The sequence below is a fragment of the Chaetodon trifascialis genome, chromosome 9 (assembly GCF_039877785.1).
Source record: "Chaetodon trifascialis isolate fChaTrf1 chromosome 9, fChaTrf1.hap1, whole genome shotgun sequence".
NCBI lineage: Eukaryota > Metazoa > Chordata > Actinopteri > Chaetodontiformes > Chaetodontidae > Chaetodon > Chaetodon trifascialis.
Genome location: NC_092064.1, coordinates 8,241,532 through 8,731,245, shown reverse-complemented (window position 1 = coordinate 8,731,245; position 489,714 = coordinate 8,241,532). Strand labels below are relative to the sequence as shown.

Genomic DNA, 489,714 nt, shown 5'->3' with positions numbered 1-489,714 from the left:
TCTGTCAGAGGCAAACTGTTATCAAACCAAAGTCTTTAGGGGATCTTTCAGACGTTTGCGTGCCAGCTGAGAGCTGCAGCGCTGCAGCAGAGAGCTCCGGTATAATCAGAGAAAAACAGTCATAAATCAACGCTCTCTGCAGAGCCACAGGTAATCAGCTGGGGTCTGCTGTGATGGAAAGCACTGGGATGGAGTCACCAGAAATAGACAGAGGAGCTCTTTATTCAGGACAGAGACCAACAGCAGAGGAAACTAGAGCTCCAAGAGTCATTAGCATCAGAGTACAAGTACCACAGAGTATCTGCAGCTTTACTGTAAATGATCCACTTCTGGAGGTCACAGCTCAGAGAGCAGAGAGTGCTGTGTAATGTGGGGTCACATTTAGAAGTTCGATCAATGCAGATCTGTTGTGAGCTGCATCCTGATACTTGATGGATGGAAAGTCAAGCAGTGAACTTCCACTTTCAGACTTGTTCCATCTTACAGTAACTGGTCAGAGTCGGGCTGCTGGTGCTGGTGTCTGGTGCAGCTCCTCTCTGGCAGGCGAGAAGAAGCAGCTGGAACAGATCATGTGTACTGAGGAAGAAATCGATTTGTCTCCAGCATCCCAGAGCCAACAGTGGAGTTTAGCTGTGAGCAGACTGCAGTGCAGAGAACTGGACATTACAGAGTGAACAGAGAAAACAGGAGAAGTGAACAAACTTTGTTAAGAAAGCAAACAGGAAAAAGAAGAGCAGAAATATGTGGGAACACAGATCACTGCTGATGCACTGAGCAACAGTGTCTCCATCAGTTTGAAACTGAAGGAAAGGTTTTCTCTGACACTGATCGTTGTTCATTGATGCAGTGAGATCAGCAGTCTTCTCTGCAGAGCTCTGTCTCCACAGTGAACCAAGCTCTGTGCTCTGCTGCTGCTCTGTCTCTGTCCATGGTGCTGACTGGGAGGACGGATCAACTCACTGGACTCCAGTTTGATGCTGCTGTTTGAAGAGGAACTGAACACCGCCTGAAAATCTTGTCTCTGCTGACCTCTGTGGGGCTTTTTTCCTGTCTTTATTCAAGAGTGAGGTCTTTCATTTTGAGAGCGTGACTTATTGATTCCACGTTCAGATTTTGTCAAACCCTGCCCTCACTATCACTTCTCTTTGCTGCTGCTGCTGCTTAAACTGTATGATTGCACACAGATGCTTGCACAGATTTCTTGCGGTTCAGCTTCAGCCTGTTTCTGTGCACAAATCTAAGCAGAAGGAAGGGCTCTTTGAGTGTGAGGGCAGCATTTTATAAAATCTGAATGTGAAATCAATAAGCCATGCTCTCAAACTGAAAGATCTTGCTCTTGAATAAAGATCAGAAAAAGTCCCACAGACCTCCTTGCAGGAGATGGATGGACGCTCTTTGTCCAGAAGCCCCTGGCAGCCCCTCCAGGACGCCTGTGAGGAGCTGTAGTGAGATGAAATGGAGCAGAGTGGAGGGAGAGTTTTGTTCATGGACTGTTCATCAAGAGTCTCCAGGGAAGAAGAATCACAGCTGAGAGTCTCTGGTGGGAGATGATGTCATCTCTCCTCCTCACAGTGCAGCGGCACGTTCACCAACGTTCGCTGGAGGCTTTCACACTGACAGCCAAAGCTTTGCTGGAGGACAGAAACACTGTGGGCTGCAAATGAATTATGAATGGAGACACTTAGAGGTCAGCAGCTTTGAACTCAGGCCTCCGTATGATAATACATGAGTGGACGGCACGCTGTATAATGAATCAGGATTTTCTGTCTAATGAGGGAATGAAGTGAGGAGGACGTGTTTTCCCCTTCAGTGGTTCTGTCTGTGATTGCAGAACTGTGAAAGCTGCAGAGACTGTCTGACTTTACACACTGAAATAAACTGCTGCGTTTGCCTCCTTTCTTGCATCATGTGACGTTAATGTGTCCTTCCAACATTGGTAAGATTTTAGTATTTTGCAAATAAATTAATGACACAAGCTAATGTGAAATCATTTTCCACCATCTGCCCACAAACAGTGACTCATTCCAAACAGTCGTCTGCTGGAAGCTTTGCATATTCATGCAGTTTGTTGCATGGAGCCATCATTCAAACAGATTCTGTTTTCTTTCTGCCCACTTTTCAGTCTGAATCTAAATGATGTGTGTGAGTTCACAGTGTGTATATAATTCACACAGCGGGCTGTGAGATGGTCTGTGATTACAGTGTGTTAACTGATGTGACTCACACTGAAGACTGGCATCATGATTCTGTTACTCGACTTTGAAGAACCTGGAAAATGTAAAGATAACTATTAACACACACACACACACACACACACACACACACACACACACACACACACACACACACACACACACACACACACACACACACACACACACAGAGATCATGTGGTCATGAATCATGTGTGACAGCATGCAGTGTGTCTGCAGAAATCATTTACATTTCATCCACCTGACTGATGACTCCAACGTGAAACCGACTTCTCTCTGAGAACCAACAGTCTCACTTCACTGACTGTGACAGTAAACTATATTTTTCATCAGATTGTTTTGGTGGGATTCAATCTAACCTTTGCTTTGTTTCTCTTGTTGCCGGCATATTAGAATGAAAACAGTATTCTTCTCCTCTGTGCCTGAAATACAAATGAACAGTGTGAAGCAGGTGAGGAATGTGAATAAACCCTCCAAACGCAGTCACCTGTGCCATAAGGTCTCGTTTGTGGAAGTGAAACACAGATGGAAACTAAAAGGAAACAAAACTGACAACACAATAAAATACAAATATAACAGTAAATGTAGCTCCGAGCAGCTTGTTCCTTCTGTGTGAGGGCAAAGATCCAAAAACAAGTCAAGTCCACTTCATGTAGTGACATCACAGAAAACACCTGGTGGACAAACTTTCTTATTAGTAGAATTAAATCATCAGTTTTTCTCCCTGAGGATCAACTGCTTTCATATTAACATGTGAGGATATTTCTGACTGTGATCATGACTAAAGCTTTAATGTTGCCGCATTTGGAGATCAAATCTGACCATCAGGTCTGAGTCGAAGTATATTTCTGTGACATGAGTTTGGTCTTCTGTAGATGCTCTCACTGCAGCTGGAGTTCAACAGAAAAACTAAAGCTGCAGCTTGTGTGTCTCTGTGAGAACCGGAAGAAATCTGCTGTGAGGATTTCTTTGGGGTGAAACGCCACACGTGTCTGCACACAGATAACTGGATCTCTGCAGAGAGACCAACTAGACTCTCTTCACTCTGAGCTCTAACAGATATTGGTCCATACGGGACCAAGCAGCTCCTGTAGAAACACTAGGAGGACCTTTTTGTGTTTTAATTACGTGTGAAAAGTAGAAACTGCGGCACTAATATTATCCACACGCAGAGGACTGCCGCTCTCACACACTCTCCTCTGTGGATGAGTGTCGGTAGGGGTCGCTATTGTCCGTATGAAAGCAGCAGATGGAGCAGCGACAGAGTCTCCAGCTCTTGTGTTGAGCAGCATCGTTCAGACTGGGATTTCTTCCTCCGCTCGGCTTCGTTTGCAGCGCTTTCTCTTCTGGAAATTAACCGCTGGAGACGGAGCTTCGTCGGGAAGAGCGCGGAGCTTTTGCAGCTGGTTAAAGGACACCATGCTTTCCTTCTGGATACACACCGTGTGGATCCCCGGCGTCGCTTTCCTCTTTGGATTTCAAGGCAAGGGATCGTTTCATTCTTTTCATTTCATGTCCTGACGTTTTCCACTAGGAAACACCGGAGTTGAGAGGGAATTGACAGCTACCGTGGATGTTTATTGTGCTTCTGTCCGTCTGCCGCTGACTCGAGTTCTGAAGGTATGTGAAGTGACTTCCCTTCCTGAAAACAGCTGACATGACAGAGAGAGCTCCTCATGGAGAAGCCTGACACTTTACAGTCGAGCTGTGTTTGCTCTCAGTCAAGTTAGTGATGAGTGGAGCTGAGCTGATCTGACATCAGTCTTCATGTCCAGCAGCAGTGTGTGACACAGAGAAGAGAGCAGCCTCAGAGGCTGATGGTCCAGCTGCCAGCTTCAGCAGAGGAGTAGAGGAGAGCACCAACATGTGGAGGCTGTTCCACTGTCAGCTCCACTCACACACTGCATTCATTCCTCTCTGATGGAGTGTGTGTGTGTGTGTGTGTGTGTGTGTGTGTGTGTGTGTGTGTGTGTGTGTGTGTGTGTGTGTGTGCGCTTGTGTAAATTGTCAGATAAATTCATTTCTATCTCACTTTTGGTTCTCAGCCTGCTTGAAATACCTTCATGTCTTCACACACGTCTCTTCTCTTTGACTCATGATGTCTGCATCGTAGATTGGATCAGTCAGTCTTCCTCTGGTGCTGCTCTTGTGCTGGCAGAGACTCTTATTAGTGAGGAGTGTGTGTGAGGTGGATGAGACAGAGTGTGTGTGATACACTTGAGTGAAGGGAGGAGGAGGAAACAGTGTGTGGTGTGAAACAGGAGGAAGAGGCAACTCTTGTGAGCAGGAGAGATGATGGCAGCAGGATGAAGAGGAGAAAGGGTGGATGGAGGATGAGGAAGATTTAGTTTTCTCGTCTTCTCTTGTCTGCTTTTGTAATTAAATGTCAGCGATGATGCTCTCCACACTGGAAGTCCAGCGGCTCTGAAATGTGAACGTTTGGTAAAATGATCGATCGGCTGCTCAGTTTGACGTCATGAGGAAATCAGTTTGGGTGAGAAAACACTGTCAGGTCTTCAGGGTCAGTGTTTGAACCAGCAGTGAGCAGTTGGTCAGTTCAGGAGTTAAAGCGTTTCTGTGCTCAGTGGAAATGAAAACACTGATGTTTCAGACCAACATAAAGACCTTCACCTCACGCTGATGTTCCTTTAAATGATAGAAATCACTGGATTAACATCACACTCATCTGTTCATGAGTTTTGTGTTTGTGTGTTTATAAAAGTTGTTTGGATTCAGAACAGGAAGCGAGTCTCTCTGTTGAGGTTATTTTCATGTCCAATGAGCCTGAAGTGCTTTTCCTCCCTGTCATGTCTTTAAACGTGGAGCACTCAGCCCCTGTAGGCCTGAAAAGTGTCTGTAAAAGGTTTTTCTTCTTCACATCCAGCAGAAGCTGGACAGTGTGTTTGCAGCAGCAGTGGTTTGAGACATTTCAGTTCATGTTTTCATGTCTTTTGATTTGCTCTGTGAATCAGTCCGCTGCTGAGCAGGAGCCTTTTTACTGGGAGAAGCTCCCACCTGATCCTCCATGTTTGCTGATTGTTTGTTTTCCAGGATGCTTTTTGGAACAACAGACTGAAGCTCTTGAATCTGATGTTGTTCAGCAGCTTTTCACAGCTTCACACCAGCACAGGAGCTCAGCACATAAACACACATGAAGCACACAGACACACAGCAGTCAGAGTGGACAGAGGGTTGATATGAAGGAGGACATCATGTAAGTTGATGAGTCAGAGACACCAGGACCAGGACAGACCTGAAGTCCAGGTGCTGACTGGACTCACTCGGCTTCTCTTTGTGTGTTTTTCTCTCTCAGTAGTAAATAATGTCCTTTTATGCTCATCTGCTGTTCAGAAGAGAGGCAATGTGATAAGAGTTGAATCAAAGATCCATAGTTTCCCCATAGACCCTGTTTGCTGCTGGCTTTTCAAAGTGCAACCAATGAGCAGGAGAGAGACGGAGGAGAAAATGCTGGAAGAAGTGAACATTACAGAAACAGTTTGTGATCATCAGTGAGATCAACATGAGCAGCGACTGTCAGTGATATTCATGTTTGCCAGTTTCTTTCACTCCACAGTGGATAAAAACATCCTCATCTTCCTCTCGGCTGCAGCTTTAAACAGATCATTTGCTGTAAAAGTTGTGCTTCAGTGATTCTGACATCTTTTGGTGATTCAGTGTTGGTGGGTTCACAGTAGGGCTGGGCGATATGGCTGAAAACTCTATTGTGATATAAGTGTTTTATATTGGTCGATATCGATAATTATTGATATTTTTATGACCTATTTAAAATAAGGATCAGGAGAAAAATACATTCAATTTAAACATTTTTATTTTAAATTTAACCTTCCTCTGATTATAATCCCCTCAGCTATCAAGGCAGAAAGGAAAGGAAATGTCAACACAACCATGGAAAACACTCAAATAAAAAATGTAAAAAAAGTGTAAAAATGTAAACAGAGAGACCTGAGAACTTTTTTTCTGCAGGTTTAGTGCAGGAAGTTCACAAGCTGATTCACCTTCTGCTGAATAAAATGTTTTTAAATATGTGCAGTGTTTTGGAAACATAGCAGAAACTGAGGTAGACTTGACATCTGTAACATACAAACAAACAAACAAACATGATAGACAGCACAGTAACACTGACTGAACTATAAAACCAGCCTAGACATATGAACAACTTTAGTCACTCTTCTTACTCTAAACATACATGAACTATTCAATTATATTTTTATTGCAAGTGTGTTTAAGAAAAAAAAAAAAAAAGTACGTGTAAGAGATGTTTGTAACCTGGCTTCTCCTCAGTGCTCAGTGAAGCATGTCTTTAGCTATATGATATGCCGCTGCCTCCGTTACGTCTTCATGCCTTTTAGATGATTTGTCATCAGGCACTGAAGCAGATACCTCTACCTCAGCTGCTTGTGTGTTGGTGCTGCGGTTGGCGGACGTTGGCGAATACGGCTGCGCTCCAAAGAGTGAGCGCGGCTAAGGTGGTTAAATAAGTTTGTGGTGTTACTGGTCTTGGTGGGGACGACAGTCTTGCATAAGTTACAGACCACATTGGTCTGAATACGGTCCGACTTATAAAATCCAAAAAACTCCATACTGAGCTGACTTTCCCTGTTCTATCAGGGGTTTTATCCTCTGCATCTTTCCTGTGAAGTTCCTCACCTCGGACTCTCTGGAAGATTCATAGTTAGAATCTGGACACTTTTGTCCTTTTAATGGAACTTGTTTCCTCCTGAAGAGAAAGGGGGTTCGTCGTCAGTGAGGTCTCTGTTTGTGTTGCTTCATGTTGTTTTAACTTCTTACAAAGACACTTTACTCTGTCCTGGAGCACCAATGGGACCTGAGAGTACATTTAGCCTTTGATGGCTGTAATTATGTGTGTGTTCTGAATGCCTCCAGGTGTGTGTGCAGCAGCGAGGATGAAGCACTTTCTGCCAAACTGGATGGTTTAGACGATTGGATGAATAGTAATAATAAGTATTATTATTATTATGGCCTGGACCATAAGGCTGCTGTATATTGGAGCTCTTTCAGAGGAAGAGATGGCAGCTGAAAGGCTCGTGCTGCTGAAGGTTTGTTAGGTTAAAGGATTTGTCACCAGAGGTGAACAAAGCACAGGTGAAAGAGCACGAGAGCTCTGTTCTTCATGACTGTGTGTGGTCACATATCCACTGTGATCAAACCAAAAGCTTGTGTGCATTTGGACATCGCTGTGTCTGCAGCTGGAGGACGCTCCCCCAGTCTGTCTGTGCCTCACTCCTCAGGTGAGTTCGCATGTTTCCAGAGACAGAACATCACCTGACCTGAGCTGAACGATGTCAATACACAGTTGACCCTCTAATATTTGACTGATGATGCTGTGATTCGACATTTCTTCCAAACAGAGGACCAGGACTAAAAGGCTGAGGATGAATACATGTAGTTTTATACATGTAGTGTATGATGTTACACAGGGATGGACTCAGGATTTTACTGATACCAGTATTGGTCCTGTGCTCTTATTGATGCTCCTCTGTGATGCTGTCAGTGAAAGAGGAGCCTTTCAGCCATTCAGTCACCGACATGCGGCTCTCTAATGACCTCAGTATGTTTCATTTTTCTCCACATTTTAATAAAATGGCCTTTAACACCTGCAGCAGTAAAGTGTTTGTTTCTGTCAATGAAACAGAAACAGGTTATGGTGAAGCATCCCATAATAAGTGAGGCTGTGAGTAGACGGTGGTGCAGTAAATGAATCCTGACACTATGTGTGACAGTTGGACTGACAGCAGAAGGAGAGGCGTCCTCCCTTCAGCTGTGGTTGTTGTCAGGTGCTTCCAACAAATCCCTGCTGCCTGTGAACACAACAACAACAACAACAACAACAACAACAACAACAACAACAACAACAACAACAACAACAAAAGAAGTTCTCAGTATTATTGGATCAGAGATAATTCATAAAATGACTAAATTTTAGGGAGCACACACGGTGGACAGTGAATTACTTTTGCCTCAAAAATCAGTTCATTTGATTTGCTGACGTCACGTCATCAGAGCGTCTTTGTCAGCAAACAGCAGAGTGCTGAAAGTGTTCGCTTTCTGTCACACTGAGCAAATAAATGACGAGATGTTTGTTTCTGTAGTTTAGAGCCAATAACAATCAGAGGTGAGAGTGTATTATGGGATTACAGGATTAAAGCCTTTTGCTTGGTTTAAGTGTTCACCCATTAAATACATCCACACATGTGCTTTCTATGAATCCTTCATTCAAACAGGTAATCCTGTTGAAGAAAACACCTCTGATACTGCGTCATGCTGCTCATCCACATTTCAGTGACTTTCCCAGAATGAAGATTCTGTCATTTCTCTGGCTGATCAGTGGATTCAGATGTTTACAAAAGAGAGCAGAGGCCTGAAGCCAGCAGTATATTTCCAGTCTGTTGAGCTGTTATTGAATATGTGCCACTATAATAACTGGAGGCCTGTTCATTTCATGACGTCCAGCCGCTGATGAAGGAAGTATCCACATAAATTAGTCACATGATCGAGAACAAAGCTGAGTGAGAAATGCTGCAAATTCAGGCGGACAGCCTGCACTCATTGCACTGATCAAACCAAATAGTCTCAATTCTTCCTTTTTGCCTCTGCAAACAAGCCAGATCTGATTTTGTTTGGAGGACACTGTCGTCCATATGGACCGGACAGACAGCTGAGTCTGGATCTCCAGTTCCACCTGCGTCTCCTCTGACAGGACGTCAGTCCTGTTTCAGTCACATCATGTAGAAATTGACGTGTTGGGACACACATGAATTTGACATGTAGACAGTGTTTGTCCATGTCCCCCCTGCAGTGTGGACACAGTCCTCCAGTGTTCAGGTCATAAATCCAGACTGAGGACAGGAATGGTTGTGTGTTGACTCGTTCAGTCTGTTTCTAGCTGGAAGTCAATGGGCTCTCTGACTGAAGGCAGTGGATAAACAGCTTTGTTCCAATCTGTGTGTGGGAGTCAAAGTGTGTGTGGAGGCCTGTGTTTCATGTTTTTACTCTCACTTTACTCTCTTGTTGTTCAGTGTCACAAACTTTGAGTTTGTCTCCGTGTGTGTGTGTTGGTCCTCTGTGTGTGTGTTTCTTCTCTTTCACTGTGTGATGCCGTTTCTTGACTCATTGTGGTCTTTTCTGTCAGAACGTTGACTTCAGCTTTGGATCTGTTCATTTTTCTGTCCGTGGAGGTGAACTGAGCGTCCTGCAGTCTGTCCGTCCTGCTGGACTTTCACTGCTCATGTCCTCTGCTCGCCTCCTGGCAGTGGGATCAGACTACGCTCTGGTAGATAAACTCCTGCAGGGTCAGAGAAAAGACTTTGTCTGTGTAACGCGCCTCACTGCATTTAGTTGACGGTACTTTGACACATTATCAGGATATTTTGTTCCTGATGCCAAAAACCTTTGGAGCAGAATCCTGCCTCTGGTTCACCGTCATTTGTCTTTTCTTTCTTTCTTCTTTCTTTTCTCTGAACCTCTTCAACCTCTCCTGACCTGCTGTTCTCTGCTCTCTGCACCACATGTAAACTCAGAGAAGAACACATCCATGATGTCCACCAGGGACAGTCCATCATCTGAAGTTGGACCAGTTTTGACTTGCTGTCAGTTCGTTAATTCTGCCTGACTCATTGGCTGGAAGCTGTGTGTGGGTTTGTGAGCCGCTGATCTTCATCACTGCCTCTGAACACAACATCAGGTTTATTGTGTGATTCCTTTGGTTTGTACCAGACTGAAGCTCTGATTTGAAACATCTTTACTTCAGAGTCACACAGCAGCTCAGCTGTGCTGAACAGCCTCATGTGATGCTGTCTCTACCCTCAGAGGGAGGGGGACAATGTCTTTGTCTCAGCCAGAGTCTGCAGGGCTTGTTGTCTCTGCACTGGTTGGTTGGAGGGTTGAACATCCCACATATTCTAAAAGCAGAGGGATGAAATAATGGGGAATTAAGGGGGGTGGACAGAGTTAGACAGCAGACAGACGCTCTGTTGTCTTGTCTCTCATTTCCTCGTGAAAAGCAGCAGCTGAAAAGCAACAGAGGAGCCTGAAGGCATCATCCAGCCTGTGCAGCCACACAGCCTCAGGGAGGATTTAGTGAAAACCAGGGAATGACCTCTTCTTCATTCACCTGTGTAGCTGTGTGCTGTCACAGTTTGAGGATGTTTTCTTCCTCTAAAATCTACACATTTTCCAGCCGTTTCATTTGAGTTTGTAGCAGCTCTATAATTGATGCTGTCATGAATAATTGCTGCTTTTTCCCTTCAGGCTTCTTGGTTAGTCACTTGGTTGTGTTCATGATGATGATCAGCGTGTGTTTGCTTGACGTCTGAAGAAGTTCTAGCTGCTGAGCTGCTGTTGACAGTATTTATGAACGAGTCAGCCTTTAACAGTAATTACCGCTGTTGGAGATTATTGCATTTATCCCATTTTGTTCATTTCATGTCATCACTGGAAATGTGATGGAGCGACTTTTCCAGTCAAGAGGTGAATCAGCGTCATGTCTGCCTCTTCTCTCTCTACCTGTAGATGAGCATTTTTGAGAGGTGAAACGTTGAATGAGCCTGATTCCTGCCAGGTGGACGTCACAGTCACCACAGGAGGCTCCTCATCACTGTGTGGACTCACTGTCAGTGATGTTTGCACGTTCTAGTTTGCTGCTCAGAGCTTCATCTTCACAGAGAAGCTGTTTCTCCTCATATTATCGACTGAAAGATGAAACCCTGACGTGACTTATTTTCCATCATTCTGTCATCACTCACGAGGAGTTCCACGCCTCCTCACCTCTGTCCTCTCATGAGTCACAGCTGGAGTTTACGATGATGTCCTGAAATAGTGCTACTTATATTCTCTGCCTGCAGACCATCAGATGTGTGAGAACAGACAGATTGTTGGTCAGAGGAAGCCAGAAGTGTTATTTCACATTATCTCCTGTGATGTGAAGGACTCACTAAGGAGACACAAAGCAACAGCGAGAAGCTGTTATCAAGTGAAATGCAGCCATGAATCCAGCAGAGAAGAGGAACACTTGGCTGATTTCGCCTTCATGGTCTCATTTGTTGGAGTCTCATTTTCATCTCATGTGGTGTTCACATCACTGTTCACAAGGACTCCTCTGAGAGGACAAACATGTCTCTGAAACGGTCAGCTTCATTTGTTCTTTCTGGAGGCGCCTTAAAGTCACAGTTCAGCTGGATGTAAAGTGCTCACAGTGAAAGTGTTTCATGGCTGACAAACAAATGACAGAAGGTGGATCTTTGTGGGAAACATGATGTGAAGAGAAAGAACACCTGAAACCTGAGAGTGAAATCTTCACAGTCTGCCTCCTCTTTTTCTGTCTTTCAGGTAAGAGAGGCCAGTTTGACCCTGCACTCTGTGTGTGTGTGTGTGTGTGTGTGTGTGTGTGTGTGTGTGTGTGTGTGTGTGTGTGTGTGTGTGTGTGTGTGTGTGTGTGTGCGTGCGTGCGTGCGTGCGTGCGTGCGTGCGTGTGCAGTGATGAGGACACCACCTCCTGACCTCCACACTGGACCTCAGCAGAGACAGTAAGACTCTACATTCAGAGTGTGTGTCAGTGTCAAAGCTTGTTGAAGACTGTTTTGTGTGTTGAGTCAGATCACTGAGAACTGACCTCCATCATTTCCATCTGCAGTCCAGAGCTGAGTGACACCAGTGTGTCACATGAAGCTCTATAATCTCTCAGCTGTTGTCACAGTGCTTTGAATTGCTGTGTGCTGGACTGATTTAACACACGCTCTGTTCAGAGGTAGAAGTCGGCGTCTTGCCTCAACTTACGTTCCTGAATGTGCTGATGTGTGTAAAAATGATCAAATCCTAATTCCTGCTCTGCGCTCTTCAGCCAAACACTTTACATTTCTGTCTCTGACACAGCTGTTGCCTTTCCTGAGGTGATCACACACCATGGAGACACAAAGATGGAGCTTCAGAGAATCTCTCTCTCACTGCGTTTTCTTTCTTTGTCTCTTTGGCTTTCCACCATCCACCATCACATCGACCTCCTCATGCAGCTCAGTGACAAACAGGCTTCAGAGTTAGATTGGGGCTCCACTGACTGCTGTCTAAGTAGACAGTGGTGGGAGCTGCTGTGCAGTGATGGTTCTGGTCTTTTCTCTGTGTTGGATGAAGAAACCTGGTTGGGTCAGAGCTGCTGTCTCTGTCGTCTGTGAGGGAACAGCCGGTTCCTAAATGTGCTCTGAAGCGTCACATTCGCTAAAGATGCAGAAAGTTCTGAGCAGCTGGACGCCATGTGGATGCAACAACTTCACACTGGATGCTGAAATGTCTTGTTGTTCCTCTCCCAAATTATTTTCTTTATATTTATTCTAATGATGAGAACTGATGAGAGACAGGAAAACAACAAACAATGACTGCATCCCATTCTTTGTCAATGATTTACTGCTCCACAAACCACTGGAGGTGCTGACAAAAGACAGCGTTTCATTCATGGAACAAAGTGTGACGGTAGCTTATCTGAAGCCAAATTGCTTTTGCCGCTGGACAAATAAACATGGTGTTGGACCAGTCTGCTCCATCTGCCCTCTTATTACTCCACCTGTATGTTATTACCCAGTCTGGGCCTCGTGTTTGTCTCGTTAATCTGAAGCAGCAGCAACATCTCAAACTCATGTATATTTAATGAAATGGCCGAGTGTTTAACAGTCACAGATTCTCCACAGAGCAGTTGAGATTTACAGCAGTGGAACTAAATAACAAGATATTTTTGCTTCATTGATTTATCAGCTTTGTGTTTCCACGATCAGACATGACCGAGCTGATAATATTCTGATTCTTCGTCACATGGTGTCACTTCTGTTGCATTGATCCGCTGCAGGTGGTCATAACTGGAGCTTCTCTTCTTTAATGAGACTCAGTGCTGCTGCAGCCGTGTGAGCTGTTTTCTCATCAAATATTTGACGTTTTAACTGTGACTTTATTCTAACGCTGAAACGTCTCCAGAAGAAAACCTTGTTGAAGATGAAGAAGATGATTCTTTGATCACTTTTATTTTTGCAGCGTTGCTCACATCAAACAGGGAGAGTGTGTGTGAAGAGGAGCACAGTAACACTCTGTCCCAGTCATTGCAGCATCAGATCAGTGTTGTGACTTTTTATGGCTTTCAGACGTTAAATAAAGCAAATTAAAGGGAAATTAAGCTCCAACAAGCTGCTGTGTTCCACTATTAGAATGATTTCATCAACAGAAACACAACATCAAGATTACAACATCAGTTTATTCACATGTTCATCAGCACTGCCTTCTGTGTGTGTGTGTGTGTGTGTGTGTGTGTGTGTGTGTGTGTGTGTGTGTGTGTGTGTGTGTGTGTGTGTGTGTGTGTGTGTGCGTGTGCGTGTGTGAGAGAGACATCTGCTCTACAGTTCAAGTGTTGCAGCACCTGCTGGATGATTTTAATGGCATCCTGCCAGGCACACTGTGTGTGTGTGTGTGTGTGTGTGTGTGTGTGTGTGTGTGTGTGTGTGTGTGTGTGTGTGTGTGTGTGTGTGTGTGTGTGTGTGTGTGTGTGTGTGTGTGTGTGTGTGTGTGTGTGTGTGTGTGTGTGTTGCAGATTTCTACCTGCTTCATTCTGTAGTTTCTGCTTGTGTTTTCTCTCGAGCTCACAGTCCTCCTCACATTCTGCTTTATTGGTAATTATGTTGTGATGGCGTCCCTCGCTGTGTGCGTCATGTTGATGTCGTGTCTCAGTGACATGTGTGTGCTGTGTTTTGTTGTGTACAGCTGTAGTGGAGAGTCGTTGCCTCTGGCAGCATCTCTTCTCTGCTGCTTGGATTCATTCAGAGATTCCCAGAGAGCAGAGCATCATCAGTCAAACACAACTGTGTCACCTTGTGTTCCTCACAATGGTTCAGTCTCCTCTGACACGTTTCTCTGACTGTCATTTATTTACTTTCACACAAGGTGAACCTTCACTGATGACAAACAGCTGAACATTTCACTGAGCAGCTCATTGTTCTGTCTGGATGTTGAACACTGAAATGACCAACAGAGACATTGTTTAGACTGACGGCATCATTAATGTGGCCTTCACTGAGTCAAGTTACAGTTTCACTCTCAGACTTGAACAGTGTTTTTTGAGGTCAGTGGGGTCAAACAGTGGAGATTATTGTGGGTTTGTTCCCTGAACCAAAGCACCACACTGATGACTGACTGTCAGCAGTGACACATTCATCACAGTTTATCTAATGTGTTGTGAAAGTCATCAGTGTGATATTAGAGCAAAGTCAATGATGGTCAAAGCAGCTATTTGCTAGCATGATGCATCTCTGCTAACTGCAGTGATGTTGTTGTTTCACAGTAATGGATTCACTGTGTCACATCATGAACAGAGCAACTCTTCAGTATCAGCTGAATGACGACCATGTTTCTGCTGCTCGCTGTGACTGTGGGTCATTAGTCGGTCTGGTTCACGGGTCGTGAAACGTTCAGGTGCAGCTCAGTAGACTGATGTCGTCTCTTCTTGGACAGGTCTTGAGACGAGCTGTCAGTCCATAACCTGACTGTCCTCAGTCCATATCTGCAGCCTCCGTGCTGTCGATCCTCTCACACACACTTTCATCCATGAGGGGATTCAGCTGTCTAATACACAGTCAGTGAGTGACAGTTAGGAAATATAGTGTAATAATAATATTAGCAGTCAGTCCACAGCCTGACACTCACCTGTTCACTTCTGCACTCCAAACCATTACATCCATTACACACAGAGTCCAGTGAACACACAGCTTGTTGATACGCACACACATTTCACATCACACCCCCTCACTCGGGCTTTAGCTGTGTGAGTACAGCAGCTAAATTAGCATAATAAATTGATCTCACACTCTTCATCCAGCCTGTACAGCCTCATAGCTCCAAAGCTCCAACCAACTCTTCATCTTTAATGTGTCCCCTGCTGTCAGCATTGTTAGCATGGCTGACCACTCTGAGCACAACATGAATCAACTTGGCATTGTTTTCAACCCTGAGGACGTTAATAGCTGCAGATGGTGACCCTAAACACCAGCAAGCAGCACTGAGAGTTGAAATCTTCCAGCGGTATTGTTCGGAAACATGATTTTGTCATAAAATAATGTCCGCGTCATGTTTTGTTTAACGCTCTGATCGGCCTGCTGCTGGTGTTCAGTTGTAGCAGATGGTTAACACACAGTGGGTGGATGGAGGACTCTGGAGGTTCAGCTCAGCTCCTCCACTTCCATAAAGCCAACTAACCTGAAACTGAAACCAAAGCACAGACCGACCACTGATTTAAAGTCCTACTTTCCTCTCCTGCTAATGATATTGACTTGGATTTTATTATTCACAGTGTGAACTGCATCCCCTGCTCACACAAATAACTGTTATTTGGATTCATTGGAAATCACAACACAGCAGAGATTTAGGGAGGTTTCATTTGCTGTTAGTGTATTAAGAAGATTTTCATGTTCGTGAGGAAATCAACAGCTGGAACAAACACAGGATCAGCATCTGTGTTTAAGAGCAAACTGAACTCATCAGAGATCATCTCTCTCCTTTGCTGAGCTTCATGCTCCTTTACAATAAAAACATCACCTGACAAGCTCTTGTATAGCATCGTAGTTTTCTCTGAAGAGCTGACTTTCTTTGTTTGTCTGTGAGATCAGACTGAAAACATTTACTGTCCAAAACACACACAATCCAACTCCAGGCGTAAACTGTCGGTTCACCCAGAACGAGCTGGAAGTTTATTTTAAGCATTAAATATGTGGACACATTCAAAGGAAACATGAGGAAATAAAATATATGATCTGGTGATTAATATGAAGGAGAATTGATGAAATGAAAACAACATTTGGACAAAAGTTTCTCTTCTAACGCAGCTCGTAGCTGAAGTGTTGTCAGAGAGCTCAACACATACAGATCCCAGACAACAAAAGGTCACGTTCACTGTGAAAGGAGCCTTTTATGAGTCTGTAAGTTTCTCAGAAATGTTGCTGATCAATATCAGAGCACATTTCTGCTCCCACTTGTTTTTTTCAAGATCAAATCAGAGAATTGCTCCTTGTACTCTGGATCTCAGTAACTGGGCTTGCACAGCCTTTGTTGACCCTTTGATTGGATGGAGTATAACTGAGAGGACCATTAGGTCTCAACTCTTTGTGCTTCTCTGTGTTTCATTGCCATAAAGACGCTGACTCATGACACAGACTGAGACAGGCGTCCACACATCTGCCAGTGAACTGATGCTGTCCTTGGCTTCTGTGGATCATCCACTCCACAACTTCACTGACATACTGTAAATGTGACGTGTTCTGGGTGGATAGATAAGCAGGTTTGGGAGGTCAGTGAGTGTGATTTGAGCCACAGCTGCATACAGTTTCATTGTTCTGTCAGTCAGCATGACAGCATTTCAGCAAAAGAAAAGCAAACATGTGGCTGCATGAGTTTGTTTCTTGAGCGCTGCTGACTTGCAAGAACCAAACTTTGGCTAGAAACTATTTCCAAATGCAAACTGAGAGCAGCTCGTATTGACATAAATGTCTTTGCTGAAGACACTCTGGAGTGAAAGGTGTGTCTTGTGTGACCTGGTCGGTCTGACATTTCTGTCCTGCTCATAGCTGAGACCCTCCAAACAATCAGAGAGGAATGAGAAATGATTTATGTTGACACTAGTTCCAGTGTGTGATCGTGCATGTGTGGACAGTGTGATGCACTGTGCTGCATTTTCTGCTTCTCTTTTAATGTGTTGAGTGAAATGCTTTGGTGTGGCTCTTGGCTGTGGTAATGAGCTCTGTCACTGGGAAAACGACGCTCAAAGACAGACTTGAAAAATGGTAAAGGTTGGAAGGGAATGATGCAAACCTGCAGAGACACAGAGAAGAGGCTGAGAGACGTCGGCAGGGAGAGAAACATTCAGGGTATTTATCAGTCTGCTCATATAGCAGTCTGTCATCAGCCTCTCTTCTGGTTTTCACCAGGGTTATTCACTGCTCTAGAATCAAGGCCAGATCAGGGCACATAGGAGGTAATCCAGTTGCATTAGTGATCAGGGTTTCTCACAGCTTCTCACCAGTCGCCCTTTAACAGCCGCCTTTCTCCCCACTGACTGAATGCTTTGGCTCAAATATGAAACCAGCAGGTGTGATTTCCTGTAGTTGTTCATCTCAGAGCTGCTTTGGAAGAAAAAATGGTGTTCTGTCACTCTTCCACATAAAGAAGGAACTTTCTCAGCCTGAGCTATCAGAACATGACCAGTGTGTACCATGCTTTCTGTGTGCAGTGCATGCTGGGAGAGGCTGCAGCCCCCTGTAACCCTGAAATAGAGCTTTAGAGCATGAACAGATGGATGGACTGAATCAGGAAGTGTCTCTCTCTGGTCTTTGTGCTACTGTGTCCCACAGCAAGCTCATGAAATACTTGTTGTGCATGTTTGGGGTCAGTGTTGTGGTTGGGATCAGAGTGTGTGCAGTCTCAGAGGAAGGCTTGCTCAGCAGAGTTCAGTTTAACGTTGTGTTGAAACTGGAGACAACAAAAGGAGACAGGAGACAGACAAAGAGACATTGAGAGGAGACGCAAGAAGGAAGAAAAGACAGACCTTTGTGAAGTTGAGTATGAACAACTTCAGTTTTATGGTTGTTGCTAAATGTTGCTTTGTCCAACTGTCAGTATCTCTTAGAATTTGAAAAGAAATCTTGATTTGTTGATTTACTTTATCTTCTGATTTGTTGTTTAACAGGAAATAAAGGATCATTAGTGATTTTAATGTTGTCTTTAATGAGTTTTCAGGAGCTTATTTCCAGTAGCTGTTGTTAAAATGTGATTTTTCATTGAGGTTTAGAGCTGATAGGGAAGGTTAAATGTCTGTGTACCAATTTGTGTTGTGAGGTGTGTTATTCAGGAAAGCAGCTGGACTGAAGGCTTTCTGTGAGAGATGTTTTTTAACCTGCCTGCTCTCTAAAATAGCAACGGTCGTCTACAGAAACAGTATTCAGGTTGCGTTAGTAATGGTTGATTTAAAAAGAAAGGTCTTTAATGGGCATAGTCTTTAAAAAATATACAGCAAAGCTGCTTCAGTTATAAAAGATTAAGTGAAATTGAAAGTTTGTCCCTCACGTTCCACCATACTTAAGTAAATCTGATGCTTGGATTGTTGCTGTGTGACTTCCTGCCATCCAAATACCTTCACCTCCATCAGCACAGGACACAGAAAACACAGCAATAAGTCCTCAGTGAAGGAGGACAGAAGTGTGTTTGTCTTAGGAACAGACATGAGCCTTTAAATGGACCAATGAAAATGTTGCATGTGGTTCTGGCGTCCTTTAAGTCTGCAGATTAAGTGTTAATTAACAGGACAAATGAAGCGTGGTGGAGATATTAGAAGGATCCTGCTGCAGGTTATCAACAGCTGCACACACACACACACACACACACACACACACACACACACACACACACACACACACTAATCTCTGCATTTTGAACTTTGCTGTTTAATATTATGTTGAATAATACACAAAGACCTTGTTATACTTTGTTAATTTGCCCATTTAAAATTCTGTTTCTTTTTCAGAGTATTAGTTACTCTTTACCTGATACTTTGAATAACTAAATGTTGAGTATTGAGCAGCAACAGACTGCATGACGATCATGAAAGCATGGTGACAGCTGGACAGACAGTTGGCTGCTCTGAAGGACGAGCGCACGGGGAGTTCAGGCCTGGCAAGCAGAGCCGTGCTCTCACAAGAGTTCCCCTTACCATGAGTACAGACTGATTTATGGAGGGGACCTGGAGCCAACTGACAGGGGGGCTCATTATCCAAACATGGATGATAAGTTCATCTGAACAAATGATGATAAGAGAGAAATCTAGAGCATGAAGCTGAAGAAGAGGCCTGTGCACAAGAGCACAGACGTGTGTGAGGTTGAAGCTTCCCTGTTAGACGTCTGCAGGGAGTCAGTCAGCTGAAAGGGAAGGTCTTCATACAGACAACAAGCAGTTGTGGAAGACAGCTGGAAGCATCACCTGCCTTGTTAGAGCTGTTGCCATAATTAGTTTAAAATGTATTTTTGCTGTGCATCATAAAGTTTGTGTAACCAAGCAGAGCAGACAACACACACTGAGGAGTTTTGAGGGATGTGTGGGCTTCAGGTGCACCTCTGCCAAGTCATATCTGTAAAGTGAAGAGAAGAGCTCAGAACAAAGGTGTGAAATCCACTGACGTCACATGAATACTGACATGTTTTGTCAGTTGTCATTCAGTCTTTTTCTGACATTAATCAAAAAAGAATATGATTGGATGACAGCCAATGTGAGTGGGTTGATGAGAATATTGTAGGATAGACCCATTGTGCTTCCATGAATGAAAAAGAATCATTTACAGACGTTACAATACGTGCTCTGCCACTGACTCCAACATGACACTTGTCTTGTTGATGGATCACTACGAGTCTTATAGAGACTCCACAGAGAGGCCGTTCACTGAAACTGTGCTACACACACATGAATATTCATGATGAGCACACACAGCATGAACGATGACGATGGAAACCACGACTCATATCTGCAGAAATAAAGTGGAGAGAACAGACAACATGACTTCAGGTCAACATATGTTCTGCTAGATACTAAATAGAAATTGTGTTTGAATCTCAGTCTTCTACAAACTGAGTAAAGGCTGCAGGTTACAGCAGTTCAGCCTCACAATTCAAATGCAGCAACAACAACGTCTGCTCTTTTTTCAGTGACTCCTTTTCTCCATCACACCTTAAAGCCATGTATGTTTGTGTGACTTCAGTTTTAAAAGAATCCAGGCCGTCGTTCTCTGTACTTCATGGCCTTTAATTGAGACCGTTGCTGCTTTCATATTGTCTCTGGGAAGCAGCTGTGTCTTCAGGTCTGCAGAATGATAATAAAATATGGATGCATTGCTTGCTCCCCTTGTGTAGCCTCCTGCACAGCCCCTAAAATACTCCATTATTAATATCAATGCAGAATCTCCCACTTGGTGGGATCATGTCTCATCTATATGTCAGGTCCTTCTGCTCTCAGCCAGGCGGGACTAAGCTGCTTCTCTGTGCTAAACCTCATTCAACCTCTGACATTTCACCATTTTCACTGGAGATGAGATCTGCAGCAAAATGTTATCAGCATTTAGTAAATATTTCACACTTCAATTTCAACATTTAAAGGCTCACATTCCAGTTTATACAGTGATAATTTCAACCCCTTCGGAAAGAGAGACATTGATCAAACTCAGTGCTTGTTGTTGTGCTCAAGTGAGATCAGATGTGAGAGCTGTGGCGTGACAGCAGAAGGTAAAGCAGATAAGACCCAGCTGTTCTGTAGCTGCACGCCTGTAGATGAGGAACAAACCATTTCAGCAGCCCTGACTCTCAGAAATGATGTTTGTATTTTACTAAATTGTTGACTGAAGTGACTGAAACAGTAAATTTATGTAGAGCGGGAGCTGCAGGGATGTTTTTCAGGTGGATGGTGGTTATACAAAGTGCAGGACTGTGACAGCAGAATCCAGGGTTCAGGTCCAGACTCCTGATTGTGGTTAGATTCAGGCAACAAAAGTGCTTTGGTTAAGGTTGGAGAAATATTGTGATTTCAGTTAAATACCAATAAAAAATTGAAGTCTCCTCTCTCTGCTGACGTTTTCTGTCTTAAATAGACCTTTCTCTTTCTCTGACACATTTATATCCATCCAATAGTTGAACTCTGGTCTGTTGAAGCTTTAGACAAAATATGAAGAAATATCAGCAGAAAGTCGGCTGAACTAGAGAGGAGCAGTGCTGAAAACAGTCTGTCAGGAACAAATGAGGAGGTCTTACCCAGTTTCTTGAGCTGGATCTTGTGTCCATTTTGGCTCAGTGAAGATAGAGGAGTGACAGTGAAGACAGTTGTTGTCTTTCACAAGTGGAGTTCAACTTGAAACTGTACTGTAGTCTCAGAGTTGTAATACTTTCTGATATAGATCTTGTTGTTGTTACAGAAGATAAATCTGTAAATGTAGGGATATGTTGTATTTTGTAACAGCTGAGAGTTTGTTTCCACCAAATACAGAGACATAGTCCTCAGTTCAGGTTGTCAGATGGGAATGAGGTTTTTCTGAAGAGACATCTTATAGAGCCAAGATGTTCACGATGATGTCACATTCTAGAATGATGGTCATAGCTGAGCGTTCTCATCATGTGTTCTAGCTCCTCCAAATTCAAACAATAGGGGGCGCTGGGGCTCTGCCCCACCAGCTGTGGAGGGGAAAAATATCTTTGCGTTTATTTAATCAATGTCAGTTTTACTTAATAGTGTTTGTGTGTGTGTGTGTGTGTGTGTGTGTGTGTGTGTGTGTGTGTGTGCCTACATGCAATTTAAATAATTTAAACAACATTTCCACCAACTGACACTTCTTAAACAGTGAATTTCCACTGACAGACAGCGTATCATTCTCTCATGGGGTGCTCGTCAAAGCGCACCTAACTTTCAGCTAAATAGCCAATCCGGTTATGGTTGCTAGGGAAAAGTGATGAATAATTTGCCTATCAACGTCGCCAAATTTAACACCTGTGGGGCGCTGGAAATGTAGCCCCAACAGCTGCGTAAAATGCGTGAAGGTTTAGGATTGCTAGACCAACATGAGGAGCCAGCGTTTTTTTTTTGTAGTGCGACTCCCAGACTCTGTCCCACGGGGGGGAAAAAAAATACGGCAACAAGGAAGAGAGATGATGGCGATGGCAGTAACTACTGGAGTTCAAGAGCAGCTTCCACCAAATTCGATGAAATCATTATTAACGTACCCTTTTGCGAGACGGATGATGGAGGAAAAACTTCTCGTTAAGGAGCTGGGACCCGACAAGCCTGAAATGACATTTCCAGCAAACCAAGGAGAAAGATAAACTGTACGAACAGAGATTTTGTCGGAGCTGGTTCAACCGTAAGACGTGGCTGACAGGTTGTGGTGCAGCCCATGCACTTTTCCGTTTCCCCTGTGTCCTCTTCTGAAGTGACAAATGTGATTCGACTTGGACAAAGACTGGACTAACTGACTTAAAGCACCTCTCTGAACGGATCAAGAAGCATGAGAGATCCAAAGTTCACATGGAAAACTGCGTAAAGCTAGCTGTGTTCGGAAGGATTAGCATAGCAGTGTAGCTAGATGATGGGCACCGCATTGCTGTAAGAAGGCACGACGAAGAGGTAGATAAAAACCGTAATATTTTATCTATTTGATAGCATAAAGTCTATTATAGCTGTAAATTGTTACTTTTTCTGTGAAACTGTAAACTGTGAAATTAAATTATTGTGGAACTGTATTCATTTTCCGGCTGTTCATTTGAATGCTTATGCTAGATTAGGCAGGGAAATCTGTCGGCACACCAGCCCCACCAAGAATTTTTTTCACCAGCTGCCACTGACCCACAGTGTCAAAAGTTGCAACAGAAAATCAAAATAAGGACTCGAAAGCTCTGTAGAGCTGAGGGGAACTGAGCTGATAATAAATCTCTCTGGGTTTGTCTCTAAAAAATAAAAACAACGTACACAGAAAGTGCAGGATAATAAATTATTCTTCATGAATTCTTATGTCAAAACAATTAGTATTTTAACATTGTACTGTTGCATTTTATGCACCATTTTAATATGCTGTTAATTTAATCATGATAAGGAATTAAATGATCCTTTATGATTCACTTAACATGTGCATTTAGCAACCAAAATCATTTAAATTACCATTTAATGGCATCACAAACATTAAAGTGGATAAACTCATTAAAACATAACAAGTTTAACGTTAAAAACGATGTAATGGTCCTGGACACAGTCACGCCATTAGCCAGAGCTAGCGTTTAGCTTAGCCATTAGACATTAGCAGTTAGCGATTAGCCGCTAGCGATCTTTTCAGATTATACAAACAATGCTACAGTTGCACCAAAGCATGTAATGAACATTAGAGCACATTTTCACAATCACCGGTTGGTTTTTATGAAACTATCTCGACTCAGCAATAAGTTTAAAGCAGCCTTCCTTCACCGCAGCTAACAGCGACATAATAGCAGACATCAGGGTCGCTCACCAGAGCCGTTTATTCCATGTGGGTTACACCTATATTATCTGATAATGGAACATATTTTCCCATGTCAAGTGACTAATGGAGACAACAGTTTTTTAAATTTTTTTTTCAGTGTTGAAGGAGAGCGCGACAGCCGGCAGCCACGAAATGCACTGCCATTTAATCCCTGAAGATGTTTGCGCACTGTCAGTGTCCGTCAACCAAAAGCGCTTGTTTTTGTCACTGACAGGCTCGGGTTGTTAGAATAAATGTCTGATGATTATAGAAAGGATCCAGACAAAGTACTCCCTTGTTAAAGAGGAAGGTCTATTTTTGTTTGTCCAGAAACAGCTGTTTAATCGTTCTAACAAAAGCCACCAGAATCATCTAAATCTGGAATAATTTTCACTGGACATCATGACTCGAGATGCTAAACTATATCGGACTTCAGCAGATTTTCCTGGTAACAAAAACAAACAAACAAAGGAAAAAGAATAATAACTGAACAACTGAAGCACTGGAAACAATTCTGAAGTGAAGACAGGTGATGATGGACTCAGAGGTCATGACCTTAAGTCTTTGAGTTTGTGTGTAAGACAGGATAATAATAGTATTTGTCACAAACACATAGGCTATTGTACTGACTGTATTTTGTGAAAATGGGTGAGTTCAGCATGTGGAAAGCTTGAAGTGACTGTTCACAGCAGAGGTGAAGTCCTTGAACTGAGCAGAAGTGATTAAAGAAAAAAAAATGAGTGATTTACATAATGTTTGGTCGACTCCTGAAATGCTGCAGAGTTCATGGTTGGATGTCTGAACAGTTCTGCATGTCCTGTTCTGAAGAAGCTGAAGAAACATGCTGTGAATGCTAAGATTAGTCTTTGCATTCTGCTGCTTTTACAGTCATTTTAAACCAGATATCAGTTTGAAAAGTGAAGTCCTCTGACCACACCGAGCCATTCTACTGTCTGTGAGAGTCTTCAGAGCTTTGGTGAATAAATGGAGTGAAGAATAAAGTGGAAAAGACAGACAGACTGCTTCTGACCAAACAGAAGATGCTGACAGGGCAGAACTTCTCTACTTTCATTTATTGGAGTTGATAACGAGATCAGTCTTCAGAAGCAGTTGATGATCTCAGCTGGACCTCTATTCAGTAACAATCAGCACTGATTCATGTTCACTCAGAGGGTTATAGATTCAGGGTCAACTGCAGTTCATTTCCTGAGTGCACAATCAATCGTGGTTGTGATGTCTCTGATATTTTGATATGAATCAATAAGTGACACAGGCGGCGTGAAAGGTTCTGAAGAGGAACCTTTAGAGATTCCTCATCCTGAACCTCACGAGGCTCAGAGACTCGACCAGTGTTGTTACCATCATCTTCTACAGTCCACCTTTATCTCTGAATGTTAAACACACTCCATGGTTCATTTCACACCAGGACTCTGAGGTCGAAACCTGATTGTATGATTTTATGAAGTCATTTTCAGCCTGATGTTGGTGTCACATCAAAATCCATATTTAGTGTGGAGGCTACAGTCTGGGGTGTAATTGGAAGGAAAGGTGACGCTGAGTCACCCTTTCAGCCAATGAATGAATGAATGAATGAATGCTGACCTGCAGCCTGTCAGGGTTCACTGTGTCCTCCCTCCAGTAACCAGATTAAACAGAGAGCAACAACAAGCTTTTTTGATGCTGTGCAATGCTGTTCACTGTGTTTTAACCCAGTCCCTCTCCTGACCCCTGTCAGCCTCACGGAGCGCAACCTTGGACCTCTTGAGTCTTTATGACATTTAATTAGGTAGTGGCAGTTTAAGGCTTTCTCCTGCAGACGTTTGATGTTAAAGAGTTGCAGTAACAGATGATGGTTTACAATTTTGGATAATCAGCACCTTCACAGCAGATTTTGGGGAAACAGAGAGAGGTGCTTCAGGAGAGAGAGCAGACTTGTAGATCAGAGGAAAGATTTAAAAGTTGACCAGACAAGAAACATGACGTGGATCAGACTGATGAAGGAGAGTTTTCTCCTCTGTTATCGTTCCTGTTTCTCATCTTGCTCTCCCTCTGTTCTACTTTGACCTCCTCTGTCCCTCTTTTTCTCATCTATCTATTTGTGTTGCAGAGGTGTGTGAAGGTTGTCTGTCTGTGGTGACACACTCTTGACTTGATCAGACTGCAGAGGAATGTGGATGATGTTTTCTTTTGAGAGATTTAGTGCCAATTTTTAAATATCTGTGACATAAACTTTAGAGTGAGTTCATACTAATGGACCTGAGCACAGTTAACATTTGGTTCTGTCCAAGGACAAAATCTGGACTTGTTTTGAAATCACTGCAGTGTCCTTCTGTCTTTAGAAACAGTTCAGGTCACATCCATCCATCCATCCATCCATCCATCCATCCATCCATCCATCCATCCATCCATCCATCCATCCTGCAGCAGTTTCTCTGTCTCTCAGTGTGAGGAGAGTGCTGTTGTTTGGTGTTTGATCTTGGTTCCTCATCTTCCTCCTCTTGGCTTGTCTGCATATCAAAGCCTCCAGCTGGAGCCCTGCCTGCTCTCCCAGACCTCAGTCAGCGTGTTGAACGTGTTCTTTGCCCTTCATGTATTCTGCTGTTCATCTTTGTTTCTGAATGGGAGGATGGTGGTGTTGAATGTTGGGGTTTTGAGAATATTTAGACACTCTCACCAAAGGATGTGATCACCCAGCAGGCTTTCTAATTTTTGTTCAGCTACTCTTCCTCCTTTTTTTCTAAAGGAGATTGTGGGAAACAGATGGAGGAGTTTGTGGTGAAAAGCAGTTGTTTAATCATTTTTCCTTTCATGTAACAGAGTGAAGAGTTAACTAAGGCTGTGTTTTAACTTGACAACAAGCAGAAAAGTGTTGAGGAGCAGCAGGAACAAGACAAGAAAATAAACCTTCAGTGGTGAACTGAGACCCGTTAGACACAATGATGAATGCTCAAATGATGAGTAACCCCACCTGAAACTCAGTTTGTGCAAACTGATAGTGGCAAAAGTAGAACTTCTCTGAAAGACTGAAATGAGTTTGATTTCTAGTATAATGCTCAGAGGCTGCTGCACAGCAAAGGCACAAAACTGGGAAAGACTCAGCTTCTCGTCTAGTTTGTTCTGTTGAGTCCAGAAGCTGTTTGTCACCAGAGGTGGACATTGTCCATGTTTGTCTGTCTTGCCGCAAGTGTTTTCACCAGGAGGGACGTCCACGCTCACTGACTTTGTGTCTGATGTTGCCCTGAGTCAGCACACTCTGGCCCCGCCCCCGAGCCCCACGAAAGCCATTAGCTTCCAACATTTGATTAAACATGGCCATCGATTCCTACAGGAAATGAGTCAAGTTCAGCATCACCTGATCAGAGCGTTCAGCTCCCTAATGGAGAGAGAGAGAGAGAGAGAGAGAGAGAGAGAGAGAGAGAGAGAGAGAGAGCAGGGGTGGAGAGAGGGATTGTGGGAGTAGGAGTTCACAGTAACAATGGAGGGATGAGAGGTGGGAGAAGATGAAACAGCTTAATGTCAAATACAAACAGACACAGTCAGAAACATCCAGCAGCCTATTGTTCCTGAGTCATTGCAGCTTCCAGCAGCCTGAGGGCTTCACATATTGTTGCTTCAGCAATGAGGAGTGAAAATGTTTAAACATAAAGGCTGCTCATTTTATATCTGCTCTCTCGACAGAGGATGCTGAAAATTCATGAACCTCATTTATTTCTGCTGTACTTCATATTCTGCAGATGCCTTTTGCTCCTGCTTTTACAGTTTGAAATGTCCCATTATGTCCCTTTATTGTCAAATTTAGATGGAAATTGTCTGATATATCCCTCAACATGATGTCTTCCAATGATGTTGAAAGAAAAAGGTGTATATTATGTTGTTGACTGTGTTTTTAGGTTTGATGAACTGCATTTCAGTGGCTGTCCCTGCAGTGAGTTGCTGAGAGCTAAAATCTGACTGGACACAGTGACAGGTGAAGACACACTATGTGTCCCACCCAAGGTCCACTCTCCACTGATTGTTCAGCATCAGGGTCTGTTGTTTTAATGTTTGTGTCGTGCTGGCAGCGTCAGGAGAGGCTCCAGGAGTGGATGTGACCCACAAAGAGGTGAAGGGAGACACAGCAGGCAGGAGGCCAGGAGAGAGAAACACAACACAATCCTCTGCCAAGGTTACACACCTACACAACTGCACACACAGACACACTGCCAGAGGTTACTCAGCTGGCTGCCATAAAGATTCCCACTATTAAAGCAAGTGAATGGCATTAGCAGCCTCTAGCCATGGCAAAGGACCAGGAGCAGCCTGTCACAGCAGGAGAGGCCATGATAGGAACAGTGAGGGAGCAAAGAGTCATAATCTGTCCCAAAGGTAAGATTCAAGACTGGCACCGACAGAGATGGAGGTTTAAACATGACATCCTGCCACTGTGGACGCATATTGGCAGATTTTGGCTTGTTAGTAAGCAAATGTCAGAGTGAGTATTTAAAATCCTCAATCCTCATGTAGTTTTCTTCTTCAGAGAAATGTGTTAAGAGTAAGAAGGTCAGCTGTGACAGCCAGTCAGTGATGATGAATCACAGATTACATCTGAGTCCTCAGCAGCTGTTGAGTGTAGCTTCATGTCCAGCATGAAACAGCAGAGAGCAGAAGCATTTGATTGGCTCGTAAAGAAAGTCCCACATCAACTGTGAACGCTGACTTGTAATCGTCAGGTGACCAGAAACATGTTGCTGTGTGTCTGCTGGATGGCCTCTCAGTGAATAACTTTAACATGGCAGCATAAATATCACCTCAAGCTGTTCTATTAGCAGCATCACAATGTTTCCTCTCGTGTGTTTAGATGATGGATATGTGATGAAGTCCGGAGGCCTCGTCCTCTCTGCTGGACCTGAAATGTAAATGCTCATCGAGCAGCTCTAAATACATGTAATCCAGCAGAGCCCTGGGGGGGCAGCATTAGAGAGGGAGATGAAACAGACCCTCAGTAAAGAGGCCACACAAGGCTGACTGCACTTCACAAACATGACGCTCATTGAGTTCACACCAACTGTATCGTCATGTCTTTTGTAGAGGATGGACGACTGTCAGCTGTTTAAAGCACAACGATGAACAAGAAGCAGGATTATTGTGGACATATTTAAATGTAACATAATGTGTGACTGCTGAAATGAAAGACTGTTAAAAAGTCATTTATTTAGCTTTTAGCTCCAGAAGTTGGAGAATAAAGAAACAGATCCAGAGTAGGGATCGACCAATTATCGGCCTGGCCGATAATATCGGCCGATATTTGCCATTTTTTTGATCATCGGCATCGGCTGTTTTTTCCACCGATAAACGATAAAATTAATTAATGTATTTTAAAATGTGCTCCGTTGGCTCCTATACAGCCGTCTCTCCGCTTGAAGTCACCATTCTTGCCTGTGTCCCGCCCACAGCCCTCACTGATTGGCTACATGGCACAAGTGAGTCAGTGACAGCCAATCGACACTGAAGCCTCTACATTCAGCACCACAGACAAGGAGAAGCAGACAACTGCTCCGGTGATCCAGCGGAGATAAGGCAATAGAGTCAGTCGAAGTTGCAATAAAAACCCTCTATGATGAAGTTTTAAAAATACTACAACCTCGTGATAACATGCAAGCCCAGAGCTGACATTTCACTGACCTACTTGTCTAATCACATCAAGCATACGACGAAAAAAAAAAAAAAGACGTAACCAAGTGAACATGACCTGAAGTTACTTCCTTCATAAAAAAAAAGACATAAGGACATAGCGGTAGGTGGACTATAGCAAGTATAAGGGAGGAAAACCTGCTGAATTCCGCTGTTTGGCTCTGGAGATGAAACTGTTCACAACTTCAACAAGGCTTATACCATGGTCTGAGTGAATACTCGATTCTAAATGGCTGCAGGGTGTCCGTTAAAAAGTGTTGTAGGACACCTATAAAAAAGTTCTGATCAAATAGCCTGATTGTTCTAAATTACTGAGGCGTGAACCGTCCGATGCACGCCTCAGCGTCGTCCATCATTTCTGATAATGGACACCTTGTACCTACCTGCCGCAACCGCTGTATAGCTGTGGCCAGACGCACAATAATAATATAGGCCCTTTCGGTTACCGTTACTTTGGGGGAATAATAAATCTCCTAACGTGTCTCAGCCCGTGGGGCGGCTCCTGGTTTATCAATAAACAACACCGGAGGTGATGAAGTTGAACAGTACTCCATGCTTACGTGTCCTTCTTTGTTTACAGTCGCCTTTCCCTCAGCGCTCGTGCTCTATGATGGAGCAACGTAACTACTGGTGTTAAATGATCATTTTTTTGCCCGTCACTCGGAGATATGAAAACTGTGGTGCTGGCATGTCTCCTGCTACTGAATTGGGAGTACTCACTCAGACCCAAATTTCAGAACAGTTCAGTTTATTTTGTTGATGTTTCAAAAATTCAGGGAGCTATTTTATTTATTTATTTATTTATTTATTTATTTATTTATTTATTTATTCATTCATTCATTTGAGTGAGTTTTAAGAAATGTTGCTGGACGGCCCCTGCACTTTTTTTTATTGATAATTAAACTTAAAGGCATTTCAATGAAGATTTTGTGTTATTTTACAAAATGTTAAGGTCTTTTTTAGTGTACACAAAACAAACAGTATACTGTATTCATTCTAATCCCAGGTGTGTTTTTGACACCAAAATTTTAATTTTTGCTGCAAACGAATATCGGTTCTAAATATCAGCTATCGGTTTCACTTGATTATTAATAATCGGTATCGGCATCGGCCCTGAAAAATCCATATCGGTCGATCTCTAATCCAGAGTTGCTGCTTTTCTCTGATCGTCCCTGTTTGAGTCCTGTTGATAAAAGTTATTTCTGAATTCTCAGTGATTCAGATGAAGGGAGTGATGGAGGAGCTTTCCCAGCTTTAAAGACACTGTGACATTATTTTACTGCTCATTATTGGACTTTTCTGCATCATTGATGTGTTCATTGGACAGAAAGAGTTTTGCATTAATGAGTGGGACATGAAATATCAGCTGCTTGTCTGTCCTGGTCTCTCTCAGTTAAATATTGGATCATGTTTCTGCTTCTCAGATGAACTCATCAGGTCATTAGTGGAGTCTCATTTCATCAGATCAGGATGGTGATGTCATCTGATGGATGTTGTTCTTACTGTTCTTGAGTTAGTTTTCACAAGTCTTAAAATTAGTTCAAATAGACATTTACATGAAATATAAGTCAACTGACTCAACTGTTAATCATCTGTTTGCAGAAAGTTTATCTCCTCTGAATCCAGTTCAAAGTGAAGACTTGTTCTGACATCTGTTGATGTTGGTTTGCATTCGATCCTTCGGTTCTCTGAACTCACAATCACCACTTTTGTCACTTTGTGAGGCAAATGAAAATCTTAAAATGATTGTGATTGGTTGAAATCCTGCCAATTCAAATTCATTGTGTAGATGAAAACTCTGTGCAACACTGCCCATATTTTCCAAAGTGCACACTTACATTCTGTGAGGACCCTCAACCTTTCTCTTCACTCTTCATTTGAGTTGATGACCTCTTCATTTCTACATGCTGAAAGCTGCTTTGTTAATGACGTCTAATTATACTGTAGCGTGAGGTGAAAGCTGATTCTTCCATGTCTCCATTGTTGAGAGGCTTTAGATCTGATTGTCAGTCCACGGCTGACCATCTGATGTCCCACTGAAACCCTCTGGACAGACTCCAGATCTGTGTGAGAACCTGCAGCAACAGAGTTCAGGAGGAGGAATGATGTTCACTGAGTGAGATTCACTGACTGAACACTCACCAGTGATCAGATCAAAACATCCTGCACACAGTGTGAGAGACATGAGGGGTTGACTGCTTCTGAAATGTAGTTTCTGCTGTGAATGTATCTTCTCATGTTGTACCTCAATCAACGCTGGCACTGACCCTGCCCTCTGAGCACAGTGGATGTCCATTCAAGAAGAATGTGCAGAAAAAGAAAGAGCATGTTGCTGTAACCAGGTCACTTTTGATCAGATCAGCAGGAACTCAGTTCTCATGTGATGCTTTAGGTTTACAACAGTGCAGAGAAATACATTTCCAGGAAGTGAACAGTTTCCCTTTGCTTCTTTCTCTGTGAGATCATTGAAATGTCATTTTGAACCTCTCCAGTGAAGACCGCTCTGACGGCTTCATGAAGATCCAGCAGAGACTCGGCTAGAATCGATCCCTGTAGCTCAGCCAGGCACAACCTGAAGAAACAAACTTGTGGGATCATCACCTGAGATTGTGTGTGAGTCCACTGGACAAAGAGCAGGGACTGATCTGATAGACGCTTTTTGACCTTGACCATGACTAAAGAAACTGAAACATGGGAAGTCTTCTCTGTGGTGAGGAGCATATGAGAAGAAGTGGAGGTTCAGCTCAATGCTCTGTGCACTGCTTTCAGTACAGTGTTACTGCTCTTCAGGTCGTCATTGGGTCACTGGATACATGTCACTGGGTGTTATTTGCTCTGCTGTCTCAGCTAATAAGTTCATTTCTGCTGATACACTGATGAGTGTTGGACCTCTTCCACCTGGAGGGCTGCAGTGTGGAAAAAAGTCAAGTCATACCAAACAATGTGTGATGAATTCAGCTATTGAGGTTGTGTGTAGTGCAGTGTGTGGGACTGGTCCTCCTTTGGCAGCTGTTGGGCGGGGCTGGGGAGCCGGCCCGGACACAGCTGGCTCCTATCACAATCCTGTACTGCATATATGTGGGGCACAGTGGAGGGCTCGGTGCCAGATTATTGTTCTGCCTCGCTGTGGTATCATCGGCTCATCCTTGTGTTCTCCAGTGACTTAGTTATCACGTTGTGTTTGATCTTTGGACAATCACTTGGTTATCTCACCTGCTCTGTTGCGAACTCACCTTCGCAGAGGGTTCGCCTGCTCCCGCCATCAGTTTCCAGGCTCCTGCACCTGCTTCCCAGCAGCCTCATCACTCAACCTCACTCAGCCACCAGCCTCCAGCTTGCTACTGCCACCAGTGTCTCTCCCCGGCGTCTCCTCACCACGTGTCTTCTTGCCTTCTGGAGATTTCCTCACCACTAGATTCTCCCTCGTCGTCAGCGGGACCGAGGGCACGCCATGCACAATAAACTGTTGAACTGTATCTCCGAAAGTCTCCAAGTCTGCATCTGAGTCCAAATCACAACCTAGCTCACAACGCACGACTTTACGGTCCCACTCAAGCTCAAGCTCAGTGCAAGTTTTCTACAAATCGGGGAAAAAACTCTGCTATAAGAAGTTTTTTTTATTATTTATACACGTTTGTTTTATATTTTCATTTTTTTTCTGCAGGATGATTGTCAGACAGATTTATAAACACACACATGGCCTCACACTCGGAGACATTTTGATGTCCTTATGGGTGCAGTTCCTTCCTTAAAGTGTTCTGCATCAGTAAAATCACTAACTGTTTATGACAGAAATTGGTTTGAGCTTTGCAGAACGACAAATCTGCTCCAACGCTGGAAGTTTAGTAAATGGATTTCACTTTGTGATGCAACTCTTTCTGAACGTTAAAGAGCGGGAAGTGACAAGCACATTGTGTTGGTGTTCAGGTGGTCAAGAGGAAGCACAGAGCAGCTGTTGGCCTCATGTTGTGTGTTTGTTGTCAGGCTGCAGGAGATGCTGGATGCTCTTATTTTACACAGAAACCCTCAGACTGAAACTCTGGAGCAGGTTGGACTTTGGAGAGAGAAACGTGATTAATGAGAGCTGCTGGCAATAGAGTACACACATGAGGTGCTTTGTGTGTGTGTGTGTGTGTGTGTGTGTGTGTGTGTGTGTGTGTGTGTGCACCAGGTGTACTTGTATTTCTACTTGCAAACAATGGAATACCCCCTAAAGGCATTGTAGTCTGCAGAGACAGAACAGGAAACACTATCATTGCAAAAGCAAAACCAACCAAACATTCACAATTCTGTCACAGTGACCACATCTTTTTCTGTCCGAATGTATACATACATGCAGGAATGTGAGTGTCGTTTCACACCATTTAACTGGAGACCTGTATCATTTTCTTCTTTACTATACAAGTGGGGAGTATCTTTTTTGTTCAGTTCCAAAAAAATGTTTGACACACTTGAAGACTGATAATGTACATGTCCATTTTGATAGATTAGAGTGGATAATTACAAATAATAATTCCTAAACTAGACAATGACATTTACTCTGATCTAATTTACACCTCACATTACAACTGTTGTCCTCACCAGTGTAGTCCACCAACCCATTTCTTCTATTTTGTGGGAGGAGCTTTTCGATAGTATTTGCATAGCTGTATTAGGAGCCGTTAGCAAAAGATACCTTATCCAAAAGGAAGGATCACTTTATCTTCTTCAGAATCTTCACAAGTGTCTTTGGTGCCTTTCGGAACCGTTGCACTTGAAATCTTTGAGACAGGTTCTTTTTTCTACAAGATTAGGTAAGTTTCAAATGGCAAATGCCTGTTTTTCTTAATAAAAATGAATTTTACATTGATTTGCACCAATAGAAAGCCAGTTAAAAAATCTGCACTTCATAAATATATACTCTAATGTGTAAATATTAGGTGATTTTCAGTCATCAGTTATTCTCCAAGTGAGTGCTCCAGATGTACTAGTCATTCATTGTGGGGGCAATGACCTTGGATGTGTGAATAGTGTGCTGCTTCTCAGAGCAATGAAGGGGGATCTGCGTGACCTCCATCAACAGTTTCCTCAGATGAAAATTTTGTTTTCTTCCATCAACCAGAGACGGCACTGGAGGCATGCACACCCAGTGAAAATTAACAAAGCACGGAAGTTTCTTAACAGTGTGATGGCTGCCTTTGTTTTGTGTGGTAATGGGAGGATTGTGCATCATTCAAAGCTAGTGTTTGATAAGCCTGCACTATTCTTAAGTGATGATGTTCATTTAAGCTCTACAGGCAACTCTTTATTTTTAAATGATATTGCCCAGGGTCTGAAAGACCATGTTTTGTGAAGCTGATACTGGATTGAGTATTCACAACTGCAAAAAATAGAAAGGCTTTTCTTATCCTATATGATGTTTGCTTTTCTACCATTGTCTTCAGAGCCGAGAGATATGCAAAGAGGCATTATGCTGCAAATGACATTTGACATCTCTGTTTTTACTGTAGACAAATGTAATTGTGGAATGGGAAATAGTCCTGATGATGTCTTGTTTATTTAAGACATTTTGAAACTGAGGCGTAAATTGCGAGTCAGACTCAGATTTAGATGCTGGTACATGGAATAAATAAAGTGAGAACACACACATAGGTAGATTATCAGAGTTTAGTCTGTGAATCCACCTGGATAGTCTCAGTTTCAGAGACATTTCAGGCTGTCTGTGGAGGTTTGACTGATCTTAGTGTCTGATAGGCTTGCATGACGTGGGGTTTTTTCCCGGAACGCCTGATCCTGTGTGAATCCGTGCTTACTTTATATACTGACACCGAATAGGCCTTCATATCTGCAGTGTCATGGCCGTTGAAATAGCAGGTAGCGGTTGCCATCCCACCTGAAGTACGCATCTAGCACTTGTTGCCGACATCATTCCTATGACCAAGTTGGACTCTACTATATTCACGAATAACTCACTGCACTCTGGGTGGCCCTTATTATAAATACGTTGTCAAGCTTGAAAATGGTTAAGCCATTTCCCCTTAAGCCTTTATATTTTGTTACAAATAATTAATAAGAAAAAATCACATTTGAAAAATAATTATTAGATTATTTTGTAGAGATGATTTATTTCAATGGAATATAATGAAATATATTGGATATATTGGGATAAATTTAGCTTATTTCTTGTTTTTATACATGGATGAGTTTGAATGTCAGTCCATCCTATTCAAGAGGGAACTTGTGTGTCATTACATGAAGGGACTAGAGAATTCTTTTGTGATGTTGTTTTGAACTTTGTTCTGTAAAACAAAATTGCTGGTATATTTGCAAATCTAACTTGATCTTTAGACCGTCAGTGACTATTTTAAAATGTACATTTTGAAAGAAAAAAAGAAAGTCTTTGCAGTAAACCAATACTCATTAAGTGAATGAATGGATACAGACAGTCACACTGTAGTATACAGATGGAGCGGCCTCGAAATTCCCCTCCAGGCCAGAGGCCATCCAGCTCCCAGCTGGCTCCCAGCCGGCTGCCAGCCAGCTACCAGTCCCCCCCTCCTCTTGGGGGTGTGCCCAGAATCCACTATAAACACGCCTCTTCATTCAATTGCAGGGTGTCACCAAGAGATGGCGTGTCCCTCACAGGAACACATCTCAAGGGCAAAGACTTTTACTCCACTACATTCATCTGCTTTAGTAGGCTTATTTGTAGTTAGGCAATCACAGTTACTCAACTATTTTACGTTGATTATTTAGATCAACTTAGAAAAATATTTCTCGCACAAAGTCTTAAAAAAGTCTTAAATGTGTGTTTCCATCAGCCTGTTTTAATGCATATTTTCGATTTGCAAACAGAAAATTCCTAAGTTTTTCTCTTACAATATACTGTATGAATGTTTTTGTGATTGTTGCGATCAAAAAAAACCAAACTCATGTAAAAAAGTTGTATATAATCACTTCCTATATGACAATAACCATACTTCACATTACAGAAACAGTCGAAAAGATTCAGTTCCCATCTTAAAAAAAAACTGTTTTAACTTGAGAATGAGAAGCATCAGCTCAAAATTACGAAATCATGTGGCGGAGATTTGGCGCAGTTGGTAGAGCCTCCGCCCCATGTATGAAGCTCTCTGCAGCGGCTACGGGTTCGATTCCGTCATTCAGCCTTTTGCTGCATGTTATCTTCTTCGAAAAAAAAAAAAAAGTTACAAAATCATTCCTGAGTCATAAAAGTGATGTAGCTTTACAAAACAGCCTGTGACTCCAAGAATAAACAGGCTCCATCTGTTTACATAGAGTTTGCTTTTGATAATTATCAACAAAAATGATGACCTAATTTTACTTTACATGCGCTGGAACAGAGACAGAGCTGCAGGAGCAGAGCGCGTCATCTGGAGATTCGCCTATGTTTTCCGCAACAGGCGCGCGGCTCTCGGCAAAAATAGACCAGGAAGCGGCCAGTAGACAGTCATATTAGTATTGGTTGAATATGCGCTAATTTTTGCGATCACAAGATTTCCTGGTCGGACTGATAATATACATTTTGATGCATGAGGGAGGTGGGAAAGTTGGCTTATCCATAAATGTAATTAAGTGTAATGGAAACATTTAGTGAAGTCTATAAAGTAGCCAGCGACACAATATTAATATCTGTGGCACAAATTGACTTTTTAATTACTGGAGGAACGCGCTCCCCTCAGCCCTCCACCTATTTTACTGGCCATAGCTAGTCTGTGGGACAGTGGGGGCTGGGAGCCTGTTTGGCTGGCGACCATCCATTGAGTTAGAACAAAGGATACACTGTAATGCAAATAATGACTTTTCAGCCAACAACGCGGCCGGCTCGACACTACACATGCCTGACAGAGTGACAGACGGGAGAACATCATGACGCCTGTGGTGATGATGCGCGATGTGTCAGTGAAACTACAGGTTTACTCAGCTCTGAAATGTGCCGGGAGTTAATCGCTTCAAATGCACAAATGCAGTGAAGTTCACAAACCACCAACAGTTTATAGAATAGGATGGACTGTCTATCAGTGGCCATTAGAGCAGCTCTCTAATAATTAAAATAGATGTCACACTGTGCGGAAGAGCTTAATAAGTTAACAAGAGATTTGGCCACAACAGCTGAAACAATGAAACAATTGGATTTATACTTTATCCAAAATCGGGGTGCAATATTGCATGCCACGGATTAGATAGATACAGAAATCATCATCTGAGAAATACTCATGATACTGATTTCACTGTTTCTTGGCCGTTTTCATGTGTGTGTGTTAACTGATTGGCCAATAAAAACAAGTAGATTGGCCCATCTACATCGGCCCATTGGCCCTTTATGCCCCACAGCATTGTTTTTTTTCATGGGTCTGATTGGCCCATTAGGATTATTCATGATTGAATGTAGGTGTCGTGCGGGGGATGAGGCTTGCTGGCTGCGGAGGGAGAGTTGATGGTTGTAGTAAGAACCCGTCTGCCTGGTCTAACATGATGAAGTCATGTTGAACATTTCTGTTTCCCAAAAAAACATTTATTTGAGGTGCAGCGGCACAATATTAATATCAAACACGCGTGCACAACACCTGACGTAAAAAATGCATTCTTGGTGCGCTTCTGAGCACTATGTTTACCCGCGACTATAACTTTTTTAATAGTTACTGTTTATATTCATCGCGTGAACAGTCTGAAAAAAGAGACAGAGACACAGAGAGGAGGACACAGACAGTCACACAGACAGAGTGATGAAAAAGATCAGTGATAATTAACTACAGTTTATTAAGCCTATGATGTTAAACATCGCAGTGCGCAGTGCGAGCCGTCTGCTGCGCTCCGCAGCCGCCTGTGAAGGCGAACGAAATCTGGAACCTTTCAGCTCAATGACATGACTTTGAAAGCACCAAGTGACTTGTTTTAACGAATTTCGTTAGATTAAAATATGTAGAACTGTAAAATATCACTTCCATGAGGCTGTTCAGTCAGACATTAACAGATCACAGGCTGAAATTGGCATTTCATCCTCCCGTCCCTCCCTCTTCAGCGCACTGTAAATGATTTCTGTCCAGTAATATACTGTACACACACATACAGAAACTGCGTATTGCTGGTCACCGCATCAAATAGCGACCCGCAAATCTAAAATGCGCTACAAACAGGAAACCCACCAACTGAAAAGCAGAGTGGCTCCGCGAATCAGGCAGAGTATTAAACATTTAACTGTTTAGCAGTTCAGAATGCTAGAAAAACGCGACGCACAACTTCTGTTATTCACGATTAATTTTCTGGGCACAAATCACTCGGCACGTGGAGATGCGCTGGGAGCTTCTCCAAAGGTGGAGAGAGATGTGGAGGAAAAGGCAGGATGGGCAGATGAGCAGATCCAAGAAGTTAGTGAACGAGCACTACAATAATGTGGATGATTAAGCATAATTATATTTAAAAAACTGCACAGGGTGCTCTACTAGACAAGCAGTTTTTCTTACAGCAGTGGAGGCTATGTGCAGATCTAATGAACGACTCAGCAAAGCTGACACGGTAATAATGACTGCTCCTCCTGGTGGACTGATCGAGCAAGTGCAGGTAGTTTCCGCAAATGGAGCTTAGGGGCGTTACGAGTTGGCCCCGCGCCGATGACGTCATCGCGGGGGATCTCATTACAGTCACGAACCCGCCTACTGCAGAGCAGGGACCGGTCACGGACCCGCCAGGGCCCCAGCATGAAATTGGGGGAATTTCGAGGCCGCTCCATCTGTATGGAGGTCCACTCTTTGATAGGTAGACATCACCAAGTCCCCTCTTAACCTCTTCTTTACAAAAAAAACAAAAAACAAAACACATTTGAAGTAATATTATGGTAAAAGACCTTAAAACTAAGTGTAGCATTTTAGTTTTGTATTTTTAAAATGACCAGAAACACCAGTCACCATTTCCCAGGTGTTCTGTGACAGTCCCCTGTTCACAAGGTACACATGTGTGTGTGTGTGTGTGTGTGTGTGTGTGTGTGCGTGCGTGCGTGCGTGCGTGGGTGTGTGTGTGTGTGGGTGTGTGTGGGTGTTTGTCTGTATGTGTGTGTGTGTCTGGTGGGATAAAGTGGGATGCGTCATGGCTGACTAACACAGATCAGCCGTCGCTCTTCTCTCCACCTCAGAGGATTCTGTTCATCTTCTCTTTTAAACTCTCGCTCTGTTCTTCTTCTCTCTCCTCTCCAGCGTCGGAGCTTTCTCCCCACAGAGCGCCTCCCTCTTTTTGTGTCTTCATGTCGTTCTCCATGAGAAAATGAGCCAAGGAGGTTGTTTTTTTATACCACCACGACAGTGTTTGTCTGTTTGTCAATTTGCATGATGCTAAATCCTGAACAACACATTCCAGTGAAATGTGGAGGGAAGTCAGAGCAGCAAACAGCTCAACAACCCAGTTGTCCATTTCTAAAATACCTCATGATTTTGTCTCAGAACTCCTTAACTGTGAGGTGGAGAGCAAAACCTTGAATTCACTGTTTCAAGTTCATCTTTTAATGTGCGGTAGGTCCATTTCTGCCTGAAGTCATTCACCATGATTTACTTTTTGTATTATTTTCACAGAGCAGTGGATCAGCCTGACCTCGCTCTGTGCAATTCCAATCAAAGTCTGATTAAAGATGCACACATCTGCTCTTAGTGGTCATGCAAATCAAGAATGTAAATTCTAACCATTTTCTTCAAAAACGACAAATTTCAATGATTGTGCAGCCTTGTTAAAGGACGATCTCTGTTATTTCTAGTTTTATGTGCAGTCGATGATAAATGACTTGTTCACTTGACGCAGTGCAGCACCTGGATGGTTCCCTACCTGTCTGTCAAAGACATCTATTGGTTAACTAGCTGTTCATTGTTCTGCATCATGACGTCCTGCTGGGAGCTCTGGGGAGTTTAACAAGACCGTTTAACAGCAGCAAACAGGACGAGTGAAGACAAGGACGAAGCTGCAGAGGCTGTTCAGTGTGTATGAGTGGAAAGATGACAATAATGATAAAGAGGTGATAACAGAGTGAGTGGCAGTGAAACTCTGTGGTTCTTAGTTCAAATGTTCACTTTAAAAACTTCATCATTCAGAACTGCAGAGGAACGAGAAATAACTGAGACACACAGAGACAGACAGGTGGGACAATAAAGACAGAAACAGACAAGTAAATGCAGAGAGACAGTGTTCAGTTATTGTGTGAATCAACTGAACTCAGATCAGTGCTGCTGGGTGATTTGAATGTTGGAGGAAGAGCTTTGGAAGAACAGACAGAGTGACAGCAGTGGTGTTACTCTGAGAGCCAATCACACACTGTTTATCCTCTCATCTCACTCTGTCATTGGTTCAGTCGTCTGCTGAGAGAAAACCCCTTCTGTTTTGATTGATACTGACAGGAGATCAGATCCAAACTCTGAGCAGAGAAAATTCTACAAACATCATCTGCAAACTTGATGTGTCTCTCCTCAGACAGACAGCAAGCAGAGTGAAGAAGGTTAGTCAGGATGGTGTTTGGTGTTCTGAGAAATCAGCTTACTGATCCGTCATCTGAAGATAAAATCTGCTGGACTGTATTCACAAGAATCTGCATTATGTTTAAAGTGAACGACACTACAAAGGCTCCATGAACGTCTTTACAACAACCAGATTAACATTTAGCCTTTCAGCAAGGTTCAGTGGGAGTTGGATTTTACACAGTCACTCACATTTATTGAGCTTCAACCCACTATGAACAAACTGTGTGTGTATATAAGTGTGATTCCTGGAAACCTTAAAGCAGAAAGTAGCTCTGCAGTGAAGTGGACCATTATAATGAAATTCTGGAGAATAAATTCTAATGTTCTTCTTGGTTTTCACTTCCAAATGAGAGGGTTAGACTGGGCCAAACTGCACCTTGTTAAAATCAGTCTGAGGCTTGTTTTTATTTATTTATTTATTTAATGGTCAGAGCAGATTCATTGTGAACGTCAGTCTCTTTTTGTGCTCTGATTGTTTCAGTATCCACTCTATAATACACACACACGTTACCTTCAAAGACATCATGGCCTTGATTATTTCTTCACATACATGGATGTATTCAGTCAGCAGACCCTGTACTGTAGATGGGAGCCGGTCTTAGGCTGCGTTCCCACCAAACGAAGATGAAAATAATTTAATCGCGCCTCAAATGAAATCGCGTCGCGCCAGACGCTCCAGTTTTGACGCTGGTACAAAAACCCCTTGACGCGGCATCTCGTCGCGCGACGAGCCCGCCCAACAACAACATTTTTTGCCATTTCATTCTCTCGTCGACCGGAATGTGGTTTTAAGATTATTTTATGCGAGAAAGTGGATGTTAAAACTTAAAATCTGTGGTCGATTCATCACGATAGCGCGTAGTCTAAAATTTGCTCCAAAGTTTTCGGAGATGTGTCGTCCTGCTAACGGACGAGCTGAGATGGTGACGTCATCAAGTACGCTGCCGTCCCAATTACATGCAATGACAGTCCTGCGCTCTCCCGTCCTGGAGAGACTGTACTCCCAAGTCGAACTTGCTCAGTCTGAACTGCAAAGTTCGTAAGTCCGAACTTGGCGTACTTGGTATTGAGAAACGGCTCATGGCTGAAATAACCACCATCGCTGCACTGTACCTGTACTGCACGGAGTAGTGCAGCTATTGTTGAACGAACCAGACAAGTATGCTAGTAAAGCAAGCTATGCTAACTGGGGCTATGCGACGCTGAACTGTCATAAAGCTCTGGGTGAGCAGTGACGGCAACGATGAGCAGCTCCTCCATTGTTTCTGGCACTTTCATTTTGCGAGGGAACATCAGGACGTCCGTACGTCAGCACGTCGATGACGATCTTAACTCTGCTGTCGCGGCGCGTCTTCACGCGAATCCGCCGCAAAAGTTCAATTATTTCAACTCGAGCGATGACGCGATGGGGCGACGCGATGAGAGCGATTTTCGCGGCCAACGCGTCCATCGTGCCGCGCAATCGCGTCCATCGCGTCGCCCGGCAAAATGACGCTTCAAAACGCGTCTTTGCAATGACTTTGTATGTAATCTTGCGGCACAATCTTGTTTCATCGCGTTTGGTGGGAACGCAGCCTAACAGCGTCTGAAATGCCACTTCCTTGGAAAGAGAGGGAAGGAAATAGATGCAATAGAGACGAGGAGACAGAAAAAGGAGAAGCTTCATGTCCATCCTGATCTTTTTCTAACGACTGACTGTGATCATGATGTTTGATTAGGATGTTACTGTGGCTCAATGGCCCATGAGACTCTGTAATGTAGTGAGAAAATGGAAAGGAAATTGTCTTTTCTCCACAATATTCCTCTGGAGCTCTTTCACCCTCCCTCCAAATATCAGTCTGTGGATTCTCTCAGTCTGGACCGTGGATGAATGTTGACATGAAGTTATGTTTAGAAGCTTCACATTCACATTGAGTGGATGCATGATGTGGATTGACTGAACCAAGCAGCCCAAAGCTCAGATTATCAGACTGATGAGCAGAAGGTTTGTTCGATGAGACGATGAAGAAGTTCAGCACTTAGAAAAAGTGTTTTTCAGCCTGTCTGACAATTCAAGACAATAAAAACTTTCAGCACTCACAAATGTCCACACAGCTTTAGTACTGGGGCTGAAAAACTCATTTCCTGATCAGCTTTGACATTTTCTGGGAGCTTCATTTGTCATCATTGAGTTTAGGCTGTTTATTGTGTTTCTGTTCTCATCTTCACCAGCTTCACTTTCCTCCTGAAAACAGTGAAACACATGACACAACACACTGATGTGATCTGAGGAATAAGGAGCTGATGAATCGCTCATCTCGTACATCAACGAGTGTCAGTCGGAGCAGCGTTTGGACAGAGCTGTGTTGGAACCTGAGTTAAAAAATATGAAGGACACTCAGGGCTGAATGTGAAGGAGGACGAAGAGACAGAAACAACAGGAGACTCTTTGCTGTGCTCTCTCACACACACATGAACAAAAGTCATGTGGAACTCCATTACAGCCATTGCACCACGCAGACCTCCACATGTGGTGAGAAAGCAAAGAAGAGAGAGGAGAAAGCTGAAGAGACAATCATTTATTTCACTCACTGTTTGTCTGCTGAGGCCGTTTTCAAAGATCTGCCCTTTCATTCTGACTCACTGTGGCGTTCAGAGTCGTACAGTCGTTTCCTCTTAATCACTGTCTCGTGGGTCTTTATCTGCTTCTCGCTGCTGCATTTAAAACTTTCAGAGGTTTTTCATACTGAGCCACCTGTGAGTGTTTGGAAATACAAGCGAAGCCCACTCTGCCCGATCACACATTTGTTTTCTGTGTGAAGTATTCAGCTTCTCTCTGTTAGAAGAACCATCTTCAATATCTGAACCACCCACACAAGCTTTTCTTCCTGCTGCCAGAATGTATGAGGGGTCACAGTTCAGCACGGAGGAATATGCATTTTTTCCCAGAAATAAAACATCATGTGAGATGTGAGACAACAATGAAATATTTTTATTTGAAGAATTAAATTGTAATTCTCATTTAACTTATTTCAATTCACATACTCACTTCTTGACATGGTTAATGTGCTGTAGACTGTGAGATCACTGCGGCCCACATAACAGATCTGGACTATTTACCCTGAGCGTCCTGAAAGGCAGATCAAATCTCAAGAAACATATCCTTTTAAATCTAATGCATGGGTAAAAGTGTGTTTGTTCCGTTCAACAGAGTCTTTGTTTTGGTCTCTTCTGGCCTCCCACTTGTTGTCAAGCATCGAGCTGTTCAAACTGTATCTGCTTGTATGACCCAGAGCTCTTAACCTCGTCTCAGGCCTGGCCGTGTTGACTTGGCAGCAGGGCAGGCGCACACAACCTGGTGCAGGGTTATCAGTCAGATAGAGAGGACAATAGTTGAACTGGCTGGGCTGAAGTTTAAACTCCTCTCTGTCGAGTCAGTCATGACTGATCGTGCTCAGATAACTAAAAAAAGTAAAAGATTTGACTGTTTATAAGCTGAATTGCTGTTTATTTCTGTGTGCTGGCTTTAAGATGATTCTGTTCTTATCGGGTGTTTGGTTGATAATTATTTGTCTTTCTCTCTCTCTTCTTTTTTTGGGGGGATGATGCTTCCTGATCTGCTCCATCCTGAACCTTCAACTGTGGATCTTGAAATGCAGGTAAAACACAACTAGTTCTTGTGAAAATGATATTTGAGGTTGTGTGTTCAAAGCGATCAGGGCAGCTTCTTGCTAAATGCAGCGTTGGCCCCTCTGCTCCTCACAGGACTGTCTGTTCTCAGTGCTGTTTTGAAGGGAGGACAATGAATTAAAAAGGGTTGTTTTCTGCTGCTGAATCGTTCCAGTCCTCAGCTTCCTCCTTCAATGGACTGTGTTGAGTTTGACCAGTTGCTGCTTGTTTGTGTGATTTCACCCCATGCAGTGACAGCCATATGGTTAGTTTGTGTTTGTGTGATCAGTTGCATTCATCAGGTTCAGCTGCTTTTGGTGGCAGAGCTGCTGACAGCCTCAACCCAAAGATCATCGTAATAACTGCACAGCAGACCTCATGTTCAGAATGCTAAAAAGGTCTGTGTGAGGGGTCCTGTGTTTCCTGCTGTAGGTGGTCTAATGTCAAAGGAGATGCAGGCAGCAGCACAGGTTGTCATTATTCATTAGAGGAGGTCAGATTTGGCCCTGCTGCGACTCTTTAAATTTTGGTCAAGCGGCCTCTTTATTTCTGCTCATGCAGAACAAGCTGCTGTATGAATGCAGAGCAGTCTGTGGTGGGAGAGTTCTCACATAGAAAAAGACTGATGTGTGTTTCACATTTCCTTCTCTGTCTTCAGAATATATATTGAGCATTGTGTGTTTGCAATTCTCAGGTGTAAAACAAGCATTGCTTCATGGGTTTACTGGAAATGATCATTGCCTAAAGAAATATTGAACTCTATATATGGAGCCATCTGATGTTACAGCGTTTGCATTTGCTTCAGGCTTCAAAACAGTCGTCCACAAACCAGTGGGTGAGGTCACAGTGGCTGCATCCACTTATTTATGGTTTAATCCCAGAGTCTACCAATCGTATGGTTGCACATGTTGAGTGTGGATGCTGTTGCTTCATGTTTCTGTGGTTTCAGGCCTCCTGAATTTTTACTTGGACTTTAACGTCATTCTAAATCAGTGAGAAAGAAGTGTGATCACACAGAGCAGAGACTGGACATTGTCCACAACTTGATGGTCTTCTCCCGCATGCACACAGAACATGTTCTGTTGTTCTTTTAAGAGGATGCTGTGGACAGATGGAGTCCAGGACTGTTTCCCATGATGGAATTAAAAAAGAAAACTTTGAGAGTTGAGGTGATGTTAGTGTTTGACAGTTTTCAGATAAAGAAACACAGTTTGACATGGCCAACAGGGTCAGTGGTCTTAATGTGGAGGGAGGGCTTGTTTGCCAGGAAATGTGGAAGTGAACGAGCTAACAAGTCTGCAGAGACTCAACTGGAGAATCGTCAGGAGACCAGCTGAGGTCTCTACTTTCTGTTCACTCAGTTCAGGAAATTCAGCTGAATCCAGCAGCTGGATGCAGGAGAGAGAAAGCCAAGACTGACCTGGTGTGTAGGTGGGGGGGAACATTAGAAAAGGTTGAACTGTGACTCAGTGTTGGGAAAGACGGTGAAGAAACAGCTGAGGAACAGAATGAGGGATCATCAGTTTGTCAGTTTGCTCACTAACAGGAAAGTTACAAATCTGCAGGTCAGCTTCTGCACCACATTTCTTTTCTGTGGAGGCTTCAGTGACTCCAACCTGACTGATCCACATTCACAGCATGCAGGACACAGCAGTGAGCCTGTACAGCTCATTGACAGATACACTCAATAACTCACAAACAGATGTGTCAAAAGTCAGATGATCTCAGCAGAAGTTGGCAGTTTGAATTCAATCCAGTGTCAGAAGTTATTTTGAGACTCAGGTACCTGTGTGTGTTTTCTGCCTCAGAGAACCAGGAGCCTTTCATGTTGGGTAGCCCAGGGATGTTGTCCTCTGTGCCATTCCAAACAGCCTTATCAAAGGTTTGCATCCATGTTGCAGGAAAACACACAAATATACTGTATACACACACCCTCTCCCACCACCCTTTTTTCCTTTATTTCTAGTGATCCAGTTGGTCTTTTGTTTGTCCTCTCAGATCATGTCCGCAAAATCAGGTCTAGACATTGTCCAGAGTTACCCTTACACACATTTAGCACATTTGTCCGTGTCAAACGAGTTCTCGCTCACAAGAAATAGGAGGCGGAGGAGGACTCATTGCATTTATATCAATACTACATTTAGTTGGACACATCTGCAATGTCAATGAAAGCATGGAAAACAATATACAGGCAAGCAGAAAAGAGGAGGAAGCAGCTACACTCTGTGCAGTGTCATCAGCACACCCACTCACTCGCTGTAGCAGTGCAGACATTGTGAATGACAGTGTGGAAATATGGCTTAAGGGATAGCTCTCACGATGAAAACAATATTGCCAAATCGGGACTGGTGGACATATTTCTACTGTGGCAAGGAATGTCATACCACCCAACCCTAATTGAAAGTCTCAAAAATTAAAAAGTGTCCAATTGCAAGGGAACCTTTATCTCAATAAAATACGGTCAAATTGTCATGATTTAAGCCAGAACATTTTGTTTGATGCTCACCCTTAATTTTCAATACACAGTACTCACCACGACAGACTTTTGGTAATTTACCAAAAAAATATTAATGCTTGATACCAATTCCAGCCCTACATTTGTGATAGGGTTTGTGTGTCAAAGTGAATTCAGGGGCTGGAGCCTATCCCAGCTGTCAACGGGCGAGAGGCGGGGTACACCCTGAACTGGTCGCCAGTCGATCACAGGGCAACACACGTGACAAACAACCATTCACACTCTTTGGTCTGTGGGAGGAAGCCAGAGTACCCGGAGAGAACCCACGCATGCACAGGAAGAACATGCAAACTTCGCACTGAAGGGCCCCGCCCGGGGATTGAACCGGCAACCTTCTTGCTGTGAGGCACGCGCACTACCTGCTGCGCCACTGTGCTGCGATCAGTTTGTTAGATTTTTTCAAATGAGGTGGAGAAATATTGACAACCATGCCAAAGCTCTTTCTCTGCACACAGCGGTCTACATTACTTGGATTTTGCACTCAAACGACTACACTGCCTCCTCCCAGTCGCCTCCAAACAGGGCTTTTCTGAGCCTGGACGACTGGTTCAGCAAAGTCTGGCATCATCTATCGGAGTACACCTGATTCTGGTGGACTCTCCCTCAGTGCCTCTGCATTTGAAGGCACTGTGCTCTTCATAGGAGCGTCCTCTTTTGGCCCTCTGGTGGACTCCTCAGTGGCAAAGTCTGCTGGATTATGATGAATTCTCCTTCAGTGGGCCTGGAGTGAGCAGTTCTGAGGCTCTTCATCTGGGCATCCTCCTGCTCTTTGGTCTCTTTGGTGAAATTGTTGGTTTCTTTGTAGATAAAAGAGCTTGGTCTGTACCAGCTCTATATGGAAAGTGTCCTGAGACAACTTCTGTTGTGATTTGGCGCTATACAAATAAAATTGAATTGAAATTGAATTGAATTTGGTGTGTTTCTCAACAACTGATATTACACAACTCTGTTCAACCAGAGCCTGGCATCTTCTATCAGAGCTTGCTGTTTGCACCCATACCAACAGATGTTCTGCTCAAGAAAGATTCCAGTATATAGGACTTTCAACAGATTTTCCCAATAAAAAAAATCTTGGAACTGTAATTACCAGATAATGGAGACTCTGGTGTGAGCCTTGTTCATAATGCAATACATTCAGTACAGCAGCCCAGGCCTTTGCAAGAACGGCCACCCCAATAGTGCTGTTTTTTTTCCCCTCAAAATCAAATATTCATTTTAACAATCAAATGTTTGATTTTCTTTTCTAATTTGATTATATATTCAATTTTGAATGTTTGTTGACAGCCTGAGTGAGTAGTCACCAGTCAACGGCAGTATAAAACAGAGCAGACAATAAAAAAGGTTTTTCACTGCAACCACAAACGGTCCTTGAGTACACAGTCATGAATCAGCACAGGAAATACAACCTTGATTCCAAAAAAAGTTAGGCTGCTGTGTAAAACATAAATGAAGCAGAACGTGATACTTTGTTAATCCTTTTAACACATGTTCAATTAAAAGCTGTCCAAAGACAATATATTAATGTTTGACCTCATCAGCTTATTCTGAATTTGATGCCCGCTACAGCTTTCAAACAAGTTTGGACAGGAGGAATAAAAGACTGGGAAAGTCTTTTGGAATGCTCCAAAAACACCTGTTTTCATTTCACAGGTAGACAGCTTCATTGGAAACAGGTATCATGATTGGGTATGAAAGGGGCATCCTCGAAAGGCTTAGTCGTTCACAAGCAGGGATGGAGCGAGGTTCACCACTTTTTGGACACATGATTTTTCAAAGAGACTGAGATCGTTATGTCCTATCACACACTGGAATTGTGAGTAAAGGACTTTTATCATCCAGTCCTAGTCCAGTTGTGTAATACACGTGAGCTTTTGTCACATTGTAAGTTATTATAATGATTTGCCTTAAGGCTGGTTATTGTAACCAGTAATGTAAGGAAACCATATGAATAAGAATGATTGTGAATTGAAATGAAATCAACTACAAGGTTTGTAAGCTGAGCTGATTTAATGGAAAACAGATTATGATCTTGAGTGTGCAAATGAGTCATGTCATTTCCAATGGAGATAAACAACAAGAATGAGGAAGTCATGTAGACTGTGAGCTGTGGCCTGCACCAAATGCTGCCAGGAGCCAAAAACTTGGTCAAAAAATACCAAAAAAGGATATACAACCATGAGATTGCACACACGCCAATATGGCAGTTTGATGTGCAAAAAGACATGTGCAACAGAGAGGAGGGATTCAGAGAAAAATATATAAAATGGACAGAGAAGAGAACATTGTTCTTCTTCCTTCGCCTCTACAACCTCAAGCCAACATAAGAGAAGGAGTATGTGAGGAGACTGACATCGCAAAGAAGGACTTAGGAAAATCTACAGTCATCTCAAGAGGACAGAGCGCAGGAGGAATAACCATTTTCCAACTGACTATGGATTTCAAGTTAGAATTTAAATTCTTCTTAACTCACTTCAACAAACCACCATCTTGAATAGTTTTCAGTTATAACCTATTTGGGTAAGACTTTGTAGGACTGAGGATCGGACCCTTTCAGTGGAGAGCTGGTCCAGTACTGCCTATACTGCCTGTTTTTTTAATGTTTTACACAATATCCCAACTTTTTTGGAATTAGTGTTTGTGTCAGGCAGATGGGCCCCTGCTGTGCAAGAATAGACACACACACACACACACACACACACACACACACACACACACACACACACACACACACACACACCAAATTTATGATCCCCTCCAGGCTTATGCTGGAGATGAAAGGCATCAAAATCACCAACAATTGATCCCTGATTACCAAGCACCCACTGGCTGCAGAACCTCTGAGCATACAGTACAAGGAGCAGCAGTAAATGTTCTGTTTTCTGGTGCATTCCCATGACCTTTCATTTGTACTGGCATGAAAAAATAAGCTTGTTCTTATTATTAAATATCAGCAGAGTGCATACGATAAACTTACCGTATTGTAGGCAGCACATAGCATGGTAGCAAGGGTTTCTAAAAATATTTAAATTGTTCTGTCAAAGAATCATGACAGATGTGTGAAACTTGTAATACTTGCGGATGCTGGACTAAGCCCATGTGTAGCCATCTGTGTCAACAGTATTTGACCACAATTACTAAATATTAATAGATTTTTACTTTACTTTTACTTGAAATAGACTAAAAAGCTCCAAGAGTCAATGGTCTCAGAATGCATAAATGATACAGGATCTGTCTAAAACAAAATCCAAACACAAACCAGCATGGAAAATACTTGTTGACATCCTGAAAATTGCCAACATTGCAACAGGTTACAGATGTTTATGTTCATTATCATATCTGCAAGGGGCTGTTGGTTCTTCATATTTGATTTTAGACTGAAAATTCTAAATAGACAGAGGGTGTATGGAGCATATTTTGGCACAGGAGCTGCAGCATTGCATAGACACACACACACATACACACACACACACACACACACACACACACACACAGACACACACACACACAGACACACACACACACACACACACACACACACACGCACCCGCACACACACACTTTTCTTTGGTTTCACGCCAGTCACCCAGCTGCCAAAAGACCGTTAATTAGCACTGTGGTGCCTGTTTATTCAGCACTGTGTGTGTGGAGTATATTGTTAATATAAAGTGCATTAATTCAAATTTTCTCAGTCCTGCATTGAGACCGTAGTTGGCCAACAGAGCATTGGTGTCACATAACCATTGCTTCTCTACCACACACTTAGACACTCGCAGGATTGGCTGCAGTTGTTCAGCGTTTTCAGGAGAAAGTAAACACATGCACTTTAAAATTCAACTGTAATCCCCCAAGTCTGTTTCATCTAAACATTGTTTTTCTTCAGATAAAATCCTTGCTTTACCCTGGCACACAGGGCCCCACAGCGAATCTGTATTTCATGAACATCAAGCACTGACAACACTGCCGATTTATGGATGAACATGCGCTAATCTCTTACATGTCAGATTGATATGCAAGAGCCATGTTCATGAAGTTGTGGAGGATTTCTGCCATGAAACCATCAGAAATCATGAGAAACTGTCTGATCTCTGGAGCAAATTATAGTCACATCATGTCTGTGTGCTGATGTTGGCATTTAGCTTAAAGCACCATTCATAGACTTTCACAATGTTCCAAGGAGACAAACCTAAGATGTAGTTACTCTTTTGATGGTTAAGCTCCTGCCAGAAATGAACATTTAAAAGGCCATTTTGACTGAAACATACATCTCTCTCAGGCATCTCTCGAGTCTTTTTATTACCACACTACAGTGTATTGATGAATGGAACTGATGCTAGTGACAGGACATTATTCTGAGTTTCTACTATCTTGTCTTGTTTTGTTTTTTTTTCCCCTACTCCCTTTCTCTGACAAAATCAGGGCATCCTTGTTACTGTTGCATCTGGATAGCCATTTTTTCAAGTGTCTGTTTGCTGTGACCAGAAAGGTCACATGCAGTAGTTAACACAGAATAGTAAGTATTATGAAAAAGAATACTTAACAAACTCACAAATCAAAAGTTTTTGCATCTGTTGTTGTGGAAGAGAAGACTGTGTCTGCAATAACAGCTGTTTTAATGGAGTCCATTTTCGGAAACCGTTGTCTCATCTCGATTAGTGTATGTGTGTGTTTCCTCAAGGAAGATAGCTTCAGAGTTCCTCCAATTATCCAGAGCAGGAAGAGAAAATGGTAATTGTGGGCAAGGGAGGATGTGGGAAATGATTTAGTAAGTTGTGGCTCTTATTTCTGCCATCTGATCAGTCTTATGCTTGCATTGTTTCACACACTAATAATGTCCTCCATTTATACTCACAGCATGAATATACATTAGTGCAAATACAGCAATATATTATAAAAGTCCATTCATTGTTACCATTTTTTAATGATGAAGATTTTTGGTATCAAAGCTGTGCAAAAGTTTAACTGTAGAATACACAAAGGAGCACAGATGGTGATGGAATGTATTGTACCCTGAAGTTATAATGAACTTTCCAGAACATCTCTAACAATGGACCTTGAACTCTGGACACATAGTGCTCTTTATTAATTTGTTAGCGACCTCTCTCTGCCTAGCTTGTTACTTTAAAAGTGAATTTTTAGATGTTTTCCTGCCACACCGGTCAGGATGGATTAGATAGGGGTATGGAGAAATCTCGGGAGGGAACAGAACTTGAGAAACATAATTACCTCATGAAGCAAAGCTTAAAAAATCAAAATACACAGTAGGGCAGAATAGATGGCAGCATTGTTGGTGTACTCCAGTAGAGCAGAGCAGAGAGTAGTAAAGGAGTCTTCTCTGAGTTTTCTCTTAATAGCAGTGAACAAAGTTCAGTGTTGTACTACTGGACTGTCTCTGTCCTGGGTGCTACATAGGTTGTTAAGCATAAATGGAGTCATGGAAGCCATGGTCAGTTGCAATTTCAAAGTTAATTGTGAGTCTGACCAATGCTGTCTCAGTTCAGCGGGCAGAAGGGGAACCAGTGTTATTTCCCAAAGAGATCTGTGCTAGGACTGTGTAGATGGCAGCATTTTGTGTCTGTAAGATGGTATTCATAAAAACTGAGTTTTGAGGGAAGCTGGGACACAAAGAAAAAGTGTTAGGGTAATTAACAAGTAACCATTTAGATTCCCAGTATGTGGCCACTTTGCTGCATTGTTTTTGGAGATGACTGCCATTCATGAATGCACTTCAGTCTGAACAATCTGCTAGTGATACTTTATTATTAACGTTATTAATAGGCAGTATGTATATACTCATCGAGTATACAGCAGGCAGCATGTTAGTATGCAATTCTGAACACCGCCTGACTTTGAAGCCACGCTAGCGGCTTTATGAGGCTACAGCTGGGTACAGGAGTGCTCTCAGCTAAATTCTAATGTCTGCATGCCAACATCCTCACAGTGACAATGCTAACAGGCTAATGTTTAGTGGGTATAATATGTACCATGTGCACCATTCAATTTAGAGCTTTGTTAATATTTTGTAATTAGCACTAAGCACAAAGCGCAGCTGAGGCTCATGAGTATGTGATTAGTTTCGCAGGCATTCGGTTGTTAACTAAAGTACTAGACAAACTGAGAAGGTTTTGTGGCTTGAGATTAAAAATGAAAATATCACATAACCTCATCCTCTGGGTGTCTGTATCAAATTTCAAGGCAGTCCATCCAATATTTGTTGAGACATTTCACTGAATAAACATATAGTGTAGTCCAGTGCAAAAGTCAGAGAATCACCAGCAGATCTTAAGGATTAATTCTCTGGGAAAAGCTGTATCTCATTACATTTTCTGCCAATCCATCTAACAGTTGGACCAAAGTGGTGGACCACCTAACTGACAACCCATCTTTGCCATCCCAAAAGCCATGATGCTCGTGTGGCTATAAACAAGGTTGAAGTCACCCTAAGTAATATCAGGTCTCAGGACACAGATCTCTGTTCAGATGATCATCCAACATGCATTTTTTAATGAGGGATCAGTAATTATCAGGCTGGGCGTGTGCCCTGTAATGCGTGCAGCACCACCAACAGCTTGTTTTTCAAGTGCAGTCATTCCAGGAGACTCAAACTCATCTGCAACTTGTTATGAAAGAGAGTCAATGTGGAGGGGTGGATCAGGCTCAGGCAGCCGGTATATACTGTATACTTTAAGAAGCAGCTTCATGGAGTATAGGAGTATACATCTCAGAGCAAGTTGGAAGAACATGAAATGAGCTGATAGGCATTTGAAGCAGCAGCATACATGGAATCACAGCCAGCACACCCGCTGCCACTTGGCTATTCTGACTGCACTTGGCTGTTTTCTTCAGTTTTGCAGCCAAACTTGAAGACTGGCTGACAATCAAATCTGGGCCTTCTGCAAGTCAGGCAAAAAATGTACCGCACGGAAAAATCAGTGTTATGTTGTAATTAAATGGACAGGTGGCTTTATTCTCCTGTGGTTTGACTGGAATTGAAAGTCCACAATCAAGAATGAAACCTACAGTATAGGGTTCGTGTGTTGCAGGCAAGGACTGTGTAGCTGAAGCAAACAGGCTGTGCTATGGTTGAGGAGACAGGCTGTGTTAATAAGTCCACAGGAGGCTTATGGCCTATAGTGCACATGCAGCTACCGTCTTATGCCGGTGGAGTCTTTGTCATCAGGGCCCTGGGGCTCTGAAACAAACAGCTTGAGGAAACCAGGCAAACTCAGTCAGTACTGTGTCTTAAAGCACATCTTACACTCTAGCATGCTTTTATTGAGAATGGAGTCGGCTGGTGGCAGCTGTAGTGGGTGGAGGTGAGATAAAATGTCTTCAGCAGTTTCGTCCTGAGGGTTTCCATCAAGTCATTCCGAGGAAGAGGAGTCTATATACATAATCATGAAGGTGTGGGTATTGATTATGTTGCTTCTTTATACACTTATTTATTTCTGTCTTTTCCCCCTGCCTTCTCTAGATTATCTTAAGGAGAGTATTTCCTTTTGTTGAATATTAGTCGCTATTAATGCTGTAAGGTTAACATAGAGGGTAAGGTTAATCCTATGATGGTGGCATTACAAAAGTGTCGCTCACAAAAAAGACATTATTTTAGATTTCTAAAAGCCTGAATGTGTAAAACCAGCCATGAATGCAGCCTTGAAAGGCCCACGTGTCAATGTAGTGTCATGCATAATGTATGACAGCATCTACTCTGCATGCCAAGATAGGAAGCATTTACATTTAATCCTCTTGACTGATGGCCATCGCAGGTTTGACTCCAACATGAAGCAAGACTTGCCTTGTCTCCAGTAATCAGCAGTCTCATCTTCTCTGACTTTGACAGCAAAACATGCTGTTGGCACATTATAATGAACACTTTGTTCTTTTGCTTTGGGCCAAAAATACAAATGAGCAGTGTGATGGAAACAGACGGAGGATGTGAATTAACTTTCCAAACACCGTCTACCTTCAAGATCAAGAGAAGCTAAAAGGAAAACAAAATTGAGAAGAACACAAATGAACCAAAATACAAATTGAATTAGCAAGACAGATCCTTCTCAAAGTGGTTTCTGTGTTTGGTTTGGAGTAGACTGGAAAAGGCCTTTCGCTCTCCTTCAGTTGAGGAACTGAGTCATGCTGTTGGTTGTTTCTACTTTTAAAGCATAATGCATGAGATGGCCTTGACCTTGCACATCATGTGTGACCACTGTCTGTTGTTATATTACAATGGCTTTATTTGGTCGTGGCCACAAACTGAGTCACCCAGTTAACCCAGGTTGTGTTTGTGACGTGTGCTGTACTGACTGCATTGGCAAGCACTTAATAAACTATCACTCAAATGAATTGAAAGTTATGTTTTGTTTTGTTTTTTTTTTCATGACGACAACCTTCCAGCCAGTACAGTCACTGGCCCTGACCCCTGACCCATCTTTCAGATGGAAGGCAGTAATCTCGCCAGATCTTTCTTCCTTTTTTAATTTTTCTTTCTTTGCCCTGACTTTATAATCTTTTTTTCTTGGCAATAAGGAAAAATCACATCCAGTGATCTCTTTTCACATTTTGGTCATGACATTGTTGTCAGTCTGGCAAAGATTGCTTTCCCTTTTTTTTCCACAGAGAGTAGTTTTTCATTAGACTCCATGTGCTATTTTAGAGAAAGAGTGGCAAGAGATGGCCATTCAAGGGTCAGGAATCTCTGGAGACTTACATGTAGATGCCATGGATTTTCTTTTACTGGACAGTGTTTTAAGCATCAAAGTGTTTGGTTGACTTGTGGTAATTGTATTGATGCTGAGTGTGTATTATTTTTACAGCAAGTAAGCAAACTCTGCTAAACTTGTATGCATATTGTATATGCCATTAGCAGAAATACTGACAGAAATGCAATACAAGTATTTAATCAATATGAAAAACAATTCTTAACACTAACAGTGCCCTATCATCCAAAACTGCAGCAGTGAGTCTCACAAAAGTCTGCAGGCAGCAAGGAATAGTATTCACAGGCTAACAAGAGGTACTGTCTACTGTCAAACTCTGGTACATGAGTGAATCTAGTGAGGCCTGAAACGTCTAAACCGGTCTCTTAAGTATTTTTTTGGCATACAGGCTGCAGTTGGGCATGAACAGGAAGTGTCAGGGGCAGCAAGTATGTACAACAGCTGACATCAGCAGCAGCCGAGTCTGGTGGAATCAAGTAAGGGTTGGAATTACTGCCCGATCTCAGCAGTGAGCTAAGCCCAGCATGCGTCTGTCAGTCACCACCAGCACTACTTGGATCTATACGCTGCCACTGATTGAGGTCTTGTCTGTGGTTGTAACGCTACCTTTTCAATCGCTGGCAGCTGAGTAGGCAAAGAGGGTGAGAGGCTAAAAACCTCACAGTGTTGAAGTGTTCTGCAAAACATCCATAAAGTTGTTCCCAGTCTTGTATGAAACTGTCAAAATGTGTTTCAAGACACAACCCAGCTCCAAAATATTCAATTCCCCAAAGAATGTGAAAAATGAATCAATAAGCACTGCGGTAGAAGAGCACTTATTACAGTGAGAGATATCGCTCAGTACATTGCTTTTCCTCTCAGACATTATCTGTGTCAATCAGCGTCTCCACACAACCCACGCGGATATGGATAACATACACATTTTCCTCACAATGACCAGACTAAAGTAAATAATAAAAAGTAGAGCAACAGCTTCTCTAGCTCTCTCAGCAGTGTAATAAATCTGCTGTCAGGATTACTTGGGGAAAACACCACATTTGCATGCACAGAGATAACTGGCTTTCTCCAGCGAGACCAGCCAACCTCCTTTTTCACTTTGAATTGTTACAGATATAGTTACACCATATACCAGGCAAAGGAGCCCCTCTAAATCCCCTAATAAAGCAGCATATCGCTTTAACGTTCAAGCATCCATTCATCATATTTTAATAACATGTCACGTGGCATGAAATGAGTAAAGAGATATGCCAGTTGTGTTATTCGCGGCATGATTACAGACAATAATACACACATAAGCTGTCCTCAGTTGTAAAGAACAAAGAGTTATTCAAGCCAGATTCTGAAAAAACCTGGAGCACTGTGTAAAACGTAACAGAATGTGATCACTTGCTAATGCTTTTATGACATATACTCAATTGAAAACAGTATAAATACAATATATTTAATGTTTTACTGCATCAAAATGTTGGAGCAGGAGCAAAAGACTGGGAAAGTTGTGGAATGCTCCAAAAACACCTGTTTGAAACATTCAAGGATGGAGGATGGAGCGAGGTTCACCACTTTGTAAACACATGATTGGATAAAGGATATAGCTACATGGGCTCAGGAACATGTCATAAAACCCAACTGGGCCTGTGTATGGACATATTCAGGTATAGTTTTGCAAAAGAAGCAACTTTTGCTGATAATTTCTCACTCACTCTGTAGAAAGCACACTTATGCCATAAACATAAGCATGCTATCAGCGACGCCTACAGACAGAACAGTCCCTGGAGCGAAGTCCCAGGCAGTGAGACAAGATAGGAAGCATTTCTTAACAAAGAAATAGGGATAAAGGCAAAACGTAGTCAGGAAACTGGTATACTGCTACAAAGAGTGCTCATGACAGTATGTAGAATGTTCCCTTTTCTAGTGTTTAAGTAATGTTGCGTGTACCTTGAACATTCAATCTCCAGGTGGAGTTGACTCTGACCACTTTATATTCAGCTCCTTCAGGTAGTTGTATTGATATCAACATCTCATATTTATAAGTGCTTAAATTTTATGCATGCAAAATCATTATCTGCCAGCAACTGCAGCTGCGATGTAAATGAGATGACATGTTTCACTGAAATGTTGTGCAATGAAAGTTGCACAAAATGACAATATTCCAGTAACAAAGGAAGTATAAAGGCTTTAAAACTGTGCTGAGTACAGTACTTTTAAGCAAATGTAGTCAACGGTGCTTTCCTCCCATGCAATACAAATGTGATCTCTGTAATATTTTATCTGCTCTGCATTCATTTGGTTAATATTGAGAAGTAATTACCAAAGCAGAATTACAGTTGTGCCAAAAACATAATAAGTGGATTGGGCATTTTTAAACACAACCGGGAATTAAAATGTGGAGAGCAGGAACATGAGCTCATGTGCACTGAGCCATAGTTTTGGACCAAGAGACACTGGAGCGTAACAGAAGTGTTTGCCTCCATCCTCCCTCTCCTCTCCCTCACCAGTGACCTTGTTAACCCAGCTCCACTTCACTACCCTCAGCGCAGGCCAGAAAAATTACAGTTAGTTGCTGCTTTAACCCTCATATCAACAGGGATGGTTCCCTGACTTGTGTGGATGTCTGAGACCAGCCTCAGTTCAACTTTGGCCACGAACAATATGGAAATAGATTGTTGGTTAATGATATCATCAGAAACGTTTGCTATGCTAGAAAGATTGATTTGCACCCAGGCTGTTTTAGATTTGATCCTCAAGAGCACCTTAAGGTTCCCTGGATCCACGCCATATGAAGGATGTTTATAATTCTGTACTGATTCCTGGTTCAGAGGCAGACTCAGACTTCAGAATAATCTTCTCCCCGCAGATTTTGACTTGATTGTGATTCTGTCAGCTCGCGAACACAGATTCATCAGACTGCGGGTGACTGCAGATAAATTACACACAACAGCCCCGACCGATGAATTTCACTTTGACAGAGATGCAAGTTAACGCTGAGAGATCCATTCAAGACCATGAGAGCACCATAGCAAGCTGGGGATTTTCTCCCCTCACCGTGCTGCTGCCTCTCTCTCTAAATGACTGGGATTGTCACTGTCTTCCACCCTCTGCAGTCATGCAGACTGCGGATGTCTCTGTGTCAGATGAATATTTATCAGGACAGTGTGTGATATCAGAAGAGGATAAATCAGATTATCAGTGAGCCTAAGGCTTGCTGATACTTAAATCGTGCTTTCATGTATCAGGATATCAGGGTGTCCTGATAATAATGGACAAGGTGCAAGTTGATTTTTCCCTGCCAGGACCATTGAAGAATGACGGCATCAGTTCATGACTTTTGATAGAGGTAATGTTTACATTCAAGTGACATAGCCTAGCAGCCATATACATATGGTGTCATTTTTGCTCAAAAACAATGGCTCCCTAAACCTAACCTAAGTTGTTTTTGTGCCTAAGCGTTAGCCATATTGTGTTTCTGTCATAAAACATTGTCAACAGTCACTTAAAGGCATTGGGAGGGATAGGCAAATGATGCCTTAGTACTGATACTTCGTCAGATCACGAAACCTCTCTCTGTGTCGTTCTCGAGGGCATGGACAAATGACAAATTCTGTTGTGTCGTTTGTTATTTTCCTATATCAGGATGTGTCAGAGTATATTTTGGCAATTAAATCATGGCCACATGGTGCAATAACAACCTCCAGTGCTGTTTAGCATCTTCATTTCTAGATAATTAGTAGAACACCATTGGCCTTGACCACAGTCTGTCCTAGAAATGAGGGGGCCTCTGGAGAGTGCAGCGGGGGCCTATCCATATGGGCTGAGTGGGCTCATTCTGACGTAAAGTGCAGTGTGCATGTAAAGTACAACTTTCAGAGGCGCTGCGTGAGCGGTTAGACCGACTCAAACTGGAGTTACCATGCGTAAACTATCCATGCATTTTCCATTGCATGGAGTGGTGTGAGAACGTTTAATTCATTTTGAGTATTTAGATAGATGACATGTTTATTTAAAGCAACCTGCAGCAAGGCTGCTGCTTTGAAGAGAGCGGAATCAATTTCATATGGAACCCTGCTGCTTAGAAGTGATCTGTTGGTCATTTATCAGACAGAGGTGTGACTTTACTTGGATCTGTTAAGGTGGTTTACAGTCTCAGTTCATCTTAAAGATGTATTGTCAGAATGAAAACTTTGATTGATTGAAAGACTATAGATTTTATTTGAGGAGGAAAAAAAGGAAAAAAAAAACAGCTACATTTGTTTAAACCACAAATACTGTGTTCAGAGGTAAAACTGCGGTTTAGGCCTATTCACAGATATAACCGACGGTGCCAGGCTGCAGTTATATCTTTTCTTTCTTTTTGCTTTTTTCATTAAAGTGGATATCATCCAGTTAGGCCTTTCATTCAGTAAGTGGTTATTTTTCATCGAGCATCATTGCAATCACGTAGGTAGCAGCTCCACCTACTCTGTCATCCTCTAACAAGGCCAACTGCTAAGTCATCATCGCTGCTGTGTTTGGAAGAGCTTTTTAAGAGCAAACCAATTAGGTGGAATAAATGAGAACCCAATTTGTCTTCATAAGTAACACAGGGGTTTTGTGAATAAAGTCTCTCTATGAGGAAACTAAGATAAATGAAGAGATGATGTATTAGAGTGCATTTGTAAACACATATTTTTCTTCTGCCACTGCCCGTTTCACACTGCAGGCAATTGGGAAGGCAAGTTGCTCAGAATGCAGCTTGTTATTAAAAAAACAACAACAACAAAAAAACGCACCTGCTGGGCTTCTGTGGCTGAGTAAAGTGCCAAAAGTTGAGAGAGGTTCAAAGCCCCAAGTGGTGTCAGCTGCTTTATTTCTCATCCAGGCAGTCACAGCAAGAGGCTAAAATAATAATAATAAAAAAAAAGTTAATTATTTTAAAAAATGCAAACGTAGAGAACGTGCTGCTGGTCATTTTAATAAGTGAATGTTTACCAAATTAGAATTGGCAGGAATCTCCTGTAGGTAGTGTGATCATTATACAGCATTTCAGCTGAAAAGAAAAAGCAATTATGAAGCGTTAGATGCATCTCAAGGCTGTTTAAATAAATGATAATCCATACAATATTTGTATCAAGCGTGATATATGAGTCATTCAAGATTTTATATTTTCTGTCTGTAACGTTTTCTTGGAATAACCCAGCTGGATTGAGACCTTTGACCTCGTGTTACATTTGTGGCAGATGAATATTTCATAGCTCATACTTCAGCTGGCAGATTGTCTAGAGGGGATAACACACACACACTATCCCAAACCTCACTGAGGCAGCATAAATGTGCCAGCTTGTACTTTTAGCATTTAGCTCCTCTCTGAGGAGATAAGTGATCGGTATTCACAGTCATAGTTCATAGTTTTACTACATAAAGGTGGGAGGAAACCCGGCTACATGATATAAAAGTTGTGCTTTATGGATTGCTGCCCAGAAATCAGCCTCATATTCTGCCATTTCATCATAAAGACTAAAACAATGTACATGCCAACACTTTTTTCTAAGTATCCCACTCTGAAAATGCATCAAATTACAATTCAATAAGAGTATGAATGATTTTAGTATTTTATAGGCTTAGCTCTACTTGGCACTTGCCTAGAGCACCACCAGGGGTGAAGAGGTTGCCAATTAGAGTTGGAGTAGGGGAGGTATTGATCACTCCAATCTAACTTAAATTGCCCCTTAAAGTGGCAGTACATTCGAACCCATTTGATTTATAAATAAACCGATGGTGGTTTTACAGGCCGTGCAGAGTCTGACCTGCATATGGCGCCTGTCCAGTCTGGCTGACTGCCTATGAAAGCAGTCAGATAGTGACGGCAGAGAGAGCTTGGGGAATGATACTGGGCATGTAGGTGAACTTAAGCTCTGACTGTTGTGAAATGACAAGAGGGAACTTGTGGTCATTGAGCGCGACAGTGTTATGATGTTAACAATACACACACTCAATACTGTGAGTCAGGGCCATTTGAACTGTTAGCTTATTGTTAGTTGTGTGGTGTAAATGTGCCGTTGCCTTGTACAGTATTTTGGTGGCTGTTGGTGTCAGAGAATTTCGAGAGGACATCATGTCTGGAGTTTCTCTGGAAAAAGGAAAATGGCTTTGATCACTAAAGATCAATAGATAGTGTGATGAAGTGCCTGCACATGGAACTCTGCAAAGTGAATTTAGGCATTTAGCAACCAGAACTTTCATTTCAAATATTAATTGAATGTCATTGCGCCCAATTTGAGAGCCCAGATGTTTCACTGTGGGATAATGACGTGATGATAATGACTTTAGATTTTTCCTGGGCCTGTCCTCTCTCACGCTTGATTTATGGTTTTGACTTGCGAGCTGGCAATAGGGGAAAGTGGGCAATTTCCATGATTATCAGGTTTCTACACAGCATATATGGTCAAGGTTTAATCAATTCAGTTAGGAGTAATAATCTGTTATATAACAGGCATGCTGGCTGTGGTTCCGTTCACATGGGATTATTCTATTACTGGAACACAATCAATCCAAGTGACAACCAATGAAGAGTTTACATGAACACTGTATAAAATGATTGGAAAAGGTGCCCTACTTACATGCTCAGTAGTTATGAATAACAATAATAATAGTTATAACAATAATAACAATGGGGGAAAAAAAGTGTCGTTTACCAGGAGAGCATCTTCCAATAAGGTCAAATGGACAAGAGTGCAAAGTTTATACATTCCAAAAATAGAGAGTGATCAAAAATAACCTTTCCCTGATCCATTCCCTTTCCCCCAAAGGCTTTTTTAAAGGTTTGAAGGTTGAGACAAATCCAGATTCCTGAATGAGCCTGTTAACTTTAATAGTGGTGTTTGCATGCTCTCATTGGGCTCTTATTCAGAATATTGGTGGGTAAAAAGACTCCTTATGGGCACACGGCTACGGAGAAAACAGTCATCAGAAGGCTGATTTCAGTAAGCTTGTAATTTTCCTGAAAAACACTATCGTGTTAGATGTGTTATAATCACAGTCCCAAAGCACTAATGATTTGACTGCTGTGTTTTAGTAAAGTAGGACACATCCTTTCTTAGACTTGTACAGCCCAGAGCCATGCGAAAGAATGAAGCAATCACAATCTGCGTTTGCCTTTTGATGAATGCAATTATGCGTCTGCTCCAAATGCCTTCAGGTCTGTGTGGAGCTGCTGGTGTGATGCATTTTGTTTATCACTGTTTACTTTGAAACTGTGAATGTTTTCAGCTGATTCGATGAATGAGATATGCAAAGCTGTACAAGCCAGTTTGTTCATGCAGATTAGAATTGTATTAGTGTAAGCTGCCGTATCTTAAGGCGCGCACACACAATTAGTTATTTACAGCAATGGAGCGCACTAGAGAAAATTATTTGAGCATGTTATTTAATGCTACATTGTTTTATGAGGGGATGGGTGCTGTTTTATTAAATGTCATGAGGTAATTCACCACATTTACGAGCCTGGCTGTGGTCTCAGTGGCTGGTGATAAATAACTAACATTGGTGATAAGGGGAGAGTACAGATAATAGGCAGTCCATTAGGGAGATATACAGAGCTCAGACCTCCATGTGCATAAATACAATCGTGGAGGGACAAACACATAGAGAGGCAAACAGAAGCCAAAGTCAGATTCTGCCTCGGCTCGATAGGCTTTAAGCTTGTTCCAGTGAAGGATCCAGGCAGAGTTCACGCTGCAACGGCTGTGGCATGGTAGATTATAATATCTACAGTTACATCATTACAGCTAGATCTGTATCATCCTTCACTTCATCTGCATTTCCAATCTTAGACTGATACTGATGCTTTTAAAGGCACAGTCTGTAGTTCGAATGGAGACAGTGGGACTGCCCCACTACCATAATTTGACACCAAGGATCTAAACCAGCCCAGTATTCTAGGAATTATATCTGTAGTAGACATCTGTATGCCCGGTCAATGCAAGATGTAGTGTATCTTTTATGTGCTGCAGCAAAGCCCAGAGTAATGTCATGTAGCCTAAACCATCCCCTCTTTACTATCTGTCAAAGCATAGCTCTGATGTGATGACACGCGCTGACAGCTGTGCTATAAACATCTGATTCTGTTTCAGGTCCTGTAATAACACCACTGACACTTCTGCCTTTGTTAGCTTTTGTCTGCTGATGTCTAGTGACAGTACTTGAAGCTCTGCAGGGTGAGATTCACCCTGTTTTTTTTATACTTTTTGGTGACATTTTTTCTGAATGAAACCTGCCTGCACACAGAGTAACACACAGAGCCGTATATTCTAATGGAACATGGGACTGTTAACTATGAGTGGATATATTCATGCACCGTCACCATTTTTTTGCATTGTTAATCGTACATCAGTTCAATTTTACCGTCCTGTTGGTTGTTGTGATGACTCACTGCTGCACTCGCCGTCCTTTGTGTCTCCATATCACAGCTAAGACTAAACGTCAGCACGATTTCAATGAGGACAGATCAATTGGAGGCGCACAATAAGATTTATTGAGATGGGTAGCGAGGGGAAAAGATCTTCCTTCATAACTTGTCTGTACATGATGTACTGTACATCTCCTTAGCTGACCAAATCACTTGTGCCTTCATCTTTTCTCCCCCCTTTTTTTATCCTCATAAACCAAAAGCGACACCAGCTCCTGAGTAGTAATACAATGTATCTAAATTCCTCCTTTCTCATTGATTGCTAAGCCCATGCAGGAAGTGGTAAGTAGCAGCAGTAGCTTAGCACATCAAAATCAGCTCACCGCAGCCAGCGTTTGATGTGCATTGTGGCGTCTGTTTTGTGATGCTGGGTTGTTTCAAACATGCATTTATTTGGAATAATTGTCAGTCTACATACATACAAAATGCATAGTTCTCATCCGAGGGCAACACTTCAAATTAATTTCTAGATTTAAAAATTAATGATTAAGCCTTTGATGTCTTTATGGCATCCATTATGACTTGACCAGTAACTCCTTAGAACAATCTTTTAGATCTAAGGCTGCACTGATTAATGAGCAACATTCGGCTTCGGCTCTGAGCGAGAGAGTGATTGATTTACTAATTTCAGCAAAGAAGAAAAACTCCTATTGTGAGTTTAAATTAGATGATCACAGAACCTAATCTACTCCGTCTGCCTGTCTTTCAATTCGTCTTATGTACAGAAAAAATCATTTCAGAGTTTCCACGGGGTGTTTTTTTTTTTTTTTTTTTTCTTTTTCTTTTCATGAGCTTGTGGCTGGATGCTGAATAATTTATGGAGAGAGAAACAATGATGGTTTTGTGGCTGTGACACCAGGACTGTCAGACATTAAAATAAGACTCAGAGAAAGTGAGTGAATTAAAGCAACTCTTTCATGCTCTTTGATCAACAGCTTGTTTTCTCTAAATACACTAATTGGCAGCAAGGCTCTGTTTCAGTTATTTGATATCCTTTGGTATAAGGCAACAAAGATTTTGCAACACCTTAAAGGTTTTTCTTGTAGTTATTGTAAGATTGCGTCACATTTCTGACCATCTTTGCATTGTATGCAGTTATATTTCAATGCTTTTGTACTCTTCCGCCCGATATTTTAGCAACAAATCCATCCTCTTCTATTTATTTAAGGCAGCACAGATTTAGACAGCCTGTTTGTCTGAAGACAGAGCATTCTTAACTATGGGCTTCAAATTCAAATAGGATTATTCCTTCTTTTGAGTCATTCTTTCTCCCCCTCTCTGTCTCTCTCAAACACACACACACACACACACACATGCACTCACCACAGTACGGTCCCCCCTGGGGACATAACACGATTGGGACATGCATGTTCCATGGCGCCAAATGAGCTCTCAGAAGCAGAAAGTGTGTCAGTCGTTGCCTGGCTCTGGAGGCTGTGGGCCCTGTAGAGCTCATATTCCATCAAAGTAGAGCTGAGATCAGAAATCCCTTTCATTTAGAGCAGACACGTTCACACAAACATAGAGAGCTACAAATTTAGTGTGGTGAGATGGCCTGTTCTGTGTTTGATATGGAGTTGTATTGAATTAGTTTGGTGCCAAAAATAAAAGCGCTTCACAACAAAAAAAGTAGATTTTCTTCAGTAAAGTTGTAAAAGATTAAAAAAAAAAAAAAAAAAACAAGCAACACGCAGTCAGTCACGTCTGCTTGCACCTTGCAGCACAAAGCAAGGCATGCCACCAATGAAAAAGGCGTACAGATTTAGACAATTAAATTTTGATATAAAGCATGGCTGAGGCAACTTTTGAGGCTGCAGGAACTTCACCCGTGGACCAAGAACCATTTGAGGGAATAAGAACTTCCACCCGAGTTTCAACAGAGGCAGCAGGGACCAACTTTAGTTCGAGTTTGTAATGACTTTAGAACTATCAGGGCAGAGTTTGCAGGGCTGACCTTTGCTGATCGGTCAAACAAAAATGTCACAGCAGCGTCACGATGAGGGATGGCCATTTCTTGAGGTTTATTTACTTTAAAAACAGAGTTAGGCTTTTTTGCCGACATCCCGACTGCTTTAAAGGAGAGCGAGGTGAAGACAGAGAGAATGTCTGCCTGCTGTTTTTCATTCATTATTATGCCACTCAAGCATCAGGATCATAGTAAATGCAAATGACTTAATGACTCTTCGCTGTTGTTTTCTCCTGTGTGAGAATTGAATTTCAAACACTGATGTCGTCCTCAAATCCATCATCAGACTCATTTGCCTAATCAGTCATGGTTCTCTCCAAAAGTTGTATGAGTCTGAAAGCGATTGCATTCATTTTAGTAGTAGTATTAAACACTAAACAAATTCCATATTTGATCAAATTGATGTATTCGGTAATGATGGCGTAGTTAAGCTTTTTAATGTCTTAGTTTTTCACCCTAACGACTGAAGAGAAGATCAAGAGAGAGAGACAAAGCTAACAGCCTGAGAGAATAAATACCAAACAATGCCAAGATGGAAAGCAGGAGCCGAAAACAAGGAGAGAAGTGACAGATGGACACACTCACGGCTCACAGCATGTCTCCGCCCTCTGGAGATGGAGCGAGATCTGTCCTCATTGACCTTGTCATGACAGCCCTGGCTCATTGTTGCTGGTCTGTAGTTTGCATAAGTGCAATCAGTCACTTTGGTTTCAGCGTGCTGTGTCACTGTGCATGCAGGAGTGTCTGTGTTAGCTCTGTTTGTGCTATTTGCTTAATTTCTGAGATGAAAAATTAATTAATACACACACATGTATATCATGTATATATTCATATTTAATCAAACCTGTTAGATCCAGTTGATTATGAAAACACTTGAGCTTTTAGTGATGCGCAGTCGGCCCCTTTGCAGACCTATTTTTAACGTATTTTTACTTTCATAAAGTAAGTCTGTTGTATAGAAAGAGTAAGTAATCGTGTTCACAGCAATGACCATGATGCAATGCAATGACAGGATCTGTTATTGTGGTAAGAGAAGCACCCCCTCACCCTCTCTTTTCTTCTCTCTCCACTTGTGTTCTGTGCAGCTTTCTGTTCTCCATTCTCAATTAGTACTCAGGTAATGAGTTCATGACCTAATATTCATCGTAGCAGATACCAATCTGCAGGTTATTACTGGACTGTGATGTTAGTGTTGAGCTTTGGTTTTAGCATAATCACATGATGCACATTGGGAATACAGTATAGTATCTTGCAGAAAAATGACATTGTCATTGTTTTTAATGGATAAAAGTGCAGCTGCTTAACTCTCCTCTCTATGAAAATACATCCCAGAATGGAACTAAATTGCTAAATTGAATCACATCTACACAGCAGCCTTCCCTCTTGATGCTGTGACCAGCACAATTGTATTATTTACAGTAAATTTGCAGATGCTGGGCCACAGTTGCACTCTGCTGCTAATGACTTTTGGAGCTCCAGTTCCCTTTGCTGTTAGTCACTGTCCTGATTGAATGAAGTGCTTTTTATATCCATTTCGAATGACTCCATCCCAGTGGCTTCCGTCACACTGGACTCACAGCCAGTTATTGGTGCCTCTGCAGAGAGCATTTGATTTATGACTATTTTGTTCTTTTTGTACTTGGACTATGCCCCATGTCTCCAGTGTCCACAGTTGCAAACAACATCTGATTGTCAGCTCCAGTGATTCTGAGGTGCAAGAATTGTCTCCTCAGTTGCTATTCTTGTCTACACCAATTTTAACCACTTTAAAAGAGCACCCACTGATTTACAAGAACAACAACAAAAAAAATCCTCAGTTTGCCTCAGCTTTGTCCTGTAACACTTGACAGCTATATAAATAAACACATGAACTTCAATTGATAGAAGTGCTTAACAGAGGTTACAAAAAACAAGACTGAGAGTCTACAGTCATGCTCTATGTGCGGCTCTGCTTCGGCACAGTGGTGCTTTGAGCTGACGGCTGTCAGCATTTTCACCATCTTAGTGTAGTGTGTCAGCATGCTATCATTGCTCACCAGCACTGAACACAAATTTCACCTGAGGCTGATGGAATATTTTTAGTTTTGCACATATTCCTTATAAGTTAATGGAAAAAATCAAATGTTGATCTGATCAGGACTCTAGACAATAAATCAGGAGTTCACTGAAGTCATTGTAGACCGGCATTGCCATCTCTTTAGCCACACTGCTTGCCACGCTAACACGCTGTTAGTGTCACTATTGGTAAAACCTCTATTCTCTTCTGTGTTCTTATGGAGAAAAAAATTGCTCACTAAAGTATGTCTGCCAGGTGGTTTCCAAGGTCCATACATCTTTAATTCAGTCTACTGATTATCTCACACTCATGCTGCCTCTATGCTATGCTATGTTTTGTTCTTTTTGTACTTGGGCTATGCTCCATGTCTCCAGTTAACCAAGCCGCAGTTGCAAAAAGCATCTGATCGTCAGCTCCAGTGATTGTGATTCTGAGTCACAAGAATTGTCTCCTCAGTTGCTATTCTTGGCTACAACAATTTTAACAACTGTAAAAGAGCACCCACTGATTTGGAAGAGCAACAACAACAAAAAACAATCTCACTTTGTCTCAGCTTTATCCTGTAACACTTGACAGCTGCAGTATATAAATACACACATGAACTTCAGAAGCCCATGACTACTGATCTCCACCTCTCAATTGGGGGAAAATGTTTGAGATTTGCTCAGAGTTCAGTGGACCAGAGTCAGATAGCAGGCCTGTGTGGTCCTGGGGTGGAGGACCTCCACTGGGACACAAGGCCATCTATTAGGTCAGCCTCTCTGGAAGACAGAGAGGATGGAGAGAGAAAAGTCAAAGCTGCCAGACTGGCTGTCAGTAAAATGAGGGAAGGATTTCATTAAATTTGTCTGCTCCCTGTTTCCTTGTGTTAGCTTATGTTTGTCTCGTTTGGTTCCCTTGAGGTGAGCGATTTTAAGATTTCGAGACAGCGGGATATTGAGGCGACACACCACTGTGTTGTGTGTGCCAGGGAGCAGATGTTTTTTTTAGCACTTTTCCACCCTGTCATGGTGTCCCATCACCCCAGACGGATGCTGTCAAGCAGCTTAATGATGCCTGTTTTCCCTCATGAGCTCTGGCGAAAGCAGCAGTTTACATGCAGAGCAACAGGCAGGCAAGCTGTAGCACTCACCCACACAGCCACACTCCCACCTTTATGTATGTTGGAGTGCTGTGTAATTATACAAACATAGCACTCTTGATGGCACAAATGAAGGTTTCTTTAACTCTAATGAGAGGTGGGTGCTATCTATCTATCTATCTATCTATCTATCTATCTATCTATCTATCTATCTATCTATCTATCTATCTATCTATCTATCTATCTATCTATCTGTAGAATCTGATAATGTTTTCTACGGCATAATTATGGAGAGACTGTTAACAACATCACTCTCACCTATTTTCAGCAGACAATTGAAAAGTAAAGCAAAGTGTCATCCTGCAACACATGTGAATACATTCCAGGACCTATTTCATGCCATGGCATTGACATTTACTGTTTTGTTGTGTAACTTTCCCTAGTGCCACTTAGGCCACTTCCTTGCTTAATGACTTATATAATTGGATGGCATCTTCTTTATTTCCCATGAGCATTCTGCCTCAGATAAAACTCACTGTCAAATACAGTCTTCCATGTTACTGTATGCTCTCTGTATGTGAAATAGTGTTGGAGCCTTGTCACCAAATTACACCAAAAGGAAGCAACCACAATGCATGTCTTAACTACTTCACTAGCTGCACATCTTGCCTTTCTTAATACAATGATTGCACAATTAAAATCATATCTTAATATAATTTTAATATGACTTCCCCACTTACTGCAGCCTGCACACCACTAAAATCTACTACAGAGTTGAATCAATACCTTCTCAACACAGTGTCAGCAAAAACTGAACACTATACCATAAGCTTCACAGTCATTGAATTTATTGCAGTGCTGTTTTATTGAATTGCATCTAATAAACTGGTGACTCAGTGAATCCACCGCGTATGGTTTTTGCTCATGATTTATTAACGCTCCGACCTGACTTTCTATGTCTTTATATAACGCGTACGTCAGTGTGTGTGTGTGTGTGTGTGTGTGTGTGTGTGTGTGTGTGTGTGTGTGTGTGTGTGTGTGTGTGTGTGTGTGTGTGTGTGTGTGTGTGTTTGTTTTGCTCAGCAGAGCACTGGATTTCATGATTAATGACAGTGTCAGCTCATGGCCCTGCTTCCTGTCATAGACTGTTTTCATGAGTATTTGCCGCGGTTGTATGTCTTTGTATATCCATATTTGCACTATTTAGGATTTTTGTATCTAAAGTAGTGCCCTTTTGTACTTTCTTAATAGACTTTTTCACTTATTGTCACAAAAGCACATGTGTAATCCATAACATTAATGGTGCCTGTGCTCCATTAAAATGTGCCCATGAGCCAGTGTGCACAATCCCAGGCCCCTGGAACTGGCACACCTAAATAGAGTGCAGGCATTATTAATGTTATTAGTTACATGTGTGTTTCACAAGTCAAAGTGTCCTCTGAGCAAATGCTCTGTTTCCAAGTTCACAGTCCATACAGGTGCACTGCATTCTAGAGATCGACCGATATGGATTTTTCAGGGCTGATACCGATACTGATTATTAATAATCAAGTAAAACCGATAGTCGATATTTAGAACCGATATTCTTTTGCGGCAAAAATTAAAATTTTGGTTTCAAAATTTAGAGTAACACACCTGGGATTAGAATGAATACAGTATAGTGTTTGTTTGTTTTGTGTACACTAAAAAAAGACCTTTTTGTAAAATAACACAAACACAAAATCTTCATTGAAATGCCCTTAAGTTTAATTATTAATAAAAAGTGCAGGGGCCTTCCAGCAACATTTCTTAAAACTCACTCAAATGAATAAATAGATAAATAAAATTGCTCCCAATTTTTGAAACATCAACAAAATAACCTGAACTGAACTATTCTGAAATTTGGGTCTGAGTGAGTACTCCCAATTCAGTAGCAGGAGACATGCCAGCACCACAGTTTTCATATCTCCGAGCTTGGAAAAACGTTTCATTACACACGTGAGTTGTAGACGCGACGGTAAATTTATTGATTGAAAATAAAACACACTAAGAATAATCTCCTCGATGTGTGCTCTCTGCCTCACTCATATCCCTGGACTTTACGAGTGACGGGCAAAAAGACGATCATTTAACACCAGTAGTTACGTTGCTGCATCACTTGAGAGGCGACTGTAAACAAACAAGGACACGTTAGCGTGTAGTTGTTTATTGATAAACCAGGAGCCGCCCCACGGACTGAGACACGTTAGATTTATTATTCCCACAAAGTAACGGTAACCGAAAGGGCGTATATTATTATTGTGCGTCTGGTCACAGCTACAAAGCGGTTGCGGCAGTTATAACGCAGCGGTGGGTCATCATGAAATACGTAATGGATAATGCCCGACGAGGTGTCCCTTATCAGAAATGAATGGACGACGCTGAGGTGTGAACCGGCCGACGCGAAGCCTGATTGCCAATAATTTAGAGCAATCAGGCTATTTGACCGGAACTTTTTTATAGGTGTCCTACAACACTTTTTAACGGACACCCTGCAGCCATTTAGAATTGAGTATTCACTCAGACCATGGTATAAGCCTTGTTGAAGTTGTGAACAGTTTCATTTCCAGAGCCAAACAGCGGAATTCAGCAGGTTTTCCTCCCTTATACTTGCTATAGTCTACCTATCGCTATGTCGTTATGTCTTTTTTTATTAAGTAAGGAATTTCAGGTCATGTTCACTTGGTTATGTCTTTTTTTTATATATATATATATACATCTTTGTATGCTTATGTGATTAGACAAGTAGGTCGGTGAAATGTCAGCTCTGGGCTTGCATGTTATCACGAGGTTGTAGTATTTTTAAAACTTCATCACAGAGGGTTTTTATTGCAACTTCGACTGACTCTGTTGCCTTATCTCTGCTGGATCACCGGAGCAGTTGTCTGCTTCTCCTTGTTTGTGGCGCTGCATGTAGAGGCTTCAGTGTCGATTGGCTGTCACTGACTCACTTGTGCCATGTAGCCAATCAGTGAGGGCTGTGGGCGGGACATTGTTACACAGCCAAGAATGGTGACTTCAAGCGAAGAGACGGCTGCATCGGAGCCAACGGAGCGCGTTTTAAAATACATTAATTAATTTTATCGGTTATCGGTGGAAAAAAACGGCCGATGCCGATGATCGAAATGATGCTGAATACCGGCCGATAATATCGGCCAGGCATTGGTCGATCCCTGCTGCATACAGCTGAATAAGAGGACAAAAATGAAGCTATACCTCTCCTGGCTTTCTATTATTAGTGTTACATCGTCTAATAAGAGGTTGGCCAAAGCCATTATCAACTACACGACAGACAGAATGTGTCAATATCGTTTAGCTCTAGAGACTCACACCATCTGATATCTGTAAAGTACTTTAGAGATTCTTTATTTTCTTGGAACAAAACATTAAATGTTACATGTACAGTACGTTGCATATTTCGTTCATCTTCTGGTGGATGTTTTACAGGAGTTCACTTTTGCTTGGGTTGTTAACTGTTGCCAGATGTCCTCCTCCGCCTGACAACCAATCAGCATCCTGTAAATATTTGTGTCTGTCGTTTGTGGTGGTGGGGACTGCGAAACAGTCGTGAGTCCTCAGTGGCGAGTAAAAGCCCAAAAGCTGCAACAACATCAGCAGAAACCCAAGGATCCGAGATGGTATTGTTTCAAGTGTTAAATACAAGCAGAACACGTTTGTTTTGCAGCCGGGATTTAGAGGTGAGACTGAATAAACTATGGAGGGAGAATCAGTTACTGTTGGACATTTCAAGCACAAGCTATTACAAACACAGAGCTGTGTAGTGTGAAATTGCCAGATGATGTAGTATTAACTCAACAGTGACTTTGAGAATAGTATCCATGGTGACTCAATCATCTATGCAAGCAGTAGCACCTGGGAGGCAGTGTTTGTTGCCTTGTTGAATGCTCCTTAACACACACTCAGTTATTGGGTTTTGCCAGCGGATAATTTGTCCCATGGTTAAACTGGGAGATTGTCAGCGATCAGATAGTTCTTCTAATCGGCAGGCTCAAAAGGCTGGCTGGCCATCTGCATGCTGGGTTACTGTGTTACTGTCAGTGAGTTAATGCAGAATGTGTTGAATAGCAAGTAGGCAGCGCAGCCAGCAAGGATGGATCCAAGCGAGGCGTGGAAGCTTTTTCTGTGGCAAAGCTGAGGGTCCTATTAGTGTCTGTAAGTACTGAAATTTAAGGTGTCAGCCATTTCTTAGCAGTGGACGTTAGTTGTAGCAAAAAATATTACAGCATGCACTTTACCAGATCCCTTGAACTGGATTACCAAAATGGAATGCAGCCATAATTAATCATATTAGTTATGCCTGTGCGACTGCATACAGTATTGGTGCATTACGACTGCAGTTGCAGATATTAAGGTCAATGAAGAGGATGCTGGGTAGATGCCACATTCACATCATATGTGTTCACACTGTGATTTTGAGCAGCCAAGTGGGAAAAACCATGCATCAGCCTCCGAGTTACAGTTTTGAGAAGGAGATATCAGGAATTTCTGACAGCTATGACATCTGACACTTAGCAAAGAACCCCAGAGCTGTCCATGAACCACTGGAGACAAGACTGCAAAGCCACTATCGCTGGCAGCTACATCCAAATAAAATCCAGTATTAACATGAACAGAATCAATTCAAAAGTTTAAAAGGAGCGAAAGGAGCTTGCTTGTATCTGCTTTTACTTCTTGCTATTGTTGTTACCACCAATACTGTCACCGGGCATTTCACTACAATCTAATATGATCCAATACAACATCTCTGCCATAACTTCTGTCTTGACAAAGATAATAACGGTCAGTTTTGATAGACATTGTCATTAAGGTTGTAGTTTGCAGTGGTGTTGCAATGCATTTTGTGAAAGGTGTTGTGAGGGAAATTTTAAATACAATATCACATGAATATCTTTTTTGATCATGTATCATGTAATCATGTCTAAATTCTCATTATGTTTTATTTATTCTGAATCCTGCTCTGTGTGGCACTCCCTTGATGTGAGCCTTGCCCTGGTTCAGATACCAGAGAGCATTGTACCTCTGTTGTGTTTATTTTTGGGCGTTTGGGCTGGAGTTCACTTGAGTGAGAGTTACATGGAGTATACATGATTAAAAGTCTGGTCAGTGCAGAGAAATATGGTATGATTACACTACAAATCTCTGAGAGAGATTGTTCTTCGTGTGGAAATATAAGTGAAGGTGGCAGATGTGTGACAGAAAACTGAAGACAGAAAGTGAGACAGGACTGGCGACAGAAAGCATCCACAGGACAGAGGGATGAAATAGGAACCTTTACAGTATAAAAAGAGTGAACAAAATCTCTGTGTGCACACTATGAACTATACTGTAACAGATTTTGACCTCATTCCTCTTTGTTTGAAATGGAATTGCACAATTGGCACACCAGTGTTCCTTATATTTTGTCCACCCCATTTACATTTTTCAATATAATGCACTCCAGTACAACTCCAGTGCCCACAGTGACCTCAGTAATAAACCTGAGGTGGAATTAAACCTTTACCTCATGATATATAAAATACAGTTCATTTACCATTCACCATAACAAAAGTGGCTATTCATCAGGTGTGACTACAAGGCTGTGCTAATAGAACATAAAAGGTCCCAAGTCAGAATAAAGAGAATAATGGTAGCCTTCTGTGTTCTCCCCATTCTGCTAACAACGCATTAATGCGATATGGGGGACTTTAGGGTTACTTGATTAGAATGTACAAGAACAAGGAGAGACTTAATTCTCTTGATTGAATTTTTCCCCTCAATATTGCTAAATCCAATCCCTGGATGGGTGCCCTTTGTTGAGCATGATTTAAAGTGGTTTAAAGTTCCTCTCCTGGCATTGATTAAACCCCTAAACACTCATCTTTGTTCAACCAAAGTACTGATTTTTTTTATTTATTTTTTTTTTTAAATAAAACAAGTCTGCAGTCATGAAAAGCTGGTATATTCTGTCATCAGACAGGACACTGAGGAACAGTTTCCTCCTTTATGTAGTAACAAGAGGTTAAGAAGTCTGACAGGTTGCTCAGTAAAGGTGGATTCATATGCAAGTAGCCCTAAAGCATTCATCATGTGAAGTTACCCCTGCTGATCACGCACATGAGCAATACACACGCTGGAAAGGATTGAATAAGATCCCTGATTATGTGCAACACAACCCATGTGATTTACCTACTATTTTGTCAAGGCAATAAATCCTGTGTAGGTTAAAGACGTTCCAAATTTGGATTAGTGAGTGCAGAAGTATCATTAGATGGGCAGGTAACGGTAATGTTATCACCTGTAGCACGGTATTTCAGTGAACTGAGCATCTAAGATGTATTGGAGTTGAAGAAGTGTGGCTCAATCTCAAAGGTGGCAATCTTGAAAGATTACTTTTACAACTGGAGTGCTGTTGGATCCATCACTTAAAAAACCTTCTGTCCTACTGGCATGAATGAGTATTTTTCTTTTTCAAGAAACTGATTTTTACATCTTTTTAACTGCAATAAAATATTTGCAAGGAATTAAGAAAATTGAAAGAAAAATAAAAAGCATCTCTCCCAAAATGGTCCCCTGTGTGTTACCATGGTTGCTTTGTCCATTGTATGTTTTTTTTTTTTTTTTCTAAATCTTATTCGAAATGTCTGAATGAACATGTTGGCTCATGCTCACTGTGTCCTCAGGATAAATAGATTGAACAGCACCAATTGTGTGACAAAATCCATCTGCAACATTTACAAAACAGTGCTCTGGAAAATGGCTACTACAAACCCATGTTTTCTCAGAGGTTTGGCTCTTGGATTTTAATATCGTTTGTTAAAACACAAAGGCTCACTATTTCTTCTTTTGCAGCGTCATTTGAAAATAATGAAATTTAGCTTGGAAAGTATCAATATCCAGCTACACCTGCCTTCTCCTCTGTGTGATGGGAGGAAACCAAATGATATTAATACCCTATATGATCATGTAAACACTGATCATCTGTTGCATAGAAATACATGAGCACCCGAACAAACTTTCTCTAAAGCAAAGAAAACGAGCAGGACTCTCGATGTTCAATTACTGCTACATTGGAGTACACTTATTCATCTTCATCTCCTCTCTTCCACTTGTCCTTTTTGTCTCTTTAAGTATAGCTGGCTTTTGTTTGGTGGTGCTTGGGGAGTCCAATCCTGCTTTCTACCTCTCTACATCCAATCATCCATCCTGACCTTGTTCTTTCCTCCCTCATTCTGTTAAGATGTATTTGTTTCTCGGTGAGGACAATCTCTCTTTGTTAAGGATAGCGTGTATGTGAGAGGATTTTGCTCATTTTCCAAGATGGGACGTGTTAAGAATCATCGAAGAACCAAGGTGAGGCATCTCATCCTGATGCTCACTGGCAGCATTTAAATCAGTTATGGTCAGAGCCCTGAAGAGTGTTAACAATTGGGATACAGGTGAGGAATACTGGAAACACCTGATCTCACAGCTCCATGTGTTCAATAGGCAGTGTCTGCTGATGGACATGAATATAGCGGCAATTTTGGGACTTGCATGGTACCTGGCGGCAGCTGCCAGATAGAAGTAATTATGTTTTTTAAGGATGCTGCAGATGTACATGTTTGGACATAAAATGAAACATTTTGGCTTAATTTATCAGGGAAGAAAATACAGATTGATTGAGTGGTGAGTGCACATGTTGTTCTCTTGCAGCAGGTGCATAATTGTATGAAGAGATCTTCATTATGAATGACATTATGGTTATACACAGCTTTATAGAGCTTTATACTGCGTGTTTGTCATCTACACATCTGGCACGGGCGTGTGATCGCATATGAATTTGCTCTTGTCCCTGCTTTGAAAAATGCAGTTTTGGAGAGAAGTGCTGGTCGGTCATATCTATGGCAACATGGACAATGGATACTCAGGTGTTCGGATTCTGTAGTCACGGAAGCTAAAAACACACAGTTGTCTCCACTTTCAGTGCCCTGCTGCTAGAATGGTGCTGAAGGCCTTTCTTTAATTCAACACTGGAGCACATTAGAGTGCAACGTGTGCTGTGATACGAGGAAGTCATCCTCTGTCCCCCACCACACACTTTTCTTATGCAACACTAAGAAATCCGCTGATTAGCAATCTGTCAGCTGCATGCTTTTCTTTTATGGCAAAGTCATCATTTGACAACAACCTCTATCTATCTATCTATCTATCTATCTATCTATCTATCTATCTATCTATCTATCTATCTATCTATCTATCTATCTATCTATCTATCTTTTGTCCTTTCTCCCCTCTCTTCCATGTGTTAAGATTGCTCTGCCCTTGAGTGTGTTTCCAGCATAGAAGCAGAAGCTACTTTCTTATTCAGAGTGTGTGTGCTGCAGTAATGTCTGTCACAGTCCATTTCCCACTAGAATAGAAAATGCAGGCTGACACACAGCTCGGGATTAACCACGCTGTGTGTCCATGTGTGTTGACTGTGTGTGTGCGTACTCTCCTCAGCATACCCACCAGTCCAGTTTGTTTCTTTTTTTTTTTTTTTTTTAGCATTATTTTTGCCATACCATGGGCATTTTCCAGTCAGTTCAGCTATATTGCTCAGCTTGCTAAGGCCATATTGTAATGGCTTGTATCAGATATGAGATACAATTCTAATACAAAGAGCCCTGCAATGAATCCTTGTTGTAATTATCAGTATGCATTGTATTTTCTAAATGTATGTAAACTTTTAATCTGACCATAGCTGTCGAATAATGTAGTGGAGTAAACAGTGCAATATTTAAATATATAGTGGAGCAGAAGTATAAAGTAGGATGAAATGGGAATATTCAAATTAAGTACAAGTACCTCAAAACTGTCCTTGAAAACAGTACTTGAGTAAATGCACTTGCTTCCCACCACTGTCTGTTGAATGGCACTGTATTATACAGAGTGGTGTTTAGAGTGTTGTGTCCACTCCATTTATATGACAGAAGACTGGATAAGACTTCACTTTGGTAGATAATATCCTGCAGGTACATAGCAGCTATGTAAATTTCCATACATGCAGCATAACCTGTCTGCAGTGAGTAGGGTGGTGGTTTGATAAGGTATTTACACAGTGTGCAGTAACTCAAACAGATGTAGACAATTCACATCACTCAGTCAAGCTATTCTTACCATGATTCAACTATGATGTCGTGACACAATCATTTACTTTAACTGCACTGACATAAACATACTTATAAATCCAGAATGTGTGTGTATCCTTAACCATGCCACCCTTTCTCATACTAATGCTGTACAAGACTAACATGTTGCATATATTTTCAGTGAAGAGAAGACATTCTTGTGTCTGTTCATTTCTTGATTCATGCTAAGGTAGATATTTTGTAATTGGGAAAAACAAATGTCCACTTTATATGTATATAAAGCCTGTTGGGTATCAATCCTCCCGTACATTCATATGAAGTTAAGACTTCAATTTATTGTATTGACAAAAATAGATTCAACCTCTGAGGTGCAGATGTAACAGAATCATTCCACCTCATTCCTCACTTCATTGTACCTAATGTGTACTTTAGCTGAGACCTCTAAAATGCCATTTCATAGGTCCGGTGGACTGTATTAGGCTTATAAGTCAGGTCCATTAGGAACAGTATGTGAGAGGAGAGGATATGAAATCTCTCTGCAGCACCACATCTGACACCTTGAATGTCATTTTAATCAGTCAGTCACAGTCCGAGCCTCCCCTCTTTAACCTCACCTCACCTCCTTTTCTCTTCTCCTTTATTCACGTATCATTCACTTTAAATGCAAAACCAATTTAAAGATATATTGCTTTGCCAGACACCATATTAAATTGTCTTCATATTGGCCAGTTTTAGCCTAAAGTAATTTAGTCAGTCTAACTTGTGTGCAGTGTTGTGCGGGCCTGATAAGCAGGTCCTCTTTATAACTTTTGAACATATAATACATTTTCTCTTAGTTTGTGTGAAAAATGTGAAGCTACACTACCCTATCAAAAGAAAAGAAAAAGCTGAATTGTTCTTGGTATTGGAGTGAAGTAAAAATTTGGGGGCAAGCGATGAATGTGTGCTGGTGCTCCAACATCATAAACACAACATAAAGAATTGTGTTGTCAGTCATGTGGCTAGGCAACATCTATTACTATATTATCATATCATTACTTAGTAGGTCCTGATTCATTTCACTTCTTTTACGTTTGTTAAAATATCCTCAGGTTCCAGTGAGTTGTGGCTCTGTATGACCAGAATATGCTTCCAGTTGTATCATTTGCTTAACAAATAACATTAAGAATATTTCTTGTTATCATATATATTTCCAATTCCAAACGTGAACAGGTATACCACGTACCAGCCTACTGTTTGTTTCAAGTAGGGTAAACATCAGGTTCCTGAATATGATCAAATCATGACAAACAACCAGAACACTTCTGTGAACAAGTGTGCTCACTGTAACAGAAGAGGTCTGGTCTACAGAGGTGAAGAGAATGCCCAGTCAGCCATGACATAACAGTGCTGGCACCCAGCAGAGCAAAAGCCCAGCCTGGCCAAAGAAGTTCAGGGTAATGAAACACCCAGCATGCCCTGTCATTACCTGCTGTGGTTCGATACCCTGGGGAAGCCGTGGAGAGTCTACAGAATGCCCCAAGCTCCCACGTATGCCCCCTAGCAAGGTAAATGCAGCACATAACATTGGCAGGCACATTAAGTCAGTGTGCTTATCTTTTTTTTTCCTTCTTTTTTTTTTTTTTTTTGTTTGTGTGTGTGTGTTTGTTTTGCAGTTAAAGCGGCCGATATTTCTGAAGAGAACTTCAAGGTCAGTTGTTTAAACAAACAACTAGGGTTGGGCGGTAATCCGGTAATAAGGTATCCCGCGGTATCTAAAAATAGCAACGGTATCAGTTTCATTACCGTCATTAAAAAAAATGCTGGTCTATAGGGGTCTAACATAATTGTAGCATCGTCGTAAGAAAAATGAAGTCCACTCCCTTCAATGTATCTGGTTGAATTTTTACTTGAGGAAAAGGTGACAAAGGTGTGCAAAAGTACGTGTTAAGAATGAACCCGAGCAGTCGTACAGATGTTTATGAGACGGAGCGGTGAAACTAACTGCATGGTGACGTCGTTCAGTAGCTCATCGACCCGCCCACATTCACCGTAGTAACACCAATGACGATCCAGAAGGAAGTAAGCCCAGAGATAGGTTATTGCGTGAAGAGCGCTCCCTCCACTCTAGAAACCCCCTCCTTTTTATGTAAACAAGCAGGACCTTGATCTCAAACTAACACAGAGTCATAGGAGGAGACATTAGCAGCGTTTTTTTCGGGCTGGAATATAACTTTTGACCACAAAAAAGCAAAGGTAAGACATACTTTATGATTTAGCGAAGTTTTTTTTTTTTTTGTTATTCTTTGGCTGCTAGCTCACCGAGATTCGTCGCACAGTGAGGAGGCAGACATCTTCGTGATCATCAGACTGTCTGCTTTCATATGATACCAGGCCTTTGGGGTTTGCGTGAAGTGGTAAAATCAACAGATGCCGTACCTTTGACGTGCGCTATTTTCGCGTTTTCGTTAAATGCGCACATAATTTCCTGGGGTATGAATTATGTTTCGTTTGGGTGACAATGCTTGGCAGAGGATTTTAACTGAGTTTCTCCCTGTCAGTCTGGTATGCTACAAGTTAGGACTGGTGCTTCTTAGCGTGAGCATTGACCATCTGAACTGCGCGCATGTCACGCTGCCCTGCAAAGTGATTTTTAATTAGTCACGGTAATACCGTATACTCCGGGAAAATGTGGGGAAAGTTTGACGGTAACAAAATTTGGATACCGCCCAACTCTACAAACAACCCAACTTAAAGAAAAAGCTTTAGAGAAAGATGTCTGTGGAAAGAAGACACCTTGTCTACCCTTAGATTACATGTTTCCTCCAAATAAATAAATCTATTTTCTGGCCAACAATGGCCCAATCAATATTTTGATGGGTACAGTTTTGTCATTGGTCAAATAACAAAGCAGAGACTTTTCTATCCTGACATCCGGTGATGGACTGGTGTTATTAATGAAATCAAGGGGGGACCCAGAGAGGCCAATATAAATTTAAATAGGGAATGAAAAATGACTTTATGCATTTAAAATAAAAGGAAAATTAAAGTTAAAAAGTAAGTTAACATGTTTTAAATATTAACTTGGTTTTTAAATAATTCATGCACATTTTTTACTATATTCAGTGACTGTGATTGCATTTTCCGTTCGATTAACAATCAACATTTTATTGCAACAACTGAGCAGACCCTCAGTATATGCCAGGTCCTTATTGGCTAAATTACAATGAATCATATATGTACGCAAACTAATTCCAAAATGCATTTGTTGAATAAAGGCCAGACACTGAGAGTGAGCCAGAGAGTGTTGCCAAGTCTTTCACATATACCCAGACAAGCACAGGAGTGTGAGCCTAGCTACATGGGAGCAAAGCACCGCTCACAGTGTCCACAGTGTCATAGGCAGCATCCGTCTGTCACATGCTGCATCCACCTGTAGTACTGCATGTCCAAACATTTAGAGTCTGAGGAGTCTGACCTTCAGCAGATTGTAATGCATAATGTATGAACAACGAAAATCTGCACAGTTTGAGCTGAATGCCCCCCGTATGCGCACAAACACACACACACACACACACACACACACACACACACACACACACACACACACACACACAGAAGGGCAAAGAATTAAAGAGTGATACATTTTAAAAACGTATGTATAATATAGAATCATTTTATTCACTGTGCAGTGACCTTTTGGAAACAGGGATAGACAGAACCTGTAACAACTCACTATAATGAACATTAAAATGTACATTTTGCAGATCTGAATAGTAGTACAGTCAGCAATGAATGAACAGTATGCTGAGCACATGAAAACATATGTGAACTGGAATATGTGGACTACTACTAATGTCAACCTAATCTCATACCGTACATACTAAAACATTTTCTTTTACACTTTCAAGTTTTCTGCGTTTTTAGAAACAAACAGGCACTGTGTTTATAAGGTCTCACAGTTGATGGTCTGAGTGAAAAGCAAGCCGGGAGGTAAAGGGAGCTGTTCGTAGATCAGATATGCAAAAGATGGGTACTTTAATTACATGCATGCCAGGTTAACGGTATCATCATTAACACCTCTGCCACTTCAGCGGTTTGTGTGGTGTTTCCGTTGCCTTAGTTGGAAGTTAAAGATTACCTATCATTGCCATGCATATGTGTGTGTGCAGTTAAGGAAGTTAATTGTTACAGATTTGAAAGTTTTGGCCTCCATCATTCTCAAGGTTTCTTTGTCAAATGGAAGCATTTGGAACCATCAACAGTCTACCTAGATCTGGCCACCCAGCCAAACTGGGATTACGGGCCCTAGTCAGACAGGTAACCAAGAAGTCAAAGGTCACAATGAATTAGATCCAGAGTTCCTTTGTGGAAATGTGTTAACCTTACTGTACGGTTTTATTAAACCAACTTGGTTAGTCTAATAACCCCCACTGCACAGGGTGCGTCTTGATTGGTGAAACAGTGTCATACTCAGCTCCGACAATCCGACAATCTCCGTCCTTTTCCACGTGTTTATTTTCTTCAACAGCAACTCCACACATGCTATGAAGTGGTATAAACATTGAACGTGCCGTAGGTAGCAGTAATAGGCTACAGAAGCAGGTAATCAACTGAAAACACAAATGTAAACAAAATCACTACATTAATGCCACGGATACATTATCCATTCCGTAATCATTATACACAAACATTTTTATACATATGAACTCACCAGCTCGGCTTCACCGGTCAAAACGTGGCACAACAAGTTATAATATTAACCACCAACTGAACCAATACACAGTGGACCGCCGTCGCTAGGGGGCGTTACAAACTCGGACCAGTATAAAACAGTTTTAACCACCTAACACGCTTGGGATAAAGAGAAACCCATACACTTACAGAAGGACAATCATCAGGACTGCACTCCGACAGTCAGGCCTGTATGGTAGATGGAAGCCATTCTTCACTAAAAGTCACATGACAGCCTGGTGGGAGTTTCCCAAAAGGCACCTGAACAACTTTCAGACCATAAGAAGCACAATCCTCTGGTCTGATGAAGCGACGATTTAACTATTTGGCCACAATTCCAATGGCATGTAGGGAGCAAACCAGGCACTGAGCATCACCTCATCAATACCATCAGTGCAGTCCAACACAGAGGTGGCAGCATCATGCTGTGGGTATGTTTTTCTTTGACAGGGACTAGAGGACTAGTCTGGATAGAGGGGAAGAAATTTATAGAGCAATCCTGAGTGAAATCATTTACCAGAGTTCTCAGGATCTCAGGCTGGGGCGAAGGTTTCATTTCAACAAGACAACAACCTGAAGCATACTGCCAAGAACACAGGAGTGTGTTGGCTCTATGAAAGGCCTGGAGTGGCCCAGCCAGATTCTGGACCTGAATCCAACAGAGTATCCCTGGTGAGATCTGAAAATGGCTGTGTATAGATGTTCCCCATCCAATGCAGTTGAGCTTGAATGATTCTGCCAAGAAGAATGGGAGAAACTTCCAAAAGAAAGGTGTGCCAAGCTTGTCACATCATTTCCAAGAACACTTGAGGCTGTCATTGTTGCCAAAGGTGCTTTAACCAAGTAGTACTTGAAGAGTCTGAATACTGTAAATAGGATATTTCAGTAATTTTTCAAGTAAATTTACAAAATACTCAAAAACCTGTGTTTGCTTTGTCATTGTGGAGTATTGTGTGTAAATTGATGAGAAAAAAAAGAATCAATTTTAAGATGAGTCTGAGTCTGAACAAATTCAAATTATGATGAAGTGTAAGTTTATCCTTGGAAAATATATATTTAAACCTTAATTGCCAATGGGATGCATCTCATTGCATGACAGTGTCGTTTTAGGTGAAGTCAAAAACAAACTTGCACTTTTGTTTATATACTCTCAAAACCCATCTAGAAAATGTGGTTGAAACAAAAATCTTGGCCCATCGGTGTTTCCTTTAGAGATGATGAAGTGTAATGGCCAGGTGGATCCCTGCCAGGTAGCATTCATAGCCAACACAGGCAGACAACTAATCACTGTTTAGTGACTCATCCCTTATGATGTATGGAGATGATTCAGCAGAGTGTATGGGTAGCTGATTATGGCCTCGGAATCAAAATGCATCAGAAAAACACCATTCCTTACTGGAAAATATAGGGCTTATGTGGGAACATAGTGGGCGTGGTGCTAAGTATACTGTAGTATGTAGTCCGAGTTCTGGTGTTTGCTTTTTTTTTTTTTTTTTGTCTCAGTAGGAAGTACGCGTATTCGCTCTCTTGCCAAGAGTAGCATATTGGTGCTACTCTCCTGCCTGTACACTTAATATGAAACTAGCTTAGCAGAGAGACTGAAAACAGGGTGAGACAGCATTACAACATTAAAAAAACTCTGGGTAATGATTTCCTCCTCCCCTAGAGCCATTAGAGTTTGTGTCAAAATCAAATATTTAACCTGCAAATACCTGAAACCTTCTTGAGATAGATAATCCATTGCAGTTGCCATTTTGACTCGTATTTATTTAGGCTGCACTAGCTGTTATTTGTCAGCATTACATTATTGCAGGCAGGGAATGTTTTGACACTTGTGATGCATGAGAGTTGTCTTGGGGTTTCCAAAGCAATATCAAGGAGGCAATGTAAATATAATGCATATAACGCATGCATTCAAAATGTTGCTCATTGACATCCAAGTGTCTCAAGTATATACTGTAATTCAATGCTGATAGTAACATGTGACACACACACACAAACACTCAGGTCTTGAAGGAGTTCCCATATACGATAAGCAGTTGTTTGCAACCAACTCATCTCAAACCATCTCAGTTTGGTTTGCGGTGGGTGATTGTGGCGACCAGGTAATTTGATGCAGCACTCCATCACACTCCTCCTTGGTTATATAGCCCAGTGTCACCAGTAAAGCACATCCACACCATCGCACCTCCTCTTCTAAGCTTCACAGTGGGAACCACACATGCAGATACCATCCATTCATCTTCTCTGTGTCTCATAAGTACACAATGGTTGGAGCCAAAAATCTCATATTTGGACTAATCAAACCAAATTACAGATTTCCACTGGTCTAATGTTCATTCCTTGTGTCTCTTGACCAAAGCAATTATCTTCTTCTTGTTGGTCTCCCTCAATGGTGGTTTCCTTGCAGCAATTCAACCATGAAGGCCAGATTCGCACAGTCTCCTCCCAACACTTTAAGCTGAGATGTGACTGCTACTTGAACTCTGTGAAGCATTTATGTTGACTCTAATCTCAGGCGCTGTTAATTGGTTATTTCTGAGGCTGGTAACTGTAATGAACTCATCCTCTGCAGCAGAGGTAACTCAGCCTTCCTTTCCTGGGGCGTCCTCATGAGAGTCAGTTTCATCAAAGCGTTGGATGTGTTTTGCGACTGCACTTGAAGAGACATTTGACGTTATTGAAATTTTCCAGACTGACTGATCTTCATGTCTTAAAGTAATGATGGACTGTCATTTCTCTTTACTTTTTACTTTCACTTCTCTTGCCATAATATGGATCATCACATATGTACTTGACAGGGGCGGCTGGCCCATAGTGGGCGAAAGTGCACTGCCCTCCTGAAGCCACACAAGAAAAAGAGAGAGAAAAGAGTTTATTTTGCTGGTCTATGTTGTGATTTTTTTTTTTTCAATTTTTGGACCCTACGACTCATTTCTATGGGCTCCGGAAGGGCTTGCCCCAACGTGATTTCGTCATACGCACTGATGCGTGCTTGGACGATACGCACAGCGCACACACATGTCGGGACTCAGGAGACGTGGCTAGCAACTGTAACATTGGCCTCGCTTTCCATGGAGAGAAAACTTGTCAGGAACATGCCTGATTTCAATGAGAGGGTAATTGATCACTGCCCTGCGATCGGCTGGCGTCCAGTTCAGGGTGTACCCTGCCTTTCGCCCGTTGACAGCTGGGATAGGCTCCAGCCCCCACAACCCCAAAAAGGGATAGTCGGGTATAGACAATGGATGGAGGGTAATTGATCACTTTGCCTTTTTGAAAGAGAGGCGAGCAAAATTTCAGTACAAGTGATGAGTGAGTGTGTTATTAAATGGGTTGAATTGTAAATAGTTGTATTGATTGCATATTGCCAGCCAAATACTGTATACTGAATATGTTCTGGAAAGATTTGATTAATAACAGTTTTGATGATAGTATAATTTGATTTGATTATTGCTATGGCATCCATGGTGCCTATAAATTGTAGACTGTGCTAAACAGTGATTTCATGGGCAAACTAGTAGATGGCAATGTATCTGTTGATGCCACGGTGGAAGTGTTTTATTGTGGAACCTAATTTATTGTATTTGAGACATTTAACTTGATATAGCTATACAAAAATACTGTACAGTATGTACAGTTCATGTCTCGTGTTGCCATCTAGTGGTTGAACAGGAAAACCAAATTAAACAATGCAATGTAACACTGTAAAGTTAGCTATCTGACTTTTATGTAATATTATTTTACTCATTGAATGGGTCATCTTAGCCATCATCGCAACAGTTGCCCCCCTTGAGAAATTTGTCAGGAGCCGCCACTGGTACTTGATATATCATATGGTATTTTTAACCATCAGTAAAACATGTTGACTTATTTTATGCAGTGATGTTGTTCTTTCAGTTTATCTCAAAAGTGCACTGCTTTGTGAGTTGCTGGATATTGGCTCTATTGTTCGTACTGATCAGCAAGCATTCTTGAGCCACTTGAACACACAGCTCAGCAAAATGCTGAATACTATGACTGAAAGGCTTTGGTCTCGGAGACACACAAAAAAGTGTGAGAAGGAAAGGAAACACATTGCTCAAAGTATAATATGTCATAATCACAGGATGATGCTGTCGATGCTCTAAAAACTAATGATTCATTCACTCTCTGTCAACTGGGTTTCCTTATTTCCAAGGACTATGTTTGTGTTTTTCTCAGCCAGAAGGATAATAATGACACTAGTGCTTTGCATTGACTCAACTATGCCTTTAGTAACAGGTATGTCCAACAGATAACCAAATTCCTGTTACAAATCCAACTTTTTGGGGGGTATTTTGTCTTTAGCTTACCAATATATATACATTCCTACATAGGTAACCCAATGCAACAAAAATCTGCCATAATCCGCCTCTTCTTCCGAGAAATACTTCAAATTCAAGAGACGTTGGCACCTTGCTGCAGTGTAGGTCATCTAATATACCTATGTGTGTGAAAATATGAAATACAAAGTCCTGCTCTCCAAAGCCAAATGCTTCAACTTACTATTGCTGACACCAACACTGCCTTTCCTGAGGCAATAACACACCATATCGACACATAGATGGAGCCCTGAGGTCTAAAGAGTCTCTCCCTCAATTTCACTATTTTTTTTTCTTTTTGTCACACTCTACCTTCACTCATTCCTACCTCACAGTAAATGTCCCCTCTGGTGCAATTATTTTCTTCTGGGATTGTGGGTTTTTTCAGGCAATATCACATCCACCTTCTAATGCAGACCGATGAGGAAGAATGAGATTAGGGGTCCACTGATTGCTCTCTAATTAGACAGTAATGGGAGGATGATGTATTTGATGGAGGGAAATTAGATGAGTTGGGTTTTATCTCTATTTATTCATGTTTCCTGATGTGCTATTTTCTTTCAGTCCAACTTCCTGCGTGTTGCTCCTTGACAGTGCCGACACTCAATCCAGCAGTGAATCCGGCTCAGTCAGACATTGCTCTTTGACGTCTTGATTGTGTTTCGACTGCAGCATATTTAGACAGTGATCATTCGCTCACAGGTGCTGAGAGGCCGCTAATACATCCAAAGATGTTTGACTGGGGTGCCAGAGTGAGTGGTTAAGTGTGTGGGAGTGTGCGGCTTACAGAGTATTTAGCTTTCATACCTTCCACACCCCTCTATCTCACTAAAAGCTAGGGTGTACCTACTGTAGGTAAACCAGGCATGCAGATTCACTCATAACATTTTAGTAATGACACTTCACTCATTAATAAGCAGCAAGCTTCACATAAGGGCAAACAGTAACTGCTCTGTAATTTTGGTAGTGAGTGTATTCATGCGCTGTTTTCCTTTCGACTCTTCCTCCACCGACTTGAAAAATGAAAGAATTATTATTCAGTCCACAGCCACACATTGCTCTACCAGTTCTGAATTGCTCAAGGCTTCTGTGTTCTGAAGCTGGCAGGATTTCACCAAAATACAAATTACAACGTGGGATTGCTAGCAGCATCCACTATAGGTTAGAAAAAAACCCCTCTATCTATTGTAAATACCTGTCTGTCCATCTTTCTGTCTGTGCCCTGGCTGCAATGATGGCTCTCACTTAAAACATCCCACTTCTTATTTTCTAAAAATGTAATCCCACGTTTACAAAAAAATAATTTCTCTTCTTGATCTATGTAAGTCTCCAGGTTTTGAACACTAAATGTCAGTGGCACCAGAGAGCATGGCAGGCAGGCTGTCCTTGCCGAGCTGATGAAATATATCAAAAATACACTTTTAAATTGTGTTGCAGCCGGCACCAAAACAAGGTCTCTGTTCCAGCTCGCTGCTTGTGAGTTGAAACACAGCTGTGCATGAAAAATGGGACTGTGAGGTAAATGATGGGGAAGGGCACGGGTGTAACAGAGGAGGAACGGGACGCCTTACACAGCGTGAGTCTACAGTATGACCAGTTCAACGGACAATTGGGTTACCCGCTGTTACAAAAATGTTCAGTTTTGTTGCCAACTTTGTCATTTCTCTTTTAATCTGTTTGTTCATTTTGTCTTCAAGGGCTTGCTTGACTCTTGTACCCTTGTTCCCCTCTGTGTGGAAAGTACCCTCAACCTTTTATTGTATGAAGTGGCCATTTTATTTCTATCAGCATTTGCTTTAAATGTTATTACGTGACAGCACACTTGTTTTTAAGACTCAGGGGACACCAGAAGTCATGTAGATGTGAAAGTGTATGACAAAAAAGCATAAGCATACCTAATCAACCTACTTTGTGTAATTTCATCAGTGCCACTGATGCATAGGTTCACATAAATATTTTAAACAATACTTCAGTATTACTTCCTTTTCAGGCAGTTGTTTCAATCTCAATTAACCATAACAATTGAGGATTTCTGGTCTGCTTTGCAACACATAAGAATCTTCATTTAATACACAGTAAAACAAACTGCAGCCTATTTTCAGTATCTTCAAGGTCATGGACATCTTTTCTTTTTTCTTTTTGTCTGTAACGTCCTTAAACCTGCCCACGTCTGGAAGCAGGGGTAAGGTGTTATTTCTCAGCTGGGCACTCAGTCTTCGAGTAGAAGCAGCATAGGGAGCCACTCCAAAGGCTGCATTTATTACGGTATAGGTTCCAGGCTTTGCTTTAGTCGTGCTTAACTCAATCACTTTACTTAGGAAACGCTACTCAGTAAGCCTGCAGTCTGGCATATTAATCAGGCAGCTCTGCAGTGGAACCATTTCTTCTCTAAATCTAATCTCCAAAGGATCCCAGTCTATATCCTTTGGAATGAAGAGCCTTGGAACAAATATATGCAGCCTTAAAAAGCACATTATTCGAACAGAATCAGCCTTCAGATGCTCGTTGTGACCCTAATGCTGCAGGCCTGATATCTGTGTACACCCAGTGTGCGATGGTTGAACTGATTGGGACATTAGCAGAAAAGCTGTGTGTGGGAGCAGATTATACTTCAATAACAGGTGGGTGTTAAAACTGTATTATTGTCCCCTGAGTGAAAACAAGAGGAGAACCACCCCAAACACAATATTGGTGACATTAAGCAATAATTTAGCGGCCACAGCACAGTGAGTGCACAGTGTACTCTAGCTGCGTTACTAAGGCAGATGCTATGTGCTTTGACTGATCATCACATATGGCCACCTTTGTGCTTTCCTGAAAGGTCGAGGACTTATTTTATGATGTAAGAATTGTGACTCACGAGCAAGTCAAGTATGTGAGAACTAAAGGCTTTGAATTCCCCAGCTTGTGGTTGGACGCAGGCATAAGCCACATTCGGAGCCAGCAGCATGCTCCTTCCTTTAGAGCTGTGGGAAGGATGGTGTCACAGGGGTTAGGGAACAATAATACACACATGGAAAAGTGCAGAGAGCTTGCAGAGAGCTGAATGGGACAAATTTCACACTTTTACAGATCAGTAGATTAGAAGACATGTTTCATAAGGTTAGATTCTTAGTGCTAACTTGTTATTCCAAGTGTGCAATATACTAATGTGAAAAGGAATGTAACAAGTTCAAATGGAGGGGTTAATGATTTATTTTAGGATCTGTTTTGGACCTTTAGCTTCTCATTCAGTGATCCGCTAAAGCACAGGCCAGAGTAGCCTGATAAGCTGCAGACATAGACTGGCTGAAACTCTTGGGAGTGTGCATATACTCAGAGGGTTCAGCCTAGAAGAGCTGTGAAGTTTGATACGCTCTATTGACTCCACTCGGGCTAAATGGAAGAAATTGATCTCCAAGGTGTCATTCAGAGATTGTGTCTGAACAACCCGATAGCACTGCCACACTGGAACCATCTGGCCTTTGAGAACCCAGCAGGTAGCTGCTTTCAGAGCCTGCAGTAGAGCTGCTGAGATTTACACGGCGGTAATCCTTTGGATGAAGCTTTAATGTCATGAAATTACCAACAATGACTTGACGGGGCTCTCATTTGGAATTTTATCCATCAGCCAAAGCTGACAAAATGGTAGTTAAATCATTGTTGTTCTGTGTAAACAGGCTCAGATACTGTAATTATACCAACAAGGGTTAAACATACAGTTTTTGAACTCAGATTTCGCTTGTTTTTTTTGTCTCTGGTACACGCACGCACCCACAAACAAAAGTGTTATAGCACTACATCAGTACAGTCTGTTATTTCAGACCTGTGTCAGTGCACTTTATAACCAGGTGTGCACACAACTTTTTCATCAGGTCCTCAGGTGAGCACCAGAACACGGCCTATGGTGCTCACCCCATACACAGTGTGGCCTTAATAAACACTTAATAGTCCTCCTCGGTGGCTCCCTCACTGTCAACATGTTTTATGACAGGGTGTCCTCCCCTCATCTTCAACCCCTTGTATGGTAGATGATGAAGATGTACCTCCCAGTCCCTGGTTCAGCATGAGATTAGCTGTCTACATCCACAGGTCAACAGCCGGCTTTGGATCACATGTTTCTGTGGTCGTCTTTGCCAGGTGAATGTGCATCAGGGCTGAGAGACGAATACGTGACAGACGAGATCTGTACCTGGTTTTCTTTGTGTTGAGATGTCTGAGAATCTCCTCTCACATGCTGCACTGTTCAAAGGCAGTGTGAAAGACAATTTAACCACCATGTTGATGTTGGAGTAACAATCTGGATTGCTTGTATGTCCTTATCTTTGGACCAAATTAAACACAGAGAATCCTGCCAAGTGTTTTCCTGTGTACTTTAAGTGCATCCAGTCTCTCTTAGTGGAGTCTCTGTCAAGTGGGAAGGTGGTTTTTGATGATATCCTCCGATCCATCAAAGAGCAGTCACCACAGTTCTGCAGATTGCACTTTTGCTGTTAAATCTGATGTGCAATGCTTTTCAGGTGAATAGCGCAACTCTGACATTCAGGACATGCATGTTTAGCTTTATGAAATGCCAAGAGAAAAACATTGCACAGAGCTTGGCGACTGGACTTTCAGCTTTGACGAGGCCGTTTGTTAGCAATAGCTTGTGCCACATTTGTGTGCTCCTTACTGTTTTAGTGTTTATCAGATTATGGATAATTGAAATAGCCTGAGCCTGTACAAAGTGCGCCTGTATTACCTGCTAGACTTGGACGTGAACAATGTATCTCGCACCACATGTCAATGTGCTCATCATTAGCTTCAAGCCACGGCACATCTTGGAGGCACGAGTTACGTAATTGTAACCACAGGCCACAACTCAATAATTCGTAATTATGACAATTTCATACAAATGTCTCATAGAATAAAATCATGAAGTGATGACATTCCAAATCCAAAAGGTCAAAGGTCAACTTCACTGTGACGTCCTCATGTTCTGCAAAGACACTTTTTTCTGGTCATTATTCAACACCCCAACTCAGGAACAGAAATGGAGATTGTGACCATGTTTCACATTTGGTCAGATACGGAATTGGTGGCACTAAACATGGGTGTCCACCTTGAATCTGTGGAGATCTTCTTGTGTTGGATCTGACTTGTTCTGTAGGTTGCTAACAAACAAAAGCATTTGGAGGGAATCCAGAATATTGTGTTTCTGTTCATTGCAGACAGATTATGTTGTTTACCATATTCACCATCTTAGTTCGCTAATTAGCAACAAATTAGCTAAAACTTTCTTTGACCTGCTGGCAAGATGAAAGTCAGAGGATCAATGAAGTCACTGATTGTCTAGGGACCATGAATGTCTGGACTATGTGACATTTTATAGTATTTTTTATAGATATCTTGTGGTGGTGGACCAACCAACTGAAGTTTCCATCCCTAAAGCCAAATTGCTACAGTAGCATTCACATCAAAATGGCAAATGACACTGTGATGACCCAGCTCATGTATGGGTACTATAGCTTAGCTTTTCAGTCACAAAGAGATGGAAATCTTTTTATTGCTTTTGCTATTATTGCAAAGCTCATAACCTCAGTGGTCGTGCAGTTCTGTTTTTCTCTCTGTGCCCCACCCTCTCTGTTTAACTCTGTTACTTGAGTACAGATACTTGCTCTGGACTGATCGCTGCTTCTCGTTTATGAAATGGGCCCTCTGTGGCAGAGTCCCAGTGCATTAGTAACTCACAAAGGACGATGGCTCAGTCAACTCAAGCAGCATTATGTGGCCAAATTTGCATTTTTAAGTAAGGGAAGAATGGCAGTTTCAGCTAATGTTCTTTCAATGATTGCCGCTCAAAAATCAAATTAGTGCTCATTATTGTCCTCTTGAAATGAGTGTCCTTATGAGAATGAGCTTATGTGATTAAAGTGCTGGGGGCTTGGCTGGGCCTGGACTCCTTGTGTGTGTGTGTGTGTGTGTGTGTGTGTGTGTGTGTGTGTGTGTGTGTGTGTGTGTGTGTGTGTGTGTGTGTGTGTGTGTGTGTGTGTGTGTGTGTGTGTGTGTGTGTGTGTGTGTGTGTGTCTTTTATTTCCAGAAGCCTATTACGGTTTTTCCCTGGTTCAGGATCATGTATCATTGTGTGTTTGTTTAAGATCATATTGCTCTACCACAGGAAAACAAACACTAGTGATGACTCCACAATAAATACTGCAATATTAATGAGACATAATTAATTCCTCATTGTACATACTTCAAGAGCACCCTGTTTTCTCTCCAAAGAGAGTGAAATAAAAAAGAAACAACAGTATAATCAGTGTCTCCTTTGTCAGAATGTAATCTAAATGGTAATTGTTTACCCTATCTCAAACAAAAGCAACATCTCAAACTCAATGCAAGTGTAGTGTTTCATTCAGTCACACATTATCCACAGAGGGCTCCGGCTCTGGAGATATGCAGCGCTGTCACTGAATAACAAGATGTTTTTGCTCAGTGGATCTCAAGCTGTGTACTTCCACTGTGAGAGACGGCTGTGTTCAGCTTTCTGTTCAAAGCCACTGCGCTGCTGACTTCAGCCTGCATTGACTTCAGTGAAATGCAATGCAATCAAAAACACATCCAGCTTTGTTAAAGATCAACACCAACAGTAGTTCAAAACCAAACGAAACCCATGAGAAATAATCCTCCCACTGCTGATTATCATGACATATTGTTGTATATTTTCAAGCTACTCTGCTTTATATCATTAATAATTTGAATTACCTCCACATAACTTAAAATTTGGGAACTTATAATTGTACAAAAATGTCACAATACTCCATGCACTGTATCTTATCTACTGTATTTGCATGTTTTTTTGTTTTTTTCCCCCTATTGCTTGCCTATTGAAAATGTTATATCTTAAATCAATATTCTCAATGTTACTTAACATAAAAACACAGGACTCATCATCATATACAGTATGTGTATGTACATTTAAAGAACACAGGATTTCTACCTCTGGAACCAAGGGAGCCCAAAATAAATCTTCCCACTTTGCAGCTCTATAAGCGAAATACCATATCTCTGGATAAGTATTTGTCCCAACAGTATGTAATCAATACATAGTGATCATGATGCATTAAGAAGGAAGCTGTTCCACTAAGAACATAAACAGTGTCCTCTAATACAAAAGTCACCTGAGCCTGAAGTGATCAGATTTTTCCTGGGGGTCTGACAGAAGTCCACACTGCTGTTGATACAATAATTAAATAGTGCTTCACTGACTAACAGCTCCATTCTGCAGCTTTATTCTTACTGTTAACAGTCCTTCCCCTCTGTGAACATTTACAGGGCTCTGACACGGTCATATCGTCTTCTCTACAAACCAAAACGTGGAGACTAATTACACCAAAGCTCTTGTCTGTAATGACACATTCATCAGGGTTTAATGTGTTGTGAAAGTCATCAGTGTAATATTAGAGCAAAGTCAGTGGCGGTCAAAGCAGATGTTTGTTAACATGATGCATCTCTGCTAACTGCAGTGATGTTGTTGTTTCACAGTAATGGATTCACTGTGTCACATAATGAACAGAACAACTCTTCAATATCAGCCGAATGACGACCATGTTTCTGCTGCTCGCTGTGACTGTGGGTCATTAGTTGGTCTGCTGGGTGGTGGCACACTGAAGTAGAGCAAGAGGATTGATGTAGTCTCTATGCTCTCTTCCAAAGCAGGGTTTCATATGAGCTGTCAGTCCGCACCCTGACTTTCATATGTCCATTTCTGCAGCCTCCATGCTCTCGGTCCTCTCTCTCACACACACAGTACACGCTCACCCTCGAGGTCAGCGGCCTGATACATACTGAGTGTGAGTGACAGGTTGGAAATATATAATAATAACCCAAGCACTGCTTTCATCCCAAAAGGAGCTTTATCTCTGATGAACAGTTTTACTGATACCATCAGGTACATTTTCTGAATAACCACGTTTTTTTTAACACATTGTGAAGCCTGAACCTATATGGCCTAGAATCCTTTTCAAGTTTTCCTCTTTCATGTATTCTTATCTGTCCTTCCACCTGTGTGCATACTAATCACCATGACACAGTAACGGAAACAGTAATGTGAAATATAAAATGTTGCACTTCCAGATGCATTGTTTAATCCTTAATGAAAGTTTTTCCCTCTGAAGATTTTACATCCTCATTAAAACCGCAATGAGAAATATCATTGAGGTCATTAGACACTGAGCCAAACACACACACAGGCAGACCTTGCACACACACGGACACACTCATATGCATGCACATACAGTACATGCACACACTTGACATCAAACTCCCCCACTTGGGCGTCATCTATGGGAATACAGCAGCTAAATTAGCATAATGAATTAATATCAAACACAGCTTCATCCAGCCTGTACAGCCTCATAGCTCCAAAGCTCCAACCAACTCTTTATCTTTAATGTGTCCCCTGCTATCAGCATTATCACGGCTGACCACTCTTAGCACAACATGATTCATCTTCTCGTTGTTTTCAAGCGTGATTAACTGGGTTAAGGTCCTCGTAACTGTACACAGGAATCACACAAAAACCCTGAGAAGAAATGATTAATGAGGACTTTCTTATCTTTAAGTAACTAAATCACCACGGCAAGTACCGTTGCAAAGATTGGTCACATGCTACATAGCAGTATGCATTTATGTTTTAGTGTCAGCTTGTGACCACCTGCATGTGTGCATGTGTAGGGGATTTTTTTTTTTTTTTTTCATGCAATTGCATTTATATTATTTTCTCCACATCTTGTAGACTGTTTCTAGGCTGTGTTGGGAGTTCTAAAGAGACATAAGGTGTACAGTGTATGATCTCTGTAGTGAGAGCACAGACACATTTGACATGGTTGAAAATGCTCTCCATGCAATATACCTGTTGGTTAATGGTAGATATCTCCAATAACTTCATCCAACCTTGTTTCCTTTCCTTTCCTTTCCTTGAGAAATGACTTTTATGCATTCATTGAATTTAACATACTAAATTGTTTTCCAATTATGCTGTGTTGCCAAACGTAATTAGAGTTTTCCAAGGCCACTTAGTCTGCAGAGTATTTTGTTTTCACTTGTGTTCCGCTGGATTAAATTCAACCTTGAAAACCCATTGTACCCATGATTCGAGGAGGCAGGGAAATTTGAATGGGGGTTTACTTGAACATTAGCCTCACAGCAGGTGACCGATTGCCAACTTGATGCCCTGTTCATACTTCTGGTGCTAATATGCTTCTGGTGCTATCACACGATGTAAACCTTGGCTAGCTTCTGGGTCTTGGATCCTGGAGTCCCATCTGTGGTTAGGCTAAGACAATAAAATCACTCTGGTTTAGGTTTGGAATAGATAGTTATTTTGATGAAAAGTTCATAATCTTGTCACGTTTCATGATTTATAATCACTGTGGACCATGATATTTCATTTTACCTCAACCAAATGCTGTGAGCGGCTGAACATAACCATGAAAAGTTTGATGATTACAAGCAGAAATTGTTTTGCTGGATCGGATGGTTTGGCAGAAATTAGTTTGCATCGGACCTATCTGGCAAAATTATTATGTTTGCACACAATGTACATAATGTTCCATCACACAGAACCTTACTTCCCCTTGAATTTATTTGTATGTATAGTTTTTGTGTATTGGTATACTTGCATATTATTGTTGAATGCCTAAATGCATTTAGTTGCTTTTCTTTGCTTTTTTTAAATCTCTGTCAGATACATCATATTATTCTATACTATCTTATGTCTTAATTTTGCTCTTCTGATATCTGCACAAAAACAAATTCCTTGTACACGCACACACTTGGTCTATAAAGCCCATTTCTGTAGTTTTAGCATGTCAAAAGTTACACATTGCATCTTGAAATTACAATGTCCTGAACATTATTCCATGTATCTATTTAGTTTTTGATTGTCACCTGCATTTTAATGCTGTATTTCCACTTTTCTTTGAAGTTATGAATCGTCTGTCATTGATATTCCATTCAGGCAGATGGTAAAATCACACACTGGGTGTATGGAAAGCCCCCTTGAGGTTCAGTCGAGCTCCTCCACCTACACAGAGCAATCCAAATGAAGGGCTAACAGCTGCTGAATGTTTGCCAAAGCAAAGACCCACATTGTTTTTGTGCTCTTTAATCTCATATTGACATTGACTGTAGCTGCCTGGTAAACTCAGAGCATGTTCACACCTAGTCTGTTTGAATGCCCTCCATTTGCTTAATTTATTCTGGTAGGTGAGAACAGTACCATTCTAGCTGCACAGAAAACAACTTTACTGAGACACCTTGCAATTATAGGTCTCTGCACTGTTCTGAGCCATCGGCAGGCGCAGCTTGTTTATGGTGTGAATTCAGCACAATGGGCTCAGTACTTGGTGTCAAGGGGTGCTCCACTCCCACCTTCCCCATTCTTCTTGTATATAAGGAAAAGTCTTTGTGCAATAGCTTACATAGAAAACTTCTTCTTGGTTATTCTTGAACATGGTTCCAGGCTGTTTGTTATATGGATCTGTGCATGCACGGTTATATTACTGTTATGGTATAAAAAACATAATTAAGCACACGTAGAGCATGAAATATTAGAGTTTAAAATGCAAGCATATATATATTCACAGCTCCTAGTTGTGTCCTTTAACACTGTGCTCTCAGAAAGATACATCTGTAACAAGCATACTGACAGCAGGGGACACCTTTTGGAACAAGAAATTGGGACAACTGTCATTATGGCAGGTAGGAATCGCAGGAAAGAATAGGAAAAAAAATATATTATAAAATACAATACACACAACACAGGTATATATTTCTTTTCTTTCTTTGTGCTGTTTCATTCCAGCACTTCAAACACTGTGGATTTCAGTGTTTCGCACTCTTTAAATCAGGGGGGAGAAACGAATTAGTGAAATCACCTGCTGCTGTGCTTGACGAGAATAAAAATTCTATTGAATGGCACAAGGTGGGGAAGCACAGGCTGAAAGCTTTGTTTAAAATCTTTTGCCTGAGCTGGGATGGTGATTAATTTGTTGTCTTCCTTCGTCCCCCCCCCTTCTCCCCTCGTAGAGTCTGCTGTATAAACATGTTCGTGAGAGCTTTCAGGGAAATTCATTGGTGTTATCATGAAACGCTTTTCTCTTACAAACACATTTTCTCTGCTAATGTTTTTCTCTCCTTAAAAAAGAGGGGATGGAGAGAAAAGGTCAGGAGAGAAACACACCATTATGCTGCACAAGGCTGCAACTTCATTTCTGTGAGTCAGTGAATGCTGATCTTGTTCTTGGTGCTATTGTCTGCATCTTCTCTTGAAGCCACAATGCATCTAGTGTATCGATGCTCAGAGAAACACATAGAAAGGGACAAAAGGAGAGAGAGGAGAATGAGGGTTTGAAAATGAGACACGATGAGGAGAGAAATCACAAACTGAGGCCGGTTTTCTCCTCCTCTATCCAAGTTGTCAAATTCGACAAGCGCATAAATTACCAAACAGAAGGGACTTTGATTTTGGAAACTGGAGAATAGTATTATGCTAATTTTATCACAGTGCACTTTGTCGCATTATCTTACACTTGAATATTAATGCAATTTCCCTCCTCTTTCCTCTCCCCTCACCACCTGTTGATCGTTAATAACAAGCACAGTGAGGCAGCAGTGAGGCTCCTTAATTTATGCTGCTCAGAAGTAAACCTCGTCTCCTCTGAGGATAGAGGTCATCATAACGACTATTTAGTTTATATAATGTGTATGGATGCATGTGTGTGTGTGTGTGTGTGTGTGTGTGTGTGTGTGTGTGTGTGTGTGTGTGTGTGTGTGTGTGTGTGACATAACTCTAGAACTGCTGCATTTGCAGATTGTAAAATGTGCTGTACACCCCAGCGTACAACAGCTATAGGGCAGTAGGTTTATACGGTCTTTGCACCTGTGCATGTACCTCTGTGGGATTCTCCTCATTAGTTTTTGCTCTGTGCAGTCCAGATTAAAATAGGATATGAAGTCTACACACTCTAAGCCAAGTGAAGCTCTCAGGTTCATTTGTGTCTCGTGTGTTATGAGGACCCTGTATTTTCAGTGGGTCCATATTAATCACCAGGGATGAGCTCTTTCTGTCCTAACAAATACAGTAATAAGACAGATGTCCAGAGGGCATACAAACTAAACTGCACTTACTGTATTTCTGCAGTTAGCACAATCCTATTTGATGCTTTGGGACCCAATTTTGGCTGAGTCTAATCAGATTACCATTTGCTTAAAATGGTCACTTCCTTCACTGATGTGTGTCTGATTGAAGTTGAGCCGATTGTGCTTCTAGGGAAATGTGACGGTGACAGAATGATTACTGTAGCTGTGTTGAGGTATCAAGGGGCGTGAAGAATCCAGAGTTTCATTACAGACAAGGATTTGAAATCCTGAGGACAGTTATAATGATTCTGTTTGAATGAATATAAAGTGTCAAGAAGTGGTAGATCTAAAACAGCTCTACAAGTGCCTTTTCAGTCTCACTGGGGCATTTGAATCACTTCACTGGTTTGATAAGATGAAAGGAATAAATAGGAGCCCACCAGCCAGGCCAATATATAGGCCAATCTTAGCTTATCAGTGTTGACATATACATCGGCGCTAAAAAAACTGGCAGCAGTGAAACAAGTGAGTCCTGACAAGCTTCTGTTTCAACTGTGAAATGTCTGTCATGGATCAGACTGCAGAGTAAACAACACTCAACATGTTGATCAAAATGAAGTAATATTTCAGCTGCGCTGCAGCTGTATGCCTGATTCATGTGAATTCTTTAGAAGAACAAGGAGTTTCATGGCACTGGAGGCATGTGCGGTATCACGTTGTTCACTGACTTTAGTTCCTCTGATGATATAAGATAAGATTAAAAAATCATATACGCCCTGCAGGCTAGTTATCCCTTTTGTGCTGAAACCTTCAGCCGGCTACAATTCTTTATTTCAGTAATGGAGTGTGAAGCTGTTTAAGTTATGGCACAGTAAATATAGATGATTTTGTGTCCATGCTCTGCTGACACCGCTGGGACTGCTGATGATGCTCTTTTGACCACAGTGCAGTGATTTGAGCAAAAATCAAGATGAAAGCCGAGAAATTCCGTGCAGTTCTGATTATGCTATTATTGTCCCTGTGTCTGAAAATGGAAGATAAGCAGTAAGATAGACACAGCCAGAAATTCAGCTTTAGAAATAACCAATTAAAATAGAAAAGCTCTAGGTCTTGTGTGCCAAACTTTTGGGAAATTAAAGTGAATTGCTCCTACAGTTGCGTCTCATGAATGAGGTAAACCACCTTAGGTAATCTGCCCCTTCCAGTCAGCCTCCGTGTGAAAGCCTCCACATTCAACACAGGCTGTGCTGAGCTCAATAGGCCTTACCTACAGCCTCACTGATATGGACCTGGTATTTACAGAGAGAGAAAAAAGTCCTGCCTTTTGATTCTGCAGCTTTGTCACTGAGCCTCCTGCAAGATAGTAATGGAGGAGATTGACTGCTCTCTATTTGCTGAATTTATTTATTCACAGTTCTTTGCCCTTTTTTCATTATGTATCATTAGTGGCGGGCTAATGGAGACTTGAGAGAAATGTGACTGCAAGTGAAAAGCTTAAAAAGCTTCTTTTACCTAAGCACAATTTGCCTTAAAGTTTGGCACGCTAACAAATTCCCTAATCACAATTCTGTGTTTTATAATAATTCAGCCCCCCCCCCCCCCCCCCCCCCAAAATAGAACAGACGAGCGTACAGCCCTCTGAACACATCGTCTGTGTGCTCACGTAGCTGCTGCTGCTGTGTTTTCATGAGCACCATTGCCTCCCTTCATGGTGGTTGACTAAAAGAAAGACATGTCTGATGTTGTTTACAAAAACATCTTCTAAGAGAGCAGAGGGAAGGAGCGACACTGGTTCTTCCTTCCAGAGATCAATTTCTTGCCCTCAGTGGGTCAAATTCAGAATTGATTTCCCTCAGTCCATTTTCCCACAGTGAAAGCTCTCTGAAGCAGTAAATCATTTCCTCAAGTACAATGGCCAGAACAAATACCTCCACGAGGACGGCTGCTGGAGCACTGCCTGCCTCCCTTGTGCACATAATTTCCATTACAACTCTCTCAAACCTCTTCATGCTCAAGGAAATGTATCTCCCTCTGTAGCTCTCAAATAGTTTTTGGGATTATTATGGCAGCAGCACTGTAAACAGGTTTTTGCTGTGCGAATGTGAGGATGGAGGTTTTCCTTCTAATATTCTGCCTTCCTGCACTGTTGTGCTGAAGTCCATTAAATGGTGCAGGTGTTTTTAGCAGCATATCCTCATACCTAAACTACAGTGACTCCTAAATTATATATATCACCATTGGAGAGTGGTCAGTCCGACAAGGCGGACCTTTGTTGTACTGGACCTTAATGTTGTGAAAGATTTAGCTATCAAAACCACTTGGTTTGGTTTAAGATCATGGGTACTAATAAATACATCACTGTTAAAACGGTGTCAGTGTTGGCTTTCAGCTTCATATGAGACATTAACGGTGGTCTTCAGGTTGAAAGTCCTGTGTTTGTTTGACCCATCCATCCATCCCACCTCCCTCCATCTGCAGACCTGCCTCCTCCTATGGCCCTGTAATAATTACAGAGAGCACCTCTGTTTTTTGGGAAGGATAGGCTGTTTAGTGAGTGCTATTGCGCTAAATTGTGCAATTTGTCTGCTCTTGCACACTTTCACAGACAATAAATATATATAAAAAAATGTTTTGTAGATGTGTTTTTTAATAGCTACAAATTCCATATAATTGCAAAGAGTAGTCTTTTTAGTCATTTTTCATTTTAGTTACAGTGTAATTCAGAGTGTGTGCATGTGTGTGTGCACCATTTACAAGCTGGCAACCTTTGGATGACAGCTGTACTTTGGTATGTGTGAATGTGGGACATCACTTTGGACCTTTTTTGTCTCTAAAAACTGAAGCAGAGCACTGTCAAGAAATAGCTCTGACCGCAGTGATCTGTTGTGAATGTGCAGCGTCCCGGGTTCAAAGAACAATTCCAGCCTGAATTATTATCCCAGTTGGGCCCTGATTACATGGGGATTTGCGGCGGTTGTGTGCAGAGCCATGTTATTACAACTCTTTCATCATAACAAGGACTTACACAACTGCCAGCCCCGCGGTCTGCACTGTAGGAGGCGGGTTTTGCCACCTTATGATGACAAATCAGCCTCAAAGACAGCAAAAAATTCTTCAAGGCTGAAACTCTAGATTGCACCGCCAGTCCGCCATGAAAGGGCCCTTTGAAAACTTCACTCTGTCAGGGATGATGAATATAACTATGTTTCGAGAATGTCACTAATAGAAAGAGTAATTTCTGGCAAATACCGCAAACAGACTAGTGGCTTACCTGGATCCCTATACTGGGGTTTTTTCTGTGTAGCCTCACAAATAGTAACACCCATGAGAACCTGATCCATGGGTATGCTCTCAAGTGTACAATAAAGAAAAAAAAGCCTCTTCTTGTCGGCCTGTCTGAATTATTCTGTATTTATTTTAGTGATGATGTTCTTACTGTGTAAATTCCTTCCTAAGCAGCAGTGCAAGTTTAATATTGTTATTTTCACACTGTTACTTTTGTGTTGCTGTCAAATATTTTCTTGTTAATAAACTACATTGTTCAGTTTTAACTATGCAATGGTTTATGGTAAATGTGATGGATAACCCTGCTATTACTGCTTAGTGACTTCAGAATTGCATTTTTTATGCTTGATAAGATGACCCTTTCCCCATTGTTTAACGCTTATATTTACTACTGTACATTGTCAAATGCTTTTGCATCTTGTGCTTGTTCATTTACAGTTTGATCTGCTCTTGTGTTTTTCTAGGTAAGAGGGAAGTCTTTGAGCCTGTGCCTGCTGTGTGTGAGTCTGTGTGTGTCTGTGTGCGTGCATGCGTGTGTGTCTGCTTTGCGTGTTTCTGTCTACCAGAGGGTTAACACTCAGCAAGGAAGAGAAAGTAAGCCTTCACCAGAAACACACACACACACACACACACACACACACACACACACACACACACACACACACACACACACACACACACACACACACACACACACACACACACACACACACACACACACACACGGCTTGTTAAAGCTGCTTCCCACTCATCTTTCTAACAAGACTTCCATCCTGATGGCTGTTTGATTTGATTTCAGCTTCAGTGTGTGCCATTCCAAGCTGTTTGATTAGGACTTTGAATTAAATCAGCAGGATGCGAAGTGAATCAAAGCTGTCGTAAACATTTTGGGTTGAAATAGAACTTTTGAGAATAAATCTCAATCAGGAGCTCCAGGAATGGTGTAGAACAAGCAATTGGTGGAGGAGCACCTGTGCACCGTTTTCATAGAGCAGATGTGCCTTAAATACTTACTGACTTCAGTACAGATATGGATTAGATAAGGCTTGATTCCAGTCTGATGACTTTCATGACCACATTTTGCGCTGCTTTTCTTTTGGATTGCATTGAGCAAAGGGTACCAGAAACAGAGCAATTACAGCAAACTCTTATACAATGCCCCAAAGAAAATTACAACAGAAGAAGCCCTCAGATTGATATTTATTGAGAAGGACGGTTTCTGTAGAGAAGCACAGTCTGTGCAAAATAATGAATCAAGATGGAATTGAAGACAGAAGCACTGACATTTGAAGAATTTCAAAACTGCACTTTGTGGTATCTCTATGTGGCAGTATATCTCCTCCAGCTCAATAAAACTGGACAATTCACCCTCTGGCAAGATCACTGTAGAGTTAGAAGTGGAGCATTAATACACTAACAAAGACGAGTACTGGTCTTGCATATTTAGCAGGACTCACCACCATTAACTATATTATTCATGGAATACATGGCCACAGCTCATGTTGTGCCTGTGAATGTTTCAAAAGAGCGAGCACTCACTTTTAATCTCGAGCTGCAGTTGCTCATAATGTATGCTGTATTCAGGGCTCAGTCTTGTTACTGATACTCATCTACAGCTGTGATCTGCCTCACGGAAGGGGGAATGTCTGAGGGTCGGCCACTCTCTGTACTGTGATCGAGACATGCTGTGAGGCTGTGAGTGTTTCCATCTGTCACTTTGTCACTGTCTTGGCTCCTCATTTTCATCCCTCCCTTTCCATCTGCTCTTCGTTCTCTGTGTTAGTTACTTTCATTTATTCCCCCAACTTTTTCTTCTCCGCGTCTTCCTCTTCCCTTCCTCCTGTCTGTTTCTGAGCCTAATTTGCTACAATCTGCCACTACCTAAATTGGCAGCTGAGAATTCTCTGCCCCAATACATCTTTACTACATGGGGACAGAATTCTCCCCACTTTTGACAATTCATCTCTATTTTTGTGTCACAAAACATGACATTCACGTCCTTTCAAGGCCTGTGTGATGGTCACATGAGAGTCTAGGCTCTCCCACTTTGAAAGCATTCCCAGTTCTTCCCTTCTGCCTATTTTTTGCTCCGACTCTGCAGCTTCACTGCTCTGACTCTATAGCCTCATGTCTTAGCTTGGCACCTCATCCCTGATCCACTAAGGACTTGTTTGATTGGCTGTCCAAAACCATTTTTACATTAGAATTAGCAGCAGCGGGGAAAAGTGGGCAAAGGACACACAAGTATTTAATATTGCTCTTGTATTTGGAATATATTAAGAGAGTGTTGCAGTGATTATGGAACCCAAAGAGAGACCCCGGTCAGACCTCTGAGGATATGCTGGGCAGTGGACACTTTTTAATTCTCCTTGAACGAATGTATCAAGTGGTGCAGAAATCAAATCAGAGCCTGGGAAATTCAATAACAAACTTTCAGCAGGATCATCAGTGCAATTAACTGGAAATTGTTGATTAGAATTTCCCTTTAAGGATCTCATTTAGTGTCTCACCTTTTTGGTTTCAAGAAGTATCACTGAATCATTAAAGATATCTCAAAAAAAGACTTTATGAGTGCAGAGCTTTTAAATCCCAAGCTAATCCCTAACCATCAATTTGTTCTGCTGACATACTGTATTTAAATGATATTTTGCCCATTTAAACTCTCTGAAATGCCTCCTGTCACTCCAAACGTATGTGTACAAAGGGTTGTAGTCGTAGCTGTTATTCAAATACTAATTTGTAATTTTAAGTGGGAAGCCTCTCTCATTGAGTAGTTACTAATAATATTATAAGATATACTTCTTTAACTTCTTTTAACATGAATATTCATGATGGGTAAAAGGCAGATGGCATGAAATATGCTGATGGGAAAATAGTGTCCGTATCAGCCAGAACAGTTACATTATTTCGAAACGACAGATAATTTAATCCTTTAATTAAAATGGCGCGTCCCTGCCATCCCTCTTAGGTATTTTGAATTATTCTAGCAGAACAGACCTCTTCCTTGGCTGACACTTTTTGAAGCAATGCTGGGAGTTCGGTACATGTAGAACTGAATACCACAGTCAAAGATGACCGCCCATTTATTCCTTCCTCACTGGGTGCACACACCAGAACAGCCTTTGTGGGGTTCTTCACGCTTCTGCATTTTGGGCTCATAGTGCATGCACACTAGAGTCTCTGGCCGAGGTGGATGACAGCATTCCCCTCTGAGAGTTTGGCTGGCTGAGCCGGCTGACCTTCTGTTGGCTCTGCGCACCCACTGAATGGGATATGACAATTTATTCATATGGCTCTCATTAGACTTTCCAAATGCTACTGGACTGACTAACAAAGACATCCATCATTTTTACTGCATGTTTTACAGTTGTGTTAATTTTTAATGCCATCATGTAAGAGAAGAAGAAGACCTGTGTTGCGAATAAAAGCTTTGCTGTGTAAGTGCGGCACCCCAACAGAGGCAGTGAAACTAACAGAAGGATCGCAGAGATGTAAATCATACACTGTCTTAAAACAAACAGGCTGATCTAAGAAGAGCTCTAATCAGGCAAAAACATATGGTATCATGCGAATATAGGGACTTTAAAGCACTTATTATGGAAGTTGAATGTTCCTCTTGATATTAAAACGAAGAAAAAGAAATGGGGGCTTAGAATAGGGAACAATGTCAAAACACTTCAAACCTATACAACCCATGTAAGCAGCATGCCCATTGACCTCTGTGAGGTGCATTCAAATGTACTCTCCGTTACTTCCACACATTATTTATCTTTTAAATGACAAATACTGTCATTTTGGCACTTTCTATATTAGCGAGCCTCCTAATGCAACAGTAGTATGTTACCCTTCTACCATCATCATCAAACATGAATGCAGCCTCGGTTTGGCTTACCTAAGTAAAATGCTCCCCATGCTCCAGTCTTAAAGGCCAGCGAGAGTTAATGTCATGCTTGTGGCTCTCTGCTTTCGTCTGCATTTTTTTTCCTGTCTCCTCTTCCATCCGTCTCATCTCTCCTCTCACCTTCAAACCGTCTCATGTGAAGAAATGCTGTTTGAAGTCTGTTTTTTTAATCTCACTCTGGACATTGTTGCTTTTCACAGTCTGTGTTATGATCCTATGGCTTACATCTGAAGCTGGCGTGTGGTCAAAGTAAAAGATAGAATTACTGCCTTCAAAACGGACACATCTTTGGATTGACATTCATATGGAGGTGGAGATGATATAAAGAGGAATAAAAGAAGAAACAGTTCAATGAAAAGGGACTTATGGGAGGAGGTGGTGTAAAGGGACAAACAGGATACAAACATTGTGACAGAACAACAGATTTAAAGTATGAATGTTAAACGGTGGCTTGTATCACAGGCTGAATACTGAGTGCCGCCTAAAAGACAGAATGAATCACTAAGTCCATCATGTTCTTTGCTTTCATAAGATATTTTACTGACTGTTGCATTGTATCACTTGAATTGTGGATTACTTTCCGGGCTTCTTCTCGGGCTGTCAGCTCGATGCTGTTGGCTACTCATGACCCCAGAATTCTGTATTTCTGCCAGAGTGTCCTGTCTGCACAGAAAAGAAAACAGCTACAGCACTCATCACACAAAAGACAAAGAGCTCGGACTGTCAGGTGTGCCAAAATCCTTTGCAAACAGAAGAATTTCTTTTTTCCTTTCAGACTTAGTTTGTCTTTTCTGGGTTAGTCTTTGTAATGCTGGCAGAAATCTAATCTGTGAAATGTATGGATCATGTACTGTACACACAAGGTGGACTAGTTACACTGTACAGTCCAGCATTCTTTAGTAAGCAGGCAAAAAGCAGTCACACTGAATATTTCCCTTTGCATTTTCACGATGGACATTATCTTGTCAAACTGATGAAACTAGTAGCATCAATAATACCGTAGCTGCATTCAGTTATGATGTGACTCTTCCACAGGTGGTTCAGGGTAACCTGATAGCATGTGAACTGCCAGCTGACCATTTGCACCTGGACTGTGCAAATTATTCTATCAATTTTATTGAATGGACCATACCGACACTGGGTTTAATTAAAAAAGTGTTACTGTGAACATTTGTTATCATTTTACTCCAGTGGCATTGAGTTGTGTCCTCTTCATTGTCTGAATTTTTCCAGCTAGCAATTCTCAACAGATCTGATGGAGGCCTTTTTTGTGGCGACAGATCTGACTTATAGGGAAATGCTTGGAAAAAATGAAAAGTAAGTTCCCTAAATGTGTTTTTCAAGCTGTGATTAACCAGAGGTTGTGCTTGCATAAATATTCATGAAGAGTTTAATGTTTCAGAGGGAGGTTATACAATTAGAATATTCACATTTGAACCATTTTGTATTGTTCTAGTCAAAATTAGGTTTTATCCAACAATGTCGGGGATGATCTTCAGCAAACTTAGTCAGGGAGTTACTCATACCAAGAGGAGAATAAAATTGACGCAGTCTGGTCATGGCCTTTCCTGCCCACTTGATCTCAGTGCATTTCAATTGTCAACAATATTGTCCTTATTGTTCCAGAGTAAATAGTGGTGAAGCCAGTTAAATATACAAAGTGCAGGAACAGAGTTCTGTCTGGGGAAAATTGCAGCGAAAGGCTGAAGCTAAGCAAATATGCTAGAAAGCAAAAACACTGGAAGCACAAATAAAGGCAGTGGAAGAAAGGACTACCAGGTCAGGTTAGCCAGAGGCTCATCAAAGATTTCTCTTACTCTACTTGCTTAGAGGACAATATAATGAGCAATCGGCATGGAAGGCAAAGGCCAGCCTTCTGTGACTCAAACAAACATTCTGTGATCAGGGGGAAACACCTGGGATGGTGTTTGTGTACTGCATCGAGCAGTTACAGAGTGAGGGGCTTATCACCTCACTACAGAATAACCAGGGCGAGACCATTGCACACCCAACTGAAGTAAATGAAACTTTTTGGAAATTTTGAAGAGCTTTAATGTTCAGAAATAACCTACAACAAATTAGAATGATTTCTTGGATGGAATTTATATACCAGCTGTACCAGATGTGCTAGGACTTGTCTAGAGGAAGACATACTGTAATTAGGAAATATCTACAAGGATTAAAAGTATAAAAATGTGGAACCCTACAGCCCACTCAGTGTAATCTAAAAATGAAGAAATAGATTGCAGATACCGCTTGAAGAAATGTTTAAAAAATCCTTTCAGATTGGAATCCTGGTGCTCTTCTTAAGAGGAGCCCTTATTACGCTGTTGCCAAAAGCTCGTAAACCACATAATAAATGTGAGAATCCAATCAATCTTCTAAATGCAGAATTACTCTGTAAGAATTTAGCGAGGAATACTACCAAAGATAATTGGAAAAGATCAGAATGGTTTTAGTTGTGGCAGATGAGGCATTGTCACAGTGTCAGACTTCACTGGATGCTGAAAGAGTCTTAGAGATGAATGGCCCTTCTCATTGGAAATTCGTATGCACTTTGACCCTGGAGGGAATTTTGCCAATGGATAAAATTGCTTTGTAAGGAACCATACACAGAAATACTGACTCATGGTAATATCTCAAAAACTATGATGAAAAATGAGGCTGTATTCAATTCAATTCAGTATTCCTTTATTCGTCCCACGAGGGGAAATTCCAATTCACAGCAGCACCAATAAAGCGGATAGAATAGTACAACAAGTGCGTGCAGTTAAACACAACAAGTATATACAAAAGGGTGGGATAAAAAGAAAACATCATCCTAAAAATAATTGTAAATAGTATTTACAGACTGTTATTAAGGGATCGCTTGTCTCCATTGTTATTTGTCATGATAACTGAACCACTAGCAATTGCAGTAAGAAACCACAGTAACATTTCAGGAATAACCATAGGACAGCAGGAGCACCGTCTGCTCCTATATACGGATGATATATGCAGGTCATTAACTTTTTAGATCTAAATTATGACATTTGGAAAGATCTCATTCTAGAAAACAAACAAATCTCAAACCTGAATTATGTTTTTAATCCATGCAGAAAGTAAACAATCCACCTGAAGAAGCTGCTCAGTTCAAAGTTGTTGATTATTTCGCATAATCTGGCATTCATATTGTACCAGGTCTTGAGAATATTGTAGAAACTAGATACTAATGATGGTAGAGACCAGTGATGCATGAGTTCTCAAATTCATTAGATAGATGGACTTCTATACCAATGTTGTAAATAAAGAAAATAAATATCCAGGGGAAACTTCCTCTCTCTCACTCTTTAGTCCAAAATGGGGAGGGGTATAATCTCCAAGAGAAATGATTGTGAATCCTCAGGATCATCTGTAAAGAGAGTAGAGGCATGAAGAGAGGACCTACATGGAGACATGACTGCTGAGGATAGGAAGAGGACATGTATCAAAGCAATTAACACATGCTGAAAATTGCTGCAGTATAATTTGCTGATAGAATTGCATATAACCCCAGAAAAGCTCAATACAATCGTGCTATACCTGATACGTGTCAAGTCAGAAAAGTCTGGTATAAAAAGAAATTGTGTTTCTAAACCATTTTATCCATACAAATGCCACCACTAGACCAAAAGCTTTTCATGCTAGATTTAGAAGGAGAAAACTAATTTTTTTAGAAATAGCTCTGTTATATGGCTAAATGGATTTCTGAGCTATCTACAACTCTGCCCTGAGAAAAATAATACACATGCGTCTTGGGTGCTGCACTGCAGGTTTTGTTCAGGTGTCAGGAGATTAGCTTTTATGTTTTTTTATGTAACACGTGGACATTTTTGACACACATTCTGCATTAATAATAACAGGACACAGAGCAGATGAAAGATCATAACATTCCCATGTTATTCCTCGTCATGGTCCGTAGTACGTTTGAGTAGAGCAGAGTGTCGGTGCAAACTGAGCCACAGAGGTGATAGTATAAAATTCTGCAGTGTAGTGGATTGCCATTATGCTTGTTTCTGATTTCTTCTGGCTACCAGGTGTCCTTTAAAACTATGAAAGGGCATTACAAACAAAGAAACAGCAATCAGTGCAAAAATATGCAGCTGCAGGTAACCACAGCATCCTTTTCAACTGAGCCAAATTATGAAGACCCTCTGAACATATTCAGGACTTTTGTGTCACATTTATTTTATATTTAAAATAATGAACAGAGTTTGTGGAAAGGGATGTTAAATATGCATGCATAGAAATTAAATTATGGGGACACTTAAAGATATGCAGGTGCACTAAATACACAAAATAATGTCCTAAAAAACTTAGATTAAAGTAAGTAGTTGAATACACTGTTCGGGGTTTTACCAGCAGCCTCATGAAAATGTGTGAACTGCAAGTACAGCGTCAAAAGTTAATTTGGAATACTTTTATTGTTGGTGAAGTCTCCATCTCTTATCAGATTATTAGCTTCTGTCAAAAGAGTCTGAAACCCAGCACCTTTGTTGCCTTTGTTGAACTATCTCTTCAAGCACTCCCAGATAATATGATTCTTATTCAAAGCAGCTGAATTGATAATCCCATTAGATTATAGGAGGGTAAAGCTGTGCATCTTCAGCGGGGTGTCATCCCAGCTCGCTGCAGGGTTATCTCTGTCTCTGAAGACGACTGCTGAGCCCGAGCTGTGTGGCGCCCTGCTTCATATTGAATTCTGAGATGTGAGCAGCACTCTTTTCCCACCATCTTCAACAGTGTTACATCACGCCAGGAAGCTCTCTTTGCGCTTTATGCAGTGCGAGCAGGCTCCACTCAGGATGGTGATACGTGTCACAGGATCCTTATCTCTTTGATCCACAGCATGGTTTTGAGCATTTCAATGATGAAATGCTGTGGGATATGAACGATCAAGATAAATCGTGTGGTTTCGGTGACCTCTCTTCTAATTACAAGTCTCGCTCATACACAAGAATAGGCAGATACATTCCTGATTCAAGACCAAATGTTGCAACTTTTTGTTCCCAAGGGAATAAACCTATTTAATTTCTGTGTCACATCCACCTCCAAGACTTCACATTTTTAGCTCCACTTCTTGTAAGGGTCTGAAAAATAATAAAATCACTATATTTCCCACTCTGACATTAGCAGATGTGGGCCATAATGAACAGCAGGCTCTGGGGCCTGCTACAGAAGGACTATAAACACTTGTCTTTATCCTGTGATTGTGTTCAACTTTAAGAAAAGTGTCAAACAGATTAGAAACTTTGACAGTGATCAAAAATTACAGGTCTACTTAAGAACTGTCCAATTTTATGCAGTAACAATGCCATCTCAAATCCCTCCCCCGATCGCTCTCCACGCTCTCCTCCTCTACCTTATTACTTCTTTTAATCACCTGTCTGGTAATGATATATATATCATCTTTCACCAAGGCCAGATTTAAAAAAAGAAAAAAAAAATCACCTTGGGTATGTGTTGAGAAATGTGTCACGGCTTGATGGAGCTCGAAGCTGCTCAGTTACAATGATCCACTCCGCCGGGCTGGAGGAAGCAATTGTGAACTTCAGATCAAAAACAGTGACACCGACATGCCCTTCAGCCCCCCCGCAGATCTCATCAAGTCTACATTCAGTTACTCAGTAGAGGGGAGTGAAGACATTTTGCTTTAAGGTGAGAATGCGGCAGTGTGATTGCAGGGGAGTGAGTGCATACTGAGTGAGGCTGCATTGAAGCTCATTTGTGTGTCTGCATCGGCCCGTATATTCATGCTTGGTGGCATAAAATAATTTCCCTGTTCTCCTCAGTGATGTTTATCTGCTCTGAGAATTAGCATCAGGGGACATGGATTTAGTGCTCACGTCTTTCCAGCCGAGACGTGAGATTTAAAGCTCATTGTGAGTCACGTATAAAAAGAGCTGCATGGACTGTTTACTCCAGTCTGCTCACCTCAACTTTAATTCAGATATTCATGAATCTTTCCTGAGCTGAGGCCGTGTATACTGTTGTGATTATGCATGTTATATCCCGCACAAAAGGCTGGAGATTTAATCACACACAAAAAGAGGATCATACTTCAAAGACAGCGAGAGCAGCAGGGAGAGAAAGAGACTGTGAAAAATGTTCTGTCTTTTGATCTTAATGCAGCAATGTTACATGTGTGTGCATCTAATCAATAATTCCCATGTCTTTGTTTTGAACATAAAGGCTCTGCACTGCTTGATAGCTGCTAATGCACACCCACAAAAGATTCTACAAAGGCACATTGTGTTGATAAGGAAGAGAATTAGATAACATTGGTGGGCATCTGCTGGCACATAGGGTAAGTAACTTGCCCTGAGTCACCGATGCTGATAAACATGTGTGTGTTTCCATTAGGTACACTGTTGTTGATTGATGTGTCCACTCCATGAATGAAATGATTGCAGGAAAGGGTTGCACACTTCATCATTGGTGTGTGTCAGGACATTAGCCAGGATGAATGCGTGCTTCTGTAGTGACATTGCAGTTGCATTGAAGCAGCACAAACACATTGCATCATATAGGCGATATACTGTATGTGTCCGCTTGTTTTTAGCCATGCTAGTAGCACTGCTCTGGGTGTGGCAATGTCTGGCTGCTGACTGCTGTGGCCCAGGCTGATGTAATGCAATGATGTAAGCACAATACCTATTAAACATTGCCATGCATGCATTGTCATTGTGCGCATATTAGAATGCTGAAACAGGATGGCATTGTTTGTCAGTGCCCTCTAAGATAAATTATAATCACAGTTGGAAAAATGAAAAAAATTCATGATCTGGCATTAGACCCCAGGAAGACGAGAGAGCACTCTGTTGAAGCTAATGGAAATGTGGTTAAGGTTTTGTTAGGTTTAGGTACAAAAATAGTTTGGTTAGATTTAGGGAAACATTGGTGAAATTTAAAAAAATTACTTTGTTACATTTAGGGGACCTTTTTTGTCATGGTTATAACAGTAATAGCAAGGTTAAGGTAAGGAGATGACCACGGTAAAATGAGCCATTGACCATACCTCACGTGCCGCTAAAAGCAGGAAAACAGACAGTGATGTCTTGTGTAATGATGACAAGCATTTACACACCACATTACTCATATTAATCAGAAACAAAAGTGTTCTTTTACCAAACTGTGCAACCTCTGAATTTTCCAGTTTTATTTGGGGAGATCTAAAACAAAAAGACATGCAGTTCAAAAACGATCACTCTTTCAAATACACACTCAAGACTTCAGGGAAAGCTGCTAACCTCAACACGGGCAAAGTGCATTTATTTCTTGACGTTTTGTGGATAAGCATGAGATCTAAGACATGATGTTTGACTCTTTCTGCAGAGGTTAAAGCAGATAGGAAGCTATAAAACACTCTGACCATTGTGCTCTGTAGCTGTAAACCTTAGGAGAGAGTTTCAGTCACATGTTACGGGGCAGTGGAGGGAGACTGCAGTAGCAAAAATTGTCAAAAGACCTGAAGACGGTGTTGTCGTTTGTTGTCACTGTAGTGAAGTCTGCATATCAGCAGTGACTTGCGCTATTCCAATTACTCCATACTGTAGCCATCACTTCCCCCGATTCACTTAAATGCTGAACTAAATTCGACTTTTTGTGTCTCTCTTCACTCTAAAATGTAAACCATCCCAATGGAAGAACAAATTGCAGAATAAGAAAAGAGCCTATCGTTATAAGTGTAGAGTTAACATGAAGTGTGTGTGCTTATGCTCTTGCATGTGTCTTGGTACGTAATGAGGCTTCGAACCCAATAAGTGTAGCAAATTCTTCACACAGCCTGCTTTCCCACTCTTCTGTGGTTTCAGCTTCAAAACCAAAGTCTGCAAACAGTATTTCATGGAGATTTCAAACATGCATTACTTTAATCCTTGTGCAGTCCAGAATATATGACTCATTTGCCCTTGGCATCATTTCTTATGAAGTTTAGATTCAAAGCAATCTCAGTACATGGATTCTTGACCTGACTGACTCAACAGCGAGCCCTTTGCCTCCTTCATGTGAATGCACTGGAGGAACGAGGCTTTTTTTTTTTGTTTGTTTTTTTCACTCCCATGGACAATTTCCCTGTAATGGTTCTTCACACCAAAAAGCAAAGTGAAGAGGCATGCATGATAACTAGGTATCTGTTTCTTCAAATGTAAGAGTCAGAGTGGAATATTGAGATTTAGCCCTTATTTGAAGTTGCCAGCAGATTTTCAGTGGCTAACAGGATGCAGCTATTGCACCACTATTGATTCTGCAGAAACAGACAGTCCATCCTGGGTTGATGAAATGCTTGCAAAATGCTTAAAGCTAAAAAAAAAAAACCAGCAGCTACGGAGAGCAAGCTTGATATGACACACTGCATGTCCAATTCTGAAAATACCATAGACCTCTTCTTCACAATAAAATCTCATGTAACAGGTTTATCTCTCACATGTCGACACAACTAAAGCACAGTGTGATTATATAGCAGTATCACTGATGCACATGTTAAACACGTATTAACAGTGGGTTACTGCTTCTTGTCAATTAACACATCTGCTCTGGTGTTTTTTTTATATTGTAGGCAGGAGGATGATTCACTCACCCGCTTGTGAAAACATAGTCTGTAGCTGATTTTATCATTGTGTTGATGGTCAAAATGCACACATGCTCAAATTCATTTGAAACTTGTTAATTACTTCCTCAGCTAGATCTTCCTCCTCCCGTCTGTCTTCTGAGGTATATAATTCTGTGTTGATGCTGTATGCTTTGTTTTTATGCTTTAAATATTTGCCTGTATGTGGTTTGAAACACTGTAAAGCTGCTTGGAACTGGTTAATGCTGCTATCTTGGCAAGGGCTCCCTTGAAAAAGAGATTTGTGATCTCAAAGGAATTATCATGGCTAAATAAAGGTTGAATAATAATGATAATAATAGCAATAATAAAAAAGGATATTTCCAGATTATATAAGGTTATCTACAGAGAGAGTCAGGCTGAACTGCTAATGCTGGTACGACAGAATATTTCCTTAATTTCCCAGATCAACAACATTCAGTCGCTAATCTGAATTCCCTTATGGTTGTTCCCTGTTTTAAGCTTATGTAATTGTGAATAATTTAAGTTATATCACACACATACGCACACATGTACTCCTACACTTGTAAGGACATAATGCTTAAGTGCTTAACCCAAACCTTTCCCCTACCCACATCCCAACCTAAAACTAATTCTAAACCAACCCTTAAAACCATGTCTGAACCTTCAAACAGTTCTGTGCCAGGGTCTGTGCCAAAGTGAGGACCAGCCGAAATCCTCACTTTCCAAAAATGTCCTCACTCCCAAGGTCTAAAACTCAAATTGGTTCTCACAAATATAGTTGTACGGGCATGCAAATACGCACATGCCACATTGCACAGATAAAGAGAAGAGCCCTGTTTCAGTGGTACAGTACGTACCAACCAAGGTGTCCTCTCTTGGGGTTTAAACATTTAGGTCAGTAGGGTTCACTTACCATTAGGTACCTTCATATTCCCACTGCGAACAGGCCAAAGTCACTCATGTAAAGACTGCTTTCCCTTCATGCATTGAAGCTTGGAGCTATGATAAAAATAGATAGGTATCACTGATTATTCAAATAATGCTTCATTGATGTTTAGAAATTAGTAACCAAAATAAAGATACTAAAGATAAACATGCAACATTTTTCAGGGTCATCACTGCACAAGAGTTCAGGCCAATGTTAATCTAGAACATTCAGTTAAAAAGCACATCTCCTGATTCCTTAAACCTTTCTACTAGACAAGATGCTTTCCTTATTCAATGAAATTAAATAATATTATGGCCTAATTTCTACAAATGGATTTTAAAGGGTTTCTAGAGGATTGTAATTATGGGAGTAGTTTTTTGTGTAACCCCGTGCAGGCTGTTCCATAGTTCCTCTAATTAGATCATAATGTGCTGTGGAGTCCCATGGGGCTTAAGTGATCCAAAGAGGCATCTATGCTTTGGTTTAAGATGTGATTTTTCTTTAAAGGGTCAGGAGGGAAAAACCAGCCTGGTCTCTAATTCAATAATTTAGTCCCTAATTGTTACAAGCCCGAGCAACAATGAGATTCCTGGTCACAGAATTCCTTTGTACCCTTGCCGTTTCTTTTCCTTCTTTTCTTTTCTTTTTTTTTTCTTTAAACGAGGGAAGCCCTGATGTATGAGGGTATGTTATGTCCTGTGTAAACCTGTTTCCAACATGATGGTATCATTGCCATTGCGGAATGAAATATTAGCACAGACACACACTATTTATTTAAAAGATAAGGCTCATGTAGCAGTCCAATCCATCTCCAGTATCTTTCCCCACTTAACCTTTTCAGTGGTAGATATTATTTTTTGCCTCTGTAGTGCCGTTTTTGAGGGAAATATCAACTGTTGGATGAATGTCCGCTGCAGTTGATGCAGGCATTCATGTCCCTCGTTGGTGGTTCCCATGACTTTCCCTCCAACCATCAGTTCGATATTTTTGAATTTTCCTGAAATGTCTTGGCAGTTGTTACATGGATTACAATAAAATCAGATACATATATCAATTGTGCCTAAGTGTTAAACCTTGATGACTTTGATGTTCCCCAACTTTTCCTCTGGTGGGTTCACAGTTGTGGCTTTGAGTGACATGGTTCATTATGGGTTTCTATGAAATTTGGTACACAGAGTCATGTTCCCATTTGGGATGAATTTCAACATGTTTGGTGACTGTCTGACTTTTCCTGAAGAGGTTCCATACCTCTTCAGGAAAAGAGGTATGGAATGTAGATATTTGCAAAACTAATGACATTCCCCTCATCCTCAGACATGTTTAGTGATAATTTAGCAAATTGACATGCTAACACACTAAATTGAAATGTGCATATTGATTATAAACATTATACCTGCTAAGCATCAACATGTTAGCAGTGCCACTGTGAACAGGTTAGCAGGCTGCTGTTAACATTTACCTCCAACCATTGCTGTGTGGAGTTTGCATGTTCTCCCCTTGTTCACCCGAGGTATCCTCCTTAAATAACCCCCACTAAAAACATGCAAGAGGAATCACCACCTGACCAATGGTGACGACAGAGAGTTGGGTCCCGGGGCACCGCTGGCAGCCCACCGCTCCTGGTCTGCTGCAGAGGAAGGACGGACCAAGGATGGGTTAAATGCGGGGAATAATAATTTCACGGAAGCATGGCGTGTGGTGTGCAACTAAACTCTGTGTGTGATAATAAAAAGTACGTTTCTTCTTCTTTCTTCTTCTTGCTGTGCCTCACAGCCTTAGAGAGCTGTAGACTCTCTTATTTCTGCTTCGTCTAGTCTTTAACTCAACCATTCCAAGACAATAGAAAGAGATACAGTAACAGGAAAAGGCAGCCAGAGAGCTGAGATGTTGTGACCTCATTTTTGAAGACATCTCCAGCAGGATGGTAGTCCACCAAGTTTACTTCATGGCGATTGCTCTCACCTTGGTATGGTTTCTGTTTGTCTGCTTGATTGAGTAGTGTGATGGAGATTGAGAGTCCTCCAACAGAAGGGAGATGTCTCTACCAAGTGTAGCTGTTATTGAAAAGATTTTATGCCTAACAGAAATATCTCCACGTCATGTTGTAGTCTTTGTCCATACAAGTGATACCAAGTCTTGATAAACGGTATGTTATAAGAGGTTGTGTCTGCAGGTCCCCTAGCTGTGTTCTTTTATTCAGTATAGTGGGTTTGGTGAATGAAGTGCAGCACTAGCATCCTCCTGATGGCTTCTGGAATGACTACCGAGATGAGACATGGTCTATTATCATCTTTTCTTAGCGAAAAAAAATGAAAATTACCCGGAAAAATAGCTCAGTCATTTGATTACTTTAAATGGCTTTTATGTAGGGGAGTAAGATTGAGTATGTACCATTATCTCTCTGAAGCAAATAAACAAGGCTGGTCTGAGAGCAGTGTACAATTTTCCAACAGCAGATTCAGGGCTGCCTGTGTTCTCATGATACTGTCTTGTCCTTTCAGATGGAAGTGCTGCTGATTGTTAATGCATTTGGATGTCGGATCAGTCGTACTGTGCACCAAATAAAACTTTCATATGGTGAACAGAGGCACACTAAAGCATAATGCTGTGGCATGGATGTGGACAGGCTCTGCTGCTGTGATGATAATGGTCGTGCTGGCTGTGTTGTAGATTTGGCCACAGAGTCAGGAGAGGCTTCAGGAGTGGATGTGATGCTTAGAGAGGTGAAGAGAGAAAGCAGGCAGGAGGCCAGGAGAGAGAGGAGGCTTTTGGACTTAGTTTAGTTTGTTTTACAACCAGTGTTTTTAGACTAAACTATATGAGTAAGGCAAACGTGTCACCGGCAGACAATGTTGGATGAATGGTCACAGTAGTAGGTTACATACAGTATATAAAAGGGTGATCTTGTTCCTCTGAATTGCGGTTGAGAAGAAATATAAGTTCATCTCATGATAATTTGATCATTGAAGCTATCGCTATAAAGTTCTTCTTTTTAGCTTATCCCTTTTGGGGTCGCGGGGGGGGGGGGGGGGCGGAGCCTATCTCGGCTGTCAACGGGCGAGAGGCAGGGTGCACCCTGGACCGGTCGCCAGCCGATCGCAGGGCACATACACACGCCATTCACACTCACACTCACACTCACACCTAGGGGAAATTTAGAGTCACCAATCAACCTAATGAGCATGTTTTTGGTCTGTGGGAGGAAGCCGGAGTGCCCGGAGAGAACCCACGCATGCACGGGAAGAACATGCAAACTTCACACAGAAAGGCCCGACCCGGGAATCAAACCTGCAACCTTCTTGCTGTGAGGCACGCGCACTACCTGCTGCACCACCGTGCAGCCCAACACAAACATCCATGGATCTTTTTAGTTTGCTATGTCGGTTGCCTCCAGTCTGTTTGTGGCTTTGCTGCCGTGTATCGCTTCTCCTCTGAGCTTCAGTGGCTTTCAGTGAAGTCGATTGATGTATGTCTTATAGGTAACCACAGGCTAGTTTGTTTACTGTCAGGCTGCTGCTCTGTGCAAACATGCTCATAGAAGAGGAGCAGCAGACTAATTCTGTGCCTGTTTTATGTCATACCGTTTGCAGCATTGCAATGTTAAGCAGTAGACAAACAGTAAACCATTATTACATCATAACACCTCATGGAAAATGATAAATACTACAAGGATGGTTCATTATATATTGAATTCTTGTTAGCAGAGCTATATATAAAATACATATTTTGTCAGCACTATGATACCTCGCCTTTCAAAACAACATACTGCAAGAAACCCAACACACTGTAACTTCAAAGAGGCCAAATCATCTGTTTCCAAGCAAGCCTTGTTATAAAATTCTAACTGGATTTAGACATGTCATAGCAGGGAAAGCGCAGGTGTAATTAAAAACGTGTCCATTTAGGCGCGCCAGTCCCAAGGCTCTGATATGGTGTTTTCTGGCTTACTGACAGCACTGCTTAACAAGTCACTTGAGAGAAAGACAGCCATTGTTAAGGTTATTTTCCACACTTGCACTTGCCATGAAAAGTCAAAATATGTGCTGTGATACCAAAGTAGAAAAGAAAACAACTAAGTATCATTGATGTGATAAAAATGATAATTAGCATGCGAGTGAGAGTAACCTACTCAGTATAGCAGGTGATTGAGTTAAATGAAAACCTTTTATCCTTAGAATATTCATATTATTTTCTGCATTCTCTCATATTAATATCATATTTCATTTCTGATACAAGTTTGATTCATAAATAAGAAGTAGTCTTGCATTTTAATCATTCAAAATGATGTTATCTCTATAATTAAATACAAAGTGAAAGCAGACTCGATTCTTTTTCTCAAGGAAATTTGTTGTTGCCTCAATTCAGGGACACATATTGCAGATGCATAGCTAATCAGATTAGGATTCAGGATTACAGCGTTTAAATAGACAGTGTCTTTTGCATCTCAACCCACACGCTTCAACCACAAATAAGAGTATTTCATTTTTTTTGTATGTGGTGACACATGGACCTTTATGCAGAGGAAAAGGACGTCGCTCTCTCTGTGAACCATCTGCTCATTCTAAATATTGGTTGCCTTTGGTAGGACGGCAGAAAGTCACACTCATCCATGGGGAACAAAGAGCGACACACAGCAGCATGTGAGTAATCGAAGAGACAAAAAGCCCCTCCACACATGGAACCCGCACATTTCTGGGTTCAGTTATCCCTGCAAGATGGTGGGCTTTTTGACACGCATCTTATCTTCACACATTTCCTGTAAGGACGCATTCAGCATTGAGTCTGTTCCCTCGTGACATGACAGCGCTGGATGGATTTCCTTTTCCATTCACTATGGGTGGCAGCTCTGCTGGAGAACAGCAGCCAGTTGAAAATAAGGACACCACAGGAAAGGCATTAGGATGAAGATGAAGAGCGTTTTCAATCCTCGGGCAGGCCACATAAATGATGGATTTTGAAAACTTGTTTTGCATGTGAATGCTTTTGCAACCCCAATAGTTTTCAAAGCAACGCAGCCTTGTCTCATTTCTAATGACATATGATGGGGCATAATATTTAGGAAATCTGTGGCTTCTCCACTGTTACTCAGTCCAGTACCCCCAGTTAAAAAGACACAGAGAGAAAGAAAAAACAGGACTTTTGAGAATAAAGACTTCAGAGGTACATTTTGGCTGTTGTTTTGCTCTTGTAACTTATGACTGGAGCTAATACCTGTAATGACAAAAGTCTGGCAACAGACAGTTGGACTGACAGTCTCAGAGCAGAGAATTGTGAAAACACAGCTCCAACTAAAATTACTAGACATTTCTCATTACACATCAACACTCTTCCCATCTCTTTCTATCTGCTGTGTTTGTATGAAGCAGTGTTATTACAGTCATAAAGGCAAAATGCTGGTGTTGGATGGCTTTAACTTCACTGGTCCCTTACAACAACTGAGGGGTTGTCTTCAGCATTGTCTTAATATGAAATTTGATACTTCGTCTTAACTGGCTGATAGTCCCAAATGTGGTTTTTATTAATGTCATTACTTCCGTTAAGAAACTTTCCCAGAGAGTTCTTGTGAGTGTTTCTTTGGTTGTTGAAGAAGAATGACAAAATATTTTATGACAGGTCATAGGTTTGCAAAGTCCTCAAGTAAAATGGAGAATCAGTTCATGTAAAATTGACTCCTGTTCTTGTTTGCAGATGACTTTGACTTGTACTCATTTACAACCCTGGTACATTGCATAAAACGTACACACACAAAAAAAGAAAAGAAATCTAATAACTTCTTTTTTGACATATACTCAATAGAAAAGGATGAAGGGTCTGGGGGAAAAAAAATCTGAAGACAATGAAAAGACAGGTGGAGGACATCCATGGTACAAGACATAAAAGCTGTTATGTTCTTTGACGGTTCAGTGCAGATTTGAAGACCTTTTTACCAAACAGGAAAGTACAGAGAGGTGTACAGACAACTAGCTCACCCTGCATTTATCTGACATCTATTAAATATATGGCTGAAGAGACTTTTGTATCATCTTAAATTCCAGGAGAACATGATTGTCTGGTATCCTAAAGTATTGTCTGCACTCTGAGAAATGGTGGACAGAAAGCTAACTAGATAAAACAGATAGATCACCACTCTACTATGTAATTGATTGGGTATTGAATGCCCCTCCTGTTTTAAAGCGCGGCAGAGTTCACGGTTGAATGATTCTCTGCATTTCCCGTTCTGAAGAGAAAATCAGGCAGCTTGAGGTATAGAGTCCTCTGGGGAAACAGAAGAGGTTCCTTATCTAAAATGGATCTGGCTATAATGGGAGGGATGAAGGAGCATTTTCCTCCTTGCCGTTGCAGAGGCATGCCAAGGACCTTTTGATGTTTTATGAAGAATAAAAGGGGATATTACTTACTTTTGGCAGATAGACTCAAAGCATCTCATAAGCTAACTTAGTTGAACAGAGAATAAAGCATTGAAGAAAGGGCTGTTTCTGAACAGAGGGATGATGCAGACAGGGTTGCACTTTTCACTTTGATTCACTGGAGTCAAAAACAACTGGATCTCGGCTTTCTTTCAACAACTGTGAACTCAATGATGTTCATGCCGTGGAAAAGGAAATCAAGGGTTCATTGTGAACTGCAGTTTATTTCTGAAGAGGTTAATAGTTTAGTCAGAATCTTGTTCTGGCAAAGGCAGATTGTGCACACACAATATTTGTGTGGAAGAAATGCTTCTGGCAGAATAAAACCAAAGTCTGCCCTCCAGTATGCTGTATACTGTATGTAGAATAGATAAGAAATAGTGGATTAGGATGCAGGGAGGTAATTTTCTAATTGATAGTGATGCTTGAGTTACAGCTGTTTCTTTCAGTTTTTAAAGTCATGTTTTCTACTACACTCACTTGCCCTTATTGAAAGTGCATATGTGTACTCTCCAGTTGTCTATTCGTTCATAGGTCCCTTCCCAACACTACATTCAGTAAGGGTGCACATACTTTGCTCCGAGCTAAGCCATGAGCTACTGCAAGCATTCAAACCATGCTGGCCTTGTGCAAATGCTTTTCCACAGTGCAGCACACCAAGGTAGATTAATTAGTTTACCTTAATGATGCTTTGAAGGTCAGCCGGTTGGCACGTTGTAGAGCCTGTCATCTGCATCTTTTCATCAAACAGCTGAACTTTAGAATGCATTTTTGCACACAAAGTGGACTGTGTATGTTGCCCTCTATTTCCTCCATTGGAGTCACATTGTGAGCGATTCCTCTTCATGGCCAGTTTGGACTCTTAATTTCAGTGGTATAATCATGTGCTGTCACGCAGCATTTATCATCTTAAACATGGTGGCTTCAGATCATAATCATTGTGTATTATAGTGTACATTACATTAAATAAGCATTCCTTTGACTGTCTTGTTGACTCATTTCTCTCATTTCTGCAGAGAAGAGTCTGTTACAGAGGAAAAAATGATCCTACTCACTGTGAGTACACATAAACCCGGCCAGTGAGCATTTTGTGTAGCTGTCCGTCGTTATAAGCAGTGATTGAACGTGATGCTGGCTGTGTGGAGCACTTTCCTCGGTAACTTATTGAGTGTTTTATGAACCAAAACAAAGTCAATCACTGTACCCTCAGGGATCCCTTTGTCTTCCTCTCTTTCTGCCTCTCTCGGGTTAAAAAAGCAAAGAAAACCCTATTAGACTGTCTACACAGAAGTCGAGGCCCGGCAGCACCACAGATAATCAATACTGTATGTTGATTCAACCCACTTAACTAAATGAGTGGTCTACCATAGATGGACATTATAATTAGGCTAGTTAAAAGCTTGGGACGATGTATACTGGATGGATTTTCTGCAGAGATGTTTTTTTTTGTTTTTTTTTTTAACTGCTTTCACTCATGCAGTTGTTTTTATCCTGTGGCTATTATCTCATCAGAGTGTCTTGAGAAAAACTTAGGGTTTAGATTGTCTGTCATGATGGGCCATGGGGAATTCAATAACTCATATAAATTAGTATGCTCTTAACTAATTAAGTTTGGTCTCTGTGTGAAAGTGACTGCTTGGCCTTTGAGAGGACGTGAGGTCAGTGATTTACTGTGTGCAGTTTAAAAAGGACATCAAATCACCTCAGATCCCGGTCAGACGAGTGAAGCCCAACCTCAGAGCACTTACATTCTTCATGCAATTCAATTAGGCTGCCCAGCGGTTGATTAGCACTCGAAGTCATTTTCCTACCAGCATTGCTCCATTTGCGATAGATAGATCAGCGGAGAGTTCAATCTTGTGACACTCGCTTGCAGTACCACAAAATGAACAACAAATTATGGTTTTAATGCTCACGGATGTTATGAAAGTCATGTATTGTTGCCTAGTGGTGGGGGGGCTGTGTGTTGCCTTCAGGGAGAGACAACAGTATTCTAGGTCAGATGAAACATTTGTTGCTTGCTATTTCATTTTAAACTGAAGCTCAGTGTGAGCAAGGACACTTTTCTCATTTGTTATCCACCTTTCCACCTGCTACCTTTCTTTTCCTTATTTCTTTTTGACATCAGTGTCAAAGATATTGCTGGCATGATTTAGCCATGAATTTGTTGACTGGCAGAAAATAAAAGATGAATGAATATATACCAAACTATATGAATATATATTTATTATATGTTGGTCAGACTAATTTCAAGATATCTGTCTATCTTCCTATCTATCTAATATGTATTTGTATATGTATATATACTCACCAGCTACTTGAAAGATTGTATTTTTTTCAGATTTTGTTTACTTTGTCAGAAAGGTAATAGTCCTACCTTGAAGGTCATAGTATGTGGTGGTGTTGTTGTACTGTCATGTATGTAAATAAAATGGCCAAAATATTAGAAATGCCTCTGAATGCAATGCATTTCATTTCAACAGCACGTCAAACTACAACCTCAATAGTTAAATTAATACCTCTCTGACAGTGCCAATCAAAACTGAACATTATTATTTTTATAAAGGCACATTAGATTGCATGGGTGTACCTAATGAAGTGGCCATTGACTGTATATACTTGACAGATAGCCTTGTGCAGGTATAAAAAGAACTTTTACTGCCCTGGTGCATATCTACATTCGTAGCCATGTCTCCTATTTGTTTGAACAAGGGAAAGTGAAGGATTATGGGATGGTAAGTGTCAGAATTGCACAACTACAGCAACATGGTAGTCTGGTTAGGTCTGACTGTTATCTTTGTTCAGGTGAGCCTTATTAGATCTTGTTGTCTTACCATGCAGACATAAAAAAAAAGAGGTTGGATATCTTTATTTTGAATTTGACACATTGCCTAATTAAGCACTGCATCATTAATCCACTGCATCCATGTGTCGGTCACCAATCCCTGTTTACATTGAAACTAATTGGTAGACAAGGGATATTCAAGTGTAGAAAGTCTTGCACAGTGGCTGAGTGCTTAATAAATAAATACTTCCCACTCAAGTGGCTACAGCTCACTATGCTGTGCAGATGGCATTAGCGAGACAAAAGAGAAAGAAAGAAACGGTGCAGGCAGCGCGTGTTCAGTGCAGCTGAAGCCAACTGTATGCTGATTTTATTTGTCTGCGGCAGACCCACAGCCTGACAGCATTCCATAAAGCTGATCATTAAAGAGCGAGGGGGTGGGGGGGGGGTAAAGACAGAGAGAAAGCCCCACTGTTTGGAAAAGAAAGCCATCTTGTGATCAACAACATGCCACCCCCCTTAGCTAAGCAGTCTTATGAAAGAGCAGTAGTGGCCTTAACAAGTCCAACATTTTGGGCTGGATCCAAAAAACAGATTAGTACCCAAACTGAATAGAACAAGGATAATTAGAGCAGATTACAAATTCTGTCGATTCACAGTTTACAAGCAGTTGTGTTTGAAGAGTAGCAATGCATGACATTTACCCTGCACTTCACAGGAAGTCAGGCGATGGTGTTATAGAGCAATGAGGTCTACATCTGTGACCATGATGATATGTGACCATGATACCTAAACCATAGGGATGGTACATGAAAAAAAGCACTTTTACTGTTTGAGTTAGGATCTGATCAATAGCACCACTTTGTCTTCAAAATATTAGGACTCTGTGAACGGTAAGTTGTTCCGTGATCACTGTCGTCCAGTGTGCTTTGCTGCTCTGATAGGGAGCTGGCATTGTGCCTAGAAGTGGAACACACACAAAGCAGCGAGCTGTTAGAGGAATATGGATCTTGTCAGAGGCAATGCCACAGAAGTCAGATGGATGATTCAAAAGCCACAGTATGTGGGCAAAGCAGTCTATAATGTGACTGATGATACTGTTGTGGTCAGGCAGTTACTGTAGCTGTATTGTGATTGTACATTTAGAATACGAGACACTTTTGTTGTGTTAGAAAAGACACAAACACCACTTTAAGGTGAAACACAAAGCAGTCAGTGCTTAGGGACACCGATCATTAATGTATGGTTGAATTACTCTGATCGGAAATTAAAAAACATTTATTTTACATGACACAGGTGATCAGGAAACATGATGCATTTTCCTTAGATCTTTGGCCTAGAGAAGCTAAAGTCTTCACTGTCATTTTCACAGCAGGCTTATGAATATTTAATGAGGTTAAAATGGAACAAAACAGCCAAACCTCCTGCAGGTTTCTGCCTCTAGTGACTTCATTCTCTATTAGTTTTAGTCTTCCCTGCTGAGATACACCAGCAACACAGGGATATTTTTCCACCGTCATCTCTGAATCAGTATATCAAGCACGGTTTGTTTTTACACATAAGTGTTGGCCTCTCACTTAATGCATTTCCATCTCCAAACCTTTCTGGAGGTTAGTCCTGGCAAATGGTCTGATTCATTGGTTCCACTCTGGCTAATTTCATGCTGCATTTCTGTTGAGAAACAAACATCAAGGAAATGGAGAAATAGTCAGAAAGCAGCACATACTTGCTGCGTGTCTTAGGGTTGTGGAAAGCGTTCATGGTGATCCACTTAGATCACAGCCACACACACACACACACACACACACACACACACACACACACACACACACACACACACACACACACCCATCCATTCCTCTCATTAACATGGTTGCAGCTGTGCCTGGGAATCTGCTCAGGGAGAGGAATGGGGGATTTGACGTAATAGAACTATTTGTCCCCAACATAATTATTATCATTATTTAATCAACTGTGATTGCATTAATCACAAATGGAATAATGACCAATGAACTGCAATCCATTTCACTTTGATTTAAATGGTTATCTTTTGCCCTCTGGTGACTCACTCTGAATTCTGATGGACTGGGCTTCTGCTGCAAAATCACCCAGTGTTATAAAAACAGTTTTTTTTGTTTTGTTTGTGTTTGCTTGTTTTTTACCAAGATTACAGAATCTAACATGTGAATAACCTTGGAGCTTCCTCAGGGTAGAAAATGTGACCTTTTTCTTTGAACAAGATACTCCCTTGCAGCAGCCAGAACAAAAGTTATATACAGTAGGTCTTGGGAACATGGACTGTGTGGGCGACTCTGAACACAGCGAAAAGGTGGGATGAAGCGTAATATACATTGGACAGTGCGATGATTAATAAATACACTGTCAGTCAGTTACATCACTTGTCATTGCTTTGAAGCTGGTTCTCCAATCACATGTGCCTTGCTGTGAACACAGCTCCATAAATCTGCAATTATTCGCTACATGATGGTAGAAATAAATATTAGAAAAAAGTTACTGAAGCCCGTTAGTCTATGTGGTCATATCAGTCTGATGCGTCTCAGAAAAGGAGGCCATAATGCCCATGACATATGAGCTGTAGTAACCCAACATCATGATTAACTATCTTAACACCAAGTGCTAAAAGATGCATCTGGTGTGTGTGGTTATGATGGAGCAGCCAGTTGTCATTAAGTTAAGGGTAAACATGGTGGATGGCTGTGTGTAATTTCACTGCCCTCTGGTGCCATGCTTTTAATAAGGTATTGCACATAAGGTTTAAATGCACGTACTGTTCAGAGAATGTTTAAATAAAACTGCTTATTCACATTTTCAGCATCATTCTATTGCACAGCACATTTCATCCAAGTATTGTGTTTGCTTTGTGGTAGCTGAGTGACCGAGTGAGTCTCAGCACAACATCTAAGACCTGTAAGTTTTCCACCAAAAACAACAACAAGCTTTGCACTGCCTCATTTGAATAAACCTCCCACTTGGTTTAGCCTCTCCTGCCAACTGTGCACCATGTGCTCTGCGCTGGGCATCGAAATGCCACACAGACGGGTAAATAGAATTTCAAGGTCAAAAAAGCCTGTGACTCTGGAGAAAGTTTCCTTAAGTCTGAGAAATTAACCTGGATTATATGAACATAGGTTTATGGTTGTTTAGATCAGTATGGATAAGAAAAATGGCAATAAATACAGAAGAAGCAAGTTAAGTTCAAAAGTGAAGAGACAATTCACTCAAATCACAAAAAACCACAGTGTTGTTGAGTACTTTAAAGTTCCATTCAGTTCCATTGCATTGAGATGGTGGCAGAAACAGCAGAGGGAAATACATCTAAAGCTATCTGCAGGATTCAGTACTGCCAGTGGGTAGTGGTTCTTCTTGTATACAGTCACTTCATTTCCAGGTTAGCCCCTGATCATTGACTCAGTTTAGTTCACTGATGTAAATGAAAAGTACAGATGTGGAAGGTTCCACAGTGAAAAAAATTCTCCACCCAAAGATTAGCAGCTCTTCCTGAGAGATAATTTCACCCATATTTTTGCAATGCAAACACAACTTAACCTGTTAAGACCCCACGGAGCTCGATGTGGTAATGTTTAATGTGACCACTGCTAAATATGCACGTGAGATTTAGGCATTCAAATGTCAGCATGTCTCTATATTAGACTGAACTTTAGATGTGTTCACAAATGGGTGAAACTTTTTTACATCTGCTCAAAAAGAAAGATTCATGTCAGTGATAACTGGAAGGGAGCACAGATGAGTAGGAGAAAATGACCCATTAAGGGCATGGAACAACAATCTATCAGCAAGAACATGCTTCTGTTATTAAAACAGTTTCTATTCTCTACTTGTCATGATATCCTGAGATATAATCTGATAGAAATTCTTTCAGGAGGAGCTGTGTTACTCTCTTGCATTGAATATAAAGTCTTAGCATCATGTGCTACAGTACCTGTCTCCTTGCAGCATTCTCCAATAATGTGCACACAAGCATATTGTTTAGAGAATTTGAACTGACTGCAACCAATTTTTGTGGAGAATTTGGTTCGCAAATGTGGGCGACTGCCAATTAAAACTCTCACTGCTTCTGTCTCTCCCACTGTCTCTATTGCTCTCTCTCTCATTTGCACCATAAAAATTGCTATTCAGACATTGCATTGAATAATTTCCATGACCAGGGATGTGGGAGTAGAAAGCCTCCACTGGCCTCCCTCACACTATCTCAGAGCTTGGCATAAATATTTATGAAGGTATTTGAATAATGGGAATTGAAATGACAAAACATCATTTTGAGAGCAGACACGTAGAAATAGCAGGAAGGTGAGGAATGGGGAAACAGCAGCGGTGGAGGAATCTTCCGGACTTGAAATGTGAGTCCTCTCGGGGTCGAGTCTTTGAGACAAGTGAGATGTGGACCCCACAATGGAGGTGCAAATAAATAATGACAGTGTTCATCATAATTTGTACTCTCAGAGAGGTTGTGGGTATTATGTGAATATATTATCCCTATGACATGGATATACAGATATGAGGGTTATCTACAGTAATTAGACTGATGTCACACAGTCCATCTGCAGAGTGGTGTGTCATAACGCTCTCTGAAGTATGTCACTGCAACAAAAGAGGCTGTAGCATATGAAACAACTGTTGACAAAGGAGAAAAAAAGCTATTGGTAAAAGGGAGTATAAAAGTGACAGTCTCATGGGAATAGAGAAGAAAAAATGAGATTAGGTGCAAGTAGAAAGGTGAGTGTTGCTCTCAGGGCGAAGACAACACAGTAGATGAAAAAAAAAGACAAGCACTGAGGGAGTGAGGTGCGGACGGCAGCTCTCAAGAGGGAAAATGTGAGAGGAGAGAGATGCCTGTGGTCTTGCCATGTGTCACTGCTGTCTTCTGTAGCTGTGCAGGTGACAAGGCTGCCTTGATGCCTCCCACAGGGAAAGACACCTCATGCTCCAGGAACAAGACATACAATCTTTCAGCTGGGATAATAGTTCCAAGCTTTCAGGCGTATGAAACTGCCTGAACTCTGCCTCACAAAAATACGGTAGATTTAATGATAAAATCTCCTAATAAAGTAATAGTACATTTGAATGTTTTAGTGCATGTTTGCTGAGTAAGTAGCAAATGAACACTGACTTATAGATAATGCTCAATGTTGTTTTAAAGTTGTTGTAGGTAGCTTATTGAAAGGATTCATTTAAAGTAGTTCTACAAATGATTATTATATTGTCCACATATAACTGACAAGAATACTGTGAGCAGGACAGCAGGGATAGGACCCAAATGCAGGTGATGGAGGTAAAGCTGGTGCAGATCTATGATTTCTTGCCTGCAGACCCATGAGACAGCCAGGTATAGGCAACAGGGAGCAAGAGACTTCAGGTAGGCGGCCTGGGGCCTGGACAGGAGCGGGGCATGAGACTTCAGGTGGGTGACCTGGCGGCACGGCAGAGGTCAAGCAGGGATGGCAGGGCTGAATGCTGGAGCAGCACTGGAAGACCCCCTGCATACTGGTGACGTAGGCAGAGCAGCTTTGGAGGACAGGCAGCAAAACAAACTGACGGATGGAGCTGCTCTAGAGGACAGATAGGAGGATGGCCAGACAGGTGAAACCTCACTGGAGGATAACCTGTAGGCTGGTGATGTAGAGGGGACCATCCTAGAGGCTGTTGACGTAGGCACAACTGCTATGGTGGGCCAGCAACCTAGGTGGGACAGCTCTGAAGGCCAGCAACCAGGTTGGAGATCAGGACATAAGTCCAGGAGCAGGAGTGTGGGACCGGAGACCAGCGGCTGGACATCTGAGGGGGAAAGACAGTAACAGGGGAGCAGGACTGGATGCTGGAGAAAGGGCTCCAGGACAGGAGGGTGGTGGACGGGAGACTAGCAGATGAGCCAGTGGTGCAAGGGAAGCAGGAAGCTATCAAAATACAGCCACAAGAGACTGTAACACAAACTGAGGATCTTTATAACACAGGGACTGTTGACTGCCACCGCTCAGGAACTGAAGTTCAGGCTCAGTGGATCGCTGCAGCACAGGAACAGGAGGCAGGTGTTAGAATCTCTTCTCAGGATATGACCACAGGCTATATGACTGATTTTCCCCATGTATGCCAACTCCATGATAACTCACTAGCTGAGCCCTGTCATTCATTTCTGATGTGCTTGATACATTTTTGTTTCGTTTTGTGTGTGCGCAGATTAAATGCAAATTGTTTGCATGTGAGATGTTGTATCAGACTTGCAGTTGGAGTTGAAGCACTAAAAGGGACTAATGTATCTGTGGGTGTGTAAGAGACCAAAAAAGAATAAAAAAAACCCATAAAAATAAAAAAAAGTTTTAGCAGTTAGCGTGTAATCGCTGAAACCATTCGAAAAGTTAGTTTTCGGTTTTTGCCCCGTAGGCAGACTTCTCAGTTATGTTTTAGTTTTTTGCCGAGCACTAAAAATATAAAAATTGTAGTGAAGAATAACAGGTGAAAACTGCTGAACTGTCAGTGGGTGTCTAAGTCATGGGAGCATTTGAAGTGTCAGCTGATGAGTAAGCACTGAAAACTGAAACGCTAGTTGAAAACAATGATAGCAGCCTGAAGCTGAAGTGCCAGAGGTACTTGAAGTGTTTGCACAATAAATGCTTGAATTGTCAGTACGTAAGCAGTGACTGCAGTTCAAGTGGACCTTGCGTTAAGATTTTTTAACTGAGAAAATAGTGTCAGTCATATTTTGTTGTACCAATACTTTATAGTCATATAGTTTCGCTGATATGATATTATTTTTCTCTGTTTTGCGTATCTCTATGGATCATTGTTTTGGTACCAAGGCTTACTCCTTAGCTCCATTCTGTAATTGTAAACCTATAGTAAATGATAGCAGCATTGCTGGAGCTGTAAAATGAATGAAGTATTTTCCTATTTGGAACAGAATAAGCAGGAGCAGACTGTAAAGAGGACCAAAGCTCCCCCAGAGCAACTTAATAAGTAAGGATTCAGTTTAGCATTCTGTCACCTCAACAGGAATCAGTCACGCTTCATCTTTTTGATGGTAAAAAAAAAAAAACACAAAACCAAAACAAAACATACACTTAGAACTCAATGCGATGTGCATAATGAGTTATTTACATCCCATCAGATTGACCGCAGTGTTATTCATGGAAACTATGTCCTTGTGCCAATCTTCTGAAAAGAGCTTAATCTATTTTCCTTATCACTCAGAGCAGAAAACAATGAGTCAAGAGGAAGAAAAGAGCTGAGTGAATGGAGGATGGGGGCGAAAAAAAAACATAACAGATAGTAGTGGAAATTGATTTTGAACAAGTGCTTTTATTCGACAAAAGCCCGGCATCTGAGGAGAAAATGGTCTGCCTGAATAAGTACTGTGGCGGAAATGTGGTTTAAACCCAACGAAAGAATGCCGGGGGGAGGTAAACAGAGACAATGGGTTGGGAGAGGTAGATAAAGAGTGATTAAAGAAAATGAGAAAAGAGGCAAAAGAGAAGCAGAAAAAACAACCTGAAAAGGGAGAGTGAAAAGGGGGAGAGGAAAGGAGATGTCTGAGTGAAAATGTGGCTGGGACAAGAAGGGGAACAATGAGTCGCTGTGCTCTGACTTTAAATCACCAACAAAGAACAGGCTCACTGATAAATTCAAGATGACTCTCTTCTATTCTTAACATCCTTAGTCATCACAGCAAAGTGCTATTAAGTGATGGTGGGTGAAGCAGAGGTTCAGAAGCACGGGCTGATTCTCTGACTCTCATTTGGTGATCAGCATTTTTAACAGTTAAACGCTCCGAGGCAAGACAATTCACTGCCATGTGTCTGAATTCAGAATATTTGTTTACTGAATTATTGTTTAAGAGTGCAGTGCATTATAATGTATTACACACCTGCGTGTTCTTAATGGAAGTTCTAAAATACTGCAAGGCCAGCTTACTGATGCATTTTTTTTGCAGAGCATTACAGTTTTAATCAATAGCTGTAGACCATCTTTGATAGAGCTGAGGAAGGCAATGGTCCCCTCAGTCGACAAAAGCTACCCCTCTCACTTTGTCCGAGTTATCTAATGGTATTCACAATGAAAATTAGATCCATTATTGCGTGCAGATAATTCACAGACTGAAGTGTAAATATAATATTAAGGAATACATTTATGATAGCTTACGAACCATATATTCCCAATATGAAAAGAGCAGGTTTTATCAAAATGGCTCATAAAGCAAGAAAAGGCTGTCTCTATTGGAAGGGCTGATACTGGTCCAGCAACATTGATAGCAGAGGACGGCGAGGTCCCATGCTCTTAGTAAGTACATGAGTCTGACAGCTGGATGTTATCAGTTTTATTTGGAGGTTAATTATCTGTGCGTTTGTCACTTTGAGTGAATCATTTGATCCATTGTAATATGGAAATATTGATTGCCAGCCACTACTGCATATACCACTAGTTACGACAGCTTTAACCTCTAAGGTAATGTAATTCTGCCACTTGAATGGTCCTACTGTATAGTTCTTCTTTTGCCAAGCAAAGCATTATGGGAACAGCTAAAAGCGTCTACAGTTAGCATGGCACAGTCGTGAATACATCTCATCTCATTAGTCCATCTTTCTTCCCCTGCCAACTTTATTTTTGTACATGCTACCTTTTATATGGTGAGCTGACAATGACAGACTGACTGGGCTATGTATAGCCTACTGCAAACTGCGACTGAGTCCCATTAAATTAATGAAGATGTTCTTTTCCAATTCTTCCTCTGTACCTTACTCTCAAAGAATTTATACCACAAAACCTTTTACAGACTGGCACTTGAGGCCACCGATCTTCATCATCTATGGCACATGGACTCACCAGATCTGCATTAAAATATTATGTTCGCTGTCACTTTGCCATTTTAAGGTTTTCAGAGACAGGCGGCTTGGAGGTGGACGTTGTTCAGAGCAGTGACTCACGCCACTTTTAACAATGGCTCTGTACATTTGTGTAACTGTGTAACATACATAAAGGAAGTACCATGTTAAGACGTGACCAATGATGTAACATCTTTTCCTGAATTTTTTATGAACTTCTTGCAAATTGCCTATCACTCAGTGTCTATAAGTGGGAGGGAAGCACTGTGACATTGTGGTCAGGGTATTAAATGAGGGTGGAGAGCGATGGAGAAGGGAACCATGCATCAGGTTATTGTCTTTCTCTGCAGGCTGGCAAAGGGCCTTGTTAGCCATTCCTCTTCTGCTTTAGTTGTCATCTTCCATTTGGCTTTCACCTTGGAAGACCGACATCTTTTTTCAGTCTGCCAACATTTTCTACATTGGCTCACTAAAGAGGCCTCACTTGAATATCAATTTTCTATGTCCTTTATCTCCCTCTCTCTCCCTTTCTCTCTCTCTCTCTGTCTCTCTGTCTCTCTTTCTCTGTCCGTCCATCTGTCTGTCTCTCTCCTCCCTTTTCTGGTTTCAAGGAGATAATAATACCAGCAATTACTCGTCTTATTGCAATTTATTAAAACGGCAGTAAATCACAGGAGGATTTTATGTCTCTCTGTTGTTCACATAATTTGCTTTGCCACTTAATGTATCCTTGAGGAGAGGGTGTACAATATGCATGGCCATGCACTTCACCTAATGTGTGTGCATTGTCCTATAATTATTTACCAAATTACTCTTTGAGAAGGGCCAATCCTTGAACCAGTTCTATGAACTCCGTTTACCCGCAAAGAGCACAAAGAGAACTAATTATTCTTCTTTCTTTTTTCCACACAGGAAGTTATTAACTGCAGATGCACAAATTTACAGTATGTGTTCACTGTTAGGATGATATCTCTCTGTTTAGACAGCGGTGGTAATGGAAGTATTTGAGTAGTAGTTATGGTCACAATCAGCAACAACAAAGCTGCATCCACACTGACTAGCAATCCACTCAAATAACATGGAGCCCTTTGAATTGCTGTTAATGTTAAAAACATTGCATAATGGAGCGCATTAACATTCCTAAGAAGTCTGAAGGGTGTGTTTTATTGTTAGTCAGATTATTTTCAAGTCACAGTTGCAGCTAAATATATATAAAGAGCAATATTGCTGATATTTTCTGATCATATAAAGTTGGACATGTATCTGTGGGTCGCACAGAAAAAGCTCTGATATGAATAGCGCTTTATAATCTCAATGCTACATCTACTTGCCTCCATGTCAAAGGACATTTGATTAAAATGTGGCGGACACATTTTTAACTCACGCTGTGACTCAACTGCGGGATATTCTTTCAGATGGTTTTCAGTTAACCATCAACGATTATGTAAAAAGTCACATATTTATTCTTTTGAAGGAGCCATATTTTCGCTCCCCCTTTCATTGTTTTCTGACCAGTTTCCTTGGAAACCACACATTTCCAAGTCAACACATTGTTTAATAACCAAATACAGCAGCGCAAATGCCAGCAAAGGCGAGCAAACTATGAGCAGCTAATACAATAAAACCCCATGGAAACGAAACATCGTCTGATAAATGTATACAGTATGTAGATTTCTTGTGAAGGATAATGTGTTTGCTCATTAATCGTAGATTAGCAGCTTTGCACTATGTTTGAGGTCTCACCAGGAAAACCATTTGGTGCTAATTTGTATGAGTAATAAAAAGAAATGCCAGGCAGTGTACAGTGCGCGCAACACAGACCTGCCAAGAATACTGTAGATCGATTTAAAATACACCATATAAATTATTTCAAAATGTGAACATGCATATTAACATGCTTCAATGCAGAAAGGCATGGCACTGTTTCAATTTGAAGCTGCCAGCCAAGGCAGCCACATTATTCCCAGTGGGTTGCATCAGATCAAGCATCAAACAGAGAGACATGGGCCTCTTGTGTTACTTCATGGTGAAATGCAGCTCTGTCTGGCTCTATACCTGCAGGCTGATGAAACAGCCGCACCTCAAATCCCTCTGATCTGCCGGATATGTAACATTATATAGCAGGTATTTGTCACAAGCATGTGTCATTCACAGGTCACTATATAAAACCTGTCTAGGCAGCAATAAATCACAAAGGTATCACTCAGAGAGCAACTGTATGTGCCCTTTTTAATCAAGCATGTGGTTATATATTAGAAATCCTTGATCAGATTGATTTGGCAGGGTGTCGGTACAGAGGTACAGTAACTCATTAGTGGAACGTAAGGAAAAGACGGTTTCAATGGAAAGTTGTCACGTGTATCTCATCATTAGTGGAGATTGTCATTTGAGTTCACAGCTGGTTCACACTCAGCAGTTGTATAACACTGGGGCCAGTGAAGCTTATATAAGGTGGCTTACAGTAAGTTAATAATTTAGTCACAGCTCCTTCTACATTCTGGTGAGCTTCTAAAAACCAATTTCCCATTAAATGTCAAGTCGTCCAGGTCCAAAGAGATTTTTCAAGATCAGGTCCAGTCGCAGCACATGTTTACTGTAGTCGGATAATCACTGCTACTGCTAATGTGCTATGCTACTACAATTCACAAATGTGCTAGATTTCACAGCAACCCATCTAAAAGTCCTTGAGATATCTCCGTCTGGACCAGCACGCTGGACTGACCGAATAACAGGCCGACATTGCCTTCCCTAAAGCCGTGCATCTAGCATGGCTGAAAATCACCATTACAGCTCGCATGGGCCATGTCAGCTTACTATGAAGTCTTTCCAAAATTTAAGTCAATCACAAGGCCTGCTATTATCTACTTTAACCTTGTCTTGCAATTTCATGCTTCAGCTAAATCTAAATTAAAGTCCAGACTTCGGTTACTTTGTGAGGCTAATATACTTTTTGTAATTGTCGGTTAAAGGTTGGAATCGTGCCAAATTCAAAAGGAGTGTACATCTTTCTCTATAAAAGTCCCCCTGCTTTACCAAGTACAACTTACTGCAGCGTACTTATCTTCCATGACCCTTAACCTTTATCTCAACTCCCTCCTGCTTTGGCTGGCAGCCTCCTTTCATTTCGACACATTGAAAGCCCTCTACCTCGTTAATGATGTGTAATTATCTTGGAGTGTGTGTGAGGTGAAAGCTGATTTCTCTGTGTCAGGGCTGTTGACAGGCTTGACATAAGTTTAGCAGTCCAGGGCCGACCGTCTGTCATCCCAGCGAAAGCCTCGGGGTCAACATTCGGTCCATGGGGGACACTCAGTGACAGAGTTCAGGAGGTAAAATGACTTTGTGGCTTTTTCCCTCCTTCCATTCTAAAAAGGAAATTGGCCACAACGCTCTCTAAATGCAAATTGGAGGCTGGCTTTTATGCGCTGCACTGACCGAACATTGGCACTCCACTGTGAGGCTGGCTGGGTGGGTGGACACTGTTGAAAGTGCAGGTTCTGGGTGAATGTCACCAACTCTTGTAGGTCCTCAATCATCCTCTGCATTGAACAGCTCTTACAGCAGAATGGATGTCCTTGTCTTAAGTACAAGACTGGAATCAGTATTTCTTAGGAGATATACACTGATGACTACATTTCCAAAGAGAAATGTTCTCTCTGTACTCCTGTTTTATACAGAAAGACTGTTGGCTTGTTAGAGTAATTGGTGCCACTATTGATCAGCTCCACAATAAATCGTCGATTAAACATCATAGAAAGGTGCTTTTTTTTTTTTTTCACGTTTTTTCTTTGGTTTCTGTCTCTTTGAATTAAAAACTGACATCCCTCACCTTTCCTTATTTATTGGCTACACTGCTGTGATTAACTGAATACAAAGCAGAGAATGAATAAATGGCTCTGAAGTGAGCTGATGAGCAGATCAAAGTATCTCTGCCAGTCTAACAGCTCTGTCTGTGTCAGATGAACCATTGCCTGGAAGTGATAAAAGAATATATGGAGTATGAACTGTGAAATGAATGCTTTGTCTGCCATTTTCCCTGTGCACTGAGCTAAAAAATTATATAAAATTACTCATATATCAGGCTCAGTTCAGATTATTGAGATTCACCAATTTCCTCACTGTGCCAGTGTCATTATATGAACTTAGGTGGAGCTAAATTATATCCTTATCTTTTCCTTATTACTTTACAATGCTCTTAGATACAGATCAGTAGCCATGATGAGATTAGATTTTTCTCCATCTCCTGAAGGATTCTCAGGCGTTTGAAAACCCACCGCCTCTCTCGCTTCCTTTAGGTGTCTACCTGTGGACTGTCAAGATGAAACATAAACACACAGACATGGCTTTAGACTACAATGCCATAAGATGTCCCAGGGAACAGGCTCTTTACTGATTAAAGAGAGCCATTATTATATATATGTATATATTGGTTAGCGTTCAGTGTTTAAACTGAGTAGAGTGGGAAAGGTTTCTGTGGCAGCTCTTTACACTCTATTTTGTGTTTGAATGTTGAAGTGTGACGTGCGACAATCAGTGTTGGAGCTCACACTTTACAAAAGTAAAATGTTACAGTAATATATTACTTCAAGTCATACTCCTCTCACTGCAGCACGTACCCAACACACACTTTTAATCATGGCAATGTATTTCTCTGCTGCTACTCTGTTCATTTCTTTCACTGCCGCACGACAAACGTCAATCATTAATGCTGCATATTCTACATTTACCTAATTGTGTATTCCATGTGAGCTGGCTGATCGAACTACAGATAATTTACAGCATCTACAGTAACTCTAAATAGACTGCGTAATCTTGGTCTCATGTTTCTTTCATTCTTTTCTCTTTTCTCTCTTATAGGTAAGTGCCGCCAGTGACCTCCACCAGGACAGAGAGAAAGAAAACAAGGAAGAGAGAATGAGTAAACAGCCACTATCTCCAGTGCCATTCATATCTCTGTGGGTTTGCTGCTCTTCCTCCATATTCAGTGGAAAGAAACAGAAGGGCCATTGGGTCATGATAAACAGCTAATGGGAATCTGATTGCAAAGAAAAAAGAATGGACACTTCAATGTCAAAATTTCTAACTCTGAGAATGTGTGTGTGTGTGTGTGTGTGTGTGTGTGTGTGTGTGTGTGTGTGTGTGTGTGTGTGTGTGTGTGAAACCAGCAGAGCTTGTGTTGCAGTATAGAGTGTGTAGATGACATCACATATGTCTATGTAAGACCCTCTGGTTGTTTAATTGGCTTCAAATGAAGCTTAGTGTTCACACAGTTTCCCTGTCTAACATGCCTCATCACCTGAACTTGATGCATCTTTGGACTGCATTATGTTTTACAGCAGTCAAGGAACCTGAAGCCAAGCCAGTCAGAGGCGGTTCCTGTGTCAAGGTTTACCTTCAAATACACATGGTGGTCCTTTGTATGTTTTGCTCCGTGCACGAATGACAAACCAAAACTGAGCTGCACAGACTTTTGAAAATAAAATAAGAATATTTTCGAGTGAAGAACAGTTTCTAGTTCCTAGTTGTTATGTTGCTGCAGTCAGATTTGAACCAGATGTCCCTCGCTGTTGAGACCGAGAAAAATGAACCTGGTCATCTATCAGTGCCTGAAATCTGTCATATTTTGCCCAATAAGTCCACGAATGTAAAGCTTAATGTCATTTTGTCTTTTCATTGTGAGGACATATCTTGAAATTGTTTTTCATTTCTGGAACCACGTGATGATGCACATTACTATTCAAGTTGAAAACTACAGTTAAGTGCAGTCAGTTGTTGCTCCAAAACACACCAGACTGCAAATCATCCAAAGTGAAAGGATCATTGAACACGTGTGTGTAGGTGTACTCGATGTGTGTGAACCTTGTAAAAGCTTGAGACGTATCAAAGGCAGGGAGATGAACAGAAACGTCTCTTTGCCTTTTAACTATCATGTACACGACCAAATCCGTCTTATGTCCTTGAGTTTGTATTTAGCTCTGTGATTGATTTTACATACGTTTGTACTTTGGAGCATAAACAGAAAACATAATTTCAGTTCTTTTGAAGTCCCCAAATGGATTCACCATCATTTCGTCCAGTATGTGAGTGATTTTTAATGCCATTGTGTCCTCTTCCATCGCACAAGGTAATTGGTTCCTCAGGATTGTTAACTGTCACAATTGACGCTCGATTGGACTGCATCTCTTTGTCAGAGCGAGGTGAAGAGGCCTGTGAAGTGCCTCTGCGTTCCCATCAGCCCATAATAAGTCCTCTCACATTCACTAAAATCTCCACATGGAACTTTTTCAAGGACCCACATGCGAGTGGACTCGAGCACTCAGCCTGTTGACTTGTTAAGTTCAGAGGGGTTTCAGACCTTTATCTCGATTGTTGACACTCATCTTCACCTGTTGTGCAGTTATCACTGTCTGTTATGAAAAGCTCCAGCTTCAGTAAATAGATCCCTAACCTCCAGTGACAGGTAAGCAGCGAGGAGAAGTCAATCATTGGCATGGTTGCTTTCGCAGCTATGTAACCATTAATATGTTATGCCTGACACTTGGCTTTTCAGCAAGGTGATGAAAATAGCGGAAAGTGCTGATATTGAATCCTTTGAAGTGCAACCATGCTGCCTTTAAAAGACACTTATCTCTCAGACTGCTTGGTACACCTGTGACCTTGCATGAATATTTACTGCAGCCTGTGCTTTTAGTGTAATTTTCATGCACGAGAGAAGTCTAAAGGAGCTGAAGCACTGGGCACTGAAACCCTGAACACTAAAATAAGATACAACTGCTGTTTGCATTTCATAAATTATTCTTTGCATTACACACTTTTTATCACATCCATGTGCATTATTAGTCTCATTTTACACCACATCTGTGCGACATGGCGTGACTTTGTCCTCAAGATTGAGTTCATTATTTTATTCCGAAGCGTCGTCATACATTCAAAAGTCTATTTTTAATACTGTCAATTGGATGACAGGTAATATTCTAATGCTCTTCTATGATCCTCAGATCTTGATATGCAAATGAACAATCAGATACAATTATGAAAACTGACTTTCAAATGACATTTAATATGTTTTGATGAAAGGGGTGCATTTCAAATTTCTGACAGCAGTAAATTAAGACTGAGGGATGCAAGGACAAACATCCCGTTTCCAAAGTTTCTGTGTCATGTTTTTTTTTTTTTTTTTTTTTTTTCAGTTTATTAATACAGATACTGACTTTCTGTTTTGATTTCAATGAAAGTTATTTATCTGACAAATGATGATGAGCAGCCGCCATCAGCAGTGACTCTTAATACCCATCTAGACAGCACAGTTGGTTGATTATTGACAGCAGCTTGTCAGATAATATACACATCAGTGAATCATATTAAATAGCAAACCAGTCAAATGCGGCAAATCACCACATCGTTAGAAATTAAATGGAATATGTTTATCAAGATGGAAGTCACTCATAATTTCCTCAAACAGCTTATTATTTTCTGCATCTAATAGCAGGTTGCATATCAGTCTTCCCAAATTCACCACGAATATTAATAATACTGTCAGTAGTTCCAAATCTCTGCCCCGGTCCTTAATACCTGTATGTGTTTCTTTGACGATGTCTTACCTGTCGTAGAACAGTGACCGCACCTCCTGGTTCTCTGTTTTTTGCCCACTACATGATGGGACAGGCGTCAGTGTGAACAGATGCCCCCCTGTAAGCTTTATTAGGGGTGAGTCAGGCTGCCCAGTAACTCATAGTTTGCAGGTTGTATTCACAGTGCTGACTGCAGCACCTCTGTTCATTTGAGGGCCTTGTCACGGTCATTGTTTCATCAACATGAAACAATCTACATGATCTACTGTGTGTGTGTATATACTGTAAATGAATCACAACTTATTTGTCTGTTTCCACTCCATCAACTTCACTTTTGTACACTCTCCCTTTGATACTCTGAGCTGAGACTGGCAGGTAGCCACTGTGTGTGTGCTGTGCTTAAGCTCTGACTTTATTGGGCTGGGAAACCAAATACAATAATTAGTAGATCAATTGATGAGTCAATCAACCAGAAATGAATCAGTTGTTTGTTTTTGGTTTTTTTTGGATAATGGATTTATTTTGTCATCTTTCAGGTAGAATTGTTTTAAATCAAATACCTTTCAGTTTTGCACTGTTGAGTAGACAGGACAAGGTATTCCAAGGCCTCACAGTTGGCTCTGAGAAATAGGTATTTTTCTATTTCATCAAAAAAAAAAAAAAAAAAATGTTAGTTTCATCTTGAATATTAACATTGGGATAAATACTGTATGATAGAGCTGTGATGTATTGATCTGCCTGTGTTAATGTTGGTGGATTCTGTATCTGTGATTCAGTTGTAAAAGGCCAAGACTGTGTATTTATCCAATTAACTTGATAGTGTGAAGCAAACCACTTGACCTTAAATAGTGTATTCTTGTTTCTTATGCACGATACTCAAGCTATTAAGCAGCACTGCATAAAAATATACGTAGTGTGACCCGACTGCGGTTATGCTTGTTGTTGACGAACATTCAGCCGTGGCACTCAGAGGCCCCACAGCCCAGCTCTTTTCATCTGGTTTGAGAAGACAAGTTTTTGCTCTGTTCATTCTTTTCTGAAGATCATATAATGCACCTTCAAAGGAAATCTACAAGAGTAACAGCTGTGACGTGCTGCCAATAAGAAATAAGTAAAAGTTAAGATACTACTCACTGCATTAAAGACACATCTTTGTGGTGAACTTTGTCTTGTCAAAATAGCCCTTAGGTTTTGCTTTCAACGTTTTCATCAAACATATGCAGAGGTTCTGTTTTTTATGTAGCTTTGATTGATTTCAGTTTCATTCAGGACACTGACTCGGAGCAGCTTATTTTGTTGCTTTGGGTCGCAAGTGCAGGGAAGCTGATGTTCCAATTATCTGATGTGGTCAGTTATTCAACTGGCACAGTCCTCCATTTTTTTTTCTTTTCAATTCAATACAGTTCAAAGATGGGGTGAGTCAGTCTGGAGAAAGATTGATGATATTCACTGAATTTGAATTTCAAATCTCCTTACGGACCATTAGTTGTCTGTTTTGTGCACACACTGAAAAAGGAATACAGTTTTTACACACAGCCCTGGCTCTATAAATTGGAAACAAAGTTGCTTGGACCAAACCACAAAACACTATTCCAGATAGTGGGCAAGAGGGACGGTAAATGTTGCTGAATGTGTAATCGCATTGTAAAGATGGAGCAATAGAAATATCCATCATTCTCTAGAATGACTCACCCCACCTTTAATTGTTAATGGTCTTTCCAGTCAGGATGGATGAACTATAATGGACATAGAACTCATTTCCAATTGTACATACACAGTAGAATATGTCAAACTCATAAGAGGCTTGGAGTTACTGTCTATTATAGTAATGATTTACTATTTATTGTAGATCAAAGATGATCCAGACTGGGATATCACATCATAGCACAAGGTATAGCTACATCAGACCCTGTGTGCCTTACTTTTAAAGAGGAAGACAAATATACAGGAAATATAAGCCTAGCGCTTTCACTCCATTTTGCATATACAGTATGTGTCATTTGCATACCACATCATGTGGATTTTTAAAGCTTGGCTAAGATCTCCTCCTAAGTGCCTGTGACAGCTGAAATGAGATTTACAGTACATTAGACTTCAAAGCTAGCTAGCTTGAGTTCTCCTCAAATGTTGCAGGAGACATAAAGCATCTCAAGAGAGAAAGTGATCTCTCTGAGGCTTTCATAACTCCCCCCAAAAATATTCACCTTACAACTTACAAAGTAGTGTCCTGCTTTAAAACTTCCTCAGCATGTGCAATCTAAAGTACTTGAATCAGTGCCTTACGAACAATTAAAGCTTAGTGTAATAATCGTAGTATTATTAGCATAGAAACATGATATATTGTTTGCTTATGGCTGCACACCTGTCAGTCATATCTGCCTCATGTTCTAGTTTTCACCAGTGAGAAGTATTTCTTTTTTCCCACTGTGTTCCTCCATCATGGCGTTGTTGACTTCAATCCAGCTACCTCCACTGGAGCAGAGCTGTTTGTCTCCTGTGTCTCACACCTGTCTGATCCTATTAGATCACAACACGTTGGCTGAGCTGATCAGCACTGTAATCCAGCAGATGGTGAGCTGATGACCGTTCATAATGGAGAAAATGAACATTAAATCACCTGATAATAGGAACTTGATGGGGTTTTGCTTCTATCAGGAGAACCTAGTCTGCGAGTCTGGACGTATGTGCTTTTCCTTGAATGTAGCAGATTCAGATTAATGTCTTGTCGGCCAGAACCCTGCAGTCCTCAGTCTAAATGAAGACCACATCCTCACATGATGTGAACTCTGTGACTCTGTGAAGTCAGTGTTTGTCCTCTTGGTGAACTAGAGGGATGATGTGTGTCCCCTCAGTGTCCAGTCCTTGGTCCTGTCCTCTCATATCTTTCCATGTTTTCTATAACTGATCCAAAGCTGGACAGCTGTCCTCCCTCTCAGCCTGTCTTCTGTCAGAGCCAGAGGGCTGGAGCTGCTCCCTTGTGTCCTGTCAGTGGTTGGACCTCAGCTCTGTCTGTCTCTTCCTCCAGACTCCACAGACAGAGCAGCCACACAGAGACTGACCTCCATCTTCTGTCCTTGAAACCAGGACAAAACTTCACATCTTTGTCTCTGTCCTGCTGTCTGCTTTGACTGATTACAGAGCTTTAAATAGGATCCATCACAGCAGTTATCATAACTGTGATCAGTTTAAAACATTTCATGTGTATAATGCTTACAGATTTTGATTGTGTTTCCACATCCTAATCAAAACAATGCATCATTATTACTTCATTATTACTCTGTGTGCAGATGGTTTATTATGTTTAATCAAATTGCTTAAATTAATGCTTTTTGTCACACTGCCTGGTAATTTATCTTGAGGACAACCTTCTTTCCTAATCTCCCTTATTTTCTTCTACCACCTGCTCTTTATTCCCTAATTGCACTGAATAGTGGTAGCCGTGTTCCTCCGGATACTGTAGTAATTAAACCACTAGAAACTTTGAAATCTCTGTCTGTCTGATGCTGGAAAAGCATTTCAACTCAACTAGTTCATCTAGATGCTGATGTGACTGTATAGCTGGGTGTAAAGAAAAGCAACAAAGAGGAAAAGGTGAGGGGAGGAGAAGAGGAGAGACTCTGTCAGTTCAGGCTTTGTCTGCTGTTGAGTGAGCGTGAGTCAGATTCAGCACAGACTGCGTCGCCACGAATGAGCCAGCCACTGCATTCGAGCCGAGATGTATGGGGCAGTGTTTGAGATGAGAGTGCAAAATGCTGCTCATCCACTATCAGTGTGATGTTGAGTATGAAAAACAAAAGAGCAGAGAAAGGATGGATAGAGGACACAGCAGAGAAACAGAGGGTTAAACGGGCATAGACTGAAAAACAAGGCTCAGAGAGATAAAAACAGATTAGAGACAAACAGCAGGAGAGATGCCATGCTGCGCTGTCCCACCAGACAGAGGAGAGCGCTGACTGTTAATCACATTGTGTTGTATTTTTCATGGGGACAGTGTGTTTGTGAGGGACTTCTGACCTGACTTCTGGAGGACACAGGACGCGTTCCTCGCTGCGTTTGTTTGCATGCTGGGATATGGACTGGCCTCGCTGAAGAATCGTCCGCCTCCGCTTTTTAGAGTCTTCATAAACCAAGATTGCGAAAACAATTCTTTGGCCATCAGTTGATAACAGATTTTCACTCTGAGCCGCCAAGAAGTGTGTAAATTTCCAGCTTAAATGCACAGCAGAGAAAGACCCCCTACAGCCTTAAATAGTCCCACACTTCCAAAAAACAAAAAGATCCGCAATCACATCCATGCACTGGTATTGCATGCTACACATCGACTACCACCTGCCATGAGGTGAAGTAAAGAGGAGGAATTAAAGGCTTTCAGGCGAGAGTAGCTCCTCTGCTCTTGACAGGTTTCAAAGGCAAAATGTTTGCTATGCATGCTGATCTGCCAGTGGGTGTTTATAGTTGTGCTCTTTCTTCTCCTCTGCTCCAGTTTGTCTCTCACAGTTTTCAGTTTGTACGGCAGCCTCCGTGAATGCAAAGTCACCAGTGGGTTCAGTTGTGTTGCTCTCGCTTTTCTCTCCTTGTCCTTCCTCTCCCGCATTCTGTCTTTTCCATTTCAACACAAAGTCGTTCAGTCTCTGGAGTTTGCATTGACCTTCACTCTGAAAGATGTGCTCTGAATTTTGTGCATTTTTTTTTTCCCAGTTGATTTTTTTCACCTCTCACGAGAGATGGAGGCATTCCAGTTTAGAGTTTGACTTTCATTACTCATCCTACGCTCACACACACACACACACACACAGATAGACACAAGCAGCTGTTAACCATAAACAGCTCATTGACAAAATTGGCAGTACTTCAGTTCATCTTGCTCGTTTCTTGCTTTTAACCGCTCCTCAGTTTCACATTAAATTCATATGGTCTAAAACAATAAGCTCTATAGTTCCCTGGTCGCCACGCATGAAGGTGTTCACACTCTCTCTGCCAATGCACCCGCGAGCCCTTCACCTCATGTCAGGCCTGACTACAGAGCCTCTCCCTGCTGCTCTGCCAGACTGAGCTGGCACACACAATCTCTCACCCTGGCATGGACCATTCCCTGTCAGCCTCTGTTCCTACAGGAAGAATCAGCTAATTAGTCTGAAACTGAAGAGACAAAGAGCTGGATGGCTAAACTGTTTCTCTGTCATCCCATCATCCATACTTAGTATTCCCAGGTTTATGCCTTTAACCTAATGATGTGTAATCTTAGTTACATTTTATTATCCTGCTGGAGTGATTTGGACTTGCTGTTAAGGTACTAATTGTCTCTTTTCTCTCTGTCTTTTTGGGATGCTGTCCTCTGAACTGCTCCACCCTGGGCCTGCTGCGGATCTTTAAATGCAGGTAAAACTAGTGGTAGTTCATACTCTACTGATAGGGCTGAGGGGAGTAAAAATGTGTACATGAGCATATATACAGACTGGTGGAGGGTTGGTCTCCGTTACTTGATCAACTTGAAGAAAAAATAATTTGAGCATTTCTTGTCAAAATCAAAATTAAGGACATATCTGCATATTAAAAAATAGTTTTGAATCATGCAGATGCGGATGCCACAGTTGCCCAGCTTTTAAAACGATCTTTTGTCATGGGACTAATTCCCATGGTGGAGATACACACTCCTTCTGTGTAGTCCTGTGTTGGATGAAGCTTAGATGTCCCACCTGCGAGTGGAACACCATTTTTCTGACCACAGCATTGTAGCTTGGAGGGATGATCAACTTAATCAACTTTACCATGTATCCGTCCAAGAGTAGACATGGCTGACTGGCTCGAACTTCTCCAACAGCCCTTCCAAAATCTCCCATTCACAGCAGCAAAAACACTATTGTGAATACTTTGTCACCAGCTGCCATCTGTTGGTTCTGGAGGCTTCCTCCTCTGTGTACTCGGGCTCGATGCAACAGTCACTCAACATTTTCTTGGCAACTTCTGTTACTTTACCAACTAGAATGCTGTTCTTTCAGATCAACCACTCTGAAGTGAACAAAATAATTTTCATCAACTATTTAGTACAACTAATTGTCACATTTATGAATATGTCTTACAGCATGTTAGACATTTTTTTGTGTTCCCTGTTGACTTTCCAAACATCATAGCTCATGAATGCAGCGCTGTGTGGCAGCTGAATGCCAAACCTTAATGAAAGCCAGTGCATACATGTGTTTCTTTGTGATGCATTAGATGTTTGAACAAGTTTCAAGTCGCTGTGAGTTGATTTTAATAGCGTACTTGAATAAAACCGACAGGCCTGGAAGGTAGGAAAAACACATTTAAAAGTGCGTTAACTGGGAACCAGTTTGTGCGTACACAGCATTCTGAATGAGGTTTATATCAATATGTGGTGTCTTGTAAACCATGTGTGGGCTCAGTATGAACATATCCATGGCACAATAATAAAAACTCCTTTCATTTATTCATCCCTGATCATTTAGTCCAATCTTTCCCAAAGCAATGTCAGCTGTGAAATACACTATCATTGCACTTTGCTATGAACTATACTCCTTTTCTCAATGATGATTAGAAAAAGGAGGAGGCCAGCTCCTTTTTATTAATCATCAGAAAATTGAGGGATATTGATATGTCAGACATTTGGATACATATACTGATAAACAGGATGGATCAGAGTGAGAAATAAAGTCCAAGGTTTAGTGTTCTTTTACCTTGTAGTTGTGATGGGGCTGATTGTGTGATCAGTACTGAAATAGCCTGCAGATGGAAGTGCATCAGCATCATGCCTCATCAATTTAACCTTTTCTTTTCTCGCATTTTGACTTCGATGTTTCAAGCACAGCCATGTGAATAACGTTCCGTACTGTGACGTCAGTAAAAATGCAGGCTATGGGACATCTTTCATAACTGACTTAATCTAATTTGACCACATCCGTCTGACAGTGAATTGTGCTGGTCTTGTTTCCAGTTTGTGTGGTTGCCAGTGTTTTTTCCACCCCATGCAGTGACAGCCATATGGTTGGAGTGTTTGTGTGACGAATACTGTTTCACTTTCACCTACACTGGAATTGAGAAAATCCTCCTCCGTCCTAGTCATCCAGTCCAAGCTGTAATGTCAGATTTACTCTCTTCATCCAGTGAATAGTTTAGCTCTGCTGGTTTTCCACATGAACTAAGCTATATGAGTTCATAGCTGGTTCCTAATTATAATCTACCCTGCTCTGTCCTGCGCCTTTGTAGAAACAGGTAAACATGATGTAGAGTGGATGTGCTTGTGTTTGTCGGTGTATGCATGCTTCACATACACAAATATGAAGAGTTAACCATTCATTATGTTCACCACCCACAGCAGCATTCTGACGCGTCATAACAGGAAAACCACAGGTGCACCTAATAACATTAGTAATGGCTCAGCATGCAGAGTATCAGGGCCATGACACAAGAGCACCTAAACCCAATTAGTAGTCACTCCGCTTTTCATTACTCTCCACTGGCTCCATGTTGCCGCTCACATTGAGTTCAAGTCATCATTACTCGCTTACGGAGCGGCCTCAAGCGCAGCACCCACCCACCTGAACCCTCTCACTCAGGTTTATGGGCCCTCTGATTCACTACGATCTGCACACAAGTGACAACACTGCGGGGCAGGAAATCTCAAATTAAACTCCTCTCATGTGTGTTTAGTCAGCAGCATCCATGCTGGTCGCTCAAGACAGACCTCTCCTGAGTACTTGCTCACTTAATGTTCTCTTCCTATGGTCGTTTTTTGCACTCATGAGCACACCTGGGCTAAAGACTGAACTCAGCTGTAAAGAATTTACACTGACTAGTTGTGTTAGAAAAAGTGGATGATATGCAGAATACTATAGCAGAAGAAGATTATTTCTGATATTACCTACTCGACGAAAACACTGAAAATCATGATCATCATGGAATATGATACGTTTACAATGGTGGTGTTTCAGTAACATTGTATGTCCTTTGTCTTGTTATTTTGCTAAAACCAATACCTGTTTCTGTGTTTTGTGTCTTGTGACTTTTTGTAGTTGATTAAATGCTTAAAGGGATGCTTTGTCACAAGCAGTCTGCATGTCTGCTTTCAGCTTTTAGCTGCTTTAGCCACCTTCAGTTCATTGTTTTAGCCACTTACTATTGAATGGTCGAGCATTACCGCAATTATCAACAGACACATAACAATTGTTGGCAGTTCAGCAGACACTCTTTGTGAAACCACAAAACAGCAGACAGAGAGAGAGTAAACCTGCAGTGCAGTGGAGCTGTTAAGGACTTTTAGGGACGAAAGCCAATATGCCTTCCACTTTTCCCAGATGACTACTGGCCATAGGGGCAATTATGGATGTCATTTCTGCTAGAGCGTTTTGTATGTGCATGTAAATGTTTCCTAGCTATTAACCATAGTTATTTTGCCGTAAAAACATACCAATAGATGTTGACAGGGGGGGAGGAAAGGTCAGACTAATTGGAAGCAAAGCACTCAGAGGACTAATGAAGCCTCCAAACTGTCCACATGGTCTAGTAATAATCCTTCTTCTACTGCCAAACTTAGTGCCAGACCACTAAAGTTTTCTGGCATCCGCTGTCTGGCTTTCTTAGTTAATCTGTCCGATGCTCTCACATCACATGCTTCTGTTCACACTGTTAATTTGAATTTGACTCTTCCGTTTTGTTTTTCCTCCTGGCTAAGATTACAAGAGCCAGTTTCTTTCCCTCCCATGAAACCAATTTATTCACACAGCGGTATTTGTCCAAGAGGGTAAAATGAAACTATGGGATAAGGTATCTTGTGTGCATTCTCCACACTATCAATCCATGAACCTGCATTAAAGGCATGGCACCATTATTAGTTTGTAGTTTTGCTTTGTATTGAAGCAATGCTTTTATCAGACTAGACTACTACTGCTGTAGTTCATGGAGCGGAGGAGCCTTCCACTGCACCCACCGTGATTCAGACTCTCTATGAAAGTAGTAAACTTTGTGTGGGAGAGTGTTATCAGAAAAGGAGTTGGTATTTCAAAAAAACAGAATAGGTATGAGAATTTAAACATTTCTTCTGTTAAAAGGATAAAAGTTTTATATCACCTCTCTCGATGGGAGTGAAATGGAGTCCTATTCATGATGATTACATAAGGAGTTTTGCTTTTAGAGTTTCCATGGCTGAAGGTTCAGATTTCTAGCTAAATAAAAGGCTACTGCAAATGTCTCTCGTGCTGTTGTGTTTTAGCCTGCTTTGAAACAGATATTTTAAATATATTTTATATCTGAGACTATAACTAATGAATATAAAAAAAGATCATCAAACAGATCATGTTTCTCCATCTAAACCAGCTGAAATACACCTTCAAACGTCTGTAAATCTGCTTTCTTTCAGTCTGCTGATGAGGGCTACATAAGCTCCATAAGTTCCCTGCAGTCAGTTAATAAAATGGTGCTTTATGACAGAGCGACAACAAAGACGTCTCACTATGACATCACAGCTCACCTGAGAGCCTGCAGCTCACCTGTCTGTGTGCCTGTGCTGCTCAGACTGCAGCTACCAGGATTTTACTGTTACTAAAATGATGAATGACATCCACCAACAAACGAATCAGGCATGATGTGGCTAATTGACCATCCACTCTAATTGTCCTTATTTTTCCAATATAATAACCCCCACAAAAATAATAGCTCCTGATAGACTTGTGAAAAAGATGAGCAGACATTAGTTCCATGAATATGAATCCCACAATCCTAATGTCAAAGATGATAAATGTTTGGACTTATTACAGCTAATTCGTTCCCTTGATTCTCCTCATAAAGTAGGACCTACTGTCCTAAATTATCTCTCTTTTTTTGGCCGTGTAATAAAGCTGTTTGAGGAAATGTCACTTCAGACCATTGAACACTAATTAGCCATCAGTTATTATCATTACTATCTTAACATCAGTTGGCTGATGAAGCGAAGATGTTTTAAGTTCAGTTCTGTTTGAAACAGATATAATGTAACTGCTTCGAATGGCCCATCATTCATCTCAGCTCACACTTCTGTGCCGCAGCCAGCCGACCCTGCATAGTACAGCAAGTTACCATTTCAACAGGTGATATATTTCCCAAATCCTCATTCACACAACAATACCCCCTCTCTGCAGGAAACATACAAGCCTGACAACTCTGCATAGATCTTACCAGCAGAACCCCTTAGCAGTAAAAATCATCCTAAAATGCCTATTCAAGACATACGTGAAGTAAATCAGTAGCTGTTCTTGAACCATATGGACTCTTTTGAAGGGTGACACTCTGAACCTTTATCCCCAGCAGTCAGAATCACTGTAATTGCTGCTGCCATTGAGTAGTAGAAGTTTGAAAACACTGAAATAGAAGTTTTTCTTCCTGCCTGAATATATTTTTTTGCAAATAGATTCTTGCAAATGACTATATCTGAGACCGATTAGCCGGAAAACATAATGGAACCTGAGCATGAAGCCTTTCACCATCTGCCATTGTTTGGTTTTTTGCAATACATACACTGCTTGAATGTGTCCAATTTTATCAAAAGTCTACTTTTGTTCCATCCTCTTCTGACTTTCCAGTGTAACTGTACCCTGCTGAGTCAGTACTACGTAATTGTATGATTCTGTATGTCCCCAGTAGGCTGTTTCTTAGTCATTCTTGCACTTTTACTGTATACGCCAGCTTGAGTTGGGTTTTCTGGAAATGACCAGCTGTGTCTAGTTTCGGTTCTGCCAATGTTATTGCAGTTCTCTCAGTGACAGCCATATGGTCAGTGTATTCATCACATTGTCACCTCTGTCACATAATAACCTTTAGTTGGGTTATTTTCGGAATTTCTGAGCTGTGAATAATAAATACTTGTGGATGTAAAAGACGAATGTGAGACAGAGAAAGTCAGCGTGTCAGTTCGTTCACTCACAGAAGGTTACAAACAGGCAGATCTGCTGCTGCATCTTGTTTCATTTCAGTTGATTCACTGTATGTGCACTACACAGTTTATAGCATATACTCCAGTGCCCCTTCCATCATTAAGGACACAACATAAACCTTTCCGTCACATGAGCAGTCCACTGAAAAGACGTCTTGACAGAAGCATTTTTAAGAGTGGATTTGTTTGGATACCTGTCTGTTTTCACTGCCCTGGAGAAATGCTTGTTATGCTGAGGACCTGAGAGAGATTGAAGTGCACAGTGCATTGCGTTATTGTCATTGCGTTCAGTCTCCAGTCTCTCTCCATGCACACATCAGGGAATGTCAAGACTGCACTCTGCTCGCAGCATTACTTAGAGATACACACAATACGATGACACTCTTCCCATATGTTCACCCTCCTCCAGTATTCTGCCTACTAGTCCTTGAACCAAAGTAGCTTGCTTCAGTCTGTCTATTCCTATGTCATTGCAATGTGTGTTGTATGAATCTAAGCTGTGTTCAGCCATGACAGCAAACGCAGCCTCATCTGCCAGCATGTCAGCGAGGTGCTGATGCAACACAGTGGTTAGAATCCTCGTATTCAAACTCCCCTCTGCAATGTGGCTTCTCCAAGGCGTGACAGAGGCTCCTGAGGAAGCTCATTCGCAATGCAAAAGCGCTCCTTGGGTGCTAGGACATGTGTGTCTGCCAGCATGTGTGTGTGTGTGTGTGTGTGTCAGAGAGCGGGAGGGAAGCGATGGAAATAAAAACATGCTTGATGGGTGCACAGTGTGTGGCCTGTTTGCAGACATGCGTTTGTGCGTTTACAGTGTGTCTGCGTATTATGCGTGTCTCTTTCCATAAAACCTTTTAGTGTGTCTCCTCCCCTCTAACTGTAGATGAAAGGTCATGCAGAACAGGACTGTATGTGATACATTGTCTGTGTGTGTGTGTGTGCACGCGCATGTGTGTCCATGTAGTGGGGACATAAATCTGTTTACACAGTCACATTGTGGGGAAAGGGTTAGGTTTAGCCAAGTAGTGGTTGTGGTCATGGTCAGGGTGAGTCTCCAGGAAATGAACGGAAGTCTATGCAATGTCCCCAAAAGTGATGAAAACCAAAGATTGTGTGTGTTCATGTGTGTGTGTCAAGTACAGCTTGTTGACCACACTCAGTGTCTAACCATATGTTGTTTATCTGTTTGATTTTTGTTTGAATTAATGCCTACCTGACTGTTATGGATGTTGCCGCTTCCTTCGCGCCATATGTTATGGACGGCAGTTGAGGCATTTAAAGCTGTGGCGTGTAACATAAACAGACCAGAAAGATGCATATCTGTCCACATCATCTAGTTATCTATTATGCGCATTTTTCTGTCTGACAAATGTTCTTGGGTGTCATTTGGCAGACATTTAGTCACACCAATGTACACCTGCAAACCTGCACACCTGCTCATGCATATAATGTTCTCTCTGTTCACTTATAGGGATGGGAGTAAATGAAGTTGCTGCCCATATAATTAAAGAGCCTGTCAGTACGATGGTTACACCTGCATAGAGTATGCATGCACACACATAAATGTCCTCTAACACAGATGCATGCAAGTGCATAAATCCAGCAGTGTATTGTTGGTGTTGTTCCAGTGAAGATGTGACAAAGCCAAGATGCTAAGCTAAGTTGGTGACCAGGTTGAACATTTTACCTGCTAAACGTCAGCATGTTAGCATGCTGACATTAGCATTCAATGGCTCAGCCTCAAAGAGCCACCAGCATGGCTGTAGCCTCTTAGCCTTGTTACATTAACATTGCATGAAGCAAAATTTATAATGTTTAGTTTTAATGTGTGTCTTTATAGCAGTTGATTTAACATCTGCCTTTGATTTATTTTTGAATCCACATCACTTTTCTAAAGAAGAATTTGTTAGTAAGCACCCAGCATTGTTAAAAATAAAGCTGCCAGCTTAAGGAAAGATAAGAACATCAAAATGCTCTTTAGAGATACGATGCACACCAAATGTCTGCAACAGTAACATACCTTTTTTTTTTTTTTCTTATGATGCACAAGCATCATTTTGATCACTGGATCTTCATCTTCATCAGCTTCAATCAGTCATCAAAATATTTTTGACAATCCTTTAACTTCAATAATGCATTAGGAGCCCCTCAGTTTTGCAGGCATTCCTCACCTTGCAGCTAGTTTTCTTCTGACCATCTGATTTTGAGTGTGTGGCCGATGTGACAGTTCCCCTCTAATCAACCTTGAGCTTAAGGTTAAAGGTGATCGACTCACAGCTTTGTTGGTTGTAAAGATATTAGTTTGAGATGCATTCATGTGCATGTGTAGGGTGAAAGCATGCACATATACGCATGCACATTGATTCGATCAAACTCACCTTAGTTATCAGCGGATCTGAGAGGTGCACTTTGTTTAATTTGCCCTTATCACAGCAGTATTGTAGACGAGGCTCTGGGCCATAGATTAAATGTCATTGTTTAATGAGAGGAAAGCAGGATGGATGCAGCATGTAATTAGAATGACACATACACTGCTCTGATGTATCCATCACCATAAAACTGTGTGTGTGTGTGTGTGTGTGTGTGTGTGTGTGTGTGTGTGTGTGTGTGTGTGTGTGTGTGTGTGTGTGTGTCTGCTGTGTGCTTTCTCATTCAACGCTCAGATGAGTGTGTGAGTATGCAAACAGTCATCACATTAGGTGCTGCTCATCAGTCTTCCGTTAAATCTGTTTTTGTCACACATGACAGACAGACAGACAGACAGACAGACAGACAGACAGACAGACACACACACACACACACACACACACACACACACACACACACACTCACATGATCTGAATCTAATTTGGAATATCCTTGGGGCAACATGTTGAGCATCTGAGAGGTAGAAATCATGTGGCAGTGCACAGATTGGACATGTGAGCTCGGGGGTGTTGCTGGTAGGATATGTTAATGTCCCTGATGTTTTGCCATGAGGGTGTCTTACATGACTAATGAAAGGTGTCACCATCTATCTCTCCCTGTCTCTCCATCTCTGTTTTTTCCTCATGTTTCTTTTACTCACATAGACAAACACCCACATGCTTATCGAAAAAGGTCTGTTTGGATCTGATTCATGACAATAAAATGTGACATATTCGTCATAAAAATACCACGCAAACATGAACACCTAACACAGTGCAAAAATGAATAGTGGACCAATACTGTAAGTTACAGTAACAGGCATGGTAAGGAATACACATTAATCATAAGGATCTGCTGACATCTAGTGGTATTTATATCACACTGCATAGTCTAATAGTGGGTTCATGCAAAGGTGTTTTTACAGACATATTAATGCCAGTGAGCAGTTCATGCCACAATGCTAAGCATTAGCCAAAATGTATAAAAGATATGAGATATATGCTAACAAATACATTTCTCAAAGGCTTTCATACTCCACACTTTTTCCTATTTGCAATGTTTAATAAAGATGTGCTCCACAATACCTCAAAGTGATACACTGATAGATTTAAGTCTGTAAACTTTAAACTGTTCAAAAGTGCTTTTTTTTTGCAGAGACAATAATGCGAAGGCTGTAAAAAGAGTAGATACAGAATAGCTAGAGGATGAAAGTGAGCAAAGGAACTGAGACCAGGTATTACAAGGTGATGGGCACATTTTAGGCCGTAACTTGTATTGATCCTTTATTGGGACATTCAGACTTGTTCTCCTCAGCTTCCTGTCAGTGGTCAGCTCACTGTCTGCTGAACTCTTTGCACTATGTTTCAGATAACTTTAAAGATTACATGAGGCAGCTCAAACGTTTTGATCAGACTGCCTTCGCCATTGCTGGTTCTCTGAGGGCAGCTTGTTTGTGTCAGATGTTATGGTTTTACAGAGATTTTAAAGATGCAATGCTATTTCAAACGTTTACTACAAATGCATGTATGCAAATTACATATAAATAATTTATAAATTCAGTTGTTTCAAATTTGAGTCTGCAGGAAAAGAAAGGAGGAGTTTGGAAAGTTTGACTATAAGGTAGTCTGGAAGGCTTCAGATCATAGAGTCAAAAGTTTGAATAAATAATGGAAAGAAAAACACCACTCGGTGACCTTGCAGCCTTCATTAAAAAGTAAACATTTCAGCTGCAGACAAGCACAAAGTCAGAGGAAACGCTTCTCTGGCACATTTAACAGGTTTTATATCTTTAACTTTGCCGTGCCCTTTATCAGATCTTTAACTTTCTGAAAATGGGCATACGCCAGGAGCATTCAGCATGCTTTAAGGGGTTTGAATGCAACTTTTTTGGAATATGATTTGAGGCTAAATATGTTGATGTGGAAGCACACACACATTGATTTATGTCTCCACAATGATGCATACCAACTTTGTGAGGACATCTTTGAATAACCGTAATTATGAGGACAGTGCTTATAAGTCTAGCAGAAACGCTTAGCAGTGTGTAATTAACTACCTCCCGCCTTTTCTCCATATGCCCCCATAAGTCCGTTGCACCAGATTTTGTTTGTGTGTGTATGCAAACATACACCAAATCAGCTTGGATCAACCCCCTTAAGTCCTTGACAGCCTAATAGCTTTGTAGCCTTGGTGTTGAGTGGATGTAAGACAACAACTCTGAGACCACTTTATTAGCAAACCACTGTCATTAGACATCAGGCTGAAAAACACAGCGGGCCTACCTGTTGTTTCTGCATCCAAAGAGCCCACTGCTACTGACACTAATAAAGGTGTGTGTTGGGACTGCAAGACTCCATAACTCTTCTAAATCAGCTTAGTACACACACCTGGATCTGTGAAAGCTTTGCCTGAGGTAAACTCATTTCCCACAAGGCCAAGGCAAAACCACCTCCCTGGAGTGAGTCATGAGCACTTGTTAATGAAAATGGCTAAGAAGCATCTGCGTGAAAAGAAGATCCTCAAGCACTTCAGAAGCTGTAATTTAATGTAAAGAACCATGTCTTTTTTCTTTTAAAGTATGCATTATATATTGTGTGAAGAAGTAATTCCTTTACACTTGAGAGAGATCTGCCTTTTTCTCACGTCAACACATGAATGAAACTGCTCCTCTGTACAAACAACATCCAGAATACTTCCCTGGACACCTTTGGACTTGTCAGAGCTGTCCTTTTGAGCCCAAGGAGATGTAAAGTTCTCACACAGCAGTCACTGTCACACACCTTTTTCGCCTTCTGTAATTACTGCTCCTCCTGGCAGATAGAAAAAGCATCAAATGTAATGTTCACACGCCATTTCATCCAGAGCGATCATGCAAAGGCAAATCAGGCCAGGCCCTCAGCCATTAAAAATGCTCCAGTAAGTACTAGAAAAACTGAGCACTTTGTTGTAATTTGTCATTTACCACAATTTTCTTTCCAATGAAAAATTGGACTACAGATTTACACGACGACACTTTGCCGGAATGGAACGACCAAGTAATTGTATTTTCATTATAAATATGTCAGGTTGTGCTTTATGTGTGAGGACTTTCATCCTTCCACGGTGGCCCACTGTCAGTGCGTCAGAGACACTGTGTGTGTGTGTGTGTGTGTGTGTGTGTGTGTGCGCGCAGAGGCAGAGGCCACTGGCTCTCAGTCAGATGTGGCCTGCTGCAGGCTTCCACACTCAGCGTACAGATGACAGTGTGAGTACACACTTCACTCATTAGACACAGCTCAACGGTCTTCTTTGAAAGCTCGCTCTGTCGCAGTTGCACACACGAGCCACGCGCACACACCTCCACTGCAGTCAGTACTGCTCTTTCTCTCTCTCGCTCTCTCTCTCTCTGATGTTTCTATAGCAACGACAGGCAGGCCCAGAACTGGGAAGAGGGAAGCAGTTGTATCCAGAACCCACAGCGAATTAAATACCCAGTCAAAATATGTACACAATACCAGTCGGACGCTCGCTTTCATTTATCACCGTTTCGCTGCAGGCACATCATGGGCTTATAAGAAATAGTAGCTCATTAAAGTACATGCAATAATCACGTAGCATCAGTCACAGTAACATGAAATATGAATTCAGTGGACACTATTAGGAACACCTGCTCATTAATACACAAAGCCAGTTCATCCACACTGCAAAACTTGAGGCTGCAACTATAGAAAGTATGCAGAATAAACTCTACGATACTATAACTCATACGATTTGACACTTTTAAGTGTTGACTGACCAGGTAGCATGACATAAATGATGTCCTGTGTTCGGAGGATAAGCTTTTGTGCCCGCACACACACTCTTGCATGAGAAGAGTACATCCAGTGACTTGGTTAATTAGCACATTGAACAACAACCTAAATATGGACGGGTGTTGTAAATTAATGAAAGAGCTGCACCTCATGAATTACACATCACAGTGCTGTTACACAACTCCAGACTTTGTCCTACTTGTCCACCAAACAGTACTGGAAGCGAAACAGTGGTACCAGTCCAGCCTGTGGTTGGCTCTGTGGTTTATTAATTGGCTGATTTCAAGTGTTGGATTGTGCTGTCAGATACAATAAACCACATCTGGAAATGCTCAGCCTTGACCATATTGAGCGCCTGTCCACATCTACTGTATGTGCTCACTTTGTGTGTCTCTAAATTGTGAATAGTAGCTCCAAGACTCTCTGCCTGCTGCCCCCCCTGCGATCCCCCACTCTCACCCTGGAACATAGCTTTCTCCACCATCCTCCCATAAAGATGATCTTTTTTTTTTAACTTCCCCTCCACTTGTTCCCCAAAAGTGTACAACATTGGGGTTGCCAACATGTGCAGGGCAGATGGAAGAGTATAGTACTTTTTAATTAATTCCACTCAGAGCAGACTTGGCAGCCACAGCACACATTCATTTTAAACATGGACCTCTCTCAAGAATTAGGTTGGAAGCATATGGCTGTGAATTGGAGATTGCTTCCCATATAACTGCAGCATCAAAACAACAGAGAGCAGCTGGAGAAAAATATGGCTGTGTTGATTGAACGTGGATATGAGCTAAATTGCTAAATAATGAGAAATGTTGCTCCGTACGTTTCGTGGATCTGTCTGTGCAAATATAACGAGAAACTCAGCCCATTTTTGTGCAGACACACACAATGGCACAGTGTGTGTGTGAACACGGACACACGCGTGTGCACAGGCATGTGACACAGATGAGCACAGTTGGGGTCTGCCAAAATTTTTTGTGGTCCTTAATTCAGTAATTTGCCAGGTTGCTCTCTCTCCCTGTTGAAAACAGTTATCTCTGCAGGGTAACATTTTCTTTTGGAGACAGTAAACAAGTCCTCACAAGCTTCCTGTTCTGTTAAGTCCTCCTAGGATACTTTGCGAATCATGTCCCAGTTCACTGCATCACATTAAAAAAAGACCCTGTTGTCTATAGCCAGGTGTCATTTGAGTTTGTGCCATCTAATTGAACTGATTGGACAGACCCGTTGAATAAGATTCAGCATGAGTGAACAAATTTGGGACTTAGAAATCACTCTCCTGGAACAGTGGTTTACCTTCATTGTGCAGGAGAAGTAAGTAGCAAATTATGGCCATTGCAGAGAGGAAGACTGCAACATTGTTGGAGGTGAAATCAGGTCTGACATGAATATGTTTGCATCGAAGCTCCTTATAGTTTTATCTCGTGGTGATTAATTACCATTTTATGGTCAAAAGTAGCAGCGGTGTAATGAAAAGGCACAAAATTCCATTCTTTTCTATTGTCTATACTATCATCACATCTGCCAGTCAAGTTGCAACATTTTTTCACCTTTCTGTTTGTGTTTTGAAAAAAAAAAAAAAGATGTCAATGCAGTTGGCTAAAATTTGATGGCCACTCCACACTTGGCAAATTTACCAGATTTTGGTGATTCTTGGATTCCCGCCATTGGACGATTATCATTTTGTAGCAACGGTGTTGCTGCGTACATGCGGTGGTGGAGAAATTCGACATCTGGGATGTCTGCTTGGGCTGCCAAACAGCAATGCATTTGCATATTTATTTTTTGGGGGGGATTTTTTTTTTTCTTTTTAGTTCATAAATCACACCTGCCGACAAACAAACAAATAAATCATTTATGGAAGCTGCAGAGGAAACGGCTGTTCCTGACTCTGCCATATTTCTGCAGACCTGTGTCATATTCTAAAGTTTTCTTCAGCAAAATACAAGGATCAGTATCAGCAGACGTCTCTATCTTAACAATTCCCTGTTAAAACCATTCAACCGCGGAAAAGCTAAAAGGAAGTCAGAGGCGAAGATGAACATGAAACAGCCTCCTGTCCGTCACATCACATAAGCTTCCCCTGCTGACATACAGGAGAAGCCTATACAGAGCTGTAAGGCAGCTGGTAGCCAGTAGATGTCTCTCCTATACTGGTTAACCCACACTCCACAAAGACTTCCATGTCTAATTTCAACTTCTCTCCTATGTCGTCAGAGCATATAGGCTTATCTGCAAGAGTGCTGATAAACAGATAGGCTCGCTTTTCCCATCACTTTGAATGAGGCAGTCAGGTTTGATGGATGGGGCTTATCACAGATCTTCTCATGAAGGAGGGTGGCAGCAGAATCACTAATCAGGTCCTCCATGTCCCTATCTGATCCATTATGATCCACCAAGTAAAAGAGGAAAAAATCAGTCTCCCTCGTCTTTCCCTCGCCTTTGTTGGCCAGAGTGAAGTTAATTATGGAAGCACATTTGGGATTTGACCCCCTCCGTTGTATCCCCAACTTGAAAATGTGTGTTCATTTTAGATTGTACACCATCTGTTTCTGCAGTTTACCGGTGTGGCTTGGTATCTTTATTAAGGATACTTTATCAAGGCAGGCTTTCACGATCCAAAATAGCTTTACGAGAAGATGGGACCACAACAAGTTCAGTGTAGGTTTGACACAACACTACCGGCAGAAGTTTATAAGAACCTAAATGGAAGAAAAGGTTAATACCTCTGTTCCAGAGCATAATGATGAATCCTGCAAAACTTAAAATTTGTATGTCTGGATGGCAGTTCTGTTAGTTTAACTGGATGTATAAAATTGCCCATATTTGTGTGGATGTGTCATCTCCGGACTATAGTGATAACCTATAGTGATAATAGCGCCCGTTTTCCCTCTTCTTCTTCACAAGGCTCATGTGGACGTCACACTTTGTGAAACTAACCTCCTTTCAAGCATGTTGCTTCGGTTAAACAGTCACGTTGTTCATCACCGCTGCTAGTTTGCTTTCTAGTCTGTATCACAGAGCTTACTGTCCACATATTGCCTTCTTACTTGCTCTGCTCAAAATAGAGCCCATAAGCTGCACAGCTGCTCAGTGGCACCAAACAGAGCCTGATGAATGCCGAAAACAGAATCAAATGCCAGGCGTATTTCTTCTGTGGGTGAGCATTGTGGAACGGTGGAGACCTTGTGTTTATTATCATGTGAGTATTGTAAGTGTTGGAAATCCTTTCTTTTTTTTCACATATTTACCACACGAGCTGGCCATCATGCACCAACACTGAGGGTTTTGTTTATCAGATTTCCATTCACCACCTGACAAAGTACAGTATACTTGTTATGGGCTGATCAATAACTCCCAAATTGGCTGAACACCTGAAATAAACTGCTGGATTTAGGTCTGGTGAATGTTATGACAGCAAAACTAGCTGATGTTAATGCTCACATTTCCATTCCTTTGTAGATCTCTGTGTATGTTTGGCTTAACAAATTTTTTATCTGATGCTGAAGAGGGATTTATTTTGGACCATGACTGGGACTCATAGCAGGGGTTGAGTACACATTTCTCTCTCTTAAAATTCAGAATTTTTAGCAACCACAACAAGGACATGAAAGCCGTTAAAGCATGGTAAACAAACCACAGCGCCATACAGTATCTCCAGCTTGAGTGAGCTGTTTGTTTCTTCTTCATAATTATCAGCCCCATCCACAGTGAAAGAGGCTCATGTGAGCTCAGGAGATATTCTGCAGTGTCATGACCACAGTCACACACAGCTACACACATGCATGGAAACAGGCATGTGTCCTTGTGCGCACACACATGCAGAAGTTTCTCAATACTGTACTTTCAAGTTGAAATTATACAGCCACACTTCTTTTTCAAACATCTTGTAAAACAATTTTGAACTCTTCTTCGAGTTCAATTATAAGTTCTGAGGAGATCTCGACTCAAGACTCCAGACTTTTTAGTCTCTTTTCAAACTCATGCCATTTTGGCCGAATATAAGTACAATGTTTCTGGCCCCCAGCGTTTGTTTGAATCCTACAATTCGATATTGTTAGAAAAACATTTGAGATGTAAGTCATACGTTCTGGCTGGGTGCACAAAGTAAGATAAATAAATAAATAAATGAAAAGATTTTTCATGTCTGTTTTTGGCTCTGGAATAAAGACTTTGCACAATCCCATCAGCAGAACTGCTGAAGGCAATTTTAGCGGAACCAAAAGTTGCAGTCTCTCACTTCTTTGCACTTTGATTTTTATTTTTGGACAAACTGCTTTAGAGCAAGGAGAGACCATGAGTGGTTTTTCATGGGCCGAAGAGGTCAAAGAGAAAAAAACACCCTCTTCAAGCAGAACATACTATTCAGTTGTCATATGCCCTCCGCTGAATTCAGCTCACGCACAGGCAGCTCAGGAAGATTTGGAAAGCAGACAAGTTCTTGACTTAACCTTACACTAACGCACTGAGACCCTTAATCCATCCATCAACCCTTTTTTTTTTCTCCCCGTTTTCCTCACCTCGAACCAAAATAAGGGTGGAAAGCACTTCCTGTGGGTCAATGTCACCCAACACACGAAATCAGACGGCGTTTGGATTAGTGAAATATCCTTCAGCAATGACGTGACGAAAAGCTCGATTCGACCCGAGTCAAATAATTCACCATTTTTATGAGCGTCCTTGTCAACCGGTGAAGTGATGATTAGGTGGAATGTGGAGGACAGGAGTTGGTCATGCCTGAATGGCTCTGTGTGAGGAAAACAAAGGCTTGGCAGCTGACAGCGAGGGGGGTGAAATCCTGGCCCTGTTCCCCTCATTTGAAACAAAATGGACACAACATATCTACATATTGTGTAGATAGATAGATGGATAGATCACTTTGAATCAGAAAGCCTAGTGCATGGTGAACCTCTTGTTTATTCACTGTGATGTAGGGTGTGAATAACAATAAGCTGTAAAAGTTTAAACATATAAATATTCTATTCAGACCTCTTGTCTGCAACCTTATACTTTGCAAGCTATAAAGACTTTTCATGAGTAGCAGAAGTTGGTGGGCAAACTGACTGGGGGCATAATTTGCTTGCATTTCTAGCTCAGCATAATTCAATAATAAATCTTACAGATAGAGTTCATTTTCTCACTCTCTTTGTCATGACTGTTGGTTAAATGTTTCATTAAGATTAGCTTATGGAATATGGATACAATACAATTAACTGTTGCACAGCGACAAGGCTCACTGTGCTTTAAGTAGCTAATTAGCATTATCATTCACTTGTTGAGCCATTCTGTATTATACAAACAGTTGCAGCACTCATTAACTTTAATGTGATTTGTCTGACAGACATTTCAGTGATTACCAATACCTTATGCTGGAGGAAGTGTTGAATATATTCAGTGGTTGTATAATCAGTTTTAAATCTATGTCTTGGATGCAAGGTGCTGTGCCTCCGATCCAGTTATATTTCCCCTTGAGAAACATTATCCACAAAACAGATCTTCCAACTCTGAGCAACAAAAAGATGGGGCTTTGCAAGTAAACCATGATTACCACATTCTTGCACTCTTTTGGGGAGAATTGCATTTGATTTGCATCAGCTCCTCTTTCTTTTTTCCTTCGATTATTTGCATATATTAGTGAGTCAATTTGCATTATCAAAAAAAGAATAAAAAATAAAAGATGCCTTAGAATTTATTTTGTATTTGGCCTCGCTGTCACCTGCTGGTTCCCAGAAGGAGAGGTGTCACTCAGCGAGTTAAACACTGGCACGGGGTTGCTGCATTTCACCATTTGCATAATTTATTGCATTTTTTTTTGTGTGTGTGTGTGTGTGTGTGTGTGTGTGTGTGTGTGTGTGTGTGTGTGTGTGTGTGTGTGTGTGCGTGTTTTGATGCTTACCTGCCAAATTTAGGTGCTCCTGTCAAAAGTTTATACACAGTGAAACATCGTCAACGTTTAGACACAATCCCACTCATTTTTAACAAATCATTGAGAGTATAACCACAGCAACATTATGACACTCGTCTTTTTACCATGTTACCCCGTCAATATGTAAAAAAGAAAATCAAACAAAATCATATTTTTACAGCAGTGTTGCACTGTTGTTTTTTTTTTAGGTAATGATAAAGAAAAACCCAATGCTGAAATTCATCTGTGATTGAGACTTTATTGGAAACTGGTCTACTCAGCAACAACAACAACACTGTTTGGGTTTTTTTTGTTTTTTTTTCCTGGTGACTGTCACAGTGTCTTTCCATTTCCATTCATTAAGCGTCTGTTGAAATTGCCATGGGATATTAAACATCTCTCAAACCATGCCCCGCGAGCGCCTTATCAAAGAGAGCGATTGAACACAGGAAGAAGCTGTAAATAAATTGTTCTCCAATTAAAGCTGTGGACTGTGTAATCTGATTAGCACCTACTGAGTCACTGTAGGTTATTCTAAAGGATTTGTGTTGATGACTTACATCACTACAGCTACAACAATCCCTTTTCTCTGCAGCTGACCTGTTCTCTCCTCCTGTATCTCACAGTGTGTGAATACCCTAACAGCTCTAAGCAGTGAATTTGTAGAATGCTCAGATATTAGAGCATAAATAGTTAAAAAGCATAAAATTCAAGGAGTAGGCCATGTTTTTTTGAACTGCTGCACTTGCCCATGAAGTAAAGTAAAAAGATACAGATGTGCTTGTGTGCTGTATTTTCATTGTTATATTGCAGACAAAGGCTCAGTTGGATGCATTGCAGGCCTGAAGGTCTCTTGAGAGGATCCACTCCATTGCTTTTAAAAGGCTCTCTCTACAGGCTGACAGATATGTGTTGGATGCAGGAGGCACAAACAACACGCCAGTAGGTTATGCGCTTTTGCCGGATGTCTTGTTCCTGATACAAATGTTGTGTTTTTGAATCTTTTATGAACCAAACCTAAAAGCATTTTCCTTTTTGGTTGGCCATTATATCAACGATGCCAGTTTTTGATGTTGCAGGGGGTTCACAAAGGATGCTAAAAACTTCCCATGATGCTATTTCAGTTCTACCCTGTAAGTGCACAGGTGCCCTGTGTGTCTATACTTCCTTTAAGGCACAAACACATAATATAGTGTCCTGTTATCCATCACAACTTGCTGACATAGCCTCAGAGAAAGAGTGTTTTCAAAGTTGACAAGCCAGAGAAGGCATTCTCACCGCTGCCTCAGCTTAACTTCAGGGGGTAAATGGAGCCTCGCAGAGAATGTGATTTTGTGTGTGTGCATCTTTGTGTGTGTGAGTGTGTGCCTATTTGTGACTGTGACTGTGTGTTCAACTTGTGTGTATATACAACAAACTGAGGAGTGCATCGATAGATTGACTCATTCACTGGACAATCAGCAACAGCGTCTGTGCTTCAGGCAACGCCCTCCCACTGTTTATCCGCTTTCCCCTGAAACATCTTCTCCTCTCCAGGTGCCGCTTCTCAGAATCTTCTCTGGGCTTTAAACAGACTCTGCCCTCCAGTGCACTTGTTGGTATTAGGTGAAGTCTTGCCTCTGGGCAAAGCTTTGGAGGAGAAAGTGGCTGCATGATGTTCGAAGGTTGTCTGTAAAAGATGCAGGAATAGGTTTGCTCATGTTTCTCAGAGGAGAATGTCTAAATCTGTTCTGATGTTGTCTGAAACTGAAAGAAAGAAAAGAAAAAAAGGAATTGGGGATTTGTTTGGAAACCACATTTTAGAGAGCAAGATCTAGAACATTGGGGACAGAGATCTTGTTTTGCTGTCTTACTGAGAAACCAAATCACAGTAGTGAAGTATTAGGTGTTAGTGTACAGTACGGTGAGGGACAGACACAGGAATGCATCAGTGCTTTTAGTTGTGACATTTCGGCTACATGGACGCACTTGGCTGGTCCTCTCATTTCATTGTGTGTTACGGGTTATGGTAGACATTGACCTGTCAGGCTGTAAGAGTCCACAGTGTTCCACCTCAGTGCTGTTCCTGCTGCCCCTGAGGAATCCTCCAGGGCCTCAGTCTCTGTGCTCCATCATGTACAAGCTCTCAGCTGTACTCCCTTCGCTGTGTTGGCGCAGAACAACGGTGACTTTATTTTGTCAGAACTGTGAGCGTAGCCTGCAAGGTTTGGGGTCAGCAGTCAGGTCAGAGTGTTGTGTTTATAGTGCCTGTATGCCAGGATAAATGCTATCTTTCAGACTTAATGTATGTCTAAGCAAGGTGGTAATTCCCACTGGGGATTGATTGCACAGATAACCCTTCACTTACTAATATAATCTTACTGTCCAGCCACAATAGTCCTGACAAAGACAGGAGTTGGCAAAAACGTTGATATGCTTGTCAGAGTTGTTTTCAGTTATTATTGTGCACTTGAGTGAAACACCCAGAGCTTTGTTTGCTTTGGGTCTTGGCTGTCAGGCTACATACAGTCTGACCTCCCTTACTGGTGAAGGTTATTGGGGCTGTTTGCATCTTGAAATGAATACCTTCAAGACACTATTCAGGGCTGAAAAAGGTACTCCAAATTTTATTGTCAGGTTTAATAAAACATTAAATTAATCTATTCACCCATAATATTCCCCTATAAGATGCTAAAATTGAAAAGATGAGTGTGTAAAGCACAGTGCTCCTTATAGTTAAGACACAAATTCAACAATATCTGTCAGAGCATTTCAATTTTTTAACCACCACAGTAACCCCTTTATCATAACTGTATCTTGTAATATGATTCATTCAATAGTATGATAATGCAGCCATGTGTCGAACTATGGTTGCAGAGTGGAGTCTAGACAAACACTGATGAAATGAGAGTAACCTGTGGCAGAAGTCTTATTGTGGTCGAATATGTGTTTAAACGTGCACAACATGCAGTGGATCTGGGTCATGTCCACATCTCTTGTATGAAAGGGGCCAGGGCCTCACCTGCAATTGGACTGACCCTGTCAACCTCAGGTGCAAAGAGAGCTGCAGAGTGTAGCTGTTGGCAAACAACAGGCGCTGATTGAAGTCAAGGAGCAGGGCTGTCTTTGTCTCCCCGTCTCCTCCACTCTGCCTATGTTTTCCCTCTTCCTCACTCTTTAGCTCTTTTACTGACATGCCACTTTCCATTCACAGCTTGAAGTTCGACATTTCCAGGTCCACTTTCCTGTTGGGTTATCTGTTTGGATTACCTCCCTGTGTTTTACTCGTCCTGTTTAAAAAAGGAGCACAGGCGAAACATACAGTATGAAATCTTGTCTTTCCTAATGGACAGTAATGTACTCAGTGTGATAGCTGGTGTCGCATGAATAATATTGGCCAGTGCTGAATTTCAGGAGCATTAATTGGAACATTACAGTTCTAATATACATACAGACGGCTGACACATTACATAAGAACGCCACTGATTTTGCACATCAAAGTCTTTTTACAGGTGTTGTGGAGTACTTCTGCTGATGTGACAAGTGAGATAACACCTGTGGCTAAAGAGGGACTGACATGAAATCTGATTATGCTTCAAGTGATGTCGTCAAGTGATTGAGGCATCAGATTTTACACATCACACAATGGTGGGGGAACTGATGTCAAAGCAGAATCCAAAAACAATTTCAACCCAAAATTTTGTCTGATAAAGTATCTGGATGCAACACCTCTGATTTACACACACAGTGTCATTAGTAACTCTGGTGTTGTCACAAGTTATTTAACCGTTGGGAAAATGTCCTCATCGTCACATCCATACCCTATAGATTATGTAATCTTAAAAGTTATTGCATGTCACAAATGTGTGAGATGTGTCTCATAAAGTCTTGGTTGTAGCGTGATTCAGACTCTAAGATATCAGTTTTGAGGCGTGACAGGATGTAACAGTACCATGTAGGCAGAAAGAATAAAGAAACAGTGTCACATTATCAGCTTGCATCATCCATTGGCTCCACTCTCATGTTTTCAAATGGGATCAAAACAATAATCGGGCTTTTGCCATGCAGCTTCATGCAGCTTTGAAACAGGAAGAAGGTCGGGGCCAGAGAAAAGAAAGCAACACGAGATGTTGATTTTGTGTCTCTAGCGGACAAAGCTCAAAATTGGCCGCCAGTGAAGTTGTCTCACAGTGCATTACAGTCTTTGGACAGCTCTCCCCACCACCATGAACACACCATTTGAGCCAACGTCCTTTAGAAGAATGTTGTTGGAGAATCTGTGACCAGCTGCGTCGAGGCTGATCTGGAGCTTGCTCACCTCACTAAGACACAATTTGTTGCTTTTTTCCCTTTATTTTCCCTTCTGTTGAAGTGTTTAGGATTGCATATCAGTGCATTCTGATGCATTTTGATCACTAAAAAAAAAACAAAAAAACATGGTATTATGAGCTGCATTTTGCAGAGCAGATAGTTGGAATCCTCCATTGTCTGACACCACTGGAAACCTTTCCCTCTCTATCTTATATATAGTTTTGCTTGCAAACTGTTTAGTTTACTCTTTTCGCATGCTATACACTTTCTTACCCACCGTGTATTACATATCTGTCTTTCTGTCTGTCTCTGCTATGATATTGTTCTGTCATTCTCTCATTTCTTTTGTTTATTCATCTCAGGCTGCAGTTTGATAGGAGCAGGAACGACATGTACAGTAACTCAGCCTGACCCTTCATGCAGCTCCGGTATCTGTTCTCTGCCACTCATATCACAGCCCCACTACAACAAAACTGAAAAAAGAAATAGCTCAACTCCCAAGCGAGGAACAATCTCACGTTTTCTCTCCAGCCCATCTCCTGTTCACCTGCTCTTCTTTTTTTATGTTTTTGTCTCTCCTCTTCCTGCTTTGCCATCCCCTCTCACCACCTCCACTCCCCCAGCTTCCTTTTTTTGACATTTTTATTTTGAAGCTCTAATAGGAGCAAAATAATCAGGCTGCCAAGTTGGCTGGATGTGGACAGCATGGGGCACTTTGATCTGGACTTTCTTTTCCAGGCATGCACACACATATGGTCACACAAGTGTATGTACACACACAGACACACACACACACACACACACATATGGCACAAACAGAGGACCAGATCTGTTGAAATAGTTTCTGGGTTTGAGATTTCTGTTATGACTGTTGCCAGCCACACAGATAAAAGGCATGCGAGGGTTAGAGAGAGCTAATATGTATGCCAGTCATGAAAATGATTTTTTTATGTGTGTGTCCGTGCTGCTTTACCACTTGGTTAAGCGGCAGTGCTAATAAAGTGCACCCTTGCTAGTCTGCTGGCCCCACTGATGCACGCCACCCTTTATGCATTGACAACAATACTTAACATGTAGTTATGGATATAAAGACTGCAATAACACGGTCAGGTAATTGACTTTATGCATGACCATGAGAAGCAATGGTTGGCTGAAGGTTAGAAGAGGGACCTTTGCATGTGCCTGGATATGTGCGATTGTTAAATGTGTGTGTATGTAATCCTACAGTACGGACAATCCCAGGAGCTGTTGTGTATAGGGATACTCTGGGTCAACTTGCCTGTTTAAATAAAGGTTTCAAGGTCTGAAAATTCAGCTCTTTTTAAATTCAAGGCCTTTGTGAGGGTTTGTGTCGGACAGATTAATTGCATAACTGATATGCAAATCCAGATAATCCTAAGAGTCAACTCAGTTAATATGGTCCTTGTTTGCCTTTTATGTAACCTGGTTGTTGTTTATGTAAGCGTGACAGCTGCGTATGTGTTAAGTCATGAGTGAACCCAGCCTCTGTGCAGATGGTGCATTCAGTTGTTTTCAGGTGCTCGATGTTCAAGCTGTTCTGAGTCTGCACTATGACAAATTTCCATAGATTGCATGGCCTGGTTGTGAGCACTGAAAGCCTGCCTTAATTTTATAGAAATGCAGTGGATGATACCTTGAGTAGCTATTGAATGATTTAACATTGATGACATTTTGGGTAATAGAGAAGGTTAAAGTGCATGCCAAGTAATTAACACAAGGATTAATGCTTTTTTTGAAGGCTTGTCTTCCATCAATGACTTCATTTATAAATTTTTAAATATTCTTGTGTCACCAGCCCTTGAAGATTGACTATTCCTGGTTGTTTTCCTTGTATGCACAAGTATCTGTCAGCCAGAATCTCATGAAAACTGATTTTTCTTATGTCACGGTGCCAGCACAGGCAGAAATGCGCTCTTGTTCTGTTAAATACCACTGAATAACAACCATCAATTCGATCCTTATAGATAAACATAAATATGGTTTTACAGTTCACCATAAACATCCCTGAAATACCTAGTGGGGGTGCCGATTAACCTATGACTCCTAGCCAAATAGCTTTACCAATAGTACAGCCATAACAGAGAGCCATTGAAATGACAAATGTCCAGTGCTGGGTAATTGATGTATGGGTGACAGCATCATCCCGCCAGGCCCTTTCCTCTGCATCATCTCCCCAATGCCTTGGCTCTGGGCTCATTTGGTATTTATTCACCTGACCTGGCTCTTTATGGTCTTGCTCTGCTTAATGGGCTGCAGCTCATAGTTTACCCCCTGCATAAGATGATGCATATTATGATTCTGCTAAGATAAGGTTAACTTCAAACTGAATATTTGACAAACCAGGATTAGTGAATTAGCAAGATAAGAATTAGAGGCCATCCTGGCTCGTGACCCACCCACGTGTTCACTGATCTCTGCTTTCTTTCACTTGTTATTGCAGGACTACTTGCATCTAATCATTTTCATTACTGCATGGACTTTGATGATCTCACATGCTTCTCAGCATAGCAGAGGTGTAATTAGCCAGAATAGCTGAAAACACTTGCTTGGGTTTTCAGGGCCTCTAGAAAGTGTAGTCATCCACCCCGTATACAGCAGTGTAATAAGCAGCATTACATGAGCCGGTTAATGCTAGTGTTAAATGCCACATCACTAACTCAGCCAGCATTTATAACTCAAACATATTTAACCATAAAAAGGTTTCATTTATTTGTGCATAGCAGACGCCGTATTTGGGGAAACTGAACACAGGTTCAACAGTATATAAATGTAACAACATCCAAATATGTTTTTGATGAAAATTGCAAATTTTAATTTTTTTTAATTACAAACGCTTGAGGATTTCTACTACATTTATCAAAAACAAGAAATACTAATGTGTGCATCAGTAATAGATTTGTGAACCTTATGGGGGTTTTTTTTATGTAGAATTGTTTTACATTTACATACAACATACTATTTTGTGTGCGTTGAAAAATATTTACATGGAGAGACTGACTCATATATGAATCTATCTCAATATCTGTCCGTGTGCATTCATTAATAGTGAGACTGATCTGATTCAGATGTTATATTAGAGTGCCTGAGTTTGAGTAAATCGTAGAAACTGCTTACAGAGTTGAAATTATTCATAAAGATAATCACTATTAATGGCTGTAACATAGAAGTCTAATATTCAGGTTATGTTTTAGAGATTTAAATCACTATTTTGTACACCTGTTTCCTATCATCCACTTTTTTTTAAGTTGTATCCACTGTCACTATGCTTTCTGGTTGGAGGGGAGTCTGACATAAAGAAATATGAATGTATGAATTCTGCTGTGTTTAGAAGGTGCCTATTGTCCTGTCTGACCACTGTGGGGCAGAAATGCTCCTACAACCTGTTAGCAAACAGCTGCCTATTACATGAGCTTCCCACTCCATAGCATGTTCTGCCTGCAGTTCAACTTTCTTCATTAGCCACTAGTTTAAGAATCTCACCACAGTGCATAATGTGTCCAGGTGAAAAAGCAGAATAACAAGCTGTAAGAGATGATGTGATTGTGAAGAGGGTTAAGCACTATGTAAACATACCTTTTCACATAATATGAAGTCAGTGGATTTGGTGCTTTTGCAGTGACAATTGATCACATGACTACTTGTATATACTCTGAGTTGCTGGTAGTGATGAACCCACGGATAAAAATCACTTGACTCCACAGAGCGTTTCAGCTGGTTATTTGGTTTTATGGCCCACAGCTTTAAAGATCCCTCCTAGACATGTTTTAAGATGTGCATAAAATATTCCACTTTGAATAAAAATTTGTCTGATTTGGCTTACCCACAAGAGAAGTTCAATTATCTTGTTAAAATCCTTAAAATGACATGTAGCCCTTCTCCGTCATTTATGATTCCACAATCTATTAATCTGTAATCATTTTTCATTTTCAAACTTTGCGTAAGTTGAACATTGGACCGGAATTGGCTTCCAAAGTAGCCGTGATGTCACCAATCATGCTTGTAGAACTGGGTTTTCAGTGAGCGCAGAGAAACTTTCCACTTATAGGAGACGAACGTGAAAACAGCCTTCTCGTGTCAAGCTCTACACGGTGAAACTCGAACATTCAACTGCAGGAAGAGGAAGAAAAATCCATTCATTAATTAATATAGATTTAAAAAAGAATAAAAGAACACTGCATCATTTGTGATGTTGCCACTTCATTTCACCGTCTGGCTCTGCATGGAGTTCTCTTTCTTTGTAGACTGCAATCTGTAAAAACATCCAGCTCCAAAAGTCATTAAATGCTGAGATATTCAACAGCCACATCAACATAGGCCTTTTTTAACAGAGCATATTCCACTCAAAACATTTTAAAATCAAATACAAAACTGCTTAATGACTAAAAGCATGCTGCTGCTGACTAAAGATTTAGGCATGTGGTTAGAATTAGTCGGTGCTGGCCACAGTGACTAACACACCCCCACCCCATCCATCGTCCTCCTCTGACTCCTGGAGAAAGTGTTGCCTCCAGTCACCATGATGTATTTATCTCTGGCTCTCTGCTCATGACTGATACTTTCTATTAGCATGGTGGGGGGGTTTAAATCTCCGGTGCTGGCTTGCATGGCCAACACTTGAATAAATTCACCCTCCACTTCCCGCTCACCACTTCCTCCCTATATCTCTGTTACTATCCACTGATCATGTCTCATCCATCCCTTCAATCTCATGACTATCCTCTCTGCTATCTCTCTATCAAGCCTGTTGCAGCCATCACTCGCTCTCCACACCTCCCCCACTCCTCCATCCCTCCCTCTGTCTGCCTAAACAGTGTCTGTTCAGTGCTCTGATAATCCCCTAAGTTCTTTTCTAAATGGCTGACTAGTCCAGCAGTGTCCCCTGAAAGACTTGGCATTATTGAATGAATTGTGGTAAATGCTGCCGCTGGGGAAAATTAATGCCACATCGTATCACTCTCACCCTTTATCTCCTCCCATGCGTTCGGCCTGACTATTGTCTTTATTGAAGGATTGAAGCTGAAGACTGATATTCCCTATTTCTGTTCGCCTGCCGGTGGGGCTGGCCGAGTGTAGTCAAACGCAATACAGAGCTGTCACTTTTGATCAATATAATAGAGATGTTTTTTTTTGTTTTGTTTTTTTTAAATCTTGTGCTTGCTCTTTCTTCAAATGACACTTTATGGAAAATCATTTCCATTCATTTTGTGTTTTCCAGGCATTTAAGACAGGGAGTGAGACTTCACAGGAGAGCTTAAAACAAACAAAAAGAACAACAGCATCCATTTTAAAGAACCTAGGTAGGGGGATGCTAAATAAAAATTAATCATCACCTCATGCAAGGTGCAGCAATACAGTCCTTTTATGATTTACCCTGAAAGAATATGCGTCACGCACTGTCAGCCTTTCTTTTTATGATGCATCCTGCCTGCACATAAGCATTTGAACTAATTTGATAGCCGCATTAGCTATCCCAATGAAAAAGATTTTCATTTTTAAGTCATTTAAGGGGTCTTTGGCTTCTTTGGTGTATGTATACTTGTGTTGAAAGGTGATGTTTTATGCCAGAGACCAAGAAAGTACAAGATGTATTTCCTCCAGCTATGTTTTCCTCCAGAAAGATGCACTTCATGTACATCTACCAGGAGTAAGTTAGTAAGTCCAGAGCAAATGAGAAATGCATATAGAAAAAGTGCAGTGAAATACAAAACTTTTTTTTTTTTTTAACCAATCAGTTACTTCCCAGGTCAGAACAGGCAGCTGAAAATTAAACACCTTTGTCAATGGTACATAGCAACAGTGCCAGTTAAATGGAAACTGAGAAGATTTGAGATCTACCTACTCGGCTTGCGTCTGCTTTCAATATCTATGCTAATTTATCTCCCATTGAAAAATCCTGTCGAATTGTTCAAGTTTGGTCTTGTTAGTGAAATAAGTGAAGCTCCAATCACCAGTAACTATGGGAACAAGTCCACATGTACAGCAGGCAGCACCCAGCAGAGTCTACGCAGCTCATCGATGAGAAGAGGGAAGGACCTGGAAGACTTTGGGATTGATTAAGCATCAAGATATATCATCTGGCAGAGATTAGCATTTTCTCTATGTGTCACCTCAGGTCAGATTTATTCATTAGTCATTTTCAGTGGTGCCATGTTTTTTGAAAAAACTACCATTAGTGATTTATTCTGTTGCCAGATTCAGACAGCTTGTGTTCGATCCTGTGCACACTGTGAGTATATGCCAGTGTATATAATCAGCTGTACATCTGTAAAAATGAAAACTGTTAAGATCGTATTAGTTGTTTAATCAATTTAATCTAATCACTGAGAATCAAGATTCGGTATCTGCACAAATTCTTACGTTTACATTTTCATAAACACTCACTTACATATTTAGTTTTTCGCCCATTGGTGCCAGCAGCATACACAGGACTGATCCTTTCCCTGATTCACCATGCTGTTTCACCAGCATTATTACTGCTGCCTTATGAAACAGCTACATTACAGTCAGTAATTTAGTTTTGTGCTATTAGCCCGCTGGTACTACACGATAGCCAGCATGTGGCCTGTTTAGAACTAAAGCTCATCAGAGCCAAATGACGTTGTATTATTATGAATAACCGCTTCATAAGCATAAATAAACAAGGAAATACTTAAAACACTGACGCTAACTACTGATATCAGGCATCGGGTGTTTCATTTCTTCCTTTCTTTCTTTCAGCTGCACAAATGTGCAGTAATTGCTTTTGTGTGGATTCCCTTGAATTATTTGTGTGAAGACTCATTCAACATTAAATGTGGACTCATCAGTGCACGCAGGCTGACTTGAATCAGTGCATTCAGGTGGATGCCTGAGCTGTATATATATTGTTCCTTAATTTCCCACCACGTTTGATTAACATTTCATCCGCACAGCTGGTAAACTCTTCAATTTCAGGTGATCACTGTTTAAACAGTCACATTGTATTTCCATCCTGCAGCAAAGCCACCTTAATGTAATAATAATCAGGTGAAAAACAACGACAGTGTATGGTTTCTTATGATATCATCCTGGAATGATCTCTTTAGATAGATGACTCTTTTTTGTTGAGGTGGGTTTTTTTCTTTCTATACATACACTTTGATTGCGGCGTGAGTAACGCGAGATCTTGAGCAAGAAATGGCTCATGGTGCTGATCAGTGCTGTTTCTGCATGTCTGCTTGTTTTGCGTCTGACTCTGTCTCCATGTACAGAAGCAGAGTTCAACAAGAGATAAATTAATGAAGCCAAGTAAGAAGAAGAAGAACAGAGACAGACAGAAATCAGCATCAACAACGTTTCTCAGTTACTCAGACTCTACATTTAAGATGTACTGTTGTTGGGCTGTGTGACAAGAAATCTTTTTGACCCTGCACTGTAGAAGACACTCTTTTGATCATTTTTTAGAGAGATTAGTGAGAATGTCACGTCCAATATGAGACTTGGAAGAGACAGCATGCATCACATTTCACGAGTAAGACTCCCACTCACCTCAGACAACCACCCTCCTTTTTTTTCTGAATTGATGTACATAAATACACTGTACTGCATGTGCTGAATCCTGCTGGTTTCAAATAGGGCCATGTGTTACATTCTATCCATAAGAATGGGAAAAAAAAACACATCTGTGACGACAAAGTAATTCTAAGTCGCATTTCTTTTCTGGAAGACAGTGCAGTTAATTCCCCTTCAGCTGCACCCTGCAAACATCCATATGAGATGAGCTGTGAAAATGTCCCCATTTGAGCTGTATTCAGAAATCTCTTTGTTCCTCTCCATTGGGTTCCAGCCTACCCCAGCATTCCTATGAATAGAAAATCTGATGGTGATCTAAAGTACCACTGTGCATGTATGCATGTTTGAGAGTGTGTTCGTGCACAGTGTTAGTGCACATGTGTCATGTGTGAGGTGTCTATCAAGGTTTTTTTCTTCTTTATTACAAGCTTAGACGATCAAAACAAAATCTGTCCTACATAAACAAGGTAAGGAACAGCAACAGGAACATTTCCATGGAAAACAGAATAGAAGAGAAATGGCCCACATTAAGACAATTCGTATGGGTTGTGCAGTTTGTGGAGTTACATTAAATACTGCAAGCTAATTTAGTATGTGATTTAATCAATCAAATTTCGAGTCCACCTTCTCAGTTGGGGGTATCATCTGCTTCTGCTGATGCTCAGGCAAAACAACCCAACACACCTTGGCCTCTAGGAAGTTGTAATTGGCGATGTTCTTTTTTTTTTTTTTTTTTTTTCCCCATAAACTAAATTTATTAAGGAATGAAAACAACAGTCATTACCTAAAGCCCTAAAATAATTTGTGCTGTACTCTGGCCACACAGGCCACTTATGCCACATTTCCACCAGCGCGGCTCGACTCGACTCAACTCGACTCTACTCTACTCGGTTGTTTTGTGTTTCCATTAGGGATAGTACCTGGTACCCGATACTATTTTTAGTACCCACTCTGGCGAGGTTCCAAGCGAGTAGAAGCGATACTATATGTGTGATGTCAACAGCATGTCAATGTCGGCCACTGATTGGCCGGTGAGTGTCGTCACTGGTCTGCGACGTCCAACACCGGAAAAACAATCCCGCCCCCTCCATTGTAATGCCAGGCAACAGCAACCGCTGACTTTTCTGACCCAAAGCCTTTTCTGGGTTTCTTCTCTTGCTTTGTGTATGACAAAAAGCCACAAACCGAGCAGCAAATACAACATCGCCTCCATGTCCTCCATTGTTTGCCGGCTCTGTTTGCGTCCCATACAAATTGACGTCATGGCAGTTTCGCGCAGCCGTGGTATGACGACCCCGCCTACGTTGAGGAGGTACTATGAAGTACTCAATTGTAATGGAAACTCAACCAAACCAAGTAGAGTAGAGTAGAACTGAGTCGAATAGAGCTGGAACTGTGTAATGAAAATGCGCCATTAGTTAACCACTTACTTCTCAGATGGGTGTGACCTCCTCACAAGCAAACCATATCTTTGTCTATCAATTTGCATCTGTGCCCCAGTGCCCCATATGGATAATAAAAAAGTGTATGTTTGCATCCAGGTGAGAACAGTCACACGGCAGCAATTTGGCTATTTACACCCATCAGCAGGTGGTGTAGTGGAAAGAGCACCAACGTCTACATGGGAAGGAGGTTGTAATGGATGAAGGGGTCAAACACAGGACTTTAACGCAGTCAGACCTGACTGGTTTGGTTGGTACCAAAGCTACTTGGTTAGGTTCAGGAAACGATCGTGGTTCATGTACTGTGTGCTAATCAAGATATCGGTGTTTCTTGCCCTTCTGTCTTTGTTCTGCGTCTGCTGTCGCCATTATGGATTCATTATGTGCTACCTGGCTTGGTTGGGCTTGTGAGGGTTGTAAGGTTCACTAATCTAATGACACAGGAGTACACGCTCCTGACTGCTGTGCCGATAGAGGTCATGTACCTACATAGATCAAGATAAGGAGGCTCTGATTGTGCGTATGTGTGTCCCTGTAGCTATCCTCTTTTGTGTGTATATGGGTGTGTGCATCTTCTATTGATGTGCCCTGATCTTTGTGCAGAGAAGGAGGTGTAGAAGCTACTGTTAAATCATTATGCTCCTGTAATCACTTTGTAAGACCATTGGGCTGCTACCTCTTTTAATTGGGGAGCTTAAAGATTAGGGCAATTGTAAATTTTTCTTCATGCAAGCTTGGGCAGTAAAATAGTAATGGGCTGCTTTTGCTATTGGCTTTTCCACATGAGCTATTTAATAGTAGTTAATTTAGTGAACTTGGTAATGTGTTGTCATTACCATATATATATAATTTTTTTTTTCTTTTCCGCCAGAAGAGGGATCATACATAACGCTGACACACAGTGTCACTCCATCAGAAGTGAAGTCGTGCAGCAACAAGCAAATACTTCACCTCAAAGATCACTGAATCAGTTGAACCCCGTCCACAGTGCATCTACATCCACATTCAATTACAGCTCTTGGCGACACTACAAAAACCACTCTCACTGGATGATAAGGCCAAATCCAGTGTCTTTGAAAGGCCAAGATAAGACCTGAATAGAGATTAGAGGTGGCCAAGGTTAATGTGAAGAGCCAGGATCTGCTCATGCTAGGCAAGAGGATAATTGAGCTCCCGTGGACTGGCGATAAAGCAACTTTTAATCTCTCCCAACTCTTTTTTAATGCGATCCGGAAATCCCTGTGTTGTTAAGAGAAGTTGAGCCCTCTGAAATGAAAGGAAAATTTTAGGAGCAGCTTCAACCAGGACCAACTCTTCACAGCCACCACTCTCTCAAGGTCAAGGTTATAACAGCTTCTGCAAGGGCAAGAGGAGGATATGTGGCCAGCAAAGTATGCATGATTTGCTATTTAAAATTTTACGATGCAATTTGGGAATCGTTGCACAGGACTTGCAACAGCCACTTGGTGCAAGTCGGCCCCCATCTTAATTGAGAATAAATTCATCCACTCTGACATTCACAGTGAAGTTTGAGATTAAAGATTAATGATAAACTAATGCTTCTATCAGATTAATCAAGTGATAGGAGATTAAATTTGGATGCTTCTTGGTTTTGGTTTTGATGATATAATTACTTTTTTCCGCTAGTGGAGAGCATCAAAGAGACAGCATCCACTTTTTACCCCTTCAAAAAATAAGGACAGAGCTGAAGCCCAGATAGAGGTCACACTGCTGTTTAATTAATCCTGAGCACATGTTTTAATAAAACTTGTATAAAATGTGACTTGTATGGGTGAAGCTTTTCATATAAAACAAAACAATGGGTAGTCACAGACATGCTGATCACAAAGAAAAAAAAACAACATATTCTTTATGTGTATGAGACATATTGTATCATTTACGATAAGTGTCTGCATGTTTTCTGCTGTAAAAGGTTGGACTGTGTGAATATAAAGACCTGTATTCAAGACGCTGCCATGCTTAAGCATACTTATTTACCATAATTCAGCTGCTGTTCAATAATTTTCCACGTATGTTTTCTAGAAAGAATGCCTCCTGATATATGATGTTGTCACAGCTCTTGCTGAACCAAATTACAAAATATATCACAGGTTTATAATTATGTAGTTATTGTAGCGTTTTCATCACAGTACTGTAATTTATCAGTAATGCAACAAAATAAGCCATACTGAGGCAACAACTAAAGTAAAAACTACACAACAGACAGACTCTATTGCCCCTTTGAGACCACATTAGTACCTTTTGTCCTTTCTGACTCACTGTAGTTTTTCTCTCCACCAGATCCGTCAATCCCTCCCCATTCCCTTGTATTTTACACTTTTTCCTGTTGTCTTCCCTTGTGAATATTTTCCTGTAAATGTCATAATTTTTGACAGGTGGCAGGTTGACAAGTGGAGTAGCTGCTTTTTGATGTGTTTGCTACAGCAGGTGACAGTATGTAGAACTTTAGCTGTAATGATAACAACAGCAACAATAATGATAATGATAAGAAGAAGAATGAATGCGAGAGGGATGGAGTAAAATGGAGCCGGGATGAGTATGATGGAGCGTGACACGCTATGTTTTTGGGTTGTTAGTCCATCTGTCCATCCTATCCTCGTGAAGGCAACATCTCAGGAAAATTATAGGGAGATTTGGCACAAATGTTCACCCAAGAATGAACTGATTACAATTTGGTGGTCAAAGGTCAAATGTCAAGATCAGTGTGACATCACAAAACACATTCCTGACCATAACTCAAGAATTCATAAACTGTCTCATATAGAATGATGAAATGATGTCATTGTATATCCAAAAGGTCACTGTGACATCGTAATGTTCTGCAAAAACATAATTGTTTAACACCATAACTCAAGAACAGAAGAAGAGATTGTGATACTAATCATGGGTGTCTGCCTTCAAACTGCCAGGATGTAGATGTGTGTAAAGCGTCTACATTTTACAGTTTGTAGCTTTGTTTGTAGCAATATCCATATTTGAAGCATTGTAGTTCATCACAAACTCATTGGTTCTGCTGAAATTGAGCTTCAGGTGATGGTTGTTGCACCATGTGATGAAGCTCTCTATCAGTCCTCAAGACTCCTCTTTAAAAATTATTCACTAGAAGATAGTGATGACCTCCATTTCTTTAAAAAAATACATTTCTTTAATTCATTCAAGGTCTTCACAGTATTTAATGCATCTTGACTTGGATGTAAACTTCGACTTGACTGGTTTGTGGAGGCAAACAACTGCAAGATGGTATTTCTAGTTTCAGCATCAAAAACTCAAGGGCCTGCTTCGTGACTGTTTATTGGAGGAATTTCTTAGCTATCTGTCAAGCTAGAAGCCACACACCACACTCGCAAGGGCAAAATATGTAGATTTTGCATTTTTCAAATCCCTCGGGAAGGCTGCAGTTAAATGAACGTGAATAGGAGTCATTAGAAGCAAGTTAAGTGTAAGCTTCTGAATCAGAGCTACCTGGAAAGTGTTTTCAGAGCGAGTCTTTATTGCTGTTGAATATTACGTGTAACACAATGCAACCTTAATGGAATCCGATGACATGCACCGTGCCGGCTAAATGGATTACTCTCCTCATGTCTCGCCCACCAGCACTCACTGCTGGCATCCCTTGCAACAAGCCGCTGACTGAAGATCGCTCCAGTTTTGAACTTCCCACAGGGACTTCAATTACTGCAATTTATTATGTGGCAGTAAGAAACAGGACAGTTTTTTCTTCTTTTTTTTCCCCTGTTTCTCTTTCCTCCTCATTTTTCTTAGCTCCTCTCTTGTAGTGTCCTTACTCTGTTGTCACGCTCGTTCCTATCAGCTTCCCACTCGCCACACCCTACCCTCTCGCTCTCTCTCTTTTTTTTTCCTTCCCTCCTCTTCCATCTCCAGCTCGGGTAGTCCTTCTGAGTCTTTCTCTCTGGGTGTATGATTAGTAAGATTGAGAGCAGGTCTGCAGCTCTCTGATAGCATCCGTCTTCTCCACATGTTCCCGCCTGGAACAAAATAACTTTGGAGGTAAAGAGCTGGAACTGTGAGTGGGTGGTGCTGCGTGTGTGTGTGTGTGTGTGTGTGTGTGTGTGTGTGTGTGCATGTTCCTATTTTTCTGCACTAAATAGGACCACTGGATACAGAGTGCGGATGAAGCTTGACTTTAGAGTGCATGCTGCATGCTAGTTAACTGTTTACTCAGGTTATAAATCAAGTGAGGGATCAGGTCATCTTCTCATAAGCTTGGATACAATCTGACTTGTTTTTGCAACCAGTGGAGACATGGGCAGAAACTCCATCTACTATTTATACAATTTATGTTTTTTACACTGAAGCTTCATTTAAACAAACAAGATACAACATGTTAATCAGTGAGCATTAGAGGTTTTGATAGTGAGACTTTGTTGCTTTTGGACAGAGCCAGCCCCTTGTTTCCCCCTGCTCCCAGTCTTCATGCCAATCGAAACTCCTCCTGAGTCGTACAAATGTTCTCATTGAAAATCTCTGCAAGAAAGCGAATTCCCAGCATTTTTCACTATCCCTTTAAAGGTTATGAAATGACACCAATCACTGAAGGTTGTGAAGGTTCTCCTCATTCTATAAATACATGTGTGATTCATGTGTGTACATGTCTGTGTAAGTGTGAGCTCAGCAGCTCAGCTTAAGGTTCTAATCACAAAGGCAACTTTCTCCTTTGTCGGGCACTGCCCTCATGATGGAAAGAGGGGAAAATAAAAGATTTACACCCCCAGACATCAAAATGCTATCTCTCCCTAGAACCACCATCAGAATAAGCAACAGTCTATCTTCTTTGTCTGCGGTTCTCTGTCTTTATCTTTGGGGGCCTGTGAAGCATACATGCAGGGATGAGTCTTGACTGCACAGACTGATGTGACAAGCAGGAGAGCTCGCAATGTGACCTTCCAACCTTTAAGCAGCCACAGCCAATGTTCATTTAAATGAATTAGAAAACGTCTGATTGGTATTTTGAGGGAAATAAGATGCAGCTCATCGAGGGCAGCTGTCTGCCGTAATCACACATTCAAGCGATCAGTAAAGCCGAGTTACAAAAGGTGCTTTAGGGCAGGAGCTGTGTCCCAGTGGCAGAACTGTAATAAACTGTACCTGGCTGCAATATATCAAGTGAATTTCAAGCCAGACTGGCTAGAAAGCTGTGAGATCTCAGAACAATAACGATGAATACCTTTTCATAAACTTATATGGAATACAGATTTGATAGATCTATTATTGTAAGTGTTATACTTGCAAGGCTGTTTTGGTTTTGAAAATGCGTTTCTAAAGAAGAAGCAAGTCCCATGAATAAATAGGAGGGCCCACAGCACCTCTGCCTCCTCTTTATTCCTCTTCTGATATGCGCAAAAAAAATGTGAGGTAGCAAAATGACAGAAGCTTAATGATGACCTTTAAGCGGGTACATTCAACAAGTCATCTGGATAGTGTCGAGACAAAGCTTTCCCTCTAGGAATATCTTAATCACAGCCTGTACCTTAAAACCACGTCTCATCAAAGTCGTTCAGTGTTAAAGATATGTGAGATTATGCACAACATAGTGAAAACATGAATAAAAAAAGGAGCAGCTTAAGTGTGCTCATGCATGAGTCAGTGTGTGTGTTGATGGGAGGGGGTCTGGAGTTCAACCTTTCCTCTTCCTTCCTTTTCCTCCCTCTGCACTTTCTCTTTGGTGCCTTGAGGAAAGAGCTCCATGGTCTTGTTCTTTTGTACTCTCCTGCTTTTCTTTTCAGGCTCATTCTCTTTCATCTTCTCCTGGACCCTTTCCCTCCTCCCTCTTCCTACACCTTCTTTGCTCTCTCTACCTCGCAAGTCAGAATGAACACACACACACATACACACACACACACACACACACACACACACACACTTAGGATGCAAATATCCATCCAACATTATGTCTTTGTTTGAGGAAGCGTAGCTGGCCAGCATACCAAAGTGCGGAAGCTACCTGCGAGGCCCAATCCCAGCTGCAGGAAGGAACTGATTGCTTCTGAGCCCTCCTCGACAAAAGATGGACCTCGCTCACAAATGCATGTGCAAGTGACCTTGCTGAAGCTTCCACATGCCCTCCATTATGTTTTCATGGGACATATTTTCACAATATGTCACTCGCACACAGAAAGACACATTGTTCACACTCCACACATTTTCAATATGTATGTTTGGATATATTATATATGTGGTTTAGAGAAGCGTCATGTCACCTGAGCCTACATTTAACATGTTGTCATGTTGTTTCTGTTAAATTTGAATGAAGTGTGTTTTACCGTAATAAAATTGTTTGTGTCTGGTGGCTTTGGAGAGAGAAATATTGTGGATTTTTCTGGCAAGTCTTCTGGAAGAAGAAGCTCTCTCAGTGTCACGGCCGCTGCGCTCTCGCTCACTACTGGACACATTTCTGAAATTGTTGTCCCCATTTGTCACATCAGCACAAAATAGGGTCCACAAACAGATAACATTTGACTGTAATTTCTCCCATTTGTCTGAGACATTGAAATCTTCCAGGACAAATGGACTGGCATCATGAAAACCCTGGCTGGAGATCATTCACAGTGATTCTGTCTCCAGATGAATGAGGTTTTAATGTGGCTTATTTCACTATTGTTGACAGCATTGTCATGTGTTGTGTGTTGTCACTGCCAAGTTCACGTATTAACGTTACGCCGGAGAATTATGCTATCAGCTCCTGCATCACAGAAACAGAATGTGGCTTGTTTTCTCTTAGTATAAATTCAGAAATGAATATGGAGAATTGTCTGAGCCTCGTCTCCCTCAGTTTTGTATTGGCCTACTCACAAGAGACAAGATTTTTAATGAATCGTTTTGGCTGAATGTTATTATCACCAGTCATTCTGGACCTCTGACCTTGAATTTAAATCTGATGCAAACCTTTGAGTAATAAGTTTGAGAACCTCTGCTCTACACTGTATATTGTGTCAAATAACCACAAAGATGAGAACATCTTTGACTTAACAGTGTTTTGTTTATTCATTATCATTAAATCTATCAGATATGGAGAAGTCATAAAAACATCACCGTCACAGCTATATAACAACCTTAACTCTAACTGAGCCAGCACTGCAGTATATACACACAAAAAGCAAAAGGAAAAAATAGTTACCTGCATCAAACCTACTCCTCGTTGGTTTCAAAGCAGGTATAACATTCACACAGTTTCTTTTGACTGTCCCTCAGTATTTCAGAATTAGTCCAGCATCGCCCCAGCCTGAAGGAGAACAGTATCAAGCCACATCAGCTGCACACGTGCTCGCCACATGTTAAACAGGCAACCAACAGAATAAACACCAAACCAACATACAGTAATACATGGCAAAACTTACCACTTTCAAGTTCGAATTCAAATCATGGACAGCCAGTATTGATCCATCCTTGATCTGTACCTTTTACTGGCCATAGTTGATTAAACAGGCCGGTGGAGTTTTGTTGAAATGCACACACAATTTTCCAGTTTTTGCAGGAAAATTTCTGTCACATTTCCATCAAAAATAAAGTGAATGCGCAGCGTCTATCCTCAGATGGTGGGAGTAAATGAAGGCTTGTGTTCAGGAGCAGTGCTGGTTGGCACATAAAGTTTCCTTCCACGTCTTCTTATAGCAATGATGCACAGTGAGGAGGATGGGATGGTCACCAAGCTGGAGGTGGTGCTGTGTTACATAGTGATGCAGATGAGTAACGGAAGAAAAGACTTGACTACTGACAAAGCTTTTGGGCAGTTCAGGAGCAGTGCTTTCTGTAGTCCATAACTGCCTTTGACATGGACTCTGGGCTTTGTAATTTTGCAGAAGTGATACATACAGGAAAAAGCTGCGTAAGACACTAAAGGTGGACTGCCACCTGAATAAATGCACAGTCTATCCTCCTGATAGTGGCTGCAGCTGTTGCACATGAAGTGCATTTCTCGACAGTATTTAGAGAACACAGAACTGCTTTCACACATCCCGGCTACTTAGCAGCTTCCCACCAGGAACCTTTCAGGCGCAATCCACCATGTTGCAACCGTTTGGTCGCTTGCGGTTTTAATCACAGCTTTCCAGCGAGTCAGCTGGTCACTTTTTGCACGTATTAAAGGTGATCCCTTGTTAGACCTTGATCACAGCAGTGATGAAATGACTGAAGCTGCTTAACACAGCAGCAATGTAGTTTGTCTTTGTCTCACACCAAACACACGGCGTTAAAAGAGGCCTCACAAGTCTGTCGCTGGCAAACTGCTCTCACCAGATGGGCTCATAATGCTGATAATGTGTGTGTGTGTGTGTGTGTGTGTGTGTGTGTGTGTGTGTGTGTGTGTGTGTGTGTGTGTGTGTGTGTGTGTGTGTGTGTGAGAGAGAGAGAGAGAGAAAGAGATAGTCTCTCTTGCCCCCGTGTCAATGTGTCTGCCTATCTCAGTCTCACAAAGACTCGCACTCTCACGCGGACACATACACTCAGCAGTGTTATACAATCAGCAGGAGCAGCAAACACAAGCAGAGAACATCTGTGGAGCAACAGAAAGCCAAATCCTCTCCGCTGGGGGACAGTGACCATGGGCACAACGGCATATGGATGGGCCAGAGCTTTCCAACGAGGCCAAATAATGATTGATGCTAGCAGTCGCTCGCCACGCAACAGCCTGTGCATACCGAATTCACCAGGGAGGCTCTGCTGCAGCCAAATGAGCAAATAAACCATAATTTCATTGTCATTGATGATCAAATTATCCTACTAGTTGAAGTTGGACCAGGATGCACATACTTAGTCTCTATTTTGCTGTATCTGCCATTGGGATGGAAAAGAACAATAATAAGAATGATGATATGACGTGTGTGTCATTGAAACTTTTGAGCCGAGAAATGCAATGCATCCTTTTTTGGCAGAGTGCTGAGCAAGAGGATGACGAAAAGTTCTGTAACAGCAGCTGCCATCTTCAACTTGCAAAACCCAGAATATATCCAATCTAGCACTGAATTCAGCTCAAATCACCTTACAGTAATGTTGCCAGGCATAAATCCCACATTGTTACCTTAAGAAAAACACTTCGTCTGTGGTTTAGCTGAAATAAGCCAGCTGAGTTCCTATAAAGAAGATGCAAAAATCTCCATTGCTTTAGATAGTTAATTATTTATATATATTGATGGTTATGAGCCTTGTGGTGATCATTAATTGTACATGGTTTCTAATTAATATAATTTCCAAAATCACTTGTATCAATCAAATCTAGACAATTCTTCCAACAATACAGTTCCAACATATTGGAGTGCTGTTGTGTTATGACTCCTGCAGTACTTACATACTAACACAATACCCATCACGATACACTTGTACAAGCTGGGCCCTATTCTTGTGTTCTGCCAACAAAGCAGTGACCTTGCAGCAGCGAACTGACAGTAAAGTGTTACTGGAGGCAAGCAGATGTTCTCTCACCTGCATCTGTTCTGTAATTGTCTGTGGCATATATGATGCTAAATGGGTCGAGGGCACAGCTAATAGAGATGCAAACTGTTGACACGCTGCAATTTTAATATCAATGCTCAAGTCTCCCCCCTTTCACCGCATCCTTGTGCACACAAAATAAACCTGACTGATTAAACCGCATCATGTGGGGAGAGCAGGTCTGCTGTGTGTGTGCGTTCTGTCTGCAACTTCTAGTTTGCAGAATGTGACGTGCATTTTCAAAGAACTGCTCGAGAGTCATTTAATGTGGCTGCATGAGTTCAATGTTTTTCACCACGCTCTTTTAAAAGAAGAAAAAAAACAGGTTGACTTGATATTTTGCGCAGGGTCATCACAAGGATTTCAGAAGATGGACCTAAGTGGAAACAGACAATTCTATTTAAACACTGGATATGATTGCTCATACGGCGCTATTCCTAAATTCAGAAAGTTGAAACTGTGATCAGCATCTATACAACTGGCTGCACCACCAAGGTTTACAGAGACAGCAGCATTGTTTTTACCTGCAGAGAGCTTGGGGTGTGTCCATGTACTGTGTATTGAACACGGAATATACAGAGAAATACTTGCTTGACAGACTTTGTGCAAGGTGTGTGTACATTTGGATACAAATTAAAGCCTGACTGACCAGTGAGGTGACTGGTTGCTTCCAGATTGCACCAGATTGACTGTCAACACAAGGAGCCAAGCTGACCCGCTGATACCGCTGTGACAGAATACAGCTGTGATTGCTACCAGCTCTTTATACACCTACTGATATTGCCCCCCCCCCACCCCCCCCCACCCCAAACTTAACCCTCCCAACAAATTATACAACTGTGTCACCAGTGTGCCAGAACCTTTGGTCACAGCCAAGTGAGGCCGCACTGGGAACATGTGCCACCACCTGTGCACTCACCTTGATTCCTTAAATAGGGCACCATGTGCCGAAGGGGAACAAGCCCGACTTTAAAAGTTGCCTGCACACTTGATAAGAAAAACAGGATAAACAAACTTTCTTGTTCGCAGCAACTCTTTGCTCCACCTCTCTGCAGTACTTTACTAATGACAGACTAGTATATTTTATTTCTCAGTGTCCATTTTGTTGTCCAGCTGCTGTAAAGAGATAGATGTCTATTTTGACAAATGCATAGATTTTCTGTTTATTTTTGCTATATGTCTGTGGAACAGCTGTGTCCATTGACCTTACATCTACCTCCATGGTGTGGTTTTGTGAAGAAAAACAATCAGGCTGTGCTTTACATGCACTCTGCATACTGCTGCTTTTTGCAACTTCATCTGTACACTTTACACTGTATAAGTATTCCCACACACCTCCATTGTCAGATATATTTCCAGAGGTGACAGCAGCTCTGAAGGGGAAATTACTGTTTAGCATCTGCAGAGTTTTATTGTAATGTGTCCGTGTTAGTGTGTGACCTCTCTACCGTGAAACAAAAAGACTTCTTTGTCAACCGCAGGACAAGGATATCCCACAAGGCCTGCTTGAAGCTGACATGTTTGTTTTAGTGGCTTGTGCACATGCACATCTTCACCAGCGTACAAACACACAACTGCACTGTCAGTTCTGCACGGTCCCATTAACCGCAGCTGATTTGACGGTGTGTACATATGTAAGCCTGTTTAATACAATTAGACTTCCAGGCTTCCTGAGTGGATGTGTAATGAACCTCTTTTGTGGGAGCTACAGCATGAGATTCAATAAGAAGAGCATCTCGTTATCCTGTTAATATTGATAGAAATAGTGTGAAGTGCGTCAGTGTGTTAATTAGTGCTGTCCTTGTTGGAATTAAGAGTACCTGATGTAATAATGTATAGTCGTTGAAAGTGATAATCTTCTGTGTGTCTGTGCTAAAGTGTTGACAGTCTTTTTGGCCGTTTATGACAATTTTCTTCAGATGATTTTGCACTTTTTTCTTGAACATCCTGTTGCGGAAACTCCACCCAACTCTATATCATTCATCCATCCATCATCAACAGATCCGTCTCGCTCTCTCTAAAGGTTCTTGGCTCTCAGCTCTCTCCATAGATCCACCGCCACCCTGACATGTCGTTTCTCATAATTTATCATCAACTTAGTCTGCAGCATGGCCGGCTGAACTACACTGTATAGAGTATGGCTTGATAGATGGCCATAAAAACACACACACACACACACACACACACACACACACACACACACACACACACACACACACACACACACACACACACACACACACACAAGCTCATGGACAGAAGCAGGAAAGGACATAGTGTCAACAACCTATGAATGATCTTTAGAGAGATAACAAAGATTGGTCGACTGTTTAGTATTCTCAGAAAAGAGCATACTGAGTTTTAAATGTGTCCTTTTAGATATCAGGTGCGATCATATTATCCACTGATGAAGGATGGCAATGTGTGTCATGACTCCCAGAGAATGACGTCTACTGGTTTTCTCCTAGCAGTGCCACAAATTTGACATTTTTTTGAACAGAGGTGTGAGGGTCAAATGAGTGTGCTGCATGAGGCTTGGCCTTGTGGCTACATAATGTTTGATGACACGGGTGGACACAGAGACTTTCCAGTAGGGCTGTACCAAATGTTTTTTTTTTTGTTGTTTTTTTTTTACATTCAAAGCTTCTATTGAGGTCTTCAAATGAAGCTTTGAATGTCTGTCATCATTTTTTTTTTTTTTTTTTTTACATCATCCACCAGAAAAAACTAAACATTGAATTTTCCCTCTTGCATGAGTTTGTCTAGTGGGATCTTTTATGTTTTTTTGTGTTTCTCACATCAGTTTGACTGCTGGATCATATGAATACTGTACAGCAGCAGCAGGCAGTGCGTGTGAGTGCATATGTGTCTGTCTCTGAATGAACTCAGCACTCACCAGACTCCGGTTATTTCACTTATTTCCTTCCGGTTTGTTCTCTCTTTTCCCTCTCCTCTCTGTATGTTCATTAAGTAAACTACATTTACTGAGGCTTCAGAAATGATGCCATTTCGAAATACGGAAATCTAAAACAAATACAACAATGGAAATGTGCTGCAAATAAAAAAAGAAAACATGCTGCAAAATGTCACAAATATAGGAATGATTCAAAGTTTAAAACACTTAAAGTCCAAGAATGCCTCACATCCAGTAAACACAACAGAAACTCTCCAGGCCTCCAGGGCATGCTCTCTTGTCTGGCCTCTCACTCTCTCTCAGGTCACAAATCAAGCTGTTTCACTTAGTGCTCCTCCTAGGGGCCTGGAGAACTTCCGTTGTGCTGACAGGATGTGCAGTGTGGGGAAATACATTTCCCCTTCAGCGAGCAGTCAATGAAGAGAGACTTACAGTAATGTTAAAGGTCAGCACCTCCACAGCTTGCTGCTTCGGACAAGTTGATGTGAAGATAAATCCACTTTTTAATCCCAAAAGTTTCAAAAATACACTCTCCTCCCACCTGTAAACAGATCTGGATCAGAGCAGAATTTAGTGGGACTCTGGGTGTTTATTCCTCCTGAAGCTCCAGTCTGCCCCGGGCGCCTTCCTCTGGAGCTCCCCAGCTCTCAGCAGCTGTCTGTCAGAGCCTCTCCCTCCACTCTGCCCGGTCCTCCCCACACAACACTGTAAAGCTGCACATTCTAATGCTGATTTAGAATTCAAATGTCAACATTGTGAATGAAGCTTTTGAGCTTTGAACTGTTTGGTCCTACTTTCTAACCACCGCACGGTGAAGCATGGATAGCGATGCAGCGGTACAGCAAAACCAGGCATGTGCAGCTGCTGTGCCTGTCTCCACCGGAAATACTGCTGTGTCTTTCCTCAAATTGAACAAAGGAAGTGAAAGTGCAGTAAAGAAACCAGTCAATCAAAGGCTCAGGAGAACCGCAGATCTTCCAATGTACATTTGAAAGTGGCTAAAACTGGGACGCATTTGAGATCAACGACAAGTTCTGATAGTGAGGAGAGTCGTAGCTAAAAGCAGCTTCACCCAGTTCGGTTCTGACTTGAGGTAGGGCCTAGCAAGAATGGTGAGCGATTTATAAACACTCAACAAGCAGCATTTTAAAATATATTCTACAAGCAGCTAGAAGGCAGTGTAAAGATTTAACAACAGCGGTAATGTGCTCAGTTCTCTTGGTTCTTGTCAGAACTCTGGCAGCAGCTGCTGCCTGACAGTCTTTTTGGGAAGACCAAACAAGAGACTATTACAATTGTCCACCATGCTGGAAATTAAGGCATGAATGAGTTTCTTTAAATCTCGTGTGGCCATGAGAGCTCTAATTAGTTTGAGAGGATAAAATACAGATTTTAATATTGCTTCAATGTGGCTGCTGAAGCTCAGGTCTGAATTAATTAAGGCAAAGATTTTGAACTTGGGTTTGCTTTGGCAAGTTTTTTGCAACAACTTTGTTGCAAAAAACAATGAATTCCAGCTTCTCTATGTTCAATCGAAGGAAATTTTATTTGTATCCAGCTGTTGCTCACTCTAAGCATTGATAGAGTCAGGGACCACAGTCACTTGGTTAAAGTCAGATCAAGATCAAGCAGCACAAAAACTGATGTTTTACCTGAATCACTATTCAGATGAATGTTGTTTAACACCTCATCAGTGCAGCCTCAGTGCTGTAATGTGGTCTGAAGCCAGACTGAAATCTGTCCAAAAGACCTTTTACATTTAGAAAGTTGTTGAATTGAATCAAAACAACCTTCTTAATATTTTTGCCATTAAAGGCAAGATTAGAGATCAGTCTGTAATTATTCTATTTCAGGGGATCCTGGTTGCTCTTCTTTACAAACAGCTACAGTGATTTTTGAAAAATGCCTGCTGGGACTCAGCTATTGACAATTTTCAGCACATCCATTTCCAATCAAGTGGAAATGTTTTGGAAAAAAAAAAATAAAAGTTTGTTGGCAGAGTGTCAAAAAAGCAGGTGGGTGAATTAAGATGCTTCACTCCAGAGTTTTAGTATTGATGGTATTGGATGTTGCCGAATTGTTTCCAGGAGCCTGCAGCAACGATCTGAGTCCATACTGTAGTTTTAGTGCAAACTCTTGTGTTGGGGAAGTAGTTCACTCAAAAGTGGTAAATAAGGCATGACAGTTGTTGATATCCCTGTTGATGTTAGACTAAAAAGAATTTGTAGCCTTATTTATGGCAAAATTGTGAATTCAATCTCTTTAAAGATGTTGTGAATCTGAAGCAGTCAAGATTAGTTTTTTCTCCGTTTGAGAAACTTTCCTGTAAACTGACAGATGACAGATGTGGTGTTTCTCCAGCGGTGCTTCCTACCAGTGATATTTTTTTTTAGCTTTACAGGTGCTATAATGTCAATAACTTTAATCATAATAAAAATGGCGTTGCCAAAATTATCAAAGAACAAATTAGCAGATTTTGATATTAAGTTTATTGACAGACATGGTTAGTATGCTCAATTATATACCTTTTTTTTTCTTTTTTGGACAGAAACTGGTCTGGTTTGGTCATCAGGAGAAAACGACCACTAATATCCAAATCAAGTGTGCGCCCTTGATCATGCGAGGTCCCTTTCACAAGCTGCAACAGTTTTGTCTTGTGGATTAACAATGTGAATGTTAGATTTGCTATGAGTTCAAAAAAGTCTATTGAGACAACAGAAAGCAGCTTAGTGACGTTCTCAAGAAAAATTGCAGAGGACTTCGGAGGTCTGTCAATTATTAACAACAGAATTTTTGCTGTGACTTTCAAATCTCATGCCAGCCCTTGGAAACTTGTTAAGCTCTGAATATTGCACAGCTTTTGGTGCATACACGTTTTGCATGTACTGCCACAGAGGAAGATTAAGTGTGCATGTACAACATTGTCACAAACTTGCACTATGGTCAGCCATTGTTCTGTTTTTTTTATACTTGGCACATCAATTGCTACCACAGTTGGGGTGGCCAAGCAGACGCATACGCTGCCTTTGAGCAGAAATAGCACGCAAGATGTTTATTGGACAAATAGTGTATTAACACAGTGTGCCCACAAGAATCTGTGGAATTCTAAAAATAAATCATTTAGTGCTGAGGTCCTCAAACGTTTCATTAGGCAACACTGTCTATTCAAATGTTACCAGCATTTGTGCAATAATCAAGTTCATGACCTGCAGAACTAATGATATTTAACCTTCAGCTGTTTAATGCTAATGAACAAATGCTAACATGCTAACAAGCCTAACTGAGCACAGCCTTGCAGAGTCACCGGCAGCAGATTCGTAGTTTTTTTTTTTTAACACTACGTGTATTCTGCTTCATCAAAAAGCACTAAACTGCAAAAACGAAGGAAGAGTCTCACATTGCTTTCATGTTTTCTTTTCAAATCACAGTTCCACATCAATATTTAGCATCTTTTGGAGTAAAACCCATGGTATTGGTGATTTAGACCAGGAACAGTCATTTTTACGTCTGAAATCGCTGCAGGAATCCCAGCTCAGATTTGAATGCTTTGTCATATTATTCCCAAGCAGTAAATAAAGTGACTCACGGCAGATTTATTACTACCATGGTAATGTGCTTATAGTTTCATCTTCCTTTGATGTCAGCCATTAGTAATCATTCCACCGTGTGTATGTGTTTGACAAAACAGCCAAGGCCAAGTGTTTTCTAATTAGCCCCTATTATCTTGAAGTTTATTGCAGTCACTCACTACACGACTTCACCGCAGTAATCCTTCAAACAATACCTCTGCATCAGCATTTTGCAATGTCTGCTTAACAAGGTTCGAATGCTTTGTATTCCTCTTTGCCACTCGCGAGGGAGCCGCAACAGACCAGAACAGGACTCCCCATGACCAAGACTTAGCTAATGATGAGTGAAAGGGCCTCGGTGTGCTCAGGCTCATAAATATCTGTCTCTGTTTGTCAGTGTCTGTCTGTCTGTCTGTTTTAACGCACTGCAGGCAGAGCAGCATCTGCCAAGCAGCGATTATGCCGATGGTAGCTGCTAGCTGTCGTGTAATTATGAACGCCTTATTGTTGCCTCTCTTTAAAGACACACTTTCATTGTTGCTAAGAAGAGTGATAAAACTAGAAAGAAAGATAAAAGGCATGCAGACAGAGAGATGGAGTCCACCAGGGATGCTGGAGGGAGCGCTTGTTCTAAATGATGCCTTATGGTTTTGCGGGGAAAAAAAAAAAAAGTTTAATTGTTTTTTCTCCTGTTTTCTTTTTCACCAAATGACTCATCCGCTTCCCCTCTTTCCACTGTGACCCCCACCCCAGCAGCTCTCTTCCCACATTTCCTCTCCCTTACATCACATGCAGAAAATCAAAACATGGGAAGAATGAAGGTAAAATGAGGAGTGTTAGTGGAGTGGCTTACAAGCAACTCATCTCCCAGAGTTTTTTTTTTCTTTGCCTCTCGTTCTTCTCCATTGGTGTAAAAGTACAAGGCTGACAGAATGTTCAAAGTCTTCAGGATCAAAGAAGAGCACTCTGCTTTTCTGAGTGATGGGGGTGGGAATGGATCCAGAGGGTGAGCTCGTGTCAGCCTGCATCATGTCTCCCTTTTCTCCCTATCGCCCACTCTGTCTGTCTTTCTCTTTCCCCTTGTTCTTCCTCTCGTCTGCTGTCCCTCTCTACATGTTTAGTGTATCTTATTTTATCTCTCTCCCCCGCCTCTGTTTTTTTGTCAATTTGCTCAATCTTTTGCTCTTCCTTCACCGCCTCTCGCTCTCTCTCTTCCCTCCTGTCATCCATCCATCTCCTCCACCCCTCACAGTCATTATCCATCCAGTTTTATCATTTATGCAGCTCTATCTTCTATCTTCCTCCTCCTTCTCTCCCTCCATCCAACTGTGCCTCTAACTCTCCCTCGTCTCTTTCATTTCCCGTGGAGGCCCATGTGGCTGATGGCTATTCTAATCAGCTGTAGCAGTTTCAAACGTGGCATGACTTAATTTTCAAATTGATGGTAAATGATAAATCAAAGGCACCGTAATATTAAAGCGCCAGAAGGAATCCAAGTCCTTGCGGATCCATGCTTACACTGGAGGCCTATTTCTGGGTGGGTACAATGGAGGAGTCGAGTATTCAATTAGTTTACTGCCTTGCACCTGCAAGCAAAAATCCTAGGTCTAAATCACACGTTAAAGCACCCGAATGAGGTTTACTACACAGGTTTGCGTCATGTGCACAGCAGCTACTCACAATGTGAGTCAACCTTTTGGTTTACCGTGCAGTCCATATTACTTTCTCCACTGTGTCTCATTACTGAGCACAGAACGTTGCCAATAAAGCAGAAAGGAATGAAAATTGTTTCCAAAGCAGTGATACTCTCCCTCTGCATGGTTTCTTCTTTTGACAGAACACTGTCACAGCCTTGGCTTGTCATATGATTTGGCTTGTTACAGTCAGGACATTTAATGAGGCATTTAATCCACACGATGCATTTAGTGACCAATTATCTTTTTGCTCTGTTTTGGCCTTCTGTCAACACTGAGCTGATGTGTCCACCAGTGCATCATTTTGAAAATGTTGGTCTGACATTGTAGTGCGGTACAAATAGTATAAATAACTCCCATAAATGTAAGTCAGATAAATGATAAAATGCATTGTTTGCGTTGCAAATACGACCATTTTCTGACCTGACAAGCCTACTGGCAAGATGACATTGTTTGTGAATGTGTTCCAAAATCGTTACCTATTTGTCACAGAGCGGGTTTCGCAGAACCACCACAACACGGGTAAAGGTTTTATCCACTTTTTAATCTTGAATAGGCAGGATTCACAGCCACAATCACAGTCTCAAACACTACGGCAAACAATGTCCAGTAAACAAAAGGCTAAAGCAGGGGAACCGGGAACAGGAGAACAGGCGTGGTCAGAGACAGGCAACAGGAGATCAGTGCAAGATTCTGCTGGAGAGTCTTTCATGAGGACAATGACAATCCGGCAACGAGTGAGTGTGGCAGAGCAGCTTATATAGTGCACTGACTGCAATGAGTGTCAGGTGTGTGATCAGGTGAGCAGACCGGTGGGTGTGGCTGAGAGTGGAAAAGTACTGAGGCAAGGCAAGGCAAGGCAAGGCAAATTTATTTGTATAGTACAATTCATACACTAGGCAATTCAAAGTGCTTTACAGAAGCATAAAAATCATACATTTTGATTAGAAGAGAACAAAAAAATAAAAATAAAATACAATTAAAGGAAAATGAAAAACAGACACCAGTAAAAGACAATAATTTAGCATTTAAAATGATTAAAACCATTGAGCAAATACATTTACTTTAAGTAAAAGCTGTAGCAAATAATAATGTTTTCAACCCTGATTTAAATGAGCTGACACTTGGTGCAGACCTCAGGTGTGCAGGGAGAATGTTCCACAGGTGAGGAGCATAATAACTGAAAGCTGCTTCACTTTGTTTGGTTCGGATTCTGGGAACACACAATAGACCTGTCCCTGATGACCTGAGAGGTCTGGATACTTCATATGGAGTCAATAAATTTAGAATATATTTTGGTCCTAGACCATTTAATGCTTTATAGACCAACAGTAAGATTTTAAAGTCTATTCTTTGACTCACAGGAAGCCAATGTAGTGATCTGAGGACTGGTGTGATATGGTCCATTTTTCTGGTGTTTGTAAGGACTCGTGCAGCCGCATTTTGGATCAGCTGTAGTTGCCTAATTGATTTTTTGTTTAGGCCAGTAAAGACTCCATTGCAATAGTCCAACCTACTGAAAATGAATGCATGAACAAGTTTTTCCATGTCTTCTTTGGACAGACAACCCTTGATTCTGGTTATATTTTTCAGGTGGTAGTAGGCTGATTTGGTAATCAGCTTTAAATGGTTGTTAAAATTCAGGTCCGAATCAATAATTACACCAAGATTTCTGGCTTTATCTGTTGTTGTCAGTGACATGGAGTTAAGTTGAGCACTGATCTTTGACCTTTCATTTTTGGGGCCAAAAACAATCACTTCTGTCTTATCTGCATTAAGCTGAAGAAGATTCTGGCACATCCACTCATTGATTTGATTAATACACTCACTCAGTGAAAGTAAGGGACTGTAGTCATGTGATGACACAGAAATATAAAGTTGTGTATCATCTGCATAAGTATGATTAGAAATATTATGATGCTCCATAATCTGAGCTAGGGGCAACATGTAGATATTGAAAAGAAGTGGTCCGAGAATGGACCCTTGTGGCACCCCACACATCATCTTTTTTCGTTCAGACACATGTTCACCAATTGACACAAAGTAGTCTCTATCTTGTAAATAGGATTTGAACCAGTGTAGTACAGTGCCAGTAAGTCCCACCCACTTTTCCAGTCTGTCAAGAAGTATGTCATGATCAACCGTATCAAAGGCAGCACTGAGATCTAATAATACTAAGACTGAGGTTTTGGAAGCATCATTATTCAGATGTATGTCATTTAAAACTTTGATAAGTACAGTCTCAGTGCTGTGGTGTGGACGAAATCCAGACTGAAATGCATTAAAACGATTGTGGATACTGGTGAGCAGATGAGGAAACAATGGCAGCAGGTAAGAACTGACACCTATTGACATGACAAAAATGTTTTTCTGCTGATCTGCTACTGCCGATTACAGTCTTTGTTAAAGGGTAGCGAGAAATCAACTTTTTTTCCATCCATCCATCCATCCATCCATCCATCCATCCATCCATCCGTTGTCTATACCCGACCATCCCTTTCAGGGTTGCGGGGGGGCTGGAGCCTATTAAATTATATCTGCAGTTACTTTTTTGTTGAGAAAATAAAGTTATTTTGCACAACCCCCCCCCCCCCCCCCCCCCCCCCCCACACACACACACACATTTCCTGGTACTCCACACCTTTTATATTTAAGTACAGAAATCTACTGTCAAGCAGTGTGGAGAGTTTGGATACCTCAGGAAAGCCTTGCAGGGATTTCTTCAAATTTGGCACAAAAGTTCAGTTGTACTCAGGGATGAATTGATTAGAATTTGGTGGTCAAAGGTCAACTTCACTGTGACATCACAATGTTCTGCAAAAACACTTTTCTGGCCATTATTCAACACAACATAAGATTATGACCATATTTCACATTTGGTCTGATACTATCTTGGTGACACTAATCCTGGGTGACCACCATCAAATTGTGGTGATTGTATAGATCATCTGTGCTGAGCATCTACATTTTACAGTTACAGTTGCATCAACACCCATATTTGAAGCATAGTGGTTCACCACAAGCTCATTAGTTCTGCTGATATCGAGCTTCAGGTGATTACCGTTGCACCATGTGATGAAGCTCTCCATCAGTCCTCTGGACTCCTCTGGAAAAATATTCTCCAAGTGAAGACAGCATGTTTCTGACTGGAAATTATTCACTGGAATCATAAATGTCAATATAGTGAGAGAGGCTCGTGAGCTAGAGCAGTCGTCCACCAATCAGGAGGTCAGTGGTTTGATCCCTGGCCTTGGCAGTGCACATGCTGAAGTATCCTTGGGCAAGATACTGAACCCCAAAATACTGCCCCTGATGCTGCGCCATCAGTGTGTGAATTCATATGTACGTCGCTTTGGATAAAAGCGTCTGCCAAATGACTAATTGTAATTGTAATCTGTGTGACAGCAACTCACAAAGCCAACTTTACGTTGCATCGATCATCTTTCTATTGTGACTCTATTACATCTAATACTTGCAGCTGTTTCTTCAATGCAAGGGTTAAATTTGGCATGATTAACAGGTATTAGCCAAGTTCTAATTTTATATCTTGCACTCCTGCTTGCTGTCATATAACAGGAGAAACACCTGCAACATACTTAGATAAATTGAAACCCCAAAATAAGAGGAGACTGAATATTTTAAGCTTCGATTTACCGCTTTATTTTGTTAAAAAAAAAATGTGTATCATATTTCAACCTCACATCCTTAACATATAATAAAAATGGTATTGATTGCCAGTGTATTTGACAAACTCTGCTGTGGATTGGACGTTTTCGGAACATTTTAAAAATTATATGTATGACTGCGAACCCTTTTTTTAAGGCAGAAAAGAAGAATAGTGTGAATTCTGAGTCTTTCAGGGTTTGACACGTAAAAGCCTTCTTCTCACACAAGAAACTAAAAGCTTTATTTGAAAAAGAGTGCATCTCTCTGCATTGTAAAGATCACAAATCCATGGTGAATAATGCACGACAAACAGGCAATAATTCTCCGAAAAAATGGATGAGTCTGCCAACAGGATGTCACTCGACTTCATGGTCTTTCGAAATGTCTCACAAATGTGCAACCTGTAATAGTTTTGTCAGATATGTGCAATTATGGGCACAGAAGAAAGGTTCAACACACACCCACAGGCACACACAACGCGTACATGTTATTCTCTCTACCTGCTGTGAAAAACGGGTTGCCAGTCTTTATCTGACTCTGACATTAGGAGAACTCCAGCTGTTCTGAGCATTAGTTCTTCCTTCTTAATGTGTCCCCTTGAAGTGTGTTGTTGTACGACTGTGTGTGTGCTTTGGTGTGTGTGTGTGTGTGTGTGTGTGTGTGTGTGTGTGTGTGTGTGTGTGTGTGTGTGTGTGTGTGTGTGTGTGTGTGTCTGAAATAGGTGGAGGGGCAACAAGCTTATGGAACCGTTCCCAGGCCAGTAGTATATCTCTGCACTGTGGCATTACGGCTTCTCGGTTAATGTTGGTACAATACAGGTCAGGCTAATCTAGCCGAGAGGGGTGTGTGTCCATCTGTGTGTCTGTGCGTGTCTTGTATATATGTTTATCTGCGGGCTTTGTGTGCCTGTGCATTGCACCAGTTTGCGTAGAGGAATACATCAGCCACCTTTTGTGTGGAGAATTCCCAAAGGCACCCTCTCTGTCGCTCTCCCTCTTCCCGTCTCTGTGTCTCTCACCCTCTCTCTCTCTCTGCATCGAGGCTCAACCAACCACTTTGAAATGCAGAGAGCGTCTGCGAGGACTGTGGCTAAGCCAGGGCTTGATGCTGTCTTTCAGATAGGGTGAACTTTTTAAGAGCTGGGGAAATAGCCGAGCTCTGACGGCCGAGGAGAGAAGGGGAGGTGGCAAGCAGCTGGGATCAGACCAGAGCAGAGCCGGATCTCAGGGACGAGCCATAAATAAATGAGGCCAGGCCACTCAACTGGCTGTGGTCCGGCTGTTTGGCTGCTGGGAGGGAGGAATTGAAAGGGTGGCTGTGGAGTAGAAGTGAAGGTATAGAGCTCTTAGGCTGACAGGAAGTAGAATGAAAGGACAGTTTAAGATTTGTGGAAGTGGAGATAAGACAAACTCCTTTAGTGTCTGGATGGTGGAGTTTGTTGCTCTCAGCAGTCTCTTGGCTCTTTAACATTTGTGGGTGAATGTGAGCATTGATTGTTCTTTCAGTATTCAAATCACTATGATCTGATGTGTCCACTGCTAATGATGTGTCTCACTTTGGGAGAACATAGATTTGGTTTGTAAACAAGGCGGCATGCCTGCCTTCCTCTCAACTTCCTCTCCCTCCCAATGCGATTAGGAGTGTAATGGGGACATAATAGCACAGCAGACAGAAATGGTTCTCGAACGTACCCATCCATACAGCCTCCCCCCCAGCCTTTTCCCAACCCCTCCACCCTGCTATTGCTCTGACTCCAATTCCGTCTGTCTCCGCTTCTGCTCAGGGAAATACAATCAGAGCATAAGCCATTGACAAATTCCCATTATATGCAATTTCATGGACGATAAACCCATTTGAAATCTGAATGATCCCCTGAATGCATGCATGCAGCTCCCCCAATGAACTAATTATGATTTTTTTTTTTTTTTTATTATTTACTCTCATGGAACCCAGGAGACAGATTTTGTTTCCTGCAATGAAGCTGGGCAGAGAAATGACAGAAAAATGTCACTGTATGACAAAGCAACAATGGAAGAAGAAGAAGAAGAAGAAGAAGAAGAAGAAGAAGAAAACGCCTTTGTGGCAAAATACATCTTATCCTGTGGCACAAATTTGCCCAAACATCCAGTGTGTTTCCAACTGTTGGCTAAGCTGTAATTTACCTTTCAACCCAATGCCATTTTTGGTCATGCTCGGGACAGTATGGAAACAAGAGCTTCTGGTCTAAATGCAATATCTGGAATTTTGTTGAAGACAGATTATGCCGTAGGTGTCAGTTAACTGTTTCAGTCATCCTGAAGTAACTTCATATCCCCTCTAAAGTAACAGAACTTTCCACAACTCTTAAGTACAGTGCCGTTCAGTGTTCTATAGACATGAAAAGTCCCATGTGACCAGAGCCTCTAAGACTTTTCGCTGCTGTGATCAGTAGATTAAAGCAGCAAAGCCCCTTAAACACTTACATGAGCGTGCACTTACTCAGACACACACACACTCACTCCACAGCAGAAGTAGTCATTCAAGCATCACAGGAAGCTTGTGTTTCTTCTGCCATTTTCAACAGTACAAGCAGATGATCCATCACCACATCTGTGAATGTACATCCCATGTTGTTACACATTTGTAGCTACAGCAACAAGTGTGTCTCTCCTGCTCAAAGTAGTGCAGAATGTCACAGTGACAGGGTGTCTGATATCTAAGATTTGAGGTGTCAAGTGTAAAAGTGTCAAGATTGTAAAGATGATTCAAATGCAGCATCCCTCTGTGGTTTATCTTGTTTCTTTTCTCAGCAGCTTGCTCACACAAACACCATCACAACCATAAAGGTCTCACAGTCTCATTCTTTATGCTAGGATTTTGTGGGATGATGTCTTTTTGCAATTTGCCCCCTTAATGTGCAACATACATCACTTTACCTTCCTTGTAAACACTATAAATTTTCTCATACGAAGTTGCTTTCTCTCCAAGTTCACAATCTGTAATGTGTAACACTTTGAAAATGTTTTCACTTAAACAAATACATGGCACAGTGCATGCATATGTTTCTATTTTGATGTACATTTCCATTAGAAATATGAACCAGTTACATCTTTGCACTGACGATAAATAAATCCTTATGTTTGTTGCAGTATGACTTTGAATCAGACTAGAGAGCATTTGGATTCAAAACAATTCCATAATTCATATAGTTCTAGAGGTTGAGGCCCCCTGCATGAAACACATACTGGCCCATAGATTATTTACAGCTTTTTTTGCATCCATTGCTTTTGTTTGCTATGCAACACTTCACTTAAGTTAATGAAATTTCTGCAGAAGATTAGCGGCAGCTCTAAATGGCCCCCAGCTTCTTCAGCAATGGGTTTAAGCCGGTCATTATGCTCGTCATTCTTCATCCAGTCTTAGACTTTAAACTCCGGCCTTCCACTCAAAAGTACTGTGATTGTGGCATCATCAATCGTTACTGCTATAAACTAATTATACATCCAGATACAATTATGCTTCTGCGCATCATGACAGTAAGGGCCACTTTTAACGTAATGGTTCATCTCCCCAAAGAACAGTCTGATGATATTGGCTTTCTGATCTATAACTTAGCTCGATTACAGCATCATTCCAATGAGATGTCTAATGTCCCCAGGCAGTTTCCAGGCCTGTCTGATTCGGTGCAACAGTTGAGGTTCAGAAGACGGAAAGTCACACTCCCAGCGGATTAGCACTCACTTTTATTGAGAAGGGAGAGATGGTGATTTCATGTGAGTCATTTTAGAGAGACCTTTACCAAATTGACACTGACATTTCTGGTAAGAGCAGCTACAGTTGGAAATGAATCTTTAACCGCTGAGTGTGCTGGACAGCGCCATATGCCACGGTCTTTCAACTCACTTCTTCACATGCCTTTCATTTCACATCATGTCTGGACTTGAGCTGATACAAACAAGACTAATGGACTGTTTGTTTGGCTTAGTCAGATTATTTTCTGTATTGTAAACTGTGGAGACCATACTCCTGTAACAGTTTTTATGACCAAATTAAAACTATAATTTTAACTGCACACAAATTTAAGAGGCTTGTCTGACAAATGTATTGTATTTGTGCCTGTTGCTAAAACTCTGATGACAAGAAATCCCCCTCTCTTGCATTCTTGCCATAAATTGGCACTGTTGATAATTATCGTTTCTTTACTGCACTCACAAATTTAGTGTCAGATCTCATATAAGAGAATTTCGACCTTGTTGCACAACATTGCCTCTTTTTTCTTTCCTTCATTTTATTTTCAATCTGCAACATTGTCTAAAATGTCAGCATTTTGCATCCTTCAGTCCAAATCTCCAAAGATGCTTAAAAAAGGAAGAACTTGAGAAATATAAGTGGGGATCTGCACCACGCAGGGCATGTAAAATATTTGAAAAACATGGTTTGATACCAGAACAGTTTCTTCTCCTCGAGTAACAGCCTCTTAACATTTGGTAATCTTGCACATAGAGAGAGTCACATAAATATTCAAGTTAGCTCATTTCTGCACCTGCAAATTATATGAAAGCTTAATTACTGAGGGTGCAATGCAAAAACGTGTAGCTGTATACACGAGTAGAAACAAACCGTCGCTTTGAAAATGGTCATAGGCTAAACCAGGACGTCTCAAAATCTGGACCAGATGGCCATGAATTAAGGGAGTTGGTGGTGAACAATGGAAATACAAATGAAGAAGGTTTGAGAGAGTTATATTTTATTTCTGTTGAGTTTGAGAGAAATCTGTTTACATTTCCGTAAATGTAATCTGGTTGCATTATTGAGAGCGATATAGTGGCTGTTTCTGGTTAAAATAATAATTATTAAAGGATCTTACTCTTTAAGAAGAAGGTGTCTCTATAGGGATTCTTTCCATAACAACACTTAGAATAGCAATCTGAGCCTGTCCGTGACAAAAACAAGCACTTAAAGTGGTTTTAATGTGGCCTATTTCCCTATTGTTGACATCATGGTGGTGATGTTCATTGCTGAAGAGTGTTATGTGTTGTTGCTGCTAAGGTCATAAACTTGACACCAGAGAATTTTCTACCAGCTCCTAAATCGCAAATACAGAATGTCATTCTGTCTGACCCTTGTTGGCTTCGTTTCATGCCAGCCCAGTCACAAGAGATGTGATGTTAATTAATTGATTAGGCTAAATGTTAGTATCACCAATTGAATTAAAATCAGATGCGGACCTCTGGGCACTGTCACTTCTGAATAATCACCCAGAGAACCACAGATTCAGGTTTCTATAAAATGTTTCCCTGACTGCCTACATGGGTGGTTGTTGACAGTTATGTCCCTGCAGAGGCCTATGCCACAGCAGGATTTGAGAACACCAAGGTAACGTCATGTTTGATCTGGGTTTCCAGGGTTACAGCAGTGGTTAAGTTCTTAATTGGGTATAACACCATGGCAACTTGTGCTGCACACCTAACCTGCTCTAGAACAGGTTATGTTTGAGATATCTCATTAAAAGCACTGCAGACCGACCACTCAGTTCTTTTGGAAAATGGCATCATAGAAGATCCCATGGCATTCGTTGTGTAGGAGGGCCACATTCTGTCTCTTCATTTAATTTTACTTTCTGTTGGCTGCAAGCAATGTCAAAGTAATTTCATTGTGCTTTTGTATACCGAAATCATCCTGAAACAGAAACTCATTGAAACACCAAACCCTTGTACTTTTTGTGCTTAATAAGATATGAAAGTAAGCCTATTTACTGCTTTGTAACCAGGTGTTTTGTAGCAGCACTTTCTCCTCTACAGGCCAGTGGCATGTGGGTTCTTCCTTACTTGGATGATTGGTTGATATTTGCTCCCACTCAGGAGCAGGTAATCTGTGGCGTGACTCTTTTGTCCCATGTGACCCAGCTGGGTCTTACTGTGAATGTTCTTAATTTCTAAGTCAGCAAGTTATGCTCATCAGTGTTGCCCTCGATTCGGTGTTAATGAGTGCCTCTCCCTCTCCCTAGAGGTTGGACAACATTCTTTGTCTCTCATTTTCAGAAAGGTACAAGGCTACTGTGTGACCTGTTCCTCTGGTTGCTGGACAAATTAACAGTAGCAATGCCGGTCATCCCTCTAGGCCACCCTTCATTGCGCCCCTTGCAGACCTGCATCAGCAATTTGGGCCTCAAGCCCAAGAGGCACCTTAGACCATGGGTCTCTGGAACACTCAAGAAACAAGGCTTATCTGTGCTGCAGTGTTCTCTTGGGCTCACTTCCCTCCCACCACGAGATAGTGGTGACGGATTTGGCTCTCTCAGACTTGGGGGTTGTGTGGAAATGCAAGGCAGTCCAGGAGACCTGGAGTTTTCAGCACAGACTCCAGCAGCATAATGCAAATGCCGGTGTGCAGAACAAGGCTGTGGACATGCCGCTCCAGCAAACCTGTTGTAGAGGAATCAAGTCACTAAACCTGTGGGTCTAATGTTTGCACTCGTTAATGTGTTGACCTGTTTGCTATGGCAATGTTGACACACTGTCCGCTATGAGGCAGTCCATTGGGGCAGGATGCTCAGACTGCTCCCTGTATGCCTACCCTCCACTTAATCTACTTATGCTGACACGTCACAGACAGACAAAACCGCACAGTGCTACTGGTGGCTCCATATGGATTGGGGAGGATATGTTTTTCTGTGATCTGTCGGCTTCTCCATGTTGTGCCTTGACCTCACCCACTTGGAAAGGGCCAGGCCCACTTCTGAGTTCTTGCAATCAGGCTGTGGTCCAGACTATACTTAATGCTCAAGCATCCTCATCTAGGGCACTGTATGCCAACAGATGGAAACTCTTTTCCAGTTGGTGCACGGATCAACACTTGGACCCTGAGTATTCCTCTGTGCTGTGCCTATATTGCTCAATGTTTTGCAGATGTTTCTCAATAAGGGGCTGTCGGTCTCTACCATTAAGATGGATGTTGCTGACTTTTCAGCTCACCATGTTTTGATGGACATTCAAATGAGTGCAGCAAGTTTGTAGTGGCGGAACATTTTATGTTTCACAATGCTCACTGTCACAATGTTATGAACTCGTTCAAATCCTGATAATAAGGTGTAATTACTCTGATTTTATGAGCAGTGGATGCTGCAGTGAATACTTTTAGTTCAAGTTGATTGACAGCCTTTGTAAATGTTTTGGAATCTCATTACCTAACAGATTTGTGCCTTGTTTAATTCATCATCATTACAGCATGTGTTGAGTTGTGTGGCTTTGTGACAAATCTCTTTTCAGTCACATTGCGCCACTGAACTGCATCTTTTGGGCAACTTCAGTCACAGAATGGGCCAAGAAGCAATAACAGAGGCTCTGTATGTAATCAGCTTTCATTTTATTAAACTAGACTTATACAAATTAAGACGAAGAGCAGAAAAATGAAATACTGTCGTGTACTTACATATATATCTATCCCTGTGTGTATTTTTAGTAATACAGCAACATCAGAGGCAGAGTAGCTATATAGACATGTGAAATCATTCAGTACTTAGCTCTTCACCACTAAAAATGTCCCCACTTTGGAGGATGTCCCTCAACTTTCAAACGTGAATTGAAGGCATCAGATTTTCACGAGAGCAGAAATGAGAGAACAAACACACACACACACACACACACACACACACACACAAACCGACACAGGCTTGTAAATCCTTTTGTGTTCGACAGGAGGCTCTTGTCTCCATCTGTTCCAACAAGGAGGGTCACTAGTTAGGGTAATGATGATGAGACAAAGACAATGAAGCACATTGACAGGCAAGCAAGAAATCTTGACTGTTCAGTTTCACTAACTATACCAGCATGGGGGCAGTCAACTGTTATCAAATGCAGTGTGCAGGAGTACAATTACACAGAGTACAGAGTAAAAGATTTGTCTGTAAAATAGACAAAGACATACAGGGTGCAGAAAGAAAAATGTAAAGAAGCTCAAAAATCAAAGTGAGTGCCAGTCCTCACAAGAAATACGACTGTACTGGTTGACTTTGCAAGTAGGTTATTGCAATGCAAGTTTAGGGTTGTTGTTAGGTGACAACCTCTACTGGTTGTAGTAATTGTGATGGCAGCAAAGGAGGAAGTGAGGGGAAGTCATATAAAGAACAAGAAAGTCCACATTTTTGAGGATGATGGTGGATGGAGGGGTCAAATAAATGAGGACTTTCACCCAGGAAACCACTGCACGTGTCCTGTGTCAAACTGTGTGAGACCCATTTGAAGTTACATAATGTACTTTTCTTATATCATGTATGAAACAATGACATATTTATTTTAAATTTATGGTCTTTTTATAAACCTAACCAAATGCTTTTGTTACCTGAACTTAACCAAGTAGTTTTGGGGCCTATACCTAAGCAAACTGCAACTTCACACTGTCAACAACATGAGGACGAAGGTCTGCCTCTGTTGCACTGGCTTGTCTCTACTACTCTCTCTACTCTCCAACGTGTATATATGTATGCCAATTTGGGAGTCATTGACTAGCAGCCTATTCAGTCCTGAGTTATGAGGATGTGTTGAAAACTGACAAACTGACTGTACATGTGGGTGAAAAAAGCTGCTAATTTGCATAAACTGAATGCAGCGCTAATGTATTTATTTTAAACTTGAGGGACTTTTCATTGTTTAGCAGTTCAAGAACTCAAACTGTCCAAGAAGCACTTTCCACACTTTCCTTTTTAAAAGGAAGTACAACTTTTATGAAATATCAGCCCTGCTTGAGCAAAATTCAGCTTCATGTACATTTAAAAACTGTTCATATGAGCAGCTCAGTAAATTTCAATGATATTATTTTTGGACCAGCAAGTGCCTTTGTTCTCTTTTGCTCCCTTTTGTCTTCTCTCTCCAGAATAGTTAGGAGGACAGTAACAAAGAGAATTAAAGATGAGTGACATGTTGGCCAAATATGAAGAGAACAAAGTGGGACAAAGAATTGCCATACAAACCATTAATTAAATTTCCAGGAAGCTTGTTTGATTCATACTGTATTTAGTTGGAACATTTTCTCTTCATTTTACCAATTTAATAATAGAGCTCCCTTTGTGAATTTGACCATGTTTGCTATAGGGGGGATAAAAACTAAAAACAGCATTTCTTCAGTACATACTTTTGAGCATTCTGAACTATGTTCATTTTGGATGCTCCTCAAAGTGTTTCACTCTGTTTGAAAATAAGTGGATTCATTAACTTGTGAGGGGATTAAGTTTCTTTTTGCTCTGAGTAGATTGGCAATCTGGTGAGGAAGTCAAGCTTGAGGAGGAAATAGTTTCACTTTCTAAAATCAAAGCTGTACAAAAACATTTGTAGATGGACATACTGTATACTGTATACTCATGTATTTCCCCCATAACACCAGGTATTATTCTCTATATCCTATTTGTCCGAATCATTAATCAGTACTTCTTGAGTTCAGACATGGGTTTCTCAGCTCCAAACACAATACTTTTGTACAGCCCTATCTAAAGTATTGCCCAGGGTAAGAAATAACGATAATGGAGTTAGAAGATCATTTCATTTAATGACAGATTAAGTTTAAAGACATGCTTTTTAGCTGTTTCAACTGACCTGAAGATTCTTGTTTTCGGCCATATAATGATTATTAAAGCAATAGTTAGGGGGGAATAATGGGATATATGCTCATTTGCTTTCTCGGCAGAGACTTAAATGACAAGATGGAAAGCACTCATATGGCTGGATGGTAATTATTATGTTACCATCATCAACCACTTAGTTTAGCTTCATACAAAGACTGGAAGCAGTGGGAAATGGCTAGCCTGGCTCAGTTCAACAATAACAAAACCCAACTACCAGCACATCTGAAGCTACATCTGAAACATATATATATTAAAATGTCTTTCTAATTTAAAGATCTACAGGTGGAATATTTATGTGTTTAACTTTGCTCTGTTTGTTGCATTCCCATTCAGTATTTGGTAACTAGTGGAGGGAATTAATTGGTGAGTCATTGAATGAAATATTTGGAGCTTACTGCTAAATGCAGCATTGACTCTGTTCAGTCCCTCATAATTGCAAAGTCCTTGTACTGTGCTGTGCTTATATGGGATGAAATTAGTTATTTTCAAGTGCTTCACCGCAGTCATTATTACCACAAATCCCTCAGTAATGTGAAACTATTGCTCACCAGTCTTTGGGATTTGATTATTATTATTATTATAACTTTTTCTTCTTTTTTTTTACACTTGCAAAGTGAGACAACTCACAGCTCTGTGGAGGAAAAGCAATCAATCAGCCAAGCATCAAAAGAGCACATATCCAGCATCTAATGAATGGCCACACTGGAGGATTTCCTCATCGCAGTGTAGCAGAAGACTGCAATAATGATAGACGGCTATACTCTTCTACAGCAAGGATATTTTTTGGATTCAGAATCTGTAAATATTGTCAATAAGTGCCCTGAATTGTGATGCAATGAGAATGATTTCAACAACAGAGCAGTGTATAGTGGTTGTATCCTATATTTCATCACGTTACTATCACTGTACAATATTTCCATATGAACCATCACTATGTCTCGGTTAGACTTCTTTGCAGTGCAGTGGATGGATGGATCTTTTTTTTTTTTTAAATCTGAAGACCTTGTTTTGACTTGGGAGCTTGACAGTTCTGTGTCATGCTTTTAAAAATGCTTCTCTGTTTCTGAGCAACGTGTCATAATTTGTCTTATCTGAAGAAAGAATCTGCTTCACAAGACTACCAGCACCCCTGACAAGAAAAAAAAAAAAAAAAAAAAGACTTAAGAGGACTCATGACAATGCTTTAAAATGTCATTGATATAAAAATAGATAGAAAGATTTAGCTTGTTTTCAGACCTTTTGCGACATATTGATGCTAATCCTTTTAGAATATCAAAGTTTACGTCTTTCATATCATTACAGCATCATTCTTCTTACACAAACCAATACCAATCTTTAAAATCTAGAGCAGTCTGTTTCATGGTGTTAGAATAGTCGAAGTTTGATGCAATCATTTTGATTTAACATGCGTTTCAGCACATTGCTTAAACCCCCTCGTTTTGATGAGAGGCAGCCACATCATAATTAGAATAATGACACAAGGAACAAGGCTGATCTGGTAAAGAGCAGGGGCAGCATGCCAACATGAGCTACTGGAGACTTTTTATTTATTTTTTTGAAACAGAACCAATATGAAACAATGTGAAGGCTCTCGCTTCAGCTGCCGTCTCTGCTGTCTCAAAGCTTTTTTCTGACAAAATTAAAAATTCTTGGCTTGTCCTACAGAGGGCTAGCTTTTCTAAAGTTTCCATTTTGGGATCAATTATTGTAGCATAAAATAAAATAAGACGGGCTGTACGGTGTTTTTTTTTTGTTTTTTTTTTTATGTCGCCTACATGAAACCAAGCCACAAGAGATTAGAGAGAAGCTGTTCAGTCTTGTAATAGATGTTAGAAACCTGAATAATTAGGGCATTTTATCCTAAGGAAATTTAAATCATTTTCTTTGAACAAAAAAAGTGGCTTAAAGAAGAAAAATCATTTTGGAGTAGTCATCCACTGTGTTTCTTTATTTGCATTGAGAAGTAAAGGAATCCTCTCCAGCTCTCAGCGTGTGGGCTGTTTTCTGCATAATGGCTGTTGAAAATGATCCCCATGACATTTTTAAGAACTCATTTTTTACACTTCCAACTGGGCTGATGATGACATGTGGAATCTGAATGACTTTCAGACATTGCTGGTTTTGAGTTTTTGATCTATTCCTTTTGTCATCAAAGTGGGTTTTTGAAGAGCTGCCTATCTGTCCCTCTGTGCAGCTGACAGACAGTCAGCACTGAACAATCAAGTCTGCCTATTCAGCCAGCCTTATAATTAGTCCTCCATGAATAGGGGCGAAACATGAAATATCTACCTCTATGTCTATCTCTACAGTTTCACACTTTGTGCATTTGAAAACTGGCTTAATTGGGGCCAGACTCTGCTGCGATGAGATCTAATAGAAGGACATAAAGAAACAGACATTTCCACATAAAAGCAAAGTTTTGCTTTGATTCTCAGACGAGATACAGTAGCTAACAAGGGAACCTTGTGAAAACACTGTTTAAACAATGTTTGATATGAAGACATTTGATCTCTGTTCTGCTGTCCTTCATATTGAGTTTGCCCCATTTTAAAACAAACCAAAGTGTATTTTCAAAAATCTGTAAATAAGGTCCTCAGATGATGCAAAGCTCCATTGTGTGGAGCAGTGTACCGTGCATGTGTGGATTTTTTTGTAAACTGGTGGCATTTTATGATGCATGATCAAGAGAGATGGTAAATCTGGGATGTTAATGCCGTGCAATTGCACTGTGAAAAAGGAGACATGGCAATATCTAGTCTTTCTTCAGAATGTCTCACCCCACCTTCAACATTGTGACAGTGTCTGCTGCAGTCAATGAAACCACTGAACAAGTAAACACCTTCAAAGTTCAGGGTTGTCAGTGTCTGTTAGAATCACTCCCCTACTAGCACAATTACTGTAATCCAGTTGAACCTTTCGTTTAAACATTAAAGCCAGTCGCTTACTGTACAGTCGGTGATAGGCAGTCGCTTACTGTATGTAGGTTGGCAGCTGGCCAGGCTTGATGGACCACTACTTATATATTATTCATTTTAAGGTTGTTACAGTCCATCAGATATGCTGTCCTCCTCCTCCTCCCACCGTGCTCAGTTGCAGTACACGCTACACCCCAGAAGCACAGCTCTGACTTTTCTCCTGTCCCCTCAGGACGACTTCGATGTCATCCTCAGTCTGTCAAACAGCCGAGCGCAGAGGAAAATGACGTGTCTGAGAAGAGTTAACCCGCACTAATGCTGAAGTCTTTTCTTCAGGAGACTTAGAAATTAAATTACTGACAGCATAATTTGCAGATTGCCATTTACTGCTGTGTGTTAGCTGTGCTAGCTTGGACCTATTTTCATTTGAATCATCTTTTCTTGCAGCAGTATGTGACTAATCTACAACAATGTTTTTTGAATTTTATTCATTTGTTAACAATGTGTGCAACAGACAAAGTAAAGCAATGACTCCAATAAGCAGCCAGATGCATTCACAATAGCTACATTGCATTTTGATGGTGACCAAAATTAAGTATATGATACTTAAAATCAGGGCTGCCCAGGCGACTACCCAGGGCGCAATCTATGCGCCCTCAAATAAATAAATAAATAAATAAATAAATAAATAAATAACTCGCCAGTTTTCTAGACTGCCTGCTGCTGAGAGTCATACAGGTTGTGTATGTCAGAAGAGGCAAGGGGTGGGTGGGGGGGGGATCAACTTGTGACTGCAGAGGTTGGATCAAAGCGAGGGGGAGGGGGGCGGGAGATAGACTGATGATCCCAGGCCACACAACACAAACTGCTTCCAAATAAATTGTATTTCATTCATAAAATGGGCAAAATGGGCAAAAGATGAAGGTATGCAGGTTTCTATGAGTGATGTGAGTGACAGTAGCCTATAGGCTATTTATTAGCCTCTTGCTAATATGTTGCTTCTTAGCCACAGAAGACGACTGCATTTGGTTTTTAGTTTTGCTGAACTACTGTAGCAACTATTAGAATTGAGGCATTATGTCATGCAACTACTTTCACCCATAGGTGACCAACCTAGGCTAGTTTGTGTTTGCAACACAAGTGCAAGTTCACACAGACGTCCTGACTGTGGAATTTTTAATATGTGGGTCTGTGCCAACTTAAAAATCTTCTAATATACACTGACATGGTATTTTGTAAGCTACATGTGCTATAGTGTGAGCCTGGTCGTTTTTGCAGAAAGAGGTCAGGAGATATTCTGTCTTCAGTTAAGGATATTTATTAACACACTGATAAAATAAAGAACATGTACATGGATCTCAGTCTTTTGGGAAATCGCAGTTTGCAAGCAATTAGCTGCAACCACCCGCCAGAATGAGAATGCCTGACTTACGATTATACAGAGGTTTAAAAAGAAATGTGCGGCTATCTGATTGGTCAAAACAGGACGGGGAGGCCGTGGTTTAGATTTTAGTGCTCCCTCCTTGGTCCACAGTCTGGTCCCAGTCTGTGGGCACACGACCCATCCAATCCATAGGAGACAGCGCCCTGAAAGAGAAGATGGCTAGACCCCCCCTCTATATGTAAATTATGTGTTACCTGACACGAGATATGTTAAGTTTCGTTTTCTGTGTTTTCTGAGGTTACTAAAAGCTACATATTGCCTGTGTGGCTATGTGTGTGCAGCTTATAGTTACTGGAGGACATGTTGGTTGTGTTACCATGTGTATGTAGCTTATAAAGAGATGAGAGTAAATATGTAACTCTAACAATAGCTTTTTGAATAATTTGTAGTGTGTTGTGCTTAGTTAATAGAATGTCAACAAATGTTAATAAATTGTGCCTTATGGGTATTTTAATTGGGTAACTGATGCGTGATGTAAGTGTGATCTAACTTACATATTGCATCTCAATTGTAAATTCAGGGGCACTATTTTGGAGCTGGAGCACCCACTGGCCAAAATGAGGAGTGAGATACCTCCACAGCAGCCACAGACATGGTCCTGGAGTCTGATGAAGGATTTGTGCAATTTACATTGGTGTTTACATACTGTGTTCCATTTATTTATCTTGTTTTTCTTGTTACCTTTTTGTATTTAAGATTATATATAATAAAATAATGCACGGGATGGTTCGCCCAGGGCGTAAAACTAGCCAGGACCGCCTCTGCTTAAAATATCAGTTTTCCGGGAGGTATTCCACTACTTTTAAGAGTTGGTGTTGTGGACAGAATCCTGTGAAAACCTAATTGTGATGCTTGTGATGCATCTTTCAGCAAGAACATTTTGCTAAAGTTTACTTCCAACAAATCAGATGTTCTTATTATGAAAAGAGGGCATTTCTGCATCAGAAATGTGTTTATGTCAATAAAAGTCAGAACTCTGTTTGCCTGACCTTAGGTGACCCTGATTGAATCATGAAATATTAATTGCATCAGTCTCAGACAGAAACAACAGAATCAGGGGCCAGTTGTATAGTGTGTGTGTGTGTGTGTGTGTGTGTGTGTGTGTGTGTGTGTGTGTGTGTGTGTGTGTGTGTGTGTGCGCGCAGGATGTTCTTCATTTATGGATGCTGAAACTTTTGTTTCATACGATACATCTATTGAAAGTGCAAAGATTGAGTCTCAATTTCCGGTCGTGAAAGTGCTGAACAGACCAGGGGCTTCTGTGATTTGAGGTCATAAGGAACAAATTCTTAATTAATTGTTCTCTTCCGTAAATTCTGCAAATATAATACATGAAATTATTCCTTTGTTTGTACATTTTTTTTTTAAAAGAACACATCGTGTCACTTTGTCCTGGTGTGTTGCAGTAATGTTAACGGCTTGTCAGCAGCTTTGTTGCTGAATTGGTCATAAAACTTGACTTATTATGAATGTAGGACTACAAGACCGATAAATACATATAACCTTTGGCTAACACGCAGAGAATAGACTAGTTTGCTGTTGCTAGCCAAGGGTTGGCACAAGTGCAATGCAAAGTATAATAGCTCTGTACAATTATGCTTTGCTAATATCATGTTCATGTGAATTAGAACTCATAGACCTAAACACCTTGTTTTCCTGGCTCAGCATGTGAGGATGTTTGTGCCACTGCTTCCCTTTTACCGTAAAAAAAGGTCTTCTTATATCCATGACTGTCTGACTGTGTGAGGTAGCTAGCATTCCCCCATCAATTGAAGAATGGACAGAGACTTGTCAGCCAATCAGACCATGTATCTGTCCCATTGTACATGCAGAGTACAGGGAAACAGGATAGGACCCAAATGGAGACTATGGAGGCAGAGCCGGTGCAGTTCAAATGATTTATCACAAAAAGCAAAGAACAAAAGGACTGTAACTGTACGGTGAGACAGGCAAAGGTCAAAGCCAGAGATGACAACCCTAACAGGCAAACAAATCCAACAGGAAGCAAGAATCCAAATATCCAAAAGCAGGCAAGGTTCAGGAAAAACAAGACAAATGTCCTAAAGCACTTGGATGCCTCTGCAAAGGGAACGCTTGGATACACACAAGGTACTAAGACAAACTGGCAAGGACAGAGGGAAAAACACAGAGTTAACTACACAAGAGAGGGAAAGCTAATAAGGGACAACTGAAATTAAGGCGGGGAAGCACACAAACACACGAAGCAAACCAAAACATGACACAATAACTTTCAAAATAAAACATCCCCAAAAGCTACAACTCTGGATGCCCAGGCCAGATAATGCCCATGGAGCAGACTGTGAATGAAAGAATATTACAGGATAAAAATTATGTTTTTCATAAGATAAGATAAGATAAGATAAGATAAGATAAGATAAGATAAGATAAGATGCATACTTTATTAATCACCACACAACATGCCATGCGTCGGTGAACACACTGTGCCACCCATGTAAAGACCATGTAAAGACCAAAAATACACAAACAAAACCTGATAGAACTAAACCCACATTTAACCTAATGGACAGTTCAGGATGATTACATTTTTACTTTCCTCTGATTTCCTTTCCATTTAAGAATTACAATGCACAACAATTTACAATGACAATAGTCCCATTTACAGTATTGTAAGCTGATTTGGGCTGAGCACCATGTGGTTCAGGGCTCTTAAATAACTAAATCAATCAATCAAAACGTGCATGAATCACAACTGAATGCAGTGTCAGTTTTGCAAATGTCTTATTCATTCCCATTAAATTTCTTGCTGCACTCTCTTTGTGCTTCGCTTAATTTCTGTCTTCAAAGAGTGAACATTTTGCAGTTATGTTAGGACCATCTGTCAATTACAACCCAAGAGATAAACCAAAGCAATATGCTCGCACCATCTTCAGTACCTAAAATGAAAACATAAAAATAAGCTTGATTTTACAGAGCTGCAGCTTTGAAAACAAATTTGAATACCAAATTTCCATGTAGAGCGATGTACAACAGAGACATAATGAACAAAGCCGTCAGTGTAATTGTCTTTTAAACATCATAATTCATCAGATTTGTACTTACACTGCAGTTATTGTAATGGCTGTGTAACCCCAGCAATAATGAGCACCATAGTTATAATCTAAAACAAAATTTACAATAATTGACAGGCACTGTCCACAAAAACATCCCCCTATGGCTTTAAAAACATATACTGTGAAGCTGCCACCTTCTTAACACCTGTCTTACACAGCCCTCACAACTCAGAGATTACAGTGCAGTGTGTAAGTCTGAGGAAAGTTTTGTTTTTTGTACTCGAGGAAATTGGAATTGCAACAAAACAATAACTATGAGATTAAAGTGCTGACTCGGAGGTTTAATGTGTGGGTGTTTGCATCCACATCCGATGAACCGTGTAAAATGGTAGCCCTTTTTATGCATGGCCCCCAAGGCTGAGAATGAAGGCTGAGTCCTACGCTGTTCACCCAAATGGATGCAAACACCTTCAAACATCCTTAAAGCTGAAAGTCAGCACTTAAACCGTCGAGTGATTCATCCTTTGTGCTGGACTAAAGCCAAAACAATGAAAAACATATTGTTGCTCTCATACTCACCAACTACTGTACAGTGTATATGATGTCATACCAGTAACACCTCTTGGTGAGGGCTAGGGAGCACAGCATTTCCAGTTTGATTTAGCCAAACAGGGCAGCTGTGCATTTTTTCAGTTTGGGATAACGGCAACCTGCATCACCACTTTGTGATTTCAACTAATAAGATGAGTGTATAATGATATAAAATTCTGCCAACAGCAAGAAGGCCTACAGTTTTCCTGGAATTGTCATTGACAGGTGGTGTCAAAAACAGCCTCGACCTAGCAGGTCCAGTTGACACAGGCTGTATTGATGCAAGCCAGACTAGCACACAAATGAATGAAATCTGGCACACTTGAATCAGTACGACACGTGAAAAGGGCTCATGAATACATTTCTTAAGTTTTTTACATTTTATCTCATCTTTTCCTGAAGCAGCTGAAGCAGCGGGTGATCTTCACTGGAGTCATGGGTGCAGATTGGTTGGAAATAACGTTTATGGTGGTCTCGAGTGAAAACCTGTAATCATCGGGCAGGGCATGCTGTCCATGCCCTTTGCTGGCCTCCTAACTGGAGCTAGTGCAGCAGCAGATGGACCTGCAGTGCTGCTCTGCACCACAAGGATTTGCACGTGTGTGTGTCTGTGTGTGTGTGTGTGTGTGTGTGTGTGTGTGTGTGTGTGTGTGTGTGTGTGTGTGTGTGTGTGTGTGTGTGTGTGTGTGCATTACTATCCAAGAACTCACCTCTGGCTTCTACCATAACAGACGGCTCTGGGTCATTATGGCAGGTCCAGGAATGATGAGTAATGCAGTGATAGATTATGGTCAGTGTGAATGCTTGTGTGTGTGTGTGTGTGTGTGTGTGTGTGTGTGTGTGTGTGTGTGTCTGTGTGAATCAGGTCACCTCCACTCCCTCCTGACCTTCCCCAGTTTCCTCTATACCTCCTCTCTCCTATCTGTCTGTCCTTCCCTCCTTCTCGGCAGTCGCTCTCTGCAAAGGTTGTTAACTCAGTGAGAGAAGGCACAACTCTTTTAAAGTCAGGGCTGAACACACACGACACCCATGAACATTTGTGTTGAATGATTGTGAAGCATTAAGCACGCTCCCTATCTTGTGCCTCACTATTTTAGTCAATAATAGAAAAATACATTTAAAAGTTACCTCAACAGAATAAGGTACTGCACCGCCCTGTCATTTATTTTTTTCAATTACAATGTACCTGACAAAACCATTGTGCATTGTAATAGCACATGGGAGCTACACTGCAGTCCACTGTTATCTCTTCAGTTTATTTTCCTGGCTTCATTGATAAGCAGTGTGTACCAAAGCTGTGCGCATGATTTATATATATTTTTCTTTTCTTTTCTTTTCTTTTTTCTTTTTTCTTTTCCACACTTCTGATCTAAATCTGCCTTTATTTCCATTTGTTGTTGGAAATGTCAGCAGACAATGGGTCACTGTGGTCAGGCTTATGAGTTGAACTGAGGGCAATGTGTGAGCAGACCACAGCTTGGATGACAGTAGATGATGTTATTTGCATATTATGTATTTTGCTGACATTTCTATTTTGAGTGATTCACTTAACAATAGCTATGAAGGCCCCTGGTATGCCTCCAGTACATTACTTTGCATTTCTTGTGGGTTCTCCCAAGGCTTTGTACTTGGTCCAACCCTTTCTTCATCTATATGTTCCCATTAGGAAACATTATCCAAAAACCCAACATCTTGTTTCACTGCTGACAACAATCAGGTCAACCCCCCCAGAGACTGAGTACTACATCCAAAGGTGTAGGGTTCGCTTCAGAAGTGGGGTGGACACAATAAACTCAGATTAATTATTAGCAATATCTTTCTTCACTTATATACATTTATTTTATCTATCAAATAATTAATTATGATTAAACTAGTTACCAAACTTTGCATAAATACATAAATTGCTGCGTTATAATGCATTAACTCATGTCAGCAATGATCCTTGATACTCCATAAATAATGTTTTATTCTGTCTTTATTAAAAAGAGCACTATATTTTACCTTTTACTGCATTATCTTTGATTCATGATCAGTTGTAGTTTCTTTTAGGAGAATTATTTGTAAATAAGTAAGTAAAGTGATTTTATTTATATAGCACATTTCATACGCCAGGCGCAGACTCAATGTGCTTTTCATGATACAGGAAGACAAAAACACAATAAAACACATACAACACTGGATCCTGACACAGTAAAAAGACAAATAGAATTATAATAAATAATAAAAATAATAGGAGACAAACAATATTTGATAGGAGACAGACGAGATACAGTTTCTCAATTTGGCAAACCAACTGTAAGTGCTCTCACATGGGAACCTTAATAACAGTTTTTCTCAAATGCTAAAACACATTTCACAAACGTTTCCTCTATGTTCCCCAATGTCTAAACACAACACACTTTTCTAAAGCTACATAAACACAACCACACTTTCTCACTGCAAAACTCAAACTTTCACACCAAAAGAGCAACTCGAAGCTTTCAAAAATGTAAACACTATACACATCATTACACACTACAGCAAAACAATTGAAAACACAATGCTCAATTTGTGAGAAGGTTCTTTGTTTCATAACTGCCAATGCATATTTTTAGAAACTTTACAGTAACGGATCTTCTTAGATCTCTGTAGAGGATTAGGCATTTAGATTTGTGAGTTTCATATGAAGAGTATAAATCTATAGAAAATAGTGCATGTACACTACTGTACATGTTGGTTTTCTGTAGATAAAAGAGCTTGGTCTGTACCAGCTCTATATGGAAAGTGTCCTGAGACAACTTCTGCTGTGATTTGGCGCTATACAAATAAAATTGAATTGAATTGAATTAACACAACTCAATGCAAAAACAGAATCTATTGCACACAACAGTACTCTTGAAAACATGTTCAGGGTGTGAAGTTTTTTTATTTACTTTATTCACACCACAATCACTGTGCGGCATCATGTCGCTGAGCTGCATCGGGCCACATCACCTCATCCACATCGCAGGCTATATTCTCTCTTGCCAGGCACCGTGGGAAAAACCCCCTGGAATGGCGAATCCATCCTTGGAAGGCCTCCACTGGGATGTCAACACAGGCCAGCTCCATTGCCCTTAGGAGGTTCTCCCTAGTGTATGGTTGTCTGTCATAAACCTTCCATCTCCACGATGAGAAGAACTCCTCTATAGGGTTCAGGAAAGGGGAGTAGGGTGGCAGACAGATGTTTAAAAACTGGTTACTGTTGGTGGTGAACCACTCTCTGATTTGGTTTGTTCTGTGGAAGCGGACATTGTCCCAAATGATCACATAAATGGGATGTGCGGGCCCAGGATGGTGTTGTTGGCGGTCCAGGAGGATGTCTCTTAGCTCCTCTAGGAAGGTGAGGAGACGTTGGGTGGACAGCATGCCGGTGGACAAGCCCCTCCGAACCCATGGCCGCACAAAGAGTAATATTACCCCCCCGTTGGCCAGGATCCTCAGTGATGGCTCTTTGGCCAATGATGTTACGGCCTCTTTGCCTTTGTTTCTGCAAGTTGAAGCCAGCCTCATCCAGGAAGAGGTACTCATGAGGTCTGGCCATCGCGTCCCACTGTAATATCCTCTGTGAAAATGTGAAAGTGCACAGGTGTTCAGAACAACATTCAATCAGGTAGCACAGTATTGTCCAGAAGTAATGTAGGCCACTGAGCAACACAGTATGTCCACTAACTGTACTGTGAACATGGATGTATACTTACACATACTCGTAACGTAGGTCTTTGTGTCGCGCAGAGTTGCGCTCAAAGGGAACCCTATAGACCTGTTTCATCCGCATCTTTTGGCGCCGGAGAACTCGGTCTACTGTGACCAAGCTGACATCATCAATGCTCTCAAAGTTGACATTATCGGCAATGACTCTCTGATCTCCCGGAGTCTGATGAGGTTGTTCTCACGAACCATATCCACAATGAGGGTTTCTTGTGCCGCTGTAAATATGGCAACCCTCCTACCTCTATATGGTATTCTTTCAACTCTAAAGACAGAAACATGTGTTGTCAATTGACATGTTTTACAATAACAACTGATTTGAAACCAATAGACTACTTTCACAGGCTTGTAAAACTGTATTGTGACAAAGAAAGCAATAGAGTACAATACCTGTTGTGTTGTCTGAATGCCCTGATAATGTTGGCAACGGTGAACCTACTCAGGTTCGGACGGACTCTTAGTCCTGCTTCAGCCATTGTCATGCCATGGACAATGACATGGTCAATGACTGTTGCTCGCATCTCGTCCATAATGATGGTGCGAGGTTGCCTTGCTCTTCCTCCTGGACCTTCTCCTGTCCCTCCTGGACCTTCTCCTCTCCCTCCTGGGCCTTCTCCTCTTCCTCATTGGCCTGCTCCTCTTCCTCCTCTGATTTGAACTCCTCTTCCTCGTTGGCCTGCTCCTCTTCTTCCATGGCCAGCTCCTCTCCCTCCTCTGACTCGAATTCCTCTTCCCCTGACTCTGCCTTCATCCATTGTGTTTGTTTGGAATCTTCAGCAAACTGTGCACTCTGAACTTGCTTTTATACATGTGGTCACAGCATTAACAACAGGTGTCTTCAATTTTGAGTCGTTGTGTGTACTGAATGACGCCAGGTGTGTTCATTGTGTTCAAATATTGCTGACTGTGGCAAGCATTTTGCATCACATGAGCTTTCATTTGAGAATATGGGCAGAGTTCCTTTGCAACTTGTGTTTTAGCAAGGAAAAATTTGTTTAGATTTATGAGAACGGAGGATTGTGTTTTGTGAATTGTGTCTTCATGTGAAATATGTTTATGATATTGGCAAATGATGGCTAGATTTAGTAAATGTGTTTAGACAACTGGTCATTTGGTTTAGAGGATTGGCTTTTGTGTTTTAGCATTTGAGAAAAACTGTAATGACTCAGAGCTGCTTCAGTACTATGGTTTGGTCTGAAACTGGATTGATTATGTATCAAGCAAATTATTATAAGACAGGTATTGGTGCAGTTGTTTATAAACGACCTTTTCAAGGATTCTCCCTAGGAAAGGAAGGTTTGATATCAGTCTGTAGTTTTCAAAGACCAGTGGATCGTTTTACCATAGCATGTTTTAAATGGATGACATGTCGCAGAGCTGAGATGCTGCACCACATTTAAAAGCTCACTAGACTGAGTCTGAGAAAAATTAGACAGAGTGCTAGCAGTATAGTGGTGAGTGGACACAGAGTGCAGACATTCATCAATAGAGGAAGCAACAATGTTGTCTCTGATATGTGAAATCTTGTTCACGAAATAGGTGGCAAATTCATTACATTTCTCCAGGGAGTGGAGCTCGGCAGGAATTTGTCTAAGTGGGTTGACCAGCCTATTGATGGTGTTGAACAGCACTTTTAAATTGTTAGGGTTTTTATTAATAATGTGAGAAAAATAATGGTGTGCCTCCAAGGTGCTTTATTTCTTCCACATATTACTTTGGTTTTTACGGGTGCAATAATGTCCATAATTTGGGTCACTGACAAATTAAAACTGTTGACCAAATTGTCACAGGTGGACAGGTAAGACACATGGCTGCCAACAAAAATGTCAGAGGTCTCTGCATGGATAGCCCATCTTTTAACTGTTAGGCCAGGTACAAATTTGGTCATTAAGGTGACATTGAAAAATATACAAAAGTGATCAGAAATGCCCACATCCAATACATATTCTGGGGATACATTGAGACCTTTGGAAATGACCAAGTCAAGGGTGTGGCCCTGATTATGTGTTGGTTCCGCAATGTGTTGAACGAGTTCAAACAATGATAAGATGTCTGAGAATTGGTTTGCAAAGCTGTCATAAGCGACGTTAATGTGAATGTTAAAATCACCAGAGATAAGAACTGAGTTGTATTCGACAGTGATTTTGGATAAAAGCTCACCAAACTCGGTTAGGAAACCTTTTTTGAGTCGTGGCGGATGATACACTGTGAGAACTAGGCAGGACTGCAGGGATCTCATTATAAAAGCAAGATATTCAAATGTGGAATAACAACCAAAAGAGATATGTTTCCATGATAAGGAATCTGAAAAAACTGCTGCAACACCACCTCCTCTCCTGATATTCCTGGTAGAGTGTAGAAATGAGAAGTTGGATGGTGAGGCCTCAATCAACTCTTTGCTTCCAGTTTCATCAAGCCAGGTGTCAGTGAGGAGAAAACAGTCAAGTGATGAGATGTTATGATATCATTAACAATAAAGGTTTTATTAGAAAGGGGTCTGACATTAAGGAGAGCTATCTTCAGGCGGTTTGCCCAGAAACTAGAAAATGCAGATTTTGGCTCTGAGTCAACACATAGCTTGGCAGGACTCATAATAGTAGGATTACATGTATTGGGGGAAGGTGTAGGAACCGTGTCGTGCCGTGGCTTGTATCAGAGAGAAAAGGCTATGAACTGGATAAAATTTGTGGTTAACTGCTTTGTTCCCTTTTTGTTGGGATGCACACCATCCATTCTATACAGACTCGAGTTTGTCCAGAAGTAGTCAAAGTTAGAAATAAAGTTACATCCTGTAGCAGAACAGAAGTTTTTGAGCCAGTGGTGGAGACTGAGAAGCCGGCTAAAGCGTTCAGAGATTTTAGAGAGAGTTGGAATGGGGCCAGACATCACACAGCGTTTCCCCAGACTCTCAATTGTGTTACACAAAGATTCAAGATCTGCGTGTAGTTTGCTGGAGTTTCTGTCCATTTCGTCATTTGTTCCAACGTGTGTCAAAACAAAGTTGACAGTGGGATGTAGATCAACGAGAGTCGGGACGAGTTCGATTAGTTCGACTACTTTGGCACCGGAGAGACACTAGGTAACAGCACCTGTGAGAGTCAAATACCTGATGACGGAGTCACCGATTATCAAGATCTCTGGATTGCTGCTTACCACACTGGAATTGTAGACAGAGAGTTTTGGTGGAAGCCCACCGGCCGTGGGGCAAAAGCAATAAATCATCTGCTACTCAAATGAGCATTTTAACATTTTTCATCCAGAGTTTCTCCCATTTGGACTGTGGTGTTTGGACAGTAAGAGGACGTGGTTTAGTGGCCTTTTAGAGAATGAATCAAACTGTAAAAGTGAATTGGGAAAAACTGAGGGAGACATGGAAACATTCAGCATCATGCTGTTTGGATTAAAACGTTAATGACAGAACTCCTGCCTACATACCGCGTTGCCAGAGACGTAGGATATGCCATGTGTTTCTCCTATTTATTGAACAATCAATTTAAAATGCACTTTGTTCTACTATTTGTAGGAAACTAACCGCCTCACATATTTCCTCTATAGCCTCTGAAGGCGTTTGATGTCTTTGAGTAATTTGTCTAAGCATGTGATTTTATTTATTTATTTATCCATTTATTTACTTTAGTTTTTTCCTGTATGTGTACTTTGGTTCTGTTTCTGGATCGATCCTGTTGCATGTAATAGTGCTGTAATAAGAGCAATTTAAGGGCATGGGGTTAACACTAGATATCAGCAAAAGGTGTCGAGTTGCTTTTGATATGTCAAAAACGGTTTTGTGAGAAATAGTTATAAATGGCTGGACATCATGTGATCATTTTCACCTTTACCTGTTTGGGCTGCAAACAGTTATTTAAATGGAAACCACTGGTTTAATCTTACACAATACATTTTATTTTATAAGCAGTTTTTCATTTTGTATTTTAACTTCTTTTGTTTATTGTAAAATCTTCAGAGTCAACCCCAGTTCCAAAAAAGCTGGGACGCTGTGTGAAACATAAATATGACAAAATGTGATAATTTGCACAATAATCTGACAATCCTTTTTGACATATCTTCATGAAAACAGTAGAAAGTTCGCACTTACCTGGTGCAAGGGAAGTGCAGTGTAGCAGATGGGATGATAATCACAGCCGTGCAGGTCAGGACTAAGCAGAGAGCCAAGATGTGTCTTGGTGGTCCTACATTTTGTGACAAGTATTGGGAGTTGAGACAGCGGATAGAAGAATCCACCATAGGAAGGGTTGTTTTTTGTCATTTATATTTATGAAAAAACAGCAGTAATGTATGCATGCAAAAATCAGGCACCAGGGGCAGACTGGCCAACTGGAACGGTGGGCTGGTCAGCATTGATATGAAAAGTCAAAAACAACTCCACGCTGCTTTGTATTTCTGCTGTACATTGGTTGGCTCTTTAATAGGTGTGTGTGTGTGTGTGTGTGTGTGTGTGTGTGTGTGTGTGTGTGTGTGTGTGCATGTGGGGTCATAAATTTGTCACATGTCATCTCTCTTCTCCCCTCACCACTTTTTGCTGTGGTACATGCTGCTTTTCACACTGAATGCTGAGCCGACAGTGTTCTGTATAAATTTGTGAAAATGTGAACCTAACAAGTGAGCAGATGCCTTCAAGGCTCTGGTTGAAGAATTACACTTTTGAGTTGAGCACACATGCAGTTTGAAAAAAGAAGGTCAATATTGGAGGATTTCAAGTTTGACATTGAAACATGTCACTGTGTTTTTTTATTTAAAATATACTGTATATGTACACATTTATGGATTGAGACTATTTTCACTTGATTGGTAAATAATAAATAATATGTGAGCCTAATTTTGGCACTCTGCAGGAGTGGTTTCCACGGCTTCTTTAGATGTTTATGACACTATGAAAACTTACTGTTACAGTTCACAGTAACGAACATAAATTCAAGTAGATCAGGGCTGGGATACATAGACAAATCACTTGTGCCATCTAGATACTGGCTAAAGGTACAAGGTACAAGACTCATTTATGTGTTATTCCTATGATGACCAGATGCCTGTTTGTTTGCGATTGTTCAGGTTTGTCCAGGTTTGTCCTGATGTCTGTAAAACATTAAAATGTCCTGACTTTCTCCACAATTAAAACAATAATTATAATATTATGTTTGTTTTTACTACTTACTTAGACATATCATGTTCTGTCCCACTCACTGTTATCTAACGCCATAAAAAAGCATTCAGAAGGTGGAACATGGCTTATTTAACACTGATTTGTCTGTATGTGTGTCAGTCAATCACTGTGTCAAAGCTGTTGGTAGTTACAAGCAAGTGTCATGTCATCATCTGTCAGTCTGCCAACAGTCACGGCAAAGTCAAAGTTGGTCTTTTCGAAAGACCACCAGGAGGCTTACTCCTTCCTTTATAAAGTACTGCTTATGGTGCATGCATAACCGTGTGTACACTTCAGGGTCCATGTGGGAGTTTGAAAATATCGTCACCCTAATCATTCTGCAACTCAGGGCTGTAGAACAAAATGCTAGTTGCAGTCCATTTAAGCTACACAGAAAACATTATATAAATGGATAAATAAATAATAAGGGAAAAAAAGTAGTCTGTAGTCTGGTTGTCCAGTAGCAGATACTTCTGTGTCACTTGCCAGACGGCAGCATGGTGAACATTACTTTGCTGCACTGGGTCAAGCCTCCAGTGGCAACTGCCTTGTCAACCAATTAAAAATTATATAGTCTTGAAATGTGAACTTTGAAAGAGGTGGACAGAAGTGGGACAGAACTCTGGGTCTATTGAAGGAGACAGAACACAACGTCCCAAGGCCAACAGATGAAGGTAGCAGTAACATAAGTTAAATGTGATTTAATGCTGTTTAATGGAAAATACGCCAATTTTCTGTCCATTCAGTAATAATGTGATAAGCAAGACGTTAGTTTGGAGTGAAGGAGGTTTACAATGATAAAATGATTGTTTCTGTAAATGGAGGCTGGTGGCTTTGTCGAGAGCGATGCAGCGGCTGTGTCTGGTTAAACAAAAAAGACCTTGCTCTTTAACAAAAAGGTTTGTCTCTGTAGGGATCCTTCCCATAATGCTGTCAGACACTTAGAATAACAATCTGAGCCTGTCAGAGGCAAAAACAAAACAAAAACACTTTCAGTGGACATACTTTGAAAGCCCATTTCACAACTTCTGACTGCAGCGCTCTCACTCAATCCTGGACCAGTTTCAAAAATTGCTGTCCCTGTTAACCACTTAGATGGAAAAAAAACATGGAAAAACAAGGTCCATGAACACAGATAATATTTGACCAGAATGTCTCCCATTTGTCCAGGATGTTGAAATCCCCCAGAACACGTCGACTATCACCAACTCCTTCTGAAATCCCTGTGAGCTTAATGGAATGACTCTGAAAACCTCAAATTGCTCGCTTTAATACATTTTATTTGTTTTGTTTACATAATGAAGGAGTGTCAGATATCTTGCCATTTCATATTCCTTGCAGCAATAGCAAAGTTCAAGCTGCATGCAAGTTTGTATATTCAATCTATTGGTTAAGATAAATGGCATTTATTTGCCTTAATACTCATCAAAACCACCAAATGATACACTAAGGCAATCTCCCATAGGTTTGTACATACTTGTTGCCTTTTGTGTTGAAATATGACCAATGTGTTTTGGCTGCAGCTGAAGATGCCTTAAGAACAAGCACAGCTCCCTGGATAGCGCCCTTCTGTTCTGGTTCAACACACAGGTCTCATTGAAATGAATGAGGGCTCCGCTTTGTTTTGTTTTTTTTTCCTCTCTCTCACAGCACTGTTGACTGACCAAACACAGCCAAAGGGGTACAAGGAGGCTCCGATAGTACAGTGAGTTGGTTTCTGTGATTGATGATGATTACCCTAATGAGGCCTGAAGCCTGAATGTGAACAGACAGCACAGTACTGTGTCACCCTCTTGGATTATAAAGCAGTTTATCTGTTATATGAAGGAGGTGAATATCCACCGGATGCTCCACCCAGAGACCCTTGGGTTGTCATTCCTTTGCTGTACACATTTACCCTGTAATTCACCAGAGACAGAGATATTAATTTCTGGCAGGGGAGGTTTAGAGAGCAGATTCTAGTTTAGTCTGCATTACTGGATATGAAATAAGGCTATTATCTCAAGAAATGAAGCTTCTGCAGTTTCCCTCTAACACCTAATAAGCAATGAGTCATTCAAGGTTTTATGTTGGGTTTTTATGGACTTTTGTGGCTTATGGCATTTCTTTCTCCCTTAATTATTTACTCTGCCCCTTAGCCTCCCTCCTTTGCCTCTGTTGCTGAAAACATAGATAAAAACATATGTTTATGATGATGAAAAGGACGGTGAGTGAAGAAAAAAAAATGAGGAAGATGAGGAAGATGAAAAGATAAAAAGATAAAAAGAAATAGGACTCGGGGTGAAGAAATGTTGGAATGAAGAAGATAAGGATGTGTCACATGGGAGGAATAAAATGAGAAATCTGCAACAACTGACTGCAATTACTGTGTCCATGGCCCCTAATTAAGAGAACAGAAGGAGAATGCAGATTAGAGGGGAGGGCCTGGAGATAGGCCTGTGGCTCTCCAGTCCTCAGAGAGAATCTCATCCAGGGAATTGCTCTGTTCATACAAAACAATGAGGGGGTCTACATTATTCATCTTAGGGAGTTAGACACATAGAGGCAACAGGGAGAAAAGGATGGAGTAAGACTTAGGGTGGGGGGGTGGAGAGATAAGATGTGGAGGCACACTGGACTGTTTGGGAAAAGAACTATTTAGATTTCTGTGTGTGTGTGTGTGTGTGTGTGTGTGTGTGTGTGTGTGTGTGTGTGTGTGTGTGTGTGTGTGTGTGTGTGTGTGTGTGTGTGTGTGTGTGTGTTCAGTCTCTTCCTAAGGGTCGTTTTACATTTGTGGTTTCGGTAAAGCTTATTGAGAAGTTCTTGTGTGGGTTTTCAAGCTACTTATTCATGGGTTAAATCCTTCTTAGCACAGACTCAGCCTTTCCAACTACCAATCACATGCATTTTACCAAAATATGACTGGCAGGCTTTGAGCCTGCTACTGCGCTGTAACTTCTTCAGCAACAGGACTGTAAGAAAAAGATGCTTGCTGTGTTTTCTTCCACAAGGTGTTGTCTTGTTAAAAATAGGGTTGTGTTTGTATTTCCTCACACCAGATGTTCATCGTTGCCAAGTAGCATTATTTTATTTTTTTCTGTATCCAGCCATAGACATCATTATCAGTGGATGGCTGCAGTGCACGAGCTAAATAAAGACAACAATCAGACGTTTCCCCATTCCTGTAAAAATAGCCTAAAATGTCTATCCAGGGCACACCTAAAGTAAACTGAGAGCTGTACTCGAACCATTTGGAGTACATGCATGGCTTTGAAATTTAAAAAAAAAGAAAGAAAAACTGAAATGTAACCTTCTGAATTTTTATCCCCAACAGTCAGATTCACATTGATTAACAAGTTTGGACACACTGAAGAAGAAAGTTTTTATTTCTGCCTGAGTGTTTTTGTTGCAAATAGATGCCTGCAGATGACTACATCTTGGCCTTATTAGCTGGAAAACACTGGGTCGCATGGGGCCACAGCACAAGTTTAATCGATATTGATAACAATAGCACAGAAAATGAATGTTTTCAAACATTATTTCTAGACATTCTCCAAAAATAACCCATTTACTATGTTTATCTTGATAAATAGCTACATTGATATTGAGGTAATCTATATCTAGGCCAAGTGTATTCATATTTAGGGTAATTATACTCATTTACTCTTTTTACCATTTCAAGCCCTGTCTAATATCCCTCTTTACTCTGAATTCTTTGATTTGGCGAAGCAGAATATCCTTGTTTTCAGAATTTCATATATTATTTCATATTCTATAGGAATCACTTCATCTGCACAACCAATTACATCTGGTTCATCTTTACACAGACGAAGAGAACAAGGCCCTTCCTTTTATTATGTACTCTTGTTGGCTGTGAAGATGAAATTATAGATCTTATTGGTCAAGTGGAGTGGAGTGGAGTTATAACAGAGAAAACATGGAAGATTTGCAAATCGCAGACCCATTTGAAATGATAGAACAGCTTTGTGTGGATTATTATTATTATAATTACTATTTTACTAGATCTGATCATCTTTACCATTGCTAATATAACCACATTGCTTCTGTCAGAGTGTTTTTGATTGGTGGATTGCTGTGAGACTTCATAAGTGACTTGCCTCTATTTTATAAATATAAATAGTTGTTTGCTTGTTGTTGACAATGACCGTACCTGTTCTTGTGATTGTATGTTGAAATGGTTTGTGTCAATTTAATAAGAACCCTAGCTTTCCAACAGTATATAACATGAGTACAAACTTAACAGTTGTTTACATAGACGGACTAAGAACTGAACATTTAGACGGCCCAAAGACGTGCCGTCAGAATGTTAAGAGCAGGCCTGGCAGGTATTTCACCTACTCGTTAGTTGTTCCTCCTACTTTCAAAGGAACTTCTAAGCTATAACAATCACATCAATTGCAACATCTCTGGCTACTGTGGGATCGATACATGCATCCATCTCAGCAGGGGGTTCACCAAGTGCAATTTTCAGATATTAGCACCATGAACGATTTCACATGGCCTTTTCAGGGAATGTTTGACGGGGCAACGCTTTATCTGAAGAGGTGTGTGTAAGACTGACATGACACTATCATAAGAAGAAGACAAATTATCCTGTCATAAACATACCATAGCAGGCCTAATTATCAAGTTGCATGGAGGTGGTTTTGACAGTGGATGTCATGAGACCATTGGAACCGTGGGATGAATATTTCTCTAAAAGTAGTGCAATTTGTCAATACATTTTATTGCACAGTCAAATGCTTTTGCAACTGTGTTATCAATGATTTTCTTGACCTCAACTACAGTGGCACAATTTAGACTTCTCATTAAGATGTCATTAAATGTGTGTATATGAGTTTCCTGATGGATAGAATGGACAGATAGATTTACTTGTTGCTTAGGTAAGCTAACCACTAACTACTGCTAACTTAAGCTGCCTTTATCTAGTTAACTTCGTTAGCTGTGCAGATAGCGCTCCTATTACCGTTTGTGTGCCAGGAGCCAAAGTTGGCAAGAAAACCACCTTGGTACTGCATTCCCTTCATCAAACTGACTTCTGTTGGTCTTGGAAGATGTGTCTCAACTTTGCATTTAAAATGACATGATTGACAGAATGACAGTGAAAGACAACAGTCATACAGATTCATAATGACTCTGTCGTGTTCATGGTTTTCAGGTTTTGTATCATGGTTATGACAGCCTTATGCACACCCCTTTAAATAATGTGTTACCGTTTGAGGGTGCACATTCTGCCAAGGAACATCTGTGGAGGACACAACAGGTCTGGGTTCTTGAGATTATTTGCAGCCTTTTGTTTCACACGTTCGTCTGTATTTGATTTAGACTCTAAGTAAATAAAGCTGTATGATAGCATCTGTTGGGAATATGCAAAAATTCTTATGTAAATAAAAAAAAAGTACTTGGCTGCTTGCTTGACACCAAGGGTTGCACAATATACTGCAATTAAGGATGGAAGAATAAATATGTTTATCACCATCTGAAACTGCAGTGTTTTGTTTGTTAAATTATGTTTCATGGTGCAGTGAGGCCTGAGAAAAGATTCAGGTTTTATCAGTACAATAAAAAGTTTCATCATTTTTACCCAACCAAGGAGGTCAAAATTTCACCTTTGCTTGAAGTAACAAAATTCCAAGGATTTACTGTAAGTACTCTCCACAAATAACTACATCTATCATGGTGAAGGGTGTAATCATTTTCTGTTACAAGAAAACCACATTTAACGGTTTGTGCAGCTTTGATGGAGCTCTGCTTGCGGAGTGCTTTCTAGGTTGAGTATGTTTATGCTGCACTCTAATGGAAACATTTTTGTTCACTGGCATCATCTAGTCCTGTTCAGCAGTCATCTCAGTGGGATAACTGTCCAAACAATCTTTAGTTTATATCAATTTCATAATCAGCAAGTAACAGAAAATATCTGAAACCTTTAAGTTTATAAACTTTTATTAAAAAGAATAAATATATGCATGAATGAGGCAATCTCCCAAACTCTACAAAAAAATAAAGCACTGTTTTTAATTTATGTAGAGATTATGTAGACACTCCTCAGAGTCATTTGGTGTCTGCACATAACTCTGAAAGTCTTAATTAGTCATGCATCACTTCTTGAAATGCATCCCACAGTTTAGCAGTTGAGAGAAATAACAGCTTAGCGGTTACGTGACGGTTTGCATGGACTGAGTCCTCCATCAAGTCATACAATTGCTCTGTGTTCACAAGGTCCAGCTCCTTCGATCTGTCACACTGTACATCCTTGTGCCTTTGCAAGGAATTCATCTCGTCCCCCCGTAGGTTTTCACCTTGAACATTCGAGCCACAGCCTTGGCCTCTCTGTGCCTTCACTATCTCATGGAACTGAATAGAAAGAGGAGGGATGACCCTCAGGGGCCAACTCGCAGCAATTCTTTTGCAAGAATATGGAGGAGATGTTATGTGGGGAGGGGGGCGTGTGAATATCTCCACTAGAGGAGATGGATAATGGACAGGTGCTGAAAGCTGAGGTCAGATTTTGTCCATGTAGAGATGTGGTGTGGCCCTGGTATGATTGGCTTTCCTAACCATGGGGCGCTGTGGCATTTGCATTGCGAACTGTCTCATAGTAGATGAAACTGCTCTCCTATTTATCATGGATAAATTGTGAGTGCAAAGGCATGATGAAACAATCTGAGGCTGAGATAGTAGATAAAAATACCTTCCACATCAAAGGATGATGCTGTTTTGCCGCTAATCCTTAACTCACCATGCTTAGTATTCATACAGTTTCTAACCGCTGTAAATTTATAGCACGTGTCTATATGCAATGCGACCTCATCTGGGAACGTTATTCAGGGATTTTTGCTGACCACAGCTTTTGTATTTCAACTCTGAATGAAATGAGCCAAGTCAGAGGCTATTGCTGGGTGCGAATGAGCTGGGAAAAAGAAACAGAAATGAAAGTTGCACCATGGTGCTTAATACAGATACCTCAGGATAATGTGTTTGGGAAGCTGTGTGCAATTACACCTTGGCCAGGTCATTTATGGGCTAAACACATACTAACACCAGCCAAGCCAAAAAAAATGTCCCATTCTTACACAACCAAAAAAAAAAAAACAAAAAAAAAAAACATGGTCATTAAGGAAATATTTGTGCTTTTACCTCCGTGGATCCAAGTCTGTGGTTTGTGAGGCAGCATGAAGTATGTGAAATGTGGCTTGGGACAATAACAGCTTTTGACAAAGCACATATTGGAAGTTTGAGGCGAAGAGTAACACCAAATAGAAAACAGAAAACGCATTCCTGTTTGTGAGATAATCCAAACAGAGGCACACACACTGACACACCGGCCAGTATGTGAGATGTTTATCTGACAGAACATTCAAGCAGAAGAGAAAACAGCCGTTTAGATATGATCACATTACACAGCACAACGTATAGAAGCTGGCCGATAGATTTCAGGAACATGTGAAGCACACCATCCAACGTCTGGGGAATTAAATTGCTCTTCAACAGCCGACACTGTTCAGTTCACATATAAACCAGCTCGCAGCTCCGCACAAAGAAAATAATATCAGAACTGCAGTTCAATTAGACATCTGCTCACGAACAAAACCACTCTCGTGCCAGCTTCAACTTTGTCAAGGTTATGCTTTTATGCAAGGGAGAACTTGGAGTGCTTTTTTTCTGCCTAATGAGTCTTTTGAAGTGTATTTCATGTGTGTTGTCTTATGCAAGTAGGTGTTGGCAGCCTCCTCAGGTCGGCCCTATGCCAGTATAAACCAGCGTCTTTGGGAATGCAGAACACATTACTCAGATGTTAATCTAACCAAAAGCAAGGGGGGGCGTGGGGGGACTTCGAAAACTCAGGCGATCATTTGTCACCCTCATCTCTTGCCACAACAAGCTATTATAAATGCAGCATGCACCTGCCGTGCTGAATAAATGTGCAGCTAGCGACTGGTCATTCACTTATGAGGCGGCGTGCTGGAAAGTTGGTGCTTTGACTGAAAAAAAAAAAAATTCTCAGTTGAATGAAATGAATAGAAGCAAAATTTCACAATGCCAGTTTCCCTCTAAACTTTGATCACTTTAACACGTTGTCCACAATGTACCGAGCTTTGAGCCAAAGTTTTGCCTCATTTTATATTTCTGCTGACAGAGAGAAAGACAGATGAGAGCAAGGCTTCAGGCCAAGGTGCGTTATGTTGCGTGTGTGTGTGTGTGTGTGTGTGTGTGTGTGTGTGTGTGTGTGTGTGTGTGTGTGTGTGTGTGTGTGTTGGTGGTGATACAGCATACTGCTGAGTATGTTGCTGGGTATCCTTTTTCCTGCGTATCATGCATTTTGCTGCCAAGACCCAGGGTTTGATAGGAATGGCAGGGCAAATTATGCGTGCACTTCTGTTTTATAAAGAGAAGAAAAGCTTCTCTTTTTATCTCTCGTGTCAGTGTTTTTTTCTCTTTCACACATGTACATGTACTTACTGTAGGTGTATGCGTGGGCATGTTTTGCTGATGCAGTCCACTCTACCTTGACAGGGAGTGTATTTGTCTTGAAAAACCAAAATAATAAAAAAGAGGGATTGGAGGGGCAACTTGGCTCACTGATCTTCTATAGCTCATGGCAGAACTGAGTGCCATTTGTTTTCATGCAGAGGTTAGATAGTGCACAATGGAGGTGGATGAAGAATCCAGATCCCATTGTAGAGCCTCCTCTTGTTGCAACTTTTTCCGGTGTTTGTTTTTCATAGGCCGGTATTGATTTGGGACCCAAAGACGGAGAATACATCTTGAAATGAAAATCACCTACAAGGCGGTTTATCCCAAAATGACATTGGGAAACACAAAACACCGAACACCTATTCAATCCAAATGATACATATTTCTGGAACGTCTTTTGAATGAATGACTTATTAGGAATATGTACTCATTTCCAGCTACAGCAGTTTATGTTCATCATCCGCTGACTTCGATGGAAGGTGGAGGAACTACAGAGAGAATTTCGATAAACAAAATTTTTGAGCCTCCAAGGGACTGCAGTTAAGCTAATGGAGCTGAAAACTTTATTTCAGTCAGCTAGAATTACTTCTCAATATACTGCATACCCACAAAGGACTTTATTGATTACTTCACTTTTTATTACATGTTGTCAGAGAGGAAGTATATTGCATATGCCTCAGTGGCCATCAGGGAGCAAATGCACCGCAGTGAGGCAGGGACGTTGCGGTTGCTGTGGCCGGCCAGCGGAAAGTTAGAGCTGCTCTTTCCTTTAGAGGTTTGCGGTTGACCTTTACACTGGCACACTTGGAAATCAAAGTCTGCGTGTTTGCACTGGCAAAATGTTGCGTTTGCTGCCAAAATGAAGTGAAACATTTGGCTTTGACGCAGCAGAGTGCATATGCTGAGCAGCCATCATTTGAGAGTGCAACATTTGGAGTTTCATGTGACTGTGTTTTTTTGTGTGTGTGTGTGTGTGTGTGTGTGTGTGTGTGTGTGTGTGTGTGTGTGTGTGTGTGCGCACATGTGCATGCATTAGACTGTGTGTTCAGATTTTACTCTGTCTTCTCCACTTTGGTTCCTTCCACTGTGTCTTCCATTTGGGGACATTATTAAGTGAACAGACTTTGAGTTCATTGCAGTTTGCACTCAGCGTGATATTTGCTTCTGTGCGCAAGGTCAAGACAAAAATGTAGTGTTACTAAAAGCTAATGCTTTGGTTTTACTTGGCCAGTCATCCTAATAGATCACAATGTGCCACTTTATGTGGCTACAGTTCCTAAAAGTGACAAGTGTTGGTGCTAACAAGACACAAGTTCACCCAAATTGCACAGAAGAAGCTGTTTGTTTGTTTACGTGTAACTGCACACATATTTTCATATCTTGCTTTCACATTTGTCAAACAACAAGAATAAATGCTTGCTTTTAGACTGCATATGTGGTATGGAGCTTAGGCTAACGACCAGTTACACAAGCCAGGCCTCAACAGAGCCTGACCTTTGCTATTGTGAGCCATAATGTGGACAGCGTGCAGGTGTCGTAGGTGTAGGCGGAATTGACCAGTCACGGTGAGAATTTCAAAGCCAATTTATCTGACATTGTGAATGTGGCAATGTTATTCTTGAACTTAGTGCTCTAGTATTTTATTCTTACACTCCTATAAAGCTGCAGGGGATTTGTGAGGGGATTTAAAAAGAATGGTCAAAATTGAGGAAACTGAGGCTGAGATATCCTCCCTTTTACATCTTAGAATGGGTCAAGCTCCAAAAACACTGTATCCCATGCTTCCCATAATGCAACAAGATAGTAAACATGATAGATAGTCTTTCCTTAGACCCTTCCTGCCTTGTAAAAGCCCATGACTTTCAAACGGGAAGCACCCAGTTTGTAACTCAGGCTGCCTGTTAAGAATTGGTAGTCTCCAAGTCTAGGCAGAGATAACCCTGTTGACATCGCTATGGCATCGTCAGGGCTGTTTTCAGAAGCTTGACAAAGCTCCTCGAGAGCCACAGAAGATATTATACAACTCTTTTCACAGGCTATATAAAGTGTGAAGTGTAAAATCAGTGGAGTGACCCTTTAAACGGACCACATAATCCAAGAAGAAAGCCTTGACATGAGCAAACCTTATATTTTTGTCTGTAAGAGCATTTGAAATTGGAATATGTAACTTATAGTAAAGTGTTACAGAGAGAAACAGCAAGTGATGAAATCTAGGAAGCGATGATGAATCCAGGTAATGCTGATGAAATCCAGGCCATCGGAAGGTGTTATAAAATAATGTGCAGCCACTGTCACACTGATACTGCATGGTTATATGTGCTATATTGAACAAGACTCCGAAAGGGAGAAGCAAAACTGCAGTAAGCTTTACCGATGTCATGCTGCTACATCACATTGTTGTATTCTTAATTGTAAAGCACTGAAAAGAGCCAGCATGACTTGAAATACACAATAGGAAATCATGTAATGCACTAGAACAATGCATTTAAAACCTGCATCATATGCTGGCTGTAGCTTACTTGAATTAGACTGTTGAGCACATTACAGTATTAACCAGTTACTATGTTCTAGTTTTATACTGTAATCACATCAAAAAGCATGCACTTTAACAGTGCATGAAATTGGACAGTCTATTTCATTAGTTACAATTATTTGCTGTGCAGATGCCCCAGAAAGAAAGTGGTTTGGCCCAATCCTCCATGATCGTGTATAATACCAAATTAGATTATTCTTGTAATGATAGTGGGATAATGTAAAATCCCAAAATTTGCCCCAATATGTTGCTGTTTCTCCAGTTCAAATAAAGGGTTATTCAAAAAAGTACAAACTTCATCAGTCGACACAGCAGGTGCCATTTGATTTTCGTGCCACAGACCAAAGCTGTGTTTCTCTGATGTCTTCATGCTAATATTTGCATGTGTTGAATGAACTGACATCATAGGACCAGTATGAGTCAATTCAGTTTTAAGAGTGGATTTTCTGTCTTTACATCAGAGTCATACCTCCTTCTCTCTGCTGTTCTGAGCCCTTCCTCTTTGATCAGCAGGCCCGAGCAGAGTCACTCTGCCAGAGTCATTATGACTAATGAGATGGGGAAAAAGTCAGGGCACCTCATAATGTGTCTTAATAAAATCACTCTGTAGTGGCTGCCCTTTGATGCAAACCTTCTGTCAATAAATTACAAAAGGCCAAGTCACGTTTTGCTAACAAATGTCCAGAACACTTGCAGCCTTGAATTCAGCCTCCAAGCAAGCACCTCCTTCAGTATAATTTAAGATGCAGTGTGATAGCCCTGTTGCCAAGCGTGAAGAAGCAGAGACATGATTTCTAGTTACATTGCATTAGTCTCTGGTGTGTTTCAATAAAATTGCTTCCTGGGGCGTTCCTTGCTAGCAACTTAAGTTGAACTGCACAGAGTTGAATAATAGATCATGTTCTGCTTTCCCCTCAAAGAAGTTAATTCCCCTCATACCGTCGTTGTTTCATCATTTATCTGTCACAGACTGCAGTGCTTGTCATAGAAGATACCAATTACAGTGTCTCTCTCTCTGTGTCTCTCTCTCACCGTATCATGTGTTAACTATTGTCCTCAAAAATCACATTTTGCTCTGCGGTGCATTACTGCAGCGTTTGCAGCCGATGCAAAGAAAAGTTGACGTGTATTTTGTTTTATATATGCGCAACAATTAACTTGTCCTCATTCCTGAATTATAGAGACAAAAAGAGCAGGCAGCTCAAAGAAGGAGCGTGCTGTATAAATCAGCAGTTAACTAAATTCAGTTATGTCGGAATTTTACCTTTCTGTTTCGTCTGTGTCATATTTGTCAACTGTTGCTGACTGCCAACTGGTGACTTTTCCCTGAATGGGCCACATGTTTATACACATCTATTGTTGTATTTACTTACAGTATTTTATGTACCGTTTCTGCTGTGTACACCACAGCAGAATGTATGGCCGCCTCTGCTGTCTAAACCACACCACCACCAAACCAAGAGCACGCCACAAGCATGATAATCACCACTATATCTTCCAGCACAGTGTGCGTGAGCGTGCACATGCATGTGTACGTGTGTGTTTTCTCTCAGAGGCAGAGCAAGGGATCACTGGCCTTTTGTGAGGAATTGGTTAAAGCTGCTATGTCCCTGGCCACTGACAGACCTTTGAGAATTTCTAACCGAAAATGTAGATAAAAGCCACACGGGAGCCATTCTTGTATATATCTGCATGTGATGGACTGCCTTGTCTCTCCTCTTCAAAGCACATAGTCCCATTTTAAGTGGTCTTAATGCATGTGCTCTTTCATAAACTGCAGAATCTCCAAGATTGCTAAAACCTCCAGAAGCTTTAAGGAAATCATAACAGGCAGTGGTTATTAAGGGCCAAGCAGGGAGCATCCCACGTTGAAAGCATTTTAGTCCTCCTTAACTAATGCACTAACATTAGCACCTCCATACACTCCCCATTATCAATTACCTCACAGTAATTGCTTTTCAGCTGTGTGTACATCTGCACTTCCATTTTCTCTAATCTAGCTGTAAAGCCTACATGTCACAGTAGGCTGCAGCTGCTGAACGCGTGACTGTAAACCTGCGGTTTGTGTCTGATCTGGTGCTTAAAATCTGCTGATGCTGGAAATAAGGCTTAGCCACACGGCCTTGCACTGGTTCAATCAGGCTGCTGGTGATCAGAACAGGATTACTCCTCATTGTATGTGTGCTAGAACAATTTATTATATTTAGAGATAAGTAGGCGTGATCACGCAAGGACGTGCGATGTTAACATCGTCATTCTACATTCAAGTCATACCTTCACCAAGTCCTGTGTTTTCATCCATGTGCAGAGTTTGAGAATTAGAGTGAAGGACTTCATGTGTCTGATTCGAAATTATTTTCCAAATACCCCCAGAGACAAAACAAAAATGCATGCGCAGTGAATGACGATGATTCACATTAGTATTAATATATTTTCTGAATCAAATAAAATGCTAAATGCACTGCCTAAATTTTTACTCTGCACTTCATTAAGCACATCACCAAATGAGCATTAGATCATGGCCTATTAAGCCGCTGCTTGATTGGCAAGTGGTGAAATTAGAAGCACTTTCTGCATTCACGTTTCTGTTGAATTGGGAGGCGCACACCTTCAAAACTTGTGTCCTTGCTTTGGTTTGAAGTGGATGTAATTACCTACCAAGCTACAGCCTCATGGCAGTCATGACAGTCTAGACAAGAGGTGATTACGTCTGGTTAAGCTATTCACTGCTGGGCTTCGGCGCTGTTCACGGTCAACAGAGTGTTTGTGCTTCTCTTCTCTTTTTCCACTTCATTCATTTTGCTCCTTTGTGAGAGGATAGAATGCAACATGGTTAGATTATGCCGAAGAGTAGATTCATTTCGATAAGAATAGTTCAGAGTCTTTGGTGGTGGTTTAAATGGGACGATTTAAACAAGAGTTTTTAATTTTCAAACAGAAGTTTAAAACCACACACTTGCTCACAACTACACAAAGTCTTAGCCACCGGAGGGTTCATGGTCCAATGCAGTCTGCTTGGCATGAAAATGATTGGGAGCGAGCCACTGCTCGAGATAACCGGATACATGTGACCCTACAGTTTGTTTGAAGACTAATGATAACATGATACTGTAGTGATCCCTGCTGAGACTGTGTCTTTCTGCTTGGCTTCACCTCCAGGAAGGTTAGCACACATTGCTGTGTACAGATTACCACCTGTGGTCCTGGTCAGGGTGGGTGCTTTTCAGCATTATTTTCCCTCTTTCTTGCCCCCACTCCATTAAACAAACAAACAAACAAACAAACAAACAAAAAACTTCTTTCGCCCATATTCCTGTCCTCACTCAGTTGTGTCTTACTGAAAGGGACCTCAGGTGGTGCTGTTGTCCTGACAACCAATGAGGGGAGCATCACAGCCAGACGGCTGAATAATCTGAGAGAGAGAGAGAGAGAGAGAGAGAGAGAGAGAGAGAGAGAGAGAGAGAGAGAGAGAGAGAGAGAGAGAGTCAGGCGGTGGTGGGGGGTGATTTCCCCAGAGTCTGAACATCGCCGTTGCTGGCTGTGCCGTTCCTTTACGCGGAGAGCATTACGCATCAGTGGACTATAGAGCGAAGACCCCGCACAACACAGCACCTAAAAAGTCTTTAAGGAAAACCGTCTCAGCCATACCCTCCGGACTGCTTTGGACTTAAAGGCATTCCCGTTTTCCGAGAAGTCTGGACAACTACTCTGCTCCCTCCCTCCCCTTTTACCCTTGGATCTATAGCTGCCGAAAAGCACGCTCCTGTGCTTTAAAATGCAAGTCGGACGCAAAACGTGTTGGAGGCAATTGCAGGCTTCTTTTTTCAGACTGCTGTGTCTTATCCCCACAGGATTCCCCGTCCGGAGTGTGGATATGCAGCGGGCCACCGACAACATCACCATCCGCCAGGGAGACACGGCTATTATAAGGTAAGACTCATCCTCCAACTTTCCTCTCGCGCCCGCTTGCCTGCCTCCGGCTGCACGGCAGCATCCTGTCTGCTCGCGGGCAGGTGCACGCCACAGATCGCGGTACCAAAAGGCGATCGTGTCATGGACTGTGTGAATGTGGTCATTTTTGTTCAACCCTGACGAATTTGTCTCGATTCCTCCTGCCATAAACTTCTATTTACCGCAAGATTACAAAGAAGTAAACGGGGATGAGGAGTGTTTGGGTGAAAGTTTATTCGCTTAGCGATCCAACTTTTATCTCACCAGGCAGTCCTGTCAAAATATGATATTTCTATAATACACATCACATCCCTGTCGGCACTAGTCTTGTAGCAATGACTTTATAGTGCACGATAAATCCTACCCCCGTGCCGTATTCCGACATGGAACCACGTACAGTTTTGCAGTGCATGCCATCGGTGTTCTGGAGGGATTTGCACGGCTGGAGCAAAAACAAAACAAACAAAAAAAATGACATGACGCTCAGAGCATCGGAGCTGTGGTCACCGAGGCTCCTCTCCCTAGTTAATCCAAGAACCTTTTGGTCGGGCGAAGTGCGTCACGGTGTCCGGAGATGCTGCTCGCCTGTGGATTAATGGCAGAGACGGGATTCGAGACACAGATAAGAGGATGATGAGAGAGCTGTGCATCCTTGTTTACAGTTTGCCAATTACTGTTTCGAAAATATTAATTGCAGCCTGCAGGGGACAAGCAGAGGGAATACCATTAGTGTCAAATAGACGTGAATTAAATTCGAACTCTATTGATTTGCGTCCCATGTTTGCAGCCCTGTGCACACGGCGCTCAAGTCTCCGCGTCCAGTTTTGTCTGTGACATGGAGTATTTATGAGCATAATAGCCTCACATCCCACTTAATCACTTCCTAGACAATGCAAGCTGTCAACTGTGTGGTTTTGTGACAGTGCTGGGCAGATGTCAGTGACCACGTGATCCGAGCCATGTGTTTGTGGCAGGCAGGGGATTTAGATTTGGTTGGTTTTTGTAAACAAGGCGCTTTTCTCCTCCTCCAAAAAGGAAGTCCAGGTATGTGATAGGCTGCGCACAGAGCACTCGATCACATTGATTTCTACGTGCATGCTGTATTTACAGTACCACCACCCATTCTTTGCCTAATGAGCGTGAGGATATAGAAGGCAATTATGGGATAGACCTTTAACACACACATCCCCCTCGAAAAGCCTGCAGACACACAAACACGTTTCCTCACCTGTGCCCCGAGGTGCACGCACACACACACAAATCTCCACACACACGCAAAACAAACAAATCCCTTTAATGGATTCCTCCTTGCAACCAGGTGTCATCCATTCAGGGATCCACTGATCAAATTAGTCAATTGACTCAGTTACTGTTGAACTCATCAGGGGTCAAAGCTATTTGTTTCACTTTCTAAATCCAATTGATTGTATCTTTGCTATATTCAGCTGTTTACTCACCCAGTCAGTCTGTTTCCTTTAAAGGTAATGGCAGGCTTCGCACTCAGCAAAAGCCAAATGAGATCCTCCTTTCCAGGAGAACACTTGCATCCCAAGTCCACTATTTCACCATTATCTCCAACAAATGATCTTTGAATGATTACCTGTGGTAATCACTCAGCAAGTGTCATAATTAATTAGATGTTTATGATGTATCTCGTTGGCATTACTGATCAGTCTTATTTATAGTTAGTCACACAGCGATAAACTGCAACTCAGACCCCTGTGGCTCCATTGAAAAACACAACCATTTTTCACACCCAGTTTCCACCTGACAAATTGGATATGGAGGAGGGGAGGGGGAAAAAAAACATGAGGGCTAAAATGCGAGAACTTTGAGCTGGGGTGGGAGGCCGTCGGCTAGTAATTTGTCGAGCTACACAGTGTATCTGATTCTATAAGCGGGGTTTTGTGAAGGCTGAGGGGATATTGGTGACCTGGGGGCGTAATAAGGCCTGTGCTCCTTTAGTGGAGCCTGTGGCTGCAGTCGTGACATTCATGGCACAAGCAAAGAGATGCTGGAGTGGAAAAGCAGTATGTGGTCGAGCAACCGCTGTGACAGAACACACAGCAGCAGGCCTCGCTGCAGAAATGAGAAAGGAAATTTATTTTTACCAGGGGCCCAGAACTGTGTCATGCTGAATAAATAAGCAAACTAAGTATTTTCTCTTCATGTTTAAAACTTACAGATTTGCAGCATTATTTATAGCTCACAGTGAAAGCCCGTGTCAGAGGTATATATTTAAGCTTTATGATGCTATAGCTTAATTTATATCATGAGAACATTTATGTATTACTTCGGCTTTGCGTGGTACATTATAAAAAGCATTTTTAATGGAGGAAGATGCATTAAAGATGACAGTGTAAATACTCTTGATTTATGCAGCCTAGACTAAATTAATAATAAAATATATGAATTTAAAGATACATTCAAATATAGGCCAGCACTTTGTTTTGACCGGCACACCATAGCTGATTTTTTTCAGCATGTTGTGACACAATGCCTTGCCCACAGAATTTCATTTTCCCTGAAAAGTGACCATGAACTAAACATTAACAGACACCTCCACCAACTATTGATGCCCATAAAGAACAGCAATGAACCATAATTGATCTCCTTCAGCTCATCTTCTGTCTTACAGTAATCAAATTCAGTCGTGGTCTGTTCTCCTTTAAGTCAGCGTCATATGTAAAGATATAGCTGCTCTTAACCTTTGAGCCCCTTTGCCTAAGACGGCCATCCAGGAGTTAATCTGAAAGGGATTATTCTTTTGAAGACTGTCACCATGTTGAGCTGGTTTCTGTCAACATTTTCACACCAGCTTTTGTAATGTGCAGTGAGTTACAGCTCATCTGATGTGCGCGAGGCTGTGGGATTAAACTCTAGTAACCACAAACGTATCAGTGGTAAGGTTTTGTAATATAGTTTCTTTGGATCTCCCGTTGGACTTGTGTAACATGCTTTACTCAGAAGTAACCATGTAAGCATCGCACATCCCAAGATTTTGTTCTGTTTAAATGATCTGTTGGCTCTGTATTGAGTTCAGATATTACAGAGGGTCTTACATTGGTCCCCAAGCTGTCTTCTTGCTCTAAAGGGGGCTTTTTTGAAGAATTTGTATCTGCTTGAAGTGACATTTGCCAGTGGAAAGCATGAGCATAATTTTTTTTAGCATATTGAATCTATGCCTGTGCCCCAGCACTCATGTTTCAGACTTGTAAGTTTAAGTCACAGACAAACACCCCCTATTTCAGAGCCCGTTCTATGGTGACTTAGCCTGTTTTTTGTGTTTTTTTATTAGGATGATGCCAACAAGTGAAACTCTTTTCATCCACAGCAAGCCACAGTGTGAATCTGAGAAAAAAAAGAAAAGTTTCTCCACGTTTCTTCAAGCCATTTCTGTTTCACAATAGTTTACTTTTTAATTGCTTTTTTTTTAGTCCCTCACCATGCAGGCGCCTTAAGGAGGAAGTTGCAATGTCAGGCAAAGCCCTGATAATTGACAATTACTTATTAAAGCATTAATGACACAGTCTGTGTGATTGCTCTCCTCTGGGTCAATTATCTATCTGCATTGTGACAATACACCCTGCCTGACTTGTTGCTTTCAGTTAAAATGATGTTGCTCTTGTGCTTTGCCCCAGAGGATCTTTGTCAAAACTTACCCCAGAACCCAGCCTTTAATTTGAGTCAGACACATATTATGTTTGTGAAATCTGCTGGCTGTTCAAACACTACATAAAACACGATGTTAGTCTAATGTTCCAGTTCCAGTACAACTGACTACCCAATGGTAGTGAATACAGTTATTTTCATTTGCATTATTAAAACCTCAACTATTGAACTCTCTGGCTGATGCGTCTCAGCGTGCTGTGATGTGCATCAGCCACTCCAACAAATTGCACTTGGAACATGGAAACAAAGACTTTCTGGATGTTGGAAATGAGTTCACATTCTCAGCATATCACACTGTGAGAAAAGCTTCTGGTTTATTTCCACCATTCACCATCCATTTTCTTAATGTAATACAGAATGTCTAAAAGCAAAACAGTATATATTTCAACTTGAATCACACACATCACTATTTCAGGATGACAGTAAACCAAACAGAGCCGTATTATTTCATTTTGATAAAAAGTGTGTTTTCCAATTGTGGTTACAGGATCGGTAATAGGATGTGTGTTCAAGCACATTTTATTTTTCTTGTGTCAAAAACTATCATAGCACATGGCTTGACAAATACATTGTTACTGTTGTTGGCCAGTGTACCGTAGCCAGTCCTGCTCAGATCTAAAACCCAAACTCAGCCAGTAATCATACGTTTCAGACTTGAACTGACTGAACCCGTCTGGTACTGCCGAATTCGAGTCCCAAACCCAAACCACACAAATGCAATGCAGTCAACTGCCAACATGTAACAATATGTTTTGCATCTTGAAATAAAAATATTCTTCCTTAACGGATAGTAGATCAACTTTGCCTTTTCCCAACATTGTCACAACAACATATAACATGTCACACCAACATCATGCCATTCCATGTTACTACAATGCGATGACCTTCCCTGAATCTCTGGCTGTTCTGAGAAGCTCCCTCTGCGAAATTTTGATTTATGTCATCCATTACTGACTGTTAGCTTGCCGGGCTAAAGCACCACTTTGGCTACCCTTTCTGTCTTCCTGCTTCCCGGGGAGCATTGTGTATTGAATTGGAACTACTTGCGAGAGACACGGAGAGAGAGAATTGTCTCATTAAGTTGCATTTGAGACCTGACCTTGCTGAACTCCACCAGTGTAAGGCCCAAATGTCTCTTTATGCATTCGATTTGCATTGAAGAATTTCAGAACTTTTAAGTTTTCTGGAAGTTTTTCAAGAACTTGGAAATGTCACCCACTTTGCAACTGGATGAACCAAGGTCTTTGCCCTATTGCAGATAGTTTGCAGCCCAAAAAAGGTTTCTGCTGTTAAATTTATGCTTTTTAATTGGCTGTTATCTATTACATTTTTCTTTTTACAGATTTTCCAGTACAGAACAATACATTATCCCCAGGAATTAGTTGGTGGACTTTTTGGCAGTGCACAACTTAAGTTCAGTGCAGCATTTTGTAACAAAGCAGGAGCTAGTTTGGCCTAAATGTAGTGAGGGCAAGAGTGTCAAGATCAAGTGGATGAGACTCCAGCATGTCTGACTTCAGGCTGCTTTTTTCACAGATCAACAAATAATGATGACTGTTTTTAACTGCAAAGGTGATGCATCCCAAACCTTAACTATAGTTTATCCATACTGTAATTGTAACTGTAAATACCCCAGTTAAAAAGGGGGAAAAAAGGTCATTAAGTGTCATTCAATTAGTTGAGTCATTTTGGGGTTTAAGGGTAATTGACCAAATGACATTTAATGACAACAGTCATAAACACCTCATGGTCACGACAGGTGTCATGTCATGGTTATGACAGTATGTAATGTCAGTCTGTTACCAGATAGTTTGATTGAGGTGGCAGCTGGAGCCACAGTCTTTGTTTACTTGACTCAGTGAGGCTTCATGAGAGCTAACCTGTACTCTAAAACTCTAATAGGCATCACTGTAATAAAAAATTTAAAACGCAGTTATGCCTATGCCCACATGTGGTATATTGTTTACCATCATTCTTTAGAACTGACCCGTAAGCAACATTTCTTCCTGTCACATTAAGTAATGATGGAGACAGAATGCAGATATTCATTTTCACAGACAGTACAAAGCTTTGGTAACTTGATATTGTGAGCAATACAGTCCAGGCTGTATTCCAAGTGGACAGAGCCAACTGAGGAAACACAGATCAATTTCTGGATTTCCGGGCAGAGGGCAACAGTGCAACATAATTTGGGATGTCTAGCCCCCAGGGGGCCTCTATATTTCCCTCTGCAGCTCATCAGATCAGAGGGCTGCTTTTTTATATATACAGTTTAGAGCCTCCCTAGGCATCTCTCAGTCCCTCTATCTCTTCATCATCCTCTCTCCCTCTTTTTTCTCTTGGCCAGCATTTGATTGTCCGTTCCTGCTGTCAACCTGATTCAGTGACCATGGAGTCAGATGAGAAAAAGAGGAAATTCAACGAGGGGGTTTCTTTATGAGGATGATAAAGGGGAAAAAAAAATGTAAAAGGGAAAGATGATGGCCAAAGAGCCCTCACAAAGAAAGAGAGACACAAACAGAGGGAAGAGACAAGAGTATGATGGGTAGAATTAGAGTGGGAGGGGGGATGGGAGGGGGGAGGGCAGGGACACAGTATTAGTACAATCAGCACAGTAATCCCTTCTGTTCCAGCCTGGGCCGACGCAGGATTTTCAAATCAATTTCATTTTCACTCATGATGCTGCAGTGGGGGAGCTGAGTGGCTGCCAGTTGGGTCATTATCGTCTTGTCCCCATTTTGGCTTGGGACAGAGCAGAGGTGAGGGGGGAAGCTTCAGGGGCACAGGGACTTGGTTTTTGGTTGATATTTTGCCACTTCTGCAAAGTTTTGTGAAGTCTTTTGGAACAGCTCTTAGTCATCATAAGTACCAGAGGCTTTCATCATGGTCAGTAGGATCTGAATAATGGTCTGCAGAGACAATGTGAAGCTTTTTGACATGGCAGATGAACAAAGTTCTGACGTTTTCATCTGAAACCCACAGTCCATTGCAGTTCAGTGGGCCGTCTGGGCCTCTTTCAAGGGCTCCCAACCAGATATGCTTTTAGTCTGTAGTTTGATGTTTGCTCGTTCATCCTCAGAAAACATATCAGGACACCCTGAGCTCTTCATTATGTGGCTTCAACGTGTTTTTGCAAATAATTCAACCAGCAAAAATACACCTGAAATGTTTTTTGATACAACTGAATATTAAAGTGGAGCTTCTCTGTAAAAGCAATCCCACTCCATTTTCCTCTTTACCCAGGCTTTTGTTGTGGAGGCCAGACTGTCTCTTAGTGCATATTTAGGCAACTCAGCAATTTCTCACAGCCTGTGGCTACCTAAAGGCAATGGCAGTAGAAGTGGAGTGGAGGACTATTCTTATTTCTCTCAGGGAACCTCAGAGCTGCAGTAGATGTAGTGTAAAAAATGGCACAGACTCAAAGCATATGTTTCAAGTAATTACTGCCCGTACCCTAATGTGCTGCACCGTGTGGTATATAGCAGCCCCTTCCATACATCTTTCAAACACATCCTTATACCTAAACTACTGAATAGGTCAATCGCCAATGTCTCACAAAAAGACATGTATCACCATGGGATAGTACTCATGACAGGTCGGTACTGGAACTTCGTCCTCACCCTGTTAACATGGTTTCAATTAAAATAAGTATGTATGTGACATTAGAATAGGTCAGTGTTGACTTTCAGTGTCACATGGACAAGAACAGCAGTCTCCCGGGTGAAAGTCCTGTTTGATTAATCCATCCATCCATCCACCCCACCTCCCTCCAAATGCAGACTTTCATGCTCTTTATACAACGTCACCTGATTTACTCCTTTACTCCTGTCATAATTACATCCACTAGAGGTCAGAGCCTAATAATACATGTAAGAAAAGGTCATAATAACCTTCTTGGAATGTCGACTTACATGGTTATTTTTCTGGTGAGGGCGGCTTCTGTTTTTCCCACTATACTTTGCCTGTGTACGTGTCTTCTGTGCACTCATCATAATGGAGCTGCCGAGTTGGTGCAGTTGCTTTAAAACCACAAGCTTTTTCCATGGAATTGTCCATCTTGACTGCCATTACCAACCAACCAATTTGCTGCAATTCAGCTGTGATGTAAAATGTAAAAGAACAAAGCAGGAAATTGAATTAAAACTTAACATTTTCACAAGTACCTGTGTCACCCCTGACATGAAATGGGAGAAATGAATAGAGTGATTGAAGCCAGCTTGAGCTCAGTGCTGGAAGCTGGGAGTGTGGAAGCAGGTTAAATAATTTTAAATCTATCAGTCAGGATGAATTCAAATTAAAGCTGAAACATGTGGCTTTGAGCTGTGATGACTCCTGTCCCTGCAGCTGTAAATCCACATGGCTTTAAAGAAGATTAGAGGCTCGCAGTAAGCGTAGTCCTGGCTGAGCACACTCATTGTTTACCTCCCATTTCTTCTGAGATCAGCAAAAATCTGCTTACTGACCCACTGACACACACGATGAAAGATGGCACCACACTGTGATTATACTGTTGATGTGGTTTCAGGGCAGTGAAGATGTCATCAGTAAAGTATAAGGTTTATTTAAATTGTACGTTCATTCATCGTACATTACCAGATGAAGGTGTTTGCTTTGGCAAACCTGCAGCATAACTAGCCACCACTACTGTCGGTGTACATGGTTAAACTGTGCTCAACATAGTCAGCAGTTTTTACCAGATTTGCTTACAAAGCAATAAAAAGCCACAAGGAAGGACAAAGATAAAACTATCCACCTGTTACTTACAAGTGTCACATGAGTCAAGGTTATGTGATCGATCTCATAATTTGAAAGTAGGTAGAAATCTGTATAAATGAAATGACATTTTGGCTTTTTCAGGTTTTTGAAATTGATATTTGTGAATGTGTTTACAGTCTTCACAAATCAATGTATGTATATAAGAGCTCAAATTAGAAATGAATAGAAACACTGGAAACGGTCATTGTTGGTCTGCATGGTCAGCTCTCGAATATAAAACCTGATCTTGTGTTTTTGTTCTACTCAGGCTGCTGATTTCAACAACACTGTTACGAGGCAGTCTATATTTATAGAGTTCTTGTATTTGAACGAATTACAGGACCATGGCCAAGCTTAGGAGGCAGGTGCTGGTAATTAGCACCATCACCACAATGATGGAATGGAAAATGTTCTCTTCTCACTATTGTTTGCTTTGCCATAAACAATTGTGTGTACGGAATGTACAATGATTGGATATGAAAAGACCATTAATTGCTCAACAATACAGTAAGCCTAGAAATGAGCTCTATTTTGTAAGTGGAATCCAGTAAACAGACTGGCATGTAGCACTCAAATGCACCAACACAATGCACTGTGTTTGTGTGACTGTAGCATCAAAAGATAGCTACGATTTGTTGCAGTAGCTTGTACTACAATATAATGTAATGTAACTAGAGAGCAATGTAATACTTCCACTGCTATCACTTGAAGTTTTTAGTTGAGTAGTCAGTGTGTTACTGGAAGCAGTACATACCGCAATAGACCAGCTTCTTGAGGCTTAACTTGTACGTCATACTTCATACACATAGAAATGTGTCTACCGGTACAGATTTGGTAATACCGTTTCAGAGCAGGAGCTATCCCTTAAAGCGTATTTCCACGCTGTCATTCCCGGTGTCTGCACTGCTACACTGCTACACAGTGAGCCAGTTTCGATGACATTGCAGATACATCCAGATACATGTGGTAGTGATATCACAACAAAAAAACAGTTATTATTACGCACAAGTCCTCCTCCTGCTCCTCCTGCGCACTCTACCCAGGTGCCACCCCTCGCCTAAACCAAGTGGAGCATTTCCAGTAAGTTTGTCTGACGCGGAAATATGTGCTACATGTGTGAAGGAGCAACTCTGGACAATGCCAGACCTGACTCTGCTGACATTGTTTGGAGTTATGAGAAAACAGATTTAGTGTCTCTGCTATGTATTCAGGGCGGGCAGCACAAATCCAGCTGCCTCGCAAGGTCATGAGATTTGGGCGGCAGAGCTCCTTACCATGTGCTTACGTGACCTGAGAGCCACAGATGGTGGCGATAATGCACCTCTGTTGCATCACTGTCATTCCCATTTGGAACCTTAAAGCTTGCATTTCGAAAGTTAGTTTTACTGTTTGGAGTGTTTGTCTCGTGAGCCAGCTGTTTTTGTTTGTGTAGATGTTCAACATAAAAAGAAGAAAATCGAATGTGATTGAATTATGGGACAGTATGGTTACTTCAAAGCATTTCTTAATTGAATTTACAGATTAATTACTGGAAATCACTGTAATATCACATAATTTATCTAAAATGCCACATATTAGCAGAGTTACCGATGAAAGTAATTCACTTAATATGATTTGATGGCTCAAAACTGAAAAATCTCCCATTCCTGCAAGGTTGGTCTAATGTGATATGATAATAAGGTATTTGTTATCCCCATGAAGATATATTCCTATGATCTAGTTTCATACAGAATAGAGATTGCCATTTGCTTTCAGAGAAAAGCAGCTGAGAGTGGTCTTTGAATGTTTTGATTCCATAGCATGGTGAAGGGTACATCTGCAAAGTGAATGCTGTGGAATTTATTTTTAAATATCTTTATCTGAAGGATTTGCGAAGCATTTAATATGAACAAAAACGAAGAGGAGCAACACAAGAGCCGATGGTATTTATGGTAAATTTTGTTCAAGATTTTAAAAGGAAAGATGAAAAACGATGACATTTTAGGATAAAATGGGTTTTTCGTAGGTTTGTTAAGATTAATTCCATCAGTGCAAATGACTTTGGAAGCAATTAGTGAGCGAGGGAAAAGAGCCAGGTTCTGGGGCTAGCAGCGACTTATCGAGAAAATTAAGTGGCTGTACTTGTGAAAAACAGTTATTTATGTGTTATCTGCCACATCGTTAAATGTCAGCATGCAGGAACTCCACATTGTAACATCTTAAAAGTGCATTTAATGCATTCTCCAATTCAGTCCACTGCTTCAGTTGACAGACCACTCTTTGAAGTCATGTGCCTTTATACTCATGCGTCAACGTGAAAATCTCGTGATGAATTTGAATCAGTATCATGAAAGTCGCCTTTATTGTTTAGAATGTGTGTGTTAAGTGAGTTTTCAGCTACATAACTGCATTCTGCGCTGCTACTAATACCGGAGAAGTGTTGTGTTCACCCCAAGGGAAGCTGTTTGGATTTGTTTCAAAGGCTCGCTGTAAGTGGCCTTAATGGCAGCATGTTTTGATTCACATTATCATACTGAGTTTTACTTTCCATTTCAAAAGAGAGGGATATGAAAAGGCCACAGTGTTAAAGGTATAGGAGATTAATTAGATTTTTCTCTTGAGCATTTGACATTTGAAGAAATGGGGATGACTCCACGGCCTATTTGCTTTACATTCCACGCTGATGCGTGCAGCATGAATGTGTCAGTTAAAATAAAACCTTCTTGCAACTTTCCAGCATTTGCATTAACAGTAAAAGAGAAAAAGAAATCAGCACTGCTTGTCTCATCTGCCGTTAATTATTCCTATTCAGTTCAATTTAATCCTCTACCCAATGGAACAACATTGTTATCCAATTACTGGAAGCTCACTTGCATCTCTGCATGGCATACGATTACCTCCAATTGAATCAGGTTCCTTGGTGAGTAGTTCAGGTATTGATCGCTCCTGGCCCCCCATTCATAAATCTTCTACTACATTTAAAAAAAAAAATGTACCATTGACCCTCATCAAAGCTTTCTTGTCAGCTGCCACCTATGGGCTTGTAGAGAGTTTGATCTGACCCAGGAGTACATCGCAGGCTTGACTAATTCATTATTACCTGATGTTCAGCACTTATACTACATTAGCTATAAAGCACTGTGGTGCACTCACATTTAAAAGGCTGTTTGTGTATAAAGGCTGTCTCATCACCTGAGGACAAGGGATGGCACTTGCCAGCGTCTGGCAGCAAATCAGAGAAAGAGCAGAATGCAAGTAAAACCTTCAGAATAAAGTGGTGGTTGGTAACCTATGAGTTTTCATAGCATCGTCTGAGTCTCTGCAGGGTACAATAGAGAAAATGATGCTTTTTGAAATGGAATGTCGTACAGACTCACTGCTTTGATATATACGTTCACGTTACCAGTTTTACATTAGTCATCTTATGGCAATGCTTAAACACACTAGTCATTTAACAACATATTAGGGCCATGTGGCTTTGTCTGGACAAATAGGCTACTCAGATTAGACTGTAGTATGAAGGGTTGAATTATTCAGTCTGACGCACAATTACCTCAAACATCTGATAATAATGATATGAAGACATTATTGCAATAATGTGGCCCTATATTAATATAAACCGGCATTACAGACACCTACATGTTTTGACTTTGCATTGGTGACATTTTCAGAGGATCGTCTCAGTTATTCTGTTAATGACAATGCCCCTGTGCACCCCATCGGTGCAGTAAGCTCATTTAAGACTGATTGCTCAGTGGGTTTTCAAAATGATTTAAAATCTATTTGTTCTCATCCTTGAAAGGACTTGTTTTACTGCTCCATTATGCCCTATCATAACTTTGTTGTTCATGAACTTGAGTGACTCAGCATTACTTGGCCTGAAAGAAATCTCCACATAGCTTTCACGCCCACATTTTTGGTCAATTAGGTCTGTTTTTATTTTGCACAAAATAGGCATTCAGATGCTTGAAAAGTTCCTAAAAGTTGTGTTAAGTTTTCAATTTGCATTATTACTACAGCCCCTAAACTGCAGGAGTTTGCAGACATTTGCATCTTAGTGCTTTGTCCCACAACGCTGGAGGACGTAACGCAATGTGGTATGCCTGAAGTAAACATTGTACCCAAAGACTCGGAACAGGTGGCCAAGTACAAATACACAGTCCCTTGGAGAGATGGCAGTAACAGCCTTCCTTTGTGTCTTCAAACAGAAAGGAAACAAAGGAAGGAAACCGCTCAGCCTGTTTAACCATAGCTCGGTTCAGAGTCTTATAAGACAAGGTGCAAAAATAATGTCTGTTTTATTTCTTCAGGCATTTTCATTCAATTTTTATATCCCCGCAACAGAGGCTGTCAAAAATAAATCATACACTGCAGAGGATGCTGTGTGATATGTTTGGCATGTTTGGAGGGAAGTGAGCAGAAAACTATAGAGTTGTTGTGTTTAGGCTTATATTTGTATGTATTATGATGGTTTCTATATACACCTGCAATATTTTGGGGTTGTGTCCATTTGCTCATGTTTATTTCTGTGTGCCTGTATGAGAAGCCGACTGTACCACAGTTAAAAGGATTAGAAACCTTTATGATTATCCAATCAGCCGTGGAAGAATACACAATATAGGGTTGGCAGACACACTCCATTGACTGCACCACTGACCACAATCATCTTTTCAACCACATTGTATTATCAAAGAGGATGCAGTGTGACCATGCTGCTCAATTCAGATTTTTTATTTATTTATTTGGCTTACTTTAATCAATATTGACATAACACATTAAAAATATATTTTCAAAAAATCTGCAAACCTGAAGAACTGCCTTCCTTCCTGTGTGTGTATGTGTGTTTGGAGGTGTGAGATGCATCTACCAGTGAACTCCCGTCTGACTCACTTTCAGAGCATTGATTTTCTTTTTCTTCCTTCATCTTCACATTACATTTTGAATTCAAATTTCATATTCAGTGCAAGGCTGATTTTGCAACGCTCAACTAATTGACCATGCTCGTACTTTGATACGCTTTAAAACATAGACTCACATACCTGGTGAAGATTTCCTTGATCCTTTAAATTGCCTCTTACACCTCTTTGAAGAATCACCAGAGGCTACAGACATACCTGATGGTATGACTTTAAAACTGGAGTTATTTAAAGCACAAACCCATGCCACTCTCATGAAGAGGCAGAATGATTTCCTATAGATGGACCGTTTTATGGTCTCTACAAGTATTTGGAGGAGCACATTTAGAGCTCTGATATCACATTCAAAGATCAAGTATACCTTGCTCAGTCTGACTGAACCTTCAAGCATTCTGTTGAAGTATGTTTAGGGTCGTACTCACCAGGAATGATAACTATAACAATAAAGATAATGATGTGAGTATCCATGCTGATGAACGATTACATTCTGTAAACAGCGGCATCAAACATGTGCCCCAGCTGTGTGCCGGCTTATGAAAATGGATATTGATAACCTGATACAGCTGCATATTGTGCAGCGGAACAAAAAGGAAACCAGAAGGCTGTGAGGTTCTTCAAAGACAGGAGGAGTTAGGAGAATCCAACACTGTTACGACAGTTTTTGTATGAGTCAGCATCAGTTTGATGGTGTCCTGGTGATTGTCAGAGGACATCAATGTGGACAAATCAAAGAGCCCATCAGCACCAAAGACAGCTGGTCACTAAGTCTCAGGTAAAACGACATCTTTATGTGTATTTTGAAGCCTAATATTACATTATATAAATATTTCATAAGTTGTACACCATGATAGCCAAGTCTCATCATCTCTATTAATAATAATAACAAAACACTTTAAAAATTGACCCCAGTTGCATCCCAGATGTCTTTCTATCAAACACCAGTGCGTTCTTTTGAAGAATCATGCAAGTGCATCTTCTGCATTAGATAAGCTGAACTGCTTCAAGTGCTAAAAGTGCTACAATTATAATTTATTTTTATTTTATTTCATTTTTTTTTAATTCATGGTCCATGATGCAGTCTGAACAAATTAGTTAAGTCTGTCATGGATCATGTGTTGAATGTCTGTTGTCCTATTCTCAATGAGGAAGCTGGAACCAGGACAGCAAACAGTCTGGATGTTGTGGTCGCTGGTTTCTCTTTGTAGTGAGGGAGTAGCAGCCTATTCGTTCATAGCAGAGCACAGTTGATGGGCTGGCATGTATGGTTTGACCATGTCCTGGATGTAGGATGGGCCCGAGCTATTCGCCGCATAGTCGACAAGTACAAGTGTCTGGAATCAGATTTGAACAGCCACTGTTAGCCAGTGCAAGGCACAGAGGAGTGTAGAGCAGAGGAACATGTGTCCTGTTTGTGGTGAAATTTAAGTAATTTTTTAAATTTTGTTGGCTTTTAGAGGACTGACTGAACACACTGATGTAAATGAATACCTCCCCCAAAAGTCTGTTGACTTTGCAATAATAAATATAAATTATTAAATAAAACAAAGCACCCCTGACCAATGGGTAGAAATGTCCATTGGTAAAGGTATTATTGTCAGCAAATTTTATATCATTGACAACATTGATCATTGATAACATGTTGTCACTATGAGACATGTTTCATTGTATATTTCTAAGTTAGTATATCAGCATTGGTAAACTCTGGATGTTACGGATGATATTGGTAATAATGATTTAACAAAGCCAGATGGAAGCAGGTGCAGGTATTGATCACTTCGCTCTGATCATTGGGGATTGCTGCCTAAAGCGTGTATCCAAACTGAAATCTTTGGAAATGCTTTTACTCAGCGATAGTTTGTACATTGTAGAAAACCACAAAAAAAGGAACCCATTGCCCAAAAAAGTGTATTTTTACCATCTCTACTCTACTACAGTTGTTTATTTTTATTTAATGTAACTATACTGTCTGGAAAAAAGATACAGCTAAATCTTGTTATAGAAATTGTTCTCAATACAAGTTACTCTTTATCAATATATTTAATGTATATAAGCATTCTTATAGCACAAAACACTTATTTAGAAACCAAAATATCTCTCTCTGTCGCTCTATAAGACCTTTTTTCTGTTAACTTCTACTGTATCGCCCTGCCTGTCCAAGGCTGACACAAATCCCTTCTATTTTTATTCAGATTCAGACTGAGGCTCACACTCACTAAAGACTTCTGCCAAAGTGACGACAAAGGAAAGGTGTGCTATTCGCTGACTCGACACAGTGCCATAAAATCGCACAATAAAATGCTACAGCAACACAAGTAACAGTCAGCTTCTCCCAAATTATTCTAGATGTTTTCTGTGGTGACATGAAAACATTATGCAAGATTTCAGCAATGCAGAATGTTGTCAGGCAAGTAACACACACACACACACACACACACACACACACACACACACACACACACACACACACATACACCACCACCACCACCACCCTTTTGCAAATTGTGCTTTAGGGCACAAGAGTGCTAGCCTTGGTGGATTAGCCTTGAAGTGGAGGCATGCATTTTATGCTCACTATTAATGATAAAGGGGGCTATTTTTAGCAAATAAGACAATCTTACCTAATGCAGTCAACTCATGTAGAATATTTGCGTGGCTCCCATGCAGCGTTGTGTTGGTGAATTTCCTCCTGAGGTTCTCTTGTGATATACTATTAGCTGTCCAGCAAATGTATGCGTCATGTTTGTACAACAACATTCTGAGCTTTGCTGTTTGATTTTTCAAGCTGGCCCTGCAGTCCCCCGCTGTGCTCTCTGCTTGATGCACATCCCACTTCTGCTCTTACTCTGCTCGTAATTTGTCTTATATCTGCTGCTGCTGTCTCCTCTCTATTTGTTTTGATGTCTCAGTTGTCCCAAACTAAGCTGTCTTGAAACCTTAAATCTGTCATGGATTTTTAAAAGGCATCATGAAACTTTTGGCTCCTCAGAGAATGGCTGTTGGATAATTGGAAATCTCTACCTGAACGTTCCTCAATGTGTTTGGTCTGCACTTTCAGTAATTCTGTTTCTCTTTGTAGTCTATTTGCTTCTCTTTTACTCAAATTGTTTTTAATATAATTCAGTTTTACTTCGCTGCCACAGTTTGAACTTCTCTCAGCAAAGTGTGTTTTTGGCCACAAACTGAGCGGCTGCTGTCTGGGAGTGTTTCAGAAGGCTAAGTCGAGGACACAGATGCACCAGCTGTGTATTATTCCGTCTTACTTTCTGAGTGAGCAAAGTGCCTTCCCCCGGGTAGTCTCTCTTTGCTGCTTGTCCTAGACTTGCAGTAGCAGTTATAGCCCATTGCACCATATCTGTGTCATTTCTTAGACACATTCTGATATAGGAAACCATTAGTAGAGTGAAGCTTTCCAGAATTATGTCACACAGTGGTGTTACAAAGACAGCCTGATGGATAAAAATTTGAAGATGCAGCCCAGAAGTTGTTGGACTTTCCTACAGCTCTCTCCCAAGATTTGTTTTGTCATGCATTTATCATAAACTACCTCTGATGGAACATTTAGAGGTTTTTTTCTCGTGCCAAGACAAAACCCCCCGAAAGGCTTGAGAATAATGGAGCCACTGCACCTGTTACCCAGAGGACACATAGTGGACCTACCCACAATCCCTTCTGCTCTCTGCTGCCTTCTGATAGGTCAGAACTGCTGCATATAGCAAAGCACATGGGAAGATGCTGCCAATGGTGATAATAATGACAACAGCAGTGGAGAAGACAATGATGAAAATAATGATCATATGCATGAATAGGACTGGCTGGTGGTGACGCTAATAAAACTGTCATTCTGGGGAATATTCCCATTTTAATTATGGTAATGAACTTTTCCCATTATCATTAGCAGTGGGATGCTGTCATTAATGTCATTTTTGATAGACTGCGCTGTATTTACCTCATTTTTGCCTTGCTGAGAACATTTTTGCCACTGTTCATCAAATGGGGATTTACTTGGAGATCTATCTCAGCAGCAAGCTAGGAAGAGAGGCAAAGGCAAATCCAGTTGAGTGCTGTCATCCAAAACACTGATAATAAGCATGGAAATGTTGAATTTTCAACAGCAAATTTACACACTAATCATTTTGGAGGGCAGCACGGTGGCGCAGCAGGTAGTGCGCGTGCCTCACAGCAAGAAGGTTGCCGGTTCGATCCCCGGGTCAGACGAGGCCTTTCTGTGTGAAGTTTGCATGTTCTTCCCGTGCATGCGTGGGTTCTACGGGTACTACGGCTTCCTCCCACAGACCAAAAACATGCTCATTAGGTTAACTAAATTGTCCGTAGGTGTGAGTGTGAATGTGTGTTTGTCCTTGAATGTGGCCCTGCAATCGCCTGGCGACCGGTTCAGGGTGTACCCCGCCTCTCGCCCATTGTAGCTGGGATAGGCTCCAGCCCCCTGCAACCCCAAAAGGGATAGGCGGTATAGATAATGGATGGATCATTTTGGAGCACATGTGAGAACCTGAAACGTGGCCATGCAGAAGTTTTTTTGTTTAATATTTATTTTATTTTCAAATCAGTGCATTTAGATAAAAGTTAATACAGTGGCTCTTTGCCTGCTCTGTCTCCACCCTGGGGTCACTGCCTATTGCAGGGGTAGCATTAAGCATAATTACTTTGACTGTAAGGCTGCTGTAAAACGTCAGCACTATTCTGCAAACCAGTGTACAAATGAAAGGGAGTAATATTTGGGCATGAAAAAAACTTTCACCGTTCACCATTCAAGGAAACTAAATGAAGTTTCCTTGCAGTGATGTCAAGGTATTATGATTATTAACCAAACAGTTGATGAACCTCAGTGACTCCCTCTTTCCCAATATCAAAAATCTCTGTTGTTTTGATTATGTAAGTCAAATGCTTCACGCTTTGCCTCTGCTCCCACAATCCTTTACTGACAGTAAGGCTAAAGTATAACAGCAGAGAGTTTTATCATTTAGTGTGATAGCATGAACCCAAGAACTTGAGTTTTCTCATCCAGGTTGGTGGAAAAAAAAATCTTTTGTGCAAACCCTCTTCTTACTATCTTAGGGAAGTCTATTGATTCCATGAGTCTAAAAGCAGTTTTGACATGGTGCAAGATCTACAGCTCCATCCCGCCTGACTTATCTCTGATTCAGAGCTTGTTAATCCAGCATATGGAGCGCAGTCAGGGAGTGATAAATGTTGTGTTTGTATGCTGTGAGGAGAAACAGAGGGAGAGATCACAGGATACAAGAAACAAGACACTCTATCACAGTGGAGACAAAAGAGGCAGAACCTGAGGGACATGTTTCCTAGTGCATGCCTGCTGCTTCTGACGGTCCTGTTGACTAAGAGGTGTGCGTGCAACTGGGTTTACTGCCTTTCATAAGCTGATGTCTGTGTGAGTTACTTTGTGTGTATGCACTGGTGTCTGTTTTAAACTGATAACCAAACATGTGTGACAGCTAAAAAAAATGTTTCTATGCCATAAAGTGTGTTTTTAAGTGCATGTGTGTCTGCGTTAATATTCACATGTGTGGAGTGCGTTAGGGTTTAACATTCCAGTGATGTGAGGTTCAGGGCTTAAGCATGTGTGTCACTATCAGCAACAGGCAAACACAATAGAACATCCCATTAGCTACAGAGAAGAGCTAACAAGTGAGAAGGCTTTATTTAATGCAGCAGAATAGCTGGTACCCTTGTCGCCAAAATGTGCCAGGTGTCTTGGTTTGGTTGCTGATGGAGAAACCGAGACCCCCATCCACCGAATGCAAGGCTTTTTTTGAAAACATAATCAATGCACTTAACCTTTGTTCCACCTCATTACAGAAAACAAAGAGACATGATGCCAGTTTTGTCTATGACACACAAGCTGGCACTTGAAAGGAAATCAGGCTCATATGATTTGGCAAAGAGAGAGTGATGAGAGGGAGAGCGAGCCGAGATGTAGTGAGGGAGAGAGAGCAAGAGAAGAAAGAGATTGATCACTGAGTGGGTGGAAATGTCAGTGTGCTCCCGGCTATGCATTTTCCACATGTGGAAGCTGCCACTTGTGCTCTTTTTCACACTTCTGTCTACTGCTCTCTCAGACTTCACCTCACAAGCACCTTCAGTCTCTCTCTCTCTCTCTCTCTCTCTCTCTCTCTCTCTCTCTCTCTCTCTCTCCCTCTCTCTCTCTGGCTTTATGTTTATATCTCTGACTCTCTTACACAATTTAAGCACCTAGTGTTGTTTGTCTTCTGCGTATATGGCTCATAGATATGTAGTGGATTTTTCCCATGAGAGCTTATTTTACCTTTCCTTTCACTGATATGAAATGTTTCTCTCTAGTACAAGGTTATTACAGTTAAACAAAATAATTATATATATATATATATATATATACACACATATAATTGCCCCTGAAAAATATCCCTCATGTTATGTAAATAAAAACAAATATTGAAACTGACTGAAAGGAGCAAACCCGCTCAACTAAACTGAATTGGAAAAAAAAAATGTAAAAAACGAGCTGAAAATAAAAACTAATGAAAAATACAATATTATATTAATACAACTGCTATCAAAGTAAAATTTCTCTAATGCCTTTGCACAGATTTTTGCAAGTACATTGCTGGTCTCTTGCCTTCATTACATTTCGTTGCCTCTCTGGTCTTGTCTCTCCAATTTTCTCCTCTCTGCTTCCTCCAGAGGAAGCCAGTGCTTCTCCTTAATTGACTGGTTTTGTCAAACTCCCATATCCGCTCTTCAAGGACGGGGCTGGGAGAAGACATATATGGGTGCGTGTGTGCAAATGACTAGGTGTGTGTATTATTCTTTCCCTGTGTGTGTGTGTGTGTGTGTGTGTGTGTGTGTGTGTGTGTGTGTGTGTGTGTGTGTGTGTGTGTGTGTGAATACTGTATTACTGTGCTTTAGCCTCTCATCTAAGCCTCCACCAGACGCAGTGGGTCACCCACCCAAGACAAGCAGCATTTACAGAGATGGCCATAATTATAATCAGTCATATGGAAAAGCCACTTTTGACGCATGCAGAGTTTCAACATTCAACGCTCCACCACTGAGCAGCATGGGAGCCCGCCAACTACAGTAAGACCCCTCAGCTCAACTCTGCATGCATTCAGTGCAGTCACATTGTTGGGGGGGGGATCCTCTGGGCTTCAGCCAACAATCACCCAACTTGTATAAATATAGAGCATGAAGCAAACACAGCTGGAAGCGTGATGTTTGTTCTCTGCTCAGGCTTGTTTGTTGCCAGGATATTCATGGTGTGGACACTCAGTGGCCGCATTGGCCCTTCTTTTTGTCTTTATTAAAAAGCTTTGATGATAAAGTATGATTGTCATTTCTCACTAAAACTGAATGCACATGGCGTCAATCATTACACATCTCCCTGACACTATTGGCAGTGGCAGTGCATCTGGTTATTTGTCGTAATTTCAACAGAGCTTATTGTACCTCAGCACTAGTTTTGCGATATTTAATAGTAAAATAACAAAATCATCCGCTCCTATTTCCTCCTTAGTTCTTTGCCAACAAGACGCCTGACTATATTTTACATAACACAAAGTTATTATGCAAGCGTTTCATGAATCATCTCTTATTTGGGTCCCTTAAAAAGAACTCAATAAGAGGGCACACTCATGCAGAAGATATTGCCTCTCTGCTTTGATTACAGAGCTGGCAGGTTGCAGACAAAACCTACTTATGCATTTTTTACTGCGGGATCAGTGCGTGCCCGCAGGCTGAGCTTAGTGCCAGATGCACTGGCCCCTGTGACAATCTCCCTAATCTGATTAATCTCTATCCACACATCACATCATATGTACTGCATTTGTGCTGCAATAATTCTTGTGAGCATGTGTGGATTCAGACTGTGACCCTCATTGATTGGATGGAGAGATTTGTTCTGCAAGGTTTCTAGTAATTATTTATGGATGTGAGTATATGCATGTACACACAGTATGCGGTATGAGTGGATGTGTATTTGTGTGCGTCATACAAGTGTGTGTGTGTGTGTGTGTGTGTGTGTGTGTGTGTGTGTGTGTGTGTGTGTGTGTGTGTGTGTGTGTGTGTGTGTGCAGGTGTACTAGGTATGAGTGGGTGGATGTGTAGATGTGTATGTGTTGAAAAGTACAAATCCCTCCAGAGTACAACATACAGGTCAGAGAGGCATTTAGACTGCATCAGCAGTGTTAGCATCAGCGGTCTAAACGAACATTCCTGAGTGTGGCCCACATTTTGTTCGTGTAAATGACTTAGATCAGAAAGGAAACATTAACACTGACATCAAATGAGGAGGTATCTCACAATCAGTGCTGTTTGTCTCTCAGCTAATAAAAGAGGTCTGCGCAAACACATGCAGGTTTTTGGTTTTAGCCTGTGGATGGGATGGGCTAAATTCATTTGTTAATTCATAAATTCATGAGAAACTGAGGGTAAGATGCCCTGACCATGCAGCTTTCATTACCATTTCACAGTGAAGATAAGATGTCATTGTGATTGTTCATTCACACATGTTCCTGTGTCTGCCTCAGAGTGCTTGAATTGATTTTGTCATTATTATCTTTTCTCAAAAGAGAATGGACAAAGGTTGGCTATTTCTGTGCAGCAAGCTGTGTTTGTGAGTGGTACTGTGCATTTATTTGTGTTCTTATGTGTCCCCTGTTGTGTGCATTGGAGTGTGGAGAAGAAGGGAAAGGCAGTGGCTAAGTCATTACCACAGCAACAAGTTTCCCAGGCTTAATTGCCAGCAGTGGTCCATTCTGTTTGGTTTGCATGCTCTCTGGTTTGTGTGATTGACTTCTAGTTTATCCTTAAAATACATGGCATCCTTTGAAGGCTGCAACTCCTGTCACTGACAACAGGGATACATAGTATTTGTGTGAATTAGTGAATGAATGTTACAGTATCATACAGCCTTACAACTTGAATGGATGATCATTTTATTTGATGGATCGATCACACTGTATTAGAGTGATTGGGTGTACCTGTGGCTTCATTGATGTGTATGTGGATTTACCTTTTAGAGTTGGGCAAATTGCAATTGCATCACTGGTTGTTTTTGTTTGACTCTCTTCAGTGAGCCAATCCCGTGATGTTAGCGGCGAGAGATAAACATCTAAAGACAGAATACTTTCATATCTACTTCAGTGAATTAAAGGTTCATTTTGCCCAAACCAGAGCTTCTGGTTGAACAGTGGAAAGACTAACCAAGATGGTTTCGGAGGGTTTTATTTTGTTTCTGTCAAATTTGAATGAAATGCATTTTATAATGAGTTGACAAGGCAATTAAGCTCATTTCAGTTTAGTGCACAAGAGAAATTTCAATTCTGAAGGCGTTCAGTCGAATTTTTCTGTACTTTGAACGAAGACAGCATAACTCTTAACTACTTCCAACATTACCAAGAGCTTTACAAATGTACTCTTTCCATTCTTTCTACTTTTCACGCACACATCTGTGTAAATATATCTGCGATCGCCAGTTGTTGGGCTTGTTGGGAATTCTTACATATTGCCCAATCCTGTCACCATTATATAAGACAATATCAGCCCTGGCTATAACCTTTGGCAGAGACACTGTTTTTACCATTCCCTTTGATTAAATTAGTGTTTTATTAAAAAAATCTGAGCTGCACATCCCAATAGAAAGCTGTTTTAGGGTAGAAATCCTCTTTGGTCTAATTGATTCCAATAGGAGAGCAGTTCTTCATCTTTATCCTGCCCTGGGAGATAATTTTTAGACAATCCCATTATACTAGCTCATATTTCGAAACACGCCTAGGTTTGGGTACAAATTGTCCTTTCATCTTTTGCTGTGCTGCTCGACTAGCGCTCACCACCGGGAGGGGAGTGGAAAGTTCACCAGTTCATCAAAGTTTTTTATCAATTCCCTTGATATCACTTCTTAATTGAGTGCTGCCGCCTCAGTGAACTCAGGCCAGCTCAGGATACAGCAGAAACAAATTGAATGGACAATCTACCCTGCAACCACAGACACATGGAGTGTTAAGGAAATTAAACTCCTTATGACTATTGTGCCCCCCTCCCCCAGAAGAAAAAAAAAACTGTGAAACTGCCATGCATGCACTGACACTCTGCTACAGTAGCTCATGTTTTAGCTCCAGGGCCAACCGAGGCCTGCCGGGGCTTATTCATTATTTAGCCACAACTTAAACCCAGTTCCCTTGTCCCCAACATCAAATTTCTCTCGTTCTTTTTTAACATGTTGTTGCCAACGGAAACCAACATCCAGCTGGCCCGCAGCTTCAAATAAACTAATGGTGTTTTTTGATCCGTAAACAGCGTGTACTGGCCATCTGGCAAAACCCCACTTGGCCATGTAGAAGTTTACTCAGTGAGAATTGGAAATGTCTGTGGTGTGAGATGTTGTCAAATCTGACTGCTGAATCTTGTGACTTCAGCGCACCTGTTCTGAAGAGCAGGTTCGTTATTTTCAAAGTGGTGAATGTAAAATCGACACACAAATCAGCAGAAGATGTCCATCCTCTCTGCTACTGTTGTTTGGGTGGGGCTGCAGTGGAGGCTTTGGCCAGCTGTTGCAAAGGAGCAAAGAAATGTGCATTTTAAAAACATGGACTCCTTCATGTAATTTAACACTGCATGTGATATTATACAGTTATATGGATGTGAGTTTACGTAGATAGTATATACTGTAGCTGTATATTGTGTTAAGGTCTCCTTTGTGTCAGTTCAGATGACGTTTGACCTCTACAAGCTGAGCCCCAGCTGCAGGCTGGGCAAACCTGCTTCAGTTTACCACACACACACCACCACCAACACCACCACCCGGGTCCTAGATTGTAGTGACCTACATGTGGTGGATATTATTGAACTAGGTTACTGCTAATCAACTGCATGCCCATAAGCATTGTTAAGTGTGTGTGTATGTGTATGTGTATGTGTGTTTGCACATGTGCAGAACAGATAAGATTGATTGGCTGCATATTGGTTGGTTTGCTTGTGGGTGTGTTGTTGTGTATGTGATTGTGTGTGTGTGTGTGTGTGTGTGTGTGTGTGTGTGTGTGTGTGTGTGTGTGTGTGTGTGTGTGTGTGTGTGTGTGTGTGTGTGTGTGTTCTGTGATTTACCAGTACAGAATCATTGTACAACACTAAAACACTAGCTGTGGCTAATGAGCATAACTGTAAAAAATATACAACAGACACAAGCTTTCTGGACGTGCCAACCCCTCTGGAAGATTAAAATATTAAACTTCCTTAGTGCTGGTTTCTCCAGACATCCTGTGTTAATCTGGATTCCCGCCATGTAGTCAGCAGTCCCACATTCAGCCACTCATGCAATGACTTACACAAAAGCACACGTTCACATACACATGTGCAGTATATAGTATGGCACAAGGCAGCCAAGCTCCAGTGGCAATGTAGAAATAGATCACAGTGTGGCTGGTGTTGCAGAGACTGAAAACTCATTACTGCTGGCCTAGATATTCACATTTACACCCTTTTCCTCCAGTGTCATGCACACACTTAAGCTCTACAGGCGTCCACATGCAAATACATGTACTGTATGTGCACAAATGTACTCTAAGTTCTCACACAGCATTCAATACAATACAAATACAAATATAAGAACTCTAAACACCATATGTCTTCATCTGTCATAGTATGATGCAATTTAACACGGCATTTTCATCCAAGTCTGTGCTGTTTTGCACTAATGAAGGGCTAATGGTCTGCTGCCGCTTGAGTGAATTGCAGAGCCTCTTCACACTCTTTTTTTTTTTTTTTTTCATCAGCTGTAATTGTTTTGAAATCGTGGTTGTTTGACAGAGTGGTTGCCAGTATGCCTGCATAATAAATTGAAATTCATAGGAAAATGATGGAGGGATGGAACATGCTGCATGCAGATGTAGCAAACAGTGAATGGATGATGAAAATTGGTGCTGTCCAGTTTTACCATAGTGGTGATTGTTGAGGTTAGTGTGGGAGGCCTTAATCCTCAACTATGTCACACTGTCAGATGCCACTTTTCTCTCCATCGTACACCTCTCTGCATCTCTTCCCTCTCCTTGCTGTCCTTTTTTATTTGATTTATAGGAGCTAACTTCTTTTGAAACACAAATTACTGCGAATTCTCATTTGAGAAGACAGCGCTTATACTGTCTGTGCGTACTCTGAGGTTTGCTCTCAGTAAACATTGCTTCTGAAAATTTGAAAGGGGTGATCACCAAGAAGTGGCAGCTGCTGCTGCACTGTGCAGACACTTAATCCAGCTCTGATTGAGTGTTAGGCAAATAAACAGCAAATAGTGAGGCTGATATCAATGACATAAAATTACAATCCATAACAGTAACTAGATTTCATGCTGCATTGTTTCCTTTCAGTGACTTGTGTGTGTGTGTGTGTGTGTGTGTGTGTGTGTGTGTGTGTGTGTGTGTGTGTGTGTGTGTGTGGCATGACAACAATGAAAACAACAATGAAAGCTACTATAAAGAATTACTGAATGTAAATATATTGAATGATGACCATAAAAGCAATGAAAACATGGCTAAATTTCCTGAAAATCTTGAGGACTTTAAATGGGAACTCAATTTGAAAAAATAAATTTCTGTTTCCAGGTCTTGGGGTTCACTGCTGCATACGTGAAAAAAGTCGTACAAAGCCTTTTGTTGCTAGGCAAAACGCAACACAATCAAAGCTTCTGCCACTGCTACATCAATTTTAATCTGCTGTATTTTCTATTGTGAGTCCGACATAAAGGTGCAGTGCTAAGTCACTAGACTGTTTTAAAGGCAATGTGCCCTCTTTGAGATCACTTTTTGTGTTGTGGACAGTGTGCAATATGCTCAAACACTATTGATTCACCCTTTAAACTTATGCAGTGCTGGCAATCTTTGAAAGGCAAATAAACATGCAAATGAGAATGTGAAGCGGATATAGTTGATTACCTAAGGTCAATTCCAAATTACAGCCCCATGAACAAAGAGTTTAACATGCAATTCAGCTCATCAAATGAAATAAATCCTTTCTTTCTTTTGGACAGACTTGTCGAGTGCCTCTTATTTTTGGCACAATCAACAGAGGAGAATCCTTGTTTATTTAAGAGCGCATAACCCCACAATCTTTCACATTACAATCTAAGAAGGTCCCCAGCCAATTATCTGTGTTGTATTTTCATTCTCATCAATTAATTTATTTAAATTGTAAAGACTTTTGGTGAAAATCAGTGGCAATTATATCTGATCTCTTCGTTAAGTGTCAGCTGTTTTCTCTCTCTGCCTTAAATCTCCCAGGATGTGCTGTGCCTCGAAGAGAACAAAGCGTTCAGCCTGATTTCAATACCTCCCCTAGCAACTGATAGTTTCAGACATAATACTAATCTCATGGTAAAGGTTGGCTCAATTAGAGGATTAGTGACCTTGGAGACATACACATGTGAATGAGAGAATGTGCAAAGGCACTGCCATGCGTCAAAGAAAGGTCCCCACACACATTAACACACACATTCGATGCGTTTTGACGTTTTGATGTGAAGTTCTTTAGGTAGATTTTTTTTTAACATTTTCTAATGATTGGTTTTGGCCTTTAACTATACATGCAAAAGGACTCTTCACTATGGGTGGATGGCATAAACAATGTAGAGAGTACACTGATATGAGTTTGCCCTTTGGTGTAGCATGCTTTTCAGTCATGCTGTCTGTGTGATTTGGCCTTCATGGCAGACATTACCAAATACCTCTTAGAGTATGTGTATTTATGAAGAGGTAACATTTAGCTTTGTCCTACTCTATAAGAGCAAAAGCCTGCTGAGACATCTTAATATGCTGCTGAGTGTGAAAGCTCCTTCAGGCATTTCTTGAGAGGTTTCCAAACATGAAAAGTCAACAAAAGGTTGATGAATGAGAAAGTGTTTTCACGCCTGTGGGATGCAAAATGAGACACATCCACAGTGGACCGGTGTGGACCACACACTTTGGGCTGATACCAGGTTGTTTTGTCATATACAGATATGCAGTGATGATTGCTGGATGATATGCTGATGTTGTCCAGTATCAAGTCTGTATTTCAGAATCAGGAATCCTTTATTCATCCCTGAGGGGAAATTGTTGTTGTTACAGTATACATATATATATATATATATAAAACAAAATATACCACAAAATATAGAACAGTTATAAAACAATATATATATCCTGAGAAAAAATAAATAGTATATACAAAAGGATGTGCAAGTTGAATTTGGAAAAACAGTATGTACAACAGGGAAAGTCCAGGGGCCATTCAGAGGGAGGAGTTGTACAGGTTGATGGCCACAGGCAGGAATGATTTCCTGTAGCGTTCAGTCTTGTTTTTGTAGTTTTGGTGGGATGAGTCTCTCACTGAAGGTACTCCTGTGCCTGGCCAGCACATCATGAAGTGGGTGTGAAACGTTGTCCAAGATAGTCCGTAGCTTAGTCAGCATTCTTCTCTCTGACACCACCGTCAGAGAGTCACACTCCACCCCCAAAATGTCGCTGGCCTCGCAGATCAGTTTGTTGAGTCTGTTGGCGTCTGCCATCCTCAGCCTGCTGCCCCAGCACCCAACAGCATAGAGAATAGCACTTGAGAGCGTCAGTGTTCTTTGCCCAGTCCAGTTTATTGTTAATATGTACCCCCAGGTACTTGTAATCCTCCACAATGTCCACAACGACCCCCTGGATGGAAACAGGGGTCACCGGTGCATTGGTTCTCCTCAGGTCCACTACCAGTTATTAAGTCTTTGCCACATTTAGTTGCAGATGGTTCTGCTCGCACCATGTGACAAAGTTGTCCACAGCAGCCCATCAGAAAACTTCTGAAGGTGGCAGGTCTCTGTGCAATTGTTGAAGTCCATGGTGCAGAGGGTGAAGAGGAAGAGAGTGAGAACAGTCCCCTGTGGGGCCCCAGTGTTTCTGACTGTCTGACACACAGTGTTGCAGGCGCACATACTGTGGTCTGCCAGTCAGGTAGTCCACAATCCAGGACACTAGGGGGGCGTCCACCTACATTGCTGTCGGCTTGTCACCCACTAAAGCTGAACGAATGGTGTTGAATGCATTGGAGAAGTCAACAAACATAACCCTCACAGTGCTCGCCGGCTTGTCCAGGTGGCCGTAGACACGGTTGAGCAGGTAAATGATGCCATCCTCAACTCCAAGTCGGGGCTGATATGTGAACTGGAGGAGGTCCAAGAGTGGCTTGACCAGGGGCCGGAGCTGCTCCAGAACGAGTCTCTTCAGAGTCTTCATAATGTGGGAGGTCAGTGCCACAGGTCTGTACTCCTTTGAGGCCCTGGACCGTGATGTCTGTGGCACAGGAACGAGGCATGGCGTATTCCACAGCATGGGGACCCTCTGGAGACTTAGGCTCATGCTGAAGACATGGTGAATAACTCCACACAGCTGGGGGGCACAGGCTTTGAGCTCCCCGGGGGCTGACACCATCAGGGCCTGGAGCCTTGTTTGGGTGGAGTCTCATCAGCTGTCTTCTCACCTGGTCAGCAGTGAAGCACACTGTGGAAGTGACAGGTGGGGGAGGGGTGTAGTCCTCAGGTTGGAGTCTAAAGTCCGTCTGGCAGTCTGAGGTGGTGTGAAGAGGGCTCACAACGGAGGATGGCGGGGTGTGAGAAGGAGGAGAAGGAGAAGGAGGGGGGGAGTGGGGAGTGGTTGATGATGGTCGTCCAGGACAGACAGCAGAGGAGTCAGAGTATTTGATTATGTGATGTGTCAAGTGAATGGTATAGCATGTCGAGTTACTTGATAGAAGGTTTTATATTTTTTAGGGTTCAAAGCTATTCGTTGCTGCTCACGGCTGTAATTTTGGCCCATGTGCTTTAACCGGGAATTGCCACTTGCAGCTATTTTTTCTATTTATTACTGCTGTTTTGCACAATAATTTTCTTAAAATACCTCTGCACTATGTGAAATATGTCACAGTATTACAGTAAAGTGTACAGTAATAGCTGCAGTTGCCCTAAGTGTTTCACTCATTCATAAACAGTTATTTTGAAATTTTGCTGAAAAACAAATATACTACATACTGTGACTGTCCGTGCTTAAATACGGTGGTATCAATTTTCAGCCATACTGCCCAACCCTTCTCTACACACACACACACACACACACGCACGCACGCACGCACGCACACACACACACACACACACACACACACACACACTGTTTCATCACTGAAGAGGAACAAATATTCAGGTGCTGAAAGATTCACTAATGAGCTCATTAGTCAGATGCTACTGATGATTTCAAAGTGTGAGACACATACAAACGAATGAGCGCAGAGCCTATATGGATATTTATTTCACTTGGAGATCACAACGCCTTGTTGCAGATCATGCAGAGAGCTTGTTGTTGTCGTTATTTTCAGAGTGCAGTGTAACTGGATATCTGTGGGCAAATGGGGTTATAAATTCGAGTGTAAAAATAAACAATAATTAGGAGGAACTTTCATTCCTCGCTTTGAAGGGCACTGGGGAATGTACCAATGTAGATTCAGCTTCACAGGTACTGATTCAATACACATGCACACACATACGCACACATGCTTCATCTTGACTACCGTAAAAATCCTCAAACATTGACGTGCGCTTGATGCACATTAGGGTTTGAATACTGAAACTTTATCCGCCCACCTCCAGTAATTACCGCATGAACTTCTGTTCTGAAGCATCAATAGGCAGAGTGGAGGAGCCTCATAGACACATCTCTCCAAGCTGTTTTTCACACTGGTTGAGTGGTGTGGAGCTAGTTTAAAGAAGAGATAAATTATCTCATTGCAGTACAGTAACATCCAGGAGCAGATAACATAGTGTTAATGTGAAATGCCTGATACGGCGAGGCCAGTTATGACAGAGAGAGAGAGAGAGAGAGAGAGAGAGAGAGAGAGAGAGAGAGCTTTTGGGCTCTTTGTACAGCAGTCTCCCTCATCACCTGCACATCCGAGTCCCACACTGGGTTGCAATGTGTGCCATGCCTTCCAAGAGGAATCCTAATTAGCTGCTGTTGTAAATGTGCACCATTCCCTTTCATTCCCGCCGTGTCTTACATAGTTCTTCTTTGACTGTGGCGCTGTCTGATGTGGCTCAGGTTGATCTTGGAGAAAAACAATATCGAACATCTTGTTGAGACAGAGTTCACTGCTTCAAAGAATCCTTGGAAAAGAAAAAAACCTGGAGTTTTGCAAAAAATAGCTACAGTATAATGCCCCCCCACCCCCACCCCCACAAGCATATGTGCAGGTGTTCAGTGCAAGTACTTGCTAAGTTTTGCTGTCTTACCTGATGTGTGCTGCTCCACTGAACCAGCAAGTCCTATCTCAGGTGGATTAAGTTCTACAGAGAAAGAAAATTGAAACTCTGAGCTATTTTGAAAGACAAGAAGAAAGTGCTAAAGCCTTAGGAACTTGTTATTATATTCCAAGTATATTAACAGTCTTCCTTTATCTTACTCCATTCAACAATAACCAGAACTGTCAACACAGTGACAATTACACTACCCTAATTATCTATGTAAAATAAATCAAGATTTAGTGGGATCTATTGACAGGAACAGGAATATGACACTCATAAGTATATGTTCATGAGCATATAATGACCTGAAAATAAGAATTGTGTTTTCATCACTTAGAATGAGCTCTCTTTATGTGCAGAAAGAGTGGTCTCTTCGAAGGAGACGTTCGCTAATGCAATCATTATTACACAGGGCAATACAAGGAAATGCTTGTAGTCCCTTTATGCTACTCAGAAGACAAAAATTTATATAAATGGATGAATTAATTATAAGTCATAAAAATATCATTTATTGTGCAGTGTGGAGGATGAATTGAGGAGTCTCACAGCCTGGGCCTTCTCAGTTCATCCGAAATCAATCATTCATCCGAAAATCTGTACAACAATCTTTTTATTTAGGGAGTTTTTGGTCACAGACCTTCTTCAGGGCATGAGCAAGTACCCATGAAGAAGGTCTCTGACTGAAAGCTCACTGATTACAAGCTCTTTGCACAGATTTGAGTGTGTGGATGCTCTTTTCATTCAGTTTGGTAGTTTATAGCTCCAGTACCTCAGAAAAGTCTGCTACTAGCTGCACTGTTTTTTCCTCTCTATTTTTTGATTCCCAGGAAACTATAACTGTTCACCTGCTCCACCTCAGCTCCACTGATGTAGGCAGAGGTACTTGTCTTCACCTCCTTTTCTGACATCAGTCAACAGCTCCTTGGTTTTGTTGACATTGAGCCACAGGTTGATGTCTATGCTCCACTCTCAATGATGTTTGAAATACATCCAATGATGATAGTGTCGTTCACAAACTTAACTACAGAATTTTCCTCATGTGTGGGATTGCAATCATGAGTGAATGGCATCGATGGTCAACTGGAGGCCCACAGGTCACATCCAGTCTGCCAAAGTTTCCCATCTGGGCTGCAGAATATTAATGAATTCAGAAGACGCACCCATCATTACTCACCAGTGGAAAAGGCTCGACTCGTCCAGAGAGCCATCGTTGATTAGCTTGCCAACCGCTGGCAACAAGCCAAAAAGTCCATGAATCAGATTATTCTCCATCTCAATCCTCACTACTCTGTGGACCCGCCATCAAACCACTTGGCTCCAAGCATTGCCAATCCCTGGAGCCAACACCAGTGCACTGGCCAGATACAGAAGGTTACCCCAGAGTTGTTGGAGAATCACTAAGCTTTTCTGTCAGATGCCATCAACTGTTGTATTGAGTGTCAAACTGAGTATTTTGTTTGCTTCCTGAGATCCTGAAGAGGAGTTTTTAGTTGAGAGAAGGACTCATGGGTATTTGGACATTCATTCATAGTTGAACTATGGGTTTTATATTTGTATTTAGTGCTGTCAATCGATTAAAATATTTAATCATGATTAATCGCATAAATGTCATAGTTAACTCGCGATTAATCGCAAATTAATTGCACATTTTTATCTATTCTAAATGTCCCATTAATTATCATTTTAATACTGATATCAACATGGAAAAGTGGATAGGCTTGCTTTGTGCAAATGTTTTTTATTGAAAACAATAACGTGTAGTGTTATATTTCACACTAACATTCTCATTTTGAGCAGCCATTCACATTTGAATGAATCGAATCTCACACATTTTAACACTGTCAATAAACAGACAACAAAAAATAAATACTTGGTTACAAAAAAGCCCCTTCAACAACCCTTTCTAAGGGATCAAAACAGGTTGATACAAAATAAAGTTACAAAGCGCACATCATTGTAAACTAGGACTCAGGCTATAGTGCAGTTAAACCATGGCTTAAACTTTCCTTTCTTAACTTTCCTCTGAACATACAAGCAGTCACATTAAATACTCTTCTGTTTATTCACCAGAGGCTCATCAACGCAGCCTCTTATTTCTCTCCAGAAACAATGAACATTACTTGGCTATGGCTGCAGTAAGCTTGTTTTTAGTTTTGGTATCCTTACGCCTCTGTCCAAACTTTGGTCTTGTCAGTCGACCCATCTGGAAACTTTTTGAAACTAAACTTTCTATTCAGAATCTTGTTCGCATCCATTTTGGCATTTCGCGCTTGACATCCGCCTACACTTTCACAGCTAGCGAGCAGGCGAGACCAAAACATGCGTGGGGTGTGCCTATTGTTTTGTTTCCTGTGTACAATCGGATCCTGTAGTTTTTGTAACATTACTAGCAGTGGCCACAGCTTATAAAAAACTACAAGTTCACTAGGTCACAAAGAACGTTAATCGCACGATAAAAAAAATGACGCCGTTAAAATTGATTTGTGTTAAGGCCTTAATAACGCGATATTTTTGACAGCACTGTTTGTATTATTGTTATTTATTTTTATTTATTTATTTATTTATTGTTTTGGAAAATCCGACCACCACAGTGTTGACTTAGAAAAATTCTGACCCTTGGACAAATGTAGTTGAGGACTCCTGGTGTACAACATGAACAACAGAGGGATCTGGTGTTAAGCACTAAAGTGGAGGAGGTATGACTGCCAATTTGAACTGTCTGTGGTCTATTTGCTAGTAAGTCCCATATCCAGCTGCAGAGTGTTGTACTCATGGCCAGATTGCTAGATTTGCCAATCAATTTCAGAAGTGAAGATTGTGTTGAGTGTTGAGCTGAAATCAAAGTGGTAAGGGTCCGGCTGACTGTGATGTCGTCTTTGACGTGCTGAATAACCGGTTTCTTAAAGCACTTCATTGTAATGGCAGTGAGTGCCACAGGGCAGTGGTCGTTCAGACACTGCACTGCAACACCCACTGGAAGCCCACTGCACACTTTATAGGTACAGGGACAAAGGTGGCTGTTCCTAAACAGGTGGGAACACTCTTCTTTGTTAGTGATAACTTAAAGATGTCAGTAATACCACCTGATTGGCACGTTTTTAGGACACAGCCATGGATGTTATCAAACTGAGCAGCTTCTATTCACTCTAGTGATGCTTGTGTCACATTGATATTTTATTCATAGAACAAACACACAAACAGCTACTTCAGTTGTCAGTTGTTTAGTTGTTTGTTTCTTAAAATGAAAAAAAAAAAAAATCTGTATTGTTACTGGTAAATTATAGACATTCGTTACTGCTTTCCAGCATGCACAGAATCCCTATCATGCCTCTTGTACTGTACATATATTAATCATCCACATTGTAAAGGGTTTCTCTATAGTTTCTCTGTATTTCATACTTTATTTTCTTCAACGTGCAAAGAAAATGATCCACTGCTCAAGATGGAACACATCTAATCAATGGAGATGTGAGTTATTGTGAAAGGTGTGCGAGCCCCGAGGGTGACAGCAGTAATGAAACGAGTTGCGGGAGATGGCAGATGAATTGGTTTGTGACACATCTAATGGTGTCATTGAAGATCCTGACTTCATCCTGCTGATTGGCTACACGCACGCACGCACGCACGCACGCACGCACGCACACACACACACACACACACACACACACACACACACTCACTCAATATCTCTGACAAATGCACGGGCACACATTCACTCAATGGATTAAACTCAAACTAGTTAATACATGACTGCAAGGCTTTTAAAATATACCTCTCACTACATTTACATGTAGTGAACAGATTTTGTCATAGACTAGAAAGCCATTGTGACCATCCCTTTGTAGTCTCAAGCATCCACTGGAATTCAAGTAACTTCCATCATAAGTTACACTTTTGCAGGTTGCTATATTATGCTGCAAGAAGCACTTAATGTCTTTACTTTTCTATGCAGGACATCGGCTGAGTGGATAGTAGATGGAAAGCATTACAGAGAGCCAGAAGCAGAACGAACTGAACAGGATCAAATTGAAATGAAATATTGGGGGGGGGGGGGGGGTTTGCATTGGCTGATGCTGCTTTTGCTTATTTATCGCAGGAGCTTCAACCATTTCTGATTGCAGGGAGGATGAAGCAGGGTGTTTTGTTTTTCTTGTCATCTCTGTCACACTGTTTGATTTGATATCACTTGTTTTGTCTTATATACGCAGTCTGGAGTTCTACTGAACCTGGTACAGCAGGTTGGTTTTATCATTAGCACACAAGTGACAGCACAAATATGCTCATTCAAACACATATTGTATTATTCTGACTTTTGTTAGCACCAGATGGGGAACTGTTGTGTACATGTAGAGGGTTATGTTACTTTGTACTGTGCTTGACATGCATTCTAAGTCAATTACAATGTAATGAAACTCATATTTCATGCACCACAAATGCTACTGTTGCTACACTACCGTCCCATCAGTCCTACAACCATCAGTACAACCACCACTACTTTCTACACAGAGCTCTGTGCCATGTGTCCTTGCATTTTATCAAGGTCTGCATTCACACATAGGGTGAATCGTGCATTTATTGATCCACATTTTATTGCCTCACAACAGGCTTTCCTATAATGTGCTATAATGTGTTGTGCTTTTCACTAATGTACCCTCCATGCAGCAGACTTCATGTACATACCTCTAACCTCAGGCCATAGTTACAAGCATTTCTGCAAGGTAGTGATATATTTGTTTATTCTGTCTCTCAATTGCTGTATTATATTGTTAGCCTTGGCAACAGATTGCTACTGCAGTGTCGCAGTAATAATGTTCCAGTTTTGTTTACATATCTGATTCAAGTAAAGTGTATCAGCTTTGAGTAGAAAAGAAATACTAAGCTGAAAATGGACTTTTTTCCACTTTGGAAAGCATCTGGCTGAATAGACTATTCATCATTAAGCCCAATAACATAAACCTATCACATTTATTTTAATTTTCATTAAATCTTCTGATAACCACCCTCTCCTTCCACACTACAATAAAACCTGAGTGTAGGGTCCTTCCGGACTCACAAGACCTCAATCATATAATGAGCAAGGAACAATGAAGCAGGATGACTCTGATATAATTCCAAATTGAGGGGTCTTTAAAGGAAAGTATTGGTTTGGTATTCAGTGGCTGAGCGCACTACCTTTGCCAACTGTCTGCTCTTTGAAAACGAGTGTTAGGGAAAGAGCCAAAAGTTCCTTGCAAAATTGACATCTTTAGGATAGAGAATCTTCACATCCTCAAGATACGGGAAGTCTTATGAGACAATAAGGCACTCGTATGTGATTACCATCATTCAGTTTTAACTTGAAAAGACAAGATTAAAATGAATAAAAAGATGATGCTGCAATTATTTGCATTCTTTTAAGTCAAGCAACTCTAATGGCATTATGTTTTTACAATGAATGGACATATGCCGAGTGTAGCTATATAGTGTAAAGTCACCAACATGTGTCCTACAATCAAAGCTTACAGGTAGATGCTAGGGTGGAGCTATTTTTTATTTTTATTTTTATTTTTATTCACTTTTTGTTGCTCAGGGCTAGCAATGTCAGCCAAAGAGTAAACAAATACAGTGACTTATTAAGGAGGTGCTAAATGTACAGTATGTTGTGGTGTTCTGCCTAAAGGAAAGGAGCTTCACATGACTTAAACTGGCTAGCCAATTAGCTGGCTGTATGCTAGACAGGTATCAATTGGTAATGATAGCATACTGTCGCTCTGCCGGAATCATATTAAAATAGAACAGTGTTATATCAGTTCAATATTTTGCACACTGTCAGACTCACATCTAATTTTACAAAGCATGACCAGCACATAAACTCACAGGTGGCAAAGATTTAACAACCAGCTTGATAGTTTTCCTTTGATTATGATTTGTGAAATGTACCATTCATATAGCATATCATTTAGGAGTATCATTCATGTTATTATTGTTATCACATGTTAAGTATGCTAGGTCTGGACTGAATTTCTTTTCAGCCTCTCCTCGCACCCCCCTCCTCATCATTCCATCCTTCCTCTTCCTCTGTTTGTGATTCTCCAGAGGGTGTTTCGAATTTATGAAAATTGACTCTCCATCTCTTTGAGCAGATGCTCCTTCTTGGCAGCAAGAAGCGCTTCATTAGTTATTTAAATCAGAATAGCCCGGGACTGCATATCAGGCACTAAATTAATTTGATATATGGTAAGAGAAAAATAGAGCCATTAGTGGATAAACAAAAACACACGTGTCAGTGTTGGAGAATTTGCTCTGTCTTACTGTTACATGTTAGCAGCATGTGTGGATGTCAGCCAGAGACATTAGTGTATTTTTCCCTAACCTTGAAAAATATGATCTGCGACCAGTAAGAATTGAATGGAATTCATATGCATTCATTTAATCAAGTTACATAAACATTGTCTTTTGCCGGTATGCTGTAGATGAATATCACACGTTCTGCTGAAAATGCCATCCCATTGTGCAGCCCTGACACGGAGTCTATATATTTATATTTGAATCATGAATTTTACATAGTGACTTCTGCCGTGATGTGAATGTCACCCACATGATGATGTACGACCACAGTGGGTGTGGGAAATGGCGGTAGACCACTAACAGTATAGCAGTGTGTGTTTTGAAACTGCTGCATTATGCTGTACGTCATTTCAACCAGTAAAAACTGACAGGATGGCCAATTACTTGTATTTAGAAGCCATACTCATAATACTCTGGGGTGTTTCATTTGACACACTGGGGAGGGAGCGGGTACTTAAATGAATAGATGTCTTTTGGCAGCTGTTGAGATGAGTGGGGTTCCACATCAGAACGGGATGGGAGCAGTAGACATGGGCAAGGGGGCTGTGTGCATAAGTTCATGCATGTCAAAGCCATTCCTTCCGGGGCTCGGAGGCTAGAAAAACAGGACACAGAGGTGTGACGAGACTCCTCACACTCTCTCTCATCTTGTCCTTCCCCCTCTCCTAAACTTTTCTGAGCCACGCCATCTTCCATCCATTTCCCCAACCCTCGATTCTACCATCCTCTCTCCATTCTGCCTAATTGAGCCATTCCTTCACTACGTCCTCTTCCAGTCCACTGAGAACATCACAATCGGTATTTAGGCGCTAGATCTGGCTGCCAATTCCTTTTGCGCCATCCGCCACCTTGCATTATGCGCTCCCACTTAACACATCATTTGTAACAATTTGTTGCTTGTTTATATGGAAATCACTATTCCAATTAGGCTAAACAGCAAACAGCCGTGGCTGTCAATACTGTCATCCCCGCTGAGTCCTTTGGGGGAACCGGCTGTGCTTTATGTCTTCATTTGGCGACGGCGCCGTGGCACCTGACGTCTTTTTATTGTTACCCGTGTTGAGCCTTGAGAGATTGAGGGTATATCTGCTGAATGCTTTCCTATCAAGGACAGTGTGCCGGGTGACATCCAGGTAGCATCTAAGTCTCAAAGAGAGTATTGGATGAGGGGGCAAATTATCTGTTCTCCAAAATGAACTTTTCCTTGTTCGTTTTCCACTGCTTTGTTTTTCCACAAGGCGTCATCTTTCACAAACGGATGGCTAGGCTTTAAAAGCTAGCGCTCTGAGAGATATGGCCTCTGCAATTATACTCCCTTCCCTCAGATTAGTCTGCCTGCCATTCTGTAATCCTTGTGGGTTATTATGAGCGGAGGAGCCCGGTGGAGAGGTTTTCGGTGATCAATCTTAAACCATCCTCTCTAATTTTCCACGGTCATTGCTTCCATCCGGCCTGCCCTTGTCGCTTGGCTGCGCCAGCCAATTACGGCCATAACTATGTCAGCTTATTACAGGACAGGCGTGGCCCTTGCCGCCATATTGACCTCATGCAATTGGCCCGGGCCTTCCAACCTCCAGGCTCCAATTAATTACTACCATGTCCTTGTTGAGCATGCAAACCGAGAGAGGGTTGAATAAATAACACAATCACTGTACCTGTCTGTTATTATTTTCTTTCCACATGGATTAGGTTTAATTAAACTGAACACACGTGTGAACATTGAAGCATTATGACAGGTAATAAAGGCAAGTTAATAGTTTTTGTTTGTTTTTTTTATTGGCTGGGAATTAAAGTGGCAGATTCCTGGACTTGTTTCCCGGTCTGTGCTGCTGTACTATTTGCCGTCTTTCCATATCTTGTCACAGGCCTAATCAAGACAAAAATACCAGAAAATTGACTTCCCCAGTGTGTATAGGAGTGTTTACCATTGGCTAATAAGAAGGAGATTAGAAATGTTTGAAGTGTATTATCTGTCCTGCTTTCGGTCTCCCTCCTTCCTCAATTAAATCTGTAAAATGTGGCATGGTGTGGACTTCCGTCTTTTATATTTTGCCAAAAAATGGGTTTCTGAATTAATATGGCAGATCTCTAATGAGAGCTAGACAGATTGCTGACCCCCAGGCAGAGTGGACTACCAAATTAGGACACACTGAGGAAGAATGAGAAAGAGAAAGAGAGAGAGAGAGAGAGAGAGAGAGAGAGAGAGAGAGAGAGAGAGAGAGAGAGAGAGAGAGAGAGTTTTTTGTGTTTGTGCATGCGTGCATGTATGTGTGTGAGGAGTTCAGTGACTCTCAATGAGGCTATTATTGATTATACAGTTCTATCATTAGCTGAAGTAGACCAAAGGCTGGCTTGTTGGGGCATATAGTTGGCTGGTGCACTGGGTCAGTTCATAGGCTGACCTAATTAGCGCATTGAAATTTTATCTCTGTCACCAGCACAAAACGGGCATTTATATGGAATGCCCAAATATAACTTGTTGAAGATTAAGTTGTAGGAAGGAGCAAAAGACAGAGAACTTTTGATTTCATTTCTGCATTTCAACAGATTACATCAAGTGTGAGCTAAATTAAAGTGAGGTCACCACTCCGCTCATTGCACAGTGTGAAGTGAAGCAAAGGTGAAGCGAAACAGAGCGTTATGTTGTGAGAAACACTTTCTTTGCCTTTCCTCCTGCAGTTTTAACATTTCTCCCTTTGCCATAATTACTTCTCCTTTTCTGTCCTACAATTTGTTCTGCCCCTGACATTGTGGCTTTGGGGGACCAATTTGTTTGGCAAGTTCCTTTTTTTAACTAAAGTGGAGACGAGTGGAGCTGTCAGCCTTCATACCCAGCAGGTCTTTGGTCCCCACTTAGAAAAGTTTTGAGGCTGAAAGAAAAAGAGAGAGGGGATGAGTAAGGTGGATAAGTAGTGAAAGCAGCATTGAATAAAGAGTGTTCAACATTGTGTGTTCTGAAAGCCAATGTTACATCAGCAGCGCAGAATAGAGCTTGTCCTTCAAAGTGACAGTGTTTACCTACTTCCCAACTTGCAGGAGTCTCCTCATCACAATGAACTTTCTTGCTCAGCCCAGTGGACTCTTATTGTACACAATGGCGACTTCAGTGAGAGTTTCGTGCCAGTGTGAATATTAAAGAAAATTACATGAAACTAAGTTGCTTGTGGAAAACATGGACGGAAACAAAAAGCACATGCCCGTGCTCCTAATAGTATAATGTAGATGAGAACACTGAAATACTTGAACATAATAATGATGACTTGTTTCTATTCCTGCTAATGTAAGTGGAGATCTTCCAGTAGTGCTTGGCTGGTCTAGAGGTCATCACTTAGCTGTGGTGGTGAGTCAAGAATTGTACGCATTATGTGCATTAAAAGAGAGATATCTCAATTCATCTGGGTCCAGATGTCTCTTCTCTCTTTTTTCCTCCCGGCTCTCTGTCCCTCTTCTCCTCTCACAAGACCTTCCCCTCCTTTGTTGGCGCCTTCACTGTCCTCCCCCTCCATTAAAAAGCCCTGTCTCTTTTCTCTCCAGTTACCCTTTCACCCTTTTCCCTCTCTGCCCCGCTCATCACCCGCCTTTTCAGTCTTCCTTGCTGTGTTGTGTATTTGTGGTATGCATGTGGGAGGGAGAAGCAGAGACATGAGGGATGGCAGAGCCAGACCATTGTGACGGAGGAGAAGGATGGAGGTGTCCAGGCAATTACGGAGACGGGCTAAGTGGTGCCATGCTGTCCCACTGTCTGACCATCTTAGCGCCTGGCTGGCCCCCACCCAAGTCATGAAAGTCCCATGTCCCAGCTGTGAAATAAAAGGCCATATCACTCAGGGACAATTTGGGCCTGTGCTTAATCACATTTATTGCAGCTGTATCACTGGCTCTTTGTTCTCGCTTCTGCTCGCAGCTGAGAGGATTATGAGGATGCCGGCCGAGAAAAACAACAAAAACTTCTTCTACTTTGGAAACAGTCGACCATCTGAAGCCTCAACTTGTTGCTCCCCTCCAAGTTCCATTTGTTATGTTAATCTTGACTGATGCCTTGTGTGTATTTCTCCGTATTATATGAAGTAAATCTCCTACGTACCCTTTGAAGCGGCAGTTGAAAAGACAAGGAAAATAAAGAGGAGTCACAGCCTATCAGTGTCACCCTTGAAGAATAATCGCTGTGACTTGACTCACCCACACGAGTAGTTTCAGAGTTTAGCCTCGGCTGTCAGCGTGGTGATTCTGCTTCATAATTAGTGGCTAGCTGATTATAGGCTGCTTGACCCAGGCTAGAGTTCCTCTCTGCTGGGAACAGGAGAAGGAGGAGTGGGGGAAGGAAGGGACTAATTGTTGGCCAGAGTGTGGATGCTGTGTTGGTGGATGAATGAGGTGATTAATATGCAAGTAATGGAATGTCCTCCCCGCGCAAAGCTAGGAAGGAATAGCAGAGGCTCACTCGCTGAGGGCGAGAATTTGTGTGTCTGTGTCTGTGCCTGCGCATGTGTGTGTTGAAGAGGGGCCAGAGAAAGAGAGCTCAGCAAAGAGGCCTTGGAGACACAAAGAATGCCTCTGTTGTAGCTCGAGAGGAGTATACACTGACTCACAACAACAGCAGCGGAGCACTGAAAGGCTTTCTTCTTGCTCGAACTGTGTGACACAAACTGGGATGGGAATGTAATGAGCATGGGAGTTGGAGGTTGATTTTGGGTTGGAATATGATCGGCTTTGCACTTCACTTCACATTATATTCCAAAAGGAGCTCATCAGTAAAATTATTTCATGATATTGACTCCACATAGAGTGGGATGATGTGCCAAACAGATAAGCATTTAATCAGTAACAAACTTGTTTCTTCTCCTCAGATAATAAGATCAGACTTTAGTAAATTGCAGCTATCATTCCAAACTGTTTTGCCCTCAAATGCTTGTTTTTGCAGTTTGAGCTTGCAGCTTCATTTGCGTAGTAAACAGAAGTGAGCACAGAATGTTAGTAAGTCACCCAGCAGATAGTATCCATCACCTGCAATGGTAGAAATGTTCATTTCAGGTACGCTGCTGCATGCTGCGTAATCTTCCATCACTCTTTAATAATAACTCCGTTACAAATGAGAGTTTTTTTGTTTTTCTTTTAACTCAGTGCTGGAAACAACTCACTGATCCTGGATCCATCATCTTTTCATAATGGTGAAGCAGAGTGAGAGGGAAGCCAAATGACAGACAAAGTCAGACATAAAGAACGCAATCTGACTAAATGGCATTATGAGGTTTTACAGTCGGTCTCTGTTTGACATTATTCTCTTAATCAGGCAATGCGTTCGGATCTCTGAGGCTGTAAATCACCTCAGCTGTAATTATGCGGGAGATTGTCCTTCCTGCGTGAACGAACCATGCGGTGAGTTGAACGGAAGTTCACGGACAGGAATCAGGAATTAATCAGCGGCTGTTTTTAAAGTTATGCTCCTTCTTTTGCATTCCCTCTGGCTCAAATCTTCTGTTTTACACATGTGCATGTAAATAAAGACAGAAACTCAGACACATACAGTAATTACTCACACAGGCATTTGATATCTTTATCAGGGTGCTGCATACATACGCACCACAATAGTGTTTTTTACTTGGCTACATAACGAGTTAAACATTTCTTTTGTCCAGGAGGAGAGGAAGGAAGGACAGTAATTTTATCAGTGTCAATCTCTGTTCTGCTTAACCACATCAGCCAAGTTGTCTCTTTATGGAACAAATGCAGTCACTCAGCTCTGAAAGCAGTGATTCTTTTGCTCGCGGCTGTACATTTGAATGGCTTACACAATGTGTACGACTTCTGCTAGCTATAGAATCAGTACTACTTTTGTTTAGACATGCAGGCACTACTGAATCAGCCGAGGGAATGTGCCACCACAGCCATCAGCTATCAGCATATCAAATAAAATCAGTTGCAGAAGTCAATGCCAGCCATGTAAAATCTCCAGCTGCAGATGGGCCCCTCCATAAAACCTCTTCTTTCTGCAGTTTGTGGAACCTTCTGCAGTTCTAGCTGAAAAGAATGTACTGGTATTAAATGTTATTTACATTCATTCTGTGTCTGGGTTATCAAGTGGTACAGTATTAATAAGCATTCTCAGTTCTTCCTGCATTGTGATCTGATCTCGAAATGCAAACTAGTTATGGTCAGTGAAGCTGACGGACTTGTCAGTAGACTGGCGTGGTCATTCATTTACCACAATTGTCCCTGTTAGCAGGTGGGAAGCTGGTGAAGGATCATGGCCTCACTCTGGCAATAGAGATTAATACTTGGCTGCGAGGGGGACTCGGATCTGGCCGGGACAGTGTGAATCTCAGCATGTGCACACTCAAACACACTCAAGTGTGTGTATCAGAAGAATTGCTTCCGCTGATATACATCAGGTCAACAGTAGAAGTAGCACTGACAAGGACTGCAGTGCACAGGGAATTGGACTTTCTGATTTGTGGAGAAAAAAAGACAGAAAAACGACATGACAGGGAAGTGGGAATGCTAGAGTGCTATACTGTTGATTCATGACATGGCAGATATGTCTAACAGTGGTAGTAACCGTCAATTAGTTTATGCTCCCATTTGATACATGCTGGAAATGTGATTCTGTAAGCAAGAAAACCTTTTTATCCATCTCTTTTCTGGCATGAAGGAAAAGCTCAGCATGGTGTGAGCATGGTGCTACACAGCAAATGAAGCAGCAGAATGCCAATTGAATGCCAAACAGAAGAAAAAAAAAAAAAAAAAACTCACTATCTCTTGTGTGGATCATCATTCTTTAATCCTGAAATTGAACTGATTAAAAAGAAGATTCCTCTCAATGAACCAAACCTATTAATTATCCACGGTCGCCTGCTGGAAGTTAGTACATCTAAAAAAAAAAAAAAAAAAAGGCTAAGAAATAAAATGTGAACTCAAATAAAGTTGTGCTGTGATGGCTCCAGTATATTAGTCCTAATGATCACCATAAACCATGGTAGTCACTGAATTCCTTATCCTCTAGTTTCCCCTTGAGAGCCTGTTTTAGAAACTTTCAGACAGTTACCCTTTTAAATCGATACGAATGTTATCAATAAATAATGACACCGTTTGAGTTTGCACAGTTCCTTCTGTTCTATGCTATCAGAGGTTTTAATTTGCTGCTCTGTATTTCAGACATGTTATAGAGTAAGGAGGCAATTTTGTATAATTTTGGTACACTCATACATTCCTAGATGCACACGATATTGAGCCATCAGTGAAACAATGGCAGCTCCCCATTCAAGCTATAGAGCTCACCAACAATCAGTGTGTTTTTAGCGTACATGGCATGCATTCTGCAACACAGGAGGGAAAAAAGGCAAAAACAATGGAATGCACATCAATACAGTCTTTATGAAGACTTTTAAAGAGACACTCTGCACACATGAGTATTGTATCGTCAACCTCAGAGCGTGTCTCTGTTCTTCTGGCATGTTCCTTTTGTGTGCCTCGCAGGGGCGGCTGGCCCATTGTGGGCGATAGTGCACTGCCCTCCTGAAGCCACACGAGAAAAAGAGAGAGAAAAGAGTTTATTTTGCTGGTCTAAGTCTTAATATTATTGTCCAATCAGCAGCCTGAATATCACTTTCCAACCAGAAGCCCCACCCCCTCGGGGCGATGTCAGTCAGATTGAAAATCGCCCCAGGCGCTCTCATAGACTTACATGCTGAGATTTTTTGATTTTTTTCAATTTTTGGACCCTACAATTCATTTCTATGGGCTCCGGGAGGGCTTGCCCCAACGTGATTTCGTCATACGCACTGATGCGTGCTCGGACGATACGCACAGCGCGCACACGTGTCGGGACTCAGGAGACTGCAAGATCAACGTGGCTAGCAACTGTAACATTGGCCTTGCTGAAACTTGTCAGGAACATGCCTGATTTCAATGAGAGGGTAATTGATCACTGCCCTGCGATCGGCTGGAGTTCAGGGTGTACCCTGCCTCTCGCCCGTTGACAGCTGGGATAGGCTCCAGCCCCCCACAACCCCAAAAAGGGATAGTCGGGTATAGACAATGGATGGAGGGTAATTGATCACTTTGCCTTTTTGAAAGAGAGGCGAGCAAAATTTCAGTACAAGTGATGAGTGAGTGTGTTATTAAATGTGTACTGTATACTGAATATGTTCTGGAAAGATTTGATTAATTACAGTTTTGATGATAGTATAATTTGATTTGATTTGATTATTGCTATGGCATCCATGGTGCCAAAAGTGTTTTATTGTATTTGAGACATTTAACTTGATATAGCTATACAAAAATACTGTACACTGTGTACAATTCATGTCTCGTGTTGCCATCTAGTGGTTGAACAGGAAAACCAAATTAAACAATACAATTTAACACTGTAAAGTTAGCTATCTGACTTTTATTTAATATTATTTTGCTCATTGAACGGGTCATCTTAGCCATCATCCCAACAGTTGCTCCCCCTGAGAAATTTGTCAGGAGCCGCCACTGGTGCCTCGCCAATGTTTACGGTTCCAGATCCCCCTTGTTCATCTGTATGCGCTAAAGTGATGCATGATAATGGTCCCAGAAGAGTGTCAGAGAACGCGGAGAATGATGTTTTCTGACACTAATTGCTCTTTCATCTTAAGCGGTGGCGTCTTAGCCAATCTCCAAAGCACCCCGTAATGAGGCCTATGGTGGGAGGCAGAGGCAGTGAGCTGACTGATGAAATTCTGAAGCTTTTTGTCATGTGTTTATTTGTTCTATATGCAAATGATCAGAGGACCTCCTGCACTCCCCTGACCCATCGCTGTTATTGTCTGTGAAGCTGTTCTACCCTGTTCACCTTAAAAACATCTGCAGAAGACGATGAAGTATCTGGCTCGCTCCATGCCTCATAAGGTCGATTTGGAGATAACGGCCATGAGATTGAATCCAAATTGGTTGACCAAGCAGAAATAACTAGGTAATTGACTGGGGTTGACCTTACGTATGATTAGAATCCAAAGCTGCTAAGAGATATGCATGGCTGATGTGTGGTGTTAGTACTGTTTCTCGAAGGGGGAGTAATTGTTTTGAAGTTTAAGTCTGACTATATACGTTGTCTCGTAAACATCATTAGCTGATTCAGTAATTGCAGTTGAGTCTACACATCTCTGCTGAATGTTTCCGTTTCTTCAGACATGTACATACAGACTAATGTATGTAAACCAGTGTATTAGAGAATTCATGTCTCTTCCAACCATGTAAATACTTCGATCAGACACTGGGGGCTACAAGCTGATTTCTCCCAGTCACTGGCATGCTGAAGTCCACAGAAATGTGGTCATTATGTACTCTTTAAATTCCAACATAGTACATAGTGAAAAGGTAACCATTGCAGCCTCATCACTAAGTGAAGGCTTTGCCCTGATGGTTGCAGTGGAATACCATTTTCAAGGTATGCAGGGCTTTGAAAATTGCCGAATATGTACATTTGCTACCTTACTACCTTACTGAATTATCTGTCTGTCTAGATAGATATTTCACGTGATGTCATCTTTGTCAGGACATAATATTTTGTGGAATTATAAAAAAGTGTTGGAACCCTTCTGTTTTAATTATCATCATCATCATCATCATCATCATCATCATCATCATCATCATCATCATCATCGTTTCATCTAATTAGCAAACTCCACTGCATTTGATACCTCATGGCAATGTGGTAATTTCCCTGCTTGTCATCTAATTTGAAAAAAACAAACAAAAAAAAAAACAAAGATTATAATGTGGGGTCAGACACAAACACACAATTCTACTTTCAACAATTAATGAAGAAAGCTAAGATGTGTGGATGAAGAAATGATGATGAAAGCTGGAGTACCCGGAGAGAACCCACGCATGCACGGGAAGAGCATGCAAACTTCACACAGAAGGGCCCAACCTGGGAATCAAACTGGCAACCTTGTTGCTGTGAGGCACGCACACTACCTGCTGTGCCACCGTGCAGCCCCCATTCACACCAGTTTCACACATTTGTCTACATTGCTTTTAAGCCCACTCATTAGCATGGAAACAAGAGACATAACTAAACATAAGAAAAAGCAGATTGTACTCCAATTGGATGATTTCATTTCAGCAGCTCTCCACATGATCCACTATGTATAACTAATTGCGTTTTAAGGGATAATTCAATCACTGTCTCCATCATTACACTCAGAGCAGACTGAAGGCAGGTGAACAGCTCGCAGTAATGCAGCACTTTTGGAAACAGTCATGAGAGTACCAGGGGCGCCTCTACCAAAACCTCCCTCTCAGAGAAGGAATCAGTTAATAAGTGAGGGAAATCAGTTAATAGTTTAGAGGGAAACGACTGAAGTTAGAGTGAGGAAAGGACACCGTGGTCCTTTTTTTTTTTTTTTTCATTCTTTAAGCCATCCATTGTTGAAATCGATTGTTCCGCTTTAGTGATTCCCTAAGGAGCCATTTAGACTGAGTTGGCTGTGGGCTGCACCGTGAGCTCTCTCTCTCGCTTTCTGTGTCTCCGTCTCTGGTTGTCTCTCTCTCCTCTCCTTTCACACACACACACACACACACACACACACACACACACACACACACACACACACCAGACACTAGTGGCTAACGGTGTTCTTAATGGCCCAGAGTTTGATCCACTGTCAAACAGCCAGAGATATACAGTTTCTAGTGACTGCAGAAGCAACCTGAGAGGTGGATTTATTTCCACTTACAAAATAAATCCACCTCACAGTTTGTGTGTGTCAGCCTGCATGCATGCGTGCGTGCCTGTGCGTGCAGGCACAAGTGCAAAGTTGTTCTGCATAACTTCAATGAAAGTGAGTTTGCATTATTTAAATGAACATGCTTAATATCTGCTCATGCATTTTATGCAGTTTATCCATCTCCACATGCTGTCATACAGTACACACACACATTCACACACTGTGGTTTGCATATTTGTTGCTGCCTTGTGATTAAAATGTCTGAACTGTCAGCTTGCTGCTTCCCTGCCCCTCAAGGCGTTTTCCGAGTATTTGCACTCCCCCGTAACCATACCCATGGTCCACACACTCTGGGATTAATTAATAGTTTAGCCAGGCCAACGCACTTGCAAACATCTATTCAGTATGGAGGGAGGGATATGGAGCAGGTGGGAGAGGGGCAGATGGGGGCTTAGTAGCGGCCAAGCGACTGAGAGAAAAATGAAGTAGACAGGAGAGGACAGAAAACAAGATTTGTCTTTTAGGTAGAAAATAAAGAACAAGACAGAGAGGAGAGAGTCACAGGGGGAGATAACTACAGCTGGAGATAGAAAAAAAATGTGTAAACACAGGCTACAACACAGAAAAATATAATTAGAGGAACATAGCAGGGGTGCTTTGTGGATTTGTGGACAGATTCTATCTGGTATGTTGGTCATGCCACACTAGGGCTGGCTAGACACAGCTGTGCATGCACTATGACTCTCCTCTCCTGATCGATTATGTCAGCCAAGCTCTTCGTAGCCAGTTGACACAAAGTTCTCTGTGTGTGTTTGTGTCTCTGTCTAACTGTCTGTCGGTGTCTGGCTCAATCTGCTAACACATTTGCAAACTCTGAATCTGTGTGTACCAACACCTAATGTGGGTTTTGCGCCTGCAGGACCTGCGGAGGACTGTGGCAGCGTGTGCGCGTGCAGACTGTAGCACTGTGTGAACTTTCAATTAGAAATAACTTCATTGCTCATAGCTCCCCGGAGGCCATGATCAATCATTGTCATCAATAAAGACAGGCCAGTTTGTCAGGAAGAACCCACAAGCCTCGGGGTCTGGTGGCAGTGGCAGAGGAGGTTCCTAATCGAGGATGGTATTTTACCACCAGCCGTACCTCAGAAACTGTCTCAGCCTTTAATCCTGTTATGCAAATACCACTTCCTATTGCTCGGAGGATCAAGGCCCACTGAACAGCAGAGGTGGGAGAAGCAGAATAGACGTACTGCATTTGAATTCTTCAGATGAAGAGCCATAACAGTCAGTGCTTTCATAAGTTAAGAAACTCAATTTTGTGTACTTTCATGCAAAGAGAAAAAAAAAATCAGTCTTCAAGTGATGCAAGTTAACTTTCCCTTTACAAGCATACAAATCATTTCAAAACAAACGAGCACAGGTCAGTGGCTAAAGCTTTGATTTGCTGAGATGGCTTGAAGCCAGCAGGGCTCATGTCCAGTTTTGGGAAAGTTGCTCTTAGTCTTGTTGTATGACACAGCACAGTGAAACATGATTTGAGTCTTTGAGTGATAAGAAACTTTTTCCTATTCCCGAGGAGAAATGCAATAGCAGCTGGTCAGAAGTCCATGCAAAGGGCTTGGCATTCATTTACAGCTTGGCAGTGCGATGGGTCAGCACAGCACTGCTTTTGCTCTGGAACTGATTTCCAGTGTCGTTACAGAACGATTGTTGCTCCAGTCGTCACCAGTGATGAAAGTGGGTGGAAGACTATTGATTGGTCTGTATCCACTCATTCGTTTTTCCAATACTTGCAATATCTCAGACCATGCTGATCTTGTTTTAACAAAACTTGGGCAACTGATGGATCACACTGCTTTGTCTGGTAATTCTCACAGTTCTACAGATGGACCCTTGTTGTCGACCAAATTGTTACTTCTGAAGATGGAGGGTGTCTTTTCGTTCATAGAATATCTTGTCACAACTTGTCAATAGACTTAAATGAAATTTGGAAGGGAACAAGTAATTCATTTTAGTTGCTGATCTAGGAAATTTCAAAGCCGTACAAATCAATATTTTATATTAACAATGGATTCAATTACCACATGTAATATGAAAAGGGATAACCGATGACAAATCCACAGAGAATCATCACCCAGCTCTGCAGTTCACCTCAGCAATATGTTTCAGTGTCTCTTTCTACTTATTATTTTAGGGCCTGAAACTTTTCCTTTTTTAGCTCAGTCTCACTCTGTCATCAACAGCGTCAGACAGCCGTTACCTGAGAAATAACTCGGAAACGCACTATATGCTAACTGCCCAGCACCAACAGGCACTCAAAGTTAGTAAATAGCTCATACTGTGAAGTAAGAGTAGAAAGAAAGGCCAAACACGAATCGAAATGAATGCTAACACTGTCTAAATAGGAAAATGTTATATGTCTTGTTACCTTGCCCCCAAGTGGACAAAAAAATCAATTAATGTTGCCTTGAAGATCTCTCATTATTGCAAGATGAGGGATTTTTTTTACACATTTGTGATCTTTTTCTTATTAACATTTCACTTGAATGAAAATAGATACTATGATAATACCAAATCTGATTTTCATTACTCATCATGAGTATTTGGATCCAGATCAGACATGTCAAAGACTGCACAGACTACTGCAGCCACATCTCAGTTGATACCACAAACATGAACAGATTTTGAGAAAAACAAAGGTGCCACGTGTCGGGTTGATTGTACCAGATGGGATCCATCATTCATAACAGTACACATGTTTATTGCTCCAGAATCACTGCTTTTATGATTGTGTGTATGCTCATTCCAGGTATCTGAAAATCAGGAAGAGCCTGTCGACATCAGCACGCTCTCACATTCTCAGTCACAGAGCGCTCCAAGACCTGCAATACAGAAACCTTTGTACTACACTGAAATAATAGTAGCCATTACCTGAAGTACCGTCATGCTTTAGCAAACAGACAGCTTAACCTTTTTACAGCAAGGTACGTTGCTGAAAGTGATGTTCTCTGTGTTGCCTTCTCCTGTAGCATTAAAACTAACACTGTCTTCCTTCCAGAGAAGAGCTGATGGTTACTCCTGTGGGAAACTGTTACTTCTTCACAACACAGGAAGCAACAATTTAACTTATGAAAGGACAGATGCAAGGATGTACTGTAGGTCAAACGTCAGGCCGTCCTGGGTGATCCCATCATTATTTTATTATTATTGTAAAAAGACCGCAAGTCTACAGCTATGCTCTCTGAGGCTTTACTTAACAGTGCTAAATGCTAATACCTGCATGCTAACATGCTGACACTAAGCAGGAGTAAAGTTTAGCATGTTCACCATATCATAATACATTTTAGGGGACAGAAATATCTGCAAAATGTACTGGCAGGTCATCATGTCACATTCAAGACATTTCATTTGGATTCATCCTCTGGTGACCACGACTGTTTCTACTAAATTTTATAGCAATCCAGCCAATAGTGGTTGAGATATTTGCATAAAAAATGTGAATTACATGCTACAGTACAACCTTTGCTATTATAATCTACAGTGTGTTTCTTATAGGCCCCAAACTGTAACTCTGCAGTTTGTTGTAGGTTGTTAAATAGGGGACCATAAGCTTTATCCTGATATGTGTGTTCCTCAACCTCATGACCCCTGACACACACACAAAGACAAATGAGGAGATGAGCCCTTGACCCACTGTACAGCCGGTTTAACCCACTAGACAGTACACATCCCACATAATCCTTGGACTTTTGATAATATGTGCTTTGCTGGACTGAAGTATTATTTTACCACAGCTGAGCCTTGACAAATACTACGGATCTACTCTCTGTGGGTGTGAGTGCATGCTTCTTGGTCACAAAGTGACATGTCACACTTCAACAACTTGAACGATTGATTTGTATTTTGAATATGAAAGGTAATTTCAGAGCGAGAGTTGGAGGGAAGAGAGGACATTGTGAATATAGGGCAGGATATCATATTGAAGTAAAAGCCAGAAGGAGAGAGTTGAGTGTTTCCACACACACACACACACACACACATGCATACACACACACACACACACACACACACACACACACACACACACACAGAGTAAGAGTGAAAAAAAGAGAGAGAGGAAGGAGAAGGAAGGGGAGAGGGGATAGAGGTCGTGTTTGAGTTCACGTCTCTGGTGCCATCATCAGATTCTGACCTTTGACCTCACTTTAATTCAAACAGCCAACTCCTTGCTGTGTCTCTGCCTGCCTCTCTGTCCTTCTCCATCTTTATCTTCACATTCTTATCTATCCCAGTTCTCACTTCCTGAGTACATCACACATTATATTGTAGCTGCGCGTGTGTGGGAGTCTTAAGAAGCGGTAATTGGGGTTATCTCTTCAGAGGATTGTGTAAGTGACTGGGGCTGTGAATCTATTCAAGTACAAGTTCTGTAGAGAACATTAGACTTGATTAAGTATCCTAAATAATACAAATGGACTCTCAGGGTGTGACTGTTTTAAACTAATTTAAGGTCGCTGTAACACTTTTAATTACAGACACTTAACGGTGTTGTGTGGTTACATAAACACCGCAGTTCTTATCCTGAGACTGGACTGAAGTCATGGAGGACATTGGATCATAAGCTGCCAAGCTTTTTCTTAAATGCACACAAATGTTTTCTTGGGAAATAAATGCAAACCATTATGGAGAAGATGATTCTGGTTTATAGCAGCTTTGCTCTTACTTTTGTAGTTTTGGCCATCATTTCTAGTTGTAACATTGTTCTCACTAATGAAATTGCAGAAATTTGCGACCATGGTGAAATCACTTAAAGTCCAACAAAGCAAGAAATGTGAGCAGTCAGAGAAACACATCATTGGAAAAAGGACAATAAGGTGACCAAATTATCTAAACCACTTTATTTGGAGTGAGAGCATCTAAAATATTAATAGCTCCTCACTGCACAGCAAGAACACAGTCGATCAAAGCTGAACCAACAACTCATTCTGTAAACTGTGAGACCGTTAAATAGAAGTTATGGTTGCCTGAATGTTGATACATATCTTTAGTTTCCTGAAAATAGAAAAAAATCAAAAATTTCAATTGTAACACTTAATAGAAAAGGACATTGATGTAGCGACAAGCTACGTGCTTTGTTGCATATTTCCCCTCTTTGCTGCGACGGGTTTACATATTTTCCAAGTACACCTCTTTGCCCAGAACAAGTATCCAAGCTAGTAGCACCTCCACTGGTCACATGACCCTCACCTTGCAGGTCCGAGTCCTCCTGTAAATTGCAATTAGTGTTCATTTGTTTGCTTCGCTTTGCCCTAAAATCTCAGCGCATTAGTTTGTGAGTACAGTGTTAGCATTACAGATAGGAATGATGGCCAGAACTATGAGAATACAACCCAAATTGTACCAAAATGGAATTATCTTTCTAAAGCATTTCTGAAGAAGTAGAAATCATTTTAAAATGTGCTAACTTATTTAGTAGATGGTAGTTTCACATTCCACAGTCAATGCATGCCCAAGATCCTCTGGTATATGTGACATCTTAAGTTGTACTTCGTGTTCTGCCAGGAGAAGAGTGTCCAGTGTAGTGGGGGCTTCTGGGGATGCTGTGTACTTTGTTCCTGCTGCAGTTGGTATACAGGGACTCAGCAGTGGAGACATGAGCCAATGATTTTTTTTTTCCAGTTTTATGACACTCTGCAGGGTGTTTTTGTTCTTTTTTTCCAGCCTGAACAGAGTTGCCAAACCACAGAATGATACCTGTGGTTACTGGGTGACTGCATGTTTTCCATCAGAATTGTGTGTGAAAGACTTCCTAATATTTGTTTGACCTGTAACGTATTTCACCGGGCTTCATACATCATGTTCATATCAGACTCATCATAAAAGCCACTGGAAACAAACAGTGTTCACAGCAGGTTTCCAGTGCTAATTATAAATCATCTAGCTCCCGTTTGCCATCACAAATTGGGGAGTGTATCACTACAACTACACTGCTGCTGTCAGCCTTCCAGTTAAAAGTGTTAAATGATTGCATTGGTATTCACACTGATTTAATCAACTATTAACGTGTGACTATAACAGGATTTATGGTTTAATTATATTCCCTTTTTCTCCTTTGTATTTTCCCTCTCTGTGCTTCTTCTTCTGATGTAAAATGACCCTAGGTCTGGCTTCAGTCTTACATCATAGCCATAGCCGGTAAAAAACAAAAAGTAATTAAAAATGAAATCTGCTGTTCTGGGCTCCATCCATTGAGATAAACTCCAATTTCAACACAAAGCTCTGCCTCCTAGAAATGTTTGTACAACTAAAACTCCAATCTGCTTTCCATCTGACCTCCATATGTGTGGGAGGATAGGTGTGAGCACACAGGCTGCGAGAAAAACTCCAGTTAGAGCTTGTAAATTGGTCCATGAAAGGCTCGTGCTTTAAGTTTCCAGCACGCATAAAGTTGAATTGAAAGACTAAAATAATGCAAGACAAAGGGCTGGGAGGGAGGAGGGAAAAAAGTGCATGCATAGATGACACATTTTCCCACATTGTTTCTCAGGCTCTCAGTCCAGCGATGGTGCAGAATGTGAAGCAGCGTGTGTGCCTGTGTGTGCGTCTGTGTGTGCCTGTGCATACCTATAAGTGTGCATTGTATCTCAGTGTGTAGGCATGTATTGATCACTGCAGGGTGATGTTTTATTAAACAGAGGTGAGGATGGAGATGGGCGTGTCAGGGAGGCTGGTGTCCCTCACTGTTGGTAAAGCCTCTTTCTTTTGGCCTTTTGCTGCTTTTTTACCATCACAAAGTCACAATCTCCTCCGCCCCTCCCTCCTTCTCCCTGGCTCCTCTCACCTTTTAATCAGTTCTCGTCACCCTCGTATTTCTTGCTTTCTTTTCTCTCATTCTCTCACACTCTCTGACTCCAACTCCCAACTTTTCTGTCACATTTTCTTTTGCTCTTTGTTCCAGCATTGCCATGAGTTCTATACTCTTCTCTCTATCTAACTCATTTTCCCAGTAATTATCTCAGATGGGGCCCCCATGCTCTTCTCTTCCATTTACTCTCCATTTTTATTTCAGTCTGTCTCCCTCTTTTTACTTTTGCTCCACTCATTCTCCTTCAATTTTCCACCTCTCTTTCTCAGTCTCTCTTTTTATTTCTCTCCTGCCCTCTCCCTCCTCCTTGCCCGCCTCTCCTGGGGAAAGCTAGCTGATAAGCTGGTTTGAGCAGACATGCCTTCATGCTCTCCTTCTTCCCTTTCATTTCTCCCTCTCACTCTGCCTAGTCTCTCAGGTCCTGCAGACCCCTGTGGACTCGATCTACGAATCCCCGGTGTCTCTCTATCCCTCATTCTTCATCTTCCACCACTCCACTTTTCTTTCCTCCAGTGTGGGAAGAGAGATAACACCGCATGCGTCCATGAACTTCTTCATCTCCTCACTTTCCTCCATACTCACCCTCCATCCTCTTCACTCTCAAGGGAAACAAAAACACACACACAAATATAAACCTTTCAGATTCTCTGCTTAGAGAACTAGCAGCGGTAACCATGACAAGTCTTGCACAGGTTGTTTTCTGCCTTCTGCCACACAGTTCAGCACCTGAGTACTGTGGAATATCATATTCATGTGTGAGAGTGTGTGTCTGTGTGTGTGTGCTTACTCTATAGTCTTTTCTCTCCTGCATTCATGATGTGTTTCCCCTGTTTCATCTATCCTGCAACTTGGGCTTGAGAAGGTCAGTGAGGGGAGGATCTTTAGGTCCTCTGTGACACATACTGAGGAGGATATAAGGAGGAAGAGGGGTGAAGATGGGTGGGATGTGGGAGAAGCAATCAACATGTCCAGTCATGACCTTTGAGATGCGGCTGTTTGTCATGCTCATCCAGGCTTGACACCCCAACGTTACTGTTCTTTTTCGACCTCTGTGTGCTTTGTCACCTTTTTCTTCCTCTATCTCAGCCTGATTCACAGTATTAACTCAGTAATACAAACACAGAGTAAACCCAGCGTTATATTTCCTTTTATAATTGTGTCACTAAACAGTTTTGTTAGCAGAATCCTTACTGCGTGCTTTCTGGAGATTGCATTGGGTGAACAGGAAGAATAAAGTGGAGTTAGGTAGAACATGACTCACTCATTATGTGGAATTGTATCATATGTAATTAATGACTGTTCTACAGTGTTCTGTGGTCAAAATTAGTTTTTGTTTCACACGTATGACGAGACATGTCTGGTGTAACACAGTTAACATCCGCATCGAACCATCAGTTTGACATTGAACCTAAAATGCTTTTGTTTTGAGGAATTGTGCGATTTCAACACTCTTGTCTTGTGATCGAGGTGGATTTTTACCATTTAACAGGTTTTACCGCTACCATTTATTTCTTACACTGCCTTAGGTCCTAGAAAAGAATTCATCCGATCTGTTGTTGGACCTGTTGTGAACAGTCAAACTTGAAAGCAGTGCTAAAATCCTGCTATCATAGAGAAACAAGATGCAGTAATCGTTTAAAATGAGTGTAATTGTGCACTCTTTCAGACAGTTTGTCCCTAAGTGTTGCACTAGGTTGTAAACACAAAGAGTGATCAAATTAGTTGTGTAATATGTGAAAAAGAGAGTTTGAGAGTTATGTTCAAACGCTGCTTTCTTTCTCACTTCCCACAGCTGCCATCTTATTTTAATAGATAAGCCCTTGATTTTTTCTGTTAGGTGCAAGGGGGAACCTGACCTGAACTACATGATTTTTATACAAGCATGTGTCACTTCATCTTGAACGCTGCCCCGTGTCCTTAAATGCTTCTCTTGTGCTCACTGCTCTGGCACCAATGTGGAAATTACACTCACTAAATGGGACAAGGCTTCAGACAAAACATCTTCAAGTGGGCGTTTGGCCTTAGGGGCTTCACATACAGCAATTGCTCACTTCACAACTCCCATTCACTTTCATTAAAGTTTGAGTGCACTGCTGTATGGAGGAAGGCTCATTTCTATGCTTGAATCATATTATATTTCCGGCAATTCAACAAACATTCAATTGCATGTTTCACACATTTAGTGAACGACCCACAAATTCATCATGCAAGTCATTCTCTTGAGACGTCGCAATTACGAGCGCCTCTGGCCTTTTCTTATCTTTCCAGCATCCTTCCTTGTATTTATTTCCTCCTTCTCGCTGTCCAAGAAAGGAGCGGTGCACATGTGGAAAAGACTTGTGGCGGTACAGCAGCAGCTATTTCAGGGTGGCCACCGCGCTATTGATTTTCTCATCCTTTTTTTTCTCTCCAATAATGCCCAGTAGAGGTTGTCCAGCAGATTGATTGGGACGGTGCGTGTGTGTTTATACGTATGTGTGCTCTTTTGTGCTCGTGTTGGCTGCAGATCACTCTGCATCATCATTCTATCTTGAATGAAATGTGCAATTTGAACACTTGTCATCCCCTTCGGACCGTTGAACAAAACGCCACAAACAATCAATGACTGAATCAAACACACATACTTTAGACGGAATACAAACACCAATTGTCAGCCGGCTCCCAACCAGCAGGGACCTTCTCTGATAGCAATCAAACATGTTCAAAGGCACAAACAGAGAGACAGGACAAACCCTGACTTAAATGACATACTGTAGGTCAGATGCTGCGGCTGAATGGTGTGCGATTTAGACAACATGTAGTTTGCAATGCATACTAAAGCAATCCCAAAGAAATGTTTATTTGAAATCCTTTGCCAAAAAAAGGCCATCTGATAGAAATGAATAATTTTTTGCTCTCACCCTTTGCTGAAAATGCATCCCTGAAATCCCAGCACTCTGCGACAGCTTTATACTATTGCCCCCAAACCTCAAACCACAGCCAGTTCTCTCCTACATTGTCTCATTTTGGACTCATTTCTTCCCAGACCTTGATTCACTTTGCGCAGAGAAAGGTGGTGTCTCTGGGAGACGACCATCTAAGACTGCCTGCAGATGAAAAAGCCTTTTCAATCCCCGGGCCCAAATTGAAATGCTATGATACTGAGATGAAGGTTAGCAAGGTGGTTCGCAAGAAGACATAACCAGTTGAAGTAGATCTTATAAAGTGATTTTAAAATGGAATGACATTTGTTCCCTCCTGGGACTAACCTTGCTTGTACATGTCATAGCCAATGCTGAAAGAAATCAAGAACTTCTGTCAGGTCGTTTTGCAAATCTGGAAAGTAGAGGGAGGGAAACCATAGATATTATTTGTATGTTTTTGAAAGTTGAGAGGACATTAAGTTCACAGTTATGCCTTTACCTAACTAAAAGGTGGATTCTGGTATTTCAGCATTGGAAACATGAATATATTCTACATTACAAAGCAGTAAATATAGTTTTTTAAAAGGGACCTTGCCATACCATCAATCTTTCCATCTGGCAGTAGTTCAAACTTTAACTGATTTGAAACTTTTCTGTGTGTCCAGAGCCATTTAACAGACCCTGAACAAACAGTCATGGAAAAGAAGCACTAGCTTCAAAATCCAGAATACAACATTTTTTCTATTTGATATCTGATTAATCATGACCCAACTGCCTGCCTCATGTCATAAGTTTGTCAGCAGTTAACAGGCAATTAAAAGCTCAAAATTAAACCTGTCTGTGAATATCACAGCAGGGCATATTTGGTTGTAAGGAAAGTACTACATGCCCATAACCTCCCAATATCAATGCACAGTTAATTAAATGCCAGCTACACGGCACAGCTGCTCTCTAGCCTTCTTATTAACCTTCCCCATTCAATATTTCAGAGGAAGTAACCTTTTCACTACTCACTCATGGTCTTGAGACCCTGTTTTCTGACTTGAATAAGGTGGGGCACTCTTGCATCGCATTTATTATTCTTCTGTTGTTATTTAGTCTCTGAGAGTAATTTTATCATGCCCTGATTTTAAAGTAGTTCATTATTTGCATGGAGCCTGTGGCAGGGCTTGGCTTATTAAAACACATTGGCCTGTTAACTTCTCCTAGGGCATGTCAGCTTATTGAAATACTCATGCACATGCACTGAAGTCGTCCATTAGAATAATGCGTTCTAAACTCAATTTGACTGATCTTTCATTAAGATGTGTTACCTTTAATTACAGTCCCCCTTTGTTCTTACCTGTGTTGGCTGAGCTCTCACCAATGCTATAATGAATTCATATCTCAAAGGCAACTGCAGCTACTTTATGATCAAATCAACAATCAATTTACTTGTGGACTCGAAGCCATTTTCCCATTATACTCATAACTCAGGGGAACCAAACATATTAGGTGTCATCATGCTGAATCTCATCCTGCCGTTTTATGTGCTTATCATTGAAAGAGATTGTTGGTATTGGAAAAAGCCTTGGATTGTTGCTCACTGGTTATTCCTCATATGGAAGCTTCTGTGTGTGTTTGCGTACTGGGTCCTCTGTGGACATGCCTTCATGTGGTCACATGTAATGTGTGTGTGGATGTCTTGTTTTGCAGTGGCTATTGGTTGTAAGGGTTGAAGGAAGGGTACGTGACCCTAGCCAAGGACACACTGCTTGGGCTTTTAATTCTGCCCAATCAATACTCTCCCATTTTACCTCCATTGTGCTGAGGCAAGGCCCGCTTCACAACTCAACACTTGTCCCTGGAACAGGAGAGATCTGTCAGAAACCTCTGAATCTCTGAAACATGAAATCACCAGCAGCAGCAGAGGCGATGCTGCCATAAGTCATCTATCCCTACGTTAGGCCCCACGGGGAGCTGCGGTGAGAAGAGGGGGAAGTTGAAAGGTTACACCCACTGAGAGAACAGACTAGAGAGGGATTTGGGCTCCAACCTGAACAGGAAATGGAACCCTCTCCATCTGGCGGGTTGTTCATCATGTGGTGTACGAGCATGTCAGATATAGTTCAGGCAGTGGGAATTGCTTCAACTGTCTTGGCTTTACTCTAGTAGCTTCTTAATCAATTCTAGAGTTAGTTCAGCAGAGAAGCAAGGGAATCTAACCCCAACCTACTTTTACGACACAATGACTAGTTTATTGGCGTGAAACTGGGATGTTCCTCTACACACTAAATTCTTTCTTATTATTTTTCCGCCGCGTTGGTTTGCAACTTAACTCCTTCCACGTTTCAACACAGAAACATCAGTCCAACATCAAAATATCCAACTCACCTGGGACGCTACTGCTATCACACGTTTTCACACGCTTTTTCAACACCCATCCACTCATTCAGCGAGAAACTCCATTCAAGCTTTTCAAATGCTCCTAACAGTTTGTTGGATTTTCTGAAAAGAGTGGCAGGGTGTGAATGGGAAGCCAAACTGCATGAATTCACCTCAGCAGTTGGAGTTTTGTAAGAACATAAATAATGTGTTGCCGATGTGATACCATCCTTCTTTTTCCATTGTATTCAACACAGAAATAGACTTCTCAGTGTCTCACATAATATATCATCATTGCTGTTGCTAACAAAACTTTTATCTGTCTTTCTTCTATGGTCTCTTGGGGACATGTGTGCATCTGTTATCCGCCTGAATGATCTCTGTCACACACACTCCTTGCTACAGGTAAGACAGCTGCTTCATCCCAGCACTTTTTTTTTTTTTTTTTTGTGAAAGCATGCCCTACAGGACCTCTTAGTGGTGATGACCCCTAATTTGAATCAAAGTTTGCGACATTGACACGAGCATATAGCAAAGCACTGACTGTGAACTTGTATTTGCATACTAAGTGCACACTCCTGGATCTCATTGAATATTCACATGCTGCTGAAAACAAGTTGCAGAGTTTGAAATAGAGATTGCTGTCACAGCCTGTGAATCACGGAGCAATTTCTGCTCTTAAAGGCACTGTAATCAGTGCTGCCTGCTGCCATCCCCTAGGCATACACACACACACGCACGCACGCACGCACGCACGCACGCACGCACGCACGCACGCACGCACGCACGCACGCACGCACGCACGCACGCACACACACACACACACACACACACACACACGCATGGGGCCATATATCCACTTCATATCGCTGATGTCTCCTTTAGACCAGGGGACAGTTTTAAGAAAAACCAAGTGAAGGGTTTGTAGCTTTATGTGTCACACACTATCACTTCAGATGCACTGCTCTCTCAAATCTCTCATCACTAAGGGGGAGAACTAATAAACCCAGTGGACAGCTACAAGCTTGAAGTGTCATGCCGCATTCATCCGAATAGTCCCCTCAACTCTCTCCCTCAGATGTGACTAAGGGATTCTTGAAAGCGGTGAAAGTGTTTATCTCCCAAAACCAGTAGTTAGAGTATAAAACTTGGGGAAAGTGGGAAAGATCAGTGGCTGTCTCTCACGGCCGTGCTGGTGTCATTTCCCTTGCCTATCAGGTTGAGTTAGAAGCAGTGTCGCTTCTTGTTAATGGGAGGAAATACTCATGACCTTTGTGAGGCACGGGAATGGGGCTTGGGTATGTTTCTTCCAGTTGCACTGTTCTCCTTTGTTCTGACAATTACAAAAGGTCAGGGAAAGTCAGCGGTTCAAATGAAACTGGTTAGACTAAAAGGGAGGAGGGGAGAAGGAGGAAATAAGGATGAAATGTGTAGAGATGACGATACAAAAATAAATGGACAGAAAGGAGAAAACCATCATTTTTTGGACAAGATAGTGAATGAGCGACATTTGACACAGTGTGAATGTAAATGAGGAGCATTGCAGATTTCCCCTCCATTATAATGGATTTCCTAACTGCTTCCCTTTTGAAGCCTCAAAACAACTCCTTCAACATTTTGGGAAATACTGATTCACTTTTTTTTTTTTTTTAACAGAGTTGGATGATAGCTTGATGCCTTGCTTGTTTAAAGCATATGGTAACTATGAAGCCAGAACCAGCAGGTGGTTAGCTCATGGCATGTATACCCAGGAGGTGATTCAGCCATGGTTTTCAGTCGTCTATCTCACGCACATCTGAGATATGTGTTTTTTGTTTTTTTTGTTTTTTTTTGGATTAACTACATGATTATTTATTGGGCTCTGAGCACTGCCAAAACATGGGTGATCAACACTCAACACTGTGCCTGAATGCATCACGTGTACACATAGACGGAGCGCAGATGCTGCTGCTGATAACATGCCGCTCAGGCTATTTGTTTCCCCCTGTTTTCTGTCTTTATGCTAAGCTAAGCTAACCACCTGTTTTCTATGAGCTACTTCTCCACTGCCTCTTGGCAAGAAAATGAGAATATTTAAAAAAAATGTCAACTCCTTTTAAGAAAAAATGCAAGCGGCACTTGCTGGGTCATAACTGCCATTTGCTGGGATTTAAGAGGCCGCAAGGAAATTGTATCTGTCTGCTTCACATGTGTCAGAAAACAACAGTAAGTTACTCTCATAACTGCGGGCTTTTAGCCATGCTGACAGCTTGAGATGGCAATGTTGGTCTGTCTTTCTGTTTGTCCACCACTTTCTCTACAACTATTTGATGGATTGCCATGAAATGTGGTACAGACATTTATGGATGAATTGTAATAACTTTGGTGGTCCCCTCACTTTTCCTCTAGTGCCATCATCAGGTCAAAACAAGCCTGCTGAACATGAGCATGCTAGAGCTGTCACTGTCATATCATGTTGCCATGCTAACATTAAACATTTATGCCAAAGCACTGCAGAGCCTCTAATAAGGCTGCAGGCTCTCTGCCTTGCCTCTCTAGCTATGATAAAATAATTGTCTTACGGATTATTGTATTGTTATGTTAATTGATGTTGTCAAATCAGTATAGCAGAATCAAAATGTTTACATTTCTCAGTCTGTCTGAAATAGGAAAGGGTTGCATTTTCTCCATATTGGAACCTTATCTATACTGGAGCATGTTTTTCCTTTTTAACATTCAAGATTAAATATGTGACTGTGCAGCAGTCAAGAAAGCTGGAGCTAACCTTTCTCTTGCCACCTGCAATTATGACTGCTTACCTTGCTTCTGTGACTAATCACACAAATAACTGTGATGAGTGATTTTTTTTTTTTTTTAGATAAGAGCCATTAGTTTTGTATTATTATCATCAACAATTTGCATGAGTCATCATATAGAAGAAAAAAAATCCTGACTCATTCTGTCACATTTATTTGATGATAAAAGGCAAAATTTACCGATGAGCAATGCCGTCTCCCCCACAGTGCCGTGCTTTTAATCCAACCCCCGCAGTTTTCCACTCCTGGGAAGTTACCTGGTTTCATTTATATGTCTGGCTATGCTGACTACCCCACTCATAAATAGCAAATGTGTTACTTCGCGACAGCATTTAGATATATAGGTTGTTCAGCCTGATAAGTAAATCATTGTTGATGCTCTGTCTCTCACAATAAACCACCTTATTGATGTTCAGAAACTCAAGCTGATGTATACTGGTTGTCATTCTGTGGTAGGCACCCATTGCTGCATTATAGATGTCATTTTTCAGCTGCAGATTTCGTGATTCCCTGTGAGTGTCGGCGCGGGTGTTAATGTGTTTCTGTATGTGTGGAAAGGGACGGGATCAGCACGTTTTCTCTCACTGTTGGACATTCACTGGCGTGTGCTCCGTAGTCATGCATGTATTCAGCTCTGCTTTTCCGTCCACATGGCAGCATGCTGAAGAGTGCGCAAATGAGAAATGGAGGTGCTTCACATCCAGAGCAGAGCTGTTCATTTAGATAAGAGCAGCAGTGTATTCAGGAGATGAAACAGAGGGTTAGGGCCATGGCCCGTAGATCAGCCAGCAGCGCTGGATTTACCGGTATTTCAGGGGGAATTTAGTGGGGAAACTGGGACTAATCCTGTTTGTTAAAAGTCACAGGTAGAGGGATTAAGGCCTGTTGTGTTGTCAGCCTCAACATAGACACAGTCTTGCCAATAAGGAGGAGGAGACGTGTGCTGGTCTCTGAGTGTGTGGGTGTGCGTGTAATGGTTTTTTGGTGAGAGTATGTGAAAAGTACCAGGGGGATTTTTGAGGATGGGGGAGCATTACTGACCTTCAGTTAGCACACACATACACAGGCTCTCACACACAGACGTATGCAGCATGTGGATATTGCATTACATGCTTTTCATTCATTCAAAGCATGCCATGTAAGATCAGAGAGAGTCTGCGCAAAGTCGTACAAGCACAATTTCTGTTGCGTCTTTTAGTCATTCACCTTCAGACATACAGAAAATTAAAGGTTGTTTTCTAATTTTTTTGACCTTGGTCAAAATTTCTGTATTTATTTCATTATTTTAGCCATTATATGTGTTGGTTCTTATGGCATTTCCGTCACCAGCTTTACCGTTACAGCAAAAACATAAGACGAGATTAGCTATGGAAAGGAGCCAACTGGTCCCTACATATCACTGTGATGGATACCTTTGCATTACTAATGATTTTGTTGTCTGTGGATCCTTATCAGTCATAGGATTTAAAGTTTGCCCTTCAGGCTGATTCTAAATGGAAGTCCTTTGCAGTCGCATCGAAGATACATTTCCTCTGTAATCTTCTGACAAGGTTTCATTTGAATAACTGTTTCACAAATAAAAATGTATCGTGTATTCGTGTATTAGAGGTGTCTTTGTCTTTCCTCTCCTCTCCTCCAGCTGGGGAACCACAGGTCTAACCTTGCTAACTGTATTTAAAGTCATAGAAACGAGCTCAACTTCAAGTACAGACAAAATTAAAATGCTGCTTAAACATTGATGATAATAATCTAACAATGTAATATGTAATAATACTTAATTATATATGAAAAGTACCAATTTTATTGCTAATTTTGTACTTTTGCTATTAATGCTGAATATAATATGAATATGATGCTTCTGTACTTGTCACTTCAATAAAGGATTTGAGTATTTCTTCCACCACTGAGGAGCTTACTAAAAACACTGGGATTCACCAGAGGACCACGAACATCTACAGTAACTTTCATGCCAATTCAGTCAACATGATCTGGAAAAATCCAAAATGTAGATAGCGTGTATTATGTGTCATATATATCTGTGCAGTAGTGGTTTAGGCATCTTACTTTGGACCAAAGCAGTACACAGACAGACAGAAACACTAACTGATTAATGGACATTCCCATTCAACCCATTCTCACTCCCATCTCATCACATACAGATGTTTGGTTCAGGAGCCCTGAGTGTCACTTTTTAAGGCACTGGATATGCCTTTGGCATAATTTTTTAACATGTAGGGTAGTCCAATAGACTAATATAGACAGCCTGCTCTAATCCCCAATGCTCAAATTAAGTAATATAAAAGGCTTTCATCCAGGAGATCAGGATGTCCTGTGTGAAAATAAAAGTGAAGGCTGATTTATTTTGTAAGTAATGGAGCAGAACATACATAACATACAGTAACGTACAGAACTAACTTCTTCATTTTAATCCAAACCGTTATCTTTTCCTAAATCCAACCAATTCGCTTTGGTGCCTAAACCTCACTGGACTGCAACAGCTTCATAACATGAAGCAAACGTTTGCTATTGTTCTCAGCAAACTTTATTTCGAAAATCTAAATGGATGTTCATTGTATATTAATTATTGCTAATTTGACAGCAGAGCCCAGCAGGTTGAAAAATGACACAACCCAGTGCCTTAAAAAGTGACACCAAGGAACAAGCGTCTGTATGTGCAAGTTGGGAATGAGAATCTGTTGTCCTGTCCTGAGGCATCACCACTGAAGGTCATAAAGAAAGTCCAAAGACATTGCTCTTGTGATTAAATGTTAGAGAACTGAGGTACATGGAGTTATGTGCAGCTTCTCAGAATGCACCAGGACCTAGATATTCTAGTCTAATCCTCCAGCTGTGACTTAAAGTATATTTTCTGACCAAATTTCACACAAGTAATCAAGTTACTGTCGATGTATGTTATGATTTGTGAACCATAAAGAGGGAATTCATGTTGTGTCAGTTACATTAAAATGTGAAAAAATGATGAAGTCTCTAAATTTTTTAAAGAATTTTGTAATTAAGTGACAGCAGAAATGACAGCAGCTGTCATGGGACCTGTCCTGCAAAATCACAAAACACACTGTCAGACATATTAAAGGAAAAGCTACTCATTACTTTCTTGTGGCAGCAAAAGTAAAACCACAGATGAAAGGTTTATTAGTTTCAGGATTTATTTACGCTCGGAAAGACACATGGAGGAGCAACAGCCCTCTTTAACACGTGCTGAGTTTACAATTTAAAAACCATGCACAAAACAAGCAAAGAATAAAGACAGAAATCACTAACGCAAAGACAAAGACATTAAGCAAATGCATAAAAATGCATCGGAGGGCAATACAAGTATGAGCACAGTATCAATGAGTCTTCTTTAATAAAACATTTACAGTTAAGATTAATGTTCTTTTAATGAGCTACAGTGTATAAAGCTTGATCATGAGCTTTGATGTAAATGAGCCGCATATATGAAAGCAGGCTTCCAATGCTCAGTAATTACAGCTCAACCTGTACCTTAACCACTTTACACAACAGATTTGTTTGGAACCATGTTTCCCTGTGAAATAAATCAAACAGTCGCCTGTTCAGCACAGCTTTATAACTGCCTTGTTATGTAGACAGAGATCGTTGGAAGGAAGCTAGGGTTATTCACTCGTAGATTTACATTGTAGCATTACAATACAGGCAGGACTGCCATCAGCATAGCTAAACTACACCAGTAGATAAAGTGCGACACAATGCACAGGACAGACTGTGGTGAAAAGGACAGGCCTGAATAGATCCTTAATCCCTCAACGGAACAGAGACAAAGGTCATAGTCCAGAGGAACTGCCTTTGAGTACGTTGTGCTGCCACTCAGAAGGTAACATGAATGAGTGTGTGCACACGCATGCATGCACACACAGAAGCACGCACTTACACACCGCATATGTGCACACTGTTACCTAAGACATGCCACCAAATGTCCCCGCCTTCTGCCTCATTTAACCTGGCAGAGCACCCTGTAATAATCCTGCAGATGGCCACTCTCTCTCTCCCTCTCTCCCTCTCTCCCTCCCTCTCTCTCTTTGACACACACATTTCCACACACTTGCACTGCCATTTTTCTCTCCCTCTCACATCCAAATCTGCAAATCTGGCTTCAGTTGAGAGCCTTTCTGTCTCTGGCTCACATTACCTTTCGCTACAATCTTTGTTGGCTCCCTGACCTTCACCAACAATAATTTTATTCATTTTATTTTGCATCATTTCAAGGCTGCAAGAGCCCTATTCTTATTTTACACCCACAGAGGTACGGACACACAGCAGTAGTATTTTTTTTTTTTTTTTTTTTAGCAAAGCAAGGCAGTCTAATGGCTGGGGCCTAAAAGTTACCCAAACCAATTGCTGCATTATTTGAGCAGCTGCAGCCTTTCCTGTCTCCACTTCACTTCATCTCTTTCCTCTGTCCAATTCAATTTAATTCCAGGACACAAGGGATAGACAGAGCTTTCAGATTACCACAATCAGGTCATCACTTGCCTCTAATGATAGTAGTCTGACTTATTCTGCAGAAATCATGTTTTCTTTTAAAGAGACTTCCCCTCTCTGTCTACATGCTCCTCCACCTCTATCTCAAACATGCACCGCCAGCCTGTTTCAAAACAGATGCATTTCAAAACATTATTGCAGTATCAACCGAGACTGCTATGAGGTCCTCTCCACGGCAGAGGCAAGACAGGACATCAGGTTCACATATACTGTAATTATACTCCCACAATGCAATATCCAACACCAGTGACAGCAATAAATTCTCTCTTCTTGTCTTTCATGCACACCCTTTTCGTTATGTCTCTCTGTCATGCACACACACCATCTATTTCTCCCCATTCCTTGTAGAGAATTTTCCACCCGCCAGAGGAGCAGATAAAATAATTGAGAAAAGAGAGACAGGAAGAGATTGGACTCCAAAATTGTATGATGCCAGGCTGAGCCAGCCAGCCAGCACTATATTCCTCACTTATTAATTTGACTTCATGAATGAGCCGGCATTGTGCTGTGAAAATGACTGGAGATTAGCACTGATTAAAGAGGGAAATCAGTTAACATAAGCACCACCCCCACATCCTCTCCAGCATCCCTCCTAATTAAATGCAGCCATGTGGAGCTGGGGCTTGTCGAGCCTGACTCTCTCCCGGGCCTCGGCTCCACTCCTGAAGCCCGCATATCAAATATGTAAACCACTTTCGATAGCGGACAGATGGAATTAATTATTTCCCGCTAGTTGACTGATGAGGCTACAGAAAGTTAGTGTGGGCAATTATTTTTGACATTAATGGTGCTGTGTTTTTGTGTTTGTGCATCTTCACACCAAGAAGACTAAAGACAAGACTGCAAGCCGTTGAGAGAAAACATGTTATCCTCAATGTTTGTCATGTTCCTTTGATCGTCAGCAGAAGGTGCATTTGAAAGTCGAGCTTTGACTTTGGATGTGTTCTAGAGAAGCATTACGTGGTTGCAAAGTGAGTTGACTGATGTTCAAATGATGGCAGGTGATTCCGAAGTACAGAAGAAATGGTGGATTACATCAGTTCAGGCTGAATCCAGGCGTATCAGTAAGAAAAGAAAATGCTCTTGATCTCTGTGGTCATTCAAATCCCAGAAAAGAAGTAGTTAAAGCTTCCAGTGGTGATGCCGGAGCAGCACTCTGACCGCCTGCCCGGTAGGTAAGGCGCTGTGTGGCCAGAAGGTCGCTGTCAGTGTCCACCCAGCCTGACGTGGCCTTGGGCACTTAACCCATTTAGTGCTCCAGAGGCAGCTCTCTTGCTGCTCCTCTGCTCTGACCCCTTTGATATTATGTCCACACAGATGCTTGTCACATAAGGACATGCCTGAAAATAATTTTCTCCATTTTAATTGCATATGATGGAAACAAATGTCTGGCGCAGTTCTTTAAAAAGGTGCTTTCCAGAGCCTTCAATGCCCCCCCAGAGAGCCATATTCCAGGTTCTGGGGCACCAGTGTGCCTTCAGCACTCTGTACACCTGCATGTTGCATAAACATGAAATCGTTTCATTCTGCCTGCCGTACCAGTACTTAGGTCCTGAGGCCATCTCTAATGTAAGAAAATGCATTTGTGACCCACATACACATTCAGGGTCAGGCCAAGCTCTGCAAAGGAACTAATAAAACATCATAAACTGAATCAACCTCCACTCTGCCATACACTTGCTTTATAACACTTATTCTTTCATGTGCTCACAAGCATACATTACGACACAGGGCGCCCTGCTAATGGAGAGGAAATGATATTCACATCATGGGAAGAGACGGCAGGGACGACCGTGCACCTATTCCCTCTGAGTCACCAGCCGTGAATTTTACATCTGCGTCCCTCTGTTGCAACTGGCGAGTTTGAGCACGCTCCATGTATAATGGATGAGGTGGAAAGGATGGAAGCAGAGAGGAGAAGATGGTGAAGGAGTTATCAAACAGAGATGGAAACTGAGACGAAGGGAGCTTAGCGATGCCTCTATGTGGCTCCTGTGTTGTCCTTAGCATGGGCCGTACGTGCACACTTAAGAGAGTGTGGTAAACACTTAACCACCCTCATCTCAGACACCAAACAAACACACAGACACACACTTTCCGACTTGATGCATCCACAGAAAACAGGGTTTTATACCCTAGAGGCACTTGAGGGCTTGTTTAGATGTTTTTTATCACAGTCTCTCAGGAGCTGTAGAGTAAATAGGAATGAGCTAATGCACCTCAGAAAGAGGAGGCGGAGGGATGCCTTAAAGTGTACCTGACCATGGCTTAAGGCATATCTAAAATAGTTGTAATGTGTAGTATCTGGAAGTACACTTCATTTGATAGTAACGCACCCTGAGAGTGCAATTTTTCTTTCTGCAGCTGGTGGTGTCAATAGAGCCCGGAAAGACTCAGTGCATATTTCGCATGGTGGTTATATAGAGTTCATTTGACAGAAGCTCGCCAGAAATGTGACATTTCCCCCCATTTGTTGTATTAAGATGACAGCATGAACCTCTGTGGAACTGGATGCATTTCTCACATATCGAATTCCACCTTCGCTGCACTACACACCAGTTTATGTGTGCGTGACATTTGATGTTCATTTTAAAATGCTTACTTCAACACTGTCACGATTAAATGAATCATCTTCTGAAGTAATGTGTGAAAATTAGCATCTGTTGTCTGTTCATAAGCTGGTTAAATTAGTTCATCTGCAAAATTAAGACTCGGAAAGATACACACAAGTTCTGCTGTGTCTGAATAATTGCAAAAAAAAGTGTATTTAATCTTTAAAATGGCATCAAACTGATTTAATCTCACTCCATTTTCTTTTTCCACATAAAATATTTTCCCTTTTGTAATAAAAGGTCATGTTCTGTACTGGATTCATGCATCAGCCATTAGTGAATAGCCAATGTGTGACTCATCTATATTTTAGATCAATTTCTTATATTTGTGGCACCAGAATATGAATAAGGTGAAGTTGATTTGTCTCATCTCACATACTGATTTTACTATGTTTCTATTAAGAGGTCAGCAATGCAGCTGACCCGAATCTGGTACCTATCAAATAATAATGTGCAAAGTCATATTCCTGAGGTTCCTTTGATTTTAATGTTACTCACATAATGCCTTTGCCCTTGCTGGACTGTTTTATTCCCCTTAGTTGTGTGTGAGAGCATGAATCAAGTGCACCTTGAGTCCAGAAGCCATTCCGCCAGGCTCTGTATTGAAGGCATCAAGGGCTCGGTGGATAAAAAACCTGATCTGGTCTGATGGATGTGTATCTCCGTCTCACTGCAGGTGACAATTACACTGACAGAGTGTGGTCACATATGAAGGAATGTCCAGTATGTATCATGAAACTAGCAGAGAAAAGCGAGGTCAAGATCCATTAAAGGCTGCAGGAGGGTGGATTACTGTGTGCTGTGTGTGTGTGCGTGCATGTGTTTGTGTGTCCTGCACGCGTGTTATGTTTAGTTATATGGTCAATGATGTGGTGATTTGTATTTTGAATTGAGCACACCGAGTCTCCCTCATGGGACTATAACCGAATGCGCGTGCTGTTGTCAGCTTTTGGCAAGGGTGTGCTCGCCAGTACACATGTGCAGAAAGTAATTTGCAAACCAATGAATCCCCTCTCTCGGTTCCAGATTTCTTTAAAGCAAATTTCATATTTTACCATAGAAGAGAGGCAACGGTGCACTTCCACACTTCATTTCTCCCCTGTGTGCCTGATATGGAATGTTTTCACTTCTCAGACTTAGGGAATGGTGCTGACTGGCAGGAACTGCAGGAGGCCTACTGGCCCAATAGGCTGTTACAGTGCTTAATCAATATAGCAATGAAGTGGGTCTAAATTCCAATTTTGTTTCAGGCTTCACGGTTGAATTAAATATGAGGTTTTGAAGATTACACATCCTATTTGGTGGTGAAATAATCACGTGCTTATTATGTGTCATTTTCACCGTTGATTGTATGCATAATTTCTGTGTTGTCTCTGTGTTTATTCAGTGTAGTATTTATTCAGGGTAGTGCCCAGGCAGAGTGAGGCTGAAGCATACTCATCTACACTTTCACAGATAACATACTTCAATGCATAGGTTGTAGAGATAAAGCACAGCACTGTGCCATACTGATAACAAAGCTCTGGTTCTCCTTTGCTGGTTGCTTCAGCTGCAGATTTTACCTGTAAAAGATTTCGCTTGTGAAACGTGTTACAAAGTCAGCAGAATAACACCAACCACCTGTGATAGCCCACATATGCATGCAGGCTTGCACATGCAATCACGCGTACATTGTCCTCTTTCAAAGTATCGACCACAGCAGTAGCCCCTCTCTCACACACACATACACATATACACACAAACTCATGTTGACTTAGGTCACTTTTGCAGACACTGCATAGTCTAACATTCATTTAGTCCAGACTTACCTGACCCTGACCTTAACCACTGACCCAAAAATCAGCCTTGTCCCATTGGAGACACACTTTTTGTCCCCAGCTGGACAGGCTGTGCCCAGTTAACTGGTGTATAGCAGAAATGTGTCCTCGAAACGGACGCACACATGCATGCAAACACACTGACAATGAACACCATCATCAACAAACACCACACCCACACAACCTAGCTCCTGATAGGTGCCCCCGTTCCACAGTGTGGTGATATTGAGCATGGGTTCATCACCTCGTGCTTCACTGCAAAGTGAAGTGTTTAATTGAGAGTAAGTAACGAGTAGCTCTGTGCCATTTTGGCCCTTCTCCACCCAGCGGCCTGTGAAATAGACTGTATTTCACGGCATTTCCACCAACAGACGTGAAGGAAATAACACCCAGGCTTCATGTCTCAGCACCATCTCCTTTGCTCGCTGAAACATAAACACCTGAAAAATTTTCATACGTTTACTTATTTCATGCATTTCTCACCTCCCTATTTCAATGAAATGCTCGCATGGTTCAGTGGTTCCGATCATTTGGGGCGAGGCAGCGACGTGGTGGAGCGAGAGAGACACCGAAAGGGAGATGGAGAGAGGTATCATGAGGAGGTTGCTGAGGTGACGACCTGATTGATTTTCAAATGAACTTGAATTTGCGGGTTTATTCCCTTTGCTTCGTGCTCGCCTGCAATTCTGGCTGGCTTGGATTTTGATTTGGTTAAGAACGACACTGGCTGGCAGGTACTGTAAACACAGATGATTGAGGATCATGGGAAGATGGGGGCAAATTACCTTGCAGCCTTTAATGGATGCTGAACCTTTTTTTATTATTATTATTTTCCTTCAGCCAAACTGACTTTCACTTGCTTTATGTTTTTGTGAAGTACGCAGAGAAAAGCCAAGCATCCATTACCTTTATAGACCTTTTAAAAACACCACTGAAGTAATTGTGATTCAGTTTCCACCTTGAATATGCACATCTAAGTATTTGAAGGTCTTTAAAGCTGCACTGATCAATATTTTTATATTAAGAATGAGTCGAGTGACTGATCGAGTGCAATGCAAAAGGTGTTGCTTGCAGTGATGAACCTACAGAGAATTTTCACCCAACTCTACAGTTTCTCTCCGTTCCCAGCAACATTTTTAGTGTTTATCAGCTTGTTGTTTTGGATTTGCAGCCCAAACGTTAATCGTTTGACTCTCACTGCTGTCATCAACCCTGGTCCAGCAGCAGCAGGCAGCTGGTTTTCGTGAAAAATCTCTGAAAACCCAGTTCTTAGCTGGTGAAGCATAACAAGCACTTAGCAGCTAAAGAGATAGATTTTCTTTGGGGGTTGCATATCAACAGAAGTAAAAGGAGAGTGAATATAGTACCAGGCGACCTCAAACATCAACTCCAAATGAATGTAAATATTGCTCTTTGTCCGCTTGACGTAAATTTGCAACTGTTTGTTTATAATGTGATACTCTATCAATTAGAGCTTCTTGCCCTGTCTGCAACTGGTCCAAATCAATTTCTACAGGTTTATAGCTGCATTAAGCAATGCTTATTTACTTAAACAATTATTAAATGAATCCAGAAAGAATCTAGGAAGAACTTGGAGCACATGCATTTTTACACACCTTGAAAGAGTCATGGCACAAACGGAGAGAAAAGCCTTCCATAAGCAAGAATAAGAATATCATTATCAACTACTAATCATCTTCAGACAAGTACAAAGCTGGAGTAATCTTCTAAACAGGACTCTGGATATAAGGGGGTGATTTTTCTTTCACAGTGCCATGACACACTCACAACACACTCAACTTTGTAAATCAATGCACATTAAATATACCCAGGATAAGGTCTTTATCTGTGTACAGGCTGAAGTTCAAGAAGCTGTATAGTCCTGTATGTTACTGTGCATTCATTTAACACAGTATATGTGTTTTTGGTTTTGGGATACAATTGTACTATAAGACTGTCATCAGTCTTAAAATGCTCAAGTTTTTTAATGCAGCACAGAAAGCAATTGTTAGCCTTTGACCCTCTGAAGTATCAAATAGTCGCCACAAACATGCAGTCTGTGGGCGCCGACATTCTGTAAGAGAGACTCTCTGAATCCTCACCGGTTCAAGTGGGTTGCCAAAGCGTTGAGCATGTCTGATTTATTATTTCAAGGACTGAGATAAAGCAAGGAGCCAGGCCTTGAAATCAATTCTAAAGTGGAGGGATGTCAAAATAAGAATAATGTGATCCCTTTTAGTTCTGGTCAACAACTTCAATTTACACGTTGTGGCTGACAGGAACAGACTCAGAAATATGAGTTACTGTCCTCGACCAAAGAGCACACAGCAATACACTATATTTGATATTAACATTCCACATTAAACATAAGTACATGCCTATGTTGAAGTGGACACATTACTACATAAGAGTATATACTGTGAGTAGATTAGCCTCCTGGGGATGATGTTGCTCTGAATGAATAATATAGCCATGTCTTGCGTTTGGTGGAGCTCACAAGTAAAAGCTCATTAAACCAGTAGACTGGGAGACAGATGGAAGTCTGCTTGTCTGCTCCGCTCTTCTAATGAGGTTGTCCCTAGGAAGCTTAGTGACTGATTTCTATTAGGAATGGAGGGGTTTAGAGCAAAGGAGAGGGGTTGGGGAGCAGATAGAGATGGGACAGGGCACTGTTTGTGGTTGTATGGTCTATTTCCACACTTAAATGTCTTCTGTTCCTCCAGGGAGAGACGCAGCGAGTGTGTCGATGGCTTACGAATCATTAGAAAACTTCTTACTCCTGGCCCTGGCTGTGTGGAGAAACTTTCTCTGTCACAATTTGGATACATTTAAGCTGAATTTAATCTCTTTTTTAAACTCCATTGTCATGGACAACAGGTGAAGGGTAACTTTTTTCCATTCAGAGTAGTATGAGTTGCCATGGCATGCACATTTCCATGGCAACAAACCATGTGCAGGAATAATATGGTGCTGTGGTGTTGTTAGTGTCTGACCTTATGATATTTTTATGAATAGCTATTCAGACAAGCTTGATAAATCCCTATAGCCAGCGCAATTCCTAAAGAATAGTGCGAGCATTTTTCTCATTGTGAGTGTGACAAGTGCAGCGATTAAAAAATAATAATGCAAGCAGTTGTCTTATGGATTTTCTTTCCCAGTGGCAAAATGTTGTGCATTAAGTCCCAACTTTTCATAATTTCCTCACAAATGTCCTCTAGCCCAACACTGAACTCAACTATGAGTGTCTCTCTCTGCCACTAGCATGTTTTTTATTAATGCAAATGTGAGGGGATCACTTATGAAGACATGCCTCATGAATAATTTGCCCATCCAAGGGTTTCATCCCTGAGACACAACATGTACATTTTATATAGCTGCCTGTCAGGCAGGCCAGCTTGGACCTCTCTGTTATTCTAGAAAGAGATCAGACATTTAGCCTGAATGTCTCATTCAAGGATGAAATGTTGTGTGGGGTGGCATTGCTTAAAATATTGATGTGGCATGCTGTATCTTATTTCCCTCGCTAGCATCAGTCAATAGTATGAATAAGTCAGGTCAAGCTTTGGGAAAAGGTTTAGATGCTGGATGAGCATTTGTATTGACTCACTATTTAGCTAAATTATATAAGACTACACATATTCAAAACTGATTCAGTCCACGCATTTTGCTTTTCATTTGCGTGAATTCAAAGGCAGCATACACACTGTGCGACAGGAAGAAGTAGCTCACACAGAGATTATCTCTTACCATGTACATTTTCTCCCAGATTCCCTCATCCAAAGCCATATTCCCTGTTGAGAAACTGATATTTAAATGAAGGAAAGAAGCTGCCTCCACTGTTTTACCGCTTACACCATCTGGCAAGATTATCATCAGCACAGCTTTGCTCCCGGAGAGCCATTCCAGCAAGATGAAGTAAGATGTGTGAAGTATGAATTGTGAAAGTCACTCCTTTGCCATATGGAGGAAGCCTAAAGGATGTGAAGAGAAAACTCTTGATTGCCTCAATGACATTAACTTTCTAAACACCCATGAGCTTTTACTGAAGTGTCTTCCCCAATCTCCTCTCTCATTTAAAATAATAGTTCTCTTGGATAAAATATTGTCACGTCCTTTTCACGCCTGCATGTTGAACGTCATCACTTTTTTTTTTTTTTTTCAGGGAATCTCTCAAATTAGCTGCCACAGGAATCTATAGTCTGCAACAGCGATCAGGCAAATGCTTCTGAGGAGATGGATGGTTTTCATTAAGTTTTCACAACGAAACAGAATGGCAACAAATTGCAGCCAATATTGGTAGTTGAAGTTAAATGAATGTATAAGTGATGCAAACTCTGTCTCTGTGCTGCATTGTCTGTGCTCTTCGAATGAAGCTCAAAGCTTAGCTGCTTGTGGACATGGAGAGGAATGGGCTGTGGTCACAGGGACTGGTATCCACATTCACCAAACTGAACTGCAGCTTCTCAGTCTGTTACGCCGCATGAATGCAGTAATATGAAAAAAAAAAACATCATAGAATTTAAAAGATGAAGGAAGTGAAAAACAATAAACACTTATGTGTTTCCTTTTTATCTGTGTGTTTATCATTTTTAAATGAAATGAAAAATGTGTGATTGGAAAGACTGTTATTCAGCCTTTTGTCTTGAATAACTGAATTAATTGTTTTTCATCGCAATTATGCATTTTCTGTACCCCATGCAGCCCTTTGTTTTTCAGTGAACTCGCTGGTAATTTTAATCAGGTGTGGAGCAATGCTCTTCTAGTCTACAGTGGATCATCTCAGTGTGAAATTGAGATCATTGAGACTATTATCAAATGGAGCAAGTCAAAAATGTTTCAGGAACACCAATATATAGGCCTATTTGCAACCCCGTCTCCTAGAAATGACGTATATATACAACATTAACAACATTTCCTCATTTGTTAAAACCTAATTCTGTCTGCAATACTTTCCTCAAAAAATACTTGCTGTTGCTAATTAGTCGTACTTGAATGTACTGTCAAGGACACAGGCCTCCTCTTTGGGAACCACTAAGGCTAAAGCAAAAATTAAAGCCGTCAGGAGAGCAAGACCCCATAAAAGACAGTTGATTATTTTAATTTTGGAAATGACAATGCATTTCCATTTCAGAAAAGAAAGCGCTTCCTTGCACCTCCTCATGTAAACGAATGACAATGACAGACACTATGATTTGATTTTAATATGGCATCTTTTATGTCACAATGAAAATCTACTCAGTTATTAAAGACAAGCTAATAGCTGTCCTTGAACAACTGCTTTTTTTTTTAATTTAATTGCGACAAATTCTATAAAAAGGAAATGTCTAAAACAATTGTATTTCACTTTATTTATTTCTTTGATTTGTTTACATTTAGGCTTCTAGCGCTTCTATATGAGAAAGCCAGCTGTCATATTTCTAAGGGTTGTAAGGTATTGCTTTCAATAAATCTATGTATATTTCTAAGTTGTGTTGATAGTGTTGACATTTGCAGGTCAGTTGCATCTCTTCTTTTCATGTCTTCAACTCATTCTTGCTGCCAGTCAACTGGATATTTCACCAGGAACTACTGGAACCTTCAATGATTTCATGGTTGCAAATTTGCCACCCTGAACCAAATCCCCCCTGAATGTCACCATGCATGCCAACACTGGGTTAAAATAGTTTGACAGGTACCCTTTCTCCAATTTTCTTGACATGGGCTTCGTTGACACCTCTGCCCACCTCTGCCAGTAAAACTGAACATAATTTTAATTCCCAGTACACCTGAGGTGAGCTTGCAGAGATTTAGCTGGCTGGGCACAAGCTGCCACCAGTGTCACAGAAAGACAGAAGATGCTATTTTCGCACATGCCAAGCTGGTGCAGTTTTATTCAGTTTGGAGGGTCCTACCATCAAAATGCCAGTTAGGGCCAGCTGAGCCCAGTTTGAATGTGTCACAAATACCCCCTGTATCTAGCACAAACTGTAAGCTGGGGCTGTGGTGAGCTGTGAAGCTATAGCTGTTCAGATGAAACTGCTCAGGGAGGTGTGTACTGTTAAAGAGTTACAAACAGGGTTCACAGAAACACACACTCCAATGTGCGTGCATGCAAGTCAACAACTAAAGGAGTATGCAATTGACAGTTATTATAGCCTGCCTGCCTGTCTGGGATGCCTGTGTGCAATACAAAAACACACACTCACACACACACAAATTCAGAAGGTGCTTTTGCATCACAGGAAGACACAGCGCTGTCTCTTTCTCTGAAGATAGCTCCCCACCCCCTCGTCCTCCTCTTCCTTCTTTTTGTTCCGCCTTCAGCAGCATTAGCAGCTCCGCATTAGCCATCTACCCACACATCAACATCCTCCTCACATCCTCTCTCCTTGGCCACCCACCGACTGACGTGACATCCGCCAATCGGCGTCGTGTCAGCTCCGGGTTAGTCGGTCAGTCAAGTCAGCATATCAGTCAGCTAATCTGTCGGTCAGAAGCGGGTCTGTTTGCTTTCCAGTTGGACGGTCAGCCAGTCAGTCAATCAAACAGACAGCCTGTCACTGAGGCGGCCCTTCAGTCAGACATGCAAACAGTGAACTGCATGACGTTCACCAACACAGCACTGTGCCATCACTTTCCCTTCTCAGATATTGTGACTGATTATTTCAAAGGAGAAATCAGAAATCTTTATTCTGCAACAGTCTTAGGAGAATCTGTCTTGTTTCTTCACATGGGGTAATTGAAAGGTAATTGCATAGTAATATCATTAAATGAAAAGTTGGAGGAATTATGGCCTAGTGCATACTGTGGTGTAACACTTAAACCTTTGCTGTTATTGCAAGTCTGTTTGTTTCCTGAATGAAAGATTGATTGCTGCTGTTTTGTTTTGCCACAAGCATAAACGCACCCCCCCGCCACACACACACACACACACACACACACACACACACACACACACACACACACACACACACACACACTATAATGACAGAAAGAAGGGACAAGATAGTGATTTTGTTTATTTGTTAGTGAAGGAAGTCTGTTTTGCTGTTCTTGTTGATTGGAAAGATTTGGATGGATGCTTCACTGCTGTTTATGCGAACAAGTTTGTGTGTGTGTTTGTGTGTGTGTGTGGGGGGGGGATATAGCATATTAAAACTGCTGGAAAATTGTACATTCTATTGAACAGATAATCTCACATCCTGATGCATTAGTCTACAAACGCCCACGCCTACCTGTTGCATTTTCACATTTTAAATTAGCCAGAGGGAAGAGGCCTGACCCTGTCAGAGCTATCTGTCACACCAGGGTAAATAGATGGATAATCAGCATAACTTGGGTGTTTCTCCAAACTGCAGCTGATTTGGAGTTATAGTTGTGGTAAAGCTGTTTTTATTCTCTTCTCACTGAAAACAAATCGCAAGAGACAGACAGAAGGAAGATAGCAACGCTGAAATACTGCCACCTTGAAGGTTAAGTCAATAATTAATTTGCGAAGTTCACAGACACATGCAGTGATTGCCCCCCCCCCCCCCCCCCCCCCCCCCCCCCACACACACACACACAAACACATACACACACACACGCACACACGCACATGATGCCCAAACACACCCGTTTGGCCGCGAAAGCTTGATTCTGACCTGAAAAATTAGCAGAAAATTATAGTGCAGTGCCGCAGTAATTACACTGAAATTACACTGTATTCATGAAAATATTGAATCATACAGTAGTTCCAAACACAGCAGCATTATTACTGGTCTGAAAATGTGTGCATACGTAACATCAGAAACAAGATCCAAGAGCTGTTGCAGTGAGCAGTGAGCTGGCAGACAGACCAAGGGCTGCATGCGTGACCTCTAGCTGCTGTAGAAGAAACAGAGGGATTAACCTTGCAGAGTTTCATTGTGCTTGTATGTGTGTATTTGTGGGTTGGGGGATTATATGTGCCTGTGAATTATCCAAATTAATTATGGATGATGGTAATATTTGAATGCTTCCCTCCTACTTCCCCACCTCTCCGTCTCTCTCTCCCACTATGTCTGGCTCACGACTCACTACGACTAACAGCTATGGTTAAAAGAACATTCAAAGTTCTCGTGGTTCTCTGATTTATCCTGTCTACTGTGCATGAGGCGTAAGAAAACGCTTTGGCCTGCATGCAAAATTGGAAAGCATTTTACAGCATTGTTATCTTGTACCGGGAAAACTGTTTTAAAATTCAGAAAAAGAAACAAAACAAAACAAAAAAAACAGAAAAGTCAAGTTATTGGTTTGTATGGCAGGCATGGAAATGTTTATATGGATCTGCTTTTACCCTGCCATACTTTACTTTCCCATGGTCTTCTGTTCGGATAGTAATATAGCTGTGACCTCTTTACTGTATCTTTGATTTTTTGACATCAATGAGGGTATTTACCTGGTCACAACATAATGTTAGTGTTATTTAATCGGCCCGTTATACCCTTCTCAACTCTGATATCTTTTGTTTTAATTGTTACGAGTAGCACAAGCTTTCCTTTAATATTTTGTCTTGTCCTATAATTTGTCTGTAGACCTACTGATCTTTTGTGGCAGGAAGGTTTGGAGCAGAATCACATGGCTCATGTTGCATGAACAAAATAAGATTCAAATGCAACTTTCAACCAGCAGCAGCCCTTAAAAAGTGTGATTAGATTGAGTGAGTATACTGCCTCTACAAAGTCTAACTGTAATTCTATGATCTTATTGACAAAAAACAGCAGAGATGCATTGCATGCTTAAAGGCTTCTGAACCGCTTTTGTTACCTCACAATAAATTTGGCATTCCTTTTGCATTCCCCAGATCCATACAAACAGTTAGTGTGTTGGTTGATCCAGTCATAATGCACTGCCAGCTTAGGGAAACGCTCTGGAGATACTATGGGAAGAGGAGATAATGTGACACTTTGCATTAAGCAATTACTGCTCATTACTCCTTTCAAAAGGCTGAGACAGTAGACAGCCACTGGCTGTGAGCACTGCTGCAGCTGCTCTCTAGACTGTGCTGGTTGAGGTTGTGGACATCGTTTTGATTTAAAGAATACATTACAATACATACAGTATGTACAATGCCATTAAATGGCGATGATGCCGTCTAATTCTTGCTTTATCCGACTGTCCCTTAAAAACCCAATGATATTCAATTCACAATCATGTAAAGCCAAATAAAGCAGTAAATCTTCACATTTGAGAATCTAGAACCAGAAAAATGTTTGCCAAATGTATTTATTTATTTATTTATTCATTTATTTATTTTTGGTTAAATAAACTAACAAAATCGTTATCAGAATATCTGTAGATTAAGTGTATCAGTCTACTAATTACTACTGGGTGTAATGCATTACAAAAGTAACACATCATAGTAACATATCGCATATTGCCATTGCTGGCTATTGAGTCTTCAGCACCTAATAGTAATATCAACCCTTCAGTAATATTCAAATAGGAGACAAAATTGCAAACACACCTTTGTTCAATACAGCTAGCATCGAGAAGCATACCGCCCACCTCACTAATGGTTCATATCAATCATAAACACTATCGTACAAATATGAATGTTCTAGGCAACATTTGCATTTTGAAATATAGAACCTGCACGGCATGATGAGCAATGTGGGCTGTCACCAGAATCCAGCTTTCAACAAACTTTTTCCAAAAAGGTGTGTGTGTGTGTGTGTGTGTGTGTGTGTGTGTGTGTGTGTGTGTGTGTGTGTGTGTGTGTGTGTGTGTGTGTGTGTGTGTGTGTGTGTGTGGCTGGCTCCCTCCAGTGAGCAGGACACTCTGCTCCACCTAGGTCGCAAAATGTAGATAAATGTACTTACTGAGTGCATTTTTATTGTGCATAAACATCCGGTTTATTGTCAAAAAAGTAGACTTGAAGCGTAAATAAATGCCTCAGCTCGTGGTTACCTCTGTGAGACACAGCTGAGACGCAAGCCTGCACAGAGCAAGTGCAGACAGCTGCAAAGATTAAAATGAGTCTCTGTTGTATAAGAAGTGCAAGTAGGAAGAACACGTCTGATAAAGCTTGTCAGCAAACCCCCTGTCAAGAGCCATCATAAGGATAGCTCACGCTGCCATAGAGACCAAGTTATTATTCCAAACCACAGTATAATAGTAATATATAATGCTAGTCATACTTCTGCTGTTATGTAATATGTTACATTTTAAAAGTAACATTACTATTATTTGGTTTATCAACTACTCAACTGCTCAGAGCCCAGTAAACCAACAGGCACAGAAAAATAAGAATGAGTCCAAACAAGTTAACCCAGTCTTGCATCAATGCTACATTTGATCCATTTGATGGGTGAATTTTTAATGTTGTGATTTCTAGTGTGTACATACACTGTTTTATGCATGTAGTCTTTCTATACTTTAGTCATTCTGCTCAAGTCAGTTTTATTTATACGACCCAATATCACAAGTCACAAACTTGCCTCGAGGGCTTTACCTGCCTTTACAGCCTCTATCCTTAGACTCTCAATTTGGATTAAGAAAAACTTCTACCCCCAAAAAACCTTTGACAGGGAAAAAACAGTCTCTGTCTAGACAGTAAAATGAATGCAACTACAGGTAATCCTGACTTTGTTCCCATTTGATCAAAAGATTGCTTTTAGCATAGTGCCACAGATCAGTGGACTCTCTAAAAAGACAGCCATGCACTGTGTTGACATTTTTAAGATGTTTTCAAGAAGGTGACAGGCTTTTTATAATGCCAAGGCATTAGTTTGCTGGCAGTCCTGTTTTCAATAAACTCGTATCATACTATAGCCCTCTATGCTGTTAATATCCACAACAATTTTTAAAGGGATTGCTGGGCACCAGCAGCTTTTCAATGTCTGAATCATCAAATAAAAATGTATCCATTCCACCATAAAGTGAACACCGTAGAGTTTCTCACAGTGGTCTGCTATTATGTGGCTTTTTATTATGCTTATAGCTGATTGTATTGTACTGAGTGATTGTAATGTACTGCATGCCATAAAATGAATAGTTGCATCCAACTCATTTTGGCTGGATGTTATTTACCTGTATAAAACCACATCAAAATTTGATGGTCCAGAGGCGCTCAGGCTTCCTCAAGGCTTACTGCTAGCCTTCAACTCTGACAGAATGCTATGAAAAATGAAGTAATCCATAATGTCTATTGTAGGTATATACTATAGTAGCTATTTAGTCTGTCCAAAATGCCATTCTCAAATCTAGCAGCTGGCTGAAGGCTATGACAATTCCCACAAGGCAGAGAAGGAAAAACAAAAACTTACCCTGTGGTTCTGCCTCCCTCCCTCCGCTGATGTGTTTTGACATCAGTGGATGGCGAATGTAAACTAGGCTGCTACAGCTGAATACAGTGATACAGAGAACATCAGCACACATTGTGAGTGTTATAGACATGATACCCTTATGACTAATTCATGGAAACAAGTTTGACAATCGGCACAGTGCTCCTCCAAGGATCGGAACCCAGCTGGTTGTATCTAACTTTTGTCTCCTTTACCTTGTCAGAGCGGAGCACGGGGAGACACCAGAAACCAGTAAATGGTGTAGTTATGTGTGTGGCTCCAGTCTTGTTATACAGACTGAGATGATGTGTGTACATGGGAAATATGGTTCCAATTATATGGGTTAAAAAGTGAACTAGAGTGCATGATTGTGGCTTTGTTAAAAGATAAACATTTGCTGATCTGCTGTGTGCTTTTAGGCATTTTTCATCCAACTTCAACTTCAGTTTATTTAAAGTGCACCTCACCCAGGGACTCTGTGGGTATACTTTACAAATCACTTAAAAACAACAGCAGAAAAGAAAGCACACAATATTGCAGGAAAAGTACAGACACAAACACACACATACACGTAATAGTGTTAATATGTCAACAAGGCTGAGGTTAGTACTGTAATTTTTAAAGCAGAGATCGTACAGTGTAACAGTAACAGGATTGGGGGAGCAAGCCTATGTGTCAACGACGAAAAACAGTGATTTGGGTTCCCAGCCGGTGAAGGAGACATCAACAGAAGAAACAATGTGTTTTCAGCCTGGATTTGAAAGTATCAACAAGGTTTGCCTCTCAAGTGTGCAGTAGTAGATTATTCCAGAGAAGTGAGGCTCAGTGGGAAAAGGCTCGACCACCAAAAGAGTTCTTATTAAATGGAGGAAAAATTAACTAGCCGGCATCAAGGGAATGTAACCGAGTACTGTATATGGGAAAATAAGGCTGGACAAATATGAGGGAGTCAGACCATTTAAGGCCTTCTATGTAAGAAGGAACTCAAAGGAACGTGATTACCAGTGTTATATGATCCAACTTCTTAGACCTTGTGAGGATCTGGCAGCTGTATTCTGGACCAATTGGAGACCTTCTGTTGTTGTCTTAGGTAGGCCAGAGAAAAGTGCATTATAGCAGTCTATTCTAGATGTTATGAAGACATGTACAAAGATTTCAGCCTCTGATCTGAATAAAACAGGGCACATTTGGGTTATTTTACAAAGATGGAAGAAGACAGTTTGTTTTATATTATTTGATGTGTGGCTCAAATATAAGGGGGGGAATCCAAAACTATTCCCAGATTCTTAAGTGTATGGGTCTGAGAAATTGTGCAGTCTGTTTAAAGCAATGTAGATCTGGCTGAACCAACAAGCAACATTTCAGTCCTATGCTGGATATGTTTGCAGATTGAGTGATGGACATCAGATAAATGCATCTCTTATTTAACCAGCTGGGAGGAATCATTGACTGTATAGGAAGATAGAACAAGAGAGGCCCGAACACCGATACCTGCAGAACACCACATTTGAGAGCATTTTTCTATCACTGTGTTCTGAAACTTGTTGAAAGATGAGTTGGTCCCAACTAGTAAGGTGTTAGCTATGGTGGAAATTCCTGTGAGCTGAAGGAAGGAGTTCACCAGGAGACTTCAGATGTCTTATGCAGAAGTATTTATTAGTGCCACAAAAAAATCTGAAGATGTCCTCTCTAATGGGGTGTATTAATACCCCCAATGTCACATGTTTTTCCTTTCTACTCCTTGAACTGTTCCCTATTATGAATATTCTAAACCTACCTTCTACATTTGTGGTACTCTACTGGGTTGTCAAAACCAAACAATAGCTCCTACCATACTGACGTATGTTCTGTCCTCCAACCCTCTAACTGTGGACACTTTGACCTAATTCCTTATTAAAATGTGAACTCGAGGAATCTTCCTTGAATTGGTCCAGTCTATGCCTGTACAGTTCATCTACAAGACCTTGGCTACCTCTGTAGCTAGAGCAGAGAGAGACTTCCTGTCTGCTGTCTGCTAGAATGGTCTTTAAATTATGGGCTCTATTTTCGACTCCACCGCCAGCGCGGTGCAGGCACGGCGCAAAGTCAGGTCTGCTGCGCCGATGGGGCGTGGCGGCGCAGAATTTGGTATTTTCGTGAGCTGCGCCGCCAGCGCATCTCCTCCTCCTTCTCATTTCAGTCCCACCCAGGGAGGGGACAAGGCGTGGAGTGGGTTTGGCACAGCCGAGTCAAATCTTCACCAATCACAGCAGCTCCTCGCCTCACCTTTAAAAACGCCGCTGGCGAGGCGCATGGCAAGTTTCCAGGAAACTGACGTCACTCATGTCTCCTGACATCCTTTTGTATTACTTTGCACAACCGTTTGTATATACTGTTTAATTTTTCTCAGTATATATATATGTATATATTTTATATTGTGTTCTATATCTTGTGTTATATTTTGTTTATATATTTATATTTTCGGGCTGCACGGTGGCGCAGCAGGTAGTGCGCGTGCCTCACAGCAAGAAGGTTGCCGGTTCGATCCCCGGGTCAGACGGGGCCTTTCTGTGTGAAGTTTGCATGTTCTTCCCGTGCATGCGTGGGTTCTCTCCGGGTACTCCGGCTTCCTCCCACAGACCAAAAACATGCTCATTAGGTTAATTGATGACTCAAAATTGTCCGTAGGTGTGAGTGTGAGTATGAATGTTTGTCTGTCTTTGCATGTGGCCCTGCAATCAGCTGGCGACCGGTTCAGGGTGTACCCCGCCTCTCGCCCATTGTAGCTGGGATAGGCTCCAGCCCCCCGCAACCCCGAAAGGGATAGTTATAATGCGGTATAGATAATGGATGGATTTATATTTTCAATATAAATATTTTGTTTTTATATTTGCTTTTTATGTATATAGTTCTCTTTCTTTTCTTTCTTCTCTAATTTTATTCTAATTCTATTCTTGAAAGGAGCACTGCAACAAAAACAATTTCCCCTTGGGGATAAATAAAGGATTTCTGATTCTGATTCTGATGTCTAAATATGAGGTCCTTAGATGGTAAATCCTTGGCCTCCTCCTCATCCTCCTCAAAGCAATGATGTACTCCATCGTTGCAGATAACGTTAAGCATTACAATGATAACATTTGTATTTGGAATGAAATGACGTGGGTAATAGCAGACAACATCATCACTTACGTTTTTCCATGTGTCTGTCTCTCTCTGTCTCTCGAGTGCTCTGAGATAGATGCAGTATATATGCTCTGTAGGATGCCACGGCTGTTTCTGTTGGCACAGCGACGTTAACCGATTAGTTTGCATCCCTGTTTCACCTGTGCACATTCGGTCAGGGTGAGTGACCATTACGCGTGCCAAACGCGCTTGTATGTGCTGACTCAGACAGTTTGAATCGTCGCTGTTGCTAATTATTGATCGCAGTGTGCGTTCGATGACTGACCGAGCACTGCTGAAAACACCGTTAAAACCACGCTGCCGTCTTGTTGACGGTGTGATATATGGCGTCATCACGTTTTCAGTGGATAGCCGTTATTACCTAGCAGCCACACATCCAGAAAGGTGTCCCCCTGAAAGACTGTAGGGATGCTAGAATTTGCCGGATGAACGAGTCATGTGCCGACCCGGGGAAAGTGGCATACACATTCGTCACCAGGCAATTTGAGTCACAGATCACCAGACATCCCTGTTTCACCTGTGTACATTCAGTCAGGTTGAGTGACCATTACGCGTGCCGAACGCGCTTTCGATGTGGTCAGACGAGATACGGATCAAAAGGCCTGACTGTATGTGCTGACTCAGATAGTTGCATTGAATCGCGGCTGTTGCTAATAATTGATCGCAGTGAAATGCCAGACACTGTGGAAACCTGCTTGTGAGGTGTTGGTGACGTGAGCGCACAACTCCGCCGGTTTACAAAAATCCACTTGCGCCGCCGGTTGACCAGGTCTGAGGTGGTGAGCTTTCAGCGCACTTTTACGCCGCTCATTATGCCGACACCTCCCCCTACTGCGCCGCAACGCCCATCCTGGCGCACCTCTGTACGCCTCGGTCTACCAAAATACCAAATGCGCCGTGCGCCTGCCTGTGCCGCTTGAAAATACCACTGCGCCGGCGGTGCAGCCTGCGCCGCGCCGGCGGCGGAGTCGAAAATAGAGCCCATTATGTTAACGTGTCTCTGTCTGAGGTCTCTGTGTTGTCCAACCTTGAGACCTTTGGGCTCCTAACTGTACAGAAAGCCTGTGATAAAAAGTTCCCTCACATTAGCTATCCAGAGAACCAGGGTAAATACTCAGATGATGTGAGAGCAAAGCTATGATGTTTTTTTAATTTAATTTCTTACTGTCCTTTTTTTCAACACTGAGGTAATGCTCAGAACTCATAAAGAACTTCCATAAACTAGTCATAATTTGGTTCTCACAGGGTAATCACTTATTGACTTATCATTCGTCACAAATAGACAAAATATGCGTCATTGTAAACCTGAATCTGTGCTAAACATTTAGAATAGCAAAGTTAACGAATTTTCATCCTCAGTGTGATGAGTGCTCTTCATGCAGGCATGGAAGCTACAGTGTATATCCAAGTAATCATCAAATTGTCTCATGGCTGACTTGAATTAGGATTCCGTTAGAAAAGATCTTCAGTAATTGCTGTTTGTGTTCTAGTCAGAACCAAAAATGTGGAACTAATGTGGGTGTAAAAGCAGTGCAGGCTCTAGCACCTGGCTCTGCTAATAGTCTTTGTATTGGCAAACCAAAGCAAGTTCGGACAGTTTATTGCTGCTTAGAATGCAAAATTCACTAATTCAACAGAAAGTTCATTGTTGGCTGTTTCGAAACATATAAACCTGCAAGAGACACACGTCTTTCTCTCAAATCCTGAAATAAACAAGGCTCACTTGAATAATATATTTTAGAGTGAACCACAATGAATGTTTGAGAATGAGCAAACAGCAGAATAGGTTTCATTCATTTCATTTTGTACGCTTCTCCTCCTGATGTATGCGTACGTGTTTGTCTGCATGTCCGTGTGTCTGCCTCTGCTGTCTCTGTCTGCATGAACGTGATGTGTCTGTCAGGTTGTGGACATTATAGATTGCTCACCTCGGGGTTGGAAAGATCATCCCCTTCATCCACTCGCCCTTTTAATGATGGTGGCCTACCAGCAGGGGGGTCGGACGCTGCCAGAGGACAGCTGTGAAGCCTCACTGCTGGCCAAGCTCGCCCAGCCCCCAGCCCTCATGTCTATATGGCCTCTATTAAAAAGCAAGCAGCAAAACTGTGGCATGTGTGACGAAGGAATGATTTTTGAGGGAGCTCAGCTTTGAAACAATTGACTTGTTTTCTGTCATTTTGAAGGATGAGGGGTAGAGAGCTACAGAGAGACTGAATTAACGAGTGTGTTATGTGTGTGCATCTGTGTGTATTTGCATACCATGAGTATGTATGAGTGAGCTGGTTGAAGCAGCTGCTTTGGCTACTCTAAATAATTGAAACTCTTGTCCACTGTTGTACTTTGAGCCAACAAGTAGTGCTTGTCTGCAGGTATGTGTCTGGCAGACAAACACATCTCTCTGCATAGGTGATGGCATTACTTGATCTCCATGCCAGCCAAGTGATGTGCCTGCAGGGCCATGGCGATAATGACCGACTGTACAGTTGGGAGCATTCACATTGAGGATGCCTGACATATTGGTTTTATTTAGTCTGTTGAGTACAATTGCAGTCGCACCGACAAATACTGAATTTTCTCTCTCACAGACTGGAAGGAGCTGAACTGTGTGAGGTTTCTCAAAAATTTGAAGTCCCACGGTGTATTACACGCCACCCATATGTTTCAAAACACATTTTGGAGACGTTCCTCTGGACTGGAATGTGCAGTGTTCTGTCATGCTGCAAAATCGACAAAAAGACACTTATTACGTGCCTTTAGGGAAGAAAGGCAACAGACAAAATATGTTTTATTTGTGCTCTGAGCAGAATTCTGAGGATATTTTTTTGAACAAAAGTGTTATTTTTCATAAAGGCATCAAAAAGACCTACTTTTTTTTTTTCCAGATTTTTGTTTGTAATAATATAAAGGAAGCCTGAAGATATGTATGACTAATGCACAAGTTAACTCATCTTTTGAAACTGATATGTTTACAGCACGCTGATGCTTTTTTTACGTTGTTAATCTTTAACAAAACAGTTGAATGGACTTATCAGAAGTGTAATTGGGGCAGCTAACTATGCATCCTGGCTCTTACTGGCTATTGTGCAATAGATCTTGATATATTCATAAGTACATTTATGTAAATCAGTAAAAGTGAAATGTGGTAATTTGCATTCATTGTGGCTGTAGAAAATGTATTGATCTCAATAATTTGTACTGTCACTTACCTGAATCTAAGCACTACATTAAAACATCAAATCCATTTTTTGTTCTTGTTTAGAATGGCTTGCTTATCATATGCAAATGAGAATCCATTTTTCTACCTCTCTATGGTTCATTTAGTTTCATTCACTTTCAAATACAGTAGCGTAGAAAACAACTCTAGAGACTTCAGATTCAGGAAAGGTAAAGCACTGCTGAGAATGGCAAACCGCCGTTTTATTTTGTGCATCAGTTGCATCAGAATTTTTTTGTTGGGCTATCAACATTCTGAAAGCAGTTCCAGCCCTGAATCATTGCAAAGTGCACATTTAGAGAGAGGGAAAGAATTTCCAATTCTGTTCTCCACCTCTTGCTTCAGTGAATCTGCTTAAAAGTAATTCTTAAAAACTGTTAATGTTTGTCGTAACATTCAACTTTTTTTTTCTCCCTTTGCTTCTAAACATGAACTCTGAATCATAAATTGAGCCTCCAAAACCAAAAATGTGCTGCGACATTGAGTTGTGGTGTTGCAGTAGATGCTGTTTAAGAGGTCGCACTTTGGAGAGGGAACATTTTAACATTAATGAGAGAACACAAAAGGATCTTTGAAATTATTTACTTGGATTAGGCTCCCTTTTGTTTTCCCTGCAAAGGCACAGTCCCTTTTATATGTGCAGTACATTCAGTACTAGATATTCTGTGGCTTTCTCAAAAGAGATAAAAGTGAATAAATCATATGAAAAAGAGCAGCCAGACTCTCAACCAGAGACATAATAAAGAGATCCCCAGCTGATGTAAGGCTGCTGTCATGGATGGCATATTTTTAACACGTCTCTGGGGGAGTTTGGTAAGACTCTAGGTGTGACATTGTGTCTCGGAGTCTGTCCCAAAAACATCTTGAGGTGTGACCACACTGTCTTCTGGGCATCTGAGTGGCATAACGGCCACAAATAATGATCTCAAATAGCAGTGGAACCACATGCACACATACACAAATATGCACATGTGTAGACATGTAGACTGAGAAAACTGGAAATCGGACAAGACACTCAGTGCAAGGTCTTTACATGCACTTCATCCTCGCTTTGTAGATAAAAAGAACTGCAGGTTGCATACATAAACATGTAACCACTGCGTGATGCAAAGTCACAGTCATGTGATGAACTGGAGAACTTCAATTTATAAGAAATCATCATCAGCGGGTGTGTTAGGGGCGATCGGCAATCAAGGCCAATCAAACCCACTCCTCTTAATTGTTCAAGCAGTATTTCACTCCCTGCTGTTGCTTCTGGGCACTTCCAGGTACTGGTGTTCATTTTGGTTTAGAGCTCCTTCAAGAAAAAAACCCAGATGTGTCCAGGGGGGGTGCACAGACGCCAAGGACAGATGGCATCTCCTTTGGGCGGAATTAGCAGTGCTGGAGATACTAAAAGCAGGGTTGCCAACAGTTTTATGTTGTAAGGTAATAATCACAAATGCACTTTATGTGACAACATAATTTATTTAAGTAAAAATTGAAACTCTCAAAGCCATGTATTAACCGCTGACCTTATTTTCTTAATAACATCCCTGTGAGGAAAAACACAAACTTCTGGCGAAGGGACCGGTCAGAAGTGCTGACTCACTTCCTGCTTTTATGACTACAGTAAATCTGTTATGATCCCATATTGTCAAACCTTTTATATGTAATAATCAGTGTAAAGCCCGCTTGAAATCCTCGGACGTGTTTCTTAGGGACTGCTGAATGGACCATACTGGTGCCACTGTGATGCCCAACAGTAAACTCTATGATGTATAATACATAGCAAGATTTTTGACCCAAGACTGAATGGAGCCTCACTCGGCCGATAAGGGAAGGCCCTGCACTCCTCATTTGTCTCAAGGCAAGCTGGAAATTGGACATGAAATCTGAGCTTGCTATCTTGGAAACAGGCTTTCCTCACAATTGCGATGAATACATTATGATGCTAGAGATGAGCGATACACGTCAGTTCATCCGGTATCTCTTTTTCTCTTTCCCCTTGTTCTCTGAGCAGGTTGAACATGATGCCGCTGCCTCTGGGGCAAAAGCCCTTTTTTTAATCCATTTAGATTGAGTCAATTTAGCTGAGGCCTGGGTGTGAATGTGCCAGTGTCTGAGTTTTTACAAGAAGATGTGCGCGTGTTGTTGCTCATCTGTTGCGTCAAGCGCCGAGAGTAGCAATTGAATGGAGGTCACGTTGCGGTAAATGAGGTCATCTTTCGGTAACTGCCACTGTGTAAGTTGCTCTTCTGCTTTCCCCATCTTCAAGGGAGAAAATATCACCAGCTGGGCACAGGGACCAACACCTCAGCATGTGTGTATGTGTGTGAGTGTGTGTGTGTTTGATGGTGGAAGTAGGAAGTGATATAGGGCCTCATACAAGAACATTTTTCTCATTTTTACCCCACATATCTTACTTTTTCCTTTGAGGCTTGCTCATACTACTACTCCAGGTCAAACTTGTTCACGTGAAGGTGTATGTTATCCTAAATATAATAATGTATACCTAAAATCACCATATATGGCCTGTACCACTCCATTTCATGCTAACAATCCAAAAAGAAATGCGAGTGTTAGCACACTCAGAGCCATTCAAAACTGTGCAGTGCTGTACTGGGACAGAAAAAAGAGGTGACAGAGATATCAGATGAGAAAATAGTAAAGTAATACTGGACAGTGACCTGCATCAAGACCCTGAGGCAGCTGTCAGAGGGAGAGAATCTTCCAAAACTACAGAGCTGTGCTGAGAGCTGCTGTGCCAAAATATGCCAATAGAAATAAAAATGTTCTCAGTGAATAAGCCACCATGACGATAATGATATGGTGAACAGAATCATAATTTCGGTAGCATATTTACACTCCAAATTATTCATATTATGATTTCATCTCCCCCTTGGAGACTCGTATGAAAGGTCTGAACCACTTGAAAATATCATACTTAAAAAGGAATTGCAGAGTGCAAGAACATTCATGAATAGACTGAATTCTCTTCGTTCTGTACTATGTGCCACTGAAGAATAAATCTGTTCGTACAAGTGGCGGTCGTGCTTGAGGACTTGAGGAAGCAGTAATTAACTTTGTTTCTGTATGCACAGTAAGTGTGTGTTGTGGGAAGTGGTTGTGTGTTCTGGGAAAAGATATATATTAAAAAAAAAAAAAAAAACAGCAAATTATCTTCCCCTCATTTGAACTTGATTCAGTGCATTTCCTGTCTATACCTGAAAGAGTAGTTGAGCTCAGGACAAGGCTCCTCATACCATGTGTGTCTCTGTGTGTCTGTGCGGCAGAGGAAAAAAGAAAGAGAGAGAGAACAAGGAAAAGGAGGGGAAAGAGCTCAACTGAATGATGACAAGTAATATTTTTCAGCCCAGTGGTATCGGAAGTGCAATTTGTTGTATTAGTAGAAAAACGCTGAGCTGAGTAACAAGAACTCATCACTGTTGTTACTGTGGCGACAAGTTGTTCAGTCCCTCTGCTGGACAGCCCCTGTGTGTTGTAGGAAAGTTCTGATAAATAATTGAAATGTTGACTCAGCTCAGTGGTCTGGGTCAGAACAAGCTGTATTTGTGTGTGTGTGTTTGTGGGTGTGTGTGTGTGTGTGTCACCCCAGTGGGTTTGAAAGACCTAAGAGGCTGCTGCCTGAAAGGCATCATTGTATATTCAGCGGGGAGAGAGGGCATAAGGTTTGGACAGATATGGAGGTGGCGTGGGGGGGTGCAGGGGAGTGGGAGGTAAAGAGAGTGTAGGTAGAGAGAGCGAGAGAAAGTGTGAAATTGAACAGCTGTTTTCCATCGCCCAGCTGACGTGACTTCCATCCCACCATCACTTAATAATGTTTGAGCTAGGTGCGAGTGCTGTGTAGGCACACACACACAGTCATGCAGACAAATACACACACATACCAAAACACGCCGCCGGCCTGTACGGTAGAGCAACCGCACAGAGGAAGTTAGCATGAGCTGGAACCTGCGCAGTGTTTTTCAGGACTTAATTTTCGTCTTCAATTAGCTACCAAAGCCCGGAGGCTGGACGCTCTCCACTGGATGCATATTTCTTCAGTTTCCACAGGGCACGCTGATCCTCATGCTTTGATTTGAGCACAGCAGAGTAGGATGCGCACAAACAGCTCCCCACAATGCTATTGGAAGCCCCAGTTCGTCAGAGTAAACAGTAGAAAATGATGTGAGACAAGTCTCAAAGGTGTAATCACAGAGAAAATGAAATTCCTCCCTTTCTTCATTGGGATTTTGATTCTATCAATGGAATGACAAACGTTTGTCTTTGTTTCCCATAGGTCAGTCCTTTTTCTCCTGGTTGCCTGCCATTTCAGTTTAACATTTGTGCTGGAAATAAAAAATCATGGATTCAAAAGTTAAGCAGAGCCTTTGTCTTGCCATTCACTGCCAGTACGGGATGCACAGCAGAGGGCACGTTTTCTGTGGCATTTAGTGGTGCTGCAATATGTCAGAGAGATTTTCTCTTTGAAGGTGTCACCTTAGAAAAGTACCTTGAACCTTTAGTGGGATGTGAATATAGAGCAGAAGGTGCTGCAGCTAAGAATGTGGTTTCAGAGTAGAGTAAAAAAAAAAAAAACATCTGTGGGTATGCTATAGGACCATAGCTTACCCTTGAGGCAAGTCAATTTTGCTGATGCAATTTATGGCGTGCAGTGATGGAATGGCACGATGGTTACTATTGTCACAGTAAAAGGTGACAAAAATGAATTTCAGAATATATAGAAAATCTGTCGAAGAGAGGCAGCTGTGGCTTAGGACGTACCGCAGGGCCTCTACTGATCCCAGCCTTGGCGATTTGGTCCTGACCTCCTCCTTTCCACATGTCAAGGTGTGCTTGGGCAAGACACTGAACCCCGGCTTGCTCCCCAGCCCCTGGGGATGAACAAGCCAGCATTCCAAATTGCCGGTCCAAAGCCCGGATAAATGTGGAGGGTTGTGTCAGGAAAAGCATCCGATGTAAAAAGCCTGTGACAAATCAAAAATGCAGATCATAAAAATCTCTTGCCAGCAAGAGATCATCTGCTGTTGCCACCCCTGGTAGCAGCCTCAAGAGGAGGAAAGAATATAGAAAATCTGTCAAACCAGAGGAGATTAGGCTTCTGCAGTTTTTTGGCATTATTTAAGTACTGCTGTCCATAGTTACTGCTTTTTTCAGCTGATTGACATATAAGAGATAATCCACCAAAGCATCTTAATACATGACAGGAAAGAAGGAACCACCCAGCATGAAGCAGAGTGCTTTGAAATCCTTTTACACACACTTTAGAATGGATTATCCTGCTTGTATCATGGTCATTGGCCAAAAATATTAAATACCAGCATTCATTTATTTTTCTTTTTTTACCTTTTGGACTTAAAGGGAATGAAGCAAACATTTGCCAATGCCGTGCTTGTTTATTCTTCAACATATCCCCTACATGCAAATTTAACTTGGAAGCAACAGTATTGTTTTAACCAAGTAGACCCAAATGCAGCACACAGAGTCAGGGAGTGGTTTAAAAGGGTTGAATGCAAGGTTATTGTTTAAAGGATGAATAAGGGCAGAAGGAGGACTGTGAGAGATGGCAACAAGAAGAGATGATGGCTGGCTGGGCAGAGTGCAGTCCCCGGGGTGAGGATGAGGAGAATGAGCCAATGGCTGGCTGACAGGGAGAGGCAAGATGAGAATGGCAGCGGAGTGCAGGCAGGCTGGCAGATGAAGGAGATATGGAGCACAGGAACATACAATGTTAGCACAAGGGAATAATCACAAAGAACAAGAACAAGAGGATAAGTTTTGGCCTGAAGCGTAGCCACCACTGTGAGTGATCGAACGATCCAGCAAACATGGGAGGGAAAGCCAGTGTTGGTACGTTGCCACAGTTGATGCGATGATTGCTTGCAGGTGTGAGTGGGGAAGCATGACCACACCTGCAGACAGAAACACAGGGAAAACACACGGGTAGTAGATGGTTCATGACAAACAGAGCATCAAACAGATTCAGTCCATAGCCTCAGGTAAATCACAAACATGTATACTCCATTATGTATTCTTAACCATGATACAGAATAAACAGTATTTCATCCTATCCCCAGTTTAGCTTTCAAAGCTCTGAAAACTTTCAAATCCAAATTGTCTCTAATATGAGAGACAAAAAAGCAATAATTAATCAATGTCAAAGATTCAAAACCTTAGCTAACCTGCTTTCATCAGATTTGGCTGACAATGTAAGCAGAGAACCCCAGCACCGTCACAAGACTTAGATGTGAATATTCCTAAATCCTGATTGGTGCAAATTGTATATGACTTTTTCCAACAGTTCTTTGGCCTTTACATTTTAAAATTTTCCTGAACAGCTGCTTTCAGGGAGGTGACGAAGAAGTGCCTTCTGCTGCACTGGGTTCCAAAACTGCCCCTGAGCCCCCGCCCTACAAACTATTCCCTGATTTTGTCACATGAGCTGCCACGACAGTGTCTGCCCCAGTTCAGAATGAATGAAACCCAGAGAGGGCAAGAAATTGTTCAGCCTCAGACTTGTGGAGCAAAGGACACTAATGTGGAGGCTTGAAAAACAGCATTAGCCCATGGTCATGGCAAATCATCCACCAATACCAAGCACACAGGGAGAGAACTGATATTTAACCCAGCAGTTGTGGTACATCGAAGCATATGCTGAGTGCTCTAAATACGTGCTGTAATTATGAGCGTAAGTAATACAAATGGTCCATTTGATAGTGAGTGTTTAAAGACAAATGGATTACATGGTTTGTAGGTAAAACCAATTAGTTCAAAGAGTGAATACAGAAAATTACAAGCTCTGCAGTAAAGCAAGTGCAAAACCCAACAATAAAACACAATCAGCCAAGAAATGTATTGAAAATGTCAGGTCGTTTTTTCAAAATGTTTCAATTCCAGTTGAAATTACATTAACATTAGAATGAATTTCTGGGAAAACAGTCCCATAATCATTGCATTCCTGAGACGCAAAAGACCTGAAATGCATTTTCCTCTATCAGACTTATCAAATGCCAAATCAAAAGTCAACTGCAGCAAAGGCCAACAGCTCTTCGCCAGTGAGGACCGTATATTGACTTGAAATGGAAGACGAGTGTGTCCCAAAGCCCCCGGCCCTTCTAGACCCAGTATCCTTCACCGCTGTCACTTCAAAACAAGGGGAGGGCTTAGAAAACACTTTGGAAGGAAAAGGTCTCATTTTATATTCATGTTTGTGTTTTGAATAAATCAAGAAAGATTGCCAGCATGGTTGAACAGAAAAAGCCATCACCCAACTTCATCAGCCAAATGTGTACGACCAACACTGCTGCGAAGACGTTGATACATTAGACTAAGCACCATTCCAGCTTGTTGTCTCTAGCTGTGTGAGGCTTTCTCTCCAATATGTGATGTCTGCTTTTGGGTTTGCGCGTTACAGCAATTGTGTGACACCAGATGGAATTTGATAGCAGATGGAAAAGAGACTGATCTTTGTTCAACTCTTGGTGCACTAGATCTGTGTAATGATAGGAATGGAGAGAGGAGGTCACTCGATTCAGCCTCTTCCTTCCTGCCTCTCCCTCTCATTAGACATGTCCGTATGGTAAAACGACTCCATCCCCGGTCCACATTTTACAACAAGCTGCCTAATTGTTTTATGCTGGAGCATTTTTCCGCCTAACTAGATCTGCACAGTCCTGAACACATGGGTGTTATGGCTGTCTGTTGTGGCCTGTGGCCATCTTACCATGCCTTTTCCCAAACACAGTTTCCATCTGTTAGCTGAAACTCTAATTTCCTAAATGGCAAGTAATGTATTTATCCAGGAAACAGTCTCATTAAACACTTTGTATTCTGTGTGTAATCATATTGCAACACCATAAGTTCACTAATGCCTGCGAGGGGGAATAGAGGTTGGGCCCTCTTTTGAATTCAAAATGTACTCTTGGAACTTGACCACACATGGAAACCCCCCGCATTTCTGGGAGTTCACTCGGTCACTGACAATAGCAGTTTTGTCCTCCGCTTTGTTCTGTCCAGCAAGTGGGCTCATGTGTTTAGCACGTGCACTATCACTCACATGCACATGCAAACACCTCCACACTCGGTCGCAATCCTGTGTAATCAAAGCCTCCAATTGTTGGTTGCCTTTCATTTCACTCATTGCGATTCCTCTTCATCTACCTCTCCTTACTTTGCAGTTTGTTCAGCCATCCATCCCTCGCACTTTGCTTTCTACCTTTCAATCTCACTTTCCCGTCAATCATTTCCCCTCCATGATGGCTGAGCGACAGATTGACACTGAAACAGTAACCCACGCACCCTCCACCTCCCTTCTCCGTCACTACCTCTTGTCAGCTCAGGTCCCAGATTGATAACACTTTGCAGTCACCCTTCTGGAGAGCTCCCTTTTCTTTGTAGTGCACATTAAATTGCACTACACTTGGGGCAAAAGAGCTGCACCTCACACCTGTGGTTTAAGCGAGGAGGAGGGAGGGATACAGCCCGGGAGTGAGGCCACTGACTGAAAGATATCCCTCATTTTACTGCCCTGTCATGGTGGCCAGTAACAAATCTATTTGAGTGAACCAGGAATAAAAGAGATGTCTGAGAGAGAAGGAGTAAGGTTGAAGATACAAGGTAGTTACACATATTCAGGTGCAGAGAAGAGGTTGTGTGTGTGTTAGTATCCTAATATCCTGGAAAATTCTGCATATCATAGTTCACTTCCACCAATATTCAATGGAGGAAATGTGCCAATGCAATGGAAGTGGCCTTATGTATCGAGGTGGAAAGTACAGTAAGTGTATGGAGGTCAGGGTGGTGGATTGGCGTGTGGCGCATCAGACTTTCATGCAGGAGCCCAGTGTTTCTGCTGCCTGATGCGACCATTACTGTACCTGAGGCACAGTTTGTTTGCCTTGACCTCTACGTGTTCTTAACCACACCGTATACAGAATGTGTGTGGTAGCACTGTAAAAAGTTTGGCAATGGACATGAAAAATGTTGTATTTGAACAAAATCCAGGGCTTTGCAAAAGTGTCCACTATTGATGTTCCTGTCTGGCAAGGGGGTTGATGTGTTGAGGTGAAAAAGTGCAGGAGCACGAGAAGACGAGGCAAACAAGTGCAGTGCTGTTCTTAATTATCTAACTTTTTTTGGCATTTTTTCGGAACAAACAAGATCGTCATGTTCTAAGCCTGGCACTCGCTGCCGAAAACCCTAATGCTTTAATCTCTTGTGTGTGTGTGTGTGTGTGTGTGTGTGTGTGTGTGTGTGTGTGTGTGTGTGTGTGTGTGTGTGTGTGTGTGTGTGTGTGTGTGTGTGTGCGGGGGGGGGGGGTTACCCCCCAAAAGAGCAGAAGAAAGTCCCACTGTCTTCCCACACTGTTTGTTTGAAACGAGCTTGCCAAGAGTAAAGTCTGATTGATGTCAAATGCAGAGCCAAGGGGAGAAAAAACTAGGAATATAAAAAAGACTCTGAAGTTATCCAAAGGCTGATGAGTTTTTCATGTTAGATGCTTGACTGTGTAGGTCAGTATATATGCCAGTCTTCACCATGGGTAGTAACAGCATCTATATTTGTTTTTTTTATTAAAGTTACCAGCAAGTTAAAGAAACAGAAAACAGTCATCAATATTAGCGTGAACTGTTGGCTCCTTAAAGGCGTACTCAGCAGAGCAGAATCAGCTCCAAACAATGATGATAATATTTTTCTAACAATACAAACACACATTAAAATGTCCACTCATTGGGTTTAACTACGGCCCATTGCACCCTCAAATTGAATCCAGAAGGATAACTAATGCTGCTGGCTCATTAAAGACTGGCACAATGCAGAAACCGTATTGGACAAACAAACAAATTATAAAAATTAGAGCGCTAGGAGATTATCAGTTAAATCATGTTTATAAAATGAGGTTTATGTTAAACATAAAAGATTTAACATCAGTTCGCTTGTCCTCAGGCAGATTGTTAAAAAGTTTAGCATCCACTTGTGTGTTCATGTGTTTTTAAATGTTTGTCTACGTCTATGTGTGTGTGTGCGTGCGTCTGTGTGTGCATATGTCCATGCAAATGTGTTTTGGTGTCCGTAGGCGGGTGGAACATTTGTTTGTTGGCGGCATCTTTCCCGTAACGCCTGTCTAATGGGGATAAGGGAGTGGCCTGTGGCAAGATAGATAGAAGGATGTTGTGTTTATTCCAACGGGTCCACAGGCTACAGCCCCAACATCACGACGAGGGGAAGAGGGAGTTGGAGGAATGGAGAGGAATTCACCAGAGAAGAGCGATGATTAAAACAACAAAGGGGAGTGATGGAAGGAGGAAGAGAAAGGGGGGAGATTATTGGTCAGGGAGGGATACGCCGGGGAAAAGTCATGATGGAGACAGCAATGGGGAACAGCAGAGAGACTTCCGCTCTGTCAAGAGGGTTTCAGTATTGTGAAAAGAGCCACATATGCATAGTTGAAGCCCTCCTGCCTTCAGCTGGCATCTACCAGGCCCTTACAAGGCAAAAACTCCCAAACGTGGCTGCGTAGCTCTAATCTGTGTCAGTCAACCCAACTCACTCACTCGGCTTTATTGTGGATGAATGCGTAGCTTTATCCAGCTTTCACCAATCACACACACACGCACAGTCATGCTTATACATCCACTTTATGAATACATTTTTATTATGCGCAGACTATGATGAACATTCGCACACAAGGGATGTAAAAAATAGAAGTTTAGGGATGACAGACTCACCAAAATGGAAGTGTTTTGGATATCTGAGCAAAAGCAGAGACAGCAACAAGATAGCTGACAAGATGAAGAGGGATAGTGACAGTTACAAGAGGGAATCTTGAAGACACAAAAAGACAGTATCCACCCTGTAATTGGTATACATGTACAACAAAATTGACTCTAACGTGCTTCTGTATTTCAGCTGTCAAATGGAAGTCTCCATTAAAGCACGCTTTCACTAAAAGCTTAAGCGTGTAGCAGTGATAGGTATGACCAGTACCAATAGATTTACCTTGAGCAAAGGATTCAGGATAAAAGCCTCATCAGAAGTCTGCTTCTACATGATCAGGAGAACAGCTGAAATGTAAAGTGCATCATAAATCTCTACTCCAAAAACTAATATGTACTCCTTTCAATCTTCCCACCACATTCCGCTGAAAATGAGAACTGAGTGGTTTTTGAGATATCCTAACATGAAAGGTAACAAGGAGCGAAACAACATTACCTCCTCAGCAGGAAATACTCATGCGTACGGTTTTAGGCACAGCGCCCACCATACACTGGACAAGCATGTTTGTTTTTGTGATCTTGTGACATTTGTATTGTGAGAGCCTTGTTGTACACGGTGGGAAATTCGAGCTACAGCCCATCATAATGAAAAACTGCTAACATATACTGCACAGCAGTTGCTGGTGGCTTTTAGATCTGAGATCTTTAAGGTCTGAAAAACATGGTGGTTTATCTTTGCTTTTCTCCTCTAATGAGAATGGCTGTGTTTGCAGAGATGTGTGCTGTTTTCTTCTTTTAATCTTCAGGCTTACTTTGCAATGAAAACAGTATTAAATTTGATTTGAACTGGTATTAAAAGGGACTTAACCATTATTATATATAACTTGCAGAACCGTGAACTCACTCTATTACAGTTCATGATTTGCACCTTTGCTTTTGTATAGAAATGAAGAGCCCTACTTCATTCATTGTAATTATCTTTGCTCAGATTTTACTCTCTCTGCAATAAAGATACTAAACATTGAATGCTGTACAAATGCAGTCTGTTATGTAGCCAGTGCTCTGATGGCAGGACTTAAAGGGGAACGCCACTGAGTTTACACAATACGCACTGTTTACAGGACAGGATGGGAGAGCGAGTCATCCATCAGTCACAGCGTTGGGGGTTCCATGCCCGTCTCGTCCTGTCCCCATGTCAAATTGTCCTTGGGCAAGATGTTTGGGAGGCCAGCCGCCTTGCTCGGCAGCTCCTTCTCCTTCGTCTGTGTGTGAGTGTGTGTCTAGGGATGGAAGCAAATTCTACAGTGCTTTGTCTGTTACATACAATACGTCCCGCTATATAATTGCAGTCCATTTCCCAAGATTTGACTGAAGGATAAGAATGTGCATTGATTGACAGGAGTATATTGCCGTTGGTGGAGTACTATATTTATGTTGTGTGGACAGCACATAGTTCCTCTTTACATACTGACATTACGCTACCTCTATCTGTAAATATGCATAGATAGATAGATAGATAGATAGATAGATAGATAGATAGATAGATAGATAGATAGATAGATAGATAGATAGATAGATAGATAGATAGATAGATAGATAGATAGATAGATAGATAGTTGAGAGACATTTCCACATCCATGCATTTGCTTTGCACTGCATACCTGTGGTTAGTACTTATAAGCACAGATACACAGCACAATGCAGACAGTACCAATGGCTTGTATTAATATGTATTGTTACTGGAAGTTACTAGAAGAAGTACTACTTCTTATTTAACTTTAGTGTCTTTCTATTAGTGATCTGCTCTGTGCCCGCTTGATTTATACCAAAATCTATGACTCTTGATTTTCAGCTTAGCTCTGTTGCTGTAATGAATGCGATACTTTTCCCATAGGGATCAATAAAGTTCTCTTCAAAGTCTTATGCAACATCACGTACACATGTTATATAAACATGCAAGTATTCACACCCTCTCATAACTGTAATATATATGTGCTCATGTACTAATGTACCTAAATACAAGCAAATACACATCCTGTAAGCTCCATTTATTTTCAACACCTGTTGCATCTGTCAGCAACATAATCTAACATTATTGATTAGAGCCAAGCAGGAACGTTCAGCTAAACTGGCTTGTAACTCAGTTAAGTCTATAATAATGTGTGGTTAGCTGTAGCTCGTATATCTTATGTCAGGTGCAGATGATGGGTGAGTGAACAGCTGTTGGCGCAGCATGTACACCAGGTGTAGTCAGGCAGTGTTGCAGCACAATCTGTCAGTGCACTTACAGTACGAATACAACACAACAAAAATACCCATCCATCTTCAGCCCATCGTTTATCTCAGTATGTATGCACTCACTCATCATTCAATCAGTCATCCATTTCCCTATATATCCATCTGTTCATCTATCAATACAAACAAACATACACCCAGTTATTGATCGGTTCAGTTCTCTCCTCTACATCCAGCAGCTAGACTTTCATTAAAGTTGATGCATCGAATTAGACCAGACATTCTGGCTGCTATTTACTCATATCACTCTTCTTACTTGTACAAACAAGCCCCCCGCAGCCCCATAAGGCATATGGTATACTTGTCAACATTTCCTCTTTAATGATTTCTCTAGTACACACATTCAGTTGCAGGAAAATCACAAGCATATATTTGGTGCACTTTTGGGAAACATCCTGACATTTTCAAGTCCCTGTCTGCGATGACAAAATAACAAGCCCCGAAGCTCTAAAATGCATCACAGCAACACGCGCACACACCAGTGTGTACAAATACTATACACATTTGTAGTGGCAAGACCAGTGAGCCCGGGCTTACCTGTATCCAGGAGCAGGCCTTGGGCGACTCATTTATTTTGGAGACCACCGCCGCTGAACTTCCCTCCCACGTGACAGAGCAGACTGTAAACATCACTTTATGCCCGCTATGTTTTGCACAGTGAGGGCTGCACATCTCTTCTTGCCTCTGGAAATCTTCATTTAGAGATGTAAGTTCTTCCTGGGGAAAAAAAAAAGAATATATAAAATAAAACTACAGCATTTTCCCCTTTTTTGGCCAAAGGCGGCACTGTCATCACTGTGGGATAGACAGGTTTTTACCTTAGCATTGGCATCTGTGAATATGTTGCCTAGTGTGGGTTTGATGAGAGAATGAATACGCTATAATACAAATTTGGTGATGTAACCATCCTGCAATCAGGAGACATTGAAAATTATGCTGTCACCTATTATGGGAGTTCGTTGTGAAGGCTGCTTCAATAATGGAGTGTCCCTCGAAATATCATGGGTGTTATGTAGGGTAATATGGCATTGCTGACTGCAGTCATTGATCAATGTCTTTGTTATTAGAACTGAAGCATTTAAAAGAACATTACTGTAATACTATTGCTTGACATCAGCCAACCTATCTCATGCTGTTATTGTTTCCTTGAGAGTGAAGTGACAGTTGGCTGATTTTGTTGAAAATGTAGCTTAAAAGAATTATTATTACGATCGAGCCCTTACACGACAGTGACTGTCCTCATATGTGTCCGTGCAGGCTTTTAAAAGTATGTGTCTGTGTCTGTGTGTGTGTGTGTGTGTATACACTTTCCAATCCAGTGGTTTGTGAAAGTACTATTAAATGTGATACCACAGCGGGACACGTTACACACCTCCACACACACACATTCTGACAAGGCACTTCATTAGCCAAGGACCGCAATGCCAGAAATGTCTTGCTGCTGTGCACTCTGGGTAATAAGCTCCGGACAAAAGCTCTCCTTTTTCCTGACTCCAAAGATGCTGCTCATGAAGTCGTGCTCAGAGGTACGTGCACATGCACACACAATGCCCCAATATTAGCAATTCAGTTTGTGAAAAAAGAGTGCATCGCAGCACGGCGAGCTCACAGCAGCATCACAGCTCAAAGTAGTTCAATCGCTCGGGAATTGTCTCCACACACTGAGAAATGGCGTCTGTGTCGCTTACCTTACAGAGGCACCCAAGGGATAATTGCCAGGCTGCTTCCACCTCTCCACCTCTACCTCTCCATGGGAGAACACTGTTCTTTGTAATTACTTAGGAGGGCTACAAGTCAACTAAAAAGATGTGCTGTTTCTCTCTGTCCATCCATCCACTATACCTCATTTTCTCCATGCAATGAATCTATAAATCTGAATGGGCTTTACTGTAGATTACCAACATCCAAGTCCACTCACTTTTATGGTTGCTGGACCAGATTCTGGTTAATTTATTTCTGATTCATTTCATTTCATTAAAATCTATCAAGTGTGCCTTTTGATGAGGTGCTGACTTCTCGTTTATTGCTCATTTATTAACTTAGCTACAGTGCATTTTAGCTGAGCTGAAAATGTGGACTTTTGATTTGGAGTCTTGTCTTAAGGCAAAGCCCCAGTAGTGATTATGTATGTTACAAGTTGTGGAACACAGGTCACTTTCTGTGCACAGCTCTCTCTCTCTCTCTCTCTGTGTGTGTGTGTGTGTGTGTGTGTGTGTGTGTGTGTGTGTGTGTGTGTGTGTCCGCTGTATTCATGAGCTATGCTGTCAGAAAATCAAACCTATAAAACAAACATTAAGCAAACAGCACACAACTCTCAAGTCGTGAAATGTTTGCGTTGGAGGTTCACACAGCACATGAATACACCACAGCATAAGTGTCAGCTATTCACACAGAAGCCTGCGGGGAAAAGCACACTTTTCAAATCAAAATGTAGTAAATAAGATTTTGCAGCACACTTAATGTTTTAAAAGATCCAAGAGTGAGGAAGAGGAAACAGTAAATCATTTGTAGCCAAGTCCTTAGCAGCACTGCAGGGAGTGACTTTTAAAGCAGATGGACAGTCGCATCAAATATTTAAGAGCTGCTTTTGCTTCTGCATGTTTCTCAGTTTTCAGATATATTTGAAGAATTCAAAGTTCAAACAATATCTGGACTTGTTTCTTGGTATTTATATTTTATCATGTCTTGGTTGATCTTTTAAGGTGCACAGAAAAAAAAGCACACACAATCTGCAATCACAATGTTCTGTTCTTAAAGGAGGTCTGTATAGTCCCTGAAGAGAGCCCATGAATTTTTGACCGTGCAATGCACATTATTTCCTGCTGCGGTGCATCTTTGCAAGCTGATCTCTCATGAGTTAACGCTCTTGCGCATTAGCAAAAATGTACCTTGAGTGAATCCTAAAGCTGCCCTGAATATATTTTTAGTCAACATACTGCATCACAGAGTGCTTATATGACCAAAATATTCAGCAGAATGTGTCTAAAGTATCGGCAAGTGACAACATTACATGCTGGGAGAAGTGCAACAAGCTGTTAAGTCTAGAATCAGAGTCAGGTTTATTGCCAAGTAGGTTTTCACATATAAGGACTTTATTTAGTAGTCAAGTGTATAACAATAAATATATAGCAATCCTTATTCTTCTTTATTGTGTGTATTTTGTGTTCATGTGTATGTTAAACCTGCTGCTGCAAGAAAAGAATTTCCTAATTGGGATCAATAAAGTCTAAGTCTAAAATAAGAAAATAGCAAGTAAGTACTGCAAAAATCAACAAACATAATTATTAAATAGAAAAATCTAGATTAAAAAAATTAAAATGTAAAAAAAAAATAATGATAAAAAAAATAATGTACATGGTTAATGAGATGTACAGCCTTTTCACACCCCTCGCTGTATCATACAGACGCACTAGGTATCCTTCAGCATCTGTATGAGACACAGCGTGCTTTCAGCTAACTCTGTAAGCTTGTCCACAGCAGTATTAGACACTTAGAGCAAGGTGATGTAGCACAAAGAGCAAGAAAATCCGCAAATGGAGGAAGGTGGGGTGGATGGATGGCTCAGACAAACACACTGCTTGCACCTCGGTGATTGCAGGTCATGAGTTAGAAAAGGCTTCTGGCAGGAAGGCTTTGTACGGCTACAGCAGATGCTCTGAGCATCTTAATATTGACGCAGGTGTGTTTACATTGGAGTTAGTTGAAATCCTGGTACATCTCATACAGACACTAAAGAGTACATTGTGCAAAGTGTTGACCAAGCACACTGACATCTCGCCTCATTGAATTCTGTGAAGTGGACACGCAGTTACATTAGCATTCACTTGGAGTTGTGTTTGTGACAACCTTTCAAACGTAAGTTCATTATTCACTCTGCTTTCAGCTCTGGTTTGAGGGAAATGTCTGTCACTTTCTGCTAAATGCTCCAGTACTGTATGTTCACCAGCTAGCTGCTAATGCTGTCTGTCTGCCATTCTGAGTGTGACAAGTAGAGTGGGTCTATACAGGCTTTTCAATGAAGACAGCTGCCAGCTGCAGCTTGAAACGAGGGTGATAAATCAGAAAAGTAGACTTATGAGCCTATAATCACCTGAACTAAAATGCTGGTGATAATGTGGGTTCGTCACAACAAACAGATGCATTTGATCGCTTGTTAATTTGAAAATATAACTATTATCATCCACTGAATTTAAGTTTGGGGAATACCATGGTTAGATAATAGAAAATGTCATTTTAACTGCTTGTGAGAAAGGACATGAGCTTTGGATGCTTATGTGCTCATCCACTATTCTGACATCAACGCTCTTACTTTTTACAGTACACTGCACCCTGTGCTGGCACTAAACGTTGTCATTGAATGGAACTGAACTGAGTAGTTGTGAAATACTTGGTATATTTTCCAGATTTCATGCTGGCATTTTAATTGGTATGTCAGTGTGACAGCTACAGAATTGCTGTCTGAGCTGGTGTTAGACTAAATCTTAATCCTGTGTTAAATGCACTGACTGTAGCAAAAAAAAAAAAAAAAGTGCTGAGTTCACTTTTTTTCCAAGTCCATTCTTGACAATTGTGAACCAGTCACATCACACAGCTCAATAAACCATGATGGCTCGTATTCACTGTCAAGTTGGAAATTATTACCAGAGTGTCGCACTAAAATAGTTGTGTTGGCCACAAAGATATTTTCCACCTTCAAAGAAATAAAACCCATCCACTCTGACTGGGGTGATTTTCCCTCTAATGAACAGACCAGCTGACTGTGCTTGAGAGGAGATCAGTCATCAGTCAGTGTCCCACACTGACAGATCCATGCTTCTGACTTCCAGTGACTTCCTGGCAGGGTGCCACACAGCCAAAGCCTGGGCTGGCAGACAGCATTAAAGCTGAACCTACACCCCCAGAGTCACATCAGAAGACGCCCTGAGCCTACAGTGTATCGATTGAGGATCAACACTCAGGATGAGAATCTTCGGTTTGCTCAGTGTTTGAGCGCCTTGATGTTGCTGCAATCAAAATAGTGATAAAAGCATAGCTGAATTTCACATGTGTTATATTTGAACAGCCATAAGCTGTTTATTTGACTTTTCCCTTTGCGCTCCAGTCCTTAAGGGGAAGATTCACCTCTAAACTCGATTATTCCTTTTCTGATGGATCACTGAGCGTCATTTCCAGACTTTCTGGCACAATTTCAACATTATTACTATTGAAAAAAAAATCATGATTCCCATGTAAAATTTGTGAATTGTTAAGTGAATTAATAATAATCAAGAATCAACAATAACAATAGTATATAAAAGTATTTGTACTTGCAGATGAAAGTATCGGTATTTTCTTTTTTTTTTTTTAAAAAAGCATCGAGTTGTAATTTTTTTATTCATTAATGGGAAATAATTTCTTTCCTTCGTGGGTTCATTCATTGCATTTACTCTAAGGTTGTCGAAAGGCTTTCTGTGAAACAGAGAACGTATAAACCATGACAAACCGATGAAGAGAAGAGAGAGCCTGTGCAAACTTTATTAGAAACACAATGTTTCAGTCCTTAGACCTTCATCAGATTCTTGATTCAAGGAATCTAATAAAATTCATTGCAAGTAAAAGCAGAGTTTTTTTTCTCTTCTCTCTGTGTGAGGCGTCCTTTATGTTAAGCAGTCATTACATCATCAGCTTGTTTTTCTTTTTGTGGAGCTTCTCCATCTTGAGCTGGCAGAGTAAATAAATGCATCTTTTATCTTCAATTCCTGTAATGTCAAGAAAATTATGTGTCTCAAAGACATTTGGGGGTGTTAGAAAAACATTCATTCGAAATGTCAGCTATCATCACTGCAGAACTGCAAACTGCAATTAGTAAATTAACTGAGTACTTAGCAGATAAATATATCTTCTCCATGATAATAAGATGTTTTCCATGCGACGTTTCATGTCTTCTCAGTGGGACAATCAATATGCTCACAACATCAGTTCTAAAGTCACTAGGTTGAGCTTATCATTGTGCGCCGCATGTGGTTTGTTCCAGAGGTACATTTCACAAACTTCAAAGGCTTTAGCTTCGGTTGGAGCAGGGATTCAGTCTGGCACTGTGGCCCCAGCCAGACAAAATCGAGACAACTGCACCCCACCCTTTTTAGTCTGTGTTTGTTTACATTTTGGCTAATTGGCACCATGAACAGTATGCTAAATGAGCTATTAGCACTTCCCGTTTGCCATGCCCCCACATATATACACACATACTGGAATACTCTGATACTGAAGACTCTTTTTTTTTTGGATTTTGAAGTGGATTTATTGACGTTCACGAGGAACCAATCAGGAACAATCTGCTAACTGATGAATCATCAAAATGTAGCTCCTGAATAATCGAGGATGATGTAGTGGATAATGATGAGTTGCTAAAGAACAGACCGAGAGATGCTATATTAATGAATCAGTGGGTAATGATTCGTTCATAAATATCTGTGAATGGACACATTGACCACTTTCTTCATGAGTCATTCCTGATTACATCTGAACCAAATGCTGATCAACACAAAACTCATGATAACTTATTAATTTTTAAATACTTCAACACAAGTTTCTCATTGTGCATCCATGTAGTGATTCATTATTGACTATCATTTTTATTTCCTAACTGCATAACCATCAGACCATATATGCAGCTGAAAAATGAAAAGCAGTGATATTTATTTATATGGATCTTAAGATAGATTCTCTGCAAGCTGATTAGCATGGTGTATTAAAATGAGTGGAATCCAGGTGGGAATGTGGGAAGTCAATATAAAACCTAGTGGAATTTTTTTGAGAATGACAGTCATGTAACATACTGTAGTATGTGTGTGATGAGGTATGGCACTGTGCCTACAAAGGCAAGGTTTGTCTTTCTTTACACAGACCGTGCAAATCACATCACATTTTAATCACCTATAGGTGTACCAGAACTCTGAGACTTCTCGAAGTGCAATTGTCTCAAGGTCAATGCGATGGCACTTGTTTATAGAGAGGTTTTCCTATTCATTTCCACCATTCTCAGTCTTAAAACTGTGATCTTGCAGTCAAAGCGTGCCTCTGTAACAAAGAGGCACGCCTGAAAGAAGCCCACTCTGAACCATGGCTGTGTTAACATTAAGGTCAGACAGAAATTGAATGAATAATGCATTCCTATCAGAAAAGTCAGGTACACTGAAGAATTGAGGAGGAAAAAATGTGATTTTAGTTTGCTGTCCAGACTCTGTTTGGTATCACTCTCTGCAAGGCGTAATTTAAAGGCAGCCAAAAGTGAGTGCAAGCAAAAGATCAATTGCAGCTGTTATGGCGGTGTTGTGTGAGATGCATATGTAGCAGCAGCAGGGAGTGAGCATCTCGCCAGTCTATTGGCGATGGCAAAACACAACTTAGCTGAGTGTCATTTAATTGTAAACAAACCACTTCATGTCACGCAAAGTATTGAAAGAGTTTTCAGAGAAAAACCACACATACTGTCTTTATTTTGGTGGAAAAGCTGTTTTGTTTTTGCTCCCTAAGAAGCATCTTTCGAAGAAAGCCAAATGTAAGAGCAGAGGATGAAACCACATCAACCACAGACTCAGACGCCAACTCCAGAGAGTTTACAGATGCAGCACTCACCATATGACCAGGCTGGTACCCCATTCTGTCAGTCTGAGGTGAGATTTTATGTCGAAACACAAAGTCGCTGACTCTACATTTTAGAATGTCTGTGTTTTGTGAATGGCCAGGCAACAAACACTCTGTGAATATCCCTTACACCATTTTCCAGTGTTGGTGAAAAAGAACTTTCTCCGGTGATGTTTCCATGTTATTTTCACACCATTTCCAGTAAAGACACAGATGTTCTCTAGCTTTAAGATGCAATCACTTCTAATTATGATATTGTCATGAAAACAACTTGATTAGGCTCAGGACACTCAATTTTCCCACATCCTGAGACAGAATTTTCTCTTTATCACACAAACCCATATAATCAATTGTTACTCTTTATTGCGTCATGGACAAACAACCATATAGAACACATCTGCAGGTTGGTCTTAATGAAGTTAAGTAGATAACGGTGGCAGCGGAAGAAAATGTATTTATTGATTAGAATGGTGACAGTTCTTTACATTTATATGATGCTCAACATCCACACTCTGTTATATGAACTAACTGTGGCGAGATTTAATTTCTCCTCTGAAGGCCTCATGTACGTCTGTAACATCGGAGAACATTGGAAGCCAACTATAAATCTCTTTCATGTGCTTCATGTACTGTAGGAATGAAAAAAAGCATGCTCGGTTTCTAGTATTCTCTTTGCTGTGGACAGAGAAACAAAGGTCAACAGCCATAAGCGATTCCAGATGTGAGCACAGAGTCCAGGGGTTTTTGAGATACTGATGCTTTGATGACTTAGTCATTATTGTGCTTGATCTTGCTGTATTTTAGCTACAGTGTGTGTTCAAGCCAGATGACTGTGGAAAAGAAGGGGATTTTAAAAGATATTAGCAGTAAAGCTCTGCTCTTTAGTTGTAGAGTTTAGAGTGCTACATGAAAACATGGTTTAAGTTATTCGTATACTATTTGTGTTTTAGTTACTTTTTTGCCAGCGTTGCTTCATCAGCTGCCAGAGCAGTTTAGAGAATGTTCCCTCTTTGCTTGCCTTGATGGCTGGCCTTGTATCTTCGCTGCCTTGTGCTTGAGCAACAAAACACTGTAACAACGCAGTCAGAAGCAACACTGTGCCAGCCAATGTGCTGAAACTCTTGTAACTTATAATGACCTCTTGCAGCCAGTGAGTCTTTGTCAGCCAGTTTATTTTTTATGTTGTGTCTGTCTGTGGTTGGTTCCTCCGTGGTGGATGGATGTGAAGTAACCTCTGCAGAAAAACACTCATCTGGAGCTACAACTGTGGAATGTCATTAGTGGCTTTGAATGGATGATTGGTGGAAGTGTAGGCCTTTCTCACAGAAGACTTTCTGACATGCCACAGTGGGAAAAAGGTGCAAATAATGAAGTGAATGACGACTGAATTCCACTTACCTGCTTCAGTTCCAAGCTTAAGGTATTCCACACGCTTCGCTCACTGCTATACTGTCATGGCTTACCGGCACACTCAAATAGAACCGAGCCATTGTTAATGTTATTAGTAACACCTTTTCTTTTCCTAATGTGACATGTCAAAATGTCTGCTGTGAGAAGAGCCTATTTCAAGGTGAAAGTGGAGCAACCGGAAATTGGTCACTCACGGGCCAAAAAACAGTCACACTGGGATCCAGGGTCTGCACTTTTAACAGACACACACAGTGGCAAGATCTCCCCCACTCCTTTTTTCACGTTAACATATATATTCTTATATCAACCAGATTATAAAGATAAACAAAATGTGTGCGCTTTTTGGAAAAATTATGTCTTAATACTGGTTCATATATGTATAGAATCATCATCATCATCATCATCATCATCACTGAATTTAAATGTCCTAAATTTCACCATTCAATATACCAATTCCAGATAAAATTTAAGTAAAGGTGCACAATTCTATAAAAAGCTTATTTCTCTGTCATCAGAAAAACAGGGAGGCATATTTATCTGAAATTAAAATTGTCCATAACCAAAACCAATATTTCCAAATGTATATCAAAGAATGCTACACAGTCTTTTGAGAAGTCTCACCAAAATAAAACTACGTAACACGCCGAGCGAGTTGCAAACTAAATAGAGTTTATGATCCCAAAAAGTCTCGATCTGACCTTGAAGCATGGAGTGAACTGTGCTGCTTTTACAAAAATACCAGCAAACTGGCTCAAGGAAAAGCCTCATAAATCAAAAGTATTTCGCGAAATGAAGTTCTATTCACATCTCAGACAGAGCTACTTCATCACAGAAGAGTTTTTCTTTGAAACAATACGCCTCAAGAAGTTGATTGTGTTTAGCTAGCTCCTCTCCCACCTCTCTCCGGTCCTCTCCGAAGACCCTCATGCAAATCTAGAAATTGACAGCTCCTAGTGTTCACGGTAAAGAATAGCTTTATATTTTTTTCTGGCGGGAAGTCCTCGCTCCTCTCTGAGACTGTTCAAACTGAAGTTGAAGCAGAGCACTGTCCAAGTGATTAACGACTTCCGTGCGCACACACACACACACACTGCGCCACACCGTCTGGCTGATAGAGAAAGAGCTTCACCTTTGATCAGATACATCACAGACATTTTAAGTTATGTGAAGTTCACCTTAAATTGCTCTGTCCCTCACTCACTGCAGATTAGCATCCCCCACTGCAAGGTTATCACAGCTTGCACACATAAACACATGCATAAGTGCCACTGAAACATTTGCAAGCCACCTTTTACATGCAAATATACTGAATAAACACTTATCATTTCCCGCTGTTACACCGCCTCTGCAATCTGTCTTCCTGCCCTGAACCATTTTTTCTCTGAGTCTCTGTCTCTCTGTTTTATGCACACACACACATTTCTGTCACTGGTTGATGCTCAGCAGGATAAACCTGACACAGTCATTTAAGAAAGACATCAAAATACCCACAAACCCATTAATAGCTTAGGCACCAAAGTTGACTGTTCATACTCCTTCAACAGCACCTGTAAAGTCAGCGCTTTTTGATGGAGTAGCTATATATTACATGTAGTGGTTATTTTATCACGATTATTGTAAAACCAGTATGCCGATGCGCTCGTGGACAGTGTCTATTAAAGATTTAAATGTTGGTGCAAAACTGTACCTAGATAAATGTTAGATAAATGAGAAGCCTTTTAACTTTTTTCTTCTTTTGAATGACTTTGTAGTCATAGCAACAGAGGACAACAGCAAATAAATATGCTATAAATGGTTTGTAGTGTTTGATTTTTAAAGGTGCCACGGTCAGTAACAAAATAATAGTGGTTATGCAAATACCTCCACAGGTCACAGTTTGGTCTCCACCCTCTCTACAGTCACATTTCAAGTTTCATTTGCTGTTTAATCTACTATGGCAAGCTAAGAATCCAAGAAATCACCTCTCCAGCGTTTGGTCATGCATGAATGTAGCAGACACATGAGGCTGAAAAGACCGCCTCTGATTTATTTATCTCTTTTCTCACGATTAAATTCAGTCATCTTTCAGCAGATGTGCAGCAATAGAAACTTTCCTAAACTTCATCTGTGGTTGTCTTAGATGAGAAAACAGGTAATCTCTGCGGCAGACTCCACAGTGTGTGTGTGTTTGCTTCGCTCTGCGGGTAATTAGTTTGCGTTGTGTGTGCATGTGTGTGTAGATTTCAGGGTGGCCATGCAGCTGCTGGAGTCAGCAGTGGGTGTATACATGGGTCTGCTGCAGCGTGAGTGTAAATTTTTGATGTGACATTTTTTTTGCATTTGAAGTTGCAGCCGCACACTTGGATTAATGCATGTACGGATGGGTGTGCGTGTGCATATGTTGGCTCATGTCTTGAGTGCATTCATCAATTTTAAGTGTACGATTCTGAGACCCAGTTCCTTTTTGCACGATGTGTCCTCAGCGGGTGCAAGGAGACAGGACTTGGCACTGATTCGCTATCTTCCCCCACCCCAAACCGTTTAGCTTTAAGGACTTTTCCCTCTGACTGAACAAAGTTCTTATGGAAGGCGACAAGAGCATGTGGCTGGCACAAAGTGATTTCCCGTTTTACTGTCACTTTGAAGTGATATGCTACATGTCGCACAGTCAATTCCCCACTACCTGTGACAGATAGAAATTGGCCGGGCTGAAGCCCCGCAAAATGGGTTTTCCAGTTGATGTGAGCGAGAGCACCAAAGCAAGTTACTTGGGGGGAAATCAACATCAGTTGGAGTTCAGATTGCTTGAAACAGGAATGGTGGTTCGGTGGCGTGTTGGTACATACTGTTGGAGTGTGGCAATGCTGCGGCAGGGGCAGGTGATGTTACAGACCAGGAAAGATAAGTTCAATATCTCCTCGCTGTCCAAGATAACCTCTTACATGCTGCAGGCCAACAAACCGTGAATCTAGTATTTTCACTCCTCATGAATGTAATGTGATCATCAGACGGTAATGCAGTTTTTGTGTAGGAACTGTTCAGAAAAGGGTACTGCTTTAACAGATGTTCCAGCATCCCATATTTGACAGATGGGAGCAGAAAATCATCGCATTCATGTACTGCAGGAAGCTCAACCATAAAGCATGAGTAAACAATAGAGCACACTTTGAATCTCTCCATTTCTTGCATTTTTTTAATGTATTTTTTTCTTTAATTTTTTTGGACTTGTGGGCAGCAGAAACAATGTGAGAACACAACACTGACACATATTACCTTTCAAGTTGATAAAGCGACTCACTTATTTACACATCCAGCAAATATGCAGTAACATTAGCATTCATTTGGAGCAGCGTTCCTGGTGTTGTTTTCTGTTTTCCGTCTCAACCAACTCCTGAGGGAAATATCTGGCCATTTAGCCACCAAATGCTCCACTATGTCACTATGTTCCAGTGGTCCACACACACACACACACACACACACACACACACACACACACACACACACACACACACACACACTTGTGTGTCAGAAAAGTATCAATTTACCATTCCTCATTTCACTACTTTGAATATCAACATTAATATCTTACTGGTTCTTACATTCCTGTGTTTAGAATTCTTATAGAAAAGAGCAAGTAGTCCTACCAAGCACAAGACTCGCCAGTCATCCTTCAGACTGTAGGGATGGCCACCCCAGGCCACCTGTTGGGCACGCCCCTGCTGCGTTCATCAGCTAGCTGCTAACTGTGTCTGTCTGATGTTTGATGCTGAGCATCAAAAACATATAACGAATAAAATGTATGAAGTAGCGCACCAAAATAAATGGAGCCCAGTGATGCTTGGAAATTAAGAAATTTGTCTTTGCAAAAGGGTCAGCAGTAATGCAGCTGTCAGTAACTAAGGCATATGATACAATTGATGGTTCTTTTTAAGGCCCTGTTCAACCTTGTTTACAGGTTTGGTAAACCATGCCCTCGGCAATAACTGTGGATCAGCAGCAACTGTTCACTGTGTTCATTGGTGATTTCTAGACGCAGCGTCGTTGCATTAAGTAGTACTGTGTGAAAAGAAAAACAATGTGTGGCATTTTGTTTTAATGTTCTAAAACCCCTCCTAATCCTTGTTTGCGCCAGAGGCTAATTTCCTCCCGCACAGAGTCAGAGTTTTACAACAATGGCCTCGTTTCTTTTGTTATTAAAGCACCACTGTGATGAAATTACGGTGGTGGTTTCTTCTGCCTGTTTATTTTCTAGTGTCAGTTGAGTATTTTAACATGATTATTAGCTTCGAGCTTTCTCTCTCTGTCTCTTTCGTAGATATGGTCAGAAGAAGGCAAAATTATCTCAAGCCAAGAGAAACACATTCTTCTGCCTCCTGTTTCCTCCTGCTCTCTCTCATCCCTTTTCACTGTCAGGGTTGCTTGGTATTATCTGCTGGAACAGTTGCTCTGAGGAACTAGACAAACTCTCCTCCTCCCTTTTCCCCCCTGCCTTTCCATCCCTGCCACTACCCCCTTTTCTCATTGCCCTGCACAGAAGAGAAAGCAATTAAAAGGGAATCTGCTAGATAGTCTCTGTTTATACCATCTTGTAGAAGGTTCCCGGGCTGTTATGATAATAATCCATTGCTGGATCATTACGCAGAATCTTGGTTTTACTCATGTCTATCTTTAAGGGTGCAGATGAGGCCCTCTGAGTGGTGGCACACGTGCAGGCACACATGACAGGTCTTGAGTACATGAGGCCTTTTATTCTCGACCACCGTTATTATTCGAGTTCTAAATCTTTGCTGTCTTCTCTTCTCTTCTGTATTCTCTCTTTCTCTCAATGTTATTCTTTTCTTAGAATCTGTTATGGCCAAAAGGCTTCAATTGTGGCCATTAAACATTAACTATTACTTAAAAAAGCAATGCATGGACACAAGTCAATTTAATGTTTTAAGTCTATTCTAATTAGTATCAGCCAGCTCAAGGGACTTTTCAATCTGTACAGCATGCAACGCCCTCTGTCGTTAGACCCTCCAGCACATACTGTTACTTCACATGCTTTTGAACACATGCTAATAATGAAATACAAATCATGCAATTACTTATGCACTCCTCTGCTGTTGCTGCATAAAATTGTACCTCACGTGTTACCATTAGGTTAATATATGCATGTCATAGCATCAGTTCATATTAAATCGTCCATGGAATTTCACTTATTACAGTATTTTCTAGTGCACAAGTGAACTCTGTGTTTTAAAATAATTGATTTGATAAGCTTTCTCTGTGATCTCAGGTGCATTATTGTGTTTACAATGACAAGGTGCTAAAAAGAAGAGCGTCTTGTGTTTGTGTATCTCTTTGGCCTCTCTTATGCAGTTAAACAGTAAATTAGGTCAAAGACTGATACTGATTTATTTGCATTTATTTAAAGGTCTGCTACTGTGTCTTATGGTCTCAAAATACCATTATTTGGGTAGCCTGCTGCTCGAGGAAAAAGGGGGGCCTTGTGTGGAGTTTGTACGTTCTCCCGGGGTTTCCTCCTTAATAACCCCCACTAAAAACATGCAAGAAGATATACTGGTCCCCGGGCACTGGCGTCAGTGTCGGCTGGCAGCTGGCAACTGGCAGCCCACCGCTCCTGGTCTGCCGTGGAGGATCGACAGACCGAGGATGGGTTAAATGCGGAGAAAAAGAATTTCACAGAAAGCATGGCGTGTAGTGTGCAACTAACACTGAGTGAAGTACATTTCTTACGTTTCTATTTTGCAGGAATGAGTTGAACAACAGAACCTAATAGCACATCTGGGTCTGTGCCTTGCTGCATGAATAACTTGATGAAAGAATGAATCAATCAATCAACAGATTTCCATTTCATTATCATCATGCATTGTGATCTGGAGCGAGATCACAGCCTAAAAGCCTGAAATGTACTGTAACAGCCTCCCTGTTGTGAAAGAGTTTGTCAGGGCACTGAGGATACTGAGATCAACATCTACATGCCAGAGTCCATTAGGCTCATGGGCTCCTTGTTCTTTGATCTGTAGACAGATGCCAACTCAGTGTAAAGTGAGTAATTGAATATCGTTTTAAGAAAATTGCTTGGAACTGACAGAGTCAGAACCTTTCACACTTACTGTATGCTTTATGCTACATACAGTGGTTGTTAACATTGGTTGGCCTTGTACATGCTCAGGGGACTATTTGAAGTTATCCTTGGTGCTAAAGTGCTATGAAACACCTTTCTAACAGAACTGGGATGCATGCTGAGTTCTTGTACCACAACCTGAAATGGCAGTGATAGGGACTAATTATGATTATACCACGCATGGAAAGGGGAAAAAAAAGAAGAGCTATATTATCTTCGGGATTGTGGCATGTAACATGGTTGCCATGGCTACACCATCAATTGATTTTGTAGTCGAACAGCAGGAGGTTGGTCCTCTCCTCTTCCACACAGCCAATTTTGTGTGAAGGATGCAACCAAATAAGCAAAGCGGATACGTGACTGTGCTTTTTACGCATGTGAATACTGGAGTCATTAGAGCTTATGTTTACCAACAAATCTCTTTTCAGGATGCAGGGCAGAGATTGCATTAACAGCTCCACTGTTGCTCCCTGTAGCTCAGAGAATGTGTGACCATGAACGTATTTCAATCCAGACTTTCTTCCAGCCCGCAACACATTCATGTACTGCTTTTATACCATGGTCTGAGTCCATACTCCATGCTGATTGGCTACACTTGGCTACAGTTCATGATAATGGACACCTTCCAAGTAGAAAACTCAAGTGAAACTGTCTATTCACGGCTCTGAATTAATGCATTGGTGACATAGTATCAGCCTGTAAATAAAATGAATAACCATAGAAACAAGTACACAGCCAAGCCTTTGTTCACCTGACGTTAATTTGACCTTGACATTCTACATAAAAAAAAAGAGGTGGACTAGAACTATCCCCCGTTCTCAGGTCATATCTAAGGTTCGTCCTGTTTACTGGAATAGTGAATGTCATTTCATTGCATGGCCACCTATGGGGGCGGTAATGATTGTTCCAGGTATTAATAAATCCCTCAGGTGTTAACTGTAACTGAGATATGACTTGTGAAAAACTTTTAGGTTTTGATTGCAAAATCCATGATAATATAAATTAATCCTGTTATTTTTATTTCTTTGGCAAATGACCATGGTGGTACTGCACTTAATCAGAAGCACAATATTTTCTCCCCAAAATAAAATGGTTTTCTTTATTTCCCAATATAGATTTCCATAGTTTTTTTCTCTCTGTGCTCTTCTTACTGATTAGTAGTAGAAGTAGGTGGGTTCAGTTGGGAAGAGGTGATGACACGTACACAAAAATGGCATAATCAGAATGTAATGGTAATTGGTGGGTTATTAGGTCACTGTCATTCAAATCTGATCAATTTAGACCTTCAGACTATGAGTCTCGAAGCAGATTTTTGAGCGTGAAACACCTAAAAAATAATATCATCATTTTTTTAGATATATATTAGTTTATTTAGTCATGAATGCCAAATTTATCGAGAACTACTTGAGAGTTAATGCCAATTTTTCAGGAGCTTTAAAATCAAATAAATTATAAAAGTAATCAAACAGGAAACTGATCAAAAGGCAATTTAGTGTGAAACTAATCAGTAGTCTCACTGTGCATCTCTGGTATGTATGATACAAGCCAAGGAGAGTCCACTTTTTTCAAGTCCTCTATACATGTCACAGATGAAGTGCAAAAGGGCTCAAAATGTATGCATTTTAAACGATATAGGCAGCTTCCCCAGTTGCCTGTATGATTTCACACTGATGGAAGAATAGCTGTCAACCTTTCAGCTTCCCCCGCTGCATCGGCATGTGAATTAGCTATTCCATCCCTGACAACAAATCACAGAAGAACTTTTTGACCTTCTCATCGTACATGACACCTGTCAGCTATGTATTTGATATGCTGACTCCAATACCACTGCTGGCTAACCTTTAAAGTCCACCCCCAAGACTAAATACTGTACCCTGTAGATGCATCATCAAATGGCATTCCTCACAACCCATTTAATGAGGTTGTGCTTTCGCAAATCAGCCCACAAGAGAGAAATGCTGATTAGTTTGGCAAGAGGGTAAAAAAAGCAAATTCTCACATCGGAAATGATGATGAAATGACCTGTGCCCCAAGCTCTGATTCCCTCCATAATTATTTAAGACACATCTTCAGTTCAAAGTGGTACCTTTGAGATAAAAAAGACTGTGAGTAAGAAAAGGTAGCAAAGCTCTTGGCTTATATTTGTTTGATTTTCTGCGCTTTGCTAAAGCTCTACTAGATGCGAGTGGAATCTGTGTTGTTGAGATGTAGTGCAGGTCTTGGTAGTTCTACTTTGTGCATTATCAGAAGCTTTCAGAGGAAACATAAATAGTGTGCTGTGCCGACAAATTCAAATAAGCCTATTTCATTTCAGACAGAATTTATGATGCTGCATTTCATTTCACAGCCTAAAGAGAGGCAGCCAGGTCTGGACTATTTTTGCACTTATAAGTGTATCTTTTTTTTTTCTTCTTCTTCTTCTACTACTTGCCTCTGCTCTCCTTCAGTTGCACTGCATCATCAACTGATTCACCTCTTTATGCCTGTAATGCACCAAAGCAGAACACAGGGTTGGATCGCACAAGAGGTAAATGTGGAGAGCGGTGAAATTAGCTGGTACCTCCATGGTGTCACTTGGAGAGGCCTTCTGTCACATCCTGTAATAATAAGACCAGGCCGTGTATTGAGAAGGGAATGCAGCGTAAAGACAGTGATGGCTGAGAAAGGTTGACACTTTGCAGCCAGTAATTGTGGAATAATGAGTATAATTTGCAAAGGTAAGAGGCATGTGGCTTGCATTAGCAATGGTATCTCTCTCACCTATACTTACACACTTTCATCAGCACAAGACAGCAAATTCTGCTGCACTGGTAGACCACAGCTGTGTGGGGGTGTGAGAAGAGGCAGATAAAAAGGAGAATGAGCAACGTGGGGGAAGGGGAGAGGCAATGAAAAAGAAGATGGGGCAAGAATGAATGAGGAAGGGTAAAGACAGAAAGGTACAAAACTGCAGAAAGAGAGGGGAGGAGAAAGACAGTGACGAAAAGGGAAGATATGACAGAGGGAGGACGCACAGTACAGCTCCTGAGATTTAATAGCAGCATCCTGCCCCTGCCATAGATTCTCCTGCCTACGTCTCAATGAGGCACCATCTGTCATGGGCTCGTTACATCCAAGTCTCTCACACTCCAACCCTGCTTAAAAACACAACACAGAGGAGGGGAAGGAGGAAGCCACGGAGGAGCTGTCACATTGACTTTAAAATGAGGATGAATGGGTCAAAGTGAAGCGAGACTGACAAGAGAGGTGTCAGGGTTCCTGTTCTGCTGGCATGTACAGTATGAACTCTGATCAGCAGTTAGATGTTGGCTTCCACTGGTGCATGTTCTGCTTTTTCGCCCCTTTCCACCAGCCCCAAACCTCGCGCTTCACAGCCGACCCAAGCACAACGTCTAATTGGAACGACTTCAGAAACTTTAAAAAGACACGACACACGGAGAAATTTCGCTGTTCTGGCACCTGCAAAGCCTTAGAGGTGAAATCACACCTGTGCCAAGCAAATCTGAATCAAGCAGACCTACAAATTCCTGAGCTGTTTGTAACCATTTTTGATTAATAATTTCCCCCCCGCTAGGTCTGCTGGCCAAGTCTCAAAACAATCATTCCTGCCCTGATTAATGGCTTGCTCTAAGCACTGATGCATGCCAACCAAGATGGAGGGGCTTCATGATGGCAGAATTATATGAGGATTTGTGGCTGTCTGGGCGCTTTGATGCAGAGAGGATAAATCAACTGAGCAACAAAGGTTAAGTCTATTCCAATGCTTTTACGTCACAAGGGATTTTCCACGAGGGATTGGCTCCAGCGTTTGCCTTAACTGAAGTCATTGTAGTGACTGACGACAGGTCTTGAAAAGTTAAAGGGGTAAAAGAGCTCTGTTGTTGTCTCTGTTCCTCTTCTTTGTATGAGGATCTTAGGCATAGAGAGACAGCGAGACCACTTCAAAAGATAGACCTCTTTCCTACTTCAAGCTGGGCCCTCTCTGCGGTGTCATCGGGGCCCACAGGATGGGGCTCTTCCTGTTGATAACAGCTCTGCTTAAAATCACTATTAATGAAAGGAGACAGGTTATCACCCTCGACATATCGCCCTCATCAGTCCTCCCTTTAAACGCTTCATTAAACCTCTAAAGGAAATTTCACAAACAAGCTTCAAACGGTTTAGCACCTGACTTTTGAAATCACAGTAATTAATGGGACCGGTTTGCCACTGATGTCAACACCAATTTACAAAGGCATAATGAAGATTTTACCTGCTGATTGTCAATTACCACAATGGACACAGTGACTTGCATTCACAGGTACAATGCATTCACCTTGAAAGCTTCATGTTTGTGTTCTCGTTTCTGTGATTACAGACAACGGAACTCCTCCCTCTTAATTACTTAAATGAATTCCTGTTAAAGTGTAAATTGTGCTTGTCAATGGCAGGGGGTGGATATTAAATGTGGAAGGTGAATTGTATAGCAAGACAGCACAGCAATGGGAATTTAAATTAATGCTTTGTTCCACTAAGCCCAGTCCTAGGGGATGCACTCAGACCTTACCGGAAATACATTTAACCTGCTACACAGAGAATATCTGGGGCAAGAAACTGCTTTGAGGCCTATAAAGGAATGACCTGGCTTTGATTTGGTATGCAGCTTTAGCTTTGCTTCTGTCCCATAGGTTACATTTCCTCTCTCTCCTTTCTTGGTGTTGCTGTCTTCTCTGTTGCGTCTTTTCTTTATCTCTCCATCTACCTTTGTCTGTCTGTTGTGCCCCCTGCCACATGCACACAGACAGCAAAGACACAGAACTCAGTTGCTCACCAGGCTGGAGTGAGGCAGATTTCGATCAAATAGCCAGTGCACCAGTCTCACCTTTAATCTTTATTGATTGCTGAAACAAGTTGTTTGACTCTTTCAGAGAAAAGATTTCAGATTCTCTCTCTATGGCAAGTAAGATATTTGCTGCAGCACACACAGACATCTGCCCTAACACATGCATGCACACAGAGGAACCTTAGTGACAGAGGTCGCACTGTCAATATGAGGATAAAAGGCAAAACAGGAGAGAGGAGGGGAACGAGATTGAGGAAGAAGGCTGAAGAGGGTGGAGGGCAGAAGAAGACAGACACACTACAAAGCGAAAATGGAGGAAAAAAAGTGTTTTGTTAAGGGGTGAGAGGTGGCAGAGTGGCAAAAAAAGGAGAGAAAAGACGAGGTGAGATGAGGAGAACAGGGTATTGATGGGGATAGCGGGTGGTGGAGCTGTTCTGTCAGTCTTGGCACATCGTTCCTCTCATTACAGTTTCACTTCCTGGCTTCAGCCTGCTCTTTGGTCCTCCCCCACGGCTAGCCCTGGAGCAGGGATCCATCCAGCCCAGCCCTCCTGTCAACGTAAGCCCAGCTCAGCAGCTCTGGCCCAGGCATCTGTCAGCCCACACAGTCCCCTGTCAGCCCTAGCCTATTGGCCAGTCCATATTGGCACAGCACAGCAGGGCAGAAAAAGAGTATAATATAGCACAGCAAAGCATCCATCAACAAAGCTCACGGTAAAACAGCACAGGACGGCATCCATCACAAGGGGACCCTGCATAAACGTAGTCCTGGTCTCTGAAGGGACTGATAAACAACAATGCCACTTTGTAAAATCGAGCAAAAAAAAAGGTGCATTTAACAAGACTTTTTGTTTACAAGCATCAGTAAATGTTTGCTAGCATTTACAAGCTTTTTTATGTTAGCGGAGACTATGCATTCTGCAGAGGATTATGGGCTTGATGAGGATTCTGCAGAGGATTGTGAACATGGAGATGGTGTTGTGATAAAAAAAAAGGGCCTGATTTTTTTTTGCCAAATATTCAAATAAATAAAGTCACGCCGGCTAAATAACACAGCTGAGATACTGCATCATTGTCAGGGCTGCAGTCAGTTAATGGGATGGATTTTCATTACAAATCGTTGAACCGTGGCTCACTATTCCAATCAAATCGAGTTCCCTGCAAGCGACTTGTTGAATGTGCCTCAGATGAGGCCAGCCGTAGACAGCCGTGCTCTTATTTCTCATTCTGGTCCAGCAGAGCCCAGCGCAGGCTGAGAAACCCGGCCCTGCCTAGACACACCTTGACAGCTACTCTGCTAGAAGGAAGCAAAAGCCACAGGCAGACAAGTGCTCTGACAAGCGATAGGAAGTTCTCTGTTTCTCGAGGAGTCATTCATTAATGAGAACAGGAAACAGCCACTACTGAGCATGCTCTATTCTCCACACCAAAGCTTGTCAGGACCCTCAGGAGGCTCGAAGAGTTCAAGAGAAGACAGACAAAGTGGAGGGAGAGAGGTAGTAGAGAAACCCGATCTGTAGCATAGATCAATGAACAGATCCTTTGATTTCTATTCCATGCTGTCCACCTCTGTTCCGGAGCGTTGATGGATAGATGAGAAGGGAGAAGAAGCACATAGGGTGAGGAATGACCAGGATGAGAGGCAGCCGGGGTGAGAAAACAAGGATAGCGAGAGGAAGAGTGGAGGAGTGGTGAGACAGAGGTGTGAAGAGATGAGAGGGAACGAGATTCACCAATGGAAGATGAGAGCGTTTGGTTGGAGCAGAGGATTATGGCTGTGACTGAAGTCTGAGTGTGGCAGCATGTACAGCACCATGTGTTGTGTGTGATTATTTATCTATTTCTTTGACCCATATGGAGCAGCATATGGTGACTGCTAACTGAAAGGAAGTAATACAATTAGGATCATTTGGATGATTAATAGTCCCAGTCACCTGTATTTATCCGAGAGCTTACATGATGATTTGGAGGAGCCACACTCACAGTATGAATGCAATTCACAATTAAACCTGCTTGTCTCACTTACACAGAGGATATAAGTGGGTGCATCATGTTGCACTGCAAATGTTTCCTCTCTTCATGATCTGGAAACTGATGCAGAACTGTAGAAAATAACAGTAAGCAGTTTCAATATTACCTTCAATGTGCCTCTGTCGTCGTGTAAACTGTGAAAATGCCTCTCTATGATTGGGGAGGTTCAAATCAAAAAATACAATTGTGTGTCAGAAAACAGCAAAAAACAACAACAAAACATTTCATTACTGTAGTGACTGACATCATGTTGTTAATGCTTATTTCATAGTTTTTGGTTCTATGGATGTCAGTCAGTCTGTTGGTCATGCAATTGATGAACCACTTTGGTCCGGAGTCAAATATCTCACCAGCTATTGGACGGGCTGCTGTGACTTTTAGTACAGACAGATATTCACAGCCCCATAATATGATGACCCCCGGACTTTTCATTTTGTGCCACCTGCAGGTCAAAGTCCAGTGAAATATCTCTACATCGATTAGGTGGATTGGTGTAGTTTACTACAGACATTCATGATGCCCCGAGGATGAATCCTTAGGACTCCCCTGACTTTTCCTCTAGGGCCACCTTGAGGTTGATATTTGTGGTTTTGTATGAAATGTCTTAACAAGCATTGGATGAATCATCATGAAATTTGGTAGATATATGCATGACCCCCTCAGGATAATTTTTAAAAACTCAACTCAAAACTCAAAATTTGATTTTATCTAATGCTTCGGTCTATGAACAAGTACCTGCAAAATTAATGAAATAAGTGTACAGCTTCTAAAACTTTTGATGACATCAAAAAGGCTTGAATTAACCTCAGTGACCCACATACAGTATGAAATACCTTTTTAGCAAATTTCTTTTGTCCAAGACAGATCTTTAGAAACTTAACCAGGAGACAAGAGTTCAGACAAAAACATGACATTTTATATTCCAGTAACAGTTGTTGTACCAATGAATGTGTAAATTACACAACCTTTTAATTATCAGCTGTGGTTAAGGTCATTTCCATGTGTTTATCCAATAATCTTCACAGCTGTTTCTATCAACTTTATTGCTGTATCTTTAGAAAGTGTGCTTTATTTTCTCTTTTCCTGCGCTGCATTCTACAATGGCGCCTCTTTTCCATTACCCACTTTCCACACAAGTTACATCTCATCTCAAAGCCACTTGAGGAGCTTAAAGCCTTTCACATCTACTGTACATATTAATGCATGATGAATGTCTGGTTATAATTGGCTGAGTAACAATTGTGCAATCTCTGAACTGTACATGTTTCACAAGCAATCACAAAGCATCAGTCTGACCTTGAGAGGCATTTGTCTCCAGTATCTCTAACAGACAGGGTGACTGGAGTTGTTTTCTACAAGAAATTAACAAGGCTTGTATGACAAATCTGTAGATTAGAGGCTACCCACTTTGAACTATTACATTATGACATTTCAAGGATGTATTGTTTGTTAAAGCTTTCTGTTGCAAGTCTGTAGTTTACTCCAAAACTCTATGAAATGTCTGGACAGTAGACAGTTGTCTTCTACTCTCCTTGCCAGCTCAGGATTGAGGTTCAGTAACAGCATCCTGTCTAATGTTTAAAGTTTTTGAAAGAGACAGCTGAAGGAAACTTGTCTATTCACATCTCCTACTTCTGTCTTCCACTTCATGGTTTTTGTTTTTCTCCCATTTACTTCACAGTAGGAGACGACCAGTGTTGTGCCTGAACGCGTTCATTGAACGATAGTTCATGAACTCGTTCATATTTGGGGCGAACGTGAACTGAACGTACTGTATTACTGCCTGATGAACGTTACTGTGAACTGGTTCATTCTGGTGTCTGTGAACGGCACGCTCTCTCAGTTTAACTTTGTTCAATAGGGTGCCAGATTTCTATAGAGCCTTCCAGGCGAAAACCTGGCTAAAACACACCGTAAACAGGCCTTAATATGTAGCGGAAAAAAACACCCAATCTGGCAACACCAGCCACCAGTGTCGCACCGCCGCATGCGTCATCAAAACAAAAAGCAGCAGGGAGGCGTCGTGTGATCATTTTAACGAGTTTTATGACGAGGTTGGTGAGGATGGGAAAAATCCTTAGTTACAGTGTTAAAACAATAAAAAATAAAATAATTGCTGTCTGTGGTTCTATCTGGGCTGTGGTAATAATTTTGAAAAATAATAGCTCGCAGCAACAAATGGAAAAAAAGAACAATGAACTAGTTCATTTTTAGAACGGTGAATTTAGTTCAAAATTTTGAATTATGAACACTGCACTTTGAACTAGTTCATGTAGGAAGTGAACTTTCTCAACACTGGAGACGACTGGTAATAACAGAGGACAGGAAGCGAGCTCAGAGAAAACAGAGTTGTCAGATGGTCAATCGCAGCATTAGAACCTTTATACATGTAGAGGGAAGTTTCCGTTTTTATCATACATTTAAAATCATGAAGAATCTGACAATATTATGACATTTCTGATTATGTATTAGATTGTTTTTGCAATAAAGCAAATTTAATTGTGTTTGGATAGAAAATCCAACAGCAGCAGTTCTATACAGCACATCAGACAGTAAGCCTGATAAATAAACAGGTGGTGAACAGAGACAGACGCATCACATCTCAGAAGCTGATGTACCGCTGACCTCTTTTTCTCCCACACTGTGCAACAGTGTCACAGACTGTTCTGTACAAAGTATGTTCTGCATCTGCCTGCTTCAGCGTTACACCCGAGCTGCATTACAGTCGACTGCAACTCTGTTTAGTGATATGTTTTGAGGTTTTATGCACATTTCTGCGCATTTCCATTGAATTCCAAATGATGTTTTTTGTATCTTTGAAAAGGTTTGAATACATAACTTGCATGAATCAAGCACTGCAGGAGCCCATCATTCATTGATGATTTGCAGAGGTTAATGCTCCAAACTCATACTACATAAAATGTTTTTTCTGGATTCACAGACTTTGTGCTTTTGTAATTTTAGGGAAGAGCTGTTCACATAGCTCTCCATGATTACAGAAAAATGTGTCTGAAACAAAACAGAATAAACAACTTTGTCGAGTGGAAAGTAGAAGATAGATGTCAAAGTGAGTCAATAAATACGGCGAGTTATCGTGGTTCCATACAAAGGGAAGCAACATCAACAGGGATTCAAGCTGCGAGTACAAGCCTTCAACAAATCTGACATCCAGCTCCCACTGGGTAACAGGCTGGGGTGACTGCACCACCACTTTTGTGCATCACCCAGGGTCACCTGCCAAAGACAGCCTCACTCCGCTGCCTCGCTAATCTACTCTCTTGTAGCCCAACACACTCCAAAGCAGTGCGTGCAGCCAAGGCTCGGGGAGTCATGGGAATTTGCATGTGAGGCGCATTTCCACTGTCGAGTTGCATTACGGCTGATATCCATTCTCATTGATTCCAGCGTCTTCTCACATTTACATTTATTCATTAGGCAGACGCTCGGCTCCCATCCCTCCCGTGTGAGACGTCTTAGCTTGAGCTTACTTGGCGTAATGTTCTGACAGCATGCAACAAGAAGTAAACAAGAGGATACCGGTGTCCTTTCTCATCCACCGGAATAGGCTCACTGTTAACGGAGATGTATTTATCAGAGAGCGGAAGGAGGCAGATTTAAAGAAGGAGACTGAGAGGGAGGGAGGGGGTAAAGAGAGACAATGGGAGGGCGAGTGGGAGGAAGTGTGCAAGGGATGAATTGAGGATGGGAAAGAGAAAGACACGCTCAGCCTCAGGATAAGTGCTGAGTTGTCTGATTAGGTTAACTAACTTTGGAATATCCTTGCTGGTCAGCAGTATTAAACACAGCACCGCTGAAATGTCTTGCAATATTCCCATCTTTGCCAACTGTTTGAAGAAATAATTGTGCTTTTAAGCCTTTACTTAAAATGGGTACTTACTGATGGAATTGCATAATTGCTGTTATTTGTTTGTTCCCTATCTGCAAAACTTCACGTCCTTCTTCCTAATAAGATATCGTGCCCTTTCTTTTCATGCCATCTCGCTCTGCATTCCATAATTAGAAACCAAACCTTGTATTTCTGTTTCCTTCTCCCCACCTTACTCGCTCTTGTTGTGCCCACAGGTGTTATGTTGATGACAAAGTGTCCAAGGTGGCCTGGCTCAATCGATCCAACATCATCTTTGCCGGCCAGGACAAGTGGTCCCTGGACCCCAGAGTAGATCTGGTCACCAAAGGACAGCTGGAGTACAGCCTGCGCATTCAGAAGGTAATAGTGACCTAGAAACTGTACTACAGTGCACATAAATTTGATTGGCTACAGTAATTTTGAAGGGAGCAAAGGAAGAAGTCAGGTGATGCTATATAAAGATCACAGGACTTTTACCCAGGAGGCTGCTGTTTGTGTCCCGTGTTAAACTGAGAGTAAATTTCTTACTTTAACTTGTGTGAAGTTCTCATGTAATGTACATAACAGAGATATTTGTAGCCCAAACCACAATCTTTTCCTAAACATAACATAAGTAGTTATGGTACCAAACCTAGGGAAGCTGCGACCATTTCACAACATGATGACGACGATGTGGTACACCTATCGCTGTCACTCTTTATATATATGTTGTCCTGGTAGTCATTGACAATCGACCTTTTCAGTCATTTAGCAATGAGAACATGTTGAAATATCAGTGCTTAAAATCAGAATCAGAATCAGCGTTCCTTTATTGATCCCCAAGGGGAAATAGTTTTTTGTAGCAGTGCTCCATACAAAATAGAATTATAGATTAGAATAAAATTAGAAAGAAAGAAAGAAAGAAAGAAAGAAAGAAAGAAAGAAAGAAAGAAAGAAAGAAAGAAAGAAAGAAAAAAAGAAAGAAAGAAAGAAAGAAAGAAAGAAAGAAAGAAAGAAAGAAGATTAGAATAAAATTAGAAAGAAAGCAAGAAAGCAAGTTCCTCATCACTTCAGTTCAAAACATAAATCAGAAAAAAATCATGATTATAAAAACTAGAAATTTAGAAATTGCAAGTTGACTCGAGGGGAAATTGTTAAAATGTTTGCATTTATGTTAAGTAGAAAAGATTAGTCAATTCCAAGTAATCTATAAAAAGACCCATATACAGAGGACGCTGCCAGGCATTTTCCTGCTCACTGTTAAATGCCTCCATTCTCCGTCAGCGGAGTCTCTGTCAAGCTGCAATGTGGCCGCATATTTCTGAAGAATGCTGTGCATTGTTGCACTGCCAAATGGTTGGAGGCCTTGCATTTTTTGGTGCCCGGTTGAAGGATCAAAAATCACAAGATTGAGGGAGTCACATGTGATTTCAAACTCTTCAGCCAAATCCCTGAGTAAATTTGTCTGGTCTCTGTCAGCATCAGCATTAGAAACAGTGTGTGTCCTGTGGCCCTCACAGCAGCCTGTCTGTCCTCCAATCCAAGCCTGCGTCATGGAAGAGATTCCTCATCCATCCATAATGGCCTGTGCAGTTCACTGAGCACCCATTCAGTCAGTCCAAAGAACTCCAACCAAATGTGCATTCCTGGTAATAACAATATTCTATTTTATTGTGTGTAGGTGGATGTGTATGATGAGGGCTCGTACACCTGCTCCATACAGACCAAGCAGCAGCCCAAGACCTCACAGGTCTACCTTATTGTACAAGGTAAGCAGCATCCACACAAACACTAGCAGCAAAGGTAAACATATAGCACGCGACCAATTCATGCCAGCGGGAAAGATATGAGCTTGTAAATCGGGAATGTACACGCTAAACAGAAGACAAAGGCTCACTGCTGCTCATCAGCTAGGATTTTCCTTTAATAGATGTTTACACATTTTAATGTCTCAAGGTGGAGACGTCATTGTCCAGCAACACACAAGCAGCAGACATCAGTGTCACTATCACTCTATTATTAAATGCTGAAACGTGTCCCTCTAAGGGGTCTGCAAGGAAAACATATGAATATGTATTGTCAGAAAAAAAATGACGTGTCACAAACTCCTGCCTGCAGCAACAGAATTTCTTGTTCCAGTTCAAATGAATCTTAAGTGCACTTGAAAAGCCTTCAGCATTAGTTTTCCATTTCAAAGGATAGGAAGTTATTTCTCCTCAATGGAGACAGCAGGAATTTGAGAGCAAGAGATAATCACGAGGAGAGAGAGAGTGAGAGAGAAGGTGCTGCAGGATTTGATACAAGGCCGGAAGGGTGGAAATTAACTTTTTCTTTCTTTCTTTCTTTTCGACAAAAATGTCTTTAAAAGTTATCTTTTGGGTTTTAAGGTGGTAGCTCCTGAGATGAAAGAAAAGCAACACTACAACATGAAATGGTTGTACCTGAGAGGTCTGACAAAAAGGTGGATGCATACGATGCAGAGTCATGTTTTCAGCCTGTTTCTTTGTGACCGTGCCTGAAAATCTGCTGACTGTCATCCTAGACAACACATTCACAACAGCTTTTTGAAGAAGCACTTTAAAAAGTCAGTACTTATCTTGCCACAAAGTATCTTACTGTAATTATGCAGATGACAAATAAATGTACATGAAGGTATTGCCAAGCAGCTGTGATGCATTGAACAAATCAATGATTGCTGTGCCAAAAGTCCCTCAAGTTGAACAAGGATAAACCAGAAATAATCGTTTTTTGGAACCAAAATGATTCAAACTCAGTGCTGAGCTTGAATCTGTGATGCTCAGCCTTGGTGCTATTATGGACGCGGATTATATTTTAGAACCACATTAAGACAATAAGAAAATTAGCTGACACATGAGAAATACAGCAAGAATGAAGGGACCAAGACCAAGATCATTACACATTACATGCTTCCCTGTTTCTTTGTAAATATTGATTTTAAAATACTTTTAAAATTATAAAGTTCCAAATAGCTTAGAGCCAAAACACATTTCAGATCTGCTGCCATGTTAGGAATGATGCAGACCGTCCAGATCATCTGGGACAGGTGTGCTTCAGAGAGTCTAAACATGCAGAGGCAGCCTTCAGTTTTCATGCACTGGGTGTGGGTGTGCTCCAACTCGGCATTCTTAAATCAGGGCTTCTAACATTTATGCTGCTTTTTTATTAAATCAGAAACATTTTTTTTAATGCTTCAATTTATTCTGTCTATCAATTCTCTTATTCTTATTTCTGATTCCACCTTCATTTCTTTTTTCTATTTTATGTTTCTGTTTTTTTTAAATCCCGTTTGTGTGTCTTACACATCCTCTCTTTTTTTTTGCTTTTCCTTCTTGAATTCTTGTCTGTCACTGTCTTGTTTTTGAAAGGTGCTATACACATTAATATCCCTTACCATGCTTGAGTGCTACAGTTCAATTATTCATTTTCTTGCCCAGTGACATGGGAATATTAATAGCACTTTCATGCCTGTAACGTAAATATGTATGTGGAGCAAGCAGCCACTCGGCTTACTTTACAGTAGCTCATGTTAGCACAACCACAACTTGGTGTTTTAACACCTTTTTTTTTTTGTACAGATTAAATAAATGAGCAATAACATGTTAGTAACTGAGCTGAGAGGTGCCACTATAGCTGTTTCCTCCTGTTTCCAGTCTTTATGCTAAGCTCGGCTAACCAGGTACTGGCCTCAGAAACAGTGCATGGTATTTATGAGTGCCCTATAGCCTATATGTGTATAACATACATTACTAAAACTTCCTGGCTCAGAAAAAAAACTCTTCACTGTCAAATGAAGGCAAAAATGATCTTGGAAAATGCCTCATTAAATTGAAATTATCTTCTCACTTCCCCATGGGTTAGGGTTGGGACTGTTTTTCTACTGTCAGAACACTTGGCCCTTTTAGTCCTTTAAACCACTGAAATATTTCTGAATTGCTGGTAACCTCTTGGGACCATGAAATAAGAACAATAAAAACACTAAGTTGTGCATCAAGGCCAAGAAAAAAAAAATCCAAAATGCCATTACCAAGTCTCTGTAGTTATTTGGCAGAAATTGCTCGTAACCTGTCAGAAATAGGCTGCTTGACAGACACAAGTGTAATACCTGAGTGTTCAGTGGGATCTCCTATAGTTTGCATGTCGCTGGGAGTGCATGTCTATGTGTGCTGTGCTTCCAGCTATGAATCCCTCAACTGTCATCATACCACTATCCCAAGAAAACATGGTGAAGCACAACAGGGAGCGCTGTATGTGGAACAAATGTAATGTTGCAGCTCAATATACTTCATCATAGATGATTGTTTCATCAATCAGTCGTTTGTTTTTGTTTTAACTGCCCTTTCCATTTCAAACCTACTGACGGTCTGCTGCGAAACCCCACCCCAGATAAATACTACAGGCTGTCAGTTTCAGGAAATGCGCTCCAGTGTAATTTCACCGCACATTATGCAGCCTACAAGAGAACTTCTCATGCAGCTATGAACTGAAGATGTCATTCATTATTTGCATTTTTAAAGGTCAATATGCGAGTTGATGCCCCTCTTCTTGGATCCACGGTCGCAAATTACCTCTCCTTCCCAGAATCCATTGTGTCTGATCATTCAGCACTTGATCATTGGGATGTCCTGTGTCAACTTCCAGAGTTTCTGTCAGCGGCCTCGTTTATCACGGCTAATGTGACAGTTATAGCCAAACGTTGATTCTGTTGCTTTCTTTCCTTGTTATTTTGTCCTCTGCTGAGCCTCTCAAAGTCCCATTCAATTTTGCTGCCATTGTTATGCTCATCTGTTGTATTTCCCCACTCTGTGGGTGTAATCTTCTCCTTGAGGTTCAGTTCAGCTCCTTTCATCTAAACTTCAGTGCTGTGCTGACAGCGTAGGTTCGTGGCAATTACCATGAATGTTTTACTGTGAGCAAATACTATGAAGTTTTTATTTACTTTTACACTGAGGTCAAATATGGAACACAGATGTGTAGAAACTGCTACATGTGGAATAATGATGAAATAACAAGAGTGAATAAATAAAATGCTGCTTCATGAACAATCCACCACTTATTTAACTTCAACTTTGGTCTAGTGGTATTTAATCATCTGTCTGCTCTATATCTACATGTACTGCACGTCTTTCACTAAGGGAAGATAAGAGTGCATGTTTGTGGGCGGCTCCACTATATCATCACACACAATAAACTAAACCAACGCCTGCAAAACTCAATCAACTCTGCAGGATAATAATTCACCCTCCCTTCATCATTTAATGGGTAGAAAAATGTTCCAAACATCAAACATTGCCACTGGTTACAGACCCAAGAGCAGGTTCACATAACCAAAGCTGACAATTTTCTGCTAGCAGGGACAGGGACATAATTGGAAAACAAATGATCAGACAAAGTAAATTTGCGGTGGATGAAAAAGTGGCGGACTCGCAGGGCTGAGACGAGTGGTACCAAGCAGCAGGGTCACCGCACACGACAAGAATCCAAATATTATGGCAGGCTTTCCACCTCAATGCAATTTGATTTTTATGAAACACAGACATAGAAGTTTAGCCGATGGGCAAGCCCTGGCCTCTGTGATGATTTGAAGGTTTGGCTTTGATCTTTGCCAAGTCTATTAGCAAGTCAAGAGATGTTTATACACGTGGAAATATAAGTATGAGTTTGTGTGTGAGCGGCTATTAGAGATATCATTCAGAATTACCATATGCATCTACTTTGTACTTTTCCTCTCATATGCGCACATGAAATCATTCACATACTATACTGTAAATCACACGTACATGCACGTGAGATGCTTTTACATGGACAGCTGAAACACAACCGTGTCCTATTGTGCCACCTGATTCACAGTCACAGCTGCAAAGCTTGAAAAATCTTTTTTCTTTTAACCAGTAAATCTCCTCATTTCAGTTTTACCATTGCGTATGGAGAGGCAATATAGAGTAATACTCACTTCACACAGTTTGAACTTGAACCAAATGCCATCCCATTAAAATTAGAACTATGCTGCATTGATGGGATTTTTGTAGTTTGCATAAAGCTCAAGTTAAATATTCCACCATTTGATCTAGCTAGAAAAAGTCAACTCTGTAAACGCTGCGTCTGACAGCAGTCCCAGTGAGGGGGAACAGTCTGTGCTTTCATGCTGATATCCTGATATCTGCAATGTTAATTCCTGCCTGTCACACACATAAATTGCTTGGCTGTCAATAATGATACTGTTCCACTACAGATGGCAGAAGTACATTTCTCTGTGTGTAAAAGAAAAAAATATTTGACATATTACAGAGTTGAATAGCTTATTCCTTAACAGCTATTGTCATACTGTACGAGCTGAAGCTTTCTTGAATCCATCTGGGTAAGACTAATGTAACCTGGGGACATCCAGTGATCTGCAATCACTGAGATCATTTTATGATTTTCCCTTTTCTTTTTAATTATTTAATCAAGCCAAAAAGCAATTTTCTTACCAGGGTCCAACACGCATGGCCTAGCAAATGCTCATAGTTATGGTGTGTAACCAACACTATTAAACAACTGACACATTACAATGAGCAGCAGGCAGTGAAACAAGATGAGACAGCAGTAAGAGACTGACTGGTGAGCAGGTGACAAGACACTATAGAAGCTTAAGTCCTAAAGTAACTCAACAACTATTGGCTATATCTCCGTGAATGTTTGTACATTTATTCATGGTCGCAGTGGGCTAAGATGATGAACGTGGTAAACAGTATGTCTGCCGATCATCAGCATTGTCAGTATGTTAGCATGCTGATGGTAGCCTTTAGCTTAAAGCACTGCTGTGCATGAATACAGCCTCACAGAGCTGCTCGCATGGCCACAGACTCTAATCCTTTTTAAATCTCACTACGTTATTTTAAGAAATAATGGCGGGGGTGGTTCTTACTCATGAGGAGGTGCAGTAAAATATTATTAATGTTAGGGAGGGCCTCTCTTTCAAAGAAACAAAAAAACAAAAAAACATGGCACATAAACCCAAATATAGCCCCAATCCCCAACCCAATAATATTCATACAGTCATTTATACAACCATATCCAGCTGCAGTGTTTCAGCAAATTCAGCAAATCTCAACATGCTATGCAAATGTGTTTTATAATATGCAGAGACTGGGGAGTGATTCATTCATCTCATGAGGTCCTCTTAAAATACTCATCCCACCGGAGAGGAACTTTTACTTCACTTAGCCCTTACTATAACTGACTGTCTGCCTGCAGACTGCTGACCCTAATCAGTAACATTACAGCTCGGTGAATTTTCTCCAGTGTATCCAATAATCAATATGCTTTTGATGTGACTATTTCAGCAGCTAGCAAAATAGCCAGTGAGCGATTTAGCGTTCAGCATGCAGAGTCTCAAATCATTGGCCTCATCACTAGTCAAGAGTAAATCAAAAGTCACTCTGTTGAATTACACATCCCAAGCTGAAGGAGACGTAACAGCTGGATGGATTTTGACATGCACTGTAGCTGCACCCTCCTGCTAGTGATTATGCAGAGAGTGCATGTGTGTCCATGCCTCTCTCTGTGTACTAACTTTGTGCTGCCAATTACACCAGACTGTGTGTTGGTTGTTACCCAGATCCTATGAGGTCCTTGAAGCCTGTCAATAGTATTGATATATTGTTGGTCTCCATTTGCAATAGTCTGCTTTCTTGGTTCCTTTTCTCTCTTTTTTTTCTCTATTTCCCATTCACTGCAGTGATGACAGTGCTGATTCAAACCAGTATTGATCTGCTGCTGTCACTTTTGAATTAAAGTCAGCACTTTAATATGCATTGACCTTTATCCAATGATTTAAACAGCCTTGTTGCTATAAACCTGTCTGTCACTTCTTTTCTTAAACTTGCTTTGGTTTTAGAATGTAGTGCAGTGCAGACAATGCAACAAGTCATACACACCGGACTGTATATTCGTCCTTATCTGTCAGCACAACATCATAAATCTTATTTCTGTTGGGTTTATGACCAGAACCAGTCTGGCTAGGCAGTCTGGATTAGCTGTTAAATCTACAGGTTATCACCCAAACCTTCCTTGCGAGCAGCTTTCCCTCCAAGACAGATGGCATTATCCATTCATAAATGTCACAGAAACAGAGTGACTATAAAGTAGCAGACAAAGTGAATGGTCCCATAAGCAGCTGTTCCCTGGCTTCAGTGACCCATTTCAATATGTTGTGTCCATTATGAAGTGACACATGTTAATGTACTGCAGGCACTTGCTCTGTTGCATGGAGAATTGGTAGAATTAATATAACAGGATGGCGTGTGTGTTGTTTTGGCCACAGCACGAAATCAGACAAATACAATTATTTAGCCTCATGGTTTAATTTAATCTAGCTCGAAAAAAGAACTCACAAAAAATCTTTACTCCACTTTTAACCACGCTTCCCTTATGCTGGCTGCTTTAACCTTTATTTTGTATCTGGCAGGAGCTCCTATGCTTGTTTTTAACAGTATCAGCCCTACCCTTATTATTGACTTTAACTCAGCCACAGGAAACAGCCTTTATCCTTAGGCGTTTCTGAATTTTAGAATGAAAGATAAGAAACATCAACTGCCTCCTCTTCCACATGTATCCATCTTTCGTTTTTTCTGTCTTTGTATCACAATATTGTGGTATTTAAGGTACTCTCCAAAGAGCACCCGAGCAGGAGGGGGCAGGTGTGTGCACGCCCACGTACGTATGTGTGTCTGTGTGTTTGCGCATATTTTCTGCTCCACAGTCTAGCCAAGGAGGAGAGCTGACCTTTTAACAATTATCATGGGACAATCAGAACCTGTCACCGGTGCCTGTGAAGCCTCTCCACCTCTTCCCATCTCCACCACTCTTTCTTCTTTTCTTCTGCCCCTCACACTGCATCTTAGACCACCTCTTATCTGTGCTGCTGCTGAGGTTTTGTTACCTCCTCTCCCGCTCACCACGGGGTTACATGCACAGGAGGGGAGAAAGACTGGGAAATGAGGAATTGGAAGAGATGCAGACGGAAGTCCAGATTAGTTTTGGTATGTTAGGTCTATCATTAATTCTAGATATCAGCCTGTCTGGCTTTACTGCTACACCATGATCACGTCCACCTTATTGCTTGTACTGCTGCCAGCCATGGAGTTCAGACTACATGCTTTTGCTGAGTGATCCTTCCTTATCTGTCTGAAAAACAAGCATGTTAAGAGAAATCAATGAAGCTACCACACACCAAAGGAAAAAAGACAAGCACGTCAACATTTCTTCCTCAGCAGACTCCATCCAGCAGCCGTAAGCAGCCTCTCATTGAGGCTCAAGGCAAAGCTATTGCTTTTCAAGGGCTTTCCAGCAGCCAAGGAGCACATGGAGCATGGTACTTCAAGCCCTCAGTACAATTTAGTTTCTGAGCAATGTCCGAGTGTTTACTTGGAGCCTCCTTCGCTGCAATTTGCAGTGTATCAACACCAAGCAACCCTGTCTCCTACAAATTATGTTTATGTACAACTCATTTACATTTACAATTACATTGGGCTAACAAACATATTCACTGACTGGATTATGTTCAGAGTCAACGTTTAAGTGAATGAAACACTACATTTTATGTTCCACACTGTAGTCGCAGGGAGGAGGTTGGAGTAGGTGGTAGGTGTACAAAGTGTAGGACTGTGACACCAGAGAACACCAGGGTTCACATCCAGACTCCAGTCTGTATTCAGGTTTTAGGCAACAAAAACACCATGATCATAGCCAATTGCTGTCAGGGCCTGAAAAAATCATAAAAAAGTTGAATAATGCTGTAGTCTATACGAAGGGATAGAGCATTGCAATGTTGCCTGTTTTGGCAGAAAACAAATGAAATATGTTTTCACTAAACATAAGTTCAGTATCAACATTTTTGTGAGGCAGGAATGTTAATTAACACTAATTCCTCATTATGTCAATAAAAAACATAATTTGGTCAGCATTACATTTCCCTCAGAACATATTTGCTGTTGCTAATTACTTGCATATAAACAGAATTTCGAGGAGACAGGTCTCCACAACGCAGTGATGTGCTTTGATTAAGCGTGCTCATCTGTCTAAACAGATGTATTGTCCAAGCTCAGAGGAAAATGTGATACAGATAAATGTGTTGCAATTTGAATTTGCTGGATTGTGCATTTCAGACAGTAGCATCTAATGTTTCTCACAGCATGGGAATCTTGGAACGGATGGTTTTGAAGTAGAACTGCGATTGAGGGAAGTGACTAATGAGAGAGGTGTCAAACAAACTCAAAAAACATTGGAAAGATTGCTTTTGAAATGATTTTAACATGTGGAATAGTGTAGCCAAATGTATTGACCGTATATCTTTTCATCTTCACAGCCTTAGGTTTGATGTTGTATTTGTTTTTTAAAGCTGCTTTAAAGCTGATAGGTTTTTGTGTTGTGGCTGCTTGGAGGCAGCAGAAACTGTAAACACAGTATTGAAATACAGTATTATTACTTCATGAAGTTGTCAAAGCCTAAAGAGTTAGCAAAGAGATGCCTAATTACACACCCAGCTAACACAGAGCAGCATTAGCATTCATTTTGCATTGTTCCCCATCCAGTCTCTTTTAGCTCTGTTTTTGGTCACTACCGAATCCTGAGGGAAATGTCTTGCTCTTAAGTTTATCTGCTGTGTGGCACTGGGCAGGTTTTCCACTGCAGACCGCTGCCTGCTGTGGCCTAAACCAGCTCTATGAGAGCAGTGAGACTGAAGCAAAACAGTAAAGTTGTGGGTTGTAAAAAGCAAGACAATGAGGTGAAAAACACTAAAATTCACCTCAGAGAAGGGAACTGCAGAGTCAGGTGATGATCCTTTATAGGTTTGTCATGAGTCACCCTGACATATTACAACACAGTGATTTCATCCATTGTTACAAATGATTACAAATACATTCATCCATGAGGCTTAAAAAGCAACACAGTTGATTTGCTTAACCCTGAAAATATTCACACTACCTTATTTTTAGTCTGTAAACACTCAGGATATTAAGAGGAAATCGAAATACAAGGTGCGAGTGCTTGAAAACCCCAAAGTAAAACCTACAGGAGCACAGGCTTGTGTGAAGGCCGGCAGTAAGCCCTGCCATGCCTTGTTATGCCTGCTGTGAGCATGACGGCAGACCAGCGACTAGACACATGGGCATACACACCAGCCCTCTAGGGACAAGATTACATGTCGTCGTCACATTGCCTATTATTCCATGTAGCTACCCAGCTGGATTGAGTAGAGAAAAGACAGGCAGAGAGAGAGATACTGGGAGAATGCAGTCACACACAATTTCCATTGCCTTTGAACCTTTATAATGAAACTGACTCCTTGAAGTTTTAATGAAAGCAACAATTTACCATTCTCTTTTTCTTCCTTGGCTGCTGAGCTTATGTTGCTTAGTCTGAAACTCTAAAAAATGAAGAAGAAAAAAAAAAAAAAAAAAAACCTGCAGTCTCCTTTAATCTTCTTTATGCTGGCTGCAAAAGGCACCCTCATGCATTTAAATGGTGCCATCCCATGGACACACATGACAGCAGGGGTATTGACAGGGGCTGCAAGTGAGCCATCGGGGCCATATTTCACAGACTAACCAGGCACGCCAGTGGCCATTGGTTCTGGACAGTGTCTCCCCAGTGTCTACAATAGAGGACCACTATTTCTTTCCCCATTGCCTACGCTCCCCATACACATACCCATTACTTGTATAGAACCTGCCAGTATCCATTCCCTCCATCTTTTTCCATCCTCTGTGTGACCTGGGCCTGTCAGATTGATAGACAGCCCTGGCACTCCTCACGCCTGTGGATGCCTCTGCAAGTGGGATTGAGTGGCACCGGTTAAACCTGACCTCACCTGCTTTCTCTGAGGGGAAAAGATGAGTTAGGTGTGTGTCACAACATGCAGCACTGCGGGTATGGGTCTGTACAGGTAAATATATGGGCTTGTGACTGCCTTCTAAGGATTCCACTCTTCTGTGTGGCAACTGTGTGCTTTTTAACATTTCACCCCGCTGTGGCTTAATAGAATGCTGTCAGCCTTTCTTCACTGCTTTCAGGGTCACCTGCTGTGTGTGTGTGTGTGTGTGTGTGTGTGTGTTGCATGTAGGCCTACTTTGCGAGGGTGTCTTAACCTTCTGCCACTCAGCCCTGCTGGTGTTCAGGTCAATTCCACTGCAAGGCCTTGATCCTACTTTTATCACCATGGACTGGATAAGAGCAGGGAGGCAATCGTGGGAATACTGCTCAGACACAACAACAAGACTGAATGGAGTGTGCTAAGAATTAGAAGAATTTACTTATTTTTAATTGGTGAGACCAGTAGGTGACTGCTGTGGTCTGCTAATGACTTCTACCTATTAGGTCCATTTAGGCCCATAAAGAGGAGAGAGCATGAGGAAGAACTGTTCTTTTTTGTTCACTTGCTGTTTGTCAGCGACAATAGCCTGCACCTGACTCACGCTGAGAGATATCTGATTTGAGAGGTTTGCTGATGCCTCTGTTGTACCAGGCTCAGCACTGGGGGCTCATATAGTTTCAAACTACCTTTCTTCTACTTCTCTCTCTTGTCAGCAATCAGAAAAAAATGAATGAAAAAGTATAGACCTTCTTACAATAGGAGCATGAACTATGCATTCTGTTTTAGCCACACTAGCAGCGTATCTTGAGGGATGGCAATGTCTCTTTGTTGGATTGTCAATCAATCAAAAGGACTAACAGATGGATTGCATTGAAATTGTGTGTGCAGGCAGACATGTTTCTGACAGGATGAATTGTAGTCATTTAGCACCATCATTAGGCCAAACTGACAATTGTCCAATACGGGTTTATGATCGAATACACGCAAAACTAAAGACATTCTCATCAGCCTCAACTGCACTTTGTGTTTAGTGCTGATTAGCAAATGTTAGCATTCTCACATGCTAATTATGCTAATTTGCTGTACATCACCATTTTACTAATGTCACTGTGATCATGTTAGCATTTAGCCCAGAGCACGACAAACACTGTGCATTAGTACAGCTTCACGGAGATGCTAGCATGACTGCAGACCTACTCATGTTTGATGCTGAGTCTGATCTGAGAAAGAGACACAGGAGAGGATTTTATAGCCACAATTTATGTCAAAAGTGTTTCAAAGAGACTAAGAAGTCATTGGCTGGCATCTATCATGTGCTTCGCATGGATTATGTACTCGTGCACATCCTCACTGTCTTCGAGTGCGTGTACTTGGCTGCTCCTTCTCCCAGTGCCCACTGCCCCACCAGCTGTCTGGCATGTTATTTAGTTGGACCATATGGTATCCAGTGCTGATGCAGTGTTTTACATACAAAGTCTTCTGTGTGGCATTTGAGTGCTAAACACTTCTGGTGATGAAGCATATGTCTTGTTTGATGTCTTTTCGATGGAGGGCTGCTTTTCAAACTGCTGGGGTTGGCTCAATTTTAAGGGATTGAAAACTGATGCTGACTGCTTTCAATAGGTATCTTGTGGCTGAAGGCCGTTCAAGAATCTGATCGCAAATTATGTGAAAAATGAAGCTTTGTATTGAAAGATAAAAATATTACAAAATTGATTTGCTTCCCATAAGGTGGCTCAAGCTTTCACCTTGATCTTGCTTTGCTTTGCTTAAACTTATTCCACAGTCAGGTTCAAGTTTTTCTCTCAGACACACATGCACTGTAATCAAAATGGAGGCCCTCTGAGAAACTAAAAATGCATCTCACTAATGAGAAAAAAATGCTTATCACTTATAAAGGGAAAATATTATGACTCTTCATTACAATATGCTGCTTTCTAATGCATAGGTGCCTCACAGCTACAGTAGCTGAGTGGTGTCGAGTGTGTGACTCTTCCCAGCACTTTGATGGTGCAGCTACAGATTTGATGGGAAATATTTTTCCCTGGGAGGATCTTTGAGAGTTGGCACTGGTCAACTGCTGCAGTCACCACTGTGGTAAATAACATATGGGCTTGTTATCTCTCCTCACAGCACGAAAAAACACTCTCCCAACACCAGCCACTTGCTCATTAGACTGCAGCTAATGGCAAAGCACACAAACAGAAAGAAAAAGTGAGGAAAGGAGATAGAGAAAGAGTGACAGTGATGAGGCAAGGAGGTGAGGTAGAGACACAGAAAGACCAAGGCTGTGTGGTTGTAATAAATGTGCACAAAATAAACATTTGCATCCAAGTGTGCACATTTTTGTGAAAGAGACAAAGATTGATAAAAGAGGAAGTTGAAAGGCAGTGAGGGTGACACCCAGGAGCTCGTAATGGCGAACATACCTCTCCCCCCAGCTGGTATGCCAGCAGCAGCAGCAGCTGCAAGCCCAGTCCTCAGCTGTGTGCGTGTGTGTATGTGTGTGTGTGTGTGTGTGTGTGTGTGTGTGTGTGTGTGCATGTGAGGAGCACTGTGGGGTGGTCTGTAGCTGAGTGTGTCAGGTGCACTGCACTCCACCAGCTGTTCACAGCTCTTCACACAGCAGGCGCCAACGAGCTAGTTGAGAGTCTACAGATCTGGAACCCAATGACAGCGAACACAATGGCAGCTCCTCATTTTTGCATTTCCTGGCTAATGACACACTCTGCAAGTTGTGCAAACTCTGTCTGCCGTACGTTATCACAATCTATTATCTATTTTTAATCCACTGGCTTTTCAGTTGTTTTAAATTGGTCGTAGATTTTTGTACTCGAGTTCAGGGATGTGACTAATTATTATTTTCATTAATATTCAAGCTGTGAAACAGTAAATGGTGAAAAATGTTCATCACAATTCCCCAGAGCCCAAGGTGACACCTTATTGTAACTCTTTTGTCCAAACAACTGTCTAAAATCACAAAATATTCAATTACTGTAACAGTTGTAATAAATAGAGGTAATCCAAACATTTGAGGAAAAAAATAGAATGTGCAGTATTTAAATCTGAAAAATGACACTTGAGAAACCACAACCAAACCATGCTTGCTGTTGTCTGCACCCTTTTACCATGCTGATGTGGTATTTACCAACAAGCCCTTTACCCTTGGCACTTGGCCTTACTGAGGAAGGAAAAGAAGCAACTCTGAGTTCTGCTTGTGCTGTGTTGTGAATGTCCTGAAGTATAGTTCTCACACAGGCACTAAACCATTAAAGTGCCGCCTGTGTTGTGTGGATCAGGAGTAGGGTGTGCTGTAAGCTGATTATTGCAGTATCACATCACAGAGAGCCGCAGGTACATCCAGTTTTGACGGTTTTGACCATTCATTTTATTTTATTTTTTTTAATCAATATCTCGTTTGAATTTACAAGCAGTTGTTGATGTTCAGAAGAAATTTCCTGAAATGAACTATGCTTGCCTGTAGAAGAAATTAACATTATTTGTTCAATCGAAATGATGTGTAAGACTTTAGCAAATAAGTTGATTTATTTAAGTGGGAGTGTGCTAACTAAATATGCTTATTATATCAATCCCATTGTGCCTTTGTTATTAGCATGATAGTGGTCAATCTACGAAGCTGCAGACTGAAATAAAGAATCCCCAGTATCGGGTTAAATGTTAATGGCTGCTAACCTAGGAGTCTTCAGCCTCTAGTCTGCAGAGTGGTCTGAATTCTTAATGGTTCCACACACATGCAGGCACAGCTGTGTTTCCATCACTTTTGGGGACATTACATAGACTTATATTCATTTCCTGGAGATTTACCCTAAACTTAACCTTAAACCAAGTCTCCACCTTGAAATTTAATGATTTACCTAATGATGACTCACATGTTGTCCCCATAAGGATAGTGAGTCCCCATAATGTGACTAGGCAAACAGATTTATGTCCCTACAACATACACATCCACACACACAGTGAGATACACACCTGCACTCTCTCCATTGTGGGGCGCACTTTAATATGATGGTTTGTATCAAATGGGGGCAAATCCAGTAGTATTGATTAGTTAGTGTTGATTGCTGGTTTGACTTCCACAAAACACCCTTGATAGACTTTAAGGATCAGGGGAATTACGCTGAAAGGCCATCCGAATGCCACAATAAGACAAGCTGTAATTTGAGAGACCCCTTTTTATGCCTGAGTTAACAATGAGACTGTATGATCTTGCTTTGAACTTATAGCTTCACTTTTGAATTTGCATAAATCAAATAAGATCCTGTCAACATTTTCTAGCGTGTTGTAAAATCAGTACTTCTACTATGTATTTATGGCAAGATAAGATAAGAAAACGCTTTATTAATCCCCTATAGGGGAGAATAGGGTGTTACAGGCAGCATCACTAGTATCAGGAATATATAAAAGGGACAACAATGAAACACTCCAGTGTTTATTTTTATGGAAAAGATGATGAACAAAATGATCAGCTGTAAAATATTCATTTGTTCAGTCAAAGCACCACAGCTCATTTAGATTTAAAACTTTTTGATTTTGAATAGAATTACTGAGGTTGAAGCTATACTTTTTAAAATTTCATCAGTTCATGTGCCAAAGGGATAAAGTTATTATTGGCATCATAACTAGCTTAATTATTGATAGGTAAAAGCTTTGCTAATGATGAATACATAAAAAAAGAGTATAGTCACTGCTGTGTTGTTCTTACTGGAACAGCAATAAGGAAAATAAGTGAGGGGAAAAAACTGATTTGCACAACACCACTGACTCGCTATCCAGGTTTTGCTGAACCAGCTATACTGGAAATGGCTTTGGAATAAGAAAGAGGAGGTGATGGTGCTTGCACACTGGGAGGAAAATGGAAAGTGGTGGGGCATAAAAGGCACCTGAACTGAGCTGTGTAGCTGTATGGGTTGTGGGAGGTCTTGTGATCTCTAATAACCCTTGTCTGGACAAAGTGGCATAATGAGAAATGGTATATGGAAGTGGAAGAGCAAAGGGCAGGAAGTGGTATTAAACAGTTGAAGAAATGGTACCTGTAGAGGGAAAGGCGGCCATTGCAGCCAAGATTCTGTAACCTTGGATTTAGCTTGTCTAGCCATCTTTGTTTTTCTCATTATCATGAGCTATATGGTATTGTAAGCCTCTAAATCATCTGATGGCTTGAATGCAAAATCTGCTTTGCCGTTTTTGGCAAGCCCTTCACACTTTGTGGAAGCCAAGCTTAAAGTGGGAAGCTATTGCTCCTCAGGAGGCAAAGGATTAACAGAGGTACCTCCGTTAGGCCTAGATAAGAATTACAGCTTATATGGAATATGTGACCAGCCACAAGAAAACCAGCAACAAGTCTCCCAGGGGGCATTTTGAGTTATTTACAGATTCTGAAAGTGTAGTTTCTAAGCTTTCCAACTATGTCTAACACATGGAAATCTGAAAATATTTGAAGAAGATGTGGCCATTTGAATGTAGACAGTGATTCTCACCTACCAGGGGAGCCAGGTAACACAGTGCTGCTCATTGCATCTCATTTACATAAGTCCAACCCCCTACTGGTCTACCTATCAGTGACATCTGGTATCTGTTAGCCTGCAGGACAGGACTATTGTAGTAGTTTAAACAATGGCTATCAAATGGAAATGGAAATTCTTTTTTTACAAAAAGCCCCTGAATAAAAATGAAAAGCAAGAAGGGCAATATACTTACGAGTTAGAAGGAGCAAATGTAGATACTCATTTCTAATATTAAATAAAATAAAATAAATTCTGTCACTCTGTGAGTGCAAGTCAACTTTATTGTCAATGCTGCTGTATGTACAGGACATTAACAGAGGCCGGCACTTGATGATCATAAACTCCACAAGGGGTGAACAGTGTCTACAAATCACCACTGCATCTTGACACCAAGCATCCCTGATATAAACACAGACCCTGCCGCCGTGGGTCTTACCTCCTTCAATGAGGGCTCTGTCTGCTCGGTAGCATGTTAGTCAGTCCAGCTGGATGGCGGAGTCCGGTATGCTGTTATTGAGCCACGTTTCCGTAAAAACGAAAACACAGCACTCTCTCACGGTCTGCTGGGTTGATCTCAGAAGGTGTATATAGTCCAGTTTGTTGTCCAAGGAGCGTACATTGGCAAGTACGATAGATGGTATAGCCGGCTTGTGTGGATTCGCCGCTAGCCTGGCCCAGATACCTCCGCGTTTTCCCCGCTTCTGCCTCCTCTCGCACCGCCTGCAGCACTTCCTCTGTGGGTGTGCTGCAGTAGTGGGGGTTGGTGTCAAAATGGGCTGCCGGAGTAGGCCGAGGTCGAGTAACTCCTTAGCTTGTGCCGGGTTTAATTTGCAGATTGCTGCGTTGCCGATGTCAAAACGAGTCCCACAGTTGTATGTGCGCATAGACAAGCCCGACGAAAACATAAAATCACTCAAACACACCGACGAAGACAAACATGTAGACACCATATTATCGGGACAGAGAGGAGCCACTGCGTCCGCACCCACCGCCATCACTACTACTACTCTTCATTGTATTCTTCATCGTCTTCATCTTCAGCTAAGGTCAACTGTAGATTAGGGATGTTCTCCAGTGTAATGCAGTTGCTCTCGTCGATTTCTTCAGTTTCATCTTCTAGTTCCGGTTCAGAATCAGAAGTGAGATCGTTGTCGGCATAACCAGAAGTTGCATAAGTAGCCATGTGGTTCCTTTTTAATGTGCAGCTGATTGGCCGAAAAAAGAACAGAAGCACGTGAATAGCCAAAGAAAGCCAGTATGCTAGTTTACTGTTGAATCGCCACACCCCCAACTAGGACTGAGGATTTCCTCTAAAACAACCCAAATTCAAATGCAAAGTTTATGGTTTTAAGGCCCCCAATACTGTTATTTGAAACATGGAGTGGCTTCTTCATGATTTCAACTTACATATTCTGCAAAAAAAACAAAAATCACTAATTTAAAAAAAAAAAATAATAAAAATTTCTTTGTTTACACAACTTGCACCGGGCCGACTTGTTGCTGGTTTTCTCGTGGCGGGTCACATATATAAACACAGATATTTTTCATAAGGGCTGCCATTAGTTTTTTTTTAATATATATATGTAAATATCTGGCATTTTCTCTTGTTCGACCCTCCCTGGCCGCCTGTGTAGAGCTTGTTAGCAAAAACCGCTACTACACCTTTCTACCTCACACCTCTGCTTTCCCTCTTTCAGTGTGAACACCAATTAAATGTTCATGTGATTTGCGAGTTGCTGACCTTGCATGACCCTCATTGGAAGAACAGCTCTCAACCTGGAAAGAAAAACCATCTCCACAGTTAATCATCTTGTTGTCCCCAAATAGAGCAAGGTCCTCATATCGGGAGTGGATGGAAACATGATGCATCACAAATCCTCCTTCAGAAAAACTGAAAGAAAGCTCCCAACGCCTAACCACCCCCCACCCCCACCCCCACCCCCCTGCTTCCATCGGCGCCTCCAGCAGGTCATTGCATCTGTCTGATATCCAGTGCCTCCTTTGAAAGTTTCACAGGCATCTCACAGGGTTTTTAAAGCTGTCACTGCTGATGGATACAGTTGGGACTAGGAGGAGGTGGTGTCTTCTTCTCTGTCATCACCTCTCTCATCTTGACTTTTCTTCTTCTCTGTTTTTTGCAACAGCTAAGAGGGAGTAGAATGTAGGGGGGATCCACTGGTGTTGCCAGGCCACTTAAGCTCCTTCTCCTGCAACAATAACAGCAGCGTCAGCCCACTTCTCAGACCCATGCATTCTCTTTCCTTTCAATTCTGCAGTGCCAGGCGGAGAGGAATTAGTGTGTGTGTGTCTCTGCTCAAAACACCCCGAGGTCTCAGATCAAATGAGATCGGTGCTCCTCTATATTTTGCATGCTGTGACGTGATAGTACAGGCCAAATGTGTGTTCAAGTGTGTGTGGGTGGGTGGGGGGCTCATGCAATGCAGATGTGTCTTGTTGTTACATCGAGAAACAATGTCAACATGAATAATTGAAGGGATCAACAGCAGATATTAACAATGAGTCACACAGTATGGGGATGTACTGTTGAAGCCGCAGACGGCAAAATGTGTTTTTATGACGATGCTTGTGTGTGTGTGCATACAGGTGTGTGTGTATCATTCAGTAGTAAGATGACTACTGAAGGCTCAGCCACAAGGCTTAGTGTTAATCTAAAGAGATATTCTTTATCAACATGAGCACATTGCAGACATTCGGAGATGGAGCATGGCGATTACATTTTGCTCCCATCTCTCCGTTCATAGCTACTCTTTCCTTTGGCCTTTTTTTTTCCTCTTTCAAAAGTCAATCAGTAAGTCATATTATGTGTAAGGGTGTAAATTTATCAATGATTTCCACGTATGAGTGTCTGTGTGCTCACACACACTTCTCTTCTTCCTTTACCTCAAATAGCCAGATTAAAAAAATAAAAAATAAACGTCTATCAGCTCTTGAATGTCAAGATTCCCTAATTGTTGGTCTCAGTCTCTGCAATTCCCAGATTGTCCTGCTAAGGTCGAGGTGTTGAAATGGAAATGCAGAAAAAAGGGACAAATCAGGTGCACATAAGTATGCAAACAAACCCACAGCAGTTGTTCAGTCTCTGAGCTGTGACAGGGGCCACCTAGGTGGCCAACAGACTGGTCATGTTGTTCTTGTTGGGGCCTTTGGAGGGGAGGCTTTGGGCTGACCTTGTTTTATCGAAAGCAGGTAATTGGCAGTAAAGCTTCCAAGCACTAAAAGCTAAAAGCTAAAGAGCTGTGAGTGCTTTCTCCTGATTGTCTTCTAATGGTTTCAAATTAGCCAAGCATAATCGCACGCCTCTTACACACTTGCTGCAGCATCACCCCTGCAAATGTCACATTGAGAGCCAGTGGGGGGTAAATGTATGAGGGAGCAATATGAGCCCAAGGGGAAAAACACAAAACATGTGATATGGTATACACAGAACAGATGACAGTATAGATGATGTATTGCTCTAGGATACTGTAATGTCTTTGATATAAAACAACTGTAACTGTGCCCTTGCTTTGCTTGTTAAAAACATTCTTCACATAAACCCCAAAATGTTCTTTTATTTTGACACTGTTTCTTATTTCTTGTCCATAAAATCACACATATCTTGATAGTTTAACCTACAGTCAAAGTTCAAAGCTGTCTCATGTTGTTTATTGTTTCCTGTACGTATGCTAAAGGGTGGAATAGAGTTTGGTGAGGTAATCCTGGAATCGTAATGAACACTTTAGCTTGACTATAAAGCAATCTGACAGAGTCCAGGTGGACGAGGCTGCGTCCTGTATTACCTGCTGCCTTCCCCGCTTCTGTTCAAAGGCTAATTTCATGCTCAACACGCCTGCATCTGAAGTGGGCCGAGCAAGATTGTTGGCATATTTTTGATACATCAGAGAATGGACCACCTGTGAATAGAAGAAATGGAGAACAGAGGGGGGAGAAATGCAGAATGGGAAAGACAGGGGACTGGGAAAATTTGTTACAAGTGTTACAGAATTTTTGTGGCAGATGCAGCATGACAGGTTGGTCTGTTTGGTCTATTTCTATCCAGCAGTTCTTCTGTTATTTTTCAAGTATTGGTCCAGTCTCTTCTGAGGTTGGCAGTGTTGCACTCTGTATCACCAACCAGGGATGTTTTTTTGTTTTTTGTTTCCTCTGTAACTTTCAGGTCAAGCATTTCAGTTGAGTACAAAGTGTCCACTATATGAACCACTCTCCCCTGTGTTGTGTTTTTTAAATTGGGCAAGCCCATTGTCCAACTGTCAAATTAAACACCTTTGTTTTGCTGAATCACATTTAGCCAAATCTCGCCCTTTTGTTGTAAATGAGAGTGTTTGTCCAGGAGCAGGTGTGAAACAGGTGGGATTTACCATTGCTCATGGTACATCGTCATGTATATGCTTGTGATTTAGCCAAGTAGGACATGTTCCTGGACAAAGGCATGAGCCAGAGTAGCAGTAGTCCTAGCAGTAGTTGTAGCTCCCCAGTAAAAGCTAGTTAACACCCACCCAGGTTTACAGTCCCTGTACAGGGACTGTGATGCATCATAAACAGGTTAAAACCAACAATAATAGGTATGAAAAGCACATTATGCATGGCTGACTTCACAAAACGATCAGGCGGCATTCTTTTGCCACAGAAAGGTGGGAAACTAAGGTCGTACAGTAGGGTAGAAATCAATGGACATACAAACAGTGATTGTGAGATATTAACATCGGAGGGAGAGCACTTTCAGGAGGATCTACAAAAGCACAAGTAGCCACAGTAAATAAGAAAGCAACAGGACAAAACTGGAGAAATGGGACAGAGAAAGGGTGAACAGAAAGCATGCACTCAATGCCAGGAGAGAGAGCGCTCAGAGAATGTGTCCGCACGTGTTCATGGTGATGATAATTACACCATAAAGAAAGCACTTTTTAAAATAATATAAATGGCAAATACAGAAGAAAACAGACATCAAGATGCAATCTGTCCAGTTTAGAAATAAAAGTAAGTAAAGATTTTAAAATCAAAGATGAAAAATGAATAAAAGATATGGACCAAGGCCTTGATCAGTATCAACAAATGATCCAGGGTCAACATGGCGATGTGGGATGCTGATCCAGGAACATGTCCTACTTGGCTACGTCACATGGTGTTATGATGCACACCAACTGTCCCACTGGTACCAACTGTACCAAGTGATGTAAATCCCAGTGATACTGGGCTGGATTTTCAGCATCACTCAACTGAGAATTTGGTGGACAAATTACTTTATAAAAATGTTCACAGCTGCAGGATAATGTTTATTTACATTAAAAAAAAAAAAAAAAAAAAAAAATTTTAAAAAGCTCAGTGTAATTGCTAAAACATGAATTGGTGATTTTGGACATTTTCTGTCATTCACAGCAGATTGCCTCATAATAGACTTTTCTTAAAATGAATGAATCTCTACAGTCACCAAAACTCAGGCTTGTACTCTATATATTTCTGTAATATACTTTATATTATGTTACACATTACTGTGTTCCCCTTACACTATGTCTCATATCCCAGACTATATTCCACCATGCTATATTTTACTATTATATTATGTTAATATATTATATTGTTTGATTACATTCTCTACTTGTTTTCTGTTATAAATCTATATTAATACAGACAAACCCTAAGCATCATTAATTATGGCACATATCATATGTTATTAATCCCAACAACCTTGTATTTTGTCTTTAATTGGTCTTATACAGTTGTTGTTTTTTTTGTTGTTGTTGTTTTCATTCTTTAGGCTTATATAGCTCTTTTTACTTCCTTGTACTGCAGCAGCAACCCCTCAGGGCATCAGTAAATGCTTATTTTATATTATCTTATCTTATATAGTCCGTAATGAAAGGAGATTGAGTGGTTAATCATGCAAAGGTACAAGTTTAGCACTTTCATCGCCTTCCATTTCTTTCCACAGAGAATAACTTGTCTCATGGACCATGGAACAGCCTTTGGCTCTCTGTCTCTCTGTCTCTCTGTCTCTCTCGTCTCTATGCACAAACCTAAAATCACAAACACATTCCTGCCTAATTACTCTGGCTCTCTCTGCATCTCTCTGCTCGTTCTCACTCTCTGTCTCTTCTGTCTTTCACTCTCTTGTCTTTCTTTCTTTGAAGTTTGAAATTAGAGTGAAAGCAAGGTCAGAGTATTTATAACATTTTCATTAGAGCTTTATTATTTTTGAGGAATTGGAAAACCAAACCCAAGCAGGAGATCATTAGCCGGATGATCAGTTTGTGTCTGTTTTTTGTTTTCTTCCTGGGGGAGACCTGCCAGACCTGCAAAGGAAAATGCTCCTGCATACTGTAGCTGGCAATGTTTCCAATGAATGGAAATGAATTGTAATTGGTGTCTGAACGAATGAGAAAATAAAGCCTCTAAGGTGGAGAGGTCCGAGTGTATGTGACAGTGAGTGTGCACCTTTATATCGTACACAATTTGATGTTAAATGTGGAAATGTGGATGTTCTTAGCCCATGCCTGTGGGTCACACTAACCCTACTGCAGAGAAAACATTAGCAGAGAGTGCAGTGTATCTCTATGGAATTCATCCACCCTGCAGTTGCAGAGGTGAAGCGCTTTTCAAACAGCTGCCCTTTCCAGCAGCGTTCCTTGAAGGCTGACCTGTGACCTAGATAACAATTCCTTCCTTTCTTCTCCATCCTCCCTCTTCTTTCCTGATAGCTGGACACCAAGCTGTATATGGCTGCAAGAGCTGAAATGTCATTTGCACTTCTCTCCTTCACCACCATCTTCCTTTCTTCATCTCCTTCTCCTTTTCCATCTTCCTGTCTGGTCCCTCCCATTTATAGAGGTGACAGGGTTATCAGAGTAGGAGCGCTTGTTTCTTACTCGATCCATTTTTATCTACACCTCCCAGGATTAATTCTCCAACCAGACATCCTACTCAGCCAATCAACTTTCCCACCCCGCCCCACCCCACCCCGCTTTAGTTGTTTTTGAGGGGGAAAAAAGCCAATTGGATTCTTTGTCACCTCAATCGAGTGCCTCCGCCCTGCCATCCTCCCTGCTCCATCTCCTCATATCTGGAAAACACATCTTCATTTTGGCTTGGTGATTTGACTACAGCAATAACTCTGTATGACTTCATTTAAAATGCTGTTTGGCACAATTGTGAAAGTCTTGTCAGTTGGTATTAGAGAGATGGGTTACTTGTGGGGATTGTGTGTGTGTGTGTGTGTGTGTGTGTGTGTGTGTGTGTGTGTGTGTGTGTGTGTGTGTGTGTGTGTGTGTGTGTGTGTAAGAGAGAGAGAGGGGGGACACTGTTAGTGATGCTGTACAGAGACAAAGTCTCAATAATAACCTTGCTGGAGAAACAATCTGAAAGAGACAAACACTGAAATATTGTTTCTTTGAAAACATGGTCGATATGAAGGAAAGGGGCAGCTTTATTTCAATTCAACACAGCAACTCCTATCAGATTTAGATTGCGTATAAATTCCCACATGATGCAGCTCTCGCAAATGTGTTTACAACTTGGAACTCTTAAATGCTTTCACTATAGATTTTCCATATGTGGTTTTGTTAGTCACATAGTCAGGCAGGCAAGTACAGATTTTCAGTTGTAAATCAAGATAAGTCTTTAAAGCGTCATACAGGTATGCACCAAAATCACGAAATGAACCTGGAAACCTCACGACAGGAGGAAGCCACTGTACCTGCTGGCATGGATAACACCCACAACATTAGTACGAGGAGAGCGCATTCTTTATTGTAGGGCCACTGAGTAACTTTAATGGAGCAGTTGGAGTTTAAGTGCCCTGTTTACGGACAAATTGACAACAGTTGTTGAGGGCTGGCAGTCTGTTACTTTCCAGGCAGCTTTTTGCAACTGATTGTGCTGCTGTTCACACTTTTAAGCAGGTAACCCATAAACTTAAATGCTTTACTTCCCAACCCTGTTTTTAAAGTGTAAATAATTTGGATGGCTAAATAAATGCAAATTGGAGACTTGAGAGTAGAGTCTACTATTTAAATCATGGCAATCGAGGTTTATTGCACGACCATGCATGTGCAAGTCAAAGCTGCACAGTCTTTGTGTTTTCCAAGACTGCCATTTTGACACTTTTCCACCTCCTTAATTCACACTTCATCTGAATGACATGCAATATATAGTCTACATGCCCACAGGTGGTAAAGAACGACATCTTCCTTGCTTAAAGAACACACACTGAGGTGCATTGTCACTGGAAATGAGCTTTGCAACCACAATAATATTTTCTTACCAAACAATCTGTTTTAATTCACATGCTTAACATAAAACGACATGTGTACTCATGTGAGCACTGAGCTGCTGATTTTACAATGCTAACTCAATCTGTTATTCTGCAGCTTAAATGCTCCACATTGACACATTATGCAACAACTTCAAAGGGTCAAAACTCAAGCCCAAGAGTCCCAATGGGTTTAAAAATACAGCCACCACTCGATGTCTGGATTCAAAACCGCCTGCCATACATGCAGTACGTACTGATTTGGCTAAAAATTAGCATGTAGTATGTAGTATGCACACAAAAGCAAAATCACTTAATTACATTTTATATTATTATTTAGTTAAAGGATGGGTGTGCTGAGGTAAACTCAGACTGACTTTGAAGTTTGTGCTAGGGTTATTCATAATGTTAAATGATGGAAAGGATTGGAGCATACTGTGTTTTGAATGTGAATTAGTTTGAAGAGTGAGGCTGCAAGGATACAAAATCTATTGCCTTATGATGAAAACTTGATATGCAAGCTTTTTACCATTGATGATTATTGCATTATATATTCTATATTTATGGTCATCTATATTTCTACGGTGATTTATCAGCCACGACCGATCAATGAAATATACAGTTGTATATAAGCAAAGTGGAAAGAGTCTCAAACTGATGAAGGCAAGAGAGCCCAAGACTTCTGGTGAATAAAGCATGGTGCACTGAAGAAGACGTGTTTGATGTGTTTTAATTTTTAAGAAAGTCTTCTAAATTACTTATCACATCCCAAGCAATATTACTCAAATCTAAATACAATATTCTAAGTTAGCAAATGAAAAAGCCAAACATCTTTTCCTAGGTGTCCTTTAAGTCGTGTACTAATAAAACTGCATTATGTATAGAATCACAAAAGGTAGAAGTTCATCACATTCAAAGATAAAACAGCAATAAGTATGAGCTAAAAGTGTGCAGCTCTCGCCTCCTTCATTCTAAGATCTGCTGATCGTGGACAAACATCTCTCCAGAATAGATGCATTTTTATGTTTATGCACATTTAAAAAATACATTTTCATTTTTTTTGGCCATAGATATAGTGAAGTATTGGTTGTGTGCAGGTAAAGGTGCAGTAAATTGGGTAAAATATCATGAAAACGCTAGATAACGTCAGTGTTTCTTGTTTGGAACACCTCCTATGGTTTTCAAAGAATTATTATTCCCTGGGTCAGTTCAAGATATTGGTAGGGTTACCTTGCAATTAACAGTTAAAAGGAAAGTGATTTAGCAAGCTCGTTATCTTCTTTTTGTCTAATTGATGCACAAGGATATTTGAGGAGTATAAATTGTCTTATGAATGACAAGCTGATGTGAATGTGCTCAGTACAGAGCAGGTGCTGAATGCAGGTCGAGTGAACCATACGTATGGCTGCATTTGGTGAACAGTAACTCAAAATTTAAACATTTTTGACTTCGCTAGAATCACAAGTCTGCGTGTTCATGGCAACATGCACCTGCACAAAATATCACAGGCTGAAGTATCCCATGTCACGTCTTAGGTAGATGGCTTGTGAATATCGCAGCCTTACGCCTTTTTGTATATATTATTTTTCATATAAAAGCCAGGACCATCAGAGGATGAAGAAACATTTGGTGTATCGTGGGTAAGACTTTTGGGACTTTGGTTCACCAATAAAAATGCAGACATTTGTCAAATCACAAGGTGTCAGATGTGGAGCATGAAGTTAGTTTACAAGGCAACCCTGTCTCCTATAAAAGTTTATATGAAACAAATTTGCATTCATAATTGCTTGCGCTGACAAACATAATCACTGCCTGGATTATGTTCAGAGTCAATGTTTGTTTGAGTGAATGAGGCCTTACATTTTATGTACCATGCTGGAGTCTCTGGGATGTGGTCCTGGTGGACGGCAGGTGTACAGATTGCAGTGCTGTGACACCAGAAGGTGGGTTTAGGCAACAGAAGCACTTTGGTTCACATTACAACAAATGGCACTTCTCTTCATTACTATTGCTATAGTTTTGATATTTTTGCTTTAACAAGAATTGAATCTTCATGTACGTTCATTAAGGCAACTGCAGGGATTCTTTGAGAGTTCCCCCAAAAGAATACTTTGACTGTACAACCCTTCGCTCATGGTCAGTTCTATGAAGTAAATATCTCTGACTGACAAGATCGTTTATCACAGACATAATAATCAGATGTGGCTTGGATTGCTAAAAACTACATCCAAGCAGAGGCTGGTCATTTTGTTCATAAGAAACAGCGCTGGCGACATGTTGATTGACATGCAGATACACCTGTGGGTTGATGCTTAAGCCTCACCTAAATGCTGGATAGAATACGAAATAGAAATAGAACAGAATAGAATAGAAAGTGGGTAGCTAGGAATGATTAATCCACAAGGGACAACATGGCCTACAGTAAGGTGTGTTGAGCCCACAGGAATGTAGACACACACACATGCACGCATACCTGAAATTAGAATAGTAAATCCACAAATCACAGGTTTAGAGAAGAGAAAAATAAAGTTACACTTCTTCTTGTGCCTGCATTATGCATCTCGCATTTATCACATACCGAAGTCATTGATCATTATTTGTTTTTCTGGTCTCATATCTGTATCTGTATATGCAATACCTCATCCCAACCACTTCACAGTTTGTGAAAACAGTGATGTATGCCCTCTATATCCTCCATGATTGATTGCACCTTAGCTGCTGACTCGTTTTAAAACCAAATGTACGTTCTTAATTCATCTGAGTTGTCGCCAGAGTACAGGTTCCTCCCTCGCTCTCTCTAGGCAGGAGTAGATGGTGATCGCGAGGCAGGATGATCATTAACCAATGTGTTGAGATGAAATAACTCCATGTTACTTTGAACATCAGTGTCACACACAAACAGATAGAAAGGATCCACATTTCACCTTTAAATTTCAGCCTACTTTTCTGAAAGTATGTGTCTGATCCCAGATTCAGTGCCAAGTGTCTGGTGGGTCCCGGTATGACAAGAGAGGCAATCTGTTTTCATGAGCTCAGGTCCCGGGGCAGGAGATTAAATTGCTTATTTGGATCCTGGGTTGAGAAAGTTTACTGTAAGTACCTCTGAGGGCTATAGCAGTTGGAAAATAGGTTCTCCAAAGCTTATCTAAAGTATTCCTTTCAATGAGACGATCAAGGTCAGCTTGTGTTTGCATTTAACCTCTGTTTATTGCCAATAGTATCTATGAAGAGATGGCAAGGGGTGTTATGGGAGCAACGCAGCTGGCATGGTAGACCTTTCATAATTCTGTTGAGTGGAAATATCTTTTCCAAAAGGATAAACAAAACACTGTAGTTATATACACTGTAGAAGTTATATTGATCTTGATCTGTGTGAGATAAAACATGATTTGCTCTTCATACTCAGAAATAATACCACTCTCATGAATCTTGATGTCATTTCTCTTGTGTCTCCAGTTCCAGCCAACATCTACAAGGTGACAGAGGACATCGTAGTGAATGAGGGCAGTAACGTGACACTCAGCTGTTTGGCAAGTGGCAGGCCGGACCCTGCAATCACCTGGCGGCTGCTCAACCCCTCAGGTAAGAATCATCCAATCAGCACTGATTATCATTTGTGTCAGTCTCGATGTCTGGCCAATGGCGTGCCAGATTTCATCATCGTCTGAATTTCACTGGATTGTTTTAAGCAATTACAAGAAGCTAAATCTCTCTTATTAGTTATTATTATCAGAGTATTAGCTCTGGTGCTAGCTCTGTGTTTTTTACAATTTGACATAAATATCACACCACTTTTTCACGCACTGCAACAATAAGCAGAAATCACTCTTTACAGGGGTGGCAGGATATCCACTCATGATGAACATGGAAGTGAAGGATTCTGATTTGTTTCTTCAGTATCAAAGTAGCTCTGTGATTGTTGCCTGCACAGTGACAACAGGAACTGCTAGCAGCCAGCAACATGAATTTCCAAAACACAGATATATACATGAAATAAAAATCCAGTCGAAGGTAGTAACATTCAGTCGTGTCAAAACACAGCCACTTGTAGAAATGCGATGACTCCATATCACAATCCACCTCCACTGGTACCTATAATCCTGTGGGGTCGCCTACACATGCTGTTGTCAAACTTCATACAGAAAGCAGTCGTTATGGAGCGCTCAAGGACAATGGTTTTGAAGTACATGATAAATGCTTAGCTGAGTGGATGAGGCTTCAGCTTGCCAAATTTTGACATAATAGTAAGAATTTTGCAAATGTATCCAGACAAATGGTTGCACTTGTAGATTTGCAAAGTAGACTTGGCCTTGGCCAGCTCATCGAGTGTCCTACTCGTCACCGCATATTCTGATATTGAAACCTGGGGCTCTATTTTCGACTCCGCCACTGGCAGTAGTATTTTCGTGCAGCGCAGGCAGGCGCACAGTGCACTTGAGGTGAGCCACACAGGTGCACCAGGATGGGCGTTGCGGCACAGTAGGGGGAGGTGTCGGCATAATGAGCCGGCGCATTTGGATTTTCGTCCATTTCGGTCTGCGCCGGCGGCGCAAAAGTGCGCTGAATGCTCGCCACCCCAGACCTGGTCAACTCTGTATGCCAGCGGCGTACCGCCAGGCAAGTGGATTTTTGTAAACCAGCGGAGTCATGCACTCACGTCACCAACACCTCACAGTCAGGTTTCCACAGTGTCTGACATGTCACTGTGATCAATAATTCGCAACAGCCGCAGTTCAATGCAGCTGTCTGAGTCAGCGGCATACAGCCAGACCTAAATTTCTATATTTTGATCAGTATCTCATCTGACCACATTGCAAGCGCGTTCGGCACGCGTAATGGTCACTCACCCTGACCCTGAACCAATCGGTTAACGTCGCTGTGCCAACAGAAACAGCCGTGGCATCCTACAGAGCATATATACTGCATCTATCTCACAGCACTCGAGAGACAGAGAGAGACGCTATTACCCATGTCATTTCATTCCAAATACAAATGTTATCATTGTAATGCTTAACGTTATTTACAAAGATGGAGTACATCATTGCTTTGAGGAGGATGAGGAGGATTTACCATCTAAGGACCTCATATTTAGACATCAGAATCAGAATCAGAAATTCTTTATTTATCCCCGAGGGGAAATTGTTTTTGTTGCAGTGCTCCTTACAAGAACAGAATTAGAATAAAATTAGAAAAGAAAGAAAAGTGAGAGAACTATATACATAAAAAGCAAATATAAAAACAAAATATTTATATTGAGAATATATATATATATATAAACAAAATATACCACAAAATATAGAACAGAATATAGAACTATATATATATACTGAGAAAAAATAAACAGTATATACAAACGGGTGTGCAAAGTAATACAAACGGATGTCATGAGACCTGAGTGACGTCAGTCTCCTCCTGGGAGAAGTTTGGGAGTTGGACACTTTCCTGTGCATTCTCAGTCATCCTCGAAACTTGCCATGCTCCTCTCCAGCGGCGTTCTTAAAGGTGAGGCGAGGAGCTGCTGTGATTGGTTAAAATTCGACTCGGCTGTGTCAAACCCACTCCACGCCTTCTCCCCTCCCTCTTTCCAAGTTGCGCCGCTGGGTGGGACTGAGATGAGAAGAGGAGATGCGCCGGCGGCGCAGTGCACGAAAATACCAAAGTCTGCGCTGCCACGCCCCATCAGCGCAGCGGACCTGACTTTGCGCCGTGCCTGCACCGCGCTGGCAGCGGAGTCAGAAATAGAGCCCCTGGTGGTGTGTGCAACTTGACAGTGGATGGGAAACTGACAAGCTGTAATAGGGGCCATCTCTAAGGTGCATGCAAATTGGCCAAGAGAACTGTAAACATTTTTGTCAAAACTGTTTTTTTTCACAGACCCTTCAAATGTCTTATCATCTGGACCTCCTCCCACAGCATGCATCTCCTTTAAGAAAAAAATGCATTCATGTGCTTGTTTTTATTGGGGGTTCTCTTTTTTGTTATAGACCCTTCAGACCAACTTTAAATTAATGTGTGCCTCCTCCCATTATATACAATTCTTCATCATTATATCACGATATGACCAAGTGCAATTTTGACCTGTATTTCCCCACTGTTAAACTTCTTCCACAAATCATGCTTTATTTTTGGTTGAATTTCAGTACATGGTTTAAGTCTTGTTATTTTGTATTTTGTGGGCAAATATGAGTATAAATGCAGTGGAAAACACAGAAAATGAACTCCCCATGTAGGTCCTGCTCTCCTCCAGCAAAATGTGAATACAGATAAAAATACTAATATTTTTGTGAAATAAACACTCACAGAAAGAGTTACTAGCCTTGCATTAGTACGCATGTGTTTATTTAACCATGAAGAGTCTCTTCGAAAGTAGGTTCTCATGTATTATAGCCATGTTGATGTTTGCACATGCTGTCAAAGTGTGCATATGTTGTGGGTTGGTTCATCTCTCCATATATTTGCATTCAGATAGTGCCAATACTGTTGCTTTGGGATTTAATCCAATTTCAGGGGGAAGAATGATGTCTCCCACTGCCGATTAGCTTGTAGTGTGATGGATGGAGATGCTCTAGTTGACAACATCTCAGTTTGAACAGTCTTGTGCTGATTGAAAGCCATTCTATTTATGTGTCTTTATAAATGACTATGTCATTTTGTCAGCTCTCCAGACATGTTTCATCAGAGCTGAACAGCGTCGATGGGTGTATTTGCCTCTTTTGTCTGTTTGCATTAAAGGAGAGCGATATGTTCAGACAAAGCCTGGGAGCCATATAGATCAGACTAGCTGCTTTACAGAGCTGAAAGTCTTCATTTTATTCCTGCAAAAGTCAAGTGAAGCCCTCAAAGTTAGATAGGCAGCAAAGTTACTGTAGGTGAAGCTTCTTTGTAAGTTTAATGCTCCAATGAAATGGATGGACACCTGGATATAGAGGGAAGGAAATAGCAATAGCCAGTAGTAGATTTTTAAAGCTGCCATGGACTGGGCTTTAGTAACTACTCCTCTACAAGTTCTGTACAATTTCTTCTTCTTCTTCCTCTTCTTCTTCCCATTTTTTATGTTTTGTTGACGAAGTAGTAGGCAGACCATCTTTGACAAGTTTTTGTTTTTTACTGAAACAGTGTGACAGAAGGAAAATCCCGTCAGCATCATGGCAGGAACGGAACCTGTAAGTCTACACAGGCACATGTGACTTCAGAGATGGGGGTCCCACACCAAAGTCTGGCTCTGTTATTTCGTTGTTGTTCTGCGGGTGTCTTTCCCCCAGAATCCATAAGTCTAACCCACTTCGAGAGCGTGTGGGGGACTGCTGAGAGAGATAATGATGTCTGGCAGCATGTGGTGCTTCACGCCCTCGCCTGCCTAGGTGGTAACGCCGCTTCGCTCTGCTAGCGAGGCTCCCAACTATTTGCTGGGACTTCAGATGTTTCTTGAGTCATAAAATGCCAGTCCATGTCAGCACTCAAGTCTTTTATCCAGAGCTGAGTCAAGACTCAATCCTGCAGTATGAGGATCAAGCTCAAGTCTCCATAGAAAAATTGGCTATTTTCACAAATTCACTGCTGATGAACCAGATTTTTTATATATATAGTTATAAGGGTATAAAGCAACCACTATTGACATTACTTTCTTAGCTTCTTGCATCTCACTCACATAAAACAACAATAAACTTGATTTACTGCTCAGCAGAGTCATCAATCTAGGTAGATAAACAAAAAACAGAAATTAAGATGACCAATGAATAAGTATTGCATCTTTTGACAAATAATTCGAGCTACCTTGTGTCTTAAAACAGACTCAAATTAGCAGCTGGCTACCATTTGCCACTTGAAGCAAATTGAAAAAAAAAACAAAACACTTGACTATTAAAGTCAAACACATTGTGAATCACAGTTCAAACAGAGTTAATGAAAATCCACTCATTCAGAACATCTAAGCATCCAGAAGAGCAGTGCCATAAGGTCAAGGCTAGCTGTAATGGCTAATACTGATAGCAGGTGCTCACTCTGATTAGGTTAGATTAGATTGACAAAACAAAATTCATCAAGAGTATTTACAATGTCAAATTTGTAACTAGACTGCGACTCAGGCATGAGTCACAGACTCGAGTGCCAAAATCTGGCAGAAGCTCATCCTTGCATAACCACATGCATATTCATATTCAGCCTGGCAACTTTGTGGACATGTTGCAGTGCACCAATGTGTGAAAATTCAATGGAACTCATACACTCCAGTGACTACATGATTCACTCTGAGTTAACCCTGACCGCTACCTGTCCTTAGTTCAAACCTAATTCTAACCTAATGCCAAAGACTTAACCATGAGAACCTGCCAAAATCACTTTATTTAGCAAGTGTCCACACTCGAGTTGTCAGGAGCTCAAACTCATTCTCACAAGACAGCACACAGATACAAACACACTCATACAGAAAATCTTCTATTATATCTTCTTCAAGCTATGTGAGACAGCAGTCCTCCAGATAAAAAAGTGAAACGTGAAAATCAAAGTGAAAACAACTCAGGGCTGGTTTAAAATACTTCAGGCAGTATCATCCAGTGGGTCCAACCAAGGGATCAAGCCCCTCCAAAGGGTCACAAGATAACTCTGAGAGGTCACGATATGATCAATGGGGGGAAAGAAGAAAGTACAGGTCTGATCTGTTGTCAGTTTTTGGACTCTTTCCAATGTTATTGTGAATTATTGATTACATTTACCCCTGTGCACCTCAACATTTATTGAAATGAAACAATGTGAGAAGTTTAGAGGGGAAATGTCTCTTTTGTGGAACTGTTCACAACTTAGACATCATTGACATCTTAAATATATGTCAAAGAGCCACAACCAGGAAGAGATCACAGGGCAAAGAGACAGGAAAGCACCAGCTTAATCTTTAACAATGTGTTTTACTATACACATACTATGTATGTATAGACTGTCTTTTACTGTCAAAAATGTAATGGTAATGGTAAAAAGTAAATGGAAATAATCAAGTAAAGTACCTCAAAATGATGCTTGAGTAAATGTAATTAGTTATTATCCACCAGTGGCCTTAATGAGAGCCACCCAGAGATGTTGCTCTGTCAGACAGATGATACACTATGGGCTCTATTTTCAATTCTGCCACCGGCGCGGCGCAGGCTGAGCACCCCGCACAGTCTTATTTTCATGCAGCGCAGGCAGGCGCACGGCGCACTTGAATATTTTGGTAAACCGAGGCGCACAGAGGTGTGCCAGGATGGGCGTTGCGGCACAGTAGGGGGAGGTGTCGGCATAATCAGCCACCGGATTTGGATTTTCGTTCCATTTCGGTCTGCCCCGGCGGCACAAAAGTGCGCTGAAAACTCGCCACCCCAGACCTGGTCAACTCTGTGCACCAGCGGCACACCGCCACTGCACTCACATCACCAACACCTCACAGTCAGGTTTCCACAGTGTCTGGCATTTCACTGCGATCAATTATTAGCAACAGCCACGATTCAATGCAGCTGTCTGAGTCAGCACATACAATCAGACCTAAATTTGTATATTTTGATCCGTATCTCATCTGACCACATCGCAAGCGCGTTCGGCACGTGTAATGGTCACTCACCCTGACCGAATGTACACAGGTGAAACAGGGATGAGAACTAATCAGTTAAGGTCGCCTTGCCAACCAGAAACAGCCGTGACATCCTACAGAGCATATATACTGCATCTATCTCAGAGCACTCGAGAGACAGAGAGAGACAGACGCATGGAAAAAACGTAAGTGATGATGTTGTCCGCTGTTACCCACGTCATTTCATTCCAAATACAACTGTAATCATAGTAATGCTTAACGTTATCTACAAAGATGGAGTACATCATTGCTTTGAGGAGGATGAGGAGGAGGAGGCCGAGGATTTACCATCTAAGGACCTCATATTTAAACATATTTAGACGTCAGTCTCCTCCTGGGAGAAGTTTGGGCGTCGGACACTTTCCTGTGCGGTCTGAGTCATCCTCGAAACTTGCCATGCGCCTCTCCAGCGGCGTTTTTAAAGGTGAGGCGAGGAGCTGCTGTGATTGGTGAAAATTTGACTCGGCTGTGTCAAACCCACTCCACGCCTTCTCCCCTCCCTCTTTCCGAGTTGCGCCGCTGGGTGGGACTGAGATGAGAAGGAGGAGGAGATGCGCCGGCAGCACAGTGCACGAAAATACCAAAGTCTGCGCTGCCACACCCCATCGGCAAAGTGGGCCTGACTTTACGCCGCGCTGGCGGTGGAATCGAAAATAGAGCCCTTGGTGTTTTCCACTGGATAGCTTCATTATACTGTAAGTGCACTGTTTTCAGGTGTTTCATGAGAAATGATGTAAAGAAAAATAATCTGCGTGACCTAGACAGAAGAACAAACTCAACAAAGCCATGTTGACACCTAATGCATTTACAAAAGAGCTCCGTCCACCAATCAAACAGCTCCTGCTGTCTATAACTTGCAAACGTGCCAGCCTTTTGTTGTCTGTGCTGTTGTTACTGTTGGAACACCCCACCTCCTCTTTGTTGTGGTTGCTCAGATTAAATGTTCTTTTCTTACAAATCACTAAAATAAGCTCCTTAAAAAAAAGCACAGTGCCCAGCTCCCATCTGTCTATGTGACTGTTAACTGTTAAGAAGACCAGGCCAGAATGTTGCAGGAAGAAAATGAAGTGAATATGGCCTAATAATAACATATTAGTTTGATGATTTACCTTGTCAGCATTTAGAGCTGCTATGATTAGTTGATTCATCAATTGTCTGTAAGCAGAAATTTAAATTGGAGCTCTTTTGAGTATTGATGATTTCTGAATTTTGTGTAGTTTTTTAAGAACAAATGCCAAAATTGTCTGCTTCCAGCTTCTGGCTCTCTTAGTCTTCCAGAAAAATATTCTGAATATACTGGGGGTTTTGGACAGACAGATCACTTAAAGAAGGCGGCTCTAGGAAACTATGATGGGCATTTTTATACCATTTTCTGACATTGTATGAACCAAACAATGAATCAGATAATGAGAAAACAATTAACCGATTAATAGATAATGAAAAGAATCATTAGTTGCAGCCACAGATTTAAGCACACCAGCAAGTTTATATAACCACAGTGTTTGCAAGCCCACTGAAATACATATACTAACATACAGACGTAAACCCAAGCAGGTGATGCCATTGTTTAATCTTATGTTCAAATGTTTTTAGGCTCAACAAGCACTTCATGCCAAAGGAGAGGCTAAAGGAGCCGGCAAAGAAATGTTTTAAGTCAAACTGACAACACCGTAAAAACTCCAGACGCAGCAAACCAAACTGAGTATAACAAGCCAAAGTCATCAAACTGCAGACTGTAACAAGCCAGCTCTGGAATATGCCTGTTGTAAAGTTTTGCCTGTTAAACTTCTTTTCTCAGGGGTTCAGTAAAACCTGAAGCAATCTTATACAATTCATATAACCTTAGTGACAAATGATGCCTCCAACGCTGGCGTGGAGCATTTTCGTCCAGCTGTCTAAATTGGTATTCCATCCGAGGATTTGTTTATGAGATAGTTAATAGCAGGGACTCTCATGGTGTCCGCGGTGATTACGTCTGTCATTTGTTCCTACGGGGCCATCCAGGCTGAAACTGCTCTTTCTCTGCACAATCTTATTTCTCTGTTATTGTTGCCTCTCTCACTCAGTTATCACGAAGCTAATTAGATTATAACTGACGTGTTAGGTTTCTTAATGACAAAACGGCCTGCCAGATAGACTGAGAGATAAATAGAAAGAGCATTTTCAGCGCTGGGGATATGGGTATAGATAGACTCCATCAAAGAAAGGCCTACTGTTTGTGTTTGTCAATGAGAGGAGAAGGCAGGCACGTTATTGCTTGCACATCACTGAGCTACATTTGTAATTAAGGGATTGTGGGACTGAATTGAATGAATTTTCCCGAGGTCTCATAATGCATTGCTAGAGCAGGTCTGAGGCAGAGATTTCTGGACCTGCTGTATCGAGACTGTGCTGAGCCATCAGATGAAATGAGGAACACTGTGGCTTGGTAAATATTACAACCCTTTGAGCATGATCCAAGATGACAATGAGGCAGTAGATGCTTCATTATGAGTAAGGATGTGGACTTTTGTGGGCAGAGCAAACAAGGTGCTCATTAAAGTGCTACATGCACCAGTTCACCCAAAGGGATTTATGTGTTGCTTGGCTTACACTGCCAAAGCAGATAACAAGCAAAGTGTAACAATTACCACAATCACAAATACTAGCCTTAATGGAACTGTGCATAATCATTAACCCTTTCTTTCATGAAGGCTTTGTGAGACAGCATCAGTCATTTCAGTGAGTGCGCCAAAACAATGTGTCCAAAGCCGTCCAGCTGCAGGAATTATGACAGGAGTGAAAAAAAGAAACCAGCTGATGTTCTTATAGAGCGACAAAGCCTCCACAGGGTGGAGGTCGATGTGGATCGGCCAAAATAACGCGCCCATTCCCCAAACTTAGTTTTTACCAAGTGATGTCATTGTCACCACAGAGACAACGGTCCCTTAACCTTAACAAAATAGTGATTTTACTCCAAACCACGATGTTTTCCTCACCTTTGAAATTGCTTTGGAACACAGACAAATGCTGTCATCCTGCCAATAGAGCCATCATATCTTGTTTTTAAGTGCAGTTCCAACCCAGGTCAAAAAGTAGTCCACTGTAGTGTATTAGAAATATAATTTAAGTATAGAAGAGTCATTACAAGTTCACTTTTACTTTTTGTGCTTAATCCAAAGTATGTTTGACATGTACTTTTAAAAGGTGTACTTCTAAATGGATGTCATTAAGTTCTAATTAAATTCTGCTATAATATAATATAATATAATATAATATAATATAATATAATATAATATAATATAATATATATATAAAAAGTCTTTTTTTCTTTATTGTAAGTGCATTATAAATTGTACTGAAGTGTATTTAAGAAAAAGGGTACTAAATTACAAATACTTTTAATAGTAATAAGGTATACTTATGTTTAAGAATACTTATTTTCAAGTCCCTTGTAGTACACAGTGAGCATCCTTAATTAAAGTGTTCTTTAATTTCACTTCATTTTAAGTATATTTATGTTTATTTCCAACACATTGGTGATATGATACGGTTGCACTGCAAGCGTTTTTTGAATGTTCACAAATCCTGATTTTCACTTGGTGCACTTCAAGTATACTCAAGTACTATTCTAGTGGTATTAAACGACTACTTGAATACACGTAAGTATATTTGAAGGAGACAAAAAGGAAAAAAAAGTGTACTTAGTATATTCTTCAAAATGTTCTAAACATTTTTTACCAGGGAATTATTCGTATTTTGTCCTTTAATTTCAAAGAGCTGTTGTTTTTTTGCAGTGTTATCTAAGCCTAATAGTCTGCTAACTCACCTCCCTGTCTTTGATGAGATATTTTTTGTATGAATCAATAAGCATTAATGGCTTTTCCCTTGATTCACCTCATCACTGTGTTTCCCCAGGAGAAAAAGTGTTGTTTTATGCTTCCTCTTCACTGCCTGCATAAAATTTGAGTGTGAAAATATTGACTGATATGAGCTCCAATCAGTTCACAATGATAACAAGCTCAAAGACAACAGAACTAACTAAACAAACACACCCGTCATATGTCTCATTACCTGGGTGTCTCATTAAATAGGTTCCTTTGACCAAGGTCACCAAAGCCAGGAAGGGAAACTTTGAAGATCTGAAGCAGACACGATGTGTAATATTGTCCACAGAAGCAGCGGGGCATCTGTTTGACCTGTCTGAGACGGTGGGCTTTCTGTAGGTAGCACACCATCTTGTAGTGCCTGTACTTTTTGTTAGATCCCTTTCTGTTCAACCTCTGTGTGGGCGCTACTGTGAATATTGACTGAATAACTCATTGCTTGGACTTGTGAGGTGGATGATCAATAGAGCATGGAGGGACGGGGAGGAGAGCAGAGGTGAAGGGATATCCAGTGGGATGGGGAGATGGAAGGAAGATTAAAGAGAGGGGTGGGGAGAAGTACAGAGTGTGTGTGTCTGCGTGTGTTTGTGTGTGTGTGAGAGAGAGAGAGAGAGCATAAATACACACGTGTTGCAGTTGTGTGTGTAATAGCTCCACTGTCTGTGTGACATGCATGTGCTGAGACCTGCCAGCATGCTGGTGTTGATCTGTTTAGCTGGCTGGTTCCCAGCTTGAGTCCACCCTTGTTTTCTTTTTAACTCTCCCAGAATAGTTGCTAGAGGTGGTAGAGTGGAGCTCCTGGGTGGTGGGAGGCCAGGAGAATGGCAGCACCCTGTCGGGCACGATAAGGGGGGAAATGGAGCCCATGGCCAAGCAAGGAATCCTTCACTGACTCTCAGACCACCGAAATAGAGGTCAGACAAGTATGAAAAATACACTCCCTCCGGCTGTCTCTGGTGGTCCATGACACAAGGAGGACTCACACAGAGCTGGAAAGAGGAGAAACTGATGGAAGTTATGCTATCCTCAGGGGAGTCGGGTAGGGAAAGAAAGAAAGAAAGAAAGAAAGAAAGAAAGAAAGAAAGAAAGAAAGAAAGAAAGAAAGAAAGAAAGAAAGAAAGAAAGAAAGAAAGAAGATGAGGGACACAGGCAGGGGATGGAGAGGGACAGGACAGAACAGAACAGTGTATTAGTATGCAAACGGCCAGTTTCATTAGATGGGCAATCATTCTTATCATTAGTTATAGTAACTCCAGTAGTTAATTAATGTTCAATTATGCATTTGAGATCTTCTCACCTCTCTGGTGTAATAGAGTTTGTCAGTCATTTAGCACTCCAGGGAGGACAACCACAGTGAACCTCAGACCCACTCAAGCAAAGACACGCACATCTGGACATCTGAGGAGCGTGCAGTGAAAGTAGTGAGATACTGGTGATTGAAATTCAAGTCATAAAGAAGCCTTGCCTTATTTACAATGCTGCACCCTTGCGGCTGAGGGGATGAATGGCTGTGAGTAGTGTCTTGTAACCAAAATATCTATGGTTTAAGTTCCTCAATACCAATTACCTGTCTATCAGCAGCCATGTTTACTGTCACAGTGTCCTTGGGCAATACAATGAACCCTTTAAGGTGTTCTGGATAATAGCCTCAGCTAACTGTAAATGGTAAGCTATGAATCTACCACAACAGTTTCATTGCAACAAAGACATCTGTCCAAATGAATTGATTTGGACCACAGCCCATGCTCCTACGCTATATGATCCGGCTGAATATTGAAGTCATAACCCTTTTATAACAGTGCTTGGCAAGGCAGCCTTTTAGAGGTTTGATGCTGAGTGCCCTTGACATCCCTCCTACGCCGGCCTCGGCTGTGTCGGCCACACTCCAAGACCGGGCTCAGGAAAGTCTCCCCAGGACTGTCACCTTGTCTGGAAAGCTCTCTCCCTCTTCCTCCATGCAACTCGTTGTCTATCCGTCTTCAGCTGTCACTCTGTCTTCCTCTCCCTCATTTTCACTCTCATTGTCTCCTCCTCTTTCCATCATCCTCCCATCTCTTCCTTCAGCAGAGTATGACAGTCACTTCAATTGTCCTTTCTGCACCTCATCTCACTGTCTGGGGAGAGACATGCTGCTAGAGAGCACAGCACAACACACATGCACACACAAATATCTCTGGCTCTCATGGGGAGTGGAGCCGGCAAGAGTGGAGATACATAGGTGCCTCAGTAGCATAACTCCCATGTAGTAGGAGTGGGTGAGCAGATTAGGCAGGAGACACACACATGCACACACACACATCAGTGTGTGCCAAGCTGTCAGTGACAGAGAGTAGCTGACAAGCCTGCTGATTGTGGGAGTGAAGTGTAAGATGGTGACAGGTTCTTGTCAGAGCAACCCAGGTCAAACCTCCCGCTCCATGTCTCCAGCTGTGTGCATATATATGTGTGTGTGCATGGATGTGTGTGTGTGCGTGCGTGCGTGCGTGCATGTGCGTTCAATCAGTTCAACATCAGCCCATTGGGAAGCAAGAGAAGACAGCTGCTTATCTGTCTCTCAGCAGGTCTCAGATCTGCTGACTGTCACTGTTCACTTGTTTGTTTACAATCAGCACCATCAGCAGCTGGTCTGAAATCAGTCTGCTGTCACACAGAGCACAGAACATCATGAGCACAGCTTGCCCTGTGTCTGCCCAGCCTCATTAGGTGTAGTCACCGCTGGGCCGGCTGAACACTGGAACTCACACTTGTTTAAAGTCACAACTGTACAGAAACTCAGCACTTTTTTTCCGGTCCATAAGCACTTTTTCAACAGGCCTGAGTCACACAGCCCCTCAGGGAGGCAGTAGTCTGAAGGAGAAGCGAACTCGTGATTTGAAGGTTTCTGGTTTGAATCCCTGCACAAGGTGAGAAAATAGAGGCAGGGGAGGAGAATGGAAACTTGTGGTCCTCTCTCTGTTTTAGCCTCCTCACTTTGTCCTCACATGCCCTTGAGCAAGCTCCCTGTTGATCCAGTAGAGCTGTTCAGTGGAAGGTACTGAAATAATGTGATCATACTGCTCCCAACAGGTGATAAATGAAAGGAAAAACCTAAATGAGTAGAGAAATATAACAAATGCTTTAAGGCCTTTGCAACCACCAGAACTCACCCTAAGTGCTCACCTACAGGAGTGATGCGTTAGACAGTGCTGTCTTCCACAAATGAGGGAATCTGCTGGGAAAAAGGTGTCCATCTCTCTAGTAAAAATTTTCATTCCCAGAGCATCAAATACTAAAGCTTTGTCAGGCCCCTCTGCATCTCATACAGATGCACAAGGTACCCTTCAGCATCTGTGTGAGACACTGTGCACCCATCTGTGGTAATATTAGATGCTCAGAACAAAGGTGATGTTTTAAGAACAAGAAAGTCTGCAAATGTAAGAAGTTGGAATGGATGGATAGATAGATGCACAAGGTACCCTGTGCATCTATATGAGACCCCAAGGGACATGGCAAAGCGTTGGTATTTGATGCCCTTGGAAAGAGATCAGGCTCGCAGTTATGTTCTAAAATCAGGACTGAAGGAGGACTGAAGCTGTTCCGGAGACTCCTGAAGGAACAACATCTTTCAGAGAACTGAATATGGACTATACTCACAAGAAGAGCTTTTGCATGCTCCTCCTCCAGTATTGTGTATGTAGTGTTTTATAATGGGCTTGAGCTGAAACCTGCAGTGTGAGCTGAACACATCAATGAGGACAATTTAATGAAGGGCATTTCTTGATGTAACGAGACAATATGAAATAATCATCATGTTGAGATCAATCTGGCACATAAATAGCCTTCAGATTGAGATACATGGTTTGTTACAGAAGCACTGAATGAGTCTGAATACTGATAATTATTGTCAACAATTCTCACACTGTAGTCTGTAGCTGTTTGGAAAAAAAATTGTTTTAAACAGAACACATCGCAAGAAATTATAAAACCTGCAAATAGAAGAAACATTATCGCAAACTGCTAATTACCAATAAAATTAGCTTCAGACACGGTTTGCTTATATTTTTCCAATCTGTGTGCAGACAGTGTAACCTTCCCTAATTAGGATACTGACCACTGTTTGAGGAAAGAAAATCTAATAGTTGGACAAAAAAAAGTTCAATATTTTAAGGAAGAAGTTGCAAAATTATATTCTGAATTTTTGTCTCATAAAACTTTAACTCAACTGTCAAACCATTCTCATCCTTTTGTAAAATGTAATGACTATTCTCACAGCACTGCAAATAATATCTCAACATCTTAAAACATTTTTCACAAAAGCCAAAGAGCAGTCCTAATATCTTAGCATATTATTGGATCTGAAACTGGTAAAGCTCTATAAGAGCAAGATATAGTTAAACAGTTCTACATGTGTGACATGAAGCAAAGACACGTGTCAGTTGAATAGAATAGAGGTCTTTTTGCAAGAGACGAGTGGTGTACAAGCAATTATGCAGGTGCTACATTCAGTAACTAAATAAAACTGAGAGTCATGATCGTACATGTGACAAGGGTAGAGCCTTCGCCTGCTGGCAGCACATCTCATCACATGCACACACATATGCATACACATCCTTGTAAGGTCTGTCTTCATTTGCACCTTCTGACGACATTCATCCTCCGAAGCCAAACCTCAAGCCTTACATGCAGAGACTCAACATAATTCTGAGTTTATCTCATTGTCAGCGTGAGGCTCTGACATGAGGAAGTGTGGGTGTACGAAGGATGCATGACAGAGAAAGGAAAAGGAGGCAGCGCAGATGACAAACACAAGCCCATTGAATCTATCCAGACAGTAATGAGAAGTCTTCCCACAACAATAGGCTCGATCCGTTTATCAGCCAAGTGTAAGAGAAAGCAGACAACGCAACTACCCTTCATGGGAATTCAATCACTAAACCCTATTCTGTTTTATCAACAATTAATCTCCTTTTAAAGCCTCAGACAAGCAACCAAACGTTATACAGCGCTATACAATGTGCTGCCACACAAAGAGAAACCACACCGAAGCTGCCTCAAAAAACAACAAAGGCATAAGAAGAAGAAGGAGAGAGTGGGAAAATGAGATAGAGAGAGGAATGACAGCGTTCAGAAGAACAGACTGCTGTACCGCTCCGCCGTGCGTATCATTTCTTCGGCTCAAGAAGCGGCAAATAAACAGCCGTCTTGTTTTTGGCTCAACACCTGTGTTTTTTCTGCGCCGCCAGCAGCAGTGGCAGCAAATGGCTTGTGAATAGAAGTGGAAGTTCTCCTTTTGTCCTCAGCCTGCTGAAAAGATATTGTTCATGTAGGATCTCTTTTACAAATACACATAATTGTTGCCAAGTGTAATACGACATTGGAATTCAGGCAATAAAACAGCACATTAACAGGAAGAGTCTCATGGGGATATTTTTGGTGCTTTCATTTCAAAGGAATAAAGACATTTCAGGTTGCAATGCAGTGTTTTTTTTCCTAAACAGCCAGAAGGTATAAATGTTTAAGATGCATTTTCATTGCTTTAAAATGATATATGTCATTTAAAACCAAGGCCTGACAGTGAAATCTCATGCATTGGAACTCTGAGTGCAGCACCCCTTTAAGATAGCGGTATTGAGCCCTGTCGAAGGATATTTGCATTGCATGGTGCATTTAGTTTTGGCAACACACTGTCAGTACAGTCATACATAAGCTTAAGATTAAGTTGTTTGTCATTATCTCCACCGTGAGGAATGTGTTGATGAGGATAGTTACTCAGTAATTCTGTGTTGACCCATCATTCAGATCACAGGACTCCTGATACCTGCCTCGTGGCCGTGTGACATAAAGCCAGGACCAACTGTTCAAACACAAATGCACATATGTTCAAACACAGACACACCCGTACACACAGATGAAGGTCCAGAGGGGAGGGATGGGTAATTGCACGTATACAGTCACCAGCACACATACTGTCACACTCGTGCAGACAAAAGAAAATAAATGTTGCAGGGTCTTTTATGCTCCTCAACTTCTTGCACTCCACCTGGAGTTTCTCAAATCAGCTGCTTAACATAAATTAGCATTTGCAAAATAAATGTAATGTTTCGCACTGTGGTAAAGTGATGCTGATGAATGATGCATGAGGATATGTAAATGAGCGCCATCCAGTTGCCAGCTGAAGTTGTGATTCACAGCCCTCACCCCTCCACCTCCTCCTCTGTCTCTCCTTCTCTTTCCCCTCTCTTGTCCATTTTCTTGCTTTTGGGTGGTGGGGGGCACGTGAGCATGTATGGGCCGACAGAACGTGTGTTGGTGCTCCCATCCCACTGCTATCCCTCACTCCTACAGGGTAATTGACATGGAAAACTTGTAGTTGTTCACAGAAACTTAAAGTTGCCAGTGCAATGCAAATGAGTATCCAGCAGGCATTTGTAGAAGTGTGCTTCTTCCAGGCCTCTCAGCTCTTCCCAACTCACTTACAAAAGCCTGCTGTTGCATATCCCAAAGGCCACAGGGCTTTCAACAGTATAATGTGTGGAAAAAGACAGCAATTATATGTCTCTTCAGCATGGCTAGCACAGGCTGCATGGCAAATGAGAGAATGGCAGAAAAGCAATTTGACGCGTCGAAGAAAGGGCGGGTTTAAAGAGCATTTTTAAATATCTTATATAAAATAACGTGCTGTCATTGTTCAGCCAGGACAGGCATAAACCTTTGACTTTTTCATCTAGTTCTCTAACAAATTTCATAAGTCTTCAAATGGTAATGGCTGTGGAGACAAGCTGGCAGAATTGCTTCGTTTAAGCTATCACTTCTCAGCTGTAGGCAGTTGTAATGCAACCTGTATAACTTAGTTATTCGAAGATGTTTCCTGTAATTCACAATTATTCCATGGTTTCCATTTACAGTGTCAGAGTGGAGCAGAGTGGTTCTTCCATGCATGTCCGACTCTTAGAGGTTATATCCACAGTATTTCGAGCTCCCACGTCACATGTTACCTTTCAACAGCTCATGACAGAATGCTTTCTAAAAAAAAAGAAATGGTTTCCAATCACCAAGCAGCTCAGCAAAGGTAGTTTAGTCAAAGGATTTTTGCAGGCTGGTCGTACAGTTCTCTCTGATGATCATTTATATGCAGCCCCTAAAACTGTATACTTCTTGAAAAAAATTAGAACAACCAAAAAATGGGGACAAATGATGACACTTTGCATTTTTATTACATCACAATAGCTCCAACCAAGAGATGGCACACAGTAGAGCATTTCTGTTAAAAGAAAGATGAGTTTTTCTTTTTGACAGGAGGATGCTTTATCTGCAGAAACTCCACAGTTCAATGGTCTAAAACACCTTGTGCGACCACAAGTTCCTCCAGTTAATGTTGTTTTCAGAGTAGGAAACAGATAATGTAGTTTGCTACCTATTCCTTCTTTCAATTCTATTGTTAGTATAGCTAAAGGCTACTGACACTTGTGTGCCCCCACTCCAAGTATACCAGGAGAAAAGTTGGAGAAAAAGACTACACCATGGAAATGTAATCAAAGACGTGCAGCAAAAGCACAGCTGTTTGGCAGCTGTTCAAACATTGACCTGCATTCATACAGTAGATGTACAGGTGAAAGAGGCACCATATGTGTGTGTACTTAAGTGTGAATGCGAGAAAGAGCAAAAGGAATGTAAGAAAGAGTGTTTGCTGCCAAAAAGTCTTCACTTACAGCAGTTTCCAAGTCAAGAATGTCTGTCCATCTCTCTATCCATCTATCTATCTGTTGATCTATATTTACTAGCTCAGTGATTATTTGTTCTTCATTGCAAGACTTAGTACGCTGTAGCACAGTTTCCAGCAAGTTAGCAGCTTTTGATTTCACGAGCTCTCAGTTGCTGTCAATTGTTGTGAATAAGCTTAGTCATCTTTAGCTTCATGATTCGTTCTGCGAGTTGGAAGAACATCGCTCTCTACCTCTTTTGATGTTTAAGAAATGAGAAATGGTAAAAGAGAGTTGTGTGTTTTTAATTAAAAAAAACAATGATGGCAGGTTTGCTTCATGTTGATGTAAGCTTTTGGTCTGCAGGTTTTGGATGGAACTCAAAGACGTTGTTCGAATCTCATTTGAGTGATCATCCTTTTACGTGTCACAATGAAAAGTTCTCAATCAAGACCTCCAGGATTCAGAGTTGTGAAGGAAATCGTGCGTGAAGCTAATGTTAACATTAGCTTAAGCAGCTGCAGCACAGAGCTATCGGCTGTATCATGACCGGTAGGTGTGGTTGTATGAATGGCTCTATTGGTTGGTCCACCATATTGGTATATTGGAGATCCCCAGAGGATAAACCCTACAGACATTGGTGATAACCCAACCGTTCCTCTAGTGTGACCATGACCGTGACCATGTGTTGAGTATCTTGAGTATCTTGACAAACTTTGGATGGATTGCCATAAAATGTGGCACAGATATTCATTGTGCACGTAGGATGAATCCTAATGGCTTCAGGTGATCCCCTGGTGGTGATCTTGACAATCAAAATTTTATGACCACATGCCTCAGCTGTGCTTTGTGTTTAGTGCTAATTGGGAAATTTTAGCACACTAAATTAAAATAGTATGCTTTGCACTTGCCAAACATCAGCATGTTAGCATTGTCATTATGAGCAAGTTAGCATGCTAATATCCTTCTGGAAAAATATGTGCATATAACAAAAAATGATGCTCACTTCTTTTCCTTCCTTTGCTTAATCTACTCTTTTCCCCTCTGCCACCCACTCTCCTCCTTCTTTCCAGATTAGCATAAAAATGCGATGATATAATATAGTGTAATGCCAAGATTCATGGGGCTTTTCTAATGTGCACACTTTGAATCAGTCACTGCTCTTACTGCTCCCTGAAAAACATGGAAATGTGCCTTCAACCCATTTCAAGCCTGCACACTTCTTACCCATCATAGATATAACTCCACCGCATACGGGCATGGGCATGCGAGCACATGCATGCGCACAGATAGTTTACATGCACTCTAATCAATTCCCTCTCGACAAGATTAACCAATCTGTCTTCATTACACTTCATTAAACAGATAACATGTGAAGCACACACTTCACATGCAGGAAGTGCTACTCTATTCTCCTACAGGCACGGACAAAGATGCATAAAATGTTCTATTGTAATTAATTGTTTCCTCAGACAATACATATAGTCCCATTCATCCGTCATGATTGAGTTGCTCTCCATACACAGCAGGTGACATTACTGCCAGTTAATTGCCGAGGCTTCCTCTCATCTCTAATTTAAATTCTCTTCTCTCCTCTTTGTTCTTTGATTTTTGCAGTCACCTGGTTTTCTCTCTCTCTCTTGATCCAGCACCAAACCAAAGCACTGAAGGAGAGATTGAGCTTCAATAGAATTTCCATGGCAACAGATTTTCAATCATACCTCTTCAATCACGTTACCCTGGCAGTTCGTCCAGGGAGAGCTGAATACTATGATCTGGTTTAGACTTTGATCATGATCCCGTTGATCTTTCAATCAATATGAAATAATATTGTATCAGCTGACCTCCGTCTCCATCATGCACTTGATCATTTTGTGATTTTTCTCTTTCTGTTTCAAACACTGAGACCAGACTCTCTTTCATTTTAATTTATTTTTTGTAGATATTTGGCATTTGAGCTGCATGCATGGGTAAAAGTCAGATGGATGGTTTTGGGGTGTTGTTACCTGGTGTTTTTGGGAGCTTTATGGAATGAAATGGCACAGCATTTATGTGTGTTCACCAAAGCAGAATAGCTGTTTGTTTTTTTTCAGCTAGGCTCCCATATCAGAGTCCCTGTAGTTGCCGGTTCATGTCTCAGGTCATGGCAGAGCCTGCAGGCCCTCACTCGTAGCATGAGCGTGAAGTTTGCCCACAGTTGCGACTACTGACATTTACTGTTGTTACAAACAGTGCATTTTCCTTATTCACCCCAGAGATTTGCTCTGCGCAATTTATTTCCACTTCCAAGATTCTATCACTCTTTATTTTCTTAGATCAGGGGACAAATCAGTCGAGGTTATTGTAGTTATTACATTTTGTGGGTCCTAGGAGACTTCCTCCCTTATTCAGTGGAGATAATTGTATTTTCTTGAGAAATATCCTGCCTACAAGCAGACAGTCCCCTATTAATTTATTGCTATTTTCTATACTTTAATCTTCCATCAGGTCGAAATGTATGTAGAATGGATGTTCACATCAAATGAAGAAGCTCTCCATCTTTTCATAATGTGCAAACACAGGGTATTACCACATAGAGCATTATCACATTGCTGTTGAATTAACTGCAGAGTCACACATACGTCTACCAAACAGTCAATTGATATTACAAATGAAGACATTTCACAGTCACAGTATTCACCAATGTTATTTTCAGATGTGATAAAAGATGAAGTGCAATTAACATGGCAGCACATCAAAGAATTTACCATTTCCTCCTCCTGACCCACCCATAGATTTTTAATAAGACATAGCATCTTTCCTAATGAGACGCTGAGACACTGTGTTCTTTCCATGGCTAATTAGCTGGATTGCTCATTAAACAATTAATCAGATATCTGTCTGATTGTCTCTGTGGCTTTCCTGCACTCTATTCTGATGCTTTGTCTGACATTTGCAGATATTATTCCCCTGCTAATTGAAGCTTTCAGAGAAACAAATAGTAGAAGTCTGCTTACAACTTACTGAATATTAAATGTGCTTTCAGTTGAAGAGTCATTCAGTCTGAGTTTTTCAGCATGACCTGACCGTGAACCTGAGTTACCTGTTGTGGAATATGAGTGTGGAAGCATGCTGTAGTCTGAGTTGCTGCCTTATTTATTTGGTCCTTCATCAAAAGCAAGTCTCAGTGGACTTAAATGTTTCAGTATGCTTCAACCCAAGTGTTTCATTTTGTAGTTGAGCTGCATATGAAACCCTTTCCTCCCACATGTCTCCGAACTCGGAATTTGAAGGCCTGTATCTGACAATCTTTACAGCTTCCCAAAGCCCAAGCACACCTGCTTCCCCCAGCGATTGGCCACTGGTGTGTGAAAGTGAGAAAGTAGGCAATGGTTTGAGTTTCTCACTTTTTTAATTTTGTTTTCATTTTTCCGACAATAACTTAAATGACTTTTTATTTACTGCTTGTGCAGCACCATGAATGCCTTACCATCCAAACAATTATCACGTCCCCCCCCCCTCTATGACAACAGGCTTTTTACCCCACCTTCAACTGTTCAAAGTGGTTCAAACAAATTGTTTTTGTGGTTGGACAAAATGTAAGTTTTGAGCATACTGACACCTTTAAGATTCAATAAGACCAATAAGAAGTGTGAAACCCTTAACTTGTGCTATTTTGAGGTTCTGAGTGGACCTTAATTCCTAATCAGACTGGCCATTTTGCTTTCTTTTTTTCTTTTTTAATCAAGTGCCATGTTGACGTGGGTGGAAAAATAATAGCGGTCCTCTCAGGGGAGGCAAGATTTGCTCATGTATCGTGACAACACTGACAAATAATTATTTTCGTATTTGATTTTTCAAATATTAACAAATAGTTCAAATGAAATGAAGTTTCTGTAGTAACAGTAATATTTAACTGACAAGATGTCGAACAAAACATAAAGCATCCAAAGTGTATAGACACGTGTGAACCTGCGTGCAATAAACCTCAAACTGAATATGTTCAAAGTGTACATGGCAGAGTCCATGTATACAGTGTCATCTTTCCAGTCTCTATGCTAAGCCAACCTGCTGTTATGAAGCTTCTCATCTCGACAGAAAAGCGAATAAGTGCATTTCTCAAAATGGTGAACTGTTCCATTAAAAGTTCAAAAGTTCTTCACCTGTGTTCGACTCTTCTTCAATATCATCATCCAGTGTTTTATTCTCATCTTTTATCCACTTTCTCTTCCATTTCCACTAATGTCCTGGTTTAGAGTCACTGAAAAGTAAGATTGAAAACTCTTTCTCTCCTTTCTGCCGTCCCTCTCTGTGTTTCTCTTCCCCTTGCATCCCTCAATCCCTCCTTCTGCTCTCTTTCTATCTTTCTGCAGCAGAACCGCTGGATGGAGAAGAGTACCTGGACATTATAGGTATCATGCGAAACCAAGCGGGTCGCTATGAATGCAAGGCCAGCAACGATGTCGCCACGCCTGATGTCAAATATGTCAATGTGGTTGTCAACTGTAAGTAAAGACAGACAGCAGCACTTGTTATGTTCCAAACTGAACACTCATTAATATTCTCACCACATTTCATGTCAGACATCTCAAAAGATGATACGCTCAATAGATAAAAGCACATAAAAGTCAAGTTTGGATTTAAGAGTAGACATGTAGAATCTAGCATGACAGGGAGTGAAGGTTGCATCTTGAAAGTTTTGGAGCACACTTCAGTCTCCTCAAGATGAAACCAGGTAGAAAGAGAAAGATCTCTACCTTTGATTGCGACCATCATTTCCATGGTAATTCTCACGTACCACATTGCCATTTAAGAGGCACTTAGCATTTCAAAACAAGATCACCTAATTACATCTTGTCAGGGGTCCATGTTGGATCTGATGAGTGTAATGCATATGTTGGCTGTTCAGGACTGATGAACAGCTCATGAGACATCACAAACCAACTTCTCTTTGATCTGAACAAATCACATATGGCTGTTTGCCCAAAGCACACTTTAGCCAAGTCTGAGTGCCTGAATAAAATGATAAAGATTTCTATATTAAACCTTTTCTTAGTATTTAATCCCAAATGGAAAATGGGCATTAATCCACATCAGACATATTTCTGGCCATTGGGATGTTTGTAGAAATTATTGTGTGTATATTGAATGTTGATGAATTTGAAGTTTTAGCACTGATTATTCTTTTAAGTCAAGCCCCAAGAAATCTATCTTACATTGGTTCTCTGGGCTTGAAGGTCTGAAAGTAAAATGAAATTTTACAGTACAGGGTATAACACCTAAACGAAACTTTCTATTCCTTGAGTATATCCAAGGTATTGGGTGGCTTATTTGTTTGTTTGCTTGCTTTTATCAGTGATATTGAATACAAAGCATTTGTCATCATATGGAAGGGATTTTCTCTTGTCTCAGGCTTGTATCAGTGATCCCATTCAGACATACTTGACAAAATAAAATGAATTCACCTTGAAGGAAAAGGAAAAGGAAACACATATTTCAAATTTCAAATGCTTTTATTAAAGGGGGTCACAATACTTCATGGCATGAGTGTTGGTTTGATTATTGTGGCTAGATGTCATTTATGTCAACATTGTGTGACTCTGCAGACCCTCCTACAATAAAGAAAACCCAGAGCTCAGAGACTCAGGTGGGCCGCATGGGGACACTGCAGTGTCACGCTACCGCTGTGCCCACGCCAGAGTTTGAATGGTACAGAGACGAAAAAAGGTAAAACTTGACACACTGACACTATCACTCTCCACACCAATGGCACACGTACAGAGCTGCACAGACCTGATCTTGCCTCAGAAAGACATTACAGTAAAGCTACAAATGGAGATGATGAGATGACAAAACAATCGGACATTCTTAAGTAGTTCATTGTGAACTAGGACACCAAATAACCATCATAATCTGATAGAACCACTGTCAGTCGCTAATTATAGCTCAGCACCCCAATTCAAGATGATGTTACAAGCTTAGTGCTTTTTATATGATGTAATCTAATCAATGGCTTAGAGAGTGAGCTCAAATACACAAGCTGTATACAACCAGTCAAACAAGCCATTAAATAGAGTACTAGCCATTAGCCCTCTTTATCACAAACTAGTACCGTATAGCAACTGTAAGACTGATCCACCCTCCTGCTCCGAAGCCTTTATTACTGTAATGATCTCCTGTAATGTTTCCAGGATGGAAAATATGTGAAATTACTGGAATCGACAGTCTTTGAAAAACGATATGCCTTCACAACACTTTGAAAAGCTCGGACTGTACAACAGTTTGCTGTAACATTTTATTACCAGGGCATACACTGTACTTTCCTGAAGCCTGTTTTGGTGGATTCTGTATTGAATTGTTCTGATTTGTGATGATTGATAGTTACAGCTACAGAGGTCTGCTGCTGACATGCATGTGATGGTAGGTTGCAGAAGTAAACTTGGCTTGACCTGACTTCAGGCAAGAAGCAAACTTCTTTTATGTTGCTGCCATTAAAAATATAACCAGAAGGGCACTTGGAGAGTGCCGACCCCTGCCAAGGCCAATAGTCCACTCTTCTATGATATGCCAATCTGCAAGCACAACCACTACATATGTCTTGATGTATTTCCAAAACTATTAGAATTATGTCGAAATATGGTTGCGCCTGGCTGAGGCCCGCTGTGCATGTATTATGTATTTCTAATCTGGACATTTTATACATGCATCCAATATATTTATCATATATTTGTAAAAGCGTGTCCTCTGTAATGACTGCTTCCTCTGTGAACTTTGACCAGCTCCATGCGTAGCCTACCCCAGAGGATTACTGGTAAATGTGCATGTAGATTGTGATATGGAGTCATTTTATCTCTACAACTGGCTATGTTTTGTCACGACTGAGCCTCAGTACCGTCTACTGGATTTTAAGATACATGGCGTCTATTTCACCAAGGCCAAATGACCTCTCTCACCACGTTAACGATAGTCAAAAATATTTTGAGTAGCTGCCCTAAGATTGGGATTCAAAATTTAATGGGGTCTTCTTTGCCCTATGCTACACCCTTCCACCAAATTTCATGAAAATCGGGCTCACAGCTTTTTCCTGCAGACAAACAACCCAAAAACATAACCTCGTTGGTGGAGGTAATGATGAGGCACAGTAATGAGATTCACATTGTATTTACTGAAGCATGACCATGACAGCTGTAAATAGGCTCTGTAAATAGGCTCTGCTGTTTCCTGTGCACAATTAGGGGCCAATTAATGAGGAGCATTTCTTACAATATTTATGTTAAATCATATTGAGCACTGTCCCTTATCCAAGTTTTTGATGAACACTGTCTCTGAGCTGACTTCGAACAACAAGATTAGGTGTCCAGCCTGTGATCTTTCAAAGACTGGTCCTTTTTAAACAGCCTGGGTCGGGAGCTTTCTACATACTTTCTCCTGAGTGGTTTCCTACTCATCTCCTAAATGTGGCAGCTGCTTCATCACTTTATTCTTGTGCCAGGCATGCTCCTTATCATTTTACTCTGTGGTTATAATGAATCTCTTTGATCTCTCTGTCAAATCTGCCCTCGCAGTGGTCCCATTGTCACATCCCAGTGTTAATTTGATGACATCATCTGTGTAGTTTGATAATGACTAATCACCCACTTAATCACTCACTAGGCTGTTATTCTGTTGTTAATTGAACAGTACTGTGTAAGACAGCAGTGGATTCTGTGATATTCTTTTGAGAAGAGAAAAGGGGGAACAGATTGGGCGTTCTCCTGCATGCAATTTATATACTGTAGCCACCGAAAATCTGAGTAACTCTTTTCTCATTGCACAAGTAATTCCACTGAAATGGAAATCAGGCTTCCAGCACTGTACTGTCCCCTGTGAAACTGCAAAATATGTGACCAGACGCAGATTTTCATTGGAAAGCTATCAATTTAAGTGTCATATGCATGTATCTGGGAAACACTTGAAGATGATCCAAGTGTAATAACATTCAAAGGCAACGAAAACCTCTCCGAAAAGTCTCTGCATTTCAGCACTTGTCATTTAATAACCCGAGAGCTTCCGTTCTCTGCGGCAAACTCACCACATGAGTCAGTTTGGGAGCGGAGGAAGTTGAATTGAAACAGCTAATGATAAGAAAACTGCGCATGCAGAGCGCCATGGTCTGCAATTTCACTCGTACCCAGCAGTAAAAGTTCACTGAAGATTTGGGGAGAAATACTGGAGGAGTGTCACGAGTGTTATCATGGATATGGTCTCTAAAGTAATAGGCCTATCACGCCAGTGCTTGAAAAGAAAGATTTATGGTTGTTGAAATATTTTGCATTATCTGTTGTTTCCAACCTCCATCTATCTCAGTTTTTTTGTCCCCTGGAGGATTTGGCTATAAGCCTGTTCATGGTCCCTTCTCCCTGTGCCAGTGGAAAGTGTTATTGCACTTTCTCCTTGGATGAGGATGTTAATGCACCATAATAATATAATTTATCCTTGCTTGGTTAGTTAATTTAATAGTCGCCTCCCCAGGATTCAAAGCTAATGCACTGGAGCCTGTTGTGTCTTATTTACCTGATTGTTAAGGTGGGGCCTTGGCCCTGCGCGCATTTCCCTTTTAATCGGTTTAACCTCATAAGCACATGAAAGCTGCGTTTAAGTCACAGAGAAAATATGCTCGTCACAGTTGCTGTCAAGCTTTTCATTGCATGGCAGTGCCACATTACATCTTTTAAACAATGCCTTCTTTGTTTCAGAGGTAGACAGCAGCAGTCTTCTCACTCCTAGCCGACAACTATTGATTCTGCCAGCTGAAATGACAACTTTTGCTGGCAGTTGTGATCAGCTGTAGCTTGTCAGAAAACAGCAGCCCCACGAGTTGGCAGAAAACAAAGTCTCCATCTGACTTTTGAATGTTTCCGTCTGACCCTCTTAAAGGGTTGATAAATATGGCTACATTCATGATGTTGTGCTTAAAGATTGAGGCTGATGCTGTATGTCCCAGGCCATGAATTAGTGTTAGAGGTGTTCAGCACGTATATGAATCTTTATCAACAAAAGAAAAAAAATAACAGCCTCAAACTCAAAAATCCATGCCTAGTTGTGGTTGTTAAGCTGTTAGTCATTGAACAATCACTGTTAATGGGAGGGGTTTATACTAAAAACAATTATATATAATTCTGTAATCAGTTATAGACTGTTGTTAGTACAGTCATAACCTGGACTCATCTGGACCTCGGGCACGTTTTCATTTGTCAGTAGCAGTAAAAAAACTTCACTCTTGTCTATTTTCATTCTCATTAGGTGTATCAGAGTTTGTCTCCTGCACCTCTTTTTTTTTTTTTTTAAATCAGAATAATCCATTTTTCCCAGGATTATCATGTTGGGAGTGAAAGAGTCAAAACTAATCCAATTCTGGCTGAAAGAGAAAAAACAGGGCTGTGGTTGGACCCGTACAGGTAGGATAATTCAAATCTTGACTGCTCAGGGTCATGCACACCAGTTTCTTGGCAGGTGCATAGGAGGATAAATCCATTGGCATTAGAACAGAAAACTCCCACACGCTGTCCATTTACTTGCTATAAAACAAGAGGTACATTTCGGTCCTGAGACGAAGAAGACAGCTATAGCCAGCACCTCCTCAGGTGAGGCCAGTCAGGGACCATGAGCTGTCAGGCATTCAGCCCCACAGGCTGCATGCATTTAGCTAATCAGAAGGCCTTGTGCATTTATGAGATGTTAATGCAGCGGTCGCTAACTAAAATCACATTTTGCATCTTCTGCAAATATTTATGGTGACATTTTACGACACCGTCACCATTTCATGGCACCATCTATTTACGACAGGTGTCTGTAACACTGAATATAATGAAGATGTTGGTCCTTCAAATTAAAGCTCCTTTCTTCTGTCAATATCAACATTTTCTTGTAATTCAAGAAGTGCCAGATTGTAAATCATTTGAAGGACTTTAATGGTATCACACACCTCCTAATGACAACAGAAGAATTTATTTAACCTCAGTTTTGTGTGATGAGTTTCGATACTGCACAAAATTATTCTAATGGGCAATGAGGTCCCCCTGGGTCCCCCCATGGTGGCGCCTCTGGCCATACTAAATTACTTACACATTACACATATATGACATTAACCTTGGTGATGACTGGAATTGCTTCTAATTGGAGAGGTGTCTGATGTCAGATGGTAGTGATGATGATGATGATGCTAATGCTACTCACAGCTGGCCTTTGCAGAGGAGGAAGATGCACAGTGTTCCCTCATTCTGGCTGCACTCGACACAGCTTTAATTCCACTTCAAACGATTTCACATTTGAAAGCAGACAGCTGAGAAGCTGGCTGCACCGTGACAGACACTTGCTATCACTGAGTTTCCACGTCAGGTTTTCCTTCATCTCTGTGAATTCTTCTAGACAAACTGACACTTTGGAACAGTTGAACTTCTGGTGCGAGCAGCTCCACCGCTGCAACAAGGCACTCCTTCACGAATTCTCCTTTTGAGTGAGGTTTCAGCTTCTTAGCTATTAGCTTGTTCACCACAAATCTTGTCTGCATAACACTGTCTCTGTCGGAATAGTGGTCTGTGGAAGCTGCTTGTTGGACACCCAAACTCCGCTGAAGAGCTTTCTCTGCAAGTGCATTTGTCACTCATCCAGTTTAGCATGTTAATAGCCGTAATGATGCTCAATGTTGGACTTCGTCATCACTGTGAGCTTGTCACCACAAACTAACTGACCTTTAACTTTAACTCCATTTCTCTTGAAAAGCATGCACTCCACATCATCTTATGTTTTGTTGACAGTCACCATGATGCATTGATGTAATAGCAACTGCAACATGTGTGTTGTGTTCAGGGGCCACTCAGAAAAATTTGTTCGTTAGAGAAGGAAAAGGCAACCTGACTTGACAATGGGTTGCTCAGTTAGAAATATTAGTAATAGTCCGCTTCTTATTTCCATTTCCATTATCCTACACCTTGTACTATAAATTTACAATTTAGCTGCTCTGGTCATCCTACTTAAAACACATGAAAAATGACTAGATGGGGAAAGCTATTAGAATTTATGGACTGTCATCTTTCATTATTTCAGGCTCAAACACACACACACAAAAAAATAAAAATAATATAAAATCTACAGTTTTAGAAGTTTGGTCGCTTGTTGAATTCAGCCTTCTTTAATCCTTTCCTTTAACAGCATTTTGACAAACAAACTAAACTGTCATGTTTCAGATTTTAATTACCAGTCCCTTCAGATGCAGGATTTATCACTGCAAAGTCTTGCTCTGTTTGACATTGATTAATAGTTTTACTTAATCCGCTGTTACATTTTAAGTATTATCTTTCAGATTTGTTAAATGGGGAAGTAAGTAAGTGTTAAAACTATTCTCATACCCACACAATACACAATACATATTTTGTTAATTTTATTACAACCCTAACCAGGAAATTTGAAATGAATTCTTGCCTGTTGGTCCAGACCTGTTTGACAGCTTCCAACTTTTTATCCTCATTTCCTCCTTGGTGAGCTGTATCCCCCCCAAACAAACCACCACCACAGCTCTCCTGGATTACAGTCGAGACACACGTTTTCAGTCCAGTTATTTAGTGTGCCAAGGCATCGCTCTCACCTGCCCCAACAAACCAAAGAGTAAACACTGCAGAGTTCAATCAAACTCCTTGGCACAAGCTGGCGAACACAAACTAGATTGCAGAGCATGCTCCTCTCTCCTCCTCTGACAGGAGAGGCTGAACTCACCTCACCTTGTGCTTATCCGCCCTGTCAGTCATGATATCCACATGAAAATGTGGACCACCTCAGCTGATGAAACATAACTCAATCAATGAACCTCCTCACATCTCTGGCTTGACCAGGATCTGAGAGACTCCATGGCCCTCAGAGACCCAGTCAGCCCGGTAGAAACAGATGCATCATGATCTTAAAGCAGCTGGCCACAAACTCATAACTGATAACGATTACTATCTGGTCTTCTCTCTGGTTATGCATGATGAAACTTAAATCAAGCTGCCTCCCTTTTTCAAACAATTCTGTAATTTTCCATTGCTACCTTAAAAATCTGAGGAAACATTGTCTAATTTTCTGTCGTAGCTTTTATGAACTCCACAGTTCATGACAGTCTGTAGAGTTGCGTTTGTAGAATCCGTCTGTTAACGGAAGCATCTTTTAAAGTTGGGTGTTGCTCCTGCTGTAAATCACTCCGTCCACGTTTGTGGCATGAGAAAATCCAAAGTGAGTTGTTAGCTAATGTGACAGACAGATCTGTTTGTTGTTTTGTCAGCTGATACATGACTGTCACAGCCACTGAACCGTTTTCAATCATCTCTGGGTTACAAGTCTCAGCAGGACTCTCCACTTGATTTCATTTATCATCGGCCATGAATCATAACAGGCCTGTCACTCTCTCTGGCAGTGATAACCTACTTTAGATGCTCCCACACGCTACACAATCAAATCCGTCCATCTGATGATTTGGTCTGGTCTTTCATCTCTGCTGTCCTGCGACCACAGCCCCGCACACACACTGCATGCCCTCCACCAAATAGAGGGGTCGAGTCATTTCAATTTAGGGTTTAATGTAACAGAGCGGCTCCAGAAACGATCACTGAAGATATCCAGAGGAGCACTGCTGCCCTCTGCCTGTGAGGAAAGACATGAAAAATGACACAGGGATGATGAGAGCACTTGAGAAAAGGTTGACAAGCACAGTTTCTGCCAACTTCTCTGATAATGTATTCCAGTCTATTATGCCAGATGAAGAAGCTGGCAGAGATGCAGGCATATTTTAGGATGAGCTTGAAATCAAAAGCAAGAGTTGTTGCCGGCTGCAGATGTGCTGTGCCAATGCGTTAAAAGTTAAAATGGGCAGCAGAAATGTTGAGCTCAATAAATGCTAATAGAAAAGACGACGCACTTTGGGAGGCCGGAGATCCACTCCAGTTTTCTGCTGCTGGGTATTTGAACTCAAAGCATGTGTGTGAAGAAAATTAGAGCCCAACCTGAAATGTTTACTGTGAAAACAAAAGAAAGTTCTGTCTCTTTTGACCTGTTTAGGTCGGTTTCTTCCCTGCTACTGCATTACAATCATGCGCTGTAATCTACAGTAAAAACTGCTGTTTGCCTTCAGCTCCCCTGTGGTGTTGTGTATTATCTGGGTCTCTCAGCATGCTCTATGGGCAGGCAGGCCTTTTTAATAGTGCAGTCACTTCTCATGAAGACACACTGGAGAATATATCTGCTGCTGGCCTTATCGTGGGAGGGGGGTTGCTTTTAGATGAAGTGGGGCCACTGCTGGTGCACTTGCCCTCCCTGAGGTCTCTCTTTTGCTGTGGCTCCCTCGCTTTGATGCACACACACACACACACTGCCACTGCTCTCAAGGTGTCCCTATGGGAAGGACCTCAGCACTTTATCAAGTCCCCACTCCCCAGTGAGCCAAATTATGCTGTGCCGTGATGTGCGTTTTCCTTTTTATGTTAATACTTCCTATCGCCCAAGTATGTGTCAGCATAAACTTCTCGCTCTCCTGCTCAAATTCCGATTACCACATTACCCAGACTTAAGCAGGATTAAGTTGAGGCGCCTTAAATGAACTTCACCCCATTCATGATACAAAAGGGCTCAATCAGCCGAGAACAAGCAGAAGCCATTATGTGCACGGTGTTATTAAAAGAGCTTTATTTAGTTGTGATGATGTAAGGAACAGTTCATCAGCGAGGTATACAGTATGACTCAGCAAAATATATTGATTAATTTGTGCTGAAAGCGGTTCAAGGTTGACATAATTGATTGTCAGAAGTTTGGTGGTTATTAAGACTCCCAGTAGTGCAGGGAAGGACTTAAGCAGCAAACTGAACTTTCATCTGAAAACGGGATAACAATGATTCTGTTTGTGTGATGACAACAAAGCAATCTGACAAAATAAAAGAGAACAATGACTTTTGCATTGTTGGGCTTGAGCAGCACGGTCTGGACAGTGACTTTGCCTCTGTGAAAACCGCATCTTGTTTTGTTTGCTAACCACATAACCCAAATATCAAGGCTTGCTGTCTAGTTAATGCAGCATTGTGTTCAACTGTGAGCAAAAAAAAGATTTATTCCAAAATGAGAAAGGCTCATCTCCCCTCGACGCCTACACTCACAAAGTTCACGGACATGACAATAAACACTGCTTTTGTAAAGTGATTGTCAGCACTGCTTTCCATATTCCATTATTTCCAGAATAAGCTATCTGAAGACCTTCATTCACGCACAGTATTGTTAATACCATAAACAATATGATAAGTGGACAGAGCTTCCGTGTCTGAAAAATGAAGCCAGTGTGGAAGCGCCTTACACCTGCAGTCTTTCTAATGGTCAGCAATGGGGGAACCCTTCATTTACCACCTCAGGAAACAGTTTCCCATTGAGTTTATGGTCTTAATCTCAGTTTCAACTGTTTTTTCAATACAGCATGATGTTCATTTTGTAAGTTATGGTCCCATGTAAAGTAAAATATCTGTCAGATCCAGTCAGAACAGAGGCTTAGCAATGCGTATCCCCACAACCTCTATGCTCTCACCCAAAGATGATCACCTCTGGTTTCAAAAAACCAAGATGGCAAAGGCCATAATGCCACAAAACAACTCCAAAACAGTAGTCTACCAACACATGGGTGGTGTTATGGAGCTCCATTTATCTGCCTACATTTATCTGTGTGTTTTTGAGACTGAGTAGTTAAAGTCTGTTATTTATGTGGAAGCATATGGATTTGGCTGTCTTCAAAGGTCTAATTCACAACCCTCAGTATAGCAGATTTGCAGAAACTGACACATTAGCATAAATTAAATATAATTAATACATGAAGAAATTTAGAGTCATAAATCATTTTTTGAGGAGCCTCACATTTGAAAGTACAGTCTGGAGGGGATGTAGCATCACACTCAGCTGAATCCTGTCAGTCACAGTTTGAAAAACACCATGTTGCTGTAAGGCTCAAAATCAAGCCTGATCAATCAAATGTGTATTGTCTTTTAGTATAAAATCTGTATTTCTGTTTGGTTAATAAAGCTCTGGTGAAGTGACTCCTCTCCTTTACCTGTGCAGACACTGCACACATGTTGTTGGGTTTTTGTTTTTTTTTTGTTTTTTTGCCCAAAATGTCATTAACTCCCCTCTGGCTTACACTCTCATTTTCATTACTTTGCAAGTTATTTAAAATGACCTGACTTCTGTCTGTCTCTCTTCTCCAGGCTGTCCAATTCCCAGGGCATCAATATCCAAATTCTTGGCACTACCACAATTCTCATGATTGCCAATGTCACTGAAGAGGATTATGGCAACTATACCTGTGTGGCCTCGAACCGACTGGGCGTCCAGAATGCCAGTCTTTTCCTCTATAGTGAGTGATGGAAGAATCTTGCTTTATTAAAAGCTCTACAGTTATCATTGAGATGCATCTTGGGATTTTATACCTCACAACACAGATGAAGTATTGGAATGAAATGTCCCAGTAAGGTCATAGTATCACCTCTATGTTTGAACAAAGTGTAATTCCAATCATTGTGAGTTTCAAGGTGAGACTAAAAGACTTTGAGCTGTTAATTCTGTTAACCTAATTTGTCACTGAATCCTTGAAAATCAGCTGGCAGGAAATTCGCTTTTGTTTAAGCTTCACTACAAAAGCTAGCAATGGGAAGCTAGGATGTGAAATAGAATCTGGCTGTGTAATCATTTTCTGTCATTTGTACAAAGTGCACTGAACTCTGCGTGAGAGTCATTTTAACTGAACCTTTATGGAAATCCAGGAATATGGCTTGAGAAGGAAGGTGACCTGTGGTATGTGGGTGAAACGTGCAAAGGTCTTCAGAAAACTCAAAGGAATAGGTTGCTCTCTGATGCTCGAAATCCACTTTCAAATCCCAAAATGGGACAGTTTATGTTCATCATAATTTCCATAATTGTCCATTTAGCTTGGTGGAGGGAAAGCTAAGCTTTGCTTTGTAACTTTATGATCAGAGTGTGCTTTCCAATTCAAAATAATATCAAAGTGAAGAGAAACAACAACAAGCGGGTCAGTTTATATATATATTCCATAATGTACCCAATATATGATGTACCACAGACCTATATATGAGGTCAAATGTATACAACTCAAATGTAAGACTTGAATGGTAAAAAGAAATTTGTGATCAGGACATGAATGTCAGTTAAAAAAATATATATATATTTAAAAAAAAGCATATTTATAAGCAGGGTAAGGTTGGTTTGGGAAACTTTATAGTTGCATGGTCTATTTCTGGCCATACAAGGGCAGAAACACATTTTAACAGGTTGACATTTCACTGGATGAAACACTTTAAACACATTAGGGCTAATATGTTTGCAAACAGCTGCCCTCTTACACATCCTGCAGATACAAGAGCAAGATTAGCATTTATTTTCAGACTACCAGGTGAATACTCTGTTTTGGTTTCCATCAGCTCCTCCTGGCTCTTTAGCAGCTAGATGCTCAAGTATGTTCACCAGTTGGTCAGTAGCATTTGCTATTTGTTGCTGGGCAGGCAGGCTGATGAGAGTAGCACAGACTAAGCTATACAGTTCGTGGTTGATGCCAAAAAGCTCAACATAACTATGGAGCTGAATGATAATTCTCTCTGATTTTGACCCCATGACTGACAGAAATTTGTGAGATCCAACATAGTTGTTTCACTGAATTGCAAAAGGCAGAAAATAGCTTGAATTGCTCTTTAGAATCAAGCTTTGAAGCATGTTACACTTCTGGCTCCACCCCAAACAGTGATATCACAGCAGGTGTTTTCCATAGGGGTGCATCTGAGCCACTTGGACATGGTTTCCACTGCATCTGGCACACAAACAGCAGCATCATTCACAATACAGACTGATACAGTGTATATTTTCTGTTATTATCTCTTATCTCTTATAGTGGCTGAAGTCAGATGGAAAAGACACCATACTGTCTCTGCCGACAAAGCTGTGAAAAGATGAAATTTAAGTTCACCACAGTACCTCCACGACCTGCTGCTGTTTGATTATTATCTGATACAGAGTCAGTGTCATACCTGCTGTGTGCCATGCCAACTGCACTCCCACCCTTGTTGTCAAAGGCAAAACATCTGCTGTGACCATTGTGGTTTCGCCAGAAGTGCAAGATGGAGCAAAACAGAAAAAAATGAGAAAACACAACGAAATAAAGAAACACAGCAAGTTGCAGAGAACAGCAGCTTATTTCGCTTTATGAAAAAGAGCTAAGAACGGAACGTCACAGTTGTGTATGCAGGGGTGAGGGGAAACAAGGGCTTGGATCCAAGTGCAGGGCACAGAGCAGACAGAGCTAGCTGAGGCAAATCCAAAACAAAGGTACAATACAAAAACTGAAGACTAAGCCAGGACCTCAGGCGAGAATACTGACTAACAACAAACACAGACGACCTGGCAACTGAAAATACATGGACTAAATACACAAGACGCTGGTTAATTAATGAAACACAGGTGACACAGAAAACAGGTAGGAAAAATACACAAAGACAGGAAGTAAATCAAACATGACACATGAGGAGAGTAACTTTCAAAATAAAACATGAAACAGACCAAGCATGATTCAGATATTATTTACCATTATTTGAACTGGGTGCCAAAGGCTGCATGGTGGTTACCAGCAGATCTGGAAAAACTAGATAAAAATGAATTGTTAGCCCATGGTGATTGACGGAAAGTCAACTTAAGCACCTTCAGGAGCCAAGTGGCAACAAATTCCTCAGGTGTTTCTGTGCTTGTTCATCAATTTTTACAGTCCCCCAGGAACCCTTTTGGTTTTCTGCAATGTTCTGCTCAACTTGCAGCATTTCTGTGGTTGTCTTTTCTGTTTTTGCTGCGTGGTTCTGTATCTGTATTTCTGTTTTGTCTATTTGCATGTATTTTCTAAAGTTGCACCGCATTGAGCTTTCAGTGCCCGTGCCACCATTGTATTACCATACATATTGCTTATGCCCCTTGTGTGCTCTCTGAAGCATGAATTGGGCTTGAGCTTTGATCACAGCAGTGAAGAACACAACATGGCCACTAGATGTCACCAAACACCTCTAAAGTCCATAGTTATAAGTCCACATGTAAAAATGTATATTTTTATTTTTTAACACCACATTAGTGAATTTGAATTTGTCAAAATGGTCTGACTGAGCTCTCTCTCTCTCTCTCTCTCTCTCTCTCTCTCTCTCTCTCTCTCTCTCTCTCTCTCTCTCTTTCTCTCTCTCTCTCTCTCCCTCTCTCTCTCCCTCTCTCTCTCTCTCTCTCTCTCTCTCTCTCTCTCTCTCTCTCTCTCTCTCCACAGGACCCGGGACAGGTCGAGATATCAATGGCTCTGCCTGTGTATCTCAATCACTGTGGCTCCTGCTGGCCTGCTTCGCCTGCCTTCTCTTCAAGTGTTAATACTGCTCTCCCTCGTCTTCTTCTCCCCCCTCCTGGCCTTCCCTCCTTCTCCTTCTCTCCAACTCACCAACATCCTTACTGCTACCTTATTACCAACTTTACCACCCCCCCAGACTGTTTGCTTCATGATACAAAAACCTTGTGTGCTCTTGAGCACTGCTTACAGATATTATGAAAAATGATGGGCTATGAGTAAAATGTTATCAGAACAACAAAAAAACAGTGAAATGAAGGACAGAACAAGCAAACAGTGCTCTTTTAAAGAATTGCATTGCTCTTTTTAATTTGTATGCACTTCTTTGTTTCTGCTATATCTTGTATTCGGGGTTTGGATCGGGTTTGGGATTTGTTGTATTTTTGTCTTCATGCGAATGAAAGCAGAGGCACCCCGCTCACAGGGACGCCAACAATCATTTGTCTCTAGAAGTACTGAAGACATAAGATATATTTCTTCTTACTCCCATAGATGCATTATGTTAACTTAAATTTTAGATTTAACCAAGTGTTTAACCAGTGCATTAATGAGCAACATGCAAAGTATCTGCCAAATATCCATAAACTATATAGATTTGAAACTAACACATACAGAAATCGAAGGGAAAATACCGCAGCTGATTCTGTAATGACTTGATATTAAAGTCTGTACTACCATAATCTGATGCTACTAGACTGAAGCAAAGATAAAGAGCATTAGCCAGATATCTCTCCAATCAGTGACAGTGTTTCTAGATGCAGCAGTCACTCGGGTTGTTACAGCCAAGACCAGAAATCGATGATGCAGTGAACAGAAGCGACTTGATCCTACTGAGCTAAACCATGCTGAGTGCAAACACGAGGAAATTAGATACCTACATCTTCATACAGTGGCTTTGCAACCACTCGCCTTTATTCCAAAAAAATTCCTCTTTTCTTTTGCAGCAGGAAAAGAAACACAGTAGGTTATAATGACGCGCGCTGTACATAGTAAAATTTTGTATTTCTCTATGATAAGACAACTTGTTCTGCCGCTGTAACAACAGGAAGCAGGCGACATTGTTGCAGTGTATGTTGCTCGTTTGATGACCAGCCAACCACACTGTGCAGTGTGTCTCTGCTCCACAGCAGGCTTTAGCATTTAGCTACACACATACAGTGTACCACTGTACCACATACAGTGTTTGCTTTTAGTTTCTGAGTTTAGGATCATTCTTCTATACTGCTGGAATTTGGATAAAAATGTATGACACCAATGAATGACTTACTTTTTAGTTTCTCTCTTTCAAAGAAGTATGTGTTTTAATATGAAACGCTACAGAAAAAAATCATAATATATTGATATTGAGGTTATTTTTTTCTGTCTTTACCTCATTCATATTAGCTGTGTGTGTATATATACTTGAATCCAACGTCCTTATACTATATGAAAAGGCAAATTTTATGTGTCCATGTTTCTGAGTAGGGTAGCAATTTGTTGAGGATGATTAACTTGTAGATCTCTTGAACTGGCAACCCTGCTCTATCATGTGAACTGAAGCCCATTAGACAATTCTGTTTTGTTTTGTTTTTTTCTAAAAAGGTCTAGCATTAAAAGAAGATAGTTTGTGCAGTTATTATTGTAGCTATCCTTGAGATGATACAAGTGCTGGCTTACATGATGTTACAGGGAATGGAAGATTCTATTTAGCTTGTAATGCTCTTTCATATACCAGGAATTCAATATGAGAGCAGAAAACAAAATACTGAATGCTTATTCCCCTCAATGGCCACCAAGGCCACTGCGCTGATGGGCCTCTTTAACACAATAATACCATTAAATCGCATGTCCAGCACATTTTCTCATCACACTGAATTCATTTCTTTCTAAACAAAATAGTGAGATGAATGCTACATGTGTCATATTTTGTAACACACAAGAAGAAGATCCTTCAAACAGTGCAGCCCTTTCCAGAAAACAGCTCAGAGGTCATTGCTGTTGTGATGAGAATTGCCGAACCTGGTTAGCTGCCTTTTTTTGCCATTTATTTTGACCTGCTGTAAGGTGACCAATAGCGTATGGACTCCAGCACCCTGCTCAGCTCCTCGGCCAGATGTGTGTTCACATCTCCGCTCTCCTAACAAGCAAGCTGAGATCGTAGTAGTACTGTAAAACACATGTAATTAATGTCATCCTTATCATGCATTAAAGACATTGTTCCCAGTGTTTTCATTGTAAATGCTTCTGAGGCCATGGCTGTGTGACTTTGCAGTGTTTATAATGCCATCTGAACCAGTCTAATTTTCATGTGGGTCAAACAGTAGAAGCAGAGCTGTGCAGAGACTGAAACAGGCCACAGTTTTAATGCGAGCTGAAGCATTTAAACTGTTAAAGCAACATTTCTGTCGTCTCTGTCAGTCACAACGTTCACAATATCGGATTAGATTTCTCAGTCTAGCGAATGATAAGAAAGCTCCTTGTTTTTCAGCTTTCATCATCTCACTCATTTCTTTTTTATTTATTTATTTTTTTCTACAACTGAACAACTCTGGCGTATCCACTTTAATGTGGATTAACTTGACTCCTGATGTTTTTCTACTACATTGGTGTTTCTGCAGACTCTCTTACCGCTTTTAAGCCACTTGCTAGTCCGCATTGAGAATGCTAGTTCATCAGCAGCAATCAGCTTCTTACTGTAGTAAGAAGTGAATAATCTGGAATCTGTGGTGAAATTGTTCTTCATGATGAGTTTGCATGAGGGTGATCTGTGCTACATGTCTATTTCAGTAAGTCTGTGTGTCATTTTGTGTCGCATTCAAAAAACTCAGGGCAGAGCTAGGCTGGCCTTGGGCAGACTCTCAGATAAACTAAAATGTGTTCTTTCTTTCTTTCTTTCTTTTTTTTTTGCTGGAGGAGACCCTGACAAATATCTCCAAATTGTGTTCAGCATTTATTTTACCCTGCTTAGAATGCATGATGGGTAGAGTTCATTGCATCGATGCAAAAAGCGTGACGAATCTTATTTTAAAGGATGCCACAGTCAATTGACTATCGTTGTCTAACCTTTTTACCATTCAGGTGATTTTCATGTGAGGAATATCTCACCAGTGTGTGCCCATGCAGATTAAAACCAGCTACAACATGCTGACCAACACTAAGACCACTTATGTAAAAGCCATGGAGCTCTGTCTTATCCTTAAAGCAGAACGGAATAAGGAAATGCTGTCCTTCCAGTGCTCATAGAGACCAACAGCCAGCCTATGGACACAGCACCAACCCCCTGTAGACAGACCTGGATATCTACTAATGACTGTAGATACATCTATCGAGTTTACTATTGAGCATAGCCTCAAAAACATCACCATCGCTTCACTGTTGGCTTATGTATGTGCGTGTGTGTGTTCTGATTCTGTTCATTATTATTGCTGCCTGAGACATTAACATGAGGCATGAGATACATGATATGAGTTGGCCAGACAGCTAACTTTATGCTTTCCGTTGACGGTTACAGTGGTAACCCTCTCCTTTAAGTTCAAATTCAATTTTTTTTTCTTTTCCTCCTTTGTGTGTATATACAGTCTGATGTTTCTACAGTAGAATGTTGTAAAGTCAGCAAACCCATAAGATTGTGTTTATACAACTCAACATTTAAAAATTGAAAGAAAATGTAACTATCACGTTTATACGTCCCTTCGGGAAATGAAGATTCAGTCATGGATTATGATACAGCAATGTCCCTTTTTTTTCTATTTTACTTTACTTTATTATGGCATAAGGTGATTGCAGTCAGTTTCTAAAAAAAATGATATGTGATAAAGGTATATGAGAAAATGTTCATAACACAAAATAAAGTTGTTTGAATTTAATGTTCTGTATTTGAATGTGACTTGAGTTGTCGGGGCAAGTAACCTCTTTTTTTGGAGATAGCTTGGAACACACAGAATCTCGATGGTACTGTTGTGTTTATCACCATGTAACATGCAAATAAAATAATATATGTATTGTTATATTCTCTCTGGAAGGAATTTTTGTCTTCAGAAAGTGTGAGAAACACAGCTGAGATTCAGCTCATCACCAAGGGAATATTCCAGTTTCACTTTTTTTGCGCCAATGATGAAAGGTAAGATTGGTGTTATCATCTCAACATATGGACACACATGAATGGCAGAATGGCACAGGCTCCATATCACACCACTTTGCTGTGGGACTTGCTGCAGTAAAACGTTTCACCACAAGGTGTCACAATAAACCAAATTATGCCTGCACTGTGTCAGTATTTGGCAGGATGAGAACACAAACTCATTATTCTGCATCATTATTAGCCTCTGACTCTGAAGACAAACAGGAAATGCAGCAGTGTCAAAGGTTAGAAAAACAAGCCTGTAGCTGCACTGTTTCCAGCACAAACCTCCACATCAGTTGGGAAAACGCGGGCGGCGAAAGTAGATGTCAGATTTTATATATACCATAACTGTACATATCCAGAGACACTGGCTGCACTGGTAAAACTAGCTTAAAGATCCCCTCCAGGCATGTTTTAAGATGTGTATAAAATACTTTGCTTTGAATAATAATTTGTGTCTGATATGACTTTGCCACAAAAAAGTTCAAGTATCATTCTCCCTCATTTAAAATTTTATTTCCAAGGTTTAACTGCTGGTCACAAGATCTCCTGCTTCTCAGTGTATGTGCACATGCTTGTAAAGGCATCTCTTTAAAACTGTGCTTTCCACCTTTAGGAGGTGAATGTGAGAATAGTCAGTCTTGGCCCCGGATTTACTATCTGAAGTACCAGCATCATGTTAACATGGACTTTAAACAAACTCCACAGTTTATGATGGTAATTGGCACATTTGCTTTATTTTGAAAACAGACATTGAAACCATTTTTATGTTTTTCATATTTTTTTCTCACAAGTTTGAACTCCTTGATAAGGTTGAAACTGGACATTGCACTCACTGGAACATGGGAAAAGTATTTTTTGTTTTGCTCATTTGTTTGATTTTTTTACTTTTTTTTCGTAACATCAGTGCAAGAGTATTTTTCCAATTCATATAAACTGTCATAACAACACCAAAGACATCAAAAAGAAGCCGCCACACCTCTTAAGTTTTTGTGACTGCGAAAAAGTTCCTCTCAGAGGGAGAGTTCCCATCATGCATCTGGTTCGATGGTTCATGCTACTGTTCTCACGTTTGGTTGGCAGCACACAAATCGTCATGTAAGAGCCAGTTACATCAATACTATAGCTGATTTCTATAGTTTATTATATGATCATGTCATTTAAATAGCAACAGGTCCTTTACTGTATATGTGAGTAAACAGAGAGTTTGTAAAAGGGGTGTAAAAGGGGTGTAAACCAAGCTTGAATGACTCAAGCAGAATAGAGAGAGAGTAATAGTCTTGTCCTATATGTGGGCTTTGGATTCAGGATAAAGCTGCCCAACTGGAAATTTGACACATTTAATAATACATTCTATTCTCCATCCGATGTGTCAGTACATTACCTATTTTGCTGTGTTCTCAATACATTTGCACTGTGTTGAAAACTAGAGTTGCATTTTAAAACCAGCTTGTTTTTGTGCGTGCATTTGCAGAAGTACAGATTTTATTCGCAAAATGTGTTTAAAGAAAGTGCATTGCAATGCAAATACAGTATGGTGCATTCACAATGCATTTTAAATGTGGAAATATCCAGTTGGGAGCGTTCAATCCACCACTGATTCACGTAGAATAGATAGTGAAGATGTACCAAATCAAATCCTCTTCCTCCACCTCCTCCTCCACATCATCATCATCATCATCATCATTAAGGTAACAATCATTTTTCATAATCAACAACAGCATCATCATCATCATCATCATCACTTCCTCATATTATTAGCTTGAGCCAAAAAACTTCACGCTGGAAACTCCCCCAACATGAGAAAATCATTGCCACACAAAAAATGACAAACAAATAGAAACGGACTGCCTTCACATTGGGAAGGCAGAGAGCAACCTTTTAAGATTTTTGTTTTTGTGTTATTCTTCATACTCTTAATTCTGCTTTCTTTAGGTTAGACTTTGCCTTAGTCATCCTTGGACTCGGTGGCCTCCGCCGCTGCATCTGCCGGGGTGGCCTCCTCTGCTTTAGACTCCTCTACAGCATCTGGGTGGAGGGAGGGAAGGAGGATGAAGGGTAAAGAGGCACAGCGAGAGGAGGAAAATGAGATGTAAGGGTGTTCAGGGGGGGGGGGACACGATAGATAAGAGGTGGGTTGGAGAGTGAAGAGAGGAGGGGAGAAAATTAGCCTTTGGAGAGGAAGTTTTACATTGTGAGGGTGGAATAATACAGCCCCATCTGGGTCTTCTGAGATACTGAGCATCAAAGATCAGCTGCTACTTTTGATGTTTGAAATATTTCATCTCAGATGGCTCTCTCTGTAAAAAGTGGTAAGGTAATATTCAAAGATCGTGAAAAAGTGGGTACTTCTGGAAAACAGTACAGAACTATGTCATTCCATGTTTTTGACAAGATGTCAACTCTACTAAAACTGCGAGCATGTCAGTCAGAGGCTGCAACCTAATGTCTGAAATCCCATATTGGCCATGTAAATAATAAAGGAAGAGAGTGCTCCTAATGGACTCATGAAGCATTTGAACTGACATCACAACGCTAACAGCAGCATCTCAGCCTGTCACATCTGATACTGCGTGACGCCCACAGTCTACTGCACTGCAATAGCATCCAGTGGTGGCTTACTAACAGGTGCATACTGCTGAATAATGATCCATGATACATCACTCATGCATTACTAAGCAAGTACGTTGAGTAGCATTGCTGTGATGCCTCAAGTTTTTAGTTGTGTTTTTTATTCTGTGCTGTATGTTGTTTCACTGGTAAGAAATTCGTATTGTTATTATATCTATTGTCTATAAAATCGACAGTAAAAATTAATCATTTCCTCTTAAGAACTTGTCACACAGTATACGAGCTACAATGATTTTGGGAGCTTCATTTTATTGTTTCTGACCAAACCCATTTTTCAAGTGCCCTGAGAGCAGTGATGTCACACCATGATGATCTCATACTCTTTTCACAGAAAGAGGAGACATCAGAGAATGACATCATTGCATTGGAGATTAGGGTGATGGAGTGCATGTGTGTGGGCATGTGTGTATGTGTGTGAGTGTCTGCGAGGGCGAGGCAGGGAGAGAGAAGTGGAGAAGTGGGGCGATCACGTCTGTTAGTGCTTGTGTGTGAGAATGTGTGTGTGTGTGTGTGTGTGTGTGTGTGTGTGTGTGTGTGTGTGTGTGTGTGTGTGTGTGTGTGTGTGTGTGTGTGTGTGTGTGTGTGTGTGTGACTCAAGACAGCATGATCTTCCAGGTAAGAGGTAATTAGCTTGTTAGCCAGTATGACAGACTTGAAAATGTCTTTCTCTCTGTAGCCACTGAACTGTGTGATGAAAATGCAATTTCACAGAGCCTCAGCCTATCATTTCTGGTATTCTGACATCAGTGCCACCTCAGTTATCTACTCTGCTGATATAAATGACTAAAATGCTGGTTTTAGTTTTGCTGATGCATTTCAAATAAGAATTGGAGATGAGGGGGGAAATAGCCCAAAGTCTGGTGATCTTTGTCATGGTTTGCTGACTCTGCCCACTTATTTCACAGTTTTCAGTAAACAATGTTAATGAGAGGATGACACATAGTTTGCTGAGAAACTTCTAACTCAAATATAAAGTAGAGCTGAATGAAGGCGTTGTTTCCTTGTTTTTAACATAAGGATGCCTCAGTTCAAAGCCTCTCATAACAAAGAAAAGACAGTCCACACAGAGTGGCCCAAGGTTTTGTTCTGGGTCCACTACTTTTCATCCTTTTACCACTAGGGGTCATCCTCCATAAGTGCACTGTTGATTTTACTGCTATGCAGATGACACCAAACACTATATGGCTGTTGATCCCGTTCCCCTGAGCCCTCTTTATTGCCTCGAATTTCTCAATTTCTCAATTACTTAAAATTTCCTCAAGCTAATTTATATACATCCTTGTTATAGGTCCAAAAGGACTAAGAAGAAATGTGCTTACAGTACTGAAAAAGTGCAGTATTGAAGTGACAAAACCACATATTTTCAGCATTTACACCTGAACTATCTTTACAGCTGCATATGACTTCTATCAGAGAAGCTTGCACATGCTTTTATTACATGTAAGCATTAAGTCCCAGCTCTGTCTCCCAGTTAGTTTTAGGATAGACTTTAAGATTCTTGTACCTGTCTATAACTGTATTTATGGCCCCTGATTATGCGATATGATGCAGAGATGTGTCCCTTGTAGATCCCTCATGGTGAAGCTGCTTTCTGTAGTTTTGGACCCAAACTGCAGTAATCTGAATCTGAAGGCACCGATATCAATCGAGGTATTAAAGCAAGAAAACCTCTCCTTTTCAGCCTTGCTTTCATCTAGAATCTGTTGTTACCGCTCCGCTGCCATTTCTTGATTATGTCCACAAGGGCCCAATCATAGAAGATTACAATTTTTGGAAGATAATGATTGTTGTTTTTCATGTTATTATTATCTATTTTTTTCTAAATGTATTTTAATATTTTAATTGCAGTGTAAGTTGTCTGCATTTTGAGCTGCATTTAAGGTGCCATATAAGTGAAATGAATTAGTATTATGTATGATTATGCAGTGCTATGTCATCATGCTTAACAACTTGCTCAAATGTAACTAAGTGAAGCCGGTGACATGGACTGCCCTTGGTGGACAATCTGGATCATAGCCCAACAGCCTCATAAATTATTCAGTCAGATCAGGGTACCTGGCGTCCTTGTGCATATGACTCCAGTCTGTGCACTGACAAACCTTAACCAAGTGACTTAGTTATAAATATTAATTTTCTCTCGGAGTCAGTTCAGTTGGTAAAACAGATTGTGGCCAGCAGTGAATTTTTTAATTAGCAGTTCTTTGTTAAGTAGTGTTTGTTTGTGACAGACGTCCCCAGTGTAGATCGTGACCAGTAGGGATCATTAATCATTCATTGAAATCAGAGCACCTGTTATCCCTGCTCTGCTCCATGCAGGCCAGCCATCCCATCGAGGTGGTAACTATGACAACAGGGAGACAGTGCTGCCTAGGTGACCTAGTTTCCTTGTAGTTCTCCAGTTGGTGTGTGTGTGTGTGTGTGTGTGTGTGTGTGTGTGTGTGTGTGTGTGTGTGTGTGTGTGTGTGTGTGTGTGTGTGTGTGTGTGTGTGTGTGTGTTTCCCACCTCACACCCCCGCCTACTCGAGACTGAGCATGCTCCATTAACTACCTGTCTGACCCAGTCTGAGAGTCCTTGGACCAGAAATATGAGATCATGTCAAGCACTGTATGTTATGAGAGTTTATGTTATAATGTAATTTCATGGCCTTCGTGTTCCGTCTCAGGTATATGTTTCCACTAATTGGACAATAAATAGTGATTTACTTAGCTAATAACAACATTATCAAATATTGATGTGCTGTGATGTGTGAAAAGGACTTATTGGAGTCATCCATTTTCATCGCTCTTTGTGGTTAAAGTTGAATAAATGACTGTAGCATATTGGTCTTGGCATCATGAAATTCATATGAATCCATCTGAGACATTTATGAACCTTTATGGCTTACAACATGATGGCATCACTGGCCCACTGTACAACATCATTCTTCACCAATGCTAATCATTTCCAACCCTGCGTTTTTATCCCGATCTCCGCCTCATTGGTATGGAGTTTCCATCTTGCACAGGCTGATACAAGGCTGTCTAATCTAATATTGAGCTGTGTCTCTGTGTTAACCAGTGAATGGTGGAGCACTGCCAAACAGCTTTAAATCCCAAAGACTCAACAAGCAGTTATTTCCTGTGGTGTCTGCCAAGCAGACTACGGGAAAGCATACCTATTCTTCTTTATTAGTATTTACAGTAAGTAATTGCCTCTTGATTGTTGAGTGTGTCTGGAATTATTTTTGTCTTTGAACTCAGTGCCCTCGCAAAGTCATGCATGTAAGTGTTTGATTCAGAGAGCTTGAGAGCTTCCTGTACGTGCTACCTTAGTGGTCTACTCGTATTGGGCAAGTGCTGTTTATGTAATGAGTTTCTTAATGAATCCTTCTGTAATGAATAGATGTTAGAAGCTTTAGTATAATCTGCATACCTTGTTTATCTTTTGTTTGGTTAGGCTCCTCCTTCTCAGCTGTCGGGCTGACAGCAGCAGGCACATCGGCTTGTCTGGCCTCCTCCTTTTTCTCTTCACTCTCCTCCTCCTTCTTTTCCTCAGCTGTGGCTGTGGTGGGACTCTTGGCTGCCTCCACCTCTTTGGGCTTCTCCTCAGCTTTCTCCTCCGCCTTTGGCTCCTCTTTCTGGGGCTCAGAGGGAGCTGTGGCGGCCGTAGGAGAGGCAGCAGCGGGTGCTGCTGCTACGGGAGACGTCGCTGCGCCCGCAGGAGAGGCAGCAGCAGCTGCCGGAGAGTTAGCTGGCTTGTCTGCCACTGGGCTTTTGGCTTGGCTCGTCTCCTCCTCCTTCTTAGCCTCCTCTCCTGCAGCTTCCTCCTCCTTTGCAGGTGCCTCCTCTCCCTCCGCTTTCTTTGCCTCCTCTCCTCCCTCTGTTGCCTCCTCTGCAGCAGCAGGACTGTCTCCCTCCTTCTCTTCCTCTCCATCTTTCATCTTTTTCCGAGTTATGTGTCCACGGAAGCTGGCCTGTATTTTGGTGGCAGCCTTGTGAGCCTTGTCCTCGGGTTTGTTGGTAGTGCCATCCTGTTCAATCTTCTGGTCTGCCTCCTCATTTTTCTCTACCTGGTAGCCAAGGAAAAATACAGCAGATTAACATCTACTGTAAGCCATTGTGCCAACTTGCAAAGAATACCTCTACTATGGGGGTATGTAGCTTGAGGATGATCGCCTCAAAATATCATGCTGGCATACTTCTATTTGGGATTAGAATCCTACCAAAGATTGGCACAATATGTCATGAGTTGAAAGGTCAGAAGTCAGAAAAAGAAAAAAAGTGTATGCTACAAGAGGTGGTTTATGTATAGATCTATTTATAACCATTACTTATAGACTGGGAAAGTGGGTAAGGGTGTCAGGACTGGTTTGGAATTGAGTAAAAGTGTAGGAGTGGATGAGGAGCAGGGTTAAGAATAGGACAGTACAGAATGTAATATTGAAAGGGGTTCCATGATATTACCTTCAGTAACCGGATCCATACAGTAGCTGTCCATCAAATAGTGGGTTGTGCTATGAGTCATATAAATCTAATGAAAAGAAATCAAATCAAATAAAGGAATGAATGATGAGCACTGAAAGTGGCAAACAAAATGAATCAGTACATTCAAAATGAATAGGCAAACAAATCAAGCTAAAATATTTATAGCCAAGCTAGAACCAATCAAAAGCTTTAAATGTGCACCTTAAATGAATGTGAATAAGCAACATGAAGCAAACACAAATTGTCAAAGAAGCATGCAGGCAGTGCAGCATCAGTTAGCCAAATGATAAAGATGTGAAAACTGCAGAATCTGAATGGTTTTGAGTGTGTTTATCCTTCCAGGTATCAAGGCTTTGTTAGGAGCCAGCTATTGGTTTGACAGTATAATGAATACAGCATTTTATCATTTCATGTGCTGGAAAGAGGAGATTTAGTGCCATTGTGAATCACAAGAATAACAGACGTGTGGGTTGATTGTCTCCACATAATGAATCGAATACATCAGGATTTAGGGCACGACAAATGACTCTAGGCATTTGTTGCGGTTATTCGATCCGGGCATGACGTTGACATTGTCCTCTTGACATCTGTGCTGAAATAGATGAATAATGAAACTTAAACGCAGATCCTGTCCATGACATTCATTAATATTGCCTGCATTCACTGCTAATGATATCCTTAGAATTGCAATCAGAAAAAAATGTAAGCGTTCAAAACTGAGGCTCTCTCTCCAAAATAATGAGCCAATCTCTGGTCTCTAGGTACAGTAGCTTTCTACGGCGGCTCCATCTCTGGCTGCTAGGGAACGAGCTGCCTGCTAGAATCTCCTCAGCATTCACTGCCATACCCCTCCCAACCATCAAAGGTTACCTTGACAACCAGAGTGCTAACTCATCACGGCGCTGTCTGCTGGTTGGTGCTATGAAAGACTATATGTCACCCTGATTGGCAGTGCACCTGACCCCTCAGGGGAGCAGGCCAATAGGAACTCATAAATCAGGTGGAGCAATCAGCATGGCTAAGGAGGGGTTGTGTGTGGTGTAGCAGTGGGGTGCCTGGGGTGGTGGGGGCGCTTTATGTGTGTGTGTGTGTGTGTGTGTGTGTGTGTGTGTGTGTGTGTGTGTGTGTGTGTGTGTGTGTGTGTGTGTGTGTGTGTGTGTGTGTGTGTGTGTGTACGAATCAATGCTGCGGGTCTGTGCCACTGAGCAGTAGCACCTTGTTTACGGTTGGTCAGTGAATTTCAGTGGAAAATGGTTTTCAAGATGCGACTCGGTAGCGACATCCATCAGCCTATTTCTTGACACCTTGTGTCTCTAATAGTGTCATTATATTGGATATGAGGTTTGACTTGGACAGCTGCCTGCGTGAAGAGTCACATCTGTGTGACATGATTTAAGAGCCAGAGGGCCTAAACCAACATGTCATATTCAGGGTCAGTGTGTCAGTCCAATATTGGAGCAGAGAGGCCAAGGTACAGCTGTGTTGGTATATTCAACTCCTCCACCTTTATTCACATGCCATCCCCAGGGTTCAGGGTATAAATCCTGCCCCAGGCCTTCCTGCAATTCTTAATATACACCACCTTACTGAAACAATATTGTGCACATAATTAAAAAAAAAAAAAAAAAAAAAAAAAAAACCATGATACCACTGGCTGTGAGAGCGATGGTAGATTTTCAGGGACTTTCCACTCCTCCTCACATAGAGTGATTTATCTGAACTAGAGCTGTTTACTTAACAAGCAGCTATTAAGTGTGGAGATAAACTTCATCAAGTGTCCTGCTATTAGAACAGATAGCAACTATAAGGACAGACAAAGCAGCATCGGCACACCCTCAGCTCTTAATAATACGCTAGTCTCCAGTGTGTTTTATTATGTCTGATCTCATGGGTGCTTACAATTGCCAAAAAATTGACCGAAGCACTTAACTCTAAATAGAATTACTAACTGGCTACATACAGTGAGTCAGACAAAGAGAGAGAGAAAGCGATGGATGAGGGTGTTTGGGAATATGGGGGTATGACATCATTTCTGGAACGGATGGCATGTCATTTACTTTAGAGATATGGGTGTGTTTGAGTGCAAATGTAATAAAATACCAGCAATGCCAAGTGATCTCATATCAGTGTAAGAAGGCGGAGAAGAGAGATCTCCATCACGGTTTGACCACAATTGTAGCATCATCATTTGAATTATTGATATATGTCTCCACATCACCCTCAGAAGTGCTGTGCTGTGATTTTCTGACAATTGTAGTTTCCATGGACCATGAGATTCAGCACTGACCTGTCATATCGAATTTATTATGCTTTAATACACATTGCACTAGTGGTTAATGACCAAGATAGTGGCTACATTAAAATCTCGTATTATTTAAACGGAAACATTACTGCAAATATTTCAAGAATCGCTTCTTCAAGACTCTGACTGTTAACTGAACCCTGGTCACGTACCCTCCTGCAGGCGCTGTTTCACTCGGTGTCTGTGCGGCACACATTTTCATTCATAAATACAGCAGCAGCACCTCCCAAAGGTACAAGGTACACTCCCTTTAAGCCTTCACACCAAGGCTCTGTGACCGTTTAAACTCTTCCTTCATTCATTTGCAGTGAGACAACATATTTGCATTATCAGTTTAATCAAATAGGTTATTACAATTAGCCCGCAGTGCTTCCTCTTGGAGCATGGTCTTTCTGGTTGCCATAGATACACTACACTGAAAATAGTTTTTATTATCCAGCAAAAAGTGTAACGTTTGCAATATAAAAGTACCTCTCTTGCATGATTATAAAGCAGAATATCCAACTCTCCTGCAATTATAGTAGCAGCATAATATAACACCATTAAAAGCTTGCTGTAGGACACTTCAGCATATGTAGGTGACAAATAATGGCTGCCATCTTCATGTTCAGAATCTAAATGTACAGCGGCTCACAGGTTAATTTATCTATATACAAGAAGTGTCATTCGCCGGAGGACAAACGTCTCTGTCTTTCCTGTCAGTAAAGGTAATAAATGACTGTGCTAAAATGTGTTCAGTACATTGTCTGACGTCTGGATGTGTCTTTGCCTATCAGCTGCAGTCTGTGCTCTCTCCCTGTCTGTCTCTGTCCTTGGGTGGGCACCGGCCATAGTGAGAACCACACCCAAGAGTCAGTGGCTTTACCGACAGATCCATAACCCCCTCCACACACACACACACATACATACACACACACCATCCCCCAATGGTGACAAACAGTAACAGTCCACCACCTTCCCACTGCCTCATTGCCAGTGCCATTAGGGACGTGCTTCGGGGGGGTGGGGGGATCAGGAGAAGGGAGGTGAAACAGGGGAAGACACAGTGGAGTGGTGAGGTTTAGGCTGGTTGAATTAGCACAGAACCACTGCTCACGCTAATGCACAGCCAGGCGTGCATATAATCATGAAGGGCTTTTTTTCTTTTTTAATTCTGATCCATTCAAGCGGGGGACTCCATTTTCACCTCACCGCTCCGCCCAGCCTGGGATCGAATGCTAGCAAGAGGGGAGCGAAATATCAAAGGTAAAATTTGCATTGATAATGGTGGACTTGCAGAACATTGCTTTGCAGAGGCCTTTTCATCACAAACCCAACAAGTGCTAAGTCCCTTTAATGTGTAATTAATGGAGATTTGTGTACATTAAATAAGATATAGTATTACCAGTACCAATTTAAGTATAATGGAAAAACTCCCTAAACATTTGTTACTTATTAAGACTATTCCCAAGCAGGCAGGAGATAATATTAGCCACCCTGCTGGTGGCACACATACAGTACTTCCTGCAATGACACCTCTCTCCTAAAAAATCCAGCAGGATTTCAATGGCTGTCTGCTTTTCTGCAGGAACCATCCAGACACCAAAGAGCAAAGACTGGCTGCTGTCTACAAGGGCTGAATATCTCCCTCTCCCTTCTTTCTCTTTCTGTCGTCTTTCACTCTCTTCCTCACTGAGCAAACTGCTACCCACTCAGTCTCTCTCTCGCACACACATACAGACACAGCAGAGCACCACACCCTTTTAGCCAGCTATCTCCTGCAGATGAGGAGAGGGGGGCTCAGGTGGTGACTGCCTCAGCCCCCGCTCGCCATCTCCCTCTCTCTCTCTGTCCTTTGACGGTGAATTGATGAGCGATGTTAAAGGATGCACTGTTTCTTTTACGACAGCCCGGGAAAAGATGCTCCGAAGCAACTAATAAGCGGCCATATGCCAGCGTCATTACATCTTCTGGAGCTGCCTTTAATTCAATTACGCCGACTCTCTCCTCGAACAAAGGCTCCACAATCGCCACTGATCTCAGAGGGGCCGGGGAGGGGATGGGGAAAGAGAAAGTGGGGACGAGGAAAGGGGCAAGTGGAGGTGGAGAGGAGCTTGAGGAAAGGGGCTACAGGGTTAGACAAGGTGGGGTTTGGTGGAGGCAAGAACTGGAAATAAGGGCTGTGGCTGGTGCTCTGGCTGAAGCTAGGCTCTGAGGAAAGGGGCTTTGGGTGCACGGGGAGCAACGGTATGAGAGGAGGTGGCCGTCTTTGAGCTAGACAGGACAGGCAGATACGGTCCTGGTGCTGGGGATGGAGTTGGGGCGGAGTTGGAAAGCAGCACATATTGCTGGGAATTGAAGTCCTGCTTTATGGGGAATGTGGCAGCTTTGGGTAGGCCTGGTGCTGGAGAAGGACCAGGACCTTAGATGGGCCTGAACCTGATCCTTGATCTTTCCCCAGACTCTGAGGCAACTAACTTCTGTGGTGGTGAATTTTGTTCTTGAACTGCATGAAACTAAAGATAAAGCTAAGGGCTGGGGCTAATGAGGAGACTTAAATCAAATGCTAGTAGCCACTCCCATACAGAGATGTTGCAACAGCACTTAACACTCCACAATGGCAGGACCCACAGCAATATTGCCATGTTTAAAGCAGAAAACCAAGCTCTTTGCTCATCCATCCGTGAAGACCACAGAGTCTGTCTGGATTCATTTATGCTTCTGTGCCTCAAAAGCAGGAGCAGGAGGATAAGTGCCTGTGGGCCGGGAGGATATTTTTCCGTGACGAGACGCGCCCGGCAGCGACAGCATTCTGTGGGAAAAGCCGGTGCCTCACCCACATGGCTGCAGTGTGCCGCGCACCGGCTTCCTTTTCTTTGATCTGTCTCACCTTTGCGCCTGCTCACCTCCTCCAACCATCATCCCTCACTATGTCACCACCACAATTCCTGCTGGTTGTAGCCACACCTCCAGTTTCGTTCCCTCTTTGCCTTTCTGCTTTACTGCATGCCTGCCTCTCCCTACCTTCCCCCATACCTTGCAACCTCCCTCCCTGCCTCAATATTTTTTTTTTATCTCTATTTCTCTGCCCACCAGGTTCCCTTCACTCTCTACCTCCTCTTGCATCCCCCCAATCTACCTCCATGTGCACCAGCTACACTCCACCCTGCCGCTTGTTCTCTCCCTGCCTGCTTGCCTGCCTGCCTGCCTGCCTGCCTGCCTGCCTGCCTGCCTGCCTCTCTGCATCCTGCTCTTCGTGCATGTCTTTCAACTGGCAAGCCTTGCTTCCTCTCTCTCCCTCTCCTCCCTGCCAGAGCTAATATGACTCATCCAGACTAACATTTAAGAAGCAATCAAGTGCCATCAGAATCCAGAGTGATGCGAGTCCGATAAAATCATACTCAGTTTGAGATAGCAGCAGGGAACCGGCCCTGATCACACACAAAACCACCATGATAGCTGCTGAGATACAGCAGACTGAAGCACAGGAGAGTGCCACCCTCCTCTCCACTGTCCAGACCCACCCGCTTCCATGCAACACCTTTTTTTTAAACCATTCTCTGCCAGTGAGAATAGCCATGGGTTATTATGAACTACCCAACACCACCCTTTCACACCCTTTAAACGAGTGCACACTTCATAGTACCCTCCATTGACAGCATCCACTTATAAAGCTGGAGGGCTATGATAATCCATTTAGACTCATTTATTCCCATTGTATTCCCCCGAGGCCACTGACATGATGGTGCTGCTCACTCAATCCGTACCCCGCCCTTTTTTTCCTCTCTGTGGAAATTTACTTTCCAGTGTCACCCATTTGGGCTCAAGATAACAGAAGTATAAAAGATACTAAGACCCCCGTTTAAGGCATCAATTAAGAGCACATAGGTTGGCCCCAATTAATAGGAATCGTCATTAACAATGGTGGATTATGCTGAGTTCAGTGGAGCTCCTGAATAAATGAGGGAATGTTTCTGCTTTAATAGCAGAGACAATACAGAATCTATCAAGCGCCTTTCAATAATCTTTCACTTTTTCAAGTGCCTGATCAATATGAGGGAATGCCCAGCTGCCCGAGATCGAGTTACAGTCTTGCACCTCTCCGCAAGTACAGTGTGAGGTCTGAGAGGCATTGTGGCAACATCCATTCATGCGGGATAATCACATTAACTAGGCGTGTCTGGGCTCTGTGGATATAGACTTCTATAAAGACAGGCCAGACCCCGAGTCAAAGGAAATTACACCAACATTTTGTCTAATCCCTCCTCAAGCAACCTGATCCTACAAACCAACAGTCACAAAGTTCAGAGTTGAGATGCAGCATTTTGTCAGATGAAAGAGCAGAGAATATTGATAAAGCAAATCAGAGCAGTTTACCGGTTTGGTTCTTCTTATGCAGCACAGCATAGTTGTAGTTGTTGTATCCTCCCTTTTTCTTCTCTGCTTCTTTCTTCCCTTTTTTCTCCCTTTCACTTCTTCTCTCTCACCCTCTCTCACTCTCGCGCTCTCTCTCTCTCTCTCTCGCTCGCTCGCTTTCGTGCACACACACTCTCTCTCTCTCTCTCTTTCTCTCTGGCTGTATCAACAGCTAAGCCGCCCAGTGCATTTACTCATCCCAGTTTGCACACACACGCTCTTCAGTCGGTCTGCCTGAGCGCACCTCTCTCTCTCTTTCTCTCGCTCTTACTCGCAGCCTGACAATGACTACAAGCCCACCCTTTAAACCCCTCCCTTCCCCACGCTCTCTCATCCCTCTCTCCTCCCCTCCCCTCTTCCCTTCACACTATCCCCCTCCTCCTCCTCCTCCCCTTCCTCCTCCTCCTCTTCTTGCTCATAGTGATGAACCCCCCCACCTCTTTTAGATCAGCGCTCCTCTCTTCTACATCTTCTCACCCAGCCTCCTCCTCCTCCCCCTCCTCTCCTCTTTCAGCCTGGCTCCATCAAAAACTGCGACCCCACCCTAAAAAGGCTCTTGCTTAATGATTGACTGGATACCTCCAGTTTTTTGCTTTGCTTTTTTTTGGAAATTGTGCTTTATTTTTGTTTCTCTCATTACAACCACTACCCCTCTGTTTTATCCCCTCCCCTTCCACACACTCATAGGGAGGTGCCTTAAAAGAAGAAGAAGATGAGGAGGAAGAAGAAGAAGCAGCTCCCAAATGCAAGTCGCCTCCTCTGATTGCTCAGGCTCCCTCTCATACTGCGTGTTATACACTCTCTGGGTCTCTGATTAGTGTTATGAGCCTGTGAGCTCTGTGTCCAAATTGCCACGGCGATGCCAAAAGCATGTTTTCTGGCACAGCCGGGAGCAGCTCTTGCCAGGAGAGACGTGTGAAAGAGAGCAGTGATGATTGTGCATGCGTGCACACACACAAACACACACACACACACACACTGTGCTCTTAGGACACGTCACCCGCACCACCAACCCACCCACCCCCCACCGATACCCAGCGCTCTCTGTTCTCATGGAAACACCAGCAGATAGACTGGAAGAGCAGAGGAGGAGGAGGAGTGTGTGTGTGTGTGTTTGTGTGTGTGTGTGTGAGAGAGAGAGAGAGAGAGAGAGATGGAGGGAGAGAAGGGGATGGAGGCAGGAGGAGGAAGCAAGAGGGCCGGGTGTGGCAGACAGGCAGGCGAGGCAAACTGCCTCTCTTTCTCTCTCCCTCCCCCTTTTTTTCCCTCCCTGTGTGCCCACATTTGCACACAGTCTGGTTTAATGAGCGGGCACAACGCATGCATTATCCCCACAACTACATTTATTACCATTACCGTACAGTGAGGCTTGCAGGCGCATGCTCATGCAAACACCCACACTCTGTATTTGTCTTTCATAATACACACACACACACACACACACACACACACACACACACACTGTGGTGTCAGAAGAGTCCCCACCCCCGCTCTGACACCGGCGCGTACCAGCAGATGCTACAGACACAATGAGGATGGAGGGAGGGATGGAGAACAGGAGGATAGACAGAGAGAGGGGTGGATGGAGGGAAGAGGAGGAGGAAGAGTCTTGAGGGGTTCTGCTCCGCTATTCTTCTCTTTTACAGGATTATTCCACATCCAGTTCACTGAGGGGAAATCATTAACCTGCACCTCTGAGCCACAGCCTTCCCGGTGGTCGCTGCTGCCACACAGACACATCCAGCACCATTACTTGGCTGCACTACATCATCACTATGTGTCATCATGTCCTAAAGCAGGCCGTATGACACAGACGCTGTAATAATGCAGGGTTTCTGCTGAGTGCACATGGTCTTTCTCGGCATTGCCCTGCTTTACTTCTATACAGCTATGCACATTCATACAGCTGCCAGATCTCAGTCCACTATTGGGTCACTTTACTGGAATAACTAGCACATAACTGCCTTGCTTCAGGGAAAAGGAAAAGGACTTTCTCTGTCCAGGAATCACAAAGTTGTTTTTGTAAAAGGCGATTCTCAAATATGCATGAATATCAGACAAAACAAGCAATTTAACATGTCAGCTTAAGCCCTGGAACATTATGATGGGTGCTGTTCACTAGATACTGACTGCTATAGACCAGGCAATTTATTAACAATATAATATGCAGGTTAGTTGACAGTGAAAATAATTGTTAGCTGCAGCAATAGATGTCCACCCAACTAAGCACCAATGAGAGAATTTGGAGGGATGTGTTAGACAGAGGTCCATGATCAAAACACCAAATGAGGGGACATCCCTCAGTTGAGTTTGAGAAACTCGGAGTATCTTTCCTAAAGAGCACTGGAGCTGTTCTGGTGGCTCCTGCTGGCCCGACACCTTACATTTGATAGCATAATCATGTATTGTGCTGTTACATCCTATTCACTTAGAGATTTTGATCCAGTGGCATTCGCTTAATTTCAACAAATGCCATTCCCTGCACATTGCTGAAAAGGCTTACAGCACTGTGTAACCATCAAGTGGCAAATTTCTAAAAATCACATGGGACTGCAAGTCCTTTAAGAGAGGCATAAAAACAGCAACACAATCCTAAAACAAAAGATTGGGTTTGTCCAAATGATAAAGAAAAATCCAAACACTCAAATCCCTGACAGCCAAATCAAGCTGAGACCGAGCCAGTGACGGCTAAAGAAACACAGAGAGTGTGTGGGTTGTTCTTTGAAAACAATTAATCTGTAATTGCAGCAGGCTGGCCAGCAGTTGACTGCAAGCTGACCCAGTGGCTGCTCCTTATCTTGACATCTTAGTATGCTAATCTGTGTCCACTTCTTTGACTGTCCTGTTAAGCAGCTGAATCTGCTGCTGTAGCAACCACAGAGATCAATAATGTCACACTGTCTTGTCACACTGTTATCGAGAAGCTGCCAAGGGTCCTGACAAGACTTTACTGCCGGTTGTTAGTGTTTACGATGTAATTTTTGTGATTTCGGCGTGGTTTATTACCAAACATGAAGTCTCAGGAATCGGGCACCCAGTTTGCAGCATGTTGTCATTTTCCCATTTCACATCACAAGACGCTGTCACATCATCAGCTAATGCAGGGTAATTTGTTTCTCAGTGTACTTGAGTGTGCTTTCTTTCGGAGCAGTGTTAGCTATCCTTATTTTTGTAAACTACATTTAAATATAGCCCACTGTAAGTGTTGCATATCAAGTTTTGTGGCACCAAATGTGCTGTCATAGGTGGCAAAAGAACACCCTGGAGAATGGAGCTACAGTGCAGACTACAGTCATTTTATTCTGCCATCAATACACTGAAGTTCACATTACTTATTTTGTTCTTGATTTCAAGTTCAAAGTTGTTATTATTTATATTATTATATATTATTTTTATGTGGAAGTCTTGTCTAGTGCACCTCCGGATGCATTCTGTTGCCTGTGGCATTGTACATCATCAGTGCAGCCTGTCCTTTCAGACTGACTGTGCCGAAGCTCCTCATTTGCACTGTGAAAGGTCACTGTATCTGTGAAAGACAATGAGATTCACATGCAATCTACCAACTGCAAGTTATCTTGGAACATCAAGATAAAAGCTACATTTACCATACCCATTACAATCAATTAATTGCCCCTTTGAGGGCATAGAAAACTACGGTGCTTCGGATCGTATCCAGCTTTGATTACAAGAACACGACATACTGTACAGGATGCTAACACAGGCAGTGCAAACGGCTGCCTGCTTGTTGTGGAACACACACACACACACACACACACACACACACACACACACTACAATAGCATCAAGCTTAAAATACACCATTTTTAAAACTGAAAAAGGTTATGAAAACTATATTGCAGATGATTTATTCCTACACTTGCATCTGAGGCAAGGAGATGCACGTTTTAAATAGTGCGTGATCTTCAAGGGGTAATAAGTAATCTTTAGTGATTCAGACTCTTTTCGTGGGCAAATAATTGCAGGAGCATCAAAGACTTTCAACACAGATCACGTTGTCCTGTAACAGCCTAACTGAAAATATTCCCCATAGAAGTTAGCTCATTAGTGCAGAGATGAAACTGAAACATCTGCAAAAGAGGAATGAAAATGTTGACACAAAACACTAAGTACCTGTTTTGAAAGTGTAAAGCTCTGAAGTCACAACTCTGTCTGATGTCTAATGACCGATCATCTTGTGGTGTTCATGTCATGTTATAGAAAAGAACAGTTACCATAAGCAACCTTTGTGCACTTAATATTATTACCTGCAGTGACCTGCACTCATATCGTTTCTCTTACTAGGTGATAGCCTACATTATGAGTGTTATTACAGCTAAGTAGCAATAACCAGTGAGAAAAAAAAAAAAATGAAATCATGAATGGAAGCAGCCGAAATGTCACACATAAGAAAATGATTCACTATCGGGCAGATTTTATTGAGCATCATTGGTTAGTTTGATTAGGCCAAATGTCAAAAGGAAGCATCACAGTGAAGCCGTTGCTAGGATGTGTGTGCCTGGCTGGTTAAAGACGACAATGAAACATTTGCCAGTTGAGTGGAAAAGAAGAGATAAATGGAACACTCAGCTGGCCCTCCAACCAGGAGTGCACATCCATGCAGCTTTATTCTTTTAGTCAATATGAAATGTATGTTTAAGATCCTAGATACATACAGTAGATTCAGCCCATTTATCCCTCAAAGCCCCCAAATACCCCTGCTGTCTGGATCAATACATCTTCACTGCACCCTCTTGTCTGTTAGGTATTGTGTGCCACACTAATGTTGATGATCCTGAACCAAGAATTGGACTTCCTGTCCTGTGTGCATTGTTCACACTAGACTTAATGCATTAAACTACAATTGAACCGAAGGCTGATCGTTAATCACTCCTGTATTTATCAGGAAGCAGACCGACTGTGTCAGTGCATTGCTATGGCTGCAGAAGTGTAGCTCATATCTATCCGTACACAGAAATAGAAAAAAAGAAAACATTAACTGTCAGATGAACATTTAGTTTGACCATAAACAAATTTTAAAGTCACTTTTGTGGCTCCCATGCTCTCTTCCCTGCGTACGATCTGAGACAGCAGGAGACAGTGACCCAGAGGATGGAAATCAAAGGTTTTCCCACCAGCCATTGTAAAACAAAGGTGGACCAGGTGTCCACTTCTGAGCAGGGACATGACTCCTACATCTGATACAGCTGCACTCACACAAATGTCACACAGGTGTTCTTCCACGAAGAGACAACTGACTGCGTCAGGCCAAAGAAATTAGGGTTATTTATAGTCTTTTACCCCAAACTTTCCCTCCATATTTTTTAATCAATAACATTGTAAGGTGGCAACTTGCAGTGCAGTGCATTTAGAGACACATGCACGGCCTGGTTAACACAAGTTCACTTATTATGGCTAATGGCTTCTGCCTTCTTGTCATTTACACTGTCAAGCTGTTGATATCTGTGCCTTGTTCTTGTGTTCGTAGCTGTATTTTAGAATTAAAAAAAAAGATTAAGAAAGCGGTTCCCAACTTTTCTGGCTTGTGACTCTTAAAAGGGAGTGCTGTGCTTACAGGTTGAAGTCGCAATGTGGACTTTAGTTGATAACAGTTCAAAGCGTTTGTTCTCACATTGTTCTATTTGAAGGATTTTTGGATGCCTGAAGAGCAGCAAGTAGCAAGAATTCCACAAAATAATGTCAGAAATGTATTTTTAATCAACTGGGGACCCCCAGAACAAACTGGTTCATACTGGGAACAATGAAGCAATCTGTCCCACTCAAGCAATGAATAGATGTGAGGCACTTCTGGTCATTCAATCTGAATATGATGCTTCTTACCTCAGTAGTAGGCTCACTTATGAGTGCACTCAGTAGTCATGAGTATCCTGTGGTGGGGGTGGAGCTGGTTGTAGGTTCAACCACTGCTGGTGGGTCTGGCTTCCTCGGGATGCTGCTGTTCAGGAGAGTTATGTATGTCACTGTTAGGATTTGTATTCACGTTTCCCGTCCATCCAGATTTCCTCCTACTAACAATACCCGACAGCTGAAAAGAATTTGGATAAATAAGGCAAATCTCCAGCATTTCAACTAATTGGGACCTCTTCTCTGCTAAACCCAATGGAAGAATTTAGGTTGATAAAACAAATGTTTCGCAAAAAGTCTGGCTTATTGGAGCGTTTAGACAAAGAAATGCTCACTAGGTCTACATTAGAATTGTGAATTTGTACTTACAGACACTATTTAGCAGTAATGATACTATATCCCTTCAGTTTGGGGATTGCAAAATCTGACTGACCCCCCTCCCCATCAACATTTGTCCAGAAAAATTGAGTCCAGGCAGTCAGCTGCATATTTTCTTTCTTCAATCAATTTTTAATTTTTTTCTGCCTGACATGAGTAAGCTGTTGCCATGGTAGTTCAGATGAAGCAGGAATGATAATTGTTCCACCATAGCAGTGTGTGAATTATTAAAACCTAGAGGGCATGAATGAGCTGAATGGGAAATAGAAAAGAAATGAGACAGAATGAGGACTTATTGGTTTGTGTGTGTTTCATTGGTGGGTTTTTATTAGGTCTTTTTATGACTCTCGAGTCCCACGACTGCGTACATGAAACAGATGCTGCTGCAATTTGAGAGTGAATCTCTCAGACTTCAGCCTGTCCTTTGAGTTTTTGAAGGAATATTCAACAACATCCATGAATAGTTCAAGAGACCAAACAAAGAGCAGAAAACAGAGAAAATGGTGACTGCATGGCATTAGCCAACAAATTATCTCCATTTGCAAACAAAGATGCATCTGTTTAAAGAAAAAAATATTTTTATTAACTTGCTGGGAGCATCTTCTAATGAAGTCATGGCCATCTCCAAAAAAAAGAAGAAGAATCTACTCTTGAATTACTTATTTAGGCAAAAATGTTGCAAAAAATTTAAAAAGGAAAGCTGTGCATACAAAACCAAGACTCATTTCTGTCATACCACACAAAATAACCACATACAAACTCACACATCCCCAAACTATGCTGAGTAGTGAGGTTATACACACGCTTTATGTGGAAATATTGATATGGTAGTAATGTACAGACACTGTGCTGTACATACAACATACTGTACAAATAGCACTCAGTGGTCACTGATGACATTTGAAATCAAACCATTTATTTTCTTTCCAAATATTAAGGATTTAACAGAAATGTTCCACTACACCTCGACAGAAACATACAGACGCTGCGACAGACGCAATAAATTAGACAAAACATATCTATCTCCTTCACAATAAGCAGGTAACAAACATAAATCATCAAGATATAAAAATACACATAGTGCTTGTCAGCTGGTACCTAACAGAATGATACTGGCTGCTTACCTGTGCAGACTGAACAAACAAATCACAATTCATCAAGACCACAAGCTCTAAAACTTTAAGGCCTCTGCTGCTTCACAGTTCACTGGTATGAATACAGTGGACTGGCTCATGAGAGGTCCTGGGAAATATGGGAGCTTGTAGGCAAAAGGTGAATCATATTATTGACACATTGAATAGTGTAAATATAATGCTGAAGATGCAGACTGTCTCAAGACAAAGGGGTTACCACAAAAAGTAAACATCACCAGAGTGACTGGGTAAGTGGTCGACTGTGGCAAAGATGACAAGAGTCCAGCATTAATTGCCATTCAGTACCTCCCATGTGTAAGGCACCTGTAGGTCTACATGTTGCAGTTACATCTCCCAACCAGCAGGGTTCTCTAGCACTGAGACTCAGCATAGCCCTCATGCAAAGAAGGTCTCTGCTTTAGGTTGTGATACTCATCTTCATCCTCTGACTCCTGGACAGACCAGAAAACAAGCCAGTCAGATGAAGACAGACACACGCGCACACACACATGCAAGCACACAGACACACACACACACACAGACACACACACACACACACACACACACACACACACACACACACACACACACACACAGTAGACCCAAATACAAAACAACTACATCAGAAAAATCAATGTTTCATAAACCCTCAAGTCCTGTTGTCAGACATAGAGATCATGCAAAATTCAGTGTGAAACAGATCTGGCAGACATGTCTCATTAAGTTATATATGGGTTGGAAGAAATGTGTGATATAATGAATGTTGTGTACCGTACCATCAGATATAGGTCACAGCACGAGGCCCTCTTTACTTTGTCCCCTGGTGGGTGGATGCCATACTCCTCTCTGAGGAATGCAGAATGGACAGTTAAGATGGTGAGTAATGACAATGATCACACTTACAATTACCATGAAAAAGCCTGCTTGTAACAGTTTGACACTGTGCTTATATGCCCTCAACATAGGCTCATTATTTTTCACTGACCCAGCCCTGGAAAACCAGCTGCGACTAGCATCATCATCATCACTACCATCTGACATCAGACGCAACACCCATCGCAGAGGTCAGTGATATATGTGTTCAATAATTTAGTATGGCTCTCGAAGGATGTTATAGAAATTAAAATGGCCCTTAATAGGAAAGAAGTTCCCCGTGCCTGCATTAAAAGAACATTTCAACAATTTGGAAAATAATTCACTCTCTTGCCGAGAGTTCGATGAGAAGATTGATACCACTCTCATGTTCATCCACATTAAGCTGGAGCCAGTAGCCAGTTAGCCTAGCTTAGCAAAGTAACAAATCCACTTTCCAGTCACTCTAAAGATCACAAATGAATATGTTGTATCAGAAAAGGACTATTTGTGTTTTCACAGACTGTTATGTATATGACTCTTTCCTGACTCTTTATGCAAGCTCAGCTAAAAGGCTGCTGGCTCCAGCTTTATATTTCAATAATGAGAAATCTTTTAATTTAACTCATGAAATGAGCACGTGTCCCAAAAAGTTTGTTAAAACAGGATTAAAAACGTGTTGTTTCCTGCTGGAAGAAGATACCTGAGTGCAGTTTACAGTAAACAGGTCAACTCATTGTGGTTGTGAGAACTCCAAGTAAAGAGAACAATGAAGAAAAGAGCTGCAGATTACATTATAACTACATAAAGAAAACAAAAATAAAGGGCCTAAAATGAACTTGGATCTGTTTGATATGTATCAGAGAGCAGCACTAGCTCGTTTAACATTTATATTCTGGTAATACATCAGCCAAAAGAGCAAATACCAGCTCCTGTGTGACTTCAAATCACAGGGAGTAACACACAGCACTGTAAACCAGCTAATTGCAGGCTTTAGTACTGCGCTCCTCACTGATTCATAGCACCTTTCTACAGCAAGCGGACCAACTGAAATCCAACATTCTTGTTCAACCGTCGTCAAATTAGCGACCCAGAAGCACATTTATAACCATCAAAGCCTGCAATGACCATCATTACCCCCCGGAGACCCACAGCAGTGATTGGTTGAATAAATCTACTCACCCTTCTGTGACCTCTATGGGTGATCTGTAGGACTTCGATTGGCTGCGCAGTTTCTTGGGACAGAGCATCCGTCCAATCAGAACGAGGGTGATGACAGCGGAGGGGATGAGGACGAAAGCGAGGAGGACCGCAACATCGGAGAAGCGAATGCTGGGTGCTGGGGAGGAGGATGTGAGGTCATTCGACACACATTAACAAGCTGTTTATGACCACGCACACACATGACGCCATACCATATTCACTTACAGAAGCTTAAACTCCACAGACATATACGCAATATACAGCACATACAGCAATATGTACAGTGTGTGTCGGTAAATACGTAGCGGCAGATGTTTCAGATTCAGTAAGCAGACTTGGCAGAAACACCCAGCCAAAGCACAAATCTGCCACCTTATCCTTCAGTTCTCTAGGAGACATTTCTGCAACATGGTCTGGAAGATGTCTAAACACTTTGAATACTTGAAGGAAAGACATGTCCCCCTCGAGGAGGATCTTACTCCGGATGATAATGAAAAACAGAGCCGACGGTGCCCAGTAATTCAGCAGGCCCATCAGGAGAGGAGGATCACTTACTTTGTCGAAGGGAGAGTGTATGCGGATAACAAGACTGATCTGATGCCCGCATTCAGCTCGGAGGATCAGTTCTGTTTTCTGCAAATAAACAGCTGTAAGATTACAGTGACAGCTGTTCTGCTTAATAAGAGCTTTACAGTTAATGCTTGAAAGGCATTATTTCTTTCTGCAAAAAAACTCGGATGCAGACTTTTGTCTGACCCACGTCATGTCACATGGAAATCAGTGCTGTGACAGTCCAAAAAGCCATCCTATTGGTTTTGAAATACCATCGAATAGAGTAAATAAAAGGACTCCTGCTTGGTGGAAGCTCAATAATTCACTCTTACTTAATGAATCTCTAAATTTTATTAGCAAAAATGAGATAACGGAGCACCTGGAAAATGGCACAAAATGAGCAGGCCTATGGGAAATCCTGGAAGATTGCTGAATTAGTTTCCTTATCTTCTATGCTGAATATATGTCTGAGATCCAAAGAACACAATTACAAACTGCAACTGAAACTAGATCATTTATATGTTAGCAAAGCCAAAGGAGAGGTTATACTTGCCAGGGCTAAGTGGATCGAAGAGGAGGAACACAACTCCAGCTATTTCTTCAAGCTAGGCAGAGCTTAGAACAGAAACGGCATGACAAGATTTCCCCTAAATGGGACAGTTCCCAAATCCCCGGGAATAGATGGGTTGATGAATTTTCTTAAATGTCAGCAGAGCTTGCTCCCTTATTGTCTGAGCATCAACAATAAAGAACTCCCTCCTTCACTATGGCAAGGTTTAATTACTCTAATCCCAAAGCCCCAGAAAGATATGTTAATGTTGGATAATTGGCATCTCATCTCATTGCTAAACACTGATTAGAAAATCATTGCATTATGTCTAGCTAGTAAATTAAAGAAAGTCCTAGATTACATTATTGATGAATCCCAAAATGGCTCTATGTCTGGAAGATACATAATTGATAATAGAAGACTCAGCCTTGATGTTTTATACTGTTCAAATTCATTCTTTTTCTAGATTTTCACAAGTCTTTTGGCTGCAGTGAGCGTGAATTTAATGTATAAAGCTCTTGATTTGTTTGGCTTTGGAGAATATTTGGAAAAATCAATATGCACCTTATGCTTTTGGGACTAGTTCAATTAAACTGCCCCATGGAGCTATGACGAGATTTAGAGTGGAACAGGGGATCCATCAGGGCTGTCCCTTTCACTCCCCATGAAAATTCTAGCCAATTAATTTTTAAAAAGTTGCTTAAAAGATATTTCAGCAGCAGGAAATATAATGTCTCCTAGTCAAATGATGGATCTCAAAGTGGTATTTCGGTTAAAGTATTCAAGTGTGAGTTGCTTTCCATCAAAGCCTTCAGTGATTTAAAAATGCTGGGGATTCCTGTGTAATCTAAAGTTAAAGAACTTGACGTTATCATCATTAAAGACCAAATTTCAAACACATGTGAAAACTGCAATCCACAGAGCGGGCTGTAACTTTCAATAGAGGGAATGGTTAGCCATAAGACACAATTAGTGGAGCAGGTTTCACTAACTAGTATCATAAACGCTGTTTATTGAGCGAGACTGGATACTGTGATTTGTTTGTTCTCTGTTGGCAGAGCTGAATCATTAGGAGGAGTCAGACACCTGATCACAAGAGCGCCAGCCAGCCTCCCTCTCCTTGACGATACCGCTGACCTTGGAAAATCAATTCAGTGTATTTCCAAACATGTGAAATGTCTTTAAAGAACTGCTGTCATCATTTATCTTAGTGCCGGTCATTGATTCTTAGTCTGCCTTAAGTTTAGTTCGAAACTGTTTTCACCAGTCAAAAGAAGCTAACTTAGATCTGATGACTGACTGTGCACTACATCCCTCCCTCCACCCAGCTACAGTCTCCTGACAGAGGAGGCAGGCTAATATGTGTGAGCCAGTATAGCTAAAATGACAGGCTTACACATGAACAGATGTTTGGATTAGGCTGTTATCTAAGAAAAAAATGTGTCTGGCAGTGGAAAATTAAACTTCTTCTTCTCCGCCCTGTCTCTGCATGTACACAGAGTATTACTGTGAGAAAAACCAAATCCAGATATCTGAGGTGAAATCAGGACACACACTGTCAAAAGAAATCATACATGTTTGAGAGGATCAATGTGGATATGCATCAGGGTGGGATCATCAGAGTTCAAGCGTGCAGAAAAGGGCCCTGCTTGGTTACTTTTGCATGCGTGTATGTGGACCGTCTTACCCTTTGGCGTGACTGTGAGTACAGTGTGTGAAGTCGGGGACCCATGGACATCAGGAGGATTTCTGACTGAGCACGTGTAGGTCCCGTTATCGTTCAGCGTGGCGTTAATCAGAGAGATGGAGGCATCCCCGCGCGCCGGGGTTCCCTGCCACCGGATTCGACCAGTAAACTGACCGTCAAGCGGAGGGAACGCCCGTGAGGAGAAGTGGAAAAACTGGATGGGAGTGAGAGAGGGTGAAAAAAAATCTGTTATTTGTATGAAACAGATGGGTGCAGTCAAACGGAGGCCATGAACAAGGATGTGAAATGATATCTGATCAAGTCTCCCAGCTTTTGACAGGTTCATGTGCAGTGATTTGTGCATTCCTTATCCACTTTGTGAGACATGTATGGTCGTCTCACCAGGATAGCAAGATCTAAATAAACTCAATCAGTTCTCTTATACACACAGCTTATATAAGCCCGATTCCAAAAGAGCTGGGATGCTGCATAAAGTATAAATACAACAGAATCTGATAAGAATCATCATTTCTACATCTAACTTATCATTTTTCTGCCTAAGGGAAAAGTGTCTGGAGCAACAGGTGGTGGGACAGATGGCAGTGGGACTTTTTCTTTTGGCAATATTGTCAACAGCAGAGTGAAGAGGGCTGCCTGTTCAATCTTAGAAACATGAATAAAGATCTCATCCAGGGCAAGGCAAAGAAATGCATGAGTGTGCATGAGAGTAATTGAAGTACAGATGCCTCAAAAGCTGAATTTTAACATTTTAGTTTAACACTGACCACCTAAGTTTGTTTTCAGCGACAAACACCATCTCGTCATTAACTCCCACGTCAGGCTGACCCCGACCTCTGCAAAGCACGACATCCAGAGGATGAGTGTGTTGTTGTGAATGTGGGCGGAGAAAGGGGGATGAAAATGTACAAATACTACAGGATGTGCTTTTCACAGAGTAAACTAAGAGTGTGGAGTTTGTGTTTTAGTAAGTTTTATGACACCCTGGTTAGTCACCAAAAAAAACCACTGAAGGTAAAAACACAGCGCTTTGATGGAGGGGTTGATCGTGGATGTATCTGCTTTCATCTTTTCTCTGTTGGTCTTAGACACTGTTTGTATATCTTATACACTGTTGATTGACTCTTTGTTCACTTTCCATTCACCTTATTTTAATGAAAGCTGAAAGAAAACCATGTGATAAAGTAAGTGAAAAACCCGAACACTTGCTTAATCCACTTATACGCTGATATGAATGGATGCATCTGGACTGCAGAACTTAAAGTCTGCCCAACGTACTGCAACACACACAAACAGTGCAGTGAGACTTTGTTCAGTACAGTGAGAATGAAAAGGTACAATTTCAGCTAATCAGGAAAGAAACTGTTACAGTAAGATAAATAAATACAATTAGTGGACTGATACGTAACATGAGCAGCTGGTCATTACTGTTCTGGTCTACGTCTTGTACTGAGCTAGCTGAGTCAGATAAGAACCATGAAGACATCAAGAGGCTTTTAGATTATTTGAGGGATAAGATCAGAGCTGCGCGGCCTTCATCTGTACTCTCAAAAGCACAGCAGAAAAGAGCTATTGATTTCTTCTTAAAACAACATGGATGTTTTTGCATCCAGCCAATTCGTGCAGCTCCTTTCATGTCACAACTAAAAGGGCCCTATTTTCATCGTGCAATTGCAACAACAAGCGCAAAGCTGTATGTAGCTCTGTACGGGCTCCCAGACTGCGTGGGTGTCTGCAAGCAAACCTGCTATTTTGGTTCAGGTACGTGCTGTAGCTCAAAGTGCAAAAGGGCTGGGCGGAGGTGAATATAGATTGGAGTGTGTAGTGATTAATAAATTCACTGTAGTGAAGTCAGTGGATGTCTGGGTGTGAAATACCACCCAGATGGGCAAAGGTCAGGAAAACGATCGAAGCGCTGCCTGCACTGGTTGTTGTGCTGCCATTAAAACAGGCCCAAATTGTTCTAAAAAGGCTCAAGGCTGCTCTAGTGGGTAGCAGACATCAGCTTATAGTCACTCCACCATCTCCATATCAATAAGTGTCCTTGATGTTCACAACCAGTCTCTACATTTAAGAGTTGCCTTAAAACTTTCCTTTTTGATAAAGCTTATAGTTAGGGCTGGCTCAAACCGGTCGAGGCAGATGGCCGCCCACCCAGAGCCCGGTTCTGCTCGAGGTTTCTGCCTGTTAAAAGGAAGTTTTTCCTCGCCACTGTCGCCAAGTGCTTGCTCATGGGGGAATTGTTGGTTTCTTTGTAGATAAAAGAGCTTGGTCTGTACCAGCTCTATATGGAAAGTGTCCTGAGACAACTTCTGTTGTGATTTGGCGCTATACAAATAAAATTGAATTGAATTGAATTGAATTGAACCACGAGCGGCCGACGGAATGTCAGTGCCATTCAGGACGCCCCACTAAATAATCCTACTCAATAACTAATGTAGAGTGCTTTGTAACAAACCTAAGTGAGCAGAGAGGATGTGCCTCTTTCAGAGATCATCCTAATTCTAAAAAAAATATTCTAGTGGCTCTTTGCAAAGAAATTCCTCTGAAATGTTTTTATAGTGAACACCATGTTTTTCTGTATTTTCTCATAGAAAAGAGTGAATGTGTCTTTCAATGCAAAGCCCCATGTCACACCCCTTTCAAACAACTGCCGTGAAGAGTTCGTCAATTCTTCTTCACCCTTTATTCAAGCTTTCGAAGCCTCATGCAAGTAAGTGCAGGAAATAAATTTTGGTAAATATTAATAAAGATCCAAAATGAAATCAAATTCATAAGGTTCCCTGCAAACTGAATAGAGAAATGTATTATTTATGATATAAGTATCTAAAATATGAAATATATGCATGGTGAAAATAATAAATAAATCAATAAAACTAAAGACCATGAAAACTCTATATATGAGCAAATATTTGTATATGAAAATATGAAGAATAAGAAAAATAAACAGACTTCCAGCTTTACAATGTGTCAAATCTGTAATCTGTGCTTATATGACCAGAGGCAAACAAAAAGGAAAAAAACAAACACAGAATCACTGCACTGATACAGTTTTATGGTTTTACAAGTGTGCCTACCAGCAGCATTTTCTGAGAGGTAGACGGACATAAACTGAGCCACCTCCCTGTATATATTCATCCAGGGGCTGATCATTTGAGGACCTGGCAGAGCTCAGTCTACAGGACAGCAGCTTGAATCACTGACCACACCGTCTCAGTCCGGAAACAAGCATTCAACCCAACGATCCTTTTAAACTCATGAGAAAAGCTGCAGCACAGCCAAGAAAGTTGGACTGTTTTCCCCACGGGGGCACCTATTCTATAAATCTATTTGATAATTTAGACAAAAGCTTCCACCGACTTGACAAACGGAAAACCAGTGCTTAACTGAAGTTTTAAATCACCATAATAGATCTATTTTTAGAATTATTCAGCAGAATTCAATTGGCAAATCCTCCAATTACCATCACCTCCCACTGATATTTGATTGAACATTCAGCCTCTCTTCTCCAATCTGCAAAATTAATTCTCATCAGGACTGAGGTAATTATGCAAGCCACTGAAGCACTGCAGCAATTCAGATTGACACTAAAGCTTTGGCTGCAAAATCATATTTTCTGATGGAGCTTTTCACATGCTTATTCATGGTCTTTCCCAGTGTGATATACGAGCGGGGACACACAGGCCAATAAAGCAGCTAAAACTGCTAATGAAATTGGATGGAAAGTAAATGAAGACTTAGAAATAGAAATTAGAAACTTCCAGACTCGGTTCCATCCATAGGCCGTATCAAGAAACTGCCAGCCATAATTCATCTGGGATAAAGAGAACAAACTAGTAGGGCTGGGCCGCAAGATATACAAGCACTATGTGACTGAGGACACACCTAATACCTGTGTGCTTTGTGAGGAAATACCAAGCTATCTGCTGACACACACTCGCATACACCCTGTAACACCCACCACGTCATTCTTCTTCTCCTCCCCCTGCACACTTTGATACAACTGCATCTTAATGACTAAACCAACAGCACTCCGTATCAGCAGAGCCACAAAGCATTAGCCTCCACTTAACTCTGAGTGCTCCTATAGGAAATGATAGCATATAGGGTTGCAGCTACCACACTATAGATTCCCATGGTCCAAATGCAATTACACAGAACCACACTTGATGGGTATCTTCAAGTACAAATGGAGCTGCTTAAATCATGCGGTGGATTTTTAGTGGACTGGTCACTGAAACTGAACCCAGAGTGTGTGGGGTTAGAGGACTGAGTGCAGTTATGGGTGGGGATGGATACATCTGAACGCACTTCAAACAAGACCACGAAAGCACCACATAGGAAGGGGTATTACAGTAGCTGACCAGACAGGGTTTCCTGCAGAGCCCCCCCCCTTGAAAAACACACAGGCTGGGCTATGTTGATAAATCAGATGTACAGGTACACACAGCATCTGCATTAAAACTGAGACTGACAGGGTGTAGGTGGACATGTAGGTTCAGAAATGAAGAGAAGCTGGTCAAAAATGAAAATAAAGCAACCACATATTCAAACAAGTCATGTTTGTACAGAGTGGCCAATGGGAGTCACACACCTGTACCTGTGTGAGGCCTTAACATTATCTTTCAAATTAAATGGAAACAATTCGGCGCCTGAAGTTCTTCATTTATTATATCATTTAAAACGCATTAGGGCTGCAATTAACTATGGTTTTCACCGCTGAGCAATCTGCTGATTCTCTTCTCGGTTAATCAACCAATCGTTTACTCTATAAAATGTCAGAAAATGTTTGTTCACCCTCCCAACTTTTAACTATTAACACTGGGTTCAAATGTATACAATGTAAGTGATTAAGGACCACCTCTATTACCCTATTTTAGTTCAGTCCAAAGTCCCAGACCCGTGCACTAAATGCAAAGACAAAGAGATAGAGGGACACTTAAAGGTAAAGGCATATTATGTAAGTGTTCATGGGAATTGGGAGTGGTATTTTGTGTTTTGTCGTATAGTTAATCATTACTTTCCATTGTGCCTCGTGTTATGTTTAGCTGGTATTTTCCCAGCTGCGTGTAACTTAAGGTGCAAGAAGAAAAGTTATGTATCTGAGGAACAAAGTAATAAGTAAGTTTGCACAAACTGTAAATCATCTTTAGCTTTATCTAATGTATGAATCATATTATATATTTGGTAGAATTTCTTGCCTTTGCTTTTCTTTAATGTAACATATGTATATCTGTTATGGAGAATATTTTGCCCACATTTCACTGAACCTGATAGGAACAACATTTGGAATGGACTGCGGCTTCAACTGAACTGAAACGTGCATGTTCATTTTCACATACGTTGCACCAGTATCTATAATAGAGCCTTGCTCTCAAAGTAATTCTGATAAATGTATACTCACTGTCTGTGGCGGCCCTCCACTCTGGGGCCTGTAAGACCAGTCGACAGTCATCTTACTGGTCGGCCTACTGCTGGAAGTGAAAGTGCAGGACAATGTGACGGCGTCCCCTTTAGAGGCATGGAGCTCAGCTGGAGTCGTCACTGTGATGGAGGAGACTAGCGAAGGGGCTGCAGGTGAAATGGCAGAAAGAAGGAGGGGGAAAACAGATGAGTTACAAAGGGCCGGGGTGAAAGAGAAACGGGAGTGGAAAGGAAGCAGACAAAGAGAAAGGAGGACACATTGTAAGTGACATTTGCTACAAGGAAGAGAGAAAATAAAAACTCGAGCATCTACAGCTATGCCCACACCGCGGTGGCAGGCATGAAAGCAGCAGCACAGCCAATCCCTTCAGGTAGACACTGAACCGAGAGACATCCTAAAACAACTTTCTCACCAGCCTCTCTTGTTGTATTTGACTTGCTACACATCTGTCTGACGGGGGCCTCCAGCAGCCGGTAGAGCTATGCCCCTGTGTCTCCAGATGTTTTATTGTTACAGCGTCTGCAACAAATGATTGTTTGGAGCTCCCTCGACTGTACCCACGACCAAGAGCTGAACGCTGACAGCTTCTTTGAGAGAGAACCTTGAAATATTCAGCGACATCAAGGCATTAATGAGGCCTTTTGATTAATAAATGTTGGGCTCAGTTGATTTTCATAATGACTCTAGAGAGGTGTAGAGGCCAAGCATGCCAGGGCAGCTGGTCCAGGACAATGTCCACAAATTGACAAGGGAATGAATTCACCTCACCCCCCCTTCCCTTCACAATCCATTGTAATGGCAGGATTTACTCCAACCAGAGTGCAATTATTGAACACATATCACTTATTCAGGCATTGATCTCTTAGTTCAGTTGAACCTACGGCAACAGAACAGTCTATAGCCATGCTCGCAGCTCTGTGAGGCTGCACAGCTAAATGCTAACATCAACATGTTGACATGCTCACAGTGACAATGCTGGCATGCTGATGTCTGGCAGATAATGTTTCCCAGGCTCACCATCTTAGTTTAGTATGTTAGCATGCTAACATTTTTCTAATGAGCAGTAAACACAGCTCCCTGACACTGACGGGAACGGGAAAGTCATTCGGTTTGCAAGGATTCTGGATCAGTTTCAAAGGGATCACCAAATTCAGTACAATTTATCTTCATGGGACCTTAAATATCTGAAAGTGGTGGATTCACTGACACTGCCACCCATAGAGCAAAAGCACTAGCTAAAAACAAAAGGTATGATCATAATACATCAATTGAAAACTGGTTATATTTGCGTGTCAGCACCTGATTCATTACACGCACACACAGTTGTGTGTTTGAGGCTAAATGAAACATGGCCTCCATTTCAAAGCAAAGGCCTCAAACCGCCTGTATATCCGATCTCAGGCCGACACCACTAGTTCCATCTTAGACTCCAAAAGCCTTGATAAGGACAAAGTTTATGTTACAATAAAGAGTGTAAGAGATACAGCATCATCCAATCAACCAGATTCATCTACAAAGACGGCGGGGTGAGCGAGTCGACAACGTGAACAAAGCTATCTCTTCATAAAAGAGGAAATCAAGCAGAGGAGCCTTGAAAGCTGAACTGCTCTTGAACTTGAAGCCGCGATAGTAATTGGTGGTGGGATAGGAAAGTTGGCGGCTCATCAGTGACCATGATGACACTTACTTCCTACAAGACATAACTTACAGAGAAAAAAAGTAACTGTCTAAAAAACTAAATGGTATTACAGTACGATATTGTGACAGTTTGTCCTGAAGTGACCCCGGCAGGAAAAACTGGCTGCATTCGTACATCCTGGTAGACACTGCACTGGAAACAAATACAAGACAAAATACAAGTGTTTATCACTAAAGACAAACCATAATGTCACAAAGCTGCTCCCTCAGTTTCATGTTGCCTGTGTTCTGACTAAGCCTCCAATACACAGTAGCCATTGCTGCCTGCAACTCCCATCTTCATGTCTTCAATCACAGGTCAGATGCTTTCAGAGAGAGGAAAACATCTGCCCACAGTTCACTGCCATGTTTGAAATGGACTTGGCAAAAAGTCAGTGCTCTTAACTGACTGCATACCAGCTGTCAGAGGCCCTCAGAGGCTGGCTGAGTACACAGGCCTGTCTCTGTCACCTTTTAACTTGGACTCCTCCGCACAAAATTCAATCATTAGGCTTCACTGACGGTCCTGTGAACTAAAGCGGGGTGTAATTTGCCACATGTTCTTAATCATGTTTACTGTGTTCTTTATATTGTATGCTAAAACACACAAGCTGTTTGCACCGTGTCTCTCTCAAGGAGGGGTATTTGATCAATCAGCTAAAAATAAAACCTGGGCCGTCTTGCCATGGCGGCTTATGCGTCCACAGAGCTGTGGAACTACTTTTCCTGTCTTTTCTTGGACTTGTGTACCTTGTGACCGCGGAAATAAAACGCGGACTATGAAAAGGAATTTATATTAACAGAAAATTGAAATAAATAAAACCTAAGCAAAACTATCGAAAAAGCAGGCCGGCGGCTGCGGGCGGCGGTCCCAGCCTGGGGCTCACAGCAAGCCCGCTGCAGGCGGACGGGGCGGCGTGAGAGCGCAGCTGGGGCCTGTTTACTCACCGAGAAGTCCGAACCAGAGCGGCAGCAACACGGCGTTCAGAGCGGGACTCCCTCGGCGCTGTCGACGCATTTTAGGATGTGAAAACGGGTTCACTCGCATGACGCTGAGGGGGAAAAAAAAAAAAAAAAACCCTCAAAGTTGCGTCAAAGTTTCGGTAAAATTCCGTCCATGGTCTGTGTAGCTGAGTCAGTGTCTCCGTTGCGCAGGCAGTGGACCGTCCTACCTGACAAACAGGTGTATCAGGAAGTGGAGCTGCTGGATCACTGAGCGTAAAACAACTTGGGAAATTAAATGAAGTGAAACACCACGATGAATGATAAAAAACATGTTTTGCTATATCAAATATGGTGTTCGTAGTGACTGAACAGTGTGTTTGTAATTCAGCTCAAAATCTGCGTGTTTATACCCGAAACTACTTCAATATCCTGCTGAGAGAGAGGTCTGCGCAGGAGAGAGGCGGCCGTCCACAGAAATGGTCAGATCTATAAAATTAACTTTAGTGTCACGATAAAATGCCTTTGTGGAAAAAATAAAAAATAAAAAAAGTTTATATCCCAGCCAAATGTCACTGCAGGAAGACTAGATGAACAGGTCATATGAGTGGAAGTCCGGAAGGAGCCACAGGGGAAATCTGTAGTAATAGTAGTAATACAAAGCCTGCCAGGCTGTTTCAGGTCATTCCAGCTTAATCAATGTGATTGAAATTTTCAAGAGCTTTGTATTTACTGCTCACGTAATAATAACAATACTGATAAAAATAATGCAAGCAATAATTAGTAGTTCTTTTCAGAGTAAAATAGCTGAAGATAGTGTCGGCTAGCAGTTTGACTTGCAGATAGTGATGATGATTATAAGTGTGAGGCTGCATTTGTGAAACAAGCACGTGCTGAGGAGCCAAAATGAAAGCATATTAAAATATAACACAGTCTCCTTGCACATCTTCATCCCCTCATATGACCCTTCTCCGCGGAGGCCTGAGGAGCAGTCCTTGCCTTATCTCCCCAGCCAGCTCCTGTGTAAAACCACAGATGCTGCAGTGGGACTTCCCTGCTATTTCTAGACACATTTCTCCACTATCCCTGTCCCCAATCTCCTGTCTTTACTGTTGTAATTATCTCTAATGGGAGAAGATGTTTGTTTTTTTTAGCCTTTGCTAGTTCAGCTTCACTCTGGTGTAATGCTTTATCTCTCCACTACGTGTTTATTATGAGTCCTTTTGAAGTTTATTTATGCCTTTATTTGGTCCAGATTGTCAGTTCCATCCTCAGATCCATCTGGTCTGCCAGGAGCGCTTCCTCTGTTCTGACAACAGAGATGCCGTAGTCGTGTTGCATAACCTCATTTCATTTCATGACACATCAGAGGATATCAGATGAGAGCAGCGTCTTCTGTTACTCGGGGCCTTTCTCCATCAAATACAATGTGAACGTATCAGCTGTGTGCCATAATCTGATTCAGTGTTTGACAGAATTACAGCATATATACAGTAGTCGGATGAGTTATTTGGAGTTAGATACATAACGGCAAGGCGCCATTGGAAAAACAAAAAAAAACATTTTCTAAGCCAACTATCCCCTGTGAACACTGAAAAAAAGCTAATTGTATAGAAACTCATTTGATATAGACTTAATGAGTTTTAGGGTAATGCTTATTCCTCATGTTAAACATTGCAACATCTTGATTAAAATGAAAAAGCAGCCATGCCTAGAGGCTTTCTAATATGGGACTGTGAAAAGGAGGGATGTCATACAATAAATAAAAATGACTCCATGTGATTCACTGTAAAATTAACTTCTAATTTACTGTAGACCATATGAGATTTATTCCTGTTAGAATGGGCCAGGACAGTGAGATTCAGGTATAATAAAGATGAAATGTGGGTAAAATTACCTCTCTGGAAGCAATGGTTTAACACTGTTTACCATTTAACAGAGATCCAACAATTCTCCATAGACAGGCCAGGCATGTGCATGCGCTCAGCATGTGTGGCTCTTGCGCTAACCTGGCTGCACTCTGTGTTTATGCTCAGTCCCTCACAAAATCATTGGAAATCTCTGCAGATACCTTCTCTGATAAGCGATAGAGATAGAGACAGAGGCACACACTTGCTCCTGCCTTTCTCCATTCCTAAGTGCATTGTTTGTATGGTATTGGTTAACAACATTGTGCAACTGTTCCCACACTTGGGTGGGGATGCCGACTCATTTCTTGAACAGATGCTGAGTTACAGGACTGGCCTTGCCTAAGAGCATTCACAACGCCTGCGTTCCACACTGAGTTGTGTTAACTATACTATATTATCTGCTTGAGTTTTATCGAGACTCCCCATTCTCTGTTGGATAATCAAGTCTTGTGCCTCTTACCTGTGTGCTTTCACACACACATACATGCACACCATAACATTGTGTTATGTACTGTGGGTGAATACAGGGACTCTCTGTCTGCTTACAGTAGCGTAGTCTCAGTTTCAGCCAAAATCTTCTCAGTCACTTACTCGCTCTCTGGTGACTCTGGTCAACAAGAGGCCTGTTCTTCTGTTGTCAACACTGGAGGGGACTAATAAAGGTGATTTAAATTGTTGGGGCCAGACGGTGTATGTAACCATTATCCTTCAGTCAAAAACGTGAGAGTCCTTTGGCCTTTTCATCAGATTATATGCACTCCATGCACTGAATAGCTGATGAAAGTTGTATCTGATGCACTCCAGTATACTGCGTATTTTATAGGTTTCACATACAGAGAAACTTTTCTCAGGGCTGTCACAAACAAGTATGACAGCATTAATTATTAGTCTCAATGGCTATAGGAGACCCTAGTCCATACAATAGAGTGAAGCAATGACTCTCCACCTTCAGAGTGAATGTGTTTGAGAGCTTAAGTGAGTGTCTGTATGTGTGCAGGGACAAGTTGAGAACTAAACCCAGTATAAGTCACAGTGCAATATTCGTCGTATTGTTACATACCACTGAGGCGATTTGGTTTGCCGAAGCCTGTCTGTGCCAAGCCCATGTTTTTTCTGTGTCTGTGTGTGCCCAAACAAGTGAGTTTATGTAAGTGTGTGTGTGTGTGTGTGTGTGTGTGTGTGTGTGTGTGTGTGTGTGTGTGTGTGTGTGTGTGTGTGTGTGTGTGTGTGTGTGTGTGTGTGTGTGTGTGTGTGTGTGTGTGTGTGTGAAGGAATTTTGTTCTCCTCCACATTGCTGTTCCAGGTACAACCCATCCTGAGGTTTAGAATGCAGAAACCAAGCAAGGGAGAGTGAGGAGAAAGACATATAATTTCCTCTTTGGTAAAGACTGCACACATTTCCCGTCTTTTATCAAACAAAAGCCCACAGATTCTTTACAGAAGTGATTTCCGTGAATTGCTTTGTAAATGAGTCACGAACAAGGAATGATTGAGAGCGCCTTTCCCAGATGTTTGGTTCCCGTTACCTGCTATCGTCATGTGGATGGAACAAAGAGGCAGATAGATGCTGGCACATGTTGGGAATGTTTCTTTATTTCCCTTCTATCCCTCAATATACTTTCCTCTATTACGCCTTTTGGCAACCATGAGTGAACGTGTGTGAACTTGCTGCACGCAGATGTTGTTCTGTTCGTCTGGGTGGCGAGAGTGATGGCAGTGATGATCGTATAGTAACAGTCATACTCTTCACTCTAAATGCAAAGTGCTCGGTGTGTTACATGCAGAATGCTGTCCCCGAAGAAAAGAAGAACATGCTCATTTCCACACCTACAGCTGATTACTGAATTGGCAGGATTATTTGGAGGCCAGTGTCTGAGCTCTGCAAGAGTAATTAACAGAAGCTTTGGAGATTATCTCAAGACTTCACTGTTGTTTTATCAGTTCAACACTAGCGGCCTTTCTCTACAACAAAACGTAATTATTTAGCTTGGATAAACAGACTCTGTCTCCCTCCCACCCTCTTCCTTTTTTTGTGTTCGTCAACCCCACTCTACACCAAATAGCACACTCACGCTGTCAGTCAGTAACTAAAGCTGGCAGCACAGGGATAGACTTTGATCAAGGCAAACAAATAGGCACACAAAGAAATAAAGTAACATATTCGTAGACATGAACAACCTCAATCAACAAACAAGCAAGCCAGACTGAAGTCAGAGATAGGCATACGCATACAGTACCAGACCTAACAGATTAAACAACGATTCACTCTGCTTACATGTAAACAAGTGAAGAGCTCTGGAGGTAGTGCATTAAAGATAATGATGCATAGTAAATGCTATAGAACAGGATTCCTCTCGTGCATAATAGATGGGGTCTATCAGATCTTGCCAAGTCGTGTGTGATTATTTGTTTCATGAGCCAACTGTCTCCCCACATCACCACATTTAAGAGACAGAACGTGCTAAAGAATTGAAGGCATTTTTATTAGAACATCTTTTTTATAAAAGCTCTATAACAAACACATAGTGACATTTTAAACAACAAGGTGAAATACTTCTGGCTTTATCTAAAAAAAAAATTGAAAAAATAAAAATCTATAATCATATTGCTCAGTATTACATCAACAAGTACAAAATTCGATCATAAAAAGGAGGAAAGACAGGTATTGCAATCAATTGTTAGTAGACATGATGCATTCACAGATGCATCGAGGGAAAACGGGCTCTCAGGGACATGTTGCAATCAAAAGGTTTTCAGATCTGACTGTGCGCTCCCACACAACACACAGGACAGGTGTGGACATGCAGCTGATCCCTAACTGATCAAGTATTTGGCCTTCAGACATAATGACGACAACATTACATTTATGGTTGTTTATCAAAGTAATCTGATGCCCCTCAGTCTAAAGTTGGGGATAAAACTGCTTTTGACAAGTGTTCTGACACTAGGTATTATGATGTTGTGCATAGCTGACTGAAATGCAAGACCTACATAATCCCAAATGGCTTTGAATTCTAAATCTGAAACATGGAAGATGATCCTACAGAATCAAAATGATTTTGTCCTTTAAGTCAACCAGAGAGTGGTTTACAAAAGTGAGGCACCCTCAAAAATGTATAGCTTTTATTACGGCTCATCATGGCAGAAAACACCTTCCTCATTCTGACTGCTTTCAGTTGCACGCTGCGGCTGATTTTGGTATCAACTCCACGCACTTAACAAGATTCACATCTAAAGAAACAGACAGTTATTATATATTACAGGACTTGGCCCTTTTTCCCTCCTTGACAATAGCCGAGCCAGCTTCAGGATTCCAGGGTCTCTCACTTTTACAGCCCTGCAGGTTAGATCCAGCATTTCTTTCTTCCTATGAATATTTCTGAACTCTCTCAAAAGTAAAGTTATTATACTTTCGACCTGTTTCAAAGCTTTGACCCTCATCAAAAGCACTGCTCTAGTCTTTCTTCTTATTCAGAAACTTTCAAACAGAACTTTTTTCCCTTTTTCCTCCCATTCTTGAACAATGAGCTTGTTTTTCGACACCGCAGGAGCAGCGCTCTCATCATCAAGTCTCCACTCGGCAGAACCGTGGACCATAATCCATGGATGCCGTCTGGGCATCCCTCCAGCAAGCTTCCTGTCTGACTTCACATCAGTGTTTCTGTCTCTCTGTCTGTCCTCACCTCCTCAGTCAGAGTCGTCACCATGATCATCGTCGTCTGAGCTCGGGCCCTCCTCCTCTGAGGAGCTTGAGTCTTTGGTGCTGGGATCTGAGATCATGCCGTCTGAACTGTCAAGCTCTATGGACGTCTCTGCTAGGTAGAGGTGGACGGCCCTCGATGGGTGACTGGGACACACACATGCACACACAGAGGGGACAGGGAGACAGGCACCGGGGGGGTAAGAGTAATATAGCACACACACCAGGATATGAATTCATGCATGACACATTTATGAATAATTCATGCATGCATGTGCATCAGTCACATGGAAAGGGGGCGGGACAAAGACGAGCAGACAACACAAACACAGCGACAGGGACAAAGGGTTAGCGTCACACAAGTCCCGCTAAACTGAGAGCAAAGGTTGAATCAAAATCTCTGTTTACATATCTGCATCTGATAGGGGTCTAAATATTTCCTTCCTTTGCCAAGTTTTTCAATGAAAGATTCGGTTTGAAGTCTGAATAAATCTGATCAACCAAGATGAAAGTTTTCCTTGAGAGGCTTGGCTTTTTCAAGTCTGGTGCATGCAGTGAGTTCTCGCAACACAGTTTTGACAGTAACCACTTACGGCGCCTATTATAGAGAGATCTGAAAACCCAAGAGAGAAACAAAGATGTCCCATGTGCCCAGAAAGAAGATGTTTTTGACAAAGCAGCTCATTGTTCAAAACAGACATTCGGCCTTCAGAGAGGCTCCTGGTTGGTAAAAAGATCTGCCACTTTGACAATGAAATTTCAAATTGATATTGCATCTTGGTGCTGGTCTGTTTCGAAACAAGCGCTCTCCATCAGGTTTTGATTATTTCATAGCACCTTGATTAAGAGAACATCAGAATAACAACACCACAGAATCTCAGAAAAATACAGCAATATAACTTCAGTAGTGAAATGAAGCAGAAATGCACACCAGCATCCTCCACAGTAAAGTGGGTCAGACAGCTGATACGACATACGAACACTGAAAAGAGGGTTGATGAAAGCTTTGTGTGGGGTTTCATCATGTTTTCCATCATCTGGTAATTGAAACAAAATTTCAATAGAAGCTAGGAAACTGCTCAGTCATTGTTCCACAGTCGCTATTGTTTGTTGAAATAATATATCAAACATGTGGCTTGCACTGCATTGGGTTATAAAATGTATTAGTGGGGAAGTAAACAGCAGGAATACACCATTGTTCTACATCTACATCATCAAAACATTTACTCTAAACAGGAAATGTGTTTGGAAGCCCATTTAGCTGAACAGGAAAGGGTGAACTGATAAAACAGTTGTTTCTCTCCAGAAATGAAAGGCACATGGTGATATAAAAGATACACAGCAGCCTGGCTTAAGTTCTGTATCTACAGCTTTCTACACAAAGGTACATTCTTAATTTGTCTCTAGTTAATGACAGCTGCCCATCAACTGGTCCAGATTTGGGATCCAAAGACTGTGGTTACAGGGGAAGGCAGAAGTGAAGCGTCCAGTAGGAAAAAAGCCCCAGGACCCAAGAAGGAGCGCCACATGACCCGGTCCCCAGAGTTAGACGGAGAGCGAGAGAGGAAGTGCGTGATTCTTCTGTTCCTCTCTCTATCCCCCACTTCCTCTCCCTCTGCCTCTCTCTTGGTCTTACCACGCAGTGGGGTCTTTTCTCTCTTTGCGGGGAGCCTCCTCGTTCCCTTCCAGCTGCCTCTGTCTCCTTTTCTTGCACCGCCTGCAGGACAAAATGACGACGAGGAGGAAGACCACAGCGGCAATACCGCCCCCGATGGCCAGCGCCAGAAAGAGAAGCTCAGAGAAAGAGGCTGTATGTTAGGAGAAAACACAGGAGCACAGAGTGAGTGTGCTTGTTCGATAAAGCATGAGTGCTATCACTGCTCAGAGCCATTTCATTGTACATTTGTGTGCGTGCAGAGGATGAATCTTACTGATGTGCTGATCCCTTAACTTTTCCTGAAGCACCAGCAGTGGGTCAACATTTCAATTTGCTTAATGTTCCGGTTCATGATTAATACTTACAAAACTCATGGTATTCCCATCAGCCTCAACTGCACTTTGTGTTCAGTTTTAATTAGATAATGTTTGCGTGCTAACATGGTGAACATGGTAAACATGGTAAACACTATACCTGCTAAACATGTTAGCACTGACATTGTGAGCAGGTTAACATGCTGATCATAGCAATTAGTTTGATGCATTGCTGTGTCCAAGTACAGCCTCACTATAGACTCTTTATCTTGTTGACATGTTGTTGTCTGCTTTAATATTTATACAAATAGTCAATAGTTCTGAGTGGCTGGCTTGCACAGAACACTAGGGTAAAGTATCTGATTAATACATCTCATAATCTCATAATCCTTGGCTACGTTGTAAATGAGGTCTCTACCTCAATGTATTTACGAGTTAAAATGAAGGTTGAATTGAATTAATCAACCTAAGGCAAATATGAAGAAACATTTTGTATGAAAAGTACGCAGCAGACCTGTGGTGACCACACGGAGTCGAATCTCTCCAACTGCACCGTGCACATCTGGCGGATTCTTGACCTGGCAGATATAAGTGCCGTTGTAGGTGAACTTGACCTGTTGAAGTATGATGGAGGCGTCACGGCCCATGATATCGCCGGCCCAAGAGACGCGTTTCCTGAAAATGCCATCTACAGGAGGATATGCTCGCTGCTGGTAGTGGAACACCTGGAAAAAGGAAATTGATGGGTTGATTTTGTTGGAACAATAAGAGGTTTGATTGGTTGGACTGTCACAGATAGAAAGTCATATCACACTTTGTGTGGTGAAGGAAGCTATTTTATTCTCACCGAGAAAGAAAGACAAGACATAAACCCAGACCTGCTGCTGCTTTTTCACTCTATTCTTAATATGTGCACGCACCTACACACACACACACACACACACACACACACACACACACACACACATAGACACACACAGGCTGTCTTGGACGCTCTGTAGGGAGCCTGATGACTCACCGACTCCTCTCGCAGTTGGCTGAGGGGGTGGATGCTCCCTGACACAATGAGGGAGGTTTGAGGTTTGATCTTATTTTCTTGCAAGCACACACACACACACACACACACACACACACACACACACACACACACACACACACACACACACACACACACACACACACACACACACACAGACACACACACACATGCACTCACCGACTCTTCTCGGCCTGGTTTAAGAGGTCTGAAGGTCCAGGAGATGACAATGGAGCTGGGGTTGATGGGAGAGGAACTCTGGAATGTGCACTTCAGGCGAACATCTGTCCCATTGACTGCCTCTACATCCCCAGATGTGTATATACGCATCCCGCTGACCTGCAGCACGCCTGCAACAAACAAAACACAGCAGCAGAGGTTACTTAAAAAGCGGCATGCAGGACGCACAGAGCAAAATCTATACATAGATTGATGGCATGTGAAAGAAACACAAATACATATACAAAAGTACAAGACAACATATACAGTATGAAGCCACCCCGAGTAAATTCCTGCCTAGTGAGTGCAGGCAATGGCCCCGGTGAACCTACCTCAGCCTACGCAGTGCTGCTGCGAGAAAATCAGTAACTCTAAACTGTCACTCTAACTGTATTAGATCCATATATTACAGCATATACTGAAATCTCACAGATTGGTCCATATGCTAAATGCATGAGATCACATCTGTGATCCAAACTGATTCCAGATCAGTAGGCCAAATCTGTGACACTGAATAAAAAATAACCACTTAAGCTACATTACTGCATCTGAGACAGGGCTGAAATTGACAGTCTGCTGTATATTATATGGATATGGACTATATCAATCTTTACAGTACATGGTGGACCTATTAGATGGAAAATGAATGGACTGGAAGAGTGGAGAGGGATATTGGCAACGATTTGGCTCTTCCACATAATGATGGATGGAGCTCCCCGGAATGGAGTTAGCACTGATACACACACACACACACACACACACACACACACACACACACACACACACACACACACACGCATGCATGCACTGCCCCAGAGAGAGACATGCTTAATGCAAAGTTTCTGTCTGGCAGCCAGACAGCGTCACATCAGGAACTGGCTGAACACATCTCCCTCTCACCAAGATTGCAGTCTTGTTTATCGAGGTATATCCAGCCTTACTCTAAAAAAGCCCAGTGAGTATGTGTGTATGAGTCCAAGTCTCTATGGAAGTTTATGTGCAGGCTGTCTAGTCCAAACCACTTGGTCTATTTATAGAGCCAGCTCTGTATATCCCAATAATATCAGGAGCCGTGTCTTGCCTTATTAAATTCAGCTCCCAAGCATGCAGCAGACCGTCTGCAGAGCTAGCAGCCACAGTGATCAGGGTGACCAAGACTTGTCTTAACTTCATTAGCACACTCCATGTGATTACCCTGCAGAGCAAGACAAACACTTGATGAAAGCTCTGACTATCAGAGACACTTCAATCTGACAGATGAGCTGTCTGTGGCTCAATGCATTACCTGAGTGCATGTGTCATCTCAGGCTAATAATTAGCCTTTGTTGATGCAATCAGCTAGAAGCAAGGTTCATCTATTAGTCTGATATGAAATAAATAAAATGTAACCTCCAGCTGTTGATTATCAAAAGAGTTTCATTCAGCAGTCATCACATATATCATAAAGATTTTAAAGGATCTTCCACCCTTAAAAGGTGAATTAAGCTTTATTCTACAATTTAAGATGTAGTTTGAGTGACTTTAGGTGGGCTTGCCCTATCTTGAATGGTCATATAAGGCACCAGGCAGAGAAAGAAGAAAAGTCCAAGAAGGCAAATTAAGCCATATCGCTGCCCCTGCATTATAAATATATACAGTGAGCATTAAGTCAGGGGCTGGATGGGAAAATGTCAGCAGGGGCTTGGCTCCTCAGGCAGCACGTTCTGTTCCTTATCAGGCTGGAGAGAGTTTCCTGTGGGCTAGGATGAGAGAGTGGAGCGACCAGACAGCCCCCGCACAGCATTAAACAGACAGGCTTCTCTCTCATCGCCAGGCCCTGACAGCGCTGTAACAGCCTAATGTGTTTTAAATGAGCCCGATGAAACCTGGGAGGAGTGTGTATGAGCGAGCAATACAGGCTGAGTACACACCGTCCATCATTGCAAATTGTCAGGTCTTTTATTTTTCAGACTTAAAATTTCTTCTTTTTTTTTTTTCAGTGGCCAAACATATGCCGTGTTTTTTCAGCATCATTACCTTGAACATAAGGCAGGTACTTGCATGGAAATTGCTGCTTTGACAACAAATCTTAGCCCACTGGCACATATTTCTGCTTGTATAGAGAAAAATAAGACTTTTTATATATTAGAGAATAAATGCTTTGTGGAATGGACTTCAAAGGGAACAAGTCTCCTCTGCCACCTCTTGTCTACCTGCTGAAGTTAGTGGATTAAAGTGCCTGTGTTCAGGATATTCATTAGGAAGATAACATCAGCACTGGCTGTATCAGTACAGCCAGTGCTGCCAGTAATGACTCCCTCCTTGGCTTGACTGCAAGAGTGTGTGTGTGTGTGTGTGTGTGTGTGTGTGTGTGTGTGTGTGTGTGTGTGTGTGTGTGTGTGTGTGTGTGTGTGTGTGTGTGTGTGTGTGTGTGTGTGTGTGTGTGTGTGTGTGTGTGTGCGTGAAAACTCAGACGAGCAGACAGTGTTGTGTGTGTCACAGAAATGACGACCACACCTGTTAACAAGTACAAGAGCCCCTTCTCAAACTAAAAGCCATGTACTTCTTTTTAGCCATAGCAGCATGGCTTAGGAGCCATTTCCCCTCTTTCAGAGTGAAATATCTCAACTGTTGGATGTGCTGCCTTGAATTTTAATACAGATGTCGATGGTCCCCTGAAGATCAATCCTATTGACTTGAATGATCCCCTGAGGTTTCATCTAGCGCCACAGTGAGTTTGACATATTTGATTTTTAGTGAGATGTCTCAAAAATTATTGGCTGGGTGGCCACAAAATTTGGTTCAGGCATTGATCAGGATGAATTGTAATCACTTTGGAGATCTCTAAACTTTTCATCTAGTGCCATCATCAGGTCAACATTTTAATCTCATATCTGTCCAGGTTCTGCGTTTGGCTGGCGACCGGTCCAGGGTGTACCCCGCCTCCCGCCCATTGACAGCCGAGATAGGCCCCGGCCCCCCCGCGACCCCGGAAGGGATAAGCGGCATAGAAACTGGATGGATGGATGGATCTGTCCAGGTTTTTGACCCAATATCTGCAAAACTTAAGACATTCCCATCAGCCTCAGCTAAACTTTGTGTTCAGTGCCAATGAGCAAATGCTATCATGCTAGCATGCTGAAATATTAAAGCAAAGTATCCATGTTACCTTTGTTATTCTCAGCATGTTAGCTTTTAGCTCAAAGCACCGCTGTAGTACAGCCACATAGAGCTGCTAGCATAGCTGTAGACTCTCAGTCTGCTCTACACACAGAGGGGAAGGGGTAAATCCCTGTAATGATATTCATTACTCATCAATTAAATATCCACAGTTGAACCCCCCTATTTCTACATCCTTATTTCAGAGAGTGGAGTGCATGCAGAAGATTAGCTGAGCAATATCGTGCAATGCCTATCCTCCTCTACCAAACTGTCTAAAAGCTCACGCTGAAAAGATTCATCATGCGTCACGTATCAGGAAAGAAAGCAGGTCCTCCAGGCCATAACACCTCATTTCAAATTTCTTCCCTTAACCAATCTATTTACAGTACATGAATTTAAAGAAGCATCGCTAATCTCCTTTCAACAACACAAAAGTAAAACGCTTTCAACTCCGCCATCCTTTGACGCAAGCTGAGCTGATTAAGAATTAAGGTTAATTAGGCCTTTTTGAAGGCAAAATGGATATTAGCAGAATGACAGAAGAGTTGGGGCTATGTAGCACCTCAATTACACTACTAATGTGTCCCTGCGGCTAAAAGTACATGATCACTATTTAATCGGTCATTAGCAGGCGCTAATTCTGCTAAGACGATACATGCCATTACATGAGTGAACCATTATGTGGGTTACATGACATTAAGAGCGCAGAATTTAACTCATTTACCGAAAGAGAGAAGGGAGATAAACACGCAGAAATGAGAGAGTGAGCTTAAGTGATGAACAAGAGCTGGATGATTGAGGAGATGAAGGGGCGCTGATGTATGGATGGAGCCAGAGGATAACACCATGATGGAAAATGTATTCTTCTACATAATTGCAGTCTGTAAGGAGGAGATAAGATAATACTGTTTGTTTGCTTGCTTGTTTGTCCGTCCATTCTTCCACTCTGGCACGGCTCTCTGTCCAGCCTAAGTCGCTCACTTGTTTATGTCTGAACATCCTGCCCAACCAGTACTGACCACACCCAGCATCCAGAGACAGACGGAGAGAGCTTTCATGGCTTATTAAGATGGAGTTATGTACTCTACAGTGGAGGGCAGGGCCAGAGTGCAGACGAATATAAGAATTTGTCCTAATTATGTTTCAAACATTGCAGATGTTGTCTGGCTTGCTGTAGTTTTCATGCTACTTGCATGAAAACTTTCATGCTACTCTGCAATACTTGCAGAATAATGTAAGAAAAAGCAGTGACAGGACCCTTTTTCACAAGCTTCTATCGCTCATAACTGTATATACATGCTATAGGAGTAGGTCTTATTCATTTAAATGATTCAAGGGCTTTTAATACTCAGATCTTCATTAAGATTGTGTCTCCACTCCATGTTTCCCCTTTGAAATTATTAAATGCTGTGAAACATGTGAAGGAGATTCATTACCCTCTTCACTGGTAATTAAAAAGGTGTGTGTGTGTGTGTGTGTGTGTGTGTGTGTGTGTGTGTGTGTGTGTGTGTGTGTGTGTGTGTGTGTGTGTGTGTGTGTGTATTTTTGCCAATGTAATCTCCAGATGTTTCTATATACAGCTCAGGAAAAGCTGGAATAGGTTGTAAAATATTATCCTCCATTGTTATGTGTGTGCGTGTGTGTGTGCGTGTGTGTGTGCGTGTGTGTGTGTGTGTGTGTGTGTGTGTGTGTGTGTGTGTGTGTGTGTGTGTGTGTGTGTGTGTGTGTGTGTGCTGTGTAGTGTGTTGACGTCTCTCAGGGGGCTCACTTTTGGCATACACACACACAATCTCCTTTACCGGTGTGGCGTTAGCCAGCAATATTTGTCAATATGTCCAATATATCATGATGAAATGAACTTGCTGAACCTTTAATGCACTTAATTCTATCTGTCAACACTACCTGCTACGAACTACGTCAGTCCACTGGCCCCCATCTCAGGCTGAAGAGGACAAATACTTTCATCCCCTGTGAAATATTCAAAGCAAAGCCCACTCCAGTGTGATTAGGTTTGCTTGGCTTGGCAGTCCTCCCAAGATTTTATAAAAGCCTTCCAAAGAGGCTAAAAAATATCAGGTAGTGTTTGACCTGCCAATATAATTATTTCACCCCGTGTCAAAGAGAGTGCAGGCTGATTGAAAACCGTGTACCCTCAACCATGCTTTACACACTCACAGTGCTGGATGTATTATATCTATGCATGTGATGTATCAGTGCAGAAGAAAGGCTTGCAGAAGTCATGTTTATTCAGCTAGAGCTTATAGGAAATTGTAGCTGGCAAGCTAATTAAGCTAATGTTAGCACCACAAGTTGGTTGAAAACCCCACCAGCTGATTGCTAAAATATTTCCAGCTGCCTCGATTTAAGACAAGAAACCTTGTACAAAGGTCTCAGTTATGCACTCGATGGCTACATGCATGATATCTCATTAAACACTAAAAGCCATCATCCTTCCCAGTTGATGGAAATAAAGAAATAACATTGTTCTTGCTTTGCAGTTTAGAGCTAGTTAGTGCAAGTAGGCTGTCATATGTCGGCCTATGACGAGGAAAAATTTAAAATCAGACCCAGATGTTTGATTAAATGTTGGTATTTTCAAACAGTGTGTTTTCACTCTTTGATTATCCTCAACACAGCATGTAGCCCCACAGATCAGTGAATGCTCCTTGGCCTCATTAGTAACGCTCAATTACTCCCCTATGTAGCAAGGTAGCCACACACGCTAAAATTAGCATCTTACACCACCCTCCAATCTCTTTAGACTATAGGTATGGCTCACTACAGCCCCGTGCACACTGTCCTGGCATGTGGAGAAGCCGCACAGGTCTGCAGTACCTATACTTACAGCTGCTGAGCTATGATTAGACAATTGCTACTTGGCGAAGTGGTGTAGCAAAGGGTCACTTCTCAAGGCAGCCGTGTTAGATTCTGTGTTTATCATCTGGTTACACACCGCACTCAGATGGTGTATATTTATGCCATGGCTGAACAACAATCCTCTGATAAATGTTCTGCACTGAAAATAATCACTTTTTCCTTGGACCATAAGCTCACTTTTCACCACCCTTCTCTAAAATCTATCTCTTTCTTTTTTGAGAGATTGTGCTAACAGACCAGCAAACAAACAGAACTGTCTCATCAGATGTGACATGATTACATACCGTCATCATGGCTTTTCCAGAACCTTAGTATTTTCGGGGGCCATTCTGGGTGTGTTTCACACCGCAGGGAGGCATGCTCGGTATATTGAACTTGAGTCATAACTGCTCTGCAAACATCCCCTGGTATTCTAAATATTTTCTTTGAATATCTTGAAAACAATCCACAGAATGAACCAACCGTGTCAGCCTTATTGCATAGTCAAAGTCTTTGTCAAAGCTGTCATGTTGACTTATAGGCTGAGGGTGTGTTGATGCAGTTGCATAATATGCAACATATTATGAATATGTAGGTAAAGCAGAGAGAACAGAGCTGTTTTTATAGCTCTTATAGTATAATAATATCCATGATCAGATAGTTACCAGTCGCAGTTTAGGAAGTGTTTTCTATACAGTGTAACTTTTCCAAGAGGATGTTAAGTCTTCTAGGACTTTGTAAGAGAGAAGGAAACACTGCAGGAGAAATTAAGTAGTTGGCACGACTCTCTAAATCAGGAAATTGGTTTCATTACATTATTTCCTAGACGGTGTGTGCTTGTGCCTTTCCTCTCTTCATTACGGCTCAGAAACAAAAGGACCACCAGAGGAAACCCGATTCTCTGTCGCACCGCTTTTGGAGGAAACACTTAGGATGGGAGCAAACGCACAAAGAGCTCAGTGGATTACAAAGAGCCTCTTCTCTGCTTTGTGAGAGGTTTCACAAGCCCAGGTTACCTCTCCTTTTTTTAACAAGGCCTGTCTTTCACGCAGGGCTGGCCTGAGAGCTGGGAATAGCAGGTTCAGGTAACAGTGTGTTTGCAGAGTTGAGAGAGAGGGTGGGTGTTGAGTGGTGTTACAGAAGGGAACCTCTGAAATGGGCGTAACTGTGTGTAACATATTCTACTGTGCATTTCTCTGTATGGGTTTCCATTCATTCCACTTAGTCATAAACACACAGTTGTTTGCAGCCAATTCACATCCAAAGGTATGTTTTCACATACTTTGTTCTACTTTTACTCTGGGCCTGTTTTTGTGGTTTGGGCCCCTTAGTTCCAGTTGAAGGAACTATTCATCTCAACCCCATCCAGCACCACTGGGAAGAACTGAAACATGGTGACAAACCAGGCCTCATCACCCAACATCACTAATGCTCTTGTGCTTGCGTGGGAGCGTCCCCTTATGAGTGAAGGCTGTTAAAGCAGTAGATTTATGCACACAGCTTCTGGAATGGGTGCAACTATCACATACAGGTGTAATATTGAGGCAACCACATACCTGCGGCCAGGTAATATATGATAAGAGCAAACACACACACACATACCAGAGCCTCAGTACTTCCTCTCTTTCTCCTCTCTCAACACTTTATTCAGTCCATATCTGTAAAGCTGCTGCTTTTTTATTTCCTTCACTTCAACAGGTTCATGTCAGCCGGAGTTGGTGGGGCTGTTCTTGGATGTTCTGTTGACTTTCTGCAGGTGGCGCTGTTTTCTTTCATCCCGGTCACTCTCCCTGCTCATGCCTACTGCTCCAAATGAAGCTGCAGTATAAAATGTGTCATGACCAGAGAGATGCACCAGACACCAGGTGTTTGGAACAGCGAATCTAAAAGCTTTTATTCACTTGATGTGTTTTGAATCACAAAAAAAGACATTTCTTTGTATGAAAATGTCACAGAAGTCAATTTTGACGCTGCATTTACTATTCATATTCAAATCTGAATCCTGGAGATGTGAAAACTGTATCAGACTTTTGAAATCCACAGAAATGTGTTTGAATACGCTCTAAAGGTCAGTCCAAACACAGACCAAACATCAATCTCTCTTTCTAACTCTTTCTTCCTCTCCCTCCTGCTTCCTCCAGGCCAATTGTAATTCATCAGGCGGCAGTGTCCAGAGGAAACGTGTAGTGGGTGAGCGAGGATAAGAGTTTAATCCATCAAACCTCTTCCACTCCCACCTCGCAGCTGACTCAACAACTCCTCCACGGGATTACAAACTCCTGAGGGGGGGTCCAACACGTATGCTTCGATTCAGCACACCCACAGGCTTCTGTTGGAAGGATGGTCCAACACTCAAAAGACAACCTTAGTTACACATATTTACTACGAGGCTAGACGAGCCGTATGTCCTGCAGTGGTATGAGTCAGAGTGAATCCAGTCCCACTGTGACTTCCACCTCTGCTCCTCAGCAGATGAATAAGTCAGCTACTGACAATATATACACAGATCAGAAACCACACCATGGAGGAGGTAAACACCTCTGCTCTCTGCTTTTCACCTTAAAAGGCCATGCCACTAATTTCACAAATACAGATCAGTATACTTGTCATAAAATGTACTAGACTACTGTATAATATCATACCTTTGGTTCTGAAGGAGGCTTTTTTTGACGATGCAACTTTTTTCTCCGAGCGCTGGCAAAATGCTAATGTCTAAGAAAATGACATCTCAGTGAGACTTCACATTTACAACGCTAAGTAAGTGTAACTTAGTAAGTGGAATTCAATTTCTAAGACTGATAGATCCTCCCGTCCTGGTAAATAGCCTGGATGTCGGATCCGGTGTTCGGGTAATCTTTCTGCTGCAGTAATTGTGAACATTCCTTTTAAAATGTGTTTCTTGTGCACCCCAAAGTTTCTGATAACAGCATTTAATTTTAGCTCCTGTATATAAACAA

General features: G+C 41.4%; 4 protein-coding genes across 6 annotated transcripts in view; 1 reads left to right on the top strand and 3 right to left on the bottom strand.

Annotated features, from left to right (window-relative positions):
- Positions 1–3,481: 3,481 nt before the first annotated feature.
- On the top strand, positions 3,482–437,735 carry lsamp (limbic system associated membrane protein). Of its 3 annotated transcripts, XM_070970756.1 has the most exons (9): positions 3,482–3,696; positions 240,409–240,487; positions 368,791–368,935; positions 370,236–370,323; positions 397,677–397,802; positions 419,713–419,844; positions 420,946–421,066; positions 430,582–430,730; positions 433,680–437,735. In XM_070970756.1, the coding sequence occupies exons 1-9, from the start codon at positions 3,633–3,635 to the stop codon at positions 433,775–433,777; spliced, it is 1,002 nt and encodes a 333-aa protein (XP_070826857.1). In that variant the 5' UTR covers positions 3,482–3,632; the 3' UTR covers positions 433,778–437,735. The 3 variants fall into 3 exon arrangements, with proteins under 3 accessions (XP_070826857.1, XP_070826858.1, XP_070826856.1); XM_070970757.1 differs by lacking the exon at positions 3,482–3,696 and having other exon boundaries at positions 239,927–240,487; XM_070970755.1 differs by lacking the exon at positions 3,482–3,696 and having other exon boundaries at positions 240,034–240,487; positions 419,716–419,844.
- An 826-nt stretch (positions 437,736–438,561) lies between these two features.
- gap43 (growth associated protein 43) lies at positions 438,562–451,945 on the bottom strand. The gene is made up of 3 exons (XM_070969896.1): positions 451,607–451,945; positions 443,897–444,533; positions 438,562–439,881 (listed from the first exon to the last, which is right to left on the bottom strand). Exons 1-3 carry the CDS (start codon positions 451,634–451,636, stop codon positions 439,802–439,804), a joined length of 747 nt encoding a protein of 248 aa, XP_070825997.1. The 5' UTR covers positions 451,637–451,945; the 3' UTR covers positions 438,562–439,801.
- Positions 451,946–458,780: 6,835 nt separating this feature from the next.
- LOC139336535 (myelin protein zero-like protein 3) lies at positions 458,781–472,109 on the bottom strand. Its single transcript, XM_070970668.1, has 6 exons — positions 471,931–472,109; positions 469,285–469,451; positions 463,863–464,076; positions 461,053–461,209; positions 459,795–459,864; positions 458,781–459,470 (listed from the first exon to the last, which is right to left on the bottom strand). Exons 1-6 carry the CDS (start codon positions 472,028–472,030, stop codon positions 459,390–459,392), a joined length of 789 nt encoding a protein of 262 aa, XP_070826769.1. The 5' UTR covers positions 472,031–472,109; the 3' UTR covers positions 458,781–459,389.
- Positions 472,110–476,300: 4,191 nt separating this feature from the next.
- Positions 476,301–489,714, bottom strand: part of LOC139336607 (myelin protein zero-like protein 2) — a 17,736-nt gene continuing 4,322 nt past the window's right edge. Inside the window, exons 2-5 of the mRNA XM_070970758.1 lie at positions 480,722–480,891; positions 480,020–480,230; positions 479,171–479,342; positions 476,301–477,681 (exon numbers count right to left, since the gene is read on the bottom strand). Coding sequence (XP_070826859.1) covers positions 477,522–477,681; positions 479,171–479,342; positions 480,020–480,230; positions 480,722–480,891 — 713 coding nt within the window. The 3' untranslated portion in view covers positions 476,301–477,521. The remainder of the gene's footprint in view (positions 477,682–479,170; positions 479,343–480,019; positions 480,231–480,721; positions 480,892–489,714) is intronic.

Coding starts and splice junctions, on each gene's coding strand:
- gap43 (XM_070969896.1), bottom strand. CDS start 451,636: ATGCTGTGCTGCATAAGAAGAACCAAACCG. Junction 444,534..451,606: donor GCATAAGAAGAACCAAACCG/GTAAACTGCTCT, acceptor CTTGGCTACCAG/GTAGAGAAAAATGAGGAGGC. Junction 439,882..443,896: donor CCAAACAAAAGATAAACAAG/GTATGCAGATTA, acceptor CCCTCCACCCAG/ATGCTGTAGAGGAGTCTAAA.
- lsamp (XM_070970757.1), top strand. CDS start 240,333: ATGCAAGTCGGACGCAAAACGTGTTGGAGGCAATTGCAGGCTTCTTTT. Junction 419,845..420,945: donor TGTCAATGTGGTTGTCAACT/GTAAGTAAAGAC, acceptor GTGACTCTGCAG/ACCCTCCTACAATAAAGAAA. Junction 421,067..430,581: donor TGGTACAGAGACGAAAAAAG/GTAAAACTTGAC, acceptor TCTCTTCTCCAG/GCTGTCCAATTCCCAGGGCA.
- LOC139336535 (XM_070970668.1), bottom strand. CDS start 472,030: ATGCGAGTGAACCCGTTTTCACATCCTAAAATGCGTCGACAGCGCCGA. Junction 469,452..471,930: donor GCTCTGGTTCGGACTTCTCG/GTGAGTAAACAG, acceptor TTTCACCTGCAG/CCCCTTCGCTAGTCTCCTCC. Junction 461,210..463,862: donor ACTCACAGTCACGCCAAAGG/GTAAGACGGTCC, acceptor CCTCCTCCCCAG/CACCCAGCATTCGCTTCTCC.